The sequence below is a fragment of the Pongo pygmaeus genome, chromosome 1, assembly GCF_028885625.2.
Source record: "Pongo pygmaeus isolate AG05252 chromosome 1, NHGRI_mPonPyg2-v2.0_pri, whole genome shotgun sequence".
NCBI classification, from domain to species: domain Eukaryota; kingdom Metazoa; phylum Chordata; class Mammalia; order Primates; family Hominidae; genus Pongo; species Pongo pygmaeus.
In genome coordinates this window covers 76,073,686-76,650,401 of record NC_072373.2, presented here as the reverse complement: position 1 = coordinate 76,650,401, position 576,716 = coordinate 76,073,686, and the positions used below count along the sequence as shown (strand labels likewise).

At 40.1% G+C, this 576,716-nt stretch overlaps 9 protein-coding genes, 5 long non-coding RNA genes, 11 other non-coding genes and 1 pseudogene across 67 annotated transcripts; 8 read left to right on the top strand and 18 right to left on the bottom strand.

The window, feature by feature from the left end:
• Positions 1-47,581: 47,581 nt before the first annotated feature.
• Positions 47,582-52,075, bottom strand: LOC134737790 (uncharacterized). The gene is made up of 3 exons (XR_010123049.1): positions 51,538-52,075; positions 49,712-49,881; positions 47,582-48,809 (listed from the first exon to the last, which is right to left on the bottom strand). It is a non-coding gene; the product is annotated as an uncharacterized LOC134737790 (long non-coding RNA).
• A 7-nt stretch (positions 52,076-52,082) lies between these two features.
• LOC129010338 (uncharacterized) lies at positions 52,083-115,024 on the bottom strand. The gene is made up of 3 exons (XR_008492981.2): positions 114,478-115,024; positions 100,162-100,292; positions 52,083-56,111 (listed from the first exon to the last, which is right to left on the bottom strand). It is a non-coding gene; the product is annotated as an uncharacterized LOC129010338 (long non-coding RNA).
• LOC129010382 (uncharacterized) lies at positions 56,820-60,479 on the top strand. Its single transcript, XR_008492989.2, has 3 exons — positions 56,820-56,961; positions 60,255-60,308; positions 60,399-60,479. It is a non-coding gene; the product is annotated as an uncharacterized LOC129010382 (long non-coding RNA).
• Positions 115,025-115,130: 106 nt separating the features above from the next.
• PRDX6 (peroxiredoxin 6) lies at positions 115,131-126,614 on the top strand. The gene is made up of 5 exons (XM_054444026.2): positions 115,131-115,381; positions 119,190-119,346; positions 123,154-123,300; positions 124,049-124,195; positions 125,541-126,614. Exons 1-5 carry the CDS (start codon positions 115,287-115,289, stop codon positions 125,667-125,669), a joined length of 675 nt encoding a protein of 224 aa, XP_054300001.1. The 5' UTR covers positions 115,131-115,286; the 3' UTR covers positions 125,670-126,614.
• Positions 126,615-133,235: 6,621 nt separating this feature from the next.
• On the top strand, positions 133,236-255,049 carry LOC129021143 (uncharacterized). Of its 3 annotated transcripts, XR_008495953.2 has the most exons (10): positions 133,236-133,301; positions 136,826-136,896; positions 140,815-140,966; positions 142,673-142,841; positions 158,982-159,071; positions 161,854-161,970; positions 189,331-189,443; positions 192,049-192,152; positions 247,947-248,074; positions 249,148-255,049. It is a non-coding gene; the product is annotated as an uncharacterized LOC129021143 (long non-coding RNA). The 3 variants fall into 3 exon arrangements; XR_008495950.2 differs by lacking the exons at positions 140,815-140,966; positions 142,673-142,841 and having other exon boundaries at positions 133,270-133,301; XR_008495960.2 differs by lacking the exons at positions 140,815-140,966; positions 142,673-142,841; positions 192,049-192,152 and having other exon boundaries at positions 133,252-133,301.
• Positions 138,367-249,418, bottom strand: SLC9C2 (solute carrier family 9 member C2 (putative)). Its single transcript, XM_054465775.1, has 28 exons — positions 249,323-249,418; positions 248,020-248,225; positions 246,485-246,585; positions 244,229-244,357; positions 227,874-228,039; positions 223,742-223,858; positions 222,077-222,238; positions 216,886-216,985; positions 213,414-213,557; positions 195,217-195,385; positions 192,622-192,703; positions 186,289-186,452; positions 185,589-185,684; positions 174,875-174,972; positions 173,760-173,879; positions 172,416-172,614; positions 171,541-171,729; positions 167,840-167,989; positions 164,601-164,652; positions 162,727-162,875; positions 161,917-162,042; positions 159,273-159,371; positions 155,510-155,677; positions 147,553-147,684; positions 144,848-145,033; positions 143,243-143,327; positions 141,257-141,318; positions 138,367-138,995 (listed from the first exon to the last, which is right to left on the bottom strand). Exons 2-27 carry the CDS (start codon positions 248,144-248,146, stop codon positions 141,296-141,298), a joined length of 3,333 nt encoding a protein of 1,110 aa, XP_054321750.1. The 5' UTR covers positions 248,147-248,225; positions 249,323-249,418; the 3' UTR covers positions 138,367-138,995; positions 141,257-141,295.
• Positions 255,050-260,643: 5,594 nt separating the features above from the next.
• ANKRD45 (ankyrin repeat domain 45) lies at positions 260,644-369,781 on the bottom strand. 7 transcript variants are annotated; one of them, XM_054465903.2, is made up of 10 exons: positions 369,716-369,781; positions 360,250-360,341; positions 358,548-358,757; positions 330,118-330,220; positions 328,857-328,979; positions 311,615-311,957; positions 299,374-299,541; positions 279,594-279,688; positions 277,312-277,450; positions 261,693-266,028 (listed from the first exon to the last, which is right to left on the bottom strand). In XM_054465903.2, the coding sequence occupies exons 5-10, from the start codon at positions 328,899-328,901 to the stop codon at positions 265,958-265,960; spliced, it is 861 nt and encodes a 286-aa protein (XP_054321878.1). In that variant the 5' UTR covers positions 328,902-328,979; positions 330,118-330,220; positions 358,548-358,757; positions 360,250-360,341; positions 369,716-369,781; the 3' UTR covers positions 261,693-265,957. The 7 variants fall into 7 exon arrangements, 6 of the variants coding, with proteins under 6 accessions (XP_054321878.1, XP_063504629.1, XP_054321970.1 ...); XR_008495937.2 differs by lacking the exons at positions 328,857-328,979; positions 330,118-330,220; positions 358,548-358,757; positions 360,250-360,341; positions 369,716-369,781 and adding exons at positions 260,644-260,811; positions 322,390-322,482 and having other exon boundaries at positions 265,874-266,028; XM_063648559.1 differs by lacking the exons at positions 330,118-330,220; positions 358,548-358,757; positions 360,250-360,341; positions 369,716-369,781 and adding an exon at positions 328,627-328,723 and having other exon boundaries at positions 328,857-328,976.
• Positions 287,794-295,512, top strand: TEX50 (testis expressed 50). Its single transcript, XM_054466153.1, has 3 exons — positions 287,794-288,350; positions 289,323-290,530; positions 292,763-295,512. Exons 1-2 carry the CDS (start codon positions 288,027-288,029, stop codon positions 289,530-289,532), a joined length of 534 nt encoding a protein of 177 aa, XP_054322128.1. The 5' UTR covers positions 287,794-288,026; the 3' UTR covers positions 289,533-290,530; positions 292,763-295,512.
• On the bottom strand, positions 312,620-312,723 carry LOC129024120 (small nucleolar RNA U13). Its single transcript, XR_008497030.1, has one exon. It is a non-coding gene; the product is annotated as a small nucleolar RNA U13 (small nucleolar RNA).
• KLHL20 (kelch like family member 20) lies at positions 368,721-440,760 on the top strand. 2 transcript variants are annotated; one of them, XM_063648497.1, is made up of 13 exons: positions 369,569-369,980; positions 370,914-370,977; positions 388,388-388,961; positions 406,443-406,601; positions 407,903-407,997; positions 410,785-410,900; positions 411,835-412,018; positions 421,002-421,145; positions 429,171-429,304; positions 429,706-429,825; positions 430,505-430,713; positions 436,996-437,102; positions 440,105-440,760. In XM_063648497.1, the coding sequence occupies exons 2-13, from the start codon at positions 370,955-370,957 to the stop codon at positions 440,187-440,189; spliced, it is 1,950 nt and encodes a 649-aa protein (XP_063504567.1). In that variant the 5' UTR covers positions 369,569-369,980; positions 370,914-370,954; the 3' UTR covers positions 440,190-440,760. The 2 variants fall into 2 exon arrangements, with proteins under 2 accessions (XP_054320499.1, XP_063504567.1); XM_054464524.2 differs by lacking the exon at positions 429,706-429,825 and having other exon boundaries at positions 368,721-369,980.
• On the top strand, positions 396,314-396,595 carry LOC129020758 (small ribosomal subunit protein eS27-like; annotated as a pseudogene).
• A 13,662-nt stretch (positions 440,761-454,422) lies between the features above and the next one.
• On the bottom strand, positions 454,423-479,860 carry CENPL (centromere protein L). Of its 12 annotated transcripts, none has more exons than XM_063648521.1 (8): positions 479,730-479,860; positions 479,036-479,129; positions 474,424-474,517; positions 466,146-466,320; positions 462,283-462,534; positions 461,366-461,503; positions 457,873-458,415; positions 454,423-455,387 (listed from the first exon to the last, which is right to left on the bottom strand). In XM_063648521.1, the coding sequence occupies exons 2-8, from the start codon at positions 479,076-479,078 to the stop codon at positions 455,316-455,318; spliced, it is 1,317 nt and encodes a 438-aa protein (XP_063504591.1). In that variant the 5' UTR covers positions 479,079-479,129; positions 479,730-479,860; the 3' UTR covers positions 454,423-455,315. The 12 variants fall into 12 exon arrangements, with proteins under 12 accessions (XP_063504591.1, XP_063504587.1, XP_063504588.1 ...); XM_063648517.1 differs by having other exon boundaries at positions 479,672-479,798; XM_063648518.1 differs by lacking the exon at positions 479,730-479,860 and adding an exon at positions 479,322-479,454.
• On the top strand, positions 479,755-513,227 carry DARS2 (aspartyl-tRNA synthetase 2, mitochondrial). Of its 2 annotated transcripts, XM_054464731.2 has the most exons (17): positions 479,755-480,438; positions 481,770-481,869; positions 483,411-483,477; positions 485,594-485,695; positions 486,465-486,560; positions 488,218-488,341; positions 489,314-489,360; positions 491,773-491,879; positions 493,026-493,095; positions 494,216-494,395; positions 495,708-495,815; positions 500,005-500,067; positions 505,116-505,268; positions 508,144-508,362; positions 508,590-508,700; positions 511,476-511,551; positions 512,328-513,227. In XM_054464731.2, exons 1-17 carry the CDS (start codon positions 480,312-480,314, stop codon positions 512,510-512,512), a joined length of 1,935 nt encoding a protein of 644 aa, XP_054320706.1. In that variant the 5' UTR covers positions 479,755-480,311; the 3' UTR covers positions 512,513-513,227. The 2 variants fall into 2 exon arrangements, with proteins under 2 accessions (XP_054320706.1, XP_054320790.1); XM_054464815.2 differs by lacking the exon at positions 505,116-505,268 and having other exon boundaries at positions 480,193-480,438.
• Positions 513,228-518,712: 5,485 nt separating this feature from the next.
• LOC129035046 (uncharacterized) lies at positions 518,713-523,072 on the bottom strand. 19 transcript variants are annotated; one of them, XR_008502080.2, is made up of 12 exons: positions 522,763-522,824; positions 521,811-521,863; positions 521,585-521,620; positions 521,349-521,388; positions 520,997-521,026; positions 520,672-520,709; positions 520,284-520,362; positions 520,040-520,093; positions 519,481-519,510; positions 519,290-519,312; positions 519,063-519,110; positions 518,713-518,886 (listed from the first exon to the last, which is right to left on the bottom strand). It is a non-coding gene; the product is annotated as an uncharacterized LOC129035046 (long non-coding RNA). The 19 variants fall into 19 exon arrangements; XR_008502083.2 differs by having other exon boundaries at positions 522,768-522,823; XR_010123040.1 differs by having other exon boundaries at positions 519,290-519,510; positions 522,763-522,826.
• On the bottom strand, positions 518,952-519,028 carry LOC129023594 (small nucleolar RNA SNORD81). Its single transcript, XR_008496855.1, has one exon. It is a non-coding gene; the product is annotated as a small nucleolar RNA SNORD81 (small nucleolar RNA).
• On the bottom strand, positions 519,175-519,251 carry LOC129023779 (small nucleolar RNA SNORD47). Its single transcript, XR_008496924.1, has one exon. It is a non-coding gene; the product is annotated as a small nucleolar RNA SNORD47 (small nucleolar RNA).
• Positions 519,633-519,714, bottom strand: LOC129023799 (small nucleolar RNA snR60/Z15/Z230/Z193/J17). The gene has a single exon (XR_008496931.1). It is a non-coding gene; the product is annotated as a small nucleolar RNA snR60/Z15/Z230/Z193/J17 (small nucleolar RNA).
• LOC129023608 (small nucleolar RNA SNORD79) lies at positions 520,161-520,245 on the bottom strand. The gene has a single exon (XR_008496862.1). It is a non-coding gene; the product is annotated as a small nucleolar RNA SNORD79 (small nucleolar RNA).
• Positions 520,437-520,501, bottom strand: LOC129023946 (small nucleolar RNA SNORD78). Its single transcript, XR_008496983.1, has one exon. It is a non-coding gene; the product is annotated as a small nucleolar RNA SNORD78 (small nucleolar RNA).
• On the bottom strand, positions 520,783-520,843 carry LOC129023795 (small nucleolar RNA SNORD44). The gene has a single exon (XR_008496929.1). It is a non-coding gene; the product is annotated as a small nucleolar RNA SNORD44 (small nucleolar RNA).
• Positions 521,121-521,188, bottom strand: LOC129023940 (small nucleolar RNA SNORD77). Its single transcript, XR_008496979.1, has one exon. It is a non-coding gene; the product is annotated as a small nucleolar RNA SNORD77 (small nucleolar RNA).
• LOC129023572 (small nucleolar RNA SNORD24) lies at positions 521,455-521,536 on the bottom strand. Its single transcript, XR_008496847.1, has one exon. It is a non-coding gene; the product is annotated as a small nucleolar RNA SNORD24 (small nucleolar RNA).
• Positions 521,699-521,758, bottom strand: LOC129023983 (small nucleolar RNA SNORD75). The gene has a single exon (XR_008497003.1). It is a non-coding gene; the product is annotated as a small nucleolar RNA SNORD75 (small nucleolar RNA).
• Positions 522,471-522,550, bottom strand: LOC129023791 (small nucleolar RNA SNORD74). Its single transcript, XR_008496927.1, has one exon. It is a non-coding gene; the product is annotated as a small nucleolar RNA SNORD74 (small nucleolar RNA).
• On the top strand, positions 522,872-558,667 carry ZBTB37 (zinc finger and BTB domain containing 37). Of its 4 annotated transcripts, none has more exons than XM_054485038.2 (5): positions 522,872-523,208; positions 523,720-523,915; positions 525,001-525,949; positions 528,280-528,379; positions 540,755-558,667. In XM_054485038.2, the coding sequence occupies exons 3-5, from the start codon at positions 525,027-525,029 to the stop codon at positions 541,241-541,243; spliced, it is 1,512 nt and encodes a 503-aa protein (XP_054341013.1). In that variant the 5' UTR covers positions 522,872-523,208; positions 523,720-523,915; positions 525,001-525,026; the 3' UTR covers positions 541,244-558,667. The 4 variants fall into 4 exon arrangements, with proteins under 4 accessions (XP_054341013.1, XP_063504575.1, XP_054341020.1 ...); XM_054485045.2 differs by having other exon boundaries at positions 523,033-523,208; positions 524,998-525,949; XM_063648503.1 differs by lacking the exon at positions 523,720-523,915 and having other exon boundaries at positions 523,111-523,208; positions 524,998-525,949.
• Positions 558,668-558,987: 320 nt separating this feature from the next.
• SERPINC1 (serpin family C member 1) lies at positions 558,988-575,816 on the bottom strand. The gene is made up of 7 exons (XM_054485026.2): positions 575,098-575,816; positions 572,456-572,822; positions 569,700-569,915; positions 568,637-568,774; positions 564,694-565,084; positions 562,608-562,672; positions 558,988-559,183 (listed from the first exon to the last, which is right to left on the bottom strand). Exons 1-7 carry the CDS (start codon positions 575,136-575,138, stop codon positions 559,007-559,009), a joined length of 1,395 nt encoding a protein of 464 aa, XP_054341001.1. The 5' UTR covers positions 575,139-575,816; the 3' UTR covers positions 558,988-559,006.
• Positions 575,817-576,716: the final 900 nt, after the last annotated feature.

Here is a 576,716-nt window from a genome sequence, read left to right as displayed (position 1 = left end):
GATAGTATATCTAGAAAACCCCATTGTCTCAGCCCAAAATCTCCTTAAGCTGATAAGCAACTTCAGCAAAGTCTCAGGATACAAAATCAATGTGCAAAAATCACAAGCATTCTTATACATCAATAACAGACAAACAGAGAGCCAAATCATGAGTGAACTCCCATTCACAATTGCTTCAAAGAGAATAAAATACCTAGGAAGCCAACTTACAAGGGATGTGAAAGAACTCTTCAAGGAGAACTACAAACCACTGCTCAAGGAAATAAAAGAGGATACAAACAAATGGAAGAACATTCCATGCTCATGGGTAGGAAGAATCAATATCATGAAAATGGCCATCCTTCCCAAGGTAATTTATAGATTCAATGCCATCCCCATCAAGCTACCAGTGACTTTCTTCACAGAATTGGAATAAACTACTTTAAAGTTCATATGGAACCAAAAAAGAGCCCACATCGCCAAGTCAATCCTAAGCCAAAAGAACAAAGCTGGAGACATCACACTACCTGACTTCAAACTATACTACAAGGCTACAGTAACCAAAACAGCATGGTACTGGTACCAAAACAGAGATATAGATCAATGGAACAGAACAGAGCCGTCAGAAATAATGCCACATATCTACAACCATCTGATCTTTCACAAACCTGAGAAAAACAAGAAATGGGGAAAGGATTCCCTATTTAATAAATGGTGCTGGGAAAACTGGCTAGCCATATGTAGAAAGCTGAAATTGGATCCCTTCCTTACACCTTATAGAAAAATCAATTCAAGATGGATTAAAGACTTAAATGTTAGACCTAAAACCATAAAAATCCTAGAAGAAAACCTAGGCATTACCATTCAGGACATAGGCATGGGCAAGGACTTCATGTCGAAAACACCAAAAGCAATGGCAACAAAAGCCAAAATTGACAAATGGGATCTAATTAAACTAAAGAGCTTCTGCACAGCAAAGGAAACTACCATCAGAGTGAACAGGCAACCTACAAAATGGGAGAACATTTCCGCAACCTACTCATCTGACAAAGGGCTAATATCCAGAATCTACAATGAACTCCAACAAATTTACAAGAAAAAAACAAACAACCCCATCAAAAAGTGGGCACAGGATATGAACAGACACTTCTCAAAAGAAGACATTTATACAGCCAAAAAACACATGAAAAAATGCTCATCATCACTGGCCATCAGAGAAATGCAAATCAAAACCACAATGAGATAACATCTCACACCAGTTAGAATGGCAATCATTAAAAAGTCAGGGAACAACAGGTGCTGGAGAGGATGTGGAGAAATAGGAACACTTTTACATTGTTGGTGGGACTGTAAACTAGTTCAACCATTGTGGAAGTCAGTGTGTTGATTCCTCAGGGATCTAGAACTAGAAATACCATTTCATCCAGCAATCCCATTACTGGATATACACCCAAAGGATTATAAATCATGCTGCTATAAAGACACATGCACACGTATGGTATGGCAGCACTATTCACAATAGCAAAGACTTGGAACCAACCCAAATGTCCAACAATGATAGACTGGATTAAGAAAATGTGGCACATATACACCATGGAATGCTATGCAGCCATAAAAAATGATGAGTTCATGTCCTTTGTAGGGACATGGATGAAGCTGAAACCCCTCATTCTCAGCAAACTATTGCAAGGACAAAAATCCAAACACTGCATATTCTCACTCATAGGTGGGAATTGAACAATGAGAACACATGGACACAGGAAGGGGAACATCACACTTCGGGGACTGTTGTGGGTTGGGGGGAGGGGGGAGGGATAGCATTGGGAGATATACCTAATGCTAGATGACGAGTTGGTGGGTGCAGCGCACCAGCATGGCACATGTATACATATGTAACTTACCTGCACATTGGGCACATGTACCATAAAACCTAAAGTATAATAATAATAATAATAATAATAATAATAATAATAAAATAAAATTTAAAAAATTTAAAAAATTAAAAAAAGAAAAAAGTATTTTATTATCTTGTTTTTGTTATAAGTTTTTTTAACTTTAAATGGACATGTGTACATATATATTGGGGTGTATGTATATATATATACACACATATATATACATATTCACATGTAAATTTGTATATGCATAGAAAAAGTGTGAAGAAAAAAACTCACACCTAATAATAAGCAATGGTTTCCTCTGGGGAACTGGATGGTATTTTTGGTATGTTACTTCTGTATTATAATTTTTAAATAATTTGTACTACCTTTGCAATTTTAAAAATTAACAAAAATATTTCTTAAGGGAGTTGAAACTATGTTGCATGTATTTTGTTATCCAATCAGGATTGCATTACAATTAAACTAATTATATCACTTTAAAGTGTAAGAAAACAGTGTTTGGTATTCTTTGGTCTCTCCCACTCTACAACAAATATAGGGAAATGGGAACATCACATCACTATTATACCACTAACTGTTCAAGGGGATCTAAATGTCATATCAGGCAGGGCAGTAGTCAAGTTTGTACAAGTTGCTATTTTAATTACACAATTTTAAGAAAAAAAAGAATATAAAATTATGAATATAAAATCAGGTATGAGGCTAAATATTTAGGAAAAGAAATCACAAAAAAATAAGTTCAAGAACGCTAATAAGCCAGACATAGCAGCTCATGCCTCTAACCCCAGCTACTAGGGAGGCTGAGCTCAGGTATTGAGGCTGAAATGAGCTATGATGGCGCTGCTGCACTCCAGCCTGGGAAATAGTGTGAGACCCTGTTACAGGAAAAAAAAAAAAAAAAAAAAGACAGAAAAAAGAATGCATCATTCTTAGGTGAGAAGTCACTTGGAAAAAAGAAAAAAACACAAGAAAGCTAACAAACACAACAATGATATAATCCAGAAAAATAACAACTTTTATTAAAGTTGCTATTTTTAGAATACATTTCTATAATACTATTTTCTTACACTTTTTGGCTAGATGCTCTTTAACAAGAATTTTGTAATATCATTTTCTACACAAGCAACATTATTTAGGGTTTCCTCTAGCACAATTTATGGAAATATGTTTTTTATTATTGACTGTCTCAAAAGGCTTTTTTTTTGCTTCAAAATTCATTATTGTTAATGACATGCAAAATGTTTAGGATCATTGTCCTATAATGAGGGGAAATTCTATCAATTGTCTTTCATATATCAACTGTAAAATTTCAGGGCACTTCAAGTTTCTTGTAGAGTGAGTAATCTTAAATGATCATTCATTAAGATCATTCATTAACTGATCTGTCATCAATGTCCTCATTGTAGTAGCACTTTGTGAGTTTTAGATTATTTTTTGTTTGTATGTCGTGTCAAATCTGCAAGAAATTTATTTTCCAGTTATGTTTGAATAATTAATTTCTCTTAATTAATTTAATCATCAAACAAGCTAAGAGTTGATCATTACTTCTGATGAAATTTACCTCTTTCTATTAATGACATAACTGGGTTTTGGGTAAAATAAATGTTTTGGGGTATGATCTGCATGATGTTTCATATGGAACCACCAAACTTTGTCAGGACAAGATTCATCAAATACACTAAGATGTTTCATAGCATATTGGTATGCATAAGATATGCAAGTTCACACATATATAGACTCTTTATTTGTAATACTGCTTAAGATTTATGTCTTATACAGGCAATAACAAATGCTGGTGAAGATGTGGAGAAAAGAGAACCCTCATACACTGTTGGTGGGAATGTAAATTAGTAAAACCATTATGGAAAACAATTTAGAGTCTCCTCAAAAAACTAAAATTAGAGGTACCATGTGATCCAGGAATCCAACTCCTAGTATATACCCAAAAGAAAGGAAATCAGTATATTGAAGAGATATCTGCACCCCCATGTTTGTTGCAGCACCGTTCATGATAGCCAAGATTTGGAAGCCACCTAGTGTCTATCAACAGATGAACGGATAAAGAAAATGTGGTATTAATACATATTCACAATGGAGCACTATTTGGCCATAAAAAAGAATGAAATTCTGTCATTTGCAACAACATAGATGGAAGTGAAACAAGCCAGGCACAGAAAGACAAACATTGCATGTTCTCACTTATCTGTGGGAGCAAAAAGCTAAAATAATTGAATTCATGGAGATAGAGAGTGGAAGGATGGTTACCAGAGGCTGGGGAGGGAAGTCCAGGTGGAGGGGTTGAAAGAAACAGGGGGATGGTTAATGGGTACAAAAAAAAAAGTTAGAAAAAACAAATAAGACCTAGTATCTGATAGCACAACAGGGTAAATATAGTAAAAAATAATTTCATTGTTCATTTTAAAATAATTAAAGGAGTATAATAGGACTGTTTGAAACACAAAGGATAAATGCTTGAGGTAATGGATATCCTATTTACCCTGATGTGATTATTGTGCACTGTATGCCCTTATGAAAATATCTCATGCAACCCAAAAACATATGCACTTAATATGTACCCACAAAAATTAAAACTTAAAAATTAATATATATATATGTCCTATAAACACAAGAATTTGCATAAATTTGATCGGACACAATTTTCTTTGAAAAGTGTGTGATGCAGTATAACTATATATGCTGCCTAAAAAATAAATTCCTGACATAAGAGAATGGCCATTTTCAAGATCTTTGTATTCTGGGCCCTCGCTTTACAGGCTACTTCTAAGCCCCTGGGAGGGGCCCTCGCATAAGTACACATGATTATCCATTTGTCCAGTTTGGAAAAGTCAGAGAATTTTACCACAAATGGTTAATAACACTGTGTCTTCCCATACTGACTTCTCCATCACACATCCCTTCATGTTAGATAGTGTTAACAATGGGCATTTCTGAGACCTGGACTGAATCATTCAGAGAACTAAACTCTTTGCTACAATTCCACACTCTCACGACTGCAAGGACTTTCCACAGAGTAGCTTCCAGCCCCATACACTCCATATCTTGTCTCCCTTCCATGGATCAACATTTGTATATTTTACCATGGCACACATTCATCTGATGATACAGCCTCCAAACCTATCTCTTTGTGCTACAGTGCCAGATGAATCAGCACAGAGGATTCCATTTTCTAGAAACCATTCCTCTGCAAGATCATGTAGTAATAATTCACTAACGTGGAAATGACAGTAAAATACATAAATACCTCCCACTAAACCTAAATTAAATGAATTCTCAACTTAACCTCCCAAAAATGCTCACTTCCAACCCTACCAACAGAAAGGACTTTTGACAGAGGAGAAGTTGTAGTGTTAAGAGTCAGGGGTTTTATGGGGTAATAACTTCTTTTTGCAAATTTTGCAAAAACATAAGATCATGTGAACCCACTGCCAGTGTCCCTCTAAGGAGCTCATGCCATGAAGGACCCTGAAGTTCAAGCTTCTTTAACTTCATGGAAAATCTGCCTCTGAACATAAGACCCTGCTTAGGAGGACACTCAGGGAAAAGGATCATCAGAACTAACAATTCCCCAATGGAACAAAACCCTAATGTGGCCTATGAGGGCCTACCTCCTTGATCTACACCTGTCTCTACAGCATCTCATACTGAGAGGTGAAGCCAGCTGGACTTGCTAGGTTGAGTGGGGACTTGGGGAATTTTCTGTCTTACAAGAGGATTGTAAAATGCACCAATCAGCACTCTGTAGCTAGGATTGTAAAATGCACCAATCAGCACTCTGTAGCTAGCAAGGGGATTGTAAAATGCATCAATCAGTGCTCTGTAAAATGCACCAATCAGCACTCTGTAAAACGCACCAATCAGTGGGATCCTAAAAGCAGCCAATCACAGGGAGGATTGAAAAAAGGCACTCTAATAGGACAAAAATGGAACATGGGAGGGGACAAATAAGGGAATAAAAGTTGGCCACCCCCATTCAGCAGGAGCAATGCACTCAGGTCCCCTTCCACACTGTGGAAGCTTTGTTCTTTCTCTCTTCACAATAAACTTTGCTGTCACTCACTCTTTGGGTCCGTGCCATCTTTAAGAGCTGTAACACTCACTGCAAAGGTCCATGGTTCCATTCTTGAAGTCAGCAAGACCACAAAACCACCCGCAGAACCAACTCCAGACACATCTTGGGGGCTTGTCCAGAATATTGCCATATGGTGAGTACCATTGGACCACTTTTGCTTGCTATTCTGTCCTGTTTTTCCTTAGAATTCAGGGGCTAAATACCAGGCACCTGTTGGCCAGTTAAAAGTGACTAGCACAGCCACCTGACTAAAGACACGGGTGTCAGGCTTTCTGGGAAAGGGCCCTCTAACAACCCGACTCTTCAGAGTTGGGAGCATTGGTTTGCCTGGAACCAGATTCCGCTTTCCCTGTACTTCTGGGCTAAGCCAAGGGTCAACAGAAAGGAAAGCCATTCAGCTCCAGGGTCCTGACAACAAGTTGATTGACCCTGCAGCCATGAGCAGAACTCTCAAAGTTACATTGCCCAAGTGAGATTAGCCCATCTATCCTATCTATCCTGACCCTTGCCTCCTAGGTCCTAATGCCTGTCAGACAAACTTCCTCCCACCTCTCTTCTCCAAGGCTAGTCCTGTTTCTAAAAGCCACTCCCTGTCCCTGGTGCTCTTCTAGTTTATCCTATAAGAATGATTTCTAGTATAAATTTCAGGACTCTGTTCCCTTCTTTAGGCACCCAGGCTCACCAATAAGAAAGATATAATTATTGCCCAAACCCCATCAGTGGGGGGAGTATCTGGAATTTTAGGATCCCTCCTCAGACTAGCAGGCCTAAAAAAGGCTATTCCCAAAGCTAGGATATGGGGAGCCTCAGAAATTTTAGACTCCAAAATTGGGGGGGATATCATTCCCATTCATATGATGAGAAGTGAGGACAAAAGGCATCACTCTTCCCACCCTGGAGATCCCTTCCCTCCCTCAGGGTATGGCCCTCTACTCCATTTTGAGGCATATCATCTTTATAGAACAAGTGTAAGGTCCCAATACTAACAGGAGAAAAGGCTTAGGACTCTAACAGCTTTTCAAGAATGCATCAGTAAGGGCAACTAAATCTGACTTTTCTTGGTCCTCTTTGTGGTCTAAGAGGAAAGGCAAGGGTGCAGGTTTTCAAGAATGCATCGATAAGGGCCACTAAATCTGACCTTCCTCGGTCCTCTTTGTGGTCTAGGAGAAAAACTAGTGTTTCCACTGCTGCTTCAGTGAACACAACTATTCTGAACAGCAGGGCCCAGGGACCGTTGCGGGTTCTTGGGTGGGAGGAAAAAAAACAGACCAAAACTACGGGTGGTGTTTTTCTTTCAGATGGGAAACACTCAGGCATCAACAGGCTCACCCTTGAAATGCATCCTAAGCCATTGGGACCAATTTGACCCATAAACCCTGAAAAAGAAGTGGCTTATCTTTTTCTGCAATACAACTTGGCCCCAATATTCTTTCTCTGATGGGGAAAAATGGCCACCTGAGGGAAGTATAAATTACAATGCTATCCTGCAGCTTGACCTTTTCCATAAGAGGGAAGGCAAATGGAGTAAAATACCTTATGTCCAAGCTTTTTTTTTTTCATTGAAGGAGAATACACACTATGCAAAGCTTGCAATTTACATCCCACAGGAGGACGTCTCAGCTTACCCCCATTTCCTAACCTCCCTATAGCTTCTCTTCCTATTAATGATGAGCCTCCTCTAATCTCCTCCACCCAGAAGGAAACAAGCAAAGGAATCTCCAAGGGACCACAGAAAGCCCTGGGCTATCAGTTATGTCCCCTTCAAGCTGTAGGGGGAGGGGATTTGGCCCAACCCAAGTACATATCCCCTTCTCCCTCTCTGATTTAAAGCAGATCAAGGCAGACCTGGGGAAGCTTTCAGATGATCCTGATAGGTATACAGATGACCTACAGGGTCTAGGGCAAGCCTTCTACCTCACTTGGAGAGATGTCATGCTATTGTTAGATCAAACCCTGGCCTTTAATGAAAAAAAAAGTGGCTTTAGCTGAAGGCTGAGAGTTTGGAGATACCTGGTATCTTAGTCAAGTAAATGACAGAATGACAGCTGAAGAAAGGGGAAAATTCTCTACTGGTCAGCAAGCCATCCCCAATATGGATCCCCACTGGGACCTAGACTCAGATCATTGCAACTGGAGTCACAAACATCTGTTGACATGTGCTCTAGAAAGGCTAAGGAGAATTAGGAAAAAGCCCATTAATTATTCAATGATGCCCACCATAACTCAGGGAAAGGAAGAAAATCCTTCTGCCTTCCTCAAGCGGCTATGGGAAGCCTTAAGAAAAATACTCCCCTGTCACCTGACTCCCTTGAGGGTCAACTGATCCTAAAAGATAAGTTTATTACCCAATCAGCCACAGATATCAGGAGAAAGATCCAAAAGCAAGCCCTGGGCCCTGAACAAAACCTGGAGGCATTATTAAACCTGGCAACCTTGTTATTCTATAACAGGGACCAAGAAGAACAGGCCCAAAAGGAAAAGTGAGATCAGAGAAAGGCCGCAGGCTTAGTCATGGCCCTCAGACAAACAAACCTTGGTGGTTCAGAGAGGACAGAAAATGGAGCAGGCCAATCACCCAGTAGGGCTTGTTATCAGTGTGGTTTACAAGGACACTTTAAAAAAGATTGTCCAATGAGAAACAAGCCACTCCCTCATCCACATCTGCTATTCTGAGGCAGTCACTGGAATATGCACTGCCCCAGACTGCAATGGTTCTCTGGGCCAGAAGCCCCCAACCAGATGATCCAACAACAGGACTGAGGGTGCCCAGGGCAAGCACCAGCTAATGTCATCACCCTCACTGAGCCCCGGGTACATTTGACCATTGAGGGCCAGGAAATTGACTTCCTCCTGGACACTGGTGTGGCCTTCTCAGTGTTAATCTCCTGCCCCAGACGGCTGTCCTCAAGGTCCATTACCATCTGAGGAATCCTGGGACAGTCTGTAACCAGGTATTTCTCCCACCTTCTCAGTTGTAATTGACAGACTTCACTTTTTTCACTTGCCTTTCTTGTTATGCCTGTAAGTCCCACACCCTTATTAGGGAGGGATATGTTAGCCAAAGCTGGAGCTATTATCTATATGAATATGAGGAAAAAGTTACCCATTTATTGTCCCCTACTTGAGGACAGCATCAACCCTGAAGTCTGGGCATTGGTAGGAAAATTCAGAAGGGCAAAAATGTCTGCCTAGTCCAAATCAGTCTAAAAGACCCCCCTACTTTTCCTTATCAAAGGCAATATCCCTTAAGACTTGAAGCTCATAAAGGGTTACAGGATATTGTTAGATATTTAAAAGTTCAAGGCTTAGTAATAAAATGCAACAGTTCCTGCAACACCCCAATTCTAGGAGTACAAAAACCAAATGGTCAGTGGAAACTAGTGCAAGATCTTAGACTAATCAATGAGGCAGTAATTCCTCTATATGCAGCTGTACCCAACCCCTATACCTTGCTTTCTCAAATACCAGAGGAAGCAGAATCATTCACTGATCTGGACCTCAAGGATGCCTTCTTCTGCATTCCCATGCACTCTGACTCCCAGTTCCTCTTTGCGTTTGAGGATCCTACAGACCACACGTCCCAACTTACGTGGACGGTGTTGCCTCAAGGGTTTAGGGATAGCCCTAATCTGTTTGGTCAGGCACTGGCCCAAGATCTAGGCCACTTCTCAAGTCCAGGCACTCTAGTCCTTCAGTATGTGGATTACTTACTTTTGTCTACCAGTTCAGAAACCTGATGCCAGCAGGCTACTCTAGATCACTTGGACTTTCTAGCTAATCAAGGGTATGAGGCCTCTAAATCAAAGGCCCAGCTCTGCCTACAGTGAGTCAAATATCTAGGCCTAATCTTAGTCAGAGGAACCAACGCCCTCAGCAAAGAATGAAGACAGCCTATACTGGCTTGTCCTCAACCTAAGACATTAAAACAGTTGCGGGGATTCCTTGGGATCACTGGCTTTTGCTGACTATGGATCCCCAGATACAGCGAGATGGCCAGGCCACTCCATACTCTAATCAAGGAGACCCAGAGGGCAAATACTCATCTAGTAGAATGGGAACCAGAGGCAGAAACAGCCTTCAAAACCTTAAAGCAGGCCCTAGTACAAGCTCCAGCCTTAAGACTTCCCACAGGACAAAACTTCTCTTTATACATCACAGAGAGAGTGGGAATAGCTCTTGGAGTCCTTACTCAGACTCGTGGGACAACCCCACAACCAGTGGCATACCTAAGTAAGGAAATTGATGTAGTAGCAAAAGGCTGGCCTCACTGTTTACAGGTAGTTGCAGTGGTGGCCATCTTAGTATCAGAGGCCATCAAAACAATACAAGGAAAGAATCTCACTGTCTGGACTACTCATGATGTAAATGGCATACTAGGTGCCAGAGGAAATTTATGGCTATCAGACAACAACCTGCTTAGATACCAGGCACTACTCCTTGAGGGACTGGTGCTTCAAATACACATGTGTGTGGCCCTTAACCCTGCTACTTTTCTCCCAGAGGATGGGGAACCAATCAAGCATTACTGCGAATAAATTGTAGCCCAGACTTATGCCACCCAAGAGGATCTCTTAGAAGTCCCCTTAGCTAATCCTGACCTTAACCTATATACCGATGGAAGTTCATTTGTGGAGAATGGGATACGAAGGGCAGGTTATGCCATAGTTAGTGATGTAACAGTACTTGAAAGTAAGCCTCTTCCCCCAGGGACCAGCACCCAGTTAGCAGAACTAGTGGCACTTACCTGAGCGTTAGAACTGAGAAAGGGAAAAAGAATAAATGTGTATACATATAGCAAGTATGCTTATCTAATCCTACATGCCCATTCTGCAATATGGAAAGAAAGGGAGTTCCTAACCTCTGGGGGAACCCCCATTAAATACCACAAGGAAATCATGAAGTTATTGCACACAGTGCAAAAACCCAAGGAGGTGGCAGTCTTACACTGCCAAAGCCATCAAAAAGGTGAAGGAGAAAAGGCAGAAGGAAACCATAGGGCAGATGCTGAGGCCAAAATTGCTGCCAGGAGGAACCTCCCATTAGAAATACTTATGGAAGGACCCTTGGTATGGAACAACCCCCTCCAAGAGACTAAGCCCCAGTATTCCCCAACTGAAACAGAATGGGGACTTTCACAGGGGCATAGTTTTCTCCCCTCAGGGTGGCTAATGAAAGAAGAGGGAAAAGTACTCATACCCCAAGCCAGCCAGTGGAAAATACTTAAGACCCTCCACCAAACTTTTCACACGGGTATAGACAACACTCAGCAAATGGCCAAATCCCCTTTTACAGGGCCAAATCTCCTCTGGACCATCCAATAAATAGTCAAAGCCTGCCAGGTGTGCCAAAGGAATAATCCCTTGGTCCATCATAAGGCCCCTCTGGGGGAATAAAGAATAGGGCACTATCCCAGAGAGGACTGGCCATTAGACTTCACCCATATGACTAAGTCAAGGGGATTTCAATACTTGTTGGTCTGTGTTGACACCTTTACAAATTGGATAGAAGCCTTCCCCTGCAAGACAGAGAAGGCTCAGGAAGTAGTTAAAGACCTAATTCATGAAATAATTCCTAGATTTGAGCTTCCCCAAAGACTACAAAGTGACGATGGTCCAGCTTTTAAAGCCACAGCAACTCAGGGAATTTCCAGGGTGCTAGGGATACAATATCACCTTCACTGCATCTGCAGGCCACAATCCTCAGAGAAGGTCGAGAAGGCAAATGAAACACTCAAGAGGCACTTAAGGAAACTAACACAAGAAACTCATTTCCCATGGCCTACTCTCTTGCCCATGGCCTTGTTAAAAATCCAAAATTCTCCTCACAACATGGGGCTCAGTCAATATGAAATGCTATATGGATGACGTTTTCTCACAAATGACCTCTGACTTGATCAGGAAATGGCCAACCTGGTCAAGGAAATAACTTCCTTCGCAAAATATCAACAAAACCTTAAGAACCTACCCAAAGGATGTCACAGAGACAAGGGAACAGAGTTGTTCCAACCAGGAGATCTAGTGTTGGTCAAGTCCCTCCCCTCTACCTCCCCATCTATGGATTTCTTGTGGGAAGAACCATACTCAGTAATCCTCTCTACCCCCACTGCAGTTAAGGTGGCAGGAGTGAAATCTTAGATTCACCACACCCGAGTTAAACTTTGGACACCCCCTGAGGAACCTGCAGGACCGTAAGCTCAGGAGACCCAAGATCAGCCAGACCAGCCTCGATACACCTGTGAACCATTGGAGGACTTGCGTCTCCTATTTTGGAAGGAAACATCCCAGATTAAAAAGACTCCTACAGCTGATTCTGAGGAATAACCCCTTCCGACTAAAAAAAGATAAATGAAAACATACATAAATCTTTAACACCTCTCTTTGCCCCTTTACTGCAATCCTTTTACTCTTTCATCACATTATTAAGCAGCACACTAACCATACTCTTTGCAGTAGGACTGTATGTTGTGGCTTCTGCCAGTATAAAAATAAATCAGACCCTATCAGTGCCCCTCAAAGCTCAAGTCCATCAGTGCAGGGCAATACAATACCCCTACTTATAGGGTTAGGAACAGCCACTGCTACAGGAACTGAAATAGCCAGTTTATGTACTTCATTATCCTACTACCACACACTCTCATAGGATTTCTCAGACAGTTTGCAAGAGATAACAAGATCTATCCTTACTCTACAATCCCAAATAGACTCTTTGGCAGCAGTGACTCCCCAAAACCGCTGAGGCCTAGACCTCCTCACTTTCAAACTCTTATACCAACCTCTGGAGTTGGGCAACATGGCTTCTCCCCTTTCTAGGTCCCATGACAGCCATCTTGCTATTACTTGCCTTTGGACCCTGTATTTTTAGCCTCCTTGTCAAATTTGTTTCCTCCAGGATCAAGGCCATCAAGCTACAGATGGTCTTACAAATGGAACCCCAAAAGAGCTCAACTCACAACTTCTACCAAGGACCCCTGGACTGACCCACTGACCCTTTGACTGGCCTAGAGAGTTCCCCTCTGGAGGATGCTACAACTGCAAGGCCCCTTCTTTGCCCCTATCCAGCAGGAAGTAGCTAGAGCAGTCATCACCCAATTCCCAACAGCAGTTGGGGTGTCCTGTTTAGAGAAGGGATTGAGAGGTGAAGCCAGCTGGATTTCCTGGGTCGAGTGGGGACTTCGGGAACTTTTCTGTCTTACAAGAGGATTGTAAAATGCACCAATCAGCACTCTGTAGCTAGCATTGTAAAATGCACCAATCAGCACTCTGTAGCTAGCAAGGGGATTGTAAAATACACCAATCAGCACTCTGTAAAATGCACCAATCAGGGCTCTGTAAAATGCACCAATCAGCACTCTGTAAAATGCACCAATCAGCAGGATCCTAAAAGTAGCCAATCGCAGGGAGGATTGAAAAAAGGGCACTCTGAGAGGACAAAAATGGAACATGTGAGGGGACAAATAAGGGAATAAAAGCTGGCCACCCCCAGCCAGCAGCAGCAACCCACTCAGGTCCCCTTCCACACTGTGGAAGCTTTGTTCTTTCGCTCTTCCCAATAAACTTTACTACCACTCACTCTTTGGGTCCGTGCCATCTTTAAGAGCTGTAACACTCACGACGAAGGTCCACGGTTCCATTCTTAAAGTCAGTGAGACCACTAACCCACCAGCAGGAACCAACTCCAGAAACAAGATGATGGAAGCCAACCCTCTCTGTGCTTAGTCCCTCTGGCTTTCCATTTCTCCTACATGTTACTCCTCCCTCAATGAGTGCTTTCCTATGACCACAGTTCTCAACACTGGCTATGCCAAAGAACCTTCTAGGGATGTTTTATGAATACCCATGTATGCGCCCTAAGCCTATACATATTGAAAAGTCTTTTCTCAATAGCAAAGACTTGGAACCAACCCAAATGCCCATCAATGATAGAATGGATAAAGAAAATGTGGCACTATGGAATATTATGCAGCCATAAAAAATGATGAGTTCATGTCCTTTGCAGGGACATGGATGAAGCTGGAAGCCATCATTCTCAGCAAAGTAATACAGGAACAGAAAACCAAACACCACATGTCCGCACCCAAAGGTGGGAGTTGAACAATGAGAACACATGGACACAGGGAAGGGAACATCACACACCAGAGCCTGTCAGGGGGTGAGGGTCTAGGGGATGGATAACATTAGTGAGAGGTGAAGCCAGCTGGGCTTCTGGGTTGGGTGGGGACTTGGAGAACTTTTCTGTCTAGCTAAAGAATTGTAAACATACCAATCAGTGCTCTGTGTCTAGCTAAAGGTTTGTAAATGCACCAATCAGTGTTCTATGTCCAGCTAAAGGTTTGTAAATGCACCAATCAGCACTCTGTAAAATAGACCAATCAGCACTCTGTAAAATGGACCAATCAGCAGGACATGGGCAGGGTGAAATAAGGGAATAAAACCTGGCCACCTGAGCCAGCAGCAGCAACCGACTCAGGTCCCCTTCCACGCTGTGGAAGCTTTGTTCTTTCCCTCTTCAAAATAAATCTTGCCTCTGCTCACTCTTTGGGTCCACACTACCTTTATGAGCTGTAACACTCACTGCAAAGGTCTGTGGCTTCACTCCTGAAGTCAGTGAGATCACAAACCCAGAGGGAGGAATAAACAACTCCAGACGCACCAACTTTAAGAGCTGTAACACTCACTGCGAAGATCTGTGGCTTCACTCCTGAAGTCAAGCTAGACCATGAACGCATCAGAAGGAAGAAACTCTGGACATATCTGAACATCTGAAGGAACAAACTCCAGACACACCATCTTTAAAAACTGTAACACTCACCGCAAGCGTCTGCGGCTTCATTCTTGAAGTCGGCAAGACCAAGAACCCACCAGAAGGAACCAATTCCAGACACATTTTGGCAACCACAAAGGGACAATCACCAAGCAGTGAGTACCACTGGACCCCTTTCACTTGCTGTTCTGTCCTATTTTTCCTTAGAATTTGGGGGCTAAATACCGGGCACCTGTTGGCCAGTTAAAAGTGACTAACACGGCCGCTGGACTAAAGAAACGAGTGTCTGGCTTTCTGGAAAAGGGCTCTCTAACAACCCCTGAATGAGATTGCACTTTCCCTATATTTCTGGGCTAAGCCAAGAGTCGACAGAGAGGAAGGCCATTCAGCTCTGGGGTCCCGACAACAAGTTGCATGACCCTACGGCCATGAGTGGAACTCTCAAAGTCATGTCGCCCAAGCGAGACTAGCCCATCTATCCTATCTATCCTGACCCTTGCCTCCTGGGTCCTAATGCTTGTCAGACAAACTTCCTCTTGCCTCTCTTCTCTGAGGATAGTCCCACTTCTAAAAACCACTCTCTGTCTCTGGTGCTTTTCTAGTTTCTCCTATAAGAATGATTTCTAGTACAAACTCCAGGACTCTATTCCCTTCTTTAGGCACCTGGGCTCAATAATCAGAAAGACACAATTTTTGCCCAAAGCCCCATCGGGGCGGGGCACTATCTTATCTGGAATTTTAGTTTCCCTCCTCAGACTAGCAAGCCTAACCTCAGAAATGGTATCTTTCCTATTCATATAAGTAAGGACAAAAGGCTTCATTCTTCCCACTCTGGAGATCCCCCCCTCCCTCAGGGTATGGCCCTCCATTTCATTTTGGGGACATAACATCTTTACAGGACATGGGTAAATTCCCAATACTAACAGGAGAATGCTTAGGACTCTAACAGGTTTTCGACAATGTGTCAGTAAGGGCCACTAAATCTGATTTTTCTTGGTCCTCTTTGTGGTCTAGGAGGACAGGCAAGGGTGCAGGTTTTCCAGAATGCATCAGTAAGGGCGACTAAATCCAACCTTCCTCAGTCCTCCTTGTGGTCTAGGAGGAGAACTAGTGTTTCTGCTGCTGTGTCAGTGAGTGCAACTATTCTGATCAGCAGGGTCCAGGGACCATTGCAGGTTCTTGGGCAAGAGGTGTTTCTGCTGCTGCGTCCGTGAGCACAACTATTCTGAACAGCAGGGTCCAGGGACCATTGTAGGTTCTTGGGCAGGGGGAGAAACACACAAACCAAAACTACAGGCAGTTTGTCTTTCAGATGGGAAACACTCAGGCATCAACAGGCTCACCCTTGAAATGCATCCTAAGCCATTGGGACCAATTTGACTCACAAACCCTGAAAAAGAGGTGGCTCATTTTTTTCTGCACTACAGCTTGGCCCCAATATTCTCTCTTTGATGGGGGAAAATGGCCACCTGAGGAAAGTGAAAATTACAGTACTATCCTGCAGCTTGATCTTTTCTGTGAAAGGGAAGGCAAACGGAGTGAAATAGCTTATGCCCAAGCTTTCTTTTCAGTGAAGGAGAATACACAACTATGCAAAGATTGCAATTTACATTCCACAGGAGGACCTCTCCGCTTAACCCCATATCCTAGCCTCCTTATAGCTCCCCTTCCTATTAATAATAAGCCTCCTCTAATCTCCCCCACCAATAAGGAAATAAGCAAAGAAATATCCAAGGGACCACAAGAACCCCCAGGCTATCATTTATGTCCCTTTCAAGCTGTAGGGGGAGGGGAATTTGGCCCAACCCAAGTACATGTCCCCTTCTCTCTCTCTGATTTAAAGCAGATCAAGGCAGACCTGGCAAAGCTTTCAGATGATCCTGATAAATGTACAAATATCCTACAGGGTCTAGGGCAAACCTTCAATCTCACTTGGAGAGATGTCATGCTATTGTTAGATCAAACTCTGGCCTTTAATGAAAAGAATGTGGCTTTAGCTGCAGCCTGAGAGTTTGGAGATACCTGGTATCCTAGTCAAGTAAATGATCAAGTAAATGATAGAATGACAGCCAAAGAAAGGGAAAAATTCCCTACCAGTCAGAAAGCCATCCCCAGTATGGATCCCCACTGGGACCTCGACTCAAATCATGGGGACTGGAGTCTTAAACATCTGCTGACTTGTGTTCTGGAAGGACTAAGGAGAATTAGGAAATAGCCCAGGTACATGTCCCCTTCTCCCTCTCTGATTTAAAGCAGATCAAGCAGATCATTGAATTATTCAATGATGTCCACCATAACTCAGGGAAAGGAAGAAAATCCTTCTGCCTCCCTCAAGCGGCTACAGAAGGCCTTAAGAAAATATACTCCCCTGTCGCCTGACCCCCTTGAGGGTCAATTGATCCTAAAAGATAAGTTTATTACCCAATCAGCCACAGATATCAGGAGAAAGCTCCAAAAGCGAGCCCTGGGCCCTGAACAAAATCTGGAGGCATTATTAAACCTGGAAACCTCAGTGTTCTGTAATAGGGACCAAGAAGAACAGGCCCAAAAGGAAAAGTGAGATCAGAGAAAGGCCACAGCCTTAGTCATGGCCCTCAGACAAACAAACCTTGGTGGTTCAGAGAGGACAGAAAATGGAGCAGGCCAATCACCCAGTAGGGCTTGTTATCAGTGTGGTTTACAAGGACACTTCAAAAAAGATTGTCCAATGAGAAACAAGCCACCCCCTCATCCACGTCTGCTATGCCGAGGCAATCATTGGAAGATGCACTGCCCCAGACTGCAATGGTTCTCTGGGCCAGAAGCCCCCAACCAGATGATCCAACAACAGGACTGAGGGTGCCCAGGGCAAGCACCAGCTAATGACATCACCCTCACTGAGCCCCGGGTACGTGTGACCATTGAGGGCCAGGAAATTGACTTCCTCCTGGACACCGGTGTGGCCTTCTCAGTGTTAATCTCCTGTCCCGGACGACTGTCCTCAAGGTCCATTACTATCCGAGGAATCCTGGGACAGCCTGTAACCAGGTATTTCTCCCACCTCCTCAGTTGTAATTGGGAGACTTTGTCTTTTCACATGCATTTCTTGTTATGCCTGAAAGTCCCACACCCTTATTAGGGAGGGATATATTAGCCAAAGCTGGAGCTATTATCTACATGAATATGGGGAACAAGTTACCCATTTGTAGTCCCCTGCTTGAGGAGGGAATCAACTCTGAAGTCTGGGCATTGGAAGGACAATTCAGAAGGGCAAAAAATGCCCACCCAGTCCAAATCAGGCTAAAAGACCCCTTCAGTGTAATTACACCCTACAACTTCAAGCCCCAGCTGATCATAGTAACTTCTGAGTCACCCAAACAGCTCCATTCAGATAGCTTGTCCGCTTCTCAGGGCCTCCAAAAATCATCATCTCCTCCCTGCTTAACAAACAGTCCAGGTTTTGTAATGGCAAGCATACTCCCTGCATAACCCTTCACCCCTGGATGCCCTGCAGCAGCGTCCCCACCACTAGTGAATGCCTCCTCATCCCCTCTTTCAATCACTCTCTCAAATGGTTCCTAGTAGATACAAAACAATTTTTTCTCCAACGGGAAAACAGAACACAGGGAGCCACTCAGTCTGCTCCCAACACCTCTTTCCAGCCACCCACTGGAGCTAACTTGGCAAGTACTCTAGGAATATGGGGAAAAGAAAACAACAAACTCACCCACCTTTTTAACATACACAACCAGTTCTGTCTACCCAGCTAAGGTATATTCTTCTTATGTGGAATGTTGACCTATATCTGCCTCCCCACTAACTGGACAGGCACCTGCACCTTAGTTTTTCTAAGTCCCAACATTAACATTGCCCAAGGAAATCAGACCCTATCAGTACCCCTCAAAGCTCAAGTCTGTCAGCGCAGAGCTATACAACTAATACCCCTACTTATAGGGTTAGGAACGGCTACTGCTACAGGAACCAGAATAGCCAGTTTATCTACTTCATTATCCTACTACCACACACTCTCAAAGGATTTCTCAGACAGTTTGCAAGAAATAACGAAATCTATCCTTACTCTACAATCCCAAATAGACTCTTTGGCAGCAGTGACTCCAAAACCGCCGAAGCCTAGACCTCCTCACTGCTGAGAAAGGAGGACTCTGCACCTTCTTAGGGGAAGAGTGTAGTTTTTACACTAACCAGTCAGGGATAGTATGAGATGCCACTCGACATTTACAGGAAAAGGCTTCTGAAATCAGACAATGCCTCTCAAACTCTTATACCAACCTCTGGAGTTGGGCAACATGGCTTCTCCCCTTTCTAGGTCCCATGACAGCCACCTTGCTATTACTCGCCTTTGGACCCTGTATTTTTAACCTCTTTGTCAAATGTGTTTCCTCCAGGATCGAGGCCATCAAGCTACAGATGGTCTTACAAATGGAACCCCAAATGAGCTCAACTAACAACTTCTACCAAGGACCCCTGAACCAACCCACTGGCCTTTTCACTGGCCTAAAGAGTTCCCCTCTGGAGGACACTACAACTGCAGGGCTCCTTCTTCACCCCTATCCAGCAGGAAGTAGCTAGAGCAGTCATTGCCCAATTCCCAACAGCAGTTGGGGTGTCCTGTTTAGAGGGGGGATTGAGAGGTGAAGCTGGCTGGGCTTCTGGTTCGGGTGGGGACTTGAAGAATTTTTCTGTCTAGCTAAAGGATTGTAAACACATTAATCAGCACTCTGTGTCTAGCTAAAGTTTGTAAATGCACCAAGCAGCACTCTGTAAAAATGCACCAATCAGTGCTCTGTGTCTACCTAAAAGTTTGTAAATGCACCAATCAGTGCTCTGTAAAATGGACCAATAAGCAGGATGTGGGCAGGGTGAAATAAGGGAATAAAAGCTGGCCACCTGAGCCAACAGCAGCAACCTGCTCGGGTCCCCTTCCACACTGTGGAAGCTTTGTTCTTTTGCTCTTCACAATAAATCTTGCTGCTGCTCACTCTTTGGGTCCGCACTACCTTTATGAGCTGTAACACTCACTGCGAAGGTCTGCAGCTTCACTCCTGAAGTCAGCAAGACCATAAATCCACCAGGAGGAATAAACAACTCCAGACGCACCACCTTTAAGAGCTGTAACACTCACTGCAAAGGTCTGTGGCTTCACTCCTGAAGTCAAGCTAGACCACGAACCCACCGGAATGAAGAAACTCTGGACACGTCTGAAGGAACAAAGTCCAGACACACCATCTTTAGGAACTGTAACACTCACCGTGAGGGTCCACAGCTTCATTCTTGAAGTCAGCAAGACCAAGAACCCACCAGAAGGAACCAATTCCGGACATATTAGGAGAAATACCTAATGTAGATGACAGGTTGATGGGTGCAGCAAACCACCATGGCATGTGTATACCTATGTAACAAACCTGCACGTTCTGCACATGTATCCCAGAACTTAAAGTATAATTTTTAAAAAATACCATGAAAAAGAAAAGTCTTCCCCAGGTGATTCCAGTGTGCAGCTAGGACTAGGACCTTTAACCTACAGTGTTCCTCTTCAAATACTTGACTGATTCCTATTCTTTTTCACATCCCACAGTGATCATCATTTCCTAAAGTGGACCTTTCCCTGCCTGCCTGGACTATGTCATATCTACCATATCACCTACCCTCAGAGCCACCATGCATCACTCCTTCATGATTGTAATAGCTAGCATTTATCAAGGCCTTAATATGTGCGGGGCACCATTCTAAGAGATTTACTGTTTTCACCAAAAAAAAAAAAACAAAGGTGCCTCAAAACTAAGAAGTGAGCAGCTGAAATTCTGCATCTTTGCAGAACAAAATCAATGGCAATTACCTTTTAAAAAAAAAAAACTTGAGCTCTGGTACTCTGCTTGGGATCTCTGTTTGACACTGTTTCATGCTTTCATCTTAGTTATCCTCAACATATGTTGGGAGATGAAATCTTGTCATTCCAAGTATTAGGTGCAGGAGGTCAGGAGTGGGGGGAACTAATTAGCTGCTAGTGAGTAGAAGCCAAGGATGTAACTAAACATCTTACTATGTTGCTAAACACCTTACAGCCCCTGCCACAACAAAGAATTCTTTGCCCAAAATAGCAATCCAGGCTGAGGTTGAAAAACTGTCTACATAAATAAAAGTGCATGTGTTCAGTACAGAGAAATAGGACTTTACATCAGTAATGCTTACTGAGTAGAGGTAGTAGACCAACCAAATTTTGTGAATAGCTTCTTTAGCGAGGTATCATTTAAACCAAGATCCATTAACATTTTTAAAATTTTACTTTATCATACTTAACAAACAAAAAGGAGAGCAAAATGGAAAAAGCTGATTTGTCTTTCTGTGGTTTGTATAGCTTGGGATTCATTCATTCACAATATTGAAGATTACCTCATTTCCTTTTCAGATTCTGGAAAGAGACACTGTGGTTTTGGGAATATCTGTTTGAACATTAAACCAGTTATTCTCAGAAAGAATGGAACAATGCTCTGAATAAGAAAATCTTGAATTCCCACAGAGAATTAAGCAATTTAATCATACTGTAGATTATTTTTTTTTTCAGATCAACAGTGTTAAAACAGATTCTTAAAAGAGGCAACTTATGGAGAAAACCAGGGACTGGGACCACAGGGGCAGAGATTCAAGTCCTCGTTCAATCACTTCCCAGCTATACTGTCATGAGCATATTATTTACCCCTTCAGAACTGAGTTTCCAATTGTATAAAATGAGGATCAAAATGCCTACCACTCAGGACTAATTTGAGGATTCAATGAGGTGATATCAATAAATCAACTGGCACACAGTAGAAAGATAGCAAATGACAACTTATGTTGTTATCGTCATCATCATGACCATCATCATCTTCTTTACCCCCCATTTTCTGGTAGGCGTGGGGATACTAGCCACTTCATGTAAGTCAAAGCGAGTAGAAAACGAGTTGATGCATTTGACATTGCCTACACTTAACTGGCTTTCAGTACATTCATTCATTGAATAAATATTTATTGCATGCTAAAGGGTGTGAGGAACTGCTCCATCAGTGTAAAGATCAGCAAATATCCCTACCCTGGTGATACTTACATTTTAGAAGGGGGAGATAGAAAATAAATGATAAACACAATAAATAAAGTAGGATATTAGTAGATGATAAGTACTATGGAAAGAAATAAAAAGTACAGTAGAGTAAATGAGATCAGGAGAAGCAGGTCAAGGTCAGCCCCACTGAGAATAAACATTTGTGTGTGTTAGGGGGAGAACAAAGGTTGTTAAAGGTATTCCCCAGAGCAGTATATAATATTGTTCTCACCTTCTTTAGAGTTACTATAGTAGCTCTAAAGCAAAAACTACATTTATTTTACAAAAAGCACCAAATTCTAGGAACCATCCTTGCCCTTCCCCAACGCATGATTCTCCTCATGACCCTGACCCCCTCTTCCAGCACCAGAGCATATGCGGTGGTCTTCCCTCTACCAGTGGTGGTCCCTGACAGTCTACTAAGGATTCTGGAAGTGCTACTGCAAATTTAGAGAAAAGAAAGCAATGAAACAAATTTTTAATATGCAACTTACAGAAATCTTGCCATATTCTTTTTTTCAAATGTTCCAACAAGGTGCATATACACTATAGCGGCTGCACATGTCATGTCACTGCTACTAACAATCAGTCAACTGAGACCCATTTTTTCTCATGAATATGTTCTTATATTTATGTGCTACTACTTACCTATGTTAAATATAAATTTTTATTATCTCTATTCTGTTGCCTTATATCCCAATTCATAAAAATGGGTATATAGTTCAAATATGGTTTTAGTGCAGTCATAGTGCTGAAATCAGCATCATAAATGATATAACTCAAAATAACTGGAAGCATAAATAGCAAACAGGACTCTAGTACTAATTTTTTTAAGTAAATCTGCATTTGCTGGGATAAATGACTCTGTGGGTGAAATGATTTTTCCCAGGCAGCTAAAAATGGGAAGTATAAACAGGAAGTAGGACAATGAATCCTTTATTCAAACAATGAATTTTATTGGGTTCTTGATGCATTTATCTCTGGCCCTAATTATACAAATTATTATGAAATTTTACCAACTAGTGGCATGAGGTCATCAAAACTTTTCCAACAATCTCCAAACACCGGTGAATTGTTTTCATAACAAGGGCAAATACTGCCTCTTCCAGGAAGAAAGCATTATTTTAACCCTAAAGACAGAGAAAAGAAAAAACTATAAGAAATATTTTTCAAAGTTGCAACCCTCTTAGCAAAAAACAGGTGCAGGTCACACTATAGCTAAAAAGGTTAATAACAGCCACAAAATTAGTGATGATGTTATACTCAGAGAGAAAGCAGAACAAGCCACTGACACAATTTCTGTAATGTTAGGGGCATCCAGCAGCAATTGTTATTATGTGAACAAGCTAGTAGAGATTTTGTGTTATGCCTGTAATCCCAGCACTTTGGGAGGCCGAGGCAGGTGGATCACTTGAGCACAGGAGTTCGAGACCAGCCTGGCCAACATAGCGAAACCCTGTCTCTACTAAAAAATACAAAAATTAGCCAGGCATGGTGGCACATGCCCGTAATCCCAGCTTCTTGGGAGGCTGAGGCACAAGAACTGCTTGAACCCGGGAGACAGAGGTTTCAGTGAGCCATGATGATCATGCTGCTACACTCCAGCCTGGGCAACAGAGCAAGACTCTGTCTCAGAAAAAAAAAAAAAAAAAATTATCATCAGAAGGGTAGCAAAACTTAAAGATTTGGAAAATTCTCACCTGGTCATGTAAAGAATGAAAAGGTGTATTAGGAAGAGAACACTAGGGTATGGCCAGGTCACCATTTGATAAGGATATTAGTATGGATGGACAGAAGACAAATGTTATTCATCAAGACAAGGGAAAAAGGACCCCAAGGGCATTTCAGAGATCTTCAAAGCTGTCATTTACATCACAGGCCCAGAGTGTCCATGGGCTTCGAGGACCTTGAAGGCAGAACAGTGGCAAGTGAGGGGCCCAGGGTACCTGTGGGGCCTTGGGGCTCATGCCCAGGGCTACCTCAATTCTCTGTTCCCCACATTCTGGTGCAGTGCTCCTCAACTGCCCTAGCTGTGGCTCAAGTGGGCCCAGAGGTGGATTAGACCACTGCTCTAGAAAGCACAAGTGGTAAATGTTAGCAATGTCTGTGCATGTCAACTCTAAAATGCACGGAGTGCAAGAGCTATGGAGTCACAGCTACCTCCACCTAGATTTCAAAGTATGCCTCAGAAAGCCTCAAGGCCCAGGCAGAGAACAGCTACCACAGAAATCCCCCAACCAAGGCAATGTCCAGTAGAGTTGTGGGGTCAGAACCACTGCAGAGAGCCCTCATTAAGGCAATGCCTAGTCAAGAGAGCCATGGGGTTGGGGCCATCACAGAGAGCCCCCACTGGGGTAATGCATAGTGGGATCAGGGCTGCCCTTGAGACCTGTAGAGCCATCAGCATGGAACACCAGCCTGAGAGAGCTGCAGGCATCTGACTCCAACTCCCAGAGCAGCTGTGTGGGCTGCACCCTGTGAAGTCATGGGGATGGACCTGCCTGAAGCCTTGGGAGCCCAATCCCCACCCCAGTGTGTTCAGAAGGCAGGATATGGAGTCAATGATTATTCTCAAGCCTCAAGACTTAATGTTGTTTGTCTTATTGGGTTTTGAACTTATTTGGGACCTATTACTCCTCCCTTCTTTCCTATTTCTTCCTTTGGGAATGGAAATGTCTGTCCTACTTGTATTTTGGAGACACCTAACTTGATTGATTTCACAGGTTTACAGCTGGAAAGCAATTTGCCTCAGGATGAAACACACCTTTGATTCTCAGCCATGTTTGATATTGATGATACTTAGATGAGGCTCTGGACTTTAGACTTTTGAGTTGCCGCTGGAATGAGTTAAGATGTGTGGGCTATTGGGATGGAATGAAGGTATTTTGTATGTGAGAAGGACATGAATTTTGGAGAACCAGCAATGAAATGCTATGATTTGCATGTTTGTGTTCCCTTCAAAATTCATATTGAAACTGAATCCCCAATGCAACAGTATTAAGAGGTGGAACATTTAGGAGGTGATTAGGCAATGAGGGCTCTACCATCTTGGATGGGACTAATACTTCATAAAAGGGCTAGAGGGAATGGCCAGCCTTTCCCCCACATGATGACACAGCATTCAAGGTACCATCTTGGAAGGAGAGCAGCCCTTACCAGACACTGAACTTGCCAGCACCTTGATCTTCAACTTCCCAGCCTCCAGAACCATAAGAAATACATTTCTATTATTTATAAGCTACCCAGTCATAGGTATTTTGTTATAGAAGCAAAGATGCATTAAGGCAGGGGGAACATGCTTATGTTTTTGAAAGACAGGTTGAGTTAAGAGATTCCTTCCTGAAACTGATAGTCAGTTGAGATCATTGCTGTATTTTCAAGTGCCTCAGTCAGCTGTATGTTCAGAGTCCTAACTAGCCTGAAATTATCCCTCAGGGCTAAAATATCAGGTTTTTAGAGCTGAGAAGAAGAAATTTTTAAATTTTTAATTGAAATATGGTAAAAAAATTGTTCATTAACCATTAACTTTATTCATGTATCAAGAAAAGAAACCTATTTCATATTACTGAGCATATTTTAAAGCCATAAAATACCTTATTCTCACACTAAAAAAATGATTTTCAGAGTTGAATGAAAGTGAAGGATGGATTGGAAAACCATTCAGAGTCCAGCTTTTGAGAGTGATGTGCTCTAGAGTTGGACATTCTGAGATTCTAATGGTTGCATGATATTTGACACTTTACTGAACTTCTCTGTTTTCTCTTTTGTAAAGTGAAGAAAATAACAGCACCTTTCACATTGGTTCAGAAAAAGATTAAATAAGAGAAAACATCTAGAATTCTTGACACACTGCCTGGCATATAGTAAGCACTCAATAAATGCTAAATATAATAAATAGTTATATATTAGTTTCCCCTTCTAAAGCTGGAGATAGTATTATTGACATCAAAACTGTGGTACACTTGTTCCATACCAACCTTCAATTGCTTTTCTTTTTGCCTTCCAGAAAGGCTGGAAGAGACCACCTTTAAATGTGTCCATTTATATATGCATATGCATGTTATGTATGTTTGTGTCTATGTACTTTGCATGTATTTTTGACACAGTGGCCCATGCACAAGGTATAGAATTCAAATAGATTTTATACAGCAGCATTTCTGAAAGTATAGTCCAGGGCCCTCACAGGGTTCCCAAGACCCTTTCCATGGGTCCACAAGATGAAAGTATGTCCATAATAAGGCTAAGATGCTATTTGCCTAATTCTCTCAAAATTGCACAATAGTGTTCTTCAGAGGCACCATGATGTGTGATCTAACAATGGACTGGATGCAGCAGCAAATATGAGGATCCAGCTGTCTCTCCTAATCCAGACATTAAAGAGATTTATAAAAACGTCAAACAATGCCACTCTTTTCACTAGTATTTGTTTTACAAAATATAGTTATTTTTCATGTAAAATGTTATGTTAACAAATAATGGGTTTATTATTGCTATTTTTAATGAATCTGTAAATACATATTTTTCAGATTTCTGTGTCAATTTCTAATACAGTAAATATTGATAGGAATTTTACTCACATAAACAAAAATTCTTGGGGCTCTTTAGTGACTCTTAAGAGTTAAAGGAGCCCCGAAACTAAAAAGTTTCAGAACTACTGACATACAGTGAGAAATAAGTCTCTCTCCCAATCCTATCCCCTAGGCATAGTTTCTCTCTTTAGAGGCAACTACTGTTACCAGTTCCCTGTCTGTTATGTGCATATATAATTATGTGCATTACATATTTTTTCTTTTTACAAATGGTAGTGTATTATGTACACTAACTGAGAATTTTAAAATAGGAAAAACTAAAGCTATCATCATTTAATTACACTTTCCAACTCTTCCTTTTGCTGTACACTCTTGAAAACATGCTGCATGTTTTCCCTTCCAGATATCACTGAGGCATTCAGGACACCCACATTTATTTAGATATCTAGCAGCCAATGACAGGATAAGAGAAATCAATATCATGTCTATGACTACCAGAAAATTTCATTTTTAACTTTTATTAACATCACTTTATCTTTGAGCTAATAAAATAGTTCTAAATATGTTAAATATCTAAATAATTCTCTCCTCTTTCAGAGTCTGAAAACCATTCTCATTATTTCTTTTGCCTTTTTTTCTTTCTTGTTACTCCTCTGAGATCCCCCACAAATGAGATCTCCCATTTTTGTCATCTATATATGAGAGTTGCAGTGAAGGGCCTCCACATACACATATACAAAAACATACAAGCAAGCCTGACTTTATAACATAGCATGGATCAGAACAGAAATGTATAAAAGTCACCTTAGAGAATGAAGATCTTCTAGTCCAATATAACCCAAAAAGATGTATTCATTTATCCAAAGAAAGAATCTCTTTTTAACTATTTCTGCTGCACTCTTCTTTATTCATAAACTTTCTAACTTACTGACTTTAACTTTCTAAGTTGCTGATTCTCTTTTTAGCTGCATCTAATCTGCTCCATAACTCTTCCTTTGAGTTTCTAATGTCAGTGACTACTATATTGTTCTAGAAGTTCTATTTGATTCTTTTTTCAAATCTACCTAGCTTCTTCTATTTGTTGAGCTTTGTTTCTCTTTTTTTATTCCTTCATTAATATATTTATTCATTTTGAACATAGCTATTTTAAAGACTTGAATAATCCCAATATCTGAAATTCCTAGCAATTAATTCTTGTATGTTTTGTTGGGCCTGGGTTAAGGGTAAGTCCTTCCAGAGAGATTTTGCATATGCTACTACCAGATATCCAAAGATTTACATATATGGTAATTTCTTGGTTAGGATGTTATCAGAGCATGTGGACAATACAAATACGAACCTCAAAACCATGTGAGACTAGTACTATAGTTATACTATAGTAATAGTATAGTACTAGCATTCGTTCATTAAGAAACACTTTTCTTCAGGTCAGTGTCCAGCCAAAAGTAGTCGTTTTCTAGTTCTCCCTGTTCACTACTGTTGCTGCCTTTGTAGGTCTCTATACATTGGCATCTCAATTTCATTTCCACTGAACCTAAGGCCTTATAAAGCCATTAAACCCCAAGCATTTGAGACCTGCAACCTTTCCAAGTTTTCATTTTACCCTCAATTTTGGCCCTGGGATTCTTCCTTTCTTTCGTATAAATTCAACTGTGCATTGAAAAGAATACTTGTTGTACTCTGTCTGGCATTTCTGGGTATTTTGCACTGGAAGAGGTAATGGATAATCTAGTCCACCCTACTGCATGAAATGGAAGTACTCATTATTCTTTGTTGTTCAAGTGTAGGTCACCTAAGACAAAACCAAATTTATCCTCCAAATTATTTTCTCTTCTCAAACCTAAATCACTGTATTTCTTCAACTTTGTAAGCAAGTGGAAAGACAGAATACCTTATCAATTGTATTATTAGCAACTTAACTTCAACATTCTTCTTCTTTTTTTTTCTTTTTTCTTTTTTTTTTTTTTTTTTTGAGATAGAATTTCGTTCTTGTTGCTCAGGCTGGAATGCAATGGTGCAATATCGGCTCACTGCAACATCTGCCTCCCACGTTCATGCGATTCTCCTGCCTCAGCCTCTCAAGTAGCTGGAATTACAGGTGCCTGCCACCACTTCAGGCTAATTTTTGTATTTTTAGTAGAGACAGCGTTTCACCACGTTGGCCCGGCTGGTCTCGAAATCCTGAACTCAGGTGATCCTCCTGCCTCAGACTCCCAAAGTGCTGGGATTACAGGTGTGAGCCACTGCGCCCAGCCTTCAACATTCTTCTTTTATGAAAAACTATAAATTATGAAACTGGGCATGTTTTTCTCTTGGTTAATAAAGTGTGCATAACTACAGCAGTCGCTAAAAATCTGTATTCAACATTTCCATTCTCAGCCTTCAGACAATCATGCCATCAGCACATTCTTCCTCTGGTCCTTCCCCTATGCAGCACCCCACTTTATGGTCCCCTCCTTCTCCCTCTCCACATTCCTATGCATCCCCATCTCCAGCTTCAAATTTCTCTCTCTTTCTGTCTCTCCCTCTCTCTCATGCACACTAGATTAGCTCTCTCTCTGATTATTTTCAAATGAATATATACAAATTCATCATATGTATGGCTTTCCCATTAGCATAGTCTATCTTCCTTAGAAGGCAAAAAAAAAAAAAAAAAAAAAAAGTTTTTCCAATATTGGCTCAGCCCTATATTCTCATTGAGCTAGTAAATCATCTTCCTCTCCTCCCACCCCCTGAGAAAGTCAGTTTTATCTCCCTCTTCCTACATTTCTGATTTCTCCTTGATCTAAATCAGTCTAACCCTGCCACTCTGCCAGCTGGACAGTCTAAACTAACCTCTAAATGGAGGTGAGGATAACTAGCAATTACCATGAAATATATGTAGCAATCAGTGGCCTGACACTCAGAGATCTCTAACTCTGGCTTATAGACCATGGAGCCTTCAAGGACAAAATTGAGAGGTTTTAGGGTGATTTTTATTGTAAAAATAAAAAGCAGGACCTTGTAAACAAATACTTTACATAAGCCAGAATGCTCAATCATCATGACCTTTAAATTCCATAAGTTACCCAAATGGACCTGCAAGCATTTATCTGAAAAATATCCTTAAATCTTTGGGGAATATTGGCTACAAACCCTGAGATAATACTAATTCCTGAAACCCATAATACCACTTTAGAATATGCCAGTCTGAGCAAAGGCTTATGGGAGTCAGGTGACAAATGGAGTTCTAACTCAATGTCACCTCAGAGTCAAAAGGCCTGCACTCTACTAGTAGCTCTGTGTCTAACTTGTTAACCCTGTGGGCCCCAATTTCCTCCTCTATCAAGTGAGGGTTAATGCCTATCTCATAGAATTAGTTTAAGTATTACATGTTTTACATAAAAATATTTCCAAATGTTAATAAGTGTGAATAAACACAGTACTCTTCTTGCACAACCAAACCAAGTTTTACTACAGTCAGTTTGAAGAAAGAAAACCAGAAAATGAAAAGGGAAAAAATGATTGTAGAGCCCTATCCCTACCCCCAAACAACTCTCTGCATTACATCATTATTTTTAGGATTAGAAGTAATAGATGTAAATTATAGTAGGCTGCCTGGCATTCACCAACTGGTAACTATTATTTGTATTTCTAACAGCTTAAGTCCCAAGAATCTATTCATTTATTCATTGCCACTCATTGAGCACACATTTACTGAGAAATGATGCCAAAACATTTAGGTAAGTCCTTTGAGGAGAATATATATCTTTCTCGAGAAACTTATTCTTGGCATTTTAGAAGGCAAAATGTCAGACTTTCTTCAGATTAGACAAACAATATTAGAAAAGACCATCTATAATCACTAAATCAGGCAATTTGGATAGAAAACAGATTAGCAAAGGTAGGAGGAAAAGCCTTATATTTAGTATAATATTTAAAAATTACAGCTATACCATCTATAATTTCCAGCTATATATATAAAACACTGATGAATTGCCATAAAAACTCCTTAAAGAAGGGGATTTTACTCCAAATAAAATTATTGAAATGGAAGCACATGGCCATAAATTTTGGAATATTCTGTCTCCAGACCGTTTTATTTTTCTAACCCAGAGCCTAAAGGGAATGAATGGTTGGTTGGTAGGGTGGGGGAAAAAAGGATACAAGAGAGACATGAGCACTGAAGGAATTGAGGTGGAGTGGGGGCCTATATCTAAGCTTGGGTAGGAATGGAAGGGCTGAATAGCCAGAGACGTAGATGAGGGCACCAAGCTCCTAAAATGTGTGGAAAAGGATATCCAGATGTGGGAGCAAAATACAGAAAAGGAGCTGCAAGACAAAAATTCTGCTGAAAGCTCATTCTGCCTTCTATGTGTATCCCAGAAATCTACTTCACATGTCCTTGCTTCCTAACTGACTGCCAGAAATGTGTGAGTCATTCCTGACATTTTCTCACCCTCACTCAACATACTTTGTTATCTGCCACATCCCTAGTTCAGGAATCCATCATCCATCCAGCTCATCTGCCCTGCCTCACAACTGTCTCCTTGCCTCTGAACTTGCTCCTTTCACCCTTTGCCACTTCCAGCCTATGACCATCCCAAATCACAAATCTGATCCATGTACCCCCATGGTAAGGTCCAAACCCCTTAACTGGGAACACAAGTTCAACTATTTGTTCCTGGGAGCTCACAGCTGGCACCTTGAGATTCTGCTACACTGTGGTGTAAAGTTCTGTAGTATAACAGATGAGATTGCAAGAGCAGCATTTCTTAGAATTCATCCAAAGAAGATAAAAAATGCTATAGATTACACAGTTTTCCCATAGAATGATGATTTTAAGTAAATCATTTACAATTGAGACTATCTGTATATCCTTCCTGTAGTGGTCACTTTCAAATGCAGTTCTTCCTGTGATCCACTACGGACACAAAATCTAGAATGTGCTATTAGCTGAGACATGTGAGAAGCATCTGTACTTTCAATGAGCTTATGCAATAAGCATCCCATACTGCATAACTTTCTATGATTATTGTTTCTTCATAGGACATCTGGCAATATTTTCCAATATTATTTCCTGACAAAGAAAAAAAGTTTTATTTAATTTCATGCCATTTTCCTTTGAATTATTATTTTAGCCATTTATATCTGCATTATTTCAGCAAGAAGGATATGCTTTTTATCCATGGTGTATAACTTTTTGTCTTTTGATATTACAAGCAAAAAATTTAAATCCAGGCACAGTGGTGCATGCCTGTAGTCCCATATGCTCAAGAGACTGAGGTGGTAGGATCCCTTAAGACCAGGAGTTCAAGGCCAGCCTGGAAACATAGCAAAACTCCATCTTTAAAAAAAAAAAAAAAAAAACTAACATCATTCCTAAAAATATGTTCATGAGTTTGGTGAAATGTTAAGACTTGATCCTGACTTGAAGACTGCAGGACTTTAATGTTGAAATGATTATTTCATGTTCTAAGCACCTGTTGTCAAGGGTCTTGCTAATCAACTGGCCTCATGCTATTCTTAGTTTATATTTCCAGATACTTTATTGTGATTGTCAATTTTATGCGTCAACTTGACTAGATACAGGGTGCCCAGATATTCGGCTAAACATTATTTCTGGGTATGCCTGTGAGAGTATTTACAGATGAGATTAGTGTTTGAATCTATGGACTAAGTAAAGCAGATTGTCTTCCCAAATGAGGATTGGCATTGTCCAATCTGTTGAGGGCATGAATAAAACAAAAGGTTGAAGAAGGGAGAATTCACCCCTTCTGCCTGACTGCTTGAGCTAGAACATCCGTTTTCTCCTGCCCTTGGTCTGAGACTTACACTATTATTTCCCCTGCTTCTGAGGTCTTCTTCAGATGCAGATTCTATTACACCACTGGCTTTCCTGGCCTCTGAACTTATCCCTTTCGAGGTCCTTTGCCACCTCCAGCCTTTGTCCTAGGTCTGTAGCTTGCAGATAGCAGATCAGGGGACTACTCACCCTCCACAATCATGTGAGCTAATTCCTCCCAATAAATCTTTTATATTTAGATAGATAGATAGATAGATAGATAGATAGATAGATAGATAGATAGATAAATAGATAGATAGAAGACATAGATAGGTAGATAGATAGATAGATAGATAGATAGATAGATAGATAGATAGATAGATAGATAGATAGCTACAAAGACATATTCTGTTTCTCTGGAGAACCCTAACTAATATAGATTTTGTTTGTTTCTGAGATTAGTGCTAAGGGAACAAAATGCTACAGATGAATTTTCTGAATTGGTTCCAGGGTTCTGGAATTGGCTCCCTAATTTGATTAGATTTGAAGATACCAATGACTATTTTCAGTAGTAAAGAGAGCACTGATGATTCATGGCATACTCTGGCAATAGCGATACACAAAATATCTGCATTGGATACTCCTAGTCAACCACTTATAAGCATCAAAAAACATGATGACTGTGTATTTTATATATATATATATATATATATATGGAGAGAGAGAGAAATATATATATATATATATATATATATATATGGAGAGAGAGAGAGAAAATTTTGGGAAAACTGGTGACTATAATGAAGTTGGCTGTTTACACCTAATATTGCTGACCAAAATGGTGTAAGAAAAGGATGAATTCAGGAATTTGAACTCTCAGCTTGAGCACTGCATAAATGACCTAAAGGCTTCTATGTGTGCCCTGAAGGAAGCCATTATTTCCTAGAGCCAAAGAGCTGAGATTGCTGAAAATCAAAAACAGAATCTCATCTTGCAACTGGCTGAAATACAACACAAGTTAAACTCCTAGCCTCACAGGGTGTCTACTGTTAAAGTGAGGACATAAACTAGGAAAGTATAGAATCTTATAAATTGAGACAGGGACAGGTGAGAAAACTTTGATGATGCTGAACACCAAGTTCCTAAATTCTGGTAGTTTTCTTTGCCAGTAGAAAAGGCTCCCCCACTCCACAGCGGAACACCCTTCCCACCCACAGTACAAGTGGCCTCCCAACAACCAGTGGTAGCATTTACCCACCCCCAGTGGGAGTGGCCTCTCCACCCCATTCAAAGGGATTAACCCTGAATTTCCTAGGAAGTTGTCATGTCCCCACCCCAGGCAACTGCCTTGCAAGGCTGCTGATTCACCTCAGGACCCACCCTCACCACCTCTCTTTGCTTCTATACCTATAACTACATTTGTCCCAGCAGGCCCTGAAAGGTGAGGTACAAAGTGTGACCCAAGAGGAGGTGTGCTACACTCCAAAACAACTACTTGAGTTTTCTCATTTATACAGTCATAAATCCAGGGAACAAAAGTGGAAATGCATATTAAAGGTTTGGAGCCAAGCATGGTAGCTCACACCTGTAATCCCAGCACCCTGGGAGGCCGATGTAGAAGGATCACTTGAGCCCAGGAATGCGAGAGCAGGCTGAGCAACAAAGTGAGACCCCATCTCTATGAAAAAATTTTAAAAATTAGCCAGCATGATGACGCACACCTGTGGTCCCAGCTACTCAGGAGGCTAAGGCAGGAGGATCAACTGAGCCTAGGAGGTCAAGGCTGCAGTAGGCTATGTTCATGCCACTGCACTCCAGCCTGGGCAACAGAGTGAGACCCTGACTCAATACAAAAAAATACGGTTTGGGCAAATGGTGGAAAGAACATAAAGTTTAATCCAATCAAGTTTATTGATATGGGCTCACTAAGCAGAAATTCCGCATTAAGTGTTGAGCTCAAGGAATTAGAAAGGGCTCCACATTTTTGTTGACTGATCAGCTGAAACATGGACCAAAAGTTGGCCTACAGTGAGTGAATTTATATGTCACACCTGCATTGGTTTAACGTAGAGGAAGAGATTCAAGGGTTTAGGGAAATTGGAATCTTGGAGTGGATTTGTCATTTAAGGCCTGCTCATTCACACTGGGAGGGTCCAGAAGATAGACCTTTCACTAATACTGTGAGAAATAAATTTGTGAGAGGAGCCCTAGCATCCCTGAAAAGCCTTGTGATTGCTTTTCTCTGTAGGCCACACCTCACAGTGGAAGCTGCAGCCACTGAGTTAAGAATTAAATGCAGTGAGAGTAATTGGATCCCGGGTGGCAGGGGCCAAGCAGCAACACTTAACTGCCAAAGACAAGGTGGGCGTGGTTACCATCATGGACAGCAGAGTCACAGCAGCAAGCTGAATAGTCTGACAGATAAAACCTATGGCATTGGCTGGCTGATCACAGTGTTCCTAGAAGTAAAATAGGTAGTAAACCTAGTAAATTCTTACTTGATCTGGATAAGCAGAAAATTTCTAGATTAAGTGAACAAAGTCTAACCTGTATCATAAAAACAGAGAGCCAAACCCCTTCAATCAATTTCCAAACGAGATCATTTACAACCCCTTGAATGAAGGGGAGGTCAGGTCCCCTTGAAGAAGGATCCTATTCACTACTTAAAAGTTATATTAATACACCTCCCCGTCTTATCCAAAGGGACCTTTGACCTTTTACCAAAGCAACTGTACATTGGGGAAAAGGAAATAATTGGACCTTTTCAGGACTACTGGACCCTGGCTCTGAACTGACACTAATTCCAGGCGACCCAAAATGTTGCTGTGGCCCTCCAATCAGGGTAGTGGATTATGAAAGTCAGGTGATCAGTGGAGTTTAGCTCAAGTTCATCTCATAGTGGGCCCTGAACTATTTCAGTGGGTCCCTGAACCCATTCTGTGGTTACTTCCCCAGTTTTGGAATGCATAATTGAAACAGATATAGTCAGTAGCTGGCAGAACCTACAAACTGGTTCACTGACTTGTGAAGTGAGAGCTATCCTGGTGGGAAAGATCAAATGGAAGCCATTTGGAAAAGGCTTCCACTTTTCCCTAGGTTTACTACCTAGGAAAATAGTAAACCAAAAGCAACACAACCTTCCCAGAGGAATTGCAGAGATTTGCACCACCACTAAGATACTTCAAGGATGCAGGGGTAGTGGTACCCACCGAATCCCCATTCAACTCACCTATTTGGTCTGTGAAAAGACAGATGGGTCTTGGGGAATGACATAAATTATCATAAGCTTAACTAGGTGGTGACTCCAATTATAGCTACTATAACAGATATGTTTCATTGCTAGAACAAATTGACACATCTCCTGGTACCTGGTTTGCAGATATTGCTCTGCCAAATGCCTTATTCTCCATATTTGTCCATAAGGCCAACAAAACCAGTTTGCTTTATTAAGGCAAGGTCATCAGTACAACTTCACTGTCCAACCTCAGGGGTCTGGTCTCTCCTCAGCCCTTTGTCATACATAACTTAGTTCTCAGAGATCATGGCACCTTCCCTTCCACAAGATATCTCACTGATCCATTACACTGATGACATTCTCTTTCACAAGATATCATACTGATCCATTACATTGAGGACCTAGTGAGCAAAAAGTAGATTCTACTCTAGGCTTATTGGTAAAACATTTGTGTGACAGAGGATGGAAAATAAAATTCAACAAAAATTCAAGGGCCTTCTACCTCAGTGATATTTCTTTTTTTTTTTTTTTTTTTGGTCTCTTTTTGAGAGAGTCTCGCTCTGTCACCCAGGCTGGAGTGCAGTGGCGTGATCTCGGCTTACTGCAAGATCCGTCTCCTGGGTTCACACCATTCTCCTGCCTCAGCCTCCTGAGTAGCTGGGACTACAGGCACCCACCACCACACCCAGCTAAATTTTTTTGTATTTTTAGTAGAGACGGGGTTTCACCATGTTAGCCAGGATGGTCTTGATCTCCTGGCCTCGTGATCCACCCGCCTCAGCCTCCCAAAGTGCTGGGATTACAGGCATGAGCCACCGTGCCCAGCCCTACCTCAGTGATATTTCTAGGGGTACAGTGGTATGGGAAACATCTAAACATCCCTTGAAAAGTGAAAGATAAATTCTTGCATCTGGCCCCTCATACAACCAAAAAAGAGGCACAATGCCTACTGGGCCTCTTTGGATTCTGGAGGCAACATATTCTCATTTCACTGTGTTGCTCCAGACCCATTAACACTTGAGATTTTGAAGTAAAGCCCTGCAGTCCTGCACAGATAACTTCTGTCTTGTTGAGAAAGCTCTTGGCCTTCTACTGAGCCTTAGTCAAGGCTGAACACTTAACTGTGGGTGACCAAATTACCATGTAACCTGAGCTGCACATCATGAAGTGCTATCTGACCCACCAAGCCATAAAGTTGGGTGTACACAGCAGCACTCCATCATCAAATGGGAGTGATGTGTATGGGACTGGATCTGAACAGGCCCTGAGGCACAAGTAAGTAATATGAAGAAATGGCCAAATACCCATGGTCCTCACCCCTGCTCTACTGCCCTCTGCCAACCTGCACCTATACCCTCATGCAAAGTTCCCTAGGAACAGCTGACAGATGAGAAGACCCAGAACTGTTTACAGATGATTCTGCACAATACACAGGCACCAACCAAAAGTGAACAGCTGCAGCACTACATCCCCTTTCTAGAACATCTGTGAAGGATAGTGGTGAAGGGAAATCGTCCCAGTGGGCAGAACTTCAAGCAATGAAACTCGCTGTCCGCTTTGCTTGGGAGGAGGAATGGCCAGACATAGAAGTATACATTAATTCATGACCTTTGGCCACTGGTTTAGCTGGAAGGTCACTGACTTGGAAAAAACATGTTAGAAAATTGATGACAAAGAAATTTAAAGAAGCGGTCTGTGAACAGACCTCTCTGTATGGACAAAAAAAAAAATGTGAACATATTTGTGTCCCATATGAATGTTCACCAAAGGGTGACCACAGCAGAGGAGTATTTTAATAATCAAATGGACAGGGTGACCTGTTCTGTTGATACCAGTCAGCCTCTTTCCTCAACCACCCCTGTCATCACCCAATAGGCTCATAAACAAGGTGGCCATGGTGGCAGGCATAGAGGTTATGCAAAGACTCAGCAACATGGACTTCCACTCATCAACATTGACCTGGCTACAGCTACCACTGAGTGTCCAATATGCCAGCAGCAGAGACTCACATTGAGTTCCCATTATGGCACCATTCCCCAAGGTGATCAGATAGCTACCTGGTGGCAGACTGATTACACTGGAAGGCTTCCATCATGGAAGGGGCAGTGTTTTGTTCTTACTGGAATAGACACTCTGGATGCGGATTTGTGTTCCCTGAACACAATGCTTTTGCGAGAACTACCATCCATAAACTTACAGAATGCCTTATCCACTGTCATGGCATTTCACACAGCATTTTTTCTGATCAAAGAACTCACTTCACAGCAAATAAAGTGCAGCATGGAATTCACCTGTCTTATCGTGTTTTCCACCATCCTGAAGCAGCTGATTTGACAGAATATTGGAATGGTCTTTTGAAGACTCAATTATAGCACCAGTTAGGTGGCAAAATCTGCAGAGCTGGGCAAGACTCCCCCAGAAAACTACAGATGCTCTGAATCAGCAAGGAATAGATAGTGCTGTTTCTCCCATAGCCAGGATTCACAGGTCCAGGAATCAAAGGATAGGAACAGGAGTGGCACCTCTTATTGTTACTCCAGTTACACTAGTAAAATGTTTCCTTACTGTTCCTTCAACTTTATGTTCTGCCTGCCTAGAGGTCTTAATTTCAAAAGGAGAAATGCTTCAACCAGGAGACAATGAACAACAATGGTTCCATCAAATTGGAAATTAAAACCGCCACCTGGCCACTTTGGGCTCTTCATGTCTCTGAATCAACAGACAAAAAAACGGAGTTCCTTTGCTGACTGGGGTGATTGATCTTTACTCCCAAGGGAAATTGAACTACTACTCACAATGGAGTAAGGAAGAGTATATCTCTCATACAGGAGATCCCTGGGGGCATCTCTTATTATTACTCTGCCCTGTGATTAGGTCAGTGGAGAACTACAGCACAATCCAGACAGAACTACTAATGGCCCAGATCCCTCACTAATGAAGTTGGGGTCACTTCACCAGGAAAAGAATCACAACCAACTGAGAAACTTGCTGAAGGCAAAGACAATATGAATAAGTAGCGATAGAAAGTAGTTATAAATGCCAGCAATGACCACATGACTACTTACAGAAACAAGGACTCTAATTGTCATGATTATTTCCTCCTTATTTTGTTAGGAATACAATTGTGTATGTGCATATATATATACATTTGCTTCCTTTCCTCTCTTACTCCCTTATTATATAACATAAAATGTATTGTTTAATCATAGTATTTAAGTTTTGTTAATTTTACATCGTAGTGTTTAAGTTTTAAGATTTCAAGAAGGGTAAACCTCACTCAAGTGCTTTAATTCCTTTTCTGGGAAAAGGGTTATACATTTTGTTGTATACAGGATAGTAATATCATGTGGAATTATGAACTTGTTATTGTCTTTATTTGGAGGTTAAGTATGGTTTCAGGAGGCACGTATGAGTAACAAGTTGGCAAGGGGTGGACTTGTGATGGTTAATTTTATGTGTCAACTTGGCTGGATCACAGAAGCTCAGATATTTGGCCAAAGATTATTTGTGAGTGTGTCTGTCAAGGTGTTTACAGATGAAATGGGCATTTAGATCTACAGACTGTCCTCCCCAATGAGGATTGATATCACCCAGTCTGTTGAGGACATGAAAAACACTAAAGGTGGAAAAAGGAAGAATTCACTCCTTCTGCCTGGCCACTTGAGTTGAAACATCTGTTTTCTCCTGCCTTTGGTCTGAGACTTACACCATCATCTCCCCAACTTCTTAGGCCTCAAGACTCAGACTGAACTACACCACTGGCTTTCCTTTATCTCAAGCTAGCAGACAGCAGATCATGAAGCTTCTCAGCCTCCACAGTCACATAAGTCAATTCCACACACACACACAACACACACACACACACCCATATACATACATATATACACACATATACATATATGTCTGGAGAACTCAGGTTAATACAACTATATATTTGGGAAAGGCTTGTCATTAATAATAAGTCCATTTGTTGAAAAATGCTGCTAATGTCCTATCTTATGGTCAATGGCTTGTCAGACATTAGATCATCCTTATTTTTGCCTTGTTATGTGGCCAGTGTAAAGTTTGTGCCAGCTAGAGCTCTCTGTCAGTTTCTTATTTTCCATTTGCATTTGTGTTGTTAATATGTCTTCAAAATTCATGGCTTCTTTACAAGGATATTTTTAACCATTAGTCTCAAATCCTAAGCTTCTTTTTTTATGCTCAGAAACTTTCTATTGGGAGCAGGCTGGGGGCAAATAAACGTCAATTCTTTTACCCTAGGTCAAAGATGCATTCCTAAGTTATTCTTCCCACACCTCAGCCAAAGGTACACCACATCTGCAGTCCTGAGAGGCAGGAATAACAATACCTGTACTTACCATAGGCTGATTTGCCATAGGACCCTGGAGAAGCCACTTCACCTACTATTAATTGGCCTTCTGTGCTTTGCAAGAGGATTTTTCAAATCTCAGCCTTCACAAACCAGAGTAGAGCTTCTGGGACTCCATACCATTCCTGTCACAGCCCAGCTTGTGTATACATCCTGCCACAACCAAAACCCAACCAGAGGTAATAATTTCAGATTTTGAAGTTCCCTTTATTTCCACACCTAATCTAATTTTGTAATATGCCCTGGGCCATGCTCCACACTGACATATATCCCACCTTCATCAGTCAGATGGAATGTATTAAGCCAACTGGAAAAGGGGTACAAATCTCACCTTTCCCCAGAGCACTATTTCTCATCAATCCTGCTTCAAGGACATCACCATGTTCAGCAAATGAAGCTTCTTGATGACCCCATCATATAGCTTAGGCACATGGAAGAGAAGGGTGAGTTTGGGCCAGAAATCTGTAAGGACAGAAAAGTAGCCAGCGGCTTTCAAACAATCCCCTGGAGGGCTTGTAGGCTCCTGAGCCTCATACCCAGAGTTTCTGATTCAGGAAGTCTGAGGTGAGGCCTGAGAATTTGCATTTCTTTTTTTTTTTTTTTTCTTTTTGAGACAGGGTCTCACTCTGCATCCAGGCTGGAGTGCAGTGGCACAATCACAGCTCACCACAGCCTCAACCTCCCAGGCTCAAGTGATCCTCCAACCTCAGCTGCCTGAGTAGCTGGAACCACAGGTGCTCACCACGATGCCCAGCTAATTTTTTATTTTTTGTAGAGATGGTATCTCCCTATGTTGCCCAGGCTAATCTCAAACTCCTGTGCTCAAGTGACCCTCCAGCCTCAGCCTCCCAAAGTGCCAGGATTACAAGCATGAGCTACCACACCTGGCCCAAGAATTTGCATTGCTAACAAGTTTTCAGGTGATAACTGAGGCTGCTGGTCCATGGACCACACTTTGAGGAACACTCCAGACTAGGCCAAAGGATACCTGAGTGCTTGTCTGGCATCATCTGGCCATTTTTTCCCCCTAGAAATGCCATCTGTTATCTAGCAGCCTGATGCTACTGCCAGCCAGCAGAGACCATCAAGGCCCAAACACATAAATGTATTTTTATGCTCCAGGAGCTTTGCAACATAAAGGAGTTTGAAAATGTAAGTGTCTGGGTCTTTTCTAGAAGCTCCCTAATTTGTAGGATAATTTACCTCCCCATGCTTTATGTAAGCACAGGGAACAGAGGACAATCAATTCCACACTGACATTTTCTGACAGATCTACATACATAACAATTGAGATTTGAAATGGTATCATAAAACAAAACCCTGAGTAGTCTTTCAACTGAGTAGTCTTTCAAGTGTTTTCGGCCAGGCGCGGTGGCTCACGCCTGTAATCCCAGCACTTTGGGAGGCCAAAGCGGGTGGATCATGAGGTCAGGAGTTCAAGACAAGCCTGGCCAAGATGGTGAAACCCCATCTCTACTAAAAATACAAAAATTAGCCTGGCGCAGTGGTGGGCGCCTGTAATCCCAGCTACTTGGGAGGCTGAGGCAGGAGAATCACTTGAACCCGGGAGGTGGAGGTTGCAGTGAGCTGAGATCGCACCACTGCACTCCAGCCTGGGAGACAGAGCGAGACGCTGTCTCAAAAAAAAAAAAAAAGAGAGTTTTCATTTTTTCATTTTGTGTTTGTTTGTTTAGTGCCTGAAGGGGGAAATATAAATGAATAAGACATGATACCGGCACAAAGAGACCTGAAAATCTATCAGAGGAAATAAGATGTACAAGGACAGGCTCATTGCAGAGCGTGGAATGCAGTCCAGGAACATAGAGCACTAGACATGGAAGCAAGAGACCGTGACCCCGTGTCTATTGAAGCTCCATTGCTGACTTATTGTGTGATAATGGGGCAAGTCCCTTTGCCTTGCATGCGGTGACAAACTCTTGGAATCTGTATAACTATGCAGACCACAGATATGACATCTCCTGGGACCATGATTCTCTAGGGACAACTCTGTCCCTGAGAGCTAAGCCCCAGGGATAATAGCTAATCCTGGGACACATAAAACTAAGTTATCAGGACCCCCATGGAATCACCCACAGGGAGTAACTCAGAGCAGCAGCCTGCTGCAGACAGGGAAGTAGCACCTACAGCCAGCTGTGCTAAGACAAATAACTATTTTTTTAGAATATACCATGTACCAGGTACTATTCTTAGTTAAATGTATCATTTTGTGAATCCATACAACATCCCTATAAGGAACTATAATTATTCCTCTGCCTGGGATGCTTTTCCCAGACATCCACATGGCTCATGCCCTCACCTACTTCGAGTCTTTGCTCAAATGTCACCTCTACAATAAGGCCATCCCTGACTGCCATATAGATATACGTATATATATATATATTTTTTTTTTAGACAGAGACTTGCTCTGTCGCCAGGCTGGAGTGCAGTGGCGCGATCTCAGCTCACTCCAACCTCGACCTCCCAGGTTCAAGCAATTCTTCTGCCTCAGCCTCCCAAGTAGCTAGGATTACAGGCATGCACCACCATGCTCTGATAATTTTTGTATTTTTAGTAGAAATGGGGTTTTACCATGTTGGCCAAGCTGGTCTCAAACTCCTGACCTCAAGTGTTCCACCTGCCTGGGCCTTCCTAAGTGCTGGGATTACAAGTGTGAGCCACCCCGCCCAGCCCTGACTGCCCTCTTTTAAACTATAACATCTTCCTTCTTTCCCCAAAATGCCTATCCATTTTACTCTGCTCTATTTTTTTGCATCACATTTATCACATTCTAACATGCTATATATAATTTACTTATGTTCATTGTCTATCTTCCCCCATTAAATGTAACTTTCCTGTGGGCAGAGATTTCTATCTGTTTTGCTCACTGATGTATCCCAAGTACCTAAACAGCCAACAGCAAGTCCCAAGGTAAAGGGCCAGACTGCAAATATGTTCGACTTTGTGGGCCATATGGTTTCCATTGCAACTACTCAACTCTGCCTTCATAAGACAAAAGCAGCCACACTAACACACAAAATGGGTGTAGCTGGGGTCCAGTAAAATTTTATTTACAGGCACTTCAACTCGAATGTAATATAATCTTCACATATCACAATATATTTGGCTTTTATTTTTCAACCACTTAAAAGTGTAAAAACTATTCTTAGTTCACAGGCCACATAAACAGGCAGCAGGCTGGAATTGGCCCACAGGTCACAGTTTACCAATCCCTGAGCCAGAACCTATTAAGGGCTCACATGGAAACCATTGTGCCAAGATATTTGAGGGCACTTGAAAGTGGGATGTTACTTTAAGTATATGAAACATTCCTTATACGATCATGTATACACACATTATTAATGTGTTTTGCCAGGTGCCTTTCCATAGTACCAAGGTAAATTTAGCTTTATTCACTGTCTGAATTATGTACAACTCGTTTAAATTAAATGAGATTGGCACAATGAAGTTGTCAAGTTTTCAAAGATTACATAAAAATAGACGGTAAACAATTCTGGCCCCAAACATCTCATGCATCTCACATTGTACCTCATTGATAAATCCAAATTTCCAGCATGAGCATTGGATTTGATTTTATTATTGTTTAAAAAGCAATTGACAGAACTAGGAACTAAACCAGTTATGATGCTGTAGGCATTTTCAACTGTGACTCATACTGCGAAATATGGAGTTAGCTCATCTCAACAGGACAGAAAAGGCTGCATGGCACGTGGGTGTGTGTTATTGGATCTAGAGTTTGATCTCCACCCACTTCTCACCTGTGGGCCCTGTGCATTCGAGTTATCTGGTAAGAAGGGTGGGCCCAGATCAGTTTTCACAAGTTAGTTCAAGGCTATATTCTTGTATACACACCCTGCTTTCCCAAAACTGAGGTAGACATTCTGCAATACCACACAAACACACTCAAAGGAAGCAGAGCTTTGGCATGTAGTAGGCACTCAATAAATATTTGAATGAATGAATGAATAAATACATGGATAGCTCTGAACTACTAGGGGGAAAAAAGTACTCTTTTGAGTAAACAGGTCATCATTAATTATTATTTACTGTATTCTTGTCTGCCATAGGAAAAACAAGAGATATAAGCCCCAGTGCTTGACCACTTATTTATTCACTTATTTCACAAACATTATTAAATACCTACTATGTTCCAGGAACTCTACAGGGAATTTGGCCTACATAGCTAATGAAGACATTACAGGGTTGCATTATAACTTCCATGGGTCCTAGGCACTTTTGCCTTCATGGACCCCTTCTTCCATTAAAAAAATTAAAATTTTTATTTTACATTGTCTTAAAGATAAATATAATTCAGGTCGGATTCATTGCTATGTTCTTAATTATTCTATTCACTATTTCTTCAGAATTTAAAAGCAATTAATATTAAAACATTGTCGTGGACCCTAAAAGTACCCTGGGCCCTGGGCTCTGTGTCTGTTGTGCCCAGTGGGGCGATTGCCCTGCAACAGTCTCTGTCTTCCTGCCTCCTGTCCTGAATGAATCGGTCCAAATGTTACTCGAAGGAGCTGATCAAAGTAGCTGGGACGTGGGGAGAATTCCCAGGTGTGGGAATCCTGAGAGGTAATTATGGAGAGCTTCCGAATGGAGAGCCTGTGGCCGTGGGGTAAAAGTGAAAGTGAACAGTGACAGCGGCCTGTTGGGTGGTACTGGGTTCTGAGCAGGGCGAGGAGGGGAATCTAGTTGGGGGGGATGGGGAGACAGTAGCAATGGCAAGGCAGGATATTACAGCAGCAGCAGGATGAGAAGGGTGACTGCATCACTCAGTGCAGACTGCTGGCACCTGAGTGGAGTAAGGCTGATGGCTGTGCAGGGAGCAAAGGCGGTGGCCACTGGGGAGGCAGGTGGTGTGGGAGGGGAGCAAAGCAGACCAAACAGCCCAGCATGGGGTGTTGGGGCCCAAGAAGGATGAGGAGGATATTAGCACAGTCCGTGTGCAGTGTCAGAACCTGAGGGTACATCAAGGTAACCAGCTTCTCACAGTCAGAAAAAGAAGTTACAAATCTGGCCAGGCGCGGTGGCTCACAACTATAATCCCAGCACTTTGGGAGGCCGAGGTGGGCAAATCACTTGAGACCACACTAGGCGATATGACGAAACCCCGTCTCCATAAAAAGTTTAAAAATTTGTTGGGTGTGGTCGCACATACCTGTAATCCCAGCTACTCAGGAGGCTAAGGTAGAATAATCGCTTGAGCCCGGGAAGTGGAGGTTGCAATGAGCTGAGATCATGCCACTGCACTCCAGCCTGGGTGACAGAGCAAGACTCTGCCTCAAAAAAAACAAAAGTTACAAATCTGGAAAGTGAAAACTAGAATGAATCTGTGCTGCTGTTAGATTAAAATCATCAATATCAGCACGCATTCATGCTTTCCTGTATATACAGATATAAAACTAGATGTAAATGGGTGTGTGGGTGTGGGGGGGTGTGTGTGTGTGTGTGTGTCCTAGCTCTATACATTGAGAGCCTGGGAGCAGAGACATCCCAATAGCAATGAACACAGCTATCATCCATATTTTGATTTCTGCTATGGTTTGACAGTTTTTATGCTCTACAAAATTCATATATTTAAATCCTAACCCCCAGAGTGATGGTATTAGGAGGTGGGGACTTTGGGAGGTGATTAGGTCATCAGGGCAGAGGTCCAGGTATGGGATTCATGCCCTTATAGAAGAGGCTCAGAGAGCTGCCTTGCCCCTTACACAGCCAGAAAGTTGGCAATCTGCATCTCACAGGCAAACCCTCACCAGACCCCAACCATGTTGGCACCCTGATCTTGAACTTACCAGCCTCCAGATCTGTGGAAAATACACTTCTGTTGTTTATAAGCTAACCAGTCTATGGTATTTGTTACAGCAACCCAAACAGAATAAGACAACTTCTAAATACCATTTTCCACGAAAAGGAGCCAGGCCCCTCAGGAGAAATGGCAGGAAAATTACAACATGAGTTTGGAATATCTTGTTGTTCCAGAAGGCAAGGAAATGTACAAAGAATGATAGGAACAGGCAAGAAAATGTACAAAGAATGATAGGAACACTGGCCAAACTGGGAACAATTTGATGAAAACAGATTAGAACCCAATAGATAAAATAAGCTTCCATGGGTCCATACTAATATAAACAATTGATTGATTAATAAGGAAGAAAGTAAGTTTTTTCTTATAGTAGAATGCCAACTAATTAAATGCAGAATGCATAATTAAATTAAAAAATCACTGCTTGGCAACCATCATAATAGTATTGTTTCAGACAAGAAATATCAATGGATGCTATAACTAATGAATGAACATTTCATGCAGAATGGAGTTGTTGTTTTTTTTCTTTTGAGACAGGGTCTCACTCCTGTCACTCAGGCTGGAGTGCAGTGGCTCGATCACTGCAGCCTCAACTTCCCAGGCCCAGATGATTCTCCCACCTTAGCCTACCGAGTAGCTGGGACTACAGGCATGCGCCACCATGCCTGGGTAAATTTTGTATTTTTAGTAGAGATGGGGGATTTCACCATGTTTCCCAGGCTGGTCTCAAACTCCTGGCCTAAAGTGATCCACCTCCTTGGCCTCACAAAGAGTTGGGATTACAGGGATGAGCCACTGCACCTGGCCAGAATGGGATATTTAAATAGTCTCAAAGTACCTTCCATAAAATATTTACAAATTTTTTTTAAAAATAATAATTTTACAGTAAAGAGGACTGGCAGACACCTCTTAAGTGATCAAAGTGAACATCACCATTAATAAGACAAATTGAAATTGTGCATCACCTATAGGATGCAATGAGAAGACCATACACAGCATCACTTCTCTGCTATTCCTACCAAAAATGAAAAGCATTAACTAAATCTAATTCTGAGGAAATATGAGACAAACTCAAATTAAGGAGCATTCCACAGAATAACTGTAATCTACTAAAATGTGAAGTCATGGAATCAAGGAAAGACTGAGGAACTCCCCTACTCTGAGAGGGTCAAAGAGGCACAACAACCAAATGCAGTGCTCGATCCTGGACTTCTGCGATAATCACATTTATTGGGACAGCTGGGGAAACTGGAATGGTGTCTGCAGATTCGATGTTAGTAATGTATTAATGTTATTAATACTTTTATAACTTTGACAGTTGTATTATTGTTATATAGAAGAATGTCCTTGGGTCCAGGAATGATACATTCAAATATTAAAGTGATATGGCATCATGTCAATAATTTCCTCTCCAACAGTTCAGAAAAAAAAGTCATTATACTATTCTTGCCAGTTTTCTTTAAGATTGAAATTATTTCAAAATAAGAAGAAAAAATTAAATGGAAGGCATCAAACTTTTTAAGGTAAGGCCCAAGACTACAGAATTTATAACTGAACTATTGTGTATTCCCTGAAAGACATTTGCTTTTAGTGATTTATAAGGTTTCTTAAAAATCAAGTATTCTTTTCCGGCATAAACATATCACTCCCACATGCAAATCTAATCTACAGTGTGAGAAGTGCAGGCAGTGGTTACGCTGGCAGGAGGATGAAGGGGAAGTGGTGGCTGGCAGTAAGCCCTGAGGAGCTCCCGCAGCTCTCCATGCTTCCTGCTCTAGGCTCTGAGTGCAAGGGTGTAAGTCCTTTATGTACACGTACACCCGCCTGCTGCATTCAGGGTTTGTACTCTTTTCTGTATACATATTATACTTCAATAAAATGTAAACTTAAATTTTTTAAAAAACCAGGTGCAGTGGCTCACGCCTATAATCCCAGCAACTTGGAAGGCCAGAGTAGATGGATCACTTGAGCCCAGGAGTTTGAGACCAGCCTGGGCAACATAGTGAGACCTCTTCTCTACAAAAAATCAAAACATGAGGCGGGAGGATCACCTGAGCCTTGGAGGTTGAAGCTACAGTAAGCCGTGATTGCACCACTGCACTCCAGCCTGGGTGACAGAGTGTGACACTGCCTCAATTTAAAAATAAAAAATAAAAAAAGACACAGGCCTTGATCTTAAGAAGTCCACAATCCAGCATAAACAGAAGATGATGACAGCTGTCACAGTTGCATGTCTGACACCCACAAACCAACAGTGAATCACCAGACTAACCTACAAAGAAGCTCTAAATTTGCGGTTCAACAGGAATTCAAGGGAGAAGGTTACTGGGGCCCAGAAAAGTAAATATATATATATATACACATTCACTCACTCCCTGGTTCTCCATACACTCACTCATCAACTCCCCATTTCTTCTTCTCACATAAAAGTCGTAAATGGGTGTCAACATTCTATTTTGCTACCACCTTATTACTACCTTCCTCTCACAATGGGAGGGAACATTCAAAAGATATTTAAAGGGACTTGGTCATAGGAAGCCCCCAGTGGTACCTTAATAGTTGTGAGCATGTCTAAGTGAGCCCACGTGGTGGAGATGTGATGTAAGAGATGGGAAATGAGGGAGTCAGAAGTGGTCTCACCATGTCACTGGCCTCCAGGTTATCACCCAATGTCCATCATTTCCTACCTGCTGCTAGTGAGAAGACCTTGGTGCTCCTTGGACTCAACTTTGGCCTAGGACTTGCCTGAAGCTGTGTGTACAGCTTTAAACCCCAGCTTTCCAGCACTGACCACCATGACAGGACGGAACCCAGTGTCCTGGGGTAAAACCCAAGGGGTAGCAGCTGCACTGGGGAGACATGTACCCAGTCTGGACTAGTCCTTAATGTGTGGTTTTCACCTTCATGAAGGCCTCTCATGCTTCTTTCTTTGACAGGAAGGACTTGGGGGAAGTCCCTCTGATTTCCCCCTGCTGACACTGGTCCGCTTTGGCCGCTTGATGTGTGTGGGCTTCCTGAAGTCTCTGCTGCTGCAGACCAGGGCATATCACTTTGCCCATGGCCAAAGGAAGAAAGGAAAATTTCCACCCACCTGAGATAGGCTGCTTCTATCTTCAGCCTGAGGCAGAGCAGCCATCACTCATCACCAGCACCCCTCAGGTCTTTCTTTGCTGGACTGGTGTCAGGGGCAGGGGCAGGGGCGGGGACAGTTCAATCCAGGAGACCTGGGTTCCAGCTGTGGTTCTGGTTTAGCTGTGCTTCTTCCCTAGCTCTGTGATGACAAGCAAATTATTTTTCATGTCTTCACTTTGGCTTCCTAATCTGGACTATAAGAAGGTATTTTAAAATAATCTCTAAAATCTTCTAGAATATAAATTCCATGAGGATGTCATCTTGCAGCATAAGAGCTCAATAAAATATTTGATCAAGAAATAGTTAGGCTGAGTGCAGTGGCTCACTCCTGTATTTCCAGAACTTTGGGAGGCTGAGGTGGGCGGATCACTTGAGGCCAGGAGTCTGAGATCAGCCTGGCCAACATGGCAAAACTCCATCTCTACTAAAAATACAAAAAAATTAGCTGGACATGGTGACACACACCTGTAATCCCAGCTACTCAGGAGGCTGAAGCATGAGAATCACTTGAACCCAGGAGGCAGAGGTTGCAGTGAGCCAAGATCACACCACTGCACTCAAGCCTGGCCAAAGAGTTAGACTCTTTCAAAAAATAAAAATAAAAAAATTTTAAAAAGGAAATAGTTGGCTGGGTGCGGTGGCTCATGCCTGTAATCCCAGCACTTTGGGAGGCCGAGGCGGGCAGACCACGAGGTCAGGAGTTCGAGACTAGCCTCACCAACACGGTGAAACCCCGTCTCTACAAAAGATACAAAAAATTAGCTGGGTATGGTGGTGGGCGCCTGTAATCCCAGCTACTCAGGAGGCTAAGGTAGGAGAATTGCTTGAACCTGGGAGGTGGAGGTTGCAGTGGGCTGAGATTGTGCCATTGCACTCCAGCCTGGCAATAGAGCAAGATTCCATCTCAAGAAAAAAAAAAAAAGGAAATAATTAAAGGAATCTCTTCTGAGGTCAACTGCCCCATGTCTCATCCACTTGGCCTGCCTCTGATTTCGGCCACAACTATAGTAAACAGACAGTGCCTGCAAAGCTCAGACTCACCTTGTGGCAGTGCCCCATCTCAAGGCCAGCCCTACAAGTCTATCTGCTTTCTGTCTTCGTATCTGGCTCAGCCTCACTGCGTCACAATCTCAAATCCAACAAAAACATTTTACTTCTTCGTCCCTCAAAGTCATTAACTTGTGCATGATCTCAGAGTGTGCAAAGATTTTCTAAACAGAACAAATTAAAAGCATTAAAAGATTTTCTAAATAGAAAGATTTTCTAAATAGAACAAATTAAAAGCATTAACCATAGAAAAGACTAACAATTTGAACTAATATTCCTAAAAAGACATCGTTAGGAGAGTCAAAATGCAACTATGGGCTAAGAAAATATATTTGCAATATATGCATTTAGCAAAGGACTCATATCCAAAATAAAGAACTGCTGCAAGTCAATAAGAGAAAGATCAACAGCCGGCCACCAAAGATTACATATTATTCCATTCACATAGAATTCAAAAATGGGTAAAATTTCCATTAATGGTAACAGAAGTCGGAATAGTGATTATCTTTGAGTGGAGTATTACAGAGAAGGACTACAAGGGGAGGTGCTGGGCTGATGGAAATGATCAGTATCTCAATTTCAGTAATGATTCCACAGGTGTATACAACAGATTTTATGTAAAATTCATCAAGTTGTACACTTTGTACACTTTGCAACAGGTAAGTTGGACTTCAATAAAAAAGAGGGGGCGGGGAATCCAGGCTGTTTAGGTCACATACTCACTCCTGCATCCAAGGGAATACAGCGTGCTGATTGGCTTGGGACGGGGTCCTATGGCCCATCCCGAGGGCTGAGGATGGAGCCCACCCAGACCAAAAATGGACAGAGGAGGGAATCTCCAAGGGGGATTGAGAAGTATTCGCAGAAGATGAGGAAAAAGATGTTCTAAGGGAGACAACTAATTTCTAATGGTCAGGACAGAGGTGGGCCTTTAGCAAGTGGAACTGGAAAACACAGGAGAGAGAGAAAGACAGAGACACAGAGACAGAGAGACAGGGGCAGAGAGATGCAGAGTAACCAGCCGTCAGCTTTCCAATTCTTTGTTCTCACTCCTGTGAGTGAAGCTGCACTTCCTATGCAGGGGTTCTGAAAGGTTTCCCTGTATCTGTGGGGGAACTTGTTTTTCTTTTTGACCATCTGGCATTTTGAGCCTGCTTTTAATTGTTTGGGGAAGTTCCCCACCTTATGAATCTTGACAGGAGGCAGAGTTGCCTCCCACTCTCAGCGCTGAAAATGCCAGTGTTCACGATCTAAGCTCAGCCAAGGAGACAGCAGCACTCCAGAACCACAGAGACCACAGGGCACATCGGTGTGGAGGACTCGGTCATAGAAGAGTCTAGTCCAGCAGTGTCACAGCAGGCCAGTGTTCACAGGGTCAGAGGAGCAAGCAGCAGCAGCCGGCACCCAGCAGCATAGCCTTGCAGTCCTCACACCCCATTCCACGGTGTGATGTTTGGCCCTTTTGCCAGCTGGCAGGCCCCACATCTGATCCTCCCTCCTTCCTGCCAATCCTGTACCCCAGTCTATATCCTTTCAATAGTTCCTTTTTGGCCTAAACCAGCCAATTCATGTACACTGCTTGAAACCAGGAATCCTAACTGATAATAACATGCTTTCAGAAAATTCCCGCTTTTAGTTTATACAGAGAAGCAAAGCCTGAATCCAAAAGAATGCTTCTACTGTGTGAATTTTCCACACCATCATATGGTCACAAGGAAGGTGTCTGCTGGCAAAAGACCCTTAACACCCCACAAATCACCTGACAGGAGGAAAGGGGGACAAGCCAACATGTGTGAATTGCAGTTAGGTCTTCAACTCACCTTATGTTTCATTCTCACCGTAAACCCACAGAATAGGTATTATACTAGTGTGCTCAGGCTGCCATCACAAAGTACCACAGACTGGAGGGCTTAAACCACAGACATTTTTATTTTCTCACAGTTCTGGAGGCAAGAAGTCTAAGGTCAAGATGCCAGAAAATTCTATTTCTGGTAAAACCTCCCTTCCTAGCTTGCAGACGTCCACCTTCTCACTGTGTCTTTGCATGGCCTTTCCTCTGTGTGTGCACAGAGGAAAAGATCTCTGGTATCTCTTCCTCTTCTTACAAGGACACCAGATTAGGGCCCCACCTTCTATGAGCTCATTTAACCGTTACCTTCTTAGAGGCCCTGTTTCCAAATACAGTCACACTGCAGGTTAAGTCAATAAATGAATTATTGGGGGATGCAATTCAATCTGTAACAAGTATTGTCCCAATATTGCAAACAAGAAACATGAGGTTAAAGTTCTTGTCCAAGATCTAGATAAAGCCTTGGCACTTTTCAGTCTGCTTATGGTTTTCAGTCTTTCTTATCAAATCCTGGAAATTCAAGCTTCAAAGTACGAAGCAGAAGAAAAGTATGGTGTATCACAGAGCAGTGAGAAATGAATGAACCTGAGATGAAGCCAGTGTGACTGTCTGCCAGTCAGCCCTGGAGCCAAGGGATGGAATAACCCAGATATATCCACTGGCTCCTCTCCAAGCTCCAGCCGTGCCATGGCTGGCACATCACTGCCTCGTAGCACCTTGGGTCCTGCGTTCGGGTCCTGACTCTCATATGACTTTGTGAGTGCTGACAAGGACTCCCTCCTTGACCAAACTTTAGTCAGGTTCCCCTTCAGCCTTCTTCTCAACTAGGCCTTGTCCTTGACCTGATGAGCCCAGTTTTGGCAATGAATCTTGTTAAGTCCATTTACTGAGATTCTCTCACCCTCAACATCCAATCAAGCTCCTCTTCCTCCACCTAATCAAGTTCCTGTTAGTAATTTTCCATCCACTCCCCGACCATGCTCATTGGCTGTAAATCCCCCCTTATCCCTGATGTATTTGGGTTTCGATCCTCTTACCTATTGCAATAATCATGACCTTTATTGAAATAGTCTTGAATAAAGTCTTCGTTACTGTTTTTCACAGATATCAGGATAATTTTTCTTTAACAGTTTATTAGGGGCAAGACCACGTCTCACATTTCTCCTTACATATCTCCCCAACACATAGTTGTGCTTCAGCTGATGCACTGTCAAGAGGCAAGTGAGTGGTTGGGAGGATGGGTGACACCTAAAAGTCCCATGGCCTAGCTACAGAGAAAAGTCAAAGAGCACCTTGAAGCCTATGAAGAATAGACAGTGGGATGAGCCTTAGGAAAAGGAAGATAGAAGAGAATAAAGCGAAGAAAACAGAGGGTTCCTAGAAGCATGTCAGACTCAATCGGAACCACCCTTACACTATCAATTTGGGACACTCCAGGAGCAAAGGGCCCCAGTCTTGATGGCTTGAGGGCCCCAAGTCCAAGGGGCAGCACTTGGCAAAGGGACAAACACTGGATAATTATTCTGGCCCTGACTTTGGTGCTCTCATCTCTGCGACGTTAGGCAAATCAGCTAACCTCTGTGTCCCTCAGCCTTTCCATGCATGAAATGACAGTAACAATGGCTCCCTCACAGGTGCAAGTAAGAACTTAAGTGAAATAATTTGTTTTCTTTTTTAGTATGCTTGATATTTACTGAGAAGAATGCAAATGCTCTTTCTAACTGGTATTCAGGAGCTGGGTTGAGGGCCTGTTTTTGTTTGTCTGTTTTGTTCATAGTATTTTTGCCTAAATGTGCATAACTGTGGGACTGATAAAATTATGAAAGAAAAATGACAGCTGCGCAAAACTGGTGCATGGAAGAAAAGGAATGTCATGATGTGGGACTGCCAGGTCCACCAGGCCCCTGCAGCAAACCGATGGGGCAGGGAGTAGGTTGGGAGCCAACCAGGCCAAAAGATTGGCTCCTTTGGGAGTTGGTGAGCTGTCCAAATCAATGCCCAGGGAGGTAGGGCCAACCCAGGCTATCCTAGGTTGGTCCTTGTGTCTAAAGGCAGGGTCTGTCGGTGAGACGTGGTGGGTGGTGATAGTGTAGCTCTCTGAGCACATGTAGGCTAAGCAGTGGCAGCAGCTGGGCTGTGGGTGGTCTGCCCAATATGTCACAGCCTCCTGGCCTATAGCTGGGGCTCAGAACACAGTCCAAATTTGCAAAGGAGACATCCTGGGCTGGCCTGAGTAGGCAGCAGCGTGGTTTAAAGCAAGTCCCCTGCCCAGAGACAGGCAAATGGAGCATCTTCCTGAACAAAGACAAGCGCTACAGAGGGATGACGGAGAGAACCAGAGGGCAGAGGAGAGGGAAGGGGACCAAAGGGGCACCTGTTGAGGGTGGGCAGTGGCAGCTTACAGGGCCCTCCCCAACAGGGCCCAAGGTTCTCCCAGCCCAGTAACAATATCTTCATTATCATCCTGGCCAAAACACTGCTTCCTTTCACTGAGGACATTATAAATGTTATTTTTTTATTTTTACTTATTTATTTATTTATTTATTTATTTATTTATTTTTGAGAGAGAGAGAGAAGGTCTCACTCTGTTGCCCAGGCTGGAGTGCAGTGATGTCATTTTGGCTCACTGCAACCTCAGCCTCCTGAATTGCTGGGACCACAGACATGTGCCAGCATGCCCGGCTAATTTTTGTATTTTTAGTAGAGACAGGGTTTCGCCGTGTTGCCTAGGCTGATCTCAAACTCCTAGACTCAAGCGATCCACCCGCCTCAGCCTCCCAAAGTGCTGGGATTACAGTTGTGAGCCATTGTGCCGGGCCACAGATGTTATTTTTAAAGCACACACACATTCCTGGTGGAAGGTAAGTATCCTCAGCACCCATTTCCTGAAATGTCTTTTACTCATCACAACATGGAGATTGTATTATTATCTCTATTTTAAAGACAGGGCAGTATTTTCCTGGGGCAGTATTTCCCAAATTGTCTCCCACGGAATGCTAGTAACAGTACTAAGAGGTAAGTGGTGCTCACTTTTGAAAATGTTCCTGTAGCCAAATATTTTTGAGAAACAATGCAGAGGAATAGTGCATTCGTGAGCATAGACCCAGGAGTCAGAGAGACCTGGGTTTGGGGCCAAGCCCCACTGATTATCGGCTATGTGGGTGCAGCAATAATAATCCTAGCTTCCTTATCTGGGATGTGGGAATAATGAAATACCCACTTCATAAGGTTCGTGTGAGGGTTGATGTTATGAGGTAACAAATGTAAAGCTCTTAGCACATAGCTGATGCAAAAAAAGTCCTCAATAAACAAGAACTCTTATTGGCATTGGAGCAGGTTAAATATTGTTAACATCTTAGAGCTAGACCTGTAATTTTTTTAGGGAGAGATCAATTTTGTTTAGGAAAACATCTTAATAAACCACGTGGAAGCATGGCCAGCAATGAGACTCTGAAGTTACAAGCCATCAATAACCAAGACCAAAACCTAGAAAACCAAGTTTGAAAAAGCCAGAGTCCCATGGAGGGTGAGTACTGATTTCTCTCATTGCCTGACATGATAACAAAGAGGTTCAGGGCACAAAGATGAGATCTCACCTCGGTCTTCACCTCCCTCTTTTTAGTACTACTCCATCCTTTACAGATTCACCTACACACACTCACACATGCACATACACCACTCCCTTTTCAGGAAGAAAGCTACAGGCTCCAGTTAATTAGAAATTCTACTATTTGAGCTTTATTACTTCCTCTTTACTCTCTGAACTTTAAAGGAACACATTTCTGTAAAGTTTAAATTATTTCAATGAGGTGTATTACCTTTTTAACTAGGGGTGGGAGGGAAGCACTTTTTTTTTTTTTTTTTTTTTTTAATGTTGAAGACTCCACTCAGTCATTTGAGCTCCAGGAAGCCTTCCCTGGCCACCCATAAATTAAGAGAAGAGCCCCTCTTCTGAGCTCCCAGAGCACCCACTTCACACCTATGCTACAGAACACACCGCCAAGGATGGAAATTATCCAAAGGTTTGTGTCCATTGATTGCCATGCCAGGCATCCAGCTCTGCTGAAGCACGCAGGGGCCCTGACTTCCTCATCTAGGTATTCTCAACACCTCCACCAGCAGCTGGTAGGCAGCAGAGCTATTGTTACTGAGCTGCCCACGGCAACAATGGATCTATGAATGAACCCGAACATCTTCCCTGGAGAAAAGCACTTGCTTGTCAAGGGAGGAACAGGGGTCTGAAATGCTAACCCCTGCCCTATAGTATGGGTGTGCATACGGTGCACCTTCCAAAGCCCAGAGTGGCATTCTTATTACATCCCGGAAACCCCCTGGTCAGGGGCTTTTGGGGTGACATCCAATATGTAAATACCAGGGTCGGGTCCTGCTGAGTGGCATAACAGTGCCATATGTGAAAGTTCCACCAGCAGCAGAGGGCTCTTTCATTAGTCATTTCACTGCACACAGCTGTAAGGAATCTGGCGAAGCTTGATTTGGCTGGGAGGAGTGCATTTTCCACTTGTAGGCGTCTTGAAAACTTTCATACTAAAAAAAAAAAAAAAATTAACAACAAGAAAATCATCATAGTCCAAAATGAGAAGCCAGAAATTGAAGGTGGAGAGCCAGGGTAGCAAACATAATGGAGGGACTCCAAGACCGGGCTTCCACCAGGACCCTACACTGACTCACTGATGTGTAATGGCCATGGCAAGCCTTACATGTAAATAGAGATCCTAACATGTCCCAGAAGTAGTGGCTGTGGAAGCCTGGGCAGATGCCAGGCAGTATTCTAAGGTTAAGCATTGCTATGGTTTGAATGTGTCCCCCAAATTTCATGTGCCAGAAACTTAATTCCCAAATTCACATATCGATGACATTTGGAGGTAGGGCCTTTGGGAGGGAATTAGGATTAAATAAGGCCATGAGTGTGTGGCCTCCACAGTGGGGCTGGTGGCTTTATAAGAAGAGTTAGAGTAACCTAGCCGGGTGCTATGGCTCACACCTGTAATCCCAGCACTTTGGGAGGCCAAGGCGGGCGGATCACGAGGTCAGGAGATCGAGACCATCCTGGCTAATACGGCGAAACCCCGTCTCTACCAAAGAAATACAAAAAAATTAGCCAGCTACTTGGGAGGCTGAGGCAGGAGAGTGGCCTGAACCTGGGAGGTGGAGCTTGCAGTGAGCCGAGATCACACCACTGCACTCCAGCCTGGGTGACAGAGCGAGACTCTGTCTCAAAAAAAAAAAAAAAAAAAAGAAGAGTTAGAGTAACCCAAGTGGACAAGCCTGCTCTTGCCCCCTTGCCATGTGATGCCCTCTGCCACGTGAGGATGCAGCAAGAAGGCCTTCACCAAATGCCAGCACCATGTGCTTGGACTTCCCAACCTCCAGAACTGTAAGCAATAAATTTCTTGTCTTTATAAATGATCCAGTGTGTAGAATTCTGTTACAGCAATGGACTGAGACAGGCATGATTTGGGGTACAGAGAAGGACAACTGAGAGGTCACAGAAGAGAGAGGAGGGTGGAAGCTGGGGGAGAGGCACTGATGGAACCAGCTTCCACCCTTCCCTGCAGGGCTTGGAAAGACCCATGACGACACAAAGGAGAATAAAAGGAAGCGGCCCTAATTGCCATGGCTGAGTCAGGGTCAGGAGGCTAGGACTGCTTTATGTCCCTGCTATAATGGACTTATGGGTTTTTTAAGATTTTTAAAAATAGATTAACTATAGCTCCTAGAGCTGACTCTACTGATAACTTTGCCCTGGACTCCCTCCCTGATTTTGACCTTAGTTTTTGTGGTGAGGGGTGATGAGAGGCTGCAGTCCAAATGGAATGCAGTTTGCCTGTCCTCTATCAGCATCAATGCATTGCCTTTCCCCCGATTTTCACCTCATGATATATTTATGCATTTAACGCATGTTTATTGAGTGAGCTGCATGCAGCAAAATGCACGTAAAAAGCAATTTTTTTTTCTTTTTTCTTTGTCCTTTCAACTCCTCTCTCTGGATTTGCCTTGTCCCTGCACTTGAGATGAAAGCCAACAAATACCACAGATTTTCTAGCCACTTAAATAAGGAGGCTCTTTAAAACAAACAAACAAACAAAAAAGTAAAAAACAGTCTACTCAACCTGAAGCTTCTCCCCTCTCAGACGCCTTCACTTCAGGTTTGGAAACTCGGTACCAAGGAGGAAGGCATGGACTTCACCATTTTCTCTCCTCCACCTCTCGTAGCCAGCTGCTAATTCTCAAGCCTCAAGCTGTGAGAGATTGAGAACTGAGGGAAAGGACACAGTAGTTCACGGCTCTTACTGTCATGACACAGCCTTGGTGCCCTCTGGGTTTAGCATGTTTTCCAACGCTTTCCTTTCCAGTCTCACTTAGGCATATTGCAGTTAAAGAATATGGCCACCAGGTGGCAGTAAAGGCCTTTTTTTCCTTGCCAGTAGACCCTACCCTCCGGTTTTATACGGCTACATAATTTCTTTAAGATGATGTCAAATATGCTTTCCCTACATTTCAAAAGAAAAGAAAGTAAACACTTAAAACCACAAACTGGTCAACTTAGCAAAAACTAAATATAATTTAAAGATGATGCCCTAGGGAATAAACGTTTAAAGAAAACCTCCCAAGTTGTTAATTATATAATTACATAACTAATTTACTAAGTCTTTCTCTTCCTCAAATTATTACTGTGTAAGTCTAAATCTTATTCCCAGATCTTGATCATAATTTACCTTTCCTTAATTTAGAGTCAGAAACTTTTCCCCAAAGGCTCCCTGTATTAATAATAACTATTATACTAATAATATCTATTTGTTTTTTACTATATACCAGTTACAGTTATGTTACAGTCACTACTTATAGTTATGTGTTGACTACACACAGACTACACACTGTGATAAAACCTAACTGCGGTATTATTTTATCCTCACACCACCCCTACAAGATAATTACTCGTGTCACCACCACTGCCCCTGCCCACATTTAGGGTTGCCAGAAAAAATATAGGCCGCACAGTTAAATTTGAATTTCAGATAAACAACAAATAATGTTTTAGCATATGTCCCATGCACCATTAGGGACATAGTTATTGCATGGGGCATAAATATTTTATGGGACATATTTACACTAAAAAATAATTATCTGAAATTCAGCTTTAACTGGACATCCTAGATTCTTATTTGATAAATTTGGCAACCTGACCCCCATTTTATGGATAAGGAAACTGAACCTCCAGGAAGCTAAGCAATGTAATGAAGGCTAAGAGCTGGTAAGCAGCACTGTGGAGCTGTGAACCCCAGACCCTCCGAACCAGGTTCCCTCCATACCATACTGCCCCTCCTTGTTGTCTAGTGAATTCTTCTCATCTGCCAGCTGCTGGTAAAATAATCTGCCATCCTCAAGTAAAATAATCCTTGTCACTGTTCTCAACTAAACAGAAGAAAAGCTTTTCTTCCCAGCCAAGAAAGAGTCACTGAAAGACAAATTCTCATGACTGATTTTCCCATACCTGTCTTCCTTGCCAATTTACCGTTTTTGGAAAAAAAAAAATGAAAATCCCCCTTATTTTTTTCCACACTGATATTCATATTTTTGTAACTATTTCAAGGCTACCTCTAGTAAACTGAAATGTAAATACAACAGTCCATCCCAATGTGTTCTTCTGGCTTAATTACCTGAAACATAATACAGTAATTTAAAACTACACATAAAGAAAAAAACAAAACAAAATAAAACTGTAATGTCATTGCACTATGAGGATATCAAAACTTTTTGTTGTTGGTTTTTTCCCAGCCATATCTTCCAATATTTGAATGATGACAGACTTAGTCAACTTGTATTCCACTGCAGGATTTACTGTCCTGCACATAATAGGAAAATAAAGCCATGTTACAGTCCCACAGCTATACCAGAACACCTCTCCCCTACAATGTCAAGGTTAGTCCCTAGCAGAAAAAAAGCGGCAACAAAGGAACATTTAAAGGAGTTTAAACATGCAAAGTGCTTAGAACAGTGCCAGCCAAATAGTAAGTGCTCAGTAGATGTGAGCTAGCGTTATTATTAACACCTACAGACATTACTAATGGCCAGACCCAGAAATGGCTTTGCATTAATAACTAACAAGCCAAAAACAATGCAGAATGAGAGAGTAGGAATGGTGGTGCCCAGAGTAAAAAAAAAATAGGACTGGGAGAGAATGGAGAAAGGCCATTCGTTCATTCAACAACCATGTCATGAGTGAGTGCTATGTGCCAGCCTTAAAGGGATGGGGAGCCCAGTGAGAGAGGCAGGTCTTTGTAGTATGGTGTGATAATTGTGCACTGGAGAGAGCAATGCCCAGTACAGCATGGGAGTACAGAAAAGGGGAACCTTGGCCAGTATAGGAGGTCAAAATGAGGTCAGGGAAACTTTGCAGAGTGAGACCTCAGCTGACTCTTACTGACCCAGTAACTGCTGACCAGGCTGAGGCTGAGAAGATGGCACATTCCAAGCAGTGCAGGCAACAGCAAGCAAAGGTGCAGACTTAAAACAACAAAGTGTGTGCAGAGGAGGGGGAGACAATTCTCTTTGGAAAACCAGCCAATTACTAAGCAATGTAAAGTTACTGGAATGACAGAACACCCATCTGTGGGTCCCTGCATAAGGAAGTACAAATGCAAGACTTCTTCCATCTTCAACCAACAGGAGTAAGACGGTGGACACCACCAGATGAGAGAGTTGATGTCGTGGAGAAAGGAGGTTTGTCAGCTTCATGTTAACCACTGAAGAGATGTTACATGTTACATATATATATACATATATATATCTATATATGATTTTTTTTTTTAGACGGAGTCTCCCTCTGTCGCCCACGCTGGAGTGCAGTGGTGCAATCTCGGCTAACTGCAACCTCCGCCTCCCAGGTTCAAGTGATTCTCCTGCCTCAGCCTCTTTACATGTTAAATCTTAATTAAGTTATTAATACCACTTACAAAGAAATTCATTCTCACCAATAATGGGGCTTTCACATTGATCCTCATAAGCACCCTCCCTAAATCTAAAATAATAGATTTTATTATTCCCACCTTACATATGAGAAAATGGATTTCCAAAGGGATTAAAGGATTTTTCTCAAAATTATATAGCCAATAACAAGAAGAGTAGAAGTTGATCTTCAATGTTGTGCATTATTTTATTCCCCTTCTTTTCCACCTCTTTAATTAAAACACAGCCTTCAAGACCCTGCTTGAATCCCACCTCCTCTGCAAAGCTCTCCCTCCCTCCCCCACAGCACATGACATAGAGCCTTTCATATACCAAGTATGCAATAACAGCTTGATGACTGGTGATAATGATCAAGTAGCAACTGTCAGCCTGTGTGGATGCCTTGTGACCACTGGATAAAGGGGCGACTGCAGTGGTCTGGACTCAGGAAAGAAGTCCCCTAGGAAGGACTAGGCTTTGAGCCAGGTCTTGAAGAAACTGGTAGCTGTGAACTGGTGGAAGTATATGGGGTAGGAAGGAGAACATCCCACTGGTGATGGAGAAGTAACAATTTGTACAAAGACACAGAAGCAAAGTGAACCAAAACTATGCCTATCTTCTATGTCTCTGCCTTTAATATTATCCTTAGCAAATCCTTTATAATTAGAGAGTGTCTTCGTCTGTTTATGCCACTGTAACAAAACACCTGAGACTGGGTAATTTGTTAACAATAAAAAATTTATTTCTCACAGTTCTGGAGGCTGGGAAATCCAAGATCAAGGTGCCAGCAGTTTTGGTGGCTGGAAAGGGCCTGGTCTCTGCTTCCAAGGAGGTACCTTAAACACTGTGTCCTGACATGGTAGGAGGGACAGAAGGGCAAAAAGGGGGGTGAATGCTGTATCCTCATGGCAGAAGAACAGAAAAGAACAAACACTCCCTCAAGCTCTTTTGTAAGGACCCTAATTCCATCCAGGAAGGCTCTGCTCTCAGGACTTAGGCCTGTCATCTTAACACTATCACCTTGGTGATTAAGTTTTAACATATGAACTTGGGGGAACACATTCAGACCACACCAGAAAGAAATACACAATTCTGGACAAAGTATTTCTTCTCTTTACTTGCTTCTTTAGTCCATACATATTTTGAGTGCTTCTCATGGGCAAGACTCTATGGGAAGCATAAAGATGAATCAAACACAGCTCTTCCCTCATGGACAATGTGTTCACTAAAAGAGGAAGACCTATGCGTAACTATCTATAATGAAAGGCACAAACTGGAAACAGCCATAAACAAGCTATGAGCTGCTACTAGTGCTTACCACTTCAAAGCAGGGATCTTGGTGGGCCGGTGGGCCCAATGTTATTCTATGAGTTCTTATGAAAGAGGTGCAATAAAGTCAGAGAGAAACTGGCCATTCCCTTCCTGGAAGCAATGCTGTTGATGCTGGATTTTCAAGGGTACAATTTTCATGGCTTAAGATAGGTTCTGGGCCATTCTAGGCAGAGGGAACCACATGAGAAAAGATACAAAGGAGGAGAAGTTCCAGGTCCCAAAAAAAAAGTGAGGAATTTGGTTTTACTGCAACATTAAGATAAAAAGAAAAGAATGGAAAATGAAGTTGCAAATGTGGATGAAACCGGGTCATACAGTGGAAAGAATATGAAACTTTGAATTCCTAAAACAGAATTCCAATTCTGCCACTTACTGTCTACGTGACCTCAGGCAAATTACTTAAATCCTTTGAGCCTCAGTTGCTTCATCTGAAGAATGGGACCAGACAGGTGGATTTTCAGGCATGCAATAAGGTGGCACCCCTTCAATCAGAGATTCTTTAAATATTTCTTATTCTTTAAATATTCAAGTTTTTCAAAGGAGAGGTTGAGCATTGAGTCATACAATGACTCCTAGCCTTTCCTCCACTGTCCCAGGAATTGTCAATATTCCACCCAGCCACATATGACCCTGTGGCTAATCTGAGTCCTCTCCTTTCTTTTAACTGGGTACAAAAGTTCCCTGTGGATTTGATTTTTGATGATGTCTTGGTATTTTTTTATAGATTGTGAATTTGAACTTCTGCCCTCTGGCTTACACTTGGCTCAGTGCAGCTCAGGGAGTGGTTTGAGGGTTAAGGGTATTACTGACTTAGAGTGCTCCTTAAGAATAGCTGTTTCTGTGTGACCATTGACAGAAGAGGAAAAACAAGCTATGGAGACTGGCTAGGGGGTCATTTAGAAAGACTATTTCATAATCCATAAAAAGCAACTCGAGGCCTGAAATAAGAGAATAGCACTGGGAATAGGGAAGAAAGGATAGATTGAAAAGCTCCCATGGAAATGGAATCCCCAGGATTTAGCAAATAATTGTATGTTAGATGAGGCAAAGAATGAGGTTGAAATCTGGTTCTAGGAAGATGGCAAAGCCATTAACACAACTAGCGATATGGGGAAGAGCAGATTTAGAAGCAAAGTCAATGAATCTGTTTGGGACACAGTTGGAGGAGCCAGCAATCATAAAAACAGACATCAGGCAGTTAAAAATTCAGCCCTGTTCAAGAAAGAAACATGATAGAGTAAATGGTTAATGCACACACAGCCTTTGTATGTTCCAGGTGGTTCTATGAACTAGAACTAGAGGTGGTTCTATGAACTAGAGGATGAGCCTGGACACTGTGACCAAACCATGGACTGTTCCCACATTCTACAACTTGCATTCACTCCTTGTAAATCTCTTGATGAATTTTTCACACATTCTGGCCTCAGTTACGTGGATATGGTCCCCAAAAGATGTGAAAGTCCTTACTGGGGCAAGAGAACTCTTTCTCTCCCCTGTTGAGGTTTGAGTCTTCAAAATGAACTGATAATAGACTGATTAACTGGAGAAAAGGCATACAGACTTATCAAGTGCATGGAGCATCACAGGAAAGTGAGTACCCAATAATCCAACGTGCTGTATCAATAGAAGTTTATATACTCAGATAATAACCTGGAACAAAATTCATCTGGGCTATGGGTGTGGCGTCAACTCTAACGTTCCTTCCTTCGAGTCAGTCTTCCCTGTTTGATGAGATTATAGGGAGTGGGGCTCAAGTCAGTTGCTTCCTTCTGGAGGAGCTTCCCTTAGTCAGACACGGAAACTTCAGAAAAAGTGCTTCCCTTTGTCAGATATGGGAACTTCAGAAAAAGTTCCTCCCTGTGTTTCAGGAGAGGCAGATAGGCAAGAGACAGCGGGCAGGAGGTGGTCAGAGATACCTTGTTTCCATGGCTGCTTCTTTAGTTCAAAATACTCAGCATGTCAAAATGCCATACTTAGGAGTGTTGTTTTCTGAGCTTTAACATTCTAATCCCCAGAACCTGTAAATGTGCTACTTTACATGGTCAAAGGGACTTTGCAACTATGATTAAATAAAAGACTTTTAAATAGAGAGATTATTCTGGATTATTCGGTGGGCCCAATGTAATCCCATGGGTTCATTTTTTAAATTTTTATTTTACTTTGAGACAGGGTCTTGCTCTGTCACCCAGGCTAGAGTGCAGTGGCACAACACAGCTCACTGCAGCCTCAACCTCCCGGGCTCAAGCAATTCTCCCAACTCGGCCCCCTGAGTAGCTGGGACTACAGGTGCACACCACCACACCCAGCAGATTTTTTCATTTTTTTGTAGAGACAAGGTCTTGCTATATTGCCAGGGCTGCTCTCAAACTCCTGGGCTCAAATGATCCTCCTGCATCAGCCTCCCGAAGTGTTAGGATTACTGGCATGAGCCACTGTGCACAGCTCCCATGGGTTCTTATAAGGGGGATGCAAGACAGTCAGAGAGAGAGAGACTGGAAGATGCTATACTGTAGGCTCTGAAGATGAAGAAAAACGCCATGCAGGAGGAACACAGCCCTCCTGATGCTTTGATTTTAGCCCTGTGAAACCCAATCTGGACTTGTCACCTTCAGAACTATGATAATAAATTTGTATTGTTTAAGCCACTACATTTGTAGTAATTTGTCATAGCACCAACAAAAAATCAATACAATAGTCATAGTGAATGGCCTAGGTCTCATGGTCAATGGATTAGCACTTGAAACGTTAAAGGCTGTGGACAGATAACCTTTCAGAATAACTGATGGTTAGTCTACAGCTGTGGTTCTCAACCAGGGATGATTTTTCCCTACCCTCCCAAAGGATATTTGGCAATGTCTGGAGATACTTTTGATTGTCACAACTGGGGAGTGGCTGCTACTGGCATCTAGTGGGTAGAGACCAGGATGCTGCTAAACATTCCACAATGCACGGGAGAGCCCCCCACCCCCTGACCCGACAACAAAGAATTACCTGGTACAAAACTTCAATAGTGATGAAGTCAAGAAACCCTCTCTTACAGACTGCAACTAAGTTCAGAAACTACACTGACAGTGTAAAGAATGTCATCGGGAAAAAAGAGAGACATGAGATTTTTCTACCATGTATGAAGTCGTTTTGACAGAAAAATGAAACCTGACTCTGCTAAGTCTCTAGAGTCAATTATAATCATGCATCCCTTAACGACAGCAATACATTGTGAGAAATGTGTTGTTAGGTGATTTCACTGTGTAAACATCACAGAGTGTACTTACACAACCTGGATGGTATAATCTACCACATACTTAGGCTATATGGTATAGCCTATTGCTCCTAGACTACAAACCTGTAAAGCATGTTACTGTACTGAAAACTGTAGGCAACTGCTACACAATAGTGTGTACTGCAACATATCTAAACATAGAAAAGGTAATGTGTTGTGCTACCATGTTACAATGGCTATATAACTAAGCAATGGGAATCTTTCAACTCCATTATAATCTTTTTTTTGAGATAGAATCTTGCTTTGTTGCCCAAGCTGAAGTGGTGCAATCTTGGCTCACTGCAACCTTCACCTCCCAGGTTCAAGCGATTCCTGCCTCAGCCTCCCAAGCAGCTGGGATTACAGGCGCCCACCACCACACCTGGCTAATTTTTTTATTTTAGTAAAGACAATGTTTTGCCATGTTAGCCAGGCTGGTCTCGAACTCCTGGCCTCAAGTGATCCACCCGCCTCGGCCTCCCAAAGTGCTGGGATTACAGGCGTGAGCCACCACGCCCGACCTCTTTTATAATCTTATGGGACTACCATCCAAAATGGTTCATCGTTGACAGAATATTTTCTTATGAGGGGCATGACTGTACTAATTTACCAGAAACAGAAAATGGAGGACACTGTTATATAGGACTACAGGCATCCAAATCCATAAAAATCTACAGCACAAAGTACTCAGTTTTTCAAATGATTGCCAGGATAACAAAACAGAGAGGGACATGGAAGGGGAATCTATGGAATAAAAGATTTAAGAGAAAAAGGAACCAACTACAATATGTGCAGCTGATTTTTATCTTAATTCAAACAAATAAGCTGTAAAAAATGTGCATATACATTTATGAGATAATTATAAATTTAAATACTGACTAGTTTATATTAATGAATTATTGCTAATGTTAGGTGAATTTATTGTTTTGTGGTTACTTTTTAAAAAGGAATTATTATCTATAGAACTACATATTGAAATATTTACAGATGAAATAACATATTGGCTGGGAGCAGTGGCTCACGCCTGTAATTCCAGCACCTTCGGAGGCCAAGGCAGGAGGATCACCTGAGGTCAGGAATTCGAGACCAGCCTGGCCAACATGGTGAAACCCCATATCTACTAAAAATACAAAACTTGTGGCCAGGCATGATGGCAGGTGCCTGTAATCCCAGCTATTTGGGAGTCTGAGGCTGGAGAACTGACTGAATCTGGGAGGCAGACGTTGCAGTGAGCCAAGATTGTGCCACTGCACTCCAGCCTGGGTGACAGAGCAAGACTCTAAGAAAAAAAAAAAAAAGAAAGAAATAACATAACAAATTTGCTCCAAAATAATACAGGAGAGAGGATGTGTGTAAAACAAGATCAGGCCACATGCTGCTAAATGTCAAAGCTGGACATAAAGTACATGGGGACTTATTACACTATTATCTCTACTTTTATGTATCTTTGAAATTTTTTTCATGTTAAAACATTTCTTTTAAAAAAGAGTATTATGAAAGTATCTGGTTTCTATGAAAAATGATTATTTTTCCAAAAGAGAGAAAAGACTGGCCCCCCTCTTTCCTGTATTTCCTCACCTCTCCAAATAATCTGCTCACATTTGTCACACTTAGACATGTGCTCCCGACCCAAACAGAAAAGAAAAAGTAACCAGAATTCTCGTAGCATCTGTTAGGTGCTAAGTAAGTAGAAAGAGTTCTAGTTTAAAATGTGTGACATTCACTTGTGAAGACAGAGAAGCTGACAGGGGACCTCGTCCTTTGTTAGATGCTGCTCTGCTCAGTCTCCATGGCTCTTGGAAATAAGAGCCCAAAGAGAAACTGGTCCTAAAGAGACAGATCCAAGACTGAGCACAGGCTACGCCACAAACTCCACCAGCTCTGAGGCCAAGACCATGTGGGGTGTGAATGGCAGCACCCAGCACTGTGCCTGCTGATTGGTGGCGCTTTATAAATGTTTGAGAAGGGAGACAGGAAGTTGATTTAGTGGGTTTAGTTTTTAAGTGGGTCTGAATAAAAGGTGAGCTTTTGCAATATCCTCTAATCCCCCTCATATATCCTTGCTGCAGAAGGAAAAGTTAAGTGAGAATGTAATTGCCAAGACCCCTTTAAAGTGACATTGGTCATAGCAAATGTAGCAGCAAATGTCTTAGTAAGAACTTTTAGGACGTGCTGGGCTGACGCTGTCAGCTGCTGCTTTGTAAAAATAAGCCCTATAATTAGATAGTTACTCCTTATGAAGCCCACTCAAGTGCTATCCTTTATTTTTAACCTTTATCACAGTCCTCAAGACAGTGTGTGCCGGGCCTCGCCCACAGCTGCTGAGTCAAACCCCAGCGGACGCCACCCTTCCTGCTCCCGGCTGCGTTCCGCTAAAAAAAGGCCTGCCAGCTCCCTACGCAATGGAACGCGGGGTCTGAGCACACAGACGGTTGCAGGGAATCTAATACCCAGGCAGCACTGAGAAAGAACAGCTGCGCCAAATTTGAATCTTCTTTATTTACTCAGCCAGACAGCTAACACACACAAATAACATTTTGTTTCATCTTGAATGCACAGAATTCACAACTGCTTTCTTAGCTCACTCCTGTTGCTCAACAATCCTTTTTTACACTTGCATGTATAATGTAAGTAACTTTCACAGTCTTCCACTTTCTCTGTATCAAGTGATATTATGAACCTGTTGGCATAGTTAGTTGAGACAATGAACATTTAATAATCTTGTGGGTCAGGAGTGGGAATGCCAGAGGAATGCTTATAGCAAAGTCAAGGGAAAGTATTATAGGGCAAAGGGATGTAATGGGGATTTCATTATATTTCATTGCTTTCTTTTTTGTTGCTTATAACTTGGTATTCACATTCTCTAACAGATTCTTTGAAAAAGTGTGTGCATAGCAAATAGGGCTCCATTTACATGGACACATTAGGGTGAAGGGTCTATAGAGTTGTTCACTGCAGGAATTAATGTCATACTCTGTCTGTACAAATAATTGTATTAGGTGACAGGCAATACCAACGTTTATATAATTTGTGCTATATATAGCAGATGTAACTCAGAGGCCGTGAACTTAATCCTAGAAAAATCTCAACATAAGACACTCTTCCTCCAGTGCCCACAGATCCCACAAACCCTTTGCATTCTAATTAAAGCTCTGCTGGGGTTAAGACTAATTGGTAATAAAACCCAGGCCTGTGAGAAAGCCTTTCTGTAAAACAAAGAATCCATTTGTCATGCAAATAAGCAGTCTCCAAAGTGGTAAATTTGAATTTTGAATGTTCACCTGTTATCTTAACATTTCTTAGAATGTGGTTCAGCCAGTAATTGCTAGATCATTATTTTCCAGTTTTCCTCATTGCCATCCTTCAAAGAGCTAAAGAGCATGTTATTTGTATTGTTAAATTAATATTTTGTTGTTGTAGACCTAAAGTAAATGAATCACTGTAGTTGTCTTTGGTTTTCTTTGGAGAATGTTTTTGCATTATAAATATTTTCCAATACAATAATTTTTTTGAGAAAATTTGTTGGTTTCCTTAAATAATAACCTTCAGGTTAGGCTTGAAATTCAAAAGTATGGTGGTTCCTTCCTGGTCAAGGTCCTTAAAGGTCTTTACACTCCATTCTTGAGGAAGTTGCTGGGCACTAGAGGGCGCTCTCAGCACACTGGGACGGGATTTGTTAGTTGCACAGAATTAAGAGCCATGCGCTGATTGTTGGGCCTTGGGCCCTGCTGGGGGCCCAAAATCAGCCTGCAGAGAGAAGCCACCTCCGTGAGCCTGCATTGGCTCTCAACTGCAAAGTGCCAATTCATCTGCCTTCAGTGAACCAACTGACCAAACCAACTGCTGAGCTTTCTCCCCCAAGGGAAAGGCTGGCTGCTACAAAGATTCTTTTTTACTCATTTCTGAATAAAATATTTCATAGTTAACAATTGTTTTCACTTGCACTCTCTTGCCTGCTGTCCTTCACTGACAAGATTCCAGGGTCTCGGAAGGCATGGAATACAATGCATGTTCAGGACTGCAACCTGATGGTGATGTGCAGTGAAGTTTAGTGTTGGATTCCGATCTTGGCCAAATGGTGACTCCTTGGTGACAGGTCATGTGCTTACTTCCTCAGCAGATGAGTTCTCCTCCAGCCTCACTTGTGACCAATGATGTATCATGAACATAGGCTGGTGTTGAAGCTCAGTATGTAGCCCCCTTGGCTAGAATACATATTTGATAACAGTAGCAAAGAGAAATCAGCAGAGTGTAGCAATGCCCTGAGAGGACCTAAAAGGACTGGGTGAAGGAAGCCTTAAGGATTGACAACTAATACCTAATGGCTAAGACCTAAGAGGGTAGAAGAAGAGGTCTTCCACAATTAGCATTTGGCGTGTAATAATGTGAAACAAGACACATCACTTCCTAGTAATATGCTACAAACAGGTGATAAAGGGCAAGGGGTTGTTCCCCAGTGAGGAATCCAGTCCAAACCCAGAGACCAGCTCACAGCCACCCAACTGAGTCCAAAACAACTAGATCTTTGTTAGACAATTGCCATCCAAACTAGAGTGTTATGAAATGAATTGTGTACCTCCACCCTTCAAATTCATATGTTGAAGTCCTAATCCCCAGTGTATTTGTATTTAGAAACAGGGCCTTTATGGAAATAATTAAAGATAAATGAGGTCATAAGAGTAGGGCCCTAATCCAGTAGGACTGGTGACCTTATAGAAAGAGAACAAGACACCAAAGATCTCTCTCCACAAACGCAGAGGAAAGGCCTTGTCTATGTGAGCACACAGTGAGAAGGTTGCCTTACTAGAAACCAACCCTGCTGGCACCCTGATCTGGGACTTCCAGACTCCAGAACTGTTAAGAAAATAATGTCTGTTGTTTAAGCCACCCAGTCTGTGTACATTCTTTTATGGCAACCCAAGCAGACTAATAAACAAGAGGTTATGGCAACACTGACAAAATTCTTGAGGGATCTTTGAGGAATACAGAACTCTCTTGAAAAAAAAAAAATGAAGGAGCATTAAAAACCAGTTTTACGTGTTTTACCTATAATCTACCTTGTTCATGTAAAAACGATAGCAATTTTTTAGGTAAATTTTGTGCAAATATCCCATTTCATCAAATCTAAGAAACCAATGCTTATAAGGCATTACTGTATTTGCTATTAAGAGAAGAAAACAGTGACAATTGTTATGCTCCATGTATTGTAAGACAGTCTTTATTTCAAAGATGGTAAAATGTGAAAATATGTACATATACACATATATGTAACATATACATATACATCTTAGCATTGATTGGTAAGATTAACTCAATGTTTATCGACCCATTTGCCAGGAACTTTTTACCTATACTAGACCCTGGGAAAATAAAAATAAGCAAACAAGATGTCAAGTCTCAGGAATACTAACTCACTAACCCTTTGAAGGCACAGCAATATAAATGTACTGTGGCAGTCCCCAAGACTCCTCGTATTACACTGCCCTTTTAGGCCATCTAAAGTAGTTACAATAAGGAGTGTTGCCCCAAGTCCCCCAAACACAGTGTGCTCTTAATCTGAAATTTACTCATATACAGACTTGCAGTATAGTCTTAAGGGTGGCAGCTAGGTACAATAATTCTACCCCCGAACAAGGAATAAATAAGTAAACAAACATCTCTTAAGAAATTGACTCTTGGCCAGGCGAGATGGTTCACACCTGTAATCCCAGCACTTTGGGAGGCCGGGGTTGGTGGAACTCTTGAGTCCAGGAGTTCCAAACCAGCCTGGGCAACATGGCGAAACCCTATCTCTACAAAAAATACCAAAAAAAAAAAAAAAATACCTGGGTATGGTGGCATGCACCTGTAGACCCAGCTACTAGGGAGGCTGAGGTGGGAGGATCACCTGAGCCTGGGGAGGTCAAGGCTGCAGTGAGCTATGATCATGCCTCTGCACCCCAGTCTAGGCAACAAAGTGAGACTTCGTCTCAAAAAAAATAAAAGAAACCGACTCTGACTCAACTTTTGATCCACCACAAAGACTTCCAAGTTGTTACGGGTTGAATTTTGTCCCCCCAAAATTCATACATTGAAGTCCTATCTCCCCGGTACCTCCGAATATGGCCTTATTTGGAAATAGGGTTGCTGCAGAGGTAGTCAGTTAAGATGAGATTAAATTTGAGTAAAATAGCCCCTAATTCAGTAAGGCTGGTGTCCTTATAAGAAGAGGAAATTTGGACACAGGCATATGTAAAAGAAGAATGCCAAGTGAAGATGAGTTATGCTGCCACAAGCTATAGAATGCCAAAGATTACCAGCAAGCCACCCCAAAGCTAAGGGAGAAACATGGAGAAACATGAAACAGACTGTCCCTCACAGCCCTCAGAAGGAGCCAACCCGGCTAACACTTTGTTCTCACATCTCTAGCCACCAGAATCATAAGACACACTTTTCTGCAGTGTCATCTGCTCAGTTTGTGGTATTTTCTCACAGCATCCCTAGAAAACTAATGCACAATTGTTTTAAATTACTTTACCTTCCCTTACATTTTCTTGTCTTGTATCTAATTAGGATATTACAAGTGCGTGTTAACTGTTATTATGATGTAGGTGCTTTTTTGTCCCTATTGAACCTCATACAATTTATCCTGAAGCATTTTCTAAACTTCTTTTTACACGAAAGATCACTTAGGAGACCTGACAGAAAAGTGAGCAAGTGAGACTGGTAAGTGAGCAATCAATGGGTGTGCTGCAACAAAATAGGATATTGTGATGTAGCCAATTTGACCATTAACCTTTCACCTTTTTCATCACCAAGTGCCAAATCAAAAGAAGATGCCAGTGAGGCATAGCATTGGAGCAGAGGGAACGATGGGCGCAAACAGATGAGAGTTCATGGATGTGCTGGGGAATGTGTTATCCACGTTACTTGGTAGTTTTCTAAAAGTTACCATTTAACATTTGAGAGGTTTGAGGGTCATGAAACGGGAGTGGCTACAAAAGTGTGCGAGGTATTCAATGCCATGGAGACCAAATGCCAGCAAAGACACTCCTCTGCAGAGGCTGGAACCATAATACCATCTGGGTAACTGAGATACAGTGTCTAAAGAGAATGGTGAATGTAACTGTGGATCACGCAGGATTTTAGTTGAGGAAATCTGATTTGGCAGACAGAAGAATATCCAGAGAAATTTTCAGTGTCAGATGTGCTCTTGACTGGGAGAGCAATCTAATGCCCCATGGGACAAAATAGTGAAACACTGAAGAAAGAAAGAGGATCACAGCCAAACGGCCTAGGATTCACCTCTGGTGAAAAATTGGAGTGCTGGGCATGAATAATACTGAGGTTCCACCTATGAGCTGGCCCATGAAAACAGGACAGGGGCAACCAATGGAAGGCTGAGGGGACTGCTGCAACTCTCAGCTTCATGGTCACTCATGACCATATCTGGTAGTCCTGATCCTATCTTGCTGGTAAGCAGTAAAGCCAAGTCTTTTGGACAATGGCATCAAAAACCCCTATATAGATGGACCCAGAAAGTGATGGGAGACAGGCTTTACCTACTAGAGATACTCTTCAATAGATATGACCCAGAGAGCTGGAAAAGAACAAAAGGAGCAAATAAGGACATTCTAAAACTTACTAAACAACTGAGCTATTTATTAGTTTATGCTCTGGACTGAACTGTGTCCTCCCAAAGTTCATGTGTTGCACTCCTAACCCCCAGTGTGGCTGTATTTGGTGTAAGGATGTAACTGATGTTAAATGGGATCATAAAGGTAGACCCCAATGAAATAGGATTAGTGTCCTTAGAAGAGGAGACACCAGCGAGCTTACTCTCTCTCCCTGCCGCATGAGCACACATCTACAAGGCAGGAAGGAGCCCTCACTAGGAACTAACTGGTCAATACCTTGATCTTGGACCTGTCAGCATCCAAACCTGTGAAAAAATAAATTTCTATTTCTGTTGTTTAAAACACCTTGTCTATGGTATTTTGTTATGGCAGCCCAAGCCGACTAATACAGTATGCAATCAATTTAAAATTTCTTATTAATAGCTATATTCAATAAAAGTTAATCTATCTCTGAGGAAAGTTTTTTAAAGATTAATAGTTGCTTATGAAAGAAAAACTGTAGCCAATTATTTGTTGCATCCTACCTTTAATATAATGAGACATAAAAGTTTTACCTATGAATGTCATTTAGTGTCCTTTCCTCATTTTCGAAGTAGTTTATTGTTTAGAAAACAGAAAAGAAAACCTAGTACACGTCCCTAGCTATTTCTCAGGAAACATTCTCAGAAGTAGAATTACTAAGTTGAAGACTATGCATATTTTAAAGCTACTTGATAAATATTTCCAAAGTATCCACCAAAAAGGTTGAACCAATTTACACTCCACAAAGGAGCAGAGGAGAACATCTATTTCCATGTACTCACGCCACCTCTGAATTTCATTTTAAATTTTATGTCTTAGTTTGTTATCTCCCAGAAGCAGACACTGAGACAAGGATTCAAGTGCAGGCAGTTTATCTGAGTAATACAGAAATAGGGATGGCTATGGGTAAGTGGTAACCAGAAGCAAAGGCAGCCAATAAAGGGTGCATTACTAAGCCACCTATCACAGTGGGCAACTGGAACTTAATCTTGCAGAGAAACTCTGGGAAATAATACAAAATGCCCCAGCATTATCCCACCTAAAGGGCTAAAGTCTTACATGACAACTCCAAGAGTCATTAAGTGAGGGCTACTGTTTTGTTTTGTTTTGTTTTGTTTTGTTTTGTTTGAGACGGAGTCTTACTCTGTCACCCAGGCTGGAGTGCAGTGGCACGATCTTGGCTCACCGCAACCTCTCCCTCCCAGGTTCAAGCGACTCTCCTGCCTCAGCCTCCTGAGTAGCTGGGATTACAGGCACCCGCCACCGCACCTGGCTAATTTTTGTATTTTTAGTAGAGATGGGGTTTCACCATCTTGGCCAGGCTGGTGTTGAATTCCTGACCTCATGATCCACCTGCCTTGTCCTCCCAAAGTGCTGGGATTACAGGTGTGAGCCACTGCCAAGTGAGGGCTACTTAAGGAAAAGGGCACAGGGCCTTCAGCATTTTTTTTTAAGCCCTCAGGCATGGAGTTGCAAATATCGCCCTTAGAAATCTACTGGGGAGCGCTGAAATGTCCAGAAATGTGTCCCGGCGCTGATGGCATCTGCTACACTTTGTCAACTTGATAGGGATAAAATGATAGGTTTCTGTGTAGTGAAGAATTAACTTAGGGCTTTTGGCTACTGGGAGGTGATCTCTAGGCCTCTGGAATGCCCAGCGTGTTATGAGTATCTTTGCTGGCCTGAGGGCTTTCGCCACCAGTCTAGAGATGTGATTTATGGTGAGGGCTTTGACCCTCTGGACATCAAAGGCTCAGGTGAGCATCACTGGTTGGCAGTATTCTGTATGTATTGTCACACATCGTAACCAGGAGGTAACACAATCCATGACTCTGTAGAGAGAGGAAGATGGGAAGCCCCGTGCATGGACCCCTCCAGGCTCTGCCCTATGTCGCTTCCCTCTGCTGATTTTATTATCTGTGTCCTTTCGCTATAATAAAATTGTAAGCATAATAAAATTGCTTTCCTGAGTTCTGTGTGTCATTCTTGTGCATTACCCAACCTGAGGGTGGCCACAGACAAGGTCTCTCGGCTTTTTCTAAGTATTTTAACTTTGTTAATTTTTTTGTTGTAAATAGCTTATTATTAATTATTTGCTTATTAATTTAGTTTGTAGCTTTAAGTTATTGTATAACCAGTTCTATCAGTCTTTTCCTTTATAGCTTTTCTGTACTTACAAAGGTCTTTCTCACTACAAAATTATATAGGCATTCATCTTTATTTTCAAGTTTTTTAGTGTCCTTCTCCCACATTTAAGTAATTCCATTTGGAATTTGTTTTCTTGTACTCTTTTAGGTAAAAATCTATTACTTTTTCCCAAACTGATTCTCAATTGACCCAAAACCATCTTTTGCCTCACTGTATTTTTCTTCATTTTTATCACATGCTAAATTCCCACATACACTAGGGTTCATATGTGGTCACTCTATTCTGTTCCATCTATATACAGTCCATCACTCTTGTCTTCAGTTTCTGTGAGTTTATAATACATATTAATATCCCATTGCATACATTTTTCCTACTTATTGTTCCTATTCAAAATATTCTTAGTTTTCTTATTCTTCCATCATAAAATTTTCTGCACCCCAAGAAAATGTTTTACTCAGAACATAAAATAAAAATTAAAATCACATCATCAATTCCCATCACACCTGCCCCTCCCCAACAAAATCCTACTAGAATTTTTTATTGGAATTACACTAAACTTAAATATTAATTTGGGAAAATTTGTATACCCACAAAGCTGAATCTTTCCATTCAGGAACACGGTATGTCCCCCAGTAAAAACAAATACATTTTTATCCTAGTACTTCTATTTCTTTAATTAAACCCTGACTAAATTAGAGAGTATCTAGTTAGAAGACTCACATTGTCCACCAAAGTCTACTATGGGTTAATTTTGTTTCAAAAACATTAAAACCTATACAACATGAAAAAAATAAATAAATACATTTTATAAATTGTTTTAAGTTGGCATCCTTCAAACAGGTCTAGCAAGTTTCTTATTAACTTCAAGGAAATAGCATTTTTATGGCTCTTAATACACACTGCTCCAGGAAATTTCCACTTCCACCAGCATCATATAAGACTGAATGGGTCCCCCTGAAAATTTGAGCTGATTAAAAAGTATCTCACTGTAGATTTAAAGTGTACTTCTTTGACCACATATATTTATTTTTTTCTTTGTGAACTGTATCTTTTGATTATTTTCTATACTTTGACTTACCAAGTAGAAGTATTTTTCTCAGTATGTCATTTGCCTCTTAGTTTTATGACATTTTCTGATATACAGAATTAAAAAGCTTTCCATACTGGCAAATCTATTCTTTGTGGTTTCTTCAGTGGCATTTATGCTTAGTGAGTCTTACAATTCAAAGATCATGTAATATTTATGTATATTTTCTTCTATTTATTTATATGTTCTACTTGTTTGATATCTCATGTTTAAGGTCTGAAGAAAGCTGAAAGATCAGTCTTATCCAAGCTCATGTGTAACAAGTACAGACTGAATAAAAGTCCAAGGTCATCTGCCTCCAAGTTCAGAGCTCTTTGCACAACTTTCATTTAGCATGTATCTTCATGTACCCACCATGTGGCAAATAAATGAGGCTTCAAGAGTAACATAAAACACAACCCTCATCTAAAGAAGTTAAATAATTGCACCTATAAAACAATCTGAGACTGCCCCACCCCATCAGTACAAGCTGAGTGAGTGACAAGCTACATGCAGAGAGAGAGGAGAGCTCTGTATGCCAACAGCCAGAAGCTGTCATGGAAGGTAGATCTGAGTTCTGCAGATCCAGTCCTGGAGGAGTAGATTGAGTTCACTGTATCCCAGCTGAGCATATCTCTTCTAGTTTCACTGATGAAGACATTTCAGAACAAAGAGCTTCTTTCCTAATCAACCACACAAGGTACATGCAAATGTCGTACATTGTTACAGTCAGCAGAACTCCTGGCTCCAATTATTTCATGATCAGTCTCGTTTCTTTCTTCTGTTCTGCTATTTACTACCTATAATGGTCAATTCCTAGTGACTCAGCAGCACACAAAATTTTTCTCCTCCAGAATCCCCAACATCTCAAAATTAAACTCTGCCATACTAAGCACAGCTACTGTCCTTTGGATACCACACTAGCAGCCCAGCCTCTGCCCACCTGTAGCAGGGGTTCAGGGGACACCAGTGGCTCCGCCTTACTGACTCTTATCAGAGACTGAATGTCCTGAATGGTGGCCTGTGACCTCAATCCTGCTATCCCTCACAGAAGTCATGAGGGAAGGGACAATCGAAGGAAAGAAGAGAAGAAAGTTGTATGTGACAAGAAGCTAAATAACACCAACTATTGCTGTAGATGCCAGTCAGTGACACCAGGGACACAGGCTGTCTAAGTCAACTGGAAAGGCCACTGAATCTTCTGCAGGCTTGCTTGTGACCAGAAGGCCACACAATCCCTCCCCTTCTGCCACCACCAAACACAAAATTTCTGAACAATTCATCAAACCTACCCTCCTCCAAAATTCAGAGGCTTGGGGGGAAGGTTGTTTGCTGCCAAAAGATCTAACAGAAGAAAGCTTATGTGCTGATCAAGTTTTAATAATGTGGTTAACAAGAAATATACACCATTTAGCAAGCACACAGACTGTGGGTAGGAACTACTGAACCCTGGAGTGTCTGGCTCCCAAGCCCATTTTCTGCCTACCTTTGGCATAGCTTCATAGTTACTACATTCAGAGAATCCCTTTCTACCCTTATTCTATTGAAAAGATGTGCTCTTCCCTTGCTTTTGGTCTAGGGCCTGGTTGGAGCTAACTAGGCTTGGCTGAGTCTGGGAAAGACCTTCTTCCGTTACATGGACAAGCCCCAGAGAACATGCAGAACATTGACCTTTACACTGACTGTCTTTCAGGCAGCCAGTGAAATCACTAAGTGGGTTTCTTCCATGACATATTTTGTTAATATGGGTTTCACTTTTTCCAAGAATAGTCCCTTGTTGCCACAATGTTGATTTACTTTACACAATGACAGTATGTATTAATTTCTAATTAAACCCATCCAGATTGTTTCAGCCTTTTCCCAATGGGGTGGGGGAGGGAAGAAGAATATTAAAATAAGTTTTAAGAAGTAAAAAGAAAAAAAAACCTACCCTCCTCCGGGGTGAGAAACACAGTTCTGTCCATGCTTAATTCCACCTTGCTTGAAAATGATGCTGTTCTTCCACACTACAGAAAACTATATTATCTGACAGCAGAAGCTTCAAACCTGAATATAACTTTCATTCTGGTGGATAACTTATCCCCTTTCTTATTCATATAAGAACCAAGCACTTTGGTCAAAGCAGTTAAATAAACAGTAAATCAGTGAAGCCTCTTGTTGAATCATCTTTTCTCATTTTATTTGCTTGCATTGTGTGATCCTCATACCAGCTCCTACATATACTAAAAATTGGTTTATTTTTTAATAAGATGCAATATCTAGACATTATGAAATGAGACATTCTCAATCTTTCCTAAATATAATTAATGCAATCTGTAAGGTTTAAAATCCGTCAAAGCAAAATACAGGCTATACATATTAATACAATCTAATATTAATCACTAAATTTCTAAATCTTTAGTTCTAGGTAATTTTGTCACAAGGTGAAGATGTTTAAAATCCCAGTAGAAAATATTCTGATTGTCAAAAATAGACAATAAAGATGGAAATAAAAATAAAAGCTTAGAATATGATTGTTACTAAACCTCTAGGTGCAGTCAGAGCAGGGATAACCTCCTCTCAGGGCCTGTGCCCAAGGAAACCAAAACAGTTGAACTCTAACCACCACACTCACCCCAAAGCCTGGCAGGCTCCTCATCTTCCATTCCACAGTCCACTTTTTTCTCCTATCCAACCTCTCCAAACTTTTCCTCCCTACTTGCTTCTTTTACTTCTCACCCTTTTCTTCTTTTTCATCCTTTTTCCCCTCCCTTCTCTTTGCTTTTCCTATTTTCTACCTCAATCTCACTTCCTCTCCTTCCTTATAGCTCCCCTCCCTTACCATTGCTCAAGCCCTATAATCCCAGCACTTTGGGAGGCCGAGGTGGGCGGATTGCCTGAGCTCAAGAGTTTGAGACCAGCCTGGCCAACATGGTGAAATCCCATCTCTACTAAAAATACAAAAAATTAGCCGGGCATGATGGTGTGCACCTGTAGTCCCAGCTACTAGGGAGGCTGAAGCATGAGAATCACTTGAGGCTGAAGCATGAGAATCACTTGAACCTGGGAGGTAGAGGTTGCAGTGAGCCAAGATTGAGCCACTGCACTCCAGCCTGGGTGACACAGCAAGACTCTGTCTCAAAAAAAAAATTAAGTCCAAAGATCAGTTGTTTTACTTGTTTTCAGAAGTCTTAGTTTTCATTTTTAAAGTGGGCACTTTAAACAGTTTCCGGTTTTCACTCTAAAAGGAAATTTATTTGTGTATAGGTGAACAAGAATGTGTGTTTGCATACTTGTGTTCCTGATGTTCCCCGTGGTGTGGACAGAGTAGTCACATTTTACCTCCACCCGAAGAACATATGCTTAACTCTCCAGGGTGAAGGGCAAGGCAAAAACTAACACCCAATCCTCAGGACAGGACTGGTGAGGTCTTAGGTTTGCTGACGAAGGTCTCACCCATCTTTCGCATGAGGCGGCTCCAAAAAGGTGGATCAAAATGCTGAAGTTCCCAACTGCTCCAAAGCAGGGCTGGAGAGTGAATTTTGAGTAACAGCCTGGTAAACTGAGGAATAAGAAGCCAATGTTATGCTGGTAATGTTTAATAACTGGGTCTGGGTTGGGAGGAGAGTGATGAAAAACCTGAGTTGTAGTATTTTCTGCTTTCTGTGGTGTAAATGCTCTTACCCTGACCGATTTCAAGCTCCCCCTGTGAAATAACTGAATGCTGAATTGGGAGTAAATGCACGGTAAGTCCACGTTCTATAGTATAGTATTCCCACCACACAGACCAGGACCGCCAGGATCAGACCTTCATTCAGGAAAAACAGGTCATGTCCTGATGGAGTTCAAGAGTATCCAAGTGATCCGGCTCCCCAACTCCTCTCCCGAACCCCTTCAAAACAAAACCAAATGCAACACCTCTCCCACATACCTAAGAATTTCAATCATTTGCTTCTAAAACTTCTTTGTTGCCTTTAAAATGAAAATGTCCCTGAGAAATCTAATCCACTCGGTTTTGTTTGTTTGTTTGTTTTTTGGTTTTTGGTTTTTTTGTTTTTTTTTTTTTTGAGATAGAGTCTCGCTTCGTCATCCAGGCTGGAGTGCAGTGACGCAATCTCAACTCACTGCAACCTTCGCCTCCCTGGGTTCAAGCGATTCTCCTGCCTCAGCCTCCTGAGTAGCTGGGATTACAGGCACCCGCTACCATGCCTGGCTAATTTTTGTATTTTTAGTAGAGATGGGGTTTCACCATGTTGGTCAGGCTGGTCTCGAACTCCTGACCTCGTGATCTGCTCGCCTCAGCCTCCCAAAGTTCTGGGATTACAGGTGTGAGCCACCGTGCCCGGCCTAATTTTTGTATTTTTAGTAGAGATGGAGTTTCACCATGTTGGCCCGGCTGGTCTCAAACTCCTGACCTCAGGTGATTCACCTGCCTCACCCTCCCAAAGTGCTGGGATTACAGTCATTAGCCACCGTGCCAGGCCACTGAGTTTCATAACATTTATATTTCAGAATATGTAAATCTAACAGATCCTTGCCAGACAGTGAGCCTTGAGATGGGCAGAAAAGAAGGTGAGCAACATGTGGGCACTATTAGGGTCCATTTTGCCTCTTCCCTTTGGGGCAGTACCGCTGGCCATGTATATCAAATTGAAAACAGATTAAATGTGGTTATACAGAAAAGATGAGCAAGAATAAGTCAGAAACTTTTAAATGCCATCTAAGGATTCTATGGCTGAAAGTATGAGAAGCCAGAACAATGTTGTTTTTTAAAGGAGAAAAATACATTATTATTTTAATAATAAAATGAACTGCTAATAAGAAATTGATAATAGCTTGAAAACAACCTAGATAATGGCTAAATAAATTCTGATACTCACATACATGCATACAATGATTACAATGGAATCCTCATGCAGTCAATGGAATATAATGCAGCCATTTAAAATGATGAAATATTTCTATATTTGATATGACAAGATTTTCAAGATATATTATTAAGGGAAGAAATATTATACAATAGTAGATGTAAAAATGTCCTATTTTTGAAGAAAGATAGATGTAGATATAGATAGTGATTGATATAGATATAAATAGACACATATTTATACACACACACACCCCTCAGGCTCTTGACTCCAGGACCTCTCTCCCCAGTAAAGTCACCCCTAATCGTTTTTTGGAGTCTTCATGGGTTACTTCTAATAACTTGCTCATTGTTTTTCCTTCGTGTTCCTCTACTTTGGTCCTCTCTTCACCCTTGCTCCACCAATATCACAGTTACTGGTAGAATGCTAGTTCCCAACACAAGGCATTGTTTTCTAGAACTCCCTGACGCTACAAAACTGATGCAATGGAGTTCACTTCAGTGCTGACTGTGCTGCAGTCCTGCTATGTTCTGATTGAAATGTAGAGAAAGCCCCTTTCCAACTCTTGTTTTCTTTGTCATCTAAGCCATTAGTCTATAGTCTTTGTTGCCATAGAGGCCTAAGATTTAGTCTACAGAACAGGGTGAGCTCTTTGGGAAATCAGAAGAAAAGGGACAGGAAGGCACAAAACACAACACTACCAAATTCTTTCCATTCCCCAATTTTGTTCACCAGGAGATTCCACCTCAAGCCTTGTCCAAATACCAAAATAGAAACCATTTATTTAAATCAACCTTTGCATATCAACACCCACTCCACCCAACCCCTTTCTCCAACACAGCAAGTCTATGATCCCAGATCAGGCTCAACTATTCCCCACTCTAACCAACCAAGCAGCCTGCAAACACACACACAAACACACACACACACACACACACACACACACGTATCTGTACACATACTCTGAACTAAAACCAGTATTTACTTCTAGATGGTAGGATTATGAGGGGTTTTTTTTCTTATTATTTACATTTTCTGGGTTTTTTGTACAAAAAGTTTGGATAATTTATAAAATGTTCTAATATAAATTTTAAATTTTCACTCAAGATCACACACATAACATTAAGTGCTTCTCTTTGGATAGTCAGGTTTTGGGAAATTCTGGTTGTTGTTTTTTTTAATTTTTTGAAAACTTTCAAATTTTCTGTAATGATTATAATCCCTTTAAAGGAAAACATATACCTTCATTTTTCTAATACATAAAACTGTGGCTCTTTCAGGGAAAAGAAAATTTAAAAGGGAAGGGACTGGTTCTTAGAGGTAATAACTGAACTTCTGGTAAAGGATAAGATCCTTTCAGAGAGAATAAGTATTGGTAGGCTGGCTGGTAGAAGAGAAAGGGGTGGGAGAAGAGAAGAATGAATTAGAGGCTAAATAAATGAACTGGGAAGGAAGAGGAAGATTGCTAATGAAGAGCATACAAAAGACAGATGACAGGAGTGGTTGCACACTGTCACCTGCATTCTAGAGGTAAACTAGGTTTGCTATGGTTAGCTTCAAAGTGAGGTTCTTGAATTGTATTCCTCCTAAACAGGCTTTACCAGCTCAGCCAGCAAATGAAAGCCACAAGTAAAAATACCTGAAGTGACAGATGTGGTCTTTAAAGGGATAGTCATGGTTTCTACTTCATAGAATAAAAGGATAGGATTAGTGTCAGTCATTGTATCTTGAGAGAGGTAGTACAGATAGAAGTGAAAAAAGAATATAAAAGAAAGTACAGTCAAGAGTGAATTCAATAAAGCCCACCTCTTCTGCTGATTACAGCTAAAAACTCTGGACAAAATACAAAAAACAACTACCTAAGGACTCTGAAAGGTAAAGAAATGCAGTCAAATTATGAAGAGAAGTCAAAAACTGAAACAGCAATTTGCACAGGATTAAGTTTCTCATTTTATTTCCTCTTTCTTTTCACAGGCTTCGGCTGAAAACAATCACACAAATGAGCTGCAATGGGGGTGCTGCAGACAGCTAATACTTTCAGATAAATCCCTTCTGTCTAGAAAGAAGGCTAGGATCCTTTAAGCTGAAGAACGTAGAAAGGAATCCTTGCGTTCTCATTCCCTCCCCCATTTTCACAGCTTGCCTAGCAGGGCCAGGGTGAAATATAGCATGGTCAGCTAAAATCCCAATAGAAATTCTGTTTTTCTAGTTAAACAAACAGAAAAGGGCTCCTGTGGTCCAGAGAGTACTGGAGTAAGTCAGTAGGTAAATTTTCTCTCTCTTTTTTCTACCTCCACATAGCACCCAAAATGGTCCTGGTCACAGGACCTGGTAGCAACACAGGCAGCCAAAACTCAAAAGAACCCCTATCTATTGGGCCAGAGGATGAGGAATAGAAAACTTATATAGGTAGGTGACTATGGGGAGTCCTGGAGATAAGAGATTAGAGAAATGGATCTCCTAACTCTGTGTATGACCTAGCACAGGCCCAGGCTTAACCCTGAGCTGTGCATGCATGGAACATACTCAAAGCTGCCATGTAGAGGTTCCAAAAACTGAGATAACATTGGAAGTATCACTCACAAAATACAGATGGTCTGAACAAAACCAGTATGATTACCTACTCAAATAATCAAACAATCTTCCAAATCTCTTGAGGATTTTAATGAAAAACATTCAAATTAAATACTCAGAATGTCCAGGATACAATCTAAAATCACTCAGTGTACAAAGAACCAATAAAAGCTTACTAATTTGCATGAAAAGTACAGTCAATAAATGCTACCACTGAGAAGACCAAGATGGTAGAATAATCAGGCACAGATTTTAAAGTAACTATTGTAACTATGCTCCACCAAGTAAAGACAAACACTCTTGAACAAAGGGAAAAAAACATAAATTATTGGCAGAATAACAGAAACTATAAAAAAAAAAAACCACCTTACAAAACTAAGCATATTTTTAACATACAATCCAGCAATCACATCCCTTGGCATTTATTCAAATGAGTTAAAAACACATGTCCACACAAAAACCTACCCACACATGGATGTACATAGTGACTTTATTCATAACTGCCAAAACCTTGAAGCAGCCAAGATTGTCCTTCAGTAAGTGAATGAATAAATAAACTGTGTGTGATGGTTAATACTGAGTGTCAACTTGATTGAATTGAAGGATGCAAAGTATTGTTCCTGGGTGTGTCTGTGAGGGTGTTGCCAAAGAAGATTAACATTCGAGTCAGTGGACTGGGAGAGGCAGACCCCCGCTCAATCTGGATGGGCACCATCTAATCAGCCAGTGCAGCTATAAAGCATGCAGGAGAAGATGGAAGAGTAGACGTGCTCGGTCTTCTGGCCTTCATCTTTCTCCCCTGCTGGATGCTTCATGCCCTCAAACATCAAATTCCAAGTTCTTCAGCTTTTGGACTCTTGGACTTACACCAGTGTTTTGCCAAGGGTTCTCAGGCCTTCAGCTGCAGACTGAAGGCTGCACTGTTGGCTTCCCTACTTTTGAGGTTTTGGGACTTGGACTGGCTTCCTTGCTCCTCAGCTTGTAGATAGCTTATTGTGTGACTTTGCCTTGTGATAATGTGAGTCAATACTTCTTAATAAACTCCCCTTCATATATACATCTATCCTATTAGTTCTGTCCCTCCAGGGAACCCTGACTAAATACACTGTGGTATATCCATACAATGGAACATTATTCAGTTCTAAAAGGAAATGAGCTATCAAGGCATGAAAATACAAGGAAGAAACTTAAATACATGTTATTAAGTGAAAGAAGCCAATCTGAAAGGGTTATATACTGTATGATTCCTACTATGTGATATTCTGGAAAAGGCAAAAGTATAGAAACAGTAAAAAGGTCAGTGATTGCCAGAGTTTAGCAGGGAGGGAGAAATGAATATGCAGAACATAGACAATTTTTACAGCAGTGAAACTATTCTGTATGATACTATAATGGTGGCTATATGTCATTATAGATTTGTTCAAACCCACAGAATCTGCAACACCAAGAATAAACCCCTTATGTAAATTATGGACTTTGGGTGATAATGATGTTTCAGTGTAGGTTCATCACCCGTAACAAAGGTACCACTCTGGTACCAGATGTTGACAGTGTGGGAGGTTGTGCATGTGTAGGGGTAGGGGGCATATGGGAACTCTCTGTACTTTTCACTCAATTTGTCTGTGAACCTACAACTGCTCTAAAAGTCTTTTTAAAATTTTTTTTAAAGCATGAAATGGAAATTTTAGAAGTGAAAAAAATACACTGTGTGAAGTTAAGAAATCAATTGATGGGTTCAATAGCAAAATACAGAAAAAAAGAAAAAAGAGTCAGCAAACATAGTGAGACATCAATAGAAAGGGAAAACAGAGGAATTAAAGACAGAGGAGACAACTAGAAAATGAATAATAAAATAAATTCAAACATATCAATAATTACATTAAATATAAATTAAGCACACCAATTAAAACATCGAGTTTGTCAAATTTGATTAAAAATAAATAAGACCTAATTATCTACAAGAAACCTACTTTAAAAATAAAGACATAGATGGGAATAGAAGTAATAAGATGAAAGAAGAGATACCATACAAACACTAATCAAAAGAAAAAATGTAGTGGCTATATTAATATCAAAGTAGATTTCAAAGCAAGAATACTACTAAACAGAGATATTGCATAATGGGATAAGGTTCAATTAATCAAGAAAACATAACAATCTTAAATGTACACACCTATTAAGAGAAGTTTCAAAAACTTAAAACAGAAACAGAAATGAGAACTAGATAAATCCACAACCATAGTTGGAGACTTTGACATTGCTCTCACAGTAATTGATAGAAGTAGACAGAAAATCAGTACCAACAGATGAGACCCAAACGTTATGTCCAGTTGACATAATTTACCTTTATAAAACACTCTACCCAACAAAAGCAGAAAACTTTTTTTTTCAAACACACATGGAATATTCACCATGCTAAACCATATTCTGGACCATAAAACAAACTTTAACAAATTTGGAACAACTGAAGTCATATAAAGAATCTTTTTCAAGCGTGTCCCTGTGAGGAGACCACCAAACAGGCTTTGTATGAGCAATAAAGCTTTTAATCAGCTGGGTGCAGGCAGGCTGAGTCCGAAAAGAGAGTCAGAGAAGGGAGATAGGGGTGGGGCCGTTTTATAAGATTTGGGTAGGTAAAGGAAAATTACAGTCAAAGGAGGTTTGTTCTCTAGCGGGCAGGAGTGGGGGTCACAAGGTGCTCAGTGGGGGAGCTTTTTGAGCCAAGATGAGCCAGGAAAAGGACTTTCACAAGGTAATGTCATCACTTACGGCAAGGACCGGCCATTTTCACTTCTTTTGTGGTGAAATATCATCAGTTAAAGCAAGGACCGGCCATTTACACTTCTTTTGTGGTGGAATGTCATCAGTTAAGGCGGGGCAGGGCATTTTCACTTCTTTTGTGATTCTTCAGTTACTTCAGATCATCTGGGTGTATAAGTGCAAGTCACAGGGGATGCAATGGCTTGGCTTGGGTTCAGAGGCCTGATCTTCTTGAACCATAATGGAACCAAGTTAAAAATTAATAAAAGAAAGATATCTAGTAAATCTCCAAATATTTGGAAACCAACCGATATAGTTTGGATGTGTGTCTCCACTGAAATCTCATATTCAAATGTAATCCCCAGTGTTAAAAGTGGGGCCTGGTAGGAGGTGATTGGCTCATGGGGGTGGATTTTTCATGAATCGTTTAGCATCATCCTCTTGGTACTGTCCTCACAATAGTGAGTGAGTTCTTGTGAGATCTGCTCATTTAAAAGTGTGTGGCACCTCTCCCCACTCCTGCTCCTGCTCTCACCATGTGGTGTTCCCGCTCCTGGCTTCACCTTCTGCCATGATTGTAAGTAAGCTTCCTGAGGCCTCTTCTGAGGCTGATGCCAGAGCTGTTTCCTGTACAGCCTACAGAACCATAAGTCAATTAAACCTCTTTTCTTTACAAATTACCCTGTCTCTGGTATTTCTCTTTTCTTCTTCTTTTTTTTTTTTTCTTGTGTGTGACCTGGGCTGGAGTGCAGTGGCACAATCTCAGCTCATTGCAATCTCCACCTTCCTGGCTCAAAGAATCCTCCCACCTTAGTCTCCAGAGTATCTGGGACTACAAGCTTGCACCACCACACCCAGCTAATTTTTAATTTTTTGTAGAGACGGGGTTTTGCCATGTTGCTGAGGCTAGTCTCAAGCATCTGCCTACTTCAGTCTCTCAAAGTGCTAGGATTACAGACATGAGCCACCATGCCTGGCCTCAGGCATTTCTTTATAACAATGCAAGCACGGACTAATACACCAACATACTTCTGGATTACCCATGGGCCAAAAGGAAAGTCACAAAGGAATTTAGAAAAATGAATGAAAGAGAAAATGCAACATATCAAAATTTGCAGAAGGCATTTAAAACAGTGATTTAGAGAAATTTATAAATGCTTATATTGGAAAAGAACAACATCTCAAATCAGTGATCTAAGCTTGCAAGTGACAAAACTAGAAAAAGAACAGAATAAACCCAAAGTAAGTAGAAGGAAGGAAAGTATTATTAGAAGACCAGAAATCAAATAAATTGGAAACAGAAAAACAATAGAGAAAATTAATGAAACTAAAAGTTGATTATTTGAAAAGTTCAGCACAATTGATAAACCTCTAGCCAGGATGACCAAGAAAAATAAGATGCAAATTAGAAACATCAGAAATGAGAGAAGAAACATCACTATTAACCCCACAGACCTTAAGAAGATAACAAGGGAACAGTACTATGAAAAGCTGTTCGTAAATTTGACAAAATGCACTAATTTTTAAAATTAAAAAAAAATTACCAAATTCATTCAGGAAGAAAAAAGTTTATGAAATAAAGCAATGATTTATTTCATATATATGTATGCATAACTTTTAAATTGAATTTGTAGTTTAAACCTTCCAAAAAGAATTCTCTAAGCCCCAGTGGTTTCACTGATGAAGTTTACCAAACATTGATGGAAGAAATAACAATTTTACATAATCTCTTTCAGATAGAGGAAGGAACACTTCTCAATTGATTTTATGAGATTGGCATTACCCAATAAAACCAAAGACATTACAATTAAGAAAATGTCAACCCAATATCCTTTAAGAACACAGACACAAAAATCTTATAAAATATTATCAAATTGAATCCAACAATATATTTTAAAGATATTAATAATATGGCATGATCAAGTGGGGTTTATCCCCAGAATGCAAGGCTCACTCAACATTTGAAAAGCCGTCAATGTAATTCACCACATCAACAATCTAAAAAAGAATAATCACATGAATATCTTATTGGATGAAGAAAAAGTTTAGAATAAATTCAGTAATCACTTCATGACAAAAAAAAAAAACTCTAGCAAACAACAAATAGTAGGGAACTTCCTTAAACTAATAAAAGGCATCTATGAAAAACCTACATCTAACTTTATACTTAATAATGAAAGACTAATGCTTTCCCCCTAAGACTGGGAACAAGAAAAAGTTGTCCTCTCTTAACACATTCGACAGTGTACTGAAAGTACTAGCCAGTGTAATAGGGCAATAAAAAGAAGTAAAGGATATAAATATTGGAAGAGAAAAAGCAAAAATATATTTATTCATACATAGATAACATGTTCATGTAGAACATTTCATTGAATCTACAAAAAGCTTTTAAACTAGTAAGTGAATTAGCAAGGTGCCAGCATATGTACAAGTCAATATAAAAAAGTTAATTATATTCCCATATACCAGCAATGAATAATTGAAATCTGAATTTTTTTCAAAAATACCACCTATATAATAGCACCAAAAACAATGAAAATATTTAGTTATAAACAATAAAATATATGCACAATTTGCTGAATACAAAAGATTGATGAAAAAGTCAAAGAAGATATAAATAAATGTGGAGATACAATATTCATGGATAAGGAAAATTCAATATTGTTAAAATGTAAATTCTCCTAATCTACAGAGTTAATGCAATTCCAATTGAAAATCCAAAGGATTTTTGTAGGATTTTTTGTAGATTTAGAAATTAAAATTTTATATGGAAAACCAAAATAACCAGATTAGCCAAAAGAAAGAAACCAAAACATAACATTAGAGGTGTCATACTACCTGATTTCAAGACTTTATAGTAGTCAAGATCATGTGGGATTGGCAAAGGAAAAAGATAAATCAATGAAATAGAATTGACAGTCCAGAAATAAACCTTTGTATTTATGGTCAATTGATTTTTTTAAAGGTATAAAAGGAATTCAGTGGAGAAATTATGGTATTTTTAACAAATGATACTGGAACATTTGGACATTCAGATGCACATAAATTCATACATACATATACATGCATACATACACACATACATACATATGAAGAATAAGCCTAAACTATATGTCACACCTTATACAAAATGAACTCAAAATGGATCATAGACTATAAAGTCTAAAGCTAATAAACTTGTAGAAAAAGAAACTATCTTGCCCTTCTGTGTCTTTAAGAAGTCTTTTCTTTTTTTACCCCCTTGAAAACCCTGTAATTGCCTCACCTGGAGCTGATGCCTCACAAAAGAGAGGATGCCCACTCTCCTCAAAATCTACCCCAAACACTTCTTATTGCCACTAGACCCATAACTAGAGTCCAATTTCAACATGTTCCAGCAGCCTGGAAGCAGTAGCAGGTCTCTGAGTATAACTGTGGCTGAGCCCAGGTTCCCAGATTTGTCTCATTCCACTTGCTCTGCAGAGTATGAGCCAATATAAACTAAAAGTGATGTCTTTACTAAACACCTGTTATGAAACAGCCTGAGGTGTAGATATCTCTCATCTCCGGCCTTGTTTTCAGCATTTTTCCTCCTTGGATCAACAGTTTCTGACTCCAGGTTAGGTTACAAGGTTGGAATAAAAAAACAAACCACGCTAGGAAAGGAAGGTGAAAAAGGAAGTCACTCTTACTTGTTTGTTCTCACAGAATTTGTCCACTTGACTATTGAAATATCCAGCCTAGCTTCTCAGTTTTTATTCATTGCTGTTGGTAAATATTTATTAAGTAAGCATTAACAGACTTATTGGGCAAGTAAAACGTAATGTGCTAGGCAGCCACAAGAAAATACAAAGCCAGAGTCCCCAACCCCCAAGAGTTCATTCTAGACTAATCATAAACACATGGCTTTATGTTTTCAGATTATGCTTAATGGAGCCATTCCAAACCATTTTCTTCTGGGTGGCACACCTCTGTGTAACGAAATTTTCCAGACTTCATATGGGCAAGGTAGCTAGGCAGAGAGAATGACCTAAAACTAAAATTGTTTCAGAGAGAAGTAGGAATTGTACTAATTAATGCTGGAGCAAGACAAAGATAGACTTTGAAGGGGCAGATGGCTACAGCTTAGTGTCTAACATCATGGAATTGATCTCAGTAGGGCATCTAGCATTGCTTCTACACTCCCATGCCTCTAACTGTCCCATAAGCAGGTGCTGTTAGTGGCAAAAGCAAAATGCAGGAGTGCAGCCCACCATGGCTATAAGAAGTACTCAAAATCCATAACTTCCTGCTTTGGGATAGCTGGATCTCAATAGACAACAATTATTTTTATAACGCACTTAAATAATGTAAGAGAAAAAATAGGAAAGAAGAAATGTTTAGAGAAAATGGAATGACAAATGAGCAAATATAGGAAAAGAAGTCAGGGAAAAGAACATCACACTATAAACTCATCAACGCTTTATACCAGCACCTTGCACAAAGTTTAACTTTGTAAATTGTCTTAAATATTAAATACCTAACTTTATATAAAAGGCAACACCAATATCATTAATAATCTAACTTTATATAAAAAGGCAACAGCAATATCATTAATAATCTAACTTTATATAAAAAGGCAACACCAATATCATTTCTTCTCAGTGCCTCCAAACAAAATTATGTACTTTCTTTTTTTTAATTAAAAAAAATTTTTTTTTTTTTGAGACAGTCTCACTCTTGTCACCCAGGCTGGAGTGCAATGGCACAATCTCGGCTCACTACAACCTCCACCTCCAGGGTTCAGGCGATTCTCCCGCCTCAGCCTCTCAAGTAGCTGGGATTACAGGTGCCCACCACCATGCCCGGCTAATTTGTTTTTTTTTTTTAAATAGAGATGAGGTTTCACCATGTTGGCCAGGCTGGTCTCGAACTCCTGACCTCAGGTGATCCACCCACCTCAGCCGCCCAAAGTGTTGGGATTACAGGCATGAGCCACTGCGCCTGGCCAGAATTATGTACTTTCAATTGTTTATCCTCCACTAGAGATGCTTCTCTGTGAATTAGTTACACATCTTTATGAGTTAAGTACCTTTATCACCTACCTTTATGACCAGGTTGTTGATCTGAGAGATGGGACTATGGAACAGACGAAAATTAACAGGTGCCCACTAGGCCTCAAGCCACAGTTGAGTTTTCAGTGGGATTGTACTCTCAGCTAATGAGATGGAAATGAAAGCTGAGTGCTCACTGACAAGAACTGACTTCATACCTAGTGGGCACATAAAAACCCCAGAGGTGTAAGAGTAAATTCTGGGCTTCTCATCTGCCAATCAAAACTTCACAAAGGGTTGTGATTGTTAATTGTAAAATAAACCTATCTGCCCATGGGGACTCTTGGGAAACAGTGTTACTGACTATATAACACATGTAAATACTCTGTTTATATAGCTTTAATCGTCCAGCCCTCTGTAAAATGAAACAATTTAGTTTAGGGACACTTGAGCTCAGTATCTAAAGACTAGGACAAGCCCACATTCCTTCTCCTTGGAAGAGAGATCCTCTTTTTCAACAGCTAAAATGCAGCCATTTGCTAAAAATGACTCAGCGCTCAGAAAGCTCAGGAGAACAAATCTCAGAGAAAGGGGCTGTCCCTGCCAGATACCCCATTTCTCCCACCCAAGATTTCTATGCCATGTAAGTATCACCCATACAGCCAGAAAGCTAGAAGTATATTTATTTTGTAACTCACAAAGCAAGGAAACAATGCTGAGAGGTCCAGAATTGAACAATAATCACCATAGGTATGTTTCTTTGGGGAGAATTCTTCTATGTAAGAGCCTTAAAATTACCTCTCAAATTTACTTTTTGAAACCATGGTGTTGAAAGGGACTGCTTGAGAATCTGGAACCTGGTGTTTGGTGAGGTTATCTTGGCCCATACTTCCTCTGCATAGCAAACAGTGACTCTGGAATAAGGGGCAAACTTGGGACTCAGGGCCAGAGTTATATTCACAGACCGGCTGCCACTTCCAGGCCACTGGAATATGATGACAATTGACCCTAGTTATGGGTCTAGTGGCAGTAAAGGGTGTTTTAGATAGGCTCCGAGGAGAGTGAGCATCCTCTTGTTTGTGAAGTATTTGCTCCAGGCGAGGCAATTACAGGGTTTTTGAGGGGAGAAAAAATTCTGCAGATACACAAGGGCAAGATACTCCCACTGGCAAGGGAGACTCAGAGCAACTCGGGGTTCAAGATTCTCACTCTCACTTGAGACCAACCATATGTGCCCATTTCAAGTTTTGGGGTCTCCTTCCCAATCAATGACCTAACTTTCACATGAGAAACTTGGCATTAATTTCCCAAGAAAATTACTGATGTTGTAGTTCTGCAACCTGTAAAATTAAATTTTGTGTTTAATTTTTAACAATACCAACCCTGTGGCTACAAGACATAAAAGATCCTGTTAGGGCTGCCATGGAAGTTCTCTAGTTCTCAGACCAAGAACTAAACCAAGAGCTTAAGGACCTGAGCTTTTCATCTTCTGTCTGTAAGCACTCCACTACACTCAGAAATATCCATCCTACGCTACAATCCTTGCAGTGATCACAACTGCCGTCAAGAGTCCAGTGTCCGGTCAAGAGACAGAAACCACACAGTAATTCAAATAAAGAAAGTATAATCATGAAGAACTGTTAACTTGGTAAAAGGGTGGTTAACCACCAAAAAGGATAAAAGAGAATTGTATGGTGTAATAGAGGTGGCAACCTCAGACTACAGCTATCACTCTTAAGATGAAAGGAAAGGTAAACAAGTAGGAAACTTAGAAAGAGAAAGGACTCCAGCAGACTAACATTTGGGCCTCTAAGGAGATGGTTCAGCTGCTGCAGAAACATGTCACCCACTGCTGGGGTGAAGAAGAAACCTCCGGGGGACATTCACTTGCTGGAACCACGGGAACAATTCACCACCACAAGGAATACTGCCAGGGCCAGGTGTGTGCTGATCCATTCACTGTCATGTGGAGAAGGCAAAAATAACAGGAGAAGATAAATCTCTTTTTCCTTCTCCAACCTTGAGAGGTTGGAGAATCCAAGTGTTGGATTCTTGAGTGCTGAGAATCCCTTCAGCACTCCTTTAGCCCCTAATTGGCTGAACCTAATATAAAGCCAGATATCTGAGAAAAAAATGTAGTTTGCAGTGTACATCTCCAGTATCGTGAAGCAGGACAAAGAAAGGTAGTTTGGAACTAAGAAGAAATAAATTAATAATAAGCATACTTGAATATAGAGGCTAGGAGTAAAGACGGGGAAAGGTGAACAGTTACAATATATGCTTTGGAGACAGAATCACTTGGACTTAGTGTTAAGGCTCCTGTGGGAGGGGAGTAAAAGGAGGAATCAGGATGATCCTTCTAAAGAGAAAGGGAAAATAGTATATTCATTTGTGGATGGAATGAGTTTGTTGTGGTTAGAAAGAAAGCGAATTAAGAATTAAATTTTGAATATATATCAAATGTCTATGACATTCAGATCAAAGTGTCAAATTGGCAGATAGATGGCTATACAAATGTTGAGCTTGTCTGAAGATAAAAATTAGCATCAACAGCATATATATGTTATTTAAGGGTGCTGGACTAGATATAATCTCCAGAGAAACTACAGATAGAGAAAAGAGCCGGAGAACCTCCTGAGATGCACCAACATTCAGAAGTAAGATAAGAGGTAAAACAGAGAGAGTAGCCAGTGAGAGGCAAACAAACAAACAAAGAAAAAATAGGAGAGCTTGGTGTATCGGAAGCAGAGAAAGAAGTGTTTCCAAAAAAGTAATCAACTCTGTCAAATCCATTGAAATTGAAGAAAAGCTTCCATTGGATTTTCTTTTTTTTTTTTTTTTTTTTTCCAGACAGGTTCTCACTCCATTGCCCAGGCTGGAGTGCAGTGATGTGATCTCAGCTCACTGCAGCCTCAACCTCCCAGGCTCAAGTAATCCTCCCACCTCAGCCTCCCCAGTAGCTGTGTCTACAGATGCACACCACCACGCCTGGCTAATTTTTAGTATTTTTTTTTTTTTTTGTAGAGATGGGGTTTTGCCATGCTGCCCAGGTGCTAGTCCCAAACTCCTGGGCTGAAGTGATCCACCTACCTTGGCCTCCCAAAGTGTTGGCATTACAGGCATGAGCCACCACACCCAGTCTGGATTTAACAAGATGTATTTCAATGTATGAAGGAAGAGAAAGAAAGAAAGATGAACAGAGAAATAAGTGGTAGGAGAAGGAAATGTTGGGTCAAACTAGAAGTTTTAAACCTGAAAAAATATGAAAACTAAGTTATCTAATATAACAGCCACTAGCCACAGGTGGCTACTGAGGACTCGAAATGTGGCCAGTATACCATATATAGAAAGCTGAAACTGGATCCCTTCCTTACACCGTATACAAAAATTAACTCAAGATAGATTAAAGACTTAAATGTAAGACCTAACACCATAAAAACCCTAGAAGAAAACCTAGGCAATACCATTCAGGACATGGGCATGGACAAAGACTTCATGACTAAAACACCAAAAGCAATGGCAACAAAAGCCAAAATTGACAAATGGGATCTAATTAAACTGAACAGCTTCTGCACAGCAAAAGAAACTATCATCAGAGTGAACAGGCAACCTATCGAATGGGAGAAAATTTTTGCAATCTACCCATCTGACAAAGGGCTAATATCCAGAATCTACAACAAACTTAAACAAATTTACAAGAAAAAAACAACCCCATCAAAAAGTGGGCAAAGGATATGAACAGACACTTCTCAAAAGAAGATGCTTATGCAGCCAACAGACATATGAAAAAATGCTCATCATCAATGGTCATCAGAGAAATGCAAATCAAAACCACAATGAGATACCATCTCATGCCAGTTAGAATGGCGATCATTAAAAAGTCAGGAAACAACAGATGTTGGAGAGGATGTGGAGAAATATGAATGCTTTTACACTGTTGGTGGGAGTATAAATTAGTTCAACCATTATGGAAGACAGTGTGGGGATTCCTCAAGGATCTAGAACTAGAAATACCATTTGACCGAGCAATCCCATTACTGGGCATATACCCAAAGGATTATAAATCATTCTACAATAAGGACACATGCACACGTATGTTTATTGTGGCCCTATTCACAATAGCAAAGACTTGGAACCAACCCAAATGCCCATCAGTGATAGACTGGATTAAGAAAATGTGGCATATATACACCATGGAATACCATAGAGCCAAAAAAAAAAGGATGAGTTAATGTTCTTTGCAGGGACATGGATGAAGCTGGAAACCATCACTCTAAGCAAACTATCACAAGGACAGAAAACTAAACACTGCATGTTCTCACTCATAAGTGGGAGTTGAACAATGAGAACACATGGACACAGGGCGGTGAACATCACACACCTGGGCCTGCCGGGGGGTGGCGGGCTGGTGGAGGGATAGCATTAGGAAAAATATCTAATGTAAATGACGAGTTGATGGGTGCAGCAAACTAACACAGCACAGGTATACCTACGTAACAAACCTGCACGTTGTGCACATGTACCCTAGAACTTAAAGTATAATAATAAAAAATATGTATATATAAAAGAAATGTGGCTAGTATAAATTTAGATATGCTATAAGTATAAATTACACACCACATTTCGAAGACTCAGTAGGAAAAAATATATACAATATCTCATCAATAATTTTTACATCAATTATAGGGTGAAATAATATTTCACATACATTGGGTTAAATGAAATATATGACAATTAAATTTACCTTTTTCTTTTTACTTTTTTAATATGGCTACCATAAAATTTTAAATTACATATGTGGCTCACATCATATTTATACTGGAGAGAGTTTTACTAGAGCATGTTTGCATGCTAATATAATGATCTAGTAGAGAATCAGGAATTGATGATGTAGGAAGAGAAAGAGTAGGGAAAAGAAAAGACCTTTAGAGCTTAAGCAGATAAGGGGTGATGGACATCATACATAGATCAACAAACAAGTAGAGAAAGGCATGTACATAGATGATATTTGTTGTATCCTTTATACAGAAAGAACTCACTCTTTTTAAACAGCCATGAAGCAGTAATTAAACATTTATCAAGGACTAAGTCACAAATAAAATCTCAAATATCCAAAGGTACAGATCACATGGTAATCAAACAAGAAATCAGTATGAAAAAGACAGCAAACTCAATCTAATTACATGGACATTATAAAACAGTTTTCTAAACAACTCTCGGATTAAAGTGGAAATCAGTACTAGAACACAGACTGTTTGAAATTACCAATGAAACAACACTACATTTCAAAACTTATGGGATACTACCAAAGTCTTAACTCAAAGGAAAATTCAGAGCTTTCAGTGATCTTCTTAATATATATGGAAGATTGAAAGTAAATGATCTAAGCACCCAGTTCAAGAAAGTTTAAAAACATTTTTAAAAAAAATAAGCCAACAGAGAATAGGAGAAACTAATGAAAAGAAAATTCAAAATTAATGAACTAGAAAGCATGGCAAAACAAAATTGCATAGACCTGGTAAATAAAGCAATTGTTTTATTTTGTTTTTGTTTTTAGAATACAACACACAAACCATTAATAAGTCTGAACAAGAAAAAAAGGGAAAGAAAATGCAAATATCTACAACAAGGAAAGAAAAATAATTCAGCATTAAGAGATTTTTAAAATTCTAAAATTCCAAATACCGACCAGTAAATTAGAAAATCTACATGAAATAGACAAATTTTTGGAAAATGCAGATTACTAATATTGGCTCATGAAGAGAGGAAATTATCCCAATAATCAGAGAAAAACTTGAAAATGCAGCAAAAGCTCTAACTTCAAAAAAAGCACCAGTTCCAGTTTGTTTTATCAGTAAGTTCTAATACATCATAAAGAACAGATCATTCCTGGGCTATTTAAACATTCAGCCAACACAAACTACGAAAAACTTCCCAATATACTTCACTGAGAAATTTAATTCTGATACTAAAATATACTAAATACTAAACAACAATAGTAAAAATAAAATACATCTTGGGTCATTCTTAAAATCCAAAGTCAAATATTAGCAAGTCTAATTAAGAATGCTTTTGAAAGCAAGTAACAGAAACCCTGACTCCAATTATCTTTAAAAATGAGGGTATTTCTGAACTCAACAGAAGTCTAGAAGTAGGATAAGTTTTAGGATGGGTTGTGGTTTAATTATGTTATTAAGAACCCAGGGGAGGGGGGCCAAGGTGGCCAATTAGAAGGAGCAGCTGTCTGTGGCACTCAGGGAGAGGAAGAAAGGAGCAAGTGAATATAGCACCTTCAACTGAAATATCCAGGCACTCACATTGGGACTGCTCACAGAAACAACTCGACCCATGGAGAAGAGAGAAAAGCAGGGTGGGGCAATGGCCCACCTGGGAGCAACATGAAGCCAAGAGAACTCCCACCGCCAGCCAAGGGAAGCAGTGAGTGAGTGTGCAACCCCAGGAAACCATGCTTCTCCCACGGATCTTTGCAACCCACAGATCAGGAGATCAGTGCACCCACACCATCTTGTGCACCCACATCACCAGGGTCTTGGGTCCCACACACAGAGGTGTGTTGAGTCTGGGCAGAGCAGCTGCTCAGGCATGCATAGAGACCCAGGAACTTTACATATTCCGGCCCCAGGATCCCCAACAGAGGTGTCTGTAACTCAGGCAAGGTGGGAGGTCTGTACATACCCCTAGGAAGGCGGCTAAATCCAGGGAGCCAAGCAGCATCCATCTGTGGGTCCCACTTCCATGACACCTCACAAAATAAGACCTACTGGCTTGGAATATAGCCTGTCTGTGATGGGACAGAGTCCCCAGTGGGAGGGGTGGGTCGCCATCTCTACTGTTTGGTTGACTCAGCCATTCCAGTCTATGGGCTTTGGAGAATCCATATGGTTCAAACAAGGAAGGGTCTTCCCAGCACAGTACAGTGGCATTGCCAGAACATGGCCAGATTGCTTCTTTAAGTGGGGCCCCAATCCATTCCTCCTCACTGGGAGGGACCTCCCAACCGGGGCCTCCAGCCGTCTCTGCCTGTATTCCACAAACAGATCCTGATCTCTTTCTGGAATAGCATGCCTGAGGGGAGGGGAGGAGGGAAGGAGGAGGGGAGGGAAGGGGAGGAGGGAAGGAGGAGGGGAAGGAAGGGGAGAAGGGGAGGGGAGGGGTGGAGGGGAGAGGAGGGGAGGAGGGAAGGGGAGGAGGGGAGGGGAGGAGGGAAGGGGAGGAGGGAAGGGGAGGAGGGGAGGGGGGGAGGGGAGGAGGGGAGGGGAGGGGAGGAGGGGAGGGGAGGAGGGAACGAGGAGGGGAGGGAAGGAGAGGAGGGAAGGAGGAGGGGAGGGAAGGAGAGGAGGGAAGGGAAGGAGGGGAGGAGGGGAGGAGGGGAGGAGGGGAGGGCCACCAAGCTGGCTGTTTGAACGACTCAGCCATTCCAACCAGTGGGTTTCAGAGAGTCCAAGCCAACAAGGGCAGAAGCAGTTCCCCAGCACAGCAAGGCTGTTCTATTGAGGCATGGCCAGATGGCTTCTTTAAGTGGGACCTTGATCCATTTTTCCTTGACGGGTAGATCATGCCAGCTGGGATATCCAGCCACCCTCGCCCATGTTCTGTGGCCAACAGAGTTCTATTTTTTCCCTGGGACAGAGTGCCCAGAGGGGAAGGCGGGCCACCAACTTGGCTGTTTGGGCACCTCAGCCAGTTCAACCTGTGGGCCTCGGAGAGCCCAAACCAACAAGGGGCTGATGGGATCTCCAACACAGCACAACTGCTGTATCAAAAACAGCCCAACTGCTTCTTTAAGTGGATCCCTGATCCCGTTCCTCCTGACTAGGTGAGATGTCCCAACTGGGGCCTCCAGCCACCCCCTACATACTGTGTGCTCATGCTGGCAACAGGACAGTACCGCCCTGGGATGGAGCTTCCAGAGGAAGGGGCAGGCTGCCATCTTTGCTGTTTCATAGCATTCACTGCTGATACCTCCAAGTACAGGAAAAACTGAGGCAACTAGGGTGTAGAGTGGACCCCCAGCTAACTGCAGCATCCCTAAGGAAGAGTAAACAGACTGCTAAAAGAAAAACAGATGAAAAAACAAAACAACCCATGAAAGCGCCATCCAAAGGTCAGCAACCTCAAAGATCGAAGATAGATAAGCCCACAAAGATGAGAGAATCAATGCAAAAATGTTGAAAATTCAAAAACCCAGAGAGCCCTTTTTCCTCCAAATGATCACAACACCTCTCCAACAAGGGCTCAGAACTAGGCTGAGCCCAAGATGACAGAAGTAAGCTTCAGAATGTGGACAAAAACCAGTTTTGCTGAGCTAAAGGTGTATGTCCTAACCAAAGGCAAAGAAGCTAAGAATCATGATAAAACAATGCAGGAGCTGACAGCCAAAACAGCCAGTATAGAAAGGACCATAATCGACCTCATAGAGCTGAAAAACATACTACAAGTACTTTACAATGTAATCCCAAGTATTAATAGCAGAATAGACCAAGCAGAGCAAAGAATCCCAGAGCTTTCAGACTATCTCTCTGAAATAGGACAGGTAGACAGGAATAGAGAAAAAAGAATGAAAATGAATGAATAAAACCTCTGAGAAATATGGGTTTATGTAAAAGGACCAAACCTACAACTGATTGGGGTACCTGAAAGAGATAGGAAGAATAGAACCAAGTTGGAAAACATACTTCAGGATATCATCCAGGAGAATGACCCCAACCTAGCAAGATAGGCCAACATTCAAATTCAGGAACAAGAGAACCCCAGTAAGATAACTATTCAAGAAAATCATCCCTAAGATATATATCAGCAGATTCTCCAAAGTCAAAATGAAAGAAAAAATGCTGGCTGGGCACAGTGGCTCACGCCTATAATCCTAGCACTTTGGGAGGCCAAGGTGGGTAGATTACTTGAGGTCAGGAGTTCAAGACCAGCCTGACCAACATGGTGAAACGCTGTCTCTACTAAAAATACCTGGCACATACCTTTAGTCCCAGCTACTCAGGCTACTCAAGAGGCTGAGGCAGGAGATTTGCTTGAACCCAGGAGACAGAGGTTGCATTGAGCTGAGATCATGCCACTGCACTCCAGCCTGGGTGACACAGTGAAACTCCATCTGAAAAAAAAAAAAAGAAAAAAATGTTAAGGACAGCCAGAAGGAAAGACCAGGTCACCTACAAAGGGAAGCCCATTGGACTAGCATTGGACCTCTAAGTGGAAACCCTACAAGCCACAAAAGATTGGGGGCCAGTATTCAATATTCCTAAAGAAAATAATTCCCAACCCAGAATTTCATATGCAAACTAAGTTTCATAAGCAAAGGAGAAATAAGATCCTTTTCAGACAAACAAATGCTGAGGAAATTCATCACTACCGGACCTGCCTTACAAGAGCTCCTGAAGTAAGCACTAAATATAGAACGGAAAAACCATTACCACTACAAAAACACACTGACATACCAATGATACAATGAAGTATCCACATAAACCTGCAAAATAATCAGCCAGCATCATGATGACAGGATCAAATCCACACATTAAAATGTTAATCTTAAATGAAAATGTGCTAAATGCCTCCCAAAAAAAGATACAGAATGACAAGCTAGATAAAGAGCCAAGACTCATTAGTATGCTATCTTCAAGAGACCCATCTCATGTGCAAAGACACACATAGGCTCGAAATAAAGGGATGGAGGAAAATTTACCAAGCAAATGGAAAACAGGAAAAAACAGGTGCAATCCTAGTTTATAACAAAACAGACTTTAAATCAACAAAAATCAAAAAAGATAAAGAAGGCCACTACATAACAGTAAAGGGTTCATTTCAACAAGAAGAGCTAACTAACCTAAATATATATACAACCAATACAGGAGCACCCAGAAAAGGAAAGTTCTTAGAGACCTTCAAAGAGACTTAGACTCACACACAATAATGGTGGGAGACTTTATCACCCTACTGACAATATTAGGCAGATCATTGAGACAGAAAATTATCAAAGACATTCAAGACCTCAACTCAGCTCTGGATCAAGTGGGCCTGATAGCTATATACAGAACTCTCCACTCCAAAACAACAGAATATACATTCTTCTCATCACCACAGCACTTACTCTAAAATTGATCACATAATTGGAAGTAAAACACTCCTTGGCAAGTGCAAAAGAACTGAAAACATAACAAAGAGTCTCTCAGACCAAGGTGTAATCAAATTAGAACACAAGATTAAGAAATTCACTCAAAACCATATAACTACATGGAAAATGAACAATCTGCTCCCGAATGACTTTTGGTTAAATAATGAAATTAAGGCAGAAATCAAGAAGTTCTTTGAAACTAATGAGAACAAAAATACAATGTCCAGAATCTCCAGAATGCAGCTAAAGCACTGTTAAGAGGGAAATTTATAGCACTAAATGTCCACATCAAAAAGCTAAAAAGATCTCAAGTTAACAACCTAACGTCACAACTAAACAAACTAGAGAACAAAGAGCAAACCAACCCAAAGCTAGCAGAAGACAAAAAATAACCAAAATCAGAGCAGAACTGAAGAAGACAGAGACATGAAAAACCCTTCAAAGAATCAATGAATCCAGGAGCTGGTTTTTTGAAAAAAATTAATAAAATAGATAGACTGCTAGCTAGACTAATAAAGAATAAAAGAGAAAAGATTCAAATAAACACAATCAGAAGTGATAAGGGTGATATCGCCACTGACCCCACAGAAATACAAACAACTATCAGAGAATAGTACAAACACCACTATGTACATAAACTAGAAAAATCTAGAAGAAAAGATAAATTCCTGGACACATATACCCTCCCAACACTGAACCAGGAAGAAACTGAATCCCTGAAAAGACAATAATGAGTTTGGAAACTGAAGCAGTAATAAATAGCCTACCAACTGTTGGGAAAAAGCTGAGCGTTGGGAAGAAAGCTGAGGCAGGGCTCGCATGTCTGCCATAATGTCCTCCGGAATGTGTCTAGACTTGCTGGCTCCTTGCTTCTAGCCCTCCTAGGCTCCTAGATTGATTGTATCTCCATTATCTCAAGTAGCAGAACATGTTCCTTATAAATGCTAAACCATCACAGCTGTAGATCATGCACCTGCTCTTTTGCCCTCCACATTCTCACCACCTGTTTCTCTGTTGGATTACCAATAAATAGCATGGGCTCCCAGAGCTCGGAGCCTTCGCAGCCTCCATACACTAGCAATGGCCCCCTGGTTCCACCTTTCTCTCTCAAACTGTCTTTTTCTCAATCCTTTGACTCTGCCGGACTTTGTCACCCCCATGACCTGGTGTTGGGTCTGATCACCCCAACACCAACAACAAAAAAAAAAAGCCCAGGACCAGACAGATTCACAGATGAGTTCTACCAGAGGTACAAAGAACAGCTAATACCACTCCTACTGAAACAATTTAATATTCAAAAAAATTGAAAAGGAGGGACTCCTCCCTAACTCATTGTATGAGGCCAGCATCATCCTGATATCAAAACCTGGCAGAGATACAACAAAAAAGGGAAATTTCAGGCCAATATCTTTTACGAACATCAATGCAAAAATCCTCAACAAAATACAGGCAAACTGATTCCAGCAGCGCATCAAAAAGTTTATCCACCATGATCAAGTTGGCTTCATCTTTGGGATGCAAGGCTGTTCAACACACGAAAATCAATAAATGTAAGTTATAACATAAACAGAACTAAAGACAAAAATCACATGATTATTTCAATAGATACAGAAAAAGTCTTCGATAAAATTCAACATCCCTCATATTAAAAACTCTCAATAAACTAAGTATTGAAGGAACATGTCTCCAAATAATAAGAGCCATCTATGACAAATGCACAGCCAATGTCATACTGAATGGGCAAAAACTGGAAGTATTCTCTTTGAAAAGTGGCCCAAAACAAGGCTGCCCTCTCTCACCACTCCCAGTCAACACTGGAAGTGCTGGCCAAGGCAATCTGGCAAGAGAAAGAAATAAAGCATATTCAAATAGGAAGAGAGGAAGTCAAACTATCTTTATTTGCAGGTGACATGATCTTATATCTAGAAAACCCCAATGTCTCAGTCCAAAAGCTTCTTAAGCTGATAAGCAACTTCAGCAGTCTCAAGATACAAAATCTATGTGCAAAAATCACTAGCATTCCTATACACCAACAACAGGCAAGCTGACAGCCAAATCCCATTCACAATTGCCACAAAAAGAATAAAATACCTAGGAACGCAGCTAACCAGGGAAGTGAAGGACCTCTTCAAGAACTACAAACCACCACTCAAAGAAATCAGAGAAGACACAAAAGAATGGAAAAACATTCCATGCTCATAGATAGGAAGAATCAATATCGTGAAAACGGCCATATTGACCAAAGTAATTTATAGATTCAATGCTATTTCTGTTAAACTACCATTGAGATTCTTCACAGAATTAGAAAAAAACTATTTTAAAACTCATATGGAACCCCAAAAGAGCATGAATAGACAAGGCAATTGTAAGAAACAAAAACAAAGCTGGAGGCATAATGCTCCCAAACTTCAAACTATACTACAGGACTACAGTAACCAAAACAGCATGGTACTGGTACAAGAACAGAAACATAGACCAATGGAACATAATAGAGAATCCAGATATAAGTCTGCACACCTACAACCATCTGATCTTTGACAAACCTGACGAAAGCAAGCAATGGGAAAAGGATTCCCTATTTAATAAATGGTGCTGGAGAACTGGCTAGCCATATGCAGAAAATTGAAACTGGACCCCTTCCTTATACCATATACAAAAATTCACTCAAGATAGATTAAAGACTTACATGTAAAACCCAAAACTATAAACACTTCAGAAGAAAACCTAGGCAATATCATTGAGGACACAGGCATGGGCAAAGATTTCATGACAAAGATGCCAAAAGCCAAAATTGACAAATGGGATCTAATTAAACTAAAGAGCTTCTGCACAGCAAAAGAAACTGTCATCGGAGTGAACAGACAACCTACAGAATGGGAGAAAATTTTTGCAATCTTTCATCTGACAAAGGTCTAATATCCAGCATCTATATGGAATTTAAACAAATTTACAAGAAAAAAACAAACAACCCCATTAAAAAGTAGGCAAAAGACAAAACAGACACTTCTCAAAAGATGACATACATGTGGACAACAAACATGAGAAAAAGCTCAACATCAGTGTTCATTACAGAAATGCAAATCAATACAACAATGAAATACCATCTAACACCAGTCAGAATGGCTATTATTAAAAAGTCAAAAACAACAGATGGCTGGCGAAGTTGTGATGAAAAAGGAACACTTTTACACTGCTGGTAGGAGAGTAAGTTAGTTCAACCATCATGGAAGACAGTGTGGCAATTCTTCAAAGACCTAGAGGCAGAAATACCATTCAACCCAGCAATCCCATTACTGGGTATATACCCAAAGGAATAAAAATCATTCTATTATAAAGATACATGCATGCATATGTTCATTGCAGCACTATCCACAACAGCAAAGGCCTGGAACCAACCTAAATGCCCATCAATGATAGACTGGACAAAGAAAATGTGGTATATATACACCATGGAATACTATGTAGCCATAAGAAGGAATGAGATCTTGTCCTTTGTAGGGACATGGATGGAGCTGGGGGCCATTATTCTTAGCAAACTAAAGCAGAAACAGAAAACCAAATACCACATGTTTTCACTTACATGTGGGAGCTGAATGATGAGAATATATGGACACGTTGCGGGGAGCAATACACACTGGAGCCTGTCAGAGGACAGGGCATGGGAAGAGGCAGAGCATCAGGAAGAATAGCTAATGAATGCTGGGCTTAATACCTGGGTGATGGGATGATCTGTGCAGTAAACCAACATGGCACACACTTACCTACGTAACAAACATGCACATGCTGCACATGTACCCCTGAACTTAAAATGAAAGTTGGAAATTAAAAAAAGAATCCATCCTTTCCATCTTTCTGGTCTGCCATTCTTTGTGTTATTTCATTCCTGGTTAGGTAGCAACATGATTGCAATATTTCCGAGCATCCAGGCATGACTTCCAGAAAAAGATGAAAAACTAACTCTTTTAGATTTCTACTCAGGAGCCAAAGACACTTTTCCCAGAAGTTCATCTAGCAGGCATCATTGCTCACTAGCAAGAGTTGGATTACATGCTCATAACTGAACCAATCCTAATCACCAGAATGGAGTTGTTTTAGACCAACTCATCAGCATCTCCTGGAGGACTTGTTAAAATATACATTGCTGGACCTCATCCCCAGGGTTTCCGACTCAGTAGGTCTGGTATGGGTCTTGATACTCTGCGTTTCTAATAAATTCCCCAGTTACATTAATACTGATTATCTTGGACCAGTCAGGACTATCTCTAGAGCTGGAAATGAGGTCAAATTCCCCAAGAGAGCTGGCTACACCAAGAATGGATACCTGAACACAGCAGTGACTCTATTAGAAAATAAGGAAGTATAAATGGATGTGCAGCAGCCTCCGTGCTAATCTAAGAATCTATTAATAAAACAGTATTACCAAATAGGATTTAGCCTAAGAATACAAGGTGATTGAACATTTGGAAATGTATTCATGTATTACACTAATAGATTAAGGAGAAAAGCTTCATGCTTTGTGTTACTAAAGGCCAAAAGACATTTGATAAAATTAAAAATCCATTCCTGACTTGAACTCAGTTTCTTCAGCTTTAAAATGGTGGTAAGGGGGTTGGGGATAGGGTTTGTATTATATGACCTCAAAGTTCCCTTCCACTGTAAAGATTCATGACTCTAACACTCTGCTGTGACCACTGGATAAGTTCTCCATAAAGAACGTTTTGATGAGCCAAAGTGTAAAAACTATATTATTTTTATCACTAAGTAATGCCCAACAGATCTTCTCAAACACTCAATATTCTTTTTCCCCTCCCTGAACCTGGGTGTGGCTCACACATGAGTGAAGAAAGGGTGAGGCCGAGACTCTGCGAAATAGAAAGGGTGTATGTTGAGCATATTATCTGGTAAATTTTTTAAAAATTAAAGTATAGTGGTCTATTTTTAGGCTACATCAAAATGACTCCCAGTCAAAACTTCAGGGATCCTTTATAGTCTGATGGCTACTTACTAAAAGGCAAATATCCTGAGGGAAGGATCTTCAGGAAAAGCACTTACATGCACTGAGAGACCACCAGCGTATTAGTCCATTCTCACGCTACTAATAAAAACATACCTGAGACTGAGTAATTTATAAAGGAAAGAAGTTAATTACTAACAGTTCAGCATGGCTGAGGAAACCTCAGGAAACTTACAATCATGGCAAAAGGGGAGGCAAACACGTCCTTCCTCACATGGCAGCAGCAAGGAGAACTGCAGAGCAAAGTGGGAGAAAAGCCTCTTATAAAACCATCAGATTTTGTGAGAACTCACTCATTGTCACAAGAACACCATGAGAGTCCCTCCCACAACACTGGGTAATTTATATGGGAGATTTGGGTGGGGACACAGCTCAACCATATCAAGCAGATACCAGGCTAGTCAAATGTACCACTTGCTGCAGGGATGTCAACTATCTCAATGAGTGAATATATAAAGAATTTTGTAGAGTAGAGGATCTCAAAGATGTCTACCATCTCTGGGTGGGCTATCTACTCAATCACAGCCAGAGGCTATGGGCTATCAACCGTTCAATGAGCTTCTACACCCAGGATGCACCTAAACAAAGGTTTTATAAAGAAAGCATGATCTCAACAATGTCATGTAAGAAGAACCTTCCTGGTAATTATAGTGATTTTAACAATTCAGCAACATTGACTGAAACTTCCTGAAGTTTGTTTTGAAACACTGGAGTGAGCTTTTTGAACAATTCAGGAAAATAATAATTCATATACAACTATTCTAATGTACACACAGTGGCAATTTTTCTTTTCTTCTTGTTTTTTTAACCTTATTGAAGTACTGCAAAATACACATAGAGCTAATGGCAATTATCTTAAACATACAGTTTGATGAATTTTTACAAACTAAACACATGTAATAGCCAGCATCCAGATCAATGGTCCTGTGCAATCACCAAGTGGCCAGCTTTCTTTATGAGGGAGTGTAGGCACACTTGAAGTCCTAGCTACACAGGAGTCTGAGGCAGAGGATGCTTGAGCCCAGGAGTTGGAGGCTGCAGTGAGCCAAGTTAATGTCACTGCACTCCAGCATGGCTGAAGTGAGGTCCTGAATCAAATAATAACAATAATAATTTACTACTCCAAAATCCCTCTGAGAGTTATTCCTCATTGTAGCATTTTATAAGCTGTTGTCTTTCATTTTCACTCCTACATTTCCTACTTTGATTTCTCTCCAGATTGCAGAAGTCCTGTAGTAGATATAATAGGTAGTAGTAGATATAATGACAACATTAAACATGATTGATACGGTTTGACTGTGTCCCCACCCAAATCTCATCTTGAATTTAACTCCCACAATTTCCATGTGTCATGGGAGGAGCCCAGTAGAAGGTGAATGAATCATGGGGTCAGGTCTTTCCTGCACTGTTCTCCTGATAGTGAATGAGTCTCACAAGATCTGATGGTTTTAAAAATGGGAGTTTCCCTGAACAAGCTTTCTTTTTGCCTGCCACCATCCACGTAAGATGTGACTTGCTCCTCCTTGCCTTCCACCATGATTGTGAGGCCTCCCCAGCCATGTGGAACTGTAAGTCCATTAAACCTCTTTCCCATATAAATTACCCAGTATCAGGTATGTCTTTATCAGCAGTGTGAAAATGAACTAATACAGTAAACTGGCACCAGTAGAGTGGGGCACTGCTGAAGAGATACCCAAAAATGTGGAATCAACTTTGGAACTGAGTAACAGGCAGAGGTTGGAACAGTTTGGAGGGCTCAGAAGAAGACAGGAAAATATGGGAAAGCTTGGAACTCCCTAGAGACTTGTTGAATGCCTTTGACCAAAATGCTGATCATGATATGGACAATGAAATCCAGGCTGAGGTGGTCTCAGATGGAGATGAAGAGCTTGTTGGGAATTAGAGCAATGGTGACTCCTGTTATGTTTTAGTCAAGAGGCTGGCAGCTTTTTGCCCCTGCCTAAGATATTTGTGGAACTCTGAACTTGACAGAGATGATTTAGGGTATCTGGCAGAAGAAATTTCTAAGCAGCAAATCATTCAAGAGGTGACTTGGATGCTGTTAAAGGCATTCAGTTTTATAAGGGAAGCAGAGCATAACAGTTCAGAAAATTTGCAGCCTGACAATGTGATAGAAAAGAAAATCCCGTTTTCTTAGGAGAAATTCGATCTGGCTGCAGAAATGTGCATAAATAACAAGAAGCCAAATGTTAATCCCCAAGACAATGGGGAAAATGTCTGCAGGGCATGTCAGAGGTCTTCACGGCAGCCCCTCCCATCACAGGCCTGGGGGCCTAGGAGGAAAAAATGGTTTCGGGGCCAGGCCCAGGGTCCCCATCCTGTGTGCAGTCTGGGCACTTGATGCCCTGTGTCCCAGCTGCTCCTTTTAGCCATGACTAAAAGGGGCCAATATACAGCTTGGGCCATGGCTTCACAGGGTGCAAGCCCCAAGCCTTGGCAGCTTCCGCATGGTGTTGAGCCTGTAGGCACACAAAAGTCAAGAACTGAGGTTTGAGAACCTCTGCCTACATTTCAGAGGATGTATGGAAATGCCGATATCCAGGCAGAAGTTTGCTGCAGGGCCAGGGCTGTCATGGAGAACCTCTGCTAGGGCAGTGCAGAAAGGAAATGTGGGGTCAGATCCCCCACATAGAGTCCCTACTGGGGCACTGCCTAGTGGAGCTGTGAGAAGAGGGCCACCATCCTCCAGACCCCAGAATGGTAGATCCACCAACAGCTTGTACCGTGTGCCTGGAAAAGCCACAGACACTCAACACCAGCCTGTGAAAGCAGCCAAGTGGGAAGCTATACCATGCAGAGCCACAGGGGTGGAGCTGCCCAAGACCATGGGAACCCACCTCTTGCATCAGCATGACCCAGATGCAAGACAAGGAGTCAAAGGAGATAATTTTGGAGCTTTAAGTTTGACTGCCCTGCTGGATTTCGGACTTGCATGGGGCCTATAACCCCTTTGTTTTGGCCAATTTCTCCCATTTGGAATAGCTGTATTTACCGAATGCCTGTAACCCCATTGTATCTAGGAAGTAACTTGCTTTTGATTTTACAGGCTCACAGGCAGAAGGGACTTGCCTTGTTTTGGATAAGACTTTAAACTGGGGACTTCTGAGTTAATGCTGAAATTAGTTAAGACTTTGGGGGACTGTTAGGAAGGCATGATTGGTTTGAAATGTGAGGACATGAGATTTGGGAGGGGCCAAGGGCAGAATGATATGGGTTGGCTGTATCCCCACCCAAATCTCATCTTGAATTGTAACTCCCACAATTCCACTCATGGTGGAAGGAACCCAATGGGAGGTGACTGAATCATGGAAGCAGGTCTTTCCTGCACTGTTCTCATGATACTGAATGAGTCTCACGAGATCTGATGGTTTTAAAAATGAGAGTTTCCTGCACAAGCTCTCTTTTTGCCTGCCACCATCAATGTAAGATGTGACTTGCTCCTCCTTGCCTTCCGCCATGATTGTGAGGCCTCCCCAGCCATGTGGAACTATAAGTCCATTAAACCTCTTTCCTGTATAAATTACCCAGTTTCAGGTATATCTTTACCAGCATCATGAAAACGAACTATTACGATGATAAAGAAAAGCAGTGGAGAGATTATCAGCCCCACTCACTGAAGGTTGACAGGACTGCCTTAATGATATGTACAGGTTACTGTGCCCAAGCTTTCTTTATTTCTGAAAAGACAATCAAATCTAACAAGAAAGTTTATAGAGTTGAAAAAAAACACAATCTCACCATCCTAACATTAATTTTTAGTTTTATATGTCTCCTCCCATTGGTACAGGGATTTTTACCTAGCTCTAATTACAGTCATGCATCCCTTAACGATGGGGATATGCTCTGAGAAGTGTGTCATCAGGTAATTTCGTCATTGTGTGAACATCATGGAGTGCACTTACACAAACCTAGATGGTATAGTCTACTACATACCTAGGCTACATGGTATAGCTTATTGCTCCTATGCCTCAAACCTGCACATCACATTACTATACTGAATACTGTAGGCAATTATAACACCATGGTAAATGTGGTTCAAGCCTGTAATCCCAGCCCTTTGGGAGGCTAAGGTGGGAGGACTACTTGAGCCCAGGAGTTTGAGACCAGCCTGGGCAACACAGGTTAGGAAGACTCCGTCTCTACCAAAAATAAAACAATTGCCCAGGTATGGTGGCATGTGCCTGTAGTCCCAGCTACTCAGGAGGCTGAAGTGGGAGGACTGCTTGAGCCCAGGAGCTTGAGGCTGCAGTGAGCTATGATCACACCACTGCACTCCAGCCTGGGTGACAGAGCAAGGCCCTGTCTCTAAAAGAAAAATGAAAAAAAAAGGATAAAAAATGGTACACCTATATAGGGCATTTACCATGAATACCGCTTGCAGGACTGGAAGTTGCCATGGGTGAGTCAGTGAGTGAGTGGTGAATGAATGTACTGTAGACTTTATAAACACTGTACACTTAGGTTACACTAAATTCATGTGTAAAAATTTCTTTCTTCAATAACAAATTAACCTTACCTTACTATAACTTTTTTTACTTTATAAACTTTAAAATTGTTTTAATGTTTTGACTCTTTTGTAATAACACTTAGCTTAAAACAAAAACACATTGTATAGCTATACAAAATACTGTATTTTCTTTTTTATATACTTATTCTATAAGCTTTTTTATATTTCTAAAAGGTTTCTGTCTTTCAAAACTTTTTAAACTTAAAAACAAAGACATAAACGCAAACATTAGCCTAGGGCTTCACAGGGTCAGGATCCTCAAGACATCACTATGCGACAGGAATTTTTCAGCTCCATTATCATCTTATGGGACCACCGTAGTATATGTGTCCCAATGTTGTATCACATGACTGTATAACTAGAGACATCTTGCTCTTTTACTCCCAGCTGTGGACAAACAAGAAACTTTGCTGTTGTGGCTGCAGGAAGGCAACCCAATGTTTCTCTAATACTTTGTACAATGTAGTGCTCATGCCCACTATGTCTAACACGTCACAAATATTCATTAATAAAATATAGTCAAACCTTTAGGAGTTCACAATCTAGTGAGAGAGACAGGCATCATGGTGCACTGTTGTTTTTCCAAATGCCCATTGCTAATCTGTTCATCTTGTTCTTCTGTCAAAGCAGTAAGGACAGAAGAGAAAATGTGAGTCATCCCAGAGTCACTGCCCTCTGGAAATGCCTGAAATCCATTCTTTCCTGTCCCTCAGATCACTGTAAGGACTTCAAGGTTCTCTCCAACCCTTATAGCTGTATGAAAACATTTTTTCTGATATGAGAGCCTCCACCCTCTCTCTAAGGAAAGTAAATCCTTTCTTAGTCAAGCTCTCCCTTTTCCACACTCAGATCTTTCCCCGGAATGTCTCCTCTGTCTTTCCTCCCCTCCTCCTTTCCCATTATACGTCTCACTAACCCTCAGGAAAATAGCTTTAAAATTTCCCCTCTGGAATGGGGCCCAGTCCACAGAGCACCTACCTTTGGTATAAGTCAGATGTTAAACTCAATTACCTACAAAGGCCAGGCAGAACAGTGTTCTTCTGACTTTGTTTGCATATTAAGTTCATGGAACATTCTCTACTTTCACAAAGAAACATGATCATTTTTTTCTTGAAATATACAGCCCTTAGTTAACCTTTCATTTGCACAGTTTTGACAGATAAGAATGCAAGAACTATTTCTTTTTCCTCCCAATTCTACTCTAATGTTAGTAACTGGCAGAGGACCTTCTGAGTAACAGAGAACATATGCCCTCTAAAAGGCTACTCAGCAGCCACTGTTTGCCAGATGGAACATGGGTCTGGCGTTGCTGTGTTGCTAGATCTTCTGACCTTTCAGGAGACAAAAATCCAGATATTTTTATGAAAAATCATGTTTTCAAAATGCTGATGTGGACGAAAGAAAGAGAGATCAGACTGTTACTGTCGTCTATGTAGAAAGAAGAAGACATAAGAAACTCCATTTTGTTCTGTACTAAGAAAAATTCTTCTGCCTTTAGATGCTGTTAATCTGTAACCCTAGCCCCAACCCTGTGCTGGCAGAAACATGTATTGTGTTGACTCAAGGTTTAATGGATTTAGGGCTATGCAGGGTGTGCTTTGTTAAAAATGTGTTTGCAGGCAGTATGCTTGGTAAAAGTCATCGCCATTCTCCAGTCTCAAGTACCCAGGGACACAATGCACTGCAGAAGGCCGCAGGGACCTCTGCCCAAGAAAGCCTGGGTATTGTCCAAGGTTTCTCCCCACTGAGACAGCCTGAGATATGGCCTCGTGGGAAGGGAAAGACCTGACCGTCCCCCAGTACGACACCAATAAAGGGTCTGTGCTGAGGAGGATTAGTGAAAGAGGAAGGCCTCTTTGCAGTTGAGATAAGAGGACGGCATCTGTCCCCTGCTCATCCCTGGGAATGGAATGTCTCGGTGTAAAACTCAAGGTACATTCTATTTACTGAGATAGGAAAAAACCGCCTTACGGCTGGAGGTGAGACATGCTGGCGGCAATACTGCTCTTTACTGCACTGAGATGTTTGTGTAAAGTCAAACATAAATCTGGCCTATGTGCACATCAAGGCACAGAACCTTTCCTTAAACTTATTTACGACACAGAGACCTTTGCTCTCATGTTTTCCTGCTGACCCTCTCCCCACCATTATCCTATAGTCCTGCCACATCCCCCTCACCGAGATAGTAGAGATAGTGATCGAGATAGTAGAGATAGTGATCAGTAAATACTGAGGGAACTCAGAGACCAGTGCCGGTGCGGGTCCTCCGTATGCTAAGCGCCGGCCCCCTGGGCCCACTGTTCTTTCTCTATACTTCGTCTCTGTGTCTTATTTCTTTTCTCAGTTTCTCGTCCCACCTGACGAGAAACACCCACAGGTGTGGAGGGGCTGGCCCCCTTCAGCGGACAGCTAATTCAAGAAAATTTAAAATGCTCCAAAGTCTAAAGCAAACAAGTTCACAAGAGTGCAGGACCATTGCCAGTGTACAGCTTCTGGCACCGTAAATTCTAATGAGTATTTTATTATATTTGCTTAATTTACAACAGACAATAATATAATTATGCCTTTGACAGACATCAGTAATCTGTTTCTGTATTCATTCTCCACATTTATAGAGTATTGTGTTTTCTAGCTGATTTCTACAACACATTGTTAACAGTGCCTTAGGCCAAAGTACTCTTCTTTCCCGATTATTCTCTTTCTTCCCTACAAAGGGAGTTAAAACAAGGAGCTGTTAAAACTTGGAGCCAAATTAGAGATTAAATTACATTAGCTTTAAACGGTTTTCTGGAGTGGCTAGAAATTTTTACCAGTAATCTTACTGCAAGTCCTGGGTCACTGAAGAACTGGGTAAATATGATTAGCATGCACGCACAAACACATCACTGTGATGAAAACGCAAATCACAGTATGTGAGTCACTACTCTCAACACTGCCATGCCCCTGCCTTAAACCTGCCAGCCCCATCCAGAGGATTTTTCTCATATCTGAACTCCAATCATTTACACCTTCCCCCATCAGAATTTACCCTACATTTTATTATAATTGCATATAAATATGCCTTCCCTGTAACAGCAGGGACTGTGTCTCTCCACTGTATGGCCTGTCACAGTGTCCAGCACACAGTAGGCAAAGCAAGAGTTACTGCATGAGCCAGTATCATCATCCAAACAATAGCTACCATTTCCAGAGCACCTACCGTGAGCTGACTAGTTTACCTACATTATCCTGGTGGTTTTCCCAGACCAGACCACCCAAACCAAAGCAGCCCCCCAGTCACCCTCTAGGCACGTAACCCTATTTTAGTTCTCTGAATACGACTGATTGCTGTCTAACATATTTTGGTTTGTGTGCTTATTGTCTGTCACCGGTTTCCCTTCACAAGAAGGAAAGCTCCAAGAGGACAGGCATCTTATCTACCTTGTACTTGGCTCACAGCAAATAAATGAATCTAAGCCGCCCACCTCCCTGGGTGACAAGAGTTGACCTGCACACAGTAGGTCTCAAAGAGTATGTTTTAAATTCTATATTTAGATTTCAAGATAATTGTGTTGAATATTTTAAGGTTCATAACAAACAGAAAGGGGAGGGCAGAATAAAAATAAATAAAAGTTTAGTTACATTACCCTAGCACTGACACTGGTACGGGAATTTTTGCTGCAATAAGAAAGCCACTTCCTCTGACATAAGGTCACCCACACTTCTGGGTCTTGCCACATCCTCTTAGACAGCTCATCGTGGCTGGGCTGGCTGGGGCGGTCAGGACTCCAGAGGCTCACACTAAAAGAGGGGTGGTAGTCGAGCAGTCACTCCACTCCTCTGTAGGGAGCTGGCCGCGAGTGGGTGCGCAGGAGGGTGCGCGCGGATCCGTGCAGCGCCCAGGGCGGCTGTGCGAAGCCGCCGCAGCCTGCGCGCCCCGGCGATTCTCCACCCAGGGGCTCGCCTTCCTGCCGCGTTCCTCTTCCTTCCACCCCCAAAGCGCGCACGCCCTGCAGAGTCAAACCTGGCGCATCCTCAAGCTTTCAGGGGGCAACGTGACCGAGCCCCGCATCACGTGTGCAGAGACGGCCTATAGCGTCTGAAGGATGCCACCTAGTCGCAGGCCCGGCGGCGCCACGAACAGCGACCGCGATAGTCCGGCTCGTGCCGCGTCCCGGCCCGGCCCAACCCAGCCTAGCCCCGCCCCGCCCCGCGCCCAGCCCCGCCCCGCCCCGCGCCCAGCCCCGCCCCGCCCCGCGCCCAGCCCAGCCCAGCCCAGCGCTCCGCCCCCGCGGCCCGGCCCCCAGCGGCTGGCCTTCCGCGGCCCCGCCCCCGCCGCCCCAGTCCCCGCCCCTCGCGCCTTCGTTTATTCTTCCGCGCGCTGGGACCGGCTGCTTCTTCGCCGGAACCACCCGGTTGCTTGCTGTCCCAGCGGCGCCACCTCATCACCGTCGCCATGCCCGGAGGTCTGCTCCTCGGGGACGTGGCTCCCAACTTTGAGGCCAATACCACCGTCGGCCGCATCCGTTTCCACGACTTTCTGGGAGACTCGTAAGTGGCCACCGCGTAGCCCTGTCCTGGCCTCGGTTGCGCCGGACTCGGAGGTGCCTTCCCTATTTCTTCTCCTTTCCGTCCTCCCGGTCGCTCAGCCCCCTGCGCCGCCCGCCCCTTCCCCCGCACCGGTTCCTGCGAGCGCCAGGCCGTGTGGCGCTGCTGGGAGCTGGCACCCCTTCGGCCTGCCTTGTGCGGGCCACTCGATCCCTCCTGGCCTCCCCGCCTCCGGCGTGGCTGGGCAAGGCCACGCCAAGGTCGGGGGTGGGGAGGATAAAATTGGGTTCTGCAGGTTCTGGAAACTCACTGCCCGCGGGAGGGTTTGTTGTCCGTTTAACTCGTCTTAGTAAACTGTGCAGGTAGCGTGGTCAGGCCGAGAGCGCAAGGGCGGGACGGCATTGGCGATCACTTCCCCGGACTAGTGCCCAGGGTCGCACCGCCCTCCCACCCTCCGTTCTGGAATTTGCTCCCTGGGGAGGATGGGTGTCTAAAGCCAAAGTCGGAGGACACAGCTGCTGGCTATAGGTTACAGGAAGGCCAACGTATCATCTGAGAGTGCAGTGGTATTTGCAGGCTTCTGGGCACAAAATGTGAAATTTAAAACCACTAACTGCCAAGTAGGTGGCCGAAAGACTTTTTGTCCAGAGCCGCCTCCAATGGCCAAGATATGATTTGATAACAGCTTTAGGAAGAGCCAAGAACACGCTGCGTAGGTGTGCCTTCAGAGATTCCAGAACTTGCAACACTTGGAGGGAAGGACTTTCTGACACTGTTCCGCTGTAGTGGCCTATTCTTGCTAGTGATGGCCGTTCGAGGCTCCAGGACACGTGTACTCCCCAACTTTGAGACTCTTTTGTTTCCCAGTGGCTTGCTCCTCACTGTCCCCTCCGCTTTCTACCTTGCTTCTAGCACATGAGCTTGCTGATGATAGCCAAATTGATGACCTGTGATCTGACTTGGCAGTTTTACCATTATGGATAGGAGTAGTAAATCAGTGTCGCTCCTTTTTTTTTTTTTTTTTAATACAGCTCCTGAATCAGCAAACTGGAAGTTGCTTAGTTTTCATCAGAAACATTCCAGGCATGTCTAGTTATATTATGGTTCTGGAGTACTAGTGGTCCCACTACACTGTGGGGCTCCAAGGCTTGACGACAGTTCTTCCCCAGATTATATCCTTTTTATATACAGTATCCAGGGAGACAGGCTTATGAAATGAATCAGTGATTGGACAGGGCTGTGCAGAGAACCAGGGAGAGATTCTTACACATCATATGCCTCCCCAACCCCTTATAACCTCTTAAGTCCCTTTTCCAGCCACTGAATAGGGAAAAGTTAAGCTTTGTGAAAGATAGGACTAGGCCAGAAAAAGGTTGAGAAATGGAATATTCAAACCTTGAATGCAGAAAAATACTTTAGAAATACAGCTTATGGCCATTCTTATACTTAGGATCTAGGTAGTAATATTTCTCCAGCAATCCTTGGGATTTTTAGAGTTGTGTTCCTTCCCATTTCTACCTGCAGCCCTCATCCCCATGAAACATAAACTATTTCCAGAACTCTTAGCTTGTATAGATTAAATATTAGCATAAAACGTATTTACTGTGCCAACAATTACAAATGCTGTCGCTTTTTAAGCTAACCATACTTTTTTGGGGTTTTGTTAATGTTTATTGGCCTCTAGATCCATCTAGATTTGATCAAAAGTGGTACTTTATCAGGGAGCCATAGTTAGGAACACGATAGAAATATCTGCATTTATTAACTAATATACAAGTCTGCCTAGGATCAGGCATAGTATTCCCTACCTTACCAGAAGGAGAAGTTTGAGCCTTTTATATGTTTATGACACGTGGATTTTTGCCTGATTTTTCCAATTTTCTATTCTGTATATGATCCCAAATCAGACTGTCAATTTTTGATCCAGGTATTTTTGAGAAGAAAAAATTAAAACGTATCGCTCTACCTTACCCCTGATCATTGTAAACAACTAAAGAGGTTGGGTGCTACATTGGGTGAGTTTACTGGACCTTATCGCTGTTTCTGTAAGTGGTAGAAGCGGCTTCTTCATAGCACATCTTCACTAAGCAAAATACGTGTTTTCCAGGGGTCTTCTGGGGCTTAGTAAGTGGGAACCATTCTCTTGAAGGAGGAAACCTTTTGTCTTTTGACAAAAATGGGAGAATGTCACTGAATTACTCTTAAGCGCAGCAGTAGGAAGAGTTGGAGGGGAAGGAAGTCCAAGGTAAGACATTCTTGGAGTTCATCCTGTTCGTAGCCATGAGGTAAACTGGAGTTTTGCTTCTGAGGGAGGGAAGGACGTGAACTGGCTTAAAACCAGTTCCTTTTGCATGATTCAGCAAAACAGTCTTTATGGACTCACAATGGAAAAAGAACTCCTAACTTTTCTAATTTATCCTCCTTTTAACGATACAGGAGGAAACGCCCTGTTCCATTTCTTCTCAACTTCTGGAGACCTTCTGTTAAGTCTCATCTAACCATTAAATAGATCGTTTTCCATAGAAGCTAAGGCCTAGATTTTACTCATAGTGATATTATCTACTTCAAAAGATATACTCTATGTTCTTCCTTTTGCCCTTCATAGTAAAGTGAACATAGTGCACACCTCCACAATCTTAAAAAAAAAATTAACTTTCTTCCCAGTCTTGCCATAGGGCCCTCCATCCTTTTTGTATGAAGATCTTTTTCCTTCTTGAAACCTTGGGAGTTGAGTGACAGCCGTAAGTAGGAAGGAGGTGCCCTTGTCTTTGCTTGTTCTCTGTGCTCAGGGAAACTTCAGAAAGGTCAGCTTGGCATCTAGGCTAGATTTAGTTATCTACTAGTTTAGGATCCTGCCTAAATCATCTGGTTTAGGATGGTTTAAGTTGATGGGGATGTGGAGAAATGAGTGTTAAATTTTCCTTTTCAGTTGAAAGAGTAGTTTCTGTTGCCAAGAAGAAGGAAATGGTACTTCAGCTTTCTTGGTGACAGCTTGAAATGTGCTCAAAATCTATAAAATCTTAAGACAATGATGACTTAGATATTAGTATTTTCCTAAGAATTTGCTGTTGTAGAAATCTACATTGCAGGCTATCAAAATTCTACCTGCTTGGTCTGAAGAAAGAAGAAAAAGAAACTGCAAATGAAGAGATAGGTAAAACTGTGAAGGTGCTATTGTTTTGTCAGAGTATAAATATTGGGTGTCATGTTTGGCAGGTTAGATCAGTAAAGTGGTTTTACAAAAGATTTCATATCCACTTGCTTCAAAGAAACCAAATGTTAACTTTAATTTTTTCATATAAATAGAAGATAGAAACCTATTTATTTCAGATTACATAATCTGTTTATTAGTGCAGTCAGGCATTTGTTTGGATTCAGGGCATACTGGGACATCCATTATTGGAGCTGAATGTCAGGGTCTATGCTAGAAAAAAATGTAGAAAAGGATAAGAAGAAATAATTAAGTTTTTTCAGTGAACTACTTGGCTTGAATAGCACAGATTTTATTAGCGAAAAAGGAGTCAGGGTGGCACCATAATTATTAAAGGAGGCAACACCTTAACATTAGTCTTTTTAAATATGTGTCATCTTGAATTTCATGTCTTTGATTGAATTGGGCTATAAGCATAGGCTTCTCTGGAGGTAAGTAGATTGAAAAGCATTCCTCAACAGAAAAGCTGAAAAGTAAATATCATAGGCATTCATTTAAAAAAGAAAGACTGTTTTTGATCCAGAAGTGGTGACTTTTCATTCTCTGTGATGTTGGTGATAACTCTTCATTCAATTGTGACCTTGTTTTTCTTCCTTTCAGATGGGGCATTCTCTTTTCCCACCCTCGGGACTTTACCCCAGTGTGCACCACAGAGCTTGGCAGAGCTGCAAAGCTGGCACCAGAATTTGCCAAGAGGAATGTTAAGTTGATTGCCCTTTCAATAGACAGTGTTGAGGACCATCTTGCGTGGAGCAAGGTTAGTATCAGTTGGCATGTGCTTTGAGCCTGAGATTATAGGTCCAGTTATAAATTATAGAGTACTTGGTTTTGAGGTTAAGGTACAAGTAAGCCTTAGGTTCAAAGTTCACTAATTATTTGAAAATTTCAGTTGAACCACACAGTGATCACATTGCTAAATCCATTGGTCAGTCAATTCTCAGCCCTCCTCTTGGCCTGCCAGCAGCATTCAACCCAGGTGATCACTGTACCTCCTGAAACTTTTTCCTTTCTTGACTTCCAGGACACCACATCCTAGCTGTTCCTGCTCACTGATTCTTCATCTCCCAACTCCTAATTTATGCTGAAGTTACCCTGAACTTATTTCTTGGACCTCCTCTCTTTTCTGTCAGCACTCTTTCCCTTGGTTAGCTCATCCACTCACACCTTTAAATACCATCTATGTGCTGTGATTCTCAAATTTTCATCTCTATGCCAGACTCTTCCAGGTTCATATAACCACTGCCTACTTAGCATCTCTCCTGGGATGTCCAGTCATCTCAAACCTAGCATGTCTAACTAGGCCTCACTCTTAGATCCAGAGTTTTACTCATCTAAGCTAATGGCAACTTCATGTTTATAGTTGTTCTCGCCAGGAGCCATTGTGAATTATTCATGTATTTTCACATCATACATCTGATTTATCCTCAGACTTGTCAGCTCTACCTTCAAGATATGTCCTGTATCATAGATGGAAGGCTCACTTCCCAGGGATCTGTGTGACTTACCCTCACCTCTTTCGGGTCTCAACTCACAGGACATTTCATCAAAGCCTTTCTTGTCCTCATTATCTAAAATTATAACTCCTTTTCACGTTCACCATCCCCTTCTCCTCAGCACTCTGCATATTACCTATTTAGTTTGTTTGTTTCTTCCTAGTAGAGTGTAAACTCAGCAGGAACAGAGACTCCTGTTTTGTGCACTGCTGGAACAATGCTCACTACTCAGTATATCTTAGGTGATCAGTCAATATTTGTTGAATGAATTAACTGAAAGAAATACCTACTTTTAGCAAAAGAATTTACTTGAACAATAAATTTGGTGGTCTGAATTTACCTTGAAAACATTTTAAGGACTTTACTACACTGTGCTGTTAAGTAATAATGATAACTGCTTTTTGAGGGATGTATACTAGAAACTGTGTCAAGCATGTGCAGTTGAATAAAAGATGTATTGACTTGTGAGTTAGGGGTCTGTGGCTGTATCCTATAGCAGTTAATGCTAGTTAATCCTAAATATCTGAGACTAGAAGAATCATGTGTAGGAGAAAAAAGGGCAGTTATCTGTCTTGAAGTAGAATTTTTTTCATTCCTTACACTTCTCAGTGAGTGGTAACTGTAGTTTTTGCTATCATTTTTCATTTTCGTTTTTGCAATTGAGCATACTTTTTTCACTCAGAGAGTTGGAGGGACTTGCCCAAGACTGCCCAATGGCAATGAGAGTTGAACCTCAAATCAATGTTCTTTTTAAAGCAAGATGATAAAGAGTAGGATTTAGCCTAATTTAGGATAGAATAAACCCAAATAATTTAGGATAGGTTCTCTGGTGTTCATGGGTGTAATCTAATGCCCATGATGCAAGTGGCAGAGTAGAGAATTAGTGCACAGCAATAATTAAAGTGACATATTGCCAAAGGAAGCATTTATAGCCCATTATATAATACCTTTTAAAGGATAGACGCATGCTCAGGTTTATTTTACCTGCTGAGCTTCTGCCTTAGAAGTTTTCAGAATTGTGATTACATTGAATAGGAAAAAAGTCTGAACTATTAGAAGCAGTGCTGAAACTTTGACAAACAACTGATTATATAATAATCTGCCTCTAGCATGAGACTATATTAATTATTATTTAGCTCTGGTGACTTCATAAGCAGCCAGTGACAACAGAAAGTTAAGATAATAAAATGAAGGAATGTTAGAATTTGTTGTCATCCAGGAGCCTGAGGCAGGAGAATGGCTTGAACCCGAGAGGTGGAGGCTGCAGTGAGCTGAGATCATGCCACTGCACTCCAGCCTGGGCAACAGAGACTCCACCTCAAAAAAATAAATAAATAAAAAGAATTTGTTGTTATCCACTTCAGAGCTCATTAATGCCACATTTGTCACATCTCTGTTGAGGAATCCACAATGGTTTTGTATCCGCTATGCCATCAAGCCCCTGTTTTACTTTCAAGCCTACACATAATAGACGTTATTCCAATTTTAAATCCTCTTTTCCATTACTTGCTAAACTCTATCCAACTAAGTTCCTCACTCTCCTATCAATAGTTTATGTACAGAGTTGCCCACATGTTTCATTAATATCGTTCCTGGCTGGGCTCAGTGGCTCTCGCCTGTAATCCCAGCACTCTGGGAGGCCGAGGCAGGTGGATCACAAGGTCAGGAGTTCAAGACCAGCCTGGCCAAGATGGTGAAACCCCTTTCTACTAAAAATACAAAAAAAAATTAGCCGGGTGTGGTGGCGGGTGCCTGTAATCCCAGCTATTCAGGAGGCTGAGGCAGAGAATTGCTTGAACCTGGGAGGCGGAGGTTGCAGTGAGCCAAGATCGCACCACTGCACTCCAACCTGGGCGACAGAGCAAGACTCTGTCTCAAAAAAATATATATATATATACACACACACACATATATACACACATATATAAACACACATATATACACACACATATACACATATATATACACATATATATGCATATATATATATAGTTCCTGATTCCTAGAATGCCTTTCTTTTCTCTGTGAAAAATCTTACCTATCCTTCAAGGGCCTAGATAGAAGTCCTGTTCTTTTCTTGAAGCCTTTGTAACTCTTGGAGTCCTACAGATGGGAGTGTTCGTATACTTCAGCATCTACCGTCCACCATTTAACATTAGTCTTGCATTTGCTGCTGCTTCATACTGGAATCATCTCTAACCAAATGAGAAGTTCCTTTGAAGGCAGGAGCCATGTCTTACTCATCTGTATTCCATATGTACTTACCATAATGCTTAGCCCACCTTAAGTGCTATATCAATGCTTAATCAAATAACAAAACTAGATTTTTTTTCTCCAAAAGCTTCCAGGGATAGGAAAAGTAGAAATAAATGGATGAATAAAGTTTTACTAGGGAAGGAGGGAGGTGTATCATTTTTCTTTAGTTCAGACTTGAAATGCTTTGTTTTCTGTTTGAATTTCACCCTAGTTTAGGTTTACTTCTGCCTTTTCACCCATTTATTTTTGACTTGTCCTTCAAGTTATATATTCAACTCTCCATTCTTGTGTTTGCTTTGTTTTGTGATTTTCTTTTTGGTCATTTCTTATTTGTCTTGTAACTTAACATCTGAGTCAGGGTTCTTTTGAGGCAGGGACCAGATCTATAAGATTTTCTTTACAGATGGCATTATTTCTAGATGTGATGGATTTAACAAACCTATTGTATCTGATGATTTTTACAGTATTTGGGTAACCAGAGGTGCCTTGTATTTGGATCTAACTAAATTATTGCAATTTTAAAGGGGTTGCTGCTATTTTCTCATAGCAGTAAAAGCATGCTGAATTTAAGAGAACTGGGCATGAAAACAGCTTTGGTCCATGATTACAACCTAAGTACTGTACTCTGCTGTTACTCCTGGCAGTAATTGGAATGAAGAGTGTTCATCAACTCACTTTTTAAAATTAAAATTGCTTAAAGAAAATTACTGTGATTTGGTCTCTTTCCTGTCTTGCAAGGTGATGGCTGTTAACTGATGAAATTCAGAGCATGTGTTGGGTTTAGATTCCTCTTTCCCTTTTTACTTGTGTTTCAGGATATCAATGCTTACAATTGTGAAGAGCCCACAGAAAAGTTACCTTTTCCCATCATCGATGATAGGAATCGGGAGCTTGCCATCCTGTTGGGCATGCTGGATCCAGCAGAGAAGGATGAAAAGGGCATGCCTGTGACAGCTCGTGTGGTAGGTGATACAAATTCATTCTGTAGTTAGCATAACTGATCAGGCTGTATGTCCATGTAAATGCTTGTACCAACTAGAGGAGATAGGGGAATATCTACAATTATGAAATAACTGTGTATTGGCGACAATATCACTGATTATCTGTAATGCTGATGCAATTTTCAGCTAAATTTTTCAACTGCTTTATTCATAGTTCATGGAAATCTACAAAAAAAAAAGTTGTTTATCCTAAAATGTCTTCCAGAATTGAGAAACCTTTTCATAGCTCTCCTGACCACTCTCCTGACCGCCCTGTCTTTAAAGTGATGGGCCATATCCTTCTTCATAAGGCAGCTCTGTTTTAAATTTTTATTTGTTCTGTCCTCTGGCCACTAGAAAACAAACCCAATCCCTCATCTGAATAAATGTACAACTATTCAAGGAACAATATCAACTCCTATTAGTAGTATTTTTATGATAGTCATCCCCAATTGACACAGCCTTTCCCTCGATTAAATTTGCATATCAGTTTTTCTTACTGGGATAGCCAGAACCAAATAGAATTCCCTTCTAAGTTTAGAAAATAACAGGGAGAAGAAAATTATCTGTATTCCAGCCATCCACATTAGCAGTTGGTGTATCCTTCTAGATGCTTTGTTTTTGTCTTGTTTTTATACCCTTGAACATTATTAATGACTGCAGAGCTTTCTAAGTGGCTTTAATAACACTCAAAGAACTCTTCCTATTTATGCCCCTCTGTGCTTTACAGGTGTTTGTTTTTGGTCCTGATAAGAAGCTGAAGCTGTCTATCCTCTACCCAGCTACCACTGGCAGGAACTTTGATGAGATTCTCAGGGTAGTCATCTCTCTCCAGCTGACAGCAGAGAAAAGGGTTGCCACCCCAGTTGATTGGAAGGTAAAGATGTTTAAAAAAAGCAGTTTCTCTACTTGCCTAAAGGGCCAGTCTCTAAATGGCCAACTTCAAGGTCTATGTTATCTGGGTCTGTGTTTCTAGCACACAAGTACACTGGGAGGATTTTTCCTCGTGGCTGAGTTCAAGATTTGCTGAGAGGCCCTTTTCAAGGTCTTTATAACACCTTTTATACACAACACAAACTCCCTATATGGCTTTCTAACTTTTAGATAATTTGGAAAAAATATTGGTCCGAATGATTCCTTTTCCTAATAGAAGGTTTAAAAAAAAAAAAAAAAAAACTTTAACCCTTCCCTGATGGCAAAATATTTATCACACAATCTTGATTGGCCGTTTCCGTTAAGTCATGGCTGTAGAAGTACTGGTGTATTAATGTCATTAAGTATTTCATTTCTCTTAAGCTTCATTCTTTTAAACCTATGCTAGAATTCCCCAAAATTTGTTCATAAACTTTTCTTCTTTAGGACATGGATAACATCACAAGAGTATCTTAACATTGCTACATTTTTAAAATAATGCTAACCTGAATACCAGGCTTTGTTTTGTTTTTTCTGACAGACAAATCACTTAAATTCTGTATCCACTAGTTAACTTATTATTACTTATTTATGTACTTAATTGAGCCCAGATAGTAGTGAACTGGGGAGATAACAGTGAACAGTAGAAAGTCCTTGCCCTCATAGAACTTCCATTCCAGTGAGTGGAGACAAACAGTAAACAAGTTTATTAAGTGGTGATAACAGGTGCTACAGGGAAGAATCAAGCACAGATGGGGAGAATAACAGCACAGGGGTGGGAGAGTGACTGTCAAGGAATGCCTGTCTATGAAGGGACCTTTGGGGAAAGACACGGAGAAGATGTGACCAAGGCATGTATACTTGTGAGGGACGAGCACTATAGGCAGAAGGAGCAGTTAGTGCAAGAAACTGGGCCTACAAGTGAGCTTGGCATGTTGGAGGAATACAAGGAAAGCTAGCATGCCTGGAGAAGAAGCCGCAGAAGGTGGGGTGAGGGACAAGAGACGAGAGGAGGCAGGATTCCATCACACAGGGCTTGCAGGCCATGATACTCAGAATTAAATGTAAAGTGTGGTGGCCAGCTGTTACTGGGTTTAAAACAGGGCTGTTTCTTATTAAGATGGGGGAACTGCTTTCCCTCCAAAAGTGCCAAAGATCAACTTGGAAAACAAAATCCTCAGAGAAGGGAGAGTAAAGAACACTTGATTAGTCTCATTAGCACCTGTAGCTACTTTTCTAAAGTTAATTCCTGAAGGCCTTGAAGCTTCACTATGAGATTGAATTTCACCATTCTCAATGTCTTTCAATAGGATGGGGATAGTGTGATGGTCCTTCCAACTATCCCTGAAGAAGAAGCCAAAAAACTTTTCCCGAAAGGAGTCTTCACCAAAGAGCTCCCATCTGGCAAGAAATACCTCCGCTACACACCCCAGCCTTAAGTCTCTTGGAGAAGTTGGTGCTGTGAGCCAGATTGTCAGCTGCCAATCGTGTTTTCCTGCAGCAATTCCATAAACACATCCGGGTGTCATCACAGCCAAGGTTTTTAGGTTGCTATACCAATGGCTTATTAAATGAAAATGGCACTAAAAGTTTCTTGAGATTCTTTACTCTCTGCCTTCACTAGCAATCAATTCCATTCATACATCAGCACTCTACTGGTTCTGTTTGAAATATGTTCTGTATTTAAAACTCAAATCTTGTTGGATCTCTGCAGGGCTTGTGGCCAATGAGGTCATATTTGGTGATGGTTGACAAAGCTTGCTTCACTCCATCAGAGAATGACTGTCAATTTTTTTTTAACTGTCCTATCACGTCCTCTCTTCTGTCACCCATTTTGAAGAGTGGCAGAACTTGAGGTTCAACTTCCTCTGTAAATATCCAAGTATAAAGCCCAGGAACTTCCAGAATAACCCAGATGCGCTTTAATATTCTTTTAATATGTTTTGATCACAGAACTTCTAGAATAACCCAGATGCTCTTTAATATTCTTTTAATATGTCTTGATCACAGCTGGGGGAAAAAAGCTTTTTAATTCTGTACCTTTCTAGTAGATAAGTGAAGAGCAGGGGAAGAGACCTTTAAATATTTTGCTATAAAAAAAATTGTGACAAGTTTCTATCAAAATGGGGAGATTGCAGAAAAGGCTTCCCTTGGCTTCCAAGGACGTGTAGCAGGTGTGAGCAATATTAGTGCCATGTGCCTTTCACACAGGGTTTGCATTTATCAGTCTGTTTTCCGATGATGTGTACATGAAAGAGTACACCATGTGAAGAGAAGAGAGAATGATTGAAAATGTTTTATTATAGAACTCTTCTTGCAGTGGGTTGCTATTTTCTAGATTTTACTTTTTAGGGAACAAAATAAAATCCTTTGTTAAAACTGGGTCAGAGAATTCTGTTGTCATATTTTGAAGTATCAGCTTAGACTTATGTCCTGAAGGGCAGAGGCTTCCTTCTTCTAGGATTGGCGTTGAGTAATTTCTTCCAAAGACAGATACATAAGATTTTATATAATGAAAATGGAGGAACAGCTGAAGAATGTGTGATGTTACCACATATCTTGGTCCACTTTGCTCCTTCCTGTTACTTGCTTGGATCCTACAGTCCCATGATGTTATGATCCTTGGTATAAAGAGCTCTCCTAACCTAATGCCTTAATGGGATTGCTGGGTGTAGGAATGTGAACCTCAAAGATAATGGTACATCTGTGCTTTTTGCTGCTCTGAACTAATACTCTCTCAGACTTTGATTATACTCTACTAATAAGTGCTAGGTTTAGAAAAGGGTGTCCCATTTACAATGTCTTAGTCTGCTTGGGCTGCTATAGCAAAAATACTATAGACTGGGTGGCTTAAACAACAAACATTTCTCACAGTTCTGGAGACTGGAAGTCCAAGATCAAGGACTGGTAAATCCTGTCTGGCGAGGACCTGCTTCCTGGTTTGTAGTTAGCTGCCTTCTTGTATCCTCACATGACCAAGAGAGGCATCATCGCTTAATGTCTCATAAGGTCACTAATCCCATTTAGGAAGGCTCCACCCTCATGACCTAATAATTACCTCCCAAAGGCCCTACATCCAAATACTATCACAATGGGGATTAGGCTTTAACATAAGAATGTTGAGGAGACACACTCAGTCCATCGCACCTGGTATAGTCCTTTGCATGAAACCTTTTTTTTTTTTTTTTTTTTTTTTTTTTGAGACAGTCTCACCCTGTCCAGGCTGGAGTGCAGTGACACAACCTCGGCTCACTGCAACCTCTGCCTCCCGGGTTCGTGCAATTCTCCTGCCTCAGCCTCCTGAGCAGCTGGGACCACAGGCGCGTACCACCACACCCAGCTCATTTTCGTGTTTTTAGTAGAGATGGGATTTCACCATATTGGCCAGGCTGGTCTCAAACTCAACCTCGTGATCCACCTGCCTCAGCCTCCCAAAGTGCTGGGATTACAGGCATAAGCCAATGCACCCGGTCGAAACCTTTATATTTTTATTGAGTAGAATAATGTAAAACAAGCCCTAATGCCATGTGTTAGACAAGTCATTAAGCCTTTAGTTTCCTTGATTACTCCACATGTAGAATTTGAGTAACACTAAGAAGGTCAAGAATGTAGGTAGAAATTCCAATTCTGAGGAATGCTGGTTTGAAAGAGACGAGGGCTAGCTACCTGCTCTCATTCCTCCCCGTTTCAATATATTTTGCCCTGAGCTAATACTGCTGAGCATGGTGGCATGCGCATGTAGTTCCAGCTACTTGGGAGGCTGAGAGCAGGAGGATTGCTGGAGCACAGGAGTTCAAGTCTAACCTGGCAACATAGACCCAGTCTCTTAAATAAATAAATGCTCTCTGTCCTCTTACAGCAAATCTGACTATCCCCGGCTCCTGTTGTTTCCCTTTCAGGGTCCTCACTGCTCTCTTCTCTTCACTTTGATATTTGCCTCTTTTGTTCTTGTCTCTGTCATGGAGTCTGGCTTCACCTTTTTTATGGTGCTAGTTCAGAGTTTAAATCTCCAACATTAGTTACTCAGATTTGAATCTTGTTTACAGATGGATGGAACATTTGCTGTTTAATTTACAAATTCTAAATGGGATTCGTCAATGTTTTCTCCAACCTCAAACCTATCTATTATCCCTCTTACCTTTTATTCAGCCTTGGTGTGTGCTTGGCTATATATACTATTCTACCTGTATAGATGATGTCAGTATAAAAATGCTCAAAGAGAGCTCAAAGAAAATGGGTCACGTACGCTCAAATGGAATTCTGGTTCTGTCACTAAGCAGCCATGAAGCCATGAGACCTTGTACAAGTATTCTTTTCCAAACATAAAATATTACCTAATGAATATGCATTTCCAGGGTAGAAGTGATCCTTATAAGTACATTTTTAAATACAGTCATGCGTTGCTTAATGACCGGGATATGTTCTAAGAAAAGCACCATTAGCCAATTTCTTTGTTGTGTGAACATTACATAGAGTGTACTTATACAAACCTAGATGGTATATATTTTTATTTTCTATATATTTTATCAAATTGAAAACCAAATGTCCCAGCGTCATTACTGAATATCAGTCATTTCCCTACTTGATCTGCAATGCCAACATCAAATGCAATATGTTAGGTTTCTATAAATGCTCCGTTAAAGGCTTATGGGACCACTGTCATAAATGTCCATCATTTGTCTGAAGCACTGTTACGTGACACATGACTGTAACACTATTAGGCAGGGAGAGTAGAGTCCCCTTATGAGAATTGCTGCCCTCAATTTTCATAGAAAAGAATAAATTTCATTATGCATCCAATGATTTATTTATAGGAAGTGAATTAATGTATGGCTACTGCAGCTATGAAAGAAATACAACTTGAGAGGCAGTCTATGCGACCTCAAAGAGTTAGGAAATGCTTTGGCTAGTCTTCTAAAGTGTACAGTCTTCTAAGGTGACCAAAGTGATAGACCTGTGATTCCTTTGTTGTGGTCTTGTCAAAAGTCTGATCTTACCCCCAACCTCCAACCAAAAGATAGGGATCTGCAGTGAGAAGCTCAGCAAAGGGATGAGAAGCCAGAATGGCTGTGCCTAAATGGCCAAGTCAGGATGCCAATTACTGGGTGCAGTGAACTGGCATAGGGATTTACTCCCTCACATTCATTTGACCCTTCCTCTTTGAAACAATGCAAATTGAGGAAATGCTGACAACTTTGATTCTAGCTAAATGGGCATAGCATTAACTGGTTAAAAGGCCATCGCTACCCTCTCATCATTCAGAAATGGCCATGTAATTCACTTCTTGCTGATGAGACACAAATGGAGGATTGTTAGAGGTTTCTAGAATTCTTTCTCACTCTGGAGAGCAATTGTAAGCATTTGTTTGTCTCCCACTGGATATAAACAAGAAAACATGAAGCACTAATTGCTGCTGGTAGCTGTCTTACAACCTAGGAGTAGTGAATCAGCCATAGAATGAGGCTGAAAAGGTAAACAGCAGAGTGGAGAGAAAGAAAAACTGATATTTGATGACCTTCACTGAGTCTACCAATCACAAACATGTCCTGCCTCTTAACTTGCATTACATAAAAATTTCTTTAGTATTTAAGTCTGAGTTGGGTTTTCTGGTACTTGCAGCCCACAGTATCCTAACATATGCATGGGATGACGTATTATCCTCTAGTTGTCCCAAATATATGGTGATGTACCGCCTCCTAAACAGACATGTTTTCTTCTACTCCTCTATCACCTATACTTATGGAACTCAGGCTTCAATCTGCACTAAACCACCTGAGGAGCACATTAAAATGCAGAGCCCAAAGGCCTACCCCCAGGGATTGATTCCATAGGTGGCTATAAATCCATCTTCTTTAACTTTAAAACAATATTTTAGACACAGGGTCTCACTATGTTGTCCAGGCTAGCCTCCAACTCCTGAGCTTAAGGGATCCTTCTGCCTCAGCCTCCCGAGCAGCTGGGATTACAGGCACATACCACCACACACAGCTCACAAATTCACTTTTGACTACCCAGGTGACCTGTGACAGAGTACAACAAACACTGCTGTTGTTCAACCAATACCCATTTCCCTCTTAAGCCTTACTAAGAACACAAGATTGCATTAGGGTAACAAGGTGAGGTGCCATTTCATCTCAAGGTGAATTTTGAAATAGGTGTGGCCATGTGACAGTTCTGGCCTAGGGTCAGGTCCCTTCCTAACTGAAAAGGCAAAGCCTCATTAGGAGAAAGCTCTTAGCCCTACTCCTGAAAAAAACTGGGAGGCCTGGTGTTAACCGGTGTTGTTTTGCCACCATGAGGATAAATATCACAAGCCAAGGATGAAAAAGAAGTAGGCTACAGGAACCCTGGGTCCATAATAACATCCTGAAGCAGCTGCACCACTCCTGTCTGCCTATTTCCAGACATCCTATTAAACTGGAAAGATGAACCCGTATGTGGTTATGCCACTGTGGTCAGGTTTCTGTAATGTTCAGAAACACCTCATATTTGTTGACACACAGATGCTACAAGGACCATGCTGAGAAATACTGCCTTATTAAGCTAGGTATAGAAGTTTCTTAATAGTTTGAACTTGATTTCTTCTCTTGTATTCCCTTCTATTCTTACCTCTGTCCGAGGTGTGTGAACCAGAGCAACTCCATCTTAAATAGGAGCTGGGTAATGTTGGGAACAGGCCCCCCAAAATCTGGCCATTAACTGGCCCTAAAACTGGCCATAAACAAAATGTCTGCAGCACTGTGACATGTTCATGATGGCCATGACGCCCACGCTGGAAGGTTGTGGGTTTACTGGAATGAAGGCAAGGAACACCTGGCCTACCCAGGGCGGAAACCTCTTAAAGGTGTGCTTAAACTACAAACAATAGCATGAGCGATCTTTGCCTTAAGGACATGCTCCTGCTGCAGATAACTAGTCAAACCCATCCCTTTATTTCAGCCCATCCCTTTGTTTCCCATAAGGAATACTTTTAGTTAATCTATAATCTACAGAAACAATGCTTATCACATCACTGGCCTGCTGTTAATAAATATGTGGGTAAATCTCTGTTCGAGGCTCTCAGCTCTGAAGGCAGTGAGACCCCTGATTTCCCACTCCACACCTCTATATTTCTGTGTGTGTGTCTTTAATTCCTCTAGCACTGCTGGGTTAGGGTCTCCCCAACCAAGCTGGTCTCGGCATAAAATGAGGCTGAAACCTACTGGGCTGTGTTCCCCAACAGTTAAGGCCTCCTGAGTCACAGGATAAGATAGGAGGTTAGCACAAAATACAGGTCATAAAGACCTTGCTGATGAAACAGGTTGCAGTAGGCCAGCCAAAACCCACCAAAAGCAAAATGACAACGAGAGTGACCTCTGGTCGTCCTCACTGCTACACTCCCACCAGTGCCATGACAGTTTACGAATGCCATGGCAACATCAGGAAGTCACCCTATATGGTCTAAAAAGAGAATCTACCTCCTGTTTAGCATATCATCAAGAATTAACCATAAAATGGGGAACCAGCAGCCCTCGGGGCTGCTCTGTCTATGGAGTAACCATTCTTTTATTTCTTTACTTTCTTAATAAACTTGCTTTCACTTTGCACTGTGAACTTGCCTTGAATTCTTTCTTGCACAAGATCCAAGAACCCTCTCTTGGGGTCTGGATCTGCACCCCTTTCCTGTAACATATTTCTGGCAACCACAAAGGGACTATCGTGCAGAAACCCTGACCCAATGGCTACCTTTGCCTAAGTAGTGGGGTCCTGTAACATCTTTCTGGTGAAAAGGGAAGTGACTGTACTGCAGCAACCCCCAACACAAAGGCTAATTTTGGGTAAGTGGTGGGGTCCAGTAACATCTTTCTCACGAACCACAAAAGGGACAATACTGAGGAGACCCCCCAAAACCCAAGGAAAATAGACTGCAGCACTGATTGGGTGACTTGGGGTAAGTGGTGGGGTACCCCGGTAAAGAATGGAATTGAGTTAGAGGCCCACCTTAGGGGAGTTAGAATCTCTCCTAAGACTGAGTGGGTTAAAGGCCCCTCTTAATAAAAGGCAAGGACGTTTGACTGACCTTGGGTTACAGGCCCAACTTAGGAAGGTTAGAGTCCCTTCTAAGATTTAGGGGGTTGGTTAGAGGCCCCTCTCAGTAAAGTCCCTAAGAACAGGTTTGGTACTATGGGATGTTAACTGCTATTCTCTTTGTATTAATTTGCCTTGCACTCTTTGCTGACAGCTGTGGGTGACAGGATTAGGCATGTACAGGATCATGGGATATGGGGAACTTTTCCTCCCTAAAAGGGGAAACTTGAGAGCTAATAGGACTGCTGGAAAAGACTCGTTTGCTACCGACAAGCAGCCACCAGAACTTTTTCATTCTCGGATGGAATAAGTGGGTTTCTCTGGCCTCCCTAAGCTCTTCACCTTCCCCACCCTGCCACAGGCATACTTTCCTTCAATACTTTTTTTTTTTTTTTTTTTTGAGATGGAGTTTCACTGTTTCACTCAGGCTGGAGTGAAGTGGTGCGATCTCGGCTCACTGCAACCTCCGCCTCCCAGGTTTAAGTGGTTCTCCCGCCTCATCCTCCCTAGTAGCTGGGATTACAGGCACCCGCCACCATGCCCAGCTAATTTTTGTATTTTTAGTAGAGACAGGTTTTCACCATGTTAACCAGGCTGGTCTCAAACTCCTGACCTCAGGTGATCCATCTGCCTCGGCCTCCCAAAGTGCTAGGATTACAGGTGTGAGCCACTGCTCCTGGCTCTACCTTTCCTTTCCTATCTTTTCTGTTATTAATGGCAGCCATCTTGCCCAGAGACCACATGTTGAAACTCCAAGTCAGAGGTTGGATTAAAGATGACAGGGCCCATCTGGGGGCAAATTTAAGCCTCGCCAGTTTGATATTGGGTGCTAAGCAGAGTGGCTAATGTCTATGTTTTATCACATATATTTTGCTCTGGTCAGAATGAAAAAAATAATTTTCCTTTATGATGCGACTTGGTCCCCAGGGCAATGGTGCCACAAGCCGGATCACTAGGGCTGCTCAGGGAAAGGGAAGCCAGAAGCCTGGCATGCCAGCAAAAGGGTAAGAATTTCTTACCAGTCAGCTTTCTGGCTTCTATCTCTCTGTGCAAATGGATAAATGAATGGTAAAAAACAAACAAACAAAAACAGCGTTTATCTCCTCTGTAAAGTTTTGATTAATGTGAAAAAGAATTCTAGGGCTAGTCTTAAGCTGATGTATTTTGTAGTATAAATTTGTTTTTCTGTTTTTTGGGGTACTTCAGGATAAAACATGGGCTTAGAACACCTGTAAGCCTGCTTTTCAAGAAGACCCAGCAGGCTGGTCAGTAGCAAACTTGGCTGCAGATCCCTAAAACAAACAAATCAAAAAAACTGGATGAAGTCTCCACCTTGTTTTATGTCCTTGGGAGCTTGACCTTTTAACCACGTGGCGGTGCTTTCTTTTGGTCTCCGCCTTCAGGGAACAGGAATTTTAGGGTTCATGTCATAGTTAGCTCTAGAAATCATATTAAATAGTTAAAAGCCTTTGCAAGCTCGAAATTAGCTAAACTCCTCCTGGGAAAGGAAATGGAGACTGCCCTGTGCTGTAGCTCAGTAACAAAGGTTTTTGCACTTTCACAGTTGCAGTCTAGGTTCAATTCCCCACCTAGGAAGTAAGTTGTTTCTGGTTTAATATCTGCATGACTTTGTCTATTCTATTCTCCTCCATGAACTGTCTTAAATTTTCCTTTCTCTAACCACCCAGGAGGTTACCTTTGGTAAAGTTCAAAAGCCAGAAATATCGGCCATTTGGCATAAGAAATTCTGAAAGGACTTTATTAAAGAGTGCTATGGTTAGAATCAGTTCAAGCTCTAACAGCCTGGACTCCTTGGGAAAAACAGGAGGCACCAGAGACCTCTTTCCTGGCCCTTTTCTTCCAAGGGCTCCACCCTAAAGCCAGTAATCCAATTAAGAAACTTAAAAATTGGCAAATGAAAAATTTTACAACTATTGTAATAATCTTCTTCTGTCTTTCTGTGTAGCTATATATGTGTTGTGTGTAATGTTTATATAAAAGAACTCATTACTTGGCTTAAACAAAAATAAACACAAATCAAATATCTTGAAAGCAAAATAAAAACTGTAATGCCTTTTAGTTCATGTAACTTTAATAATTTTGGGGAAATAAAAACAGCTTTAAAATTTTGATAAAAACGTTTAGCCTACATTATGCAGATCAGATATTAAGTTTGCTAAATGCTTTAAGGTCACAAACTGCTTCTTTGACTTTTAAAAATTGTTCAATTTACCTACCTTAAAGCCATTAGATTCTAGATAAGGCTTGGGGACATGTGAAATTAGCCATGTACCCTACCTATACAAAGAAGATTATTAAAAAAGAGATTTTATATAAAAAAGGATCTTGTATGGTAAATTCTTGTCCTAAAGTAAAATGACTGGTTGTTTAAAAGGAAGGATGTTTAGGACAAATCAGAAAGTCCAAGAATGTCTCAGATGGTCTGTGCAAGTTGTGAAAAGATTTGTGAAAGGGAATTTATGCAAGAAATGTCATACAATTCAAAGGTTGTTAGGCCTCCTAAATGCTTCATAAAATGCCACTATGACTCCTACTGTACCACTTGCCTGCTTTACTGCTAGGTAAGGCATGGGAACATGTGGAGTTAGCCACACCCCTAGTTATGCTGGAGAGTCAGCCCTTATCTGCACTTCTGCCTGGTGTGTCCTGGGCTAGGCTCCACACCTAGTACACAATTCAAATTGCTTACTAACCAGGGCTTTCACCAAAAGTAAAAGTCACTAAAAGTTAACATTGTAACATGTAATTGAGACTATTGAAGAAACACTTTTACATGTAAGGTGTGTAAGGAAAGTAAAACATATTTTTGGTAAAAGATTATAAAAAGGCATGAGAATGTAGTTTTTTTTGCCTAAAGGGTTAAAGAATTGTTTTAAGTTAGATAGAATAAAGCTAAAGGTTTAAACAGTTGTGGAAGGTTTTTAAAATATATATATATATAAAAGAGAGTCTGTGTGTGGACATTGGCTAAATTAAAGGGATATTATTCAGTTTTTCTATAAATTAAACATTGGAATAAAAGCACAATAGGTTTTTCTTAGAGCAAAACCATGCTTATGATCTGCTCTTTAACAAAAACTTGTAAAGGGTTATAAAAGGCTTATGAGAATCTTACCTTATGGTCAAACTGACTAAGATTGGATGGATTTATTTATAAGGTTTTATTAAGAATAGGGTTTGACATAAATAATGCACTAATGCAACAGTGACATTTGGCTTATTTGGTAAGAAAGTCATACAGGAAGTATTGTCAAATATAAAATGGTGTTTGGTTTTCTTTGGGCTGTGTTTTCATAAATGTGTTATTGGTATATATTCCAAAATTATGGGAAACTCCTATAATTCTGATATGACTTAGTGTACATTATCAGTAACAATTATAATTGTTACATAAAATCATTGTATGTCACAGAGGTAACAAATTTCCTTGTCAATTGTTTCTTAGACTGTGGCTGCCCTAAAACATTTTGTCAGCCACAAACAATTATTACCTTGTTTTAATCCTCTTTAGAAGGTGGTTTATAATCAATTATAGAAATCTAACAGGTGTTCTTAAATGCAGGTTTTTCTGATAACTTTGGAGATTATAACATCAGAATAGAGAAAACAACTTTTAGAACTCTCATGAAGAGCTGGAATGTTCATGAATATAAAATAGAACAGGTGTTAACTATATTAACTGAACCAATAGAAAACTGAACTAATCTTTTTAACTTTGCTTAAAATGCTGCTGATCCTTTGTTTTGTTTTTCAGAGTCAAGGAAACTTTTCTTTTGAGTTTTTCTATTTACAGCTTTTAGCAATTGAGTAAAATATACTACTGTGAACAAAATTTGGAGCATATTTTTTTCTCTCTACCTGATTTCTCCAGAATTTGGAAACTAGTTGCGAGTATTCCTAACTTATGACAATATAGTAATTTGCATAAGTACAGTAAGAATCTGTTTTCTTTTGTAAAAGGGCACAATTGGAGAAATTGATTATTTTACCAAGGCTTTCATTGGAATGGTGTGTTTTCCTTTAAGGAATTAAAATTAACTTGTAGAGCCAACAAAAGCCCTTTGGGGAACTGGCCTCATACCTTGCCTACACAGTCCCTGTACAGGGTTTCTGACTTGTGGTAAGTAAAGAATGTCACTTTCTATCAAGTCCAGTAGAAGTAGAAGTAAGTTATCTTGGGACTGCAAGAGGAAAGAAATTTACCCAACTCATAGGTATTAGAGGGTACAAACCCATGGCTGGACTCAGCTTTTAAAAAGTCTTATCTGAGATTCCTTATAAAACAGAGTTCTATCAAAGCCAATTAAAAAACCTATGTGAAAAATAATTATTCTTGCTGCACTTTATACAAATAATCAGGCCATGTATAATAAAGTAAATCAGTCTCACCATGATTTGTCTTTAGTAAAAATGGAATACTGGAGAGAGAAATATTATGTTTCAAGAACTGTGGTACACTTGTTATTAAATTCTAGTCTCATTAGTTGTTTCTGTTTCTGCAATTTAGGCTAACCCTGCTTATTCCTATGAACCAACCAGTAATCTCCGACTGTTGCTCAGAAAAAAACAAGAGGATGGGTAATGTAAAAATCTATATCAGTATTCTAATTCTAGGCACATTACAACCAACTAACCCCATACCAGCTTAGCTCCAACAGTTCTAATTTAGTTTATTTAGAATATAACTTTACTTATTTTGCTTTACTCTTGTGGAATATATTGCTGTTATACTCTTCTAATTTAGTTTATTTAGAATATAACTTTACTTCTAATTTAGTTTATTTAGAATATAACTTTACTTATTTTGCTTTACTCTTGTGGAATATATTGCTGTTATACTCTTTGTGTAGGAAAACAGAACAAGCATACTAAATGTTTCCTTTTTTTTTTTTTTCTTTTGAGACGGAGTCTCCCTCTGTCACCCAGGCTGGAGTGCAGTGGCGTGATCTCGGCCCACTGCAACCTCTGCCTCCCAGGTTCAAGTGATTCTCCTGCCTCAGCCTCCTGAGTAGCTAGAACTACAGGCACACACCACCACGCCTGGCTAATTTTTGTATTATTAGTAGGGATGGGGTTTCACCATATTGACCAGGCTGGTCTCAAACTCCTGATCTCATGATCCACCCACCTTGGCCTCCCAAAATGTTGGGATTACAGTTGTGAGCCGCCACGCCTGGCCCTAAAATGTTTTCTTAAATTAAACACTTATAAATCTTCCAGATATCACCTTTTGTCAAAATTCAATAATTATGAATGGACCTTACCATACTGATGCTTTCTTACTAAGCTCCTCTCTACCCTGAATGCAAGAGACCCCTATAGTTAGGCAAGAATATCATCACCCCATTCAACCTGAAAAAGCTACAGAAGATGGATCTCATCCCTCTGCAACCCTCAGGATTAAGGATTCTTTCATAAAAGGGAGGGGGAAATGTCAGAGACATGTGAACCACAGCAACTCCATCTTAAATAAGAGCTGGGTAAAATGAGGCTGAAAGTTACTGGGCTGCATTCCCAGACGGATAAAGCAATCTAAGTCATGAGGTCAGCACAAAATACAGGTCATAACGACCTTGCTGATAAAACAGGTTGCAGTAAAGGAGCCAGCCAAAACCAAAATGGTGACAAGACTGACCTCTGGTCGTCCTCACTGCTACACTCCCACCAGCACCATGACAGTGTACAAATGCCATGGCAATGTCAGGAGGTTACCCTATATGGTCTAAAAAGGAGAGGCATTAATAATCCACCCCTGGTTTAGCATATCATCAAGAAATAACCATAAAAATAGGCAACCAGCAGCCCTCGGGGCTGCTCTGTCTGTGGAGTAGCCATTCTTTTATTCCTTTACTTTCTTAATAAACTTGCTTTCACTTTGCACTGGGACTCACCCTGAATTCTTTCTTGCAGGAGATCCAAGAACCCTCTCTTGGGGTCTGGATCTGACTCCTTTCCTAAAACACTATTATGGTTTTCTTCTAAAGTATTATGTATTCCTTTCAGTCTTGTTGAGATGAAAAGGAATATGGGTTCTAATAATAAACAGACAACCATAAAACTCAACTTTATTTGATTTTTAAAAATAAAATGAAAGGTGACATCAAACAGTACTGTGCAATATGAGAATATTAATTTCTCCTAAATTTCACTGAAAGCAAAAATTACTTACTTACTGAAAGTTACTAAGATTGTGGAATATAATTCTGTTTTTCAATATTTACCAAACTGGGAAGGGGAGAATAGCTATACTCTGGAAAATATTAGGGAGGCACTAATTATAACAATTTCACAAATGAAAATTACAGGTTCTATGCTTTAGACAGTAACATATCAGTTATACAACACTTTTTATAATGTACTATGTTAAAATTTGCTCTAAGCTGGAAACAGGGTTTCATTTGGTAGGACATATGTTTCAGTGTCTTTTATATTATCCTGAAGACTTTTTTAACATCTCAAATATAATGCAACTACTTAAAATTAAGAATTTTTACAGCAGTCCATCCATTGCTTATAAACTAAATGCAGCAGTAACCTGTTTCAGTAGCTTCTAAGTAAACTCCTTGCAGATAATCCTTTAGTATTTGGGTGAGGAAAGTAGCTTGGTCTTTAACCTGACTCCACACATCATATTTGTATCATTAATACCCTTTTCTAAAATGGTATCCAGTTTTCAACTATAAAAGAAAGTCAAAAGTTAAATATTAGCCTATAAACATTTCAGGAAAAACTTCTTACCTATTAAATGGAACCAGAAAACTTATGTAAGCATTTCTATTTTATTATCTGAAACATTCCTCCTAAAAGATCTTCATATGAAGAGTTTTGAGTGATGCATATAATTAATTACATGTGCATCTCTACGCTGTCATCTTGTGAAGAGATACTACATTAATTCAATGAGAGTAGTCTATCAAAGGTGTGTTTAAGAAGAAGAGAAATGTTACAGAAGTTGAATTACAATTAACTTTATGACTGATTGCAGGGCTATTGGAAACTTTTTTTGTAAATCGGAATGGGAATCTTTTTAAGTAATGGGGGCTGGACAAGATAGTAACAAATGAGGAACTCAATTATTTGACTCTTTTTTTTTTTTTTCTTTTGAGACGGAGTCTTGCTCTGTCGCCCAGGCTGGAGTGCAGTGGTGAGGTCTCGTCTCACCACAAACTCCGCCTCCCAGGTTCATGCCATTCTCCTGCCTCAGCCTCCTGAGTAGCCGGAACTACAGGCGCCCACCACCACGCCCAGCTAATTTTCTGTATTTTCAGTAGAGATGGGGTTTCACCATGTTAGCCAGGGTGGTCTCGATCTCATGACCTCGTGATCTGACAGCCTCAGCCTCCCAAAGTGCTGGGATTACAGGTGTGAGCCACCACGCCAGACCAATTATTTGACTCTTAAATCCCCTTTGTGAAATAAGGTCCCTTTAAGAGAGAGGAGAGGAAGGCCCTAGGAGGACTGCCTAAAAAGAACCAGGTTACCTGGTTTAAAGGAACTATTGACCATAAATTTGGTCAATGCAACTTTCCTTTCCCCAACAAATATACTGCAGACTACCTTGATTATCATAAATAACAGTGGCAGGACCAACATTGCTATTAGAAGAGTCTTAGGGTGGCTGTCTAGTTGGGGATAACATGGGCCAAGGGACTTCTCTTGCTGTTTATGGCTGGGCGCGGTGGCTCACGCCTGTAATCCCAGCACTTTGGGAGGCCGAGGCAGGCAGATCATGAGGTCAGGAGATCGAGACCATCCTGGCTAACATGGTGAAACCCTGTCACTACTAAAAATACAAAAAAGTAGCCGGGCATGGTGACATCTGCCTGTAGTCCCAGCTACTCCAGAGGCTGTGGCAGGAGAATCACTTGAACCCGGGAAACAAAGGTTGCAGTGAGTCAAGATTGTGCCACTGTACTCCAGCCCGTGTGACACAGTGAGACTCCATCTCAAAAAAAAAAAAAAAAAAAAAATCTGTTTATTTGGGATGACTTGGCACCTGGCTGGGAAAAGGCTAAAGGTCCTTGAAGCCTGTGCTTAGCACTATCACTGCTACCTGGCCCACTTCTGCATTTGTCTAGCACCCTATTAACCTGTCAGAGCCATCTGCTCCTCCAGTCCACCCAGCAGTCTGCTCTGGCCCAAACAGGAGCCCTAATAGAGACCTCTAGAGTCATGAGCCTTGCAGGCTGCCCCACCACCACCAAAATTGTCTCTATTCTGTCCTGGTCCAATATGACAGGCCCACGTTCCGTTTCAACTCTAGGCGTGACTTCCAGCCTTCTCAAACTTCTCTAAATTTGTCCTGGTTACTGAGGAAAGAAGGAAAAGATGTGGGGGCAAATATCTACGTGACTCTCCACAACAAAATCTTTTGAAGTCTCTTGTTTTATCTTAAAAATTCATGCAAATTTGTCACCCTACTCGATAATATGTTTTTTAATGTAAAATGTTTCAAATAACCTACCAGTTAAATGAGTTAACCTTTTTCTTTAAAAGATCCTCAGGTAAAACTGGTACTCTAGGAAGATGCCTGTGATCAGTCTGTGACTCCACAAACTGCAAGCATACCAATCTGTACATCCAGGAATCCACACTCCAAAGGCAGAAGCATGGATATTTAGACTCTAGTGTCTACACATGTGCATGATGTATGTCCCTCCTCACCCCAAATTCCATAGATCCCTACTCTTTGACCTAAATATCAGTGAGGGGGGAAAAATGGGGTGGGGCAAAATTATGTCTTTCAAAAATACTCTGTAATTTTAATTTTTAAGTAATTTAAATGGGCTTTATTCTAATTTGTCCAAATTAATGAGTTGTAGCTAGGAGTGTCTTTTCTCACCACCTATAATTTGCTATTTTGCCTCAATTTATTTTAGCTGTATAGTTCAATATTTGCAATAAGAAAAAAATCTAATCAAAGTGTCAAGTTTATTACCTCATCTTTTGTCTTCCATTTATATTCTTTCCTGGTTGTTCAAAGACCAGTGTTGACTGAGGCTAACCAAATCCAAGCATTGAACAGAAAAAGTGAATTAGGAATTTAAGAGTAAAGGCAACCAGAAAATATTTTGAAATATCTATTTGCTTTCTCCCTATAAGTTTCCCTTTTCCCTTCCCCCTCTCAAATGTCCCTGTTTTTCTTCCCTCAGAGGTTTGTAGTAGGCTCCCTAAAGTCCAATACAAGGGCTGGCAAACTCATATGAGAATAGGCAGATCACGTAAACAGTTGAAGTGGGCTGGGTAAAGGCGAGAGCGAGCAGTGTGGACTGTGGCAAGCTGCAGAGCATCTGCTCCCTCTATAGAAGCCAACTGATACTCAGCCCTATCTGTTGCCACATACAGGAATGAGGGCTGAGTGCTGGCAGACCTTATTTTTTCATGAAAACTTCAAAATCTGCATTTTTAAAATGCAAAACATTTGTTTCTACTTGGCAACTAATTTTAAAATTTTAAAAGAAAACAAGTGACTCTTAAATTAGGAGTCAAAGATCCAGTCCACATGCCTACCATTTGTGACTTTTGTCTGAAACCCATGAGGAATACAAAGTGATGTGTTTCCCTCTATCTAAAAATGATTACAGAGGAACTCATCAAGAAAAGGGGCCTGTGGGCACAAGAACACTAGGGACATGTGCCCTGCTCCCTGACAGTGCTTAAGATCTCTGGCTCAATAGCCCTTCTTAGGGTGCCCCAAGGGGGCTGACGCTAGACCCTGAGTTCCCAGCCTTGCCATAGACTCCTGTGCCCCAAGAGTGATTTGGAAGCAGCAGAGCGGCAGACCTTCAGAGACTGTGAGCTGGGGAAATGATCATCTCAGTGCTAGCCAACTTGGACAGGTGACCCAGGAGCAGAGGGGGCTCCCTAAATCACAGTGCTGCATATGACCCTAGAAGAGGGTGAGCCACAGGAACCTCTGAGGTTCAAATTGCTGCCAAGGGAAAAGCACAATTACTTATTGAATATCTATCTCTCCTCCCTATGAAGGCAAACACCTTATCTGGCTCACTCACCAATTGGCACTTGGCACAGTACCCAGCACACAGTGGGGCTGCATTTTATAAAAAGCATGCAATTGAGAAATAGTGAGATATAAGACACTGAGAAAACCTCACTCTTCGCACACAATTTGAAATCATGTAAATCCTCCCCCCAAAGCAACGATCCATTAAGAATTGCATAATATCTAAACTGATGGATCACATGAATTGTAAACACTGGGATGGTGCAAGTTAGAGTTACAAACCTAGAGTGTGTCCTCAAGCTGGGGCAGCTGGGAGAATGTTGTCATTGGGCTTGGGAGGGCAGGGATGCTGAGCACAAGATGAAAGATCTTGTGTGTGTTTTTTTCTAGAGCAAGCTCTTCCTATCAGGTCTTCTCTGTATAATGCTTAGCACCATGATGCATGCAGTTGGATGCTAATAAACGTAACTATAACTACTCAGTGACTATCAAGGCATACTCAAGGCAAGTCATTTGACTTGTAGCTGTGACCATGGTTTGGAATACTCACTGAGCATGGGTAAGTTTCCCTATTCCCTTCAGTTGCTGGGAGCAAACCAGTTCCCCATACCTGGGTTCCTGTGAAAGAGTCTGTTCCCTCCCCATTCTTGCACTGCCAGCACCATGTGGCTGCAGCCTACCAGGGCAGCAACAGAGTGCACCGCAGAAGCTGCTCTCCCCTGACTAGTGTATGGAGGGAGGGACATGGCAGAGGAAGGAGCCACCTGGATTTTAGGGTCTGGAAGTCTCTCATATGTGACCTCCCAGGGCAATGTGGCAGCCAGGGTGGGCCCAAGGATGGGGACTAATGATAAACCCACATAGTGCCCTCTCAAATCACTTTCTTAGAGTTAAAGGAATTTTACATGTATTGAAGTTCCTTCTCAATAGTTTTCCTACCACTAAAGGTCTACCCCTTACCCATGACATTGGTGTTACTATTTCTTTGGGTAAGCTCAGATGCTTGGATTATCAGCAGCTTGCTTAAATCAGAAGTTCCCTGAACCTAGAGGAGAAAAGTCAAAATTAGTCAAAAGAGCATTCTTTGATCTCTAACCTGGCTGCTTCCTAATCTTTCCAAAGAGTATAAAAAATAAGCCAAAGCCTAAAGCTGGGTCTTCAATCTTGGCTCTATATTCTAAATTTCAAATCCTCTTTGATGTTGAGAAGTCTTAGACCAACAAATTGTCCTTGCATATTTAGACACCAGAGAGGAAATTTCTACACCTTACTCATAACTAGGCTGGAAATTACCAGTTTGGAAAGCAGGGAATCCCCAGCATCCAGTAAGCTACTTTTACTCCTACACTGATGCTCAAGGGCTCAAGGCTCAGCATTCCCCGGATGGCAAGACTGTCTTCCTTTCTTAGACCATTTGTCCCATGTGCCATAAAATCTGCCTCTCAGAATGCCAGCATCAAACAAGTCATCATTGTAACTATCATTTTTAGATTTCCACATATTATCTCATTTAATCCTCACAATAACCCGATAAGATAGCTGCTGACCTTATCCCTATCTTACTAAGAAGGAAACTGAGGGTCAGAAAGGTTAAGCAACTTACCTAAGCTCAAGTACAAGTAGGCACAGGGGTCAAGTTTTAAGCCTAAGTGTGCCTGACTCCAAACCCTGGTCTCTTAAGAAACTAAGCTGCAGTATTACTCCTGTTGCCTCCTTGCCTCTTACCTCCATCCTTTGTTTCAAAGCTAAACAAGATTTTAATTTTCTATTAAAAATATTTAAATTACCTTCATCATCTGAATTGATGAAAGGTACAAAATAAGAATGTTTTGAAAGAAGAAAATTCACATTTTAGGTTTACCAATTTTTCCAGGACAAATTTTCATAATGACTTTTCACAGTCTGAACTGGCAGAAAAGGTCTCTCCCATAAGGGAGAAACTTACTCCCAGATTTAAAGAGATGTCAGCTCTTCCCATGGCCTCTGGGTCCTCCCCATTCCTTTGCCCAGTGGCAGGCAGCTTGGGCCATTAGGGACTTTGCTTCTACCTTTCCCATGCCCTGTTATGTCCTAGGTGGTCACACTTCCTTTGTCTTTACAGAGGTACGGAATGCTGAGGCCCAGGGCCCAGGATCTACTATCAAGTGCCCATAGCCCCTAACGTGTCAACAAAGTGATGTGGCCCCTACTCTACTCCTTTTTTGTCAACCAGTGCAGATACTTCCAGAGCTATGCTAGAACACGGCATCATTGCCTTGGTGTAAACTAGGGAAAACTTACTGCATCTCATCCTTCCTTTGGCACAGCCCCATGCCAGGGCAAAGGGCGTGGCAAGCAAACAGCAGGCAGAGTCCAGCTCCCTGTCCCTTGGGCACACCCTTGTGTAGGGCACCTGTATTACAGTACACAGAAGCCCTCGGTTCATTTTTACTGTTTGTAAAAGGCAAGTAAGAACTACAGGGTCATTCCAGGTTAAATTTCTTTTTAAGGTGGTCAGTTGAGTTTTAAAGTCACTTTTGGAGCACGATGAAAAGCAAGAGACTCCTTAGAAATGATACTTCTTACCTGCTCACAGGTTGTAGGTATAATGCAAGGTGCAAAATATGGTTCCTCTGTCTTAGTATCAATTACACTGCCATACACAATGATAACAAATTTCATGGTCATATTATCAATAGTCATGTCACTATAGCTTGATAAAGTTTCCACATATGCTTGATTGAACATCACACACTTCTGAAACCTTAAGTCCTACAATAAAATTGCATTTTAGAAAATAAGTCATACAAACTGACAGATGGTATCAAGAAGAAAACAGATTCACTGATCTATCTGAATTATTTGAGGGTGTCAGAAGGCACACAGCCCCTGGCACCAACAGACAGGATTTATTTAGCATTCAGAATGGCCTCTGACAAATTTCTAAATTCCAAGTGTTTATGCTGTTAATGGGCCCTGGATACTGTTGCCCAGCCCTAAATTGTGAGCTCTCAGCCACAGCAGGGTAGTCGGCTATGACTCAGGAGATTTCTATTTGCACAAGACTCAGAGTCTTAAAAGATTCAGAGTTTCACCTAGAAGTAAGCTTACTTTCCACTTGACAGGTGAATAGGAATAACACAAAGCCAAAACAAAGCAAGCTAGAGTCTGAGCTATACTTCAAGGCTCAGAGTCATAGACTTCAGAACTGGGAGGGAGTTATTAGGGGTTGAATTGTGCACACACACACACACACACCACCTCCCACCCAATTCTTATGCTGAAGTCCTAACTCCCAGTATCCTGGAATGTGACCTTATGGAAATGGGTCATTGCAGATGCAATTAGTTAAGATGAAGTCATACTGGAATAGGTTGGGCCTCTAATTTGAACAACTAGTGTCCTTATAAAAAGGGGAAATTTGGACACAGACTTGCACACAGGGAGAACGCCGCGTGAATATAAAGGCAGCCATTTATAAGCCAAGGAGGGAGGCCTGGCCCAGATTCTCCCTCACAGCCCCTCAGTAGGAACCAATCCTCCCAACACCTTGATTTCTAATTTCTAGCCTCCAGAACTGTGAAACAATGCATTTTTTTTTTTTACGCCACCCAGTTTGTGGTACTTTGTTACAGCCGTGCTTGCAAACTAACCCAGGAATTTAGAGATCAGCCCAACAGTAGGAATCTCCTGCACAGGGCCCTGACAGGGCTGTCAGCTCAGTCTAAATATCTCCACCCCCATGCAGGGCACAACTACGTGAGCCAGTCCTTGAATCTCAGTCACTGACAGGCGAATCATACATTTATTTGCTGAGGGCACCAGCACAACTGGGAACAAAAACATTTAAAAGTTAGCAAATTTATCTAGTATTTCACAACCAGAAAATCTAAAAAAAAATCAGCTGTTTTGGTTTGATTTTAAAATGCATATACATTTTGAGTTCTGTGATTTAGAGGGAAAAAAAATCTTAATTGGCTAGTTCTTTAATGAAAAAAAGAAAGAAACTAAGTATTAAATAGAGATTCTCTATTTAATAATAAATACAATTTTTTTAATGTTTTGTATCTGTACTTTCTCATTTATATAATGAATATGTGTTGCTTGTGAATTAAAAAAATGTAAAGGACATTCACCTTATTATTGAGTCAAGTCTGAGTCCATACAGTTTCTATCCATTGGTCCTAATTCTCACCCCTGAAGTTTCATACTAGGCTCTAAATTTGTCCCACTTCTCATGAAAAGGCAAGGTAAAAGGAAAAGAGAAGAATTCCAATCCCCTTATCCCTTTGCTAAAATTTTTCTGAAAGTTATTATTGCAATAAAGTAAAAGAAACCTGACTGGTTTGTATGACACACTCATTTTTTAACCCAATGTTTATTTATATCCAGTTGCTCAGTTCAGTGAATATTACTGAACTTTCAATCTTTCCCAGTTCACTTCCCCAGTTCCTGACTCACTAGCTAGTAAGGGTTCCAATAGTTACTAAATAGGATACAAATGTGAGACTGTAAATTGTGCTTGTCCAGAGACAAACTTGAACCACTACTCTTTGGAGGGGAAGTCCATGAGAGAGGCTCAGTCACCTCCACAAAGATTTTGAAAAGGCAGGAGATTTATAGACTTATATTAACATCGGCAGAGTAGGCAATAATAAATACAGACAGAGCGTTTGTTAACACATTCTGATTAACACTATGCTTGGTTCAGGGGGGATCTACCTATTTTGAATTTGCTAAATCTACCTTCTTTTTTTTTTAGAAATGATTGCAAGTAGCTTGGGAAAATTAGCTGTGACAAAAGGATTGACAACCTGTAGGAACTCAGGATAAGAGAGCAGTTAAAATTCTAGCAATCTCATTTTAGAAAATCAGACACAGGGCCAGGCATGGTGGCTCACGCCTATAATCCCAGCACTTTGGGAGGCCGAGGTGAGTAGATCACTTGAGGTCAGGAGTTCAAGACCAGCCTGGCCAACATGGTGAAACCCTGTCTCTACTAATAATAAAATAAATTAGCTGGGGGTGGAGGCAGGCACCTATAATCCCAGTTACTTGGGAGGCTGAGGCATGAGAATTGCTTGAACCTGGGAGACAGAGGTTGTAGTGAGCTGAGACTGCACCACTGCACTCCAGCCTGGGCAACAGAGTGAGCCTCTGTCTCAAAAAAAAAAAAAAAAAATCAAACACAAATTTCCTTTCTATTTTTGTCTCAAAAATATGAAATAAATTCTGTAAAAAATACAATGCATAAAAATTCAATTTATTAATATTTTAATCACGTAACTTACCTCATCAATAAGACTTGATTCAAAATACTGATAGGCAGTACTGAGAGCAAGCTTTAGCCATATTTTATATTCCAGAGATGGCCAGAAGGCATCGAAGCCTTCATATAAATCCTCCAGGGAGATAAAGCAGGCCTGAAACAAAAAGGAACCAGGCCATAGCAGCTTGATGTGGAACTAAATTATAAGACCATCAAAAAACAAGATGCCTGCAGATTTAACCTTCAGAAAAACTATCAATTCTAGCATAATTATGATACCCTTGTCATTTAGAAGCATTTGTATTGTGAAAATGGTTGTTTGCTAAGATGATAAAATGTATGGTGTGATTAAAGCTATAGACTTTAATAAGAGACCAGAAAAATGTATATCAGTCAATAGATATAATGAAGGATACGGCTCATGAGCCCAAAGTCCAGGATTCAGGAACTAAGCCATATGAACTTATCTATTTTTATTATCATGGTAGATAACATGAGCTCATTCACAGTATTTGTTTCCAAAGGCAAATAGTTTAGATGAATAAAAAAGATACACTTTCAGATTCAAGTTACACGAAGTTCAGTGAATTCAATTCAGCCTTATGACTAAACTCATGCCTTCTCTCCTCTTCCAAAAATGAAATGACATGAAATAGCTAAAACAACATTTCCTTCCACTCCACACACCCTTAAGACTCTGGATCCTGCTCTTTTGCATCAGATAGTCTCCAAAGATTGAGAATTCTTTGGCTCATTTCTTTTTTTTTTTAAATTATTTTATTTTACTTTAAGTTCCAGGATACAAGTACAGAATGCATAGGTTTGTTACATAGGTCTACGTGTGCCATGGTGGTTTGCTGTATCTATTAACATGTCATCTAGGTTTTAAGCTCCCCATGCATTAGCTATTTATTCTAATGCTCTGGCTCCCCTCACCCCCTCAATCCCCAAATTGCCCTGGTGTGTGACGTTCCCCTTCCTGTGTCCATGTGTTCTCATTGTTCAACTCCCACTTATGAGTGAGAACATGCAGTGTTTGGTTTTCTGTTCCTGTGTAAGTTTGCTGAGGATGATGGCTTCCAATTTCATCTATGTCCCTGCAAAGGACATGTTCTCATTCCTTTTTATGGCTGCATAGTATTCCATGGTGTGTATGTACCACATTTTCTTTATCCAGTCTATCATTGATGGGCATTTAAGTTGGTTCCATGTCTTTGCTATTGTAAATAGTGCTGCAATAAACATACATGTGCATGTGTCTTTATAGTAGAATGATTTATATTCCTTTGGGTATTTACCCAGTAATGGGATTGCTGGGTCAAATGGTATTTCTGGTTCTAGGTCCTTGAGGAATCACCACACTGTCTTCCACAATGGTTGAACTAATTTACATTCCCACCAACAGTGTGAAAGCGTTCTTGGTTCTCCACAGCCTCACAAGCATCTATTGTTTCCTGGATTTTTTTTCTTTTCTTTTTTTTTTTTTTTTTTTTTCTTTTTTGAGACAGAGTCTCACTCTGTCACTAAGCTGGAGTGCAGTGGTGCATCTCGGCTCACTGCAACCTCCACCTCCTGGGTTCAAACAATTCTCCTGCCTAAGCCACCTGAGTAGCTGGGACTATAGGTGTGCCACCATGCCCAGCTAGTTTTTGTATTTTTAGTAGGGGTGGGGTTTCCCCATGTTGGCCAGGATGGTCTTTATCTCTTGACCTCATGATCCGCCTGCCTCAGCCTCCCAAAGTGCTGGGATTACAGGCGTGAGCCACCGTGCCTGGCCCATTTCATGACTTTTTAATAATTGCCATTCTGACTGGTGTGAGATGGTATCTCATTGCAGTTTTGATTTGCATTTTTCTTATCAGTGATGTTCAGCTTTTTTCATATGTTTGTTGCCCACATAAATGTCTTCTTTTGAAAGGTGTCTGTTCATATCCTTTGCCCACTTTTTGATGGGGTTTTTCTTGTAAATTTGTTTAAGTTCCTTGTAGATTCCAGATATTAGACCTTTGTCAGATGGGTAGATTGCAATAATTTTCTCCCATTCTGTAGGTTGCCTGTTCACTCTGATGATAGTTTCTTTTGCTGTGCAGAAGCTCTTTAATTAGATCTCATTTGTCAATTTAGGCTTTTGTTGCAATTGCCTTTAGCATTTTTGTCATGAAGTCTTTGCCCATGCCTATGTCCTGGGTGGTATTGCCTAGGTTTTCTTCTAGGGTTTTTATGACTTTGGGTTTTACATGTAAGTCTTTAATCCATCTTGAGTTAATTTTTGTATAAGGTGTAAGGAAGGGGTCCAGTTTCAGTTTTCTGCACATGGCTCGCCAGTTTTCCCAGCACCATTTACTGAATAGGAGATCCTTTCCCCATTGCTTGTTTTTATCAGGTTTGTCGAAGATCAGATAGTTGTATATGTGTAGGGTTATTTCTGAGGCCTCTGTTCTGTTCCATTGGTCCATATGTCTGTTTTGGTACCAGTACCATGCTATTTTGGTTACTGTAGCCTTGTAGTATAGTTTGAAGTCAGGTAGCATGATGCCTCCAGCTTTGTTCTTTTGGCTTAGGATTGTCTTGGCTATGTGGGCTCTTTTTTGGTTCCATATGAAATTTAAAATAGTTTTTTCTAATTCTGTGATGAATGTCAATGGTAGTTTGATGGAAATAGCATTGAATCTATAAATAACTTTGGGCAGTATGGCCATTTTCACTCTATTGATTCTTCCTATCCATGAGCATGGAATGTTTTTCCATTTGTTTGTGTCCCCTCTTATTTCCTTGAGGAGTGGCTTGTAGTTCTCCTTGAAAAGGTCCTTCACATCCCTTGTTAGCTGTGTTCCTAGGTATTTTATTCTCTTTGTAGCAATTGTGTATGGGAGTTCATTCATGATTTGGCTCTCTGCTTGTCTGTTGTTGGTGCATAGCAATGCTTGTGATTTTTGCACATTGATTTTGTATCCTGAGATTTTGCTGAAATTGCTTATCAGCTTAAGGAGTTTGTGGACTGAGACAATGGGGTTTTCTAAATATAGAATCATGTCAGCTGCAAACAGAGACAATTTGATTTCCTCTCTTCTCATTTGAATATCTTTATTTCTTTATCTTTCCTGATTGCCCTAGCCAGAACTTCTAATACTATGTTGAATAGAAGTGGTGAGAGAGGGTATCCTTGTCTTGTGCCAGGTTCCAAAGGAAATGCTTCCAGCTTTTGCCATTCAGTATGATATTGGCTGTGGGTTTGTCATAAATAGTTCTTATTATTTTGAGATATGTTCCATCAATACCTACTTTATTGAGAGTTTTTAACATGAAGGGATTTGAATTTTATTGAAGGCCTTTTCTGCATCTATTGAGATGATCATGTGGTTTTGTCATTGGTTCTGTTTATGTGATGGATTATGTTTATTGATTTGCATATGTTGAACCAGTCTTGCATGTCAGGGATGAAGCCAACTTGATTGTGGTGGATAAGCTTTTTTGATGTGCTGCTGGATTTGGTTTGCCAGCATTTTATTAAGGATTTTCACATTGATGTTCATCAGAGATATTGACCTGAAGTTTTCTTTTTGTTGTTGTTGTTGTGCCTCTGCCAGGTTTTGGTATCAGGATGGTGCGGGCCTCATAAAACGAGTTAGGGAGGTGTCCTACCTTTTCAACTCTTTGGAGTAGTTTCAGAAGGAATGGTACCAGCTCCTCTTTGTATCTCTGGTGGAATTTGGCTGTGAATCTACCTGGTCCTGGGCTTTTTTTGGTTGGCAGGCTATTAATTACTGCTTCAATTTCAGAACTAATTTTTGGTCTATTCAGGGATTTTAATTCTTCCTAGTTTAGTCTTGGGAGACTGTATGTGTCCAAGAATTTACCCTTTTCTTTTAGATTTTCTAGTTTATTTACATAGAGGTGTTTATTCTCTGATGGTAGTTTGTATTTCTGTGGGGTCAGTAGTAATATCCCCTTTATCATTTTTTATTGTGTCTGTTTGATTTCTCTCTCTTTTCTTCATCAGTCTAGCTAGCGGTCTATTTTGTTAATTTTTTCAAAAAAATCAGCTCCTGGATTCATTCATTTTTTGAAGGGTTTTTTGTGTCTCTATCTCCTTCATTTCTGCTCTGATTTTAGTTATTTCTTGTCTTCTGCTAGTTTTTGGATTTGTTTGCTCTTGCTTCTCTAGCTCTTTTAATTGTGATGTTAGGGTGTTGATTTGAGATCTTTCTAGCTTTCTGATGTGGGCATTTAGTGCTATAAATTTACCTCTTAACACTGCTTTAGCTGTGTCCCAGAGATTCCGGTATGTTGTCTCTTTGTTCTCATTGGTTTCAAAGAACTTCTTGATTTCTGCCTCAATTTCATTATTTACCCAGGAGTTATTCAGGAGCAGATTGTTCAATTTCCATGTAGTTCAATTTCCATGGTTTTGAGTGAGTTTCTCAACCCTGAGTTCTAATTTGATTGCACTGTGGTCTGAGAGACAGTTTGTTATGATTTCAGTTCTTTTGCATTTGCCAAGGAGTGTTTTACTCCCAATTATGTGGTTGATTTTAGAATAAGTGCCATGTGGCACTGAGAAGAATGTATATTCTGTTGATTTGGGGTGGTGAGTTCTGTAGATGTCTATTAGTTCCACTTGATCCAGAGCTGAGTTCAGGTCCTGAATATGCTTGTTAATTTTCTGTCTTGTTGATCTAATATTGACAGTGGGGTGTTAAAGTCTCCCACTATTATTGTGTGGGAGTCCAAGTCTCTTTGTAAGTCTCTAAGAATTTGCTTTATGAATCTGGGTGCTCCTGTCTTTGGTGCATATATATTTAGGATAGCTAGCTCTTCTTGTTGAATTGATCCCTTTACCATTATGTAATGCCCTTATTTGTCTTTTTTGATCTTTATTAAAGTCTGTTTTGTCAGAGACTAGTATTGCAACCTCCGCTTTTTTTTTGTTTTCCATTTGCTTGGTAATTTTTCCTCGATCCCTTTATTTTGAGCCTATGTGAGATGAGTCTCCTAAATGTAGCACACCAGTGAGTCCTGACTCTTTATCCAATTTGCCAGTCTGTGTCTTCTAATTGGGGCATTTAGTCCATTTACATTTAAGGTTAATATTGTTATGTGTGAATTTGAGCCTGTCATCATGATGCTATCTGGTTATTTTGCATACTATGCAAAATAGTTGATGCAAAATAGTTGATGCGGTTTCTTCACAGTGCCATTAGTCTTTATATATTTGGAGTGTTTTTGCAGTGGCTGGTACCAGTTGTTCCTTTCCATATTTAGTGCTTCCTTCAGGAGCTCTTGCAAGGCAGGGCTGGTGGTGACAAAATCCCTCAGCATTTGCTTGTCTGGAAAGAATTTTATTTCTCCTTTTTTTATGAAGCTTAGTTTAGCTGGATATGAAGGTCTGGGTTGAAAATTCTTTTCTTTAAGAATGTTGAATATTGGCCGCCACTGTTTTCTGGCTTGTAGGGTTTCGGCGGAGAGGTCCACTGTTAGTCTGATGGGCTTCCCTTTGTAGGTGACCTGGCCTTTCTCTCTGGCTGCCCTTAACATTTTTTCCTTCATTTCAACCTTGGAGAAATCTGATGATTATGTGTCTTGGGGATGATCTTCTCATGGAGTATCTTAGTGGTGTTCTCTGTATTTCCTGAATTTGAATGTTGGTCTGCCTTGCTAGGTCAGGGAAGTTCTCCTGGATAACATCCTGATCCTGAAGTGTGTTTTCCAACTTGGTTTCATTCTCCCTGTCTCTTTAGGTACTCCAATCAATCATAGGTTTGTTCTTTTTACATAGTCCCATATTTCTCGGAGGTTTTGTTTGTTCCTTTTCATTCTTTTTTCTCTAATCTTCTCTGCATGCCTTATTTCAGCAAGATGGTCTTCAGACTCTGATATCCTTTCTTCCACTTGATAGATTCAGCTATTGATCCTTGTGCATGCTTCATGAAGTATTCATGCTGTGTTTTTCAGCTCCATCAGGTCATTTGTGTTCCTTTCTAAACTGGTTATTCTTTAGCAGCTCCTGTAACCTTTTATGAAGATTCTTAGCTTCTTTAGATTCGGTTTGAACATGCTCCTTTAGCTCAGCAGAGTTTGTTATTACCCACCTTCCAAAGCCTTCTTCTGTCAATTCGTCCATCTTATCCTCCATCCAGTTCTGTGCCTTTGCTGGACAGGCATTGCAATCATTTATAGGGGAAACTCTAGCCTTTTGAGTTTTCAGTGTTTTTTTGTTGATTCTTTCTCATTTTCATGAGTTTGTCTAATATTGATCTTTGAGGCTGTTGACCCTTGGATGAGGTTTTTGTGGGGACTTTTTTGTTGTTGTTGATGCTGTTGTTGTTGCTTTCTGTTTTTCTTGCAATGATCAGGTCCTTCTTCTGTAGGGCTGCTGCAGTTTGCTGGGGATTTGCTTCAGGCCCTATTCATCTGGTTTGCTCGCACACCTGGAGATGTCACTCGAGGAGGCTGGAGAACAGCAAAGATGGGTGCCTGCTCCTTCCTCTGGGATCTCTGACCTTGAGGGGCACTGACCTGATGCCAGTAGGAACCCTCCTGTATAGGGTGTCTGATAACCCTTATTGGAGGGTATCACCCAGTTGGGTGGCACAGGGAGCAGGACCCATTTAACGAACCACTTTGTCCCTTGGTCTTTGGCTCATTTCTATTTGAATTCCCCACACCTAGTGAAATGTCAGGACACTTAGGTGTTGAATAGATAACTTCTTACTTGGCAAATGAAACATAGAAGGAAGTTTAAAAACAAACAAATATTCCTTTTTTAACTTTTAAGTTCAGTGGTACATATGCAGGTTTGTTACATAGGTAAACTTGTGTCATGAGGGTTTGTTGTACAGATTATTTCATCACCCATGTATTAAGCCTAGTACCCATAGTTATTTTTCCTGATTCTCTCCCTCCTCCCACCCTCCACCCTCCAATAGGCCCCAGTGTGTTTTATTCCCCTCTCTGTGTCTGTGTGTTCTCATCATTTAGCTCCCACTTATATGTGAGAACATGTGATATTTGGCTTTCTGTTCCTGCATTAATTTACTAAAGATAATGGCCTCCAGCTCCATCCACAGTTCCTGCAAAAGACATGATCTCACTCTTTTTTAGGGCTACATAGTATTCTATGGTATATATGTACCACGTTTTCTTTATCCACTCTATCATTGACGGGCATTTAGGTTGATTCCACATCTTTGCTATTGTGAATAGTGCTACAGTGAACATACATGTGCATGTGTCTTTATAATACAATGATTTACATTCCTTTGGGTATATACCCCGTAATGGGATTGCTGGGTCAATGGTATTTCTGTCTTTAGGTCTTTGAGGAAATCTCACACTATCTTCCACAATGGTTGAATTAATTTATACTCCCACCAACAGTGTGTAATTGTTCCTTTTACTCCACAACCTCTCCAGCACCTGTTACTTTTTGACTTTTTAATAGCAGCCATTCTGACTGGTGTGAGATGGCATCTCATTGTGGTTTTGATTTGCATTTCTCTATTGATCAGTGATGTTGAGCTTTTTTTCATATGCTTAATGGCCACATGTATGTCTTCTTTTGAAAAGTATCTGTTCATATCTTTTGCCCACTTTTTAAAGGAGTTGTTTTAAAAACAAATAAATATTCTTTAAAAACACTGTTGTCATAATGGTGACCATTTATTGAGCACCTATATGTGTCAGGTATTTTACGTAGATGTTTTCCTAATCCTCATAACATCAAAAGGTTGGTATTCTCTCTACTTCATAAACAAGGACACTGAGACTTAAGGAGGTTAAATAACTACTCCCTTAGGCAGGATGCAGTGGAGCTTGGCAGAGCCTGGCATGTGAGACACTAAATCTGCCTTTTCAGCTATGTTACCTCCCAATAGCTGGTTGGGTGACTAAGATGTCAAAACCCCAAAAAAGAAAAGATGCTGGTATTTTTTATTTACTTGAGGAATAATTAATAACTCATGACAGAACCATTTTCCTACCTGTAAACTAGTTTCACAGATGATGGTATATTCAATTTCACGCTTAAGCAGACAGCTTAGCTCTCCAATTATGTCCCCAGTAGTACAGAACTCTGTAAACACAACTCTGGACCCTCTATCAGCCCTTTGGCTACTCTCTATTCCAAAGGTAGGAGATAAACTATGCAACTGCAAAGGGAAAAAAAGTGTGCAAAGGGAAAGAAAAAATTAAAAACCCTTTGATCAAATCATAGGAGTTCCCACTATTTCTTACAACTTTCCAATGGAAGGCAAAGATCTCCTGTCAGGTGTGAAAGAAGAATTAGGCTTAAGAAAAAAAAATCATGATTTCTTTAACATTTCAACTCCCCAAGGCAAGGATTTTTTTCTAATCTTTAGTTTTACAGATGACCCCTATTTACAACTTTCTACTTATACCTGTCTTATATAAAAATCCCACCAGGGCTGGGCGCAGTGGCTCACGCCTGTAATCCCAGCACTTTGGGAGGCCAAGGCGGGCGGATCACAAGATCAAGAGTTCGGGACCAGCCTGGCCAACATGGTGAAACCCAGTCTCTGCTAAAAAAAAATACAAAAATTAGCCAAGCATAGTGATGCGTACTTGTAGTCCCAGCTACTCAGGAGACTGAGGCAGGAGGATCGTTTGAACCCAGGAGGCAGAGGTTGCAGTGAGCCAAGATCATGCCACTGCACTCCAGCTGGGCAACAGAGTGAGACTCCATCTCAAAGAAAAAAAAAACCCACCAAAACTGGAAATTATAGTATGCAACTAATGCAATCACTCATTGAGTCCATTAGATATTCTTACCGCAATGGGCTAATTCATCAGGTGGAAATAACTTTTGATTGCATGGGCACATAAATCAGATATGATGAATTAATATGCCTCCAAACCAAGCCATGATGTTAATGAAAGCCTTGTCTCTTTTTGAAATGCTTAAGAAAAATTACCATGCAATATCAACAGGAAAATGTTTTAGGATGAACATAGGATGGTTGAGTTACTTCAAGAAAATAACTGGTAGGCATAACTGGAGAAAGAAGTGCAGTATCAGATTTTAGGGGGAAGCTGAAAGAATTGGGATTAGAAGGATTACAGAATTTTTCAGGAAGTTTAGCTGTAAACATCAAAGAGGAAGGTTCTTGTTCAAGACACAGGAAACAGGAAGCAAAAGGTCATTCTCTCCCAGCAATTAGCATTCAGACTTTTAAAGGCATTCATGCTTCCAGAGGAGTTTGAATTTTTTTTTAATGGCTGTAATTTTGAATGCAATTCAAAGGATCTTTGAGCAACGAAGAATGCCTCTGCTTTTTGCAAACAAAGAAAAGATGATGGCATTTGAGGTAGGCAGCATTCTAAAGGAGGCCACCCAAGATTCCTGTCTGTTGTTCAACCAAATACTAATCTAGGGACTGCAGTGAAGGGACTTTGTAGTGGAATTAAGGTTGCTAATTGGCTGACCTTAAAAAGATGATTTATGGAGTTAAGGCTACTAATCAGCTGACCTTAAAAAGATCTACAAAGTCCCTTCACAGCTGTACCAGACTAGTATTTGATTAAACAACAGACGGGAATACTGGGGGGGACTGTAATCACACAAGCCCTCGCAAGTAGAAGGGAGTCCATCAGAGAGAGATGTGTGAAGGATTCCATATGCCTTTGCTTGCTCTGAGATGTGAGGACCTGCATGCAAGGACGAAAGAGAAGCTCTAGGAGCTCAAGGTGGGCTCCAGCTGACAGCCTTGAAGAAGCAGGGACTTCTCTTCAATAGCTGTAAAGAATAACTAGATTTGCCAACAACCTCAAAGAGCCTGGAAACAGATTCTGCCCTTAGAGCTTCCAGAAGGTAACACAGCCCTACTGACATCTTGATTTCAGCTTCTTGAGACCCAAGCAGTGAAATCAGCAGAACCCATTGGATTTCTGACCTACAGAGCCATGAGATAATATATTTAAGCCACTAAATTTGTGGTAATTTGTTATGGTATCAAAGGAGTACTAATATAACCTCTTCAGACCAGACATTATTGGACTATAGTTTAAGAAGGCTTAGCTAGTCCAGTCACAGCAGGAAAATCCCCAAAGAAACATGTTACAGCAAGTTGCAGCTTTTAAGTATTGGACTTGCCATATTTCATAAATACTGGCAGCAGTGTGTTTTTCCTAGAATTCTAATGGGAGTATAGTGTAATGGCTAAGCACATGGATACTGGAGACAGACTACATGGGTTTAAAGTAATCTTTGGCCTCTGAGTATGTGTAGTTGGGGCCAAGTGAATTATTTTTTTTCTGCTCATCAGTTTTCTCATGTAAAAAATAGGTTGTTGGCCGGGTTTGGTGGCTCACATCTGTAATCCCAGCACTTTGGGAGGCCAAGGCAGGCGGATCACTTGAGGTCAGGAGTTCAACACCAGCCTAGTGAAACCGCATCTCTACTAAAAACACAAAAATTAGATGGGCGTGGTGGTGCGAGCCTGTAATCCTGTAATCTCAGCTACTTGGGAGGTTGAGGCAGGAGAATCGCTTGAACCCAAGGGACAGAGGTTGCAGTGAGCTGAGATGGTGTCACTGCACTCCAGACTGAGTGACAGAGTGAGACTGTCGCCCAGGCTGGAGTGCAGTGGCAGGATCTTGGATGCTCGTGTCTCAGCCTCCTGAGTAGCTGGGATTATAGAAATGTGCCATCATGCCCGGCTAATTTTTGTAGTTTTAGTAGAGACAGGGTTTTGCCATGTTGGCCAGGCTGGTCTCAAACTCCTGCCTCATGTGATCCACCCACCTAGCCCTCTCAAAGTGGTAGGATTACAGCTGTGAGCCATCATGCCCAGCCTATATTGCCTTTCTTGACTACCTTTTAAAAAATCACAACTAATCTCTTCATACCTCCATCATCTGTAACATACTGTAAACTTATTTGTTTTGTTCTTTGTCCCATCTCCTTTTATCCCTCTACTAGAAATTAGGCTCCAAGAAGGCAGGAATTTGTGTCTGTTTTGTCAATCCCATGCCTAGAATTAACAGTGCCTGCCACATGGTGGTAATGAAGCAAATATTTTGTTGAATAAATGAGTGAATGAATGAATGAAAAGTGCTTAGAATAGTGCCAGATGTAAATAAGTGTTATATTGTGTTAGTATTCTATGTATTATAGTAGTTTATTCCATGATATTTTAAGGTCTAATATACCCGTTTCAAAACCAGAAAGCCAAGGGTATTATTTTTCCCATATTAAGGATTTGTCATTTTATGACCATCATCTAGGATCTAGGAATTATTTGGTTCACAAAATGGGGCTCACCCATGGAATCAGCTACTAAACTACTGTTATGCAGATACAAAGGATTCTTGTCCCCATCACTCTACTGAAATCTCTCTCCCTCTCTCTCTCTCTGTCTCTCTCTCTGGTCAACAAAAGCCTCCCATTAGACAGATTAAAAGCCGTATTTTTGATCCTTATCCTATTTCCTTTAGGTGAGTAATTTAAGCCACGCCAAGTATTGATTTCCTTGTCTGAACATTCTGAAAAATCCTGCTTCCTCCCAGGATTGCTGCAAGAAATAGGTAAAGACTATCACAGCATTTTGTAGAATGGGAAGCACATTTCAGGTGTTGAATATTTACCTCTCAGCTGTCATGCTCAGAGTAGAAATGATTTCATCACATTAAAAATTTAAACTTTTTCAGTATCTAAATTTATTCTTATTCTACAATTACATGTTTCAAAATACATTTTAAGTAAAAAAAAAATCAATAGTCCCTTACAATTGCCATTCCTGAAATAATTAAGTAGATTCCTCGTGGCATTTCACCTCCTTTACAAATGATATCTCCAGAGTCAAAACAGGCAAGTTTGGCTCTCTCCTGAGTGGGAAAAAAAAGACGAAAAGAAAAAGAGAGTCAACACAAAAGCTTCCTAGTCTACTTTTCTAAATATTTTATATATATATATAAAATATATGTATATATATGATTTTATTATATATGTGTATATATATTATATATATGATTTTAAAGCTAAAATGGTTTCCAAGTAGCATAAAAACACAAATTATATTCTTGGTTTATTACTGAACTGTAACGTGCTAATATACCACATCAACTTTTAGAAATAAAGGAACAGGCAAACAAACTTTGACTTTGTGATTAGTACCTAGCATAGTAACTGATATAACTATGGAATAAATATGCACATTAATGAATGAAAACTTTTTTTCAGCCCCTGTTTGAGGCTTGGGTTATAATGGTAAGCTAAACAATTCCCCTGCCTTCAGAAAAAACTTTTAGTTATGTTGGGTAGATATTTACAATCCAATGGGATAATTATGACAAAGAAGACACAGACAGGGCGCTACACAATTAAAAAAAAAAAAAAAAATGCAGAAAAGGCCAGGGGCGGTGGCTTATGCCTGTAATCCCAGTACTGTGGGAGGCCGAGATGGGCGGATCACGAGGTCAGGAGATCTAGACCATCCTGGCTAACACGGTGAAACCCCGTCTCTACTAACAATACAAAAAATTAGCCGGGCGTGGTGGCGGGCGCGCGTAGTCCCAGCTACAGGCTGGGCAGGAGAATGGCGTGAACCCGAGAGGCGGAGCTTGCAGTGAGCCGAGATCGCGCCACTGCATTCCAGCCTGGGCGACAGAGCGAGACTCCGTCTCAAAAAAAAAAATGCAGAAAAGCCACAGGATCCTATCTATCTTGGTTGTTCGGTGGGGCCTTTACAGCAGACAGGACAGCTAAGCTGAGACTTGAAAGAGGAGTAGCAGATAGCTCGGATAACATGAGTTGAAGACCTCCAGGGCAGAAGATTCATATATGCAAAATTCAGAAGCAAACTGAATGTCTGCAGTTAGGGTAATAGCAAAAATTGTATACGTCTCAGGCAGGGAGGGATGGAGACCAGGGTGGAGCCATCCACTAGGCATCAGCAGGCGCAGTGCCTGCATCTACAATACTTTTAGACACTTAAAACAATGTTTTAATGTTCTTTAGAATCAAGAGGAAAATTAGTTTTAGATAGAGAAAAATGTTTCAATATATAATACTAATATATTCATTGTTATACTAACACAGTCATAAAGTCTAATTTTTAATACTTTTTTATGGAGGAAGAGGCCCACTAAGGCAGAAGTGCCCAGGGCCCCTGAGAGTCATGATGTTCGTCGGGCCCTCTGCAACTGCCCTGACTTCATGTGCTCTCTCCAGCACTGCTCCTGCCAGGGACCTCTGTGCTGCTCCTGGAACACACCAGGCACACTCGGCCTCGGGGCCTCCTTGCACCCACTACTCCCTTTGCCTGGAGTGCTCTTCTCTAACATACTGGCTGGATTGCTCCCTCACTTCTTTCACATCTCTCTTCAAATGTCACCTTATTAGAGCAGCCTTCCATGGCCGCTCTGTATTACCTTTTCTCCCCTTATTTTTCTCTAGCACTTAACAACCATCTGATACGCTATATATTTATGTGTTTGGTGTGTTTATTGTCTGTCTCCATCCATACACTATAAGCTTTTAAAAGTAGGGACTTCGGCCAGGCACAGTGGCTCACGCCTGTAATCCCAGCACTTTGGGAGGCCAAGGCGGGTGGATCACTTGAAGTAAGGAATTTGAGACCAGCCTGGCCAACATGATGAAACCCCGTCTCTACTGAAAATACAAAAATTAGCTGGGCATGGTGGCGCAGGCCTGTAATCCCAGCTACTTGGGAGGCTGAGGCAAGAGGATCACTCGAACCCAGGAGGTGGAGGTTGCAGTGAGCCGAGATCGCACCACTGCACTCCAGCCTGGGTGGCAGAGTGAGACTCTATCTCAAAAAATAAATAAAAAGAATAAAATAAAAATTAAAAAATGAAAGTAGGGACTTCATCTGTTTTGTTTACTGCCATATCCCAAAACCTAGAGCAGTCTCTGGCATGTAGAGGATATTCAATAGATATTTGTTGAAAGAGTTCAAAGTCCTGTGGCAACCCTCAGCTGACAGAGCATGAACTTGAATACACCTCAGTTCTCACTGTTCCCTATTACACTATGCCCAATTGGCTTTACTTTTACACTATCTGCCCGGTCTGTGCAGTAACTTAAATTTGAGACCCTTGCTCTAAAAAATGTCTCTCCCAGAGTGTACATCAAGAAGTCCAGAATTCTACAACATAAAATAGAATGGGATTGGTAATAGTCAGACACATATAGCTACTCATAAGTGGATAAGCCATTGTGAAAAACTATCTTTGCCCTTCAGGCTCAAAAAGAGATCTATTCTTCCTAGAGCTTTCCTGGGCCTCCATTTTGGCTTTCCCTGAATTGGCCAGTATGTGATATGCTTTTCTGTTAATCTTTCATTAGGGAGTGGAAAAAAATGGATAATTATCATCAAACCTGAGCCAGAATAGAAAACAGAATCTTTACCTTGAAGAAGTCAATGAGAACATCTTTACCTTCCAGCCAAATGATGTTGTGAAGGTATGTGTCAGGAGTTGGCGGTGGGATTGCCTTTGGAAAGTTATTTAGTGCTTTTAATTTTTTAAGAAGTACCTAAAAACAAATAATCAAAATAATGGGGATCAGATCCTGTAACAGAAAATGGACACTAGGGAAAAACTAAGGAAATCTAAATAAACTACTGTTAGGCAAGTTTAACCTTGATGTTTGACTCACAGCTTCTCTCATCCTATCTAAATTCCTGTAACCATTTTTGTCCCTAGTCTCCCCTTATTACTATTTTCACTGACTTATTAACTCAGATTGAACCTATCATCTTCATAATTCAATTGACACAGTGGATGGAGAAGCAGAAAAATCTAGTGAGTCTATAGGGGGAGCCAAAGAAGATGCCATAGAGGGCAACCCTGATAGGAAATGGAGAATCTAGAAAGCTTTCTACATCTCTGTTCAAATCCCTTCCTTAGGCCTTGTCACATATCTTGGCTATTGTGGGTTCTATAAAGTACTCTGCGTCCTTTTGATAAATCCCCCAACCATTTCTTTACTAAACTTAGTTCACGTTGGTTTCTGTTACTTGCAATCAAGTAGTTTTGACAAATGGAGTGTACCGGATTGCATTGGCGTTCGTTGTCCTTTGCATTATCAAAGGCTGAAGGTGATTATAGAGTTAACACCTGTGGTTAAACAATTTTTTTCAATCTCCCTCCTTATTACACACTGCTAAAGTAACCATGAAGGCTGGTGTATTATGCGGACAGAATCAAGCAAAATTACCTTATTTATCTCAATGACTTCATGCTTATCAATAACGCCTCTTGAACAAAGGAAGGTGAGATTTTTTAGAGCTTTAGCGATCACATTCCGGATGGCCTGTTTAGTCTTCAAAGCAATGACAACATCACGACTCTCATGCTCCATGAGTACTACAGCAAAGAAAATAAAATTCAGTAAGTAGCCTGTGTAATAACCACAATAACCAATATTAGTATAATACTGTATAATTTCCAAAGCATTTACACAATATTGATTCTAGTTTCATGCAGAACTCATGAGGTCAGCAGGAAAGAGTTATTTTCAACTCTATTTTATGGATGAGAAAATTGGAAACTGGCTTCCCCCACCAGCTAAGAGAAAATCACTCTCTCTCTCTTATCCCCATGGCATCTCCTCCATATCTCTATTATGGAACTCATTACATTATCATGTTACTATTTTTACTTCTCTGTCTCATCCTCCATATTGTATAATTTTTGTTGGTTAGACGAATAAATGACAGAATGAAAGTACCCCTGGACTTTGGCTGGTGGGTCTTTCTGAGATCAAGGAGCATATTCTTTCCCCTTTAGTAAACCTCAGAAGACATGAACTGGACTGTGAGTCAAGGTTAAAATTGCATCTGTTTCATCTTCATATTCAACATTGAACACAATGCTTGCCATATGGAAGGAACACACTCTTTTTTTTTTAACTAAATGAATTGACCACTAAAGTAAAAGGGTAGCAGTGATCAAAAGCATAGGTTTTAGTGTCAAATACACCTGGGCTAGAAACCTGGCTCACTACTTACTAGCCATAGGGCCTCAGGCAAATTAACCTCTCTAATAATAGTATTTGCCTCATAGAGTAATTATAAGGATTAAATGAGATAATGTACATAGTTAGCAGTTCCTGCCATGATAAGCATTCAGTCATCAGTTGCAGTAACCACATGGAAACAAGCGCTGCCTTTTAGAGTAGTGAATTGAGAAAACTTTGTAATATTCCATACTGATCTAAAACATAATATAATGCAGCTGTCCTAACCCCTAATCTTTAAAAGCACAGAAATAAAAATCTGTCAACATGTAAATGGCAACAATGGGTCATGGGTTTTCTGAGATAATGCCAAAATATTCTAATCTGTTGTCTCTAAACTTACGCTTTCATTCATTAGATCACATTCTTTCCATTTTGATTTGGAAAGTGTAACCCCATATGGCATCTTACAATGTGGTTATGCATATGAATGGTTTTACTTTATTCTCTTTTCTGATAACTTCCATTTATTAAGGGCCTTCCGTATGCCGGGCCCTCTACCAGATGCTTTTGCACACACTGAGAGCCTGGCCCACAGCCCCACATGAGGAAAGCTGACCCAAAAAACTTGGCATAAAATCCCTGGGCTCCTGCTCTGTGCTTCAAATAAAGTGGAGTGACTGTAGATACTCAGGAAATGACATTCATTGCAGCCCTACATTCCAGAGTATCTTTGCAAAAAACAAAACAATGAAACAAAACCATTTTGTCAAAGGTAACCTTCACATGTCTTTTTCTTCTAACCTTGAGGACTCTGACCTTGCCACCTTGATACACTTTCCACACTCCTCTCATTCTTTCCTCTACACTCCCATAACAACTAACAGGACTCTGCTAACTTTTTCAATTATCTATTGATATGCTCACACACTCCACAAGATTCTGCACTGTTTAAGGGTCAGGATCTACTCATCTTTGCTTTCCCATACCTGGCCCATTAGCTGTGTTTAATAAATGCTTGTTGAATGCATAAATGAATGAGCAAGTAAATGAAAGCATGAATTGTTCTTCTTTTATTAAATTATAGGACAATAAGGTGTGACTTTAAGAACTCAGATACTTCAACTACCTACCTAATTCTTCAACAGCATCCTGTTTGTTGGTTTCCAAAATTTCACACAGTTTCTGTAAAAAATTAAGAAAAACATGTATTTCTTATTATTCATATAGTTTCTGTAAGAAATTAAGAAAAACATGCATTTCTTCTTATATTCCTGAGAAGTATACTTATTATACCAAGTATAGTTCTGGCTTTCCTTTTATTTTTATTTTTTGAGACAGAGTCTTGCTCTGTTGCCGAGGTTGGAGTGCAGTGATGCAATCTCAGCTCACTGCAACCTCCACTTCCCGGGTTCAAGTTATCCTCATGCCTCAGCCTCCCAAGTAGCTGGGATTACAAGTGTGAGCGACCACACCCAGCTGATTTTTGTATTTTTAGTAGAGATGGGGTTTCTCCATGTTGGCTAGGCTGGTCTTGAACTCCTGACCTCAGGTGATCTACTCACCTCTGCCTCCCAAAGTGCTGGGATTACAGGCATGAGCCACCACACCCAGCCTGGCTTTCCTTTTAAATTCAGAAAAAAGGAAGTATGGTAGAGGACATTTCACTTAGCTTTAGAAAAGCTATTGGCTCATTTTTTCCCTCTGGGTCAATTCTGCTGCTTTGCCCATGCTCAGACGTCAATCTCAATGAGTCTAGTACAGTCAATAGCTTGCACAACTACCTTGCCTAATAGTTATCAGAAAAGATCAGTATGCACTCCACTGTGCACCAAGGAGAATTCTCATAGCGCCTGATCTGGGAGTGAGCCAAGTGAGCAGCTAGTTGGGAAGCCAGCCTATCAGGAGCACAAAAAGAAGTGGAAAAATGAGAAAATACGATATTGATTTGTTCATATTTCTAACAAATAACTCCTTAGATAACTGAAGAAATCACTGCACTCCAGGGCTAACCAATCTCTGTTCAATCAATCATACAACAGGTATTTGTTGGATGCCCACTATGTCCCAGGCACTTTTCCTCTTGAAGCTTACCCTCCAGCTTTGAGTCACTGGGGAGTTTGCACTTGGCTACACCAACAGTCCTGGAATCCCACAACTGACAGTTCTTTAGGGTTGTCAGGTACAGATGTCTGAAACTCTGCCCCAAATAATGCATGGCATAGTGCTCTTTATAGGGAACACCTGGTTTATCTAAAGTTTAAGCAAAGTTAAGTTTTTGTGGGGTTTTTTTGTTGTCTTTGTTTTGGTTTAGAAAAAAATCACATGTAATGAATCCCTCATTTTGAATATAAGAATAAGGTATGTAATATTTATTAAATTATTTCTTCTTACTCGATAACATTGCATCAATATTGGGAAGGTGCCAAATTACTAGCCTGTCCATGGCACCAACATATCCTAGTCCAGCCCTGCTTGCATAGGTGCAAAGATAGCAGCTAGGCCCACCTTCACACCAAACTAGACTTACAGCAACCCTGTAAGACTGCTCTAGAACGCCTTTGCACAAAAGTGCATGGGAACCGACTCCTGCCTACAAAGAGAGCATAATCATGAAAGCCTGGGCATACATTTATTTTTCTTAAGGTAAGCTGCCACAGGCCAATTTCCAGAACCAAGTCAGTTTCAGAATAAACACCAGTTAGACTCTAAACACATCTCAGAAGGCCATTTAAATCTTTACTGGTGCTTTTTTCAAAATGTCACAGGGGATTCACTTCACCTGTGACACATCAAGGCAACTGCCCTCAGATCTCTGCATCTTCTCCCAAACTCCTGAAAACACATTCTTAACTCCCCCCACTGGCTCTGTTTTTCTTCTCTCTTCCTCCTTCTGCTGAAATCTTTTCTCCTATGAATAGCTCTGTGTTCTTTCTAATGCAGATCAATCCAGCTTTTGAGTAGTTCTTTTAATTTTCTTCTCCTTTCTTCAAAGTAAAGCAACAGGACAGAATTCTGTTACACATTAATGTTCAATCCAATAAAGGTAGATATCTTCACAGCCTCTTTTCCTCTTCTGATTTCAATAAGTAAAGAGCCTCTCTTGACTGAGGTAACGTAACCGTCACCACAAAAAATAGGCACCGTAACCAGAAGACATAACCTCTAGGCCATCCATGGTTTTATGTATCCACACATAATCATTGTAGTAACCAGGATTTAAATCCATCTCTGGTTAAAAATCAAGAATGTCACTTGGGCTGAGAAAACACCTTTCAGCTGTTGATACTGTTCACCTTAGCCCCTCATTGACACGTGTGAAAATATAACCAAAATCACCAAACATTGGGGGCAAAAACAGAATGAAATATAGAAACCAAACACAACAAATAGGAGAATGAACCCCAAGGAAGCAGAATTAACACAGGAAGCAAAAAATCTTTTAAGATGAAAAGAAGATTCTAGATAATATTATATTAATTCTTTTAAAGCAAACAGTTGTTATGAAAAGGAAGAAACCACAGTTTTTGGAGATCAAAAAGTAACTGTCAAAACAAATTTAAAAGTTTAATAGATGGTTTGAACAGAAGAATGAACACAACTAGAAATTTAAAAATCTGTAACCTGGAAAATCAATTGAAAGATTCTCACTGCAAAGAGCAGAGTTGACAGCTATGAGTGAAAAATAAGGAAGTTTTTTATCTAAAGAATGCGAGTCTCCTCTACATTATCAGGCCCAAAGAAGTATGAGAATGAGACAACAGTCATGTTCTACTTTCCCCACTCTTTCGCGAGTAACTGGTAGTAGACAGACTGGTGTGAGGGAGCCTGGTTAGGAGGGGATTCACTCCACCTCTAGGCTGCCATCTAGTACTTACCGCATAGTGGCTGGAAATGAAGAGGGTCTTAAATGATAAAAAATAAATACTTCTACTCACCCACTCCACAGTACCAGGATTTCAACTTTTCACTATCAAGTCTTTGTTCTCTTTTCCTCTCTTCCTCTCCACTTAAGACTTACCCTTTCTTTGAAGCCTTATTCAAGTCTCAACTCCTGCATACACCTTTCCAAGTGCCCTGTCTTTTAGAGAGTGTTACAGAGACATACTAGATCTCTTCTCTATACTCTGCACTCAGAAAAGAGATCATATGTTTTCTGCTATGAAGATAATAAATGAGTTTGATGATAACAGCTGAAATATAATGATCAGAGACTGTTCTCTGCAGCACCTCATATGATATAATAAACAACTGAATCCCTTTCAACCGTTGGAATTTGTCTGTTTTGTCAAACATACATAGAACTAGTCTTAAAAGAAGTTAATACACCTAAGGCATTTTTCTCCCCAAATGACCAGTGCTTGTTTCTCACCTGATATATTGATTCACAGACAGCTATTTGTTTTATTAGAAGTTTGGCATCTTCATGACTTTTGATATAGCCTTTTGTAATACTATACATCAAGCTGAGGTACTTTTTGATCTGCACATCTGCAATTCTTATCAGTATTGGTACTATTATCTGGAATAATGAGAAGAAGAAAAAAAAACCTGTACATTTCATGAGGAAAAGCACCCTCTGAGGCAGAAATTCATAAAGTGTCATCTCCAGACCAGCAACAGCAGAGCCCACAAACTTGTTAGGAATGCAAAATCTCAGGTCCCTCTGGAGACCTGTGGAATCAGACACTCTGGGGTGGGGCCTAGTAGTCGATGTCTTAGCAAGTCCGCCAGGTGATTCTGTGCCTACAAAAGTCAAGACCCATTCTCTAAAGAAGGTGAAGCTTAGTGAGACTCTTGCTTTAGGGGAAAGTCTCTAGCACTGCCTTTTCCCTCATTCTCTGTACCCCCAGATTTCAGAAAACCCCTAACCAGGTCTCCTAAACTGGGTCATAGTTACTCACTGAACAAATCATCTCTCTGTGCCTCAGTTTCTTCACTTGCAAAATAAAGAACTTAGGGTATCTAAGATCCTGCTTAGTTTTATATTTCTCCAATCATAAGCTAAGGCAGGCTAGTGTCATGACTTAAGAGAATGGGATTTTAAATATACACCTCTCTAAATTCAAATGCAAGCTCTCCTATTCACCAGCTCTGTGACCTTGAGCAAGTTATTTAGTGACTTTGAGGACTCAGTTTCCTCATGTGTAAAATGAGGAAATAATATCTAAGTACCAGAATTCCAATAGCGGGGCTCCTCAAAATCCACATAGTCAACTCACACAGACAGGAGGCTTCCCCACAGGGTTAAAGTCATGTCAGAGCGCAGGGGCAGATGGCGAGGAACTGGGTAATAAGGGAGAAAAAAAAGTGAACCAGGAGATGGCATCATAGTGAAGGAATTACAAGAGCAGAGAAGGGAATTTTTTTTTTTTAAGCTGCTATTTTGCCTTTGAAACTTTGGGCAAAGGGAGAGATGTTTAAAGAGGATTTTTTCAAAGTTACACTCTACAGTGCACTGACACTCCTTGAGCTATCCTTTAGGGCACCTAAAGATTGTCAGTATTCTTTCACGTTTTCCAATGCAGGTTTGTTTCTTTTGAAAGCCACATTATGCTGACACTGGCTATGAGCCATCTAACTTTACATAGTGGTGAAATCTACCTCACAAGGCTATTCTATTAATTAAACCAGATAATTTATGTAAAGTGCTTTAAACAGTTCCTGGAAAATAGTGAGTGTTCAATTAAAAACCATGATAATATACTTCACTGAGATTTGTCAGAGCATGCTAGACAGAAGGGACAACTAGTTCAGAACATTGCTGCCCACACTCTAAATGGATTTGGTTTTTGTAAAGTCCCTAATCAGGCAAAAGGAGTCAGGCTGGTGGGATCAGGGGAAAGCAAAAAGAAGCAGCAGATAAGCTGCAAGTCTGCCTTTCTTCATGGCCCAGGATGCATTGCCCTCCTACACAAATAACTCAAAATCTTGTGCCCAGCTACCACCAGACTCCTGCAAGTTAGCTCACTGCAACCACAGTATTAACAGCACAAAGCCCTTTTCAACAGACAGCATAAACACTACCCTATAAAATCTCCAGCAAGCCTTTGCTTCTTTGCAGTTGGCTTCTTTCTTGCAGGCTGCCCGTTGTTTCCCTGGCAATGTATTTTTCTACTGTCTCTAATAAATAAATATGCCTTTCTTTATCTACAACTGTCTTGGTAAATTCTTTTACTGCCGCGCCGCCAGCCCAGATAGCTGTCACTCCCCTGTGTCAGTTTCCACAATAATACACTTTTAAATCTTTGTTTCATTTTAAATACTTTTCACGAAGTATTACTTCTAAAACAATTATTTTACATTTACCTGCATATGATCTCTATATAAACACTGATTACCTAAAGAAACTTCTACCTTCCATTTTAAGTCTTTGCCTCACACAACACATTCTGATTTCTAGGGGAGTTTACATGACGGTGGAGTTACACCTTACATGAGCACTTTGCTCGAAACTCAGCTCATAAGGAAAAAGCACATTGAATCAAAATTACCCTTTAAACCAGGTATAGTAACTCTGAATGGTAATTCTTATGAACACTAAAGTTTGGTTACACCAATGTAGAATAAATGAAGGAACAAAAAAGAAAATCTGTAAGCACAAACTGGGTAGTCAAACAATTCTGCCTTAAAGATAACTATTAAATGTTGTGGAGAATGGGGACTAGGTGGAGGAGTCTAATATGTGCATTTCACCATCAGAGTTTATAGCAATTTTTTTAATGTTAAGTCTCTGTATCTAACTTCAATAAATACTAATATAATAGATTTGCTTGATGTAATAAGAATTAAACAACAACAAACATGGCATGGCAAGTGAAATCATTTAAAGCCCCGAAGTTAAAAACTTATGTAATGCAACTCCATTGGAAAGAGAGAAAGGAGGTTTAAGAATTGAAACTGAAAGTATAAAAATCTGCCTTCAGTATCAACACCAGAGTCATGGAATGAAGGCATAGTAATTGTTAAGGAAATCGAAGGCCACAGTAAAATTAAATTCCATAGGTAGTATCCTATGTGACTGTGGAGCTATGGAGGAAATATTTTTGTTTCTGTACAGTTTGGGAGACATGAACAAATTTTACTGAAACTTAAAGAACTTGTCTTTGGGTTACCCTGCTTCTACTGGCACCAAGATTTTCATTCATTCACTCAACAAATATTTGTTAAGTGCTTACTAAATGCCAGGCACTGTTCTGGAGGCAGAGGTTACATCAATGACCAAAACAGGCCGAGTATGGTGGCTTATGCCTGTAATCCCAGCACTTTGGGAGGCTGAAACAGGAAGATTGCTGGAGCCCAGGAGCTTTAGACCAGCCTGGACAATATAGTGAGATCCCATTTCTATTCAAAAATGTAAAAAGAAAGACCAAAACAAAGATCTCTACCTCATGGAGAGTACATACAATATACAGTAAATCGCTGGTAAGTACTGTGGGGAAAAAATTAAAGTTGAGCAGGTAGAGGGGAATCAGGAGGATGAGGTAGAAATTGAGGGTGTGAAGGGTGGGTTGCCAGTTGACATAGGCTGGTCAGGAGAGGCCTCTGTGACAAGGTGAGATTTGAGCAATGGCTTGAAGGTGATGAGAAAGGGAACTATGCAGATACCTATTGAGAAGGTGTTCCAGAAGAGACAACTTCTGCTCTCATTTCTTTCAAAACAATGAGGTTTCTTACTCACTTAACACACAATGTAAAAAAAGAATTTTAATATTTTATTTTATTATTATTATTATTTTTTGAGACAGGGTCTGGCTCTGTCACCAGAGCCATCATTGCACTCTGTCTGACTGGAGTGCAATGGCACAATCTCAGCTCACTGCAGCCTCATCTCCTGGGCTCAAGCGATCCTCCCACCTCAGCCTCCCAAGTAGCTGGGACCACAGGTGCACACCATCATGCCCAGCTAATTTATTAATTTTTTGTAGTGATGGGGTCTTGCTATGTTGCCCAGGTTGTCTCAAACTTCTGGACTCAAGCAATCCACCCACCTAGGCCTCCCAAAGTGCTGGGATTATAGGTGTGAGCTACCACTCCTGGCAAATCTTAATATTTTAAAATGTGAAATCTTACCTTGAAGAGAGGAAGAAACCTAATTATTCTTAAATATCCCATTATTACTGTAAGCTGAATAAAAGCCAAGTTGTCTGGTCTCAATTTCACAAAGTATACACAAAAGATATCAATGATTCCAATAACCAGGATAAAAAATTCCAAAGTATTCCAACATTGTTGAAAATATTTCCTTTTCAAAATTATTATCTGTATAGAAAACAAATGTCATTTCATAGCACCTATACAGTAATGTTGGGGAGAAGAAATCTATAAAATTAACAACTAAGTTCTTAACTACAAATGAGTTATATTCCAAAAGTTGAGCTTTAAGTTACTCATTTGGAATCCCCCCCAAAAATTATTTTAAATCTTCACCATTTATAATTTGATTTAAAATATATACTCTATAATAAAGCTGGAATGCCAAAAACAAGCATTAAAAATAGCAATAAACAGATTCATTGCAGTACTATTAATAATAAAGTATGAAATAGTGATGCTCATAAATCACCTTTTACACATTTATACTAATAATTAACTCACATTTTAGACAAGGACCTAGCAAACCAATTCTTATTCACTTATTTATTTCTTGCATCATTACACAAAGTATTTGAGGGAAACGTCCATGTCTGGATTTTCAATTCTCCTTTACCTGATCCTTGAGAATCTCTCTACTTTTATGATACTTAACTGATGTCCAATACCATGACTCTTATACTAATTTCACTATTAAACTTGGAAAATTCAAAAAGGTTACTAAAATTCTAGGATCTCATCAACTATCATAGCAAATGGCTCTTGGTATCAAGTTACTTCAATAATATGACAAAATAGATTCAAAATACCTGAATTGCTGTTTTTATAGATTCTATTTCTATTTTAAACAGTACCTTCAATGTTGATTCTAATACATATAAAAACATAAAATAGTAGTTTATTGATATCAGTGCTGACACATTTAAATCTCCTGCCATTGGCCACAGATGTATTATCATAGGATAAATATATATCAAATTTATAATCTGTCCTGTATATTCAAATTCTTCAGAAAATACTGTGTGAAATATAAAAGTCAGAAATGCATTACTCCTGAAAAGAGATCAGATAAAATGTTAGATCACTTAAAAGTATAATTAGCAGCTGAAGTTCAATATTTGTTTAAACAAATCATTAAAATTAATTTGAAGACTATACATAATATAAAATAATAGTAAGCAAAAATCAAAAGCATATTTTCTATACATAAAAATCATAATGAAGAAAGGTAAAAAATATGATTTTTAAAAATCTATATCAGGGATGGGAAGCATTTTTAAAACTCAAGGCCACAGTACCTTGGAAACAATGCAAAGATTCATAAATAAAAACAAAAAACAAATAAATTTAGAGGAAAACAAATTACACATTGGATTGTTTAAAATCAAGAATGGAAAAAATATTATATTAAATAATTACTGACATACATTTATTAAAACTTTTCATTCCATCTAATGTAGAGCATGACAAAAAGAAATTCTTTGGATATATGTCAAGGTCCTACACTTTTGATTTTTTGTATATCTCTTTAAACTGATTAAATGGAAAAAAGTAAAAAAAATTACCAGAATTTGTTATAAAAGGTTAATGCCCACTTAAAATTTAGCAGCATTAACGCCCTTGGTATGTTCTTGTTTTGGCATGTTCTATTGGTATAAAAATTATGTCTCTCTGCTCTAAAAAGTATGTAAGCTCACAATTTATAAAACTAAGTAAAATATCTACCCCGGTGAAGTAAAATCTGTGTTTTGTGATATTTTGGAAAATTGGTTACAGGTATTATTAAGGTCATGTTGTGTTTTTCCTAATTATAGATCAACAGAATCACACAATAGAACAGATGAAATTAAACAGAGCTAGATCTAGTCTACCAGTTGGCTATTTCTCACCCCTGCTCTATGTTATATCCAGAAGAATATTAAGCAGACCGCAACACACTACAACCCTCAGACACAGAAATTAAAACTTGAAGGATCCAAATATGACCATCCTTTCTCCCTTCCTGACTATTCTCTAATAGAGATGTCAATGAAGTTGCTAAAACAGAATGGAAGAAGAGAAGCAAGCACCACCCAATCAGTGAAAATAAACCATAATATCGTTTTTCTTAAATAAGGAAAATTGAGATAAGCTATTCTGACAATGTAGAAATGGTAGTGTTTTCAAGTATGTTTCTATTAAAGGTTCACAATACTTACTCAGGTGGAATAAAATGTATCTTTTCTATACAATATTCCAAGAAAGTTAAAACACTTTTAAACTTTATAAGCCAACTTCTAGTTTTCATATAAGTTGAAACATCATAAATACTCATGAATCTAACAGAGAAAAATGTACATATGTGTTATAATAAAAAGCAAGTACTATATTTTGGGTTAATATAAAAGGGGAAGGTGTAATAAGTATAAATTTAATATGGACCCACCAAATAAGCTCAGTCTAGTGCCTCTGCATCCATCCACCTATCCATCCATGGTCATGGTACAGGAGTAGTTTTAGCATGAGACTCCTGCTGCCTCTGTTCCTGACCAGAGGTTGAACATAAGTAAAGCTTCTCTAGACCATTTCTTTGGAGTTTGGAATCAAGCTTTCCTTTGTCATGCTCGTCTGGCCCAACCCTCTCCAAGGCCCTGAAGGCTCTAACTTTCCCAAACTTTATTCCAGGGACTGGTAAAGATCTTCCAAATAGATTACCTGGCTGCTGAAATGTTATCTATCACCCAGCCAGGATCTCCTATTATTATTGCCCCACAGATTTGTGTTAGATCATCTATTATCTAATGTTTGCCAGGACTGTAACCAGATATTGTTATATCTCCAAGATACAGAGCTTTTCCCACCAGACTTAATTGTGCTTGTCAGCACCAGCAGTTGGGTCAATTCTTCCAGAGCCTGCTCCACCCCAGGGAGCAGTCTAATGGCACCCTCCAGGCTTCTAAACCTCCTCTGTCTGGTAATTTAAAGTGAAGATAATATAAAGGCAAAATAATTATAATAGTAATTGAAGTTATATAAGTTCCTTTTCATGGATTCCCTAGTGTCTTATCTAATTACACGACAGTCCAATCTTTCTCCAGATTCCCCTAATGTCACCAAGGTTATAAAACTTTAGAGGAAAAAAAAATAAATCAATAAAATAAAAAGTAGATGGATAGATGGATGGAAGGACAGACAGATGGACAGACAGAAGATGGATAGATATAGATATGTGAAACAATAGATTGATCAATCAGGACATTTAATTCTCATTTTATTCATTCTTCATATAGCCATTCAATCTTGGAAATATCAATTAAAGAAGTGTTACACTTACTTTCCTTGGATGGAGTAATAGCATTTTGCTGCACCAATTAATATCCGGGCTGCCTCTATTTCAAGAATTCCATTGTTACGCTGTTTTTCAAAGCTACTCTAAACATACATTAAATGAAGATTACAAAAGATCAAAACATAAATGGAATGTATTCTTCTTAACCCTTACATAGCCCTCACTATTATTACTGAACTCAATATATCAAAATATGCCATTACAAAAAATTATGTAGTAGGAAATAAATTTCATTCAATGCAAATGTTTACAGAATACTCATTTTTATAAAGTACAGTCCTGAATGTTATGAGATAAAAAGGGTCTTAGCTTTCTAGAAAATCAAAATGTATACCACTCAGCCAGGCATGGTGGCTCACTTTGGGAGGCTGAGGCAGGGGGATCACTTGAGTCCAGGAGTTCAAGACCAGTCTGGGCAACATGGTGAAACCCCCCATCTCTACTAAAAATACAAAATTAGCTGGGCATGACGGCACATGCCTGTAATCCCAGCTACTCAGGAGGCTAAGGCAGGAGAATCGCTTGAACCCAGGAGGCAGAGGTTGCGGTGAGCTGAAATCACACCATTGCACTCCAGTCTGGGCAACAGAGTAAGACTCCGTCTCAAAAAAAATTATATATATATAGACACACACACACTTATATACACATATTACATATACAACTCAAAGATTTTACTTCAGTAATATAAATAACATCAGTAGCATCATCTTTCTACAGCAGAATAGAGAGTGCAAAGTATTAATTCTAAGTGTAACTAATCATTTCAGCCCCACAAAGAACTACCAAAAGAAAAAGATAGGCTGTATTGTTGTGTCAATCCTCCCCCTAAAATAGCAGAAAAATTATAGCTTCTACATGACACTGACATTACACTCAGAGGTTCGCGTTACCTCCTGGAACTGCTGCCTACATTTCCTCACATACTGACCATACACTTTGCCTATCCATTGTTTAGAAATGTTGACTCCAACCACTACTGCATTTAACATATTTTCTCAAGTCTTAAAATTCGAGGGATGATAGTCATTTCAGGAAAGGAGAGAATTCACACCACTTATATCTCAAGACAATTCTCATTCACTCATTAGCTCCTTTTCCAGAAGATAGAAAAATGATCCACCAGTAACAGCTTTGATAAAGGATATGCAAATTCTGAAGCTGCCTTCCAAACGGTATGGGGCAATGGCCAGGCTCTCTCTACTCTGAGAGCTACTGGAGCACTTAGTGGATTTCCCTACATTGTAAGCCTCCGTGATGGCCCTGGTAGGATATCCACTGTGAGAAAAGTATGTCCCAGAAGCTCAGTCCTGAGGCCTACCTCCAGTGTTTACACTTGCAGTGTTTCTGGCCCTGCTGATCAAGAAGTAGGCCTGGATCAAGAAAATTATGATTTACTAATATGATGGATTGTTTATTTATTCATTCATCCTTTAAACAAATGTTTATTAAATGCCTACTCTGTTCCAAGCCCTGTTTTAGGGCAATGGAGGTATAGTCCAAGGTTTTAAGGGGTTCGCAATCTAGTGGGGCAGGGGAAAAGTTAGATGCATATATGATAAAACAGGAAATTAAGGGGATAACGTTCAGTACAGGGTGTTAATCAAACTTGATGTAGAGATGGGATCAGAGAGAGTTTCTCTTGGAGGAGATGATACCTCAGCTGAGTTTTAAGGAGAAGTACAATTATCCAGATGAAGAATGGTGGTGGGGCGAGCAGAGTGAAGAAAGAGGTAGGCAGAGGGTGGCATCTCTAGTGCACATACAGAGGTGAGAAACAGTATGCTGAGTGCAGTAAAAAACAAGTTGTGGGGCAGAGCATCAGTTAGAGAAATAGTCAGAGGCCAGATTTTAAAATACCTTGTATATTGTGCTTTGACTTAATTTCATAGGTAAACTTTTCTTGGAATGTGATATACACATTCTGTGAGATACTCCTTTAACCCCAATCCCTGAAAAACTATGCAGGGCAGGGGAAAGGGTAAGGAAATGTTGCATTCAATAGTCCCTCTTGGAGAATCTCAATGTATATCAGCATATTAAAAATTCTGAAGAGTTCTACAAGAAGTTCTAAAAAAAACCCATTTAACTTTATTTAAGCCACCATTTCCCAAACTACTTTGAGCATGGAAACTTCTTTTTTCATGCAGTTTCTATTAGCATCCCATGGAACAAGTGTTCTTTGAAACTCACAATGGAAAATGTAGGCACTGAGGAGTCATTTAGGGTTTTAAGCAGGAAGGAGGTATAGTCACATGTCTTTTAGTAAGTCACTGTAACTTGAGAATGGAAATATTGGAGACAAGGGGACCAACTGAAAGTTATCATCCGGACAAGAGATTATGACAGCCTAAATTAAGATTCACAAGGATGGAAAGGGGTGTATTTGACAAATATTTAGAAGGTAAGATTGATAGAGCTTGGAGAAGGATAGAGGAAGAGGACTGACTCCAGCAACCAACGGTCTAATTCACTAACACTTGGAATATAACAGTAGGCTTGGGATGAGTTCAATATGGATTTGAGATAGAGTGAAAGGAGAAGCTGTCTAGCCACCACTGGATTCATGAGTCTAAAGAGCTGGTGTTGAAAGGTATGGAAGGAAGATTATAGATTTGTAGAGCATCTATGCATAGTGTTAAAATCATGAGCGTAGCTGGGACTAAAGAAGGAGAGACTATAAAGTAAGAACAGTGGACAGAGTTAATTGTCCTGAGGTGCACCAACATTAAAGGGTTAAAAAGAGTTCATAGAGGAGACTGAAAAGGAAAGGGGTCATAAACACAGGAAGAATGCCAGAGTAGAAGGTACTCTTAGGAAAGCTATTCAAAAATAGCACGCAGCAAGTCCTTCCATGGGATTGTTGGTTTAAAAAAGTAAACATGGTAGGTCATTATAACAATGACTGAAGTGTGTCATGCCTCCCTGTGTCCATGCCCACTTTTCAATTGGCATCGCTATTTCTCCATTAAGAGGTGTAATCTACTTTTCTACTCATTGACTCTGGACTGGCTTTGTGATTTGCTTTAACTAATAAAATGGGGGTAAAAGTGACATTGTTCAGGCTCCAGAGCCTGGAACTTAAGAGGCTTTGTGGCTTCCCCTCTCACCCTGTTGGAACCCAGAGACCATGCTGTGAAGAAGCCCAGTCCACCCAACTATAGAGAATAGACCATAGAGGGGAGAAACAAAGCACCCTGGAAGACAACCAGCATCAGCTGCCAAACCTGCGAGTGAGGACATCCTGGACCCTCCAACCATAGCTGATCTAGGAAATGACCACAGGCATAAGAGTGATCCAAAGTGAGACCAACAATAGAATCACCCGGATTGCCAACACACAGAACCATGAGAAATAATAAATCATTGTTTTAAGCCACCAAGTTCTGGGTTGCTTGGTTAAACAGCAGAAGCTGACTAAAACAGGAAAAAGCAGTATCAATTGTGGAGAGCCTCCAGAAATTAAAACATACTGCATTAGCTTTGGAACTGGGTGGTGGGCAGAGGGTAGGGGGGGCAGTGAGAAGACTGTTAGTGGAAGCTGGAAGAGCAGTGGGGAAACTGCAGCAGGAGACTGGAGGGAGGCAGCCATGCTATCAAAAGGCAGTACCACTGGCCAGGCTGTCACCTGAGGCAACTTGGAAGACAGAAAATGTACCTCATGAATCTGCTAAGAGGATTTCTAGATTTCTAATATTCCAGGAATATTAAAAGTGCTGCTTTTTGTTAGCTTCATATGATAAGGTAGAGAAAAAAGGAGACAGGGACAAACCAAGGAGAAATAGTTCAGTCTTAAAGCAGAACTTAGACAAAATATAGAAGCCATGATTTGCCAGGTTGGAAAGTAAACGTGTTTCTCATCTGTGGTTTCTACAGCTGGCAAAGATCTAAGAGTAAAGACCAAAACATGCCAAATTGTAAAGACCATCAATGCTGAGAAGAAACTGCATCAACTAAAGGGCAAAATAACCAGCTAACATCATAATGACAGGATCAAATTCACACATAACAATATTAACCTTAAATGTAAATGGGCTAAATGCCCCAATTAAAAGACACAGACTGGCAGATTGGATAAAGAGTCAAGACCCATCGGTGTGCTGTACTCAGGAGACTCATCTCACATGCAGAAACACACATACGCTCAAAATAAAGGAATGGAGGAAGATCTACCAAGCAAATGGAAAGCAAAAAAAAAAGCAGGGGTTACAATCCTAGTCTCTGATAAAACAGACTTTAAACCAACAAAGCTCAAAAGAGACAAAGAAGGCCATTACGTAATGGTAAAGGGATCAATTCAACAAGAAGCACTAACTATCCTAAATATATATGCACTCAATACAGGAGCACCCAGATTCATAAAGCAAGTCCTTAGAGACCTACAAAGAGACTTAGAATCCCACACAATAATAATGGGAGACTTTAACACCCCACTGTCAATATTAGACAGATCAACAAGACAGAAGGTTAACAAGGATATCCAGGACTTGAAATCATCTCTGCACCAAGTGGACCTAATAGACATCTACAGAACTCTCCACCCCAAATCAACAGAATATACGTTCTCAGCACCACATCACACTTATTCCAAAATTGACCACATAGTTGAAAGTAAAGCACTCCTTAGCAAATGTAAAAGAACAGAAATCACAACAAACTGTCTCTCAGACCACAGTGCAATCAAATTAGAACTCAGGATTAAGAAACCCACTCAAAACTGCACAACTACATGGAAACTGAACAACCAGCTCCTGAATGACTACTGGTTAAATAACAAAATGAAGGCAGAAATAAAGATGTTCTTCGAAACCAATGAGAACAAAGACACAACATACCAGAATCTCTGGGACACATTTAAAGCCGTGTGTAGAGGAAAATTTACAGCACTAAATGCCCAAAAGAGAAAGCAGGAAAGATCTAAAATCAATACCCTAACATCACAATTAAAAGAACTAGAGAAGCAAGAGCAAACAAATTCAAAAGCTAGTAGAAGGCAAGAAATAACTAAGATCAGAGCAGAATGGAAGGAAATAGAGACATAAAAAACCTTCAAAAAATCAATGAATCCAGGAGCTGGTTTTTTGAAAAGATCAACAAAATTGATAGACTGCTAACAAGACTAATAAAGAAGAAAAGAGAGAAGAAGCACATAGATGCAATAAAAAATGATAAAGGGGATATCAGCACTGATCCCACAGAAATACAAACTACCATCAGAGAATACTATAAACACCTCTATGCAAATAAACTAGAAAATCTAGAAGAAATGGATAAATTCCTGGACACATACACCCTCCCAATACTAAACCAGGAAGAAGTTGAATGGCTGAATAGACCAATAACAGGATCTGAAATTGAGGCAATAATTAATAGCCTACCAACCAAAAAAAGTCCAAGACCAAACAGATTCACAGCCGAATTCTACCAGAGGTACAAAGATGAGCTGGTACCATTCCTTCTGAAACTATTCCAATCAATAGAAAAACAGGGAATCCTCCCTAACTCATTTTATGAGGCCAGTGTCATCCTGATACCAAAGCCTGGCACAGACACAACAAAAGAAGAGAATTTTAGACCAATATCCCTGCTGAACATCAATGCAAAAATCCTCAATAAAATACTGGCAAACTGAATCCAGCAGGACACCAAACAGCTTATCCACCAAGATCAAGGTGGCTTCATCCCTGGAATGCAAGGCTGGTTCAACATATGCAAACCAATAAACGTAATCCATCACATAAACAGAACCAAAGACAAAAACCACATGATTATCTCAATAGATGCAGACAAGGCCTTTGACAAAATTCAACAGCCCTACATGCTAAAAACTCTCAATAAACTAGGTATTGATGGAATGTATCCCAGAATAATAAAAGCTATTCCTGACAAACTCACAGCAATATCATACTCAATGGGAAAAAACTGGAAGCATTCCCTTTGAAAACTGGCACAAGACAGGGATGACCTCTCTCACCACTCCTATTCAACATAGTGTTGGAAGTTCTGGCCAGGGCAATCAGGCAAGAGAAAGAAATAAAGGGTATTCAGTTAGGAAAAGAGGAAGTCAAATTGTCCCTGTTTGCAGATGACATGATTGTATATTTAGAAAACCCCATTGTCTCACCCCAAATCTCCTTAAGCTGATAAGCAACTTCAGCAAAGTCTCAGGATACAAAATCCATGTGCAAAAATCACAAGCATTCCTATACACCAATAACAGACAAACAGAGAGCCAAATCATGAGTAAACTCCCATTCACTATTGCTACAAAGAAAATAAAATACCTAGGAATCCAACTTACAAGGGATGTGAAGGACCTCTTCAAGGAGGACTACAAACCACTGCTCAATGAAATAAAAGAGGACAGAAACAAATGGAAGAACATTCCATGCTCACAGATAGGAGGAATCAATATCGTGAAAATGGCCACACTGCCCAAGGTAATTTATAGATTCATTGCCATCTCCATCAAGCTACCAATGACTTTCTTCACAGAATTGGAAAAAATTACTTTAAAGTTCATATGGAACCAAAAAAGAGTCTGCCTTGCCAAGACAATCCTAACCAAAACAAACAAAGCTGGAGGCATCACATACCTGACTTCAAACTATACTACAAGGCTACAGTAACAAAAACAGCATGGTACTGATACCAAAACAGAAGTATAGACCAATGGAACAGAACAGAGCCCTCAGAAATAACACCACACATCTACAACCATCTGATCTTTGACAAACCTGACAAAAACAAGAAATGGGGAAAGGATTCCCTATTTAATAAATGGTGCTGGGAAAACTGGCTAGCCATATGTAGAAAGCTGAAGCTGGATCCCTCCCTTACACCTTATACAAAAATTAATTCAAGATGGATTAAAGACTTAAATGTTGGACCTATAAACCATAAAAACCCCAGAAGAAAACCTAGGCAATACCATTCAGGACATAGGCATGGGCAAGGACTTCATGACCAAAACACCAAAAGCAATGGCAACAAAAGCCAAAATTGACAAACGGGATCTAATTAAACTAAAGAGCTTCTGCACAGCAAAAGAAACTACCATCAGAGTGAACAGGCAACCTACAGAATGGGAGAAAGTTTTTGCAATCTACCCATCTGACAAAGGGCTAATATCCAGAATCTACAAAGAACTTAAACAAATTTACAAGAAAAAAATCAAACAACCCCATCAAAAAGTGGGCAAAGGATATGAACAGGCACTTCTCTAAAGAAGACATTTATGCAGCCAACAGACACATGAAAAAATGCTCATCATCATTGGTCATCAGAAAAATGCAAATCAAAACCACAATGAGATATCATCTCACACCAGTTAGAATGGTGATCATTAAAAAGTCAGGAAACAACAGGTGCTGGAGAGGATGTGGAGAATTAGGAATGGTCTTACACTGCTGGTGGGACTGTAAACTAGTTCAACCATTGTGGAAGACAGTGTGGCGATTCCTCAAGGATCTAGAACTAGAAATACCATTTGATCCAGCAATCCCATTACTAGGTATATACTCAAAGGATTATAAGTCATGCTACTATAAAGATACGTGCAAACTCTGTTTATTGAGGCATTATTCACAATAGCAAAGACTTGGAACCAACCCAAACGTCCAACAATGATAGACTGGATTAAGAAAATGTGGCACATATACACCATGGAATACTATGCAGCCATAAAAAATGATGAGTTCATGTCCTTTGTAGGGACATGGATGAAGCTGGAAACCATCATTCTGAGCAAACTATCACAAGGACAAAAAACCAAACACCACATGTTCTGACTCATAGGTGGGAATTGAACAATGAGAACACTTGGACACAGGGCGGGGAACATCACACACCAGGGCCTGTCATGGGGTAGGGAGATGGGGAAGGGATAGCGTTAGGAGAAATACCTAATGTAAATGATGAGTTAATGGGTGCAGAAAACCAACACGGCACATGTATACATATGTAACAAACCTGCACGTTGTGCCCATGTACCCTAGAACTTAAAGTATAATTTTAAAAAAAAAAGACCAAATCCAGGGTGCTGCCAGTAAAATATGGCCTCCACTTCCAAATCAAATCAAGGGTGTGGCTGAAGGCCCTTTGTTAAAACCACCCAAAGATTCAAGGTCGTACTTCATCTACCTTCTCAACAAGACTAAAGGCCTCCTCAGACTCATATCTGCATTGTCTGGTACAGTCAACAGTCTACCTGAAAAGAAACTGTGAAGCGGGGCGGACTAAACCAGTCATTGAAAAGAAACAATTTTTACGGCAATTGTGCTACATTGAACAAAAAGGGACCGAGACAGTTCTAAGTGAATATAAACCTTCCAGTTTTCTACAGGCAGAAATCAAACTGAGAAAGCCACTTGGCTACAAGCATGGATTATTTCCTATGGAAACGGAAAGAATGGGGAGAATTGGTATGTGTGCCCAGATGGATTTCAGAATTGCCACGGACACGTAATTTCTCAGGCCATCCCATTCTTCCCCTTCTTAAACAGTAGTGTCTCTTGATCATCACTGAATATTTGGTGTCTGGGGGACAGAGAGCTTTTCTTTTTAGTTCACAGGTCTCTAGATCAAGAAGAGTCACACTTCAGGAGAGGCAACCAAGGAGCCTCTCACCTGGATTGCAGATCATAAGATACTGGACTTTGAGTCTGGTAGCAAATAGGATGTAGCTTTTTGGGTTGTTGGAAAAGGGTGAGTCTGTTTTACATGTAAGAGGGGTAGAAATATTGTGGCCAGTGGGCAAACTGTGGAACAGTAAATATGGCCACAAATTCTGTGCATGTCTTACTATCAAGAGGTTGAGTCTATTGCCCCACACCTTGAATTGAGGCAGCCTCATTCACAAGTCTGGAAATTAGGTACTGGCCCTTTTGCCTCAGTTTTCCCCTAGGTGGCTTCTCATTCTTCAGAGGCTAGGTCAGCTTCTTTGCGTGGCAGTCTCAGGGTGGCATTCAGAGTGGGAAAAAGGTAGAAGCTACAAATCTTCTCAATGCCTAGGCTCCAGAACGTTCACAAAGCCACTTTTGCCATATTTTATGCTCAAAACAAATCACAAGAACAGCCCAAATTCAAGGGGTAGGATAAAGATACCACTTTTTAATAGGAGGCTCTGCAAAGAATTTGTGGCCATATGTAATTTTCTACTGTGGACGAGAGCCTTTCAAACTCTGAGACTATGTTAAACTAAGTATAGAAATGTTTAAAAGAATGAAAATAATTTCTTCAGTTAAGAAGAAATATGTTCTTCAAGCTGGGAGCAGTGGCTCACACCTGTAATCCCAGTGCTTTGGGAGGCTGAGGTGGGCAGATCACTTGAGGCCAGAAGTTTGAGACCAACCTGGCCAACGTGCCAAAACCGCATCTCTACTAAAAATACAAAAATTAGCTGGGCATGGTGCCAAAACCTCGTCTGTACTAAAACTACAAAAATTAGCTGGGCATGGTGGCACGCACTTGTAATTCCAGCTACTAGGGAGGCTGAGGCACAAGAATCTCTCGAACTCAGGAGGCAGAGGTTGCAGTGAGTCAAGATCACGCCACTGCACTCCAGCCTGGATGACAGTGCCAGACTTTGTTTCAAAATAAATAAAATAAATAAATAAGAAGAAATATATTCTTCAACAGAAAAAAATGAAAGCAAAAAAAAGGAATTTATGTTAACAGAGATTTGAAGGACATATCAGTTCATTGCAATGTGTGGCCTTTACTGGAGTTCAATTTGAAAACATGAACTGTAAAAATAAATATTTATCACATTTCTGAGACAATTGGAAATCTTACCACTGAGTCGACATTTGATGTTATTAAGGAATTATTGTTCATTTTTAAGTATAATGTTAGTATTTTATATTTTTAAAAATACTTTAAAATTTAGAGATATATACTGAAATATTTACAGACGTATGATTTGTTTCAAACTAATACGTAAGATGGGGGTTAGGATGCAGCAGGTATTGGTCACATGTGGATGGTTTTTAAGGTTGGGTGACAGGTACATGAGGATTTATTACACTATTCTATCTACTTTTGCATATTTTAGGAATTCTTAATATTGACAATAAGTTTTAAAAAGAAACTAAATAAGAATTCTGGGCACAATTCGTATTTTATATACATTTTATATTGAATAAAATTTGTTCTATTTGATTATAACTCCAGTTTAAAATGTACAATTTGACAAGCTGGTATAAACTTGATTTTACCAGGTAATCTTCCTATATTTATACCGAACATTTAAATATTAGTATTACAACATTTCAAGAGAATTTTTGATTCATCAGATTTATTTTAGCTTATTATATCTCTAACAGTTAAATTAGCACTTGAGAGAATTTTGTATAAATGGAACTCAGATATGTTAAATTTATAAAAGCAATTTTAAATATTTGAAAATGTTTAATTATCTGGTATGTAAATAGCACCAAACATTATTCTAAGGGCCCTCAAAAGTGACTGCTAAAATTTGCCAGACATAGAAACAGGATAATAAGGTTTGTGACTTAAACTTTAAGCCTCAGGAAGGAGATTTTTTATTTTTTAACTTTAACAAATCACACATTAATTTTAACAATCAATAGACTATCAGAAGGTAAAGAAAAGTTTTCAAGTCATCTGAAAATCATATGCAAGGATCAAAGACATTGCAAGAAAAGAAATTTTAAAACATTATGTGAACAGCACCAACCATTTGTATTGCAGCTACATGCAATCTGGCTTCTTCCATTAAAGCTTCATCTGTTGTGGATTCTGTCTTCATACCGTCATGTGAAACGGGGGAAAACTGAACCGTATCAGATGACATTTTAAAACATAAAGGGATAAAGTTAAAAATAAGTAAAAATGATTAGGAACTGGCAAATGCTACTCTCAACAAAGATTCCAATAATTCAAAGCAGAATTGCTAGAATGAAGAGCTATGTAATGTTTTTTCATATAAGAAGTGTTGCCTTCAATTGTTCTAAAGTAAATATTCATTTGGGGAGATTTATATCCCAAGTTCTTCTCTAAACTTATCTATATGCTTGACTGCTCTCTAAATCAGCCCATGTTTTCTGCTTTTTATAACACTTCCACCAGGAGAGAATTATCAGTATCTTAAGCCATTAAAAACATTATCTTGGCAGAGGCCATTGATTGGTACTCAACCAGCCAGATTGTAAAACATCCATTCTCCTGGTATTTGGCAAATAAAGCTGGATAACCAAGACCTTCTCTTTAGAGACAGAATTCAAACTCATTTCACCAAAATAGCAAAGCCGGTAACTATCTCCCCTCAGTTTTCTGACATTTAATTAGCAGAATCAGGTCTTTAACAACAGACTAAAGCAAGCGAGGCAGACCAAGGGAAGGAAAGGAAAACTACTTTTTGCCAGGTATCAACTCACAGGAATGTATTCGATCCTCGTTTTATCTTCTACTAAGGTCCAGTTAACATTTGTCAAAATTTTTTCTGTTTTAAACAAAATTATTGTGTTCTGTACTATCTCCTGTATGTGCTGAGTGGCATTTTGCAAGGTCATTTGTCTTGGGAGGGAAAGAACACACAAATCTGTGACAAAGACAAAAGCAAAGGCCTTAATAGAGTGCAGTGAGGACTGCAAGGGAAAGCAAAAAATGTTGCATAATCATGTAGTGAAATCTTGAGATCACCTGCAAACCAGAGTGGTTAGAGAGAGGACAATTTTTCATACAAAACTTTCCAGAAGATTACCCAACTATTTGTTTCTTTTTGGCTGTATAGCTCAACTTTATCTGACTCAACTGATAAAAAATGTTTATTAGTTTCCTTGCTTTCCCTATAGCTAAAGACATGACTACTTCAATGCACCCAATCCATATTCCTCAAAGTGTAAAGGGTACAGGTGGAAGGGCTGCCTATTAAACTATGCAAATTCCTGGGTTCCACTCCATACCTACAAAATCAGATGGGCTTGAAAATTTGCATTTTAATAAGTTCTCTAATTGTTTCTTATACTGTACATAATTTAAAGGCCAGTGCAGTAGAGATCCCTCAAGTTTAACATCTCTGTTTTCCGGCCAGTGAATCAATATGTTCAAAATTTGTAGCATTTTGTATTTTCTTGGGGTATGAACTACAAGGCTCACTTACCAAAGAGAAGAATTAAATGAGTAAATAAGCTTAGCCTACTTACTCACAATTCCATCTCAATAAAGCTGTTCTCTCCTTATAATTGCATATGAAATGTCTCTTCAAGGGTTAAATGGCTTCTAGATGTTTCAGTTTAACTTTATTTCATTCTCTATGGGACACTGCGTACAATGGAGTGATTTGAAGTTTGGGGATTCAGAAAGGTCTGTAGGGATATCCCTCTCAAACATCAGGATCAGTTCACTGTAACCTGGAGCAAAGACGCATCTGACTGCCTGCTGCCTTGGATTTAAAATTCCCATGGCTAAGACCGCACAAGGAGAAAATGTATTCATTTGCCCAATTAGATCCCACCCATATGATGGGGCAACAGCCACTTTCCAGTTGCTCAGGGGAAGTATGAAGGCATGTGGGCTACTTGGTGGCACCAGTACATCTGAATATACTCCCAGTGTTTAAGATAATCCTGGAAGAATATGAAGAGGGACCTCTTAAAAGCATTAGACCAGGTGGAAGGAGTTGGTTTGAAACTCTGACTGATAAAACTCAAGTCCGACAAGCACCTGCTAAATGTGTACCACATGGTATTTCTAGAAAGGATGAACATTGACTCTGAAAAGATAAAGTACTTGCTATACAATCTTTATTCCACAGTGAGTTAAAAGAAATTCTGAAGCTTGGTTAATACAATCAAAAATTTATAGAGGGGAAAAAAAGAAACAAGAGAAAGAAAGCATTGTCATGATAGTAAAATCCCTCACTGATCTCACTTTTGAATACCAGAGTAGGAGGAATCACAAGAAAGGCAGCATGAGAGAAACCCACATATTTTATCTTAAAAAAAGAGAGTCAGCTGGGTCAGGATCCCTGGCAGCCAAAGGGATTTGGTAGGAAGGAAAGTGTGAGCAAGACTTCGGGCATCAAATTAACTTCACTCATGGTGCCTTGTGAGCTTTTGCCAATCCAAGCACACCTTTTCACTGCAAACAAGAATAAACCGAGACCAGGCATGGTGGCTCACAACTATAATCTCGACACTTTGGGATGCCAGGGCAGGAGAATCCCTTGAACCCAGGAATTCAAGACCAACCAGGGCAATATAGCCACACCCTGTTTCTACTAAAAAAGAAAAAAAAAAATGAGCTGGGTGTGGTGGTGCAAACCTATACTCCCAGCTATTCAGGAGGCTGAGGCAGGAGAATCACTTGAGTCCAGGAGGTCAAGGCTGCAGTGAGCCATAATCACACCACTGCATTGCAGCCTGGGTGACAGAGTGAGAGCCTGTATCTTTTTTTTATGTTTTAATTTAATTTAATTAATTAATTTTTTTTTTTTTGGAGGAGTTTCACTCTGTCACTAGGCTGGAGTGCAGTCGTGCAATCTTGGCTCACTGCAACATCCACCTCCCGGGTTCAAGTGATTCTCCTGCCTCAGCCTCCCAAGTAGCTGGGACTACAGGCATGAGCCACCATGCCCAGCTAATTTTTATATTTTTAGTAGCGACGGGGTTTCACCATGTTGGCCAGGATGGTCTCGATCTCTTGACCTTGTGATCCGCCCGCCTCGGCCTTCCAAAGTGTTGAGATTACAGGCGTGAGCCACCGCGCCCAGCCCTGTATCATTTTTTTTTTTTTTTTTAATGAAGAAGAACAAACACAGCCTGGTGGGGTGGTGAGCACCTGTAGTCCCAGCTACTCTGGAGGCTGAGCCCAGGAATTTGAGATCAGCCTGGGCAAGATAGTGAGCCGTTGAGAGAGAAGAGAGAGAGAGAGAGAGAGAAGGAAGGGAAGGGAAGGGAAGAGGAGGGGAGGGGAGGGGAGGGGAGCAAGTCCATAACTAGGGAAAAAGGAGAGCTGTCTAAAATCTGCCCCACGTGCTAGCCTCACTCAAACATTGGAGCCCTTTGCTTTGAGGTGGGCTGTCACAGGAAGTTCTGCAAGAGTGTTTATGAGGCACAGTTCTAAGAACGTGCAGGACTTTCTGAAAACACCCAAGCAGAGCAGTGTTGTCTCTTATGAGTAGGACAGGATGAATATATCAGGCTACTTCCATATTTAGAACAACTGTCCTTCAACATTATCCTTCCTTTGCCCTCATTAGTTCCATGCTCTACGAAAAACCTTTTGATTACCAATTTGGTTTATCAAGAAAATTGGTATCAGAGGTGAATACTGTGATAATGGTCACAAAAATTTCAGACATAGAAATTCATCCTCATTATAAACTAGTAAATCGGCCTTCTGGTTTATTGATGAATCTGTGAATGCGGTGCAGGCATGCCTTGTCTCATTGTGCTTTACCTTATTGTGCTTTGCAGATATTGCAGTTCTTACAAATTGAAGGTCTGCAGCAACCCTGCATCTAGCAAGTCTATCAGCACCATTTTTCCAACAGTATGTCCTCGCTTCATATCTCTGTGTCTACATTTTGGTAATTCTCACTATATTTCAAACTTTTTCATTATTATTATATCCATGATGGCGACATGTGATCAGTAATCTTTGATATTACTAATGTAATTGTGTTGGGGCACCACAAACCGCACCCACATAGGACAACAATCAGTAAGTGTGTGTTCTGACTGCCCCTCAGACTGGCCATTTCTGCATCTCTCTCTCGCTCCCTCCCTGGGCCTCGCTATTCCCTGAGACACACAATGTTGAAATTAGGCCAATTAATAACCCTACAATGGCTTCTAAGTGTTCAAATGAAAGTAAGAGTCATACATCTCTCACTTTAAATTAGAAACTAGAAATGATTGAATTTAGTGAGGAAGGCAGGTTGAAAGCTGAGATAAGCCAAGCACTAGGCCTTTTGCACTAGTCAGCCAAGTTGTGAGTGGAAAGAAAAATCTCTTGAAAGAAATTAAAAGTGCTACTCCAGTGAACACACAAATGGTAAGAAGGCAAAACAGCATTATTGCTGATATGGAGAAAAATTGAGTGGTCTGAATAGAAAATCAAATCAACACAATATTCTCTTTAGCCAAAATCTAATCTGGAGAAAGGCCCTAACTCTCTTCAGTTCTATGAAGGCTAAGAGAGGTGAGGAAGCTGCAGAAGAAAAGTTAGGAGCTAGCAGAGATTGGTTCATGAGGTTAAAGGAAAAAAGTCATTTCCATTACATAAAAGTGCAAAGTGAAGAGCAAGTGCTGATGTAGAAGCTGCAGCAAGTTATCCAGAAGATCTAGCTAAGATCATTGATGAGGGTGATTTTCAATGTAGATTTCAATGTAGATTCAGCAGATTTTCAATGCAGATAAACAGCCTTATATTGGAAGAGAATGCTATGGATTACTTTCATTACTAAAAAGGAAAAGCCAATGCCTAGCTTCAAAGCTTCAAAGGACAGACTAACTCTTGTTAGGGGCTAATGCAGCTTGTGACTTTAAGTTGAAGCCAATACTTACTTACCATTCTGAAAATCCTAAGACTCTTAAGAATTAAGCTAAATATATTCTGTCTGAGGTCTAAAAATGAAAAAACAAAACCTGGATGACAGCACATCTCTTTACAGCATTATTTACTAAATATTTTAAGCTCACTATTGATATCTACTGCTCAGAAAAAAAAAAAGATTCCTTTCAAAATATTACTACTCATTGACAATACACTTAGTCATGCAAGAGCTCTGATGGAGATGGACAAGGAGTTGAATGTTGTTTCCCCACCTGCTAGCACAACATCCATTCTGCAGCCCAAGTATCAAGGAGTCATTTTGACTTTCAAGCCTTATTATTTAATAAACACATTTTGTAAGGCTATAGCGGTCATAGATAGTGATTCCTCTGATGGATGTAGGGAAAATCAATAAAAAACCTCATGGATAGAATTCACCATTCTAGGTGCCATTAAGAGCATTCATAATTCATAGCAGGAGGTCAAAATATCAACATTAATAGGAGTCAGGAAGAAGTTGATTTTAACCTTCATAGATGACTTTGAGGGGTTCAAGACTTCAGTGGAGGAAACAGATGTGGTGGAAATAGCAAGGGAACTAGAATTAGAAGTAGAGCCTGAGGATGTGACTGAATTGCTGCAATCTCAGGATAAAACTTGCATGGATGAGGAGTTGCTTCTTATGGATGAGTAAACGAAGTGCTTTCTTAATATGGCATCTACTCCTGGTGAAGATGCTGTGAACATTGTTGAAAGGACAGCAAAGGATTTAGAATATTTTATAAACGTAGTTGCTAAAGCAGTGGCAACAGGTTTTGAGAGGATTGATTCCAATTTTGAAAGAAGCTCTACTCTATGTAAAATGCTATCAAACAGCACTGCATGCTACAGAGAAATCTTTCATGAAAGGAAGAGTCAGTTGATGTGCCAAACTTCATTGCTGTCTTAAAGAAATTGCCACAGCTGCCCAATCTTCAGCAACCACCACCCTGATCTGATCAGTCAGCAGCTATCAACCCTGCACCAGCAAAAAGATTATGAATTGCTGAAGGCTCAGATGATTGTTAGCTTTTTTTTTAGCAAGAAAGCATTTTTTCATTAAGGTATGTAAATAGTTTTCTTAGACACTGTGCTTTTGCATTATAATTGACTACAGTATAGTGTAAACACAACTTTCATATGTACTGGGAAACCATATAATTTGTATGACTTGCTTTATTGTGATATTTATTGCATTATTTGCTTTGTCACATTGTCTGGAATTGAACCTGCAATATCTCCAAGTTATGCCTGATATGTAAATCTCCAGTAGTCTGATCAATTTTAAATACCCGGACAAAATAGGGTCTCTGTAGCAGCAAAGCTGAGGATCAGGCCATGGCATATTGAACTATACTAAGGCTCTGCTATAAGACTTTGCCTAATCTCACCCCAGTTTTCCCCTCTCCCCTTGAACCTACTGCCACCAAGTATCTTATCCTGGATTTCTCTACCGAATGTGTCTATTTGTTATTTTATTATATTTATGCATTTTATTATAAATGGCCTGAGATTCGTTTTAGAAATAACCAACTGTGGCAGAGCCTGCTGTTATCTCCCAACATCCATTCTCTTCTTCTTCTTCCTTCTGCCAATAGAATCTCCAAGTTTTGGCTGATCATATCGCCAGCCCAGAAAGATGATATTTCCCAGCTTCCCTTGCCCATGTGCGTCCATGTGACTAAGTTCTGGCCAATGGAATGTGAGTGATAATGATACATACAAAGGGAGGCTGCTTACCCTCCATTGCCACACATCCCTCCCCAACCATTTCCCCTTTCTAGTTGGTTGGATTGTAGACATGGTAGTAGTGAGCAGGCTTCTACCCTGTGGACAAGAGCAGCACCCTAGGGCATGGAAGAGCAATCAAAGGAAAGGAACTTGGATTTCTAAACAGCTTTGTAGAGTAGAACCATCTCACACTTCTGGACTTTTTGGTGGAGGGGAAAAAAACCCTTCTGTCTTGTTTAAGCCTCTGTTCATTTCGCTTTTGTTAAACTGGCTGAACCAATATCCCAAGTAATACAGCATCTAAATATATGAATAAATGAAAAATGAATAATTTCTAAACCAATTCCTTGAGCTTCATGAGAAATGTCCCCATGACACCCAACAATAACTTGTTTGTATTATTCTCCCCAGCTAATTCATGAATGAGACACATACTTTACCTAACTTCCTGGCTGACTGAGTCATCACGTATGAATTTATTCCCATTGTCAATAATGATATTACTTGTACATAGAGTATAAACTAAAAACAAAGCACATAAATAGTTAGAACCAAAACATTAAATAAGTACTCCAAAAGCAATCATTGTTCAATTAGCCACTAACAAAATTCTATTAATACCTTAATCCACATTTTAAAATCCTGTTTCTGATAAGTCAGTTAAGGCAAAAAGGCAATTTTCTGGACATTGCCTGAACATACTACACTGGGGCAGACATTAATTTTCAATCTGAACGAGGAAAACAGTAGACTGGAGATTCTATGCTAAGGACACTGAGGGAGGAGCTCTCCACAGTTGCCACTCCTGGCAGCAGTCATGCAAAGACAGCACGGTGGTAGCCATCTAAGGCATGGCTGTGGAACCTGCAGGGTGGGGAGAAAGCCCAGCAGCCACAGGCGGTGGTGACCGTGGGCAGCAGAGGTATGTGTGCCTGCCACCAGCATTTGCTACGGCTGTACCAGAGGCTCTGAAGGAGAAGGCAGGAGCTGTGGTGGGGCCTGGAGAAGTGCTGTGCGGAAGGAGAAAGGTAACATTTGTAGGCCATGACTTTGCCATTTCTTAGCCATGTGATTGGGGGGCAGTTAATTTAACCACCACTCAGAGCCACAGCATCCATCACTGAAAAGAGGAGTTAATAGTAATTTCTCCTCCAGTGTCTCTCACACTTGACTAATAACAACAATCACCTGAAGTGCTTGTTAAACATACTGACTCCTGCTGTGGGTTGTGATTCTGTAGGTCTAGGGTGGGATTCTTAACACCAGACAGAATTAAGAAACACTGTAAAATGATGCCCAGGTGCTAGTTGACTTCTCATTGACTTGGTTTTAGGCCAATTCCTTGCATAAAAGAGAATCGGAGGAGCTTTAATGTTGATTATTTTACTTTTCTTCTGGAGCATGGAAAGAACAAAAGTCTTTGCAAAACCACTGGTTATTTGAACTCAAAATTCATGCCCAGATCAGGCCCACAGATACAAATCCTCAGAAAAAACGTGGTGAGGAATAGGAATATGATATTCCATCAAAAATAGCACTTCCTGTTTGGGGAGTTAGGGCACCTGAGGTCTTTCCCTCTCACGTTACATACAGAAGGCCACTCTCTTTGATTGGATTTCTCCACATGCAAGATGGAGAGGTCAATAGTTGCTCCCAAAAAGAAGGTATTAAATAAATACTGTACTCTTTGGGCCTTCGCAGCAGCAGCAAAATAGTAAAGAGAAGTTCTAGGATGGAAATTAGACAATAGCAACAAACTCTGTACATCCACCTCCAGATTCCTTGGTAGGTGAGTCAGTGCTCTTGAGCTCATATCATTCAAGCGGTTTTCTCCCTCTCAGAAACAGATCTGGGGTTCATCTGATTAGGAGGTAATGAGAGGCTGATCCTGAAGATTTCTAGCAGCTTCTGGAAACTTCTCTAGCTAGCTCATAGTGCTCTCACAAATGACAAGGTACACGGCCAGCAGATGCACTGGGCTCTTTGAATCTTGCCTGGAATGTCAGATGCAGCTGCCACCAGACTCCCCAGAAATCTACCAGCTAACCCATGGGGAAAGGCTTTGAGAAAGAGTGGAAAGGAAACCAAGTTTTGTTTTGTGCTACAGATAATGGAGTCTTTGCCCAGAATTTTTCAAGAAATAAATTTTTTAAAATTAGCCCTAAAGACATAAACCTAACTAGATCTTTAATTTAAAAATGTATAAAATCTTTTTATCTTGGTATACTTAACTAGCATTTCAGTTTTTGTTCTAAGAACTGTAAGGATTAGAATGCTCTTGACAAGAGTATCGTTTTTTCATGCTTTCTGACAGCTATTGAAAAATTGCATTTGTACCCGGGCCTGGTGGCTCACGTCTGTAATCCCAGCACTTTGAGTGGAGGCCGAGACAGGCGGATCACCTGAGGCCAGGAGTTCAAGACCAGCCTGGCCAACATGGCGAAACCCCATCTCTACTAAAAATAACAAAAAATAATAATAATAATCCAGATGTGTTTGTGCACACCTGTAATCCCAGCTACTTGGGAGGCTGAGGCATGAGAATTGCTTAAACCTGGGAGGTGGAGGTTGCAGTGAGCCAAGATCGCACCACTGCACTCCAGCCTGGGTGACAGAGTGAAATCTTGTCTCAAAAAAAAAAAAAAGAAAAGAAAATAGCATGTGTGTGTTCAATGACATTTATTGAGCATTTATTAAGTGTCTGGTATTTTATTGAGCATCATCTCAATTCTCAACTGAAAGTTGAAGCTCAGCAAGGCTGGGGAACTTCCTCAAGATCACCCAGCCTGTGAATGGTGGAGTCCAGATCAGAGCCCAAGTTTATCTAATACCACATCCATAACTACTCCATGACTATTGGTCCCTTTCACATTCTCAACATAAGTAACGTTCTGCTCTGTTCCTTTCTACTTAAAAGAATGCATTTTAAAAATCTAATTCAAAGCTGGTTAACTTTATTACTGGGTTCTCTGACAAGTGGGCAAGATAAGTAAAAATGATAAATATGAATAATCATGAGACACGATCTTTCCTACCATTTGCGGTACTTCCACTTTTCGTTCAGCGAGATTATAAACATCAGGAGCCCAGAGTAAATTTAAAACTCCTTTAATTCCAGACCACGTGATTACAACTCCCCAACGCCAATTATATTCATAACTTGAATGCATCAAAATAGGGCTCACTAACAAAATAGTAAGCAACCTGTGGAGAGGGAAACATTAAAAATAAATCTCACCTTGTTTATTAATGTTATTCATAGTTGAAAGCAAGTACTAAATACTAAATTTAATATACAAAAATCAATTCAAGATGGATTAAAGACTTAAATGTTAGACCTAAAACCATAAAAACCCTAGAAGAAAACCTAGGCATTACCATTCAGGACATAGGCATGGGCAAGGACTTCATGTCGAAAACACCAAAAGCAATGGCAACAAAAGCCAAAATTGACAAATGGGATCTAATTAAACTAAAGAGCTTCTGCACAGCAAAGGAAACTACCATCAGAGTGAACAGGCAACCTACAAAATGGGAGAACATTTTCGCAACCTACTCATCTGACAAAGGGCTAATATCCAGAATCTACAATGAACTCCAACAAATTTACAAGAAAAAAACAAACAACCCCATCAAAAAGTGGGTGAAGGACATGAACAGACACTTCTCAAAAGAAGACATTTATGCAGCCAAAAAACACATGAAAAAATGCTCACCATCACTGGCCATCAGAGAAATGCAAATCAAAACCACAATGAGATACCATCTCACACCAGTTAGAATGGCAATCATTAAAAAGTCAGGAAACAACAGGTGCTGGAGAGGATGTGGAGAAACAGGAACACTTTTACACTGTTGGTGGGACTGTAAACTAGTTCAACCCTTGTGGAAGTCAGTGTGGCGATTCCTCAGGGATCTAGAACTAGAAATTCCATTTGACCCAGCCATCCCATTACTAGGTATATACCCAAAGGACTATAAATCATGCTGCTATAAAGACACATGCACACGTATGTTTATTGCAGCATTATTCACAATAGCAAAGACTTGGAACCAACCCAAATGTCCAACAATGATAGACTGGATTAAGAAAATGTGGCACATATACACCATGGAATACTATGCAGCCATAAAAAATGATGAGTTCATGTCCTTTGTAGGGACATGGATGAAATTGGAAATCATCATTCTCAGTAAACTATCGCAAGAACAAAAAACCAAACACCGCATATTCTCACTCATAGGTGGGAATTGAACAATGAGAACACATGGACACAGGAAGGGGAACATCACACTTCGGGGACTGTTGTGGGGTGGGGGGAGGGGGGAGGGATAGCATTGGGAGATATACCTAATGCTAGATGACGAGTTGGTGGGTGTAGTGCACCAGCATGGCATATGTATACATATGTAACTTACCTGCACGTTGCGCACATGTACCATAGAGCCTAAAGTATAATAATAATAATAATAATAATAATAATAAATTTTCGGGAAAGAAAAAAAATGCAATTTATTGTCAAGTCCTTCCAATTTTCTGAGACTAACCAAATCTACTATTTAAAGTTTGCACATAACACTTAAGTCTTGAAAAATAATGCTAGACCTTCTAAACAAATATAAGGAATTATCATCAACACTATTGTATACTGTTTGGAATTGGGTAGTAAATTCTCACAGGGAAACCTCTTCTAAGAATGCTGACAAGCTCATCTACTCCCTGAAAAGCCATACATGACTGGATTCAAAAATTATAATGGGGGCATGTGCAGATCATGACTCAAATGTAAAATTTTGGGGGGCACATTAATAAACTTAATAAATAATAAAAAATGTTTATTGAGCTCCCACAAGAATCATACACTAAATGTCACACAACTTTAATTTGCGCCTTCTTGCTCTCCAGATTACTTTTCTATAGGACCCTGTGCCAAAATTTAAAATCTATCATCAAGGGACCGGCACTGAGAGAATATCAATACTGTACTTCAAATGATTTAGAACAAATGAAATTTCAGCAAAAGTGAAATCAGATGTGTTCTTAGCCTCAAAAAAAAATATTGTGTATCAGTTGATCAACTACAATTGCACAAGTCAATTTAGAGAATTCCTGTCATTGGGAAACAAAATCTACAATTACCACCTATAATGTATATAATTATTTGGGCAACCTGCTCTGCCTTGCATTCAAGCCTTTTGCAGCGTGACTCTTACCAACCTTTCCAGCCTTACTAAATAACCTTTCCCCAAAATATCAGAGTCCAACCAAAATAGAAACAACTTATGTCATTTCCTGATATCAAAAACAGGGAGGCAGAATAGCAAATACTCTGAAGTCAGCCTATGTGTGTTAAATCTAGCCTTGCCTTTTACTAACTGCATAACTACATAAGCAAGTTAATCTCTCTGTGTCTCAGCTTCTTCATCTGTAAAATGAAGATAATAACAACGGTACTTGCCTCAAAGGATTATTGTGGTAATTCAATTAAATGAGGCAATACTCAGGGCTTAGAATGATGCTTTGCAGGTGGTCAGCACTCAATACATTACCAATACATAATTATGACTATATATGATACATATGTATCCATACAAAATATTCAATCAGCAATGCTTACTATGTTCGTGTATTCCCATTTCTCTATCTTGGCTCATCCTCTCTGAAATATTTTTCTCTAGTCTTTACAGAAAACCCACACACACTTCGAGGGCCAACTTAAGGATAATTCCCTCCATTAAAGCCTTTCCTGTAGTGATGTGGAACCGTCAGTTCAGCAAGATCTCTGGCACTCACTAGCCATTTGACCTTGGAAAAGGTCCTTTGCTTTTCTGGGGGTTGATTTCTTCAAAGTGTAGAAAATAACAGAGATAAATAATTGGAGATGATAATTCTTATCTCCTAGTGTTGTTATGAAGATGAAATGAGATAATGGATGTGTACCTGAGTCAAACATTGTGCTAAAGCCATGTTTCTTTCTTTATGACCAATCTCAGCTTACACATTAGCTCTCATGGCAGAACGAAATGTTAACTTTCAAATGGAATAATTTAGTCTTCTCTAGTTTAAAGATTCTTTGGGTATAACTTGGTCTTGCCTATACAAATAGTCAATTCAAAGTTCCCTATAAAGAGCAGTTTCTCCTGTTTTCCAAGATGCTCCCCCTGCCCTGCCTTCCCAAGACAGGGTCTGGGTGTAGAAGGAAATTCACATAACTCATGGCATCAGGGAAAGTGTTGCAGAGAACACCTGTTGATTTAGGTGTTTTGTGTTACTTGTGTTTGGCCTTTGGCCCCTGTTCTTGAGACATCTACTGGGAAGTATTTTTGATCTATTTTTTTCAGCAAGGCCAATGCATGGTAATTGCTCAGATGACCTGTCTCCTCTGCCAACTAAATGACCACCACCACCCAGCACTGCAGATCCCTTGAGGTCTGCTGCCACTCCCATTTGACCCTAGGTTTGAGTGGTCTCCCATGCAGCCCTCCAACATGGGCTCACTTTGGTGACCCTTCTGGCAAACTCACCAAATATCTTCTGAATTCACCACAGAGGAGGAAAGAACTTCAGATTCCTTCCATGTCAGAAACAGATTAAGGAAGGATCAAAAGTACTATCTCGGGCCTACTGTCTACTTACATAGGTCAACCCACCGTTTCTATTCAGTAGCCTTAGGCCCATGTCACTCTAGGAGGCTATATTTTCTCAGAGTTCCAAACAGGGGGTATAGGTGGGGATATGATGGGGTGGAGCAGTGTCCTCACCCTAATCTCAACCCCCTCTATAATCAGCAATGTTCTATGTCCCCTTCCTGTTTGTCATATCCTCCATCATCTTCACCATGGCATAAAATAAAATTATATAATCCGAATCTACCAAGCTTGTCTCTTGATATGAAAAAAGGGTATTTTCAGAATTTAACAGTCTTCTTCAGCAAAGCCTGGCTTTCAGAACTGTTGTCTCATTGTGGGGTCTCAAAAATATTCAGAAATCAGGAGCTACATATAAACTCTTTATTTTGGAATTTCATCATAAAATCTTAATCCTTTTTTAGCTGAATAGAAGGAAGTTCATACATAAAGAAGTGTAATACGAAAAAGAAAACACTTCAATATATTGCAGGAACACCACTCCTTTTATAGTGGATATTGTGGTGTTCCATTTAGACATCCTCTTCAGGGCTGACAGCCCATCCCCCAACTGGTAGGAATTTGAGGATTTAAGTGGGCCTGCATGGCTCTGCCTCTCACTGCACATTGCTCTGGGCCACAGGGACCTGCCCTACTCAAAGTTGTTGCCTCTCAAGGGATAGCCCTTGGCCAATGACTGCATTATGCAGAGATACAAAGGTCTGTTCCCTTGTCTCAGTGTGGGATGACTCTGAAGGGCTCTTCCAGCTCCACAGTTTCCCAAAGCTCAGGGGAGCCTTGGATGAAACTGTGCTGTGGGTCAGCTTCTCCCCTTGCCCAATTCTGCCTTCCACACTTGCCCAATAAACCTTCTGCAAACAACTGTCCAAACCCTCCCTCTCAGAATTTGCTTCCAGGAAACCCAACCTATGACTCCTTTGAATTTGTAAATCTAGCACAGAGCAGGCTTTGCACAGAACCCCGCAGCTAGCTATGAAGCCCCATAACACGTTTCTTGTTCCTTTTCTATTTTTTATTTTTTATTTTTATTGCTTTTTTTAAGACAGAGTCTCACTCTATCAGCCAGGCTGGAGTGCAGTGGAGTGATCTTGGCTCACTGCAACCTCTGTCTCCCAGGTTCAAGCAATTCTCCTGCCTCAGCCTCCTGAGTAGCTGGGACTACAGGCATGTGCGACCACGCCCAGCTAATCTTTGTATTTTAGTAGAACCAGGGTTTCACCATGTTGGCCAGGCTTGTCTTGAACTCTTGACCTCACATGATCCACCTGCCTTGGCCTCCCAAAGTGCTGGGATTACATGTGTGAGCCACCGTGCCTGGCCCCATAACACATTTCTTAAGCCTCCCATATGAAGCTTATCTTTCCTTATGTTACAGTTATTTATATATTTATTTTATCTCTCCAACTAGAATATAAACTTCTTGAGGAGAGATACTGTGTTTTATGCATCTCTGTGAAACCTGAGACTTCAAACAGCAAGTCCTATTGTATTCACACGGTCAATCCTTTTTAGAGAAAGAGACGTGGGATTGCTGTTTGCCTGGGATGGAGGTGGGGGTGAGGGATGTCACCAGAGACCAGTGAAAAAAATGTACCATATTGTTTGCCTTCTAAGCTGAAAGACTACTTATTTTTTAAGGCAAGTTTGCATAGCTGTACAACCAAGACCTGGAAGTAGAATTAGCTGAATCAGCATCCTCTGACCTCAGACTAAAGAGTTGATAGGAGACAGTGTCTCTGTTCTACCCTTAGTTCCAGCTCTTCACATTGGGGGAAGCTTGTCAGAGAAATGTGGGGTCCTGCTGATGAATGGAGTATGGATGGGAAGTCTGACAATCTCTCAGGAGTGTGACTAACCTGAGGGACTTAGATACAACAGAGTCCTGACTAGAGCCCCTGTCCAGGTGACAGCCTTCAAGGACATCAGCAGCTGGTCCCAGAACAGGCTTGACCAGATAAAATGAAGATCACTTGTCCCTTCCATTGCCACCATCAGTGGCCAATCATACATGAAAAAGATCAGCCACTCCCACCCATTCCCCCAAGGACTGACCAATCACATAAGACACACACACACACACACACACACACACACACACACACACGACTGTAGCTAATCCAACAATCCTGAACTGACCTGGGAAGTCACTAGATTGGAATGAATTTACCTGATTGTAGGTAAACTAAATCCACCAGGATCCAGCTCACAGCTATGTAGTAAAGCCAGTTCTAGAAATAAAATTTCATTTTTTTGAGTACTAAAAATCTGGGCACCATTATAATAGGAATTAAGTTATATGCCCATTACAAGTCTATAGGAAAAAAATTCGTTAAGGTCATTATTCAAGTCAGAAACTAGCCCCTGTGCCCAATGACTATTGAAAAACATTCAAAGCTCCCTAGAAGTGTTGACTACAACATCAAAAAGGCCAAATTAATCTTTGTCAAGGTGGAAATCAATTATACTTTTTTTTCTAATTTTGTACCTCATCAAAGCGAAATCATGAGGTCTGGATTTTAAAAAATATCTTTTAATGCGTTTCATAATGTTTATTTTTCTGATTATCATAAATGCAAGCAATCTCACAAATTGTAGCTTTCAGTCTACCTTAAAAGATTATTAATTTTAAATATTCCTTAAACATTTTATACATAGTGGAGCTTATTAACAGATTGGGAACAATCTTCTATTAATCTTAAAAATATACACATCAAGGGTAAATGATTTTATAAAAGGAAAGTACAAGATTTTCTTGTCCATAATTCACACCCCTCAGGACCTTTGGATTCTTTCTAATTTTTCATCTCTATGAATATAACTACAATGAAAATATTTTGAATAAATCATCATCCAGATTTTTAAAATAATTTAACAGCTTCATTGGTATACAGAAATCTGCACATATTTAGCATATATAATTTGATGAGCACATTATCCACTCCACATTTTAAATCATATTCTTAGAAGTGGAATACAAACATTTATAAGATTCTTACAGTTATTTAGTCATTCAACAAATATATATAAAAATTTTATTCCAGAATCTAAGAATGTGGTAGAGATCAAGAGAGCTGATCCCTTCCCCCAGGGATTATATTTCACTGCAGAAACAAACATTAAATCATTAACTATACAAGTAAGTATTCTATAATACTTGCAGGGAGTGCTAAAAGGAGAACTACACGTGAGAAAGAGTGTGGGAGAGCGGTGCCTCCCCTGGTGGAGGTGGACGGCAGGGACAAGAAGCAGGGAGGCTTTCCCTAAGTAAGGATCGTTTGTCCTGTAATCTGAAGGCACCGGGGTCCAGGATGAAGGACAGCCAGAGGATAGCCTTGGAAGGACCTGAAGGAACAAGTATCTGAGGAACTTTGTCACACGTGTTTGGAGTGAAGACAGCAAGCAGAAGAGGGTCATTTGAGCCGGCTGATGAGGGGGGCAGGGCCAGTGTTCCACAGGGTCTTTATCACAGTCTCACAGGGCTGAATGCATGGTTTTTAGGAACCACTGATTTTACCACTTTTCATTTTATTTTTAAAAATTTCTAGTGAGTTTGAAACTTAAAAATGTTTTAGCCATTCATATTTCTTCTTTTATGAATTTGTCATATCCTTCATAATTTTTTTTAATGCTCCCTCAACCCAGCTTTTCCCAACTCCAGGAAGAACCAGGAAGAGAAGGCCAATCTAGTTACTTTATCTTGGTTTTAAATGATGAAACAATACATGAATACTGAAAAAATCTCAAATAGTAAAAAAGTATACTAAAAATTTTTTAATTTTTAATTTTTGTGGGTACAGAGTAGGTGTGTGTATTTATGGGGCACGTGAGATATTTGATACAGGGCATGCAATGCATAATAATGACATCATGCTAAATGGGGTATCTATGCCCTCAAGCATTTATCCTTTGTGTTACAGACAATCCAATTAGACCCTCTTAGTTATTTTTAATTGTACAATTAAATTATTATCAACTATAGTCACCCTGTTGTGCCATCAAATACTAGATTTTACTCATTCTTTCTATTTTTCGTACCTGTTAACCATCCTCACTTTCGTGCCTTATCCCCCTACTACCCTTCCCAGCCTCTGGTAACCATCCCTCTACTCTCTACCTCCATGAGTTCAATTGTTTCAATTTTTACATCCCACAAATAAGTGAAAACATGTGAAATTTGTCTTTCTGTGCCTGGCTTATTTCATTTAACATAATGACCTCCAGTTCTTTCCATATTGTTGCAAATGACAGGATCTCATTCTTTTTTATGGCTAAATAGTATTCCATTGTGTATATGTACCACATTTTCTTTACCCATTCATCTGTTAATGGACACTTAGGTCGCTTCCAAATCTTGGTTATTGTGAATAGTGCTGCAATAAACATGGGAGTGCAGATACTTCTTTGATATACTGATTTCCTTTATTTGGAGCATATATGCAGCAGAGTGATTGCTGAATGATATAACTCTGTGTTTACTTTTTTGAGGAACCTCCAAAATATTCTTTGTAGTGGTTGTACTAATCTACATTCCCACCAACAGTGTATGTGAGTTCCCTTTTCTCCACATCCTCACCATCATTTGTTATTGCCTGTCTTTTGGATAAAAGCCATTTTAACTGGGATCAGATGATATCTTATTGTAGTTTTGAGTTGCATTTCCCTGATGATCAATGACGTTGGGCATATTTTCATATACCTGTTTACCATCTGTATGTCTTCTTTAGAGAAATGTCTACTCAGATCTTTTGCCCATTTTTTAATCAGATTTTTAGGTGTTTTCCTATTGACTTGTTTGAGCTCCTTATATATTCTGGTTATGAAACTCTCATCAGATGGGTAGTTTTCTTTTCTTTTTTTTTTTTTTTTTGAGATGGAGTTTTGCTCTGTCACCCAGGCTGGACTGCAGTGGCACGACCTCGGCTCACTGCAAGCTCTGCCTCCCGGGTTCATGCCATTCTCCTGCCTCAGCCTCCCGAGTAGCTGGAACTACAGGTGCCTGCCAGTGCGCCTGGCTAATTTTTTATATTTTTAGTAGAGACAGGGTTTCACCCTGTTAGCCAGGATGGTCTCGATCTCTTGACCTCATGATCTGCCCGCCTCAGCCTCCCAAAGTGCTGGGATTACAGGCGTGAGCCACCGCGCCCGGCCGGGTAGTTTTCTTTTTTCTTTTTCTTTTTTTTTGAGACAAAGTCTCACTCTGTCGCCCAGGCTGGAGTGCAGTGGTGCGATCTCGGCTCACTGCAACCTCTGCCTCCTGGGTTCAAGCGATTCTCCTGCCTCAGCCTCCCGAGTAGCTGGGATTACAGGCACGCACCACTGCACAGATGGGTGGTTTCCTCCCATTCTGTGGGTTGTCTCTTCAATTTGTTGAGTGTTTCCTTTACTATACAGAAGCTTTTTAACTTTATGTTATCTCATTTGTCCATTTTTTCTTTGATTGCCTGCGTTTGTGGGTTATTACTCAAGAAATCTATGCCCAGACCAGTGTCCTAGAGGGTTTCCCCAATGTTTTCTTGCAGTAGTTTCATAGGTTGGGGTCTTAGATTTACATATTTAATCCATTTTGATTTTATTTTTGCATGTGGTGAGAGTTAGGCACCTAGTTTCTTTCTTTCACTTATGGATATCCAGTTTTCCCAGCACCATTTATTGAAGAGACTGTTCTTTCTCCAGTATACGTTCTTGTCACCTTTGTCAAAAAAGAGTTCACTGTAGACATATGGATTTATTTCTGGGTTCTCTTTTCTGTTCCATTGGTCTATGTGTCTATTTTTATGCCATTCCCATGCTGTGTTCATTACTATAGCTCTGCAGTATAATTTGAAGTCAAGTAATGTGATTCCTCCAGTTTTGTTTTTTTTTTGCTCAGGTTATCTTTGGTTATTCTGGGTCTTTTGTGTTGCCACATAAATTTTAGAATTATTTTTCTTATTTCTGTGAAGAACGTAATTGGTATTTTAATAGAGGTTGCATTGAATCCGTAGATCATTTTAGATAGTATGGACATTTTAACAATATTGATCCTTCCAATTCATGAATGTGGAATGTCTTTTTTTATCATGAAGGCATGTTTTTATCATGAAGGCATGCTGAATTTTATCAAATGCTTTTTCATCATCAATTGAAATGATTATATGGTTTTTGTCCTTCATTCTGTTGATATGATGTATCACATAGATTGATTTGCATATGTTGAACCATCCCTGCATCCCTGGGATAAGTCCCAGGGATGATCATGATGAATGATCTTTTTAATGCATTGTTGAATTATGTTTGCTTACATTTTGTTGAGGATTTTTACATCAATATTCATGAGAGATATTGATCTGAAGTTTTCTTTTTTTGATGTATCTTTGTCTGGTGTTGGTATCAGGGTAATACTGACTTCTTAGAACAAGTTTGGAAGTATTTCCTCCTCCTCTATTTTTTAGAATAATTTGAGTATAATGGGTATTAGTGCTTCTTTAAATGTTTGGTAGAATTCAGCATGGTAGAAGCCATCAGGTCAGGGCTTATCTTTGCTGGGGGACTTTTTATTACAGTTTTGATCTCATTACTTGTTATTGGTCTGTTCAGGTTTTGGATCTCTTCATGATTCAGTTAGGGTAGGTGGTATGTGTCTGTTGCGGGAAGTCAAGGACCTTAAACGGAGGGACCGGCTGAAGCCATGATAGAAGAACATGGATTGTGAAGATTTTATGGACATTTATTAGTTCCCCAAATTAATACTTTCATAATTTCTTATGCCTGTCTTTACTGCAATCTCTAAACATAAATTGTAAAGATTTCATGGACACTTATCACTTCCCCAGTCAATACCCTTGTGATTTCCTATGCCTGTCTTTACTTTAATCTCTTAATCCTGTCAGTTGAAGAGGATGTATATCGTTCCAGGACCCTGTAATAATTGTGTTAACTACAAAAATTGTACAGCATGTGTGTTTGAGCAATATGAAATGTGGGCACCCTGAAAAAAGAACAGGATAACAGCAATTGTTCAGGGAATAAGAGAGATAACCTTAAACTCTGACCGCCAGTGAGCCGGGCAGAACAGAGCCATATTTTCTCTTCTTTCAAAAGCAAATTGGAGAAATATCGCTGAATTCTTTTTCTCAGCATGGAACGTCCTTGAGAAAGAGAATGCGCACCTAGGGGTAGGTCTCTGAACTGGCCCCCCTGGGGCGTACCTGTCTCTTACGGTCGAGATTGCAGAGGTGAAATAAACTCCAGTATCCTATAGTGCTCCTAGGCTTATTAGGAAGAGGAAATTCCCACCTAATAAATTTTGGTCAGACGGTTGATCTCAAAACCCTGTCTCCTGATAAGATGTTATCAATGACGGTGGTGCCCAAAACTTCATTAGCAATTTTAATTTCACCTCGGTCCTGTGGGCCTGTGATCTCGCCCTGCCTCCACTTCCCTTGTGATATTCTATTACCCTGTTAAGTACTTGATGTCTGTCACCCACACCTATTTGTATACTCCCTCCCCTTTTGAAACTCCCTAATAAAAACTTGCTGGTTTTTGTGGCTTGTGGGGCATCACGGATCCTACCAAAGTGTGATGTCTCCCCCAGACGCCCAGCTTTAAAATTTCTCTCTTTTGTACTCTGTCCCTTTATTTCTGAAGCCAGCCAACGCTTAGGAAAATAGAAAAGAACCTACGTGATTATCGGGGCAGGTCTCCCGATATCTGGTACCCACGTGGTCTTTCTTTTGATCTCATTACTTGTTGTTGGTCTGTTCAGGTTTTGGATCTCTCCATGATTCAGTTAGGGTAGGTGGTACATGTCTAGGAATTTGTCCATTTCTTCTAGGTTTTCCAATTTATTGGCATATAGTTGCTCATGGTAACCAGTAATGATCCTTTGAATTTCTGTGGTATCAATCATAATGTCTCACTTTTCATCTCTGATTCTATTTATTTGGATCTTCTCTTTTTTTCTTAGTCTAGGTAAATGTTTGTCATTTTTGTTTATCTTTTCAAAAAACCAACTTTTTGTTTCATTTATATTTTCTATTTTTTTCATTTCAATTTCATTTATTTGTGCTCTAATATGTATTATTTCTTTTCATCTACCAATTTTGAGTTTGGTTTGCTCTTCCTTTTCTAGTTCTTTAAGATGCATCATTAGGCTATTTGTTTGGAGTTTGTTTTTTTTTTCTTTTTTGATGTAGGCACATGTAGCTATAAATTTCCCTCTTAGTACTGCTTTTGCTGCATCCCATAAGTTTTGGTATGTTGTGTTTCTATTATCATATGTTTCAAGAAATTTTTCAGTTTTTCTTAATTTCTTCATTGATGCACTTTCATTCAGGAGCATTTTGTTTAATTCACCTGTGTTGTATAGTTTGCAAAATTCTTCTTGTTATTGATTTCTTGTTTTATTCTGGAAAATGCTTGATATTATTTCAGTTTTTTTGAACATTTTAAGACTTGTTTTATGACCTAACATATGGTCTGTCCTTCAGAATGATCCATGTGCTGAGGAGAAAAATGTGTATTCTGCAGCCCTTGGACAAAATGTTCTGTAAGTATCTATAAGGTCTATTTGTTCCATGGTGCAAATTAAGTCCAATGTTTCTTTGTTAATATTTTTGTCTGGAAGATCTGTCCAATGCCAAAAGTGGGGTGTTGAAGTCTCAGTTATTATTGCATTGAGGTTTCTCTCTCTTTGGCACTAATAATATTTGTTTTATCTGGGTGCTCCAGTGTTGGGTGCATATACATTTAAAACTGTCATACCATCTTGCTGAATTGACTCCTTTATCATTATATAATGACCTTCTTTGTCTCTTCTTACAGTTTTTGTCTTGAAATGTATTTTGTCTGATGTAAGTATAGCTACTCTTGCTCTTTTTTGGTTTCCACTGGCATGGAATGTCCTTTTCCATCCCTTTATTGTCAGTCTACATGTATCTTTATAGGTGAAGTGTTTTTCTTGGAGACAACAGATCATTGGGTCTTGTTTTTTTATTATTAATTCAGCCACTCTGTCTTTTGATTGGAGAGTTTAGTCCATTTACATTCAATGTTATTATTGATAAGTAAGGACTTACTGCTACTATTTTGTTATTTGCTTTCTGGTTGTTTTGTGGTCTTCTCTTTCTTCTTTCCTTCCTTCCAGCCCTTTCAATGAAGGTGATTTTCACTGGCAGTATGATTTAATTTCTTGCTTTTAATTTTTTGTCTATCTGTTGTATTTTTTAATTTAAGGTTACCATGAGGCTGGTAAATACTATCTTATAACCCATCATTTAAAACTGATGACACTTAACACTAATTGCATAAACGAAGAAATAAGCAAAAAGAAGACTGATAAAAAAGCTACACTTTGACTTTACCCCCCTGCTATTTAACTTTTTGTTGTTTCTTTATGTCTTATTGTATGTACTGTCTATGTCTTGAAAAGTTGTTGAAGTAATTACAACTACGACAAATGTAGTTTGTCATTTTGCATTTCTACTTAGGAGTAGTTTACACACCACAATTACAGAGTTTTTAAAATCTTTTATTTTAGGTTTGGGAGTACATGTGAAGGTTTGTTACATAGGTAAACACATGTCACAGGGGTTTATTGTACCTATTATTTCATCATGAAGGTATTAAGCCCAGTACCTAATAGTTATTTTTTCTGCTCCTCTCCCTCCTTCCATCCTCCCACCTCAAATAGATCTCAGTGTCTGTTGTTTCTTTCTTTGTATTCATAAGTTCTTATCATTTAGCCTCCACTTGTAAGTGATAACATGTAGTGTTTGGTTTTCTGTTCCCGTGTTAGTTTGCTAAGGATAATAACCTCCAACTCTATCCATGTTCCACAAAAGACATGATCTCAGTCTTTTTTATGGCTGCATAGTATTCCATGGTGTATATGTATTACATTTTCTTTATCCAATCTGGCATTGATGAGCATTTAGGTTGATTCCATGCCTTTGCTATTGTGAATAGTGCTGCAATGAACATTCACGTTCATGTGTCTTTATAGTAAAATGATTTATATTCCTCTGGGTATACACCGAATAATGAGATTGCTGGGCCAAATGGCAGTTCCTCTTTTAGCTCTTTGAGGAATTGCCAGACAGTGTTATAATAGTCCATGATTTTCCATGTACCCACTATTATCAGTAAGTCTATGTCCTGAAAATTTGTTGAAATTGTCATGTTTGATAGGTTCATCTTTTAGTCTTTCTATTCAAAATATGAGTAGTTTACCCACCACAATTACGGTGTCATAGTATTCTATGTTTTTGTGTGTACCTACTATTACCAGTGAGTTTTATATCTTCTGATCATTTCTTATTGCTCATTAACATCCTTTTCTTTCAGATTGAAAAACTCCCTTTAGCATTTCTTCTAGGACAGGTCTGATGTTGATGAAATCCCTCAGCTTTTGTTTGTCTGGGAAAGTCTTCATTTATCCTTCATGTTTGAAGGATATTTTTGCAGGTATACTATTCTTGGGTAAAAGTTATTTTCCTTCAGCACTTTAAATATGTCATGCCACTCTCTCCTAGTCTGTAAGGTTTCCACCGAAAAGTCTGCTGCCAGACTTTTGCCTTTTGTCTCCTCTGACTGCATATTTTCAAATAGCCTGTCTTCAGGCTCAGTAATTCTTCCTTCTGCTTGATCAGTTCTGCTATTAAGAGACTCTAATGCATTCCTCAGTATGTCACTTGCATTTTTTACTCTAGAATTTCTGCTTGATTGGTGCTTCATTGTAAGTTGTTTCTTTTCTGCTTTTAGGGTCCTTTCTTTATCTGTGATCTTTGGGAGTTTGATTATTAAATGTCTTGAGGTAGCCTTCTTTGGGTTAAATCTGCTCAGCGTTCTACAACCTTCTTGTACTTGAATATTGGTATCTTTCTCTTGGTTTGGGAAGTTCTCTGATATTACCACTTTGAATAAACTTTCTACCCCTATTTCTTTCTCTACCTCCTCTTTAAGGCCAATAACACTTAGACTTGCCCTTTTGAGGTTATTTCCTAGTAGGTGTGCCTCATTCTTTTTTATTCTTTTTTCTTTTGCGTCTTCTGACTGTGTGTTCTCCAATAGTCTGTCTTCAAGCTGACTAATTCTTCTCAAGCAATTCAGGAGAATCGCTTGAGCCCAGGAGTTCAAGACCAGCCTGGGCAACACAGCAAGATCCTGTCCCAAAAAGAAATAAAAAATAAAAAGTAGTATGAAAAGCCTTAGAAATCTGCCTGGTGTTCTATTCTATTGTGATTAAGCTGGTATTCAAACCATAAGACAAAGTTCTTCCCACTCTTTCCTCCTTTTTCCACAGGAAGGAAAGCCTCTCCCTAAGGCCACCACTACCACCAGTCCCCAGGGAGTTCTGCCACACCACCACCCATGTTCACTTAAGGCCCAAGGGCTCTTCAAGCCAGCTTTTAATGAATGTTGCTAGGCCTGGGACTCACCCTTCAGGGCAGAGGTCTCCCCTCTGGCCCAAGGCAAGTTCAAGAATGCCTAGGCCTGGACTTGGGACCCCAAAAGCCTACTTGGTGTCTACCCTACTGTGGCCAAGCTGGTACCTGAAGCCAGCACATCTGAGTCTCACCCAAGGCCCACAGCATACCACCTGTGTATTGCTGTTATTTACTCAAGGTCCAAGGGCTCTTTAGTCAGCAGGTGATGAATCCTGCCAGGACTGGGTCCTTCCCTTCAAGATAGCAATTTCTCTTCTGACCCAGGGTGTGTCTACAAATGTTGTCCGGGAACTAGAGCCTGAATTGGGGGCCTCACAACTCTACCCAGTGCCCTATTCTGCTGTAGTTGAGCTGGTATCCAAGATGCAGGACAAAGTTCTTTTTACTCTTCACTCTCCTCTCCTCAAGCAGAAGGAAGAAGTCACTTTCATTGTTCTGAGCTGCGCTGCTTCAGGTTGTGGGAGGGGTGGCACAAATACTCCCCAAGCCACCCTGTCTGCTGTCTCACTAGGTCACGCACTGCCCCAGTCCACTGGCTCTGAGACCAGCACAGCATCAGGACTTGCCTAAGAATTGCAGTCCTTATATCCTAGACTGCCTTCCAAGTTCACTTAGTATCCCAGAGCACTTTAGCCCATGGTAGCAAGCTTGCTGAGAAACTCAAGTTCCTACCACTGGAATGGGCACTTCCCCTCTGGCTAGGGCTGGTCTAAATGTTCCCTCTGTGGGCAGGTGTTGGCTGAGTTCAGCACAGTTTTGCTTTCCACTGTCACAGGCCAGCACTAAGTTCAATGCAAATTCCCCCAGTTGCTGTGGTCTCCCTTCCCCAAGTGCACAGATTCTCTCTCTGCACCACACAGCTGCTTTGTGGTGGGGAGGACTGGGGAGGGGTGGTGTCAGCAATCCATGACTGTTTTTCCTACCCTCTTTAGTGCCTCTTTCTGCAATATGAATTTTAAAGTAGGTACTGTGATCACTCACTTGATTTTTGGTTCTTATGAAGGTGCTTTTTTGTGTGCAGATAGTTGTTAAAATGTGGTGTTCCTGCAAGGGGGTGAGAGGGATGATCAGTGGAGCCTTCTATTCATCTGCCATCTTGCTCTATCCTCAGTATACATTTTAAAAGCTAAAATGCCCTGACTTTATTCCCCTTCACAAATCCCATGCCCCAGAGGAAAGTAACCACTCTTAAGGGGCTGATGTACATCCTCCCAGGTGTTTTCTTAACTCACAAAGGCATTCATATGTGGGTTCTTTCTCTTACTTTTTTTCATACTTACCTCTCTATCCTCATCTCCTGCTCTCCTCTCTCTCTGTTTCAGTGACCAAGGCCTCCCTGCTGTTTATTGCACATACCAGGCTGGCCCCTCCCTTAGGGCATATACAATTATGAGTCTTTCCCCCCATCTGCCTGGCTCCCTCACCTCTTTCATATCTTTATTCCAATGTCACTTTCTCATTGAGGCCTACCCTGCCCACTGGGTTTGAATTGCAGCTTGCCATCTAGTGCTGGCACATCCAACTTCCTCACCATGCTTTATTTATTTTCATAGTCTTTATTATTTTCTAATATATTATATTCTTTATTTAACATGATTTTGGTTTTTTTTCTGAAAACCCCAATTACATTGTAAACTCCATGATGGCAGAAATTTTCATGTTTTCAGACTATTTTGTCCACTGAGGTGTCCTAAGTGCCTGGAACAATGCCTGACATTTAGTAGGTGCTTGATAAATATCTGCTGAAAGAATTAACAAATACAGTGGTGGTTTGTTTTCATGTTTTAATTGTATTAATAATGTTTTGTTTTAAAACCTATTGATAATTTCTTTGGGGAATCCTTTCATTATTTTGAAGCTTCAAAAGTTGTGTCTTATCCTGAGAAAATAAGGATAGCCACAATCATGGCAAAAACTCACTTCACTGAGCATTTACTATGTGCCAGGCATGGTGCTAAATTCTTGTACTTGCATTACCTCATTGAATCCTCACAGCAACCCTCTGAGATGATCTATTATTATGCCCAGTCTACAGATAAGTAATTGAAACTTAGATTAAGTAATGACCCAAAGTCACATAGTTACATAGTCACAAAGCTAACAAGTGTGGGAGATGGAATTTGGATCCAGAAATAAACATAAACACCTAAATTACACTAGTGAGCAATGACTAACTTAAAAACTGTTTTATAAGAGTCCAGACAGAGAGCCAGAGAAAAGATGATAAGATGGCTACTGATTTCACAGCTGCATGGAAACAGCAGGCAGGCACCAATTTAGGCCCCACTCTGATGAGGTGGGGGATAGGGGTGGCACTCAGGGCTGTGTACACAGCCTTCTGTGTGAGAGTGACTATCTGAGTTGCATGCAGTGCCTTGAGTCAGCAGACTCAAGTTTCCCTGGGAACATACTATAAGACAAGCTACCTTGGCCACCATCCTGAGTGAAAATGACGGTGTTTTTGGAGACATTGTCATAAATTTTTATGGAAGACACAACTACCATCAGTGGGCAATGGCATTCTAGAATAAGGATGCTCATGGAGTCAGGTTTAAATCCCAAATTTGCTCTTATGAGTTGAGTGACTCTAGGCAGGTTTTTACATTCTCTGGGCTTCGTTTGTCAAGTGATGCAATAACACATACATCACAAGGTGATATTCATATCAATGGCATACGGTACATGATAAGTGCATTATCACAGCTATTGGTGCATAGTATGATAGTGGCTTTCTCATAGCTATTGACGATAATAAATTATGGTGAAATTCAACAAAAATGTTAAGAGCAATTAATCTGGTCCAGTGATGCTCAACTTTAACATGCATACAAACCACCTGAAGAGCATGTTAAAACTATTTCCTGGATCTCATATTTAGAGATTTGATTCAGTAGGTTGAGATGGGCCCATGAATTTGCATTTCTATCTAGCTTATGGGTGATGTTGATCCCTCTCATTTTATGGATAAAATCTTGAAAAATAAACACTTACCCCAAGTTGAACAGCAAGCAAGCTATTGTCAAGGCCTTGATAACAATGCAGGTTTCCTGGCTCCATGTCCAGAGCCCTTTTTGCTGTATGCCACTGCTTCCTAATTCTAATTCTGGCCTTGAGAATCTAAGTTCAGTAAACAAACTTTAAAATATTATTCTTACCTTACCAAATTCACTGTTGTAAATAAAATGAATATGAAAGGTATAGTGTAAAATTCATAATGGCTGAGTTCTCCACATCCAATCACAATGCCAAAGAAAGCATATATTAAATGTTCATATACAGATGAAAAAATTCTTAAGAACCTAGGATGAATGAAATAGAAATGACATTTTAAACAATCATCTTAAAAATATATTTTCCTTTTCACATAAAATCATATATCTTATATCTACCATGCTGTCTTAGCAGAGGCCCTTGCCTTCATCTCTGTTATAGTCAACATTTAAAAGAATTTTGTTGGCTGTAAAAGCACCCAGTTCCATATTTTTCGTTACCTTCATCACAGCAATACCCATGGGCTGCTTCTCACAGTAGAATAATAAGAGCAAAGCAGAAAAATGAGGACCTCCCCCAGCTGATGATTTATCAATTTCTCTGGGAATCAGTGGGAGCATGTCAACTGTTGGGCCTGCTACTGCTAAACCCGGAGTTGTAGTTGCTACTAGGAGGTAACTCGGTAACTTTGACTTTGCAATAGCTAACAGGATCATCTCAATGCTCTCTGCACAACCTCTCCCTCTGTGACTCACATATACTCTTCTATTTACTTTGAAAGTCTCTCCTGTCTGCTTTCCTGTCTACTGAATTCCTAAAAGTCTTGTAAGGCTAACTCTAATCTCATGTTGTCCATGAAAGCATCTTAAGCACCCTAGGTGGAGGTGGTCCTGCTCTGAATTCCTACGGTGCTGACTGTCTGCACTAACGTAGTTTTTAAGCAGAAGAAAGCATTAGAATCACCCAGATTGAATTCTAAAAATTGACAGAACCACCCCCAGAGATTCTTGCTAAGTAGACCAGAGCACGTGGGTTAGGGCAGGGGGCTGAGGCCTCAGTAGAGTACATGTTCTGTTCTGTATGGTTCCATATGGTAGCACGCCTGGGTCAGACCTAAGTGTGACTTCCACAAGCAGATCTCAAGGCCTGCCTCCTCTAGACTCTCTCTCCTAAGACTTTCCCTTTCAGCTGACTGGGTAAGTGCATCTGCCCCACAAACCATCTCCTTACAGGTGGATCTCAAAATTTATGCTCGGAAAGAAGCATAAGGAAGCCTCGTTTTAGCTGCAGACATAAACCATGTTCTTTGATACACACAGCATTACCCCAATCAAGGAAATAGTTTGGTTCTCCAAGTGATTTCTATCTCTTAATTCAATTGATTCTGAACCCCTACTGGGGAAGACTTTGAGTGGGGGACCTCAAACCCCAGTGCATAGTTTTCAAAAAATTGAGAAGTCATGGAATAACTGACTGAGTTAAATACTTTTTTTTTTTTTTTTTTTTTTTTGAGACAGAGTCTTGCTCTGTCACCCAGGCTGGAGTGCAAGTGGCACGATCTCAGCTCACTGCAAGCTCCACCTCCCAGGTTCACACCATTCTTCTGCCTCAGACTCCTGAGTAACTGGGACTACAGGCACCCGCCACCACACCCAGCTAATTTTTTGTATTTTTAGTACAGACAGGGTTTCACCATGTTAGCCAGGATGGTCTTGATCTCCTGACCTCGTGATCCACCTGCCTCGGCCTGCCAAAGTACTGAGATTACAGGCGTGAGCCACCGCACCCAGCCTGAGTTAAATACTTTTAAAAAAATGTCATGTGGGCACAGTGGCTCATGCTTGCAATCCCAGCACTTTGGGAGGCTGAGGAGGACAGATTGCTTGAGCCCAGGAGTTCAAGACCAGCCTGGGAAACAAGGTGAAACCCCATCTCTACAAAAAATATAAAAAATTAGCCAGGTATCCTGGTGCATGCCTGTAGTCCCAGCTACTTGAGAGGCTGAGGTGGGAGGATCGCTTGAGCCCTGGAGGTGGAGGCCATAGTGAGCTTTGACAGTGCCATTGCCCCTCAGCCTGGAAGGCAAAGCAAGATCCTGTCTCGAAAGAAATTTTTTTTCAAATCTCTCCACAGGACCTAAAAAATGCATTATGTGTATAGTAGAACCTGAATAAATACGTAATTATTCACACATATTGTTACTTTCTTATATAAACATGTCTGCCACTTAACAAGGAGCACCTCTGAGAAGGGACTTATTTTCGTAGCCCCAGACCTAAGATGCAACATCCAGACCACACCAGACATTAAGAAAGGATTGGTCAAATGGGTGAAAAAATAAACAATTGAGTGAATAGAAAGTAATTTATAATGATGTCAACAGACAGCACCACTGAGCTCAGGAAACGGTCTAAATTGAGCATTACACCAAGTAGATGTTCTATGAACTGGTTATTCCCAAGCTTCTGGATTTAAAAACACAGTAATGTTTCATTCACATACACACAAAACTGGAATAGTTTTAGGTGCCCATGTTTTTTTGTTGTTGTTGTTGTTGTTTGTTTGTTTTTGTTTTTTGAGACAGAGTCTCGCTATGTCACTCAGGCTGGAGTGCAGTGGTGCGAACTCGGCTCGCTGCAAGCTCCGCCTCCCGGGTTCATGCCATTCTCCTGCCTCAGCCTCCCAAGTAGCTGGGACTACAGGAGCCTGCCACCATGCCCGGCTAATTTTTTCTGTATTTTTAGTAGAGATGGGGTTTCACCATGCTAGTCAGGATGGTCTTGATCTCCTGACCTTGTGATCCGCCTGCCTCGGCCTCCCAAAGTGCTGGGATTACAGGCGTGAGCCACCGTGCCTGGCCGCCCGTGTTTTTTCATTTTGCCAAGTAGAAAAGAAAATACCATCTTCCATCATTGGAATGTCATAAAAGAAAGGACATTATAAACAACAAAAAAGTAGAACGGACATAATTTCACAGTAATGCATAGTCCTTACATTAAATAAATTAATTTTCATTGGAAAACTCAAGATTATGGCTTATTTTTCTCAGTTCGACATTTGTTTTCATCTGATGTGGGAATTTCTACATTAGACGATGATTTGGTATTCGATAATTCTGAACCAATTCTCTAATTTATCATAGTCTTTCAGAGAAAGGCTAACTTATTTCTCTGCACAGACAGGCAAATGATTTTCCCTCTATCCAGAGATGTCCATATGGCATTTATTACCAGGAGTAAAGGGTAGGTAAGAGTTTTGTTGATGTTACATCTTTCTGCTACTCTTCTTTTCCAGCTCTTCCCACATTAATATACTGTTATTTAGGTATATTATGAAGGAAACAAAGAAAAAATGTATCTTTAAATCTCCATGGTTCAAAGTAAATTTTTGTCAGGTTACATACAAAAAACACCATGGTTTCTGAGGCACTGATACTTCATTCATAACAGGAGTATCAATTAATGCTGATAATTGTTGGCACCTTAAATTCTTTTCAAATATAACTGATAGCAAAAATAAAATTTTCAAGATAAAGAAATGTTATGGAAAAAGAGTTTTACTAGTGTCCATGAAGGCGAGACCCCTTATGCACTAAACTGCTATGAGATCCATCGAAGGGCACGATAGGAAACTTACTTAGTAATTACAAGTTCGATCTTCGGTTTAAAAGTTAAAGAATCTAAATTCAGTCCTACAGCGGCTAAGGCAAGAGTGCCTGACATTCCTAAAAATTCCACTGGGGAGAAGAAAAAAAACAAATGAATCAAATGCAATGTATTAATATCTGCACACTGAGACACTTTATCTTGAATAAAGAATTGGTGGGAATCTTAAGAGAAGTAGTAGTTCTTAGAAAGTTGCTTCAAGGGATTGACCTAATCCAGTAAACCTCGGGCTGGCAAACTTTTTCTATAAAGGGCCACATAGTAAATATTTGGTGTTTGTGATGCATACAGCCTCGTTACAATGGCTCAACTCAGCTGTTGTAGTATAAAAGCAGCCATAGATAATACGTAAACGGATGTGTCCAGTAAAATTTGGTTTATAGACACTGAAGTCCAAATTTCACGTAATTTTCATATGCTACAAAATATTCTTCTTTTGTGCCATTTTAAGATGTAAAAACCATTTTTAGCTAACAGGCAGATTTGGCCCAAGAGTCGCAGTTTGCCAAGTCCTGCTGGAGACCATCACTGAGGATAGGGCTAATGGAAAATAAGTTCAACAGCCCTCAAGGTGTCCTTTAAGCATCTCAGAAATACTGCACTACATGTGCCGGGAGTTGTGAGCCAAGCTCAGTGCTTCTGATGACTCCAGTTCCTTACACCTGCTTTTCTTTTACAGCTATAGACCTCCCTAATTAAACTTGTAATTTGTTGGGCTCTAAACAAATGTGTAAATGTATTAATAGTCTGAGGCAGGAAAACCAACCTGAAGGATATTTGAATACCATAAATATTCTGCAGTCTTAGGCTGCAGAGTCTTCAAATAGCACATTAAAACCATCAGACAGAAAGGAAGACAAAGAATATGAAAGATAGGATTGGAAGAGCTTTGGGGCAAAGCAGAGCTGGTTGCTTTTGGAACATGACCTCACCTTCCTCCATTAGTGGCCATGTAACTATAAAATAGGTGTAAAATAGTTATGACTCATACAGTTGTGAAAATCAAATTAGAAAACATGAAAATGCTTGCCACACTTTTAAAGCAATGAATAAGTGATAATACTATCATGCTGTTAATTGTTTTTATTACTTTATTGCTTAGTAAATTAATATTGTTTATTAATTTAAAGAGGAGTTTACTATTCTTTTGGTTTATCTAATCCCTTAAGTTCACTTTAGACTTCTTTTTATCTACTTATTTAACTGAATTTACTTTAAATAACCAATGACAATAAAACCAGGAGTGCCACAAACTGTGATGACAGGGAAACTATCTTTCAATTTCCAATTCTTTATAATTAGTATTTTATAAAGAAGGGACAGTGGAAGTGATAAGCCCCAGTTACAGGCAATAAGGGGATGCATTGTTTGTAGACTTTTAAAACAATTATAAAGATGACAAAAACTCCTTCTACTTTTTATTATCTCCATTCTCCCCAAAATTCTAAACACTGTCACTTGATAAAATATTCCTCCTTGCTAGGATGGAGGAATCCCTCTTGGAATGCCTCTAGCCTACACTTTTATAGAACCCATGTTCTTTCATGAATTATACATCAACACTCAAAGAGGTGACTCTCCAACCTCAATCAGATGTTTTTTGGACTTAAGCCAATTGATGGTATGTTCATTAGTCAGGGAAAAGAACAAAATTAAACAACATGAAAGAAATGTAACATTAGAGAATATATAAGTGAGAATTTTATCTATATTTTCGCTTTCTGGCTATGGAACATCTCCTTATAACACTGCCTTTTTCTGACTTTGCTTTCAGGAACTTACTAAGTATGAGTAAAGGACTGCCTGAGGTTGTTTTTTAATTCCTGAAGCAGAGGAAAGTGTAATAGAGGAGGGAGGTGTATTGGTTTCCTGGGACTGCCATAATTGAATAGCACAAACTGGGGGGCTTAAACCACAGAAACGTATTGTCTCACAGTTCCGGAGATAGAAGTCTAAGATCAGCAGGGTTGGTTCCTTCTGAGGGCTGTGATGGAGATTCTGTCCCAGGCCTCTCTCCTAGCTTCTGGTAGTTTCAGGCATTCTTGGCTTATAGCTGGTATTCTCTCTGTGTCTTCACATAATCTTCCCTCTATGTGTATCTGTCGCTGTGTCCAAATTTCCCCTTTTTATAAGGATACAGTCATACTGGATTAGGACCCACCCTAATGACTGCATCTTAACTTGGTCATCTACAAAGGTCCTCTTTCTAAATAAAGTCACCTTTACAGGTACCGGAATGTAGGACTTCAACATCTTTTGGGGGGACACAATTCAACCTAAAACAGGAGGCTACCTAGCAAGCTTTCATTCTGAGCAGCGGCACAGCGCTGCCTTGAAGCTACAAAGAATTATTGGCTGAAATCAGTATATATAGCACACACAAGTGCTGACTCTGGGATGTATTTAAGCCTGAGTGGTTAATGCTAAATTCCTACCTTCTATCATTCATCCACACTCTGCTGTAAGTCTTACCTGAACAAATGCAACCAAAATACAGATATTTCCTCTCTGCTGGTGACAGCTACAATCTCAAAGGCATAATTTCTAGAGAAAATCATCATTCTCTTTAAGGCTGATTCTTAGAGACCTGGTACCTCCTCAGGAAAGTTAATTGTTAATTTTTTAGTAACTTTGTGAGCAGGTTGCTAACCAAAGCCATCCTTGAAATCAGCCACAGTAGATGTATTTATCCCATGAAAATTGACAAGCACTGCAAATCGGGGCTTTTTCTCTTCCCAGAGAGCCAATTTACCACCCCATCACTGCCTAACTCAGTCTCCCCATTTTACAGGTGAAGGAACTGAGGGTAGAGCTTAAACTAGAACCAAGGTCCTGGCTCAGTTCTCTGCAATCTCCACCTCCTAAAATCTAAATCACAAGTGTCTCAATTGTTTAAGGATCTTTTTCTCCACAGCTATGCGACTTATACTCCTTCACAGAAATCAGCTTCAAAGTCGTATGATGCCGTTTAGTTAGCACAAAATAATCAGACTTCATAATGCTCAAATATATTTTTGGTAAACATTTGATTTGAATTGAATTGGGATTGAGCTGAATTGATCAGCTTTTTGGCTGTATACCTGAATGAGCATAAGGAATTCATACTGCTTAACCAAACAACCCTATTCCAACTTGAAAAGTTGTATGTCAGAAATGGGAGTCTTCTAATGTGGCAATAATGCTAAAAGACTCCAGGGAACCCCATCCTACCTGCCTGCCCTCAATTCATACACATCTGGTTAGGATGATGCCACACATTGACTGGAAGCATCTCCATTTTTTAGAAGGAAAAGGGAATAGGAACTCATATTTATTGACTGCCCTACCTTGAGCCCAGTGATGTGCTGGTAAATGTTTAAAGCCAGCTGTTTTCTGCAATTATACAGGCAGTAAGGGAAAAAAACTTTTTAAAACCCAGTTGAAGGTTGGGGCGGTAGAGGGAGCCCTGAGTTGCAGTGTTGCAGTGTCTTCCAATTTCTATGGTATAAAGACTCTCACTGTGGCCAATTTCGAGCTCTCAACATAATGTCACTTGAACAGAGTTTGAAAGACAGGAGGATAATCAGCTCTGGCAAGCCAGCAAGAGCTATCAGCACACCAGCAGGAGTGAGTCACATGACAGATTATCTCATTAATGCCGGCAATACCCTTAATACATTAGGTGATATAACACTTTTTTTTTTTTTTTTTGAGACAGAGTCTCACTCTGTTGCCCAGGCTGAAGTGCAATGGCGTGATCTTGGCTCATTGCAACCTCTGCCTCCCGGGTACAAGGGATTCTTGTGCCTTAGCCTCCCCAGTAGCTGGAATTACAGGCGTGCGCCAGCACACCTGGCTAATTTTTTGAACTTTTAGTAGAGACAGGGTTTCACTATATTGGCCAGGCTGGTCTCAAACTCCTGGCCTCAAGTGATCTGCCTGCCTCGGCCTCCCAAAGTGCTGGGATTACAGGCATGAGCCACTGTGCCCAGCCTATCATACCACTTTTAAAGATAAGGAAAGTGAACCGTAGAGAGGTTAAGTAATTTTCCAGGGTCACCAAGCTAATAAATTGCAGAGCTCAGATTTGAACTCAAGTCTGCCTAACTCCAAAACTCTTTGAGGACTAGTAGCAGTTTATTCAACCAACATGTGTTAAATTACTATCAGGCATATGGCAAGCTCCAAACATAGAAAAGAGAACAAATGAAAAGATGACTAAGAGCCTCCACCTCAAGGAACTCACAGTCTAGTAGAAAAATAGACTAAATTTTTTTCTTCAAACATTTAAGGCATCTATAAAAAGCAGCATAGGAGAGGGGAAAAATGAAGAAATTTGAAGGAAATGAGCCTTCAGTGAATGCTTTCTATAATTTTACTGACTCAGGGCAGTGAGAAACCCTCAGGTGGCAATTAATCTGCAGAAGAAGCAGCGCTTTTAGGTAACTGGAGGTGAAAGAGAAGTAATTAACCTCTTGATACCTGAGGTCTTTCAAGAACCGAAGTTGCTTCACTGTGTGAGATGAGAGCAAAAGTGGAATTTGACAATTTGGCCGCAGTTACTATGTCTCTTAGGGACCGGGCACCTCTGTCAGGCCAGTAAACACTTAAATCTCCATTTCATTGGACTAAACTAGCTGAAGGTCAGCCAGTGCTGAGCACTCTTACTCCTGTGATTATTTCACTCTCCTGCTTCTCTTTCAACAATAAATATACCTCTCCTTTCCTGACTCTTAGCCTAAGTAAGAGCTGCCATTTCTACAGTCTTCTCAATTTGGCATCCATTGAATTAAAGGCTGTTGATCTAGAAAAGCCTCAAGAGCATCTCTCCTAGCCTTCTCAGTTTGCAGATGGTTTGTTCTCAGGATTAGAGCAGAAATGAGCTCAGTGTTGATTCCTCTGCCTGGGGAATGCCAGTGACTATATACAAAGTCAAATGAAGAGTCCAAAAAGAATAAAAGAGTAACCACAGGGAACAGTGCAAGAAAATTGGACATGGAGTTGAAATAAAAAGGATATTAAGAAAGACCAGGAAAGAGCTAGAGGTAAGTAAAATAATAGGACAGGACACACAGTGGGGCCACAAAAAGGAGGAGAAGCAACTGGATTCAAGATCAGGAAAAAATAAACGTGTATAAAGCTTACTTTAAGGACAGTAATTTTTGCATTTATTTCTGCCTTACCAATATAGAAAGTCATGTACACCATTGAAAAGCAGAGAATGATATTAGTCAGCATATTGCTAAAAACGTCAGCCAATATACACCGAATGATTTTTGCACACCAATATCCAAATATTATGCTTCCCAAAATGTCATAGCTGAGTCCAATGCCTACATGTAAATCTAAAAAAAAAGAAAGAAAGAAAAAATAAGAAATAAAAACTTGAGCTATAACTTTTGTCTCTTTCACTGATGGCATTCGGGTCTTTGTACTTTGGTTTGCTTGTGAGATTTTGAGTGGGGACCTTATTTTTCAGCAAATAGGAGTGTCTCGTGAAAGTCTGGTAAAAAAGCCTCTCTCAAAATAACCTTTCCTTACAGTCTGCAGCTTAAGGTTTGCTTATCTAGGGATAGAAGATTCAAATGTCCTCAAGAGAAAGGCAAGGAGAATAAATGTGAAAAACTCGTGACAAATGGGTTTAGAGTGAATGTCTAAACAAAAAAAAATCTAAATTAAAAATTTTTAGATAAACTATGTCAAGACCAAGCTAACTAGGCCCAGGGTCACTGCTAACCTGCAGTTAGTTTATGACCCCTGCCCCTAGCCCAGGAGACATTGGAAAATGAAGATAAGAAATTTTCATTAGTCACAATAACTGGGGGCACTAGTGGCAGTCAGTGGGTAGCTATCAGGGTAGTCCTAAATGACAAAAATTGTCCCACCCCAATGCCCGGTAGCTCCCTCATTGAGAAGCACTGCAAACCCCTCTTTATTCATTAATATTTATTTCTCCTTTTAGTGTCTTCCTCCTCTTGTGACTATCACAAAAGTATATCAGAAAAACACATTTTCCCCCTTCATACTGTGATTTTTTCCCCTTTTCATTTCTACTGGTAACACATCTGGAAACCTAGCAAGGCAACAGCTTCATATCCCAGTGGGCTTTAGCTGCAGGAATCTGGGTCTTGTCACTTCTAGGACTGGATTCTCCAGTCCTGCATACAATGTTCTGCTTTCACTCTCAGACGCAAATCCAGAACCAAGCCAATTCTTAGCACTCAGTCACTGAGATCCAGATTGATCCAGTAAAGAAGTAAATCTGAGCAAGCTGACACTATATGTGTCTATTGTGACACTATATGTGTGCACACATGCATTTATGCATATTGAGAAAAACTAAAGCACTTTTTAAATATTCTTTCCCCCTTAATGTCCAAGAACACACATGCAGTTCTCCTTCGGGTATCCATGGGGCATTTGTTCCAGGAACCCCTTTGGATACCAAAATCTGCAGATTCTCAAAACCTTGGATATAAAATAGCATATTATTTGCATATAACCTACAGCACATACTTCTGTGTACTTTAAATCATCTCTAGGTTACTTCTAATACTTAATACAATGCAAATACTCTATGTAAATAGCTATACTGTATTGCATTTTAATTTGCATTTTTATTGTTGTATTGTTATTTTTATTGAGTTTTTCTGAATATTTTTGATCCGCAGTTGGTTGAATCCGTGGATGCAGATGGTCAACTATGATTTTTTTCTTGTTACTTCATATATCATTGTAATCAGCCCAAAAGTAAAGTATAGAGAAGGCAGCAAAGTTAAAACATTTGAATGTATTTTAATTTTAATGAGAATGATTTTAGAAAATATACAGAAAAAAAATGCTCCTACCTCTAAAAATAGAAAAGTGGATTCTGTTGCCCCGAGCATTTCCAAAAAAAATTGATGCGATGCTACAAATGATCAATGATTCTCCTCTAATGAGATCAATGTATATTTTAGAAATGCCTGAAAAAGGAAATACAAAATATAACTCAATATGCTACATGAAAATAATGTTCTTGCACAGGAAGCAGAAACAGAAGAGAAAGAACAGGAAAAGAAAAAAGAGAAAGAACAAGGCAACTATGACTGGGATGGGTCTGTAAGACAATCACAATCACCATTTTTAAATTTCTATATTGTGCCTCCTGTATTTGCAATGGCAAAGAAACATGGCGATAGCACTGCTTGTATTGTTCATTGTCTCAACCATACTTGAGTTTCAGAATGAGACAAATACTTCTCAAGGTACCACATTTAGTTTGAATAAACCTGAATCAGATTCCAAAATAACCTCATTTTAGAAATAAGTACAAAATAGGACCCAGCAATTCTACTCCTAGGTATATACCCAAGGTAATTGACAATGTATGTCCACGCAAAGATTTGTACATAAATATTCATAATAGTAGTATTCATAAGAGCTAAAAGGTGGAAACAACTCAATGTCTATCAGCTGATAAATGAATAAATACATGTGATATATCCCTACAATGGAATATTATTCCTCCACAAAAAGGAATGAAGTACTTACTGATACATATTAAAATTTGAACCTTGAAAACATTACACTAAGTGAAAGAAGCCAGACACAAAAGCCACATATTGTATGATTTGATTTATATGAAATATCCGTGATAGACAGATACATAGAAAACAAAAATAGATTGGTTGTGATTTCCAGAGGCTTGAGTAGATAAAATTCCACAGCCAAATTTCCATCTAACATCATCTTCTTTCTGCCTAGAAGACTTTTAACAATTTTGTAGTGCAGGCCTGCAGATGATAAATTCTTTCAGTTTTTGTATGTTTAAGAAAGTCTTCATTTTACCTTCTCTTTCAAAATATATTTTCACTGAGTGTAGAATTCTAAGTCTGTTGTCGTTATTTTTGTTTCTCTAAATACAATGTGACTTTTGTCTCTGACTGCTTTTAAAATTTTCTCTTTATAATTGGTTTTAAGGAATTTGCTTTTTATGTGCTTTTGTGTAGTCTTCTTTATATTTCTTGGGCTTGCAGTTTATTGAGCTTGTTGAATCTGTAGCTTTCATTATTATCAAATTTAGAAACTTTTTCTCCAGGATTTCTTCAAATTTTTTGTTCCTCCCTCTCTTTTCTTTCAGGGACTCATACATTAGGTCATTTGAAGTTGTCCACAGCTCACACTGATGCTCAGTTCATGTTTTCTCGTCCTTTTCTCTCTGTGTTTCATTTTAGACAGTTTCTATTGCTACATCTTCAAGCTCTCTCCACCTTCTCTTTTGGCTTAATGTGGGCCTAATTTATATTAGTCCACAATGAATTATATTCATTGTAAAATTTGGAAAAGAAAAGAATAAAACAAATCTTCTATAATTCTATGATGACCCAGATATAACCATTTGGAAGTTGAAGTCCTTTTCTAAGCACATGATTCTTTTTACTCAATTGAGATCATACTAACACTCTATATTTTATTTCTTTACAAGATCCTCTTCCAGATTTGCTTTAAAATAAAAGTTATTTAAGCCCTTACACTCTTTTAAAACAGGTAATGGATAGACAATTTCCTTTTAACTTACATATGAACGTCTACTACATTTTTGACTGGGCCAGTCCACTTTAGATTTAGGTTGTACAGGTTTACAATGCAGATGGGCATCTCATCAAAAGAAACACTATTAACATTATAGAAATTGTAGTTCTGTGTATTATAATTATAGGCATTTGGCAAAAAATAGTTTTTCCTTTAAAAATAATGTATTATGACTATTAAATAAAAGAAAACTGTTTTGAAGAAAGAACCATTTATCTAATTCACACAAAGGGACAATATGATGGCCCAGCCAACACCCAAAACAAGTGAGAGTGACTTTCCCCATAAAAATAAGTCAAATTTGTCTTATCAGGAGACAATGCTACTGGATCCAGAATCCATCTAACCTCCTGAGTGTTGCTGACATAAAAAAATATAAAAATTAAGAGCCAACCCAATACCTTCACTAGTTTTGTCTTAAAGAAATAGAAGACTTTCAGCCGGGTGCAGTGGCTCATGCCTGTAATCCCAGCACTTTGGGAGGCCGAGGTGAGTGGATCATCTGAGGTCAGGAGTTCGAGATCAGCCTGGCCAACATGGCAAAACCCCCTCTCTACTAAAAAATACAAAAATTATCTGGGCGTAGCAGCACATGGCTGTAACCCCAGTTACTCGGGAGGCTGAGGCAGGAGAATCGCTTAAACCCAGGGGGTGGAGGTTGCCATGAGCCAAGATCGTGCCATTGCACTCCAGCCTGGGGTATAGAGTGAAACTCCGTCTCAAAAAATAGAAAAATTAAAAAAAAGAAGACGTTCTACTGTACTCCTTTTTTTGAAAAAAAAAATTGAATGTTGAAACTGCAATAAATAACATTTATAGTTTATTATAACCATTTACAGTCAAGAGAGTGCAGAAAGGAGAGCAGGAAGCAAAATGAGGTAATGAAACAAGAGGTAAATACAAATGGTTGAAAGAATAACACAGGTAAGGAAAGAGAAAAAAATTGTACTTATGGGAGCAAAGAGAAAAAAGAGAACAGGATCAGAGTCTTTGAGAAATGTATCTACCTCGTAACAATTTAGAACAGAACCTCCAAAAGTGCCTAAAACCCTATGTTTTCCCAGCTAGGAGTGTGAAAATAAGAATATCACAAGCTGGAAAGGTTGGAGGTTTCTCACTCCAATCATAAGGTAGTATATTTCCACTAAATACAACTGATACTTTAAAATTGGTTAGGAAAATATTTCTGAGTCAAAAACAGAAACCATAGCATCTAGCCATTCATGTTGATACTGCTGTGTTAATAAAACCCGACCATTTGACCCAGCAATCCCATTACCGGGTATATACCCAAAGGAATATACATCATTCTACTATAAAGACACATACACATGTATGTTTATTACAGCACTATTTACAATAGCAAAGACATGGAACCAACCCAAATGCCCATCCATGATAGACTGGATAAAGAAAATGTGGTACATAAACACCATGGAACACTATGCAGCCATAAAAAGAAATGAGATCATGTCCTTTGCAGGGACATGGCTGAAGCTTGAAGCCATCATCCTCAGCAAACTAACACAGGAACAGAAAACCAAATACCACATGTTCTCGCTCATAAGTGGGAGTTGAACAAAGAGAACATATGGACACAGGGAGGGGAACAACACACACCGGGGCCTGTTGCGGGGTGGAGGTGAGGGGAGTGAGCTTAGAGTACAGGTCAATAGGTGCAGCAAACCACCATGGCACCCATATACCTATGTAACAAATCTGCACATTCTGCACGTGTATCCCATTTTTGTTGTTGTTGTTTTTAGAAGGAACAAAGGAAAAAAAACCTGACAATAGGGGGATATTTCAGAGTGAAATCATCTTCCACCTTACCAAATAATATGGGAAATAGTGCAGGACTCCAAATCCTCTTGGGAATAAGATTTATTGAGTAATACATTTGAGTGCCAAACTATATCCTTACCCCTTTTCTTGAAGATAAACTATAAACCCCTCCACCACCTGCCAAACCTTAGCTATTCCAAATGGAGGCAGTTCTAACAAGAGGTAGCAAGGCCTTGGAATAGTCTCGTTAGGGATCTTTAATGTTTCCCCTTATTGGTAAACAAACTCACCAACTTAGAATATCTACCTTGTGGCTAAGAATTCACTGGAACAGAATAGGAATGCCAATTTTTATCACCTTCTACAAGGTTACTTTTTCTTTGAAAAAATTGAAAAACTTCCTTGGAGATTATAATTGGCACTATTTATCTCATCTCCTTGGTGGTTGTCTTATTTGCACTGTCTCCTTAAAGTCAATCAGTGCTCTGCCTCTCAAGGTGAAAAAAAAAGCACAGATTCTTATTCTTCTGGGTGCACAATTCATGCAAGAAAAATATAATCAAAAGAAAATAATGTACCCTTATATTTTCAAGATAAGAGAGAGAAATAAATGTGACATACCAATAGTTTTTAGTGAATTCACAGAACGAAGAGGATCTATAATGCCAAGGGTGATGCTAAAGAGTAGGCAAGATTGCAAATCCCATGAATCTTTATTGAATTTTATAACAACATATCCAATTATGATGCTTGCTGTAGAAAAGCTAATTAATCCAGTTAACAAGACCTGTGAACCAATTCATAACACAGTATTAGACTTAACATCTAAAGATGGCATGATGGCATTTACTTATATCCTAAGAGTCAGATCTTTGTTGTAAATGTTATACAATTACCCTGGAAGATAACTTTAAAAGGTATTCTAGTTTAACCACCTGCCACAAAGAAACCGCCCCTTTCAAATAAGCAAGATTCTACCTTATTATTAAAAAGACTGACTCAACTATCTTTCTTGTTGTTATTCTAGTTCAATTGTTCTCAATATGAAAGGTTCTTAAAACAGAATGCAAATTTCTCCTGCTTCTATATAAGACATATCCTGATTAGTTTGGAAAGTAAATTGTTACTGACATATTGTGTCTGGTACATGACACAAATTTATATACCAAGACTCTAAAATAGTCACAGAAAATCCCCCCCTTTACCTTTTATAGGTTGTAAAATAAGTAGTTCTGCAATAGAGAAAGGGGAGGCCATGAAATGCTTGAGATTAAGTGATTTACAGAGTTTTGTAATTTCTATGCACACATTGTTTATGCCCAAGTATAAGAAAGTATTTATTTTTCGAAATTATCCTCAGGAAAAAAAATAGTTGTGTTATTCAATCCTTTTCTTATTTTCCATCTCTGTCTTTTGTTTTACTTTGTGAGTTTTTCACAATTTGACCATTAGGTCCTTTTATTTCTTTATCTATTGTAATGTCATATGGTTTTTCTTCTTAAATCTCTTAAGAGCATGAATTACATTAAGCAATTTTTTAAATGTTAAATTAACCTTGTTCTGAAATAAACACAACTTGATCATGTTTTTATTATTTATATGTTACTAGATATATTTGTGCGAAAATTTGTGTGGAATTGTTCTATGTTTTTAGGTGACATTGACTTATGATTTTTCTTTCTCTTAATATTCCTGTATAGTTTTGGTGTTAAGGTTAAACAAGGCTTATAAAATAAGTAAGGGAGGAGGCCAGGTGCAGTGGCTCATGCCCATAATCCCAGCACTTTAGGAGGCAAGGCAGGAGGATATCTTGAGTTCAGTAGTTTAAGACCAACCTGGGAAACATAGTGAGATTCCCATCTCTACAAAAAAAAAAATTAAAAATTAGCTGAGCATGGTGGTGCACACCTGTAGTACCAGCTACTCAGGAAACTGAGGTGGGAGGATTGCTTAAGCACAGGAGTTTGAGGTTGCGATGAACCATGATATTACCACTGCACTCCAACCTGGGCAACAGAGCAAGACTCTGTCTCTAAAAATAAAATAAGTGTGGGAGGATTTCCTCTTTTACTCTTGTCTGTAAGACATAAGATTGGAGTTATCTTTCATACTGGTTCACATAACTTACATTTAAAATAGTTTGGGTCTCATTTTTTTTTGGAACATTTTTATTTGCCAATTCAATTTTTAATGATTATGGGACTATTTGGGTCTTTTTAAATTCTAGAGTAGGCCAGCCACGGTGGCTCATGCCTGTAATCCCAACAATTTGGAAGATTGAGGCAGGAGGATTGCTTGAGGCCAGAAGCCTAGAAAGCAGCCTGGACAAGAGAGCGAGACCTTGCCTTTACTAAAAATAAGAAAAAATTAGCCAGGCATGATGGCATGTGCCTGTAGTCCCAGCTATTCCAGAAGCTGAGATGGGAGGATCACTTGAGCCCAGGAGGTCGAGGCTGGAGTGAGGGGTAATCATTCCACTGTACTCCATCCTGGGTGACAGAGCTAGACTCTGTCTCAAAAAAAAAAAAAGATATATAAATAAATAAAAAGAATTTTTAGTGCAAGTTTTGGCAAATTACATATTTTTAGGAATTTCCCATTTTGTCCAAGTTTTTAAATATTTTTGCTGAATCATAAAGAAAATAAGGCATCAAAACTAGAGGGATGCAATTAAAGCAGTGCTTAAAGGGAAACTTATAACATTAAATGCATATATTGGAAAAGAATAAAGGTTAAAAATGTTTATGATTCAATTAAGCCTAGCAGTAGGTTAGATATTGTTAAAGATAAAGTAGTAGTAAATGGGAAGCTAAATTTGAGGAAATTACATACAATACAGCACCAAAAGATAAAAGACAGAGAATTTAAAATCATGGAGAATATGATGGAAAATCTACAACTAATGGGAATTTAAGAATGAAATAACAAGCCTGGCACGGCGGCTCACTCCTATAATCCCAGCACTCTGGGGGGCCTAGGCGAGCAGATCTTCTGAGGTTAGGAGTTCCAGACCAGCCTGGCCAACATGGTGAAACCCCATCTCTACTAAAAATGCAAAAATTAGCCAGGTGTGGTGGCGGATGCCTGCAATCCCAGCTGCTCAGGAGGCTGAGGCAGGAGAATTGCTTGAACCCAGGAAGCGGAGGTCACAGTGAGCTGAGATTGTGCCATGGCACTCCAGCCTGGGCAACAGAGTGAGACTCCATCTCAAAAAAAAATAAAAATAAAAAAAAAACAGAGTATAGAAAATATTTAAAAGATAATAGCTGAAATTGTGGCTAGAATTGATGAAATATATTAATTCTCAGATTTAGTAGCCATAAGAAGTCTTAATATGTATAAATAAAAAGATACTAACACCCAGAAACATCACAGTGAAACTAAAATAGTCCTCCTTTATCTGCAAGGGATATGCTCCAAGACCCCAGCGGATGCCTAAAACCACGGATAGTACCCAACCCTATATATACTATGGTTTTTTAAAATACATATATATCTATGATAATGTTTAATTTATAAATTAGGCACAGTAAAAGATTAACAACAATAACTAATAATAAAATAGAACAAGTATAACCATATGACAGCATCACTACTCTTGCACTTTGGAGCTATTATAAAGTAAAATAAGGGTTATATGAACACAAGCACTGTGATACTGTATGTTCTATCTGATAACGGAGATGGCTACTAAGTGACTAATGGGCAGGAGATAATGTATACACAGTGGATATGCTGGCCGAAAGGATGATGCACTTCCTGGGCAAGACAGAGTAAAATGGCACAAGATTTTATCACACTACTCAGAAAGGCACACAGTTTAAAACTCATGAATTTTTCTGGAATTTTTCATTTAATATTTTCTTTTAAAAAAATACTTTTATTTTAGGTTCAGGGGTACACGTGTAGGTTTGTTATATAGGTAAACTTGTGTCATGGGGGTTTGTTGTGCAGATTTTTTCATCACCCAGGTACTAAGCCTAGTATACAATAGTTATTTTTTCTGAACCCTCAAGTAGGCCCCAGTGTCTGTTGTTCCCCTCTTTGTGTCCATGAGTTCTCACCATTTAGCTTCCACTTATAAGTGAGAGCATGCAGTATGTGGTTTTCTGTTACTGCATTAGTTTGGTAAGGATAATAGCCTCCAGCTCCATCCATGTTCCCACAAAAGATATGATCTCATTCTTTTTTATGGCTGCACAGTATTCCATGGCAAATATGTACATTTTCTTTATACAATCTGGCATTGATGGGCGTTTAAGTTGATTCCATATCTTTGCTACTGTGACTAGTGCTGCAATGAATATTCATGTGCATGTGTCTTTATGGCAGAATGATTTACAGTCCTTTGGGTATATACCCCGTAATGGGATTGCTGGGTTGAATGGTAGTTCTATTTTTAGCTCTTTGAGGAATTGCCACACTGCTTTCCACAGTGGTTGAACTAATTTACATTCCCACCAAGATTGTATAAGTATTCCCTTTTCTCTGGAACCTCGACAGTATCTGTTATTTTTTGACTTTTTAATAACAGCCATTCTGACTGGTGTGAGATAGTATCTCATTGTGGTTTTGATTTGCATATCTCTATTATCAGTGATGTTGAGCTTTTTTTCATATGCTCGTTGGCTGCAAGTATGTCTTCTTTTGAAAGGTGTCTGTTTTTATCCTTTGCCCACTTTTTAATGGAGTTGTTTTCTTGTGAATTTGTCTAAATTCCTTATAGATGCTAGATATTAGACTTTTGTCACATGCACAGTTTGCAAATATTTTATCCTATTCTATAGGCTGTTTCCTCTGTTGATAGTTTCTTTTGCTGTGCATAAGCTCTTAAGTTTAATTAAATCCTATTTGTTAATCTTTGCTTCTGTTGCAATTGCCTTTGGCATCCTTCATTATAAAATCTTTGCTTGTTCCTATGTCCAGAATGGTATTTCCTAGCTTATCTTCCATGGTTTTTATAGTTTTAGGTTTTATGTTTAAATCTTTAATCCATCTTGAGTTGATTTTTGTATATGATGTAAGAAAGGGGTCCAATTTCAACCTTCTGTATATGGCTAGCCAGCTATCCAAGCACAATTCATTGACTCGGGGGTCCTTTACCCATTGTTTGTTTTTATCAGCTTTGTTGAAGATCAGATGGTTTTAGGTGTGCAGCCTTATTTCTGGGCTCTGTATTCTGTTCCATTGGTCTATGTGTCTGTTTTTGTACCATGCTGTTTTGATTACTGTAGTCCTGTAGTACAGTTTGAAGTTGGATAATGTGATGCCTCCAGCTTTGTTCTTTTTGCTTAGGATTGCTTTGGCTATTTGGGGTCTTTTTTGGTTCCACATGAATTTTAAAATATTTTTTTTTTAGTTCTGTAAAGAACATCTTCGGCAGTTTGATAGAAATAGCATTGAATCTGTAAATTGCTTTGGGTAGTATGGCCATTTTCATGATACTGATTCTTTCTATCCATGAGCATGGAATGTTTTTCCATTTGTTTGTGTCTTCTCTGATTACTTTTAGCAGTGTTTTGTAGTTCTCATTGTAGAGATCTTTCACCTCCCTGGTAAGCTGTATTCTAGATATTTTAGTCTTTTGTGTCAATCGTGAATGAGATTGCATTCCTAATTTGGCTCTCACCTTGGCTGTTTTTGGTGTATTGCAATGCTAATGATTTTATACATTGATTTCATATCCTGCAACTTTGCTGAAGTTATTTATCAGCTGAAGGAGATTTGGGGCTGAGATTATGGGGTTTTCTAGATATAGAATAATGTTGTCTGCAAAGAGGGATACTTTTGACTTCCTCTCTTCCTATTTGGATGCCACATCTACAAAGGAAACCCCATCAGGCTAACAGTGGACCTCTCAGCACAAACCCTACAAGACAGTAGAGATCAGGAGCCTGTATTCAACATTCTTAAAGAAAAAAATCTTCAACCAAGAATTTCCTACCCAGCCAAACTAAACTTCCTAAGAAAAGGAAAAATAAGATCCTTTTCAGATAAGCAAATGCTGAGGGAGTTCATTACCACCAGACCCACCTTACAAGAGATCTTGAATGGAGCACTAAATATGGAAAGGAAAGACTGTCACAAGCATATACAAAAACACACTTAAGTACACAGATCAGTGACACTATAAAGCAACCTCACAAACAAGTCAGCATAATAAACAGCTAACAACACAATGACAGGATCAAATCCACACATATCAATAATAACCTTGGCCTGGCACGGTGGCTCACACCTGTAATCCCAGCACTTTGGGAGGCTGAGGCAGGTGGATCATGAGGTCAGGGGTTTGAGACCAGCCTGGCCAACATGGTAAAACCCCGTCTCTACTAAAAATACAAAAAATTAGCCAGGCGTTGTGGTGTGCTCCTGTAATCCCAGCTACTCAGGAGGCTGAGGCAGGAGAATCACTTGAACCTGGGAGGTGGAGGTTTCAGTGAGCTGAGACTGCACCACTGCACTCTAGCCTGGGCAGTAGAGTTAGACTCTGTCTCAAAATAATAATAATAATAATAATAATAACCTTCAATGTAAATGGACTAAATGCCCTATTTAAAAGGCACAGAGTGACAAGCTAGATTAAAAAGCAAGACCCAATGGTATGCTGTCTTCAAGAAACCTATCTCACATGGAATGACACCCATAGACTCAAAATAAAGGAGTGGAGGAAAATCTACCAAGCAAATGGAAATCAGAAAAATGCAGGGGCTGTTACTCTAATTTTAGACAAAACAGACTTTAAGCCAACAAAGATCAAAAAAGACAAAGAAAGGCATTACATAATGGTAAAGGGTTCAATTCAACAAGAAGACCTAACTATCCTAAATATATATGTACCCAACACAGGAGCACCTAGATTCATAAAGCAAGTTCTTAGAGACCTACATTTAATATTTCAAACCGTAGTTGACCACAAGTAACTGAAACCTTGGATAACTGAAACTGTGGAAAGTGAAATGGTGGATAAAAGGTAACTACTGTACAGAACACCAAAGAAAAAGAGACAATCTGAAAAGAAAGAAAAGACAGGTACTTACAGAAGAATGACAATTAGATTGATAGCAGTTGTCTCAAAAGCAACAATTAGGCTCAGGTATTATTCAAATTGAGACAAAACAGATACATTTTCAGAGAAACAAAGACCACTAAATGAAAAAAGATGACTACTCACAGACTTTTAATGAAAAGGACACAAGATCACAGCTAGATAGGAGTAAGTTCTAGTATTCTATAACACTGCAGGATGACTATAGTTAACAGCAATATATTATATAGTTTCACATAGCTAGAAGGAAGACATTGAATGTTCCCTACATGAAGAAATAATGTTTCAGATGACAAATATGCTAATTACCCTGATCTGATCATTATACATTATATATATTGAAAGATCGCTATGTATTCCATAACTATGTACAATTATTAGTCAATTTAAAAATACAATTTTTTAAAAGCTGCTAGAGCAAAAATTCAGGAGAAAGGAAGCTGAATCCAGAAAGATGGAGTTGGATGCAAGAAGGAGCAGTGAGCAAAGAAATGGAAATTGATAAGCATGTAGATGAGTGTAGAGAAGCACTGGTACCTAAAACATTACAGTCGCAATAATAATGATAATGACTAATTTCAGGGATGGTAGTATTATGTCAATAATGTAACAAAATATAAGATGAGAAAGAATAATTAAAGCATTCTGAAGTTCCTGCATTATTTGGAGGAAAGTAGAGATATTTAGCTTTAGACTTGTTAAATCAAATATAATTATTAAAATTTAAGATTTTTAAAACATAAAAAACCATAAGAGAATTGTATTTAGGAATATAGCAATTTTGACTGCATTTAACAGAAAAGAGCACTTACAGTGTCAATAAATGGAGATTTTGGTTGTTTTGTTTTTTGTTTTTGTTTTTGAGACAGAGTCTCACTCTGTTGCCCAGGCTGGAGTGCAATGGCACAATCTTGGCTCACTGCAACCTCTATCTCCCAGGTTCAAGTGATTCTGCTGCCTCAGCCTCCCGAGTAGCTGGGATTACAGGTGCATGCCACAATGCCTGGCTAATTTTTTGTATTTTTAGTAGAAATGGGGTTTCTACTAAACCTGACCTCGTAATCTGCCTGCCTTGGCCTCCCAAAGTGCTGGGATTACAGGCATGAGTCACTGCACCTCAAGTAATCCTAAATCCAGAATAAACAGCCTTATGTTAGTATGTTGGCTCTCAATGCTCTTAAGGACCCAGGCTCTTTTTTTCTCTTTATGTTCAATCATATGTAGTGCCTGTTCTCATGTTCACCACTTCACAATCTCAAGATGGATACTCATTCTAGCCCACTGGAGGGCTCCAGGCAGAAAGAGAGGTAAAGCAAAGAGCAAAAAGCACTTGCCAGCTGATTTGACCCCCTTATTAAGGGCTTTCTAGAAGCCTATTCAGCAAACTTTTGTACACTTTTTATTGGCCAAACTATCTTCCTAGGGTACCAAAGTTGTTAGGGATGCTTGGAAATATGATATTTTACATAGGCCTATTGCTGTACCAAACGAAAAATTTTAAGATTCTGTTAGTGAGAAAGAGAGGGAGACTGCATATTGGATAAGCAACCAGAAATGCCTGCCACCAAAAAATAGAACATAAAATTTTTAAATTGGTAGAAGGAACAAAGGGGATAAAGAAAACTGAATTCAATTAATTGAGAAAAGGAAGAATGAGAAAAAGCATGGTAAATAAAAGGATGAAATAACATGTGAGAAAAAGTCAAAATATATTTATTTTAAAAACTTTATTTTCAATTTATAAACAGTAAAATCTACTCTTTTGATGTACAGTTATATGAGTTTTGATAAATGCATACAGTTATGTAATCACACCACAACTAAGAAACAAAACAGATACATCACTCCCAAAAACTTCCTCATGCTATATCTTTGTGGTCAATTCTTTTCCCCAACACCATTCCCTAGCAACCAATGATGTTCTCCAGACCTATAGTTTTGCCATTTTTAGAAGGTCTATGAATGTAATTTTATAATTTGTATGTACCCCTTGAAGGCTGGCTTACTTCTCTTAGCATGATGCATTTTAAATTCTTCCTTGTTGTACCTATCAATACTCCATTCCTTTTTTATTGCTGAGTAATATTTCATTGTAAGATGTTCCACAATTTGTTTATTCATTCACCAGTGGAAGAATGTTTGTTTCCAGACATTTGAGATTATAAATAAAGCTGCTATACAGATTCATATAAAGGTTTTGTAAACATAAGTTTTCATGTCTCTTGGGTAAATACATAGGAGTGAGATTGGTGAGTCATGTGGCAAGTATATATTTAACTTTATAAGAAACTCCCAAACTGTTTCCCAAAGTGGTTGTACCATTTTGCATTCTCACCAACAATGTATGCAAGTTTCATTGTCTTCATATCTTCACCAGCACTTGGCATTAACAGGTTTGTTGTTGCTATTCCAATAGGTACATAGTGGTATCTCACTGTGGTTTTAGTGTGTATTTCTCTAATGACTTAGGATGTTGAGCGTCTTTCCAAGTGCTTTTATTCCATCCATATATCTTCCTTGGTGTCTCAAATCTGTTAAAATCTTTTCTCTTCTAAATCTCTTTTTAATTACAATAAATTTTAATTTTAATTAAAATAAATACTAACAGACTAAACTAGTTTTTAAAAAGAAGCAGAGGAGGAGCCAAGATGGCCGAATAGAAACAGCTCCGGTCTACAGCTCCCAGCGCAAGCGACGCAGAAGACGGGTGATTTCTGCATTTCCATCTGAGGTACCGTGTTCATCTCACTAGGGAGTGCCAGACAGTGGGCGCAGGTCAGTGGGTGAGCGCACCGTGTGCCAGCCGAAGCAGGGGCGAGGCATTGCCTCACTCGGGAAGCGCAAGGGGTCAGGGAGTTCCCCTTCCAGGGGTGACAGACGGCACCTGGAAAATCGGGCCACTCCCACCCGAATACTGTGCTTTTCCGACGGGCTTAGGAAACGGTGCCCCAGGAGAGTACAGCCCACACCTGGCTCAGAGGGTCCTACGCCCACGGAGTCTCGCTGATTGCTAGCACAGCAGTCTGAGATCAAACAGGAAGGCGGCAGCGAGGCTGGGGGAGGGGCGCCCGCCATTGCCCAGGCTCGCTTACGTAAACAAAGCAGCCTGGAAGCTTGAACTGGGTGGAGCCCACCACAGCTCAAGGAGGCCTGCCTGCCTCTGTAGGCTCCACCTCTGGGGGCAGGGCACAGACAAACAAAAAGACAGCAGTAACCTCTGCAGACTTAAATGTCCCTGTCTGACAGCTGTGAGGAGAGCAGTGGTTCTCCCAGCACGCAGCTGGAGATCTGAGAACCGGCTGACTGCCTCCTCAAGTGGGTTCCTGACCCCTGACCCCTGAGCAGCCTAACTGGGAGGCACCCCCCAGCAGGGGCAGACTGACACCTCACACGGCCGGCCAGGTACTCCAACAGACCTGCAGCTGAGGGTTCTGTCTGTTAGAAGGAAAACTAACAGAAAGGACATCCACACCAAAAACCCATCTGTACATCACCATCATCAAAGACCAAAAGTAGATAAAACCACAAAGATGGGGAAAAAACAGAGCAGAAAAACTGGAAACTCTAAAAAGCAGAGTACCTCTCCTCCTCCAAAGGAACGCAGTTCCTCACCAGCAACGGAACAAAGCTGGACGGAGAATGACTTTGACAAGCTGAGAGAAGAAGGCTTCACACGATCAAATTACTCCGAGCTACGGGAGGATATTCAAACCAAAGGCAAAGAAGTTGAAAACTTCGAAAAAAAATTTAGAAGAATGTATAACTAGAATAACCAATACAGAGAAGTGCTTAAAGGAGCTGATGGAGCTGAAAACCAAGGCTCGAGAACTACGTGAAGAATGCAGAAGCCTCAGGAGCCGATGCGATCAAATGGAAGAAAGGATATCAGCCCTGGAAGATGAAATGAATGAAATGAAGCAAGAAGGGAAGTTTAGAGAAAAAAGAATAAAAAGAAACGAGCAAAGCCTCCAAGAAATGTAGGACTATGTGAAAAGACCAAATCTACGTCTGATTGGTGTACCTGAAAGTGACGGGGAGAATGGAAACAAGTTGGAAAACACTCTGCAGGATATTATCCAGGAGAACTTCCCCAATCTAGCAAGGCAGGCCAACATTCAGATTCAGGAAATACAGAGAACACCACAAAGATACTCCTCGAGAAGAGCAACTCCAAGACACATAATTGTCAGATTCACCAAAGTTGAAATGAAGGAAAAAATGTTAAGGGCAGCCAGAGAGAAAGGTCGGGTTACCATCAAAGGGAAGCCCATCAGACTAACAGCGGATCTCTCGGCAGAAACCCTACAAGCCAGAAGAGAGTGGGGGCCAATATTCAACATTCTTAAAGAAAAGAATTTTCAACCCAGAATTTCATATCCTGCCAAACTAAGCTTCATAAGTGAAGGAGAAATAAAATACTTTACGGACAAGCAAATGCTGAGAGATTTTGTCACCACCAGGCCTGCCCTAAAAGAGCTCCTGAAGGAAGCGCTAAACATGGAAAGGCACAACCGGTACCAGCCACTGCAAAATCATACCGAAATGTAAAGACCATCGAGACTAGGAAGAGACTGCATCAACTAACGAGCAAAATATCCAGCTAACATCATAATGACAGGATCAGATTCACACATAACAATATTAACTTTAAATGTAAATGGACTAAATGCTCCAATTAAAAGACACAGACTGGCAAATTGGATGAAGACTCAAGACCCATCAGTGTGCTGTATTCAGGAAACCCATCTCACGTGCAGAGACACACATAGGCTCAAAATAAAAGGATGGAGGAAGATCTACCAAGCAAATGGAAAACAAAAAAAGGCAGGGGTTGCAATCCTAGTCTCTGATAAAACAGACTTTAAACCAACAAAGATCAAAAGAGACAAAGAAGGCCATTACATAATGGTAAAGGGATTAATTCAACAAGAAGAGCTAACTATCCTAAATATATATGCACCCAATACAGGAGCACCCAGATTCATAAAGCAAGTCCTGAGTGACCTACAAAGAGACTTAGACTCCCACACATTAATAATGGGAGACTTTAACACCCCACTGTCAACATTAGACAGATCAACGAGACAGAAAGTCAACAAGGATACCCAGGAATTGAACTCAGCTCTGCACCAAGTGGACCTAATAGACATCTACAGAACTCTCCACCCCAAATCAACAGAATATACATTTTTTTCAGCACCACACCACACCTATTCCAAAATTGACCATATACTTGGAAGTAAAGCTCTCCTCAATAAATGTAAAAGAACAGAAATTGTAACAAACTGTCTCTCAGATCACAGTGCAATCAAGCTAGAACTCAGGATTAAGAATCTCACTCAAAACCGCTCAACTACGTGGAAACTGAACAACCTGCTCCTGAATGACTACTGGGTACATAATGAAATGAAGGCAGAAATAAAGATGTTCTTTGAAACCAACGAGAACAAAGACACAACATACCAGAATCTCTGGGATGCATTCAAAGCAGTGTGTAGAGGGAAATTTATAGCACTAAATGCCCACAAGAGAAAGCAGGAAAGATCCAAAATTGACACTCTAACATCACAATTAAAAGAACTAGAAAAGCAAGAGCAAACACATTCAAAAGCTAGCAGAAGGCAAGAAATAACTAAAATCAGAGCAGAACTGAAGGAAATAGAGACACAAAAAACCCTTCAAAAAATAAATGAATCCAGGAGCTGGTTTTTTGAAAGGATCAACAAAATTGATAGACCGCTAGCAAGATTAATAAAGAAAAAAAGAGAGAAGAATCAAATAGATGCAATAAAAAATGATAAAGGGGATATCACCACCGATCCCACAGAAATACAAACTACCATCAGAGAATATTACAAACACCTCTATGCAAATAAACTAGAAAATCTAGGAGAAATGGATAAATTCCTCAACACATACACCCTCCCAAGACTAAACCAGGAAGAAGTTGAATCTCTGAATAGACCAATAGCAGGAGCTGAAATTGTGGCAATAATCAATAGCTTACCAACCAAAAAAAGTCCAGGACCAGATAGGTTCACAGCCGAATTCTACCAGAGGTACAAGGAGGAGCTGGTACCATTCCTTCTGAAACTATTCCAATCAATAGAAAAAGAGGGAATCCTCCCTAACTCATTTTATGAGGCCAGCATCATCCTGATACCAAAGCCTGGCAGAGACACAACAAAAAAAGAGAATTTTAGACCAATATCCTTGATGAACATTGATGCAAAAATCCTCAATAAGATACTGGCAAACCGAATCCAGCAGCACATCAAAAAGCTTATCCACCATGATCAAGTGGGCTTCATCCCTGGGATGCAAGGCTGGTTCAATATACGCAAATCAATAAATGTAATCCAGCATATAAACAGAACCAAAGACAAAAACCACATGATTATCTCAATAGATGCAGAAAAGGCCTTTGACAAAATTCAACAACCCTTCATGCTAAAAACTCTCAATAAATTAGGAATTGATGGGACGTATCTCAAAATAGTAAGAGCTATTTATGACAAACCCACAGCCAATATCATACTGAATGGGCAAAAACTGGAAGCATTCCCTTTGAAAACTGGCACAAGACAGGGATGCCCTCTCTCGCCACTTCTATTCAACATAGTGTTGGAAGTTCTGGCCAGGGCAATTAGGCAGGAGAAGGAAATCAAGGGTATTCAATTAGGAAAAGAGGAAGTCAAATTGTCCCTGTTTGCAGATGACATGATAGTATATCTAGAAAACCCCATTGTCTCAGCCCAAAATCTCCTTAAGCTGATAAGCAACTTCAGCAAAGTCTCAGGATACAAAATCAATGTGCAAAAATCACAAGCATTCTTATACGTCAATAACAGACAAAAAGAAAGCCAAATCATGAGTGAACTCCCATTCACAATTGCTTCAAAGAGAATAAAATACCTAGGAATCCAACTTACAAGGGATGTGAAAGACCTCTTCAAGGAGAACTACAAACCACTGCTCAAGGAAATAAAAGAGGATACAAACAAATGGAAGAACATTCCATGCTCATGGGTAGGAAGAATCAATATCATGAAAATGGCCATCCTTCCCAAGGTAATTTACAGATTCAATGCCATCCCCATCAAGCTACCAATGACTTTCTTCACAGAATTGGAAAAAACTACTTTAAAGTTCATACGGAATCAAAAAACAGCCCGCATCACCAAGTCAATCCTAAGCCAAAAGAACAAAGCTGGAGGCATCACACTACCTGACTTCAAACTATACTACAAGGCTACAGTAACCAAAACAGCATGGTACTGGTACCAAAACAGAGATATAGATCAATGGAACAGAACAGAGCCGTCAGAAATAATGCCACATATCTACAAGTATCTGATCTTTGACAAACCTGACAAAAACAAGAAATGGGGAAAGGATTCCCTATTTAATAAATGGTGCTGGGAAAACTGGCTAGCCATATGTAGAAAGCTGAAACTGGATCCCTTCCTTACACCTTATACAAAAAGCAATTCAAGATGGATTAAAGACTTAAATGTTAGACCTAAAACCATAAAAACCCTAGAAGAAAACCTAGGCATTACCATTCAGGACATAGGCATGGGCAAGGACTTCATGTCGAAAACACCAAAAGCAATGGCAACAAAAGCCAAAATTGACAAATGGGATCTAATTAAACTAAAGAGCTTCTGCATAGCAAAGGAAACTACCATCAGAGTGAACAGGCAACCTACAAAATGGGAGAACATTTTCGCAACCTACTCATCTGACAAAGGGCTAATATCCAGAATCTACAATGAACTCCAACAAATTTACGAGAAAAAAACAAACAACCCCATCAAAAAGTGGGCGAAGGACATGAACAGACACTTCTCAAAAGAAGACATTTATGCAGCCAAAAAACACATGAAAAAATGCTCACCATCACTGGCCATCAGAGAAATGCAAATCAAAACCACACTGAGATACCATCTCACACCAGTTAGAATGGCAATCATTAAAAAGTCAGGAAACAACAGGTGCTGGAGAGGATGTGGAGAAATAGGAACACTTTTACACTGTTGGTGGGACTGTAAACTAGTTCAACCCTTGTGGAAGTCAGTGTGGCGATTCCTCAGGGATCTAGAACTAGAAATTCCATTCGACCCAGCCATCCCATTACTGGGTATATACCCAAAGGACTATAAATCATGCTGCTATAAAGACACATGCACACGTATGTTTATTGCCGCATTATTCACAATAGCAAAGACTTGGAACCAACCCAAATGTCCAACAATGATAGACTGGATTAAGAAAATGTGGCACATATACACCATGGAATACTATGCAGCCATAAAAAATGATGAGTTCACGTCCTTTGTAGGGACATGGATGAAATTGGAAATCATCATTCTCAGTAAACTATCGCAAGAACAAAAAACCAAACACCGCATATTCTCACTCATAGGTGGGAATTGAACAATGAGAACACATGGACACAGGAAGGGGAACATCACACTTCGGGGACTGTTGTGGGGTGGGGGGAGGGGGGAGGGATAGCATTGGGAGATATACCTAATGCTAGATGACAAGTTGGTGGGTGCAGCGCACCAGCATGGCACATGTATACATATGTAACTTACCTGCACATTGCGCACATGTACCATAAAACCTAAAGTATAATAATAATAATAATAATAAAATAATAATAATAAAAGAAAAAAAAAAGAAGCAGAAATTATCAACCTGTATAAAATAAAAAAAATCCAACTGTATACTATTAAAAAGATACCAAAATGTTGAAAACAAAAGGATGGAAAAATTGTAGCAGGCAAATACCAAAATAAAGCTGATGTAACTACAATCAATTTTACACATAAAATTGATTTAAGGCAAAAAGCATTATTTGGGATAAAATGTAACTAAATAATAAGAAAAAAATTAACTGGGAAAAATAGCAATACTTGTAGACACTTAATAACAACCTCTATTTGTGTAAAGTAAAAACTGACATAATTGTAAGGAGAAATTGATAAATCCACAGTGATAGTGGAAACTTGTTAAATTGAACTGAAAAATAATATTGGGAAAAACATAGAAGATTGAACTTCATAATAAAACAATCTACTGAACAAATTTAGACCCCTACACTCAATAATTAGAGAACATACATTTTTATAGCACAACATTTAAAAAAAACATGTATAAGCCTACAAAGCAAATCTTCACAAATCAAAGAATTGACATATAAAACACATTCTCTGATCACAGTGTGATAAGAGAAATAATAATAAAACATCATATTTGGAAAATTCAAAACAATTTGTAAATAATTAATGGGTCAAAAAGTATAAGAAAATGTAGAACTGGATGGTGATGAGTACACTAAAAACCAAAACGTGGGATACTACTAAAAAGAAAATTTAAAACCTTAAATGCACACAGAAAACAAAAAAAGCTAAAAATGAATCAAATATTAATTCAAGATATTAGAAAGAACAGAATAAAAGCAAAATAAAATGTTCTCTAAAGAAAGAAATAAAACAGTACAACAGGCATGATTAAGAAAAAAAACAGAGAAGGCACAAGTAACAATCTTTGCAGGGAAAATGGGCAAATCTACAGAAACAGTTGAGATTAAGTCAGATGTGGGACTAGAATCCAGATTCTGACATTTATTATCCTTGTTTGTGACCTCTAAGTTTCAGTTTGCTCATATGCAAAATGGAAATGTTATTTACTCTGATATTTACACTGAGAATGCCTAGTCACAATGGTCACTCAGCAAATACTAATTCCTTTCCTCTCTCTTCAATTCTTTTTAGTTAGTAGTTCTATAGAATGAAGAGGGCAAAACAAATAAAATATGACATTTTGTGAATTATTAATCATCTATATAGGCAGCCATATTCTCTATCAACATGCATAAGCAAGAATTGATCGTACTTTGTTTTAAATGTGTTCTTACCTGCCAAAACATTTTCTTGAGTGTATAAAATTCTACATCCAAAGCAACCATAAATATAATTAAAGGTGAAAAGTAACAATAAAGTGAAAAACTTGATGTTCTTAGAAGAGGGTAGACAATTTGGTGCACCTAAAGTAACAAAGGCAAACAAGAAATTAGTTTGCTACCATTTCTGAGTATTAGAAACTAGGTTGATGCTATGTCAATCAATATAAATTTTAGAATCTTTCAGTTAACAGCTAATGAGAGAGTATCTCCAAGGGCAGTCCTAAGGGTCCTGTGGTAGATTTCTTGATCTAGCCATCCAGATAGGTTGCCTATATAGACCTCTATTCACCAGATAATTGAGTGGTTTTGGGCTACACAAACACTGCTTGTGGTGTGCAATCAGTATTTTCAAAAGTGGTATCCCTACTATTGGTGATATCAGAAAATATTTTTGGTGATTCACAGGTAAGTATTTTTTAATTTGACTGTTAGATGTTTATTTCAATTTGCTTTAGATGAGGGAAAGAATCTTAAACAGGTACTTGTTTCACAAACATTGGCTTAGGATTTTTAAATCTTTAAGTGAGTCAGTAGAGAAAAATAATTCATAGAAAATAGTAGATTGTATACATAAGACATAAATCATGAAGGTTGTACACAGATTAATGGAAAATACAACAATAATGATTGAAGTGCTATAAATATTCCCTCCTAAAAAGTTTATTTTGTCCCAATCAATAGTTTAACTTTCATTACTTCACCTCCCTATACCTCAGTTTGCTCATCTGTAAAATGGAAATAGAGTATCTGCTTTCAATGGGTTGCTGTGAGAGTGAATAAATTAACTCAAGGGTTAATACGCTAATAAATTAATAAATAAAAGCACTTAAAAGAGAGCCTGGCACTTAGTAAACACTCTAAAGATGTCAGCTAGTAGTAGTGGTGGTATTTCAGAAGATTAGGAAGAAGCGTTTACAATCCTAGATGGGTACAAGCATTATCTCCATTTTTAAAAAATAAAGGAATGAGTGGAGGCAAATTGTTATTGATCACACTGCTATGCAGTTGAAATCAGAAGTTAATACTAGGTTAATGAATGAATGAATGTTTTCTTGTATCTATGGTATATATTATATGAAGCTATGAAGCGTGTTTTACATTGAATCTGGCAGTGACCATGCCTCATGATGAACATAACTGCTGCCTTTTATAAGCAGGTCTTTTATAAGCAGGCCCTTTTTTTTATTTTTTTATTTATTTTTTTTTTTGAGACGGAGTCTCGCTCTGTCACCCAGGCTGGAGTGCAGTGCCGAGATCTCAGCTCACTGCAAGCTCCGCCTCCCGGGTTCATGCCATTCTCCTGCCTCAGCCTATAAGCAGGCCTTTTATAAGGCAACAGCAGGGAAGAAGCCAGTGTATGTGCAGGGGAAGCAAGCCAGAGCAAGGCTCCAGAAGCAGATGATGAACCCAAGAACGCAAACACATTTTCCTTGCTTTTTTTTTTTTTTTTTTTTTTTGAGACGGAGTCTTGCTCTGTCGCCCAGGCCAGAGTGCAGTGGTGCAATCTCGGCTCACTGCAAGCTCCATCTCCTGGGTTCACGCCATTCTCCTGTCTCAGCCTCCCGAGTAGCTGGGACTACAGGCGCCCGCCACCACACCTGGCTAATTTTTTGTATTTTTTAGTAGAGACAGGGTTTCACCGTGTTAGCCAGGATGGTCTTTCCTTGCTTTCTTTCCTTGTTTTCTTTTTTTCTTTCTTTTTTTTTTTTTTTGACAGTCTTGCTCCGATGCCCAGGCTGGAGTGTAGTGGTGTGATGTCGGCTCACGGCAACCTCCGTCTCCTCCGTTCAAGAGATTCTCATGCCTCAGCCTCCTAAGTCACTAGGATTACAGGCATGGGCCACCCCTCCTAGCTAATTTTTGTATTTTTAGTAGAGATGGGATTTTGCCATGTTGGCCAGGCTGGTCTCAAACTCCTGGCCTCAAGTGATCCACCCACCTCAGCCTCCCAAAGTGCTGGGATAACAAGCATCAGCCACCGCACCTGGCCACATTTTCCTCTTATTACTGCTTTTTTGAAGTTTCCCTAATTGATGTGTCCTTTACTGTGTGGTTTTTTATTTTCCAAATTTTTTAATACCAGATAAAATTGAGTAGCTGTTCCCATAAGAAAAAACATTCTATGCATTCTGGGATGAGATGGGAGTGGACTTTATTTTTGGCATTTTTTCCTTTAATTTATTCTCTAATTTATTGTACATACAGTACCTCAACAGAATTGTAGGCCATCTGTCCTATCACGAATCCTGTTAGAGAAAGAATCGTCAAAACAATGACTTCAGAATTCTTTAAACACATCTTCAAAAGCCCTAAATGTGAAAAACAGAATGGTTGTATGAGTACTCGAAGTACAGTTTCTACCAAATGTGTATCACTTTTGCATCATCCCAAAGTAAGTCGAGACCTTCTGTATTCAATTAATATTGAATGATGTGGCTTAACTTTGGGATGGTGCAAAAGTGATACACATTTGGTAGAAACTGTACTTCGAGTACTCATACAACTATTCTGTTTTTCACATTCAGTACAATATTTACAAAATTACATGAGATAGTCAACACTTTATTATAAAATAGACTGTGTTAGATGATTTTCCCTGACTGTAGGCGAATGTAAGTGTTATGAAAGCTTTTAAGGTAGGCTAGGCTCAGTTATGATGTTCAGTAGGTTAGTTGTATTAAATGCATTTCAACTTACAATATTTTAAATTGATGATGGGTTTCTTAGGACACAACCTGATAATCAAGGAGCATCTGTACTTCTTACAGGTAAGACCAGATAAAGATATGTTTTTTACACTCTTTCTGCAATGCTCTTTACTATTGGAGCATTTGTCTCTATAAAGGATATAGAGCTAGTCCATGGTCATCAGCACCTTGTGATATCAAAAGGGACCAAGGTCATTAGTGAGTATATTAAAGATTCCTAAAGAAAGCAATTTCACTCTTTGATACAATGGGTAAAATTGAAGGAGTTTATACATATTTGTTTCTGTATAGTATTCCTAGTTCCAGAAAGGATTTTAAAGCAGCTATTTTTCCTTTTTCCTAATCCCTAGTGTTGAATTGTGGACTAAAGCATCTGTGTGTTGAATATGTTACTTGATCTGCATGAATATCATTCTCTATACCTGTTGAATTCTTAATCATTGTTTAAGAGGTCCTTATTTGTGAAGCCTTTCCTAATTTTCTTCTTGGGGTTGGGGTGGGTTGTTTATCTTCCCTGAAGAGAGATCACACCAAAAGCCATAATAAAATGGACAAAATGAATGACATCAATTATGTAAATCATGAATTGTATGCCTGGGCTCTATTTGTGTGTTTGCTCCCATTGTCCTCCCCTCATCTCAGATATTTTGGTCAGGTTAGGTCTGGCCAGGCAGGCAGTGTACAGCTCTTCCTCCTCCTTGTGAGCAGAGAATCTTGACCACACCTTTATAGTTATACTTAACACACTGCATAGTAATTACGTGTTTGCCAATCTCTCCCATGAGAGGGCTTCTTGAAGTTAAGTTATTCTTCTTACATGTCTACCACACTACCATGCTCAGCAAATGTTACTGAACACAGGAATATAGAATAGACACTACTTATAATTAAATGAAGCGAGATTGACAGTATTCACTCATGTCTTATTGTTTCAATGGGCCCCTTCTTTTGATGTTATGTAGTTGTGATGGCTTTCTGCATTGACAAAAGGTTCACAGAGCAGAGGAAAGATGAGTTTCAAAAACCACCACCTACCTCCCAAAACAACAATGAAGCATACAAGCGTTGTGAAATGTTTCTCTTCAACAAGGTAATCAGCTGGCTGCCCGCAGAGTAAATCAGGTCTGTTACTTTCGTTTTGTGCCCAGAAGTAAGAACTCATTTTTGCTGCTGCTTTTCCCCAGACCTAACTTGATGGAGTGGTTTGGTTATTATTGACACTTTCACTTCTGCACGCTAACCTGTATAGCATGCAAAAAGAACATGAGACCTACCAAGACCCAATTCATCCATACCCTTTCTACCTAAGATTGTGCCACATTCAGATCTGAACATGTCTCTTCTTGTCACAGGGCACACATTAATACCTCTTGTCCTACCTCTTGCTCCAAGAACATTTTATAGGAACACTAACAGCAGTGTTAGTGTTTACTCCCTGTACTGTTACATGTATATGGGAGAGGGGGTGCATTGATAGGTGCACTTACCATTGTAATGATATAGTAATGTGCTTGCTTTCCCCATTGGACAGTGAGTTTCTCAAAGGCTAGGGCCCAAACTTTCCTTAAGGCTGTGCACATAGTATGTGGCATGAGACAGGCTGTCCAAAAATATTTGATGGGCTGAACTATTTGAAGGGGAAGGAGCAAAGATAAATATTATGCTCCCCCTTCTCTGTGGGTATAAATCATTCTGGAATTCCATTTTACCACTCCAGCCCTAATATGTCTTTTTCTTCTCTCAGCACCCTTCCAATAAAAGATGGCAAATTGGAAACAAAGTCAAAGTTGAGTCACACCAGTTAAGGTTGGGAGTGAGGATAAGGGTGAATAACCTAAAAATAAAGGAAAAGACCAAGGTTGAGGTTTGATCATATGATGCCTTTGAGTGAATTAGAAAAAGGCTCCCTTCCTCAGAGCAATGAAGCCTGTCAACAAGGCACATGGCTTGGCATGTGACTACCAGGCTGGATTTCAGTCCCAGTATCCCACCTCAGCTGGTGCTCTGTGTAGGATGTAACCTGTGCAAATTTATGCAGTGGTCCTGAGAAAGATTTGTTCTGTTTTATTTTTCCTTGCAGCTAGCCTTAATCTAAAAATCCTAGAGGTTCCTCAAGTATCTCCAATAATATTTAAGGCTCATCTTTGGTCCTTTGTTTTGTAGGTCTACAGGTCACAATGATTCTGGTGTGAAGCAGAGGATGGGCCAGAAAGAGATTCAAAATGCTACATCTTCAAATCACTTCACCTGTCCCTCCAGTAGCCCTTCAGGTCCTTGGCATCTTCAACTCCTGCTATCCTCACGTGTAATGACCCTCAAATTAAGTTCTACAAATTACCCAGATCAGAGATATGTTCCTTAAAGATTAAGCTGCTTTAAAGTTGAAATTGAGATGAAGGCTCTCAAAATCCCAAAGAACAATGCACAGTTATGCGGCTGTTTGCCAGGGACAGTACTACCAACTGATATCACACCAAAATCTATTTCCATGCCTACTTCTCATTGGTTTATTGCCAGCCTGCTTGCGTTCTGATTGGCTGCCTACATTATCCCCACCCCCAATCCAGAAGAAGCCAAGTGATCTAGTTCTGGGGAAGCTTTCATTTTTTAACACTCAAGTTATGTAGGTACCCACAACTGTTTTAACTGATTTTTTTTTTTTTTGGCTGACATTGTAGAATGAATTCATGAATTTTACAAGTATAATCAAAGACAACCAAAAATTTTTATTTTTCCCTTCAAAAGCTAAGTGTAGTGTAGCTCCCCCGTAGTCTAAGTTAGAGAAGAATACTAACAGCGTGTTTTTCCTTCTGTGCTCAGCAAGCCTTATCTGTACTTGCTAGTTTCACACTCCTTGAGGCTCAGGGACTTCTTGTTTCACCTCCCTAGCACAGCTGCAAAGTTACAAGGTTAATACAGAAACATAGTTTCCCAGGGATGTGGAACATGTAGTATACATAAATGTAAAAGACTGATCAACTGCCTTTGTTCCCGCTCCTGTAAGTAGGCTTCCTGCATCATGTAGCTCCTGGCCACTGACTGCTTAAAAGGTGACTGCTTTCTTTGTCCAGGGCTCAGACTTTCCTGGACGCTAGTACTACTGAGCCAGGTGATCACCTTTTAATAAAGACCTTTCCTGAACTTACTCTGTTCGGTCTCTCCCATCTTTGACTGTCCTGCCACATTTCTGGGGGCCTGTCCAGGATTGAAGACAGTAGGTTTCTGTCTCCTTTGCCTGTGGGCAAGGGCCCCAGGACGCAGGAGATGTGGGAACCTTGGCACCACTGGGTAAGACCTAGCCCAGAAGGACAACGGCTCTCCAGTGTCTTGGAGCCTTCCCCTGACAGTGCAAATGGAACTGACTCAGGAGTTGCAGGACAGTCACAGGAGCAGCGTACAGGTAGACTACTGAACCAAGGTAAGGTTGGGCCCTAGGAAAGCCCATCCTATAAGGATGGAAGGAGAGGTTGATCACCTCCTGGGGAATGACCGCTTATCCAACCCAGAGCAGCTGGGGGGTGGCAGGAGTGGCTTGCCAATTTGGATGAACCTCATGTCCCCACTAACACGAACCGGAAAAAGGGAGAAAATGAGCCAATAGAGCAGCAAGTGCAGCAAGGTAGGGCTTGCTGGCAGGGTGACAAGAGTGGCTTGCCACCCCAACTGGGAGTGTATGGGTGTGTATGCACCTACCTGGGACACAAAAGAGGCTCCTTTTGTCCATTGAGGAGTCCTAGGTTAGGAGTGGTGTGTGTATGTGTGTGAATGTGGGAGCCTAAGTAGGCTCACCTGGGGCACAAGAGAGGCTCGTTTCATCCGATGAGGAGTCCTGGGGCAGGGGAGGTGTGTGAAAGTGTGTAAAGGTATGGTCTCAGTGAGAGGTGAAGCCACCTGGACTTCCTGGTTCGAGTAGGGACTTGGAGAACTTTTCTGTCTAGCTAAAGGTTTGTAAACGCACCAGTCAGCACTCTGTAAAAACAGACCAATCAGCACTCTGTAAAATGGACCAATCAGTGCTCTGTAAAATGGACCAATCAGCAGGATGTGGGCAGGGCCAAATAAGAGAATCAAAGCTGGCCACCTGAGCCAGCAGCAGCAACCTGCTGGGGTCCCCCTTCCATGCTGTGGAAGCTTTGTTCTTTCGCTGCTCTCTCTTTGGGTCTGCACTACCTTTATGAGCTGTAACACTCACTGCGAAGGTCTGCGGTTTCACTCCTGAAGTCAGCGAGACCATGAACCCACTGGGAGGAACAAACAACTCCGGACGTGCCACCTTTAAGAGCTGTAACACTGCGAAGGTCTGCGGCTTTACTCCTGAAGTCAAGTGAGACCACAAACCCACTGAAAGGAAGAAACTCTGGACACATCTGAACATCTGAAGGAACAAACTCTGGACACACTATCTTTAAGAATTTTAACACTCACTGTGAGGGTCCACAGCTTCATTCTTGAAGTCAGCGAGACCAAGAACCCACCAGAAGGAACAAATTCCAGATACATCGGGAGAGGTCAACGCAGGAATGAATGTGGGGAGGTGCAGATCTCTTAGCACAGACTGTGTCCTCCGAGGTGAGTGTGGGACTAGCCAGACATAGGTCACTGTGTAAGGCCAACAGGATTAGCTTCATAGCTTCACAGCAGTAGTTGGCTGTGACCTGGCTAAGCAGTGTCTGAACCTCCGGTAATAGGACCCAGTCTGGTGAATCTGAGAGTGAAAGTGAGAGTGAAAGTGTGCCATGAGGGAGGAAATGGGAGGAAAAGTGTTGAAACCAACTCCATTAGAATATATGTTGAAGAACTTTATGAGAGGCTTTGATGGTGATTATGGAATGAAGTTAACACCACAGAGGCTAAGAACCCTTTGTGAAATTTGCCCTCCTTTAATGTAAGGTGGATGGCCAAGGGAACCATAGATAGGGAAATAATTGGCCGAGTGTTTTGGGTGGTCACTGGTGTCGGACAACAGCCTGGGCACCCTGATCAGTTCCCATACTTAGACTCCTGGCTGAGTGTGATTCAGACCTGTCCAAAATGGCTACAGTCCTGCTTTGAAGATTATTGTAAGACTCTAGTGGCTTGTACAAAACAAGGAACCATAGAAAAGACCCAAATCAGGCCCAAGGGCCATTGAACTTGCTGAGATACCGAGAGGCTCTAATACAAGGAATAAAGGCTGGATGGAAAAAAGCAACAAACACTGGAAAGGTTTCAGAGGTTCGTCAGAAACCAGATGAAAGTCCCAGTGAGCTCTATGAGAGGCTTTATGAGACTTACCGGCTCTCCACACCTTTTGACCCAGAGGCAGCAGGGAATCAGTACATGGCTAATGTGGCATTCGTGAGTCAGGCACAAAATGACATTAAGCAAAAGTTGCAGAAGCTGGAGGGGTTTGAAGGTATGAACATTTCCCAGCTTATCCAGGTAGCAACCAAAGTGTTTGTAAATCGAGATGAGGAAGCAAAGTGGGAGGCCAAGTGTAGAGCGAAGGAAAAGGCAGAGTTCTTGGCCACAGCCCTGGTTGAAAGAGAGACTGGATTTGCAAGAAGACATGGACGTGGGTCATGGATGCAGTCACAGTAGAGGACAAGCTAGGCCAGGTCAGGAGACCAGGACAGGTCAGGAAGATTGGCCTAGACTAGAGAGAGATCAATGTGCGAGATACAAGCAAAGAGAGCATTGGAAAGATGAATGTCCAGAGAAAGAAAAGGACAAGGGTAACAACCAGGGACAGAATGACTGGACAGGGCCTCCTTCCGCCGCTAGGCAAGGTGTAGTAGGATCTGACATGGATCTAATTGGGCTGGCAGGAGCCAATGACTACCTTGAAGACTGAGACAGACCAGGCTCCATCTCATTAGGCCCTGAGGAGCCTATGGTCTCAATGGTAGTAGGGGGCCAAAAAATAGACTTTATGGTAGACACAGGTGCTGAAAATGCAGTTGTGACTCAAACAATTGGGCCATTATCAAAAGACTATGCTAATATTATTGGGGCCACAGGTATCACAGAAAATACACCTTTTTTCAAATCAAAGAGATGTATGATTGGAGACTGAGAGGTCCAACACAAGTTTTTATACTTACCAAACTGTCCAGTGCCACTATTGGGAAAAGACTTATTATAAAAACTGCAGGCTCAGATCTCCTTTACACTGAGTGGAGATATGACTTTAAGCCTAAGGCAAAGAAAGACTATGGTATTAACACTCACAGTCCTGAAAACAGGAGGAATGGAGACTTTATGAAAGTAGTTGCCAGGAGTGTGGAAAAAGACATAGTGTGGTTGAAGGAGAAAAACTATTCACAGACTTGTTAAGTTACCAAGGAGTCTGGGCAGAAGACAATCCCCCAGGGCTGGCAGTGAATCAAGCACCTGTCATAGTAAAGCTACTATGAGGAACCTACCCAGTGTGGATCTCCCAATATCCCATTCCCATGAAGGCCAATCGAGGAAGTGAAAAACACTTAAAAAGGCTCCTTGAGTTTGGAATAATAAAAAGATGTGTTTCCTCATGGAATACTCCCCTATTGCCAGTGTTAAAACCTTCTGGTGACTACCGGCCTGTACAAGACTTAAGGGCAGTCAACAAGGTGGCAGCTACACTGCATGCTATTATGCCTAACCTGTATACTATGCTTGGACAAATACTTGCTAGTGCTGCTTGGTTCACATGCTTAGACATAAAAGATGCATCCTTCTGCATTCGATTGGCCCCTGTAAGCTGAGATATCTTTGCCTTTGAGTGGGGCCCATCTCAGTATGCCTGGACTAGACTTCCCCAAGGATTTAAAAACTCCCCAACTATCTTTGAAGAAGCACTAGCCTCAGACTTAAAGGCTTTCACGCCACCTAGGACCGATGTGTCTTACTGCAATACATAGATGATTTGTTGCTAGCCACACCCACCAGAAAGGAATGTATCCAAGGAACAGAGAGTCTCCTTCAAGTGCTGTGGAAAGCTGGCTATAAAGTATCTAAGGAAAAGGCACAGACCTGTGGCCAAGGAGTCCAGTATCTTGGCTTTTACATCTCCCAAGGGTGGTGTGAGCTTGGGCAGGAGCGAAAAGAGACTGTCTGTAGCATTCCTCAGCCAGACACAAGGCAGCCAGTGCAGGAATTCCTAGGGGCAGCTGGTTTCTGCCACATATGGATCCCCAACTACTCGCTCCTAGCAAAACCTTTATATGAGGTGATGAAAGCGGGGGGAAAGAAGCCCCTCCTTTGAAAAAAGAAACAGGATATGGCTTTCAAGAAAATCAAGAAAGCCTTAATCCAGGCACCAGCACTAGGGCTTCCGGACATGCAGAGCCCTTTTACCTGTATGTTCACGAAAGAAAAGGAATGGCTACAGGAGTCTTAGTGCAAATGCTAGGGTCGTGGTATCAGCCTGTAGCATATTTGTCCAAGCAACTAGACTTGGTGGCTATAGGATGGCCACCCTGTTTCAAGGTGCTGGCCGCCACTGCCTCGTTAGCCAAGGATGCTAACAAGCTCACATTTTGACAGAAGTTGATAATTCGGCTGCCCCACACAGTTGTCACCCTGATGGAACAGAGAGAACATTGTTGGCTCTCTAACCCTAGGATGCTAAGATACCAAGGGCTCCTATGTGAGAATCCATACATCACCTTAGAGACTGTGAATACCCTAAATCTGGCCACACCATTACCAATAGAATATGAGGAGCATGGGAAGCCCCCGTTATGTGCCCCAGGGTATCACTGCTGTATAGAAACAGTAGATGAGGTCTTTTCAAGCCAAAAAGACTTGAAAGACCAGCCTCTAAAGGACCCTGACATTGAATATTTTACTGATGGAAGCAACTTCATATCCGAAGGTATCAGAAAGGCTGGATATGCTGTAGTCACATTAAGCTCGGTGGCCTAGGCCTGCCCTCTACCAGTCGGAACCTCAGTGCAGAAGGCAGAACTAATAGCTCTCACAAGAGCACTATTTCTAGCGAAGGGAAAGTTAGTGAATATCTATACTGACTCAAGATATGCTTTTGCCACCTTGCATGCTTATGGACCCATTTACAATGAAAGAGGACTGTTAACTACTGAAGGAAAGGAAATAAAAGACAAAAAAGAAATAGAGCAGCTCCTAGAGGATATATGGGCTCCAAAGGAAGTAGCAGTCATCCACTGTAAAGGACATCAAACAGGAGGAAGTGATAAGGCTACAGGAAACAGAAAAGCAGACAAGGAAGCAAAAAGGGCTGCATCGACAGAAATAACAAAGAAAGAAGAGACTTATACTATGCCCTTATTAGAGCCTCCCCTTGCAGAGACTCCTAACTACTCATCCAACAAGAAGGCGTAGTTCATGCAGGAAAACAGGAGTTATCAAAAAGGAGGCTGGTGGAAGTTTTCAGACGGGAGGCTTGCCATTCCAGAAGCCATTGCCCCCCGATTTATAAAGCAGTTTCACCAAGGAATACACATGGGGAAAACAGCTTTAGAAATTCTTGTAGGGCAGTATTTCTATGTGCCACACCTAACTGCCATCACTCGAGCCATCTGTGAGCAGTGTGTTACTTGCTCCCAGAATAACCCAAGGCAAGGGCCTACTTGGCCCCCAGGAATTCAAGAAACAGGAGCAGTGCCATGTGAAAACCTACTTGTAGACTTTACTGAACTGCCTCAGGCTGGAGGCTATTGGTACATATTAGTGTTTGTCTGCACCTTTTCAGGGTGGGTCAAGGCATTCCCCAGCAGGACAGAAAAGGCATGAGAAGTAACCAGGATATTAATAAAAGACATTATTCCTAGATTTGGACTGCCTCTAACTTTAGGCTCAGACAACAGACCAGCTTTTGTGACAGAAGTAGTATAGCAACTAACTCAGATGTTAAAGATTAAATGGAAACTGCATACAGCCTATGGCCCACAAAGTTCTAAAAAAGTTCAAAGGATGAACCAGACACTGAAACAACTGTTGAAGAAGTTTTGCCAAGAGACTCATTTAAGGTGGGATCAGGTATTGCCCATGGTCCTTCTCTGAGCCAGGTGTACCCCTACTAAGTTAACTGGGTATTCACCCTAGGAGTTAGTGAATGGCCAACCACCCCCACTTATATCTCAGGTGAAAGGAGATTTAAAGGAAACTGGAGAACTGACCCTAAGAAGACAAATGCAAGCATTAGGTGAGGTAATATAAGAAGTACAAAGATAGATAAGAGAAAGAATACCTGTTAGCCTTACAGATGCAATACATCCCTTTCAACCTGGGGACTATGTACTTGTTAAACGCTGGAATCCTACCACCCTTGGACCCTTATGGGATGGCCCCCATATCGTGATCATGTCTACCCCTATTGATGTTAAAGTTACAGGTATTATACCTTGGATCCATCACAGCTGACTGAAACCTGCAGCCTCAGTCCAAGACCAGCGGATGAGTCAGCAAGATCCAGATCATCCAACTCAACTGATCTTGCAGAGAAACCAAGGCACAGCAGGAAAAGATGACCACCCTGCTCCAAACACACCAGAGACTGGTCAGTCAATGCATGGCTGAAGCTTGAGGAAACATCAAGCTCTGCTCTAGTCACACAACCAGAAGCTGACTAGTCTATGCACGGCTGAAGCCTAAGGAAGTCAGTGCCAGATAAGTAAATGTAGATTGAATTTGCAAGTGTAGTTATACTACTGCTTCTACCGATTGTCTTGCTGTCATGCTATCTTTGCAATTGCTATCAAACTTGTTGCCTAGGAGGATGCCCGTGCATAGTATAAGCTTGATCACACTAATATCAATAATGTTAGCAGGCACAGGAGGAAACCAAGATAACTGCTATCATTGTACAATAGAAGCTTGGTCTGGTAAAAATATAATTAAGACTCTGTTATATCAAACTTATTATAAATGTACAGGACAGGAACTCCCCCGGAGACATGTGTTTATAATCAAACCAGCTACTCTGTCTGTGACCCAGGAAATGGGCAACCTCAAGTATGTTATGATCCAGGCCTTCCACCCTATGACTTCTGGTTTGAAATCCAAATAGGGAAACCTTTGTTTCCCCATACCTCAAAGTCCAGTCCTAAAGACGTTGGAACTAGAAAACTCATAAGCAAAACACAGGTATTCCCTTATTCACATAAAGTATCTGTTTCTATATATTTTGATGCCTGTCAGGCTGCCAACCTCAGCAACCTAAACAATCTAGGAGAAGTCTGCAAGAAGTTAAGACAGGAAAGAGTCAGCAGTAAAGCTGCTAATATCATAATAGGAGAACCAGAAGAAGAATGTCCTGATTGTAACATTCAATGGACCACACATGAGTTCAACCAACACCTATATACAGGGAGAATACCTCTACTTGCCAGCCAAGAAGCAAAGATTGGTTGTGCGACTAAAACATGCAACCCCCTTAATCTGACCGTGTTATAGACAAACATACCTTTTTGGACTAAAGGACATCAAGGAGAGCTAAGCTTTGATCGAGAAGGAGCAAACCTAGGTGTTCCATTAGTCATTATTAAAAAGACTCAACGAGCTAAAGTTCAAATCAGTCCAATGTCACAGTTCAGGTTTTTCAAATCCTTCAATAAACATTTTAACCCCAAGAAGCCAAAAGTTCAGATTCCACCAATATCAGCCGAGAACCTATTCGCTCAGCTAGCTGAAAGAATTGCTACTCATCTTGGAGTCACCTCATGTTATATATATGGAGGTACCTGTATAGGTGACCAATGGCCGTGGGAGGCTAGAGAACTAATGCCACAAGATAACTTTACCATACCAGGATTTGTTACAAAGTTCAATGCAAACCCAAGTGTCTGGCTATTAAAAACCCCTATCATTGGAAGATACTGCATAGCACAATGGGGAAAAGACTTTCAGACTCCAGCAGGAGATACAACCTGTTTAGGTCAACAATATTTTAAAGAGTCTAAGAACAAGACACAGTGGAGAAGCTTCATAGACAATTCCTCTGCACCATATTTTAACCCTCTCAGTTTCCAGTGCTGAATCAGTTGTGGTATCAACTAGATGCTCCAAATGTTTGGAGAGCACCAGCAGGACTATACTGGATCTGTGGGACAAAAGCCTATCAACTATTGCCCAAGAAATGGACCAGAGCCTGTGTGTTAGAGGCAATAAGACCATCCTCCTTCTTGCTCCCACTGAAACAAGGGGAAGATTTAAGTTACCCAGTCTATAATGAAGAGAAAAAAAAGGACCAGAAGAAACGTCTTTACTCAGATAAGTACTGTAGAAAAGATAAACACAAACATAAAAAAGGACATTAAGATAGGTAGCTGGAAAGATAACGAATGGCCTCCTAAAAGAATTATCAAATAATATGGGCCAGCTACATAGGCCCAAGATGGATCATGGGGCTACCGCACCCCTATTTACATGTTAAACCAAATTATAAAATTGCAAGTAGTACTAGAGATTATAGTCAATGAGACAGCCCAAGCCTTAGATCTGTTAGCCATACAGGCCACTCAAATGAGAGATGCTATATACCAAAACAGACTAGCACTGGACTATCTCCTAGCGTCAGAAGGAGGAGTTTGTGGTAAGCTTAATTTAACCAACTGTTGCTTATAGATCAATTATAACAGAAGAGCTGTTATGGAAATTACTGCCAGAATGTGGAAGTTAGCCCAAGTCCCAGTCCAGACTTGGTCTGGGTGAAGCCCAAACTCACTTTTTAGAGAATGGTTCTCATGGTTTGGAGGCTTTAAAACTTTGATAATTGGTTTTATAGCTATAATTGGAGGATGTCTAATACTGCCTTGTCTTTGACCTCTCCTCATCAGAAGCATCCAGTCTACTATTAAAGCAATAGTGGACCAAACAAATATCACCAAAATGATAGCATTACAAAAATACCAACCAGTCTCCCAGGAAAAATATGTGCCTACACAAGATAAAATAAACTATTTTGGTGCTCTTTATTAATCTACATTTATGGCAAGCACCAAAGGGGGGGATGAAGAAGGAATTCATGAATTTTACAAGTATAATCAAAGAAAACCAACAATTTTTACTTTTTCCTTCAAAAGCTAAGTGTGGTGTAGTCCCCCCCGTCGTCTAAGTTAGAAAAGAACACTAACAGCCTGTTTTTCCTTCTGTGCTCAGCAAGCCTTATCTGTACTTGCTAGTTTCACATTCCTTGACGCTCAGCGAGTTCCTGCTTCACCTCCCTAGCGCAGCTGCAAAGTTACAAGGTTAATACAGAAACATGGTTTCCCAGGGATGTGGAACATATAGTATAGATAAATGTAAAAGACTGATCAACTGCCTTTGTTCTCACTTCTGTAAGTACGCTTCCTGCATCATGTAGCTCCTGGCCACTGACTGCTTAAAAGGTGACTGCTTTCTTTGTCCAGGGCTCAGACTTTCCTGGACGCTAGTCCTACTGAGCCAGATGATCACCTTTTAATAAAGACCTTTCCTGAACTCACTCTGTTTGGTCTCTCCCATCTTTGATTGTCCCAAAACAACATAATAGCTGAAATGGTCAAAGATATTAATGTAGACAGAATCTCCTTCTATATTTTTAATATATACTCTATATTTCTTATGCCAACACCATCTGGCTCAGCCCTAACCCTCTTCAACACAGTCGTGTCTCCTCTCTAATTCTTTTTCAGTCATACTGTTTCATTTTATTTTTCTACCTCTCCTTCCTTTTCAATGTTTCTCACTCCCATTTTCCTAACTCCTATCCATCATTGGTTTCCAGTCCTTAATTTGAAGAAACAATGTTACCCATTCTTCATGGGAGGACAAATGCATCCCAAATTCCATGATGCTTAACTTATATACTTCTTGCCTCAAATATAATTACTAAAAACAAATACAGTATAAATATTAAACAAATGAACAATAATCATCAATTGGTGGGTTACTTTCAAGGAAGAGTTGTTTTGTGACAAATTCTACTCTCTCATTCCTATACCACATTCATCAAGGTTGCTGCACATCATCTTCCTGAGGGCACTAAGGAGAACATCACAGCAGTAAGAATACACCTTCACTATGTATCATGAAACCTGTGGCAAGTGAGTCTCAATTCCTACTTCAGACTAAACACAATTCTAATCAACAGCTCTATGACTGTGACAAGCAACATTGGTGCCCACATACTAGCTCCTAAAATATTCTTTATCACTTCCTTTTTTTGTACAAACTGATGTGGTTCTTTTAAGCCACTGAGCTCATCCCTACTATAATGTCAAGGACTATGTTAAAAAATAATTGTCTTATTCACAGACCCATTCCTAAGAGACCCATTCCTTACTCTTCCCTCTTCTGCCTTTACTTAACTCACCTCATTACCAAGTTCACTACCCTCCCATTCAGATCTTCACCTTATCTATACTGGCTGTCACCTTGATTCCTCTCAAAATTAAGTTTGACTCTCTCCTTAGTCAAACTGATCTCAGCACTACTCAGTTTGAGTAATGCCCTTCCAGGTTCTGCCTAGTTCCTATCCTACTGCTGTCCCCTCAGGCTCACTCGGTTCACCTAAGCCCTGCAGCTAAAACTCCTGTAGGTTGAATTTAAGTTTCGAAGTTCAGATTCCCCATGGCCTTTAGAAAAATCCTCATACTTCAGGAAAACTTGGAGGAAATCCATAAAGTCAGTTAGCTTACACATAGTTCTGAAAGCTAAAGAAAGCAATAACTAAAATATAGGGTGATCAAATTTTTTATCCTTTCCCATGGAGCTTTTTTTTTTTTTTTAAAGCAATAATAAAGTTATATTTCACCATTTTTTATAAATCCAGCTGAAGGAGATTCTGGTCAGTTTGGGAAGTTGAGTGCTGAGAGGCTGCCCAGTGTTTTCTCCCAACTCCATCTTCTGAAAAGAGACAATACTATTTAATTGAGATAGACACAAAACATAGGGGGGTTAGTCAGTTTCCCATCCTCCTAACATTATAATTGGTTCAGGAGTGGGCATGGACTCAGACAACACCAATTAGATGGTTCCCTAGGTTGGTATATTCCATTATTGGGAGACAGCTGTTCTCTCTCCACTTAGGTTTAGTTGTGATGATGACCCCTCAGAGCAGCTGGAGGCCACCTTCCCAGCTGCATGGACACAGCCCACCTAAAGTCTGAAAGGTTCTATGAGGCACCACCTTAGATATTTCTGAATTCTTAACAAATGACTTTATAATTCCACCATGGATTTTATCTTTTCCCAGAAACCATTCCTTAGGTGGAGAACTTTTTGCCATCTAGAAAGGATAGGATTGAAAAGCAATTTTATTGTCAAAGCAGTGAGCACTGGCTCTTTTCTATATCTTCTAAATCCTAAAATTTATTTGAAAGCTGAAATGTTCCTTCTCAGTTTCTCTCTCTCCTCATTTAGTAGAAGCCACACTCAGTCTGGAAATATCCTTAGCAGGGTCATCGAGTTCATTCCTTAGACAAAATGTGGCCAAAATTACCCACCATCTCCTAACAAGGGTTTCTCCAGCTTCCAATAACATTTTCCTCTCTTTACTATAAACTCACCAATAGCCTCCTAGAAGACTCTAGGGCTTCTGCTAATATTGTACTTGAAGGCCTGTAGCTTTCACCCACACCTTTCTCCAGGCCTTTCTGTCCTCTACCATATAGTCCCAAAGACAATACCATGTATTTTAGGTTTTGTTATGTCAATTTCTCACTTCCAAGTTATACAATTTGTGAATTATATATTGTTAAGTAACAAACACAAAACTGAGTAGCTTAAAACAATAACAATCATTTATTTCGTTCACAAATCTGCAATTTTTTGCATGGCTCAGCACAGAAGGCTTGTCTCCACTCCACACAGCATCAGCTGGGCTGGCTTGACTGGAGGATCTACTTCTAAGATGGCTCACTCATATGGCTGGCAAGTTGGGGATGACTGCAGGCTGGAGCTCAACCAAGGCTGTGGGCTGGGGCCTCAGTTCCTCCCTGTGGATCTCTCTATAGCCTGGTCAAGAGTGAGCATCTCAAGAGAAAGCATTTCCCCTAGTTAGGCAGAGGCCTCATCACCTTTTATGATCTAGCCTCAGAAATCACACAGAATCACTTCCACTGTAGTGACGAGCCTGCCCAGATTCAAGAGGAAAGAACAGACACATCTCTCTACGCGAGGAATGTCATGACCATATTGTAAGAAGAGCATGTGGGAAGGGAGATGTGGCCATCCTGGAAAATACAATCTACCACATATTAGATTGAACATGGGGGCAAGTGTCAGTCCTTTACAATCTGCGGGCATCATGTTAATCTAAATAGCAATCTACTTAGTCCAGAGCAGTAGTTCTCAAAGGCTGGACCACAGGCCAGTTCTGATTCATGACAAAAGTTCCATCATATATGACAAAATAAGAAAAATAAATACAACATAAAGATCTATAATAAAGCTTAATTTATTTAACTTAAAGGGTAGAGCCCTACACTGAGATCTCTTCCCTTTTCTGGTGTTAAAATGTCTTTTGTTAAATGATAGTGATAGTAGATAGTAGTTGTTTTATTAATGATGTTTATCAATCTCCTCCCCTTATTTTTTTACATTTTTTCTGTTCAATTAAATACAGAAGTCTAAAGAACTACTGCCTAAAAGTTATCATAACATTGAATTTAGCCTTTGATTGACTACTTCCCAAATAATGTGGAGGCTTCATTGATTTATTAGTATGCACTTTGAATAGTAATTACTTTGTGGATGTTCAGAAAAAGCCATGCAGCTACCTACATAACAGCTCAAACTCAAAGCCTAAGGGTATTTAAAGTTGCCTATGAATATATCTATAATTCAATGTAACAATATGTAACAAGAGATACTATAACTCTCAAAATGGACTAAAATTGTAAATCTATAGATATAAATGAATATTCAGATTCTCACATCAAAGGAATCTTTGACATGAGATCCAGGAATCTGTTGGTAATCACTTGGTTCACATGCCAGAAAGTGACATTCAAGGTGAAGGCTTAGAAAATAGAAGGTCAGAGGAGAAATTAGGCATAGAGTTACAATGTTGGATGTATGTGTGGCTTATCTGCTAGAGGAGTAGGAGTTAAAATGGGGCAAGATATGGAGATAAGTGTTGGGAGTCATTTTTATAAAGGTGCACAAGCTCTATAAATTAATGAAGAGGTAATGAGTTCTATGTATAAGGTATTACTAAAAGATAATTCATTCAGTTATTTACTAACTTACTGTTTTATGGACTTTTTAGGTATAAAAAAAGAACAAAACAAAATCCCTACCCTCAAAAAGCTTACAATTCACACAGAAAGACAAACCTGTGAACAATTAAGTAGAATACAGTATGAGGTTATTAGCACTATGGGTGCCCTAAAGAGGGAAAGACTCATTCTTCATAATACTGGCGACAGGGAAGGTCATGGAATAGAGAATTACAGATTGCTTTACCAAAGGTTAGGACTGAATTTTGAGAAATTCCCACAAGTAGGGGCAAGAGGAAGAAGAGGAACTGGTGAAGGAGTTAGAAAAGCAGTTTTAAGAGAGTAGAGGAATCATAATTGGCATAAAAGTGCCAACACAAGGAGTTTAAAAATAGCATCAGCAAATGTATCAAAAGCTATAAAAAGTTTGAGGATAAGGATTGAAAGATTAATAAAGAGGGAAAATAGGTTTATTTTATACTAAGGGGTCTCCAGAAATGCCTTGGTCTAATTTAGAAATCTTTGAAGTAAGAATCCAGGAATCCCTCCCTAATCTGGAACACACTCCTGGAAAGTAATGTTGTATTCAAAATCCAAGCTCAGAAAATGTAGAGTTAGAGTAGAAAGGACAAAAATGGTACCCGGACTTTTCCTAAATTATTGCAGTCCTTAAGGACACTGGTCTTTGCACAATATACTGTATTAAGAAAATGGGCTAGGCATAGTGGTTCACAGCTGTAATCCCAGGACTTTGGGAAGCCAAGTCAGGAGGAATGCTTGAGGCCAGGAACTCAAAGACCAGCCTGGGAAACGTAGCAAGACCCTATCTCTGCAAATGTTTATTTGTTTTTATTATTATTTTTTGAGATGGAGTCTCGCTCTGTCACCCAGGCTGGAATGCAGTAGTGCGATCTTGGCTCACTGCAACCTCCACCTCCCGAGCTCAGGTGATTCTCCTGCCTCAGCCTCCCAAGTCACTGGGATTACAGGCGCATGCCACCATATACAGCTAAATTTTTGTATTTTTAGTAGAGACAGGGTTTCACCATGTTGGCCAGGCTTGTCTCAAACCGCTGACCTCAGGTGATCCACCTGCCTCAGCCTCCCAAAGTGCTTGGATTACAGGTGTGAGCCAGCACCCAGCCTGCAAATGTTTATTTTTCAATTACCCAAGCATGGTGGGAGGATCACTTGAGTGCAGGAGTTACAGGTTACAGTGAGCTATGATCATGATAACTCCACTGCATTCCAGCCTGGGCAGGAGAGGGAGACCCTGTCAAGAAGGGGTTGGGTTGCGGGGGTGAAAAGAGAGAGAGAGAGATAAGAGAGGAAGAAGGAGGAGGAGGAGAGGGAAGAGGAGGAGGAGAGAGAAGAGGAGGGGGAGGGGAAGGGAGGGGAAGGGAGGGGAAGGGAGGGGAAGGGAGGGGAAGGGAGGGGAAGGGAGGGGAAGGGGGGGAAGGGAGGGGAAGGGAGGGGAAGGGAGAGAAGGGAGGGGAAGGGAGAGGAAGGGAGGGGAAGGGAGAGGAAGGGAGGGGAAGGGAGAGGAAGGGAGGGGAAGGGAGAGGAAGGGAGGGGAAGGGAGAGGAAGGGAGGGGAAGGGAGACGAAGGGAGGGGAAGGGAGGGGAAGGGAGGGGAAGGGAGGGGAAGGGAATGGAAGGAGAAGGGGAAGGGAAGAGAGAAGGGAGAAGGAAGGAAAAAAGAAAAAGGAGAAAACACAGGTCTTCTTTGTACTGCTCCATAAACACCCACTGGGTCAGCCAAAAAGGTGGGTGAAAGTTACTGCAGTGTTCTTTTGCTTTAAAAAATTGAAACTGAATTGCTCATACATTAAAAGGATAAAAAACTAAAAACTTTGGGAGACATTTAAAACAGGGTTACCTCAAAACCATGGTTAAATAAATGTCAACTGACAAAGTATTACTGAATTACCCATTCCTTTTCCTTCTCCCCATAACGGAAAACTAGCTTTCAGAACAGGACAAAGAAGAGAAAGTCATAAGAACAAACAATAAGTGCTTTTTAAAAACCATTTTCTTTTCTATAAAACTTTTCCATAAAGTCACAATGTAAGAGAAGGTTGAGGTGCCTGATTAAATAAATTAGAAAAAAGGCTTTCCAAACCACCAATATGAAACCAACTATCCTACTTAAAACCTAGGAAATATAAAACAGAATGGGAGGGGAAATGGCCTTCAGTCCAGTTACAATATCTGTATTGCCAGCCTTATAGAATAGGAGAACTCTTCTAAGTATAAAACTATACAGATTTGTGTTTATTAATTTACAGATAGAAGGAGGTCAAAGATAAAGAGGGGTTTTACTCAGAGGTACACCCCACCTCACAGGTGAATTTTAATTTTGGACATAAAAAGTGATAGTTGTACCCAGAGGCTCCTAATCCAAGCTGGTCTTAATATATCCTTGCTCCAAGTGTCATTCCATAAGATTTCCTTTTTAGACAGGGAGAACAAATTTTTTCTCTGGAAATAGCCAAATATGTCCTTTTATATGGAATGCCTCAATTACACAGAAAATTATTAGATTCTCTGAGTAGTTCTTAAAGCCTCCGTATGGTCTTCATGAATGATTTATACCCAAGTGCTTTCCTGAAGGAGCACGTGAAACTCACATGGGGCTGTGCTTGGAGGAGCAGAGGCGAGGCCAGAGTCCGGACATAAGCATGCTGAACAGGTCAAACAAAACAAGGGTGATGTAATGTTGTACTTAAATACTTAAAGAAACCCACATCTGTTTTCTCGATTTCAAATGGCATGAATAGGTTTGCCTTTCAGATACTAGAAGAAAATGTGGCCTTTTACAGAGCATATGTTCAGTGGGAGGTATCATCTTGACTTCTCTTCTGGTCATGGCTTGTTATAGATTTGGCACTTTTCACTTGACCTGAAAGGAAACAGATTTTAAAATTACATTTAATTAGTTTGCAATATGAAACAAAATGAAGCCAGTTTTTAAGAAAATAAGCATAGAATAAATTAGATTGTCTCAGGCTGAACCAGCTACTAATTCAACCCTAGGGTTGTTGGTATGTCATTCAAATAGTCTCTCCTATTCATTATATTTAAAGCTGTGAGATCACATTTCCCATATAATCAGTATTATTGTCCCTAGTTCTGCCACTGATGAGAATAACTTTGAATAAACCGCTAAACCTCTCTTGTCTTCACTTTCTTCACTGCAAAGTCAGGGTTCATTTCAGAGGTTCCATCAAGATCTAACATTCTGTGATATGAAGGTGCTTAGAGAACATGTGATATAAGGGGTCGGGGGAGAGAGGCAAATCTTCACAGGTGAGAAGGGAAGGAGGGGGGATTGTTGGGCCAGGTTAATGGTACTGGTGGAGAGGTGGGAATAACTGTATATCCAATAGTCCCAGCTACTTAGGAGGCTGAGGCAGGAGGACTGTTTGAACCCAGGAATTCAAGTTCAGCCTGGGTAACATAGCAAGACCCTGTCTCTAAAAAAAAAATTGTAATTGAAAAACAAATTAAGCAATCACAAAATCTTAAAAAATAAAAAATAATTCAGGTCTTAATTATCTCACTCTTAAACTATACTCACTTTCTCTAGTCTCCTCTCCCTCCAATCCATTTTGCAAACAAGGCCAGATTATCCTCCGTACTTAATCTCTCTTCTCTCCCACCCTAAAGCCTTTAAATGACATCTCACTGCCCAAAAAATAAAGCTGAAACTTCTACACTTACAATTTAGTAGTTTTAATAAAATGATCACATGTTAACCTTGCAATAACTCTATTTTCTACATTTCTACTGTACCTTGACACAGACTCAACTACAATCAGCCATATGGGTACTGGCCACTTCCTTATTCCCCACATTTCCACTTTTGATCATAATATTGTGCTTTCATTCTGGAATCTCCTTCATACTCCACACTGGCTACCCATCCTCTCAGGAAACTCTTCTTTCTTCATGATGCTTTATCTTTATACTTAGGCTTCTCTGATCACATAGAGCACTTAGACTATCTTTTCAGGTATGTTCTACTCACAAACTAAGTGGTAGGCTCCTAGGAGAGTGCTATGTGTGTGCTCAACAGATCATATGATTCATATTAGTTCTAGATGGCAAGAAACATTCTGTCATACTGTAATATCTGGACTAGGTTAAGTGTCTTAACCTTTAAAAATCCACAATTCCTTTTTGATAAACATAAAAATCTTAGGTACTGATTATCCACATGCAAAAGAATTAAATTGGACCCCTATGGCCTAATACATACACACACACACACACACACACACACACACACACACACATACACTATAAAAATATATATCTCAAAATATATCACAGAACTAAACATTAGTGCTAAAACTACAAAACTCTTAGAAGAAAACATAGAATTAAATCTTGGTGACCTTGGATTGGCAGTGGTTTCTTAGGTATGACACAGAAAGCAGAAGCAACAAAGGAAAAACAGATAAATTGAACTCAATCCAAATAAAGTTTTTTTGTGTTCCAAAACATAATTAAGAAAATGACAAGACAATCCAGAGAATGGGAGGAAACAGAATCATATTTCTGACGAGAGACTTGTATCCAGAATACATAAAGAGCTCATATAACTAAAAAATAAAAAGACAATCCAATCTACAGGTGGCAAGGGCAGGTGTGGTGGCTCACACCTGTAATTCCAGCCCTTTGGGAGGCCGAGGCGAGTAGATCACTTGAGCCCAGGAGTTTGAGATCAGCCTGAGCAATATGGCAAAACCCTGTCTCTACAAAATGTAGAAAAATTAGCCAGGTGTTGTGGCATACCCGTGTACTCCCAACTACTTCAGAGGCTGAGGTGGGAGGATCACTTGGGCCCAGGGAGGTTGAGGCTGCAGTGAGCTGTAACTGTGCCACTGCACTGCAGCCTGGGCAACAGAGTGAGAGCCTGTCTTAAAATGAAAGAAAGAAAAGAAAGAGAGAGGGAGGAAGGAAAGAAGGAAAGAAGGAAAGAAGGAAGGAAGGAAGGAAGGAAAAGTTTCTTCCCTTTAATGACCAGGAAAAGAAAAAAAAAAAAATGGGCAAGCAATTCAAATAGATATTTCTCCAGAGAAAATACAGAAATGGCCAGTAAGCATGAAAAGATGCTTAGAATTGTTAGTAATTTGGGAAATGCAAATCAGAATACATTAAGATACCACTTCGTACCCACTAGGATGGCTAATTTTTTTAAAAAAGACAATGACAAATACTGACGAAGATGTAGAGAAATTTGAATGTTCATGTACTGCTGGTTGGAATATAAAATGGAAATCAGTTTATAACTCAGCAATATACCAAAGAAAAAGGAAAACATGTGACCACATAAAAATTTTCATACAACAGTTCATTGCAGCATTATCTATAATAGTCAAAAGAGTGGAAACCCAAATGTCCATCAATTGATAAATAGATTAAATTTGGGCTGGGCACGGTGGCTCACACCTGTAATCCCAGCACTTTGGGAGGCCGAGGCAGGTGGATCACGAGGTCAAGAGATCAAGAACATCCTGGCTAACATGGTGAAATCCCGTCTCTACTAAAAATACAAAAAATTAGCCAAGCATGGTGGCGGGCGCCTGTAGTCCCAGCTACTCAGGAGGCTGAGCCAGGAGAATGGCATGAACCCAGGAGGCGGAGCTTGCAGTAAGCCGAGATCGTGCCACAGCACTCCAGCCTGGGCAACAGAGCGAGACTCCATCTCAAAAAAAAAAAAAAATAGACTAAATTTGTACCCACAAAATGGAATATTATTTAGCCATAAAGCAGAATGAAGTACTGATACATGTTACCACATGGATGAACATTAAAAATATTATGCCAAGTGAGAGAGGCCACCACAAAAGGCAACACATACTATATTATTTCATTTATAAAATGTTCAGGGGCAAGTCCAGAGGGCAGCCATCCTAACCCAACCTGCCCTGCCCCCAGAAAAAAAAGTTAAAAAAAAAATGTTCAGAGAAGGCAAATCCATAGAGACAGAAAGTATATTAGTGGTTGACAGGGCTTGAGGGAGGGAAGAATAGGAAGTGACTGCTAATAGCTATAAGGTTTCTTTTCAGAGAGGCAAAACTTGAAAGTTACGTAAGGGTGATAATTACACAACTTTGTGAATATATTGAAAACCACTGAATTGTACTCTTTAAAATGATTAATTTTAAGGTGTGAGAATTGTATCTCAACAAAGCTATTATTTTTAAAAAATGTTAGGGGTGTGCCTGCCACCAAGATTCTGATACGTTCACCTTTCTGATTCTTAGGATAGTATTCCCACAGTAGGTTTTTCCCGAAATATAGAATTATAATACTTAAACTGCTTTTTAAAATGCTGCCAAGAGGAACCGAGATGGCCGATTAGAAAAAGCTGCAGTCTACGGCTCTCATGGAAAATAAAAACAGCGAGTGAATTCAGCACCTTCAAATGAAATATCCAGGTTCTTCCTTTGGGACTCACTAGGCAAATGGCTTGACCCAGAAAGAATGAAGAAAAGTAGAGTGGGGCAATGGCCCACCCAAGAGCGGCACAGAGCCAAAGGCACCCCCACCCCCAGCCAAGGGAAGCAGTGAGTGATTGCACGACCACTCACAATGTACGTGTGGCTTATCTGCTTAAGGAGTAAGTAAAGTGAGAAACCACACTTCTCACACAGATCTTTGCAACCCACCGATCACGAGATCCCCTCATGAGCCCATGCCACCAGAGCCTTGGGTCTGATACACAGACCTATGTGGAGTCTTGGCAAAGCAGATGCTCAGGCTCACACAGAGACTCAGGAGTTTTACATACTCTGGCCCCACGAATCCCAGCAAGGCAGGAGATCCATTTATATGCTCCCCTAGGAATAGGGCTGAATCCAGAGAGCCAAGCAGTGTCATTTTGTGGGCCCCACTTCCACAGCACTTCACAAGTTAAGACCTACCACCTTGGAATTCCTGCCAGACAGCACAACAGGCTGGAGACTGCCTGAGATGGATGAGTTCCCAGGGGGTAGAGGCAGGTGCCATCCATTTCTGTAGTTTGTTCAACTCAGCCCTTCTAGCCTGCCAGCTCTGGGGAGTTCAAGAAGTCCTGATGAGGAGGAGTCCTGCACAATGCAGCACAGCTGCTGTGCCAGATTGTGGCCAGATTGCTTCTTTAAATGGGACCCCAATGCATCCCCCTTCACTGGGTGGGGCCTCCCTGCAGGAATTACAGCAACTCCAGCCAGAGTTATACAGACATAACTCTGATCTCTTTTAAGATGGAGCCACTGTGGGGAGGGATGACCGATGTCTCTGCGGTCCAGTCAACAGCCTTTCCAGCCTGCTGGCTCTGGAGAGTCCAGGCAGTCTGGATGAGGAAGGGCTATCCCCAACGCAGCACACCTGCTCTACCAAAAAGCAGCCAGACTGCTTCTTTAAGCAGGTCCCTTATCCCATCCCTCCTGACTGAGTGAGACCTCCCAACACAGGTCTTCAGATACCTCCTACAGGAGTGTCCAGGCTGGCAACAGGTCAATACCCCACTGGGACAAAGCTCCCAAAGAAAAGAGCAGGCTGTTGTCTTTGCTGTTTCACACCCTTTACTTGCTGATACCTCCAGGTAGAGGAAAAACCAAGGCAACTTCCAGTTTTCTGGAGCCATCCTCCAGCAAACTGCAGCAGCCCTACAGAAAAGTGGCCTGACTTTTAAAAGAAAAACACACAAACAGAAAGCAACAGCAGCAGCAGCGTCAACAAAAAAGGCCTCAAAAAAACTCCATTCAAAGGTCAGCAACCTCAAAACTCCAAGGTAGATAAGCCCACAAAGGTGAGAAAGAATCAATGCAAAAATGCTGAAAACTCAAAAAGCCAGAGTGCCTCTTCTTCTACAAGTGACTGCAACACCTCTCCAGCAAGGGCACAGAACTGGACTGAGGCCAAGATGGCTGAAATGACAGAAGTAGGCTTTAGAAGGTGGGTAATAATGAATTTCACTGAGCTAAAGGAACACATTGTAACCCAATGCAAAGAAGCTAAGAATCATGATAAAACAATACAGGAGCTGAAAACCAGAATAGCCAGTTTAGAGGGGAGCATAACTGACCTGATGGAGCTGAAAACCATGATGCAAGAAATTCACAGTGCAAACACAAGTATCAGTAGAAGAACAGACGAAGAGGAGGAAAAAATGTCAGAGCTTGAAGACTATCTTTTGAAATATGAAGACAAGAATACAGAAAAAAGGAATGAAAACGAATGAACAAAACCTCTGAGAAATATGGGACTATGTAAAAAGACAAAACCTATGACTGATTGGGGTACCTGAAAAAGACGGGGAGAATAAAACCAAGTTGGAAAACATACTTCGGCATATTATCCAGGAGAATTTCCCCAACCTAGCAAGACAGGCCAACATTCAAATTCAGGAAATCCAGAGAACCTCAGTAAGATACTCCATGAGAAGATCAACCCCAAGACACATAATCATCAGATTCTCCAAGGTCAAAATGAAAGAAAAAATGTTAAAGGTGGCCAGACTGAAAGGCCAGGTCACCTACAACGGGAAACCCCTCAGACTAACAGTGGACCTCTGAGTGGAAACCCTAAAACCAGAAGAGATTGGGGGCCACTATTCCACATTCTTAAAGAAAAGGATTTCCAACCCAGAATTTCATATCCAGCCAAACTAAGCTTCATGAGCAAAGGAGAAATAAGATTCTTTTCAGACAAGAAAACACTGAGGGAATTTGTCACCACCAGCCCTGCCTTGAGGGAGCTCCTGAAGGGAGCACTAAATATAGAAAGGAAAACCCGTTACCAGCCACTACAAAAACAAACTGAAGTACACAGACCAGTGACACTTTGAAGCAACCACATAAACAAGTCTGCAAAAATAACCAGCTAGCATCATGATGACAGGATCAAATTCACACATAACAATATTAACCTTAAATGTAAATGGGCTAAATGCCCCAATTAAGAGACAGAATGGCAAGCTGGATAAAGATCCAAGACCCATCAGTACGCTGTCTTCAAGAGACCCATCTCATGTGCAAAGACACACATAGGCTCAAAAGAAAGAGATGAAGGAAAACTTACCAAGCAAATGGAAAACAGGAAAAAAGCAGGGATCACAGTCCTAGTTTCTGACAAAACAGACTTTAAACCAACAAAGGTCAAAAAGGACAAAGAAGGGGCTGGGCACGGTGGCTCATGCCTGTAATCCTAGTACTTTGAGAGGCCAACGTGGGTGGATCACTTGAGGTCAGGAGTTCGAGACCAGCCTGGCCAACATAGTGAAACCCAGTCTCTACTAAAAATACAAAAATTAGCCAGGTGTGGAAGTGGGCACCTGTAATCCCTGCCACTTGGGAGGGGGAGGCAGGAGAATCGCTTGAACCCAGGAGGCGAAGTTTGCAGTAAGCTGAGATTGCACTATTGTACTCCAGCCTGGGTGACAAAGCAAGACTCCATCTCAAAAAAAAAAAAAGACAAAGAAGCAAAGAAGGGCATTACATAACAATAAAGGGTTCAATTCAACAAGAAGAGCTAACTATCCTAAATATATATGCACACAATACAGGAGCACCCAGATTCATAAAGCAAGTTCTTAGATACCTACAAAGAGACTTAGACTCATACACAATAATAATGGGAGACTTTAACACCCCACTGACAATATTAAAAAAGACCATCCAGACAGAAAATTAACAAAGATATTCAGGACCTGAACTCAGCTTTGGGTCAAGCACACTTGATAGATATCTACAAAACTCTTCACCCAAAAACAACAGAATATACGTTCTTCTCATCACCACATGGCACTTAACCAAAAATTGATCACATATGCAGAAGTAAAACACTCAGCAAATGTGAAAGAACTGAAATCATAACAAACTGTCTCTCAGACCACAATGCAATCAAATTAGAACTCAATGCTAAGAAATTCACTCAAAACCACACAACTGCATGGAAATTGAACAACTTGCTCCTGAATGACTCCTGGGTAAATACTGAAATTAAGGCAGAAATCAAGAAGTTCTTTGAAACTAATGAGAACAAAGAGACAATGTACCAGAATCTCTGGGATACAGCTAAAGCAGAGTTAAGAGGGAGATTCACAGCACTAAATGCCCACATCAAAAAGCTGGAAAGATCTCAAATTAACAACCTAACATCACAACTGAAAGAACTAGAGAACCAAGAGCAAACAAACCCCAAAGTTAGCAGAAGACAAGAAATAATCAAAATCGGAGCAGAATTGAAGGAGACAGAGACACAAAAAAACTCTTCAAAAAAATCAATGAATCCAGGAGCTGGTTTTTTGGAAAAAAATTAATAAAATAGATAGATCACTAGCCAAATTAATAAGGAAGAAAAGCAGAAGAATCAAATAGACACAATCAGAAATGATAAAGGTGATATCACCACTGATTCCACATCAAAACAACCATCAGACAAACTATAAACAATTCTATGAACATAAAGTAGAAAATCTAGAAGAAATGAATAAATTCCTGGACACATACACCCTCCCAAGACTGAACCAGGAAGAAATTGAATCCCTGAATAGACCAATAATGGGTTCTGAAATTGAGGCAGTAATAAATAGCCTACCAACCAAAAAGAAGCCCAGGACCAGATGGATTTACAGCTGAATTCCACCAGAGGTATAAAGAAGAGCTGGTACCATCTCTACTGAAACTATTCCAAAAAATTGAAAAGGAAGGACTCCTTTCTAACTCATTGTATGAGGCCAGCATCATCCTGATACCCAAACCTGGCAGAGATACAACAGAAAAAGAAAACTTTAGGCCAATATCCCTGATGAACATTGATGCAAAAATCCTCAATAAAATACTGGCAAATCAAATCCAGCAGCACATCAAAAAGTTTATTCACCATGATCAAGTTGGCTTCATCTCCAGGATGCAAGGTTGGTTCAGCATACACAAATCAATAAATGTAATTCATCACATAGCAGAACTAAAGACAAAAACCACATGATTATCTCGATAGAGAAAGAAAAGACCTTCTATAAAATTCAACATCTCTTCAAGTTAAAAATTCTCAATAAACTAAGTATTGAAGGAACATACCTCAAAATAATTAGAGCCCTATATGAAAAACCCACAGCCAATATCATACTGAATGGACAAAAAGTGGAAGCATTCCCCTTGAAAACCAGCACAAGACAAGGATGCCCTCTCCCACCATGCCTATTCGACATAGTATTGGAAGTTCTGGCTAGGGAAATCAGGCAAGAGAAACAAATAAAGGGTATTCAAATAGAGAGAGAGGAAGTTAAATTATCTTTGTTTGCAGATGACATGATCCTATATCTAGGAAACCCTATTATCTCAGCCCAAAAGCTTCTTAAACTGATAAGCAACTTCAGCAAATTATCAGGATACAAACTCAATGTGCAAAAATTGCTAGCATTTTTATACACCAACAACAGGCAAGCAGAGAGCCAAATCATGAATGAAATCCACTTCACAACTGCTACAAAAAGAATAAAATACATAAAAATACAGCAGTCAAGGGAAGTGAACCACCTCTTGAAGAAGAACTACAAACCACTGCTCAAGGAAATCAGAAAGGACACAAATGGAAAAACATTCCATGCTCATGGATAGGAAGAACTAATATTATGAAATGGCCATACTGCCCAAAGTAATTTATAAATTCAATGCTATTCCCATTAAACTGTCATTGACATTCTTCACAGAATTAAAGTAAACTATTTTAAAATTCATATGGAACAAAAAAAGAGGCTGAATAGCCAAGACAATCCTTAGCAAAAAGAACAAAGCTGGAGGCATCATGCTACCCAACTTTGAACTATACTACAAGGCTACAGTAACCAAAACAGCATGGTATTGGTACAAAAACAGACACATAGACCAATGGAAAAGAATAGAGAACTCAGAAATCAGACCACACACCTACAACCATCTGATCTTCAACAAACCTGACAAAAACAAGCAATGGAGAAAGGATTCCCTATTTAATAAATGGTGTTGGGAAAACTGGTTAGCCATATGCAGAAAATTGAAACTGGACCCCTTCCTTACACCTTATACAAAAATTAACTCAAGATAGATTAAAGACTTAAATGTAAAACCCAAAACTATAAAAACCCTCGAAGAAAATCAAGCCAATACCATTCAGGACATAGGCACAGGCAAGGATTTCATGAGTAAAACACCAAAAGCAATTGCAACAAAAGGAAAAATTGACAAATAGGACCTAATTAAACTAAAGAGCTTCTGCACAGCAAAAGAAACTATCATCAGAGTGAACAGACAACCTACAGAAAATTTTTGCAATCTATTCATCTGACAAAGGTCTAATATCCAGAGTCTACAAGGAACTTACACAAATGTACAAGCAAAAAACAAACAACCCCATTAAAAAGTTGGCAAAAGACATGAACAGACACTTCTCAGAAGAAGACATTCAAAGAAAAAAAAAGGCCGGGCATGGTGGCTCATGCCTGTAATCTCAGCACTTTGGGAGACTGTGGTGGGCGGACCACCTGAGGTCAGAAGTTCAAGACCAGCCTGGCCAACATGGTGAAACCCTGTCTCTACAAAAAAAATATAAAAATTAGCTGGGCATGGTGGCACACATGTAATCCCAGCTACTCAGGAGGCTAAGGCAAGAGAATCACTTGAACCCAGGAGGCAGGGGTTACAGTGAGCATTGCATTCCAGCCTGAGTGACAAGAGTGAGACTCCGCCTCAAAAAAAAAACACACATTCACGTAGTCAGTAAACAAACATGAAAAAAAGCTCAACATCACTGATCATTAGACAAATGCAAATCAAAAACACAATGACACACCATCTCATGCCAGTCAGAATGGCAATTATTAAAAAGTCCAGAAACAACAGATGCTGGCAAGGTTGTGGATAAAAAGGAATTCTTATACACTGTTGGTGGGAATGTAAATTAATTTAACCATTGTGGAAGACAGTATGGCAATTCCTCAAAGATCTAGAGACAGAAATACCATTTGACCCAGCAATCCTGTTACTGGGTATATACACAAAAGAATATAAATCATTCTATTATAAAGATACATGCATGTGTATGTTCATTGCAGCACTATTCACAATAGCAAAAACATGGAATCAACCCAAATGCCTATCAATGATAGACTGGGTAAAGAAAATGTGGAACATATATACCATGGAATACTATGCAGCCATAAAAAGGAACAAGACCATGTCCATTTAAAAGACATGGATGGAGCTGGAAGCCATTATCCTCAGCAAACTAACGCAGGAACAGAAAACCAAACACCGTATGTTCTCACTTGTAAGTGGGAGCTGAATGATGAGAACACATGGACACATGGAGGGGAACAACATACACTGTAGGGGTCGGGGGAGGGACAGCATTAGGAAGAATAGCTAATGGATGCTGCGCTTAATACCAAGGTGGTGGGTTGATCTGAGCAGCAAACCACCATGGCACACGTTTACCTATGTAACAAACCAGCACATCCTGCACATGTACCCTGGAACTTAAAATAAATGTTGAAGGAAAAAAATAAAAATAAAAATAAATAAAATAAAATGTTGCCACCCTATCTCCCCGGAGGAGATGCCTCCTAGATGAGAATCAAAATCAACGACAGGCCCAGTGTGGTGGCTCACACCTGTAAAGCCAACACTTCAGGAGGCTGAGGCAGTAGGACTACATGAAGCTAGGAGTTCAAGACCAGCTTGAGAAACATAGCAAGACCCTATCTCCATAAAAAATCTAAAAATTAGCCAAGCATGGTGATGCCTGCCTGTGGTCCCAGCTACTCAGGAAGCAGGAGTATCACCTGAGCCCAGGAGTTGGAGGCTGTGGTAAGCTACAATCACACCACTGCACTCCAGCGTGGGTAACAGAGCAAGACTCTGCCTCCAAAAAAAAAATCAAAGCAAAGCTATAGTAATTACATAAAATTTAAAGACTGATGATTGTAATATTAAGATTAGTATTAGACATTTCCTATAGGAAGACTTCAGTTATTATTAGTTATTACTAATATTGAAAATAATGAAACTAGGGAACTATATCATAGATTAGTGCTTGTAACAATGTTAATGACTACTTAATGAAGATTGTTAAAATCAGAATATCTCAAAAAAACATTGAACTTAATTTTTATCCCTTCTGACATTCAAACCACCTTTTATCCAAAACTTACGTGGTGTAGTCATTTTTGCAAAGATAGGAGTCACAATATCTTCCAGTTGTTGTCTCTGCTCAAAAAGCTCATTAATGGAAGCTTCTGTATGGGTTTCCAACCACTCATTCTTTGCACGGCATGCACTGAGGATGGTATTCTAGGGACAGAAATACAGAGTTTGCTCTCCACTTATTTATTGAAAAATAAAACTCAACAGTATCTCTAAACCGGCACATCCAACTGAACTTTCTGTAATGATAGAAATATTCTGTACCTGCATTGTCCAATACAGTAGCCATTAGATATAAATAGCTATTGGGCACTAGAAATGTGGCTAGGGTGACTAAGGAACTACATTTTAAATTTTATTTAATTTTAAATAATTCAAATTTGAATAGTCACATGTGGCTAGTATCTATTATATTGGACAGTGCAGCTCTAACATTAGTGGAATATGAGCACAATAAAACTCACCATCAAGAGTCATGAAGCCTGGTACCATTCTACGCTTTCTCCCTAATTCTTCATTTTTGTTAAGCCCTGTGACTAAAAGAAGTACTTGCAAAGACCAGAAAAGAATGGGTGGATGGTATGAGTTGCATGCAACTCAAAAGACAATGCTGATATTTTATTCCCTCTCAAATGGTTCACATAAGGAGGAAGTTCAAGAAATACAAGAAAAGCTCCACCTTACTGAAAATCTGTCAATTTGCATTGTAAAATTATCTCATTGCACATATGCAGCAAATTTCTGATGTCTGATTTAAGATGTTTATTGTACTATGGTCTGTAATAATAAAGATAAATAAATACATTTGTGGTATGTCTTGTCCATACTGTTAAATAATAAGCAGTAGTATATGCAGAAGTATGTAGAAGCAAGTAGACTTAGAGAGGTGTCCATAATATCTTATTGAGAAGGAAAAAATGTAAAATTAAAGACTAATATATATCAGTGTGATCTCATTTTTATAAAAACAAAATCTTTCATAAAATTCCTATTATGTGTATGGATACATATGATTATATAAGTGAAAGGGAAAACATAACACAAAATTGTTATCCAAACCACAGAGTAGGTAATAAGAATAGAAATAGAAAAGGCAAAACTATTATGTTTGCTTCAGACATTCTGATTTTTTCTAATTATTACTATGTATACATAATTTCTAGTTCAAATAATCAATTTTTTTAAAATTAAACTAAGAATGTTCCAGTAACTAGTTCGACAAAGCACTATTTCTTTGTGTCAGGAAAATTTTGCTTTGCAGATCTGATAGCTCCAAAAGCTATTCTAATAAATTTTGCCTACATTTTGTTTGTTTCACAAGAGATTTTGTAGAGTACTCTATAAGACACAAGTGCAATGTATAACTTATCAAGTGCTCAGACTTGGTGATATCTTATACTTTTAGCAATACCTAATTCTTTTTCATCTGAATAATAAGTCACAGGAAATCCACAGAGCATCCTGCACAAAAATATAGGAAATAATTTAAAACCAAAACACATTTCTGATACCTCCAGGATATTTTTTAAATGTACATTTGGAGCACTAAACTATTCCACAGTGAATGCTTAGATCTAGTACTTAGATATGTGGCAAGTGGGCTTTAAAATTACTGTGTTTACAGCTGTGTATCTTTTTTCCCATTCTGGAAAATTTGACACATTAAATAATATGCAATATATTTGTACATGTACATATATACTAAAATATATAATGTATATCTCAGTTTTGAAGCAAAATAATGAAATGAATATTTCCATTGTATTATTTTGGACCCTACTACTCAACAGAAGAACCAGAACACTACCAGTACTATTAATGCAGCTTCTGTCCCTCCCCATCCCACCCCCCTGACTGCCTTCAAGAGATAACTATGATCTGTGCTTATCCCTTTGCTTGGCTTTTTAAATAGTTTTAGTCCCATATGTAGGCATCCCTAAATTATATAGTTTGATATTGCTTGTTTTTGAGCTTCATAAAAGTCTATGTAGTCTTTGATAATTTTTTTTTCTCAATATTACATTTCTAAGATTCGGCCATGTTGCTGGGTTTGATACTTAGTACATCTCTATGTCACTCTTTAATACTATTTATTTTAGTTTTGATCAGACTATCCTCTATTAGAGGTTTATAAAGAAACGAAGGGAAGGTAGGAAGTAAGAAGGAAAGAAAGAGGGAGGAGGGAGGAAGTAAGGACCACAACCTGCCTTTAGAACATCAGTGCAAAAATTAAAATATAAGACAAAATTCTCAAAACACTACAGAACAAGCAATAATCACAATACAGTACCTTGTCTTCCTTAAGGAGTTTCCCTGATCCCTTTTCAGTGTCAGTAACAGCTAAAGAGACTTTTGCAATATATTTTTTCAGAGTCAGCCTTGCATCTGAAAGAATGGACAGAAACACACACATGACAAGACAAAGACAAGAGGCAGAGCAAGATAGTCAAAAGGAAGCCTCCACTGTCCACCCCACCCCACAGAAACACCAAATTGAAAAACTATCCACACAAAAAGCACCAACATGAGAACCAAAAATCAGGTAAGCAATCACAGTAGCTCATTTTAACATCATATTAAGGAAAGAGGCACTGAAGAGGGTAGGAAAGACAGTTTTGAACTGCCTACACCACACTTCCCCCATACCCCTGGCAATAGCCACACAGTGCAGACAGAGAATCTATATGCTTGAGGGAGAGCACAGTGACTGTGGGGCTTTGCACTACAGCTCAATGCTTCCCTATCATAGAAGAAAGCAACATGGGGCATAATTCAGCTGGCACCCATGGATGCAGCATTTAGACCAGCTCTAGCTAGAGGGGAAGCACACATCCCAACAGTTGGAATCTGAGTTCCAGCAGGCCCCACCACTACAGGTTAAAGTGCTATGGGATCCTAAATAAACTTGAAAGGCCATCTAGGCCACAAGGGCTGCAATTCCTGGGCAAGTCCTAGTGCTATGCAGGGATCAGAGCCAGTGGACTTGGGGTGCACATCACCTAGTGAGACACCAGCCTGAATGGCCATGGGAGTGCTTGCCACCGCTCTGCGAATCCCAGGCAACACAGCTTACAGCTCTGGGAGACACTCCTTTCTTCTGCTTGAGGAGAAGAGAGGAAAAAGTGAATAAGACTTTGTCTTGCAACTTGGATACCAGCTCAGCCACAGTAGAACAGGGCACCAAGCAGAGTCCTGAGGCCCCCATTCCAGGCCCTAACTCCAAGGTGGTATTTCTATACACATCCTGGGCCAGAAGGGAGCCAGCTGCCTTGAAGGGAAGGACCCAGTCCTGGCAGGATTCATCACCTGCTGACTAAAGAGCCCTTGGGTCCTGAATAAGCAGCAGTGATACCTAGGCAGTACTCACCACGGACCTTGGGTGAGACTCAGAGCCATGCTGGCTTCAGGGGTGACCCAGAACATTCCCCAGCTGTAGTGACTATGGGGAGAGACACCTTCTGCTCGACGCGTCAGAGAGGGAAGAGTAAATGGGACTTTGTCTTGCAACTTGGGTACCAGCTCAGCCACAGTGGTGTAGCACACCAAGCAGGATCCTAAGGTCCCTGATTCCAAGCCTTGGCTCCTGGAAAGCATTTCTGGGCCTGGCCTGGACCAGAGGAGAGCCCAGTGCCCTGAAGGGAGAGACCCATGCTGGGCAGTATTCACCACAGGCTGATTATAGAGCCCTTGGGCCTCGAGTGAATATCAGCAGTAGCCAGGTGGTACTTGCTGCGGGCCTGGGCAGTGGTGGCCACAGGGAGAGACTACTCTGTTAGAAGAAAAGGGAGAGGAAAAGTGGGAAGGACTGTGTCTTATGGCTTGGGTGCCAGCTCAGCTGCAGTAGAATAGAGCACCAGCTAGATTCCTAAGGTTCTTGACTCCAAGACTTGACTCCCAGATGGCATCTCCAGACCCACCCAGAGCCTGGGGGAACTTGTTGCCTTTACGGAAGGACACATGCCTGGCTGTATTTGCCAACTGCTGATTGTAGATCATTGGGCCTTGAGTGAATATAAGCAATAACCAGGCAGTGGTCACCACAGGCCTTGGGCAAGACCCAGTGCCATGCTGGCTTCAGGTCTGACCCAGGGCAGTCTCAGTGGTGGTGGCCACAGGGGTGCTTGTGTTACCCCTCCCCCAGTTCTAGGCAGCCCAGCACAGAGAGAGAGACTCTGTTTGTTGAGGGGAAAGTAAGAAAAGAAAAAAAGAGTTTCTGCCTGATAATCCAGGGCATTTTCCCACATCTTACCCAAGACCACCAAGACAGTATCTCTACAAGTCTGCAAGAGCCACAGCGTTACTGAGCTTGGGGTGCCCCCTAATGCAGATACGGCTAGAGTAACCAAAAACTTAGATCACAACACCCAAGTCCCTTCAAATACGTAGAAAGCCTTCCCAAGAAGGACAGGTACAAACAAGCCCAGACTGCAATACCTACAATAAATACCTAACTCTTCAATGCCCAGATGCCAGTGAACATCCACAAGCAAGAAGGTCAGTCAGAAAAACAGGACCTCATCAAACAAAGTAAGGCTCCAGTGATCAATCCCAGAGTAAAAGAGATATGTGACCTTTCAGACAGAGAATTCAAAATAGCTTTTTTGAGGAAACTCAAAGAAATTCAAGATAACACAGAGAAAGAATTCAGAATCCTATCAGATAAAATTAACAAAGAGTTTGGAACAACTTAAAAGAATCAAGCAGTAATTCTGGAGCTGAAAAATGCAATTGACATACCAATCAATGCATGACAGTCTCTTAACAGTAGAATTGATCAAGCAGAAGAAAGAACTAGTAAGCCAAAAGACAGGTTATTTGAAAATACAGTCAGAGGAGACAAAAGAAAAAAGAATAAAAAACAATGAAGCCCTCCTATAAGATCTAGAATATAGCCTCAAACGGGCAAATCTGAAAGTTACTGGCCTTAAAGAGGAGGCAGAGAGAGATCAGGGTAGAAAATTTATTCAAAGGAATAATATTAATAAAAAAAGAACTTCCCAAACCTAGATAAATATATTAATATTCAAGCACTAGGAGATTATAGAACACCAAGCAGTTTTAGCCCAAAGAAGACTACCTCAAGGTATTTAGTAATCAAACTCCCAAAAATCAGGGATAAAGATCCTAAAAGCAGCAAAAGAAAAGCAACAAATAACATATAATGGAACTCCAATACATCTAGCACAGACTTTTCAGTAGAAACCATATGGGCCAGGAGAGAGTGGCATGACATTTTTAAAGTGCTAAAGGAAAATAACTTTTACCCTAGAACAGTGTATCCATGAAAATATCCTTCAAACACATCAGAGAAATATTTTCCCAGGCAAACGAAAGCTGAGGGATTTCATCAACACTAGACTTGTCCTAGAAGAAATCCTAAAGGGAGTTTTTTAATCTGAAAGAAAAGGATGTTAATGAGCAATAAGAAATCATCAGAAGATATAAAACTCACTGGTAATAGTAAGTACACAGAAAACCACAAAATACTATGTATGACACTGTAATTATGGTGGGTAAACTACTCCTATTTTGAACAGAAAGACTAAAAGATTAACCTATCAAACATAATAATTTTCAAGACATAGGCGGTACAATAGGATATAAATAAAAACAACAAAAAGGTAAAAAATTGGAGGGGAATGAAGTTAAAGTGTAGCTTTTATTTGTTTTTCTCTTCGCTCGTTTGTTTATACAATCTATGTTAAGTTGTCATCAGTCTAAAATAATGAACTATAAGATACTATTTGAAAGTCTCATGGTAATCTCAAATCAAAAAACATACAACAAAGCTGGGCTTGGTGGCTCACATCTATAATCCCAGCACTTTGGGAGGCCAAAGCAGGCAGATCACTTGAGGTCAGGAGTTTGAGACCAGCTACTAAAAATACAAAAATTAGCTGGCGTGGTGGTGCATGCCTGTAATCCCAACTACTAGGGAGGCTGAGGCAGGAGAATCGCTTGAAGCCAGGAGGCAGAGGTTGCAGTGAGCCAAGATTGTGCCACTGCACCCTAACCTGGGTGACAGAGTGAGACTGTCTAAAAAAAAAAAAAAAAAGAGACACAAAAAATAAAAAGCAAGAAATTAAAACATACTACCAGAGAAAATCACCTTCACTGAAAGGAAGACAGGAAGGAAGGAAAGAAGGAAGATAAGACCACAAAACAACCAGAAAACAAATAGCAAAATGGCAGGAATAAGTCCTTACTTATCAACAACAACACTGAATGTAAATGGACTAAACTCTCCAATCAAAAGACATAGAGTGGTTGAAGAGATAAAAATCAAAGATCCAATTATCTGTTACATATAAGAAACACACCACCTGTGAAGATACACATAAATGGAAAATAAAAGAATAAAAAAAGATATTCCAAGCCAATGGAAACCAATAAAGAGCAGGAGTAGTACACTTACATCAGGCAAAACAGATTTCAAGAAAAAAACTATGAAAGAGACAAAGAAGGTCATATATAATAATAGAGGGGTCACTTCAGAAAGAGGATATAACAGCTGGGAATATACATGCACCCAATGCTGGAGCACCCAGATATTTAAAGCAAATATTATCAGAGCTTGAGAGAGAGATAGACCCCAATACAATAATAGGTGGAGACTTCAACACCCCACTTTCAGCATTGGACAGATCATCCAGACAGAACATCAAAAAAGAAACATCGGATTTAATCTACACTACAGACCAAAAGGACCTACTAGATATTTACAGAACATTTCATTCAGTGACTGCACAATGCACATTTTTCTACTCAGCACATGGATCATTCTCAAGGACAGACCATATGTTAGGCCACAAAACAAGTCTTAAAAGTTTCAAAAAAATTAAAATTATATCAAGTATTTTCTCTGACCACAATGGAATAAAGCTAGAAATCAATAACAAGAGGAATTTTGGAAACTATACAGCACATAGAAATTAAACAGTATGCTTCTGAATGAATAGTGTGTCAATGAAGAAATTACTAATAAGAAGGAAATTTTTAAAATTCTTGCAACAAATGAAAATAGAAACACAATATACCAAAACTATGGAATGCAGTGAAAGCTGTACTAAGAGGAAAGTTTATAGTAATAAACGCCTACATTAAAAAAATACAAAAACTTCAAATAAACACCTTAACAATACATCTTAAAGAACTAGAAAAGCAAGAGCAAACCAAACCCAAAATTAGTAGAAGAAAATAAATTAAAAAGATCAGAACAAAAATTAATGAAATTGAAATTTTAAAAAAATTCAAAAGATCAATGAAATGAAAAGTTGGTTTTTTGAAAAGATAAACAAAATTGGCAAACCATTAGCCAGACTAAGAAAAAAAGAAAGGCCCAAATTTTAAAAATCAGAAAAAAATGAAAAAGAAGACATTACAACCAATTCCACAGAAATTCAAAAGATCATTAGAGGCTACTATGAGCAAATATATGCCAATAAATTGGAAAACTTAAGATAAATGGATAAAGTTCTAGACACATACAACCTACAAGTTTAAACCATGAAGAAATCCAAAACCTGAATAAACCAATAACAAGTAATGAGATCAAAGCTGTAATAAAAAGTCTCCAAGCAAATAAAAGCCCAGGACCCAATAGCTTCATGCCAAGTTTTACCAAACACTTAAAGAACTAATACCATTCCTACTCAAACTATTCTGAAAAATAGAGAAGGAGGAAATACTTCCAAATACATTTTACAGAGCCATTATTACTCTGATACCAAAACCAGACAAAGACACATCAAAAAAAAAAAAACAAAAACAAAAAAACTACAAGCCAATCTCCCTGATGAACACTGATGCAAAAATCCTCAACAAAATGCTATCAAACTGAATTCAACCACACATTTACAACATCATTCATCATGACTATCATCATGACCAAGTGACATTTATCCCAAGGATGCAAGGATGTTCCAACAAATGCTAATAAATTAATGTGATACATCATATCAACAGAATGAAGGACACAAACCATATGATCATTTTAATTGAGGCTAAAATTGAATATTCCTTCATGTAAAAACCCTCAAAAAACTGGGTATAGTAGGAACATACATCAACACAATAAAAGCCGCATATGACAGACCCACAGCTGGTGTCACACAGAACAGGAAAAACTAAAAGCCTTTCCTTTAAGATCTGGAATAAGACAAGATTGCCCACTTTCACCACTGTTATTCAATGTAGTGTTGGAAGTCTTACCTAGAGCAATCAGAGAAGAAAATAAAGGGCATCCAAACTGGAAAGGAGGAAGTAAAATTATCCTTGATTCCAGCTGATATAATTTTATATTTGGAAAAGTATAAAGACTCCACCAAAAAATTATTAGAACTGATAAACAAATTCAGTAAAATTGCAGGATACAAAATCAACATGCAAAAATCAATAGTATTTCTATAGGCCAACAGTGAACAATCTGAAAAAAAAATCAAGAAAGTAACCCCATTTACAATACATACAAAGAAAATAAAATACTTAGGGATAAACTTAACCCAAAAAGTGAAAAATCTCTATAATGAAAACTATAAAAGACTGATGCAAGAAACTGAAGAGGACACAAAAAATGGAAAGACATTCCATGTTCATAGATTGGAAGAATCAATATTGTTAAAATGCTCATACTACCCAAAGCAATGTACAGATTCAATGCATTGGTATCAAAATACCAATGACATGCTTCGCAGAAATAGAAAAAACAATACTAAAATTTTTATGGAACCACAAAAGACCCAGAATAGCCAAAGACATCCTGAGCAAAACAAAAACATAAAAACTGAAGGAATCACATTACTTGACTTCAAATTATACTACAGAGCTATAGCAACCAAAACAGCATGGGACTGGCCTAAAAATAAATACATAGACCAATGGAACAGAATGGAGAACCCAGAAATAAATCTATAAATCTACAGTGAACTCACTTTTGACAAAGGTGGCAAGAACATACATTGGGGAAAGGACGGTCTCTTCAATAAATGGTGCTGGGAAAACTGGATATCCATAAGCAGAAGAATGAAACTCGACCCCATCTCTCACCATATACAAAAATTAAATCAAACTGAATTAAAGACTTAAATATAAGACCTCAAACTATGAAACTACTGTAAGAAAACATTTGGGAAACTCTCCAGGATATTGGTCTGGGCAAAGATTTTTTCAGGAATACCATACAAGCAGAGGCAACCAAAGAAAACATCGACAAATGGGATTATTACGTTAAAAAGCTTCTGCACAGCAAAGGAAACAATCAACAAAGTGAAGAGACAACCCACAGAATGGAAGAAAACTACCCATATGACAAGGGATTAATAACCAGAATATATAAGGAGCTCTAACAACTCAATAGGAAAAAAATCTAATAATCCTATTTTTTAAATGGGCAAAAGATGTGAATGGACATTTCTCAAAAGACATACAAAATGGCAAACCAGTATATGAAAAGGTGATCAACATCACTGATCATCCAGAGAAATGCAAATCAAAACTACAATGACATATCATATCACCATAGCATTCCACAGATACAGACATATAGATTTAGATAGACACAATTATTTTCTGTATCCCCCTACTAGAAAGTAAACTCCATGAAGGTAATGATTCTGTTTTGGGCTACATTGTGTATGTATTCTCAGCTCCTAGAACACAGTCAGCACTCAAGAAATATTTGTTATATGAATGCTTACACAAAATGTCTGCTTATTATGTTTCCCCAGTCTTAGATACCCTCTGTACACTGCCACCTACAAAAATTCTACTCATTCTTCAAAGCCTACTCACATATCTTTTTCTGCAAAATTTCCTAATTCCCCCAAGTGGAACTCATTGCCCTCTCAACAGTTATGTGATTATAATTTTATTTAGTTCTCATTTAGTAAAATCTAAAATTTTTTAGATTTAGTCAAATGAGAACTATTTATTTTTTATAATAAAATCAGAATCATTTTAATTATTATATTAGTTTTTGCTTTTACCTCTAGATTGTACACTCCTTAAAGGCAAGGTCTATGTCCCATCTTTTTATCATATACCATGCCACCTTCCTCACCCCTCACCCACTACCTGATAGTACCACATCACCACCACAGGAATATATTATAAGGGATAGGCACTCAATATTTGTTGAACTATTTGAAGGGAAGGACATTCCCAAACAAAAAAATAAAAGCAGATGCTGGGTTATGTGAAGTGGTATACTATTTTTTAAGTACGTGTAAAACTGCAGTGCTTCAGAAGGTTAGAGGTGACATGAGTAAATTGTTTCCATAAGATTCTATTAATATGACTATAGTGAGTTTATTAGCTAGCAAAATATTAGTAGGTGTTCATTTTTAGGAAAATTGAAGAAGCTCAAGCCATTCTGGCAAAACAACACAACAACAACAAAAAAGTATCTTTAAGAAACTCAATGTGATTGGTCAGGTGACACCTTTTAGTTCCAATGTGGTTATTTATGATGTCACTGAACTTATCCCTGAGTCACTATGACTGATAATGTTACAATGATCATCAGTGTATCCTTTGCGGGGCATATTTTGCTGACTGGCAAGGTTATATGAAGTGCTTTTATTGAAGCACCATTTTAACTAGTAGCTCATGGTATTTTCTGCTTCCCTTCATAGGGAATTTAGTTATTTTATTTTATTATTTAGCTAATTTAGCTATTTTAAAATAGCTAAATTTTAGCTACTTTTTTTTCAGTTGACAAAGAAGGATGTCTAATCAAAGACTATCGCTGATTTTTTCTCTGTTGTTTATCTGCTTCTTCGGGGAGAGTTTCTGCATTTGTGATGGAACTATCTGGACAAAGGTTGGATGGGAGATTCTTCCAGAAGAAGTACATTATTGGAAAGTTAAGGGTTCTCCACCTCACCGTCTGCCTTATCTTCTGGATAAACTATGCTGCGACTTTGCTAACATGGATATATTTCAGGGTTGTTTATATCTCATTTATAATTTATTACAAGCTGTCTTTTTCATCCTATTTGTTTTGTCTGTGCATTACCTGTGGATGAAATGGAAGAAACACCAAAAAAAGGTGAATTTGTGATACAAGTAGTAATAGTTACAAAATCTCTAAGGGTTTAGAACATAATATTACTAGTTTCTTTGAGAGAGGGTACCGTGTTTTATTCCTCATTGTAACCTTCCCCCAACTTCCCATTCATTCCCAGCATCTAGCACAGTGTCTTGCTCATACTAGGTGTTCAACAAATGTGTATTGAATTAGAAGGTCCTTAGAATCATCTAGTCCCCTCTACTTCAAGTTACAAAACACACCAAAAAAAGTAGCATGCTACCATGAGGAGACTGTATGGAAAATCAAGTTATCTGTCTGGGTCCTTAGGTAAGTCATTTGCTCTTTCTCAGTTGCCTCATCCACAAAAGAATCTGTAACAAGAGATCTCTTAGAACCCTTCCAGATGTATCTAAGAAATCTAAGTACAAAAGGCGTCATGTAATTTTTATATGGGCTATAAACTAATTGCTAATATTAGAACAACTTTCTGAGAGCTTTTAAACTATTATATAATTTCCCACTTTGCCAATAGATGACACCATAGTTTGAGAGGCAACCTTAAAAGCTCTTTCATCAAAAAACAAACAATACCTCATTGACCTTCAGAAGAATTAGACATTTATAAATGTTTTCTTATTTTTAAAATGACTGTTACTTTATGGTATTATACCTTGAGTTTCTTTAGTAAAGGAATACATTTTGCTAATCAAATAATTTCTCCCAAGAGAGTACCCTAAACATAGGACACATTAATTGTTTGCTGATGGTGATAAGGATCATATATGTGGCATATAGATAACATTTCCTCTGCACTTATACCTTTCTTCTATAGTAACCTTCTTTTAGTATAAATAATTGATATGTGCTGTTTTAATAAAGTTTGTTTACACATTTAGAACATAAATTTAATTTGAACTATATTAACTGTACTATAGTATTGAACTCTACTATTTTATGTAGATAAAATCTGTATTGTTTTTCTCCTTTTAGCTGAAAAACCAAGCCTCCTTAGAAAAACCTGGTAATGGTCTAGAAAGCCCATTGATCAACAACATTGACCAAACACTCCACAGAGTGGCAACCACAGCATCAGTGATATACAAGATCTGGGAGCACAGGTCTCACCATCCTTCCTCTAAGAAAATTAAGCACTGCAAATTAAAGAAGAAGAGTAAAGAAGAAGGAGCCAGAAGATACTAAATATATGCATATGCAAATGTAGCTTAGTCAAATATAGAGATCACAAAAGAAATCTATCATCTAAGGATAAAAATGGTTCTTTGGAAACCTTTATAAATTTTTTGCCACAATCTTTACTAAAATTTTCCAAAGAAGCCTGGGTTGAAATGTTACTTCCCATTCAATTAAAAAAGAACCCGAACTTACTAAAGTACTAGAGAAGAAATTGTACACTGTAGAAAATGAAATAGAGGTTCCTCTTCAAAGGGACATTCCTCCAAGTCTAATTCAGAATAGATAGTAACCTCTCTTAGAAGCAAAATTTACTCAAAGACCTGTGCTAATATTCTTAAATTCTGCTAGCTGTAATAAAAAAAATCAATATACTCTGTTCTTAGCTCCCACATTTTAGCCTAGGTATTTGCCCTGGCATGCCTGAATAGGTCCAAGCAAGCATGAGGTCATAGCCTGTTTCTCTTTTCTTATTTGGAAGTGTTTTTACCTCTCTCAGCATTCCACAGGTTAATTCCTCTCTTCCTTTGTTCTCCTCTGCGTTTGCCTCTTTTGGGAATTTCTAAGTTGCTAGCCAGTCAGGTCAAGTACAGAATGTGAGGTCCCATTCCAGCCAATGGAAACCGGACACAGCAATAGGGTGGACGCATCAGGTTATAAATGACCCTGTCTCTTTTGTTCGTGTGTGGCAAGACTGCTAGCAAGCAGCACCCTTTCTGCAGAAAGTAAACTAGCCTTGCTGAGAGATCCTTTGTCTCAGTGTTGATTTTTGCGACACTAAGCACCCGTTCCCAACAATTTGGTGGCCCGTAGGGGATTAACATTCCCCTCTGGGACAGTCTTTGGTCCTCTCTCATGGGGAGGCACCCCACCGCCCATTGCAGCAGCCCCTGGAGGAGAGCCAGGACCTACCCGGAACAAGGAATATAGTTGGATTCTCAGCAACGCGGGGAAAGAGAGAGGCTTGTGGGACCGCAGTGACCAGGTGACTCCATGCACGGGCCAAGGTAGGAAAAGCTGCAAGAGGATGGCAAAGTATTTCCTTGGTGGTCAGCTTTTGGAGGCTGAGTGTGTATGTGTGTGTGTGTGTGTGTGTGTGTCTGTGTGAACGACTACCAGTCTGTTGCTGGACAGAGTGCATGGACACAAACAGGAAGGGTGTAAGGAACCACCGAAAGGGAAAAGGAGGAAGGTTAACCTCCCAGGGAAAGAGAATCGGTGAGACATCTCTGGTGTGAGTGATTGAGCCTTTCACAAGCCTTTAAGGATGGGACAGCCAAGACATCCCCAGTCTGAAGGATCTGGAGGATTGAGCCTTCCCGGGAAAAGAATAGACGAGACATCCCTAGCACAAGGGATTGGGCCTATCTAGGATCCAACATGGGAAAAGACCCTTGGCAAGCCTCCAAAGGAAGGGAGGGCAAGAAGCCTCTAGTAGGAGAGGTTGAGCCACCCCCGGCCCCCCACCGCTGCCATACCCAGGAGTGCTAGAAACCTCCAGCAAGGAGCAAGGGGGGTTGAAAGCTCCAGGGAAACGGCCTATCCCAGGCACCACCCCAAAACTTAAAGATAGGAAATGTTTCGAGTAAGACAGGGAAGATAAAGAGCTGTGGCTACAGCAGTATTAGTTGAAGAAAGTAGAAAATTAACCTTTGGGGGGAAATTAACTGTAAGCATGCCCCACCAAGTTAGAGCTATTTTAAATCAAAAAGCAGGAAGGTGGCTTACTGACTCCAGAATCTCGAAATATGAGGCTATTTTGCTAGAAAAAGATGATTTACCCTTGACTACTGATAATTCACTCAACCCAGCAGGTTTCTTGGCAGGAGACCCAAATTTAAAAAATACTTGTGTCTAGATTTGATTGACTACCAAACAAAAGTCAGGCCAGATCTAGGAGAGGCCCCTTTTAAAACAGGGCGGCACTGGTTTATAGATGGTTCCCCCAAAATAGTCAAAGGAGAAAAACATAATAGGTATTCAGTAATTGATGGAGAAACTCTTGAAGAAGTAGAGTCAGGAAGACTGCCCAATAATTAGTCTGCCCAAACCTGTGTCCTGTTTGCACTCAACCAAGCTTTGAAACATTTGCAGAACAAAGAAGGAACTGTTTGTACTGATTCTAAGTATGCCTTTGGAGTGGCACATACAGTTAGAAAAATTTGGGCTGAGCAAGGTCTTATTAACAGTAAAGGCCAAGATCTAGTCCACAAAGAACTAATTTTTCGTGTCCTAGACAATCTCCAGTTGCCAGAAGAGATAGCTATTGTACACGTCCCAGGGCATAAAGGACTTTTCTTTCTCAAGTCAGGGAAATAACCAAATGACCTTGCAGATCAGATAACCAAACAAGCTGCTGTTTCTTCTAAAATGCCTTTCACTTAACTCCTTGCCTTCCTTCCCCTACCGCAGTCCCCATCTTCTCTTCCACTAAAAAATGAAAAGTTAATAAAAATAGAAGCTAAAGAGAACACAGAAGGAAAATGGATATTACCAGATCAAAGGGAGATGTTATCCAAACCTCTCATAAGGGAGTTCTTAACCATGGTTCTCAGACTTCATGGGTGTATAGGAATTTATACCCTAGCCAAGCAAGTTACAAATAGTTGTCTAAAATGTAAGAAAACCAACAAACAAGTCATAAAGAAATCACCTCCAAGGGGGAGGGATCCAGGACTAAGCCCATTCCAAAGTGTTCAAATGAACTGCACTGAAATGACTCCAATCGTTTGCCTCAAGTATTTGTTGGTAATAGTAGATCAGCTCACTCACTAGATTGAAGCTACCTCCTTTTCAAATGCAACAGCTAATAACGTAGTTAAAGTATTAATTGAGAATATAGTGCCCAAATTTGGGCTAATAGAGAATATTGACTCAGACAATGGAACCCATCTCACAGCCCTTGTCATTAAGAAGCTATCCCAGGTTTTAAACATTAGATGGGAATATATACCCCTTGGCATCCACCTTCATCAGGAAGGGTAGAAAGGATGAATCAGACTTTAAAGAACCATTTAACCAAATTAGTTCTAGAAACTCATTTACTGTGGACCAAATGTCTTCCCATTGCCTTATTGAGGATCAGGACAGCTCCCTGAAAGGATATAGGCCTGTCTCCATATGAAATGTTATATGGATTGCCTTACAGGTCCTCAGCTGATGTTCCTATGTTTAAAACTAAGGATCAGTTCCTCAGCAATTATATACTTGGTTTCTCCTCTACCTTTTCTTCTCTTAAGGTCAAAGGTCTCTTAGCACAGGCCACCACTAGAATTTCCAGCACACCAGCACCAACCCGGGACCACCTTCTCATCAAAGGGTGGAAGGAAGGGAAACTCCAGCCCACCTGGGAAGGCCCCTATCTGGTGCTGTTAACCATCGAGACTGCCATCTGCACAGCTGAAAAAGGATGGACCCACCATACTCTAGTCAAGAAAGCAGCTTCCTCGTCAGAACCATGGGTTGCTGTACCAGGATTGAGTCCTACCAAGTTAAAGTTAAAGAAAGCTTAATTTTTATATACCTTCTATATTGCTTCCTTTCCTTTCCTTATTCTGTTGCTAGCTCCTTTGTTATTAATGTAACTAAGTCTGACTCACCTCAGACCATTGCCTTTAATGCTTGCTCTGTCACACCTTGTGGAGATGTGAAGGGTCAATGACCGCTAGCCTTTTCACACAAATATTTATGACCCAGCCCTCTAACTGACACAGTTATTCCTAGCACTCATAGTTGTGATCGCCTGCAGCTGAGACACCAATTGTCTGCTCCTACAGCCTGGCAAACTTGCAGTAGCTGGGACTATGTCCTTTGAACTACTCAGGAACAAGGTTAGACTTCCACGGAAGAGGTTTGTACAAATCTAAAATCCCTCATCTATTTCACTAAAGGGACTACCCCTTCTAACTGTCAGCCTTATCAGTGTAACCGTGTCCTTCTCTCTCTCACCACCTCCACCTTAACTGACTCTTAACTTGCCCTTGTTCACGTCTATGGTATGGGGATTGATGTAAATGGGAAAGACCCCCTAGGCATTTTTGAGATATGCATCATTCCCCCGTCTTCCCCTTCTTCGGTAGCCTCAGTTTTAAATCCCACACCAGTTGCTCCTACACCTAATGATAAAACTAGGGTGTCTATTGTGAAAGTGAAATATCTTAAGACAGACCTTAGCCATTGAGACAGGATATCAAGATGCAAATGCCTGGCTGAAATCAATTAAATATTCCGTTCGCACTTTAAATAAAAGCGATTGTTACGCTTGTGCACACGGTAGGCCAGAGGCCCAGACTGTCCCCTTTCCACTCGGATGGGCTCCTCGTTGACCAAGCATGGACTGTATGGTGGCTGTCTTCCAGATTCCCACTGCTTGGGATAATCCATCATGCCAAGCTCTCTCTGCTGTTTTCTGAAGTTCAACACACTGAGGGTCAGGCCCGGAGGGCAATCCAGCTTCCACTTCTAAATGCCAAGTTTACTTCATGCCTCTCACTGCAAGGGGAGAATTTAGTGTTCCTTGGAAGCATAAAAAGATGCAGGGAGCTCAGGCCTTTCCAGAAGCTTGTTCATCAGTCCCCGAGCTGTATGACGGTACTGTGGAGGACCTTTACTGGACACTCTGCCTTATAATTGGAGTGGTGCTTGTGCTCTAATCCAGTTGACTATCCCCTTCACCCTGGCATTTCATCAATCTGAGAAAGTAAAAACAAGACACTGCAGGCCAAGGGAAACTCCCTATGAGTCCTTTGATCCTCAGGTTTACATAGATGCTATTGGGGTCCCATGAGGAGTGCCAGATAAGTTTAAAGCATGGAATCAAATAGCTACAGGATTTGAATTTACATTGTTCTGGTGGTTAACTATAAATCTATAAATAAAAATGTAGACTGGATAAACTATATTACAATCAGCAATGATTCGTAAATTATACTAGGGACTCCATCGAAGGGATAGCTGAGCAGCTAAGACCTACCAGCCAGATGGCCTGGAAAAATAGAATAGCCTTAGATATGATATTAGCAGAAAAGGGAGGTGTTTGCATAATGATTGAAACTTTATGTTGTACCTTTATTCCTAATAATACTGCCCCTGACGGAACTATAATAAGAGTGCTACAAGGATTAACAGCCCTATCCGATGAACTTGCCAAAAATTCTGGATTAGATGATCCTTTTTCTAAAAGACAGAATATTGGTTCAGTGGATGGAAAGGGATTTTCACTTTAGTTCTCACCTCGTTAGCTCTTGTGATTGGTGTACTTATTCTCATCGGCTGTTGTATTATTACCTGCCTTCAAAGTTTTATACAAAAACTTGTCTCTGCCACTCTTAAAAAGTTAATTCCTAACTTTTCTCCACCCTATTCAGAAAGATTACTTCTCTTAAAAGGACAAACAGAGCAACTGAGTCAAGACATGTTAAACAAGTTGAAAGAGGAATTATAAAATAAAAGAGGGGGGAATTGTAGAAAATGAAATAGAGGTTCCTCCAAAGTGACATTCCTCCCAGTCTAATTCAGAATAGATAGTAACCTCTCTTAGAAGCAAAATTTACTCAAAGACCTGTGCTAATATTCTTAAATTCTGCTAGCTGTAATAAAGAAATCAATATACTCTGTTCTTAGCTCCACATTTTAGCCTAGATATTTGCCTGGGCATGCCTGAACAGGTCCAAGCAAGCATTAGGTCATAGCCTGTTTCTCTTTCCTTATTTGGAAGTGTTTTTGCCTCTCTCAGCATTCCACAGGTTAATTCCTCTCTTCCTTTGTTCTCCTCTGCATTTGCCTCTTTTGGGAATTTCTGAGTTGCTAGCCAGTCAGGTCGAGTACAGAATGTGAGGTCCTATTCCAGCCAATGGAAACCGGACACAGCAATAGGGTGGACGCATCAGGTTATAAATGACCCTGTCTCTTTGTTTGTGTGTGCTCTTGTGGCAAGACTGCTAGCAAGAAGCACCCTTTCTGCAGAAAGTAAACTAGCCTTGCTGAGGGATCCTTTGTCTCAGTGTTGATTTTTGTGACACCAACCACCTGTTCCCAACATATACTATCACTGCTATATGTTTAAGTGTTTTGTTATTTTTAATGTGTTAGATTATATATATAACAGAAGCTTAATTTAGTGTTTCAATACATCTCTGATAAATAATATCTGTGATTTGTCTTATTTGCCTGAGAAGTTTTTTTTTTTGAGACAGAGTCTCACTCTGTCACCCAGGCTGGAGTGCAGTGGCTCCATCTCGGCTCACTGCAACCTCTGCCACCCTGGTTCAAGCGATTCTCCTGCCTCAGCCTCCTGAGTAGCTAGGATTACAGGCTCCTGCCACTGTGCCCAGCTAATTTTTGTATTTTTAGTAGAGAGGGGGTTTCATCATCTTGGCCAGGCTGTCTTGAACTCCTGACCCCATGATCCACCTGCCTTGGTCTCCCAAAGTTCTGGGATTACAGGTGTGAGCCACCGCACCCAGCCTTCCTGAGAAAATTTTATAACCACGGGAAAACTTTTAATTTCCTACTTCAGATTGCTAAAATAGCATGGAAATATTAAAGAATATATTAATTTTTAAGTATAAATGTTTTCATTTTCAGTATAATAAATGATTAATTATAGATTAATTTTTTTTAATTTCAGACTTTTGTTGACAAGACAATTCAATTTTTTAAACTATGGTTACCGTATTTTTCAAAGAACAGCTAGGAGACAGGCCTGAGACTGGGACAGAAGATTTGACTTAAAGTATCTTGAAAAATCCCAGAAAAATATATCTGTAACATATCTGCCATCATTATAAGCCAGGAAAAAAACTTTTCAAAAATAATACTTGAAACAGTAATAAACTTTACAGTTTTATAAGTAACGGAAAAGAATAGTACCTGGCTTGGACTATTATGGATTACGAAAGGTTTATTTTGTTCCACTTTCCAGACTCCCTTTACCTCTGTTCCTCCTTAGCACAACCCCACCTTCACATTTCTGTAAATGTTTGTTTCATACTTTCAGAGTTCTGAAATGTTAGCTAATTCCCTCTAAGAGAACATTAATATATATTTATTCTAATGGTGAACTGTTGAAGACTTTAAAAATCCCCAAACCTCTAAAACCCAAAGAAATTTATCTCTAATAATGGAATTTTCAGTAGAATGCAGAAGACTATTTGGGGTAGGGATTTCTGAATCCTTTAAGTCTCCCCAGGTAACTCCTACTCTAATCACTAGAAGAAACAGAAGTGACATACATTCTTGATAAGACTGAATTAAATAAATGTTAAATTTTATGTTATTTATGTTTCTGACATTCCACAGCTACATTACTATGAAACTCCATTCTGAATAAGACTGAATTGAACAAATAGTAAGGCTGAATTAAATAAATGTTAAATTTTATGTTGAGTTACTTATGTTTCTGACATTCCACAGCTACATTACTATGAAACGCCAATATTAATTTAATCATTGATCTGGAAACACAATACTAGTTTGCTTTTTATAGTTTTCATTTCTTTTCACCACTAAGACATATTCGGTATAATTGCTCCAAGAACCTAAGGACCCAGATTAAACAGATGGATATTACGAAGAAGGAAGCCAATAATAACCTCACACCCATAAGCCCCAAAAAATTTTTCAGAAAAGTTACAGCAAAATTTGTCCTTAAATTGTGATTTTTAAGTACTATGGGTCATTTTTCAAAAATGGATTCTAAATTATGGAATGCGGGCTGGGCATGGCAGCTCATGCCTGTAATCCCAGCACTTTGGGAGGTTGAGGAGGGCAGATCACGAGGTCAGGATTTCGAGACCAGCCTGACCAACATGGTGAAACCCCGTCTCTACTAAAAATACAAAAATTAGCCAGGCATAGTGGCACATGCCTGTAATACCAGCTACTTGGGAGGCTGAGGCAGGAGAATCGCTTGAACCCGGGAGGCATAGGTTGCAGTGAGTCGAGATCACGTCATTGTACACCAGCTGGGGCAACAAGAGCGAAACTCCGTCTCAAAAAAAAAAAAAAAATTATGGAATGTGAATTTCACCTAAAATTACTAATCATGGGGGGGATCAATTGAATTATTTGCTATTTGTGTTTTCCTTTTACTTACAGATCTAATCATAAAAATAGAAGATATTGACATAAGATTGCTTATAGAAAATATTTAGTTCAAGTGGACAGTTAATTATAAAAATAATCTACAAAGCACAACTCATCTCTTTCTTCCCAAATGTGTTTCCTTCCTTTAATTTCCTTATTTCTATCAATTATTCTAGTACCTTTCTCATTTTATTGATGAACATGTATCTTGCCACTACCAGCTGAATCTTCCTCAAGATCACTTTCATCCTCCTCCCCTTCTACATAAAAACTTTCAGTGGCTCCCAGAATAAAATAAAAACACCTTAGCCTGGCATTTAAGGGTATGGTGTAATAAAAGCAGCAGCATTTTTCAAGTGCTGACCACATGCCAGGTATTGTGCTAACTGCTTTATATCATCTCATTTCATTTTCACAGCAATCCGCAAAAGGTGGGAACTGTATTATTTGCCCCTTTTTCAGAGAAGGAAACTGAGGTATAGAGAATTTAAGCACCTTGCCCAAGGTCACATAGGTTTCACATAGGGACACCAGTATTTAAACTCAATCTCAAGAAGACATGTACTTAACCCTTTTATTATTCTACCTATGTTATACCCTACCTGTGGAAACTATGACCTACTACTCAATAAGGCAATCTTGTCACCATCCTCCAACATGCCACTTTCACTCACAGCTCTAAGATTTTGCTCATGCCCTTTCCCTCTCTATTGCATATTCAAATCGCATCCATTCTTCAAGGCCCAGCTCAAGCCCAACATGCTCTGACTTCCTATTCTTCCACCACTCTACAGCACAGAATACCTGCTCTGCCAATTTTAACCTTTAATCACAGTCTTTCTGATATTTGTATATAATTGTTGAATGTGTCCATAACTTATAATCTCCCACCTAACAAATATCCAGAGGGCAGGAACAACCAATTGTATCTACAGCAATACTATGCTCACAATGGGAATTCAATAAATGCTTGCTAAAAACAGGAATGCAGATAACCATGCAAAATAAATGCTGTAAACTTCATAAGTACTAGCTTAGTTACAAAGGTACATCTTCCTGAAATCTCTTTAAGCTATATTTTACAGGGTTGTGGAAGTATATATGCAAAATATTAGCAAAAGTCAAAATAGTGCTGTTTTTCAACTTTGTATTGAAGTATAACTTACAAACAGAAAAGTACAAAAACCATGTGTACAGCTCAATGAATTTTCAAAGAAACATACCCATGTACCAGCAACCAGGTTGAGAAAAAGAACATTACATCCCAGAAGTTCCCCCATGCCATAAGGGTAGCTACTATTCTGACTATTAGCACTATAAATTAATTTAGCCTAAATAAACCTTTCTAAAATTATTGTTACAACCTTTTATATTTGAGGAATCAAATGTATTACTCAAATATGCTATTTTTTAAACATTTAAGAAATGATCCACTTTGCCTGAGTCTCTCAAAAAATGGCCTTGAACATATATATTGAACATACAATAATCTTCTTATAGAAATTATTTTCTCATAGAAAATTATTGGTGAGACAGAAGTTGGTAAATCAACTAGCTTCCAATATGTTCAGTTCCTAATAAATACAATGTTTATGGCCAATAGCAAAATAAAGAAAGAGGGGGAAATTTCATGTATTATCACCAACTGTGACTGTGGTTGTATCTACAAATAAAACACTGTGAAGAAAGGTGACATATCCTATAACTCACAGGAGAAAAACTTATCACATCAGTCAGTTTGCTAACCCCTTGTGAGCTTCCTTACCTGCCCAGTCCAGGAATTCAACACACTCAGTCTGAGAATATCTAGCAGCAACATCTCGAGCCCTTTCTTCCCGGAAGTTCAAAGCTTCTATATCAACATCCAGTTCTACCAGTGCTTTCAAAGTTTCCAAACGACCCCAGGCTGCAGCACAATGTAAGAGTGTGTACCCTAACAAATGGAATGAAGATGGTGAGATCAAACAGACTACATTGTTTTAGGCTAATTTATGTAGTGGAAGATCATAATGGTGATCAAGTATTGAACAATTACTATGGGCCAGGTACTATTCTAACTGTCTTACATATAGAAAACTCATTTAGTTTTATAAAACCACTATGATGTCAGAACTACTACAGTTCTCATTTTATAGACAAGGAAACTAAGGTCCAGGTGGGTTAAGAAACTTGCCCAAGGAAACATCCCTGGCAAACAGTAAATGATAGATGCAAGATGCCAGGATAGACTGTCTGAAGCCTGAGCTCTTCAACGTCATGGGAGGAAGATGGCAATCTCCCTAGCAGTCATCTATTCTGAACACAACTGGACCCGTGATTTTAAAGAATTTTTATCAAACTCCAATTAGCATTATTGTTAGCACAATCACAAATTACTACAACTGTGTATACCTTAGGTTTGGAAATTCTTTTAATTAAAAGTAAAATTATGGCCTATCAAATTAGAAAGTCATTTCTTAGACTTTCTCAAGTGACTATCATGAGGTATAATTGTAAACAAGAAGAATATGGAAGGCATCTTTAAATATTTTTCAGATTGATTTTTTAAAAATTAAATCAAAGATCATTGTTTGAACTTGCTCACAAGGATATACATACTTCTTTTTACTGCAATTCACTTTATTGCACAGGGGGACAATACTCTTAAGCTTTCTAGAGGCTTCCTGGTGTGATAAAGGGACAACCCCAGCCAATCCCTTAATCTTTTGTGTCTAAACACTCTAAACTATTTTTTTAGACAGAGTCTCACTCTGTTGCCCAGTTTAGAGTGCAGTGGCATGAATAGCTCACTGCAGCCTCGAACTCCTAGGCTCAAGCAATCTTCCCACCTCAGCTTCCTGAGTAGCTAGGACTATAGGCTCATGCCAGCATGCCCAGATATATATATATTTTTTTAGATGAAGTCTTTCGCTGTTGCCAGTCTAAAGTGCAGTGGCACGATCTCGGCTCACTGCAACCTCCGTGTCCCGGGTTCAAGCTATTCTGCCTCAACCTCTGGAGTAGCTGGGACTACAGGCATGCACCACCACGCCCAGCTAATTTTTGTATTTTTAGTAGAGACAGGGTTTCATCATGTTGGCCAGGATGGTCTTGATCTCTTGACCTCGTGATCCACTCGCCTCAGCCTCCCAAAGTACTGGGATTATAGGCATAAGCCACCATGCCCAGTCAATAATTTTTTAAATATTTTGTAGAGACAGAGTCTCAGTATATTGCCCAGGCTCGTCTGGAACTCCTGGGCTTAAGCAGTCCTTCCCTGGCCTCCCAAAGTGCTAGGATTACAGGCATGAACCACCATACCCAGCCACTCTGAACTTTTTGATCCAACCTGTCAACAGAAGGTTATAGAGTCATATAGTCAGGTTTTTCTCTGAAGCCTGCTTTTCTGACAGTGAATCTTAATTTTCATGTCTTTGTCATATGGACAGGCTTGGAATTTCCCAAATTATCCTTTTCTCAATTTATTTTTCCTCTGGTATTTTCCTATAAGCAGCAAGAAGAAACCAGGAGCACCTGCAACACTTAGCTTAGGAATCCCCTCTCTAAATAAGGTTTCATGGTGACATAGAATCAGAATGAAGAAATAGAATATTTTAGAGTGTATCACCAAGTCCTAAAAGACTATACACCTATTCCCACACATTGGAAAATACCTACCAAAAAGATGGCAATATTCATGTCAACCAGTCACAACACTACCTTCCTTGAATAGTGTTAGGGCCACACTGCCAAATATTGATTTGGGTCTCTCCTTTTCCTTTATATAGTATGGTTTTTAGGTATTACTATTATCCTCATTTTTATAGATGAAGAAACCATAGCACAGAAAGGTTATATAATTTGCCTAAGTCACATAGTCAAGTTAGTGGAAAGCTGGGGTTTTAACTCAGGTAGTCTGGCTGTAAAATCCATGCTCTTAACCAATCTATTACAGAATCCTTCTGTAACTTGATTTTTGTCTCAATATTTTTGAGTGTTATCCATTTTAATACCCAAAGAACTAATTCATTCCTTTTAATTATTGTGTAATATTCCATTGTATGAAAACAATTTATCTACCCTCCTATTGTTTATTTCCAATGATTAACTGTTATAAGCAATGTTTGAATAATCATCTTATACTTATGTCTTCTTGTAAGCATGTGTGAGAGTTTCCCAAAGACATATATCTAGAAATGGAAATTAGGATCATCAGGTATGTCCATGAACAACTTGATATAAATGTTCTCAAAAGTGATTATACCAATTTATACTCCCTACTCAGAGTGAAGGAATTCCCATTTCCTACATCTTCACCAATGTTTAATCCTGTCAAATATTTAAATTTTTCTGAATCTGATGAGTCATGGTAGCCCATTGTTTACATTTCCTTTTAATAGTGAAGTTAAACATATTTTCATTTATTTACTGGCCATGAGAGTTTCTCTTCCATAAATTGCATGTTCCTATCCTCTGCCTATTTTTCTATTGGGTTGAATTCTAAGCCTATTGATTAGTAGGCTGTCTTTACATAGATATATCCTTTGTCTGTGGCTTATTTTGTCATTTTGTTTATGATATCTTTTATGCAAAGTTTAAAATTTAGATAGATAGACAGATCTTTTCCCTTAGTGGTTGGGTTCTTTATATCTCAAGATATTCTGTGATGTCTCAAGAATATAGCAATACTCTATTTTTCAGAAAGGTTAAAATATTTTACTTTACATATTCATGTCTTACAATCACCTTTAATTGATTTTTATGTATGGTACAAAGTAGGTATATAATTTTATTTTTTTCCAGATGAATAATAAATATTCTCTGGCATCATATATTAAATAATTCATTTTCCCCACTGAAATTTAGGGTCAGCTTCTCAGTTTGCTTTTAAAAAGATTCTTCTGAGATATTAACTAGATTGACAAATTAATTGGGAAGAAATAAGAGAAACAGCATTATGATATTTAGTCTCACTATTGAGACATATATACATTTCGTGTGGTCTTTCATATAAATCAATAAAGTTTCATACTTTTTGCCATAAATGTCTTACATTTATTTTATTCTAGGGTACATGTGCAAAACATGCAGGTTTGTTACATAGGTATACATGTGCCATGTTGGTTTGCTGCACCCATTAACTCTTCATTTACATTAGGTATTTCTCCTAATGCTATCCCTCCACCAACCCCCTGCCCTACAATAGACCCCAGTGTGTGATGTTCCCCACCCTGTGTCCAAGCGTTCTCATTGTTCAATTCCCACATATGAGTGAGAACATGCACTGTTTGGTTTTCTGTCCTTATGATAGTTTGCTGAGAATGATGGTTTCCAGCTTCATCCATGTCCCTGCACAGGATATGAACTCATCCTTTTTTATGGCTGCAGAGTATTCCATGGTATATATGTGCCACATTTTTGTAATCCAGTCTATCACTGATGGACACTTGGGTTGGTTCCAAGTCTTTGCTATTGTGAATAGTGCCGCAATAAACATACGTGTGCATGTGTCTTTATAGTAGCATGATTTATAATCCTTTGAGTATATACCCAGTAATGGGATGGCTGGGTCAAATGGTATTTCTAGTTCTAGATCCTTGAGGAAATAGCCAACTGTGTTCCACAATGGTTGAACTAGTTTACACTCCCACCAACAGTGTAAAAGCGTTCCTATTTCTCCACATCCTCTCTAGCACCTGTTGTTTCCTAACTTTTTAATTATCACCTTTCTAACTGGTGTGAGATGGTATCTCATTGTGGTTTTGATTTGCATTTCTCTGATGACCAATGATGATGAGCATTTTTTCATGTGTCTGTTGGCTGCAGAAATGTCTTCTTTTGAGAAGTGTCTGTTCATATCCTTTGCCTACTTTTTGATGGGGTTTTTTTTTCTTGTGAATTTGTTTAAGTTCTTTGCAGATTCTGGATATTAGCCCTTTATCAGATGGGCAGATTGCAAAAGTTTTCTCCCATTCTGTAGGTTGTCTGTTCACTCTGATGGTAGTTTCTTTGGCTGTGCAGAAGCTCTTTAGTTTAATTAGATCCCGTTTGTCTATTTTGGCTTTTGTTGTCGTTGCTTTTGGTGTTTTAGTCATGAAGTCCTTGCCCATGCCTATGTCCTGAATGGTATTGCCTAGGTTTTCTTCTAGGATTTTTATGGTTTTAGGTCTAACATTTAAGTCTTTAATCCATCTTGAATTAATTTTTGTATAAAGTGTAAGGAAGGGATCCAGTTTCAGCTTTCCACATATGGCTAGCCAGTTTTCCCAGCACCATTTATTAAATAGGGAATTCTTTCCCCATTTCTTGTTTTTGTCAGCTTTGTCAAAGATCAGATGGTTGTAGATGTGTGGCATTATTTCTGAGGCCTCTGTTCTGTTCCATTGGTCTATATCTCAGTTTTGGTACCAGTACCATGCTGTTTTGCTTACTGTAGCCTTGTAAAATAGTTTGAAGTTAGGTAGCGTGATGCCTTCAGCTTTGTTGGTTTTTTGCTTAGGATTGTCTTGGCAATGCAGGCTCTTTTTTGGTTCCATATGAACTTTAAAGTACTTTTTTCCAATTCTGTGAAGAAAGTCATTGGTAGCTTGATGGGAATGGCACTGAATCTATAAATCACCTTGAGCAGTATGGCCATTTTCACGATATTGATTCTTCCTATCCATGAGCATGGAATGTTCTTCCATTTGTTTATGTCCTCCTTTATTTCATTGAGCAGTGGTTTGTAGTTCTCCTTGAAGAGGTCCTTCACATCCCTTCTAAGTTGGATTCCTATGTATTTTATTTTCTTTGTAGCAATTGTAATGGGAGTTCATTCATGATTTGGCTCTCTGTTTGTCTGTTATTGGTGTATAGGAATGCTTGTGATTTTTGCACATTGATTTTGTATCCTGAGACTTTGCTGAAGTTGCTTATCAGCTTAAGGAGATTTGGGGCTGAGACAATGGGGTTTTCTAAATACACAATCATGTCATCTGCAAACAGGGACAATTTGACTTCCTCTTTTCCTAATTGAATACCCTTTATTTCCTTCTCCTGCCTGATTGCCCTGGCCAGAACTTCCAACACTATGTTGAATAGGAGTGGTGAGAGAGGGCATCCCTGTCTTGTGCCAGTTTTCAAAGGTAATGCTTCCAGTTTTTGCCCATTCAGTATGATATTGGCTGTGGGTTTGTCATAAATAGCTCTTATTATTTTGAGATACATTCCATCAATAACTAGTTTATTGAGAGTTTTCAGCATGTAGGGCTGTTGAATTTTGTCAAAGGCCTTTTCTGTATCTATCGAGATAATCATGTGGTTTTTTGTCTTTGGTTCTGTTTATGTGATGGATTATGTTTATTGATTTGTGTATGTTGAACCAGCCTTGCATCCCAGGGATGAAGGCAACTTGATCATGGTGGATAAGCTTTTGATGTGCTGCTGGATTCTATTTGCCAGTATTATATTGAGGATTTTCACATCGATGTTCATCAGGGATATTGGTCTAAAATTCTCTTTTTTGGTTGTGTCTCTGCCAAGCTTTGGTATCAGGATGACGCTGACATCATAAAATGAGTTAGGGAAGATTCCCTCTTTTTCTATTGATTGGAATAGTTTCAGAAGGAATAGTACCAGCTCCTCCTTGTAACTCTGATAGAATTCGGCTGTGAATCCATCTGGTTCTAGACTTTTTTGGTTGGTAGGCTATTGATTACTGCCTCAATTTCAGATCCTGTTATTGGTCTATTCAGCAATTCAACTTCTTCCTGGTTTAGTCTTGGGAGGGTATATGTGTCCAGGAATTTATCCATTTATTCTAGATTTTCTCGTTTATTTGTGTAGAGGTGTTTATTGTATTGACTGATGGTAGTTTGTATTTCTGTGGGATCAGTGGTGATATCCCCTTTATCATTTTTTATTGCGTCTATTTGATTCTTCTCTCTTTTCTTATTAGTCTTGTTAGCGGACTATCAATTTTGTGGATCTTTGCAAAAAAACAACTCCTGTATTCACTGATTTTTCGAAGGGTTTTTTGTGTCTCTATCTCCTTCAGTTCTGCTCTGACCTTAGTTATTTCTTGCCTTCTGCTAGCTTTTGAATATGTTTGCTCTTGCTTCTCTAGTTCTTTTAATTGTGATGTTAGGGTGTTAATTTTAGGTCTTCCCTGCTTTCTCTTGTGGGCATTTAGTGCTATAAATTTTCCTCTACACACTTTAAATGTGTCCCAGAGATTCTGGTATGTTGTGTCTTTGTTCTCATTGGTTTCAAAAAACATCTTTATTTCTGCCTTCATTTCGTTATTTACCCAGTAGTCATTCAGGAGCAGATTGTTCAGTTTCCATGCAGTTGTGTGGTTTTGAGTGACTTTCTTAATCCTGAGTTCTAATTTGATTGCACTGTGGTCTGGGAGATAGCTTGCTGTGATTTTAGTTGTTTTACATTTGCTGAGGAGTGCTTTACTTCCAACTATGTTGTCAATTTTAGAATAAGTGTGATATGGTGCTGAGAAGAATGTATATTCTGTTGATTTGGGGTGCAGCATTCTGTAGATGTCTATTAGGTCTGCTTGGTGCAGAGCTGAGTTCAAGTCCTGGATATTCTTGTTAACCTTATGTCTTGTTGATCTGTCTAATGTTGACAGCGGGGTGTTAAAGTCTCCCATTATTATTGTGTGGGAGTCTAAGTCTCTTTGTAGGTCTCTAAGGACCTGCTTTATGAATCTGAGTGCTCCTGTATTGGGTGTCAATATATTTATGACAGTTTGCTCTTCTTGTTGAATTGATCCCTTTACCATTATGTAATGGCCTTGTCTCTTTTGATCTTTGTTGGTTTAAAGTCTGTTTTATCAGAGACTAGGATTGCAACCCTTGCTTTTTTTTGCTTTCCATTTGCTTGGTAGATCTTCCTCCATCCCTTTATTTTGAGCCTATGTGTGTGTCTCTGCACATGAGATGGGTCTTCTGAGTACAGCACATTGATGGGTCTTGACTCTTTATCCAATTTGCCAGTCTGTGTCTTTTAACTGGGGCATTTACATTTAAGGTTAATATTGTTATGTGTGACTCTGATCCTGACATTATGATGTTAGCTGATTATTTTGCCCGTTAGTTGATGCAGTTTCTTCCTAGCATCAACGATCTTTATAATATGGCATGTTTTTTCAGTGGCTGGTACTGGTTGTTCCTTTCCACGTGTAGTGCTTCCTTCAGGAGCTCTTGCAAGACAGGCCTGGTGGTGACAAAATCTCTCAGCATTTGCTTGTCTGTAAAGGATTTTATTTCTCCTTTACTTACAAAGCTTAGTTTGGCTGGATATGTAATTCTGGGTTGAAAATTCTTTTCTTTAAGAATGTTGAATATCAGCCCCCACTCTCTTCTGGCTTGTACAGTTTCTGCCGAGAGATCAGCTATTAGTCTGATGGGCTTCCCTTTGTGGGTAACCCAACCTTTCTCTCTGGTTGCACTTAACATTTTTTCCTTCATTTCAACCTTGGTGAATCTGACAATTATGTGTCTTGGGGTTGCCCTTCTTGAGGAGTATCTTTGTGGTGTTCTCTGTATTTCCTGAATTTGAATGTTGGCCTGCCTTGCTAGGTTGGGGAAGTTCTGCTGGATAATATCCTGAAGAGTGTTTTCTAACTTGTTTCCATTCTCCCCATCACTTTCAGGTACACCAATCAAATGTAGATTTTGTCTCTCCACATAATCCCATATTTCTTAGAGGCTTTGTTCATTTCTTTTTACTCTTTTTTCCCTAATTTTGTCCTCTCACTTTATTTCATTAATTTGATCTTCAATCGCTGATACCCTTTCTTCCACTCGAATTGGCTACTGAAGCTTGTGCATGCATCACGTAGTTGTCCTGCCATGATTTTCAGCTCCATCAGGTCATTTAATGTCTTCTCTACACTGTTTATTCTAGTTAGCCATTCGTCTAATCTTTTTTCAAGGTTTTTACCTTCCTTGCGATGGGTTCAAACATCCTCCTTTAGCTCAGAGAAGTTTGTTTATACCAACCTTCTGAAGCCTACTTCTGTCAACTCATCAAAGTCATTCTCCGTCCAGCTTTGTTCCATTGCTGGTGAAGAGCTGTGATCCTTTGGAGGAGAAGAGGTGCTCTTGTTTTTAGAATTTTCAGCTTTTCTGCTCTGGTTTCTCCCCATCTTTGTTTTATCTACCTTTGTGGTTTTATCTTCCTTTGGTGTTTGATGTTGGTGACCTACAGATGGGGTTTTGCTGTGGATGTCCTTTTTGTTGATGTTGATGCTATTCCTTTCTGTTTGTTAGTTTTCCTTCTAACAGTCAGGTCCCTCAGCTGCAGGTCTGTTGGAGTTTGCTGGAGGTCCACTCCAGACCCTGTTTCCTTGGGTATCACCAGCAGAGGCTGCAGAACAGCAAATATTGCAGAACAGCAAATATTGCTGCCTGATCCTTCCTCTGGAAGCTTCGTCCCAGAGGGGCACCCGCCTGTATGAGGTGTCAGTCGGCCCCTACTGGGAGGTGTGTCCCAGTTAGGCTACATGGGGGTCAGGAGGCAGTGTGTTCGTTCTCAGAGCTCAAACGCCATGCTGGGAGAACCACTGCTCTCTTCAGAGCTGTCAGACGGGACATTTAATACTGCAGAAGTTTCTGCTGCCTTTTGTTCAGCTATGCCCTGACCCCAGAGGTAGAGTCAACAGAGGCAGCAGGCCTTGCTGAACTGTGGTGGGCTCCACCCAGTTCGAGCTTCTCTGGCTGCTTTGTTTACCTACTCAAGCCTCAGCAATGGCGGATGCCCCCCCCCCCGCCACGCTGCTGCCTCACAGGTCTATCTCAGACTGCTGTGCTAGCAGTGAGCAAGGTTCCGTGGGTGTGGGACCCACCAAGCCAGGCACGGGATATAATCTCCTGGTGTGCCATTTGCTAAGACTGTTGTAAAAGCACAGTATTTAGGCAGGAATGTCCTGTTTTTCCAGGTACAGTGTGTCATGGCTTCCCTTGGCTAGGAAAGGGAAATCCCCTGACCCCTTGTGCTTCCCAGGTGAGGCGATGCCCGCCCTGTTTTGGCTCACCCTCCATGGGCTGCACCCAATGTTCAACCAGTCCCAATGAGATAAACCAGGTACCTCAGTTGGAAATGCAGAAATCACCCGTCTTCTGTGTCGATCACGCTGGGAGCTGCAGACTGGAGCTGTTCCTATTTGGCCATCTTGTAATGGACCCATGTCTCACAATTCTTTTGTCAGACTTTTTCCTAGTTTCTTTATCATTTTGTTATGAAAAAGATCTTTATTTGTATCACATTTTCTTGTTGTTGATGGTATATAGAAAGTTGCTGATTGGGATATTGGTCTTATGTTCATATTCTTCCTAAACTCTCTTAGCACTAATAGTAGATTCCCTTGAATTTAAGTCTATGTACCTATGAATAATCAGAGTTTTGTTTCTTATACTCTAATCTTTATATCCAGTAGTGTGCTGGTAAATGTATAACTAGTTACCTGGAGAAAAAAGCCCTGATTTGTATCATTAGCCAATTACTGTGATGTATGGCCCAACATGGCCAGTTTCAATAGCTATCAACATGACGTCAACCAATTCACAAAAACTCTGAAAATTTAACAATCAGTTCTTCAGAGTTCATAAAAGCTGGCTCTAGCACAATACTGTGTTATTTCTCTTACCCTTCTTACTGCTCTTGCTGGAACCTCTATTATAATGATAAATGGAAGCCATAATAACAAATATCTTAGTCTTATTTCTGATTATAAAGAATGCTTCTGAAAAATTCAATGTTGGGTAAGTTCGCTTCAGGTTTTGATAGACAGCCTTAAGGAAAGTTTCTTCTATTCCTATTTCCCTAAGAGCTTTCATCATGGGCCAGATACAGTGGCTCATGCCTGTAATCCCAGCACTTTGGGAGGCCAAAGCAAGAGCACTGCTTTAGCCCAGGAGGTACGGAGGCTTGTCTCAAACTCCTGGGCTCAAGCTACCCTCCCACCTTGGCCTCCCATAGTGCTGGGATTACAGGTATGAGCCACCACGCCTGGCTCTAATGATTTTTTTTACATCTTAGGTTTTTTTCTGTGTTAATATTCTATGTTTTCAATTCCAAATATTATTTGTGCTGTCTCTCTCTGATTAATATTATCAAAGCTCGGCTGGGCGCGGTGACTCATGCCTGTAATCCCAGCACTTTGGGAGGCCAAGGCAGGTGGATCACCTGGGGTCAGGAGTTTGAGACCAGCCTGGCCAACATGGCAAAACCCCCTGTCTACTAAAAAATACAAAAATTAGCCAGGCATGTTGGTGCATGTCTGTAATCCCAGCTACTCGGGAGGCTGAGGCAGGAGAATCGCTTGAACCTAGGAGGCGGAGGCTGTAGTGAGCCAACATTGTGCCACTGCACTCTAGCCTGGGTGACAGAACAAGACTCTGTCGCAAGAAAAAAAAAGAGAACAACAACAACAAATGTGTGTGTGTGTGTGTGTGTGTGTGTGTATAATCAAATGTTTTTCAACTGTCATTTTCACTGAACCCAATTTTGGTATTATCAATCCTTTCCTTTCCATCTATTCTGTTTTCTATTTTCTTTCTTCTTTTTTTTTTTTTTTCAGAAACAGGGTCTTATCTCATCTTGTCACCCAGGCTGTTCTTGAACTCCTGACCTCAAGCAATCCTCTTGCCTCGGCCTCCCAAAGTGCTGAGATTATAGGTGTGAGCCTCTGCACCTGGCCTCTGGCCTATTTCTTTATTTTCAATGTCATTAATTTATTCAATTATTTTTCTTTTACTTTCTTTGGTTACTCAGTTGTTCTTTTTCTAATTTCTTCAGTCAAATGCTTTGTTTACTAAATTTTTTATGTTTGTTATATTCTAATATATGTATTATACTAGAATTTTAATTTTAGTTGTATCCCATGGGTTCAGACATAGAGTGATGCTGTTGTCACTTAAACATTTCATAATTTTCATTATATCTTCTGTGACCAATAGATGATTTAAAGTGTGTTCTTGGCTGGATGCAGTAGCTCACACCTGTAATCTCAGCACTTTGGGAGGCCAAGGCAAGTGGATCACTGGAGGTCAGGAGATCGAGACCAGCCTGGCCAACATGGTGAAACCCCATCTCTACCAAAAAATACAAAAATTAGCCAGGCGTGGTGACCCATGCCTATAGTCCCAGCTACTTGGGAAGCTAAGGTGTGAGAATCACTTGAACCTGGGAGGCAGAGGTTGCAGTGAGCTGAGATCATGCCATTACACTCCAGCCTGGGCAACAGAGTGAGACCCTGTCTCAAAAAATAAAAATGAAAATAAAAAATAAATGAAGTATGTTTTTGCTTTCAGTTTTCAGTTACCTTTTTGTTACTACTTTTTAATTTTATTTTGTTGTAGTCACTGATCAAAGACTATATGCTATAGATACTTTGATAGTTGTTAAGACTTCCTTTATGGCTCAACATATGATCAATATTTTTTAAATGTTCCATGTGAGCATGAAGAGAATGTATATCCTTTCTTTGCTGAAGATCATGCTGATGATCATTTTTTTAAATTTTCTCCCTGACCATGTATTATATTTGCAATCTGAAAAAATAATTACTGAATTTAAAAAGCTACTTAGATGATGATTGCTAAAAAATTAATAAATCTTCAAAGGAAAGAGATAACAGTAAATTATTACACATTTACTATATATCAATTTACAATACGCCAAGCACTAAAATATTTATTTTATCCTATTTAACCCTCATTATACCCTATAAGGAAAATATAGTTATTATCCCCATTTTGCAGATGGAAAAACAGATACACAAAAAGATCAGGTAACTTGCCAAGTCACACAGCTAATAAATAGTGAAGTCTATGTTCTAAAATACTATACTATGTAATATCAACATTGACACATTTACATGTATACACATACATACACCCATATAGATGTATATACACATATATGTAAAGTATAAAACAGGCATATCAAATATATCTAATCTTAAAGATATTACATTGCATCTTTAGGTAGCCATAAGTAATACTGATGAGAGAAAAAAGACAAAATACCTCTGGTGGTTTTTTCATTCAGATTCACTCCGTATTTTGCCAAAGCTCTAATCACGTCACTTTGCCCAGCCATGCAAGCTGCATACAACAAATTTCTCCCAACAATGTCTTCTTCTAAGAGAAGCTGCATGGCCTGTTTATGATGAGGATTCTCGGGATCCTCAAAAATCTTCTGCAAACCCTCTACATCCCCTGTGAGAGCAGGTTGTAAAAGGGGGTTCTTGGGGCCTGTTTCCTCTGGTTCTTGGGCTGCTTCTTCTTCATCTTCCTCTTCTTGCTGTGAGACAAATTCTGAACTCTCTGACTCTGGAGGTCCTTCTGACTCCATTAACTCCAAAAATACCTATGACCAAAAAAATTAAAAAGTGATAAAAATCTACTCAAACACATCGGTATTTATTTATTTGCTCAGTCAACTGACAATATAGATGGTATAAAAATACTTAACTATTTGAAAATAACTATAAAGTAAGATACTTCAGCAATTCCATCAATAAAGTTTATTGTGTACCTATTATGTGTAGGTACATATAACATAGCTCAAGTATATACTAAAATGTTAAATGTGTGAAATAAATAATAAATTCAATAGAAACAGGAGAAGAAAGAGATCGTATGATCTAAATTCATTAGGAAGAGATTGAAAAAGAATGTCTAAGAGACCCACTTGCCTAAATAAGGGTCCTTGTATGAGAGAAGTGAGAAATATAATTGGGTTACTGGAGCCAGATTATGAAGATTAAAAATTAGGCACCAACATTTAAACAGAATTCATTCAGTCAGTAACACATACTGAAAGCACTGTGTAAATTGTGAAAACCAGAATCAAATTTATTTCCTACCTTCAACAAGTTACTATTTCAAGGGAAAAAACATGAAATGCACAAAATAAGTGTAATAAAAGGTGACAAGTAGTAATAATGCTATGGGAGAAATGCTATGGGAGTTTAGAAGCGATAAGATTAATTCCAGATAAAATTATTCAAGGATGTCTCTTTTTTTTCACAACAGATAGGAAATGTGCCCGTGTTGTAACAAGGTTTGAAGGAGGTACCTCTCACACATGAGCATGAAAACCCAATAATCATATCTATGAATTACAAAAGGATCTAACTAAGGATGTCTTAATAGTGCTTCAGTCTGTCAGAACACAGTATTAAACTGGGAAAGATTCAGAGAAGAGTACCAGAGTCCCTTCGTTATGTACAAGAATGTTTGTGGCATCACTGTTCACAACAGCAAAAAACCCAGAAGGGAAAACCAATGTCCAAGAAGATGAGCATAAACTGGTATATTCACACAAAATGGTATATAACTGTTAAAAGAAATAAATTACAATGATATGCCATATGGTAGGCAACTTCTGACAAGGCTCCCAATGTCCCACCCCTGCCTCTTGGTATTCATACCTTCGTGTAATTTCCTTACCTTGAATGTGGGTTGGACCTAGTGACTGGCTTCTAATGAAGAGAGTACAGCAATAATGAGGGGATGTAAATTCTGTAATTCAGTTACAATAGACTATGATTTTGTCTGCTGATATTCTCTCCCTGGCTTTTCTCATGTGCTGTGATGGAGAAGGCCACCTTTCAAGGAACTCAGGGTGATCTCTGTTCAACAGCCAGTAAGAATCAAAGCTCTTAATCCAATTCCATAAGGAACTTAATTCTGCCAGCAATCACTGAGTGAGCTTGGAAGTAGATCTGTCCCAGTTAACCTTGAGGTGACTATGGCCTCAGACAACACCTTGATTATAGCCTCATGAGAAATCCTGAAGTAGAGGATCCAGCTAACCTGTGCCTAGATTCCTGACCCACAGAAACTGAGATAATGAATGAGTGTTGTTTTTAACCTAACAAGCTCAGGGCTCATTTGTCACACAGCAGTAAGTAAGACACAGAACAATATAAATGAATCTTACCAATATATCATATGAAAAATGTAAATCCAAAAGATTATATATATATCTCAAGACATATTTTTGTCAAGTGAAAAGCAATTAAACAGACTTTTTAGGAATACAAGTAGATGCAGTAACACTACACAGGAAAAAAAGACAAAAAGCAACATTGAACACAGATTCAAGATCATATTTACCAGGGGTAAAGGGTAGTGGGAGAAGACAAGATGTGGGAAATGTGATAAAGGGAATTAAATTTTTTAGTAAAGAATATTAACATTTAAGTTGAGCCATCAAGAATGGGCAAGACTGTCATTCAGAAGTCAGAAGGAAGGAAATTCCAGATGGAATAACTAAGTTAAAGCACCAAAGCAAAGATCACAGGTATTTTTGGGAATGAGCATGTTGGCCAATTTGGTTAAGTATAGGCCATTCAAAATAAGCAAGAAGTCTGCTCTTAAAAAGAGGCTGGGATTGCATCAGTAAGTCTGAACTTGATTCTGTAGGCAACTGGTAGAGCACGGAGCAATTAAGGACAGTTAGCTGAAGGTTTTAGTGCTAGGAACTAAGTAGGTTTCAAGGAGATTGATCCGACAAGCCTGAGTGACAGATTAGAGGAGTAAGAGACTAGAGGCAAAAAAGAAAAATCAATTAGACAGTTATTACGGAAGTCTAAATTAGTGTGAACTGGGGCTTTAATTATTCACTCATATAATTCAGTGTTTATTGGATTCCTTCCTCTATGCCAGGCACTATGCTAGATCCTGAGGATTCAACAAGGTAGGAAAGATCCCTCCTATCATGAAGCATATATTCTGATTGGAAACAGGCAATAATAAATAAAGTGATAATTTTAGATTGTTATAAGTGTTTCCAAGGAAATAAACATAGCGAAGCACTAGGAAATAACAGGGAAGTGAAGAGAAAAAACTTGAAAAACAACAATCAAGGTGATACTGAAGTAGGACTACAGAGAATGACAAAGACTATGAAGGCCACAGGAAAATGGAACAGCATTCCAAAGCAGAGGTAAAAGGCCAGGGAGCAGATATTTTAGGCCTGTGGGCCCTCTGTCTCTATTCTAACTACTCAACTCTGCAGTTGTTGCTTGAAAGTAGTTACAGACAATACACAAATGAATGGGTGTGGCTGTGTTTGAAGAAAACATTATTTACAAAACAGGTGGTGGTCCACAGGCCATAGTTTTCTGACCCTGTTCTTAAGAAATAACAGTCCTAAAGAGTGCTGAAAGAAAAGAAAATTGTCATTTACTGCTATGGTGAAGTAAAGAAAATAAATAGTATAATAGTCGAAAGATCATTGTGATACGCATTTTAAATTGGTAGAATATTAGAATCTTCTCTATTACTACATTAATCCCTTCCTTCTGTAAATGTGTATAATGCTTGTAAGCTGTTAGGAATTCTTTGGCTGTAAATAATACAAAAGCCAAATAAGATTGACTATTTAAAAGTAGGAGATTCTTTTCACACATAATGAGAAATTTAAAGATGGAGATGGTTCAGCAGCTCAAAAATATAGATCCAATCTCTTTCTATCACTCCATCATACTTAGTGTGTAAGACTTTCATCTTCACAACTCTTGCCTCATGTTATAACTCCTGAAATCTCATCTTAATTGATGGCAGGAAGAATGGGGAAATCCCCTAGAGAATACCAGTGATATCAATCCCTCCAAACCCTCTTAAGGGGAAAGCAAAACAAAAATCTTTTCTAACAAGTCCCAACAAACTTCCAGTTATATCTCAAAGGCCAGACTGTACAATGCAGTGTGGCTACCCCATCTTTAAAGAGGAGAGGGGGAAAAAAAGCAAGTTTCTTGATTTTTGCCTCTATGATAGAGGCAAGCAAGGTAGACAGGGATTGGAAATGGGAGTTGAGTTACCCAATCAACAATGACTCAACCATAAGATTTGGTGCATGTCTTGTATTTGAGATGGTTTAGTTCAACTCTTTCATTTTACAGAAGAATTACAGTGGAAACTTATAATTCTTCAGTGACTGACATCCAACTCCCCAACCTTCCAACACACACACACACACCTTCTTTAAAGCACTCCTATCTCAGTTTCAGAGAATTCTAATAAAAGATATAGCTAACTTCCCACACCGGAAGACGAAGAAGCAGGATTCTTCTTTTCTCTCTCTCAGCACAAGCCTGGGGGCAGGCACATTATTTAAGCTCAGCCCATCAGGGGATCCATCCCGCGATCTTGAATCTTGAACAAGGGATACAAGGAAATGAGGCTAGTTGAAGGGCACTCATCACAAGCGACAGAAATAGTATGCTGATCAAACTGCCTGCTATGAGAACATACTGTGGTTCTTGTGGTCTGATCCTCCACAGTTCCCTTGGTTTCCTCATTTTCAGCCTCCCAGTAATTACTAGTTGTCTTCCCCAAAATCTCATCTCCTTTTCTTTTGGAATAGAACCCCACCCTCTTTTCTTTTGGAATAGAACCCCACCCTCTCTTCTTCTGGAATAGAACCCCACCCTCTCTTCTTTTGGAATAGAACCCCACCCTCTCTTCTTTTGGAATAGAACCCCACCCTCTTTTCTTTTAACAAGGCTTTTTTCTAAACTGATCTTTATGGTGGAATAAGACTATTTTCCAATCTCTCTTGTAATATTGGTGTGGCCACATGTCCAAATAGTAAGCGATAAGATGTAAGCAGATATATAGACTGCAAATTCCAGGAATGCTTAATTCCTTCTCACTGGATTTCAAGCATAATAGCTGGAGCCTGAAAGGATAATTTAAACCATGAGGTGGTTGTTCTCTTCAAATACCTATATATTATTTTATATCTTGTATAAATTATTTCTGTTATAATACATACATTAGTTTATGACATTTTAATTTTATATGTAAATATATGTAACTACTATCAATAGAGTATCCACATAATTTATTGTTCGGTAACAATGGACAATTTTATCCTGGATATGTGGCATATATGGCTATATTTGTACATATATATTTCTTTTTAAAACAAAGCAATATTTCTCTTTACTACAGGTAACGTATCATTGTTTTTTGTCCCATTCTATTTTTTTAAAGCTGGGTGCCACCTACTAAACTGACTGCATGACCCACTAAATGGGATACAACCCACAGTGTGTAAAAACATGAGTCTTGAATAAGCACTATGGCGACTATACCAGGAAATCAACAAGAAGGACTCTAACAGAAGTTAAACAGCTTGTGTTTATGGTTAATAGCTTGGGTGACATATGTCCTAATGTATGCAGGACATTTCCCGCTATATCTGTTTTCCTGGTATAATTTTTAATAGCATCTACTTTCACTCTCAAAAGTGTCCGTTATTATTAGACAATAATTTTGTCACTCTATTAATAGTAGTTGTAATCTTTTGAAATATTTCTGCTAAAGATATCCATATTCAAACCTTAGAGAATAGAGGCAGGATGTGTTTGGAATGCCTTTCACTGGAACACCAGGGACCCAGCCATGAGACCTTGAAGATACTGAGAAATTCCTATTTTTGTTTCACAGGTATTCCTGCTATGAGACCTAGAATAGCTTTACATCTCCTACATTCCAACTACCCAAATCCTATTTAGGCCAAGCTATAAACCCACTTTCTTCCTAAGACTTTCCTTAATTCCTCTCTTGAGTGCACACTGGCCTTTCAATATTCTGAACTCCAAAGGCCATTATGTATAGTCTATACAATACAACTTACCAAATATGATATTATATTATTTCCTAATTGTTTCAAGTACGTAATCTATCCAATTAGGTTGTAAACTTGCTGGGCGCAGGAATCAAGCTTTACATTTCTTTGTGTTACTTTCAGACTTACCACAATTCTTAACAAGTCATATATAGTCAATAACTCTTAAAGTCAAGCTTGCAATTCCCAGTGCTTTTTTCCGTAGCCAAGAGCAATGGGTTTTGGAGTCAGAGAGACTTGGGTTCACAATCCAATCCCGCAATTTATTAGCTGCATAATACTGGGCAATTTACCTACTCTCTTGTAGGAATAACACTAGAGCCTAGTCTATGATTGTTCTAAGAATTAAAATAAATTAGATGATGTACATGCCAAGCACATGGGGAACATTTAGTAATAGAAGCTACCATCATCATTATTAGGTCATCATCAAACCTCCAGCAAAATCATCCATGAAGCAAAAGAAAAGATGGTAATGCTACTTATTTTCTTTTTTTAAAAAACAACAACAACAACAAAAAAAAAAACCAAGGTCTTGCTATATTGCACAGGCTGGTCTTGAACTCCTGGGCTCAAGCTAACCTCTTGCCCTGGATCCTAAGTAGCTGGGCTCACAATCCTCCTGCCTCCACCTCCCAAGTACCTAGGACTACAGGCCCATGCCACCACACCCAGCTCTTCTTCTTTTTGAATATGCCATAGTTTATTCCTATGCAGGGTATGAATAAATAATTTTCTACCCTACCACCACCAGACACTTGATTACCAACATATTATTGCACATCTAGAGATCAGTCTGATCCCAGGTTAATTCAAAGATATGAAGACAAACTAGATCAAATCTTGAACTATGATTTGGTCTAGAATATTCACAGCTACTCTTGTTATACCCTTGAATGGAGCTTAATTTCTATATCAGCCCAGAACTAACATAATTAGGGCAGTGGTTCTCAAATTCTTTGATCTCAGGGCTCTTTACAGTCTTAAAAATTGAGAACCCCAGGGAATTTTTGTTTATGTGGGTTATATCTAAATTAATATTTATATTAGAAATTAAAACAGGCCAGGTACAGTGGCCCACACCTGTAATCCCAGCAGTTTGGGGGTCTGAGGTGAGTGGATCACTTGATTTCAGGAGTTCGAGACCAGCTTGGGCAACACACCGAAACCCCATCTCTACAAAAAATACAGAAAAAAAAAAATAGCTGAGCATGGGGGCACATGCCTGTGGTCCCAGCTACTTGGGAGGTTGAGGTGAGAGAATCGCTTGAGCTCAGGAGGCAGATGTTGCAGTGAGCTACGATCACGCCACTGCACTCCAGTCTGGATGACAGAGCAAGACCCTGTCTCCAAAAAACAACAACAACAAAAAACCATAAATAAAGTATGTATTAATTCATCTTAAACACATTACCTGTTAACAAAAAAAATAGTTTATGAAAAATAACTAGGCCTGAATACAACAAAAGATTAAGTAAGGGAGAATTCACTCTCTCTGCCTAATTTCAAGCTGAGCATCTGCCTTGAGGCTCAGGCTGGGACTAGAACTTATACTATCAGCTTTCCTGTTTCTCAGGCCCTCAGACCTGGATTGGAACTACACAAATGGCTCTCCTGGATCTCCAGCTTGCTGAATGCAGATCTTGAAATTTCTCAGCCTCCATAATCACATGAACCAATTCCTTATAATAAATTATTCTATATTTATTCATATATACAGTTGTCCCTCAGTATTCATGGGGGGATTGATTCAGGAACCCTCCACCCCTGTAGATACCAAAATCCATGGATGTTCAAGTGCCTTATATAAAATGGTGTAGTATTTGCATATAACCTACACCCATCTTCCCATATATGTTAAATCTAGATTACTTATAATACCTAATACAATGTAAATGCTATGTAAATAGTTGTTATACTGTATTGCTTAGGGAATAATGACAAGAAAAAAAGTCTGTATACGTTTAGTACAAACACAACCATCCATGTTTTTTCCAAATATTTTAGATCCAAGGCTGGTTTAATCCACAGATACAGAGGACTATATATATTGTATTGATTCTGTTTCTCTGAAGAACTCTAACACAAATAGCATTTTTTTTTTTTTTTTTTTAGACAAGATCTCACTCTGTCACCCAAGCTGAAGTGCAGTGATGCCATCACAACTCACTACAGCCTGAACTCCTGGGCTCAAGCAATCCTCCCAACTCAGCCTTCCGAGTAAATGCGACTATAGATGTGTGCCATCACACCAGGCTAATTTTTTAATTTTTCTGTAGAGACAGGGGGTCTGGCTATGTTGCCCATGCTGGTCTCAACCTCAAGTGATCCTCCCACCTTAGCCTCCCAAAATGCTGAGATTACAAGTGTGAGCCACCGTGCCCAGCTGGCAATTTGCATTTTAGAAAACTCGTATTGGCCATGTGTTGGCCAATGACTTCCCAATACTTTTATGATGAGATCAGAGATGATATTAATGAAAGTGGGCTTTTAAAAATATTACAGCATGAAACATGTTAACATTTGGAAAACTGGTATAACTAAATGAAGCAACATTTTGCTTGATTTGAATGACTGCTTTTCTCCTTTACAAAATCAGCTTCACTCCCCCTGCCATTTTCCATTATGTTACAATATCAAGCATGGGTAAAAGATCCAAAGTATAAGACAGATCAATAGATTTTAATGTAACACAGTGTGAAAAGTTCATTGACATGGCTTCAGATTCCACACTGCAACTAGCCTTTAAGAAACTACTACTTGGGGCCAGGAGCAGTGGCTCACACCTGCAATCACAGCATACTGGGAGGCTGAGGTGGGCGGATCACAAGGTCAGGAATTCAAGACCAGCCTGGCCAATATGGTGAAACCCCGTCTCTACTAAAAACACACAAAAAAAAATTAGTCGGGCGTAGTGGCAGGCGCCTGTAGTCCCAGCTACTCAGGAGGCTGAGGCAGGAGAATCAGTGGAACCCGGGAGGCAGAGGTTGCAGTGAGCCGAGATCACCCCACTGCACTCCAGCCTGGCGCAACAGAATGAGACCCCATCTTAAAAAAAAAGAAAGAAACTACCACTTGCAGAGTTTTGGTGCAGTCACAAAAATGTGCACAATTATCTGAAAACACTATTAAAATACTCTTCCCTTTTCCAACTATATATCTATGTAAGGAGGAATTTTCTTCACATATTTCAAAACAACATATTGCAACAGATAGACTGCAGAAGCAGACATAAGACTCTGTCTCCCATTAAGCCAGAAATTAAAGACATTTGCAGAAATGTAAAATAATGCCACTTTCTAACTAATTCTTTTGTTCTGGAAAATATTTTTATGAGAAATATATAATTATGTTAACACGTGAATTTATTTTTTAAGGAATTAATAAACATTTTTTAAATCCTCAGTTTAATTTCTAATTCTTACAACATATCTAATACTATATTAAAAGACATAACTCACATAAAGGAAAGCTGTTCGGGATCATTTCTTAAGAGTAAAATGGAGTCCTGAGACAACAAAGTTTGAGGGCACTGCCTTAGGATACACATGAGACCTAGAAATAGGAAAGTCTTGCAGGATGCTTGCCCTACTCAATTGCTATAGCAGGGCAAGGAGGCTTTGCAGGGAGGGAGGGCTGTGGTGCAAACCACTCCAGTCAGGGCTGAAGGGAAGTCACAGCAGGAACTCAGCGCAATTGAGTGAGCCAGGGAGCTCTACTGAGTCCTGACAAAACCAGGAGATACCTGTTCACAAGGTATATAAGCCAAAGGTTAGAACCAAGAAAGCCATAGGGCAGGGAGCACTCGTTATACCAGGAACATCACCCCCCAGAGCCAAGGGAAGGCAAAGGGACCTTGACAAGTCCCCATAACTGATTCCGTGAGCCATCCACATAGCCAGGGCACCATCTCAAGGAAAGAATCCAAGAAGATACCCGATAACCTAAATATTTGTATATAAGAGAAATTAAACACTAGCCAAAGAAATCAATTCTAGATTGAGCTAAACTTTAAAACCAATCGGACATTTAGATTCTTTCCTAATAATCAATAAGTAAATGCTCATGAAAGGAACCAGATCAGTCATATACAAAAATAAATTACATTTTCTTTGCCCACAAAAGTAATAACATACGTCAAAATTGTAACTTTGCTACATATAACTAAAGTTTCACAGAGAATATGAGCATGGGAGGGAAGAGGGAAGGCTGGAACTATGAAGGCAGAATGACATTGCTTTAGTCTTGATTCTGTTACTAATTAAGTGACTTTTCTGAAATGAGGATAGCACCTGGTCTGCCTTACTAAATAAGTGTAGAAAAATCTATGAACTTTTCTTTTTAACTGTAGAATGTGACTGCTTTCGAGGCACCCACAATAGAAAATCACATAGGTCATAGCCTCTATCCCATAGGCTCTCACATTTTAGTAGGGAAGACACAAGTAAATCAGCAATGACAGAGTGAGATCAGGGATTCAATGGAGGTAGGTAGAGTGCTTTGAGAGTAAAAACGTGGACATCCACATTCAATTCTGGGTGGCGGTCTCAGAAAGGTTTCCCAGAAGAGGTGAAACCTCGATATTGAAGAGTAGGAGTCTTAAAAGTAGGAAAAAAGGACAATCCAGGTAACGGGAAGAGCATAAACAAAGGGCAAGGAGGCAGGCGACGCAGCCTAAAGTTGTGATAGAGGAGTAGATCCTAATGTGCCTTTTAAGCTAACTGATTTTTTTCTTCAAAAAAAAAAAAAAATGTAGTCCCTTAATCAAGTCCCAGCTCAAGGAGAAGGACCCCAAGGGCAGCCCTGGGCACACACAGTTAAACAAAGAGAAGGCCTAAGGAACAGGATACAGAAAGTGGCAGCGCCGCCAGGTGATCCAGTAGGTCCCGCGAGGGGGCAACGGACACTTCAGAGCACCAGAGTTTGCTCTTCGGCCTGAATTCCCTGGGGACCTTCTGCGATCCCTTGCGGCTGCCGGCGGGGTAGGAGACCGGTGCACAAAACTCTGGACAGAAGCAGTGTGAGGACGCTGAGATTGAAGCCCACTCCCCTCCAGCCCTGCCTGAGCAGCCTGGAGGGAAGATGTCCGTCTACCCCCTCGAACTCCTCCCCGAGTGCCCACCCCGGCCCACGGCGCCAGGACCCCTAGACTCACCACACCCGGGCCCCAGCCTCCTCGGTTACCATGGCAACGGCGCAACGCGCGAGGCAGCACCTCCCCCTGCGCCACGGTTCCGGCAGCGCGGGAAGGTTATTCTTGGTTGCAAAGAGGCAGGAAGCCAGAGTGGAAAACAGCCAGGAATTATCTAGATAATTTCAGTCTCTGGGTGGCGTGTCGGTTTTTTCTTTGTTTTGTAAATTTTCTGTAATACGGTATTTGTTTTACAGTTTAAAAATAAGTTGTGCATATTGGTTGTTGGCCTGTCTTATCTTTGGCTTTTAAACGAAAGAATTTTCTGGAAATATGAGGTTGCATTCTAAAAACTATAAAAGATTGTATGAATAACCCCTTGCTTAATTTTCTAGTTATTGGATATCTTTCTCCCATGGTTTATGGTCATTGTCACCAGCAAGGAGTGTTTCAGGCGACCTCACAAGTGCCAACTACCTTAGGAGCAGAAGAAACTTGGAGACTATATCCCTCTTGATTCAGAAATTCAAGATGCAAAACACAACTTTAAAAGGGGGTAAGCGATGGAGGTGGAGGGACAAGGGGTTTGAAAGAAACCAGCAGGGAACGGCCAGGCATACCTAGCAATTATATCAGTGTTCACATGAATCACACAGTGAAAACAGGGAAGTTTTTGTGCTGAAGGCAGGTGTGAAGGAAAATATTCATTTCCTTACTGTTTCTGCCAGGAGTCTATTAAGGAGTAAGTGAATGTTTTAGAGGGGCTCTGAACATCTGTGCTGAAGTTCGAATAGCCTAGTTTTGAAATGAATATTTGACCTAAGGCCCAAGCAAAATTTCACCATTGTTACAGTAGGTAGTCAGGCATGAGCAGAGCAGGCTCCCCTATCCCCCACCGGGAATGTCAGGCAACCATCAGGTGATAGGCAGTTGTTAACTGTCTCTCTAAAATAATAATTGGTTGCAGCCAATGCCAGGAAAAGGCACGCTCCGAATAGATAGAAAACATCTGAAACTGGTTATCAGCAGCTTCCCCATAAGAGCTCAGGAGTTAGGTGATGTGAGAAACACACTCACCTGTCCAAACCCAAAGAATGGACTTAGAGGCATGAAGAACAGCAAAAGAGAGACTTTTTAATAACGGTCTTGCAAGATCGGGTGTCTGGTGAGCAGGCACACCCAGTGCAGTTTCAACAAGGAATTTATCACCTAGTGTGCAAGTCCCTACCCTGGTTCCTCATAGGCTGAGTACTATGAGGTTACAATCTTCCCCAACATTGCCTAAGTTTCATTATCCCCTTATAAGGTTACATCTTGTCTCCTTCCCCACTTTGTTTTGATTTCCCAATGACAAAACTTTCTTTCCTTTTATGGATTAGCCACCCCATCCCCTATTTTTTTTTTTCTCCCTCCCCTCTGACTTCTGTGAGTCTTATCACTCTTCCCAGATGTCTGTAGCATGCGGCTTGTCACATCTGCAAGGGAGCTGCCCGGATTTGCCGGGGCCTGTTTTCTGAAAAATGGACCAGTTAAAAAGTACTTCTTACGGGTGAGTGGGCTCAAGGATACACATTAAGAGTCAAAATGGTGGAGTTTAACTGGTATATGACCTACTTGGGTACATTCAATTGGTAAGAGAAGAATGCCTCAAGTGATCATGCGTAGAACTGCAGTAAACACACTGCACGTGCTCCTCTCCAAAGTGCTAGCAGGCCACTGCACATATGGATAGCCCATCCCAAGAGAAGAATCAGGGGAGAAGAGACACAAGACCCCAGAAGTATGCCACCATATAAAACCCTAAGGCCGGGCACAGTGGCTCATGCCTGTAATCCCAGCACTTTGGGAGGCCAAGGCGGGCAGATCACGAAGTCAGGAGACCAAGATCATCCTGGCTAACACAGTGAAACCCTGTCTCTACTAAAAAAATACAAAAAAAAAAAAAAAATTAGCCAGGTGTGATGGTACGCGCCTGTAGTCCCAGCTCCTTGGGAGGATGAGGCAGGAGAATCACGTAAACCCGGGAGGCGGAGGTTACAGTGAGCCGAGATTGCACCACTGCCCTCCAGCATGGGTGACAGAGCAAGACTCTGTCTCAAAAAAAAAAAAAAGAAACCCTAAGTCAAAAGTCAAACTGCACTTGATCTCTCAAAGTCACCCACTTGGCCCTTTCCAAGTGTACATTACTTCCTTTCATTCCTGCCCAAAAGCTTTTTAATAAACTTACACTCCTGCTCTAAAACTTGCCTCGGTCTCTTCTTCTGCCTTATGCCCCTCAGTCAGATTCTTTCTTCTGAGGCAAGAATTAAGGCGGCTGCAGACCCATACAGATTCACCACCAGTAACACCATCATAAATCTGAACTTTTGAAATACAAGAATAAATCTGAATTTTTTCAAATGTAATTAAATTTTTCATGTTCAAATAAGTTGTGGTAATCAAAATTTTAGAGTTTTACATTATAGACAGAACAATAATCTGTCAGTTGCAAGCTTGCTCCTGCAGTCACTATACAACACATTTGCTCTACTTAACAATCATTTCTTACTGAAGGTGATGAAGAGCAAGGCTAATTTTAGGTATTTCAGTTTTAACATGCTATTTTTTCATGGTCTTTGTTTTTTAATATCTGGATGGAAGATGACTTATGATGCATAACTGTACAAAACTGTACATGATTCTGTTTTTCATTAATCTTCAGGGGATATGAAGAATTCCCAAATATAACTGTTTCTTGAAAGTCTGAAGTGGAATTAAACAACTAAAAATTAGAGTTTTTAAAGATTATTTTTTAGTGCTCTGAATGCTAATATTGGAAAGGTAGTAAGACACAATAGGTTTGAGACCTAAAAGCAAAGATGCCCTGAGCTCCACTTGAACTCCAGGTCAGAAACAGCTGCGTGATGCATCTAGGCAGACCAGGTTAGAAATGGACAGGAGAGTCATGGCAAGAGTGTGGCCTAGATGCAGCAGAAAGACTCCCGTGACACCCTCTCTTAGCCACACCCCCTGCAAGCTTGACCTGAGAGTATTGGAAAGAGCCACTGGATTTGAAGGGGCCGAGTGCCCATGTGTAAGAGACATCTCAGCAATAACCTGTGGGTATTAATGATGGAGGTGCAGATAAGACAGTGAAGGCCTGGTGAACAGACAGCTTAAGCAGCAAATGATTATGCACTATTCAACCCCCCCAGAGATTAGATCCCCTCCAGAAAATTATGGTAGGTGAGAGGTTTCCAAAACGATTGAAACTAGTTTTTTCCAACATAAGACAATAAGCCCTCAGAATAGAAATTATTGTATAAAAAACTATATTTCTATACCTTTTTTTTTTTTGATATGGAGTCTTGTTCTGTCACCCAGGCTGGAGTGCAGTGGTGTCATCTCGGCTCACTGCAACCTCCGCCTCTTGGGTTCAAGCGATTCTCCGGCCTCAGCCTCCCAAGTAGCTGGGATTACAGGCACGCATCACCACACCTTGCTAATTTTTGTAATTTTTTAGTAGAGATGGGGTTACACCACATTGGGCAGGCTGGTCTCGAACTTATGATATCAGGTGATCCACCTGCCTTGGCTTCCCAAAGTGCTAGGATTACAGGCATGAACCACCACACCCTGCCATATTTCTATACTTCATAGACTAAGAGTCATGTCCGTTGTACAATGTCAATTTCTGATGAAAAACCTGGATCAACTAGTTGAAAAAGTTACTCCAAGGTAACTTAATGTGCTACATCTTGTTATTTGAAAGCCTATTATATGCTGAGTACTATGTTAAGTGATTCATATAAATTATCTCTAATCCTTATAGCAACTCTATAAGTTGCTATAAGAAAGTGATATTATTCTTGAAACTGACACTTCAGAAGGTTGAGTCACCTACCTAAGACCACACAGCTAATAGGGCCAAACCAGGATTTGTACCTAGGTCAGTCTGGTTTAAAACACCAGAGGACTGCTACTTGTTAGCTATATGCTAATTAAATATTAGAGAAAATCTGCCAAAAATAACAACTTTATTTCAAATAACAACTTCATTTGCCTTGAGTCTTTCTGGCAATAACTAGATAATATTAAAGCCACTCCCCTGGTGTGCAACTAAAAAATTAATTCTCCATGTAGCTAATCTCTACAGTTGAGGAGAATGAAATAGTGAACACCCATGGTTTTCACCCACTGGTCCCTCCTTTTCTGGTTAGTGAACTCTCATTTTCTGTGAGGGAACCTTTCTTTTCTTTTTCTAGATATAGCATCTTACTCTGTCACCCAGGCTGGAGTGCAGTGGTGTGATCATGGCCCACTGTAGCCTCATTCTCCCCAGGCTTAGGTGATCCTGCCACCTCAGCCTCCCAAATAGCTGGGACTACAGGCACCCACCACCATGCCCAGCTAATTTTTTTTTGTGTGTGTATTTTTTGTAGAGACAGGGTTTTGCCATGTTGCCCAGGCTGGTTTCCAACTCTTGGCCTTAAGTGATCCTCCTGCCTCAGCCTCCCAAAGGGCTGGGATTACAGGCACAAGCCACTGCACTCGGCCCACCTTCATGGTTCTTTTGGGATGGGGATATTTTTGGCTTTTTTTTTTTTCCACATTCACCATGCTTTTGTGAACCTCAAAAACCTGAGACAGGTGTCAGTTGATTTAGAAAGTTTATTTTGCCAAAGTTGAGGATGCACGCCAATGACACAGCCTCAGGAAGTCCTGATAACATGTGCCCAAGGTGGTTAGAGCAGTCCCCAAGGTGGTTAGAGCAGTTTGGTTTTATACATTTTAAGAAGACATGAGACATTAATCAACATATGTGAGATGAACATTGGTTCAGTCTGGAAAGGTGGGACAACTCGAAGCAGGGGGGTTAGAGGTAGGGGGTCCTTCCGGGTCACAGATACATAAGAGATAAATGGTTGCATTCTGATTAGCCTTTTCAAAGGAGGCAATCATATATGCATTTATCTCAGTGAGCAAAGGGGTGACTTTGAATAGAATGGGAGGCAGGTTTGCCCTAAAGCAGTTCCCAGCTTGACTTTTCCCTTTAGCTTAGTGATTTTAGGGACCCAAGACACTTTCCTTTCACATTTCCCCACTTTTTAAAAATTTTTTGGAGAAAGCATATTAAAAGAAAATGAGTCTCTGGTCTGATCTCTTATGGCTAGGATGGTTTATTCCTAGACTGGTAGGTCCCAAGTTATTAGGAAAGCTCATTTTTAGAAGGTTGTGAAGTCTTGTGTCCTATGAAGAGAAAATAGGGGAAGGAAGGAGGAAAAGCAACAACAAACAAAAGAACAATCCTGGAAAATCAATATAGGCCATATTGCTCTGAAGTCCATACATTAGTAGGCAGGTATGAAAGTGGCTTATGTACATAAATAGGTTGCTATTATTTTCCTCTGAAGTTTAAGTTATTTAGCTTCAGTTTGCAGGGCTTTAAAAAAAAAGTATAGCTTAGTTTTCAGTGACTCCAAATTAGGAAAAATGGAGAAAAAAGAAGGAAAAAAATTGAAAACATTATTTTGCAGTCTTGTAGCCAAGAAAAATTAGAATTCAAGCCAGTCACGGTGGCTCATGTCTGTAATCCCAGCACTTTGGGAGGCCGAGGCAGGTGGAGCACCTGAGGTCAGGAGTTTGAGACCAGCTTGGCCAATATGGCAAAACCCCATATCTACTAGACATACAAAAAACTAGCTAGGCATGGTGGCAGGTGCCTGTAATCCCAGCTACTTAGGAGGCTGAGGCAGGAGAATTGCTTGAACCCAGGAGGCGGAGGTTGCAGTGAGCCAAGATCATGTGATTACACTCCAGCCTGGGGAACAGAGGGAGACTCTGTCTCAAAAAGAAAAAAGAAAAATTAGAATTAGAATTAGAATTCAGTCCAAACTGTAGAAAATAAAAATTGAAAAACAATAGGCAAGACTAGAATCTAACAACGGGTGTACTATAGTTTTTTAAACATAATTTTTCTTTATCCAGTTTCCCATTTTTATTAAAGACAAATCATGGTAAGACTGATTTGCTTTATTACCCTTCGCCTGATTATTTGTATACAATGTATCAAGAATAATTTTATTTTACATAGGCATTTAAATTGGCTTTGATGGAACTTTAGTCCATAGAAGGAATCTCAGATATGACTTTTTTAAAGCCAAGCCCAGCCATGGATTTGTACCATCAAATATCTATGAGTTGAGTGAATTCCTCTCCTCTAGATGTCCAAGATAAACTTGGGGCTCTTGGGCCTGTCAGAAAGTGACATTCTTTACTTACCACGGGTCAGGAACCCTGTAAAGGGACTGTGTAGAAAAAGGAATGAGGCCAATTTTTCCAAGGGGCTTTTATTGGCTGCATAAGTCAAGTTTGATTCCTTAAATGAAAGCACATCATTTTAGTCAAAGCCTTGGTAAAATAATCAGTTTCTCCAATTGTGTCCTGTTAAAAATGAAAAAAGATTCTTATTGCACTTATGCAAATAATTGTATTGTCATAAGAATACTCACAAATAGTTTCCAAATTCTGTAGAAATCAGGTAGACAGAAACACATATGCTCCAACTTTTGTTCATAGGAGTACACTTTACTTAACTGTTAAAAGCTGTAAATAGCTTAAAAGTTTTCTTGACTCTGAAAAACAAAGGATCAGCAACGTTTTAAACAAAAAGTTAAAAAGATTACTTTAAACTTCTATTAGTTGGGTCTCTGCAATTAATTCCTGTTCTGCTTAATAGTCATAAACATTTCAGCTCTTCATGAGTCCTGAAAGTTTTTCTTCTGTTCAAATGTTACAATCTCCAAAGTAATCAGAAACCTGCATTCAAGGGCACCTGTTAAGAGTTTATAGCTGATTATAAAACCACCTTTTAAAGAGGACCAAAATAAGACAACAATCATTCATGGATGACAAAAAGTTTTAGGGCAGCCATAAATATGCAATTGAGAAGGAAATTTGTTACCTTATGGCACAAAATAATTTACCATAAAAATTATAATTATTACTGATAATGTACACTAATTCATATTAGAATTATAGGAGTTTCCCACCTGGGTGACAGGGTGAGACTCCATCTCAAAAAAAAAAAAAAAAAAAGAATTATAGGAGTGTCCCATAATTTTTGAACACATGCCAATAACATCTTTATACAAATACAGCCCAAAGAAAACCACCATTTCATGTCTGACAATGCTTCCTATATAATTTTTATACCAAATAAGCCAAATATGTCATTTTTGGACTTTAAAGAACCGGGAATATCTTAAAGGATTAATTAGGTCAGAAAAAGACATAATTTATAATTTGATTTTGGAAAGTTTGTCAAATATCAAAGCTTTAAAACACTTGATATTACAAAATAGGATCACAGGTCATTATAAAATAAGTCATTCATTTAACCAAAGTGATAACTGAAGGATTTCAAAGAAAAAAAAAAAAAAAGAAAGGTGCAAAACTTTTATTTTGAGAGAGGAAACAATTTTCCAAACAATAAACCCTAATAAAAACAACATGAAGTCAATTAAATTTGTTTCTCAAATTTTTACAAACATATAAAATTTTAATCTTGATCATAAGCTATAACTTCCATAAGTCTTTTATAATCTTTATGAATGTTTTGGTTAATGCTTAAAAAGGAAACCGTATTAATCTGACACAGGGGCTCATATGCTGGTCTTGCATCAGTGTGCCACTGATATTAATGGTTAATTTATAGAGAAACTGTACTTATTTTATGTCTTAAAATGGGCCCTTACAATCTCACACACCCACCTCTTCTGCAATAGTCCCTGGACCTTGAGGAGTTGAATGGTGTTAATTTCTGGCCCTCTGTCTCAGGAATGCTGTTTATTTTGATTGGCATCCTCTATGGGGCCTGAAGATGAGGATTTAACTGCTGTCAGTGTTTAAGATTTAGCAGGGCTTTGTGTCCATTTTAGACCCAGGAGTCAAATCCCTGTAACTTAATGTTACAAGTACTTTAAAAGCACATATAGAAAGATACACAGATGTAATAACCTTAATTTAAAAAAAAACCAAAATTATCAGGTTTTTTTCCTAAGCAAAGTAAAACTTAATAATAATGGCATAGGAATTATTTCAATAAGATGTAAAATCTGTGAGGCCAGTTACCAAAAGGCAAAAGAAAAGACCTTCTGCAGTGTACAGGATATTATGTTGGAAGAAAAACATTTCCTTTAGACCTTTAAGAAAATATTGTTAGCACCAGGCCACAAAAAACAGAACTGTGGGGATAAAAAACTTAACTGAGCTGAACATGAGTTGAAAGAGAGCTTTATTATTTCACATCTTTTAAAGGGGGGGAGAAAAAAACAAAAATTGTGAAACCAAAAAAAGTCCAGGACCACACAGATTCACAGTCAAATACTACCAGAGGTACAAAGAGGAACTGGTACCATTCCTTCTGAAACTATTCCAATCAATAGAAAAAGAGAGAATCCTCCCTAACTCATTTTATGAGGCCAGCATCATCCTGATACAAAAACCTGGCAGAGACAAAACAAAAAAAGAAAATTTTAGGCCAATATCCCTGACGAACATCGAAGCAAAAATCCTCAATAAAATACTGGCAAAGAGAATGAAGCAGCACATCAAAAACTTTATCTACCATGATCAAGTCAGCTTCATCCCTGGGATGCAAGGCTGGTTCAACATATGCAATCATTAAACAGAATCCATCACATAAACAGAACCAATGACAAAAACCACATGATTATCTCAATAGATATACAAATGGCATCCAACAAAATTCAACAGCACTTTATGCTAAAAACTCTCAATAAACTAGGCATTGATGGAATGTATCTCAAAATAATAAAAGCTATTTATGACAAACCCACAGCCAATATCATACTGAATGGGCAAAAACTGGAAACATTCCCTTTGAAAACTGGCGCAAGACAAAACTGGCACACACCTATTCAACATAGTATTGGAAGTTCTGGCCAGGGCAATCAGGCAAGAGAAAGAAATAAAGTGTATTCAATTAGAAAAAGAGGGAGTCAAATTGTCTCTGTTTGCAGATGACATGATTGTATATTTAGAAAACCCAACTATATCAGCCCCAAATCTCCTTAAGCTGATAAGCAACTTCAGCAAAGTTTCAGGATACAAAGTCAATGTGCAAAAATCACAAGCATTTCTATACACCAATAACAGAGAGCCAAATCATAAATGAACTTGCATTCACTATTGCTACAAAGAAAATAAAATATGTAGGAATCCAAATTATGAGGGATGTGCAGGATCTCTTCAAGGAGAACTACAAACCACTGCTCAACAAAATAAGAGAGGACACAAACAAATGGAAAAACATTCCATGCTCATGGATAGAAAGAATCAATATTGTGAAAATGGCCATACTGCCCAAAGTAATTTAGAGATTCAGTGCTATCCCTATCAAGCTACCATTGACTTTCTTCACAGAATTGGAAAAAACTACTTTAAATTTCTCATATGGAACCAAAAAACAGCCCACATAGCCAAGACAATCCTAAGCAAAAAGAACAAAGCTGGAGGCATCATGCTACCTGACTTCAAACTATACTACAAGGCTACAGTAAGCAAAACAGCATGGTACTGGTACCAGAACAGATATATAAACCAATGGAACAGAACAGAGGCCTCAGAAATAACACCACACATCTACAACCATCTGATCTTTGACAAACCTGACAAAAACAAGAAATGGGGAAAGGATCCATTATTTAATAAACGGTGTTGGGAAAACTGGCTAGCCACATGCAGAAAGCTGAAACTGGATCCCTTCCTTCCACCTTATGCAAAAATTAACTCAAGATGGATTAAGACTTTAAGTAAGACTAAAACCATGAAAACCTAGGCAATACCATTCAGGACATGGGCATGGACAAAGACGTCATGACTAAAACACCAAAAGCAATGGCAGTGAAAGCCAAAATAGACAAATGGGATCTAATTAAACTAAAGAGCTCTGCACAGCAAAAGAAACTATCATCAGAGTGAACAGGCAACTTACAGAATGGGAGAAAATTTTTGCAATCTATCCATCTGACAAAGGGCTGATGTCCAGAATCTACAAAGAACTTAAATTTACGAGAAAAAAAACAACCCCATCAGTGGGTGAAGGATATGAACAGACACTTTTCAAAAGAAGACATTTATGCAGCCAGCAAACATATGAAAAAACGCTCATCATCACTGGTCATTAGAGAAATGCAAATCAAAACCAAAATGAGATACTGTCTCACACCAGTTAGAATGGCGATCCTTAAAAAGTCAGGAAACAACAGATGCTGGAGAGGATGTGGAGAAATAAGAACGCTTTTACACTGTTGGTGGGAGTACAAATTAGTTCAACCATTGCGGAAGACAGTGTGGCAATTCCTCAAGGATCTAGAACTAGAAATATCATTTGACCCAGCAATCCCATTACTGGGTATACACCCAAAGGATTATAAATCATTCTACTATAAAGACACATGCACACATGTGTTTATTGTGGCACTATTCACAATAGCAAAGACTTGGAATCAACTCCAATGTCCATCACTGATAGACTGGATAAAGAAAATGTGGCACATATACACTATGGAATACTATGCAGTCATAAAAAAGGATGAGTTCACGTCCTTTGCAGGGACATGGATGAAGCTGGAAACCATCATTCTCAGCAAACTAACACAAGAACAGAAAACCAAACACCGTATGCTCTGACTCATAAGTGGGAGTTGAACAATGAGAACACATGGACACAGAGAGGGGAACATCATACACTGGGGCTTGTTTGGGGGTGACAGGTTGATGGGTGGAGCAACCCACTATGGCATGTGTATAACTATGTAATAAAACTGCACATTCTGCACATGTACCCCAGAACTTGAAGTATAATAAATAAAAAATAAAGGCACATGCATATGTATGTTTACTGCAGCACTGTTCACAATAACAAAGGCTTGGAACCAACCCAAATGCCCATCACTAATAGACTGGAAAAGAAAATGCGGCACATATACACCATAGAATACCACGCAGCCATAAAAAAAGGATGAATTCACATTCTTTGCAGGGACATGCATGAAGCTGGAAACCATCATTCTCAGCTAACCCAAAAACAGAAAACCAAACACCTCATGTTCTCATTCATAAGTGGGAGTCGAACAATGAGAACACATGGACACAGAGAGGGCAACATCACACACCAGGGCCTGATGGTAGGCGGGGGGGGTGGGTGGCGGAGGCGGGGTGGGGGAGATAGGGAAGGGATAGCATTAGGAGAAATACCTAATGTAGATGATGGGTTGATGGGTACAGCAAACCACCATGGCACATGTATACCTATGTAACAAACCTCCACATTCTGCACATGTATCCCAGAAGTTAAAGTATAATTTTTTAAAAAAATGGTGAGATGTGATAAAAGTTGAACTTTGGGTTTTAAAAAAATTAGAATATCATATAATTTATTAAAAGTAAATCAATCACTTAAGAAAATTTTACTGTTCTAATCAGTTATTTAGTGTATGTGTGTTTTTTATATCAAACCCAATCTCTAGAAAAACCATTATAATTTCCCTTTAGACAACGATAGACATTTATAATATTACTTTATGAATAATTTTAAAGCTAGCTTATTTAAGATTTTACTGAAGTTATGTAACTTAAAAGCATTTGACTAGTCTTTTCTTTTTTCTTGATAAATTATTTTATTTAACCGCTTTTATTTTCTTAAGCCGATTAGAGCTCTTTTGTATATTTTCAGTAGTGAAACATTGTGTACACAACACATAAATACATAGATGTATTAGGCATGCCGATAGAAGTACATCTTATAGATTCATAAAAACCTTTTGTTTTTCCTATCTTTCTCAGATTCTTGATGACCTGTTTCACAATCCTAGGCAGTTGTCAGCTCAATAGCCTTAAATTTGCATACTGAAGGAAATAACAAAGGTGAAAATCAAAGAAAAATTTACATCAGAAGGTAAGGAGAGGAAAAGTCTGGTATGCTAATGGAAGATTAAAGATGGATGTCAAGGCCAGGCACGGTGGCTCACACCTGTAATCCCAGCACTTTGGGAGGCTGAGGCGGGAGGATCACGAGGTCAAGAGATCAAGACCATCCTGGCCAACATGGTGAAACCCTGTCTCTACTAAAAATACAAAAATTAGCTGGGCATGGTGGCACGTGCCTGTAGGCCCAGCTACTTGGGAGGCTGAGGCAGGAGAATCACTTGAACCTAGGAAGCAGAGGTAGCAGTGAGCCAAGACTGTACCACTGCACTCCAGCCTGGCAACAGAGACTCTGTCTCAAAAAAAAAAAAAAATGGATATGTCAAATCAAACATAAAATTATAAAAACCTATCATAGATTGTATAAGGAGACCAATTTTATTTAAATAGGGACTACCTATCTTTTAACTGCATCTCTGAGCTCTGGGCTGAGCCTACACTGAATCCTGGGTTTCCAAAAAGGGAGAATTATTATGAGGCTAGACCACATGATCTTTTCTCAGTGTACTTAAAAAAAATTTTTTTAAACAAAGACATTTCTAAATATCTAAACTACATTCTTCTTTAAAAACCCAAGAGTAAACTCTGTTGCAATAACTACTTAAGTCAGCAAATCAGGTAACACAATACAAAAGCAAGCAGTTTAAGAGTTGAGACAAACTTGCCTGTTTACACTCTTGGAGTTCCATAAGGAAAAACAGGTTTCTCCCCCAAAAGGAGTCTGGCACCTTCATTTTCTTTAAGGAACTCCAGGCTATTATAAACTATTTTAGGTCTCTTATGCAGCAGAGGGTGCAAGAGAAAGGAGAGGCAGCAGAAGTAAATGAAGAAAAAAGAATTTAGTCAACCAAGAAGAAAAAAAAAGCTTTTGCTCAAATAAAAAAAAAAAAGGACGAGGTTCTAGAAACGGGAAAAAACCATGAAGACCTTTTAAATACACACACACACACACACATCTTGGATGTTAGCTTTTAATTAAGCTGACTTTAACCATTGCGCTCCTTTTAAAAAAAGTCTTTTTAAATCTCATTACCATATTTCAACTAGGACAAATTGCTGCTATTTCAGAAGTACAGCCATTGCTCTTTCAGTTTGGCCTGGCTAGCAAAAAGGTAGGCTTGTTATGTAAATAAGGCCCTTTTAGTAGTCAAAATAAAAAATCTTGCCTCTCTCTTTTTTTTTTCTTTTTCGGGCCATTTTTCTCCCCTCACCACACCACCTTTTTTTGTGTGTGGGAATTTAGCCACTACAGAGGCCTTGTTCCCCATAATTTGGAACTTCCCTTCGGATTTGATCAAGTCAGATGGAGTTGATCAAACCCAATGGGAAAAAGACCAAAACAACAACAAAAACAGAAACAAACAACAAAAAACAGTTAAGCAAAACAAATGATCACACAACTTATATGATTACTGAGCACTCTAATGGTAAGGCGAAATTAAGACCAGCTGGTTGTTAATCTTAACTTTAGCTAAGTTACTTACAGTTACTTACCTAACGATGGGTCTCAGGCTGAAGGCTGCTCTCTACCATCCTAGCAGCAGGAAAAAAAATTCATCTTCCCCGTTGGAAGTGAGCTCAAACTTCATAAAGGAGTTACCTATCTCCATCATCATGGAAGCAGAAAAAAACTTGCCTTCCTTGTGCTGAAAGCAAGTAAAACTCCAAAACAAGAACAACAACAAAAACTTGTATAGCAAAATAAACTTTAGATCTCGAACAAATTTGGGGAGATCAGAGAGTCTCTGTAGGGGGTGTTTCCAGGCCTCAGCAAATTGTCCTATTCATTTGAACCATTAAGATAGCTCATGCTGGTACCAAGCATTGATAGATTTGTCAAAGGTCTGCGGCACCTCCAGTCAGAATCCCTTTGTGGCTACCAAGATGTGAACCCCAAAAATCTGAGACAGGTCTCAGTTAATTTAGAAAGTTTATTTTTCAAAGGTTGAGGATGCACCTGTGACACAGCCTCAGGAGGTCCTGATGACAAGTGCCCAGGGTGGCGTTATATATAGTTTCAGTGCTACAAAAGAAATAGCACTCAAATATAAAATTTTCTTTTGAATTCTCAGCAAGACCAGGTATTTCTATAGCAGGGTGCACCCTTACAGATGGAGCAATAGTGAGCGCACACTTGAACAAGGGAGGGGAAGGGGTTCTTATCCCTGACACATGTGGCCCTTCCTGCTGTGTCATTCTCCTATTGGCTAGGGTTAGACCACATGGGCTAAACTAATTCCCATTGGCTAATTTAAAGAGAATGATGGGGTGAGTGCTTTGGCGGAAGTCAGGGCAGAGCAGGTAGCAGGTAATCAGAATGAGTTAGGGTGGAGCAGCTGATCGGAATGAGTTAGGATGGAGCAGCTGATCGGAATGAGTTAGGGTGGAGTAGGTAATCAGAATGAGACAGGGTGGAGTAGGTAATCAAAAAAGGTTGCTTTATGAGGAAGTTAAATTTAAAAGTAGAAGGCAAAGGATTGAACATACTGACATATTAATTCTTTGAAAAGAAATTTAGAACTCATACCTAACAACCCCTCCCCTTGTATTTCCTTACAGCTTTCTTTTCAAACCTTTTTTTTTAACATGTCTTGGCTTAGTTGCTTTGCTTGATTTTCCAAAAGAAGCAGCTTCTCTGGGTAAGGTGGAGGATAGTTAAGGGAGATTTTAATTAAGTGCTGTTTCTATGAGCCTCTGTACCAACCCACAGATGCATGGTGTGACATAGCACCTGACAAGAATAAGTACACCCATTACAGCTGTGAGGGAAGTAAGAATTGAGGCTATTATTCTTTTCCATTTACCAAACCACTTTTCTAGCCATTCTGTAAAAGGGATCATTTACCCCTCAGTTGTTGGCTAACTCATTGGACAGAGCAGTTAGACCTTGCAATGCCTTTGTTATACTTCCATTAGGGGCGATGTTGTTTGGGATGAAGGTGCAACGTTGAGTTTTAATCATGACGCAAACTCCTCCACTTTCTGCTAATATCATGTTTAAGGCTATCCTATTTTCCCAAGCCATCTGGCTAGTAGCCCCTAATTGTTCAGCTATTCCTTTAACAGCATCTCTAGTGTAGTTAATAAATCACTGTTGGTTGTAGATGTAGTTTATCCAATCTACATTTTTATTAATTGTCACCTACCAAAATATTGACTTAAATCCTGCAGCTATTTGATTTTGGGCTTTAAATTGATCTGGTATTCCCCATGGGACTTTAATTGTGTCTAAATAGACATGAGAGTTGAAAGACTTATAAGAGGCTTCTCTTGCTTTACGATGTTTTATTTTTCCTTCCTCTGGTTGATAAAATGCCAGAGTGAAAGGGATAGCCAATTGGACTAAAGCACAAGTGCCACTCCAGTTATTTGGGAGAGTGTCCAGTAAAGATCCACCACAATACCACCACACATCCACTCGGGGATGAACAAGGGCTGACTGATTGATAAGCTCTTGAAAATTCTTAAGCTCACTGCATCCCTTCAGGTCTCCAAGGAATACTGAGTTTCCTCCCTGTCATAAGAGACACAAAGTGAACTTTGTGTTGGGAGATGGAAGCTGGATGGCCCTTGGGGGCTGACCCACAAGGTGCTGGACTTCAGGATATAGCAGAGAGAGAGCTTGGCATGACTTATTACTCCAGGCTGTAGAATCCTGGAAAAGAGCTACCACAAAGCCCATGCCCAGTCAACTGGAGGACCACCCTAGTGGTAAGGGGACAATCTGGGCCTCTGGCCTACCATGCACACAAGCATAACAATTGCTTTTGTTTAATGTGTGGAGGGAATATTTGATCAATTCCAACCAGGCATTTGCATCTTGGTATCCTAATTGCCAAAGTTTAAGTCTAACTCCTATGATAGCTATAGCTATCTTGGTCTTGTTGTTAGATGGAGGAGGAGCAATTTTTCCATTGTGAGAGGTTTTGGAAGAAGGCTTAGAGGAAGTTGCAAGGGGTGGGGGATCAAATAAATGCATTTCAAAGAATCTAATAGGGTTTGTCCCTGAAACCTTAGCCCCCATACCATAAAACCGGCTTAAAGAAGGGAACTGGCTTAGAAAAGGGGAAGAACTTTGAGTGTTTCAGATAATGACCTGTATAGAATTACACTGGTTTAGCTGACAGTTAGCGGGGGAGGGCTGTTCCTTTAATAAAATGAATGTATAGTTTTAGGAAATTACAAAAACTGGTTGGGGCAGTCCATTCTTGCTCTTTAGTGGTCCACAGAACGTTGGACCAACTATGGCATAAAAGCTCTACATCAGGGAGCAAGACTCCTGATTGACACTGGGGTCTTTATTGAAATCTCCCGGGATTAAATGGTCCCAATTCACTAATGCCCAGCCTGAGGAGAGTCAGGAGGGACAGAGGTACTTTTCCGAAGTAGGGAGCCATCTTTGACTTGGCAAGTCCCTACAGGGTATAACAAGGCAAACATTAAATGCAATAGTTTGAGGCAAAATTGACTTGGTTATGTTAACAACTAGATGGTCAGCAATAGAACGAGAAAAGAAGAAAGAGTAATAGGATAGATGAAACACGAGTTAAATTGTTCTTAGCTTTAGTTTGGTAGGGTTTTCCCCTGGGACTATGGCCCACGACTCTAGAGGGGATGGTGCTTTCTTGACTCGGGTGTGATGAGTCCATCCCCTTCCCTTTATGAATAGCAGTCTCGGTGGTTAGCAGCACAAGTTAGAGTCATTCCTATGCTGGTTTGAGTTTTCCTTCTTTCCACCCTTTGATGAGAACATGATCCTCAGGCTGGTGCTGGTTTACCAAAAAATCTTGGGGTGGTACCTGTGCTAAAAGACTTAGTTTTGAGGGAAAGGAAAGTGGAGGATACACCAAGTATATAATTTCTAAGAAACTGACCTTTTGTTTTAAATGTGGGGACATCAGCAGTGGACTTTATAGTCCTTAGTGCCTTCTTACTGAGAAATTTCCTTTAGCACCTATTTTTATTAGTTTTAGACCAAAGAAAGCCAAACACCATTTTATATTTGACAATTCTTCCTGTATGATTTTTATACCAGATAAGCCAAATTTCACCTTTATATTAGTGTGTTGTTAATGTTAAACTTAATTTTAATAAAACCTTGTAGACATATTTATCCAATTTTTAATGTCTGACCATAAGGTAAGATTTTTATAGACTTTTTTTAACCTTTTATAATTTTTGTTACAGAGCAGGTTAGTGCTTTAAGAAAAACCTGTTGTGCTTTTAATGTCCAGTTCACAGAAAAACTGGATGATAACCCCTTAACTTTAGCCAATATATTTACACACAGAATTTCCTTTACAATTAATGTTTTAAAACTTGCTTAAACCTTTAAAACAAAATATATAGTTTTTAACCTTTTAATGTAGGTAAAAATCCACATTCTTATGCATCCTTATAATCCTTTTACCAAAAGTATGTTTTACTTTCCTTACACACCTTACACATAAACTGTTTCTTCAATAGTTTTACATTCAGGAGGCCTAATTACTTTTAAATTATATAACATTTCTTGCATAAATTCCCTTTTATAATTTTTTTTCCTGACTTTCACAGACAATTCTTTGACACGCCTCAACTTTCTGACTTGTCACAAACATCCCTTTTATTTAAACAACCAGTTAATTTATTTTAGGACAAGAATTTACCATATAACATTCCTTTTTATATAAATTCTACCCCCCCCACCCCTTTTTTCTTCTCTGAAGATAACCATTCTTTTCCAAAGCAAACTTCCTTCATGTCTGTGGACTAGAATGTCTAAGGCCACAAGATTAGAAGTTAGGATAATACATGTTACACTGTTAACTTTTAGCAAACTTTACTTTTGTTGAAAACCCTGTAAGTTTGGGATTTCAAGTATTCTTTATTATTAATAAGACCTTGTTTAGTCCAAGTTAACTTAGAATTTGTATAGACGGTTCCTTCCTGGTTCTGTTTTTTTTTTTTTTTTTTTTTGCCAGAGTGACCTTAATTTATTACAGTTAAAATATCTTCTTTTTATACTTTTATTAAAAATATGATTATGTGCACACATTGCTACGGCATATCCCAGAGCTCAGAAGGGCAAATCCACTCTGCTTTTACAGTGATTACAGTCCTTTTAAAGGAATTTATGACCTGTAGTCCTGGCATCTTTCTATGATAACAAGATGCTGATGCCTTTCTTACTTCAGAAAGTGAAGAAATGCAAAAACTGTACGGAACTGTTTCATTATCTGTAACTAATGAATCTTCATTCTTAAATAATGAAGCAGAGTGTTAATTTTTTTTTGAGAATTATTTTATCAAATCAGGCCGACAGAATGCAACATGGTCATATTGATGCTTGTTGTCACTTTCCTCCTCTCTCTTTTTTATCCTCTTTTGAGAGTTACCTTCACCTAATTTTGCAATTTCCTCATGTTGTCCCTCACTGCTCAGTGAAGTATCCATGGGTCTTCCCATGCCTTTCCCCTCCAGCAAATTTAGGTTTCATTAGACCCATTAATAATAAAAATCATACATTATTGAGTATACACAATGTGTCCAAAGACAATGTGGAGGGCTCAGGGTGTTATTAAACTTATTTAGTTACTACTTTTCCTTTTTGAAGAAATGGAGACAGAGAAAGCCTAGATAATTTACCCAAGTTCACACATCTCATAAGTAGCAATGTTCAGAATTGGAATTGTGATTTGCTTGACTCCTGAACTTGTGATCCTAACCTTAAGACTATATTACTTTTTTTGAATCCTACTGTCTGCCCTCCAATGTGACTGCTATTTAAGTTGGTTAATTCACCCTAGCGACAGATATAACCTTGATTGTAATATCAATTGAATTATAATATTTTTAATTTACATACTAGATTTTGGAACCAACCCAAATGTCCAACAATGATAGACTGGATTAAGAAAATGTGGCACATATACACCATGGAATACTATGCAGCCATAAAAAATGATGAGTTCATGTCCTTTGTAGGGACATGGATGAAATTGGAAATCATCATTCTCAGTAAACTATCGCAAGAACAAAAAACCAAACACCGCATATTCTCACTCATAGGTGGGAATTGAACAATGAGAACACATGGACACAGGAAGGGGAACATCACACTTCGGGGACTGTTGTGGGGTGGGGGGAGGGGGGAGGGATAGCATTGGGAGATATACCTAATGCTAGATGACGAGTTGGTGGGTGCAGCGCACCAGCATGGCACATGTGTACATATGTAACTTACCTGCACATTGCGCACATGTACCATAAAACCTAAAGTATAATAATAATAATAATAATAATAATAATAAATAAATAAATAAATATAAAAAAAAAAAAGAAAAATCGAGATGCTTCCTGCCTTGGGATTTCAAAATCTGGTTCTGTATTTTAAGGCTTGGCTGAGTGCAAACAGCTCGCAGGTTTGAGCAGACCAATTATTAGGTAACTTTCCTAACTCTGCTTCTACAAGAGTTTCCTTATCACTTACTGAATACCTATTGTGTCTTCTTCCCTCAATCACCCGGGAGGAACCATCTATCATCCTGTCCTGAAGGGAGTTCCTCCTAGGTCTGGTCAGACCTTTGTATAGTAATTAAGATTTAGATCCCCTGCTAGGAAATCTGCTGGGTTAAGGGAATTTTTAGTGGTTAATTTTGAATCATTTTTTTTTTTAACAGAATAGCCTCATACTTTCTTCTGTTAGCAAAGCAGTTGTCGCTACAGATTGAATGTATTTGGGCCATCTGCGGGTTATTGGGTTAAGGATTTTTGATAGGAAGGGTACGGGGTTGTCAGTGTCCTCAGTGCTTTCAGGCTATGCCCTTGTTTACACTGACAACAAGGTGGTATTGGAGTGTTACAGGGTCACAGAGAAGACCTTCAATTACCAATTATGGGTTTTTAATTTACCCTGGCTTTTAAAGGAATAGGGTACACTGTTTTTTCTTTACTACTTCTATCTCTCTCTTTCTTTCTCTCCCTCTGCCTCCCTCTTTCTCCCTCTGCCTCTTCCTCTCTCTCTCTCTCTGCCTCTTCCTCTCTCTCTCTCTGCCTCTTCCTCTCTCTCTCTCTGCCTCTTCCTCTCTCTCTCTGCCTCTTCCTCTCTCTCTCTGCCTCTTCCTCTCTCTCTCTGCCTCTTCCTCTCTCTCTCTCTGCCTCTTCCTCTCTCTCTCTGCCTCTTCCTCTCTCTCTCTCTGCCTCTTCCTCTCTCTCTCTGCCTCTTCCTCTCTCTCTCTCTGCCTCTTCCTCTCTCTCTCTGCCTCTTCCTCTCTCTCTCTCTCTCTGCCTCTTCCTCTCTCTCTGCCTCTTCCTCTCTCTCTCTTTCTGCCTCTTCCTCTCTCTCTCTCTGCCTCTTCCTCTCTCTCTCTCTCTGCCTCTTCCTCTCTCTCTCTCTCTCTGCCTCTTCCTCTCTCTCTCTCTGCCTCTTCCTCTCTCTCTCTCTCTGCCTCTTCCTCTCCCTCTCTGCCTCCTCCTCTCTCTCTGCCTCTTCCTCTCTCTCTCTGCCTCTTCCTCTCTCTCTCTCTGCCTCTTCCTCTCTCTCTCTGCCTCTTCCTCTCTCTCTCTCTGCCTCTTCCTCTCTCTCTCTCTGCCTCTTCCTCTCTCTCTCTCTGTCTCTTCCTCTCTCTCTCTGCCTCTTCCTCTCTCTCTCTCTCTCTGCCTCTTCCTCTCTCTCTGCCTCTTCCTCTCTCTCTGCCTCTTCCTCTCTCTCTCTCTCTGCCTCTTCCTCTCTCTCTCTCTCTGCCTCTTCCTCTCTCTCTCTCTCTGCCTCTTCCTCTCTCTCTCTCTGCCTCTTCCTCTCTCTCTCTCTCTGCCTCTTCCTCTCCCTCTCTGCCTCCTCCTCTCTCTGACTCTTCCTCTCTCTCTCTGCCTCTTCCTCTCTCTCTCTGTCTCTTCCTCTCTCTCTCTGCCTCTTCCTCTCTCTCTCTCTCTGCCTCTTCCTCTCTCTCTCTCTGCCTCTTCCTCTCTCTCTGCCTCTTCCTCTCTCTCTCTCTCTGCCTCTTCCTCTCTCTCTCTCTGCCTCTTCCTCTCTCTCTCTCTGCCTCTTCGTCTCTCTCTCTCTCTGCCTCTTCCTCTCTCTCTCTCTCTCTGCCTCTTCCTCTCTCTCTGCCTCTTCCTCTCTCTCTCTCTCTCTGCCTCTTCCTCTCTGTCTCTTCCTCTCTCTCTCTATCTCTGCCTCTTCCTCTCTCTCTGCCTCTTCCTCTCTCTCTCTGCCTCTTCCTCTCTCTCTGCCTCTTCCTCTCTCTCTCTGCCTCTTCCTCTCTCTCTTTATGCCTCTTTCCTCTCTGTCTCTCTCTCCCCTTTCTGCTGGTCTTTCCCTGCCTGTGCCAGCTACTTATGCTGTTCTCCCCTCTCCTTCCCCTTTTACCCCAGAAACTAAAAGTTCCTCTGAGGAAGAGACAACATTAGATGGGGGGTTGGGGGGAACAAACAGAGGAGCAAGCAGTGCCTGAATCGACTAAAAAGGTGATAAGCTCATGTTTAGGTCCCACCTCCAAATTTATCAAGGGCTCCTGGTGGGACTCAAGATAAAAAAGACAGAGCCCCTGACCCCCCGACCCCCCTACTCTTCCTCTAAAGTCATGAGTGGAAGGGCTTCTTTCTCCTTTCGTAGTTCAGGACATCCTCTCTTGAAGCGGCCTGTTTTTCCACATCTATAGCACCTATCTTGTCCTTCCTCCCTCTTAGTTCTGGGATTCTTTAACCCTGCTCCCCCATACTCTTTACGGGGCCTGGTAGATGAGGACCTTGGTCCTCCAGATAGAGGCTGGGGTCGTTTAAAAGAGGGTTCGGACCCTTTATAGTTTCTGTCTCCCTGGAAGCTCTTGTCTAGAAGTACCTGGGTTTGGAGCCATCTGTTGGAAGGTGGAAAACATAAGTTTTGTCTTTTTTTTCCTCTTTTTCTTCATCCCTTTTCATGTATACTTTCTGAGCTTCCCTGGGAAGCTCACTTAGAGGACGGTCTTCCCAATTGTCTATTTTTGTAACTTTTTTGAAATATCTGGCCAACTTTTAGTGACGAATTGCAGTTTCAACATTCCTTGCCCAAGGGGATCATCCAAATTGAGGCCTGCATATTGCCTCATTTGCTCCCTCAGTCTGTCTAGGAATCTCATAGGCCCTTCATCCTTTTCCTGTTGTATATCAAGTGCTTTAGAAAGATTTTGGGTTCAGGGTACTTATTCCCAAATTCCTTTTATTATTATCTCCCTTAGGTTCTGCATATTTTCCCAGTGATCTGCATTGTTATTGTCCCACTGGGGGGTCTCGGGTGGAGAATTTCTGGCCCGTGGTAGGAACGTTTTCATCAGGAGGGTGCTCACATTCCTGAACTACCATAGCAGCCCTACAAATCATACTCCTTTCTTCCTCTGAAAAGAGGATGCCCAAGATGGACATTAACTCGACCCAAGTGTATAACTGAGGTCCTAAGAATTAGTCAATTTGGTCTGCCATTCCATAACGGTCATCTAGTGGCAGTTTAAGCTCCTTTTTAAAATTTCAGACTTACAAAGCCAATGCCTGCCCCTTCCCCGCCCCCCCCCACCCCCACCCCCCGCCTCCCTTGTGGTACCTCTTTCAAAGGGAAGAGGGTTGGGGCTGACCTCTTAGGTATGGAGGGAACTGGGAAATTCTGAATATCTTTTTTACATTGTTCTACCTCATGCTGGAGTCCTTTTAGAGAGGGGTCTTTAGGTTGGGAGGGAACAGGCTGGTGGCACAGTAATTCCCAAGAGTCAGGGTTATAAGGAGGAGGGATAACGTGAGTAGAGGAGGAATTTGGAATGGGATCTGAGGCAGCAGTGGCTGTCTGAGGGGAAAGATTGGGGACACTGAATGGGGGAAGATAGTCTAGGGGATCCCATGTGCTGGAATCTTTAGGCATGAGAGCTGGCTCCTCTGACTTTTCATTTTGAGGGGCCAAATTGGGTTCTTCCCTAGTTGTTTTTAAGGGAAAAAGGAGGGCAGGTCCTTGACTCCAACAAAGGGCATAGCCTAGTTCTTCTTCAGATACTGGACTTTTATCATTAACATATCAGATTAGAAACTGACACATTACACCCTCATTCTACCCAAACTTTGGCCAGAAGATTGAGGGATTGAGGATGGGTCCCTGAGTCCAAATAAAACAGCGATATTTTATCATTTGTTGCTTTTTCCTATGTTTAGTCCTCTCATTATCTTTCCAGTGTTTTAGCATGAGACCTAGGGGGCTATACGGGGGAATATCTTCGTTACCATCTTTATCCCCCTTACTCCCTGTCTTGCTTGGGGTATTTCCCATCTTGATGGTTTTGGGGTAAGGTTCAAGGTTCAATTTACCTTACTGGAAATTTCTTACCTTTTGGGGTGAGGCTCAATTTCCCCACTGGAAATTTCTTGACTTTTGGGGTGAGGCTCAATTTCCCCACTGGAAATTTCTTGCCTTTTGGGGTGAGGCTCAATTTCCTCCATGGGAAATTTCTCGCCTTTTCTACTATGGAGGTTTGTGTGAGGTTCAATCCCCCCCAGTGGGGATGTCTCACCTCTTTTTAACCTCTAAGCCACCCCGACCAAGGAGTACTTCACTGCCCCACCCCCCACGGCTTTCTTACCTTGGTCCTGACCACCAAGGAAATACATTACTGGCTCCCACGGCTTCTCCTTCCTTGGTCCGTGCCCAGAGTCTTTGCTGCAGTATGTGAGGATCCTTTAAGCTAGGTTGCTGGCCAGTTTTTTGTTTTGTTTTGTTTTTTTCTGTGTTGCTGAGAGCTCGGGTTATTCCTCGCACTGGGTGGGTCTTGATTTCTCACCCCTGAGGCCGCCACAAGGGGGCGGGGCACACCTTCTCACGAGAGTGAACCAGAGACCGTCCCCAGAGGGAAATGTAATCACGGGCGAGCCCCCAAATTGTTATATATAAAGTTTCAGTGCCGCAAAAGAAATAGCAGTCAAATATAAAATTTTCTTTTTAATTCTCAGCAAGGCCAGGTACTTCTGTAGAAGGATGCGCCCTGGTGGCTCACGCCTGTAATCCCAGCACTTTGGGAGGCCAAGATGGGTGGATCACGAGGTCAGGAGATCGAGACCATCCTGGCTAACACGGTGAAACCCCGTCTCTACTAAAAATACAAAAAAATTAGCCAGGCGTGGTGTTGGGTGCCTTGTAGTCCCAGCTACTTGGGAGGCTGAGGCAGAAGAATGGCGAGAACCCAGAAGACAGAGCTTGCAGTGAGCTGAGATCACACCACTGCACTCCAGCCTGGGCGACAGAGTGAGACTCCGTCTCAAAAAACAAAACAAAACAAAACAAAAACGAAGGGTGCACCCTTACAGATGGAGCAATGGTGAACGCACACTTGGACAAGGGAGGGGAAGGGGTTCTTATCCCTGACGCACATGGCCCCTGCTGCTGTGTCATTCCCCTATTGGCTAGGGTTAGACTGCACGGGCTAAACTAATTCTGATTGGCTAATTTAAAGAGAATAATGGGGTGAATGCTTTGGCAGAAGTCAGGGTCGAGCAGGTAGCAGGTAATCAGAATGAGTTAGTGCGGAGCAGCTGATTGGAATGAGTTAGGGTGGAGCAGATGATCGGCATGAGTTAGGGTGGAGTAGGTAATTGGAATGAGTCAGGGTGGAGTAGGTAATCGAAAAAGGTTGCTTTACAAGGAAGTGAAGTTTAAAAGTAGAAGGCAAAGAATTGAACATACTGACATATTAATTCTTTGAAAAGAAATTTAGAATTCATATCTAACAGTGGTCAGAGCACAGTTTGGTTTTATACATTTTAGGGAGACATGAGACATTAACCAACATATGTAAGATGAACTTTGGTTCCGTCTGGAAAGGTGGGACAACTCAAAGTGGGGAGGGAGCTTCCAGGTCATAGGTAGGTAAGAGACAAATTGTTACATTCTTTTGAGTTTCTGATTAGTCTCTCCAAAGGAGGCAATGAAATATGCATTTATCTCAGTGAGCAGAGGGGTGCCTTGGAATAGAATGGGAGGCAGATTTGCCCTAAGCAGTTCCCAGCTTGACTTTTCCCTTTAGCTTAGTGATTTTGGGAGCCCAAGATATTTTCCTTTCACACTTTGACACAGGGAAGATGATGCTGACAATCAGAAGGCTGTGTTTCTGAGAAATGATGCTGCTTCATTTCAAAAATGTAAACAGTGAGAAGCAATGCTTTTACTAAAACATGAATAAAAAATCATTACCACTATATCTGACTGTTTAACATGTGCTTCTAGTGAAAGTTAAGAAGTGGCAAATGAGTCAGGGCCTGGAACATGAGGGTTAAACAGGGCATTACCCACCTGAGCTCTTTCTCTCAGGTTTTCTGGGGAATCAATGATTATTTCACCAGGCAGCATCACTCTTCTCCTTGTTCATCTGTGTGAAACCATGCTCACCCTAATCCAACCCAGGCAAGACAATACAACATGATAGTGAGAGCCCTGGCTTTGTGGTTCTGTTGTTATATTTTAACATTAAAAATATGAATTTCTTGGCCAGGCATGGTGGCTCACACCTGTAATCCCAGTACTTTGGGAGGCCAAGGGGTGGGGGGGGGGTGGATCAACAGAGGTCAGGAGTTCGAGACCAGCCTGGCCACCATGGTGAAACTCCATCTCTACTAAAAATACATAAATTAGCCAGGCATGGTGGCAAGTGCCTATAATCTCAGCTACTCAGGAGGCTGAGGCAGGAGAATAGCTGGAACCTGAGAGGTTGCAGTGAGCCAAGATCATGCCATTGCACTTCAGCCCAGGCAACAACAGCAAGACTCCATCTCAAAAAAAAAAAAAAAATTCTTGTTAATTTCCTCATTTGTAGCACTATTCTATTTTGTTATGTTATTCTTTGTTATTCTTTCTATCTCTCTATCCATCTATCTCCCTATTCATCCAGATGGAAAACAAGCACTGGTTATAGATATGGATGAATATGCATACATACTCATGCTGGCAAATGCATAACCACTTGCATTTAATCCAGAACACAGCTTTAAAGCCAGATTAAATCATGGCTTCAATGCTCATTAGTTGTGAGACCATCAACCATCAACATCTGATTTTCACCTATATAATGATATACTCTCTTCTATCTAAAGGATGTGGACAACATAGAATAAAAACATATCTAAGAAAATAGACCTACCAAATGCAGTTCAAATAAAGAGAGAATGAAGTAGGACCAATTATATGGATATAAAGAGATGTCACAGAATCCCAAAATAAGAGGTTAAGTGCACCCAGTCCTCAGAAGGACTCTGTTCTCCAGCTTTTTCTTTGCTCATTGATTTCTTCTGATTACTGGTCTGCTAGGCATAAACTTCCTTAGCCCCCACATCTATAAAACCTCACAGTCCACTGCCCATCAGTAACTTTTATTTTTAATACCAAATTACTGGAAGAGCAATCTGGCTGGTTTAACTTATCTGCTTTGAGTGAAGGCATCTATGCCATAGGTTGCTGGCTAGAAAAGGGCTGCCACTGGGTTAGATTTCTGCCCATTGGCAAATAAGTTATGGTTGGAGCAGGAAAGGAGGAGTATCCCAGGGAAATAGCACTGTCTAAGGCACTATTTTTCAGAGGTAGCTATGTATAGTAGGCAATAATCTCAAGGGCCAAGTGTAGACTAGGTGCTCAATACGTAGGATTTCAATTTTTTTTTTCTTTTTGAGACAGAGTCTCACTCTGTCACCCAGGCTGGAGTGCAGTGGCATGATCTTGGCTCACTGCAACCCGGGAGGGTTCAAGCAATTCTCCTGTCTCAGCCTCCCGAGTAGCTGGGACTACAGATGCATGCCACAGACACCAAGCTAACTTTTGTAGTTTTAGTAGAGACAGGGTTTCACCATATTGGTCAGCTGGTCTCGAACTCCTGACCTCAGATGATCCACCTGCCTCGGCCTCCCAAAGTGCTGGGATTACAAGCATGAACCACTGTGCCTGGCCAGAATTTCAATTTTTATAAACCAGATGGAAGGTAGTGTTTTCTTGACTTTTAACCATGAAACTTAAGAAGTTTATTATTATTATTATTATTATTATTATTATTATTATTATTTCAATAGCTTTAGAGGTATGTGTGGTTTTTGGTTACATGGATGAATTGTATAGTGGTGAATCTGGAATTTTAGGATACTTGTCACTTGAATAGTGTACATTGTACCCAATACACAGTTTTGCATCCCTCACCTCCTACCCACTCTTCCCCCTTCAGGGTCTCCAATGTCCATTATACCATTTTGTATGCCTTTGTGTACCCATGGCTTAGCTCCCACTTACAAGTGCGAACCTGCAGTATTTGGTTTTCCATAACCATGGAATTTAAGGAGGGAGTTCTATATGTCCAGTGAATTGTCTACTTCTCTTGTATTATTTTTATTAGGAAATTTTTCAATTATGTAGAAAACAACAGATTCTAATATAACTGAACATCTGAATTTAAAAGACATTATTAGTTGTAATATTTTTCAAATCATTTTAATAATATGAATGAAATATTACTGGTAAAATTGAGAAACTTTTATTGTCATTTTCAGTTCTCTGGCCCTTCCTACCTACATAAACAAAATCACTATCATCCTTATATCACGTGTATATTCTTCAATCATGCTATTATAATTTTATCACATTAATGTGTATTCCTAAGCAATGTATGGTACTTTAAATGCTTTCTTTTTTATGTATATTTTAATTTTTATTTTAGATTCAGGAGTACATGTGCAGGTTTGTTAGGTGGGTATACAACATGATGCTGAGGCTTGGTGCATGAGTGATCCTGTCACCCAGGTAGTGAACATAGTACCCAATAGGTAGTTTTTCAGCCCTTGCTCCCATCCCTCCTTCCCTCCTCTAGTATTCCCCAGTGTTTATTGTTGCCATCTTTATGTCCATGTGTATTCAATGTTCAGCTCCCCCTTATAAGTGAGAACATGCAGTATTTGGTTTTCTGTTCCTGTGTTAATTCACTTAGGATATTGGCTTGGACCGCATCCATGTTGCTGCAAAGGACATGATATCACTCTTTCTTATGGTGCCATAGTATTCCATGGTGTATATGTACTATATTTTCTTCATCCAATCCATCAATGACGGGCACCTATGTTGATTCCATGTCTCTGCTATTGTGACTAGTGCTGCGATGAGCATATGAGTGTGTGTGTCTTTTTGGCAGAATGTTTTATGATCCTTTGGGTATATACCCAGTAGTAGGATTGCTGGGTTGAATGGCAGTTCTGTTTTAGGTCCTTTGAGAAGTCTCCAACTGCCTTCCACACTGGCTGAACTAGTTTACATTCCCACCAACAGTGTATAAGCCCCAGTCTTCCATAGCACTCCCAGGCATATTAGGACAAGGAAATTCCCACCTAGTAAATTTTAGTCAGACTGGTTATTTGCTCTCAAACCCTGTCTCCTGATAAGATGTTATCCATGACAATGCAAGCCTGAAACTTCATTAGCAATTTTAATTTTGCCCCAGTACTCTGCCCCCATTTGCCTTGTGATATTTTATTGCCTTGTGAAGCATGTGATCTCTGTGACCCACACCCTATTCATACACTCCCTCCCCTTTGAAAATCACTAATAAAAACTTCCTGGTTTTATGGCTCAGGGGGCATGAAGGAAACTGCCAACATGTGATGTCCTCCCTGGACACCCAGCTTTAAAATTTCTCTCTTTTGTACTCTTTCCCTTTATTTCTCAGACTGGCCGATACTTAGGGAAATAGAAAAGAACATACGTGAAATGTTGGGGGTGGTTCCCCTGATAGGTCCCACATGTCAATTTTTGTTCTTGTTACAATTGCTTTTGAGGACTTAGTCATAAATTATTTGCCAAGGCCAATGTCCAGAATGACATTTCCTTTCTTCTAGGATTTTTATAGTTTTAGGTCTCACATTTAAGCCTTTAATCCATCTTGAGTAAATTTTTGTCTATGGTGAAACATGGGGTTCCAGATTCAATCATCTGCTTAGGGCTAGCCAGTTATCCCAGTACCATTTAATGAATAGGGAGCCCTTTTCTCATTGTTTGGTTTTGCTGACTTTGTCAAAGATCAGGTGGTTATAGGTGTGTGGCTTTATTTCTGGGTTCTCTGTTCTGTTCCATTGGTCTATGGGTCTGTTTTTCACCAATACCATGCTGTTTTGGTTACTGTAGCCTTGTAGTATAGTTTGAAGTTGAGTAATGTGATGCATCCAGTTTTGTTCTTTTTGCTTAGGATTGCTTTTGCTATTAGGGCTCTTTTTTGGTTTCATATGAATTTAAGAATAGTTTTTTCTATTCAAATAGAGAATGACTTTGATAAGTTGACAGAACTAGGCTTCAGAAGGTCGGTAATAACAAACTTCTCTAAGCTAAAGGAGCATGTTCAAACCCACCACAAGGAAGCTAAAAACCTTGAAAAAAATTAGATGAATGGCTAACTAGAATAAACAGTGTAGAGAAGATCTTAAATGACCTGATAGAGCTGAAAACCATGGCAGGAGAACTATGTGATGCAGGCACAAGCTTCAGTAGCTGATTCAATCAAGTAGAAGAAAGGGTTTCAGCGATTGAAGATCAAATTAATGAAATGAAGCGAGAAGAGAAGTTTAGAGAAAAAAGAGTAAAAACAATGAACAAAGCCTCCAAGAAATATGGGACTATGTGAAAAGACCAAATCTACATTTGATTGGTGTACCTGAAATCTACATTTGATTGGTGTACATTTGATTGGTGACAGGGAGAATTGAACCAAGCTAGAAAACATTCTTCAGGATATTATCCAGGAGAACTTCCCCAACCTAGCAAGGCAGGCCAACATTCAAATTCAGGAAATACACAGAACACCACAAAGGTACTCCTCGAGAAGTGCAACCACAAGACACATAATTGTCAGATTCACCAAGGTTGAAATGAAGAAAAAAATGTTAAGGGCAGCCAGAGAGAAAGGTTGGGTTACCCACAAAGGGAAGCCCATCAGGCTAACAGCTGATCTCTCGGCAGAAACTCTATAAGCCAGAAGAGAGTGGGGGCCAATATTCAACATTCTTAAAGAAAAGAATGTTGAACCCAGAATTTCATATCCAGCCAAACTAAGCTTCATAAGTAAAGGAGAAATAAAATCCTTTACAGACAAGCAAATGCTGAGAGATTTTGTCACCACCAGCCCTGCCTTACAAGAGCTCCTGAAGGAAGCACTAAACATGGAAAGGAACAACCGGTATCAGCCCCTGCAAAAATATGCAAAATGGTAAAGACCATCGATGCTAGGAAGAAACTGAATCAACTAACGGGCAAAATAACTAGCTAACATCATAATGACAGGATCAAATTCACACATAACAATATTAACCTTAAATGTAAATGGGCTAAATGCCCCAATTAAAAGACACAGACTAGCAAACTGGATAAAGAGTCAAGACCCATCAGTGTGCTGTACTCAGGAGACCCATCTCAAGTACAGACACACACATAGGCTCAAAATAAAGGGATGGAGGAAAATTTACCAAGCAAATGGAAAGCAAAAAAAAAAAAAAAAGCAGGCGTTGCAATTCTAGCCTCTGATAAAACAGACTTAAAACCAACAAAGATCAAAAGAGACAAGGCCATTACATAATGGTAAAGGGATCAATTCAACAAGAAGAGCTAACTATTCTATATACGTATATGCATCCAATACAGAAGCACCCAGATTCATAAAGCAAGTCTTTAGAGACCTACAAAGAGACTTAGACTCCCACACAATAATAATGGGAGACTTTAACACCCCACTGTCAATATTAGACAGATCAACATGACAGAAGGTTAGACACAAGGATATCCAGGACTTGAACTCAGCTCTGCACCAATTGGACCTAATAGACATCTACAGAACTCTCCACCCCAAATCAACAGAATATACATTCTTCTCAGCACCACATTGCACTTATTCCAAAATTGACCACATAGTTGGAAGTAAAGCACTCCTCAGCAAATGTAAAAGAACAGAAATCACAACAAACTGTCTCTCAGACCACAGCGCAATTAAATTCGAACGCAGGATTAAGAGTCACTCAAAACCACACAACTACATGGAAACTGAACAACCTGCTCCTGAATGACTACTGGGTAAATAACGAAATGAAGGCAGAAATAAATATGTTCTTTGAAACCAATGAGAACAAAGATACAATGTACCAGAATCTCCAGGACACATTTAAAGCAGTGTGTAGAGGGAAATTTATAGCACTAAATGCCCACAAGAGAAAGCAGGAATGATCTAAAATCAACACCCTAACATCAAAATTAAAAGAACTAGAGAAGCAAGAGCAAACACATTCCAAAACTAGTAGAAGGCAAGAAATAACTAAGGTCAGAGCAGAACTGAAGAAGATAGAGACACAAAAAACCCTTCAAAAAAATCAATGAATCCAGGAGCTGGTTTTTTTTAAAAGATCAACAAAATTGATAGACTGATAGCAAGACTAATAAAGAAGAAAAGAGAGAACAATCAAATAGATGCAATAAAAAATGATAAAAAGGATATCACCACCAATCCCACAGAAATACAAACTACCATCAGAGAATACTATAAACACCACTACACAAATAAACTAGAAAATCTAGAAGAAATGGATAAATTCCTGGACACATACACCCTCCCTACACTAAACCAGGAGGAAGTTGAATCACTGAATAGATCAATAACAGGATCTGAAATTGTGGCAATAATTAATAGCCTACCAACCAAAAAAAGTCCAGGACCACATGGATTCACAGCTGAATTCTACCAGAGGTACAAAGAGGACTGGTACCATTCCTTCTGAAACTATTCCAATCAATAGAAAAAGAGAGAATCCTCCCTAACTCATTTTATGAGGCCAGCATCATCCTGATACCAAAGCCTGGCACAGACACAACAAAAAAAGAGAGTTTTAGACCAATATCCCTGATGAACATCAAAGCAAAAATCCTCAATAAAATACTGGCAAACTGAATCCAGCAGCACATCAAAAAGCTTATCCACCAAGATCAAGTTGGCTTCATCCCCGGGATGCGAGGCTGGTTCCACACACACAAATCAATAAACGTAATCCAACACATAAACAGAACCAAAGACAAAAACCACATGATTATCTCAATAGACGCAGAAAAGGCCTTTGACAAAATTCAACAACCCTTCATGCTAAAAACTCTCAATAAACTAGGTATTGATGGGATGCATCTCAAAATAATAAGAGCTATTTATGACAAACCCACAGCCAATATCATACTGAATGGGCAAAAACTAGAAGCATTCCCTTTGAAAACTGGCATAAGACAGGGACGCCCCCTGTCACCACTCCTATTCCACATAGTGTTGGAAGTTCTGACCAGGGCAATCAGGCAAGAGAAAGAACTAAAGGGTATTCAATTAGGAAAAGAGGAAGTCAAATTGTCCCTGTTTGCAGAAGACATGATTGTATATTTAGAAAACCCCATCTCAGCCCAAAATCTTCTTAAGCTGATAAGCAACTTCAGCAAAGTCTCAGGATACAAAATCAATGTGTAAAAATCACAAGCATTCCTATACATCAATAATAGACAAACAGAGAGCCAAATCATGTGTGACTTCCCATTCACAATTCCTACAAAGAGAATAAAATGCCTAGGAATCTAACTTACAAGGAATGTGAAGGACCTCTTCAAGGAGAACTACAAACTACTGCTCAACAAAATAAAAGAGGACACAAACAAATGGAAGAACATTCTATGCTCATGGATAGGAAGAATCAATATTGTGAAAATGGCCATACTGCCCAAGGTAATTTATAGATTCAATGCCATCCCCATCAAGTTACCAATGACTTTCTTCACAGAATTGGAAAAAACTACTTTAAAGTTCATATGGAATCAAAAAAGAGCTTGCATTGCCAAGACAGTCCTAAGCCAAAAGAACAAAGCTGGAGGCATCACACTACCTGACTTCAAACTATTCTACAAGGCTACAGTAATCAAAACAGCATGGTACTGGTACCAAAACAGAGATATAGACCAATGGAACAGAACAGAGGCATCAGAAATAATGCCACATATCTACAATCATCTGATCTTTAGCCAACCGGACAAAAACAAGAAATGGGGAAACGATTCCCTATTTAATAAATGGTGCTGGGAAAACTGGCTAGCCATATGTAGAAAGCTGAAACTGGATCCCTTCCTTACACCTTATACAAAAATTAATTCAAGATGGATTTAAGACTTAAATGTTAGACCTAAAACCACAAAAACCCGAGAAGAATACCTAGGCAACACCATTCAGGACACAGGCATGGGTAAGGACTTCATGACTAAAACACCAAAAGTAATGGCAACAAAAGCCAAAATAGACAAACAGGATCTAATTAAATTAAAGAGCTTCTGCACAGCAAAAGAAACTACCATCAGAGTGAACAGGCAACCTACAGGATGGGAGAAAATTTTTGCAATCTACCCATCTGACAAAGGGATAATATCCAGAATCTACAAAGAACTTAAACAAATTTACAAGAAAAAATCAACCCCATCAAAAAGTGGGCAAAGGATATGAGCAGACACTTGTCAAAAGAAGACATTTCTGCAGCCAACAGACACATGAAAAAATGCTCATCATCACTGGTCATCAGAGAAATGCAAATCAAACTCACAATGAAATACCATCTCACACCAGTTAGAATGGCGATCATTAAAAAGTCAGGAAACAACAGATGCTGGAGAGGATGTGGAGAAATTGGAACACTTTTACACTGTTGATGGGAGTTTAAACTAGTTCAACCATCATGGAAGACAGTGTGGCGATTCCTCAAGGATCTAGAACTAGAAATACCATTTGACCCAGGGATCCCATTACTGGGTATACACCCACAGGATTATAAATCATGCTACTATAAAGACACATGTACATGTATGTTTATTGCGGCATTATTCACAATAGTAAAGACTTGGAACCAACCCAAATGTCCATCAATGATAGACTGAATTAAGAAAATGTGGCACATATATACCATGGAATACTATGCAGCCATAAAAAAGGATGAGTTCATATCCTTTGTAGGGACACGGATGAAGCTGGAAACCATCATTCTCAGCAAACTATCACAAGGACAGAAAACCAAACACCACATGTTCTCACTCATGGTTGGGAATTGAACAATAAGAACACTTGGACACAGGGCAGGGTACACCACACACCAGGGCCTGTTATGGGGTCGGGAGATGGGGGAGGGATAGCATTAGGAGAAATACCTAATGTAAATGCCAAGTTAATGGGTGCAGCAAACCAACATGGCACATGCCTATGTAACAAACCTGCACATTGTGCACATGTACCCTAGAACTTAGAGTATAATAAATAAATAAATAAAAATTTAAAAATTAGAATTAAATTAAAAATTTTAATTTTTGTTAGTGACTTAAAAATCATCATTTTATGATTCAAAGCTCACAATAATAAATAATATAAGATAGAGTGAAAATTAAAAATCAAAGATAACTAGAAATTCAACAGGCAAAGGAGCGGTAATGGCATTCAAAAGAAACATAAAAGGGCATGAAGGCACAAAGTAAGTTACAAAGTACACTGGTGAACACCTAAGTGTTTGAAATAGCAGAAAAGTGTATGGTTGGGGCAGAGGCAAGAAATGTGGTTACCTGGATTGGAAGAGATCAGATAGCAACATGATCTTGGAGGGGGATGAGACAGCAGGCACAGAGAGAAGCCAAGAGTGGCTCTCTGGCTTCTATCTTGGGTGACTAGGTAGCCTATGATTTTCTAATTAGAAGATTTTGAAGATCAGGGTTAAAATCAGGATGATGAATGCAGGCTTAGACAACTAGAGGTAGAAGTATCAATGTACCTCCAGCCAACATATATTTGAATTCAAAGTTCAGCAGATAAGACTGAGATATAAAAATAGATTTCAGAGTATCATCATATAGGGGGTAGCTAAAACCTTCAAAGAGGATGGGCTCCAAAGCCATCCAAGGTGAGTGTTTATAAGGAGAAGAAAAGAGGGCTAAAGGCAGAGCCTTGGGGAACAACTACATTTAGGGAGAAGGCAAAGGAAGATAGGGAAAAATCATTAGAGAATAAACAGCTTTAGGTGAATGTGGCAACACAGAAGCCAAGGAAGAAGGAGAAGGAGGAAGGAGGAAGGTAGGGGGTAAGTGCCATGATGTCAGGGGCTCTGCACTGATCTTTATTGCTGGCAGTCTGCTGGCTGTCATTCTGTGTCCTTTTTTTTTTTTTATTTTTTATTTTTTTTGAGATAGGGTCTCACTTTCTTGCCGAGGCTGAAATGCAGTGGTGCAATCACAGCTCACTATAACCTTGAACTTCTGGGCTCATGTGATCTTCCCACTTCAGCTTCCTGAAGTCGTTAGGACGACAGACATGCACCACCACCATGCTTGGCTAATTTTTAAATTTCTTTTAGAGACAGGATCTTGCTATGTTGCCCAGGCTTGTCTGGAATTCCTGGCCTCAAGTGATCCTCCCAACCTGGCCTCCCAAAGCACTGGGATTACAAGCATGAACCACCATGCCCCTCTGTGTCCATTCTTCTTATTTTATTTTTTTGAGATGAAGTCTCGTTCTGTTGTCCAGGCTAGAGTACAGTAGCATGATCTTGGCTACCTGCAACCTCCGCCTCCTGGGTTCAAGCGATTCTCATGCCTCAGCCTCCCAGGTAGCTGGGGTTACAGGCGCATACCACTACACCCAGCTAATTTTTTTTTTTTTTTTTTTTTTTTTGAGACGGAGTGTTGCTCTGTCGCCCAGGCTGGAGTGCAATGGCACGATCTCGGGTCACTGCAAGCTCCACCTCCTGGGTTCACGCCATTCTCCTGCCTCAGCCTCCCGAGTAGCTGGGACTACAGGCGCCTGCCACCACACCCGGCTAATTTTTTTGTATTTTTAGAAGAGGCACGGTTTCACCGTGTTGGCCAGGCTGGTCTCGAACTCCTGACCTCAGGTGATCCACCCACCTCAGCCTCCCAAAGTGCTGGGATTACAGGTGTGAATCACCGCGCCCGATCTCTGTGTCCATTTTTATACATCCACTCACATGCCTCTACCTCAGGTCTCCTTTTCCCCTGTCCCCAAATATTTCACCTTCCAGCGAAGCCATTCATTGCAGTTTGTGTGTCTATGTAAATGCTAACCTTGAACCATTTTTCTTTCCACACAAAGGTAGGTTTCCCAATGTTCTTGCCCATTTGGAGAATTTCCTCTCACCTCTGCAGTGCAGCTACTGTCCATTTTATGGCTTGCACCAGTGTCCTGATCCAACCCAGTCATGAAACAAGCTCAAGCTTTTTCCCACTCTTTGAGTTGGTCACAAGGAAAGCCCACGCAACCACAGGTGTGAGAGAAGGGAAAGTACTTATGTAACAGTGATGGTCTGACGATGCTGACACTTTGATCTCAGACTTCTAGCCTCCAGAACTGCAAGAAAATAGATTTCAGTTGTTAAAGCCACTTAGCACAGCTGCCCTACAAACTAATGCAGTCCTTTTCCTCCATTACGGGTCAAGCATGTCCCTAGCCGGGTTATGTTGTAACTTAATCTGGTTATTGGCTTAGTGGCAAGGCAGGAAAGTGGGGCTGATCTTGAAAGGGCTCATATCCCGCTGTGGGGAGGCCTTTTCAACATCTTCAAGCAAGGAAGGAACACTAGCCCTAGGGAGGAGAGGGCCACTTCTCTAGGCTCAGAGGGTTCAGGGAAATTCGGGAATTAAAGATTTGGGGGTGCATGAACATAGATGTCCCCATCCCATGTGTCAAGATCCCACTCTTTCCCAACTAGCACCCTGTTCTAGGCAGAGCCAACTTGCCAGTAGTAAGAACTTAATCTTCCTTGAGGTCCTGCAACTCTTACAATTAAGTCCTGGACCTAGCCCTCAGCTTTTCCTGCTTTCCAGTTGCAGATGAGAGCCTCTTTATTTCCTAATGAGGAGGCCCTTTGGCTTTCATGCTTAGTTTTTAATTGTCAAATTAATCACTTTCAATCTTTCATTACATTTCTTCAAAATATCAAATAAGCTTAACATCAGCCCACAGATATTTCCCCCATATATCTCAAACATCTGATCCACTGAACCTACTAGAGTGTTTCCATCCACCAGAAGATACAGTTCAGCAGCAGTGAAGTTTGAACAATTGCACTTCAATTGTGCCAAGGACTGTCTGTGCTTCTTTCTACCACATGTGTTGCTATTCTCATTGCTAGCCTGGAAGCAGGTGGTTCAATACCAAAATCCCATTATAGTGACTGCTTTCTTGAACCACTCCTGACACTAACTGTTGCAGATGGACTCCTCAGAAAGCATATTCTGAGATGGAGTTTAGTATGTAATTTATTAGAGAGTGCTTTTGGGACCAATACTTGTGAAAAGAAAGGGACAGAAGCAGGGCAAAGGGAGAAGTTGGGCTGTACTGTAGTTTCAACAAAGGCCTCTGCAGCCCCACTGGGAAGCTCTGATGCTGGGATGATCCTTCAGAGTTATCCCAAGTAGGGGCAACAGAGCTGTGCCTTTACATCCCAGCATTGACCAGTGATTGAATGCAGGCTGTCCCAGAGAGGGAGTGAGACCTTGGTCAGGCCACTCTTTTTCAGTCAAAGTGCCTCCCAAAAAGGATTGACAGCAAAGCTCTCTCTGTCAACAGCACTTCTAGCATCCGGTGGATTGTGTCCCTCATTCCTGAAGGATGTCTGGGTGGTACATTACAGCATTAACTGTGTGCCACCAACTTGACATAGTTAGGTCCATTTATTCTTCAATATTTAGGGATGGCTTTTTTCTCTTTTGATTAAATTTTCTTTAAAAATTTTAAAGATATGAAAATAAATGCCTTTTATTAAAATAAAAATAAATATTAAGTAAATAATAAAATTTTATTTAAATAAAAATAGAGGGCCGGGCATGGGGGCTCATACCTGTAATCCCAGCACTTTGGGAGCCTAGGCAAGTGGATCGCTTGAGCTCAGGAGATCGAGACCAGCCTGGGTACCATGGTGAAACTCTGTCTCTATAGAAAAAAAAAAAAAAAAAAAATTAGCCGGGTGTGGTGGCATGTGCCTGTAGTCCCAACTATTTGTGGGGCTGAGGCAGGAGAATTCCTTGAGCCCAGGAGGTTGAGGCTGCAGTGCGCCGTGTTTGCACCACTGCACTGTAGCCTGGGTGATAGAGTGAGACTCTGTCTTAAAAAAAATTAAATAAATAAAAATAGATTTTGCTTAAGTGAATTTTTTAATTATTAAGGACATTTAATAAATAAAAATATAAAGCCTAATACTTCAAAATCTGGCTGCCATCCCTAACCTTTCTACCCTGGTCTCTCCTTTCCCCTGTAGGTAACCATTTTTATTAATTCTCCATTTATCTTTCAATTTTTATATATATGTAAAATTTTAAACTATAAATACATATACACTTACATACACTCACACTATATTTCCACCCATCTCTTAATCAAAGTTAGCATGCTATAAACACTGTTCACTTGGTTTTCATTACTTAACAATATGCCTGAAGAGCATGCCATTAAGAGATCTTCCGGCCGGGCGCAGTAGCTCACGCCTGTAATCCCAGCACTTTGGGAGACCGAGGCGGTCGGATCATAAGGTCAGGAGTTCGAGACCAGCCTGACCAATATGGTGAAACTCTATCTCTACTAAAAATACAAAAATTAGCTGGCGTGGTGGCATGTGCCTGTAATCCCAGCTACTCGGGAGGTTGAGGTAGGAGAATTGCTTGAACCTGGGTGGTGGAGGTTGCAATGAGCTGAGATTGTGCTACTGCACTCCAGCCTGGACAACACAGCAAGATTCCGTCTCAAAAAATATATATATATATCCTCCTTGTTTTGTTTTGTTTTTAATTTTGTTTTGAGACCAAGTCTCACTGTGTCACCCAGGCTGGAGAGCAGTGGCATGATCTCAGCTCACTGCAACCTCCGCCTCCCAGGTTCAAGCAATTCTCCTGCCTCAGCCTCCCAAGTAGCTGGGATTACAGGTGCCCACGACCATGCATTGCTAATTTTTGTATTTTTAGTAGAGACGGGGTTTCACCATATTGGCCAGGCTGGTCTCAAACTCCTGACCTCAGGTGATCCGCCCACCTCGGCCTCCCAAAGTGCTGGAATTACAGGCATGAACCACCACACCCAGCCCTTTGTCATTTCTTTTTATAATCACATAGACCTCATTATGTGGATATCCCATAGTTTATTTAATCAGCCCCCTAATGAGAGTCTTTTAGATTCTTTCTAATTTTTGTTATTACAAAGTATCCTGCAGTGAATAACCTTGTGCATAACTTATTTTATTTTTGCAAGTGTTTCCTCAGGATAATGGAAAAAGGTCAATGCAAATGTCATTTTGCTAGATCTTGCCAAATCCCCCTCCATAGAAGTTTTATCATTTTGCACACACTGGTCACAAATGAGCGCATTCTTCCCCACAGTTGTGTCAGAAAAACAGGTTGTGCCATTTCAGATTTTTGCCTACTTTATAGGTGGTAAATGGGTCTCAAAATAGATACAATTTGCATTTATCTTATTATGAGCAAGATTGCTCATGATATATTCATAATATATTTAAATGATTAAGGGCATTTTATTTTTCTGTAAACTGGCTGTTCATATATTTTGCCCATTTATGTTATTTGTTTTCTCTCTATTTTTAGGAGTCATTTATATATTACATTATGAACGCTTTATGATATATTAATATATGGCAAATGTGTTTTTCCTAATTGTCATTTTTTTTTTACTTCATTTATCTTTGTCCCATGGAAATTTTTTTATGCAGTCAAATTGATCAATCTTTTTGCTTCTAGATTTTGAGTCATATTCAGGGAAGTGTTTCTCCTTTTTTTTTTTTTTTTTTTTTTTTTTAAGACAAAGCCTTGCTCTATCACCCAGGCTGAAGTGCAGTGGTGCGATCTCAGCTCACCACAACATCCACCTCCCAGGTTCAAGAGATTCTCTTGCCTCAGCCTTCCAAGTAGCTGGGATTACAGGTGCCCGCCACCACGCCCAGCTAATTTTTGCATTTTTAGTAGAGACAGGGTTTCACCATGCTGGCCAGTCTGGTCTTGAACTGCTGACCTCAAGTGATCAGCCCACCTTGACCTTCCAAATTGCTGGGATTACAGGCATGAGCCACCATGCCCAGCCTCTCCACTTTTAATAAGGAAATTCACCCATATTTTCTTATATTATTTTTACGCTTTCATTATTACCTTAAGCTTTCAAGTACATTTGATTGATGTGGGGTATAAAGAACCAGCCTTCTAACTCCAACTTGTGACAAATACAAAGGACCATACCAGGCTCAGATCTTCCCATAGGGTCTTCAGAGGACTTTGTTGAGACTGCAGTGAAGTCTAACTCATTATATAAGGAAATAAATCCAATTTCTTATGTTTCCATAGTTGTATCAGCATCATTTATTAAACAGTGCCTATTGCCCCACTGATTTGAGATCACATACTAAATTTCCATATGTTCTAAGGTCTATTTCTGGATTTCTTACCCTGCTGCATTTATCTGTTTATATGCCCAAACCACAGTTTTAATTATAGAGGTTTTAGAACATGTTTTAATAATATCTCTTAGGGTCAACCCTTCTCTCAGCTATTTCTATTTTTAGAGTAAGAGTATTTCTGGTTATTCTTATTTGTCTTTTCTTCCATATTTACAATCAACTTATCTAGTTCTGTAAAAACTCTGATGTTGATTTTATTTGGTGCTATGGTTTGACTTATGGATGGTGTCCTCTCCAAATTTCATGTTGAAATGTAATCCTAAATGTGACATTATTAAGACATATGGCTTTTGGGAGGTGATTAAGCCATGAGGGCTCCACACTCACGAATGGGATTAGCTCCCTTATGGCTCAGGTTTGAAGGAACATTCTCTTGCCTTTCTGCCATGTGTGGAAACAGCACTCATCCCCTCCAGAGGAGGTAGCAGCAGGACAACATCTTGGAAGCAGACAGCAGCCCTTGTCAGACACTGACAATGCTGGTGCCTTGATCTTGGGCCTCCCAGCCTCCAGAACTATGGGAAAATAAATTATGTTCTTTGTAAATTACCCAGTCTAAGGTATTTTGCTACAGAAGCACAAACAAACAAAGACACTGGATTGCATTAAATTTATAAATTACTTTATGGGGCACTGTTATCTTTATGAAATTGAGTCAACTTATCCAATAATGTGGAATGACTTTCTATCTGCTCAAATCTACTTTTGCTTATTTCAGGAATGTTTTATAGTTTTCCCCATATAGGTTTCACATAACTAATAACTCTAGACTGAGAAATTGTAAAGGATTTAGATTCCATCTTATAGATGAGAAAACTGAGAACAAGAATGACCAAGTGATGGCTTCAGATTACAAGATTAGCACTGGGACCCCGGTCTTCTAGCTCCCATCATAGTGCTCTCTGCTGTACCACCCTGTAAGCACCCTAGAATTCTATAGCAGCATCAAGAAAACTAGGAAAATGCTTTGTCATTGTCTTACTTGTGCACATTCTTCCTGCTCTGTTCCTGAACTTTCCAAAATACTTTCTAATTTCACCAGCTTTGTGTCATGTCACTCTCCCCAGTGCACCCTGGCCAACCTGTCCTTGCCTCTCTGGCTTTAGTGTCTTTCCCTGGAACATTCCTCCTTCCCTTTCAACTCATGAGGTTTTAGTCAAGTTGTCAGCAAAGTCTGAAGTTTTATCTAGAGGCTCAACTGGGAAAAGATTCACTTCCAAGCTCACTCATGTTGCTAATGGCAGGATTCAGCTCTTCATGGGCTATCGGACTGAGACCTTCAGCTCCTCTCTGATGGCCAGAAGCCTCTCTCAGTTCCTTGCCATACAAGGCTTCTCACAGGGCAGCTCACAATATGGTAGCTTACTTCCCTCAGAGAAAGCTAGGGAGAGATGACATCTGAGACAGAAGCCACAGTCCTTTTATGACCTAATCTTAGAAGTACAATTCCATGACTTTTGATATATTCCATTTGTTAGTCACTAGGTTCAGCCCACACTCAAAGGAGGGGATTACATGAGGGCATGAACACCAAGAGGCATAGAAGACTTAGGGCCATCTTAAAGGCTGCACACCACACTTTCTGTTACCCTCTAGACCATATCTGGGCACCCTACTAGATGTTTTTTTTTTTTTTTCTTTTACACAGGGCCTTACTCTGTTGCCCAGGCTGAAGTGTAATGGCACAATCACAGCTCACTGCAGCTTCAACCTCCTGAGCTCAAGTGATCCTCCCACCTTAGCCTCCCGAGTAGCTGGGACTAGAGGCGTGTGACACCACGCCCAGCTAATTTTTAATTTGTTTGTAGAGACAAAGTCTGCCTATGTTGCCCAAGCTGGTTTCAAACTTCTGGGCTCAAGCAATACTTCTGCCTGGGTCTCCCAAAGAGCTGGGATTACAGGCATGAGCCACCCTACTAGATGTTTTCTTAGCACCCAGTAGATCACTTTCAATTACCGCAATCGTAATTGAACAACTAATTATATAATTCATGGTTCAATTTTATACTGTCTCCTCAAGAATAAAAATTCGCTGGGTGTGGTGGCTTATGTCTCTAATCCCAGCACTTTGGGAGATCAAGGTTAGAGGATCACTTGAGCCCAAGAGTTCAAGACCAGCCTGGGCTACATAGTGAGACCTCGTCTCTACAAAACAAACAAACAAACAAAATAGCTGGGCATGGTGGAACACTCCTGTGGTCCCAGCTACTGAAGAGGCTGAGGTTGTTACCGGTGGTGAATCCATATGGGTCTGCAGCAACCTCAATTCTTGCCTCCTCAGAAGAAAGAATTTGACTGAGGGGCATGAGGCAGAAGAGACGGTGGCAAGTTTTAGAGCAGGAGTCAAAGGAAGGAAAGTACACTTGGAACAGGTCCAAGCAGGCAACTTGAAAACAAGTGTGAAGTTTGACCTTCTGACTTAGCATTTTATATGCTGGCATATTTCTGGGGTCTTGCATCCCTTCTGCCCTGACTCTTCCCTTGGGGTGGGTTGTCCGCATGTGCAATGGCCTGCTAGTGCCTGGGAGGGGAGCATGCAGAGTGTGTTTACTGGAGTTGTACACATGCTCACTTGAGGCGTTCTTCCCATTCTGGTGGAATGCCCCTGGAAGGTCATATACCAGCTAAACTCTGCCATTGCCCTTTAATGCACATGCTGGAGCCCACTCACCCAATTCCTGAGATCTTATTGAGAAGCTGCCACCAGTTTCAGGTGTTTTTATCTACTGGGAAACTGCCTTTCCCTGGTGCTGTTTGCAACCAATTATTATATTAGACAGGCAGCGTGACAACTGCCTGACCATCACCCGATGGTCGCCTGACATTCCTGGTGAGGTGCGGGAGAAGCCCTCTCCTGCCTCGCGCATGCCTGGCTAGCCACCTACTGTAACAAGGGGAGAGGATCACTTGAGCCCAGGAAGCAGAGGCAACGGTGAGCTGTGATTGCACTACTGCACTACAGCCTGGGTAACAGATTGAGACCCTGCTTAAAAAAAAAAAGAAGAAGAATGAAAATTCCACAAACAATGGGCCCTGTGGGTCTCGCCTACAACTAAACTTTAGGTCCAACCACTGTATTTTATACATTGGAAGCAAGATATAATTTTTGATTGAAAAACTATAAGGTAAGCTCAGCAACCCCTGAAAAGAATTATTTGGCTGTTGTCACTACCTCACACCTGTGAACCCCGAATATCTGAGACAGGTCTCAGTTAATTTAGAAAGTTTATTTTGCCAAGGTTGAGGATGCACCTGTGACACAGCCTCAGGAGCTCCTGACGACATGTGCCCAAGGTGATCAGACCACAGTTTGGTTTTACACATTTTAGGGAGACATGAAACATCAATCAACATATGTAAGATGAACTTTGGTTCCGTCTGGAAAGGTGGGACAACTCAAAGCAGGGAGAAGGCTTCCAGGTCATAGGTAGATAAGAGACAAATTGTTGCATTCTTTTAAGTTTCTGATTAGTCTCTCCAAAGGAGGCAATCAGATATGCATTTATCTCAGTGAAGCAGAGGGGTGACTTTGAATAGAATGGGAGGCAGGTTTGCCCTAAGCAATTCCCAGCTTGACTTTTCCCTAAGCAATTCCCAGCTTGACTTTTCCCTTTAGCTTAGTGATTTCGGGGGCCCAAGATATCTTCCTTTCACACACACTATCTAAGTAAAATCTATTTTATGTGTATTTTCTACTAGAAATTCAGGCTCCCGAAGGGCATAGTCTTACTCAGGTGGCAGAAAAACTGTAATTACTGCAAATGCCAGGTTTACCATAAACACATTACTAAATGGAGTTCTCTAGGTCTTGACATAAATAAAAAGGGTTGATTCATACTGAACTTCTCCACTTCAAAAAGAAACAGAGTAGCAGAAGCACAAACCAGATTGCAGTGGGTTGGGAAGTGAATCACAGATATACAAAAATAGGAGGGACTGCTCTTATCCTGGACAGGAGTTTTAAAATCAGTCTTTGGTTAGCAGCATTTTTAGTAACATTTTCATACCATATAGTAACATTTTCATACCATATAGTAACATTTTCATACCTATACTATGAATTATAAACATAGTATAATTCATATTATGGAAAAAATAGGAGTCACTTTGAAGGTATCTTTTACAATAAGCAATTCACAGAAGGGAAATCCGAATGCCACTTTCACGTATGAAAAATGTTTGAACAGTAATGAGAGAAATAAACATTTAAACCACAGTGAATTACCATTTTATACCCATCCAATTGGCAAAAACAAAGTTGGAAAACACCAACTGTGATGATAATACAGACCAACAAAAACCCTCAAACACTTGTAATGGAGAGACAACACAGCACCGTAGCTGAAAGCACAGACTCTAGAGCCATCGTGTATGGTTTCAAGTTCTTGCTCTACTTCATAACTAGCTGTGTGACTTTGGGCAACTTACATATCATCTTGGTGCCATCTGTGAAACTGGAATGATGATAATAGATCCTACCTCGAGAGGACTAGTGTGAGTATTGATGAGTTACTATAACATGCTACATAAATATTTGCTAGCATTATTATTACTGAAATAGAATAATGATTTTAGAGAGCAATTTGACTAGCGCTAATACAGTTGAAGCTGTGCATAGTATACAACCCAGCAATTTTGCTTCTGCTTGCACACCCCAAAGAAACACCTACAGGTGTACACAAGGAGGTATATGCAAGAATTTACATTGTAGCACTGTTTTTAATGGAGAAAACTGGAAATAGTCAAAATATCCATCTGCAGAAAAAAATTTTTAAAAAATCTATGGCATATTCATATAATAGAATACTATAAAGCAGTGAAAATAAATAAGTTAGTGCCATAGTCCTCAAACTTTACCATGCATTATAATCACCTGGAGAACTTGTTAGAACACAGATTACTGGGGCCCACCTTCAGTTTTTGATTCAATAGGTCTGTAATGGGGCTCAAGGGTTAGCATTTTCCAAGTGATGTTGATGCTGCTGGTCCAGGACCACACTTTGAGAATCACTGAATTGGACCTTCATTGATCAACATGGACAAATCTTATAAACAGAATGTTGAGTGGAAAATGGAAGTTGCAAAAGAATACATATGCTTTGATACCATTTATGAAAAGTTTTAAAATGTGGAAAAGAAATCATTTTACTGCATGTGTATATATATCACATATACACATGCAGTAAAAATTTTGAATAAGATCACCAAGCTAGTCAGTTACAGGTCTAGGATTTGTACCTATGTGTATCCATGAAATCGCCTTTGCAAACTGAAACCCCCTTTGCGAAAATTCTATCAGTGAGAAAATTATAGCAGTGGAGGAGATCTGATCTAGCCAAACCCCATCTTGCCTTTAGCTTTCAGTCTGTCCTTAATTATTCCTGGGCTTAAGCCAAGATAACTTTGGGAGACATTTAGTTTAATAGTTTAAATAATTACAGTCCTTCCCCAAAACTCAATTGCCTTTGTAAAGCTAATGAGAGACCACCAGACAAGGGGGACAGATGAGCCTGAATTCTGTTAAGTGTAGACATAAGTGATTGCCAGCCATTATTCCAGAGGTCACAAGATATGCAACTTCCCCAATTACTCCTGCAGATAACATCACTATTGTAGAATCTAGGATTGGCCTTTTTGGGTATATTTTTAAGTTTTTTGAATGTTTGACTACTGATGGCTCCACCTGGACCCACCAACTGTTCCTGTGGCTCCACCCAGAAACGACTCAGTAGGCAGGAGGACCATCTCCCATACCCCTATGACTGCACCCCCAACCAGTGAGCAGCAAGCACCCATTGCCTAGCCACCCCTACCCCTTTCCCCAGACTACCTTTGAAAAGAAACCTAGCCCCCAAATGCTCCAGGAGGCCGATTTGAGTAATAATATACCTGATTTAAGTAATAATAAAACTTCTTCCATTTTTCCACTCGATGTTGTGTAAAACTCTCCATTGCAATCTCTATACCTTGATAAATCATCTGTATCTGGGCAGCAGGCAAGAAGAATCCATTGGGCCACTACATCTGGATCTAAAGGCCATGCATTTTCCACTACAAGCTAATTAACAAGAGGTATCCTTTCCCCTCAGAAACAACTGGACACACCTGTGTAGATCCTATATAAAGAACAGCTAAAGAAAATCTGGTTAATACTTAGTCTAGTATATTTATCAGGAAATCAGCAACAGTCTTTCTCTGACATTCCTGAAATTGTAATCCCCACCTTACACTTGTATCACCTGTTTTCTAAATATTAATATACGGTAAAAATCAGGTGGCTGTGTGCTATGGGAAAATCTGGAGGAAAAGATAACTTAAAAAATATACTTTTTTGGCTCTGCTTGCTACTGAAAAAAAAAATATTTTAAGAAAATATACTCTTCCCTCCCTAACATTAAAGTGAATCCACAGAAGATGTGTTTGGTGAAGTGTCTGGTGGTGAATACTAAGTAGAAAGGGCAAACTAACACAGCCTTAGAGCCTGGATAAAATCCTGGGGTCCTGAAAGTTCGACCGTGGGAAATCTGGAGGATAAGGTCTATCTCTGGTCTGTCTATGTAACTTCTGCACCTTACACATAGTAGAGGCCTGACAGATACATGCCAACCCATGTGTGCATGCAATAATTCAATCCACAATTAGGAACATTGTGCCAAAAGGAGACCCACCAACTAAAAAGAAATACAAATTCTTAGCTTTCTGTGACTACCCTTTACTGCATTTGCTGGCGAAAACAAAGAAGAAAAGAGGAGGCTTCAGTATTCAAATACTGCCAGTTCCGCACTGAACTCTAAAAATGGTTACTCTTGGGATACAAGGAACCCCCACGAGGATAAACAGCCTTTAAGGTTACCTGAATGCCCCAGCAAAGGGCACGACTACTTCCGGAGCCGCACCAGAGCCGCACCGGAACCCCTTGGCGGATTATGTGGGTTCCTGCGGGAACGATTTAAGAATAGGACTACTTCCTGCTTCTGGATATGGGCCGGTGAAGGGAAAGGAAATAGCTCTAAGAGCGGCATCCTGCCTGCGCTAGCGGCGGTGGAGGAGGAGGCAGAGAGGTGTGGAGGGCGGAGTAGACGGAGGAGGCTGCGGCAGAGAAGAAAGTGTCAGAGCCGGTAAGTGAGCCAGTCACCTTAGAGCAGGGGACAGCGGACAGTGCTCCAGGGCTCGCTTCGCAGATATGTGGTCCCAAGTTGCTGAGCTGCCCCAGGGGGTCAGGGCTGTGCTTCGTTGGTCGCCTGTCAGTCGGCGCCGAGAAGAGACTGTTGGGGCGCTGGGGCCGGGCCTCGCGGAGCGCCAGAGTGCGCTCTCGCTGGCTGACAGCCTATCTTGGGAGCCAGAGGAGGCCCCGGGCTGTGTCCTGCCTGGTGGTGCTGGGGTTCCGCACCCTGGACAGCTTCCCCAGACAGTGTTTGGAATTCAGGGAAGAAAGTACTGTGCGCCCCCATTTAACCCTCGGGACCTGGCGAAATCCTGCTTCGTGGGTAGTGAACATTGTATCGGGGACTGAAGGAAATGCTTGTAAAGAGTGTTAGTCTGGAGCCATACTTTCCCTGCCCTGTTCAAGCTCCCTGGGCTGTCGGAAGCGGAGTTGTTTGTAAAAGCAAATGCAGACGCCTCCTCCTCCTGTCACTTCGGGACAAGTTAACAATCTTCAGATTCGTTGTTAAAGCAGCGTGTACCCTATGTGATCTATCAGGTTAGCACTGCTGTGGGTTATCTGGTGCTTGCTCTGTAAATATACTTGATGTCGAGATCACAGTTAAATATCTCCAAGCACTTTTTGAAGAGAAGCAAGACTGACCTAACAATCGGGACTATTTAGCATACTTTCCCTCACCTTTACTTTAATCGTTTTAGCATGCAGAGTAAGGATGGTAATCTTAAATGTACTAGATTAAGTTATTGTGCATCTGCAGAAGGCCTGTGGTATAATAGGATATGAAACTCTTGATAACTGACGAAATGAGTGAAATGATTATATAAAGATTGTTACTGTAAAGATCAGAAATAGCTTTTATTAAGTTCCTGCTTTTCTGTTGTCTTAGGTTCGGCTTTAGAGTGTGGTGAAGGGTACTTTTCATGGTGCATGGAAGGAAAGCCAATGCGCAGGTAGGCATTTAGGAAGTAAACGTTTGATTTCACTGATTAAAATTCAGCATGTAATAATTTAAATTTTTAAAAAAGAGTTTCAATCTTACTAAATTCTTCTTGGAACTAATGAGTCTTGTTCTACAATAAATCAAAAGTAATATTAAGAATTATAGCTTTTTAATAGAATAAAATACAGAAGTTAAGTTTCTGAAAAGTGCTGTGGATTGTATGTAGTGCTAAACACTTACATTTTCCTTTTTTCATGTTTTTTTACAGTAAATAATCATTAAGTTCATTATGATACTATGTGGATTTATTATAATCTTCAGTTCCCTATAAAAGGTAGAGGATTCTGTTCCCATGTAAGAATCATAATTATTTATAATATACTGTACTGCATGCCTAATTATGGTTTTGGTTATTTCCTTGATGTTCAATAATACATTTGTTCTGTTAATTAAAATAGCTGCATTGCAGGGAAGATTGTATAAGGACTAAAATAGGTATTAGACATAATAACTTAGTCCATAGAAAAATAGAACAATGTCTGGGAAAATACAGACAATAAATAGGCCCTCCCAACCCTAGAATTTAATAATGTTTTTTCTCATTCTGTTCTAACAAATGAGACTAGAATCTTTATGATACAAAATCATCCCAGTTCTATTTCTTTGGTTTTTACATTTGTTTTCTATTTATTGAACTCTATTTAATCATTTGTTATTTAACATCAAAGATAAACAACTTTTGCAGTTCTTTTAAGAGAAGAAACATTTTATAATGGGAATATGACTTATAACTCAGAACTTGGAGCAAGAACCAGAATGTATATCTTTATCCAAATCTGTTATTGGTTTATCAATTGACCTTAAGCTGTTCACCTTCTCTGTACCCCAGTTTACTTCTTTAGTGTATCTGATCAGGATATTGGGGATTAATGGACATTTGCAAATGCTTTAAGATCTCCAGATGAAAAGATGTTATCAAAATGAAAAATACCATTATCTTATTTATATTTTACTCTGTAGTAGGAATAATATTTTACCACAATGTACATGAAAAAAATTAACAACATAATATTAAATGCTTCATCACTTCACTTCTAACATTATTGCAAAACCCACTGATTGTGTCTCATCTCCAGCTACCATAAAATGTCATATCTTATGTAATTGCTAAAATAAGAGCTTATTATTTTTTAAAAGAATAGCAGAGTGTGGGAATGTTTTTGGTTTATCAGTAGTCTATATAAAATATTTGCTTAATCACTTATACCTGCTGCTTTTTTCTTGCTTTATTACATAATACTGTCAACTATTCAGAATCATGCTGGATATTTCTAGTGCCGTTAATCATTAAGCTACAGCTCTTTCTTCATCACTGTCACTTGGCCAGAGCCTAGCCTACTCACATTGGTCTCTGGTCTTACTTTCACCTGGTTCCTACATTCAATCATGGTCACACTTCCCTGTCCTTTTCTTATTGGGCTGTCATTTTTGCTGATTTAACCCAGAAGGCAGTCTCTGTAATGCTGGGTTTATACTCAGTTGCTATTAAAGAAGCTTTGAGAAGTAAGTTTTTCTATTGAGACTATTTGAATACATGTTCATTCTGTCTACTAGATTGTGAGCTCTTTTAGTCTCATGTCTTCCTATATTTGTATCACTAGCACCTAATGATTACTGAATAATTGTTTGAATAGGACTGAACAGTTTCTGCAGACTTCCCCCTCCAAAAAACAAAAAAAATCTATGAACAAGACTGAAAATTATTGTTAAAGGTATTCTAATTTTTGATTATAAAGTTTTATGAAATCAATTGGCATTTTATTAGTAAAGTTTCATTACATCATTTATTTATGTACTATCATTTGCATAGCACAATGCAAAATTTAAAAGATACAATAGGATATTCAGTGAAAAGTTAACTCTCCCATTGCTGACCCCAGTTCCCAAAGGCAACCACTGTAAGCAGTTTCTTATGCATTCTTTTAGATGCATTGTAGTTCATACACAAATGTCTATAAGATGTCTTCTCTTTTCATTTTTAATTTTTATTTTGTAGATACAGGGTTTTGCCATATTGCCCAGGTTGTTCTCAAACTCCTGGGCTCAAGCAATCTACCTGCCTAGGCCTCCCATAGTGTTGGGATTACAGGCATGAGCCACCACACCTGGCTAACATTAGTAGCTTTTAAAAAGAGAAGATGGCTAGGCACAATGGCTCACACCTGTAATCCCAGCACTTTGGGAGGTTGAGGTGGGCTGATCCCTTGAGCCCAAGAGTTCAAGACCAGCCTGGGCAACATGACAAAACCCCCATCTCTACAAAAAGGAAACAAGAAAAATTTAGCCAAGTGTTGGGGCAGATGCCTGAAGTTCTAGCTACTCAGGAGGCTGAGGTAAGAGGATCACTTGAGTCTGGGAGGCAGAGATTGCAGTTAAGCCGTGATCATACCATTGAACCCCAACCTGGGCAACAGAGCAAGACAGTGTCGCAAAAAAAAAAAAAAAAAAAAAGACAAAAATGTTGCAGGGCATAGTGGTTCACACTTGTAGTCCCAGCTACCCAGCTACTTAGGAGGCTGAAGCAGAAGGATTGCTTGAGCCCAGGAGTTCGAGGCTGTGGTGATCATGCCACTGCACTCCTGCCCGGGTAACAGAGAGAGACCCCATCTCTTAAATAATAAAAATAAGAAAATAAAATGCATTTGAAAAGACACTAATGTCAGCATATCATGCACATTCTTCTGTATCTTTATTCACTTGAAAAATTATTTTGTAAGTTGTAACAAATGCATATAGACTTACCTTATTCCTTTTAATAGTTATGTAGTATTCCATTGTCTATATGCACCTTAACCAGTCCCATTTGAGAGAGATTTATTTCAACTGTTTTGCTGTTACAACCAGTTCTGTCTGCAATGAATATCCTTGTAGGTGGTTTATGCCCAGATGTGTAAGTATAGAATAAGTTCTGGCTGGGCGCAGTGGCTCACGCCTGTAATCCCAGCACTTTGGGAGGTCGAGGCGGGCGGATCACAAGATCAAGAGATCGAGACCATCCTGGCTAAGATGGTGAAACCCCTTCTCTACTAAAAATACAAAAATTAGTTGGGCGTGGTAGTGTGTGCCTGTAGTCCCAGCTACAGTCCCAGTCGGGAGGCTGAGGCAGGAGAATCACTTGAACCCAGCAGGCAGAGGTTGCAGTGAGCCAAAATCACGCCACTGCACTCCAGCCTGACGAAAGCATAAGAATCCGTCTCAAAAAAAAAAAGAGAATAAACTCTTAGATTTAGAATTGCCTAAACATTATGTACATTTTTTAATTTTGGTGGACATTGACAAATTTCTGCCCTTAGAGTTACACCAATCCATAATCTTTACCAACAATATGTTTGTTTCCCAAGATAGTAATTTTTAATCATTCATTTTATTAAGAGATACCAAATATTTTGTAATGTAATTCTTCCAACTTTCCTTAAATATATAAATAGAAAACTGAGCTTGATTGTAGAAATTGGTTTATTCATATATCAAACCTTTATATAATACCACTCTATTCCTGTATATTGTGTGATACAGATCAAGTGATGAAAACAGATATCATGATACAGTATTGGCCTGGTACAGTGACTCATACCTGTAATCCCAACACTTTGGGAGATGGAGGAGGCAGGAAGATCACTTGAGCCTAGGTGTTCGAGGCTGCAGTGAGCTATGATTGTGCCACTGCACTCCAGCCCGGATGACAGGGTGAGACTTCATCTCTAAAATATAATTAATTAATTAACAAACAATGTTAACAGAATTTTAATAGAGATGTAAACTTAAGGGAGGGAACTGCTCTGTGGAGATGAGGAAGCATCACAGAGATGGTAACATTTGAGCTAGATCTTCTAGGAAGAATAAGAATTTACTTCTAAAGAAGGGAGTTAATTAAGGACACCATAAAAGGAAGGAACAGCTTGTGCAAAAAAAAAAAAAAAAAAAAGATAGAGTACCAAGACCCAGAATTGTCTGACATGCGTGGAACAGTGAGTATATGTGGAGTATAGGGTATTTTGGGGAAGAAGAGGAAGTAGAAAACATGGAAATTGAGGCTACAACCGTGGGAAAGAATTCGAACTTTATCCTTTAGGTATTTAAGAGCCAATGGACATTATTATACACATCATTTGTTCTTTGAGCTGATTTCTAGGCACATAGGGGATGGATTGGAAAGAGGGAAGAAATTATGGCAAGGAAATGAATTTAAAGTAGTTATGGTAGTTTAGATGAAAGATGATGAGAACCTGAAGTATATCTATGGCAGTGAGGGTTGAGAGAAGAGGATGGAATTGAGAGCTTGTATAATAGTAAAATCAAAAGGATTTGGTGAACATGGAGTGAGGAAAAGGTAGTGTTATAAATGACTCCAAACTTAGGAAACTAGGTGCTGCCATGATAAGATTAAAAAGAAAAATACAGGAAGAGGAACAGGTTTCAGTAAGCCAAGAACAGATTCTGTTTCATATACTTTAAGATTATTGTGTTTAGGAAACAGCCAGGTGGAGATATCCAGCATGTGATTGGAATATGACTCTGGGGCAGAAGAGAGATTTGGGCTAGAAATTTAAAAAAAAAAAATGTGAGTCATCAATACTAAGAAGTTTCTTCAAGCTGTAGGCATAAGTGATGGTAGAACAGAAAAGGAGAATGCTGAGGACAGAACTGTAGTGAGTACCAGGGGTGTTTACGATGGGGCCTAGCAGGAAGACCCCATAAGGTCTCTAAAATGAGTAAGAAGCTTTACATGCTTTGGGTCTTATTTTATTTAATAGTATCTAGAGTTTTTATTGATAGTTTTTTACTCACATTGAAGGATAGCTGAGCTACTCCTTGAGTTCAATTTCAGAAGACAAAATTTCCAATCTCGTATCTTTGAAATTTTCAATTTGTTCTACTCAGTCTAAAGTGTATGCTTAAAAATAGTGTAAAACATATACTTGCTTGATTTGACTATTCCCTAGTGTGGCATGCACTGTAGGTTAGCTTGCACATCTCTTCCTTTCTTCCATCTACTATAGACACTAGAATATTAAATACTCTGCTTGATTTCTTAGTTGTCTCTGCATATGTGAAGGGCTGTGTGACACAGTGCTACCAATGAGATGTCAGCAGTAGTTGTTGAGGGGTATTCTAGGAAGGCTTTTGCTATCCTGATATAAAGGGAAACTAGCATGCTTGCATGAGGATTTACCCTTCCTGCTCCATCTTGGTCTTGATCACTGGACCAAGGCACCCAAGGCTTATGCTCATTTTATCCAATAAGCAGTGATGAGATGTCTTGGGACTAAAACATTCACAACCAAGTTTCAAATAAAGAGGTTACTAGCTTGGCTTTCTGGTGTGGAATCAGGTATGGAATATAGTGCCTATTGGGCCCCTTCTAGTAAGTAGAACTGGCACTTTGAGATGTTATTTCTGTTTTGAGGGTTTATATACTCAAATCTCCAGCTGTCTCTATTCAAGTATATTTAGGACTATAAATGAGGGTCAGTGCAACTGAATCTTTTTTAAGGTCAAGTTGTTAATTTTCAAAGTAAAACAAAATTTTTGAAGTAGGAAAGGTGAAATGTTCATTTAGATAGTATATTAGTCCATTTTGCATTGCAATAAAGAAGTACCTGAGACTTGGTAATTTATAAAGAAAAGAGGTTTATCTTGGCTTATGGTTCTGCAAGCTATTCAAGAAGCACCTGTCACACATGTCACCACACCTGGCTACTTTTTAAATTTTTTCATAGAGATGGAATCTCATTTTGTTGACCAGGCTGGTCTCAAACTCCTGAGCTCAAACGATCCTCCTGCCTCAACCTGCCAAAGTGCTGGGATTACAGCTGTGAGCCACCATGCCCAGCTAGTTTTTACATTCTTAAATGGTTGAGGAAAAAAGGCAAAAGATGAATGATATTTCCTGAAGTGAAAATTATATGGATGGACACCAATGGCTGGGGGCACGGTGGCCTACACTTGTGATCCCAGTACTTTGGGAGGCTGAGGCAGGAGGATCACTTGAGGCCAGGAGTTCTAGACCAGCCTGGGAAACAGAGAGAGTCTTTGTCGCCACAAAAAAAGTAAAATTAAGCCAGGCATGGTAGCATGCACCTGAGAGCCTAACTACTCAGGAGGCTGAGGTGAGAGGATCGCTTCAACCAGGAGTTTGAGGCTGCAGTGAGCTATGATCATACCACTGCACTTCATCCTCAGTGACAGAGCAATACCTTATTTCTAAAAAAAAGAAAAAAGAAAAAAACATTCTACTATACTAATGCAGTAATAAGAGCATTTTTTTTTTTTTTTTTTGCTATGGTAATTTTTTTTTTTTTTTTTTTTTTTGACATGGAGTTTCACTTTTGTTGCCCAGGCTGGAGTAGTGCAGTGGCGCAATCTTGGTTCACTGCAACCTCCGCCTCCCGGGTTCAAGCAATTCTCCTGCCTCAGCCTCCCAAGTAGCTGGGATTACAGGCATGCGCCACCACATTCAGCTAATTTTTGTATTTTTAGTAGAGATGGAGCCTCACCATGTTGGCCAGGCTGGTCTCGAACTTCTGACCTCAGGTGATCCAGCCACCTCTGCCTCCCAAAGTGCTGGGATTACAGGTGTGAGCCACCGCGCCTGGCACTATGGTACATTTAAAAGAAAAATGGAGACATTAGCTTAGTTTACCCACATTGTACTTAGGTGAAATAAAAAATTGTTTATATCTCAGTTCAACAGTAGCATCTTTATGTACGTAACTAAGGTTGTGACAATAATGCTTTACTTTCAGCATGCAGTGTCAGTATTCCAGGAATTTTTGAATTGGTCTTCTGTCTTTAATTGTTACTTTTTTAAAAAAGAAGCTTGATTGTATTGCTGTTAATCATGTGATTTATTCTTTCAGCATCTACTGTGTACAAGGCACCATTTTAGCTCTGTGGTTAAAAGCATTCTTGATTGTTTATGTGGATGGTAAAAATTATTCTTTAACTGCTCAGCTTTATGTTTTAGTCTTTAAAATTGCCAAGCATAAACAGTGATGTTTTTACCAGATGTATAAGTATTTTGGAAAAATTGGTTGTTGTTGGAGAAAAGAAGAACCATGTTTTTTATTTTTGTGCTATATCTTTGCAATGCACATGCATGCAATTTCTTCTTCTTAGAATGTCCTTATAGATTTTTCTGTCCTTCTCAGGAGACTCCTTTTACACCTTAGTGTTTTATTATACTGTAGTTCCCGTCAGTGCTACAGCTTTGGAAGTAGCAGACTGATAGGGATGCTGTCCTTTGCAGGCTAGATATTAGACTCTCTCAGTAATTGTAGATTATTAGTATCTGAGAGACACTCACATGAGGCTGACCTAAAGCTCAGTGATCAGAATGCTTGAGTCATCTGCCTTTTAAGTAGCATGGTACTTTTGGAAGAATTTTCCATCAGAGGACTGCTTAATGAGTTTAGAATCAGAAACAGAAATATAACGATCTAGAGCATGGATGTGAGATATTTCACTTAAGCTCTGGGAAAACCCAGTGTAATATTCCTACTTTGCAACAACAATGCTTGTAGTAACCTGATAGGCTATACCTGTGAGATCCAGAATCTTTCTGAATGATGTTAAACATATACTTCATAGATTTTGCCTTTCTGAATGACTTTTAAGCTTTATTGAGGTATAATTGATATACAAAAAATTGTACATATTTTATGTATACATTTTGATGAGTTTGGGCATATGTATACACCCATGATATCACCACAATCAAGGTTCTAAACATATGTATCATCTCCAAAAATTCTTTTTTATATATATATATATATACACATATACACATACATTATATATATGTTTTGGAGATTTTTTTTTTTTTTTTTTTTTAAGAGATGGGGCCTCACTATGTTGCCTAGGCATGTCTCAAACTCCTGGGCTTAAGGGATCCCCCTGCCTCAACCTCCCAAAGTGCTGGGATTACAGGCATGAGCCACTAGGCTCAGCCTCCTCCAAAAATTCTTATGTTTGAACCACATCTTTTGTCCTGGTTGCCCTCTTACTAGTTATTCATGTATCTCCTCCTCTAGAGACTGCTTCTTTATATTACTTTGAATTTTCCACCGTCTATAGCAAAATGCTTTGTGTACATTAAAAGCAATTAGTAAATATTTGTTAAAAGAATAATTATTTTAATTAAGAGGCATAGGTTGTCTTTTCTCTGCATGTTTATATAATGTGATGATACAAAAATCCAAATATCTTATTTCTAATTATTTGTCAGTAATTTGTGACTTTTACCTAGTAATTTAGCACCTGAATTTCTACATATGAAATATGAATATAAGATACAAATTTTCAAGCCAGGCATGGTGACTCACACCTGTAGTCCCAGCTACTTAGGGGGCTGAGGTGGGAGGATCAGTTGAGCCTAGGATGTCGAGGCTGCAGTAAGCCGTGATCAAACCGCTGTATTCCAGCCTGGGTGACAGAGCAAGACCCTGTCACAAAGAAAAGATACAAATTTGTATCTTATATATTATCTGGAATGACTTTTTAAAGATAATAAAAGTATTTTATAAGTACTTAAAGGTAATTCTGAAAATTTCTTAGACCATCCCCGTTAATTTTAGCTAGAAAAGAGATGACGTAAGTTCACTTTGTTATGCTCATTCCCTTAAATATGAAATGCATTTTATAGGCTTCTTTTACCAAATTATTTGACTCTTCTTGATATTTCACTGGTGAAGTTTTTCATGATGACTGAATCTAAAAAAAAAAAAAAAAATCTGTATTTGGTGAGTTTCTTGGGCTTTTAAAAATAGTTGTACAGAAATTTGGATAATACATAAGAAAAAACAAAACAAAACCTCATTTTGAATGGCTAAATCATCCTAGAAACTCTTCCCTCTCCTTGCCTCCCAGCATTCACATGAATTACAGTTATTAAATATTCACAGTACCTCAGGAGATACGTGGTTTACCCTAAAGCATCCAGAGGCCTGCTCTGCTACTGAAAGCTTCATGATTTTGAGTAAGTCATGTAACCAAACTAGTTTCTTCATCTGTAAAAGGAGGACATTATGCTAGATGATCCAATGATCCATTCTATTCCATATCTAGATCTCCACATAAGCAAGAAGGGGCAGTTTTCATATTTAAGGACTTGTGAAGAACACTAACTTGTAAATTTATAGACACATACATATATACTGTGATCCTATAAGGCAGTGTTCATCAAATTTGAGCAATTTACAGATACCCCACCACCTTTTTGTCCAGAACCCATTTTACAGGAAAATAATTATTGCAGCTTCTAAAGAATATGTCCTTTAACACAAGTTTAGACAACACATACTTAAATGTACAGGAAATGCCCAACTTACAGACTTCTACAGTTTATGTATACTAGCTCCAGCCATCATGCTTCTCTAAAGCCTTTGTTTAAAAACCAAAAACGGGGAGCCAAGATGGCCGAATCGGAACAGCTCCAGTCTACAGCTTCCAGCATGAGCGACGCAGAAGACGAATGATTTCTGCATTTCCAACTGAAGTACTGCGTTCATCTCACTGGGTATTGTCAGACAGTGGGTGCAGGACAGTGGGTGCAGCATACCGAGCGTGAGCCGAAGCAGGGCAAGGCATCGCCTCACCCAGGAAGCACAAGGGGTCAGGGAATTCCCTTTCCTAGCCAAGGAAAGAGGTGACAGACGGCACCTGGAAAATCGGGTCACTCCCACCTTAATACTGCGCTTTTCCAACAGTCTTAACAAACGGCACACCAGGAGATTATATCCCGCGCCTGGCTCGGAGGGTCCTGCGCCCACAGAGCCTCGCTCATTGCTAGCACAGCAGTCTGAGATCAAACTGCAAAACAGCAGTGAGGCTGGGGGAGGGGCGCCCACCATTGTCCAGGCTTGAGTAGGTAAACAAAGTGGCTGGGAAGCTTGAACTGGGTGGAGCCCACTGCAGTTCAAGGAGGCCTGCCTGCCTCAGTAGATTCCACATCTGGGGGCAGGGCATAGCCAAAAAAAAAAGGCAGCAGAAACCTCTGCACACTTAAATGTCCCTGTCTGACAGCTTTGAAGAGAGTAGTGGTTCTCCCAGCATGCAGCTTGAGATCTGAAAACGGACAGACTGCCTCCTCAAGTGGGTCCCTGACCCCCGAGTAGCGTAACTGGGAGGCACCCCCCAGTAGGGGCAGACTGACACCTCCAATGGCCGGGTACTCCTCTGAGACAAAACTTCCAGAGGAACGATCAGGCAGCAATATTTGCTGTTCACCAATATCTGCTGTTCTGCAGCCTCCACTGCTGATACCCAGGCAAACAGGGTCTGGAGTGCACCTCTAGCAAACTCAAACAGACCTGCAGCTGAGGGTCCTGAGTATTAGAAGGAAAACTAACAAACAGAAAGGACATCCACACCAAAACCCCATCTGTACGTCACCATCATCAAAGACCAAAGGTAGATAAAACCACAAAGATGGGAAAAAACAGAGCAGAAAACTGAAAATTCTAATAATCAGAGCACCTCTTCTCCTCCAAAGGAACACAGCTCCTCACCAGCAACGGAACAAAGCTGGACAGAGATTGACTTTGACGAGTTGAGAGAAGAAGGCTTCAGACTATCAAACTGCTCCGAGCTAAAGGAGGAAGTTCGAACCCATGGCAAAGAAGTTAAAAACTTTGAAAAAAGATTAGGCGAATGGCTAACTAGAATAACCATGCAGAGAAGTCCTTAAAGGACCTGATGGAGCTGAAAACCACGGCACGAGAACTACGTGACGAATGCACAAGCCTCAGTAGCCAATTCAATCAACTGGAAGAAAGGGTATCAGTGATGGAAGATCAAATGAATGAAATGAAGCAAGAAGAGAAGTTTAGAGAAAAAAGAATTTAAAAAAAAAACAAACAAAGCCTCTAAGAAATATGGGAGTATGTGAAAAGACCAAATCTACGTCTGATTGGTGTACCTGAAAGTGACGAGGAGAATGGAACCAAGTTGGAAAACACTCTGCAGGATATTATCCACGAGAACTTCCCCAATCGAGCAAGGCAGGCCAACATTCAAATTCAGGAAATACAGAGAACGCCACAAAGATACTCCTCAAGAAGAGCAACTCCAAGACACATCATTGTCAGATTCACGAAGGTTGAAATGAAGGAAAAAATGTTAAGGGCAGCCAGAGAGAAAGGTTGGGTTACCCACAAAGGGAAGCCCATCAGACTAACAGCTGATCTCTCAGCAGAAACTCTACAAGCCAGAAGAGAGTGGGGGACAATATTCAACATTCTTAAAAGAACTTCACCCCAGAATTTCATATCCAGCCAAACTAAGCTTCATAAGTGAAGGAGAAGTAAGATCCTTTACAGACAAGCATATGCTGAGAGATTTTGTCACCACCAGGCCTGCCTTGCAAGAGCTCCTGAAGGAAGCACTAAACATGGAAAGGAACAACCAGTACCAGCCACTGCAAAAACATGCCAAATTGTAAATACCATCAAGGCTAGGAAGAAACTGCATCAACTAATGAGCAAAATAACCAGCTAACATCATAGTGACAGGATCAAATCCACACATAACAATATTAACCTTAAATGTAAATGGACTAAATGCTTCAATTAAAAGACACAGACTGGCAAATTGGATAAAGAGTCAAGACCCATCAGTGTGCTGTATTCAGGAAACCCATCTTATGTACAGAGACACACATAGGCTCAAAATAAAGAGATGCAGGAAGATCTACCAAGCAAATGGAAAACAAAGGCAGGGGTTGCAATCCTAGTCTCTGATAAAACAGACTTTAAACCAACAAAGATCAAAAGAGACAAAGAAGGCCATTGCATAATGGTAAAGGGATCAATTCAACAAGAAGAGCTAACTATCCTAAATATATATGTACCCAATACAGAAGCATCTAGATTCATAAAGCAAGTCCTTAGAGACCTAGAAAGAGACTTAGACTCCCACACAATAAAAATGGGAGACTTTAACACCCCGCTGTCAACATTAGACAGATCAACAAGACAGAAAGTTAACAAGGATATCCAGGACTTGAACTCAGCTCTGCACCAAGTGGACCTAATAGACATCTACAGAACTCTCCACCCCAGATCAACAGAATATACATTCTTGTCAGCACCACACCACACCTATTCCAAAATTGACCACATAGTTGGAAGTAAAGCACTCCTCAGCAAATGTAAAAGAAAAGAAATCACAACAAACTGTCTCTCAGACCACAGTGCAATCAAATTAGAACTCAGGATTAAGAAACTCACTCAAAACCGCTCAACTACATGGAAACTGAACAACCTGCTCCTGAATGACTACTGAGTATAACAAAATGAAGGCAGAAATAAAGATGTTCTTTGAAACCAATAAGAACAAAGACACAACATACCAGAATCTCTGGGACACATTCAAAGCAGTGTGTAGAGGGAAATTTATAGCACTAAATGCCCACAAGAGAAAGCAGGAAAGACTAACATCACAATCAAAAGAACTAGAAAAGCAAGAGCAAACACATTCAAAAGCTAGCAGAAGGCAAGAAATAACTAAGATCACAGCAGAACTGAAGGAAATAGAGACACAAAAACCCCTTCAAAAAATCAATGAATCCACGAGGTGGTTTTTTGAAAAGATCAACAAAATTGATAGACCGCTAGCAAGACTAATAAAGAAGAAAAGAGAGAAGAATCAAATAGATGCAATAAAAAATGACAAAGGTGATATCACCACCGATCCCACAGAAATACAAACTACCATCAGAGAATACTGTAAACACCTCTATGCAAATAAACTAGAAAATCTACAAGAAATGGATAAATTCCTGGACACATACACCCTCCCTACACTAAACCAGGAAGAAGTTGAATCTCTGAATAGACCAATAACAGGCTCTGAAATTGAGGCAATAATTAATAGCTTACCAACCAAAAAAAGTCCAGGACCAGATGGATTCACAGCCAAATTCTACCAGAGGTACAAGGAGGAGCTGGTACCATTCCTTCTGAAACTATTCCAATCAACAGAAAAAGAGGGAATCCTCCCTAACTCATTTCATGAGGCCAGCATCATCCTGATACCAAAGCCTAGCAGAGACACAACAAAAACAGAGAATTTTAGACCAATATCCCTGGTGAACATCGACGCAAAAATTCTGAATAAAATACTGGCAAACCGAATCCAGCAGCACATCAAGAAGCTTATCCACCATGATAAGTGGGCTTCATGCCTGGGATGCAAGGCTGGTTCCACATACACAAATCAATAAACGTAATCAATTACATAAATAGAACCAAAGACAAAAACCACATGATTATCTCAATAGATGCAGAAAAGGCCTGTGACAAAGTTCAACAACTTTCATGCTAAAAACTCTCAATAAATTAGGTATTGATGGGACGTATCTCAAAATAATTAGAGCTATCTATGACAACCCCACAGCCAATATCATACTGAATGGGCAAAAACTAGAAGCATTCCCTTTGAAAACTGGCACAAGACAGGGATGCCCTCTCTCACCACTCCTATTCAACATAGTGTTGGAAGTTCTGGCCAGGACAATCAGGCAGGAGAAGGAAATAAAGGGTATTCAGTTAGGAAAAGAGGAAGTCAAATTGTCCCTGTTTGCAGATGACATGATTGTATGTCTAGAAAACCCCATCGTCTCAGCCCCAAATCTCCTTAAGTTGATAGGCAACTTCAGCAAAGTCTCAGGATACAAAATCAATGTGTAAAAATCACAAGCATTCTTATACACCAATAACAGACAAACAGAGAGCCAAATCATGAATGAACTCCCATTCACAATTGCTACGAAGAGAATAAAATACCTAGGAATCCAACTTACAAGGGATGTGAAGGACCTCTTCAAAGAGAACTACAAACCACTGCTCAATGAAATAAAAGAGGATACAAACAAATGGAAGAACATTCCATGCTCGTGGGTAGGAAGAATCAATATCGCAAAAATGGCCATACTGCCCAAGGTAATTTATAGATTCAATGCCATCCCCATCAAGCTACCAATGACTTTCTTCACAGAATTGAAAAAAACTACTTTAAAGTTCATATGGAACCAAAAAAGAGCCCGCATTGCCAAGTCAATCCTAAGCCAAAAGAACAAAGCTGGAGGCATCACACTACCCGACTTCAAACTATACTACAAGGCTACAGTAACCAAAACAGCATGCTACTGGTACCAAAACAGAGATATAGACCAATGGAACAGAACAGAGCCCTCAGAAATAATGCCACATATCTACAACTATCTGATCTTTGACAAACCTGACAAAAACAAGCAATAGGGAAAGGATTCCCTATTTAATAAATGGTGCTGGGAAAACTGGCTAGCCATATGTAGAAAGCTGAAACTGGATCCCTTCCTTACACCTTATACAAAAATTAATTCAAGATGGATTAAAGACTTAAATGTTTGGCCTAAAACCATAAAAACCCTAGAAAAAAACCTAGGCAATACCATTCATGACATGGGCAAGGATTTCATGAGTAAAACACCAAAAGCAATGGCAACAGAAGCCAAAATTGACAAATGGGATCTAATTAAACTAAAGAGCTTCTGCACAGCAAAATAAACTACCATCAGAGTAAACAGGCAACCTACAGAATGGGAGAAAATTTTTGCAATCTACTCATCTGACAAAGGGCTAATATCCAGAATCTACAATGAACTCAAACAAATTTACAAGAAAAAAACAAACAACCCCATCAAAAAGTGGGCGGAGGATACGAACAGACACTTCTCAAAAGAAGACATTTCTGCAGCCAAAAGACACATGAAAAAATGCTCATCATCACTGGCCATCAGAGAAATGCAAATCAAAACCACAATGAGATATCATCTCACACCAGTTAGAATGGCGATCATTAAAAAGTCAGGAAACAACAGGTGCTGGAGAGGATGTGGAGAAATAGGAACACTTTTACACTGTTGGTGGGACTGTAAACTAGTTCAACCATTGTGGAAGTCAGGGTGGCGATTCCTCAGGGATCTAGAACTAGAAATACCATTTGACCCAGCCATCCCATTACTGGGTATATACCCAAAGGATTATAAATCATGCTGCTATAAAGACACATGCACATGTATGTTTATTGTGGCACTATTCACAATAGCAAAGACTTGGAACCAACCCAAATGTCCATCAATGATAGACTGTATTAAGAAAATGTGGCACGTATACACCATGGAATACTATGCAGCCATAAAAAAGGATGAGCTCATGTCCTTTGTAGGGACATGGATGAAGCTGGAAACCATCATTCTCAGCAAACTACCTCAAGGACAAAAAGCCAAACACCGCATGTTCTCACTTATAGGTGGGAATTGAACAGTGAGAATACATGGATACCAGAAGGGGAACATCACACAACAGGGCCTGTTGTGGCGTTGGGGGATGGGGGAGGGATAGCATTAGGAGATATACCTAATGTTAAGTGACGAGTTAATGGGTGCAGCACACCAACATGGCACATGTATACATATGTAACAAACCTGCACATTGTGCACATGTACCCTAAAACTTAACAGTATAATAAAAACATAAAAATAACATTTAAAAAATAATAATAAAAATAAAAACCAATAACGGCTGGGCACGGTGGCTCACACCTGTAATCCCAGCACTTTGGGAGGCAGACGCAGGTGGATCACAAGGTCAGGAGATCAAGACCATCCTGGCTAACTCAGTGAAATCCTGTCTCTACAAAAAATACAAAAAATTAGCCAGACATGGTGGCACAAGCCTGTAGTCCCAGCTACTTGGGAGGCTGAGGCGGGAGAATCACTTGAACCCAGGAGGTGGAAGTTGCAGTGAGCCGAGATTGCGCCACTGCACCCCAGCCTCCATGACAGAGCCAGACTCTGTCTCAAAAAAAAACACACAACAAAAACCAGTGTGATGGCATGTGCCTTTAATCCCAGCTACTCAGGAGGACTGCTTGAGTCTAGGAGTTAAAGACCAGCATGGGCAACTTAGTGAGACCCTCATCTCAAAAATCAAAAAAAATTAATAAGTAAAAAAACCCAGCAACAACAAATGGTAGAATAATCTGAAAAAGAGAGAGATTCTTTTCCTTCTCCCTTCTTGTACCTATTGCTCCTTGTGTCTTGGGATTTCAAAACTCAGGCCAGTGGCATTTAAGCTTTTTTGATATAACCTGCAGTTTACGAAGGGAAGCAGTAATGCATATCTATACAAATTTGTGTGTGTACATACACACAATTGAACATGCTTAACTAAATGAAATGTATGCTGTTACTTTCTATTTCATTTTTTAATGCTTCTTATGAGGCAGTGAATTTTACAACTAAACCTAGTCCCCATTTACAGCACTCTTACCATAGAAAAATACAAACCTCCAAATAAACTTTTAGATTCAACTTTTAAATACTACTTATTTATAAATTGAAGAATGTCTGTTTATGAACTTATTCACTTATTTTATCATCATACCAAAACCTCAGTGATTCAGACCAATTTGACAGGAGCAATTTGACATATGTAGTACTTTTAAATGAGGCTTATCATATTTAATATCTCTAGATATGAAATTAGACCCAAATTAATCTAACAAAATCTTGACCTGGAGGCTCTTTGGAGTCCTACTAAATTATCATTTAGCTTGCCATTTTCTTTACTATTTTAATTTTAATAAACTTTGAAGAAAAGATTTCTATGTAAAAATAAACTTCAATCCAGACTTTTTTTTTTTTGAGACAGAGTCTCTGTCACCCAGACTGGAGTGCGGTGACGCAATCTCGGCTTACTGCAGCCTCTGCCTCCAGGGTTCAAGTGATTCTCATGCTTCAGCCACCCAAGCAGCTGAGATTACAGGCATGTGCCACCACACACAGCTAATTTTTCTGTAGTTTTAGTAGAGACATGGTTTTGCCACATTCACCAGGCTGGTTTCGAACTCCTGGCCTCAAGTGATAAGCTTACCTCAGTCTCCCAGGGATTACAGAGGTGAGCCACCACACCAGGCCGTCAGTCCGAACTTTTTAGATTGTCTTTAATTTGAAATTTAACTATTAATTGAAGCGTGTTAACTTGGGCTTAATTTTTAAAATGGATAAGCATAAGCACCTGATCTAAAAGTTTTATTACTATAGTAGCTGCAATTTAAATGGTTTATATAGACCAGGCATGTTGGCTTATGCCTACAATCCCAGCACTTTGGGAGGTGGAGGCAACAGGATCACTTGAGCCCAAGAGTTTGAGACCAATCTGGGCAACACAGTGAGACATCATCTCTACAAAAAATTAAAAAAAAAAAATCACCAAGCTAATTAAGTTTCCTTATCGCTTGAATTACAAACATTTAAGGGGAGAAAAGAGCTTATAATAATACTGCCATCTTCTCTCTCTCCCCCATCATTCCTATAGGTGTACCAACATTCGACCAGGAGAGACTGGAATGGATGTAACAAGCCGCTGCACCCTTGGAGACCCCAACAAACTGCCAGAAGGGGTTCCCCAACCTGCCCGCATGCCCTATATCTCAGACAAGCACCCTCGACAAACCCTGGAAGTGATTAACCTTCTGAGAAAGCACCGTGAGCTATGTGATGTGGTGCTAGTTGTGGGCGCCAAGAAGATATATGCCCATCGAGTCATTTTGTCAGCCTGTAGTCCCTACTTCCGAGCTATGTTTACAGGAGAATTGGCAGAGAGCCGTCAGACAGAAGTAGTGATCCGAGACATCGACGAGAGGGCTATGGAATTACTGATTGACTTTGCGTATACCTCCCAGATAACAGTAGAAGAGGGCAATGTTCAGACTCTTCTGCCAGCTGCTTGCCTCCTCCAGCTGGCAGAAATACAGGAAGCCTGCTGTGAATTCTTAAAGAGACAATTAGATCCTTCTAACTGCCTGGGCATTCGGGCTTTTGCTGACACACATTCATGTCGTGAGTTGCTAAGGATAGCAGACAAGTTCACCCAACATAACTTTCAAGAGGTGAGTTGCACTTGGTGTTCCAATGCACCCATTTGTTGGAGAGCAATATGGGTTCACATTCTGCTAAATAACACTTGCCTGGGTATTTGCTGCTGATTCTAACTCATAATAGCAAATAAATAAGTTATTATAAATCCTAAACCTGGCTTTTATTTTAGAGGCCAATTTTGTGTTCTACCAGCAAGTTAAGATTTAGGGATTTATTCTCCCTAACTGTATTCATAAAAGTATTTTAAAAAAAAGAAAATTAAAAAAAGGTTAACTTATAAGCCAAAATAGAGTAATTCATAAGAGGATCTATGCCTTATAGGATACCTGGTATCATGATTGATATAAGATATTTCCTTCCTGATTATGTGGATTATTCAGAATAAATTATAGATTATAGGTTGTTTGGTAAACTAATAATCTGAAAAGATGAGTTTAGATGTTATCAAAATAATTTTCATTAAACCTATTTTTCCCTTATTTATTTAACAAATATTTGTAAAGCTACTATGTTTCAGCCACTGTGCTTGGGAGCATAGGGTACAATAGCGAACAAGAAATCTAGTCTCTGTATTCATGGAGTTTATAATCTAGCAGGGAAGATAATCATTAAATGCTTAATTATACAAATAGTTAACTACAGTTAATGGGTGTTACAAAGAAGCAGTCCTGATGATTTAAGAGTATATTACAGAGAAATTTAACTTTGGTTCTGGAACAACTTGTGCAAAATCCCAAGAGATTAAAAAGCATCACTAGTTTGAAGACCTGAACAAAACCCAGTGAGACCCAGAGACCAAGGGGGGTAGAGGATGTTACATAGTGATTACACAGAAAGAAGAGGGCTAAATCACACTGAGGTTGATAGACTATGTTAAGAATTTGAGATTGGCCTGGTGCAGTGGCACATGCCTGTGATTCCAGCACTTTGGGAGGCTGAGGCGGGCAGATTGCATGAGCTCAGGAGTTCAACACTAGCCTGGGCAACATGGCGAAACCCTGTCTCTACAAAAAATACAAAAATTAGTCGGGCATGGTGGCATGCACCCTTAGTCCCAGCTACTTAGGAGGCTGAGGTGGGAGGATGGCTTGAGCCCAGGAGGTAGAGGTTGCAGTAAGCCAAGATCATGCCACTGCACTCCAGCCTGGGTGAGAGAGTCAGACCAGACCCTATTTTAAAAAAAAAAAAAAAAAAAAAGAATTTGAGATTGATCCTAAGAGTGCTAGAAAACCATTAAAGGGTTTTAAGCAAAGGAAAAACATGGTCTGTTTTACAACTTTTTAAAAAATCATATTTTTATTTATTTTGCAGTAAAGTGGTCAGCTCAGGACCATACTTTTTTTTTCCCCTAGTAGTTTTTGGAGAACAGGTGGTGTTTGATTATATGAATAAGTTCTTCATTGGTGATTTCTGAGATTTTGGTGCACCCACCACCCGAGCAGTGTACACCGTACCCAATGTGTAGTCTTTTTATCTCTCACCCACTTCCCACACTTCCCCCTGAATCCCCAAAGTCCATTGTGTCATTCTTACGACTTTGCATCCTCATAGCTTAGCTCCCACTTATAAGTGAGAACATACAATTTTTGGTTTTCCATTCCTGAGTTACATCACTTAGAATAATGGTCTAACCATCTCTATCCAGATTGCTGCAAATGCCATTATATCTTTTTTTTTTTTTTTTTTTTTTTTTAGACGGAGTCTCACTTGCTCTGTTGCCCAGGCTGGAGTGCAATGGGGCTCAGTCTCAGCTCACTGCAACTTCTGCCTCCTGGGTTCAGGTGATTCTCCTGCCTCAGCCTCCCAAGTAGCTGGGACTATAGGTACATGCCACCATGTCCAGCTAATTTTTGTATTTTTATTAGAGATGGGGTTTCACCATCTTGGCCAGGCTGGTCTCAAATTCCTGACCTTAAGTGATCTGTGATCTGCTTGCCTCAGGCTCCCAAAGTGCTGGGATTACAGGCGTGAGTCACCGTTCCTGGCCAATATATTGTTCCTTTTTATGGCTGAGTAGTATTCTGTGGTATATATACATACCACGTTTTCTTTATCCACTCGTTGATTGATGGGCATTTGGGCTGGTTCCATATTTTTGCAGTTGCGAATTGTGCTGCTATAAACATGCATATGCAAGTGTCTTTTTCATATAATGACTTATTTTCCTCTGGGCAGGTAACCAGTAGTGGGATTGCTGGATCAAATGGTAGATATACTTTTAGTTCTTTAAGGAATCTCCATACTGTTTTCCATAGTGGTTGCACTAGTTCACATTCCCACCAGCAATGTAAAAGTGTTCCCTTTTCACCACATCCATGCCAACATCTTTTTTTTTTTTTTTTTTTTTTTTGAAACAGAGTCTCACTGTGTTGCCCAGGCTGGAATGCAGTGGCATGATCTCAGCTCACTGCAACCTCCGCCTCCCGGGTTCAAGTGATTCTCCCACTTCAGCCTCCCGAGTAGCTGGGATTACAGCGATTTGCCACCACACCAAGCTAATTTTTGTATTTTTAGTAGAGATGGGGTTTCACCATGTTGGCCAGGTTGGTGTCAAACTCCTGACCTCAGGTGATCTGCCTGCCTTGGCCTCCCAAAGTGCTGAGATTACAGGCGTGAGCCACTGCACCCGGCCTATGTTTTTATTTTTTAAATTATGGCCATTCTTGCAGGAGTAAAGTGGTATCACATTGTGGTTTTGATTTGCTGATCATTAGTGATGTTGAGCATTTTTTCATATGTTTGTTGGCCATTTGTATATCTTCTTTTGAGAATTGTCTGTTGGTGTTTAGCCCACTTTTTGATGGAATTGTTTTTTTTCTTGGTGATTTGTTTGAATTCCTTGTAGATTCGGAATATTAGTCTGTGGTTGGATCCGTAGTTTGCAAACATACTCTCCCACTCCGTGGGTTGTCTATTTACTCTGCTGATTATTTCTTTTGCTGTGCAGAAGCTTTTTAGTTTAAGTTCCATCTATTTATCTTTGTTTTTGTTGCATTTGCTTTTGGTTCTTGATCATGAACTCTGACTGAGCCAATGTCTAGAAGGGTTTTTCCAATGTTATCTTCTAGAATTTTTATGGTTTCATGTCTTAGATTTAAGTCTTTGATCCATCTTGAGTTGGTTTTTGTATAAGGTGAGAGATGAAGATTCAGTTTCATTCTTCTACATGTGGCTTGCCAGTTATCCCAGCACCATTTGCTGAATAGGGTGTCCTTTCCCCACATTATGTTTTTGTTTGCTTTGTCAAAGATCAGTTAGCTTTAACTATTTGGCTTTATTTCTGAGTTCTCTATTCTTTCCATTGGTCTATGTACCTATTTTTATACCAGTACCATGCTGTTTTGGTGACTATAGCCTTGTAAAATAGTTTGAAGTTAGGTAATGTGATGCCTCCAGATTTGCTTAGCCTTCCTTTGGGTATGTGGGCTCATTTTTGGTTCCATATGAATTTTAGGATTGTTTTTTCTAGTTCTGTGAAGAATGATGGTGGTATTTTGATGGAAATTGCATTGAATTTATAGATTCTCTTGGCAGTATAGACATTTTCACAATATTGATTCTACCCATTCATGAGCATGAGATGTGTTTCCATTTGTTTGTGTCATCTATGATTTATTTCAGCAGTGTTTTGGTAGGGACCTTTCATTTCTGTAGTGAGATATATTCCTAAGTATTTTATCTTTTTTTTTTTTTTGCAGCTATTATAAAGGGGGTTGGGTTCTTGATTTGATTCTCAACTTGATCGCTCTTTGTGTATAGCAGTACTACTGGTTTGTATACATTAATTTTGTACCCTGAAACTTTACTGAATTCATTTACCAGTTCTTGGAGCTTTTTGGATGAGTCTTTAGGGTTTTCTTGGTATACAATCATATCGTTGGCAAACAGCAACAGTTTGACTTTGTCTTTAACAGTTTGGATGCTCTTTATTTCATTTGTTTGTTTGTTATAAGAGACGAGGTCTTGCTCTGTCCCCCAGCTTTGACCTCCAGGGCACAAGTGATCCTCCCGCCTCAGCCCCCCACGTAGCTGGGACTACAGGTGCACACCATCATGCCCGGCTAATTTTTGTATTTTTTCTGTAGAGACACGATTTTGCCATGTTGCCCAGGCTGGTCTCAAACTCCTGAGCTCAGGCAATCCACCTCCCTCGGCGTCCCAAAGTGTTGGGAGTACAGGCATGAGCCACTGCACCTGCTCCTGGATGCCCTTTATTTCTTTCTCTTGTGTGATTGCTTTGGCTAGGACTTAAAGTACTATGTTGAATAGAAGTGGTGAAAGTGGGCATCTTTGTCTTGTTCCAGTTCTCAGGGGGAATGCTTTCAACTTTTCCTGTTCAGTATAATATTGGCTGCAGGTTTGTCATAGATGGTTTTTATTACCTTAAGGTATGTCCCTTCTATACCGATTTTCCTGAGGGTTTTAATCATAAATGGATGCTAGATTTTGTCTAATGCTTTTTATGTATCTAATGAAATGATCATATGATTTTTATTTTTAATTCTGTTTATGTGGTATTTCACAATTATTGACTTGCATATGTTAAACTATCCCTTCATCCCCGGTACGAAACCCACTTGATCATGGTGGATTATCTTTTTAATATGCTGTTGGATTCAGTTAGCTATTATTTTGTTGAGGATTTTTGCATCTATGTTCATCAGGGATATTGGTCTGTAGTTTTGTTTCTTACATTCTTTCCTGGTTTTGGTATTAGGGTGATACTGGCTTCATAGAATGATTTAGGGAGGATTCCCTCTTACTCTATCTTTTGGAATAGTGTCCGTAGGATTGGTACCAAGTCTTGTTTTTTTTGGAGACGGAGTCTCGCTCTGTCGCCCAGGCTGGAGTACAGTGGCACGATCTCAGCTCACTGCAACCTCTGCCTCCTGCGTTCAAGCGATTCTCCTGCCTTAGCCTCCCAAGTATCCGGAACTACAGGCACCAACCACCACGCCCAGCTAATTTTTTGTATGTTAGTGGAGATGGGGCTTCACCGTTTTGCCCAGACTGGTCTTGAACTCCTGAGCTCAGGCAATCCGCCACCTCAGCCTCCCAAAGTGCTGGGATTACAGGCATGAGCCATCGCACCTGGCCCAATTCTTCTTTAAATGTCTGATAGACTTCAGCTGTGACTCCATCTGGTCCTGGACTTTTTTTTTTTTGTTAGCAATTTTTTTATTGTCATTTCAATCTCACTGTTGTTATTGGTCTGTTCAGAGTTTCTGTTTCTTCCTGGTTTAATTTAGGAGGGTTGTATATTTTCAGGAACTTATCCATCTCCTCCAGGTTTTCTAGTTTGTGCACATAAGGATGTTCATAGTAGCCTTGAGTTATCTTTTGTATTTCTGTGGTATCGGTTGTAATATCTCCCTTTTTTTTTTTGAGATGGACATTCGTACTTGTCGCCCAGGCTGGAGTGCAGTGGTGCGATCTCAGCTCACTGCAACCTCTGCCTCCCGGGTTCAAGCAATTCTTCTGCCTCAGCTGAGATTACAGGCATCTGCCACCACGCCCAGCTAATTTTTTGTATTTTTAGTAGAGACAGGGTTTCGCCATGTTGGGCAGGCTGGTCTCGAACTCCTGACCTCAGGTGATCTGCCCACCTTGGCGTCCCAAAGTGTTGGAATTACAGGCGTGAGCCACTGCGCACAGCCCCATTTTGTTTCTAATTGAGCTTATTTGGATCTTCTCTCTTCTTTTCTTGGTTAATCTTGATAATGGTCTATCCATTTTGTATATCTTTTCAAAGAACCAGCTTTTCTTTCATTTCTCTTTTGTACTGTTTTTCCTGTTTTAATTTCATTTAGTTTTGCTCTGATCTTTATTTCTTTTCTTTTCTTTTTTTTTTTGTGATGGAGTCTCGCTCTGTCGCCCAGGCTGGAGTGCAGTGGTGCGATTTTGGCTCACTGCAAGCTCCTCCTTCTGGATTCACGCCATTCTTCTGCCTCAGCCTCTCCAAGTAGCTGGGACTACAGGCGCCTGCCACCACGCCCGGCTAATTTTTTGTATTTTTGGTAAAGACGGGGTTTCACCGTGGTCTTGATCTCCTGACCTTGTGATCCACCCACCTCAGCCTCCCAAAGTGCTGGGATTACAAGCGTGAGCCACCGTGCCCGGCCTATCATTTCTTTTCTTCTGCTGGGTTTGGGTTTGGTTTATTCTTGTTTATCTCGTTCCTTGAGGTTTGACCTTAGATTGTCTATTTGTATTCTTTCAGAATTTTGATGTAAGCATTTAATGCTATGAACTTTCCTCTTAGCACCGCTTTTGCTGTATCCCACAGGTTTTGATAGATTGTATCACTATTATTGTCAGTTTAAAGAATTTTTTAATTTTCATCTTGATTTCATTGTTGACCCAAAGATCATTTGAGGAGCAGATTATTTAATTTCCATGTATTTGCATGGTTTTGAGATTCCTTCTGGAGTTGATTTCTCCCCGCTGAGAAAGCAGGCAGGACTTTCAGGCCTTGCCCCTCCCTGCCTGCGGTGGCTTTGGCTTGCATGTCGTATCTGCACTTCTCATTTGCCCCCCCCTGGATTCTGCCAAGGAAAATTTGCACTCAGTCAAATTATTACACAGTTTACCTGGAAGTCTCCTTCTTTCTGTGGCCCTTCCCCAGTTCCACTGGCTGCTCTCCCCAAGGACCCCTGTGAGATAAAGTCAGAAATGGCTTCCCTAGGGACCAGGACTGCCTACAGGGCTTTTCCTACTGCTGCTTCTACTTTTATATGTCACTAAATTCACTTCAGCTCTAGGTAAGATTATATCCTTCTCCCATAATCTGGATTTTCAGGTTCACCAGTGAGGATGTGTGTTCAGAGGTGGGCTTTGCCCCTCTCATACTTTTGGGCACTCGCAGTTTTTTGGCTTTCAGATTTTGCAGCTGCAAGCCACTTCTATCAAAGGATCTCTGAATTCTTTTCAGTTTTCCTGTTATATTCCTGTGGTGGTTCTTGGAGTAAAAGTTCACAATGTGAATCTCCACACACTGTTCTGTCTGTCCAACTGGGGGCTGCAAGTTAGTCCTGCCTCCTATCTGCCATTTTTTACATATTTTCTATTTTATACTTTAATACCACCCTTCTGTCCACCAGGATAACCTCCAATGGATCAAACATTTAAACATACAAAATAAAACCATGAAAATATTACACAATGATATGGAGCAATTTCTTTATAATCTTGAAGTGAAAAAGGTCTTTCTAATTGACTAACCCAGAAAAGACAGAAGATAAAATTGATAGATTTGACTACATACAATTCAAAATTTTCTGCATGGTAAAACAAAGCAAAACAACAATTACAAGACAAAAGTCAAAGGCAAGCTGGGGAAAAATATCTGTAAATCGTCCTTTCTGGTGGTGATGACCTTCCCACGAGAACATGCCTCTTGCAAAGGATCTCCTTCATCCCTCTCCAGAAGAGGAGAAGAAGAAACACAAGAAGAAACGCCTGGTGCAGAGCCCCAATTCCTACTTCATGGATGTGAAATGCCCAGGATGCTATAAAATCACCATGGTCTTTAGCGATGCACAAACTGTAGTTTTGTGTGTTGGCTGCTCCACTGTCCTCTGCCAGCCTACAGGAGGAAAAGCAAGGCTTACAAGAAGGATGTTCCTTCAGATGAAAGCAGCACTAAAAGCACTCTGAATCAAGATGAGTGGGAAACCATCTCAATAAACACATTTTGGATTAAAAAAAAAAAATTGTAACTTGTATCGTAGACGATGTTAACCTCCTTATGTCAAGAGCTTCTGTTGGTCAATAACACAAACTGATGACCTAACAGAAAAATGGGCCATAAACAGAAAAGAAATTCAGATTCCCCTTAAACATATGAAATCTGCTTGTTTAAAATAACTAAAACAAAACTACATCAAAGTAACATTTTTTATCTATCAGATTACAAATATCCAAAAGTTTTGTACACCCTGTTGGCAAGGCTGTGGGAAATAAGATCATTGCTAGTGTGAGTATAAATTAGTACAACCCTTTTGAAAGGAACTACAGCAGTATCTGTCAAAGTTATACACTTTTTACACACACTATTTTGACTCAGCTTCCTACTTCTGGAAATTTGTACTACAGGTGTACTGGAGAATGGAACAGTTTGGCACCATAAACAGGGTCAACAAATCAATACCAATGAGATCATCTGAGAAAGGGAGAGAGAAGAAAAAAGCCCTAAAATTTTTCCAATATTGAGGGATAAGTGACTGGCAATGGTAACAGGGAATATTTAGAGAGGATAGAAGAAAAGAGCAAGCATGGGTTGTGAGATGCAAAGGAAGGGATTATTTTAAGAAGGATATATACATATATATACGTATATATACGTGCATATATATATACACATACGTGTATATATGTGACATGTATGTGTATATATACGCATATATCATATGTATATGTATGTGTATATATACACACATATACACATGTATGTGTATATATGTAAATATATATGTATATATACACATATATATTTCAGCATATATATATGCTGAAGTAAAAGTTATTAATAGTATTAGGTCCATTGGCCTTAAGAAACATTAAAACATTATAAACATTTTGGTACTACAGAAGAATGAATCTAAGCAGGATACAATCCAGACACCATAAAAAGATTAGTTTGATTGCATAAAAGTTAAAATTTTTTGTTCTTTCCAACATAAAAAGCATCATGAACTAAAAAATCGATGTCAAACTCAGAAAATCTATTTGGAACATACATGACAGAAAAATGCTAATTCCCATGAGCTCATCCAAATTTAATCAGGAAAAAAAACATGAAAAATACAATGGAAAAATAAGCATGGGTATCATAAGGAATGTGTAAAAAAAAAAAGATGGTCAAATGGAAAATAAACATGAAAGGATGCTCAACCTCATCTATAATTAAAGAAACATATTTCAAAACAAACCACTTTTTTAGCCTTATCATATTGGAAAAATACTATTTAAACCTTATTTGAAAAATATTCAAATTTATAGGAAATCACAGGAATAAGACAAAACTTTTATGTACGCTTTGTCCAAATTCACCAATTGTTAACATTTTGCCTCATTTACTTTGTCATTCTCTCCTTGCTCTATGAATATTTTTATCTGGGTAATTGGAGAGTATATTGCCAATATCATATTCCTTTACTCCTGAATACTCCTATACTCCTTTTATATTCCTTTACTCCTTTACTTTCATATTCCTTTATTCCTGAACACTTACTATGATGGTTGCAAAGTGGTGATTTTTAAAAAAAAATTCCATTTTCTGCCTACATTCTGCTATAAGAAATAATTTTTCTTAACCCGTATTCATTGATTAGCACTGTGGACTCATGGGCTTAATCTATTCAGTAGATTATAGTCCTTTGTTGCTATTTATTATTTTGATGCATGGTAGGTTCTGGTTTATCCTTCTTGTGTTTCCTTTTGCAAAATTAAATACATGTATGTTTTCCTATTTCCATGTCTTTCTTGCATGTTATATATTTTGTTGCACCTTGCCTTTTAATATTTTCTGGAATTCATTCCATATTAGTTGATTTAGATTGTCCTTGTTTTTCATAGCTGCATTGTACTCCTTGTGTGGATGTACCACTGTTGGTTCAATCAGTCTCCAATGTTTGAGCATTTAGGTAGCTTTAAATATTTTGCCATCACAAATAATGCTGCAATGAATAACATCTTATATGAACATATCAATATTGTTTGAAGTTTATCTTTAGAATAAATTCCTAGAAATAGGATTGCAAGGCCTAAGTTTAACTTCATTTAAGTATCACCAGGTTCCCTTCCATGGGGATCGAATCATTCTAACCAGTAATATATGAGGATAACTGTTTGTCCACAGCCTCACCAACAGATTGTATTGCCAGCCTTTCGAATTTTTGCTAATATAACAGATAAGAAGGGAATTTCAGTATCATTTTAATGTATACTTCTCTTAAAGTAACTAAAGTTGAACATCTTTACTATTTTTAAGGGCCATATGTGTAATTCTTGTGAATTGTGTTTTAATGTATTTTGCCCATTTTGCTATTAGATTTTTGTTTTTTTCTTCAATTTTTTAAAGTTCTCTATATATTAACAGTGATAGCCTTTTATCCATGATACATGTCAAAAATATTTTTTCCAGTTTGCATTTGTCTTTCAAGTTTGCTTATTGTATTTTTGATCATGCAAAACTTTTTGGTTTTTTTAAAGTCAAATGTATCAGTCTTTTCTTTTATTGTATCTGGATTTTGAGGCAGAGTTTGAAAGGTGTCCCCAAACCCAGGTTACAGAGAAATTTACACATATTTTTTCTAGCATGTAAATGGTCTTAGTTTATCTTTGTGTATGGTGTGAAATATGGACCTAATTTTATCTTTTTCCAAATGGCCATCTAGTCTAAATACCGTTTATTTAAAAGCCTTTCTTTGCCCCAGTGATTTCAGATAGCATCTTTATTATACACTAAATTTCTGTATGTACTTGGTTTTGGACCTTCTGTTCTAGGCCATATACCAGTATGATATTGTTTTCTATTTATTATGGCTTAATTACTAAAGTTTTATAATGAATTTTAATATGTATGCGGTAGGACTAGTAACCCCCTCCCCACCATGTAACTCTTTTGTTTTTCATTGTTTTCCAAGCTTTCTTGCTATTTATTTTTCCAGATGAACTTTAGTGTCAGCTTATCTAGTTCCAATAAAATAACTTGTTGGTATATTTATTGGGATCGTATTAATTTATAAGTAAACTTAAGAACAGTCATTTTATGATGTTGAGTTGTCCTATCCAATAACAAGATTTTATTTCTTCAATTGTATTTTTGTATCTCTTGGGAATGTTTTATGGTTTTATTCATCTAAATTTTATACATTTCTTTTTTCTTTTCTTTTTTTTTTGAGACGGAGTCTGGCTGTGTCATCCAGGGTGGAGTGCAATGACGCGACCTCCACTCACCGCAACCTCCGTTCAAGCAATTCTCCTGCCTCAGCTTCCCGAGAAGCTGAGATTACAGGCGTGCACCACCAGGCCTGGCTAATTTTTGTATTTTTAGTAGAGACAAGGTTTCACCCTGTTGGCCAGGCTGGTCTCGAATGCCTGACCTCAAATGATCCGCCCTCCTTGGCCTCCCAAAGTGCTGGGATTACAGGTGTGAGCCACCCCACCTGGCCTACATTTCCTTTTAAGTTCACTTCTTAGTATTTTTTGTTGCTATCAAAAATAGGTTTTTCTCCTCCATTATATCTTCTAACTGGTGATCATTAATGTATATGAAAGCTGCCTCACTGGATTTTTTTATTTGTGTTACGTTTACCATTGATTCTTTAGAGTTTTTTTGGAATCCTAGTATATCACCTGCATATTAGTAGTTTTATTTCTTCCTTTCCAATTGTTCATGCTTCTAATTGTTTTCTTTTGTCTAGTTGCTTGATAACTCTAGTAAAATGTTAAATAGTGATGGAAATATTGTATGTACTTTTTTGTTTCTGACATTAGTAGGAATGCCTCTGGTGTTTTCCCATTAAGTAATATACTGGCTTTAGGATTGAGGTGTAGATATTTTATCATGTTTAGAAAGTATTTGCTTGAACCCAGGAGGCGGAGGTTGCAGTGAGCCGAGACTGTGCCACTGCACTCCAGCCTGGGCAACAGAGTGAGACTTTGTCTCCAAAAAAAAAAAAAAGTATTCATGTCCAACAATTCCTATTCTGTTGAATACTTTTTATTAGGAGCAGTGTTGAATTTTGTCAAAGACTTTTTCAGTTTTTATGGAGATAATCATATGAACTTTCTCCTTAAACCCATTAATGTAACTGACATTAATGGAATCCCACAAGTGAAACATCTTTGAATTATTGGCATATATCTTTTGATTATGGTGGTGTTAGAATTCGCTAATATTTAGTATTTTTACATCAATATTCATAAATGATATTAGTCTTTAATTTCCTTGTACTGTCTTTATCAAGTTAAGTATAAATATTATAAACTTCATGAAAATGAGTTGGAAGTTTTCTTCATGTTCTGTGCTCTGAAACAATAAATACACTACTTAGACTATGGTCTGTAAAAGTTTGATAGAATTTCCCTCTGAAATCATCTAGGCTTCTTGCTTTTTTGTAAAGTAATTTATTGTTAAGTTTTTCTGTTTCTTCTATGAAATTTTCTTTCTTTTCAGGCATCAATTTGGGTAAACTGTATTTCCCTAGAAAATTACCAATTTCATCTAGGTTTTCAAATTTATCTGTATAGAGGTATACAAAGTAACCTCTATTTAAATTTAATTTTTAAATTTCTGTAGCAGTGGTTATTTACCCTTAATACTTAGATTTTGTATGTGTGTTTTTAATGTTTATTTCCTTGAATAAGTTAACTAATAATCCGTTTTAACTTTTTTCAAACAAAGGATTTTTTACTTATTAATTAGATCTACCTTTTTGCTTGATTGTATTTCATTCTGGTTTTACCTTTATTATCTTCTTCCTTGTACTTTCTTTTGGCTTATTCTTTTTCCAGCTGTTTGAGTTGAGACTTAATTTATTTTCATTCTTTTATATTAACTACTATAAGTAAAGCTATTCTTCTCGGATCACTGGTTTTAATATATTTAATTGATTCTGGTCTTTAGTACTTCATTATCATTGTTTTATAGAAATTCTGTTTATATTTCTCTAACTCAAAAGCTATTAATAATTTTTTAAAATTTCTAGATGGAAGGGTTTTTTGTGTTTTTTTATTTCATTTTTAATATGCTAGTTTTAGTGCACTTTGATCAGTGTTTGTAATAATTCTACTCTATGAAGTTTGCTTTCTTGGTAACCTAATATATGATCAATTTTTCTATTTTATTTTGTGCTTGAGAAAAATGTGTATTTTCTAGTTTCTATTCTCATAATATAGTATTTGATATGTATGCATAAGATCTACCTTATTGATTATGTCACTTGGCTCTTCTATATTCCTTTTTTGTCCTTGGACCTGTGTGTTAAAGTCTCATTATTAGTGTGTCTATTTCTCTTTATATCATCTATAGGTAGTTACTGTGTTGCCTTATGCATAATCATAACTTTATGTCTTGATTATAAATTGTGACTTTGAGCTTTGTAAAGTGTTCTCCCTTGTCAGATTTAATTCATTTGTTGTCTAAGTTCTAGTTTGTCTGATATCTGGATTTCAACTCGTTTTCTTATTGTTTCCATTTGACTGTATATATTTGTTCTTCCCATTACTTTTAGCCTGTTCAAAATATGATGTTTTAAGTAATTTTCTTGAATTAGTGTGGAACTGAGTTTTGCTTTATGAGCGGATTTGAAATCCTTTCCTTTAAATAGGCAAATTAAGCCCATTTGCATTTATTGCTCTGACTGATATGTTTGTTTTCAACTCTATCATATTTTTATAAATAGTACCTGATTCAGTTATATTTGCTGTATTTCTTTTTCTATGTGGAATCTTCTTTGCTTTTTATTTTAATTTCTTTTGGTATATAGGAAAGTTTGTATTTTTGTTCCACTGGTTACTTTTACAAACTAGAAAAAGAAGAGCAAATTAAACCCACAGTAGAAGGAATAAAATAATAAAGATTAGAATAAAAACCAAGAGCTCTTTAAAAAAAAAAAAGATGAACCTCCATCTCCATACTGATCAAGAAAAAAAGAAAAGAAGACACAAGTTACCAGTAACAGGAATGAAAGAGAAGATATCACTACAAATTCTTTATACATAAGAAGGATGATGAGGAAACATTATGAACAACATTTTACCTGTAAATTCACTGAGATGAAATAGGCAAATTCTCTGAAGAAAACACAAATTACAAAAACTAAGAAGAAACAGAAAAACAGAATAACCCTATATCTATGAAATAAATTGTATTAATAATTTAAAAACCTTCTCACAAAGAAAATGCCAGTCCCAGGTGGTGAATTTATCAAACATGTAAAGAAGAAATAACACTAATCCTATGCAAAGTCTTTCAGAAAAGGAGAATGAAGTTACCAACTCATTTTATAAGGTCAGAATTGCCCTGATTGAAACCACAGACACTAAAAGAAAACTACAGATCAGTATCTCTCATGATCTTAGATACAAAAATTCTTAACAAACTATTAGTAAATTAATTCCAACAAAGTATAAAAGGGGAAATACTATGACTTAAGTGGGGTTTATATTATTAATTAATGTTGATAGAATCATTATTTTATAGTCACATTTAATTTTTTAATTGAAAATAATCTAACTTCTTTAGATGCCTTCATAACAGACTTGTCTCTTCATTTCTTCCCACTGTTTTCAAATACCAAATCCACTTTCCAAAAATAAAGATTTGCCATCACTGAGGAGCTCCAAAACAATATGCTAAAGGCTTTGGACCCCACTGGGTGCAGCACACCAACATGGCACGTGTATACATATGTAACTAACCTGCACATTGTGCACATGTACCTTAAAACTTAAAGTATAATAAAAAAATCTGAAAAAAAAAAAGAATTCTCTGCTTCAGAACGTTCTTGGATTATGGTAGTATTCTGTATCTTGGTTGTGGTCATGTTTACATGAGTATATAATTTATCAGAACTCATTGAGCTATACACTTAAAATTTTTTTTTTAATGTCTTGCTCTAACTATAAGTTGTGTTTCAGATCTAAGGTATTCACAAATATCTGAATAATATTCTTGATAGTAGAGAAAGTTCTGAAATCCCTTCTAGTTCTAATCCTGCCTCCAAAGTGAACCTGATACATACCATATTGAAATCCCAGTAAGGAAATCTTACCCTTGTTTATTGGACTAGCATGGCTCCATGTAGGTGCAAAAAAAGTCATTTGGAGCTTAACATTTGTGACTCATTTAAATTATTTTGAACTTAACCAAATCTGTATTTAATTTTCTCCTACTTCATTAGACCTAGCTTAATTCATACAGTGTTACTCTGCTCATAAACATACATTTTTAAATTGTCTAAACTCAACAACTAAGTTCACCATATACTTGTTAGAACAATTCCAGATGACTTTGCTTATTCATTCATGTTTGTTTTCAGCTTTATTCATTCTTCAAATAGCATCTACATTCATCTGAAGAAACTAAAAGTAAGCTGATTACCATAATAGTGTGGGGCTTAAAGTTCAGATTGCCTCTAAACTCTTATTTAAGAGTAGATATTGTGAAGCATTATTTTCTTAACTTGGTTATTTGATTCAAGGATAGACTTTAGTGCTAGATCTGCCCAAATGGTATATCAATATCCTTTTACTGGTGGTGGGAAAAGGAGAGGTAGCATTTTAGCCAGGCATGTCTATCGAAAGTATTATTTTTACTCTGTGCTCTTAGTGCCAAATATTTTCTCACCCAAATTTTCATATCTTCCTGTCATCTTGCGTTTCCATTAAATGAGTTAACACCTTAGTAGATTATTCATAAACTTCAAACTTGGTGATCATTGATATTTATATAACATTTGGTTCATACTCTGATGAAATATAAAAAATGTTTAGGCACTTCACAAAGATACACAATACCATACTTAAGTGAACAAATCAGAGAGAAAAATAAGAGGAAAGCAAGATGCAGCCATGACTAAACTTTTGCATGCTGTGAAGACCAACACACTTACTAGAGCTAAGCCCCAAATTTAGCCCTGGACTTTATAGTCCCTCAACGCAAGGTTAACAGATAAAATACAGGGCACCCAATTAAATTTAAATTCCAGATAAACAAGTAATTTATAGTATAAGTATGTCTTGTATTTTTGTTTGCCAAACTAAGCCGCCCTACCACAGAGAAAAAAATGCAACCATTCTAATTACTAAATTACCTAAGCAACCTCAGCTAAAATTTAAAGGTTAACTATTTAATTTCCTGAACCTCAGAAAGTCTCTCAGTCAGATGGTTTAAAGACTTACGCTACAAAAATTGAAGCGTTCGTTATTATTTCTGCTATAAATATAACTGGCCTTATGGCCCTTTACTGTTTTATTTTGAGATTTGTATTTTTTCCTAATGCACTCGAGAATTTTTATTTATTTATTTATTTATTTATTTATTGGTGATAGGGCCTCACCTGTCTCTCAGGCCAGAGTGCTGTGATGCTGGTACACCTACGGCTTACTGCAGCCTTGACCTCCTGGGCTCAAGTGATCCATTCACCTCAGCCACTGGAGTAGAAGGGACTACAGGCACGCACCACCATGTCCTGCTAATTTTTCTTTTTCTTTTTTTTTTTTTGAAACGGAGCCTCACTCTGTTGCCCAGGCTGGAGTGAAATGGCGCAATCTTGGCTTACTGCAACCTCCGTCTCCCGCATTCAAGTGATTCTCCTGCCTCAGGGTTTCACCATGTTGGCCAGGCTGGTCTCAAACTCCTGACCTCAAGTGATCTGCCCGCCTCAGCCTCCCAAAGTGCTGGGGTTATAGGCATGAGCCACCACACCAAGTCTTAGCTAATTTATTTATTTTTTATTTTTGTAGAAATAAGGTCTCACTATGTTGCCCAGGCTGGTCTCAAATTCCTGAGCTCAAATAGTTCTCCTGCCTCAGCCTCCCAAATTATTTGGATAACACGCATGAGCCACCACACTTGGCTAAGGAAAACATTCTTAATAAAATATTTAAATTATTTTTATGACCTATTGCATATTCTGCTAAATATTCTGACTTTTTGATGAGCATGAATATAACCCTGTCCCAAGAGAGTCCATCAACTTCATTAGAGGTACTGCCTGCATTAAAAGACATCACATGTAGTACAGTCTCATGAGTAATAATATAACAAACCACGTGAAGGGTAGCAGTGACTGTTTCTTTCCTCTGTGTTGCACACTGTCCCTTTTACTCTACATTCTGATGAATGGAATTACAAGGCCTTGGAATAGGTGGCTGGCCTGTACCACAAGGTAATATCCTTGTTGCCGTTTCATCTCCATTCTGACAGTTGCCTAGCCTTGGGTAAAGATAAATTATTGGTGTTTGTAGATTCTCACTAGCATATATATTAGAGAGTTTGGTCCTCAGAGTTTTTTCACTGGTCTAATACTCTCCTCATTATATTCATTCTTGTTTACAGAATTGCTGACACTCTTATTCTTTTTTGAAACTGACCCCTTGGTTTTTCTGCCCTCGACACTGCCTATTCAGCAACTAATCTTCTGAAAGCTTTTCCTGACTTTTTATATGCCTCATATATCTGGAGTTATAATTTGGTATAGTTAATTTGGCTTATTTTGAATATAAATTTTTATTTTGATCTTTTATTTTTTAAGTCATTTTTCTTAAATTGCCTGACTCACAAATGATTATTTTTACTAAATTTTAATGGTGTCTCCTGTACATTCCTTTGTTCTCTTTTCAAATTTTTCCTTTCCTCTGGTATCGTTTTAAACTTCAGCGCATTATGGAATACAGCTTTGTCCCATAACCCTGAAGAAAAACATTGAGACAATAAATGTGATCACAGAATTTTTTTTTTCTTCTTACCTAACTTTGAACAGGTAATGGAGAGTGAAGAGTTCATGTTGCTTCCAGCCAATCAACTCATTGATATAATATCCAGTGATGAGCTAAACGTTCGCAGTGAAGAACAAGTGTTCAATGCAGTGATGGCCTGGGTCAAATACAGTATTCAGGAAAGACGTCCTCAATTACCCCAGGTAATGATAGAAATGCTTCTCTAAGAAACTGCTGGCCAGGCATGGTGGCTCATGCCTGTAATGCCAGCACTTTGGGAGGCCAAGGCGGGTGGATCATAAAGTCAAGAGATCGAGACCATCCTGGCCAACATGGTGAAACCCCGTCTCTACTAAAAATACAAAAATTAGCTGGGCATTATGGCGGGCGCCTGTAGTCCCAGCTACTTGGGAGCGTGAGGCAGGAGAATCGCTTGAAACCAGGAGGCAAAGATTGCAGTGAGCCGAGATCATGCCACTGTACTCCAGCCTGGCGACACAGCGAGACTACGTCTCAAAAAAAAAAAAAAGAAACTGCTTAGTACTAGATGAGATAATATGTATTTGTCTTGCAAACATAAAACAGTTATCACTCCACATTTGTCTGTAAGAAAGTCCATCTGTTTCCAAATAATCAAGGAAATAAGTATTTAGAAGCATTTTGGTTGCTTATTAATGTGGGCTTTTTGCTCCTTTGCTTTCCCCGTATTTTGGATCAATTCTACTTTTGAATGATAGCACAATTCAAAACTTAAATTGTATAAAATGAACAAAAGAAAGCAAGGATGCTTCTTTTCCTATAGCTTGGAAATCCTACCACAGTTTTCCTTCAATATGACTTGGAAATACTACCACGCTTTCCAGAGTAAAGACATGATGCATCAGTCATCACTGAGTGATCAGTAGTTCACTTAAGACCCATTCTTGTTATTGTGATTATAGTCTTTAGCAATTCAACAAGATATTCTTCTGGATTGTGAATTAAAATTTGAGTCCAGCTATAGAAGAGCTTATAATGTATTGCTGAACGTTTTTAGTAGTTATGCCTTCCCTCCCTCCTTATTTATGGTATTCAGTGAGATCCCAAAACAATTGGAAGCCCAGTAGGGTACCGTGGGGCATGTATTCTCTTAAATATCTTATAGATGAGAGCTCATGCCTTTAATAGTGTTTATTGTCTGGGTGCAGTGGTACCAGCCCATAATCCCAGCACTTGGGAGGATAAGGCAGGCAGATCGCTTGAGCTCAGGTGTTTGAAACCAGCCTGAGCAGCATGGCGATTCCCCATTTCTACAAAAAAAAAAAAAATACAAAAATTTGTTGGGCATGGTGGCATGCACTTGTAGTTGGAGCTACTCTGGAGGCTGAGGTAGGCACATCACTTGAGCCCAGGAGATTGAGGCTGCAGCGACCTATGATCACGCCACTGTACTCCAGCCTGGGCAACAGAGTAAGACCTGTCTCAAAATTAATTAATTAAAATAATGGTGTTTATTTTCTCATAGGTGCTGCAGCATGTTCGTTTGCCTTTGCTTAGTCCCAAGTTCCTGGTGGGCACAGTAGGCTCTGATCCCCTCATCAAAAGTGATGAAGAATGCAGGTATGAGTGACCCTGGATGGGAAAAATCAACAACTAAGCATTCCTATTTTTTCCTAATTTCCTTATTTGTATTGCTTCCTAAATATTGTATTTTGCAGAGCTGAAACCAGGGCATTAATTTAACAAGGTTTTCTTCTGGGCTAGAATCAAGAGGAGGAAAAGAAGAAGAGAGAACTGAACTTCCAGTGTTTCATTCCATTAGGTTTTTATGTGTGGTGCTTATTGGTGTAGAAGTGGCAATAGAAAGGTAGATTTCTAAGATTTTAATGCAGGTTTGAATTTAAAGAGTCAATTCTCTGCTAATATTTTTTTTTCCTTGAAATAATTGAATAATGCTGTTGACTCTGTCAATGAACATTTTTTCCTTCCATCACATATGTCTGGCTGGGGAATAGAATCAGCCTTGCTTTCTAAATTGTGGACAGAGTTGAAGATCTGCCGCTTTCTAAAATAGCTGTAGAAAGATTTTCACTAGAACTAGGTGAAGCAGTTTCCAGAGGTTTTTTGACAAAAGAAACTCTTAACTACTTTTACAAAGGGGGGGAAAAAAGCAACCTATTTTACTAGGCTGTCTCTAAAGTATATACAAAATGTAATAAATTACATTCCCAATTTGACAGATTGTAAGATTTAGGTTCAAATCTGAAATCATCTGGGATTTTTAACCATTTTTCCCCAGCATGTCCCAAATATAAAAGTGAAAGAGAAAATCCATACTCAGAACTTTGTAAACTACACTGACCTTTGGACCTCCCTTGGTGATTAAAGACATTTAGAATGATCCCTGATTCTAGAATGGTGGTAGGACATGTAGATTCACTTGCATTTCTTCTATAAGCTAAAGCCTGTTCTTTTAACAGGAGAGGCTGGAGGGGATTTTAGATGTTTCTATTTTATTTTATTGTATCTTTTTTATATTAATCATTCTTCATTTTTCCGTTTACCATGGACTAGAGTTAAACTAGATGTTTGTCTTCTATATTTAAAACACAGACAGGCCGGGCGCAGTGGCTCACGCCTGTAATCCCAGCACTTTGGGAGGCCGAGGTGGGTGTATCACCTGAGGTCAGGAGTTCGAGACCAGCCTCAACATGGAGAAACTGCATCTCTACTAAAAATACAAAAATTAGCTGGACATGATGGTGCATGCCTGTAATCCCAGCTACTCAGGAGGCTGAGGCAGGAGAACTGCTTGAACCTGGGAGGCGGAGGTTGCGGTGAGCCAAGATCACGCCATTGCACTCCAGCCTGGGCAACAAACGTGAAACTCAGTCTCAAAAAAAAAAAAAAAAACCCACAGACAAATGGTAATTAATTCTTCTAAATATTTGCAGTAGCTAAAAGGAAAACCAAATACATTATACATGCTGAAATCTGAAGAAATAATATGTAGATGCCCTCCTCCATTAAACGTAAATCAGATTGTATTGTACTGATTCTGATGCAGAAAGTAAAAGTACTTATGAAGTCACATTTAAAAGAAGACCCTTCCTGATATCCTAACTTCTTTTTGCTGCAGTTTCTTCCTCTATAAAGTGAGGATGATAATAGTGCCTATTCCATAAGGCTGTTGTGAAGATTAAATGAGTTTATATATATTAAGCACTGAAAACCAGGACTAGCACATAGCTGTAAGTGTTGTTACTACCATTAATTTTGTGTTGGTTTGCTCAATATTATAGCTCTACAGTATTATTTCTAGGAACCCTCAAATGACCTAACAAGCTATTAGGAGATCAAAGTCTTTGTCTTTTTTTTTTTTTTTTTTTTGAGACGGAGTCTTGCTCTGTTGCCAGACTGGAGTGCAGTGGCACAATCTCGGCTTACTGCAACCTCTGCCTCCCAAGTTCAAGCGATTCTCCTGCCTCAGCCTCCTGAGTAGCTGGGACTACAGGCGCACACCACCACACCTGGCTACTTTTTGTATTTTTAGTAGAGACGTGGTTTAGTAGAGTCTCAGCATTAGATCACAGTGAAGTTAGTAGTGTTACATTTTATGCTTCAGGATAGGATTCTCTTGACCATTTCTGTTACTTCCCCAGTTGGTGGTTGGTGCAGTGGAGATGCCATTTCCAGTGTTGAACGATATGATCCACAGACCAAAGAATGGAGAATGGTGGCTTCACCATATTGGCCAGGATGGTCTCGTTCTCTTGACCTCATGATCCACTGCCCCTCAGCCTCCCAAAGTGCTGGGATTACAGGCATGAGCCACTGCAAAGTCATTACAAATGTAATTACTAGACTCTTAAAGTATCTTAACAAGACAGGAAATTTGTCTCAGTAGACTTGTTGAGAGTAAACCATTCATATGTTACCAGATAGCAAATTTGTGGCAGTACAGTGTTTCTTTTCAGCAATCCGATTTTTGACCCAGTTTTATTACTTTAATCTAGCAAATAACTATTGCCCTGACTGATGTGCTACCTTGCTAATATCTTGCAGAATCTAATAAAATTTATTAAAAAGTAGTAACTCTGCAGTGTGGTAATCAAATTGTAATTTTTACTTTTCTATAAAGTTATTGTTGGCTGTAAGCATGTTGAGCTTTAGGTTAAATTTGCAGTGAGATATGAGTCATAATGGAAATACCAATCAATTCACAACTCAGTTTGACTGGCATTATTGCTTTCATGTTTGTGCCGATTTTAATATTGGCTGGCATTCATGATTTGGTTTGATTTATGCTTGCTTCCCTTTGCCAACCTATATATTCCTAAACTACATTGGGACTTAACTAACAATGTAATTTAGGTATTTGGATTAAAGGCAGAATTTTTTCTACAGAGACTTGGTAGATGAGGCTAAAAACTACCTCCTATTGCCGCAAGAACGACCACTAATGCAAGGACCAAGGACGAGACCACGGAAACCTATCCGATGTGGGGAAGTACTCTTTGCAGGTTTGGATCTTAATATACTGTTAGTAAATTGAATATTTTCCCATGTGAGAAATTGTCATTTGAATAATCCTTTGGACAATTATGATATTTACTGTCATAAGAAACAAATAATAAGTCAGCATATAGCTTGACTCATAACCCATGATTCCACACTGATATACTCCAAAAGAATGCTCTATTCTTTTTTCTCATTCAGCACCTTTAATATCTATTTTTATATAAATCCAAAAATGTTGGCTGGTCACAGTGGCTCATGCCTATACAGCTTTTTGGAGGCCAGGCGTTTGAGACCAGCCTGGGCAATATAGGGAGGTCACATCTTTACAAAAAATAAGAAAAACAATTAGCTGAGTGTGGTAGTGCATGCCTGTAGTCCCAGCTACGTGGGAGGCTGAGACAGGAGGATGGCTTGAGCCTAGGAGGTCACGGCTGCAGTGAGCTGTGATTGCACCACTGTGCCCTAGCCTGGGGAACAGAACAAGATCCTGTCTCAAAAAATAAAAAATAAAAATGTTGTGCAGTAGATGTTTTGTTGAAATGAGTCACATGCATTAATTTATATATCAATGTTCAGCTCATCCCATAATCACATAGAATTGTGAAAAAACATTAAACAATTATAATTTATTTCTCCATTCTATGCATATCCATCTATAATTTCTCCATTCTATCCATATGTACATATTATCTCATAATCCTATTTGAATTGGTATCATTGCCCTCCTTTGTAAAATAGACATAATACTAACTTAGTTACAGAATTAATTAAAGATTATAGCAATCCCAGTGGAATGAGTTGAAGTCATAACTTGCATTTTGACCTACTACTAGAAGACATTTGGTGAGTCTCAGCATTAGGTCACAGTGAAGTTAGTAGTGTTACATTTTATGCTTCAGGATAGGATTCTCTTGACCATTTCTGTTACTTCCCCAGTTGGTGGTTGGTGCAGTGGAGATGCCATTTCCAGTGTTGAACGATATGATCCACAGACCAATGAATGGAGAATGGTGGCTTCAATGAGCAAAAGGAGATGCGGAGTTGGGGTTAGTGTTCTTGATGATCTATTATATGCAGTAGGAGGCCATGATGGATCCTCTTATCTCAATAGTGTTGAAAGGTGAGTAAGGTCAATCTGTAATTTTCTCTCTACTATTCATATAGTTTTATTTGAGATGTTAATTAGGAAACAAATTGATTTAATGCTTTAGTATTGCATCTGTGGCACTAGTTGGCAACCTAAACAAGTTAGTATGATACACAAATTCTTTATGATATGGTCTCCGCCTATTTTTCTAGTATGTCTCCCATGACACACTACCACTCCCTAAGCATGCTACTGCAGACACATCAAATTGCCTGCAGTTCCTTGGACATGCTGTCTTCCTTCATACCTCTCTCCTTACATATATGCATGCTGTTCTTTTTTCCCTGGGATACTTCTGCCACTTTAAGACTTACATTTCCTTTGGCCAGGTGCAGTGGCTCATGCCTGTAATCCCAGCTACTCGGGAGGCTGAGGCAGGAGAATGGCCAGAACCTGGGAGGCAGAGCTTGCAGTGAGCCGAGATCGTGCCACTGCACTCCAGCCTAGGCAAAAGAGCAAGACTCCTTCTCAAAAAAAAAAAAAAAAAAGACTTACATTTTCTTCAAGACACAAATGTTACTTAATACATACAACTTTCTGTGTTACCATACAGATGAGTTAGTTACTAGTTACTTGTTCCTTTGCCCTTCCATAAGTATTTTGAACGTTTGTACATATCCATCACATTGTACTATACGTGTTGAAATGTGTTTCACCATAATATCTATCGCAGTGACTGGGCACATTGGGAATCTCTAGTAACTAATGTTTCAATAGCTTCTTGCTCTCAAGAAGCTGTGTTGATTAACAATGACTCTTTATTTCCATAACACATCTATGAAACGCTGCTGCATATCAAGTTCTAAAGATATAGATTGTGCAGCTGGGGAAAAATCTTAAAAAGCAGAGGGATCAGTCCCGTAGAAGTAAAACAACTGCAATATGGAGAAACCTCATCTCTACAAAAAATACAAAAATTTACCAGTTGTAGTGGTGCACGCCTGTAGTCCCAGCTACTCAGGAGACTGAGGCAGGAGGCCTGCTTGAGCCTGGGAGGTAAAGGTTGCCATGAGATGAGATTGCGCCATTGCCCTCTAGTCTGGGTGACAGAGCAAGACTCTCTCAAAAAAAAAAAAAAAGAAAAAAGAAAACAACACACACACTTAAAAATAAATTGATGACATCACAGAAGGGAAAAATAAATTGATGGCATCACAGAAGGGATCATGGCGGACGGGAGGCAGGACTAGACTGAAGCTCCAGACCGGGCAACATGCGGAGGCTTGATTGCAAATGTTAGCTCCAGATTGACTGCAAGAAAAAATCAGCAATCTCAAGAGGACCCACAGACCCTCTGAAGAAAGCAGACTGCTCTTGCAGGACCCGGGAGAAACCCCAAATATCGTGAGTGCCCCAACTGCAGAAATGGGAAAGGGAGACCCTCCTCTCCCAAACACACACCCCCACTGGAGAAGCTGAAGGTCTGTTTGCTGGAGAGGTTTCCAACTTTACCTGGAGCTGAGTCAAGTTAGAGAGGCAAGCGAAATAACAGGGGTAGAGGAAGCAGCAGAAAGGCCCTGGGAGTTCGCTGGGTCCCCAAGCAGGCGATTCCTGCCTGGCACCACAGAGATCCATCGGGAGGGTGGCCAGAGGAGCAGGGGATAAAACTCCCCAGGGAGAAGGAATTCTCTAGCTGAACTTTGTAACAATTTGAACAGGGCGAGAAGCCTCCTGACCAGAACTTAAGGGAGGGTGTGAAATCCTGCGTGCAGACTTTACCGGCAGGGGGAAAACTAAAGCCCTTTTCTCTTGCAGCTGGGAGGCGGATAGCCTGGGGCAAGTTTTCAAGCCTGTCGCCCGTGGCCTGGAAACAGACTCAGAGTTGTGAGGGGGGCACGGTAGGAGTGAGACCATGAGAGTGAGACCAGCCCTTCAGTTTGTGTGGGAGCTGAGTGAGGCCTGTGACTGCCGGCTTTCCCCCACTTTACTGACAACCTGCATGACTCAGCAGAGGCAGTCATAATCTTCCTAGGTACACAACTCAAGTGACCTAGGAATCTCTTCCCCCATCCCCAACAGCAGTCGCAGCAAGACCCGCCCAAGGAGAGTCTGAGCTCAGACATGCCTAATCCCGCCCCACCTGATGGTCCTTCCCTGTCCACCCTAGTAGTGGAAGACAAAGGGCATATAATCTTGGGAGTTCTAGGACCCCACCTACCACCAGTCTCTCCACACTACTACAGCTGATGCTTTCTGGAAAGCACCACCCCCTGGCAGGAGGCCAACCAACACAAAAATAGGGTATTAAACCACCAAAACTAAGGACCCTCACGGAGTCCATTGCACCCTCCACCAGAACAGGCACTGGTATCCAGAGCTGAGAGACCCATAGATGGTTCACATCACAGGACTCTGTGCAGACATCCCCTACTACCAGCCCAGAGCCGAGTAGACTTGCTGGGTGGCTAGACCCAGAAGAGAGACAGCAATCACTGCAATTTGGTTCACAGGAAGCCACATCCATAGGAAAAGAGGGAGAATACTACATCAGGGGAACACTTCGTGGAACAAAAGAATCTGAACAACAGCCTTCATCCCTAGACCTTCCCTCTGACAGAGCCTACCCAAATGAGAAGGAACCAGAAAACCAACTCTGGTAACATGATAAAACAAGGCTCTTCAACACCCCCAAAAAATTATACTAATTCACCAGCAATGGATCCAAACCAAGAAGATTCACTGATTTACCTGAAAAAGAATTCAGGAGGTTAGTTATTAAGCTAATCAGGGAGGGACCAGAGAAAGGCAAAGCCCAATGCAAGGAAATCCAAAAATTATGCAAGAAGTGAAGGGAGAAACACTCAAGGAAATAGACAGCTTAATGAAAAAACAAAAATTCAGGAAATTTTGGACACACTTTTAGAAATGCAAAATGCTCTAGAAAGTCTCAGTAATAGATATGAACAAGTAGAAGAAAGAAATTCAGAGCTCAAAGACAAGGTCTTCGAATTAACCCAATCCAACAAAGACAAAGAAAAAAGAATAAGAAAATATGAACAAGCCTCCAAAAAGTCTGGGATTATGTTAAACAACCAAACCTAAGAATAATCGGTATACCCGAGGAAGAAGAGAATTCTAAAAGCCTGGAAAACGTACTCGGGGGAGTAATCAAGGAAAATATCCCCGCCTTGTGAGAGACCTAAACATCCAAATACAGGAAGCACAAAGAACACCTGTGAAATTCATCACAAAAAGATCTTTCCCTAGGCACGTTGTCATTAGGTTATCCAAACTCAAGATGAAGGAAAGAATCCAGAGCTGTGAGACAGAAGCACAGGGTAACTTATAAAGGAAAACCTATCATATTAACAGCAGATTTCTCAGCAGAAACCCTATAAGCTAGAAGGAATTGGGGACCTATCTTCAGCCTCCTCAAACAAAACAATTATCAGCCAAGAATTTCATATCCAGTGAAACTAAGCATCATATGTGAACGAAAGATAAGCCGTTTTGAGACAAAGAAATGCTGAGATAATTCACCATTACCAAATCACCACTACAAGAACTTCTAAAAGGAGCTCTAAATCTTGAAACAAATCTTGGAAACACATCAAAACAGAACCTCTTTAAAGCACAAATCACACAGAACCCATAATGCAAAAATACAAGTTAAAAAGCAAAAACAGAAAACAAAACCAAAGTACATAGGCAACAAAGAGCACGATGAAAGTGACGGTACCTCACATTTCAATACTAACATTGAATGTAAATGACCTAAATGCTCCATTTAAAAGGTACAGAACCACAGAATGGATAAGAACTCACCAACCATCTGCTGCCTTCAGGAGACTCACCTAACACATAAGGACTCACATAAACTTAAAGCAGTGGAAAAAGGCATTTCATGCAAATGGACACCAAAAGCAAGCAGGGGTAGCTATTCTTATATCAGACAAAACAAACTTTAAAGCAACTGGTTAAAAGAGACAAAGAGGGACAGTATATAATGGTAAAAGGCCTTGTCCAACAGGAAAATATCATAGTCCTAAACGTATATGCACCTAACACTGGAGCTCCCAAACTTATAAAACAATTACTAATAGACCCAAGAAATGAGATAGACAGCAACACAATAATAGTGGGAGACTTCAGTACTCCACTGACAGCACTAGACAGGTCATCAAGACAGAAATTCAACAAAGAAACAATGGATTTAAACTATACCTTGGAAAAAATGGACTTAACAGATATATACAGAACATTTCATCCAAAACCCACAGGATACACATTCTATTCAACAGCTCATGGAACTTTCTCCAAGATAGACCATAAGATAGGTCATAAAATGAGCCTCAATAAACTTAAGAAAATTGAAATTATATCAGGCACTCACTCAGACCACAGTGGAATAAAACTGGAAATCAACTCCAAAAGGAACCTTCAAAACCATGCAAATACATGGAAATTAAATAACCTGCTCCTGAATGAGCATTGGGTCAAAAACGAAATCAAGATGGAAATTTAAAAATTATTCGAACTTAATGACAATAATGACACAACCTATCAAAACCTCTGGGATCCACAGCAAAGGCAGTGCTAAGAGGAAAGTTCATAGCCCTAAATGCCTACATCAAAAAGTCTGAAACAGCACAAACAGGTCACACCTCAAGGAACTAGGGAAACAAGAACAAATCAAACCCAAACCCAAAGGAAATAACCAAGATCAGAGCAGAACTAAATGAAATTGAGACAAACAAAAAAAACCAAAAGATAAATGAAACAAAAAGCTGGTTCTTTGAAAAGATAAATAAAATTGATAGACCATTACCAAGATTAACCAAGAAAAGGAGAGAAAATCCAAATAACCTCACTAGAAAATGAAACAGAAGCTATTACAACTGACACCACTGAAATACAAAAGATCATTCAAGGCTACTATGAACACCTTTATACATATAAACTAGAAAACCTAGAAGAGATGAATAAATTCCTGGAAAAATGCAACCCTCCTATCTTAAATCAGGAAGAATTAGATACCCTGAACAGACCAATAACAAGCAGCAAGATTGAAGTGGTAATTAAAAAATTACAACAAAAAAAAAGTCCAGGACCAGACGGATTCACAGCAGAATTCTACCAGACATTCAAAGAAGAATTGGTACCAATCCTTTTGACACTATTCCACAAGATAGAGAAAGAAGGAACCCTCCCTAATAATTCATAATTCATTCTGTGAAGCCAGCTGATGCCAAAACCCTAATACCAAAACCAGGAAAGGACATAACCAAAAAAGAAAAAAAGAAAACTACAGACCGATATCCTTGATGAATGTAGATGCTAAAATCCTCAACAAAATACTAGCTAACCGAATCCAACATCATATCAAAAAGATAATCCACCATGATCAAGTGTGTTTCATACCAGGGATGCAGGGATGGTTTAACATTTGCAAGTCAATAAATGTGATACACCACATAAACAGAATTAAAAACAAAAATCATGTGATCATGTCAATAGATGCAGAAAAAGCATTCAACAAAACCCAGCATCCCTTTATGATTAAAACTCTCAGCAAAATTGGCATACAAGGGACATACTTTAATGTAATAAAAGCCATCTATAACAAACCCACAGCCAACATACGGAATGGGGAAAAGTTGAAAGCATTCCCTGTGAGCATGGGAAAAAGACAAGGATGCTCACTCTCACCACTCCTCTTCAACATAGTACTGGAAGTCCTAGCCAGAGCAATCAGACAAGAGAAAGAAATAAAGGGCATCCAAATCAGTAAAGAGGAAGTCATACTGTCACTGTTTGCTGATGATATGATCATTTACGTTGAAAATCCTAAGGACTCCTCTAGAAAGCTCCTAGAACTGATAAAAGAATTCAGCATAGTTTCCGGATACAAGATTAACGTACACAAATCAGTAGCTCTTCTATACACCAACAGCAACCAAGCGGAGAATCAAATCAAGAACTCAACTTTTTTTACAATAGCTGCAAAAAAAAAATAAAATACTTAGGAATATACCTAACAAAGGAGTCGAAAGACCTCAAGACCTCTACAAGGAAAACTACAAAACAGTGCAGAAAGAAATCATAGACGCCACAAACAAATGGAAACACATCCCATGCTCGTGGATGGGTAGAATCAATATTGTGAAAATGACCATACTGCCAAAGCAATCTACAAATTCAATGCAATCACCATCAGAATACCACCATCATTCTTCACAGAATTAGAAAAAAACAATTATAAAGTTCATATGGAACCAAAAAATAGCCCACATAGCCAAAGCAATACTAAGCAAAAAGAACAAATCTGGAGGCATCACACTACCTGATTTCAGACTATGCTATAGAGCCATAGTCACCAAAACAGTGTGGTACTGGTATAAAAACAGGCACATAGGCCAATGGAACAGAATAGAGAACCCAGAAATAAACCCAAATACTTACAGCCAACTGATCTTCAACAAAGCAAACAAAAACATAAAGGGGGGCAAGAACACTCTTTTCAACAAATGTTGCTGGGATAATTAGGTAGCCACATGTAAGAAAACGAAACTGGATCCTCAGCTCTCACCTTATACAAAAATCAACTCAAGATGGATTAAGGACTTAAACCTAAGACCTGAAACTGTAAAAATTCTAGAAGATAACATTGGAAAAACCCCTCTTGACATTGGCTTAGGCAAGGATTTCATGACCAAGAACCCAAAAGCAAATGCAATAAAAACAAAAAATAAATAGCTGGGACCTAATTAAACTAAAGAGCTGTTGCATGGCAAAAGGAACAGTCAGCAAAGTAAACAGACAATCCACAGAGTGTGAGAAAATCTTTACAATCTGTACATCTGACAACTAATATCCAGAATCTACAGTGAACTCAAGTCAGTGAGAAAAAAACAATCCTATCAAAAAGTGGGCTAAGGACATGAATAAACAGTTCTCAAAAGAAGATATACAAATTGCCAACAAACATATGAAAAAATGCTCAACATCACAATGATCAGGGAAATGCAAATGAAAACCACAATGTGATACCACCTTACTCCTGCAAGGATGGCCATAATAAAAAAATAAAAAACCAGTAGATGTTGGTGTGGATGTTGTGAACAGGGAACACTTCTACACCACTGGTGGCAATGTAAAGTAGTACAGCCACTATGGAAAACAGTGCAGAGATTCCTTGAAGAACTAAAAGTAGAACTACCATTTGATCCAGTAATCCCACTACTGGGTATCTACCCAGAGGAAAACAAGTCATTAATCGAAAAAGATACTTGTACACGCATGTTTCTAGCAGCACAATTCACAATTGCAAAATCGTGGAAGCAAACCAAATGTCCATCAATCAATGAGTGGATAAAGAAACTGTGGTGTATATAGACGATGGAATACTATGCAGCCATAAAAAGGAATGAATTAACAGCATTTGCAGTGACCTGGATGAGATTAGAGACTATTATTCTAAGCGATGTAACTCAGGAATGGAAAACCAAACATTGTATGTTCTCACTGATAATGTGGGAGCTAAGCTATGAGGACTCAAGGCATAAGAATGATACAGTGGACTCTGGGGACTTGGGGGGAAGAGTGGAAGGGGATCAAGGGATAAAAGACTACAAATATGGTGCCATGTATACTAATGCATGCACCAAAATCTCATAAATAACCACTAAAGAACTTACTCATGTAACCAAATACCACCTGTACCCCAATACCCCAATAACTTATGGAAAAATAAAGAACACATCCCAGTTAAAAAAAAATTGATGGGTTAAAGAAGAGTAGAAATAGCTAAATATTTATGCCTTAACAATTTAGCCTATATATGTCAAAATGGATAGAATGCAACTAAGGTGGTACCCAGGGGCAAATTTACATGAATTTTAGCTTAGATACATTAATATAACTTATATGCATTTGGAAATAAGAAAGATGCAAAATAAATGAATCATGCTTTTAAATCATCACTAAAAAGGCAATAAAACCCAACAAACAAAACAAAAAAAACCAACGAAATTAAAAAAAAAGATATGTATACAAAAAGAGCAATTTGATAGTATTTTTAAAAATTAAGCATACTCGGCTGGACACAGTGGCTCACGCCTGTAATACCAGCTCTTTGGGAGGCCGAGGCGGGTGGATCACAAGGTCAGGAGATTGAGACAATCCTGGCTCACACGGTGAAACCCCGTCTCTACTAAAAATAGGAAAAAAGAGACGGGCATGGTGGCAGGCGCCTGTAGTCCCAGCTACTTGGGAGGCTGAGGCAGGAGAATGGCGTGAACCTGGGAGGTGGAGCTTGCAGTGAGCCAAGATCGTGCCACTGTACTCCAGCCTGCGCAACAGAGCGAGACTCCGTCTCAAAAAAAAAAAAAATTAAGCATACTGTTCGCTACAGTAATTCTACCTATCACCCATTTGCACAAAGAGAAATATACAAGGATGAACGTTTTTTAATAGCAAAATATCAGAAACAGCCTAAGGGGTATATCAGTAGGAATATAATTAAATAATGTATAACACATATAATAGTAAAATAATTCAAAAGAAAAATCTAGAGCTCTATTAGCATAAATAGATCTCAAAAAACGTTCAGGGAAAAAGCAGTGCCTACTGTGTGGTATTATTTATGTGAAGAAAATATGCTTGCATATAAAGAAATATATATATGTGGATACATATATACCTATATGAAAGCATTTTACTGAAAAGTCTTGAAGGATATACGCCAAATCAAAATGGGAAGAGACCAGAATTCAGGTGGAACTCAAGCAGGGCTTTAACTTTATCAGTAATATTCTGATTTTTTTAAAGAAAATATATTCATACATAAATTTCAAAAAACAAAAAAACCAGATTTTCAAATGTTTTAGTTATTATTAATCAGCCCATACTTAGGGGAAAGAATATATATCATATAAATCCCTGGATTTAGAATATGTAAACATAGCCAAGCTTCCTTTGTGTAATACAAATTCTCCTCTTGGTATGTTCTTTTCAGGTATGACCCCAAAACAAACCAGTGGAGCAGTGATGTGGCCCCTACAAGCACCTGCAGGACAAGTGTTGGTGTAGCAGTACTTGGAGGCTTTCTCTATGCTGTGGGTGGCCAGGATGGCGTGTCTTGCCTCAACATTGTTGAGAGGTGATTTTTTTTTTAAGTCATTTTCCATATTTTTATTTTAAAGAACATAGAGCTCTTTAAAAGAAAAACTACAGGCTGGGTGTGGTGGCTCACACCTGTAATCCTAGCACTTTGGAAGGCCAAGGCAGGTGGATTGCTTGAGCTCAGGAGTTCGAGACCAGCCTGGGCAACATGGTGAGATAAAAAATACAAAAAAAAAAAAAAAATTAGCCAGGCATGGCGGTGCATGTAGTCCCAGCTACTTGTGGGGCTGAGGTGGGAGGATCACTTGAGCCCAGGAGGTTGAGGCTGCAGTGAGCTGAGATCGCGCCACTGCACTCCAGCCTGGGTGCAAAGTGAGACCCTGTATCAAGGGAAAAAAAAAAAAAACAAAAAAACAAAAACAAGTACAGCTGAATTTAGGACATTGGAGGATCCACTATTCAGTGGATTTCCCATAGGCTTTCAGCAAAAAGTCTTCAGTTGATCTTAAAGTCTAGGAAAATGAAAGATCTAAAAAAAGTTTTTTTTTAATTAACAAAAATTATATATATTCATAGTGTATGGCATGATGTTTGAAATATGTATAGGTTGTGGAATGGCTAAATCAAGCTAATTAACATATTATTACCTCACATACTTATGATTTATTTGTGGTGAGAACACTTAAAATCTACTCTCAAGTGTATAATACGTTGTTATTAACTATAGTTACTATGTTGTACATTAGCGCTCTTGAATTTATTCCTCCTCTCTAACTGAAATTTTGTATTCATTTGCTAAGATTTCCTCACTGCCCCTCACCTTGCCAGCCCCTGGTAACGACCGTTCTACTCTCTACTTCTGAGTTCAACTTTTTTAGATTCCTCATATAAGTGAGATCATGCAATATTTGTCTTTCTGTGTTTAGCTTGTTTCACTTAATGTCCTCCAGGTTTATCCATGCCGTCGAAAATGTCAGGATTTCCTTCTTTTTTAAGACTGAATAGTATTCTATTCATAATATATGCCACATTTTCTGTATCCATTCATCTGTTGAGGTACATTTAGCTTAACTTCATATCTTGTCTATTATAAATAATGCTGCAATGAATATGAGAGTACAGGTATCTCTTCAACATACTTATTTCCATTGAATATATACTTAGTAGTGGGATTACTGGATCATATGATAGTTCTATTTTTAATTTTTTGAGGAACCTCCATACTGTTTTCCGTAATGGCTATACTAGTTTACATTCTCATCAGTGGTATGCAAGGGTTTCCTTTTCTCCATATTCTTGCCAACATTTGTTATCTATCTTTTTTTATATAGTAGCCATTCTAACAGGTGTGACATACTTCATTGTGATTTTAATTTGCATTTCCCTGATGATTAGTGATATTGAGCATTTTCTCATATACTTAGCCATTTGTATATGTTCTTTTGAGAAATATCTATTCAGGTCCTTTGCCCACTTTTAAATCAGATTATTTGTTTTCTTGCTGTTGAATTGTTTAAGTTCCTTATATATTTTCAGTATTAACCTTTTATGAAATGTATGGCTTGCAGATATGTTCTCCCACTCTGTAGATTGTCTCTTCACTCTGTTGATTGTTTCCTTTGCCATGCAGAAGCCTTTTAGTTTGATGTAATCTTACTTTTTTTTGCTTTTGTTGCCTATGCTTTGGGGCACATAACCTGATTTTTTCAACTGTCACACTGATTGTACCTAACACTGAAATGTTAGAAATGTATTTCACATTACAGTCTATATATATCAAGCATACCACTTGTGAAATCTGTTCTGATTTTTTTCCTGAATCTACCTGGAGTGTACTTAATGAATGACTCTACTCAGACTTCCCCCAGAGAAATGATTACTTAGTAATACTTTGTATAGGACATCTTATAAAAAGCTTAAAGTATTTTGTATATAGACTCTCATTAATCATTGAAATATGCTTAGGGAAATCTAGGTGGGCTGCCATAGTCACTTTATACTGGTGTACAAATAGTTAATTTTGGTAGAACAGATTTTGTTCTTAATTTCTTCTGTCAGTTTTCGTCATTAGATTTTAGAGTCTCATGTGCTATGATTACTGATAAGAACATATATTTCATCCTCACTTCTTAAAAAGAAATGAGTCATGACTCTAAAATTTTTGAGGTAGCATTTACTAGTTTACCATGTATATGTTGAAAAGTTTAACTGTTGTAAGTAGAGATAAAATAGAAGGTAACTCTTGAAAGCTATGCCAGTTCCCTTTTATCTCTCTGTCAAGAAATCTGTTTTTTCACTTTCAAAACTCAGTACAGGAGGTTAGCAGCAGTGATGGCATAGTTTTTTAATATCTCCAAATACCCACATAAAAACAGATAGAGTAATAGATAGCAAAGCTAAAAACCTATGTACTAGTTCTGGAGACTGGAGTTACACAACAGTGTGAATATACTTAACACTACTAAACAGTTAAAACATGGTTAAGATGGTAAATTTTATGTTATGTTATGTGTATTTTACCACAATTTAAAAATCACAACCTGTGAACAAAATTTAACACAAAACTAAGGGAAAGAATATCCTCACAAACTCCAAAACACAAATGGGCAAAGACAAACTACCATTAGCCACAAGACCTGCATGATATTAGTATCTTCAGGAGCAATCAGAAAGAAGCAATTGGATGTCTGACAGATCTAAGAACAAAAGAACCTCAAACTAGCTAATGTGTAGTAAATAGAAAGCACAAGGGGAAAATTTATCAGCAACTGAACCTAGAAACAGTTTTGTCCACTGCCATAGAGTGTAAGTGCAAGACCCTCAATAAGATCTAAAGGGCTTGGAAGAGGGTTTCTCAACCTCAACACTATTGGCATTTTGGGTCAGACAATTCTTTGTTGTGGGGGACTGTCCTGTGCATTGTAGGATGTTTAACAGCATCCATAGCCTCTACCAACTAAGTGCCAGAAGCACATGCCTGGTTGTGACAACCAAAAACGTCTCTAAACATTGCCAGATGTTACTTAGGGGATGAGAAAGGGGGGATGAAGGGGAATAAAATAACACCTGGTTGGGAACCAGCTGAGTTAGAGCCATCTAGTCCCTGGGAACTCTCAAAACTGACCAGCCAGGATAACCTTCCAGGTCAGGACTCTACACTGAGGAGAAACTTCCTGGAGTAGAATAAAAATTAAGCAGGACGAGGGCAACAGATGCCCTTGTTTTCCTTGAAAAGAGAAAGCCAAGACAAAAGTAAGGCAGTGAATAAAGTCAGTAAATCTCTGGGCTAGGTGCTGTGGCTCACACCCATAATCCCAACACTTTGGGAGGCCTAGGTGGGAGGATTGCTTGAGCCCGGGATTTCAAACCAGCCTGGGCAACATAGCAAGACCTTGTCTCTCCAAAAAATAAAAAAATTAGCCAGGCTTGGTGGCACACACCTGTGGTCCCAGTTACTCAGGAGGCTGAGGTGAGAGGATTGCTGGGAGGTCAAGGCTGCAGTGAGCCATGATTGCTCCACTGCACTCTAGCCAGGGTAATAAAGTGAGACCCTGTCTCAAAAAAAAAAAAAAAAAAACAATTTAAGGATACCCCATTCTTTATGATGTGATTATTTCACATTGCATGCCTATATCAAAACATCTCACATACCCCATAAATATATGCCCAAAAATTAAAAATAAAAAAAAATTTAAGTAATAATCTCTGAAGGCAAGGCACTATATTTTTTAATACTACATAAAAAAAAGAAGGAGCTCCACAAAGTTAGAAAAACTATCACAAACCACTCACTTCTATTTCTAAAAGTTCAGGAAAACTCATTTCATGTAAAAATGAAATAGCAAAGTATTGAGATTAGATTCCATACAAAGTTAATATAAGAAGAGAGAATAAGCAGCAGAATAACATCTCTACAGACAATAAAAGCACACTAGAAAGACACACCTACAGATCAAAACCTTAACTGTTTCAAAATGTGATAAAAGACATTAAGAAAATGATAACAAGATATGAAACTACATAAATCAGAAGTAGAAAAATTCAGAAATGAAGTGACAGAACTCAGAAATGTATTAGAAATGAAAGGAAAAATCATTTCAGAATGAAGATTAAAGGAGAATAAGCAAAACAGATATTGCCATAAGACAAATAGAAGGCGAAAAGAGGAAATATTTTAAGGTCAAAAAGAAATGAAGGCCGGGCACAGTGGCTCACGCCTGTAATTCCAGCACTTCGGGAGGCCCAGGCGGGTGGAGCATCTGAGGTCAGGAGTTCAAGACCAGCCTGACTAACATGGTGAAACCCCATCTCTACTAAAAATACAAAATTAGCCGGATGTGGTGGCGGGCACCTGTAATCCCAGCTACTTGGGAGACTTGAACCCGAGAGGTGAAGGTTGCAGTGAGCCGAGTTCGCACCATTGAGCTCCACCCTGGGCATCAAGAGCGAAACTCTCTCTCAAAAAAAAAAAAAAAAAAGAAGAGAAAAAAAAATCAAGAGATAGCATTTGAGAGATAGTAACAAATATTGAAAATAGGTAAAAATCTATTATACAGGTGATAGCAGTCCTTAAAGAAGAAAACCAAAGCAAGGAAACAGAATGAATACTAAGAACTATAATCCAAAGTTACTTTCCTGTAATTAAAAAAAGAAACTTTTTTGAAAGAATACACTATATCCTTCAAATATTGACCCAGAACACCAAGACATGCTAATAACATGACTGTACCTTGAAGAAAAAGAAAAAATTCTTTAGACATCTACAAAAAAGTACATGTTACTTATAAAGAAAAGAAACTTAGATTATCATCTGGCTTTTTAAAAGTAGTAGTTCATGCCAGAAGAAAACAGAATAGCATGTTTTAGATATTCAAGAAAAATGTGAGCCAAGGATTTTATACCTTGAGAAACTGACTTTGAAATACAAAGGGCACAGACAACTATTATCAACATGTAAGAAATTAGGGAATCTTGTTCCCTTGAGCCCTCTAGGAGAACAAACTTCAGACAAAATTACTAGAAAGACATTGACAGAAGGGCTGGACCACGTGGTTCACACCTGTAATCCCAGCACTTTGGTAAGCCAAGGTGGGAGGATCGCTTGAGACTAGGAGTTCAAGGCTGCAGTGAGCTATGATCATACCACTGCACTTTAGCCTGAGTGACAGAGCAAGACTGTGTCTCTTAAAAATAAATAAATAAATAAATACATACATACATACATACATACATACAGTTAACTGTAGAACTGTGACTAAATGAAGATTAAAAGGGAGGGCTGGGTGTGGTAGCTCTGACCTATAATCCCAGCACTTTGGGAGCCCAAGGTAGAAGTACCACTTGAGGCCAGGAGTTTGAGACCAGCCTAGGCAACATAGTAAGACCCTATATGTTAAAAATATATATATGTATATTTTTTAATTAGCCAGGCATGGTGGTGCACACCTGTATTCTCAGCGACTCAGAAGGCTAAGACAGGAGATTGCTTGAGCCCAGGAGTTCAAGATTATAATGAGCTATGATTGCACCACTATACCCCAGCCTAGGTGACAGACTGACCCTGTCTCTAAAAATAAAAATAAAAGGGAGAGAGTATAGCATGCTCTAGCTATGTACTCAATCTATGTAAATGTGGTACAAAGAAAAGGTATGCAAAAAGGAATTTTAATTGTTCTCAGGGATATTGGAGTGATAATATTGCTATTCTGTTATGTGTATAAATGTAGAATAAAGGAAATTAGTATGCATTATTCTAATTCTGCTCTCTCCTTTGTCCTTGAAAACCAGAGTGTGGAGGTAGAAGAAGGTTGCAAAATAGAAGTTAAATAAACTATCTTGTAGTCCTGAGTATGAATTTGAACTAAATTCCTCTTTTGAAAAAATTTCTATATATTCTAGCTTGTCAACTAAGAAAGCCTAGAAATAAAGTGTCAGTGAACATCTCTACTCCCAGATTGTATCTTGAAATTTTATTTCCCACTTAAAGAAACCAGAGCTTATTGGAAAATGTCTGATTCTAGGTTTAGAACAGGAAATGTGCAGATGAGTCTGTACCCTCTTGTCATACCAAATAGCAAGCAAGCTGTCAAAGATCACTAAGTCAAAAAGACTCAGGAGCCAACTTGAAGATGTTCCCACTGACCAAAGATAAGATAATTTCAACTTTAAAAGGGATAATTGCAATAGATTGAAATCCAATAAATACACTTAAATATATGAGTTCTTAATGATAAACTTTTTAAGACTAATTGGTTGCCTTTGGAAGATCATATGGAACAGATTTATTATCTCAAAACATATAAATAAAATGAAAGAAGTGAACATATATCCTGCTTTTCTTGTAAGAACCGTATTATTATATTGATTGAGTAACCAAATAGTAGATAAAAGGATTGTTTCTTTATAAAATTATCCCAATAAAAGAAAATAAGTGATTATCATTTTGCAACACTCAGTAAATTAGTGTATCTAGACATTGATAAACAGCTGCTAACATACCACCTTCTGTAGTCTTGTTAAAGGAACCAAACATGGTCTGATCAAACTTCTGGATCCAACTACCAATTTGCCCAACATAAAAAGGACAGAGCAACAGATCGGACTGCACTATGAACGTACAGTCAACCAAATCCATATTATGGGGAAAATTGTCATATACTCTGGGTTCTAAAACAGATGAATTGCAGGGAGGAAAAGGAATGGAGAGAAAACCTGGAGACAATAAGAGACTTTTTAATTTAATCTAATTTTTTTAGAGACAGGGTCTCACTCTGTCGCCCAGGCTGGAGTGCAGTGGTGCAATAATAGCTCACAACTGTCTCAAGCAATCCCTGCCTCAGCCTCCCAAGTAGCTGGGACTGCGGGTGAACACCACCATGCCTAGCTAATTTTTTTTTCCAATTTTTTTATAGAGATAAGGTCTCTCTGGGTTGACCAGGCTGGTCTTGAACTCGAACTTGTGGCCTCAAGCAGTCCTCCAGCCTCAGCCTTCCAGAGTGTTGGGATTACAGGCATGAGCCACCACACTCAGCCTTTTTTTTTTTTTCTTTTTTTTAAGTCTCAGCCAGACACAGTGGCTCACCTGTAATCCCAGCACTTTGGGGGGCCAAGGTGAGAGGATTGCTTGAGGCCAGGAGTTTGAGACTAGCCTGGTTAACACAGCAAGACCCCTATTTTTAAATAAATAAATATTAATTAAATAAGTAAATATTAATTAAAAAATTTTTAAATGTAATTGTTAAGTAAGATTGAAGTGTCTAGGGATGACACTTTCTGTATTTGAGTTTTATTTTATAATAAAAAGGTTGTCTCAAAGAACTATGCAAAAGACTTCTACTTTCAAGTAGGATGTAGTAGAGAGTAACAGCCATCACCCCCACTACAACGACAAGGAAAAATAGACAAATTACAAAAATCATATTTTAAAATACATCAGAGGCATTTCAAAGTAATGACCAAATGAACTAAAATTCCATTGAAGAAAGAGCCTGTGTTGCCAGCCGGGCACGGTGGCTCACGCCTGTAATCCCAGCACTTTGGGAGGCCATGGCCGGTGGATCACGAGGTCAGGAGATCGAGACCATCCTGGCTAACACAGCGAAACCCCATCTCTACTAAAAATACAAACAATTAGCCAGGCGTGGTGGCAGGCACCTGTAGTCCCAGCTGCTCAGGAGGCTGAGGCAGGAGAATAGCGTGAACCCAGGAGGTGGAGCTTGCAGTGAGCTGAGATCACGCCACTTGCACTCCAGCCTGGGCGACAGAGCAAGACTCCATCTCAAAAAAAAAAAAAAAAAGAAAGAAAGAGCCTGTGTTATGTGAGCTGAGGTCACAGGTTGTTTTCTTTCCTTGGGACATTTTCCAAGTCTGAGTGTAGAAAATAGCTTAATAGATATAAATTCTAAGACGTTTTTCTAATGACTAAGTAAAATGTTAGATTTTCATTGCACATTTGACTATAGCAAGTCTGTGTACTCAATATATCATTAGTGTGATTTCAGATCTTATGAAAAAGGCTTCACTTAATAAGAACAAGCATACAGTCTGGTTTCCCTCACTGCAGGTATGATCCGAAGGAGAACAAGTGGACTCGGGTAGCTTCTATGAGTACCAGAAGACTAGGTGTGGCTGTGGCTGTGTTAGGAGGGTTCTTATATGCTGTAGGTGGCTCTGACGGGACATCTCCACTCAACACAGGTTAGTCCCTCCCAAAGGCAATCAGGTTCCCCAAAAGCAGAACATCTTCCTGGAGAGTCCTCCTACAGAAAGTGTAGAAACTCCAGGTTATCCTATAATTTACTAGGAAAATGCCTGATTTTCCCTCCAGCAGAGTGCAGCTCTCAGCTCTTCCTCAGCTCCCACTGTAGTCATATTCTAAGTACATTCCCCAAATATTTATTTCTTCCCCTGCTTTCCAAGCTGCTGGAAATTTATAATGAATTTTAAAAACTACTTTCTTATATAATTAGTTCCTTTTCCTCCATCACAACTTCTCCTCAAAAAAAAACCACAACGTACTCTAATCTAAGAATAAATAAAAACTTAGAACTACAAATTCGTTTATTTGGGTTTTGTTTTTGTTTGTGTTTTTATGACAGGGTCTCGCTCTGTCACCCAGGCTGGAGTCCAGTGGCACGATCTTGGCTCACTGCAACCTCTACCTCCCGGACTCAAGCAATCCTCCCACCTCAGCCTCCCGAGTAGCTGGGATTATAGATGTATGCCACCATACCTGGCTGATTTTTGTATTTTTAGTAGAGATGGGGTTTCGCTGTGTTGCCCAGGCTGGTCTCAACTCCTGAGCGCAAGTGATCTGCCCACCTCAGCCTCCTAAAGTGCTGGAATTATAAGCATGAGCTACTGCACCTGGCCTGGTTTGTTATTCCTTTCTATTTAGATAGTATGGGTATTTTTGCCTAAGGATATTGTCAATGTGACAGTCACACCAGATTCGTCACATGTCTTGTCTTCTCTTCAGAAGCTTAAAATGCACTATGATATAGGGAAGGGAATACAGGAGTACAGAAGTTGTCTGATTATGATGATAAATTGTTAGTACTGAATGGTGCTTATTGGTCATGTAGTCAGCCTCCCCATTTAACGATAAAGAGAGTGAGGCTGAGAGTCATGTAGCTAATTAGTCATTTACATAAAACTAGAACCAGAGTATCTGGATCCCAACACTTGCCCTTTCCACCGTACCATACCTAGAAGAAACCAGCCCCTGATGAGAGTATATGTAGTATTGTCCAGAGGTATACAAATCCTTCTCAGAAGCAAAAATCAGATCATGTGTTGAAAATATGTGTTATCACGAAGTATCAGTGGCTATAAAGAAAATTGGAGGTGAGAGGAAATGGTTGAATGCTCGCTTACTGGTTTTTCTTTTCCCTACAGTGGAACGTTACAATCCTCAGGAAAACAGATGGCACACTATAGCCCCTATGGGGACCCGGAGGAAACACCTAGGCTGTGCAGTATATCAGGACATGATCTATGCTGTAGGAGGTAGAGATGACACTACAGAGCTGAGCAGTGCTGAGAGATACAACCCCAGAACCAACCAGTGGTCTCCGGTGGTGGCCATGACATCACGCCGTAGTGGAGTAAGTGGAGTTATGGACACTTAGGTTGCTTCCAAATCTTGGCTATTAATAATGCTGCAATAAACATGGGAGTGCAGATATCTCTTCATTATACTGGTTTCCTTTCTTTGGGGTATATACCTAGCAGTAAGATTGCTGGATCATATGGTATTTCTATTTTTAGTTTCTTGAGGAACCTCCAAACTGTTGTACTAATTTACATTCCCACCAGCAGTGTAGGAGGGGTCCCTTTTCTCTGCATCCTTATCAGCAATCGTTATGGCCTGACTTTTGGATAAAAGCCATTTTAACTAGGGTGAGATGACATCTCATTTTAATTTTCATTTACATTTCTCTAATGATCAGATGTTGAGCACCTTTTCATATACCTGTTTGCTATTTTTATGTCTTCTTTGGAGAAAGGTCTATTCAGATCTTTTGCCCACTTTTTAATTGGATTATTAGATTTTTTTCTATTGAGTTGTTTGAGCCCTTATATATTCTAGTTATTAATCCCTTGTCAGAAGAGTAGTTTTCTCCCATTCTGTGGGTTGTCTCTTCACTTTGTTGGTTGTTTCCTTTGCTGTGCAGAAGCTGTTTGACTTAATGTGATCCCATTTGTCTATTTTTTCTTTGGTTGCCTGTGCTTGTGGAGTATTACTGAAAAAAAATCTTTGCCCAGACCAATGGCCTGGAGAGTTTCCCCAGTGTTTTCTCTTAGCAGTTTCATTGTTTGAGGCCTTAGATTTAAGTCTTTAATTCATTTTAATTTGATTTTTGTATATGGCAAAAAATGGGGTCTAGTTTCATTCTGCATATAGATACCTAGTTTTCCCAGCACCATTAATTGAAGAGATTGTCCTTTCCGCAATATACGTTCCTGGCACCTTTGTCAAAAAAACAGTTCGCCGTAGATGTATAGGTTTATTTCTGGGTTCTCCATTCTGTTCCATTGGTCTATGTGTCTGTTTTTATTCTAGTCTCATACCGTTTTGGTTACTGTAGCTCTTTAGTGTAATTTGAAGTCAGATAATGTGATTCCTCCAGTTTTGGTCTTGTTGCTCAAGATAGCTTTGGCTATTCTGGGTCTTTGTGGTTGCATATAAATTTTAGGATTTTTTTTCTATTTCTGTAAAGAATGTCATTGGTATTTTGGTAGGGATTGCATTGAATCTGTAGATTGTTTTGGATAGTATGGACATTTTAACAATATTGATTCTTCCAATCCATGAACATGGAATGCCTTTTCATTTTTGTGTGTCCTCTTCAATTTCTTGCATCAATGTTTTCTAGTTTTCATCGTATTTTTCACTTCTTTGGTTCAGTTTATTTGTAGGTATTTTATTTATAGCTGTTGTAAATAGGATTACTTTCTTGATTTCTTTTTCAGATTGTTTGCTGTTGGCATATAGAAATGCTACTGATTTTTGTATCTTGATTGTGTATCCTGCAGCTCTGCTGAATTTGTTTATCTGTTCTAATAGCTTTTTGGTGGAGTCTTTAGGTTTTTCCAAATACAAAATCATACTGTCTGCAAAGAAGGATAATTTGACTTCTTCCTTTCCAGTTTGGGTGCCCTTTATTTCTTTCTTTTGTCCTATTGCTCTAGCTAGGACTTCCAGTACCATACTGAATAACAGTGGTGAAAGTGCACATCCCTGTCTTGTTCCAGATCTTAGAGGAAAGGCTTTCAGTTTTTCCCCATTCAAATGATGCTATCTGTGGGTCTGTCATATATGGCTTTTATTGTGTTGAGGTATGTTCCCTCTGTACCCAGTTTTTTAAGGGTTTTTATCATGAAGGGATGCTTACTTTTATCAAATGCTTTTTCAGCATCAATTGAAATGATTATTTGGTTTTTGTCTTTCATTCTGTTGATATGATGTACCACACTGATTGATTTGCATATGTTGAACCATTCTTGTATCCCTGGGATAATTTCTACCTGGTCATGATGAATGATCTTCCTAATGTGTCATTGAATTCAGTTTGCTGGGATTTTGTTGAAGATTTTTGCATCATTGTTCATTGAGGATATTGGACTGTAGCTTTCTTTTTTTGATGTGTCTTTGTCTGGTTTTGGTATCAGGGTAATACTAGCCTCCTAAAGTGAGTTTGGAAGTGTTACCTCTTCCTCTATGTTTGGAGTAGTTTGATAGGATTAGTATTAATTCTTCTTTAAATATTTGATAAGATTCAGCAGTGAGGCCATTGGGTCCTGGGCTTTTCTTTGCTGGAAGATTTTTTTTTTTCTTTTCTTTTTTTTATTATACTTTAAGTTCTAGGGTACATGTGCACAACGTGCAGGTTTGATACATAGGTCTACATGTGCCATGTTGGTTTGCTGCACCCATCAACTCGTCATTTACATTAGGTATTTCTCCTAATGCTATCACTCCCTCAGCTCCCCCACCCCCCAACAGGCCCTGGTGTGTGTTCCCTGCCCTGTGTCTAAGTGATGTCATTGTTCAATTCCGCTGGGAGATTTTTTATTACAGCTTTGATCTCATTACTTTTTTGTTTTGTTTTGAGACAGGGTCTGGCTCTGTCGCCAAGGTTGGAGTGCAATGATACAATGTCAGCTCATTGCATCCTCCACCTCCCAGGCTCAAACCTTCCTTCCACCTCAGTCTCCCCATTAGCTGGGACTACATGTGCACACCATCATGCCCAGCTAATTTTTGTTTTGGTTTTTTTTTTTTGGTAGAGTTGGGGTTTTGCCATGTTGCCCAGCCTGGTCTCAAACTCCTGGGCTCAAGTGATCTATTCGCCTCAGCCTCCCAAAGTGCTGAGATTACAGGCATGAGCCACCGCACTCAGCCTTATTACTTGTTATTGGTCCGTTCAAGTTTTGGATTTCTTCATGGTTCAATCTTGGTAGGTTGTATGTGTCTAGGAATTTATCTGTTTCTTCTAGATTTTCTAATGTATTGGCATATATTTGTTCATAATAGCCTCTAATTATCCTTTGAATGTCTATGGTATCAGTTGTAATGTCTCCTTTTGCATCTCTGATTTTATTTATTTGGGCCTTCTTTTTTCTTAGTCTGCCTAAAGGTTTGTTGATTTTGTTTATCTTTTCAAAAGTCAACTTTTCATTTAATTGATCTTTTGTGTATTTTTCACTTAAATTTCATTAATTTCTGCTCTGATCTTTATTGTTCCTTCTCATTTTGGATTTGGTTTGTTCTTTTCTAGTTCTTTAAGATGCATTGTTACGTTATGTGAAGTTTTTGTACTTTTTTGATGTAGGCTCTTATTGCTATAAACTTTCCTCTGACTTTCACTTTATGTCCAAAACCACTTTATAGGTTTTGGTATGTTGTTTTTCCATTTTCATTTGTTTCAAGAAACTTTTAATTTCTTCATTTCTTCATTGACCCGCTGGTCATTCAGGATGCTTTTAGGTAAATCAAGCCCTGCTAATTTGACACTAGAAAATAATGAATTTCTTTTGATTATTTTTATCTCATGTAGTTGAAAAATTTTATGTCCAGTCATATCTTTAATTAGAGAGTAATTTTTTAGGATTTCTCCTTTTTTTTTTTTTTTGAGAAGGAGTCTCACTCTGTCACCCAAACTGGAGTGCAGTGGCGCAATCTCAGCTCACTGCAACTTCCACCTCCCAGGTTCAAGCAATTCTCCTGCCTCAGCCTCCCAAGTAGCTGGGACTACAGGCGCATGCCACCATGTCCAGCTAACTTTTGTATTTTTAGTAGAGATGGGGTTTTGCCATGTTGGCCAGGCTGGTCTCAAACTCCTGACCTCAGGTGATCCACCCCCCTCAGCCTCCCAAAGTGCTGGGATTACAGACATAAGCCACTGCATCCGGCTTTTAGGATTTATCCTGTATCCATTGCTTTTCTGAAACAATCTCCCCAAATTATCTACCACCTTATCTAAATTAATATTAGATCTATATATTGCAACTTAATATTTCTAGCTAATAGTCTAAGTAGTTGGCATACTAATACAAATGTTTAGGCAAAAATACATCTGGCTCCACCCCTAGTCCCCACAAACTAGTTTGAGTGTATCCTATCTATAGTATAGACCAGATCAGACTGCCCTGGGACATGTTCTAGACCATGGATGGCCTGTGACTACAAGAGACTTCTGGGTGAAGTATAGAATTCATCCATCTTGGGATGTTTGCTCAGAGCAAAATATAACCCATTAACCACTGATCATGTCAGGAGTTCATCGAGACATCCACAACAGGAAGGAGAAGCAAGCAGTAGCTAAGCACTCCACAATCTGAGGATAAAAGAGAGTGAATTCTGGTTTGCATAAATCAAGGAACACCACTGGAAGGTGTCAGCAAGTCAAAGCCTTCACATATCTGTGGCTTTTTATTACTGACAACTAACAGCATCTTAGTCACATTCCTGTTAAGTGTTCGCTGTGTGTTGGGAAAGCAAAAATGAGTATGGCATGATTCCTCTCCTTAAGTAGCTCCCAATTTAGTGAAGGAAATTGAAATGTTTACAGCTAACTATAATAAATAAACCCTACAGTAGTGTTATGTATTTTATAGAAGAACATAGGAGAATGCGCTTACTGCTTTGGGGAAGTAAGAATGAGTTGGGGTAGTGAAGAGACTACCAAAGACAGTCACATGTAAGCTAGCTCATGAAGGAAGAATAAGCTTTTCTAAAAGACAGACAGAAAACAGTAGCCAGGGCCAGGTGTGGTGGCTCATGCCTGTAATCCCAGCACTTTGAAAGGCAGAGACAGGATTACTTGAGCCCAGGAATTTGAGACTGGCGTGGGCAACATGTGAGACCCCATCTATACAAAAAATTTAAAAATTAGCCAGATGTAGTGGTGCATCTCTGTAGTTCCAGCAACTTAAGAAGCTGAGGTGGGAGGATCACTTGAGCCTAGGAGGTGGAAGCTACGGTGAACTGTTTTTTTTTGTTTTATTTTGTTTTCGAGATGGAGTCTTGCTCTGTTACCTAGGCTGGAGTGCAGTGGTGCGATCTTGGCTCACTGCAACCTCCACCTCCTGGGTTCAAGTGATTCTCCTGCCTCAGCCTCCCGAGTAGCTAGGACTACAGGTGCGTGCCACCATGCCCAGCTGTTTTTTTGTATTTTTAGTAGAGATGGGGTTTCACTATGGTGATCTGTGATCCTGCCACTGCACTGCAGCCTGAGTGACAGAGTGAGACCCTGTGAGTGAGAGAGAGAGAGGGAAAGAGGGGGAGAGAGAGAGAGGAGGGAGGAGGGAGGGAGGTGGGGGAGGGGAGGGGAGAAGAAAACACCAGCCAGGGAACATGTGCAAAAGTGTGGAGGTGTGAAAAATGTATGTTATCTTCAGGGACTAGCAGTTAATCCAGTTTTACTGCAGCAATGGGATTCATTAGTAGGAGTAAAGGGAAACTATAGGAGGTAAGGCTTAAATAGTGGGCTAAGATAGATTTCTGGAGGGCCTGAGTAACATAATAAGGACTTTAAACTTACCCTTAAATAGTAGGGAGGCTTAGAAAGTTGTTTTGGTTTTAGGAGATTTTTTGAGGGGGTCCCACTCTGCTGCCCGGGCTGGAGTGCAGTGGCACAATCTCAGCTCACTGCAACCTCGACCTTTCAGGCTCAAGCAGTCCTCCTGTCTCAGCCTTCCAAGTAGCTGGGACTACAGGTATGCCCCACCACACCCAGCTAATTTTTGTATTTTTTGTAAAGACAGAGTCTCACCATGTTGCCCAGGCCTGTCTCGAACTCCTGGGCTCAAGCAATCCACCCACCTCAGCCTCCCAAAGTGAGAAAGTTTTTAGAGGAAAGTAACAATATGATTAGATTTATATTTTTCTGTTTTACTTTATTTTTGTAGAGATAGGGGTCTCACTGTGTTGCCCAAGCTGGTCTTGAACTCCAGGCTTCAAGTGATGCTCCCACCTGGGCCTTCCCAAAGTGCTGGGATTACAGGCATGAGGTACCATGCCTGGCCTAGATTTGTATTTTTAAAAGAGAATTTTACTAGCAATTAGAAAGATTAGAGCAGGCAAATACCAGAGGAAGTGAGAGCAGTTTGGAGGTTGTTTGCTAACTCCTAGTGAACAGTTTTTCTAAAATTTAAGAAATACATGTTTTGGATTCTGTGTAAATATTCTAATTGAATATATAATTTTATAGTTCCCATAATTTGATAGACTTTTGTTGTTACATTTTCCCTGTGTTTCAGTAAACCAGAATGTAAGGCCATAAAGAATTATCTTTTGTAAATAGATTTATCTAGAAACCAGTCTATAATTTCCTTACGATTGTCTGGTTTCTTCAGCAGCTTACTGTATTTTGGTTTTGTAGGTTGGCCTTGCAGTGGTCAATGGACAGCTCATGGCAGTAGGAGGTTTTGATGGCACAACATACTTGAAGACCATAGAAGTTTTTGATCCTGATGCCAATACATGGAGGTAACTTTTAAGCTGTGTAGCAAATCACCTCACTACTGACTTGGAAATCATGGGCTTGAGCTAGCCCATGACCATCAGAACTGGGATGGTCAGTACATTGGAGTACTTTGAAGAGGGCTGAAGTTACACATATTTATGGCTCATTTTGACTTGATTGCTCTAAAGTGGCTGATATATTACAAAATTCTCCTTTTCAGTAACTGTCCAGTTTTATAATTAGAGATGGGTAAAATAGGGAAAAAAAATCTCCTTCCTAGTCCCATCACGTTCAGCTGAGGAAACAAAAGCACCGAGAAATAAAACGACTTGCCTAAGTGAGTTAGTGACAGAGTTAGAATTAGAACCTAGGTCTTTGGCTCCAAATCTGTCCATGCCATTTTTTGGTGTTCTTGTGGGAAACCTATGCCTAGGAAAAACAAATTGCAATTACTTTTGAAAAATTAATATTTGAAAAATAATATTTCATTTTTAAACCCATTTTAACTTTTAGGGAGGAGGCTACATCGTATTTAAGAGAGCTTAACTTAAACTTCATTTCTAGGTTTAATTTTACTTTCTTTTAAATCCTCAATTGTCTAATAAAGCTTTCTTAAGTAGTTAAGTAGTTTTTATAATTTCACATAAATTAGGTGACTTTTGCATTTATTTTAAATATTCAAGAACCTTTACAAACTTAGCAAAATTCTCTTAAACCTTTAAACTTAAAATAATTAAGTCTAAATCTTTACTCAGTCATATTTTATACTTGAATCACAAGAGTAATCTTATAGATGCTCTAAAAAGCCAAATTCTCTTAAACACTACAAGAACTTAAAATGCGAAACATATAGTTTATTCTCAAACTTTAAAAATAACAATACTGTGGGTTTGATGTATGGCATATCTGTACTTAATTCTAAATACTAGTCTTCTAAGAAAACAGTTTTGCCTTCCAAGCAATTTGGGGTTTCCTTCTCAATAAAATGGGCTTGCTTGCCTAAGCAAGTTTAGGGTTACCATCTCAGTGGTTAAGGTTGCACATCAACCAGAAATATCAGGCTGGACATGTGAGCTGAGGCAGCAGACATTCTGGGAAATTTTTCTTATGACCATGAAGGATAAGCTGAGCTCTGTTTTATTGTTACTATTCTAAAAGAGGCAGTCTTGTAGTCCTTTCTTACTGTATTCTAATACATTTCCTAATTTTAAGCGTGTAACTATTCACCTGGGTTTTTTCGTCACCCTATTAGATTCAACTATAGTCTATCTCTAGGAAAGCCACAACTCTCACAGAGATTTAAGTGACATGCTTTGGATCCTACATGTGTCTCACAGCTCCATATGACTCAGTGGTCACAAAACTAAAGTCAGGCTAATAACAGCATAGTACTTTTTGTTCCTACATCACATTTTTACAGTCTTGTTCATTAAGTAAAGATTTATTGATGGCCAGGCACGGTGGTTCACGCCTGTAATCTCAGCACTTTGGGAGACCAAGGTGGGCGGATCACCTGAGGTCAGGAGTTCAAGACCAGCCTGGCCAACATGGTGAAACCTCGTCTCTACTAAAAATACAAAAACTAGCCAGGCATGGGGGTGGGCACCCGTAATCCCAGCTACTTGGGAGGCTGAGGCAGGAGAATCACTTGAACCTGGGGGGCAGAGGTTGCAGTGAGCGGAGATTGGACCATTGCACTGCAGCCTGGGTGACAGAGCAAGACTCCGTCTCAAAAAAGAAAAAAGATTTACTAAGTGCTCCAAGCCCTGGGGATACAAAACCGAACAACAGCAACAACAAAAATTCCTGCCAAGCGCACGCCTGTAATCCCAGCTACTAGGGAGGCTGAGGCATGAGAATCTCTTGAACCCAGGAGGTGGAGGTTGCAGTGAGCCGAGATCACACCACTGCACTCTAGCCTGGGCGAAAGAGCAAGACTCCGTCTCAAAACAAAACAAAACAAAACAAAAAAAGTTCCTTGCCCTGCTGGAGCTAACCAGTTGTATTGAGGGAGACAAACAGTACCATACCAGTAGACGGAAGTGCTATGGCAAATATCAAAGCAGGGGAGGGGGCTAGGGAGTACAGGGAGGGGAATCTGTTTTTAAAGGTGTTCAGGGAAGGCCTCATTGGAAAGGTAGCATTTTAGCAAAACCTAATAATGGTAAAGGATAGGTAATGGCAGCTTTGGGCCTCTCGCTGGCAGGATATTTTCTTCCATATACAGCTTTCTATTTTTACTAGGAATTTTGAGTAAGCATAATTTCTGAAGACAGCCAAATTTACTGTCACTTAATCACTATAATCTTATCTGAGGACTTGTTTCTTAGTAACTGTCACTAAATAGAATTAGTAATAGATGACAAATAGTCATGAAATTCTTGAGGATCATCTGTTGAAAGATTAATAACTAAATATTTGCAGTTACATATCCCAGACTTAAAAACCAACTCTACCTCATAGCTGATAAGGGTCTAGTATTCTTCTCCATGGAAAGTCCTTAATTTTGAAGATGATCTTGTCACAAACTAGATGCTGACTTTACTCAAATCTGGTTTTGTTCTATAAAGGACTTGAGGAGACTTACAGAGTACATATAAAACAAAGGGATAAAAATAAATAATTGAAGAATTTTAGGCAAAGGGAAAACATAGGTGGGACAATAATATAGCCAGGGGCAAAATTACAAAAATGTAGAATATATAATTTTGTATAATCGTTAGAAGTCAGTGAGGTATAAAGTTGTAAAGTTCTGATGCAAAATGTGAATATGATCCTTATTCTTCACACAGCCTCCTATGAGTGAGAGCATGTCAGTCAGTCTCTGAAACAGTCCTGCTACTCAACAGTGCTCAATTGCAGCTTCTAATCTTTAGAATGAAGACAATATTAGTGTGAAGCTGAAAATATTAGTTGTAATATAAAACATAGAAATGTGTTAATAACATCTTAGTTGTAGTTAATAACATCTTAGTTGTAACATATTTTCCAGTTAGAAAATATGATTATGTTTCTTTCTTTGCAGGTTATATGGTGGGATGAATTACCGTCGGCTAGGGGGTGGCGTAGGAGTTATTAAAATGACACATTGTGAATCCCATATTTGGTGAACACAGAGAAGACAGTCTTGTATATATTCCTCTGTATTCTGGGGAGCTTTGACCTTGGAGCTTTGTACAGCTTGAGAAAACATTAGAACAAATTTTATTATTTGCCGGTGCCTCAACAAATGGAAATACAATCCAATGAAAGTACTTCACCTGCAAGATGCACAATAATTTTCAACTCTGTGCAGAAGAATATTTATTTTTTGTTTTAATTTATCATGGTTTTTTGTTGTTTTCGTTTTGAACTTATCCTTCCTCCCACAAAAAAAGAAAAGGAGAAAAAAATTCCAAGCAGCAAAACTTACTTTGTTTGTAAGGTATTCATTTAGGTTTGAAAATACTATTTAATAAGGGCAGAAGGGCTATATATGATTTGGCTATTATTTCTAGACACTCCATCCACATGATTCCACTAACAAGGATTACCAGGAATAAAGGTAGGTATGCAAAATGTATTAGCTAGCCATTATTCTCGCACTAACAACCAGAAGACTTGAAAATCTTAAAAAAAAAAAAAAAAGAAAACGCAACATCTCATTTTAAATAGTACAATTCAGAAGGGATACTAAATAAAAACCAGGACTCAGACACTACAGTTTTCATCAGTGTAATTTTATGTCTTGTTTCTTTCTATATGAACTTGTTTATTTAGTCTTTTTTTCATAATATTCTCATAGAGTTTCTGCTAGATCTAGAGCTCTGCTCAGTGCCTCTTATAAAAACAATATATAAGTTTCATATGCTGTCTTGAGAATCCAAGAGAATCACATGCAGCTCTGCAACAGTTTTTGCTCAAAAATGTTACCGACTAAAGCAACTGTCCTTCCTGTTTCCTTATTGCTACCAAGGACCAGCAGGGAGAAAGGTCTTCTCCCAGCAGTGAATTCTGTTATGCAATTTATTCTTGATGCTCAGGCCTGGTTAAGCTGAGGCTTACCTTTAATAACAGCCTCCAAGGGAATGAATTATTCAGTTAATGTAATAGCACACATTAAAGAGTGTAAAATTAATTGAGGCATTTTATTAATATCTTGGTTCTTTTATACAAACAATGTATCATTATCTTCATTCTATAAGGCCATTGTTACTACTTCTCTGAAATTGCACTTTCTGGTAAAAAGTTAAAAATTTTTAAGGAAAAAAATAATTTCAATGGTTAATTTTTTTTCCTCATTGTATTCATAGACAAATTTTTTTCAATATATTTTGCAAGAAAAATCTTTGAATAAGACTAACTGCATTTAAAAGGAATAACCTCCTTCTCCCTTTCCCCAACTACAAAGATGTTTGGCAACTTTGTGTTTACATTTAAAGATCATTTGCACCTTTTTCAAGGAAAATAAAGTATTGAGTAAACAATTGTTTACATATATCATTTATGCTTTTTTCTAGCATGTATAACTTTTTTAAATAAAGGTAGTATTTACCATTAAAAAAATTTTAGCTAATGCTTTTTATCCTTGTACTTTTGTTATTTAATTTGGAATTTCTGTTTCTATATAACTTATTTTACCTGTATGTAAAGTTACAAGTGCTTTCAACTTGAAGGAATAAAAGGATTGCCAGCTAGAATTAATAGGAATTTTCATTATATATTTTTATATGTTATATTACCTAACCTATAAACTTATTTTCTAGGTAGGACTTAGAATCATACAATTTTGAGCTGGAAGGACTCTTTAACAATCATCTAGTCCAAACCCACTTATTACACTGATCCAAGTCTGAAAATCACAGAAGTCTGCCCAAGAATAGTCAATTAATGACAGAACCAACATTAGAAATCAGCTTCCTCAATTCCCAGTCCATTCCTCTTTCTATGCCACACTGCCACTATAGGTTTACCTGAAACTAAATATAATAAAAGACCTTAAGTGTTTTAACTAAGTCTGGTATTAATATGTAAAAAGTATAAAAACTTTTATGAGATCCTTACTGTAGTACATCATTAACAATCAGTCTTCAAGGCAAAATCATGTATTTCCCAAGACTCTACTATTTCATACATCTGAGGCAAAAGAGAGTGATGATAGCAAGAACAAAACTAGGGATTAGACTATCCATTAGTCAGGAAGTCCCCCGTGGGAGCAATTCATAGGGCATTGATTAAAGAGTAGAGACTCAGGAATTAACAGCACTGGCCAGTCTTCATTGGAGCCTGTTAGGGGTTTGTTTTTCCCCCTCCACTGAAGGCACTCCAGTTTTATTATTGATTGAAATGTATTCTACTAAAGGTGTTGCTGTAAAATAGAATGTTTATTAATTTCTGTGCATAGTTTTTTCCACAACTCAAGTTTGGAATGGGGGTTGGATTGGCAGTCATTTTCATTTCATAAATAAGTCCACTGAAGCTTAGAAAAGTTAAAATGACATGGTAGGAGCTGAACCTTAAATCTATAGCCCCTGATTGTAAATCCTTTGTGCTCTATACACATTCCCCCATTCCTGTTTTTGATTGCTTCCCAGCTTTGTTCCATAATGTTTTACCTCCAGATATTCACACTGCAGATAATACTTCTTGACCACTGTGTAAAAGGGGTCTTTCCTGAACAAGATGTGAGGGAGTAGGGGATGAACCTTTCAAACTTTATGTTAACTGAGGAAACAGATGGGCAAAGAAAAAATGCAAGAAGGAAAGAAATACAGAAGAGGAGAGAAAGAAGCAGCAGGAGGCAAAAATGACCCACTAAACCTGAGTATGTCTGCCCAATTGTGAGAAATGGATCTGTAAATTGCTTTGAGGGCCCTGCTGGAAATGACTGAAAAGAATGGTCCCGAGAAATGACAAAACTCTTCAACTAAGTTGTCTTACGTGTCCTTAATATTGATCTTTCAATTATTTAGCTGTGCAAGGTTAGGAACTTAGATTATTTTAAATGTAAAAAAGAAAGGATTGTTATTCACTGAACTATTATAAAATATTTGGGATTATTCCAATAACAGTAACCTACTAATACCCCTATCCTAGAAAGACTGTTTAAGCCTGAATTCCTAGGAAAAGAGGACACATATCTTCAGTGTGAATTTAGATCAGTGAACCCTTGGACTTCTCCTAAACAGGAACAGCCCCTGCTTTCAAAAAGCTTAGTTTTAAGCCTTAGTTTTATCAAGCCTCTGTATCAGTGGTTCTCAAAGTATGGTCTGTGGACCCCTGAGGTCTCCAGTATCGTTCTTTTTCTTTTTTTTTTTTGAGACGGAGTTTTGCTCTTGTTGCCCAGGCTGGCGTGCAATGGTGCGATGGCTCACCACAACCTCCGCCTCCCAGATTCAAGCGATTCTCCTGCCTCAGCCTCCCGAGTAGCTGGGATTACAGGCATGTGCCACCAGGCCCAGCTAATTTTTTTGTGTTTTTAGTAGAGACGGGGTTTCGCCATGTTGGTCAGGCTGGTCTCAAACTCCAGACCTCAGGTGATCCGCCTGCCTTGGCCTCCCAAAGTGCTGGGATTACAGACGTGAGCCACTGCACCGCACCCAGCCAAGTCCCCAATATCTTTCTAAGTATCCATGAGTCGAAACTATTTTTTTTTTCTTTGAGACGTTGTCTCGCTCTGTCGCCTAGGCTGGAGTGCAGTGGCGCGATCTCGGCTCACTGCAAGCTCTGCCTCCTGGGTTCACGCCATTCTCCTGCCTCAGCCTCCCCAGTAGCTGGGACTACAGGTGCCCGCCACCACGCCTGGCTAATTTTTTTTTTATTTTTAGTAGAGACGGGGTTTCACCGTGTTAGCCAGGATGGTCTCGATCTCCTGACCTCGTGATCTGCCCGCCTCGGCCTCCCAAAGTGCTGGGATTACAGGCGTGAGCCACCGCGCCCGGCTGAAACTATTTTCTTAGTAAAACTAAGTTTTCTGCCTTTTTTACTGTAGTGGCATTTGTGCTAATGGTGCAAAAGCTATGGTGGGTAATACCGTTGATGTCTTAGCATAAATCAAGGCATAAATCAAAGCATAAATCAAATTGTACAACTAGACATAGTATTCACCACCATAGACTTGCAGGACTTTTTGTTGTTTTTTTTTTTTACATGTTTTTGTTTTTGAGACAGTCACTCTGTCACCCAGGCTGGAGTGCAGTGGTGAGATCTCTGCTCACTGCAGCCTCTACCTCCTGGGTTCAGGCGATTCTCCAACCTCAGCCTCCCAAGTAGCTGGGAATACAGGCGCCCACTAGCACCCCCGGCTAATTTTTTTATTTTTCGTAGAGATGAGGTTTTGCCATGCTGGCCAGGCTGGTCTGGAACTCCTAACCTCAAGTGATACGCCCGCCTCGGCCTCCCAAAGTGCTGGGATTACAGGCATGAATGAGCCACCGTGCCTGGCCTGGAGTTTTGTAAATTTGCTTAAGCATGCCCTTGATGAAGCAACAAAAATTATTAGTTTACTAAATCTCAACCTGTGGACATATGTCTTTTTCAATATTTTATGACAAAATGGAAGTATACATAAAACACTGCTGCAAACCAAAATACAGTGGTCATCCCAAGAAAATCTTCTGAGATTGTTTTAAGATGCAAGCTGAACTACCTACTTTTTGAAAGAATGACGGACACACAAATTAAGGTCATTCAGACTTGGGTGTTGAGCAGACATTTTCTCTCAAATGAACAAAGTGAGGCTATCATTTCAAGGAACACAACTGACAGTACTTATTGTCAACCATATTCAAGAGAAAACTTAGAATTTTGAGAAAGCTGTGTCGACTATGAACTTGACAGCTACTTAAAAACTTTTCTGATGAAATTGGTGATGACATTGATGAATGCCTTTTTAATTGTATAGTGAAGTGTGTCAACATGTGGAAGATCTGCATAACTCATGGAATCAGTTTTTCTAAATGGTTAATGCACAGGTTAAGATGTATCCAAAGCAGAAGATAGACCAACAGATCTAATGGGAACAATATGAAAGGTCTATTGATATGGTTTTAGATTTCAGCAGTCACTTGTCAAGTTTGGATGTAATATCAAGAATAATATCCGTAATTATCAGAAAAGCTATTAAAATCCTCCTCCCCCTTCCAATTTCATATTTGTGTAAGCCATATTTTCTTGACATACTTCAACCAAAATAACATTGCAAAAGATTGAATGCAGAAGCAGGTAAGAACTCAATTGCCTTCTAATATAGCCAGATATTGAAGAATCATACAAAAATGTAATTTTTTTGCTTTTGAAATAAAAAAATTTGTTTTAAAAATGATAGTCTGGGCCAGGCACGGTGGCTGATGTCTGTAATCCCGGCACCTTGGGAGGCCAAGGCGGGCAGATATACTTGAGGTCAGGAGTTTGAGACCAGCCTGGCCAAAATGGCAAAACCCTGTCTCTACTAAATATACAAAAATTAGCTGGGCGTGGTGGTGCACACCTGTAATCTCAGCTCCTTGGGAAGCTGAGGCAGAAGAATCCCTCGAGCCTGGGACACAGAGGCTGCAGTGAGCCGAAATCATGCCACTGCACTCCAACCTGGGTAACAGAGTGAGACTCAGTCTCAAAAAAAAAAAAAAAAAAAAGTAAATAGGTTTATTTTTGATGCACTAATTTTTTTAAATTTCTCAATTTTAATTTCTAATATGGTAAATCACTAGATATAATGCATGTAAACAGAAGCTCTTTGTGTCAAGTTTTTGAGACTTTAAAGGGATCTCAAGGCAAAAATGTTTGAGAACTGCTGCTCTAAATTTTCCAGTTTACAGGAAATACAAACAGAGGAATGTGTTAACTTCATAGCAATTCAATGAGCAAAGTTCAAAAGTGCGAAACTTTACAAGACAAATAACTTCACTTCTCCAAAAATTGAATTGCAAGGAAAGAAAGTGGAGAGGGAGAAACTGACAGAGTAAAAGGAATTTAAGACTCATATCATCAGCCTAGAGCGGTGGCTCATACCTATTAATAAAATCCCCCAGCACTTTGAGAGGGCAAGGTGGGAGAATCGCTTTAACCCAGGAATTCAAGACCAATTTAGGCAAATAAGGGAGACCGTCTTTACAAAAAACTACATATATATATATAATTTATATATATAAAATATAAAATGTATATACCATATATAATTATATATTAAAATTATATATATAATATATAAATTATGTTATATATAAATTTTAATATATTTTATATATATATATTAGCTGGGTGTGTTGGCACATGCCTCTGGTCCCAGATACTTGGGAGATTGAGGTGCGAGGATTACTTGGGCCAGTGCATGATCACACCACTGCACTACAGCCTCATTGACAGAGCAGGACCCTGTCTCAAAAAAAGCCAACCAGATATGAGGGCGATCTGACTGTGACATCTGTCACTCTATTGATCGCCAGGGTTGATTCAGCTGATCTGGCTAGCTAGGCAGGAGTCCCCTTCCTCCCTCACCACTCCATGTGCTTCCCTCTTGAATCTGTGCACTCAGTGGAAGAGGACAGCCATCCCCAATAGAGGAAGGCCAGTCTTCAGTCAAGGGTATACAAGTAGCTGTACTCCCCTGCTAGAACCTCCAAACAAGCTCTCAAGGTCCATTTGTAAGAGAATGTAGGGTAGTCAAGCTTTCAAGACTCCAGACACATCCAAGTGAGCTGCTGCATGTGGCAGTCTGCCTTTCTTTAAAACAAACAAACAAAACCACCAAACTTCAGGTAATAAGGCAGGTAATGTTTTACATAATGCATCTCAGTATAAAACATGCAATAATTGAATTATTTACATAGCCCAGCAGAAGCGATTCAATAGTCTGCCCTGATGTGGACTGTAAGAATGATTAGAAAAGAAGTTATGCCTGAGAAAGGTTTGAAAGACAGTAATAGTTTTGCTAAATGGACAAGAGTGGAAAGGACATTCCAGGCAGAGCAGCATGTGTAAGATATACAGAAGGCAGGCAGTGAGACAGCATGGGCTGTTCAGGGAAATCAAAGCAGTCTGCTTTCAGGAGAATAAAGTACAAAAAAGCCTGTGTCCAGAAATAAGACAGGAGAACCAGGTATCATCATAAGGGCCTCATATCCCAGTACTTTTCTGTCAGCTTTCTTTTCTGATGCTAATTCTAGTAAGTTCTGTGAGGGTGTGGTCAGGCTGTAAGAGGCCCCCAGTGATCCTTGCATTCTGGTATTCACATTCTTGTGTAATCCTCTCCCAAAATGCACCAGGGTTGGTCTGGTCTGTGTGCCTAATAGCGATGCTAGGAACTCTGGTGGGGAATGTTGATAATGGGTGAGGCTATGCATTTGTAGAGAAAAAGGGTATATGGGAAATCTCTGTAAACATCCACTGAATTTTGTTGTGAACCTAAAACTGCTCTAAAAAATAAACTGTATTAAAAAGTGTAGCGGGGGGTGGTATGTCACTTCCAAAATTAGGCTTAAAAAGAATCTAGCTTTTGTCTTGAGTGTTTTTCTCTCATCTTTCACACTCTGGGAAATGCAAATACATAAAAGAATATAAGAAACCCATGAACCTCCATATACCAACCATCCAGCTTCAAAAATTAACAGATTTTGCAAATTTTGTTTTATCTGTCTCCTCCCACTCTTACTTCTCCTCTCCATCACCACTGAAGTATTTTAAAGCAGATCCCAGGCATCACCTCAAAGTCATGCACTTCATTCATAACATTTTGGTCACTGACAGACCACATATATGACAGTGGTCTCATAAGATTATAATACTGTGTTTTTACAGTGCCTTTTCAATGTTTAGATATGTTTAGATACACAAATCCTTACCATTGTGTTGCCTACAGTATTCAGTACAGTAAGTAATATGCTGTACAAGTTTGTAGCCTAGGAGCAACAGGCTATCCCATATAGCCTAGGTATGTAGTAGGCTACATATACCATCTAGATTTATTTAAGTACACTCCGTGATGTTTATACAAAGATGAAATCACCTAAAGACATATTTCTAAGAACATACCCCTGTTGTTAAGTGATGCATGACTGTATTTCACCCACATTTAAGTATTTAACAGATAAGGTCTAACTATAACAACATTATCACACTTGATAAAATTAACATTCCTTAATATCATCTAATACCCAGTCAATGTTAAAATTCCCCTAGTTACCACTTAATTTGTTCACTATTATACTTTGAAGTTTTCTTTTTTTCCTGTCCCTTCTTTTGCTCACTTGGTCAAATTTCTATTTTGTTCCTTTGCCCTTTAATTTTAGAAATTCTTCTATAGTTTCTATTCTATTTGGTGTGTGTATCTGCACTGCAACACATATAGTTAAACATATTTCTCTACGAAGATACTCACATTAAGAGGCTGTTATCCATCCTGGTCCTGGCTAACACGGTGAAACCCCGTCTCTACTAAAAATACAAAAAAAAAAAATTAGCAGGACATAGTGGCAGGCGCCTGTAGTCCCAGCTACTCAGGAGGCTGAGGCAGGAGAATGGCGTGAACCCGGGAGGTAGAGCTCACAGTGAGCCAAGATTATGTCACTGCACTCCAGCCTGGGCGACAGAGGGAGACTCTGTCTCAAAAAAAAAAAAAAGAGGCTGTTAGAAATACTTCATAGGTGCTCTATAGCACCCAGTCATAACATACGTGATACCTAGACAGCCCATGTTTAGAGATACTAACAGTGGGCAGTGGCCTCGGGTGTTATCAGCTAGCTCCATTATAAAATACTCCATCAATCTTTCACCTAAAGGTTTAAGCAGATACTAATGATTAATGCTTACATCTGTTATTTCACTGAGAGTTATAAATGATGCCTTCTCATTCCTTTGCATTTATCAGCTGAAATATATCTAAAACACTTGCCTTGATCAGCTATTTGATTATCTTGAAATATAATTTATACTAGAAAGTAGAAAATGTTTGCTTCTCCCCTTTACCAATTTTCAGAACTTGATCCTGCAGCAACCTCCAAAAGTTACACCAATTTCTAAAATTTTGTTTAGTATTAGGATGAGCTCATAAATTATTTTTTACCTTAATATTCTGATATAAATAAGTTTTTATATATTCAATCAATTGCACTTTTTCCTTTTGATATTTGAATTGTCTCACCTTTGGCAAGTAGGCTCCCCCTTCATTTTGGCTCCTAGCCTTTTGACACAACTTTTGATAGCTATCTTGCTTTTCTGATATATGAAAGGTATTTTTATACATTTCTTGTCCCAAACCTGAAATCAGCCCTTCCTCAAGAAGTTCTAGCTCCTTTTAGTGGGAAATACTTATAGAATATAATCTGTGTGTTAGTAATGTTTATTGTTAATGGCTTTTTACTGCTTCCGGGCCTCTCCAGTAAACAAAGCTATGTGTTTTTTAAGCAAAAGAAAACTAAATCATGAATAACCTCAATAGATGCAGAAAAAAATTTTTGACAAAGTGCAACACCTATTCATAATAAAACCCCTCAACAAACTAGAAATAGAAAGGATCATTCTTAACTTGATAAACGACATCTATGAAAAAATCTACAGCCAACATCATATTTAATTGTAAAAGACATGATGCTTTCCTACTAAAAACAAGACTAAAATGTACATTCTTACCAGTTCTATTCACCATTGTACTGGAGATTCTAGCCAAGGCAATTCAGCAAGAAAAAGAAACAAAAGATTAAAAATTAAGAAAACTGTCTTTATTCACAGATATGAATTTTTTACGTAGAAAATCCTAAAGAATTCAGTGAAAAAAAAACTACTAAAATAAGTTCAGCAAAGTCACAGGATACAAGAGCAATATACAAAATCACTTGTATTTCTATATGCTAGTAACAATTTGAAAATGAAATTAAGAAAACAATTCCATTCTCAATAGATCTAAAATAATAAAATATTTAAAGATTAAATAAATGGAAAAACATCCTGCTCATAGGTTAGATTTACTATCATTATGGCGACACTCCCCAAACTGCTCTATGGATTCAACACAATCATTATCAAAATCCCAGGAAGTTTTTTTTTTTTTTTGCAACAATTAACAAGCTGATCCTAAAATTCTTATGGAAATGCAAAAGACGCAGCCAAATAACCTTGGGAAAAAAACAAAGTTGAAGGTCTCACACTTCCTGATTTCAAAACTCACTACAAAGCTATAGTAATTGAGACAGTGTCATCCTGGCATAAGAAGTGACAAGTAGATCAATGAAATAAAAGTCCAGAAATAAACCCAAACATCCATGAAATAGTGATTTTTGAAAAAAGTGACAAGACAATTCAATAGGAAAAAAAGTCTGTTCAACAAGTGGTGCTGAAGCAAATGAATATCCATGTGCAAAAGGATGAATTTGGACCCCTACCTCACACCATACACAAAATTTAACTCAAAATGACAGACCTAATTTTCTAATTAGAAAATCCTGAGAAGAAAACAAAAGTAAACTTTTAGGACCTGAGGTTAATCAATGATTTATTAGATTCAACACCGAAAGTACAAGCAATAAAAGAACAAAGATTGGTTAATTAGATGTCATGAAAATTAAAAACTTTTGCACTTTAAAAATAAGAGTTAATTCTGATATTCCCAATTAAATGTAATATTAGTTTTTACTTACTTTATTTTATAATTGTGTATCTTTTACACTGATAATCTCTTTTTTTTTTTTTAATGTCACCCAGGCTGGAGTGCAGTGGCACAATCTTGGTTCACTGCGATCTCCACCTCCCAGGCTCAAGTGATCCTCCCACCCCAGCCTCCTGAGTAGGTGGTACTACAGGCATGTGCCACCATGCCTGGCTAATTTTTTGTATTTTTTATAGAGACAGGGTTTCACCATGTTGCCCAGGCTGGTCTCAAACTTCCAATCTCAGATGATCCACCCACCTCAGCCTCCCAAAGTGCTAGAATTACAGGCATGAGCCACCATGCCCGGCCTACACTGAAAATCTGAATACTTACACACGTTACCATATTATAAATAGTGCCAAAATAATAATAGCTATATTATTAACACAACTGAATGTGATTTAAAATTTATTTGCTGCTCTTCTTTTTCTAGGATGGAGCCTGCTAGAATATACAACCAAAATACCACAAATTTAAAGATACACAAATTTAATGATACTCCAGGCTGGGTGCAGTGGCTCATGCCTGCAATCCCAGCACTTTGGGAGGCCAAGAGGGGAGGATCACTTGAGTCCAGGAGTTCAAGACTAGCCTGGGCAACGCAGCAAGACCCCAACTCTAAAAAAAAAAAAAAAAATCAAAAAAAAGAAAAAAGGCCAGACATGGTGGCACACACCTGTAGTCCCAGCTACTCAGGAAGCCGGGGCAAGAAGATCACTTTAGCTCAAGAGTTTGAGCCCAGCCTAAGCAATACAGCAAGATCCCATCTCAAAAATATAAACGCCAGGTGTGGTGGCTCACTTCCATAATCCTAGCATTTGGGGAGGCCAAGGCAGAAGGATTGTTTGAGCCTCGGCTCAGGTGGGAAGGGTTAAAGACCAGCCTGGGCAATATAGTGAAACCCCATCTCTACCAAAAATACAAAAAATTAGCTGGGCATTATTGCATGCACCTGTAGTCGAAGCTACTTGGGAAGCTGAGGAGGGAGGATGGTTTGAGCCCAGGAGGTGGAGGCTACAGTGAGCTGAGATCATGCCTCTGCACTCCAGCCTGGGCAACAGAGCCAGACCCTGTCTCAAAAATAAAATTAAATTAAATTAAAATAGATACTGAAAAAAATGTGTGTGGGCTGGGCACAGTGGCTCATGCCTGTAATACCAGCACTTTGGGAGGCCAATGCAGGAGGATCACTTAAGCCCAGGAGACCAGCTTGAACAACATAGGGAGACCCCATCTCTACAAAAATTAAAAAATTAGCCAGGCTTGGTGGCAATATGCCTGTGGTCTCAGCTACTTGGAAGGCTGAGGTTGGAGGATTGTTTGGGCCAGGGAGGTCAAGGCTGCAGGAACTGTGATTGTGCCACTGCACTCTAGCCTGGACAACAGAGCAAGATCGTGTCTCAAAAAAGAACAAAAAAACTTCTGTGATTATGCCATGAACTTAATATAGTTAGGCGCATTTGTTTTTAATTGCTAAGGATTGCTTTGTTTTTTCCTTTTGTTCTAATTTTGTTTCATAATTATACAAAACACTTACATGGTTCTAAACTATTAAAAAGGAACATTCAGGTAAATCTTAACTCTCATTCCTGTCCCCTCTACTCTGTTCCTTCCTTCTCCCTATAAGTAAATACATTTATAAGTTTGTGGTTTATCCTTTCATTGTTTTTTGAAAGCATAAGGAAATACACACTCATATCTCCCTCATTCCTTACATAAAATGTACAATACTCTACATTCTGTCCACATACATTGCTTTTTCACATAACAGTACATCTTAGAGATCACTCCATGGGAGTAAAGAGATATCTTCCCCAATCCCTTTTATACTTGCATAGTAGTAATTCATTTTGCAGCCATACCAGGCCTGATGAGCATCTGAGTTGTTTTTAGTCTTGCTATTACAAATACTATTGTAATAAGTAACCTTGTACATGCTTCACTTCATATTTTTTTGCCAGTGAATTTTTGGGACAGAATCCTAGAAGTGGAATTGCTAATCAACGGGTGACTGAACACATAGTTTTGTTTAATATTGCTAACTTCTTCTCCATTAGGGTTATATCATTTGCAATAACCTTTTAACTGTTTCCCTTCTTCCACTCTTGTCTACCTACACCCATTCTCCCTCATATCTTAAAAAATCCTATAAAATACTAATTGAATCATATTACTCTCTTACTTAAAATCTTTCAGTGGCTTCCCATTGCATTTAGAATAAAATCCAATCTCTTCACACTATAAAAACTTAGATGATATAGCTCCTGCCTCTGTATCAAGTTAGGATTAAGTTTGACTATGAGCAAGAAAGACCCAAAATGACAACAGCTAAAACAAGAGAGAAGTTTACTTCTCTGACAAGTAAGTCTAGAAGAAGACTGCCCAAGGCTGGCACTGGAGTTCACCTTCAAGAAAACCTCAGGGCACAAGCTCCTCCCAGGCCATGCTCTGTCATCCCTAGGACTTGTTCCTCAACCCCATGACCTAAGAGAATAGCTATAGTACTAGTCATAATATCAATGTTCCAGGCAGCAAAGTTGGAAGAAGGGAAAAGTAAGAAAAGGGGGAAGGGGTACATGCCAGTTGTTTTTTATTATAGGTAAGATTTCTGGAAGCTCTATATGACACTTCAATTTGTATCCCTAATCAGAACGTATTCATATGACTATACCTACCTACGAGGAAGGCTGGAAAATATCATCTTTATTCTGGGCAGCCAGGTGTCCTAGCCAAAAATTGGGAGATTTTATGCCATGGAAGAAGTCTTTGCTGCACAACCTATTCAGTTTCAGCTCATAATAGGCCATACACCCTTATTCACTATGCTCTAGCCAAAAAACTTCTTTGTTCTTCAAAGCAGCCAAACTCTTACCTATCTCAAGGTTTCTCCTGCCTAGCACATCCTTCCTCAGATCTTCACATGGCTGGTTCCATCTCATCATTCAGGACTCAGTTCAGAAGGTCACTTCCTCAGACAGACCTTCTTTGACTACTGTATGAAAGGTAGGCCCCACCCCAGTCACCCTTTTTCATATTGCACTGCCTTATTTTCTTCATAGCATTTGTCTCCATCTGAAATTATTTACCTTTTGCCTTATTTCACTAGAATATAATTTCCTCAGAACAAAGACCTTTTTTTCACTTCTTCACTGCTATATTCCTATTATACGATACAATTCTAAGCACATGGTAGGAGTTTAATATTAGTCGAATGGATGAATGTCTGACTCCAAAGCCCATGCTGTTCCCATTACGTACGCTGCTCCTACTATATCTGAAATAATATCCCATTCCAGTAGTTAATCTTTGTTTCTTTGAGAATGACAGCCTATTAATTTTCTTTCAATCAAGATTTTTAAAAAATTATTCCTAAAGTAAAAGAAAATCTTATGCTCAGTAAGTAAAAAGAAGAGATTTGGATAAAACATCATGGGCAAGACTCTTAAGTTCCTCGATCTCACAGTTTTCATCTGTAAAAAGAAAGAGTTGATTAAAATTGATTTAATCTACAGGTATTTACCAAGCATTATGCTAAACTGGGACATGAAGTTTAAATAAAATAATTTCTGACCTCAAAAGGGGCTCACAGATGCCTTTCAACTCTACAATTTGTATGATTCTATATAATTGTTAGTCTGTACCCTCTGTGTTAACTGAAAAAGCCTACCAATTTCCACTACTGAGATATTAATTAAAAGATATCAAGACATTGATAAACACATTGCTTCATTTTAAAATAAACATTTAATTCAACATTGCAACAGGAGTTGAACTGTATTTAAAACAGAAGCATATTAGTGACTAAAAAAATGTGTATATTAAACTTTAGTTCCCTTTTGAGGGGATTTTGATTGCCAGTTCTCTGCAGTGAAATGCTAGGAAAATGTCTTTAGAAGACAGAATTCTTTCTGAATGCAAGTCTAAAATGCTTAAAAGAGATTAAAGGTTTTAAAGACCCAAATCAGAAATATCCATTAGATACATCTCATTTGAATCCTAAGAGTTTAAACATAATAAATGCTATATTTATTTATTCCTTTTTTATTTTTTGAGGCAGAGTCTCACTTTGTTACCCAGGCTGAAATGCAGTGGTGCAATCTTGGCTCACTGCAGCCTGTCTTCTGGGTTCAAACAATTCTCCTGCCTCAGCCTCCCCAGTAGCTGGGATTATAGGCATGTGCCACCACGCCCAGCTAATTCTTGTATTTTCAGTAGAGAAGGGGTTTCACCATGTTGGCCAGGCTGGTCTTGAATTCCTGGCCTCAAATGATCCACCCACCTCAGCCTCCCAAAGCGCTGGAATTACAGGTGTGAGCTACCAAGCCCAGCCTATATATATATATTTAAAGATGACAAGAAATTAACAACTCAGCATTTTGAGAATGGCATGTCAGGTTATCATGATTAGTACACGGGCACCTGGCTGTGGCTCATCTACTACCATATTCTTTGTTCTTCTAGATCCTTCTTGGCTTCCATCTTGGCAACTCCAAAGGCACAGTGGGGAAAACAGATGCAGAGATAGATGCCTATTTCTCCTGCAGTCTCTTTCAGCATAGCAATTAGGCAAGTAATCAATAAGAGTATATAATCTATAACTTATAGTCCAATTAAGGCTTCACTCAATTTGAAAAATTGCCAGTTCTGTCAAATATGCTAACACTCCAATAAGGTATTTATGACACAGAATCTGCAAAAAGAAAAAGAAGACATTTAAAATTAGAATAGTATTAATTATAACAAAGCAGATTGATATTTGAATTATCAATGTTATACTGGTCTAACTTCTGGATTTAATTCATGAAGCTTACCACATGCAATACACTCATTTTTGGCCAGGCACAGTGATTTATCCCTATAATCCCAGCACTTTGAGATGCCAAGGCAGGAGGATCACTTGAGCCCAGCAGTTCAAGACCAGCCTGGGCAACAAAGAGAGACCTCATCTCTACAAAAAATTATAAAATGTAAAAAACAGCCAGGTGTAGTGGTATACACCTATAGTCAGTCCCAACTACTCACAAGGCTGAGGCAGGAGGATCACTTGAGCCCAGGAATTAAAGGTTATAGTGAGCTATAATCACACTACTGCATTCCAGCCTGGGTGAAAGAGTGAGACTCTCTCTAAAACAAAAAACAAACCCCTCGTTTTTATATTTTCTATTTCTTTCCTTTTTTGTTTTTTAATGCTGGTCTCTTCTCATCAAAATTATTTCCCAACCTACTGTTGCACTGTGACCTCCAGTTTGAAAAACATGAATATAGTGCTTATAGAGTATTGACTTATTGGATCTAAGAAGTAAGAGTTCAAATCTTGATTCTTCCTCTTGATAAGCTATCTTGCTTGTCATTTAAACCTATCTTGGCCTCAGTTTCCTTGTTTTAAAATAAAATATGGATAAAAACACCTAACTGTCCAGGCACGGTGGCTCGCACCTATAATCCCAGCACTTTGGGAGGCCAAGGCCGGTGGATCACTAGGTCAGGAGTTTGAGACCAGCCTGGCCAACACGGTGAAACCCCATCTCTACTAAAAACACAAAAATTAGCCAGGTATGGTGGTGGAGCCTGTAATCCCAGCTACTCAGGAGGCTGAGGCAGGAGAATTGCTTGAACCCAGGAGGCTGAGGCTGCAGTAAGCCAAGATCACACCACTGCACACCAGCCTAGGTAACAAAGCAAGACTCCGTCTCAAAGGGAAAAAAAAAAAAAAAAAATCTAACTAGCTGGGCACGGTGGCTCACGCCCATAATCCCAACACTTTAGGAGGCCAAGGCAAGTGGATTATTTGAGGTCAGGAGTTCGAGACCAGCCTGGCCAACATGGTGAAACCTCATCTCTACTAAAAATACAAAAATTAGCTGGGCATGGTGGCAGGCACCTGTAGTCCCAGCTACTCGGGGTACTGAGGCAGGAGAATCACTTAAACCCAGGAGGCGGAAGTTGCAGTGAGTTGAGATCGCACCACTGCACCCCAGCCTGGGTGACAGAGTAAGACTCCGTCTCAAAATAAATAAATAAATAAAGATAAAAATAGTAAAAAAAGTAAAATTACAAAAATTAGCCAGGTATAGTGGCTCATGCTTGTAGTCCCAGCTACTCAGGAGGCTGAGGCATGAGAATCGCTTGAGCCTAGGAGGCAGAGGTTGTAGTTAGCCAAAATCGCACCACTGCACTCCAGCCTGGGTGATGGAGTGAGATTCTGTCTCAAAAAAAAAAAACAAAAAGCACACACACAAAAAACACCTAACTACAGGGTTGCTCTAAAGATTAGAATTTAAGGTCTGTTAAACTCTTAGCACAGTAACAAGACCACAGGAAACATTTACTGAATGTATATTGTGGCTGTATATTTTAATATATTTTAGGAGCCAATTCTCAGTTTATTTCTGATACTTTTTTTTTTTCTTTTGAGATGGAGTCTCGCTCTGTCACCCAGGCTGGAGTGTTCTTGCTCTGTTGCCCAGGCTGGAGTGCAGTGGCGCGATCTCGGCTCACTACAAGCTCTGCCTCCCGGGTTCACACCATTCTCCTGCCTCAGCCTCCCCAGTAGCTGGGACTACAGGTGCCCACCACCACGCCTGGCTAATTTTTTGTATTTTTAGTGGAGACGGGGTTTCACCATGTTAGCCAGCATGGTCTCAATCTCCTGACCTCATGATCCACCCGCCTCGGCCTCCCAAAGTGCTGAGATTACAGGCGTGAGCCACCGCGCCTGGCCTATTTCTGATACTTCTTATCAGAAATCACTTAGTAGAGAATAAAACAATGTCTCTATTATTTCTTTCCCAATGAGGACAGAAAAGCCTAGAACATAAAGATGACATCTTAGTTCTGTGTTTCTGGCTATAATTTTGTCTAACACAAAATTCTCTATTACTCTGATAATTATTTCAAAATTTCACAAGGAACAATTTTGAAAGTTTCAAAGTTACAAAATAATAATTCACATTATTACCAAAGGCTGAAGCACACAGCATATAGTGTCCTTCCATTATAAGGCTATATCTAGAAGTCTGAAGACTTTAGTAAACCATAAACCATAAAATAAAAGCTCTCTATTGTCTTGAATACATTCAAGTGTGTTTCCTCAATTGAGTGGACAATACAATCATCATACATTTTTAAAATCATAAAATAAGGAAAAATTACTTAACTAGATTGTTCAAACTAACCTTTATTTTTCCATCAGTATGTGCTGAAGCTACAGATGTTGAAACACGAACTAATCTTGTGGCTGATAAATGAATTTTGAAATGTCTATGGAAATGTGAATAAAGGCAGTCCATGAATAGGTCAACTTCTTCCTGGGTAACCTCCCCAGGTGTTTTGTGGACACTGTCCCATAGAGCTTTTGCATCCTCTGGATGTATTGCGAAAGAAATGTCCAGACTTTGAGGGCTACAGGGTACAGACCAAAGAAATTCAGTAGTAGCCACATAATGGTCCATTTTGCATGCAGTCCACATGGCAGCCATCCAGGAAAGATTAAATGCATTGATTGCTAAAGGACTGAAATAACAGTCAAAGGTTTTCTGAAACCAAGTTCCAATTATTGCTGTGTTAGACTCTGCTCCATTTGCAAGGAATAAGGGCAGACAGGTGAAATCTTCTGAAACAGTCTCCAGAAGACTGTCTCCAAATATACAGCAGAACCAGCCAGTCCACAACACTTTATCTTCTCTATTCTCAGATGGCAATTGAGATTTTGACAGAATCTACAAAGAAAGTATACAGGTTCCTGAAATTCAAAAGTATATTTACTTCTAAATTCCATCTTCTCAAAATTAGTTCATTAAAAATAAGACGAGCCAATGTAATACTTGCAAAAAAAACATAGAGGGAATAGTCTCCCTAATGATTAACAGGACTTATCAAAATAACTGGCCTTTTTTTTTTTGGAGACGGAGTCTCACTCTGTCGCCCAGGCTGGAGTGCGGTGGCACGATCTCAGCTCACTGCAGCCTCTGCCTCCTGGGTTCAAGTGATTCTCCAGCCTCAGCCTCCCAAGTAGCTGGGATTACAGGCATGCACCACCATTCCCAGCTAATTTTTGTATTTTTAGCAGGGATGGGGTTTCACTATATTGGTCAGGCTGGTCTCCAACCTCTGACCTCAGGTGATCTGCCTACCTCGGCCACCCAAAGTACTAGGATTATAGGCGTGAGCTACCATGCCCGGCCCCCAATATTCTTATACAGTGGAAACACGATATATGGCAAAATCTTGGTGTAACCAAACTGCAAAATAAGAGTTACCAATATGGCATAACCAGGTGTAGTACCCTGAAACAAACAAACAAAAAAACCCCCTCAACTTTAGAAAGAACTGTGAAAGGTCACAAAATCCAACATGTTTGAATTCTTTCATTGAGGAAGACTTCGATATTTCCTAAGGCAGCACTATCAACTTAAAATGTTCTTTTATATGTTAGACCCTACAGTTTCTACCCACTGGTCCTGCTTTTTTCCTTTTGGGCATGCAGAATATAATCACATCTGATCTCTCTTCTACAGGAAAAGTCCTTCAAATATTTGATGGTCCCCATCATACATAATATTAAGTTCAACATTTCCAGTTTCTTCAACCATTCGCCTATGACATACATTCACATTCTCTCACTATTCTAGTCACTCTTCCCTGAAATTATTCTGCATAGGAATCATTCATAAGTGAACATAATTACTTTAAAAAGGTCTGATTCGGGGAATGAAGGGGGAAAAAGGTCTGATTGCAAGACTAACCACCACCTTTAACTAGAATATACTCCTATTAATGTAATCTCAGATTGCAGTTTTCTGGTTTTTAGTTGACAGCTTTATATAAACTAGCCCTGTATATTCATGTTTGCTTTATAGGTAAATCTCTCCCAACTTATGCTGAGGCTGTAAATTTATTCCTACTAACATTTTAATCTCTTTTGATTTGGCTCATTGGACAATCCATTCAGATCATTTAGGATATTTTATTATATTTTTAGCTGATTGCCTAACCCCTCAAACTTTAAATTTTAAGTTACATGACAAACATGCCTTCCAGATACTCAAATAACTCTGTTAAAGCATTAAGTAGACCAAGGTTAATATCACAGCTTTGTATCATACCCCTTCAGAAATGATCATTTACACAATTCTTTTAACATATTTCTCCTTCTTGTTCAAGAAATTATGAAAGACTCTCAAATAGCTGGAAGCTTAGATATATTAACTATATCACACTTTCATGACCTAAGAGTCTTGTAACCCTATCAAGAAATGAGATTTAATTTGAAAACTATTAGAACACTATACCAGGAATTCAAGAGGTCATTTCTAATCCTCACAAGGGTAGATGCTTGACTGATAATATGCAAGTCACAAAACTTCTCTGTGCATCAGGTGCTTCACTTGACAAAAACTGCTAATTGTCTCTTGAGTATCCATTTTTCCTTCCACAATAAAACAGTCCCTTTATGGCTGGGCGAGATGGCTCATGCCTGCAATCCCAGAACTTTGGGAGGCCGATGCGGGTGGATCACGAGCTCAGGAGTTTGAGACCAGCCTGGGCAACATGGTGAAACCCTGTCTCTACAAAAATATAAAACCAGCCTGGCATGGTGGCACATGCCTATAGTCCCAGCTACTTGGGGGGCGGGCTGAGGCAGGAGGACTACTTGAACCCAGGAGGTAGAGGTTGCAGTGAGCTGAGACAGTACCACTGCACTCCAACCTGGTGACAGAGTGAGAAGCTGTCTCAAAAAAAAAAAAAAAAAAAAAAAGTCTCTTTAGTTAAGTTGGCAGAGTATCCACTGAAAAAAAAGTCTTTTCTAGCCTGCCTTCCAACTAAGATGTAAAGAGAAGTTATTGGGTCTCAGCAAGATTTACTCTGCATCAGGTTCTGTTTGTCCTTCCCATCTTCTTCTTACTTCCTGCCTGGAACTTGAATATAATGTTTAGAGCTGCTGGAGACATCTTACGTTAGACCATAAGGTAACTTTTAAGATGAAAACCATGCACTAAGGAAAAGAAAGAGCCTAGATTATTAATGATTTCATCAAGCATCATACCAGCCTTGGACAGCTTACATCCATGCACTTTTTTTTTAAAAAAAGACAGTATACCACTATCTTGTTTGATTCACTGTTATTTAGGCTAACCCTAATCCCAGAACATCTTGAGATCTTTGCCAATACCATGACCTATATCAGGGGTCAGCAAATTTTTTCTGTAAAGGGCCAGTTAGTAAGCATTTCAGACTTTGCTGGCAATATGGGATCTGTTGCAACTTCTCAACTCTGCTGCTGCAGCACAAAAGCAGTCACAGACAATATATAAGCAAATAAAAGGGGCTATGTTCCAATAAAACCTTATTTACAAAAACAAGCAGCAGTCAGATTTGGCCTATGGGCCATGGTTTACTGACTGTAATCTATACAAACAAAAAGTCAGTCCTTTTCAACTGCTTGAGAACTTAATTTCCTTATCCATTATTAAGATTAGTTAGCTCAAAAGAAACAGAAGCAGCAGGCATGAATAATAAACAAAATAAATCTGAGGCTGAGTGTGGTGGTTCATGCCTGTAATCCCAGCACTTTGGGAGGCCAAGGTGGGTGGATCACTTGAGCCCAGGAGTTCGAGACCAACCTGGGCAACATGGCGAGACCCTGTTTACAAAAAATACAAAATTTACCCGAGTGTGGTGGCATGCACCTGTAGTCCCAGCTACTTGGAAGGCTAAGGTGGAAGGATCACTTGAGCCCAGGAGGCAGAGGTTGCAGTCAACCAAGATCGTGCCACTGTACTCCAGCCTGGGTGACAAAATGAGACCCTGTCTCAAAAAAATAAAATAAAATAAAATAAATGCAACATTTTATATTCCTTCCTATAAGTAGTATATAAGAGCAATAGAACTATCTTGATTAAGAAACCAGATTTATTTATTTATTTATTGTATTTTTTGTAGAAATGGCATCTTGTCATGTTGCCCAGGATGGTCTCGAACTCCTAGGCTCAGGTGATCTGCCCACCATAGCCTCCCAAAGTGCTGGGATTACAGGCGTGAGCCACTGCACCCAGCCTTAAAATGATACATTTCTGAGAGTAACCTGGCATGAAGGATCACAATATTTAATGATATATATTTTTATACTAAAATTCTACTTATAGAAATTTAATCCCAGTAAAAACCACAAAAATACAGAATTCCTAATGATATAAGTAATTGTCTACAATATTAGTAAAAATATCATAATGTAAAAGTATGGGCAATATGATCCCAATTTCAAGACTATATAGATACAGATAACCAAACATATATACCAAAATGTTAAACTATAATTTTTAACTTTTTTTGTACTTTTATGTATTTCCTCAGTTTTTAAAAATAAACATGATTTTGTATACAAACTACCTATATATATATAGGAAAAAATTTTTAAAGTTGATTATATCTAATTATTATAGTTTAGTCAAACAAGACATAAAATACATTATAAATCACAAACTTAGAAATTTTTAAAACAGTTAAGAAAACACCACAACAATTTCCAAACAAAGAAAATGCAGATTCTTTTCCCCTAGGAAGCAAGTATTGTTTATGTACTATACCTGGACAAGAAATGCTTCCGGGTCCCTTTGTGTTCCTTTCATTCCTAGGAGAGTAGAAAAAATCACTTTGATGTTGAAGTCTTCTCCCACTTCCACAGCAAGTCCTTTTTGCTTTTCAGCAACAATAAAAGCATTGAGATGTCTAGAATACTCTTTGAGATTACTATAGGAGAATTTATATAAGGGAGTTAAACTATATAAAGTCCACTGTTTATGCAGAAGGAATGCAACCTTTTGAGGGTCAACATCTTCCTACAAAAAAAAAAAATCAAGACAAAAGAAGTTTAAAAATTAGGAAACTAAGAATTTAATCATAGCATTTAAAACATCTAATACAAATATATTATTGAGTACCTGATTTTTGCACTCCAACCAAATGAGTTTGCAGGACTTTTTGCAGATCCTTGAACAGACCTTTACCTTTGCTGTATCTTCTCTTTAGAATGCTCTTCTCCCAAGTGTTCACATGGCAAGTTCCTTCACTTCATTCAGTTCTCTACCCAAATGTAATCCAAGAGGCCACTCAATCTACAGTAGCACCTGCACCCACTCCAACTTTGTATCACCTCATCCGGCTTTATTTTTCTTCACAGCACTTATTACTACCCAACATTATATTCTTGTCTGCAATTTTTTTGTATTTCTATTATCTATCTTCCCTACTGGTGTATAAGCTTGATGACAGCAGTGATTTTGTCTATTTAGTTCTCTCTAGAACAATGCTATCTAGAACAAGTGTTCAATAAATATTTAACATAAAATTTATGTTTCACTTTTAGAAACTTCAAATTATAGATTTCAAAAGTAGTAACCATTCCTAAAGTATCTAATTTGATTAGCCTTAATTTAAAAAATTGTTTGGGCCAGGCACGGTGGCTGACGACTGTAATCCCAGCACTTTGGGAGGCTGAGGCAGGCGGATCACGAGGTCAGGAGTTTGAGACCAGCCTAGCCAACACGGTAAAACCCCATCTCTACTAAAAATACAAAAATAAATAAGCCAGGCATGGTGATGTGCACCTGTAATCCCAGCTACTCAGGAGGCTGAGGCAGGAAAATTGCTTGAATCTGGAAGGCAGAGGTTGCAGTGAGCCGAGATCACGCCACTGCACTCCAGCCTGGGTGGCAGAGCGAGACTCTGTCTTAAAAAAAAAAAAAAAAGAAAGAAAGAAATTGGCAGCAAATCTACTCTATGAAACCACGCCCAATTCAACAGATTAAATAAAAAGATACTTGGGGGCTGGTCCAAAGGTAGTGAGTTATCTCAGTTGATTGTTCACAATCAGTTATAGATCAAACTCCTTGTTTCCAACTCCTTGTTCTACTCTTTCCCCCTTCCCCCTTTGTCACTACTGTGCTAGACTAGTCTAAAAAAAAAAAAAAAAAAGATACTTGGGAATATTTTTTGCCATGCTCTATTAGAACCACAGGTACCATTAAAAAAAAAACCACTTCATTTATACCATATACCGTATACAAAAATTAACTCAAAGTGGATTAAAGACTTAAATGTAAAATGCAAAACTATAAAAACCCTGGAAGACAACCTAGGCAATACCGTTCACGACATAGGTACAGGCAAAGATTTCATGACAAAGACGCCAAAAGCAATTGCAATGAAAGCAAAAATTGACAAATGGGATCTAATTAAACTAAAGGGCTTCTGCATAGCAAAAGAAACTATCAATAGAGTAAACAGAAAACCTACAGAATGGGAGAAAATTTTTGCAAACCATGCATCTGACAAAGGTCTACTATCCAGCACCAATAAGGAACTTAAACAAATTTACAAGAAAAAAAATGGGCCAGGCCAGGCATGGTGGCTCACACCTGTAATCTCAGCACTTTGGGAGGCCGAGGCGGGCAGATCATAAGGTTAGGAGTTTGAGACCAGCCTGGCCAAAATGGTGAAACCCCGTCTCTACTAACAATACAAAAAAATTAGCTGGGCATGGTGGCGGGCACCTGTAGTGCCAGCTACTCCGGAGGCTGAGGCAGGAGAATCGCTTGAACCCAGGAGGCGGAGGTTGCAGTGAGCCAAGATCATACCATTGCACTCCAGCCTGGGTGATACAGCAAGACTCCCAGCACTTTGAGAGGGCGGGGAGGGTGGATCACCTGAGGTCAAGAGTTCCAGACCAGCCTGGACAACATGGTGAACCACTGTCTCTACTAAAAATACAAAAAAAATTAGCCAGGCATGGTGGTGGATGCCTGTAATCCCAGCTACTCGGGAGGATGAGGCAGAAGAATCGCTTGAATCTGGGAGGCGGAGGTTGCAGTTAGCCAAGATCATGCCACTGCACTCCAGCCTGGCTGGGTGACAGAGTGAGACACTCTCTTAAAAAATAATAATAATAATAAAAATAACAACCCCACTAAAAAGTCAGCAAAGGACATAAGCAGACACTTCTCAAAAGAAGACATACATGAGGCCAACAATCATATGAAGAAAAGTTCAACATCACTGATCATTAGAGAAATGCAAATCAAAACCACAATGAGATACTATCTCACATCAGTCAGAATGGCTATTATTAAAAAGTAAAAAAACAACAGATGCTGGTGAGGTTGTGGAGAAAAATAAAAAGTCAAAAAATAACAGATGCTGGTGAGGTTGTGGAGAAAAAGGAATGCTTATACACTGTTGGTAGGAGTGTGAATTAGTTCAACCATTGTGGAAGACTGTGTGGCAATTCCTCAAAGACCTAGAGACAGAAATATTATTTGACCCACCAATCTCCTTACTAGGTATATACCCAAAGGAATATAAATCGGTCTTCCATAAAGACACATGCATGTGTATACTCACTGCAGCACTATTCACAATAGCAAAGACATCGAATCAACCTAAATGCCCATCAATGACAGACTGGATAAAGAAAATGTGGTACATATACACCATGGAATATTATGCAGCCATAAAAATGAACGAGATCATATCCTTTGCAGGGACATGGATGGAGCTGGAGGCCATTATCCTTAGCCAACAAGCAAAGGAACAGAAAACCAAATACCACATGTTCTCACTTATAAGTGGGAGCTAAATGATGAGAACACATGGAAACATAGAGGGGAACAACACATGCTAAGGCCTATTGGGGGTGGAGGGTGGGAGGAAGGAGAGAAGCAGGAAAAATAACCAATGAATATTAGTCTTAACACATCTGGGTGATGAAATAATCTGTACAACCAACCCCCATGACGCACGTTTACCTAGATAACAAACCTGCACATCCTGCACATACACCCCTAAACTTAAAATAAAAGTTAAAAAAAATACTGTGGACATGATTCAGATTAAAGGAGGTTAAAATACATAAAAACTCGTGGTATATATGGGTTGTATGTTTGAAAATTACTTTAAAAATAAACAAACAGGCCGGGCACAGTGGCTCATGCCTGTAATCCCAGCACCTGGGGAGGCTGAGGTGGGCAGATCACGAGGTCAGGGGATCGAGACCATCCTGGCTAACACCGTGAAACCCCGTCTCTACTAAAAAATACAAAAAATTAGCTGGGCGTGGTGGTGGGCACCTGTAGTCCCAGCTACTGGGGAGGCTGAGACAGGAGAATGGCCGCCAGGAGGCAGAGCTTGCAGTGAGCCGAGATCGCGCCACTGCACTCCAGCCTGGGCGACAGAGCGAGACTCCGTCTCTAAATAAATAAATACATAAATACAAATATAAAAAACAGATAAAAGACAGAAGAGGTAGCACTGATCGTTATGAAATTGTTTCTTTCTCATTTATTAGCTGAGGGGTTAAGAAGATACTAAGAATAGTATAGTTACAAAAATTGAAATATTTTGTTCACAGATATTCTCAATTATTGACTAACACAAAGGGACACAAAAAGCATACCTGCAACTGCGAACACTGGGGAATTTTCCTTCGAGGTGGAGTCGGGATAAATGAACTCTGCTTCCTGACCGATTCTAATCGTTTCTGCAGAGGAGTGGCACCTATAAAGTAATCTTCAGGTCTTGAGGATGCACTAGGAGTTGATTCTGGTGCATTGTAAGAATCCATGGTCTGTCTACATAAGAAGAAATAAAATCAGAATTCTAAGCACTAAAAAGTTAATTCATGCTTATAGTTTCACTGATTCCTCTCCTCACTCTAAAGGAATCCTTTCTCTTTCTTTCTTTTCCCCTCCCTATCCCCAGTTTTGACTTTTAAACCAAGTCCTATATTCCTCATTGGCTATAGCCCACTTTTATGTATATCTTACAGATACCTCAAAAACAGTATATGTTCAAAACTAAATTCAACTTCTTTTCCTCCTTCGAAAAGCTAACTGATCCATTTTCAAATTCCTGTCAATTTGCTAAGTTAACTTAAATTCATGTAGTCCCCCACCTTCATTCTTTAACATATCAAGCACATTCTACTGAGTTTTTCTTTCAAGAATCTGTCGAATCCAGTTCCAAGATGGCTGAATAGGAACAGCTCCGGTCTGCAGCTCCCAGCATGATCGACGTAGAAGACAGGTGATTTCTGCATTTCCAAATGAGGTACCTGGTTCATCTCACTGGAACTGGTTGGACAGTGGGTGGAGCCCATGGAGGGTGAGCCAAAACAGGGCGGGCCAAAACTGCCTCACCTGGGAAGCGCAAGGGGTCCAGGGATTTCCCTTTCCTAGCCAAGGGAAGCCATGACAGACTGTACCTGGAAAAACGGGACACTCCCACCCAAATACTGCACTTTTCCTACGGTCCTGGCAACTGGCAGACTCGGAGATTCTCTCCCGTGCCTGGCTTGGCGGGTCCCACGCCCATAGAGCCTTGCTCACTGCTAGTGCAGCAGCCTGAGATTGACCTGCAAGACAGCAGCCTCGCGGTGGGGAGGGGCGTCCACCATTGCTGAGGCTTGAGTAGGTAAATAAAGTGGCCAGGAAGCTCAAACTGGGCGGAGCCCACTGCAGCTCAGCAAGGCCTACTGCCTCTATAGACTCCACCTCTGTGGGCAGGGCATAGCTGAACAAAAGGCAGCAAAAACGTCTGCAGACTTAAACGCCCCTGTCTGACAGCTCTGAAGAGAGCAGTGGTTCTCCCTGCATGGCATTTGAGCGCTAAGAACAGACAGACTGCCTCCTCAAGTGGGTCCCTGACCCCCGTGTAGCCTACCTGGGAGACACCTCCCAGTAGGGGCCGACTGACACCTCACACAGGCAGGTGCCACTCTGGGACGAAGCTTCCAGAGGAAGGATCAGGCAGCAATGTTTGCTGTTCTGCAGCCTCCGCTGGTGATACCCAGGCAAACAGGGTCTGGAGTGGACCTCCAGCAAACTCCAACAGACCTGTAGCCTAGGGACCTGACTGATAGAAGGAAAACTAACAAACAGAAAGGAATAGCATCAACATCAACAAAAAGGACATCCACACCAAAACCCCATCTGTAGGTCACAAACATCAAACACCAAAGGTAGATAAAACCACAAAGATGGGGAGAAACTAGAGCAGAGAAGCTGATAATTCTAAAAACCAGAGCACCTCTTCTCCAAAGTATCACAGCCCCTCGCCAGCAACGGAACAAAGCTGGATGGAGAATGGCTTTGATGAGTTGACAGAAGTAGGCTTCAGAAGGTCGGTAATAACAAACTTCTCAGAGCTAAAGGAGCATGTTGTAACCCATCTCAAGGAAGCTAAAAATCTTGAAAAAAGGTTAGACGAATGGCTAACTAGAATAAACAGTGTAGAGAAGAACTTAATGACCTGATGGAGCTGAAAACCATGGCACAAGAACTTCATGATGCATGCACAAGCTTCAATAGCCAATTCGATCAAGTGGAAGAAAGGATATCAGCGACTGAAGATCAAATTAATGAAATAAAGCGAGAAGACAAAATTAGAGAAAAAAGAGTAAAAAGAAATGAACAAAGCCTCCAAGAAATATGGGACTATGTGAAAATACCAAATCTACGTTTGATTGGTGTACCTGAAAGTGATGGGGAGAATGGAACCAAGCTAGAAAACACTCTTCAGGATATTATCCAGGAGAACTTCCCCAACCTAGCAAGGCAGGCCAACATTCAAATTCAGGAAATACACAGAACACCACAAAGATACTCCTCAAGAAGAGCAACCCCAAGACACGTAATTGTCAGATTCACCAAGGTTGAAATGAAGGAAAAAATGTTAAGGGCAGCCAGAGAGAAAGGTTGGGTTACCCACAAAGGGAAGCCCATCATGCTAACAGCGGATCTCTTGGCAGAAACTCTACAAGCCAGAAGAGAGTGGGGGCCAATATTCAATATTCTTAAAGAAAAGAATTTTCAACCCAGAATTTCATATCCAGCCAAACTAAGCTTCATAAGTGAAGGAGAAATAAAATCCTTTACAAACAAGCGAATGCTAAGAGATTGTCACCACGAGGCCTGCCTTACCAGAGCTCCTGAACGAAGCACTAAACATGGAAAGGAACAATCAGTACCAGCCACTACAAAAACACACCAAATTGTAAAGATCATCAATGCTAGGAAGAAACTGCATCAACTAATGGGCAAAATAACCAGCTAACATCATAATGTCAGGATCAGAGTCACACATAACAATATTAACCTTAAATGTAAATGGGCTAAATACCCCCATTAAAAGACACAGACTGGCAAACTGGATAAACAGTCAAGACCCATCAGTGTGCTGTATTCAGGAGACCCATCTCACATGCAGAGACACACATATGCTCAAAATAAAGAGATAGAGGAAGATCTACCAAGCAAATGGAAAGCAAAAAAAAGCAGGGGTTGCAATCCTAGTTTCTGATAAAACAGACTTTAAACCAACAAAGATCAAAAGAGACTATGTATATAGTATATACATAGTATATATAGTGTATATATAGTGTATATATAGTATATATAGTGTATATATAGTGTATATATAGTATATATATAGTGTGTATATATATATACACACACACACCCCCAATACAGGAGCACCCAGATTCATAAAGCAGGTCCTTAGAGACCTAGAAAGAGACTTAGACTCCCACACAATAATAATGGGAGACTTTCACACCCCACTGTCAATATTAGACAGATCAACGAGACAGAAGGTTAACAAAGATATCCAGGACTTGAACTCAGCTCTGCACCAAGTGGACCTAATAGACATCTACAGAACTCTCCATCCCAAATCAACAGAATATACATTCTTCTCAGCACCACATCCCACTTATTCTAAAATTGACCACATAATTGGAAGTAAAGCACTCCTCAGCAAATGTAAAAGAACAGGTTATCACAACAAACTGTCTCTCAGACCACAGTACAATCAAATTAGAACTCAGGATTAAGAAACTCATTCAAAACCGCCCAACTACATGGAAACTGAACAACCTGCTCCTGAATGACTACTGGTTAAATAACGAAATGAAGGCAGAAATAAAGATGTTCTTTGAAACCAATGAGAACAAAGACACAACATACCAGAATCTCTGGGACACATTTAAAGCAGTGTGTAGAGGAAAATTTATAGCACTAAATACCCACAAGAGAAAGCAGGAAAGATATACAACTGACACCCTAACATCACAATTAAAAGAACTAGAGAAGCAACAGCAAACACATCCAAAAGCTAGCAGAAGGCAAGAAATAACAAAGATCAGAGCAAAACTGAAGGAGATAGAGACACAAAAAAACCCTTCAAAAAAATCAATAAATCCAGGAGCTGGTTTTTTGAAAAGATCAATAAAATTGATAGACCGCTAGCAAGACTAATAAAGAAGAAAAGAGAGAAGAATCAAATAGATGCAATAAAAAATGATAAAGGGAATATCACCACCAATCCCACAGAAATGCAAACTACCGTTAGACAATACTATAAACACCTCTACACAAATAAACTTGAAAATCTAGAAGAAATGGATAAATTCCTGGACACATACACCCTCCCAAGACTAAACCAGGGAGAAGTCGAATCTCTGAATAGAACAATAACAGGCTCTGAAACTGAGGCAATAATTAATAGCCTACCAACCAAAAAAAGTCTAGGACCAGATGGATTCACAGCCAAATTCTACCAGAGGTACAAAGAGGAGCTGGTACCATTCCTTCTGAAACTATTCCAATCAACAGAAAAAGAGGGAATCCTCCCTAACTCATTTTATGAGGCCAGCATCATACTGATACCAAAGCCTGGCAGAGACACAACAAAAAAGAGAATTTTGGACCAATATCCCTGATGAACATCAATGCAAAAATCCTCAATAAAATACTGGCAAACTGAATCCAGCAGCACATCAAAAAGCTTATCCACCATGATCAAGTCAGTTTCATTCCTAGGACGCAAGGCTGGTTCAACATACGCAAATCAATAAATGTAATTCATCACATAAACAGAAACAACAACAAAAACCACATGATTATCTCAATAGATGCAGAAAAGGCCTTTGACAAAATTCAATAGCCCTTCATGCTAAAAACTCTCAATAAACTAGATATTGATGGAACATATCTCAAAATAATAAAAGCTATTTATGACAAACCCACAGCCGATATCATACTGAATGGGCAAAAACTGGAAGCATTCCTTTTGAAAACTGGCACAAGACAAGGAAGCCCTCTCTCACCACTCCTATTTAACATACTGTTGGAAGTTCTGGCCAGGGCAATTAGGCAAGAGAGAGAAATAAAGGGTATTCAATTAGGAAAAGAGGAAGTCAAATTGTCCCTGTTTGCAGATGACATGATTGTATATTTAGAAAACCCCATTGTCTCAGCCCAAAATCTCCTTAAGCTGATAAGCAACTTCAGCAAAGTCCCAGGATACAAAATCAATGTGCAAAAATGACAAGCATTCCTATACACCAATAACAGACAAACAGAGAGCCAAATCATGAGTGAACTCCCACTCACAATTGCTACGAAGAGAATAAAATACCTAGGAATCCAACTTACAAGGGATGTGAAGGATCTCTTCAAGAAGAACCACAAACCACTGCTCAACAAAATAAAAGAGGACACAAACAAATGGAAGAACATTTCATGCTCATGGATAGGAAGAATCAATATTGTGAAAATGGCCATAATGCCCAAGGTAATTTATAGATTCAGTGCCATCCCCATCAAGCTACCAATGACTTTCTTCACAGAATTGGAAAAAACTACTTTAAAGTTCATATGGAATCAAAAAAGAGCCCACATTGCCAAGACAATCCTAAGCAAAAAGAACAAAGCTGCAGGCATCATGCCACCTCACTTTAAACTATACTACAAGGCCACAGGAACCAAAACAGCATGGTACTGGTACCAAAACAGAGATATAGACCAATGGAACAGAACAGAGGCCTCATAAATAACACCACACATTTACAACCATCTGATCTTTGACAAACCTAACAAAAACAAGAAATGGGACAAAGATTCCCTATTTAATAAATGGTGCTGGGAAAACCGGCTAGCCATGTGTAGAAAGCTGAAACTGGATCCCTTCCTTACACCTTATACAAAAATTAATTCAAGATAGATTAAAGATGTAAATGTTAGACTTAAAACCATAAAAACCCTAGAAGAAAACCGAGGCACTATCAATCAGGACACAGGCATGGGCAAGGACTTCATGACTAAAACACCAAAAGCGATGGCAACAAAAGCCAAAACAGACAAATGGGATCTAATTAAACTGAAGACCAGGCCGGGCGCAGTGGCTCACGGCTGTAATCTCAGCACTTTGAGATGCCGAGGCAGGTGGATCACAAGGTTAGGAGTTCGAGGCCAGCCTGGCCAATATGGTGAAACCCTGTTTCTACTAAAAATACAAAAATTAGCCAGGCATGGTGATGTGCGCCTATAATCCCAGCCACTTGGGAGGCTGAGGCAGGAGAATTGCTGAACCCAAGGAGGCAGAGGTTGCAGTGAGCCAAAATCGTGCCACTGCACTCCAGCCTGGGTGACAGGGCAAGACTCCGTCTCAAAAAATAAAAAAATAAAAAAAGAAAGCAAAAAAAAAAACCTAAAGACCTTCTGCAAAAGAAACTACCATCAGAGTGAACAGGCAATCTACAGAATGGGAGAAAATTTTTGCAATCTGCCTCTCTGACAAAGGGATAATATCCAGAATCTGCAAAGAACTTAAACAAATTTACAAGAAAAAAACAAACAACCCCATCAAAAAGTGGGCAAAGGATATGAACAGACACTTTTCAAAAGAAGACCATTTATGAAGCCAACAGACACATGAAAAAATGCTCATCATCACTGGTCATCAGAGAAATGCAAATCAAAACCACAATGAGATACCATCTCACACCAGTTAGAATGGCGATCATTAAAAAGTCAGGAAACAACAGATGCCGGAGAGGATGTGGAGAAATAGGAATGCTTTTACACTGTTGGTGGGAGTGTAAACTAGTTCAACCATTGTGGAAGACAGTGTGGCGATTCCTCAAGGATCTAGAACTAGAAATACCATTTGACCCAGCGATCCCATTACTGGGTATATACCCAAAGGATTATAAATCATGCTATTATAAAGACACATGCACACATGTTTATTGCGGCACTATTCACAATAGCAAAGACTTGGAACCAACCCAAATGTCCACAATGATAGACTGGATTAAGAAAATGTGTCACATATATACCATGGAATGCCATGCAGCCATAAAAAAGGATGAGTTCATGTCCTTTGCAGGGACATGGATGAAGCTGGAAACCATCATTCTCAGCAAACTATCACCAGGACAGAACACCAAACGCCGCATGTTCTCACTCATAGGTGGGAATTGATCAATGAGAACAATTGGACACAGGGCGGGGAATATCACACACTGGGGCCTGTCGGGGAGTCGGTGGCTGGGGAAGGGATAGCATTAGGAGAAATACCTAATGTAAATGATGAGTTGATGGCTGCAGCAAACCAACATGGCACATGTATACCTATGTAACAAACCTGCACATTGTGCACATGTACCCTAGAACTTAAAGTATAATAAAAAAAAAATAAAATAAATTTTTAAAAAATGTTAAAAAAAAAAATCTGTCATCGCTTCACAAAGCTAATTCCTTAGCTACAACTAAGAGTTCTCCATATCTAAGAGTAATCCATTCTTCCAAAAATAGCGCTTTATTTTATCTATGCAAAAACCTTTACTGTAACAAGACAAATCCTAAACTCTTCTGCTGAGTTTAAGGTCTTTCTAATTCAGCTTCTCCTTATCTTCCTAATTCTCCTCTCCAACCTGGGACATAAACATATTCTTATCTTCATGTGTTAGCTTCTCAACTGCATTTCCTATCTTAAGTGTCCTTTTCCCATCTCACCTCCTTTAAGACCATGCTAGAAATTTGATCTCCTTTCAAACTAGGGTGTTTTTAACCTTTTGGTCCTGAAATACCTATGACATACATTTTTATCTGTTATCTGTTATCAGTGGCTCATTCCTGGAAGCAGAGTATGTGTGTGTGTGTGTGTGTGTGTGTGTGTGTGTGTGTGTGTGTGCTGAATGAGCTCTCATCTCTAAATAAGTCTGAAAAAATCCCTCAAGAATGTTCTACAAAATCCTTGGGGATATACCAGCACACATAGCTTTCCTCAATCACCCAGTCTCTACCACTCATTTTAGCCCCTGTTGATATACCTCCTTGTACCATTTTTTAGTGTGCATTTCTTGTATCCTCAGTAAAACTAAGCTACTGTCACTGAAACCATGCTTTATATTTCTCTTGTATAATTACCCAAATACAAGGCTGAGTGTCCTTTAATTGTTAAACAAGTATGGGTTCAATTAAACGGAAGTATTTCATAGAACTTCCAAATTAGGGCCAGGCATGGTAGCTCCTGACTATAACCCCAACACTTTGGGAGGCTGAAGCGGGTGGATCACTTAAGCTCTGATGTCTGAGACCAGCCTGGGCAATGCTGTGAGACTCCATCTCTACAAAAAATAAAAAATAACTAGCCAGGTGTGGTGGTGCACACCTGTGGTCCCAGCTACTCAGGAGGCTGAAATAGGACTGCATGAGCCCAGGAGGTCAAGGCTGCAGTGAGATGTGATCATGCCACTGAATTCCAGCCTGGGTGACAGAGCAAGACCCTCTCAAGAAAAAAAGAAACACAAAATTAAAATACAATTTTCATTAAAAGGAATTATCATTTCAAAGTTATGATTAGTCTCAGCTGGGCGTAGTGGCTCATACCTGTAATCCCAGCACTTTGGGAGGCCGAGGAAAAGTGGATCACCTGCAGTCAGAAGTTTGAGACCAGCCTGACCAACATGGTGAAACTCCGTCTCTATTAAAAAAACAAAAATTAGCCGGGTATGGTGGCACACACCTGTAGTTCCAGCTACTTAGGAGGCTGAGACAGGAGAATCGCTTGAACCCGGGAGGTGGAGGCTTCAGTGAGCCGAGAGCACACCACTGCACTCCAGCCTGGGTGAGACAGAGCAAGACTCCATCTCAACAACAACAACAACAACAACAACAACAAAAGTTATTAGTCTCAACTACTACACAATTACCCTTTTGAAAAGTTTTTTATGAATAAAAAGTTATATTACTATATTTACTTATTTTATTTTATTTTTTGAGATGGAGTCTCACTGTTGTTGGCCTGGGCTGGAGTGCAATGGCGCGATCTCGGCTCACTGCAACCTCTGCCTCTTGGGCTCCAGCAATTCTCTTGCCTCAGTCTCCTGAGTAGCTGAGATTACAGCTGCCCACTACCATGCCTGGATAATTTTTTGTTTTTTTTTTTTTTGTATTTTTAGTTGAGACAGTGTTTCACCACGTTGGCCAGGCTGGTCTTGAACTCCTGACCTCAGGTGATCCACCAGCCTCCCAAAGTGTTGGGATTACAGGTGTGAGCCACAGCACCACCCGGCCCATATTTAAATAGTATTATATTTAAACTAGCACAGGTTGAGCATCCCTTATCCAAAATGCTTGGGACCAAAAGGGTTTTTGGATTTCAGATTTTCTCAAATTTGGGAATATTTGTATTACACTGGTCAAGCATCCTTAATCCAAAAATCTGAAATCCAAAATGCTCCAGTGAACATTTCCTTCCAGCATCACGTCAGTGCTCAAAAAGATTCACGTTATGGGGCATTTCAGACTTCAGATTTAACCTGTAACTTCAATTTCAATATGTTAGACTAGGACACCATTTATATCTTGCACAAAACTCCATAAATTAAACATGTAGTCCTAGCATGGACAACATAGCAAGACCCCATCTCTCAAAAAAAGAAGAATTAGCCTGGCATGGTGGTAGTCTTAGCCACTCCAGAGGCTGAGGCAGGAGGACTGCTTGAGCCCAGGAGTTTGAGGCTACAGTGGGCTATGATCACACCACTGCACTTTAGCCTGAGCAACAGAGTGAGACCCTCTCTAATTAATAAATAAATAAATACATAAACTAAACATGTAGCCTTATTTGTCCTCAAAGCTCAAATAATATCCAGAGCAAGTTCATATACCTACCACACAATTTATTTATTTATTTTTAGAAATGTTCATAGTAGCTTTATTCATAATAGCCAAAAATTGAAAACAACTCAGTGGGTGAATGATTAAATAAACTGTGGTACATCCACACCATGTAACAGTACTCAGCAATGAAAAGAAACAAATTATTGATACATGCAACAACTTGGATGTTAAAGCCAATCCAAAAAGGTCACATATAAAATTTCATACATTTAACATTTTTAAAATGACAAAGTTAAAGGAATGAAGAACAGATGAGCGGCTGACAGAGATTAGGGAAAGGGAAGAGGGTGGGAGGGACATAAATGTGACTATAAAAAGGCAACACAAGAATTCCTTGTGGTGATGGAACTGTATCTTGACTGTGGTGAATACATGACTCTACACCAGACACCACACAATTTAAATAGCAGCTATTCTAAAGCATCCTAGCTTTAAATGCATATTGAATTACCTATTTCAAAGGGAATTTTAATCAATCCTACTTACACAGAATGTTTCCTTCAAATTTGTTACTTGGTACAATAATTGCTAACACTTATTGAGCACCATCATGTTTCAGGTACTCTTCTAAGCTCTTTATAAATATTTTCTCATTTAATCTTCAAACAACCCCATGAAGTAGATCATGCTCCCAGCTGCCAAACAGGAAATCAGACAAGTTAAGTACTTGCCAAAGTCAACAAGTTAGAGTGGAAGAGTCAGGATTTGAATCCAGACAGTCTAATTCTGCAATGAGTGCACTTAGCTACTTCTTTCACGTTGCCTTTTAAACAGGGATCAATTATAAGGCAACATAAGCCCTGCTGAATTTGGCTCCTTAAGAGAAATGCTACGAATTCCAAAAAGATTTTAAAGTCTAGGTGACTTTAAAAAGTCTAGCAATAAATGTAGGTGAGAAAAAGACTATCAGCACTAAGAGGGATGGTTTTGAAAAAACATGTCCGTTGAGTATTTAATGTTAATGTAAAATAGCCCAATCCACGAATTAAAGATTAGCAAATGATTTATACTTATTTTACCTTCTCATCTCACACTCAAGAATGTGTAATTTTTGCCCAGCACAATAATCAAGAGGTTATAAACATACCTTGACTCAATATATTACTGTCCCAATACTCTTCCTTCCAATCAGAAGCAAGAGGTCCTCTTACTTGTATCTCCCCTGGACACCATCTCCTTTGTGTACTTCAGCTTTTTTTTTTTTTTTTTTTTGAGACAGGGTCTCACTCTGTTGTCCAGGCTGGAGTGCAGTGGCCCGATATCACTGCAGCCTCCACCTCCTGGGCTCAGGCGATCCTCCCACCTCAGCCTCTCGAGTAGCTGGGACTACAAGCGTGCACCACCACACCAGGCTGTACTTCACCTATCATCTTTCATCACTCCTATACAGGATCCTTTTCTTTCACTGCCAAGCATATTCTAGTATTTCTAACATTAAAAATTTGTGTTTAAATCCAATTCGTCTCATTCCTTCTGAGACCAATCTCCTGGAAATATGGTCTACACCTACTGCCTCCAGTCACTAATACATATTTTACTAGAAATCTTCAGCAATCTCTTTCTTCCATCTATCACTACAAAGAAACTGCACTTTTGAAGATCATTGTTTTTGCCAAAACCATGGCCAAATACTTTGTTCATCAAGTTTGTTCATCCCTACTCCTCTAAACTTTCTGGGACCTTGTTTCCTCTGACATCCCATTTTTTAGGGGCTTTTCTCCTCCTTACTTTTTATAGTTCCAATTTATTTACTGATTCTTTTTTTTTCCTCATGTTCCAATAGTAGGTGGCCCCAGACTCTGAAAATCATTCATTCTACTTAGGAAAATAATCATCCTATATGACTCCTAAATCTCTATCTTCAGACCATTACAGCTGCAACCCAGTCCTGCATTTCCAACCTCCATCAAACTCATTAAGTTCAAAACTAATCATCGCTTCACATCTCATTCAATCTTTCTTTGCCAACTACTGTACTCTGTTTTGTTCAGTAATAATTCCATTCTTCCTTTTCATTTTCTTTCCCCACTAAAAAAACTTTCATCATCTTTTACTCTTCCTTCAACATCATCTTTACATCTAAAAAGTTAACTTTGTTAACTTTATTATCAAATTCTGACATATTTCTTTCTTTTTTTTTTGAAGACAGAGTCTCACTCTGTCTCCCAGGCTGGAGTGCAGTGGTGCAATCTTGGCTCACTGCAACCTCCACCTCCCAGGTTCAAGTGATTCTCCTGCCTCAGCCTCCCGAGTAACTGGGACTACAGGTGTACATCAACACGCCTGGCTAATTTTTGTATTTTTTGGTAGAGATGGGGTTTCACCATGTTGGCAAGGCTGGTCTTGAACTCCCGACCTCAGGTGATCCGCCTGCCTTGGCCTCCCAAAGTGCTGGATTACAGGCATAAGCCACCACACCTGGCCTCTGACATATTTCTTAAAAAGATATACACTTGTCCTCCTAGATGTGGGCTTCACTTTCATTCTCAGTTATAGCTACTTATCTTGTTCCCAATCTTAGCCCCTTTCCCTAATCCATCGTCAGTCTTTCATTGTCACCACTTTCATCATTACCTTGCTTGAGATCCCATAACAGTTCCCACACATCTATATGAATACAAATCAGAATTCCTGTCTGGCTTTCAAGGCACTACTGTGTTTGATCTTATTATCTGATCCTATCCAGGTTCATTTTCTACTACTTCAGTTCTTACCCCAAGATCCATGGACATTAACCTTTCCAAAATCCAACATTCTGCATACACTTCCTCTAAGGTTTTGTATACAACATTGGGGGTTGGGGGGGATGGGAGTGAAGAAAGTTCCAGTAGACTATTCTTTAAGAGGTTAAATGACAGCCCTATACCCAAACATGCAGCACCCCCTACTCTAGACAGATGATCACTCTACTGTTCTCCCTGCCTTTTTATTCACCTTATCGCCAATTAAAAACACTTCTCTACTCCCGTTTGTCTCAGTAAATCTTATCCATTTTCCATGTGCCATCTCCTCAGAAGTTTTCCAGAGCTTGGCAGGGATAGTTCTCTTGACAATTCCACTTGCAGTTGTGGTTCACAGCGCACAAGTAAAGCTTTGTTGTTTCTCTTGTGGTTAGTCCGTGAAAGGGCTCTGACTTGATCACTTTTCTACATTGCCACCAATACCTAAATCCAACCGCCCCAATGCCAATACTTAGCCGGTGTTAAGCACGTAGTGTTTAAACACACCTCAACACGCAAGTATTGTAAGATAATGACCACACACAGGGCAAATACAAATTTAAAGCAGGTCCGGGACCAATACAAAGCATCTTTACCAATAAAATGCCGTGATGATGCTGTCACCCATTCCGGATTCATGAATCATTCTTCAAAAGTCCGGCTCCAAAACTATGTGGAGACTGAAATCCCCTGAAGAAAAAGAAAAACCCGCCAAAATGACAGCTAAGACAAAGGCCAGACTAACCCCTGGCCCTCCCAAATTCCCTCTCGCTCCACGACAAGTGGGTTCACAAGAGACACAAACGCACCCAGGAAGACCTCCGCTCCGTCAGACGCGGGGCGGGCCCTGCGACTTACTCTGGGAGGGACATTTCCGCTCACCCAGCTCTGCGACCCTCGCTCCTGCTGAGTCAGCTTCTGCTCGCGGAGGGGGAAAGGCAAAAGCACAGTGCGTCCCAACCCGTCCCTCTCCAGCTGAGCCTGTCAGAGACCAGCCCAGCTCTGAAATCAAGCCGTTGAGATAAGGCAATTCGGCCCTCCGCCGCCTCTTCAGTTTAAAATCGTTTCCCGACTCGCTCTGCGGCCCCACGCAGGAAGCCTACTTAGCGCCTCGCCGATTCCATATCAGTGAAGCAACTAAAATTGCCATTTTAACTGAGGGCAAGGCCGAGCCACTTAACCACTACCGTCAACCTTTCCAATCGTGCTCGGTTACTCGTCAGTTTTCCTACCGGTGCGAAGCTTTCTCTCAAATTTCCGCCCGTAGTAAGCATGGCGGCGACACCTCACCACTGATTCGTTGAATTCCTTCCCCGTAATCTTGGGCACTAGCGAGCGGAGTTGAAGGGCGCTTGGACCCCAGCGGCGATCTGTGTTTGGGTTCGGGCTCTGGGAGCATTTTGGCTTTGCTCGCCTTCCTCTTTCAGAAGACTCGAGATCGGCCAGCAGGTCTGCGAGATTTGAAACGCGACTGTTACTCCTTGTTTTCCGGTTCTGGCCGCGGGAGCCTCTCGAGAAGCGTGAAAAGAAGAGAAGGGCGTATACCTAGTGACCGCCTCTGGTTGTCTTGGGTTCGCGCCTGGCGCCGCTACGTGGAGTCGCTCTCTCGTCGTCACTTTTGGCTGCCGGCTTGTTGAGTAGAAGTGCAAACTGATGCTTTAAGTCTCAGGGAAAGGTCTTTCCCTTATCTCCACCCCAGCAAGCACCCCAGAGACCTTGGAGATTTGTCTTGTTTCTAGGCAGCGTGTACTCGAATGTTATGCGGAGGAGGACTTAAATATTCGAGAAGAGAGGGGGAACTCCTGGAATTTTAAGGGATTTCTGTGTATTTCCAAAACTGACTTTTAACTACCGACAGCGTGTGGCTCCAACATGTACTTCCCTTCTTGGTTAAGTCAGCTGTACAGGGGTTTATCCAGACCCATCAGAAGGACCACCCAACCGATCTGGGGTTCTCTCTACAGAAGTCTGTTGCAGAGTTCACAGAGGAGAATTCCAGGTGAAAATAGCGAAGAGATCTATCCTATGAACAGTACTTCAGCCTGTTATCAACGGCCAGAGAGCTTTTATTCCACCATTTTTCATTTTTTCCCCCATTCTTTTTTTTTTTTTTTTTTTTTTTTGGAGACGGAGTCTCGCTCTGCTGCCCAGGCTGGAGTGCAGTGGCGCGATCTCCGCTCACTGCAAGCTCCGTCTCCCGGGTTCACGCCATTCTCCTGCCTCAGCCTCCCGAGTAGCTGGGACTTCAGGCGCCCGCGACCACGCCCGGCTAATTTTTTTGTATTTTCAGTAGAGACGGGGTTTCACTCTGTTAGCCAGGATGGTCTCGATCTCCTGACCTCGTGATCCGCCCGCCTCCGCCTCCCATAGTGCTGGGATTACAGGCGTGAGACACCGCGCCTGGCTTTTCCCCCATTCTTAACTTGATAGCCTTATGTGTAGAAGCAGATCATTCACTCTCATTATATTGATTATAAGGCAGTTTTTTTCCCCTGAGTTTTTAGAAAGACCACAAAAAGGTAACCATGTAAAATATAGAATACTCTGTTTTTGGTTGATGCCTTAAAAAATCCTTTTTCGGCCGGGCGCGGTGGCTCACTCCTGTAATCCCAGCATTTTGGGAGGTCAAGGAGGGCGGATCACGAGGTCAGGAGATCGAGACCATCCTGGCTAACATGGTGAAACCCTGTCTCTACTAAAAATACCAAAAAAAAAAAAAAAAATTAGCCGGGCGTGGTGGCGGGCGCCTGTAGTCCCGCTGCTGGGGAGGCTGAGGCAGGAGAATGTCGTGAACCGGGGAGGCGGAGCTTGCAGTGAGCCGAGATCACGCCACTGCACTCCAGCCTGGGCGAGAGCGAGACTCCATCTCAAAAAAAAAAAAAAAAATCATTTTTCACAGAATTATAATAGTGTTTTCTAGTGTACAAGTGGCTGTTAAACACTAGATTCATACTAAAACTAAATAGTTCCTACACCGTCCATTTCTGCAGTTTCTAAAATCCTATTTCATTTGAGGAAGAAATGTGCAATATTAAGAATTGGGTAATTCGGAGTTTAGGTCAATGCAAATGCTAGAAGATCAAAAAATTTTTGATTTCCTAACACAAGACAGAAATTTACATTCAGTTATTCACTTGGCTTTTGACACATTTGCAGGTAAATTTAATGGTGAATGAATTAAATTACATACTCTGACTTATTTTATAAATTTCACCTGTATCCCTGACATACCTAAGATATATTTTGAGAATTTTCATTTTTAAGCAACCTGCAAGTGATGTATTTTTAATCTTGCCTTTTAAAGTTTCTTTTCTTTTTTTTTTTTTAAAGAATTCAGTAGCTTTGTTGTCCGGACCAACACATGTGGAGAGTTGCGTTCATCTCACTTAGGCCAAGAAGTCACCTTGTGTGGATGGATTCAGTACCGAAGGTAAAGTGAGGAAGACAGTCTAAGAATGCATGGTGGTGGTTTTCCCAGGGCAATTCCAAACCTTTACTAATTTACAACCAGTCCGAAGAATAAAACGTTTTGCACCTCCTGCAGGATTAAGAACTTACTGAATTTTCAACTTTGTTTTAGTTTTGAAAGACCCGTGTCATTCTCAGTAGGCATTTTGAAATACCCAAGTGTCATTCTCAGTAGGTACATCTCAGTAACATCTGTTGAAGGGTATAACAACGAAGCTTGATCCACCAATGGACTGAAATGATATTGGGCTTACTAAGACTGAAGAGTTCCTATAACCAGTAATTAAAAATGGGCCAACCTCCTATAAACCAGCTGTTAAACTCCAATAGCATGGGGGAAAAGCTCATTTTATTCCATTAGGTAGAGAACAAGCCTAGAAACATAAACAGTGATTCCTTAAGATCAGAGCCCATTTGTTGTTGTTGTTCATCTCTCTATTCCAGAACATGCCTGAATAGTACATTAATTCACGTGGAAGAGATCTAAAATACATAGGTTATATGACCTTAAAGAATATGTCCCAGCCTGGCGTGTAAGCCTGTAATCCCAGCACTTTGAGAGGCTGAGGCGGGCGGATCACGAGGTTAGGAGTTCGAGACCAGCCTGGCCAATATGATGAAACCCCGTCTCTACTAAAAATACAAAAAAAGTTCGCCAGGCAGGGTGGCACTCGTCTGTAATCCTAGCTACTCAGGAGGCTGAGGAAGGAGAATTGCTTGAACCCAGAAGGCAGAGGTTGCAGTGAGCTGAGATCACGCCACTGCACTCCAGTCTGGGCAACAGAACGAGACTCCGTCTCAGAAAAAAAAAAGTTTGTCCCAAGTAGGTGGACATTTTTCCCGTAAGTTTAGTGACTGTTTCCTGAACCCAAATCTGAAGAGGGTTTCTGTACCTGTTCCTGGTGCTGAGGACAGTATGAGAAATAGAGGTTGGATGTTAAAATGTTGGCATTTCTGGGATCTTTTGATGTTTCATAGAGGTATTAAATTAGTAGTTGGAACTCTTCCAGAAAATGTTAGATTGTATCTTTTTTTAGAAAAAGACTTTATATTGCTATATTTCAAAAATGATCCATCAGATGTTTCTATTATGCTAAAATATTATCTTTGGATCTTACTATATGCAAAGTTTCCAAATTTAATAAAATTTTCTTAAAAGGACTTAAGCCAATGAAATTTCTTTTAATTGTTCATCTATAATAATTTTTCATTAATAAGCCATCTGTATAAGATTAATATACCAGATAAGTAGACAATAAAAATTGAAACTGAAATAAAAAACAATCTTTTTTCATCAATGAGCTACATAGATAACAATTGCATGAATGTAACTAATGAAAGTACATAATTATCATAAAAAACATGAAAAATTATAATTATCATAAAAAAGAAACATGAAAAATTGCATGGATTTGTGTTTGCTTTTTATTTTGTATGCTTCAACTTTGGAATTAGAGATTTTATCTTAAAATGTTTCTCTTCCCCCCCCCCCCCATTAATCAGGCAAAACACATTCTTGGTCCTAAGAGATTTCGATGGGCTTGTTCAAGTTATCATTCCCCAGGATGAGGTAATAGAAAATTTCCTGTTATTATCTAAAAGCCTCTTTGATGCTATTGCTGGTGTAAGCTAAGTAGTTAGATGAATATGTTAGAAGCTTTAAATTCAGAAGTTTATTGTTAATGAAAACTGAAAAATATAAGCAATGTTAAGACATAGCAAAAAGACCAGTGACCCAGTAGAATTAGGAACCCAGAATATGAACAAAAAATTTAGAGGAAAAAAATATATAAATGGCTTATAGACATAATGAAAGTATGCCCAGCCTCACTCATAGGTAGAGAAATGTGAATTAAAACTGCATGTAATTGTCATTTTCAACACATTAGATTGACAACACACTGTGTTTGGGAAAGCAGGTGCTCAATACCTGGAGGGAGTACAAATTGGCACTAGCTGAAGGGAGAGCAATTTGGCAATATCAAAACTATAAATGCATATACCCTTTGGGCTATTAATTTCATTTCTGGTAAATTATCTTATATCTAGACTTATACAGATATAAAATGACATACGTACAAGGATATTCATTTCAGGATTCTTTTTAATAGAAAAAAATTGGGAACCACCCAGATGTCCTCCAATAAGAGACTGGCTTAAAAAATAGTGTATATACTTACAATACGATACTCTGCTCAGCCGTACAAAAAAGAATGAAGAAGTTCTATTCTAATAGGGAAAAAAAAATCCAAGGAATACTGTTAAGTGAAGAACCCTGTATTCTTGAGTATACAAAAGAACAGCTGTTAAACTCCAGCACTCTAAGTGCTGTCATCTGTATAAAAACTGGGGGAAGGATGCAGAATATACATTCAGTGTGTGTGTGTATTTGCTTGTATATATGTTAGGAAATGTCTCTGGAAGGATACCTAAGTATCTGGTAACATTGGGTGCTGCTGGGGGAAGGAACTGAGGGCCTTGAAAACAAGGATAGGAGGGAAGCTTTTCACTATATCTTTTTGTACCCTTTGAATCTGAAGCCATGTGAAGGTATTAACTGCTCAAAAAAGTATTTAATTTAATTACCATTGAAATTAGATAAAATATGACAGAGTGATATTCTGAAAAAAAAATTTTTTTAATTAAAAAATTCGAGGCCAGGCATGGTGGCTCACGCCTGTAATCCCAGCACTTTTGGGAGGCTGAGGCAGGTGGATCTCGAGGTCAGGAGTTTAAGACCAGCCTGACCAACATGGTGAAACCCCGTCTCTACTAAAAATACAAAAATTTAGCCGGGTGTGGTGGTGGGCACCTGTAACCCCAACTACTCAGGAGGCTGAGGCAGAAGAATCATTTGAACCTGGAGGCAGAGGTTGCAGTGGGCCGAGATCGCACCACTGTACTCCAGCCTGGGCAACAGAGCAAGACTCCATCTCAAAAAAATAATAATAATACAAAAAATTAGCTGGGTGTGGTGGCATGTGCCTGTAGTCCCAGCTACTTGGGAGGCTGAGTTGGGAGAATCACCTGAGCCCAGGAGGTTCAGACTGAAGTGAGCCAAAATCGCACCACTGCACTCCAGCCTGGGCAACCAGAGTGATACCCTGTGTCAAAAAAAGAAAAAATTAAAGAATTAGATAAAATAAAGAACTCCCATCATACTTACTGGGCAAAGTTGGTTTCTATTGCAATTTTTACTAATGCTTGTATGCCTAAGAAAAATATTATTTATTCAGCTCTTAAGTTTTGAAATAAATAAAGAGCAATGAGTTATCTTTTAGGGATCAACATCCAGAGATGAGTATAACTAACCCTGGAGAACTCCTTTGACTCTGTCCCATTATTGCTATTGGATTTAACTGCCCCTAAGACTAACCCTGGAGACAATTTCTTTTCAAGTATGTGGGACTTGTTTGCACTAATAATAGTCATTCTTACCCTTATTTTCCTTTAAGGAAAGTTTTTTTAAAGCTCTTGACTAATAGTTTTACTTGCTGTATTATATAGAGTCAAAATGGGAATGCAATTTTTACTAAATTTGGTAATAAAGTCATTAAGGAGCAGCCCCAGCCTTTATGGTAATTAAGCTGTGACTATTAACATTTTTTAAACCATCTACTTATAATTACTGAAGATTCCTGTAAGTTCATTTGTTTCTCAGAACTCTTTTCTCCCTTGTTCTGTAGTCGGCAGCCTCTGTGAAGAAGATTTTATGTGACGCCCCTGTGGAATCTGTGGTGCAAGTGTCTGGTACAGTCATTTCCCGTCCTGCAGGACAAGAGAATCCAGTAAGTAGTTTCGAAGATATCTGTGTAATTTTTGCTTGTATGCATTTGCAGCGTCTGTGTACACATTCTGGCAACACATGACTGGACATTAGGCACTAAAGTTGAATAAATTCTACAAATGAACTGACAGATTTCAAAATCTTGACTACAAACAAACACATCTATGTAAATATGCATGCTAAGTCTTGCTCTGTCACCAGGCTGGAGTACGGTGGTGCGCTCTTGGCTCACCGCAACCTCTGCCTCCTGGGTTCAAGTGATTCTCCTGCCTCAGCCTCCTGAGTAGCTGGGACTACAGGTGTGTGCCACCACGCCCAGCTAATTTTTATATTTTTAGTAGAGAGAGGCTTTCACCATGTTGGCCAGGAGGGTCACCATCTCTTGACCTCATGATCCACCCATCTGAGCCTCCCAAAGTGCCGGGATTACAGGCGTGAGCCACCGTGCCTGGCCCTTTTTTTTCAAGACGGGTCTTGCAGTATTACCCAGGCTGGTCTTGAACTCCTGGGCTTAAGTGATCCTCTTGTCTCAGCCTCCCAAGTATCAAACTGCAAGGATATGCCATGACATTTGTTGATATCTGAACACATCAGCCACAGATATGCATAAGAATGTCAAAATCATGCACAGACATGTGTGTTTTATACTATACACTATAAGGACTTTGCACACTTTACATATGTAAATAAATGCATAGGTTCTACAAATGTGTATTTTGTGTATATCCTGATGAGTAATTTTTAAAACACTTCCTTTCTCACTCTCCAAGAAAATGCCAACAGGTGAGATTGAAATCAAAGTTAAAACAGCTGAGCTTCTGAATGCCTGCAAGAAGCTGCCCTTTGAAATTAAGGACTTCGTGAAGGTACCATCCTCTGTTATTAATAAAATAGAGTATCTAGAAAATGTTGATGACTAGTCAAGTATTTTCAGAGTTTTTTAAAGAGAAGTTTAACTTCTACAAAATTAAACATTTTATTGTAGACACATCATGAAGTGTTCTCTTAGTTCTACAACTTCTTGGCACACTGTTCTGAAATAATGACAGTTCAATAAACTGTTACAGTCCCTAAATACCTAGACTGTTTTTTCAGACAGATTAAAATGTGATTCTCTCTTTAAAACTTGAGGTGTTATGTTATTCAAGTTTTTTGTTGCTATTGTTTAACATTTGAAAGGAAATTTATGTCTAGCTTAGAAATGGCCAAATGAGACAGGGGATCCTATATCTATTAAGTGATAAAATGTGTGCTTAGAGCAACTCTTGACCTTCCAAGCATATAAATATAAATAGGATTACCATAATTTAGAATGTTCTTTGCCAAAGTTTAAGGGGTTGGTGGAGCTATACACTCATGTGATTTTGAGCTTTGTCACAGTTTATAGACTTATATATTCCTAATTTTTAAACTGATCTATTAATGGATTTTTAAATTCATTTCATGGCCAATTAGTCTTACATTTAAGTTCTCAATACTTAATTATCTAATTAGAAAGAGCAATGTAATTATAGAGTTGACCTTATTTTGAAAAAGAAAATATATAGTTTTCCCCAGATAAGCATTCAAAAAGAGAAGTTATAGACATTTCCTAAGTTTTCAGCACAAAGAGGGATGCAGAGATTTGTAGCCTTGAAAATAAGCAAACTAGGCTGGGCGTGGTGGCTCACACCTGTAATCCCGGCACTTTGGGAGGCCAAGGCAGGCAGATCACAAGGTCAGGAGTTTGAGACCAGCCTGGCCAATGTGGTGAAACCCCTCCTCTACTAAAAATACAAAAATTAGCCGGGCGTGGTGGCAGGCACCTGTAGTCCCAGCCACTCGGAAGGCTGAGGCAGGAGAATCGCTTGAACCCGGGAGGCAGAGGTTGCAGTGAGCCAAGATCGTGCCACTGCACTCCAGCCTGGGTGACACAGCAAGACTCCATCTCAAAAAAAAAAAATAAGCAAACTGTTTCTACTAGTACAGCCATGGAGATTCCATCCACTGTCCCCTTGCATTCTTTACACTTGTAGTCAGCGTCCCATTCAGATGAATCTTCTACTCTGGTGTATCTTTTTTTTAGGAGATGGGGTCTTGCTGTGTTGCCCAGGCTGGCCTCAAACTCCTGTGCTCAAGTGATCCTCCCACCTCAGCATCCCAAGTAGCTGGGATTATAGGCACATGCCACCATGCCCAGATACAGCATAATGGTGCTGTGTATTTTTCTAAGAGATCTTTGAAATCTTTAAACTTTTTTCAAGATTCAACTGTGGGCTTAAATTAATGGATAAATGTTTAGTAAAGTAGGCAAATTTCAGTCAGTGAAGAGTGATATTAATAATAATGAATAGTAAAAAAATGTAAAATGTGCACTGATGACAAACTTTGAAGTTGTAGGAATTAACAGCATACAGTGGGCTACTTGATGATAGAAACTAAAGACAGAGCTAAAATTTTTGAAAATTCAAACTCTATTTCTAAAGATAATACCTTTCTAATATTGAAAAATATTTAAATATAAAAATCTTTCAATTTCTTTAGAAAACAGAGGCTCTTCGGTTGCAGTATCGCTACTTAGACTTGCGTAGCTTCCAAATGCAGTATAACCTGCGACTGAGGTCCCAGATGGTCATGAAAATGCGGGAATATCTCTGTAATCTGCATGGTAAGAGAAATGCCTGGATGCTCTTTGGAGCTTTGTAGCATCTCTTCTATTTTATTCAGCAGTTTTATTGTATCCTTTCCTTAGCATGAGGTCAAGATGTTGCCAGAAGTCTGGAATTCACTCAATGTGTAATGTAGTTTTTGAAGAAAAGTTAACATTATTTTAAAGATGATAAAGATGATAGTGGCTATTACATTGATTAATGTATTATAGTATTTCCCATCATCATCAAAGGCAGGACAGCCCTTTGGCTTTTTCTATAAGATTTCTTTTCTTTTTTTTTTGAGACGGAGTTTTGCCCTGGCTAGAATGCAGTGGCATTACCACAACTCACTGCAGCCTCAACCTTTTAGGCTCAAGCAATCCTCCCGCCACACCTTCCCAAGTAGCTAGGACCACAGACATGCACTACCACACCCAGCCAATTTTTTAAAATTTTTTGTAGAGACAGGGTCTCATTATGTTGCCCAGGCTGGTCTCAAACTTCTGGGTTTAAGCAATCCTCCCACCTAACCATCCCAAAGTGCTGGGATTACAGGCATGAACCACGATACCCAGCCAGTTTTCTTAATTCTTTATAAGTGTGCATACGTCACTTATTGGGAGCTCAAAAATGTCATGTGAATTAAACTAGACATCTCATTCAGTCCTGGACTTCTTCTGCAATATTTGTGTTATTTCTACACTAACAGAACATTTAAAAAATCAGAATAGTTCAGTAGACAAGAATCCATTAAATATTTAGAATTATTTTATGTGAACAGTATGCTTTATGAACAGAATAGTATTTATGAAAATCTTCGTCTTCCTTCTTAGATTTGTAGAAACCAGCACCAGTAGGCTTGGTAGCTTATTTCAGCTAAAATTCTTAATTAAAGGGAAGCCTCAGATTTGTTGTACTATATTGTGGACATCATATATGACAAATTTCACATTCCTATCTACTAAGTGATACTGTTTCTCTCTTTTTAGGGTTTGTGGATATAGAAACCCCCACATTGTTTAAGAGGACCCCAGGGGTATGTATATTCCTTCAATCTGTCTATTAATAATGTCCTATTAGTTATAAAGCTAGACTACTTTACTTTTATATTCACTTGGTCCACTTTTATTTTATTTACTGCCTCAGGATGGTCATATTAACTAGGTTTTTCTGAAGAATTGAGAAAATTATTTGGGCATTTTGAGTCAGAATCATTTTATTCCACATAAATTTTCTTTCCTTTGAGTTTTTTTGTTTGTTTTTTTTTTTTTTTTGGTTTGTTTTGGGTTTTTTTTTTTTTTTTGAAGCAGTCTCACTCCATCACCCAGGCTGGAGTGCAGTGGCATGATCTCCGCTCACTGCAACCTCTGCCTACTGGATCCAAGCGATTCTTATGGCTCAGCCTCCTGAGTAGCTGGGATTACAGGCATGCACCACCATGCCTGGCTAACTTTTGTATTTACTTTAGTAGAGACAGAGTTTCACTGTGTTGGTCAGGCTGGTCTTGAGCACCTGACCTGAAATGATCCACCCACCTTGGCCTCCCAAAGTGCTGGGATTACAGGTGTGAGCCACCTTGCCCAGTCTCATTTGAGTTTTATAGATGTAATCACTAATAAATTGGTATTTTTTGTTTTTGTTTTTGTTTTTTTAGACAGTCTCATTCTGTCACCTGAATCCGCCTACTGGATTCAAGCGATTCTCCTGCCTCAGCCTCCCAAGTAGCTGGGACTACAGGTGCACGCCACCACACCTGGCTAATTTTTGTATTTTTTTAGTAGAGACGGGGTTTCGCCATGTTGGCCCAGCTGGTCTCGAAATCCTGACCTCAGGTGATCCACCCGCCTCGGCCTCCCAAAGTGCTGGGATTACAGGCGTGAGCCACCGTGCCCAGCCAATGAATTGGTTCTTTAAGAACAAATCTCTTGGCCGGGCGCGGTGGCTCACACATGTAGTCTTAGTACTTTGGGAGGCTGAAGCAAGGAGGATGACTTGATCCCAGAAGTTCAAGACCAGCTTGGGCAACAAGACCGTATCTCTTGTCTTAAAGACCCTAAAGAAAAAAAAAAATGGAAAAGAAAAAAAAATTATTTTAAAGAACAAATCTCTTATATATTAAAAATTGACATTTTTCGGCCAGGTGCAGTGGCTCACACCTATAATCTCAGCACTCTGGGAGGCCAAGGTGGGCAGATCACCTAAGGTCAGGAGTTAGAGACCAGCCTGACCAACCATGGCCAACATGGTGAAACCCCGTCTCTACTAAAAGTACAAAAATTAGGCCAGGCACGGTGGTTCACGCCTGTAATCCCAGTACTTTGGGAGGCCGAAGCAGATGGATTACCTGAGGTCAGGAGTTTAAGACCCACCTGACCGATATGGTGAAACCCCGTCTCTACTAAAAATACAAAAATATTAGCTGGGCGTGGTGGCAGGCACCTGTAGTCCCAGCTACTCAGGAGGCTGAGACAGGAGAATTGCTTGAACCCAGGAGGCGGAGGTTGTAATGAGCCAAGATCACGCCATTGCACTCCAGCCTGGGCGACAGAGCAAGACTCCGTCTCAAAAAAAAAAAAAAATTAGCCAGGTGCAGTGGCGGGAACCCGTAATCCCAGCTACTTGAGAGGCTGAGGCAGGAGAATCGCTTGAATCCAGAAGGCAGAGTTTGCAGTGAGCCCAGATTGTACCATTGCACTCCAACCTGGGTGACAACCAAGACTCTGTCTCAAAAAGAAATTTTTTTTCATAAATAAAAATGGACATTTCTGGCCAGGCTCAGTGGCTCACACCTGTAATTCCAGCACTTTGGGAGGCCAAGGCGGGCAGATCATGAGGTCCGGAGTTCAAGACCAGCCCGGCCAACATGGCAAAACCCCGTCTGTACTAAAAATACAAAAATTAGCAGGGCATGGTGGTGGCAGGCGCCTGTAATCCCAGCTACTCGGGAGGCTGAGGCAGGAGAATCACTTCAACCTGGGAGGAGGAGGTTGCAGTGAGCCGAGATTGTGCCATCACACTCCAGCCTGGGTGACAAGAGCAAGATTCTGTCTCAAAAAAAAAAAAAATGACATTTCTAAACATTAATATTTACTCGATTTATATAGTCTATGAAATTATAAAACTACAGTTTAATTTGGAAATGCAATTAAGAATTACTTGGATAGGAAATTATACACAAAATTCATTCATCTAGTAACAAAATTGGAAATTCAATTCCGCAAGCATAAACTTAACACCTACTGTATACAATGGTGTTTAAAGTCTACTATGTGCAAGTCTTTTTAGGGACTCAAAGATAAGCAGGAAATTGTCTCTGTCATTGTAGGAACTTTGTTCTTTAGTCATTCATTGATAAACTGAAGTAACAACTTCTACTAGTCAATTATACTTTGGGTTTGTTTTTGTTTTTTAATAATCTGTCTTCTGTCTCTTTCTCTCTCTTTGAAAGGGTGCCAAAGAGTTTTTAGTACCATCCAGGGAACCTGGAAAGTTTTATTCTCTCCCTCAGAGTCCTCAACAGTTTAAGCAACTTCTGATGGTTGGCGGTTTAGACAGGTGAGCTTTTTTTATGCTAGCAGTTGTCAGAAAAGGAAAAGAGAAAAACAAAGGGAAAAAAGGAAACACAAAATCCTCTCTGTTCTCAAGAGAAGGATAGAAAATTTATGAGAGTTTGGAGAATACTTATAAAATGCCCTCATAATTTATAGTCATCCTTTATTAAAGGTTTATTGGGTGGCCACTATGTACAAAGCTCTATGGTAGTAGATGTGAGAGGGGATTTAAAAAAAAAAAAAAAAAGAATAGGTTGTACTCTCAAGGTGTTAAGGCTAGTAAGCCAGAATAGGATAATGAATAAAACCAACTGTGATATAAACCAAATGTAAACGTATTGAGATTTGCAAGTTAGGCATTAAGAGCTTTAAAATTATACTGTTTGAGGAAATATAGAAAACTTTGTGAGCTAGATCTTTGAGGACAGAGCTACATTTCAGCAGGTGAAGATGAGAGTTGGAATGGCATAGCACAGAAAGTCTCAAGTGTATCCATGGCACAGTAAGTATTTCACTTTGGCCAAAGCAAAAGAGTATTTATGAAGAAGCATGGACTAAAAAAAATGTTTTAATAAAAAGAGCTGGCATGGACTGATTTGCATGCTAGTCTAAATAAATGAATATCCAGAGGTGCCAGTGTTTATTTTGAAAACAATATATAGAATAGTTAACTTCTCATAGGTCAGCTGTATATCTAATCCAATTAAAGAATCATAAAAAATAAAAGTATTTCTTACTTTTTTTTTTTTTTTGAGACAGAGTCTTGCTCTGTCACCCAAGCTGGAGTGCAATGGCGCAATCTCGGCTCACTGCAACCTCCGCCTCCCTGGTTGAAGTGATTCTCCTGCCTTTGCCTCCCGAGTACCTGGGATTACAGGTGCACGCCACCCGCGCCCAGCTAATTTTTGTATTTTTAGTAGAGACAGGGTTTCACCATGTTGGCCAGGCTGGTCTTGAACGCCTGACCTCATGATCTGCCTGCCTTGGCCTCCCAAAGTGATGGGATTACAGGCATGAGCCACCATGCCCGGCCCTTCTTACTTTTTTTAAGTATCATTGTTTTATAGCTTGAATTGCTTTAAATTTTGGGGGAAAAGTGTGTATGTCTTCCTAGAATCATAACTCAATTAATGCTATTTCTCAATTGTAGGTATTTTCAGGTTGCCCGATGTTATCGAGATGAAGGTTCAAGACCAGACAGACAGCCTGAGTTTACTCAGGTATAAAGTTATATTCACTTGTTTCTTAAAATTCAGGCTTACTATTTTGAAAATAGTATTTTCAAGACCAGTGCAGTATTAATACTTTACTTCTCATTACATTTTATCCATCAGATATTTAATTAAACTCACCTGCAATTGAGAAACTATTCTTTTTTTTATTCATTTCATGTGTCCTTTTTTAAATTTTTTTCTTTTCTTGGATAGCACAGGGGCCACACTGTCATTCAAATTTTAGTATATGTGCTGCCAAAACGAGCATGTGTCCTTTTCATAAAGAATGTGGTCAGCAACTAAGGAATGCCAGAAATTCCTAAAGTGTTCTAATGTTCATGATAAAGTCCTTAAAACAAATCTCTTATATATTAAGAATGAATAATTTTATATATCGATATTTTAATCTAATATGTGGACTTACCAAAGCTATTACGATTTGCTTTCTGTATGATAGCATTTTATTTTATTTTATTTTATTTTATTTTATTTTATTTTATTTTTTGAGACAGAGTCTCGCTCTGTCTCCCAGGCTGGAGTGCAGTGGCGTGGTCTCGGCTCACTGCAGCCTGTGCCTCTCAGGTTCAAGCAATTCAACTGCCTCAGCCTCCCAAGTAGCTGGGACTACAGATGCGTGCCACCATGCCCAGCTGATTTTTTGTGTTTTTATTAGAGACGGGGTTTGACCATGTTGGCCAGGATGGTCTGGATCTCCTGACCTCATGATCCACCCGCCTCGGCCTCTCAAAGTGCTGGGTTTACAGGCGTGAGCCACCGCGCCTAGCCAATAGCATTTTAATCATGTGTTGAAGTGAAAAAATTATGAGCTTTGGAGTTGGACAGACCTGGGATCAGATGTAGCTTCACTGCTTACTAATTGCACATACGCAAATAAGTAACTTAGTTCTCTGAGCCTTCAGCCATGAAATAGTTGCGGGAACTAAGCAAGTTAATGTATGTAAGGCCATTAACACAGTGTCTGACATAAAAGAGATGTACAGTAATATTTATACCCTCTGCATGTATTATTTATGTGCAAAATTCTATAGTAACTTGAAAGCAGAAACATATATAAACGTGTATGTATTGTGGCTAAATTAGTTTTCATATGTTACTTTGGTTTCAGATTGACATAGAGATGTCTTTTGTAGACCAGACTGGGATCCAGAGTTTAATTGAGGGTTTGCTCCAGTATTCCTGGCCCAATGACAAAGATCCTGTGGTTGTTCCTTTTCCTACTATGACTTTTGCTGAGGCGCTGGCCACCTATGGAACTGATAAACCCGACACTCGCTTTGGAATGAAGGTACTTATCTTCACTTTTCTAGGACTCTGTCCCCAAATAATCCTGCAGTCTTTTTAAACCACTTTGAAATTGACAAGTGTTACACAGTGTTAGATGATATTTTTGTTGTTACCTTGTTACCTTCGTTGTTACAGAGCTAGAGCAAGAGAGAATAATAGCATGTTAGCAATACGGTGCTTTCTATCTATCATGTTCCAAGATCCATTTCTAAGAGCAAGATTCTTGCTATAAAGTTTTTATTACTTGCAAGTTATTGATTATATGGATATGAATGGTAACTTGAAAGAAAAAATAACTATTCTTTCCTTTTCAGTTTTTTTTTAATCCAAGGAGTTACTAAGTTTCCTTGGTCTATAAAAAGCTCAAACATATGACAATGTTTTTTCAAATTATTAATATCTGTAAGTATTTAAGGCAGGGGTAAAATTTATATAGAACAGTTTCATTACCAGGCCTCTATTTGTTTGCTTAAAGAGCAATATCCCTTGATCCCTGTAATGCTGGTGACATTTCTATATCTCAGTTCTCAGTGCACATTCTTTAGAAATTGGTCCTGCCTGGTCTGTGAATAGTCAGTGCTCAATTCTTAGAATGAAAAAAATACAGTACACAAAAAGTCATAACTACCAGCTTATAGCTGCCAACTCAACTACTTCTTGTTTCTTCGTTTGTAATATGGAACAGTGGTTCTTTTTTTGTATTTTTTTGAGACGTAGTCTCGCCCTGTTGCCCAGGCTGGAGTGCAGTGGTAAGATCTTGGCTCACTGCAACTTCGGCCTCCTGGCTTCAAGCAATTCTTCTGCCTCAGCCTCCCAAGTAGCTGGGACTACAGGTGCATACCACCACACCGGCTAATTTTTGTATTTTTAGTAGAGATGGAATTTTGCCATGTTGGCCAGGCTGACCTCCTGACCTCAGGTGGTCTGCCCACCTCAGCCTCCCAAAGTTCTGAGATTATAGGCGTGAGCCTCTGTGCCGAGCCTGGAATCTTAATCTGGTTCTTAAGTCAGACTGCTTGGGTTAAATTCTGGCTCTGCCACTTACTAGCTATGCCATCTTGGGCAAGTTTCTTATTTCTGTGTCCTGGTTTCATCTATGAAATAGGGATAATAAAGAGTGCTAACCTCATATGAAATGAATGAGTATATGTAAAACACTGGTCATATTGCTTAACCCATGGTAAACACTCTTTGTATTCTATAAATGTTAAATTATCAAGATCTATTCTCTTCTTTAAAATCTTGTTTGTAAAATGTTTTCAGATAAAAATTACTTCATATTTAGTTATCTCTTTTTGTTACCCATTTTCTAGATTATAGATATCAGTGATGTGTTTAGAAACACAGAGATTGGATTTCTTCAAGATGCACTTAGTAAGCCCCATGGAACTGTGAAAGCCATATGTATCCCTGAAGGAGCAGTAAGTGAAGTACAGTTCTATGTTTCTCTAGAATGTATGCTTTGGAAGTAACTTTGTTCAATACTGTCATATTTAAACTTCAGAAAGAACAATTCTTTTTAAATAAAAATAGGGATTTTTGCTGGGTGTGGTGGCTCACACCTGTAATCCTAGCACTTTGGGAGGCCGAGGCGTGTGGATCACTTGAGGTCAGGAGTTCAAGACCAGCCTGGCCAACATGGTAAAACCCCATCTCTACTAAAAAATACAAAAAATTAGGCGTGGTGGCATGTGCCTGTAATCCCAGCTACTTGGGAGGCTGGGGCAGGAGAATCGCTTGAACCTGGGAGGCGGAGGTTGCAGTGAGCTGAGATCATACCATTGCACTCCAGCCTGGGCAATAAGAGCAAAACTGTGTTTGAAAAAAAAAAAAATAGGTATTTTTATACAGAGTCTAAAAGTATTTCTAAAACCATAAGTAGAGAACAATAAAATCTTATGAATGTGAGTTTACATTCCAGATCCAGGGTGTTTTTCTTTTTTCTTTTTTTTTTCCCCCTTTTAAACAATGCTATCAGCCAGGCATAGTAGCTCATGCCTATAATGCCAACACTGTGGGAGGTCAAGGCAGGAGAATTGCTTAAGCTCAGGAGTTCGAGACCAGCCTGGGGAACATAGACCTCATCTCTACAAAAATTACCTGGCATGGTGGCTCACACCTGTAGTCCCAGCTGTTTGGGAAGTTGAGGTCGGGGGATCACTTGAGGCAAAGTGTTCAAGGCTGCAGTAAGCCATGATTGTGCCACCGCATTCTAACCTGGATAACAGAGCAAGACCCTGTCTCAAAAATAAATAAATAAATAAACGATGCTATGAAGTACTCCTGTACTTCATTGTGGATAATATGTGAGCATAAAATAATACGTAGTATTCTGTCTGCAGCCTCAGTTGTCTATCTCTTAGCCCTGTATCAGCGCCAGCATGGCCATTGCTGTTGATTCTTTATCTTCTGAGAGTTCTCATCTCAGTTGCATTAATAACAGGGAAATAAAAGGAGATGGAACTAAAAAAGAAAAAAGGAAGGGGAGAGAGAGAGAATGGTTGGGCTGAGCAAGCACTGACTCTAAAGCAATGGTACATGTCTCTTTTCTGTAGGTAGTACATCTGCTTTAAAAATAATTTCATAAGAAGCATTCCAGTTATATTTTAAATAAGATTATGATTTTGAAAGTCTATACTCATTTGGATACGTGAGCAGTATATCCAGAATGGAATAAGAACTCAGGAACTCAGTCTCATTACTTTCTTTTTTTTTTTTTTTTTTTTTTTTTTGAGAGTGAGTCTTGCTCTGTCGCCGAGGCTGGAGTGCAGCGGCGCGATCTTGGCTTACTGCAACCTCCACCTCCCGGGTTCAAGCGATTTTCCTGCCTTAGCCTCCTGAGTAGCTGGGACTACAGGTGTATGCCACCATGCCCGGCTAAGTTTTTTTTGTATTTTTAGTAGAGATGGAGTTTCACCGTGTTAGCCAGGATGGTCTCGAACTCCTGACCTTAGGTGATCCACCCGCCTTGGCCTCCCAAAGTGCTGGGATTACAGACGTGAGCCACCATGCCTGGCCTCTCATTACTTTTTATTTACTTCATATATTCAGTAAAAAGTAATTTATTGTCATGCGGGGCACGGTGGCTCACGCCTGTAATCCCAGCACTTTGGGAGGCCAAGGGGGGCGGATTACTTGAGGTCAGGAGTTTGAGACCAGCCTGGCCAACATAGCGAAACCCTGTCTCTACTAAAAATTTAAAAATTAGCTGGGCATTGTGGTGGGTGCCTGTAATCTCAGCTACCTGGGAGGCTGAGGCAGGAGAATCACTTGAGCCCAGTAGGCAGAGGTTGCAGTGAGCACGAGATCATACCACTGCACTCCAGCCTGAGCAACAGAGCAACACTCCATCTTAAAAAAAAAAAGTAATTTATTGTCCATACTCTAGTCCAGACATAAGAAATATGTTCAGGTAAGCTCAGTATGATATTTTGCCTATCATTATTTACACCATTTCAAGTTTGTTCTTTCTCAAGTAGATATAAGAACTGCAGGAGTGTGGATCATGTTTTCATCTTTTTATACCTTCCATACCTAGTTAAATGCCACATTAATATAGTTAATGATGCGTGGCATATGGTAGAAATAAGATGGTTAAAGTATGATTTCATGAATCGCATGGTTTATTGCCATACAAAGAAAATTTTTTCTTTGGTTCACAATGCTTAAAAGAGAGAGAGAATAAGGGCCAAGCGCGGTGGCTCACTCCTGTAATCCTAGTGCTTTGGGAGGCCGAGGCGGGCAGATCACAAGGTCAGAAGTTCGAGACCAGCCTGGCCAATATGGTGAAACCACGTCTGTACTAAAAATATAAAAAATTAGCCAGGTGTGGTTGTGCGCACCTGTAGTCCCAGCTACTCGGGAGGCTGAGGCAGGAGAATCGCTTGAACCCTGGAGGTGGAGGTTGCAGTGATCCAAGATTGCACCATTGCACTCCAGCCTGGGCAACAGAGTGAGACTCCATCTCAAAAAAAAAGAGAATAACATGAACAGTCCTCACAGGGAAAACACTCAGTAGCTGAGGTGCATTAATCACATAGCGAGTGAGTTCCAAAATTATTAAAGTCCACTTGCTCTATTAGGATGGAAGTAGTCCTCTGGGGAAAGTAAAGTCTAATTAAAGTTTGAGGTGTACTCTTATATGAGCTGTTCTTGGGAGAAGCTGGTTTGACCACCACAGTACAGACTGCATCTAAGGTCCCTCAATGCTAGAGGGCAGTGCCAATGTGGGTGGGCGAGGCTTCAGAGATTAGTTCCAAGACTAACAGGGTATCACCCATCTCTTGGCTGTAGGAGAAGCAGTTGACAGAGTATAGCCAGTCACAGCATGTGCTATCAAAGTGTCTGTGGAACTCTTAAGTTTATATGTATTTTTGAAGTCCAATAGTTGAGGTCAGTAATTCACATATGGGGGTTATGATAAGGTTTGAGGTAACATTCCTGGGGGTAAGAGGGAGTTCACTCGAAGTTCTCACATAGGGGATCTGATAAAACATCATGCTCTCGAAAGGAGGGGGAATACACCCCAAAACATCAAACTGTGTAAGTGTTTGGATCATTTCAAAGTTATGTAACATGATAACCATAATGTCTCACTTGAAAGACATTGAGATAATTTCAAAAAAGAAAGAATTTTAAGAAACCTCAAAAAATCAAATTCTGAATCCTTTTATTGATCTGAAAGTTTTCTTTCACAATTCAGTTGTAGACATTCATGTTTTACATTTATCCTGCATATTAGATATAGAGGGTCTCCTGTGGAATACATTCACAGCTATTTCCAATAAGAGCTGCACGCCCAGCGTGGTGGCTCACACCTGTAATCCCAGCACTTTGGGAGGCCGAGGCGGGCGGATCACATGAGGTCAGGAGTTCAAGACCAGCCTGGCCAATATGGTGAAACCCCATCTCTACCAAAAATACAAAAATTAGCCAAGTGTGGTGGTGGGCACCTGTAATCCCAGCTACTTGGGAGGCTGAAGCAGGAGAATCACTTGAACCTGGGAGGTAGAGGTTTCAGTGAGCCGAGATCACGCCACCTGGGTGACAGAGCTAGACTCCATCACAAAAAAAAAAAAAAAAAAAAAAAGCTGCATAACTGGAAAAACTAAGCACTGTAACAAGCTTTAAAAATGTGTCATTTGGTAGCAGAAATTGGATTTTTTTTTTTTTTTTTTTTTTTTTTTTTTGAGACAGAATCTCACTTTGTTACCCAGGCTGGAGTACAGTGGCACAATCTCGGCTCACTGCAGCCTCTGCCTCCTGGTTTCATGTGATTCTCCTGCCTCAACCTCCCAAGTAGCTGGGATTACAGGCACCTGCCACCACACCCGACTAATTTTTGTATTTTTAGTAGAGACGGGGTTTCACCATGTTGGTCAGGCTGGTTTCGAACTCCCAACTTTCAAGCAATCCACCCGCCTCAGCCTCCCAAAGTGCTGGGATTACAGGCATGAGCCACCGCACCTAGCCCAGACATTGAATTTTTCTTAAATCTTACTATTGTAATAGAAAGACACAAAATATATTTGTTTGTCATTTGATCGCATAACCATGTTTATGAAGCTAAGTGTCATACTGACAAGTTTACTTTGATTTTTCTTTCATCAGAAATACTTAAAAAGGAAAGACATTGAATCCATTAGAAAATTTGCAGCTGACCATTTTAATCAGGTAAGGAGTTAATTAGAGCAGTTTTTTTCCTTATACAGATTCAATATTTTTAACTATTATTAACTAAACTATCATTATCATTAGTTTTGAGCATCTTGTTATTTCAGATCATTCTTCTGCTTTTATTTACTTTTTATTTTATTTATATATTTATTTTGAAGATGTAGTCTTATTCTGTCGCCCAGGCTAGAGTGCAGTGGTGCCATAATAGCTCACTGCTGCCTTGATTTCTTAGGCTCAAGCAATGCTCCTGCCTCTTTCTCTCAAGTAGCTAGGACTACAGGCTCAGGCCACCATGCTGCCCAGTTGCACCCCTAGTCCCAGCTACTTAGGAGGCTGAGGTGGGAGAATCACCTGAGCCTGGGGGTCGAGGCTACAGTGAGCTGAGATAGCGCCACTGCACTCCAGCCTAGGCATCAGAGCAAGATTCCATCTCGAAAAAAAATTGGGCCGGGCACAGTGGCTCACACCTGTAATCCCAGCACTTTAGGAGGCCAAGGCAGGCGGATCACTTGAGGTCAGGAGTTTGAGACCAAACTGGTCAATATGGAGAAAACCCATCTCTACTAAAAATAAAAAAAATTGGCCGGGCGCCTTGGCTCACGCCTGTAATCCCAGCACTTTGGGAGGGCGAGACAGGCGGATCACGAAGTCAGGAGATTGAGACCATCCTGGCTAACACGGTGAAACCCCGTCTCTACTAAAAATACAAAAAAATTAGCTGGGCGTGGTGGCGCGGGCCTGTAGTCCCAGCTACTCCGGAGGCTGAGGCAGGAGAATGGCGTGAACCCAGGAGGCGGAGCTTGCAGTGAACCGAGATTGTGCCACTGCACTCCAGCCTGGGCAACAGAGCAAGACTCCGTCTCAAAAAAAAAAATGCAAAAAATTATCCGGGTGTGACGGTGCTCACTTGTAGTCCCAGCTACTTTGAGAGGCTGATGCAGGAGAATCGCTTGAACACAGGAGGTGGAGGTTGCAGTGAGCTGAGATCACGCCACTGCACTACAGCCTGGGCCACAGAGCAAGACTCAGTCTCTAAATAAATAAATATTAGCTGGGCATAGTGGCACGTGTCTGTAGTCCCAGCTGCTTGGGAGACTGAGGCAGGAGAATCACAAGCCCAGGAGTTCAAGGCTGCAGTGAGCTATGATCATGCCACTGCATTCTAGTCTGGGTGACAGAGTGAGAACCTGTCTCTAAAAAAAATAAAGGATCCAGCCAGGCACGGAAGCGCATACCTGTAATCCCAGCACTTTGGGAGCCCAAGGTGGGAGTATCACTGGAGCCCAGAAGTTTGAGACCAACCTGGGCAACATAGTGAGACCTTGTCTCTACAAAAAACAGAAAAAAAATTAGTTGGGCATGGTGGCACACACCTGTCATCCCAACTACTTGAGAGGCTGAGGTGGGAGGATCACTTGAGCCCAGGAGATTGAGGCTGCAGTGAGCTGTGTTCATGCCACTGCATTCCAGCCTGGGTGACACAGTGAGACCCTGTCTCAAAAAAAAGGAAAGAATCTTAGGTATGATAACAGGAATAAAATGAAACCATATGGGAGTAATTAAATTATGATATAATCAAAGAAATTAATATTAAAGTTCCTTTTTAAAATCTTGTTTTCTAAGACTTAATAGAGGAAAAATGCTCTTATAATGATATGTAAGAAAAGGAGGCTATAGGATTATATTTATACTGATTATAACCATGTAAAAACACTATATTTGTATATTGAAAATGGACTACCTACCTCTACTACCACTATTTCCCAAGCCTCATACCTCAAGCACAACGAACAATAAGTAGATTTTTATATAAGAAAAAAAGATCAGGTTAGTGGTTCCCAAAATGGGTTGAGACAAAATCAGAAAAGTCAGGGCAATATAACAAGCTTTTCATAAAGCTAAACAAATTTAAAGAACTATCCTTTTTTTCTGTGTTGGCGGTGGGGGTGGCGGGGGGATGAAATATGCCTTTTCTTTATAAAATTAAAAATTAGCAACTCTTTATCTTCCAATTTTGTTTATTTTTATTTTATTAGTATATAAAATCTGCATCTAAGAACCATACGACCAGGAAATAAGCCTGAAGGTTAACTTTGGCAGCCTTCAGTTGATGGGACTATTATTACATTTTCTTCTTTCATTCTTCTCTTTCTTCTCCTGTTTTCTTTTTCTTTCCTAATTTTCTGAATTTTTATATAAGAAATGGGTACTACTACTACTATTTTTTATGAATGTTTTAACTTGATTTGGCTTCTAATTGCTTTTAGAAGATCTTATGTGTTTTTAGCAACATATGGCATACACATGGTTCAAAAAATAAAGAACCATTAATGATGAAATGCAATAATCATTTGCTCTAGCCTGCCCCATCCATCCTAGTATTCTGCCAGAGTATCTCTGTTTTTGGAAATATCTCTACATACTTTTTTTTTCTTTTTACTTACTTCATTTAAACTTTGTTAACTTCCTGTGATGAGAGATGAGGCTCACATATACAGACTTCACCTAGTTACTCTGTACCTTGTGCACAGCTGTCTTTCTGAACCTTTTTTTTTTTTTTTTTTTTTTGAACGGAGTCTCACTCTGTCGCCCAGGCTGGAGTGCAGTGGTGCGATCTCGGCTCACTGCAAGCTCCGCCTCCCAGGTTCACGTCATTCTTCTGCCTCAGCCTCCCGAGTAGCTGGGACTACAGGCGCCCGAGACCACGCCCGACTAATTTTTTTATATTTTTAGTAGAGATGGGGTTTCGCTGTGTTAGCCAGGATGGTCTCGATCTCCTGACCTCGTGATCTGCCCACCTCGGCCTCCCAAAGTGCTGGGATTACAGGCGTGAGCCGCCGTGCCCGGCCCTTTTCTTCATTCTTTTCTGAGTTGAAGCCACCCGTCCTGGATCCCAGGTTTTCCTCTTTCTTTTTTGTGTTGGAGTATGTAATCAAGTAACTTCCTAAGAAAGCATGTGAGAGATCAGCTTACTGAGTTCTTACAAAATGTCTTTATGTTTAAAACCTCACACTTGATTAATAATAATTTGGCTTAGTACAAAATTTTGAATTGACAGCCATATCATCTTAGAAGAGTGCTGTCCAATAAAACTTTTTGTAACGGTGGAAACGTTTTATGTCTGCATTGTTCAGTATACTTGTTGCTAGCCAATGTAGCTAGTGAACACTTGAAATAGGATACTACAACTAAATGGCTGAACTTTTTACTTTATTTCATTTTAATTAATTTAAATGTAAATAGACACAGTGCATTGCTAGACAGCACAGCTTTAGAACATTTAAGGCATTGCTTTACTTTCTTCTCCTATCTGTTGTTACTGATGAGAAGTCTGATGCTTTGATGCTTGTGTGAATTTATTCCATTATAGCAGACCTGGTTTTTTCTCATTGGAAGCTTTTTGCCTTCTGATTCTTTATGTTCTGAAATTTCAGAGTTTGTTTGCCTTTTGATCATTTTTCATTTAATGTGTTACACACTTGAAGAGCCCTTTCAATATGAAGGTTTATGTCTTTTTATGTGTAGAAAATTCTTTTATTATCTAATTATTTTGACCTCATCATTTTTTCTAGTCTCTCTTTGGAATTTCTACTAGTTGTACGTCAAACCAATTTAACCTGTTTCTTTTCTTTTGCATGTCATTCTTCACCATTTTCTTTGTCTTGTTCTATTTTCCTGGGGATTTCTTCAACTCTTCTGTTGAATTTTTTTTTTATTTCCCAGTAGCTTTTTTCACTGCATCTTTTTCTGCTTTTATTTATAAAATATATTTTTTAGTACCTTTGAGGATTCAAATTCTCTTTTGGTCCGTAACTTATGTTTTCTCTGGGGCTAATTTTTTGGGTTTATCTTGGTTTTTTTTTTTTTTTTTTTTTTAATGCTGCAGAGTTTTTTCAATGTGCAGTGATTGTTGGTTATCTGTACATATTCAAGAATGGGGCATTTTAAAAGCTGGCTGGGGCCGGGTGCAGTGACTCACGCCTGTAATCCCAGCACTTCGGGAGGCCAAGGCGGGCAGATCGCTTGAAGTCAGGAGTTTGAGACCAGCCTGGCCAACATAGTGAAACCCCGTCTCTACTAAAAATACAAAAATTAGCCAGGCATGGTGGCACACATCTGTAATCCCAGCAACTAGGGAGGCTGAGGCAGGAGAATTGCTTGAACCGGAGAGGCAGACTGCAGTGAGCCAAGATCAGGCCACTGCACTCCAGCATGGGTGACAGAGTGAGACTCCATCTCAAAAAAAAAAAAAAAAAAAAAAAAACCTGGTTGGAAGCTCAAGAGAGAGGCTTTGTAAATGGGTAGGTTTAGTTTAGCATGAGCAGCAAGGCTACTCTAGGCACTCAAGGCTTAAGAGTCCTGAGCCTCTCCAGAATTCTGCAGGGTAAAATCAGTTCCTTCTTGTGCTGAGGCTGCCTCCATTGTTCTTTATGCCAGACCTTCCTGCACCTTGCTTCTTTAATCATTCCTACTCAGTTCCCTTGCAATCTGCCAAAAATTCGCAGAAATCTCTCATCTGCTGATATTATTCTCCATTCTTCATCTCCTCTCCCTTTTTTTTCATTATGTTGAAATGACTTTTTTTTTTTTTTTTTTTTTTGTGTCTCACTCTGTCACCCAGGCTGGAGTGCAATGGCCCAGTCTCAGCTCACTGCAGCCTCTACCTTCCAGGCTCAAATGATTCTCATGCCTCAGCCTCCTGAATAGCTAGGATTACAGGCACACAGAACTGGCACAGCTAATTTTTGTATTCTTACTAGAGATGGGGTTTCACTATGTTGGCCAAGCTGGTGTTGAACTCCTGAAGTGATCCACCCACCTCAGCCTCCCAAAGTGCTGGGATTACAGGAATGAGCCACCGTGCCAAGCCTACTTTATAAAATTCCCTTAGTATCATTTTGAATGGGTTCATGGAAATAATAGAGATAATCTCTTTTAAATTCTCTTCTATTGGGAACCGGAAATCTTTGTACTATAAGAAGATAAATTAATCCCACTGTTCAAAAAAAAAAAAAAACGTGAATAAGTCTTTTTCTTTTACACAGGAAATCTTACCTGTATTCCTTAACACCAATAGAAACTGGAATTCTCCAGTTGCTAACTTCATAATGGAGTCACAAAGACTGGAATTAATCAGACTAATGGAGACCCAAGAGGAAGATATGGTCCTACTAACTGCTGGAGAGCACAATAAAGCAGTAAGAAAAATTACTTCCAAGCATCAGTGCTGTTGATGCTGAACAATGCCTTACCCTCCTATGTATATAGTATATGTTTGAACTGTAGACTGTTAATTCATAAAATGGAGCTGCTCTGCATAAATCTTTTTTTTTTTTTTTTTAAGAGATGGAGTTTTGCTCTGTTGCCCAGGTTGGAGTGCAGTGGTGCGATCTTGGCTCACTGCAACCTCCGCCTCCTGGGTTCTAGAGATTCTCCTGCCTCAGCCTCCTGAGTAGCTGGGATTACAGGTGCACACTTCCACACCTGACTAATTTTTTGTATTTTAGTAGAGACGGGGTTTCACCATATTGCCCAGACTGGTCTCAAACTCCTCAGTTTAAGCAGTCCACCCGCCGCAGCCTCCTGAAGTGCTAGGATTACAGGTGTGAGCCACCGTGCCCAGCCTGCATAAATCTTATAGTGCTTTATAATGCACTGTATAAAAACTAAGGGTTGGCCGGGCATGGTGGCTCACGCCTGTAATCCCAGCACTTTAGGAGGCCAAGGTGGGTGGATCGCCTGAGGTCAGGAGTTTGAGACCAGCCTGTTCAACGTGGTGAAACATCATCTCTACTAAAAATACAAAAATTAGCCGGACATGGTGGTGGGCTAATTTTTGTATTTTGTAGTCCCAGTTACTCGGGAGGCTGAGGCAGGAGAATCACTTCAACCTGGGAGGGGGAGGTTGCAGTGAGCCGAGATCGCGCCACTGCACTCCAGCCTGGCCAACAGAGCCAGACTCCGTCTCAAAAAAAAAAAAAAAAAAAAAACTAAGGGTTTTTTTCATAGCTACCAGCCTCCATTGGCATTACTTAAATAGATTAGACCTGAGCCTGATTAGAAAAGCCACTTAGATTAAGGGGTAGTGAAATTAGTCATATAACCATGAAAAAATATTTTCAGTGTCAAGATTTCACAAATGAAGAAAATTAGGAGTCTCAAATTTTTATACATAATGCATTCCTAAATTGTGGAGGGATGGATCAGACCACTGGAGAGCTGGAGGGCTGGCAGACACCCCTGGACCAACTTAGTCAAAGTGGGACCCTTTTTCCTCAAGAACAGCAGCTGTAGGTGGTGAATGCTATCATGCACTGGCTGAGTCATGATTCTTCAGGGGATATGGAAGACTGAATTAGCTTTAGGGATCTTTGTAAAATATAGAAAAGTATAGTACAAAGTCAAACATGAATATTAAAAATGTACTGTAAAGATCAAGCATGATATAAATTTATTTTTTCACTTTAGTATATAGTTTTTTCAAAATGATAGTGTGTCTAACTAGTACATCACGTTCTTTCTTCTAATCTATATTTTCATTTATCAGTTTCTTCCACAGAAAAAGTTTCAGAGTTCATCTTCAAAGCTAAATGTAATCCCCCGTCTCCCCTTCCCCTACAATAGTAAAATGAAGAAAGTTATTTATTTCCAAATTTTATTATGAATGCATTTCTTAAAAAAGAACACGGGATTTTGTTCCAAACTAATTTGGCTATTAAACGTTCTCTTGGTATGAACTAAACATGCTGGTGTTTCATTTTCAGGAAGTTATAGGTCTGATTCCTACAAGGCCCTCCTTGAAAGAGAGCTAGAAACCAGACTTTCGAGGAATAACAATAACATTCTGAAAATGTCACAATGAAGGTCCCTTATGTAGACATAAATGTAAGATAGAATGGGCTGCAAAATAACACCCTATCATGTCTCTAGGCATATGTCACTGTTCTAACCAGCTGTCCTTTCTCAGGGAAGTCCTGCACACCATAGGTAGCACTTATTAAGCACTTAGTATTTGCCAAGCCTTGTTTTAAGCACTTTGTATGCATTAACTCATTTAATCCTCATGCCAACCCTATGAAAGAAGTTCTGATACTGTTGCTATTTTAAAAAGAAGAAAAGTGGGGCACAGAGCTTAAAATTTTGCTCACAGTCACGCAGCCAGGAAGTGGAGGAGCTGGATTTCTAACCCATGAAGTTGGGTTCCAAAATTCGCACTCTTATTTTATTTATTTATTTTTTTTTTGAGATGGTCTCACTCTGTTGCCCAGGCTGGAGTATAGTGGTGTGATCTCGGCTCACTGCAACCTCTGCCTCCTCCCGGGTTCAAGCGATTTTCCTGCCTCAGCCTCCCGAGTAGCTGGGATTACAGGTGCGTGCCACCACACCCGGCTAATTTTTGTATTTTTAGTAGAGACGGGGTTTCACCATGTTGGTCAGGCTGATCTAGAACTCCTGACCTTGTGATCCACCCGCCTCGGCCTCCCAAAGTGCTGGGATTACAGGTGTGAGCCACTGCACCCGGCCACACTCTTCAATGGACCTCTGATTTGCATTACCTGTAGTGATAGCCAGCCTTCACTGAACATTAACAGTGTGCCAGGCACTTACCAAATCCTCACCACAACCCTTCAAGAGAAGTGAGGAAATAATCAGAACGACCACCACTCACATACTTTGTCAGGTCCTGCACCTTATGTACATTATCTTACTTAAGCTTCACAGCAGTCTTTTGGAGTTGATATTTTTATCCCAATTTTACAATGAAAAAGGATACAGAAAAGTTCGTAATTAGCCACACTGAGATTCAGACCTAGGTCTATGAAGTGCTGATCCCTGTGTTCTCAATCACCGAGTTATTTGGTACTCACCCAGTTGATTGAGTCTGATGATGTTCTCAACCTTGTTGCAATCAGACTCATCCTCAGATCTTTGTGTCCTGAGAAGCAAAGGGCATCCTATCTGTTAATTGGCAAATCCTTTCCTAGAGAATGGCCTGGCTTCGGAATCCAGGCTGTGTCATTTCCTGCCTGCTCTGTCAAGAAGTTAACTCAATGTTATGTCTTCTGTTTGCAGTGCTCTTTGTTGGGAAAATTACGACTGGAATGTGCTGACCTTCTAGAAACAAGAGGAGTGGTGCTCCGTGACCCCACTCTGTTCTCTTTTCTTTGGGTGGTAGATTTCCCACTCTTCCTGCCCAAGGAGGAAAATCCCAGAGAGCTGGAATCGGCCCACCACCCATTTACTGCTCCCCACCCCAGTGACATACACCTCCTGTACACTGAGCCCAAAAAGGTACAGTATCTATACTTCCAAATCAAAAGGAAATGTGTATATAAAGGCAAAGAACTTCAGACTTCAAGGTCTGATGAAAGATAGGACCCAGTTCTGGAAGCCCCAGAAGAAGTTGTGGAGTTTGAGTTAGTAGTAATACATTATCTTTAAGAATCTGCAGGGTCTTCAACCTGTAGAACAGAAAACCAGACAATTTCTCTAACATAAAGTCTCTGTGAATCTTCTAGGCCCGTAGCCAACACTATGACTTGGTTTTAAATGGCAATGAAATAGGAGGTGGTTCGATTCGAATTCACAATGCAGAGCTACAGCGTTATATCCTGGCAACCTTACTAAAGGTAACAAACATCATCTGCTATCCTGGGCTTATTTTTTTACCAGAATATTTTTCAGTTTTGTGTTGTTGTTGTTTGCTTGTTTGTTTTGTTTTTGAGACATTCTGTCACCCAGGCAGGTGTCTACTGGTGCATTCATAGCTCACTGCAATCTCAATCTCCTGTGCTTAAGCCATCCTCCCACCTCAGCCTCCCAAGTAGCTGTGACTACAGGCACATGCCACCATGCCCGGCAAATTTTTTTAGTTTTTTGAAGAGATAAGGTTTCCCTATGTTGCTCACACTGCTTTCAAACTCCTGCCCTCAAGCAGTCCTCCTGCCTCGGCCTCCCAAAGTGCTGGGATTATAGGCATGAACCACTGCATCTGACTTAAATCAGCCTATTTTATTAAACATTTGTTATGAATGGAGGATTCACAAGATACAAAATAGCGTCAGCTATCTCTCTACCTTTAATGTAGGACTTTGAAAAGTAAATAATAATATTAAAAGTAAATAATAATATTAAATGCTTAAATAGTATCTGGCACATAGCACTATTAAACAGCACTATTTAAGTACTAATTAATAGTGCATATTAAATACCCTTATTATAATAGTGCAGATAAATATCCTTATTCTGCCCACTCTAAAGATGAGATTTACTGAGGCAACTTACTTAACTCGCCAAAGTGACAGTACAAAAGTAAGCAGAGTCAGGATTTGAATCCAGGTGAGGTGGCTCTTAAGCCCATGCTCCTAACCACTACCCTGCTTAAAAAAACCATGCAGCTTGAAAAAAATAAAAATCAAATCAAATGAAAACCATGCAGTCTGAAGTGACTAAAAATGTTGATAATGTCAGAGAAAGAGAGAGAAGTTTGAAAAGATTTTATATCACTTATTAGATACTACTTTAGCTATATTTAAGGCAGGGATATATTTTAGTGATAGTGGAGTAATCAGGATTTTTTAAAAGTAAAAGAAGAGTCTGTACAGGCGCAGACCTAAGAATTTGAAGTTTGTTGGTGATGCTGTAGAAGGCTTGGGTAGGTTTCAGAAAGGAAAAGGTCTGAGAGAGTCTGGTCCTAAAAGATCGTTTTGTGGGATTAACTGACAAGTGTGAGGTAGGATGGAAGGAGAACTCGGACCATGAGATGACTCCTTTAGCTTTAAGCCTTCAGTGTCCTTAAAGTTTAAGGGCATTGTGAAATCTGTTAACCTTTTTTTTTTTTTTTTTTTTGAGACAGAGTCTTGCTCTGTCGCCCAGGCTGGAGTGCAGTGGCTCAATCTTGGCTCACTGCAACCTCCGCCACCTGGGTTCAAACGATTCTTCTGCCTCAGCCTCCTGAGTAGCTGGAATTACAGGTACGCACTAACACACCCGGCTATTTTGTATTTTTAGTAGAGACAGGGTTTCACCATGTTGGCCAGGCTGGTCTCGAACTCCTGACCTCAAGAGATCCACCCGCCTTGGCCTCCCAAAGTCCTGGGATTACAGGCGTGAGCCACCGCACCCAGCCGAAATCTGTTAACTTTTCTCCTGCCAAGTCAAAGCCTCCAATCACCCATTGGGTTTTGTGTGTTTGTTTGTTTTTAAAAAGATGGAGTCTCACTCTGTCACCCAGGCTAGAGTGCAATGGCATGATCATAACTCAGGGCAGCCTCAAACTCCTGGGATCAAGTGATCCTCCTGCCCAGCCCAGCTTCCAGTCAGCAGTTTTCAGCCTTTTTCATTCCTCTCATTGTCAAACTTTTCAAGAGTCAATAAGAATACATTTTTTTTTTTTTCTCGCTTTGTCACCCAGACTGGAGTGCAGTGGCGTGATCTTGGTTCACTGCAACCTCCGCCTCCCAGGTTCAAGTGATTTTCCTGCCTTAGCCTCCCAAGTGGCTGGGACCACAGGCACACACCATCACGCCCAGCCTTTTTTTTTAATTTTTTTGGTATTTTTAGTAGAGACAGCATTTTGCCATGTTGGCCAGGCTAGTCTTGAACCCCCGATCTCAGGTGATCTGCCTGCATTGGCCTCCCAAAGTGCTGGGATTACAGGTGTGAGCCACCACATCTGGCCTAGAATACATTACTGTATTCTAGAATACACTGTTCTGTTGCTTCCCTAAACAGTGGTTCTCAGCCCTGCTGCACCTTACAATCAAATCACCTGGAAAGCTTTAAAAAAAACACTGGTGCCTTGGCTACACATCAGACCAGCTGAATAAAAAAGTTCTAAGCATAAGGCTTTGGCCTCTGTTTGTTTGAAGCTTCCCACTTGATCCTGATTTGTAGCCTGGTTAGAGAACCATTTCCAAACACATTTTCAACATTTCTACACGTACTGCCCCACAAAAGTTACTCACAAGATCACCAAATCCAGTGGCCTGTTCTTGGCCCTTAAGTTCTCCTTCCTCCTGGCAGCATTTGACAATGTTGCCCACTTAGTAATGCTCTCTTCCCTTGGTGTCTGTGACAGGAGACTTTCCTCCTTTTTATCCCCACCTCCTCATTTGGTCTCACTCTGTTTGCATTGTGAATACAGTAAAAGCTGCATTTACTGAACACTAGGCATTTTTGTACATGTTATAATAATCTATGACTTGTCTTTTTCCCTTGCTAACCTGCAAATCACTTAAGGTAATTTTTTCTTTACACTTTTCCAATAAACTTTTATTATTGGTTAAGTCAGGTTTAGGTGTTTTAAAACTCAACTTTGTTTCCCCTTTATCATCTAAGCCTAGATGGTGGCACTTAGTGGACCTTCAAAATATATTTAAACTGAATTATATTTTGAATTTCAGGAGGATGTGAAAATGCTCTCCCATCTGCTCCAGGCTTTAGATTATGGGGCACCCCCTCATGGAGGAATTGCCTTAGGTAAACAACTTTTCCTTTTATAAGATAAACTGAATTCCATTGCACTATCTCAAATTCGGGTTCTCAGTTTGTGTTGGTAGAGGTGGAAGGATGAGTCCAAGAGTTCCATGAGAATGTAAGTTTCTGTTGAAATTTGAGTAATATATTTTTAAAATATATCTTAACAGTTATAAAGATATAACTTAACTGATAATTTGCATTTGAAAGATCATTAATAGCTTAAAACTGCAGATCTTAAGTCAATATTGTTCAAATCCCCATGGCCTCACAGACGCACTCATTGGAGTCTGGAAAGCACTGCTCCATAATGTTCAGCTTGTATGAAAACAGGAAGATGCCAGTGTCCTTCTGATTGCCATGGTTACTCACTTTGCTTGTTTTGTCAAAGCAAGGAAGAGTAAGAAATTCTAGGAAGCTCACCTAGATTGTAGGCCCCAATAATAGGGACTTCCTTCTGTGTTTATGGAGTTCCCTGCCAAGCACCAAATATACTGTTGAATCTGTTTTAGGGCCTTTAGTAAGCCTTTGCTAGGAACACTAATCGCTGTGACAATCCAAGTAGCATGTGAACATCAGTCCTGAATACTTTTCCAGAATGAGATAGAAAACAACCTCTCAAACAAACAAAAGTTCTCTAAAAAGGTAGGGAACGATGGTTGGCTACAGTTTGTTAAAGATTCTTATTTAAAAGTTCTCTACAACTTTTATAGAAAAACTAAGTTATTTCCAACATTAGATTACATTTCTCATCTGTTATCTTTGTATTTTACTCACAGGGTTAGACAGACTGATATGCCTTGTCACTGGATCTCCAAGCATCAGAGATGTCATAGCCTTCCCAAAGTCCTTCCGGGGACATGACCTCATGAGCAATACCCCAGATTCTGTCCCTCCTGAGGAACTGAAGCCCTATCATATCCAAGTCTCCAGGCCAACAGACTTCAAAGTTTCTGCTCATTGAATCATGCATACCATGCAAAAAGTTGAGCTTTTAGGTTTTGTCCTCTTTGCTTCCCCAAGGCTAAAGTCAGATCTAGAGTTCTGCCACAGGTCTGACAATCAAGTCTTTAGATGGAAGGAATCCAGGCAACATTCTTCACCACAACGAAGAAACAGATAGAAGATACCCAATTTTGACTTGATTTCATGCATCATGCGGATTTTTTTTGGTTAGGACTTTTTTTGAAGTTCCTTTTTACTTAGGTGTGAAAGATGGTTCTTTGTTGGAATAATATAGTGGTTTAGTGTTTTCAAATCATGTTTCTCATACCCAGATAGTAGATTATTCACTTAGGACAGAGGTAATCAAATTATGTGTGAAATGTAGGAAAATGCTTGCCCCTGTAAACTAGTGAGTTGATGGAGCATTTGCTTCATCATCCTCAAGAGAATCATATAAATTAAGCTTTATAATGACATTTCAACCATCAACATAATATAGTGAGGAGTAGCATAATATTTTATAATCAGAAAACATCACTGAAATGAGAGTCACAAATTTTTCTTCAGTGTTTCAGCCTGAGCAAGTTACATAAACCTCTCTTAGCCTCCCTTCCTGCTAATGTGTAAAATACATAACTTGCCCTGGCTACCTCACAGGGCTGTTATTGCTGGAATCAGAGGAGATAACATATATGGAAGATAAAGTGAATAAAAGTACTTTGAAAAACTATAAAGCATTCCACAAATGTGAGATGATGATATTATCCATCCATAAATAGGTAGATGTATCTCTATTTTATAGTTTCAGATTAAACAAAACTGATATCAATAGTAAAAGTCATTTTACTTATCAATTTTCTGTTTATATTTTTAGTTTTAAAGATAATATTGGCCGGGAGTGGTGGCTCACACCTGTAATCCCAGCACTTTGGGAGATTGAGGTGGGTGGATCACTTGAGGTCAGGAGTTCAACACCAGCCTGGCCAACATAGTGAAACCCTGTCTCTACTAAAAACACAAAAATTAGCCAGGCATGGATGGTGGCGCATGCCTGTAATCCCAGCCACTCGGGAGGCTGAGGCATGAGATTTGCTTGAACCTGGGAGACAGAGGTTGCAGTGAGCCAAGATGGTGCCATTACACTCCAGCCTGGGTGACAGAGCAAGACTCCATCTCAAAAAAAAAAAAAGACAACAAAGATGTTATTAATCACTGAACACTACTTTCTCTCAATTATAAGTAATTGAAAATTCTAATCGACCTTAGATTAACCTCAAATGTGCGAACAAGTGAACACCAAAACTCATTGTGATTTTAGGTTCTAATCATACACATAAAAGTTTTAATAAACTAATAATTATAAAATGAGGCCAGGTGCAGTGGCTCACGCCTGTAATCCCAGCACTTTGGGAGGCTCAGGCGGACAGATCACAAGGTCAAGAGATTGAGACCATCCTGGCCAACATGGTGAAACCCCGTCTCTACTAAAAATACAAAAATTAGCTGGGTGTGGTGGCGCACGCCTGTAGTCTCAGCTACTCAGGAGGCTGAGGCAGGAGAATCACTTGAACCCAGGAGGTGGAGGTTGCAGTGAGCCGAGGTCATGCCACTGCACTCCAGCCTGGCAACAGAACAAGACTCCATTTCAAAAAAAAAAAAAATTACAAAATGAGAACAAGGTCTTGATCAGTGATTTTGAAATTGTTTTCTTCTACTCAGTCTTCACTTCTGCCTCGAAATTCTTCTGATTTATACCTTTTTTTTTTTTTGAGACAGAGTCTCGCTCTCTTGCCGAGGTTAGAGTGCAGTGGCGCCATCTTGGCTCACTGCAACCTCCGCCTCCTGGGTTCAAGTGATTCTCCTGCCTCAGCCTCCTATTTAATTAATAAATAATTAATTTAATGATTTAGTTTAAATGTTTAATTCATTTTAAAATAACCCATTACATGTTAACACAAATAGCATGTTTTATTTTATTTTATTTTATTTTGAGACAGAGTCTCACTCTGTTGCCCAGGCTGGAGTGCAGTGGTGCGATCTTGGCTCACTTCATCCTCCACCTCCCAGGTTCAGGCAGTTTTCCTGCCTCAGCCTCCTGAGTAGTTGGGACCACAGGTGCCCGCCACCACACCTGGCTAATTTTTGTATTTTTAGTAGAGATGGGATTTTGCCATGTTGACCAGGCTGGTCTCAAGCTCCTGGCCTCAGGTGATCCGCCTGCCTCGGCCTCCCAAAGTGCTGGGATTACAAAGGCGTGAGCCACCACACTCAGCCATGTTTTTATTTTAAAAATAATTATTTTCAAAAAAAAAATAGAAGAGTAACATTGTTTTATATTTCTGCAAATATTTTTTATTTCTGGCTTAATAGAAGACACTAGATTCTGTTATCTGCTTCTGTATCCTATCTGTTGTTATATGCTGTTTTGGTTGAAGTCTATGAAGAAAATCTGACCCCACTCAAATATAAAGTTGGAAAGGGGAGGAGTATTTTAATAGCTTTCTCTGATAATTATGGATATTCTCTTTGATACCACACCAAAATATGTCAAGTAGTAGAGTTCCTTAAAGGTTAGTTGCAATGTGGATTCTGAAATCGTATTGATGAGCTTTTCTAAAGTCCATTGGTGTACCTTGTATTTAAATAGAACTTTTACCTATGTGTGATATTTGTAACACCAGTCCAGTGATTGATCATTTGGAAAATATTGGTTCACTGAGTTATGCAGATCTTCCAAATGTTGACACATTTTGATATACAATATCTAAAACAAAATACCATTAATTAATATTACCACCAATCTCATTACAAAAGTCTGTAAGTCTGAGGAAGCCATAAGGGCACAGAAGTGTATACAAGCCTTCCAAAATTTTAGGTTTCATTTGGAAGCTTGAGTTTTATCATTGGCAACAAATGCCATCAGTTTTTTCCAAGGTGACTTGTTCTTTTTTGAGCAAATCTCTGCCAAAATTACCCCTAAAATATGAATAATCAATTTGTCAGGTTTTTTTCAACTAAAAATGTTCTGTGAAAAAAAGCAGCTAGTTCAGCTTGTATCTCAAACAATTGTAACTACTTTTTCTAGGGAAAAAAAAATCTAGACATCCATACTTTGTAGCAGATGTGCTTCATGCATACTTCCCATTTTGTCACACAGAATATCAAAATAACATGTACTCAAGGTCAAGATTTACTAACAACTAAAATTCCAAAACTGCTAAACAACAGAATGCTGAATAAGGTGATACAATTTTTTAATATTTTATTTGAGACAACATCTCACCCTGTCACCCAGGCTGGAATCCAGTGGTGTGACACAGCTCACTGCAGCCTCAACCTCCTGGGCTCAAGCAATCGTCCCACCTCAGTCTCACGAGTGGTTGGGACTACAGGCATGCACCATCATGCCCGGCTCACTTTTTTTTTTTTTTTTTAATTGTAGAGACAGGGTCTCACTATGTTGCCCAGGCCGGTCTTGAACTCCTGGACTCAAGCATTCCCCCACCTTCGTTTCCCAAAGTGTTGGGATTACAGGCATGAGCTACTACATACAACTGAAATCTTTTAATATGCTTGTCAAAAAGTTTTGATTCAGAAAATGGCACTTATATATAAAAGAGGGAACAAGAAGCTGGATGTGGTGGCTCACGCCTGTAATCCCAGCACTTTGGGAGGCTAGGTGGGCAGATCACGAGGTCAGGAGTTCGAGACCAGCCTGGCCAACATGGTGAAACCCCCTCTCTACTAAAAATATAAAAATAGCCAGGCATGGTGGCCCACGCCTGTAATCCCAGCTACTTGGGAGGCTGAGGCAGGAGAATTGCTTGAACCTGGGAGGCGGAGGTTGCAGTGAGCCGAGACTGCGCCACTACATTCCAGCCTGGGCAACATGAGCGAAACTCCATCTCAAAAAAAAAGAATAGAACTTGGCTGGATGCAGTGGCTCACACCCGTAATCCCAGCACTTTGGGAGGGCAGGGCAGTTGGATCACTTGAGGCCAGGAGTTCAAGACCAGCCTGGCTGACATGGTGAAACTCCATCTCTACTAAAAATACAAAAAAAAAAAAAAAAACAAAATTAGCTGGGAGTGGTGGCACACACCTGTCATCCCAGCTACTCAGGTAGTTGAGGCACAAGAATCACTTGAGCCTAGGAGGCCCAGGCTGGAGTGAGGTGGCACAATCTTGGTTCACTGCAACCTCCACCTCCAGGGTTCAGAGTAGCTGGGACTACAGGCCCACACCACCACACCTGGCTAATTTTCGCTTTTTTTCAGTAGAGACCAGGTTTTGCCATGTTGGCCAGGCTGGTCTCGAAGCCTGAGCCATCACCTGGCGAAAAAATACTTTGAAATGTAACATCATTTTTCACTTCAAAATCAAGGTATTTTACCAACTTGTCTTTGGTACCTCCCCAAAAACTGATCTACTACATTTGCAGTTTCATTCATTTTTCCAACATTAAGGAATAAACTTGAAGCGCTTACATTCTTGTGGGGGACGTAAGAACAAAACACATAATAGGTCATGGTGATCGCATGAAGAGTAAAGGGTAACCGTTTGGGGTAGGTGGTGGTAGTTTTTTGTGTGTGTGTGTGTGTGTTTTCTTTTTTTGAGACCAAGTCTCGCCGTTGCCCAGGCTGGAGTGCACTGGCATGATCTCAGCTCACTGCAACCTCCACTTCCTAGGTTCAAGCAATTCTCCTGCCTCAGCCTCCCGAGTAGCTGGGATTACAGGTGCGCACCACCACACCTGGCTAACTTTTGTATTTTTAGTAGAAATGGGGGTTTCACCATGTTGGTCAGGCTGGTCTCAAACTCCTGACTGTGTGATCCACCCGCCTCAGCCTCCCGAAGTGGTGGGATTACAGGCATGAAGCACCATGCCCAGCCTTTTTTTTTCCTTTGAGACAGTCTCACCCTGGCACCCAGGCTGGAGTGCAGTGGCACGATCACGGGTCACTGCAACCTCAGCCTCCCGAGTAGCTGGGACTACAATAGCCCACCACTACACCCGGCTAGATTTTTATATTTTTAGTAGAGATGGGGTTTCACCATGTTGGCCAGGTTGGTCTTGAAATCCTGACCTCAGGTGATCCGCCCACCTCAGCACCCAGCCAGGTGGTGGTAGTTGTTTTACAGCCTGTGTGAGACATTTGGGTGGCTCCCAGGAAATGAAAGAATGTGCTTATTTGGGGGAGGGGGAGGCCTTTTTTCTTAGACACAATTAGGTATTCCCAATCTACAAAACTTACACGCATTTACTGCATAAGCTGACGTTTCAATGAGATTGTGAAATGACAATGGGAAGGGTCCTGAAGAAAACATGAAGCATACAAGGCCTAAGAGGCTGGGCACTGTGGCTCAGGCCTGTAATCCCAGCACTTTGGGAGGACAGGTTTTGTCTCTACTAAAAATACCAAAATGAGTTGGTTGCGACGGTAGGTACCTGTAGTCCTAGCTACAAGAGGCTGAGGAGAATCGCTTGAATCCAGGTGGAAGTTGCAGTGAGCAGTGGTTGAGATCATGCCATTGCACTCCAGCCTGGGCAACAGGATTCAGTCTCAAAAAAAGGAAAATTCAGAGGGTAACTGAAGTTTTATTATCATTAATGGGACTAAAGTGCTTTAGCCCGGAAACAGATTTGTAAAACCACTACTGGTAACAAAGACATCATTATAAGCACAGCTGTATTGACACTGAAATTAAAATTGACCTACCTTGGAATTTTGGCCCCTTGGTCCCGTTTCCCTGGGGCAGATTGCCTTAAACCAGTTGGGCCCCTTCTACCCACTTTTGGCATCCCTAAACACTTGCTTGCCAAAAACCTATCACCATGGCTATGGATTGTAGATTTTCCCAATTCCATTAATTCCTATCACTAATTGGGCATTTCTATAGTGTTTTCTGTAACTTATTTTCCCAGCCTCAGACTCACCATGACTTTCTCCAAAGTAGCTCCATCAATACTTTAAGCTCAAAACCAATTAGCACAGCGGCCTATGAAACCTGACAATTTGCTCATATGGAGAATTAGGAAATATTGCACTTTAATGCATAAGACACCTTGTAAAATACCCATAAAATTTTAACTGGCTGCAGTGTTAATGAAGCAAATGCCATGGAATTATAATAGCCTTTGAATGTGATTTATGCTTACAACTAATGAACAGATGAAAAGCACTGTCCTTTTTTGAAATAAACACTACACACTCCAGATGGATTGCAAAAATTTATTAAAATTGGAGCATTGTTTTAATCTTCTTGTGCCATGAGACTCCATCAGGCAGTCTACAAAGACCATTGGGAGGCTGAGGATCACTTGAGCCCAGAAGTTTGAGGCTGTAGTAAGCTTCAGAGGCCACTGCACTCCAGCTTGGGTGAGGCAAGACCCTGTCTCAAAAAATAAGACTTTTAGCCACATTTACAGACTTCAATTAAAATGCTACATGGGAATGCAGAATATCAGATCTTTTATTGTCATCAAGTAATCAGTGAGAGAGTTCAAGTTGGATTGAGATCATCATGTATTCTGCAATTATAATAGTCCCAACATTTACAATCCTCACCTTTCAAGCAGTAAGCTGCATGCTTGCTTGTCGTGGTCATTAAAAACCCTGAAAGCAAAGCCAACATATTAATCATGGCAAAAAGCAAATGTGTGATGCTTGTTAGTAGAGTAACCTCAGAATCAAAATGGAACGGTTTTATAGTGATATCATTATATTTCATTTGGCAGAATCATTACATCATTGGTTACGTTGAAAATCATCACATGTACCAAAAGCTGACTCACCTAGTTTAGGATAACAGGTCTGCCTGTTTGAAGATGAAAAATAATACCCATTTAAAATTTGCCCTACTCAATTTCCTTCTCAGTCACATTTTAACTTTTAAACAGCTAATCACTCCCATCTACAGATTAAGCTGTATATGTCACCAAAACCTTTTGCCACCTTAAAAATTTCCTTAAAAGTTTAAACTAACCTGCATTTCTTCAAGCATGAATTCTGAGTCCTGAAATTAAGGGACAATACACAGTAAGACAACTTGCATACAATTAGGAGTAATCCAAAATCTCCAAACGTTATAGAATGGCTATATTCCCCTTTTCAGGGCATAAACTAGAATGTTACCGCCAGATACATCAGATAGGAGCGAAAGACTTAATATTGCTCATCAGTGTTAGTCTGCTGAACTATGTTATCATCATTGTATCGGCTTTACAACACTTAAAAACCAGACTTGAGGCGGGGCGCAGTGGCTCACACCTGTAATCCCAGCACTTTGGGAGGTCAGTGTCGCCAGATCACTTGAGGTCAAGAGTTTGAGACCAGCCTGGACAACATAGCTGTACAAAAATCAGCCAGGCATGGTGTCACATGCCTGTAATCCCAGCTACTTAGGAGGCTGAGGCAGGAGAATTCCTTGAACCCGGGAGGCATAGGTTGCAGTGAGCTGATAGTGCCGGTGCACTCCATTCTGCGTAAGAGCTAGGCTCTTGTCTCAAAAAAAAAAAAAAAAAAAAAACTTGGGACTGCTATACCTTTGCTTCTTTAAAACTTGCTCCACACAGTGTAGTCAAGCCGACTCTCCATACCTGCAGAAATTTATAATCTCCTTTACCAATAGATAGTAATAGGTGGATTTCTAAAAGATTTCCCAACTACTGTTTCAGTTTAAGATTAATCTCCATTTTCTTTCTCAGAGAGATTCCCATCTGTTTTAATTTTAAAATCATCACTAACAGTAGCTCAATCAATTCACATTAACATCAACAAAATATGTACCTTTAAAAAAGGTATGACAGGAACTGTCTTCACGTCCTTACCCAAGCAAGCCATCCGTGGATAAAAACGTTACCAGGAGCTGGAATACAAATGAGGACTTCCATTAAAATGCTAAACATCATTAAACTCTTTTCAAAGTTGTCTGTCACAGGGTTCTTCAGTGTTACCTTTGTCTACATGCTCATTTCAGGTCAGACATTTGATCAACATCATTACACAAACCCCGTTCCAAACATGCTCAAGGAAAACACATAAACACCGTTCCAAACATGCTCAAGGAAAATACAGTCAGTATTCATCAGCCAAGCCTTAAGCCATTAGCTCAGCAGTAAGTATATCACTATCAGCATTTTCATTAAGTCTATCTACTGTTTTCATTAATACGTACCAGAACCATTAAGCTGGTCCAGACAAGTTGGACTCCACCTAAGAAATAAGAGTGGTCTTAGAATAGCCACAGGTGAGTGTTCTCCCCCTGCCAAAACTAACAAATGCCTTTAGTCAGTTAGAGCTAATTAAGACCTTCATGTTCAGTCAGTATTTGCTTATCATCATCCAGGCTGCATTTACAAACTTTCTTATTAATCATAACAAGACAAGAATCCACCATTTATTTAATGCATTCAGCACTAGTAGGAGGTAACCCTAAAAAGCCATTTGTGCTGTAGGCAGTTTGCCCAGTTAGCTGTTTACTTGGACATAGTTTCACTTACCATTTCAACTTCCAGTTTTCTGTCTAATGCCTGTAATTTTAATACAAAATTGTCAGCAAAGAATATTTTAATGGTAGATTGGTGGTACACTGCTTAACCATTAACAGCAAACCACAACCACCCCAGATACATCAGACAGATAGTACATCTCTTCATGATTCAATCTGCTGAACTATGCAACCATCATAGTATCTGTTTTCACATTTTCTTCAGTATTAAACTTAGTATCAATATGAGAGCAAAATTCTCATTTGAAAAGGGGGGGAGACAAACACTAACATAGATAATCACCACTGCTTTGGCTATTTTCTAATCCCTTAAAAGTGTGAAGTACAATATAGAGGTTTCTCACCGGTGTGCCAATGGCTTGAGTTAGGCTTGCTCTTTAGGACCTGGGAAGAAACAACTTCGTGTGAACTTAGGTGTACTCTCTCTGTTCCCCAAATCACCATTTTGGGTGCCTCAGTTAAGATAATGGTGGTTAAGATCCTCATCATTCTAGCACTCAAGAGTAGCAAATAAACTGTCATCATTGTGGCACATCCAATGGCTTTAAATCTTTTTGAGATTTAAAGATTTTCAACTTACTTCAGTAGCTATTCTCATCCTTCCTTTGGGACACAACTAGAAAACAAAAAGATGCAAGCAAAACAGAATGAACCTCACAGCAGTCACGTTAAATATCAATACTGTTAACATTAAAGCCTCAGAATAGAATTTCAGAAATCCCTTCTGTCCACTACTCTTAAAGCATCACAGGCTGAGACCACCTCTTAGATTTCATTCTTCCCACCATACTTTCCCCGATTCTTACCTGTCCATAAGGTGCTATCCAGAGCCACATTGCATATGCACCCAGCACCATACCTAAAGAGATCGGGTACAGATTTTAATTCATTGTTCCACGGTTCTTTATGTCGTCTTTTAAAACCAATGATGTAGGTAACATACCATTCATTATCTAGCGACAAGTAAAGGATACACTTAATGTTACAAAAGAGCACTGCACCCGCAGTTAAGAATCACCAATGGCGGCCGGGCACGGTGGCTCACGGCTTGTAATCCCAGTACTTTGGGAGACCACGGCTGGTGGATCACCAGAGGTCAGGAGTGCAAGACCAGTATGGCCAACATGGCGAAACCCCGTCTCTACTAAAAATACAAAAGCCTAGCGTGGTGGCGCGCGCCTGTAGTCCCAGTTACTTGGGAGGCTGAAGCAGAATTGCTTAACTCGGGACGCGGAGGTTGCCGTTAACCGAGATCGAGCCACTGCATTCCAGCCTGGGTGACAGAACGAGGCTCGGTCTTAAAAAAAAGACAAAAGAAACACTAATGGAAATATTGGTGACACTGCGGAATGCAGGCACTTAAGAGAAGCACGTGGACTACCACCGACAGCCTTTCATGAGAGCGGGCGGCTGATGGAGGCTCGGGTCACGGCCCTTAACAATAGCTTACTCGGTTGACTCGGCATGTGCCACCATCAGAGCGGTTGGCATTCATCATCACTCTCAGATGTCCCTACCAACACAGGCTTCATCAGAGGCAGGGCACGAGAGCCGAGGCTTCTCCGCAGTTCTACTCGAACAACATAATCGCAGCTTAGGTCACGCATGCACCATATGTGCAATCCCCCACCATCCTCAACTTATAGGCCCTGCAAAGGCGCGCGACTGGCTTAGAAGTCCCAGTCAGTTCAGGGTGATCTTAGCAGACAAAGGCTGGAGGGACCAAAAACCCGCAACATTCGCAAAGATAAAACATACCTCACCTCAGTAAACTCCCACCTCGAAAAGACAATATGGTGCCTGGGCTCCTGTATATAAGAGGTCTTTTGATGACGTCACGACGCACGCTCCCGGCAGCGTCCGCTTCGGCTCCTCCCCCTAACCTCCCTCAATCTTCCCCTCATCCAATACCACCTTCTTCCCACCCCCTAAATCCGCCCCTTTTCCCCGCCCTTCCTCGCCATTGTGGGCAGAGACATGACCGTCCACGTGATGCCGTGATCCCGCCCTCCTCCCGACTGAGGAGGAAGAGCAGAGAGAGGAGGGGGCGCGAAGCAACGAAAGCTCTGGGGGTGGGGGAAGGGGGGGCGGTGTAAGGCTGAGTGATTTCCTTCCGGCACGTCGCCCGCTCCGTGGGAGGGGGTGGGGGGTTTCACTTCCGGGACGGTGTTCCGGCCCATTCCGGCCCATTTCCACCCCCGGAGGTAGGTGCTGCTCCTTGACTGGACTCGGGCCCCACACCCCAGTGCCACTTCCCTGCACCGGGGTCACCTCGCCCGCCCTCCGCCGCAGCGCGCTCAGCTACTTTCCTTCACCCCGCCTCCAGGCACCGGGCGACCTTCCACCCCCTTGGCCCCCGGCCGGGCTGATCTGCCGGACCCGCCCCCTCGCGGGGCCCCTCCCTCAGGACCCCGGGAAGGGCGGCCCCCTTCCCCACCGCAGCTGGGACACACCCAGATACGCACACCCACCTCCCGGCAGCTCCCCGCCCGCCGCCGCCGCCTGGAGCCGGTCCCCGGGCGCCGCCCCCTTCCTAGTTCTCACCTGAGCGCTGGTTCCCCCGCCCGACGCCTTGTCCCCATCTTCTCCAAAGTTCTTCAGTGACATTTTGCCCTTTAGCCAATTCCCCTCTCCCCAGGCTTCCTAACGCAGAAGAAAGCTGCTCAAGTGCTGGAGTGGCCAACGCCATGCCGTTCCCAATTCTCCCTCTTACAGCTCTCACCCCTCCAGTGCCGACGGTAGCGAAAGACTTTCCTCCAGGGGCTTCCTCACTGGGGAATTGCCGGAAAGAGCAAACAAAAAAGGCGCTGGTGTAGGCTCCAAAATAAACACATCTGAATTCATGATGGCATCGACAGAGGCTCTTATTGGATTAAAAGTTTCAAAACAAACAATAACGCTTTGGAAAAAGGTCAGATTGGCTAAAGTTGATTGTTGAAAACAGTGTATACACTTCCCTATTTAATAAGTGTGTTGTTAATGCGGGGCAGTACTGTGAGCTTGGAAGAGTAAGTTCCTGAAGTTTCAGGTGTGGTGTAACTATGTGATATATAGATAAGTGAACGCACATTGGGCTTAAGTAAATGTCTTCCTGTCCGGATTTATACAAACTACTTTCAGTAGTTGAAACTGTACTTTCAACTATCTTGTATACAGCTTCAGGTTTAGTGTTTCAGCCATTTTAAAAAAATATTTTAATGGAAAAATGGGGCATACTTGGTAAATGATGTATTTTTTCATCGGATCTGGAGAACTAAGTTTCAGGATGGAAGTATCATCACCACCTTGGAATTGCCAACTTCGAATTTGGCAGATTTACCCAGCTTTCCTAATTTTGACAACTGAGCTTCACATTCTCTGCATCTTGGTTGAATCCTGACACAGCTGTGGGATTTTTCCTAGAGTTTGCCTCACAGCCCTATAACCAAAGTCTTTTTGTCGGGGGGTGGGGCTCTGATTCTTAAGCTTAGAAATATTAGCCTACATTCATGTGGGATATTAGTCCCTTTATAAAATAATAAACATAATTCTTGCAGCAGGTAGTAAAATACTAAGAAAAGAGATATCAAGCCATCTATGTAGAATTGCATTTATTCAGAAAGCTTTCCTCCTGCAGAGAAAAGTTGTAAAGTTTCGAGGTGTTATGTTCAGTCTGCAAGTACCTTATAGTTAACACTTAAAAGTCCTTCCGCCTACCTTCTGTTGAACTTCTGTTTTGATGTTATATAACTTATTAGTAAGGAAAGCATGGTCGTAACATGAATTTTTAGGAATCTAGAGATCACTTTTTAGTTTTAACTGTATCCTCCTGTGAAACTTAAACTAAAAAACCTGTTGGTAATTCTGTTTCCACATCTAAACATAAGGAAGGTATTTCTTTTATCTGGAGATTTTGAAATTTTACCAGATAACTATGTTTAAATGCTTTTGAAATGGAAAACATCCGGGAAGTAAAATTATAATTATTAATGAGAATATGGTTTCTTTTTTCAGCAGGGTTGAATGCACCCTCAGGCACGACCATGGAGAAAGGTGGGAACATACAATTGGAGATTCCTGACTTCAGCAACTCTGTCCTGAGCCATCTAAACCAGTTGCGCATGCAGGGCCGTCTCTGTGATATTGTGGTCAATGTGCAAGGACAAGCTTTTCGGGCTCACAAAGTGGTGCTGGCTGCCAGCTCCCCCTATTTCCGGGATCACATGTCCTTGAATGAGATGAGTACAGTCTCCATTTCAGTCATCAAGAACCCTACTGTTTTTGAACAGCTCCTTTCTTTCTGTTACACAGGGCGGATATGCCTGCAACTGGCAGATATCATCAGCTACCTAACAGCTGCCAGTTTTCTGCAAATGCAGCACATTATAGACAAATGTACACAGATCCTGGAGGGCATTCATTTCAAAATTAATGTGGCTGAGGTTGAAGCAGAATTAAGTCAAACAAGGACAAAGCATCAAGAGAGACCTCCAGAGTCTCACAGGGTTACACCAAATCTGAACCGCTCCCTTAGCCCACGACATAATGCCCCAAAGGGAAACCGGAGAGGTCAGGTTAGTGCTGTGCTGGATATCAGAGAGCTAAGTCCTCCTGAGGAATCCACCAGCCCTCAGATCATTGAACCAAGTTCTGATGTAGAGAGCCGGGAGCCCATTCTTCGGATCAACCGAGCAGGACAGTGGTATGTGGAGACAGGAGTGGCGGACCGTGGGAGTCGGAGTGATGATGAAGTTAGAGTTCTTGGAGCAGTACACATCAAAACTGAAAATCTGGAGGAGTGGCTTGGACCTGAGAATCAGCCTTCTGGAGAAGATGGGAGTAGTGCAGAGGAAGTAACAGCCATGGTGATTGATACCACAGGCCATGGTTCTGTAGGACAGGAAAATTACACTTTAGGGTCTTCAGGAGCCAAGGTGGCTCGGCCAACAAGCAGTGAAGTTGACAGGTAGGTTTGGTTTGGTTTGGTTTTCCCATGTAATGGCTATTGTGTAGACATCACTAAAGTGTCCTCTGTAGTACAGAGAGCATTTTCCTTACCTGATTTTCTTGGTGAAAATAAGTTGATGTTGGGGAAACTGGAGGTGTGCCAAAGGACTTGCATTCTTATTTTTTTAAACCAGGAAGCTCCATTCCTGAAGTATTCACAATGTTGTGAGAACTGTGGTAAAGTTAGACACTTCCGTGAATCAGAATAGCATCAGCAGCCACACTAGGATAGGATCAGTAATTGCCAGGGCTTCCTTGGGATTCCAGGCAGGGAGCCAATCATCAGCTGGGAACCTAGCAGCATTGCCCTTCCTTGGTGTGTTATCACACAGGTAGGTGGCCTCCAGGAGTCTCACTTTCCTCTGTGGCACTGCTTACTTTTCTTTGCCCCCAACTACCAAATTAGAGGAAGTATGGTACCAGCAGTAATTGTTCTTTTCAAATTAGTAAAATAGTAATTCTGAAGAAAAGCATTATGGATATTTTTCATCTCTTTTTTCCCTTGTCATGTGATGCTATCTTCACTGTTTTCTTTCATGGATGACTGCTGCTACCACAGGCCTGACAATCTCCCTTTTTTTCACCAGTGCTACTATGCCCCATGCCTCACTTTTCTCTTTTAATACGTTGTATTTATTAGATATTTTTTTCTGGTGGAAATACCATGGGTTTCAGTCAATTGAGAGAAAGTCTCAATTGAAAGAAAGAAATATTACTAATTTAGATTGGTAATATTTGTTTTTTCTCTCTCTTAAAAATAAATTTAAATTGACTATATGAGCAAAGAAAACTAAAGAACTATTACTTTGGTCTTGAGAAACAAATGTATCACAGAGATTCAGTTAGTGTATACTGTATCCATTTGAGGTGGTCTTTTTATTTTATTTTATTTTATTTATTTTATTTTATTTGAGACGGAGTCTCACTGTGTCGCCCGGGCTGGAGTGCAGTGGTGCAATCTCGGCTCACTGCAAGCTCTGCCTCCCGGGTTCACACCATTCTCCTGCCTCAGCCTGCCGAGTAGCTGGGACTGCAGGTGCCTGCTCCCATGCCCGGCTAATTTTTGTGTATGTGTGTGTTTTTAGTAGAGATGGGGTTACGCCATGTTAGCCAGGGTGGTCTCAATCTCCTGACCTCGTGATCCGCCTGCCTCAGCCTCCCAAAGTGCTGGGATTACAGGCGTCTGGCCTTATTTTATTTTGTTTTTGAGATGAAGTCTCACTGTTGCCCAGGTTGGAGTGCAGTGGTGCAATCTTGGCTCACTGCAGCCTCTACCTCCTGGGTTCAGGCGTTTCTCCTGCCACTGTGCCTGGCTTCAGGTGATCTTGATTTGAGTATTGTCTTCCTGTGTCCTTATTAAAATAATCTTGAGCATAGAACTTGTTCTCCTATGTTAGAACTGTATCAGAAGTTCTCGGGTGATGAGTGCACCAAAATCTCACAAATCACCAAAGAACTTACTTATGTAACCAGATACCACCTGTTCCATGATAACTTATGGAAATAAAATTAAAAAAAAAAAAACTATCAGAAGTAATATCAGGGCCAGGTGTGGTGGCTCACACCTGTGATCCCAGCACTTTGGGAGGCTGAGGCGGGTGGATCACTTGAGGTCAGGACTTTGAGACCAGCCTGGCCAACATGGTGAAACCCCATCTCTACTAAAAATACAAAAATTAGCCGAGCGTGGTGGCATGCACCTGTAGTCTCAGCTACTGGGCCAGCTGAGGCAGGAGAATCGCTTGAACCCAGGAAGTGGAGGTTGCAGTTAGCTGGGATCGCACCACTGTACTCCAGCCTAGGCAACAGAGCAAGACTCTGTCTCAAAAAAAAAAAAAAAAAAAGGTAATATCAACTTCAATGCAAAGATTTTTTAATCTCCATGATCTATATCAATAGTCTAAAATACAGATTATTATGGGACCTTGGGGAAGAAACAGCCAAAAACCTGGTAATTACGTAGAAGAAACAAAATTATAGGCCCCGTTTTAATTTATTCTTTTATGGTCTCCCAGTATTTATATAAGGAAGAAAGCTTATATTTAGCTTTAGCTTCACCAGCTCATATGGTCTATCTGTTAGTCATTTTGTGTTTATTAAATTTACTAGGGCTAACCTATTATTTCAAATCAGATTATGTATTAACTCCACGAAACTATTCCTCAGTTATTTGTTGCTTGGTTTGTTCCCCCTTCCTCAGCCATAGAATAAAGAGGGGCGACATCACCATTTTTCAGGTTCTTTGATGCTGCTTTTCTATTAGTCCCCTTTATGTTCCTCTTCCAACAGATTTAGCCCCTCCGGCAGTGTTGTTCCCTTGACAGAGAGACACAGAGCCAGAAGTGAGTCTCCTGGGAGAATGGATGAGCCTAAGCAACCCAGCTCCCAGGTATGGAGTTGTGGATTTAGAACTGCTGTGGTGGTTGGAGGAATTGCTACTGTGTATGAATAGAAAATAATGAAAAAGGAAAGATGTAGGAGAGATAACAGTGGCCCTGTTAAAGAAATACTGTATTTTTTTTTTCCTGAGGGTAGCAGAAGTTTAATATTAAAATTATACAGAGACATCACCAGAAAGGAAAATTGCAGACTGGTATTTCTACCAAGCATAGATGCAAATATTTTGTAAAGAACATTAACAAATTAACACTGATAGCTGGTTTAACATTTTAAAATTAATCATTGTAATCTGTTTCATTAATAAGGAAAAAGTGATAAATTATATGTGGCAATTTTGATAGATACAGAAAAGAGCAATTGGCTAAAACTCTTAGCAAACTAGAAATACAAGGGAACTGGCCGGGCGCATGGCTCACGCCTGTAATCCCAGCACTTTGGGAAGCAGAGGCAGGTGGATCACCTGCGGTCTGGAGTTCGAGACCAGCCTGACCAACATGGAGAAAACCCGTCTCTACTAAAAATACAAAATTAGCCGGGCGTGGTGGCACGTGCCTGTGATCCCAACTACTCCGGAGGCTGAGGCAGGAGAATGGCTTGAACCCGGGAGGCGGAGGTTGCTGTGAGCTGAGGTCGCGCCATTGCGCTCCAGCCTGGGCCACAAGAGTGAAACTCCGTCTCAAAAAAAAAAAGAAAGAAAATACAAGGGAACTTTCTTAATCTGATTGAAAGTATCTATCTAAAAAATCTATAGAAAACATCTTTTTTTTTTTTTGAGACGGAGTCTCGAGTCTTACCCTGTCGCCCAGGCTGGAGTGCATGGAGTGCAGTGGCATGATCTTGGCTCACTGCAAGGTCCACCTCCCGGGTTCACGCCGTTCTCCTGCCTCAGCCTCCCGAGTAGCTGGGACTACAGGCGCCCGCCACCACGCCCGGCTAATTTTTTGTATTTTTTAGTAGAGACGGGGTTTCGCCGTGTTAGCCAGGATGGTCTCTATCTCCTGACCTCGTGATCCGCCCGCCTTGGCCTTCCAAAGTGCTGGGATTACAGGCGTGAGCCACTGCACCCAGCCTAGAAAACATCTTAACAGTAAATTATTGAAAGCTTCCTTTGTGTGATTGGGAATGAGACAGAATGTCTGCTACCACCACTTCTACCCAGCTTTTTATTTGTAGTCCTAGTCAGTGCAATAAAGCAAGAAATACAAATTTATAGCGTAAGGATGACAAAGAAAGAAATAGAACTTTTGTTATTAGTAGACAGCCTGACTTGTTATGTAAAAAATGCAAAGTGAAATACTGTATTTGATTACTTTTTTTTAAAATTCTTGCTTGTGGACGTGCAGGAAAATACACTTTCGGTGTCAGCAGAGTTTGGGAAATATAAAAAAGTAAGATTGTGGAACTCTTTCGTGATTATAATAACCACACTGTAGACCTGATAGTAATAAAAAATAATCCCAGAAAACTACATACAGGTAATTTGCAGGTAATTTAGAACCTGGAATGGAAAGTCTGATTATTATACGTGTGTGTGTGTGTGTGTGTGTGTGTGTGTGTACTGTATATGCTATAGTATACACTATGTATACTATAGTATACACACACTATATATACTGTATATACTATGTGTAGTATACACACACACACAGTTACCAAGTTACTAATTTATAGCATTTTATATATATATATGCGCGCATATATATGTGTGCATATATATATGTGTGCATATATATATATGTGTGCATATATATATATATGCGTGCGTATATATATATATATTTTTTTTTTTTTTTTTTTTTTTTTGAGGCAGTCTTGCTCTGTCACCCAGGCTGGAGTACAGTGGTGTGATCTCGGCTCACTGCAATCTCTGCCTCCTGGGTTCAAACGATTCTCCTGCCTCAACCTCCTGAGTAGCTGGGATTACAGGCGCCCGCCAGCACGCCTAGCTAATTTTTGTATTTTTGGTAGATAGCAGGGTTTCACCATGTGGGCCAGGCTGGTCTTGAACTCCTGAACTCAGGTGATCCGCCCACCTCAGCCTCCAAAAGTGCTGGGATTACAGATGTGAGCCGCCGCGCCTGGCCTGCATTATATATTTGTAAACAAATTGCTTATGTTTTTTTTTTCTGAGACAGGGTCTCACTCTGGTTGACCAGGCTGCATTGCACTGGTGCGATCTCAACTCACTTTAGTCTCAACCTGCTAGGTTCAGGTGATTCTCTCACCTCAGCCTCCTGAGTAGCTGAAACTACAGGTGCACACTACCATGCCCAGCTAATTTTTGTGTGTGTTTTTAGTGGAAATGGTGTTGCACCAGTTTGCCCAGGCTGGTCTCAAACTCTTGGACTCAAGCAATCTGCTTGCCTCAGCCTCCCAATTTGCTGGGATTACAGGCGTAAGCCACTGTACCCAGCTGCTTACACATTTTTATGTGTGTTTGCTATTTCATGTACTGTATCTTGTCATTTATTTTCTTCCTGAATATTTTGTTAGACTAACACATTCTAGAAAGGATAGGAATGATGGGTTTTTTTCTGTTTTCTTTGCAACTCTCCTTAGCAACTAGTATGAGTAGTTGGTTGATATTTTTTTTTCTCACAGGTCTGATTGAATGATTTTTTTTAAAGCTCATGAAGTCACCAAGTAGAAGACAATAAATTGTGAATATTTTTGCCTTTAAAAAGTAAACACTGTTGAATTAAGATTACATAGCTCATGTTTCTAGCCTCTGCATTACACTGATAGCATCTTGTCTAACTTTCAGCTAAACCACTGAATTATTGTTACTTTTTTTTTTAGACAGAGTCTGGTTCTGTCACCCAGGCTGGAGTGCAGTGGCGCAGCCTTGGCTCACTGCAACCTCCACCTCTCTGGTTCGAGCAATTCTCCTGTCTCAGCTTCCCGGGTAGCTGGGACTACAGGCGCATGCTACCACGCCCAGCTAATTTTTGTATTTTTAGTAGAGACAGGGTTTCACCATATTGGTCAGGCTGGTCTCAAACTCCTGACCTCAGGTAATCCAACCGCCTCAGCCTCCCAAAGTGCTGGGATTACAGGCATGAGCCACCGTGCCCAGCCTAAACCACTGAATATTTATTGTGTGCATGGTATAGTAATAGCAGTAAGACATGGTTACAAACTATGTTTTTTAGTTTTGATAAGATGTTAGAGAAAATATTAGAAGCTTGGAGGAAAGGTAATTTTGCTCATATTATTAGGGCCCTTTTTCTCCTCATCTCTCAGATATGGTGTGATAACAATGCAGAGGAGGCTGTTAAGCAGATATAGGCATGTGTCACTAATTGACAGTATATTCTGAGAAATGCTAGACCATTTTGTCATTGTGCAAATATCGAATGTACTTACCCAAATTTAGATGGTATAACCTACTGCACACCTAGTTCATATGATATATCCTGTTCCTCCTAGGGTACAAACCTGTATAGCATGTTACTGTACTGAATACTGTAGGCAGTTATAAAGTAAGTATTTGTGTATCTAAACATAAATTACTAAATATAGTAAATATTTGTGTATCTAAACATAGAAACGATAGTGTAAAAATATTGTATTATAATCTTATGGAAGCACGGTTACATATGTGGTCCATCATTGACCAAAATGTTATGTGGCACATAACTGTAAATTCAGTAATGAGTCAGACATTACAACTTAATGGGGGCATAAGACAGACTAACAAATACACACAAAAAAACCGTAAGACTCTACAGTATAAACTTCAGTAATAGTGTTGTGGGACTAGGATTGCTTAAAAGGCAATGGAATAATGAAATCAGTGTCCACTTAAGGAAAGTGTTGTCAAGATTTTCTTTCTTTCTTTCTTTCTTTTTTTTTTTTTTTTTGAGACAGGATCTCGCTTTGTCGCCCAGGCTAGAATGCAGTGGTATGACCATGGCTCACTGCAGCCTTGCCCACCCTGGCTCAAGCAGTCCTCTCACCTCAGCTCCTGAGTAGCTGGGACCACAGGCATGTGCCACCACACCCAGTTAATTTTTTTGTTTTTTGTAGACACAGGGTTTCACTGTGTTGCCCAGGCTGATCTCGAATTCCTGAGCTCAATGGTGGCTCACGCCTGTAATCCCACCACTTGGAAGACCAAGGTGCAGTCCTCCCACCTTGGTCTCCCAAGGAGTGGGACTACAGATGTGAGCCACCACATCCAGCCTCAAGGATATTTTAAATGCAGTTTTTAAATAAGTTAGGAAGGGATAATTTATTCCATTTATAGATGAGATAGGGATAAGAATTAGAATTCTGTAAGAATATTTACCTTCTTGAAGCAAAAGGTACAGACAGGCTATAATGAAATAAGAGATAAGTAAGATTGTGGGAGAGTATATTAAAGGTAATATATATGCCTTAATGGATATGAAAGTTTAATATGGTAAGTCTACTCACCAGTTTTTTTCCCCTACTACAGAGAACTAAAACAGGGCAAGGACTTACAGTAAGAATGAATATTGACAGATTTGAAGAACTTCCTGATTATGGGGGTGATTAAACTGGAACACACTAATAAAGTTACTCTTTTACTTAAAAACATTCTGTAGCTTTTTCTGTGACATGAAGGTTAATATACTTGGCCTAATTTTTCAAGTGATTTACAGTCTTTTTAACCCAACTTTTCCCACCACTCATCAGCATTCACTGTCTCAGACAGATAAGACTCTCCCTGTGTCAGAACCACATTAAACTATTTCTCTTTCTGCATCTAAAGTCTGAATGCCTCATTTCTTTTCAGGTGTCTGGGTTCAGCCAAGGCCCAGCTCCTAGTTTTATCTGTCCTAACTGCTCCAGTCCTCTTTGATTTTTCCTTTTTAGGCTACTATTATAGCATGGTACAATACAATTTTTCCTGATTCTCTAGACTCAGTATATGTTGTTCCTTTTTTATTTGCATTAGTTTTGTGTCTCCTATTAAACTGAAATCTCCTTGAGAGTAGAGACCACATTTTCTTTCCTCTTTTTGTTTTTGTCTTTTGACAGTTTTAGTACCAATAAGTCTTTGCTTATTCATTGTATTTTCCCAGGGAAAGGAGAAGGGAAGGAAGGGGAAAGAGTCAGCCTGTGTTACAGAATGATTAGAAAATGGGCGAGGAAGTACCCAGTACAGCAAAATCAACCATCAAATAAACACACCCCAGTGATGGGGTCACCAATGCCCAAAGAGGCTCTGTCTCCTGCAGTTCAGGAATGAGGGGAAGGGACCAGGAAAAGAACAGACAGGTACAGACTTTCCTACCCTCCCTTCCACCTCATAAATTCAAGATTTCACATAGAGCTTTAGTTTCTAGTGGTAAACATTAAGTTACATTTGTTCATGTCCTATTAAGCAATCTTGTGGCTACTTTGACATAAATTTCTTACACCTGTATAAAAGTTCTTGAGTGACTTGGATATAAATTCAACCTTTAGGCCGGGCGCAGTGGCTCATGCCTATAATCCCAGCACTTTGGGAGGCTGAGACGGGCGGATCGCTTGGCGTCAGGAGTGAGGTTCAAGACGAGCCTGGCTAACATAGTGAAACCCCTTCTCTGGTAAAAATACAAAAACATTAGCCAGGCATGGTGGCGGGTGCCTGTAATCCCAGATACTTGGGAGGCTGAGACAGGAGAATCGTTTGAACCCGGGAGGCGGAGGTTGCAGTGAGCCGAGACCGTGCCCTTGCCCTCCAGCCTGGGCAAGAAGAACAAAACTCCATCTCAAAAAAAAAAAAAAAAAATCAGCATTTATTCTCTTTCTTGGCTTCCTGACCCCACTTTCTACATGGAAAGCCCCCAGTTGCTTCTGTCTACTTTAGGATTAAAGATGAGATAGGTTTAATCCATCCAGAATCCAGCAGTGTCTTAAGGGTTTAGCATGAATCACATCAAGAAAAATGGTCTTGACTCAGGAGATTGGAAACAAGGGATGGGGGGTTCCTAGCTTCTTCAGGATTTTTGCATCAATCATTTCAGAGTTGTGGAGTTGCCCTAAAAATTAAATATGTATATGCGTGGGTGTGTACATTTTCTTTTCGGGGTCAATGGAAAAGAGGGAGAAGGGTAGGAGACAAATTTTTAGGACAGAAGATCTGGCCCAATAGGTAATAGGGAAAGGAGAAAACTAAAGAAAGGATGGTTCGAGATCCCCACTTTTAAGAAGAGGGCTCCACAGTCTAATGTTTCAGATTTTTTGCCGGGTACAGAACCTTCTGTCAAAGATGCTTTGGCTATTTTTCTCTCAATACAAAAAGAAGTTTGTAAACAAACCCCAAAAGAACACAGAGAAGTAATTTGCAACTATCAGCTGGGCGAGGTGGCTCACACTTGTAATCCCAGCACTTTGGGAGGCCCAGATATATGGATCACCTGAGATCACGAGTGCGAGACCAGCCTGGCCAACATGGTGAAACCCCATCTCTACTAAAAATAAAACATTAGCCGGGCATGGTGGTGGGCGCCTGTAATCTGAGCTACTCGGGAGGCTGCGACAGGAGAATCACTTGAACCTGGGAGGCAGAGGTTGCAATGAGCTGAGATGATGCCACTGCACTCCAGCCTGGGTGACAAAGCGAGACTGTCTCAAAAAAGAACATGGAGAAAGACCAGCACATTATATTTACACAAACTAGGCCACCTAGCAATCGCCAACTCAGTGAAGTCTTACAAAGCCCAGACAAATACAGTAACCAGGTGTGGGGGAAAGCATTTAGGGGAAATAAGAACACAGGATTAGACACACACTACCCAAGTTCGTTTTATTGCATTTGAGAGACCACGTTTTCTTATCTTCTTTGTATCTCTGACGTTATCTTCTTAGTGCCTGATTAATAGTTGTTGTTCTATCTCTAAGTAATTCTAAGTAACTAAGTTTACTCAGTAGTTGCCCAATAAATAGGCACCTACTAAATAGGGAGTTATTTAGTTACTTGTAAAATCCTTAATTTGGGAGATCTTTCAAAAACATTAATACACCAAACCAGATGACTTTTTAAGGCCCTTCAGTTAACTTTGGGTCTGTGGTTAGTAACTGAAAATTAGAATGGTAGAAGGCTTTGAAGTCCATGTCAAGAATCTAGACTGACTTTTTTTTAGAAAATATGGAAACCTTTCATTTATATGGAGTTTTCATATAAATTATATGGAATCATTCATTAAGAAATAGCTATTGAAGCAGGCACTGACCAAATTCCTAGATATTTGGCAGTGCAGAATGTCCCTGTGCTTACAACAGAGTTTACAATCTAATAGGTAATTGCCAAGTGAGAGGAATGAAATAATCCACCTCTTGACAACAGAGAGAACCATGAGGTAGCCATTTTTGCCTTTCCTTCTTTTTAACGTTTAAAACGATAAAACTAGAAAAAGTATATTGCTGCCATTGACAAGGACCCAATCTACATTTTGTGGTGTTTGTTCTTCTATTGCAATTTCATTGCAGTAATTTTTTGGATGAGACTGATCATAATGTGTGATGTTTGTGCTTACAGTTATATTGCTGCCATTGACAAGGACCCAATCTACATTTTGTGGTGTTTGTTCTTCTATTGCAATTTCACTGCAGTAATTTTCTGGATGAGACTGATCATAATGTGTGATGTTTGTGCTTACAGTTTATCACTGATTACTAAAATGCATTTACTTTCTGCATGTGGACAATACTGGTATGATATTACCTTCCTTAGAGTTGGGGGGATTTCTTTTTTTTTCTTTTTTTTTTATTATGCTTTAAGTTCTAGGGTACATGTGTACAGCGTGCAGGTTTGTTACATATGTATACATGTGCCATGTTGGTGTGCTGCACCCATTAACTCGTCATTTACATTAGGTATATCTCCTAATGCTATCCCTCCCCACTCCTCCCGCCCCACAACAGGCCCCGGTGTGTGATGTTCCCCACCCTGTGTCCAAGTGTTCTCATTGTTCAATTCCCACCTATGAGTCAGAACATGCGGTGTTTGGTTTTCTGTCCTTGTGATAGTTTGCTCAGAATGATGGTTTCCAGCTTCATCCATGTCCCTACAAAGAACATGAACTCATCCTTTTTTATGGCTGCATAGTATTCCATGGTGTCTATGTGCCACATTTTCTTAATCCAGTCTATCATTGTGGACATTTGGATTGGTTCCAAGTCTTTGCTATTGTGAATAGTGCCGCAATAAACATAACGTGTGCATGTGTCTTTATAGCAGCATGATTTATAATCCTTTGGGTATATACCCAGTAATGGGATTGCTGAGTCAAATGGTATTTCTAGTTCTAGATCCTTGAGGAATTGCCACACTGTCTTCCACAATGGTTGAACTAGTTTACAGTTCCACCAACAGTGTAAGAGTATTCCTATTTCTCTACATCCTCTCCAGCACCTGTTGTTTCCTGACTTTTTAATGATAGCCATTCTAACTGTTGTGAGATGGTATCTCATTGTGGTTTTGATTTGCATTTCTCTGATGGCCAGTGATGATGAGCATTTTTTCATGTGTATGTTGGCTTCATAAATGTCTTCTTTTGAGAAGTGTCTGTTCGGCCGGGCGTGGTGGCTCACACCTGTAATCCCAGCACTTTGGGAGGCCGAGGCGGGCGGATCACAAGGTCAGGAGATCAAGACCATTCTGGCTAACATGGTGAAACCGTGTCTCTACTAAAAACACAAAATATTAGCCGGGCGTGGTGGCAAGCGCCTGTAGTCCCAGCTACTCGGGAGGCTGAGGCAGGAGAATGGCGTGAACCCGGGAGGCAGAGCTTGCAGTGAGCTGACATCACACCACTGCACTCCAGCCTGGGTGACAGAGCAAGATTCCGTCTCAAAAAAAAAAAAGAGAGAAGTGTCTGTTCATATCTTTGCCCACTTTTTGCTGGGGTTGTTTGATTTTTTCTTGTAAATTTGTTTAAGTTCTTTGTAGATTCTGGATATTAGCCCTTTGTCAGATGGGTAGATTGTAAAAATTTTCTCCCATTCTGTAGGTTGCCTATTCACTCTGATGGTAGTTTCTTTCTTTTTTTTTTTTTGAGACAGAGTCTGGCTCTGTCGCCCAGGCTGGAGTGCAGTGGCGCAATCTCTGCTCACTGCAAGCTCTGCCTCCCAGGTTCACGCCATTCTCCTGCCTCAGCCTCCCAAGTAGCTGGGACTACAGGCGCCTGCCACCACGCCCAGCTAGTTTTTGTATTTTTAGTAGAGGCAGGGTTTCACCATATTAGCCAGGATGGTCTTGATCTGCTGACCTCATGATTCGCCCACCTCGGCTTCCCAAAGTGCTAGGATTACAGGCATGAGCCACTGCGCCTGGCCCTGATGGTAGTTTCTTTTGCTGTGCAGAAGCCCTTTAGTTTAATTAGATCCTGTTTGTCTATTTTGGCTTTTGTTGCCGTTGCTTTTTGTGTTTTAGTCATGAAGTCCTTGCTGATGCCTATGTCCTGAATGGTATTGCCTAGGTTTTCTTCTAGGGTTTTTATGGTTTTAGGTCTAACATTTAAGTCTTTAATCCATCTTGAATTAATTTTTGTATAAGGTGTAAGGAAGGGATCCAGTTTCAGCTTTCTACATATGGCTAGCCAGTTTTCCCAGCACCATTTGTTAAATAGGAAATCCTTTCAGAGTTAGAGAGATTTCTTAGGGTATTGTTACCCTCAAGATTATAAATAATATGAATTAGTAATGTTTAATAATAGCTAACATTTATTCAGCACTTTAGTGTATTAACTCATTCAATGCTCAAAGCAACTAGCGAGGGAAATGCTATTACTATATTCACTTTACAGGTGAGGAAACTGAGGAATAGAAGTGTTAACTAACTTGCTCCAAGTCACACAATAAATAGAACACAGGTTCCAGCATCTTTAATTGCTATGTAATATTATGCATTTATTGCATAATATTTTAGGACCGTTGAAGGTCCTAAAAGTTACCATTGTATTTAGAAAAAAGAGTACTGTTGGCTGGGCATGGTGGCTCAAGCCTGTAATCCCAGCACTTTGGGAGGCAAAGGCAGGCAGATCACCTGAGGTCGGAAGTTCGAGATCAGCCTGACCAACACAGAGAAACGCCGTCTCTACTAGAAATACAAAAAATTAGCCGGGCATGGTGGTGCATTCTGTAATTCCAGCTACTCGGGAGGCTGAGGCAGGAGAATTTCTTGAACCTGGGAGGCAGAGGTTGCAATGAGCTGAGATCGCATCATTGCACTCCAGCCTGGGCAAAAAGAGTGAAACTCCGTCTCAAAAAAAAGAAAAAAGAGTACTGTTGTCATGTTCAGTTCTCATGAGAATCCTCTAAAGCTGGCAAATCATATAATAACCTTTGTACCTTATGGATGAGAAGACAGCCTTAGAGAAGTTATTCTGTTTTGTCCTTGGTCACCCAAGACCTTTAGTGGGATGATTCCTCATTCTTTATGTGAACTCAGTTTTTATTATCCAGGGAAATGAAGCAGAAAGAAATATTAATATAAAACAAATAAAATAATCTTAAAACCTCAGTCTTAGTATTCAACCCTTGACTTTACATACTGCTTCCCAAATCTGTTGAGAACTGCCTCTATTGGAAAGGCTGAATAGCACCATCAGCATAGGAAGGGACAAAACACATTTTTAGAAATTAAAAGGGCACAAGATCTTCTATAGTGTCTATCTTAGGGGAAAAAGTACAGGCACAAGATTAATTGTTAACTAGATGAATCTTGCTCCAGTTACTCCAGAGTCAACTTTGATATTTTCTTCTCTTTGCATTGGTACTTTATCCTTTGTTAAACGTATAATTCCCTCCTGCATATTTAAAAAGGTTTTTATTCCTCTAATATAATGACTTCAGAAGTCAGTCATCATTAACTCAGGGTAAAAAAATAATTTCTGATTGATTTTTTTAATATAGAATTTTGAACAAAAAGCATTTCTAAATCCAAAGATTTTTTTTTTTTTGAGGTGGGGTCTGGCTTTGTCACCCAGCCTGGAGTGCAGTGGCCTGATTACAGCTCACTGCAGCCTTGGCTTCCCAGGCTCAAGCGATCCTCACACCTCAGCCTTCCCAAGGAGCTGGGACTACATGTGCGCACCACCACACCGAGCTAATTTTTTATTGTTATTTTTTGTACAGGTGGGGTCTTGCTATATTGCCCAGGCTGGTCTCAAACTCCTAGGCTCAAGTTATTCTCCCACCTCAGCCTCCCAAAGAGCTGGGATTATAGGCATGAGCCACCACATCTGGGCTTAAATCCAAGATTTTTAAGTAATTTATTGAAAGGAATATGTTCACAGTGCCTCCCAGTTTTCAGATAAAAGAAACCCATGCCCTTAGACAATTTACTCTGGAGTCAGTTAAACTTTAGTAGTCTTTAGAGTGAAAATAATATGTTCATATGATACTGAAATATTTAGATAAAAAGGAATACTGTCACCTACAAATTATATACATTTTTATAAAGCTAGTTACTGCTAGATTAAAATGTGGTATTAATGATAATGTCACAATTTATAATATGTTGCCATTATATATTCTATACTATCTGATATAGTAAATGGTAGCCATTAGCCACTTGTCACATGTGTCTATTTAAATTTAAATTGTAATTAATTGAAAGCACTTAAAATTGTAAAAATTACTCAGTTGTATTAGCCATATTACAAATACTCAATAGCAACAGGTGGCTAGTGGCTACTGTGATGAATGGGGTAGAGCATTTTCATCATCATTGATAGTTCTGGCTGGTTGTCGTGGCTTACACGTGTAATCCTGGCACTTTGGGATTGCTTGAGTCCAGGAATTCAGAACCAGCCTGGGCAACATGGCAAAGCCCCATCTCTGCAAAAAGTACAAAAATTATCTGGGCGTGGTGGTGCGAGCTGGTGGTCCCAGCTACTCAGGAGGCTGAGATGGGAGGATCATCTGATCCTGAGGAGGTCTAGGCTGTAGTGAGCCGTGATCACACCACTGCACTCCAGCCTGAGTGAGAGACCCTGTCTCAAAACAAAAACAAAAACAGATAGTTCTGTTAGACCAGCACTGCCTAAGTATTTGATTGTCTAGAATATAATTGTAAGATTAGGATCCAGGGTATAGTATAAGTGGGCTCAGTTTCTCCTCACATTATTGTAAAATAGTACATTCAGCAGGGGTTTAATAAGCATCCAGTTTGTCAGCCAGAAAGTAACTTTACTGTGTTGTTCTTTTATAGTAATGGAATAGAGTAGTTTCAATTTTTAAAAAATTATTATGGTAATATCTTTACTTTTTGGTAATGATTTTCTGTTTGATTCACAACTAAAAGGTACATATATCTTAGTAACAAGTAAAAATAGATTTGATTGCTTTTAATGTGTATGCTTAATAATATTTGTTCTTTCTTGGTTATTTTCCTTACCTGGTACAGGTAGAAGAGTCAGCAATGATGGGAGTAAGTGGCTATGTGGAATATCTCCGAGAGCAGGAAGTATCTGAGCGGTGGTTCCGGTACAACCCTCGTCTCACCTGCATCTATTGCGCCAAATCTTTCAACCAGAAGGGAAGCCTGGACCGCCACATGCGCCTACACATGGGGATCACACCATTCGTCTGCCGCATGTGTGGCAAGAAGTATACCCGGAAAGATCAGCTGGAGTATCATATCCGCAAGCACACAGGCAACAAGCCCTTTCACTGTCATGTCTGTGGCAAAAGTTTCCCCTTCCAGGCCATCTTGAATCAGCACTTTCGCAAAAACCACCCTGGCTGTATACCCCTGGAGGGGCCTCACAGCATCTCCCCTGAAACAACTGTCACATCTCGAGGACAAGCTGAGGAAGAGTCACCTTCACAGGAAGAGACAGTTGCTCCTGGGGAAGCTGCCCAGGGCTCTGTGTCCACCACTGGGCCAGACTGAAACATCCAGGGGGAGGGGGCTGACCCTCTTCCCCTTTGAGCCATAAGCAGCCAGCATCAGAGCCATAGGCTGATACTTAGATTCACAAAATGCCACATCACTAGGCCAGAAGATGCTCCCAAGATGTTGCCAAACTGGAGGATCAGCAACATACACAAAAGCACTAAAGGCTCCTCCCTTCTTATTGCCCGCCTCACACTTTGGAAAATAATCAAGCAAATCAACTTTCTAATTCAGGGATCAACAGCCTTGGTTTGTTAACTTTATAAGAAAAAAGGTTTTTTAACAAAACGATGATGATAAATGGTCATTTATCTATCAGTCATGTTTGAACACTGTACTTTGGTCCATATCATCTTGGTGGCTATAATTGCCCAGATCTAAAAAATGCAGCAGGAGCCTCAACCATCCGAAGCAGCCAACCACAAGAGAGGAGGTAGTCATGATGGTGATGAGGAGGAGAAATTTCTCCTCTTCCTTCCCTGCCATAAGATGCATTTTTGTGTTTCAAGAAAAAACAAATGAATACTGGTGGTTCTTATTTTGAAAGGTTAGACTTTATCTTTCCCCTGACTAGGCATCTAATACTTTGCCTGGTTATTTCATATAATCAGCCATCTTGAAGCAGTATTCTAGTGGACAGCATCACCTGAAGCACTTGGCAACTGGGAGTGAAATGAGCAGCAAAGTGTATGCAATAGGTACTGCTACATTTGGGGGCTTGAGTGTTGTGTTGAGGAAGAGGAGAGCAGGGAGGGAAGTGTTTTTATGTTTTGCAAATATCAAACAGCACAGAGCCGTTCTGCAACTTCCTGACTGGTATTTGTAAACCATAGTGCTACACATCCTTGGGTAATGGCTCTAGTTCAGGTGAATTAATGTGTTAGGCTGACTACCAAAGTTTCATCCAGTCTCTTTGGCTCCTATTTTCACGTTCAGCAATATTGTACATCAAAAATGTCACTTTCCAGTGAAATGAGCCTGGATTGTATTTTTAAATCCACAGGTCTCCATATTTGGTAACTTTTATATGAAGTTTTAAACATGTTTTTTCTGCAGTATTGTGGTTGAAGAAATTCAACACCATGGTTCTTACTGCAACCACAATTTCATTTCCTGATACATATGTAATAGTTTATATTTTCAGGCATATAGAAGAACCTCACTTAAAAACTATGTCTCGGGTCTGCAAACCTAGTTATTCATAAACCAACCATCAGCAAATAGCTGGTGACTCCAAGAGCTTTGCTTTTTAATAATATACTACAGGGCACTTATCAGAAAACATCATGCAGAATAATGTTGCAATAAATGATCAAAGGATCAATTTTGATCAGGTTTGGTTACTTAGTCATTCCTAAGATTTTTAAAACTTCAAGGGACCCTTTTAGTAATTCTGGGTATTTCTAAGATTCTTAATCCAGCACTGAGAGAAAGAACTTACCAAACATGTAGAGCTTTAGATACCCTGTCTTTCATGCAGTGAGAGAAGGAGGAATATTAAGGGATGCGGGCAAATAGATGCTTATAACTTACAGTGCAAGTTGAAAAATCTCTAGTTTCTCTTGACGGAGCACTAGTTGTTGGGGTTCTTTTAAGTATTTAAGTATGTAATGGTTTAAGAAATTGTTTCAGTGCAGAGGCATAGATGACTGTAAAAGAGACTCGGCAGAGGGGCAGGTTGTACCTGCACTGGTGAACCATCTGTGAGAATGTTAGTCATGTGCTCCTTTCCTGAGATTGCTTTGTGCTATGTGAAAAGGTGGGTAGAAAAGAAAGAAATTTCTTTGAGATAACAAATTAGAATGCAAAGGGTAGATCTTAAGCAATCTGAGAATTGTACATGTACATAAAGCTGCACCCTCTCACAAGAGAAAGTTTATTTTATCTTCTGAAAAAGCATAAAAATGCATCCTTTATGGGAAGATAATGATGCTACCATTTAATAAGAGCCTACCTTTAAAGGCAGCATTGAAACTGTATTTTGTCTTTAGAAGACATAGACTGGTGCATCCTCTGCTTTAGTTAGGCAACAGCATGATAAGGAAAAAACTGTCTTCTAAGGCCGTCTTTAGGGACTGGCTATGCTCTGTGGCATAGAAAAGGTAAAGTTGAATTAGACAAAAATCCTTAGGGAAACAACTGGTAATAACGTTTTCAGTGGACAGATTTTGCCATTACTAAATAGGCAGTGAGGTGAGAAGTAGATTATGCTGCTTTGGATGGAGCTTTTAAGCCTACCAAAAAACTTTAAGTCCATCCTACTTTTGAGAAATAGTATGCTAGAAAGTTCTTTTTTTCTTTTTCTTCTTTCTTGTATTTTTTAGAGACTGTGTCTTGCTCTTGTCACCCAAACCAGAGTGCAGTGGTGCAATCATAGCTCACTGTAATCTTGAACTCCTAGGCTCAAGTGATTCACCTGCCTCAGCCTCCAGGTAGCTAGGACTATAGGCATGCACCACCATGTCTAGCTAATTTTTAAATTTTTTTGTAGAGACGGTGTCTCTACAAAATTTGCCTAGGTTGGTCTTGAACTCCTGGCCTCAAGTAATCCTACCACCTTGACCTCCCAAAGTGCTAGGATTACAGGCGTGAGCCAGTGAACTTGGCCTGGAGAAAGAATTCTGTTGCTTTGTTAGTTTCTTAGATTATATGTGAGAAAATGGAGCTTTTTAAACTATTACCAAATTTTAAAAGTGAAGTGCAGTAATTTCTGTAAAGAGAAACTTTGCAGCATTTGTCAATTCTCCATCCAGGGTTAGCAACAAACAAATGAGGTAGGGACTATCTCATTCATGTGGAAATGCTATGAATGTTTGGTGGTTTCTTTTCATTCACTTTAAATAGCTTTTTCCTATATTGATACTGTGAATAGGGTGCTTCCTGGTCATCTAGGACCACTTTAGCACAATGATGTTTGCTGGTTCTCTCAATTGGCCTAGCCAGAGCCACAAAATTCATGAAAATTTAAGGCAGGCTAGCTTTTAAACAAATTAAAACTTCTGAAAACAATTTCAGTCTTTTCGTTAGAAGAGATATCGTTATTCTAAATAACTGTCCAAGACTCTTACCCACGTACACTGTGAGATTGTCCTAGTTCTTAGCTAACAACACGTTGGTCATAGGAGTTACTGATGTTCTATCTACATTAATGAACACCTATTAGTGTATGCACAGAGGATACCTCTTAAGGATGTACTAAATGGACTTTGGTTGATGCTGAAAATTAATTACCAAATCTTAACTTGCACGTGTTACCTTGTGAAGGGAACTGCATTAGCAATGAGAGCTACATCATCATGAAGTACTTTAATGCCATGAAATTGCAAACACTGGGACTGTTTTCATTTATTGAGTGGCACTTAGTAGCAAAGGAGCTATCCAGTATTCTCAGCGAAGAAGAGAGATGGAAGTATATTAATCTATTTTCATACTAAGATGTTCCTTTATTCTCTCTGAACTCTAATACCAGTATAAAATATAGCATTGGCATGAACAGTTAATGCTGTACTTAGGCAGAAAGGCTCCTTCTAATGACTTGTTCTCTCTTTACTCAGAACCGTATTTACCTCTGAACCAAGTTGCATTTTATTTTATCCAAGTTGCAAACTACCCCATGCCATTTTTATTATAATAGAGGGTTAAATCTAATCTCAAATACATAAAGGTAAATTAGTTCATAGAGGATAAAGTTTGGGAATGAAGAGAGCAGTTAAGGAAAATTTTATTTTTTGTCATTTTTTAAATGTTTCCAGTTCCCTCTACATCAGTGAAACAGGGTTTTCCAAAGATGATTTGAAGATAGAAAAAACTTTTTCCCCCCAGCTTCACAGTTGACATCTGGCATTGGTTGGAATTGGTCTGGTGGCAGAGTGAAATAGGGAACTTCATTTTTTTCTTTTTTTTCTTAAAGGCAGGGTCTTAACTATGTTGCCCAGGCTAGTCTCAAACTCCTGGGCTCAAGTGGTCCTCCTTCCTCAGCCTCCTGAGGAGCTGGGACTACAGGCGTGTGATCACACCTGGCTGTAAATGTCATTCTTAATAGCTGAATAATCTTTGGTCAAGAAGTAACTTTTCCAGAGTTTTAGCTGTTACTTGACATTAATTGTGTTTCTTTTAACTGGTGAAAACTGTATTTATTTTGTTTGGCTACACTACCTAACTTAAATGAAAGCAATGGATAATAGAAAGGAAACTGAACAAAGACAAAAGTCTTCTTCATCATAGTGAAAGGCACTTAATCAGGAAGAAGTTGGAATCCTGGAAGTTTTTCTTTTTTTCAGGTACAAGAGGCATGATTTTTTTTCTCTTCCTAAAATGTTCTTCCCCTTATCTGTGTACTTATTAGTTCAAGGAATAACAAATGAGTCTTAACTGAACTTAGTCTTTGGAAATTGAGCTCTTTATTTAGGTTATATGTGAAAGAGTTTAAAATATTGAAATACTTTGTTGCTAAGCAGATTTAGAAAAGGAACAAGCAATTGTCGGGCAAATCCCTAGGTTTGAGAAGATGTCCTCAGCAAAATATACCCTTAGGACTTACGGAATTAGATCAGGGTTCAGCAAACAGTAGTTTCTAGGCCAAATGCTGAGGCTACTTGCTTGTGTAAAGAAAATTATAATGGAATAGGGCCGCACTTACTTGTTTAGGTATTGTTTATGCCTTCTTCCTACTATAATGGCAAAGTTGATTACTTGTGACAAAGATCACATGGCTGCAAAGCTTGAAAATATTTACTGTCTGGTACTTATTAGAAAAAAATTGCCAACTCCAAGAAGGAATTACCTCCTAAAGTTGTTATTCATGACATTTTGCCTTTATAATAGTTTGGTTGAAGTTTTAAATTCCTGTTGTCACATATACATGTTTTCTTGAAAGAGTTTGCCAACTTTTTTCTAGATCCTCTTCTCATAACTTTTTGTGCTCCTTCATGATTCCCATTGCTTTAAAAGCATTTAGAATTGGCCTATTGTTTGTCCTTGCCTTAATGGTGCAGGTATTTTAAAGTTTAGTTGTAAGTAAGTTTTGACATTCCTCTGAGTTAACTTGAACTGGTTTGCATAATGGTGACAAGAATGAATTTTTTCCCAACTGGATTAAAAACTAATTTCATTATGAAGAAGTATTTTGATTCATATCCAAAGTACTGTTTTTCTAGATTAGAACCCCTACCTTTTCCCTTTACAATGTATCTTAATTTTAACTTCTTTAAACTTACTCTGTTCCATGTAGAGCAGTAAAAAGCCAAGTTTTTCTTCCTTTTTTCCTGGATGTTTTGAAACATAATGAAACATCTGAGGATTTCAAATTCTTTTTAGACCTATCTTCCCATTTCTGTTATTGTCTATAATTCTTCTAAATACATATTGGACCATTACATGTTTGCTTTGTGAATGTTCATTCTTAGTGTTCAGATAGCGTACTTATACTCAATGTGGGAAAAATGGGAAATGTTAGGGGGTTAATAAACAGAAATCCTTGCAGGAAGCCGGGTGTGACAGCAGACACCTATAATCCCAGCTACTTGGGAGACTGAGTTGAGAGGCCCACTTGAGGCCAGTAATTCAAGGACCAGCCTGGGCAACATAGACCTTATCTCTAAAACAAAAAAAAAAAAAATCCTTGCAAGAGGAGAGAATAATTGCTTCCCATTTGGAAATGATATAGGGACTTTTGAATTAGATCTATCTTGACAAAGTTTTCTAGGCCATGCTGATACAGTATAGGGAGTTTGATTCTGTTGTGAGCTCTGTCAACATAGACAAAGTTCAGGTGAGTAACTAGCTTTCTATAATAGGGACTCTCTTCACTAGGTATTTTAAAGTTGCTGCTTTCTAATTGGATATTAGGAAGTTTTATATGATATACCCTCTGAGTAATAGATAATCCTCATCTATAAAGTTCCAGAATATTTGCCTAGGTTAGATCTCCCCTGGCTTAGAGCAGTTATACCTATAGTAACAGTAGGTTTTTGAGATTTTGGAGTATTACTTTTCTGATTAACCTAGGATTCTGATTAACGTGGAATGTGGGACTTGTGAAAGAAATTGGATTTTGTTAGCCCAATGAATCACCTGCATCCCACTCTATTTGAGATCTTGGTAATAGATGTCAATTTAAATATGCATCTATTGAAAGCAATGGAGTTTTCCAAGCATTATGACTTCCTTGATAATTTTCAGTCTTATCTTTTTTCTTATTTTCTAGTCTCTTTCCCTGTCTTTAGTCTTATTCCTCTTAAATGTGCTTTTCCCAGGGCCAGTCTTTTTACTCTCTAAGCAAGCAGGCTTTTTTGTTCAGGATAAGCCAGAGTTAGATATTATGAATACGTTGAAACATCTGAATATGTTATATTCCAAAGTATGTAATTATTGATAGTAGTATCAAAACCTGAAAGATATTGGTGCAGATTATTCAGTTTTGCTGTGTAGGCAGACTGTCTTTCTCCTCAACTGTGACACACAGCAGTGACTTGAGAAGGCAAATATTACTTGAAACCCCCATTATCTTTATAGAGGGTACGTATATAAATAAATTTCTTACCTGACATTTTTACCGTTATCAATATATCAGTAGCTCACATCTTAACATAGAAGAAGCCCATTAGCTCAAATACTGGAAGCTTCAAACAAGAAAATAAATTACAAAAGCAAAGCAGTTAATGAAAAAAACTTGTCTATTGCCTGCATCTTTCATGTCTACTCAATAGGTCCTGTTGAGGAGGCTAGAATACACCATCCAGTTAAGAAAGGGGTTGTTTTGTTTTGTTTAAGACAGAGTCTTGGTCTGTCTTCCAGGCTGGAGTGCAGTGGCTCAATCTTGGCTCACTGCAATCTCCACCTCCTTGGTTCAAGCAATTCTCATGCCTCAGCCTCCCGAATAGCTGAGATTACAGGCGTGTGCCACCATGCCCAGCTAATTTTTGTATTTTTAGTAGAGATGGGGTTTTACCATGTTGGCCAGGCTGGTCTTGAACTCCTGGCCTCAATTGATCCTCCCGCCTCGGCCTCCCAAAGTGCTGGACTTAGAGGCATGAACCACTGCACCCAGCCCCAGTTAAGAGAGTTTTATATTCAGCATCTCATATGGCCTACACCATGATTTAATATACTGTGAATCTTAGGATTTCAGTTAATCCATAATGCCAGGAGTTAAGGTATTTCATGGGAACATGTTTCCTCTTCTATGAAATCACCTGTCTGCAGTGATAGGTAATGTATAAGAGAATCTGTTTCATTAAGTAAATATTAAGTACTTTTTGATGCCAGACAACATGCTTGGGATTTGTATAATAAAACTGGTTTTAGACATAGTTTAGACATGATGTGTCTTCCTATACTTGAGAGTCCTAAGCCCACTTGGTTGGCGTCTGGGATGTATTGCTTTTGAAAAGCCTGCACTTTTTACTGTAGAGATAAAAGATCAAAAACGGGACAGAATTAGCTTTATTAAGTGCTTTATCGTCATAACTGTGGTTAATACAATAATACTATGAGGTAATAACAGTAATGTTAAAAATAACTAACTTTTTTTGAATGCTTACTATGTGCCAGGCACAGTTCTATGTGCTTCACATTGATTAACTCATCTAATCCTTATGACAATCCCATGAGGGTAGATAACATCCTCATTTTAGATGGGAAGAAACAGACACAGCTGACTCAGGCTAACACTAGAGTTGCCTCTAGTAGGTGTAATTATATCATATTTTATAGATGAGGAAACTGATGAACCCAAGGTTACATAACTGGTAAATTACAGAGCCAGTATTTACCATTCTTGATTCCAAAGCCCAGGCTATCTGCATGATGTCATATTGACTCCATTTACTTATCAAGAGTTGAAGTTGACTGGAATATACAGTAGCCAGGAACAGTACTGCTTTTTGTGAATGTGTAATTCAAGAGTGAGTGATTAGAAGGTTCTTCAAAAGCTGATGCAGTTGATCTCTGAGCAGAGTTGAATAGTGAATATTTTTGGTGGATATTGCCCACTGATTCAAAGGAGTCATCCGTGTGGTTAGGTCTAATAATGAGTGAGGTACTATCAAGGCAAAAATTGAAAGATAGAGTTCCAGTTACTTATTGCTGTGTAACAAACTTAATTAAAATTAAGTAATTTTGATTACTTAAAATCAACCACTTCCTATATCATGATTTTGTGAATCAGAAAATCCAGGAAGGGCTTATCTGGGCAATTCTGCTCCCTGTGACAATGACTCAGGTCACCTGGTGGTACGCAGCAGACGGTTAGACAAGTCTGAAAGGAGTGTCCAAGATGATCTTACTTACATACCTGACACTTTGGTGGGGAGACTAGAAGGATGGACTCAGCAGGGCTCCTCTTTCTTTCCATGAAGTTTAAGGACTCTCCATGTGTTCTCTTCATCAAGGTAGTCAGACTTACTACAAGGACAGCTAAGGCCTCTCAAAGGCTGGGCAGAAGAATCTAGTCAACTTAAAGGCCAGGCCTAGAATATCATATAACCACCACTGTACTCTTGGTCAAAGAACTTAATGGTAAGATGACAGCAAGAATGAGGGGGGAAAAAAGAACTCAATGGTCAGCCCAAATTTAAGGAGAGAAGAAATGCCCTACCACTTTATGGAAGGCATGTCCAGGACTTGGGGCTATTTTTAATGTGTTAATTTTTTTTTGTTTTGTTTTGTTTTTTGTCTTGACTCTTTGGTGTTTATTCGTCAGTTGTTTGTGCTGTAGAAACCATTTATTATGTCTACCATGGGTCACTAAAGGAGCTGGAAGGAGAATGAGACAAATATTTGGAGCATACTTCATTTGCTGCCCACTCCCTCCAAGTTTCATTTATCTTATAGCAAAATTTTCATCTTGTACTGTGTTCCAAGTTGTGAACATTTGCCTGTTTTTGCTCTGAAGCCACGGTAACTACATGCGGAGCTAGAAATACTCTAGAGGGAGTAAAAAGCTTCTTTTTTGTTTGTTTGTTTTTTGTTTTAGGACAGAGTTTCACTCTGTCACCCAGGCTGGAGTGCAGTAGTGCAATCACAGCTCACTGCAGCCTCAACCTCCTGGACTCAAGCAATCCTCCCACCTCATCCTCCCAAGTAGCTGGGACTCCAGACGTGTGCCACTACACCTGGCTAATTTTTGTGTATTTTTAGACACGTGATCTCACCATGTTGCCTGGGCTGGTCTTGAACTCCTGGACTCAAGAGATCCACCTTCCTCGGCCTCCTGAAGTGCTGGGATTACAGGCATGAGCCAATATGCCTGGCCCCAAAAGCTTACTATTAAATAATTTGATTTATTGGCGATATCAGTTGTATTTTAAGTTTACAAATAGGTGAATACTCTTGTGGTATGGAAACATTGCATGGCTACTGAATCTCTTTCAACAGGAGTTTCTATTGGGTGGCTACATGGATCATATTCTTGAGATAGTGAAAAGTTTTACCTACTTATCTTAATCCCATCTCTACCTCTACACCTCCTCCAGCATGATTTTGTGCTAGAAGATGAATCAGTTCCTTTCATTCTTGTTACCTTTCATACAGGAAAATTCATCGCCCAATTTTATATGTTGTTAATCTTTTAAAATTAGCAGTTGTTACCAGCCTCTCTCATTTAAAATAACAGATCATTGAAGTTTTTTGATTTTTGGTTAGATGTGTCAGATTTAGGATGCCTTATTTAAACTCGTGCTGTCTTACTAGACTCTTCCTGCTCTGAGAAGAAATATGGACAGAGAATGAATTTCACTGTCCATATTGATGAACCCCAAATCAATACACTTGTTAAGAAAGGTTTGAGATTATCCAGTCCATGTGCAGTGAATTCTTGGAGCATTAGCTGTGTGGGCTTCCTACTGATCATCTGCAGTTATCACAGTAAAGAGATCTCTGTTCCTAGGTCAGGCCTTAGCAATTACAAATACAGGAAATAAAGGGGTACTCAATGCTGAAGACTTAATTTGGGGTACCTACAAAATCCTGGGAAGGGAAAAAGAAGACCTTGGCATTTGTAGTTGAATAACCAGAGATGGAATGTTTGAGGCTTTTAGGCATAAAGATTAATTAGATTTTATCATATAAAGATTAGGGCAAATTATTTTATTTTTTTCCAGTTCATTCTTAACATATTAAGGGGCAAATTTTAATGAATAAAAATTTAAAGTCCTTAAAACTTTCTTTTGGATTCACATTTCCACTCTGGTATAATCCACTCTGGTGTAGTCTGCCCTTTATGACAGAGAGAAAGCCTTTGAAAATATTGCCCCAGGGAATGAAAAATCTTATGATGATCTATGGAAATGTCTCTCATTCTCTATTATAGCACTTTGGGCCCTCCTGTAGATTCTCTGTGAATCTAAGTTTGAAATCATTTGGTGTTTGCATGAAAAATAATTCTTACTATTCATTTAAATAATTCTTAAATGTGGTCTTAAATTGCAAGAGAGAACAAAGCCAGAAAAAAGGGAATCTTGTAGATTGACCAAATATTTATTCTTTATTTTTAGCATCACAAATCTAAACCATTTCAAGCTAATACAACAACCTGAGTGAGTAGAAATTCCTTAAGGTTTAGATTTCTGCTTTTAGTCACATCTTGAAGCAGATGTTTATGACATATTTGAAGATGATCCACTGAGTTTCGTATAAAGTAATAGAATCCTAACTATAGTGGTTCTTTAAGAACCACTGAAAAAACAGAATTGCAGTGCAGGGAACAAAGCTTAAAATGTGTTTCCTCTGGAAGCCAAGATGCTAAAAAAGGGGTCACTAAAAGTGTGACTGAAGTCCGTCTCTAGAATGGCTATCAGTTAGATAGCAGAAATATTTAGAATGTATATGGCATTTCTAATATTTTTACAAAAATAATTTTAAATCATGTAACTTGAATTTTTTTTAAAAAGTCTGTTTTCTTTTTGGAAAACTGGCACAATAAAAATAACACTAATATTCCATTGTATATGCATGTGCATTGAACCCAGAGTGGGTATACTAAAGATAGTTCATGCAAATAACTTATGGGAAGTTTGGCTATTTTTTCACAAATGTATGTTTATAAATATATTTAGTCATCTACTGTGACCTTGGTAGCACAGAAGCATTTTGTTAGCTGTATCATTAATTCTAAAAATCAAATTCTTGGCATAGTAGGCTATGAGAGCTTTTTGTTACTTTGTATTTTGGCTAAGAAAATTATTTCTTGCACTTTCTATTTATAAAGATGTTATAACACAATGCACCCACTTAATGCAGCTTTTCTTTAGAGAAAAAAGATATAGGTGTAAAAGTGAAATGTATGTTTTAAAACCTGGCAAAAGGAAGGACCTCAAAAAAATAAATTTGGCTTGCCATCTACCTGAGTAGGGTTGGGGATTAATATAAAACTTAGGTTGAAAGTAGCTGTTGGGATAGGTATAATGTTGCTGTGAATTGCAATATTGCTGTGAGTTGCCAGCTGTGTGTGTGTAAGTTTATGTGTGTATGTGAGAAAAAGGTATTTCATGAAGGCATAAAAGTCAGTGTAGAATATCCTACCTCCCACTAGAGACTGAGCATATTCAAGATTGCTCTGTAGTCCCTTGGGCAGGAAGCTGGATTCCTCAGCCACTGTCTACCCCATTCTTCTCTATACTCACTTCAGCTCCTCTACCTCTGAGCACTTGGCTGAAGAAAGAGTATAGCTTTCTGTAGCAAGCAAAGGAAAGCCAGACCCAAAATACAGAGGCTGCAGTATCTGAAATTCTTATCATGTTCAGATATTAATATTTGATTTTGTTGCCCAAATGAAACAATGTCAGAACACTTGAGTTTAGTGCTTTTTTTTTTTTTTTCTCTCTCTCTCTCTCCCACAAACTTCTCCCAGTTTACTGCTTTTATCCACTGGCTTCTGTTTGGCAGGAGTAGCCAGTGGAGGTCAAGTCTGTTTTTAAAGACTAAAACACCTAACTCCTTTTAATGATGTGTAACATTTGTTTGAATCCCCAACTTCTTTTTTTTTTTTTTTTTTTTTGGGTAGAGATGGAGTCTTCCTATGTTGCCCAGTCTCGTCTTAAACGTCTAGGTTTGGTTGGATGCAGTGGCTCACACCTGTAATCCCAGCACTTTGGGAAGCTGAGGCAGGCGGATCACCTGATGTCAGGAGTTCGAGACCAGCTTGGCCAACATTGTGAAACCCTGTCTCTACTAAAAATACAAAAAATTAGCTGGGTGTGGTGGCGGCATCTGTAATCCCAGCTACTCAGGAGGCTGAGGCAAGAGAATCGTTTGAACTTGGGAGGTGGAGATTGCAGTGAGCCGAGATCACACCATTGCACTCCAGCCTGAGCAACAAGAGCGAGACTCCATCTCAAAAAAAAAAAAAAAAAAAAAAGTGTGGGCTCAAGCAATCCTACCACCTCAGCCTCCCCAAAGTGATAGGATTACAGGCGCCAGTCACCACACCTGGCCCATGATAGATTTTCAGATGACCTCTTTTACTTTTAATCTCTCCAAAGAGAGATAGTCTTGTTTTTAATGTCAATATTGTCATAATAGTCATGATGTCCTCACCTGAATGTTGTAGGTGTCAGAAAGTTGTTTCAATAGTAATATGCAACTAGGCAGACCACCTAATCTTTAAATCCACTTGTAGCACTCAATTTATTTTCTGTTTGGGGCACTAGTGCACTGAGCCAAGTCAGCTTGCCTACTTTTCTAATATTTCTTACAGCTAAGGAGGAACTGTTGGTCCTTTGATATCCTAGAATGCTTTCTACTTGTGGAAATGCTTTTCACCCTAATACACTGATTATATTGTCTAAATGTCTAAACAGGGATTCTCTGGTTAGAAGTGAAATGAGAGAGTGATCCATTTTCAGATTTTTAGAGATTGGCTCCCGTATTTTAGGTACTAGCTGATAAGTATTTAGTTTCCTGGTGACTTTGGATACAGCAAGTGGAGATATAGAGAATGTGAAATTCCAAATAATAAGACAAGCATTACTCACAAATGACAACTGATACAGTAATTTCTGCCCAAATGCAGTAAGAATCTTGTAGGGAGATGAAGTGGTAAAATTAAATTATATGAATCTTTTTACCACGACTATTTATTTTTTTTCCTACCTGTAGCATAGTTCTCTGCCTATAAGCCATGCTAATATCCTAGACCCAGGAATTAATTCCTGCTTAGGAAAATTTTTCCTTCTGGCTTATCTTTTGTTTGTGCCCAGAGTTTTGTCCTAGGCCTGTCCCCTGATCTTTTGCTATAACACATACTTAAGGTGCAGTCTTCTTACCTAAATCAGTACTTTACTATTGGTGTTGCTGCCTATTACAGCCAGTTATTTATTTAAAAAGTAGTGAAAAAATGCCTAGGTAGTTTGATTGCAGCATGTTAAATCCATAAATCTGGACGGAAGCCATGGAGTCTTACCTTTTCTCTCTCTAGCTTGGATGAACACCAGCCTTATGCTTTCTATTACAGGACTAGTTGACCCAGTTCTTCATATTGGTTGCACATTAGAATTGCATAGGACCCCCTCTAGACATTTACATTTTATTGGTCTGTTGTGCAACCTGGGCTTTAGGTGATTCTAATGTGCAGCCAAGGTTGAGAATCACTCCCTATGTAATCCCTAGTGGTCATTGGCAGGATAATCTCAATCCAGTTCTCTTTGACCTGAAAATACCTTTATTGATATTCCATGCATGGCTCTCAATTCAAAGTGTACAGTGGGTCAAGGGTTAGGTAGTAAAATGGATCATCCATTTGTCCTTAGAATAATTGTGGAGGGAGATATTGTCATCCATCCAGTTTCCTCTCTATACCAAATACAAAGTACACATAAATAAGCAAAACAAATTTTCAAAGTTCCTTCTCTAGAATCCTCTTTCCTTTGCATATGTAGTTTCAGTGGAGATTTCTCAACTAGCTGAAATGGAGCAGTTGAATATATTAAAAGAGCCCAAAGTGCTTACAGCAATTTCTATTTGTAAAATAAACAGGTGGCATTGTTAATGGAGAAAAGGAAGGATCCTGCCTGTGGTGATGGTAATATGTTTGATTATTTGTCTCTTAGCCTGTCTTCTAAGTGGGATTTCAGTGTCAGTTAACTTTCACTTTTCTTGGATTGTTTTTTTTGTGAATGAAATGAACTAGTTAAGGCTTAAGTATTTCTGAATAATATATGAAATGTGAAATGAGTCATTTTAGGATCTTTCTTCTGGGATGTCAAAGACCTAACCAAGTAACTCCCAAATGAGGTTCCAGATTCATTTTTCTCATCCCAGGTAGTAAAGGTGTTTTAATGGGTTTGTTACTTGCCCGTGGCAACCTCACAGAGGGGAGAACTGTTTTATTACCCTAAAATAGTGAGAACCACTGTTCAAACTAACTAGCTACCAAGTGACTTCTAACTCATGAAGAAAATTTGTATTTAAGAGCAAGTTCAAATGTAGCAGTCTCTCTTCTGAGAGTATTCTGGATACCACGGAAAGTTTCATTTATATATTGCATACAAGTAATTGGTAATTTGAACTTCAGTAGGTGATATGTGCAAGGAGAAAAAGTATGTCAAGGAGAAAGTTGGTTAGTGCAGAGGACTGAATTAGCATCAGTCTGTGAAATTTCATTAAAGTAGCACTAAGGCCTGGCTGTTTGCTTAGCATGTAAATGCTGCAGTGTCCGAGAAAATGCCTCCTATGCCTTAGAAAATTTGCTGAAGGCTTCCTGTTACTGGTGGAATAGAAAAGCAATAGCCTTTGAGACTCCAAAGAGAGTAGCCCCCTTAGGGTTTTCATACTGAAGAACCTTGTGGAGTACTGTGAAACATTGTTGAACTTTATGCAAATTATACTGCACTGGATTTTAAGATTTTATGGGGGGAGAGTAGAGCAGAGTGGGGAAGTAATGATAAAAGATAAATACGTAAACTTGTACTATATTTTAAGCAAGGAATGAAACAAATTCCCTAACAGGAATTCCCTGTCAGCACTGTGAAGTTTGGTCAAGTTCTGCCTAATGGGTTGGCTTGCTGATTCCTCTTAAACCTCTAGAAAATCCTTTCTAAAACAGCAAAACAAACATTAGTTTGAGTACTATTTCACCACCCTGCTCCATCCCCCTACTCTCAACAAAAGAAAAGCATTCCCAAACTATAGGCAAAAGAAATGTGTTCTCAGTCCATTAATTTTTCATCTGCTATGATTTCTGTTCACAGTTTTAGCACATCGCATTATTTTGTGATCTGATAGCAGAACATCAGGAACTAATGGCTTCCTTCCCTTTAAGAAACCTTAAAGTTAGAACTTTTTTTTTTTTTTGAGACAGGGTCTTGATCTGTCACCCAGGCTGGAGTGCAGTGGTGCAATTATAGCTCACTGCAGCCTCCACCTCCTGGACTCTATCCTCCTGCCTCAGCCTCCCAAGTAGCTGGAACTACAGGCGTGTGCCACCACGCCCAGCTAAATTTTCTATTTTCTTTTAGAGACAGAGTCTCACTATGTTGCCCAGGCTGGTCTCAAACTCCTGGGCTCAAGCGATCCTCCCACCTAAGACTCCCAAAGTTACAGGCGTGAGCCACTGTGCTTGGCCTAGAACTCTATTTTTGGCATTTCTTTCTAAATGAGTACATTGGAAGAACATTTAGGTTTCCAGGCTCCTCATAATTTCTGAATGGGACCCGCTCTGCTCTGCCTCTGAAAGGAGAAGAAAAGGCTGAGGGTTCAAAGACAGAAAAGTCAATGTAGCAGAAATTTGATTTCCTTCAGATGGACATAGTCTGAAAGAAATCTATCCAGCTGTTCTCTATGGTGCTTATATGATGGGTGACAGCTGTCCCCATCTACCTGTCCCTGGCACTGTGCCTTCACACTGGTCACTGTGAAAAGCAGATCACACTGGACTCAGAGGCCAGAATCCAGGACAAGATCCCCCTTCTCATCTTGAGCCCATCACATCTTTGTATAGCTGTTAATGTAGCATTTACTTCTCTATGGGAAACTCTTGGGTTTTTAAACCCAAGAAGAAATTGTAAAGCATTTAAACTAGTCAGAAAATAAGATTCTGATGGTAGCGATCAAATAAAGAGATCATAGGAAAATTTCACTTCCTCTCAGTTGATATTGATTGATAGCAAGGATCAACTACGCCCAGCTCTTCCCAAGTTTCTAAAGGCTACCATAATATTTGTAAACAACAAATTTATCTAATATTTTTTACAACTTGCTAATCAAGGAGGATTCATATTAAAACAGACAATCAGTTTCTAAAATGTTATCCCTAAAAGGGAATGGAATAGAGTATTTTTAGCTGTAAGAACCTACCAGTCTGTTTTTTCCCTTTGAAAAAAACTAATGTTTGAGATTTGTGTCTTTTCATCTGAAGCAGTTACTCCATTAATAGTAAAGATGCCTCGGGAAAGTCAGTGAACCAGCATAGTGCTCTTGCACCACTGAGGGTGCTAGACTGGCTTTGTGCATCTTATTTCCTAAGAATATGAGTTTTTATTATGACCTTAATTATAAATACCTATATATAGGAGTAGGATTTTCTCTCACCCAACCCTACTTTAATCATTATCACTTAAGTGTAAACCTCCACCTCCCCCTCTTTCCCTTTACTGAAAAAAAATGCACTTTAATTCCTAAGGAGAGTGGCTGTTCCTGGCCCTGAAACCAGATTACTTCAGGAGGAGAGTTAAGGAGGGAGAACTCTTACCAGACCCTGTGAAATGAACCAAATTTCTTAATGTAAACACACAAGTAATAACATCCACTTTTAAGTGGCCCCCGCTCCATGCCAAAGGGAAAAAGAACCACCAAATTGAAAAAGGGTTCTGAATACCTGTCCTGATTTTGGAAGCTTCACTGGGGAAAAACTACCTAAGATTATTTTCACAGCTACCAATTTGTCAGAAACTTTGGTGGTGTTTTGTGGGAAGCTAAGATTTTTTAAGTTAAAAATCAAGTGAAAACACAAAGACTTTAAGATATCCTGATTTGTGTCATTTCTAAGTAGCAGATGTGTTCTCCCTTCATTTGACAGGTGTTCTCAGTCTCTCCTCCTGTAAGATTCTGTCCTTCCCCTGATGACAAGCCAGTAGTTCTTGGTGGGTTGCATGTCTCCTAGAGCCCCAGGACCCCTGTCGTGCCGGGGAAGGGGGGAGGGCAGGAGGGTGGGCAGAGACTCGGGTTGGGGGAGGGAGATTCAAAGAAAGAGTGAAAATATGGGTTTATATAAACATATTTAAAGCAGTTTAGCAAAAGCTTTCTCGTTGAACAGCTTTAAGAACAATGTGAATGAAATCTTAGCAACTTGGTTAGTAATCTGAAAAGTCTATTAATGTATACTTGAAATTCTGTTTGTATGAAAATGCATTTTCCCCTTTATTTTAACACTGTGTAAAAGAACATTATGCATGTGAGTGGTTTGAGAATTAAATGGTTTAATCCTCAGATTTGAATCTGTCTTTTCTGTATATAGAAACTGATTTGTTTAAATTTTTGATATGTTTTAGTGTGATGGAGATACTGAGAATTTACTCTCCCTTCCCTTTCTGGCTGTCTACCATCTTTTATCGCTCTCTCGCTCATTTTCTTGATCCAGATGTGGTTACTGGGTAAAGAACAACTTGAAGGCATCATTTTACCAAATGCCCCAATAGCATGTTTCCCCTTTCCTTGTCTTCATTTCAAATGCAGAGTCCATTTATAATGTGAGATGGAAGTAGTTATATTTATTTTTACTTCTATTCACAAACCAAAATAGGAAGAGGTGCAAAGAATAAGAACATTTTACTTAACACAAGGGTTGGCTACTCTGCCCATGAAGATAATAGTGTTCAGAGGAACTTCTCTTATAAAAACCAGGAAAGGCCTGTTGGCCTTGAAAGTCACCCTGTTGGGGTTTAGCGAACGGCCAGCAATCACAACAGCGGTACTTGCAGCTGCTTCACTGCCTTCTTCATTTACCTGCAGGTCACATGGGAAATAAAACTACATTAGCCACTCTGCCGTTCATTATTGGCAGGTAAATCATCCACAGACACAGCAACTCCTCAAATGCTTTTGTTTTCCAGTAAAAAGTACATTTGGGTCAGGTTGGATTCCCTCCAGAATCCTACTTCTACTCATTCTTTCATGCAGAGAATGTAAGGTACTTGTGTTTGTCCAAGCCTTGTGCTAGGTAATAAGTGTAAGAGTTCCATTCAGGTAACCCAGAAATCTGAATGTACACAGGTTATCACATTTCTGGCTGGTACCATTGTAAATGGTTTTACAGCGGATTTTTTTTGTACCAGCCGCTGTAAGATTTTTGGCTCAAGATCTGAATTCCATAGTTGAAAGAAACAGTTTCAGTCTCAAAGCTTCAAGATCCAAGATACAGCTACTCCAAAGAGCCATTCAGGACCTAGGGCCTGTGAAAAGAGGTGGGTTCTCTGGCTGGACGAGATGCCATTTTCTTGGAGTAATAGACTGAAACAATGGTATTTGAACATGGCTGATAAGCAGGTCTAGAGGGAAACACCTTCAGAAAATTTTGCCTCAGGACCCAGAATATCACTAAAACTCTGTTTCTGCTCTTAATGAAAGCACATGATTAACTGGCTCCCTGGGGTTTGTGGAGCTGGTTGATGATGTCTTCTCCTTCCTTCTCACTCTTTCTTCCCCTTCCTTTGTTTCTTCCTTACCCGCTATCTCCCCATATTACCTATTTCATGCTCATTCCAGCACTAAATTTATTAGCAGACCAGAGTGTTTGCATGACCAGGATCATTTTATTCAAATCAGATTCTGGTTTTTAATGGCTTCTCAGATCTACAATTAGTTGGGGTCCTGTTTATTAAGGATTCGCAAGGTTTTCAAAGAAAATGGCTTTGTTGTAAGAACCATGGAAAAATCTTACATCATTGTGTACTGGGCTCAGGTGGATAAAATGAATCCAGACCTCTCCTTCTTCCTAATAGTAACTCAGACCCCTCAAGGAGGTCTGAGTTGACCACTTCTAATTGGAGTCCTTACAAGAGGATATTCAATGAGAGTTAAAACCCTGAGGACTCAATTTCCCTTGCAGTCTTCCTAAGTGTTCTTTCTTCCAAAAATCCATGTGAAAGAGGGTGTGCGCAGTGTCATCTTAACTTCCAAAACCATTAATACAGCACTCTTCTAAAATCACTTGTTCTGACCTCAATACCTCTACTCTTGCTATTGTCTTAAAGGTCATTGACATTCATTGTCCTATAGATTATATCCCCACACTGATGATTTTTGCACTTAGCCTTTCTGTCCACTCCAACTCCTGCTATCATTTGAGGCAATTAAAATATCTCAGTAGGCCGGGCACAGTGGCTCATGCCTGTAATCCCAGCACTTTGGGAGGCCGAGTCGGGTGGATCACTTGAGGTCAGGAGTTTGAGACCAGCCTGGCCAACATGGTGAAACCCCATCTCTGCTAAAAATACAAAAATTTAGTCGGGCGTGGTGGCGGGCACCTGTAGTCCCAGCTAATTGGGAGGCTGAGGCGAGAGGATCGCTTGAACCCAGGAGGCAGAGGTTGCAGTGAACTGAGACCATGCCACTGCATTCCAGCCTAGGCGACAGAGCAAGACTCCATTTCAATGAAAAAAAAAAAATCTCATTAGGAGACCCATTCAACACCCTAGTCTCCCATTTCTTTCATCTCATCAAACCTAATGAGCATTACCTTCATTCCACTTAAGCAAACCTGTCCATGGCTACACCTTAGACTTGCCATCTCAGAACTGCTCTCCATCTTGGACTTGCCATCTCAGAGCTACTCTACCTTTGAAATTATATTAATAGCATCCTTTTCTCAGATTATAACCTTGTGTTCTTTCAAGCTATCACATTTCCTCACTCCCGTTAAAATTCCACTTTGAGTTTGATCCCTGGATCTATATTTACTTAGCTTCATCCTCTGAAACCTTTCTCTTTGACTACAACCTTCATTCTTTTTGATTTCTTCAATTCTGGGAACTTCTCTACCATTGTCCAATCTCCTTTCCCTCACAGCCTGGCTACCACAAAAAGTAGTCTATACCAGTGGTTCCCAAATCTCATTGTGCATAAGAATCCCCTGAGGAGTTTAGTACATACACAGATTCTCAGAGCCCATCCCAGAATCTCCAAAGATAAAGCTCCCCAGATAACTACTGCTGTTGGTCCATAGTTTAGTGTTTACTTGAGAACCAGAAGTTCCACAGGCTGTACACAGCTATTACTCTAACACAGGGTTCCATGCACACCTCATTTGGGAGAACACTAGGTTAAGTGATATTCAACCATCGTCTTTACTGTGGGACTTCTCAGACCTCAGCATGCCAGTGTGTACTGTTCATCTCCCATGAGAGGATATGCATTTATTTGACCACCTTTTCGTTTCCTCCAGTGTAGTCTAGTGCTCTAGTTGTCTGGAGCACACTTTAAGACACTGATGCACACTCACCAGCTTCCCTTTCTTACCTTCCATTTGCTCTTCATCCATTACAATTAGGCATGTGGCCACACTATTCTGTCCTCAGGGGAAAGGTAAACTATGGGCAGTCTCCAAACTTTTTTTTTTTTTTTTTTTTTAAGATTTTTTGGTAGAGACAGGGTCTCACTATGTTGCTCAGGCTGGTTGCGAACTCCTGGGCTCAAGTGATCCCTCCATCTCAGCTTCCCAAGGTGCTGGGGTTACAGGTGTGAACCACCATGCCCAGCCCGGGAGTCTTCTTACTAGATGCTATCCATTTTCTTAAAATTTCTCCCTGGGTTGGCCGGGTACAGTGGCTCATGCCTGTAATCCCAGCACTTTGGGGGTGCCAAGGAGGTGGATCACCTGAGATCGGGAGTTCAAGACCTGCCTGACCAACATGGAAAAACCCTGTTTCTACTAAAAATACAAAAATTAGCCGGTCGTGGTGGCACATGCCTGTCATCCCAGCTACCCAGGAGGCTGAGGCAGGAGAATCGCTTGAACGCGGGAGGCAGAAGTTGTAGTGAGCTGTCGCACCATTGCACTCTAGCCTTGGTTACAAGAGTGAACGAAGCTCTGTCTCAAAAAAAAAAAAAATTCTCCCTGGGTTTCTGCGACCCCATACTCTTCTGGGTCTCCTCATGCTGTAAATTTCTTCTTGATGGCCTTTGCTGGCTTCTTTTCCTATATCACCCTCCCTAAATGTTTGTGTTCCCGCTTGACCTGCTGCAGAATAGGTAGTGGGAGGGAAGGCAGAACAATCACACTATGAAGGTTTCGGGGAGGGCTGTATTATAGCAGGCCTGTGGAGGCCTTTTGCATGCCTTAACACTGGAAACAGGCCTTTTCCACATGTGTTCCTGTTGTTCATGCATCTCTTTTCTGTACCCTAAGAGAGAATGGAGAAGGTGTACTCACCTCAAGAAATGCCTTATGGAATGCATCTGAGACATAGAGGTCATCCCGGCCTTCTGCAACAATACCTGGAAGGAAGACCGGAGAAGGCTTTGTGAGATGGGAGAAAGTTGGCTTCAACCCACAGATGGGAATTCAGTTTGGATTAAGAGATCCTTTGGGGCTTTTTGAAACATAAGAAGAAATCCTAAATCTTCACCTAATCATACTCTCACAATGAATATGTATTAAAAATAATAAAGTACTTTGGGGGCCGGATGCAGTGGCTCATACCTGTAATCCCAGCACTTCGGGAGGCCAAAGTGTACAGATCACCTGAGGTCAGGAGTTGGAGACACTCTGACTAATATGGTGAAACCCTGTCTCTACTGTGAAAATACAAAAATTAGCCAGGTGTGGTGGCGCATGCCTGTAATCCCAGCTACTTGGGAGACTGAGGCAGGAGAATCGCTTGAACTCAGGAGGTGGAGGTTGCAGTGAGCCAAGATCACGCCACTGCACTCCAGCCTGGACAACAAGAGCAAAACTCCATCTCAAAAATAATAATAATAATAATAATAATAATAAAGTACTTTGGGCTTGTTCAGCGTGGCTCTTGATAATTCATTCTCAGGCTTCAGCTTTTTGTGGGAGAGAGAAAGGGCAAGACTCTGTTCTTACAGAAAAAGCTCCATACAGAAGGAACATCTTTCTTTCCAGTCTGGCAACATTTTTAGTTTTCAAAACTAGCTTAAAGACAGCCCAGTAGCGCAGTGGCTCACGCCTGTAATCCCAGCACTTTGGGAGGCCGAAGCAGGTAGATCACCTGAGGTCAGGAGTTCAAGACCAGCCTGGCCAACATAGTGAAACCCCATTTCTACTAAAAATACAAAAATTAGCCGGGCGTGGTGGCAGGCACCTGTAACCCCAGCTCTTTGGGAGGCTGAGGCAGGAGAATCGCTTGAATCTGGGAGGTGGAGGTTGCAGTGAGCCGAGATTGCACCACTGCGCACTCCAGCCTGGGGGACAAGAGCAAGAATTCGTCTCAAAAAAAAAAAAAGCCCAATAAAGATAAATCTAATTACTTAACATCTTAAACTTATTTTATTATTTATTTATTTATTTATTTAGTGATAGGGCCTCACTCTGTTGCTCAGGCTGGAGTGCAGTTGTGTGATCACAGTACACTACAGTGTTGACCTCTCCCGGACTCAGGCAATCCTCCCAGCTCTGCCTCCCAAGAAGTTAGGACTACAGGTGTGCATCACCATGCCTGGCTAATTTTTTTTATTTTTTGTAGAGACCATCTCACTATGTTGTACAGGCTGGTCTCGAACTTGTGGGCTTAGACAATCCTCCCACCTCAGCCTCCCAAAGTGCTGGTATTACAGGCGTGAACCACCCTGGCCAGCCAACTTCTTTAAAAGATGTTTTAATGCACCAGGTGCGGTGGCTAACGCCTGTAATCCCAGCACTTTGGGAAGCCAAGGCAGGCAGATCACAAGGTCAAGAGTTCAAGACCATCCTGGCCAACATGGTGAAACCCCATCTCTACTAAGAATACAGAAATTAACCAGGTGTGGTGGCGCATGCCTGTAATCCCAGCTACTCAGGAGGCTGAGGCATGAGAATCGCTTGAACCCAGGAGGCAGAGGTTGCAGTGAGCCAAGATCGCACTGCTGCACTCCAGCCTGGGCAACAGAGTAAGACTCTGTCTCAAATAATAATAATAATAATAATAATAAATGTCAGTGAGGCCTGTATAATGGGAACCAAATTTCCCCAGCTCTTAATTTCTGTCTCTTTGCTCTGAATTCCAATGCCCTTTCAAATTCCTCTCCACCTGGTCCCGTCTCCTCTATCTGATACAGACTCGCAGGGCACCAGGGCTGGCTGGGCCCATGGAGATCCAAGAACAAACTTCCCTTTTACAGAAGAGGAAACTGAGGCCTCAAAAGGAAAAGAGATTTCCACAAGTTAGCAGTAGAAACTAGGATCAGTATCCAGGAGTCCTGACTTGTTGCTCCTTTCTATTCTTTCTCCAACTCTTCCACTTTTGGTCAGACTACTTTGCGGGTAGAGAAGGGAGGAAACTCTTTCCTAGACAAACCTGGGAGTTTGGACTTTTCAGGGCTGAACAGATCGACAAGGCCCATGTCTTGCAGCTGCTCCTTCAAACTGAAGCCGTCCTCAATGCGGAAGCGGGGCATGTGGACCACCAGCATCATCTCCTCCAACTCATCCAGCCACTCCTGCAGCACCTCTGGGGTGAGTTCCTTCTCCACCTTGGCCAGGCTCTTCTCAGGCTTGGGCAAGATGAGTACCATGGTGATGTCATCACCTTTGAAGGGCAACTCAAGCACCTGGGTGCCTTCAGCCACGCGCCGATAACGGAACTTGCCTTCCTGGTACATCATAGATGCTGAACACGACTCTCCATCAGCCTTGTAGAACAGTTCCTTCCTTGTGTTCTCAGGGCTGAACTTTGACTTCCACAGGCCCTGGAAGAGAATCACAAAGTAAGAACAGAAACATTCATAGGAGGATAGTTATTGACACAAGACATATCCATATTATAGTGTTACATTAATATATAATTATTCAGAAAAAAGACTGGCGGGATATGCACAAAAAGGTTAATAATGACTGTGTCAGAATGATGGAATTATGAGTAGGTTTTTCTCTGTGTACTTTTCTGTATTTCCCCAGATTTTCAGCCGTGAGTATTTGCTTTTATAACCATAAAAATAAAAACCAAAACCAAGAACAATCTACAAGCCTCTCTGCAAGTCTCTTCTTGAGTTTAAATCTAATTGCTTTGTACTGTCTGCCTTCCACCAACCTTTTTTTTTTTTTGAGACAGAGTTTTGCTGTTGTTGCCCAGGCTGGAGTGCAATGGCACAATCTTGGCTCACTGCAACCTCCACCTCAGGGTTCAAGCAAATCTCCTGTCTCAGCCTCTCAAGTTGCTGGGATTACAGGCACCCGCCACCACGCCTGGCTAACTTTTTGTATTTTTAATAGAGACGGGGTTTCGCCATGTTGGCCAGGCTGGTCACGAACTCCTGACCTCAGGTGATCCACCTGCCTAGGCCTCCCAAAATGCTGGGATTACAGGCGTGAGCCACAGAGCCTGGCCCCACCAACCTCTTTTCTAAGAGCCAACCTCCAAGGTCCTGGGCTCTGCCAGACACAGACACAGATAACAGGCAGAGGATGACTCTTGACTGACTTCCTCTTCAAACTGGGAGGGACCCTGAGATAAAAGACACACTTTTGAAAATTACCATTCTTTATCACTTTCTAGCTCTTTAATTTGGGGACAAGCCGTTTAACTCTTCTTCTTTTTTGGGTGGAGGGGACAGGGTCTCACTCTGTGTCCCGTGTTGGAGTGATGCAGAGGCAAGCTCATGGCTCACTGCACTGCAGCCTCAACCTCCCAGGCTCAAACTATCCTTCCACCTCAGCCCCCCAGGGGGCTAGGACTACAGGTGTGTGCCACCATGCCCAGCTAACTTTTTTATTTTTTGTAAAGACGGGATCTCCCTGTGCTGCCCAGGCTGGTCTTGAGCTTCTGTGCTTGAGTGATCCTCCTGCCTCAGTTTCCCAAAGTGCTGGGATCACAGGTGTGAATCATCATGCCTGGCCCATTTAACTCTTCTGAGTGGTGGTTTCTCGTCTGTAAACTAGGAGCTGGTGATAGCTAATATTTATAGAATGCTTACTGTGTGCCAGGCAATTTTCTAAGCATTTTGCATGTATTGACTTACACCTTATTTACATGCAGTAACTACCTCAGTATCCCTATGTGGTAGATGTATCATTATTACCACATTATAGATGCAGAAATTGGAGCATAGAAAGATCTCGGGTAACTCACCCAAGTTCACACGTCAGAAATGGAAGAGTCAGGATTTAAAATTAAGTAATCTGTCCGAGTGGCCCACGTTTCGTTTGTGATGTTGTGAGGATCAAGAGGGCTAATAAATGGCAAATTGTTCTGCAAACTGTAAAGGGCAAATACACATGGTGGAAATACAGTCTGCTCTATACTTGGGGAGGGAAACCATAAGAGACACAGCGACTGAGAGCAGCAGCGACTGGCTAATCCCCTGGGCCCTGTGGGAGGGAAGAATGTACCTGGAGGCACATCCCAGGATGGGCAAAATATGCCACAATTCTACCTGCCTTAAACTGGTGGTCTCCTGAGTGTCAGTCGTCTGCTTATTCCCACTCCCCTCTTCCTTTTCCTTCCCAAATGTAATCAAGTTGACACAGTCTTCAGAACACTACCCTGAGGAAAACAAGGCCTTCTGCATCTGTAAATAATAGCACCTCCGCTAAGTCTGAGGTGAGCCTGTCACCTAGAAGCGCAGAAGATTTAAGCTAAAACTGGATTTTACAGGAAAGAAAACATTTTTAAAAAAGATAAAATAAGCCAGGCGCAGTGGCTCATGCCTATAATCCCAGCACTTTGGGAGGCCGAGGTGGGCAGATCATCTGAGGTCAGGAGTTCGAGACCAGCCTGGCCAACATGGTGAAACCCCATCTCTACTGAAAATACCAAAATTATCCAGGCATGGTGGTGGGCGCCTGTAATCCCAGCTACTTGGGAGGCTGAGTCAGGAGAATTGCTTGAACCTGGGAGGTGGAGGTTGCAGTGAGCCAGTTGCACCATTGCACTCCAGCCTGGGCAACAAGAGCAAGACTCTCTCAAAACAAAAAACAAACAAACGTACAAAAGATAAAATATATAAAAATAAATTTTAGAAAATAAGATTTAGGCAAAGGGAACTTGGAGTCATTGTAGAAGCTGCTCCAGGCGATGGGGAAAATCGCAGCACTGAAGATTGTCAACACATTGACTCTGTCATTTCGTTCCAGATTTCAAAATGGAGTTAACTGGACAGCAGAATTACGTACATATGAGAGTTTGTCACTGCGCACACCTTGCAGTGGGATGTGATGGGTTTGTCTGTGTGCCCACTCTGCCATCAGCCTGGGGACACTACCACACCTCACTGGACGGTAGCCCAGGAGCCTTGGTTCAAATGGTTTTGGGCTCTCAGCAAATGTTTTGTCTGCCCAGACCGTGCACAGACCATTTCTCAGAAAGGATCTACCTACACGTGCCCAGTAGTGTTAAAGAGGGTAAGCTGGCCGCGTGTGGTGGTTCATGCCTGTAATCCCAGCACTTTGGGAGGCCAAGGCAGAAGGATTGCTTGAGCCCACGAGTTCAAGACCAGCCTGGGCTGTGGCATACAAAAAAATAAAAAAATTCATCTGGTATGGTGGCATGCACCTGTAGTCCCAGCTACTTGGGATGCCAAGGTAGGAGGATCGTTGGGATCGCTGGGAGGTCAAGGCTGTAGTGAGCTGTGATTGTGCCACCGCACTCCAGCCTGGGTGACAGAGTGGGATTCCGTACTTAAAAATAAAATAAAATAAAATAAATGGAGATGAGAAGGAAATAGGGCAGGGACAAGGAGGCAGAAGCAGGACCTTTGGAGAAGTTGATTCAGCTCTGCCTTCTACTGTCGGAATCTGTTCCTGTAGCACTTAGGCTTTTTTTGCCCATTTAGATTGACCTGCCGGCCGGGCGCGGTGGCTCACGCCTGCAATCCCAGCACTTTGGGAGGCTGAGGCGGGCGGATCACGAGGTCAGGAGATCAAGACCATCCTGGCTAACACGGTGAAACCCCGTCTCTACTAAAAATACAAAAAATTAGACGGGCATGGTGGCGGGCGCCTGTAGTCCCAGCTACTCGGGAGGCTGAGGCAGGAGAATGGCGTGAACCCGGGAGGCGAAGCTTGCAGTGAGCCGAGATCGCGCCACTGCACTCCAGCCTGGGCGACAGAGCGAGACTCTGTCAAAAAAAAAAAAAAAAAAAAATAGATTGTCCTGCCCTGCTGACCTGTACCTGTGTAGCTTTAGGCAGTCCATTTGCCCTCTCAGGGCTTCGGTCTCACCATTCAAAAAAAAAAAAAAAAAGGGTAAGCTGAAGAGCAAGAAGAAGAATTCCCTGGGGTCTCTCCAGGGTCATTCTGAGTACCTTGAAGTAAATGGTGTTAACCAGCACCAGAACAGTGAGCTCGTTGATGGCTTCCGGGGGAATGACATCGGTGATTCGGCCTTCGGTCTTATTGGACACCCATTTGTTGATGGCCGCCCTGGATTGCTCTGCATTTTCCTAAGGAGAACAGAAAATAAACCTACGCACCTGTGCTATTCAATTGGCTTCTCCATTTTCCCAGGCAGCATTTTATTTTTCTCACGATCCCTCTGCCCTTTCCCACCATTTGATTAAGAAGCCATCGCTCTAACCCAAATTGGGGAAGCCTCACATATCTGATATAGTTCCATGAATCTTTCCTGTAGTTGATAAATATTATCAGAAGAAAAAGAACAAAAAGAAATAGGAAGAAATAAATGAAAAGAAGGAAGGCGAAAATAGTCTGGGAAAAAGAAGATAAAATATTATTTTCTCTGACTTTGGTAAACCTTAACTCACAAAAGTAGAATTTCCGAGGCATGTTCCAGGCGAAGCAATGAATGATTGCAGGTTATATGGGGTTGGCAGGTTATATGGGGTTGGCAGGTTATATGGGGTTGGCAGGTTATATGGAGGAGAGAAATGCCCATGCGGTCAAATACATTTGAGGAATGCTAATTGAATAAAGCCAACAGATTTCTTTGTTGCAGAGTTTCTCAGAACCTTCATAGGCCCATGTGCTTCATGAATCTCCAAGAGGAGAATATAACATGCATCATGTACCAACTTTATTTGACCATGATAACTGTTCAAATTAAGTAAGATATCTTGTAGGACTGGCATCTTCAAAACACCCTTTGGTATATATTTGAAGTTGGTGGATGGAATGAAGAATTGATTATTTATTCATGTTTTCTGGGCAGTCACTACAATCCAAGCATGGATACCATTGATTTCTCAGGTTTCAAGTAAGAATAACTATTCCAGGAGTTCTGACTTGTAGTCAGCCCTCCAGCAGTCTTCAGCAGCAAAGCCGTGTGAATTTGGATGCTGTTTCTCCACCTCCTCAATCTCTGAGTGGAGAGGAAGAACTCAGAGATCAGGGGTAAAATCTGCAACTCACCTTGAAGTCCAAGGGCTGGAGCTTGGCTCCATACACCAACTCACTGATATCCTGGTAGGTCTCATTGAAGGTAAGGGATTTGTCTCCAAAAAGGCGATTGGCTGATACTAACTTGGAGGATTTGTTGGCTTTTCGATAGAGTCGGCAGTTCAGTTTGGCAAAGAAGAAGTGGATCTGATCAGATGTTTTCTCAGATATGGTGTCAAACTTAAATACCTATAGAAGTCAAAAAAAATGGTGGTGGGTTTGGTGGGCAGCATAGCTAACATGGGTGGTGAGCACATTCTGGTCAGTCTCTGACTAATAGCCACCTCAGTTGTGAACTCCTTCAAGCACAGTACCTGGGACAGCATAAATGCTCAACTCTTGTGTTCTGATGAATAAAAGGATAAAAGAAGAATGAAGGGTAGGAAAGATAAAGGGAAAAAGAGAGACTAGGTCGCCACCTAAAGTCTCTAAAGGGCTCTAGATCAACACACAGATGTTTTCTTGCTGGAATGGGAAAAGTCCTCTTGGTGATTCTGGGCAGAGAAGAGAATCAGGACAGTGTCCTTCTTGTAACAAACACTTTTGTGGCATCTACTGGGGCCAGCTGCTCATGGAGGCTCTGGGATACTGGTGGTAGGGGTGAAAAAGGAAGAGTGAATCTATCAGCAAGGGATTAAACAGGCTCAGAATCAAAGAGTCTCAGGGTTGAAAAGGACTTAGAAGTCACCCATGCTTTGAAGCTGGAATCCCCCAGTGCCTACCTTCACCATCCCCAAGGCAAAATGGGTGAGGCTGTTCCCCTCCTGCCCTTTCCATGCTCTCTCCTCAGGCTACAAAAGGCCTTTTGATTTTATCTGTTCTCTGCCTTTGGTTTTCCTGATTTTTTTCCAATAGGCACTTTTTTAGGGGGGAATTATGCTTTTGATCAAAAGCTTGGTGCTGAACTTCTCTTTCCTCCAGAGAGATTCAGTCTCACCCTGCTTTCCCAACACATGGCGTTTGTGTAGAGGGGAGCACCCAAAGAACATGTGTGGTTTGGAAGCAGTGTTCTGTTCTGTTCTTCTTGTAGGAAGGGTTACATTTAAGATTTTACTTGGGGACAGAGACATGAGGGATGTGGAAGTGCTTTGAGATCAGTACCAATGTATACAAAAATGACTGAAGGGCCCAGAGAAGGCGGTGTTACGTGTCTTAAGAATTTTTAAACCTACAATTTCTTTCAGGGAGTGAAGACTTGGGTTAATTCACCCCAGAGCCCTGAGCAAAGGTGATGAAGTTCTATGGAAATTGACCACTAGAATAGAAGGAACCCTCCTAAGACCCACAGACTTTAGTGTCCAAGTTTCAAATAAGCACCGTATACCATCTTGAAGGGACTCATGCCTCCCTATTGATGAACTCTGCTTCCAAAGTGTGATCCAACCTGAAGAAAGACTGTCAGGCAGCCAAGTCAAGGACAGATTATAGATCTAGTGTTTCCATCCATGACTTATTGTAGCCCCAGAGGCCAACAGTGATCAATCAATCCATGACATTTCATCTTATCATGCCTTACTTCCCTCCCAGAAAAGGCAGTGGGGGGAAGGGGGTGGGAACTAAGTCACTGAGCTGAAATGATCCATACTTCCCAGAGCCAGAAAACACTCTCACGTCCTTGAGGCTTCTCTTGGCTTTCTTGGGCCTCTGGTCTCAATATACCATCCTAGGCCCAGTGCAGTGGCTCACACTTGTAATCCCAGCACTTTGGGAAGCCAAGTCGGGCCGATCCCTTGAAGTCAAGAGTTTGAGGCCGGGCGCGGCGGCTCACGCCTATAATCCCAGCACTTTGGGAGGCCAAGGCAGGTGGATCACAAGGTCAGGAGTTCAAGATCAGCCTGGCCAACATGGTGAAACCCCATCTCTACTAAAAATAAAAAAATTAGCCAGGCATGGTACTGGGCACCAGTAATCCCAGCTACTCGGGAGGCTGAGGCTGAGAATTGCTTGAACCCAGGAGGTGGAGGTTGCAGTGAGCTGAGATCATGCCACTGCACTCCAGCCTGGATGACAGAGCGAGACTCCATCTCAAAAAAAGAAAAAAAAAAAAGTTTGAGACCAGCCTGGCCACATGGTGAAACCCCATCTCTACTAAAAATATAGAAATTAGCTGGGCATGGTGGCATGTGCCTGTAATCCCATCTACTCAGGAAGCTGAGGTGGGAGAGTTGCTTGAACCTGGGAGGCGGAGGTTGGAGTGAGCCGAGACTGCACCACTGCACTCCAGCCTGGGCAATAGAGCGAGACTCCATCTCAAAAAAAAAAAAAAAAAATACTATCCTAGAATTTTTTTCCACAAGAGCCCATATGCCTGATGTCACCAGATGGTAAAGCTACTCTTCTTCCACCAGAGGAGGGACTGGCACAACACATTGCCTGGCACAGAGGAAGTGCTGAATGAATAAATAAATAAATGATCAAATTAATGAGTAAACACATAGATGAAAGAATTACTAAAAAGAGAAGTTGAAAGAAGATACAAGCCTTCCCCCATTTTAAGGTGCTCAAAAGAGGAAACCAGGATTTAAAAAGTAGATAGCCAAGATTCCTTGGCTAATTTTCAAAAAAATGATTTTCAAAGGGAATTATAACACAGTAGTGATGCAAAGGGAATCGTAATGCATAATGAGCGCCCCTAGTGGCCTGCAGTGTTGGTTGATTGGACTTGGACCTATGGAAGCCCCAAAGGTGCTCCTAACAAGGTGTCTGGGCAGAAGACCTTTGGGTCGTACCTCCATCAGTTGCTGGAGGGTGTCATTACAGGCACCCAGCTTGGTCATAGCAAAAGCCGTGGAGATACTTAGGGGTGACAGGAAAATGTTATCATTGTCATTCTTGGAATCTGCCAGGTGCTGATAGAAAGTGGTAGCAAAGCGGGAATTGGCCTTGGACAGTTCCCAGACACGCCGGTTGGTGGCCTCGGGGATCTTCTGTTCTGAGCCCTCATCCTCAGTTGCCTTCTTCTCCGGGGAGCGGTAAATGCACATGGGATTCATGGGAATGTCCCGCGGCTTGGCTATGCAGATGTCCACAGGGCTCCCGTGACAGGTCACACAGTCCCAGAAGCCAATGAGCAGCAAGGACAAAAGATACACCTTCCTACAAGGAGACAAAATGCCGAGTTAAGCTAGGCTGCAACCCCTAGCCCCACTGCCCACCACAGGGTTGCCCCAGTAAAGCAGAGGATTCCAGCCCACCTGGTGTGGCCAAGAGAAGGGCTAAAGCTTTTGAACCAAGTACAAGGGCCCGAGACGGGTTCAGTCCGAGACTTCTTGCCAGGGGATAGTTCAGTTGCCTGGACATGGTCATGGTGGAATTAGAATCAACTGATGGTTGATTTTCTCCCATGCTGGGAGAAAAAAGAATGAGAAACTTCCTGTTTGTGACATGGAATGTGCATGCCTAAAAAATCGGCTTTAGTGCCCAGTGAAGAGTCAGGGCGGTAGAGGGAGCCATCTACAGGAACTGTTTGAGGAAGGACTCTGATAGATGCAGCAGAGAGATTTCAGCGACACAAGAGAAGTAAGAAGAAATGGATGGAGCAAAGGCAATATCTGGCCGGGCGCGGTGGCTCACGCCTGTAATCCCAGCACTTTGGGAGGCTGAGGCGTGCAGATCACTTGAGGTTGGGTGTTTGAGATCAGCCTGGACAACATGGTGAAACCCCGTCTCTACTAAAAATACAAAAATTAGCTGGGTGTGGTGGCGCACACCTGTGGTCCCAAGCTACTAGGGAGGCTGAGGCAGGAGAATCGCTTGAACCCAGGAAGCGAAGGTTGCAGTGAGCTGAGATTGTGCCGCTGCACTCCAACCGGGCGACAAAGTGAGACTGTGTCTCAAAACAACAACAACAAACAAATGAACAAACAAAAACAACGGCAATATCCGTGTGCTGAAGATTCCCACATCTCTAGCTCCAGCCCTAACCCTTCCACTGAGCTCCAGACTATTTGCTGGACAGTTCCACCAGGAACTCCTACAAGTTCTTTAGGGAAACAGGACCAAACTGAACTGGTAATTAATTCTCCCCCAGACGCCTGCTCCTATGAATGGGCTCAGTGAATCCCGTACAGAAACCTGAGAATCACCCTGGATTCCTCCCTCTCTCCTCCTCATTTAGTCAAACCCCAGAGTCAATCAGTTCACCCCAGAGTCGATCAGTTCTGTTTTTTTACTCTTTCACCAGTTATTGCCACTGCTTTAGTTCAGGCTCTCATCGTTTTTTATTGCCTGGAATTTTTAATAGTCGCCAACATGGATTCAATGAAGGTAAATGAAGCTAATTTCACATTTTAAAAAAATGAGGTAGTTGGGACACTCGATGAAGCAAATCAAGAGATAAAGTCTCTTGTAATATTTTTTGTAAATAAGACAGGGTGGGGCAGGGGCTGCCTCCAGCTGGTTTATGGTTCCTGGGTGTACACAAGGGAGTCTGTCTGTGGGTACTGGATCTTCCCATCTTCTCCTGGGAGAGAAAGACAGGCACCCAGTGCAGATTCATGGACGTGGTCTGCTGAGAAAGCGTGGGGCTGGCTGGAAGCTGGGGCAGCTGAGGGGAACTTGCCTTCTTGCGTGGTCTGAGTCCAGTTCTGCAGCCCTTTCAAGAACAGAGGTGCAAAGCTGGAGAGAAGCAGCAGCACCAAGGGAGATGTGGAAGGCAGGCTGAAGAAGCAGAGAGAGAGGAGAGGACCCTGCCATTCATCTTCCCATCTCCACTGCCTTCGGTTGCCCACTCTGTCCTTCAGCTACATTTGGAAATGCCATCTGAGGCTGAGAGGACCCTGGGAGGGCTATGAAGTACAAATTAAAACCAAGACGGTTGTGCCACCACCCCATTTCTAGCCTCCTGTGACAACTCAGATGAAGAAGGGAGTGTGTGTGGCATTGAGGGAGGGACAACTCTCACTGTGAGAAAAGGAAGCAGTTTCGGCCCTTTAGTCAAAGGTCACTGGGATTTGGGTGGGGGTGGAGTGGGGTGGATCTGAGTGGAAGAAAGAGCAAAAAGGGAGTGAGGAGGTCCTCATGGGTAACATTTGCTCTCTTTCTGGATGTATGGCAGGCCCTGGGGATTCCCCTTGGAGCATCCCCTGGATCCCGTGAGTGCTGACGTCCTGCGCAGCATCTTTACACCAGGGATGACATCCCCCTTGTTTCTTAGGCTAGGGACCCAAGGTGTAGCTTAGGAAAGGCCTTACCCCAAGAAGAGGGGTAAGAGGGAGAGCACTTGAAATGACGTCTTCCAAACAGGTCTTTGACTGTAACTACCAGGGAGAGGGCCTAGTCTTCTCAAAGGTGTTGGAGGTCATTCCTGTGAGTCCTTTGGAGGTCAGAAAACCCAGTGGGGGCAGGCAAGGGGAAAGCTCACCCCTCTTACCTTTTTCCAGAGGTTATGGTTCCTATCACATTGGAATACATGGTCGCTAATCTTCCACAGGGCTGGGCAAGTGGAGATAGTGTGGTCTGAGGCAATCCGTCTGAAAACTGGTTCTTTCCTCTAAATCTCACAGAGGTTCCAGAGGACAGGGTGGGGCAGGGAGCTGGTCAGGAGGGGGAACTGAGGTCAAAGGCTGATGACCAGTTCCCAGGGTTAAGCAAAGTGTAGAGCCCAGTGTTGTTTAATTAGTAGAGAAGTTTTAAAGTTCAATCAGGCCCAGGGAAAGCCTGAGCCACCTCTCTTGCCCACACTCCCTCACTCTTCTCCTCAGCTTTATAGAAAAGGAAAAGGAGAGTATGTTCATACCCTCGAACTTGGTTAGGAAATACCTGACTGAGGAGGAACTTGTCTGCAGGATTTTTTGTTTCTCGTTAACTAAATTAGAAGATAGAAATAGTTAATGTCCAAAAACTTCTAGCCCTCTACCTGTAATTCCCTCTCTCATAGTTTTCTTTATGGAGAGAGGGAGAGAGAGAGAGAGAGAGAAATATCTAATTAGAGGAGGCGAAGAGGGACAAGCTGCTACCTTCAGGCATCTGAGCACCAAGGTGTCCCTGGCGCAGACAAGGAAAACACAATGGTTACACCTGTGGCCCACAGAGAAACCCATTCCCCAGCAGCCCTGAAGTGGTGGGACAGGGACAGAAGAGCAGGGCCTTGGGGTGCATGCCAAGCGTGTTTCTAAGGGGTGTGAGCAGCTGGGAAATACTTAGTAAAACTCTACTGGGGGATCAGGAGACACAATGTGGGGCAAGTAAAAAACCCACGTACAACTGCCGAAATGAAAACAAACTAAATTATATTTATGTGTATTGTTATTTTTATTAGTTATTGGGGAGATTGGGTAAATTCAAACTAATGGAGATAAAGGGCAGGTTTGTTTACATTTCCCTCTTCTGAAATAGCCAAAAGCACCATCACAAGGATTGCAGCCGCCGAGTTCACAGGGCGCGTGTGCCTCCTGCTGTGTGATCAAGGACTCCTTGTAGTTGTTGTTGCAGTCATAGGCATTTTAGAGAGCTCTTCGTTCATGAGACAGGACATCTCTCCTGGGCTGAAGCTGTGTCTAAGTTCTTGGCTGATTCAGGCCCTGGATCCTTTGAAGCCTTCCATGTGCAGTGTGAACAGTTGCTGAGAACTGTCCAAAGGGCCCCAGAATGCCCAGAGGCTCATCTGTCACCCTAGATGAAAGACTATTGAAAAGGCTCCTGTTCAACCACTTGAGTTCAACAAATACATGAGTGCTACTTGTGCCAGCAGACACTGTTCTTGGGGCTGGGATTCCATTCGGGGGAGACATACAGCAATCACATAAAGAATCAGTATTTTAGGCCAAGCATGGTGGCTCACACCTGTAATCCCAGCACTTTGGGAGGCTGAGGCAGGTGGATCACCTGAGGTCAGGAGTTCGAGACCAGCCTGGCCAACCTGGTGAAACCCCGTCTCTACTAAAAATACTAAAAATACAAAAAATAGCTGGGCATGGTGGCGGGCACCTGTAATTCCAGCTACTCAGGAGGCTGAGGCAGGAGAATCACTCAACCCCGGGAGGCAGAGGT

Coding starts and splice junctions, on each gene's coding strand:
- PRDX6 (XM_054444026.2), top strand. CDS start 115,287: ATGCCCGGAGGTCTGCTCCTCGGGGACGTGGCTCCCAACTTTGAGGCC. Junction 119,347..123,153: donor ACCATCTTGCGTGGAGCAAG/GTTAGTATCAGT, acceptor CTTGTGTTTCAG/GATATCAATGCTTACAATTG. Junction 124,196..125,540: donor CCACCCCAGTTGATTGGAAG/GTAAAGATGTTT, acceptor GTCTTTCAATAG/GATGGGGATAGTGTGATGGT.
- SLC9C2 (XM_054465775.1), bottom strand. CDS start 248,146: ATGAGTTCTTACTTCTGGGCACAAAACGAAAGTAACAGACCTGATTTA. Junction 192,704..195,216: donor AAGTGGAAGTACCGCAAATG/GTAGGAAAGATC, acceptor CTTTGTTTTTAG/TTTATACTCTATGTACAAGT. Junction 145,034..147,552: donor AATCAAGTCTTATTGATGAG/GTAAGTTACGTG, acceptor ATTTTATTGTAG/GACTTAAGGTTTCAGAAGTG.
- TEX50 (XM_054466153.1), top strand. CDS start 288,027: ATGTCTAATCAAAGACTATCGCTGATTTTTTCTCTGTTGTTTATCTGC. Junction 288,351..289,322: donor GGAAGAAACACCAAAAAAAG/GTGAATTTGTGA, acceptor TTCTCCTTTTAG/CTGAAAAACCAAGCCTCCTT.
- ANKRD45 (XM_054465903.2), bottom strand. CDS start 328,901: ATGTGTTTCTGTCTACCTGATTTCTACAGAATTTGGAAACTATTT. Junction 299,542..311,614: donor GAATGAAAAAACCACCAGAG/GTATTTTGTCTT, acceptor TCCATTTGTTAG/GGTACACACTCTTACATTGT. Junction 277,451..279,593: donor AACTCCTTAAGGAAGACAAG/GTACTGTATTGT, acceptor TTCTGTCCCTAG/AATACCATCCTCAGTGCATG.
- KLHL20 (XM_063648497.1), top strand. CDS start 370,955: ATGGAAGGAAAGCCAATGCGCAG. Junction 370,978..388,387: donor GAAGGAAAGCCAATGCGCAG/GTAGGCATTTAG, acceptor TCATTCCTATAG/GTGTACCAACATTCGACCAG. Junction 412,019..421,001: donor TATCTCAATAGTGTTGAAAG/GTGAGTAAGGTC, acceptor TGTTCTTTTCAG/GTATGACCCCAAAACAAACC.
- CENPL (XM_063648521.1), bottom strand. CDS start 479,078: ATGAATCCGGAATGGGTGACAGCATCATCACGGCATTTTATTG. Junction 466,321..474,423: donor CCAAAGTGCTGGGATTACAG/GTATGAGCCACT, acceptor CTTCTTATGTAG/ACAGACCATGGATTCTTACA. Junction 461,504..462,282: donor CGGAAGCATTTCTTGTCCAG/GTATAGTACATA, acceptor TTTTTGAGACAG/GGTCTCATTTTGTCACCCAG.
- DARS2 (XM_054464731.2), top strand. CDS start 480,312: ATGTACTTCCCTTCTTGGTTAAGTCAGCTGTACAGGGGTTTATCCAGA. Junction 486,561..488,217: donor AAATTAAGGACTTCGTGAAG/GTACCATCCTCT, acceptor CAATTTCTTTAG/AAAACAGAGGCTCTTCGGTT. Junction 511,552..512,327: donor TCATGGAGGAATTGCCTTAG/GTAAACAACTTT, acceptor TTTTACTCACAG/GGTTAGACAGACTGATATGC.
- ZBTB37 (XM_054485038.2), top strand. CDS start 525,027: ATGGAGAAAGGTGGGAACATACAATTGGAGATTCCTGACTTCAGCAAC. Junction 525,950..528,279: donor ACAAGCAGTGAAGTTGACAG/GTAGGTTTGGTT, acceptor CTCTTCCAACAG/ATTTAGCCCCTCCGGCAGTG. Junction 528,380..540,754: donor CTAAGCAACCCAGCTCCCAG/GTATGGAGTTGT, acceptor TACCTGGTACAG/GTAGAAGAGTCAGCAATGAT.
- SERPINC1 (XM_054485026.2), bottom strand. CDS start 575,138: ATGTATTCCAATGTGATAGGAACCATAACCTCTGGAAAAAG. Junction 568,775..569,699: donor TCCAGCCCTTGGACTTCAAG/GTGAGTTGCAGA, acceptor TGTTCTCCTTAG/GAAAATGCAGAGCAATCCAG. Junction 565,085..568,636: donor TTAACACCATTTACTTCAAG/GTACTCAGAATG, acceptor ATTCTCTTCCAG/GGCCTGTGGAAGTCAAAGTT.